Here is a 576716-nt window from a genome sequence, read left to right on the forward strand (position 1 = left end):
GGCTCTCTGATTTCGAAAAGGATTAGCGTGTCCAATAAATACGCGGCATTTTCCTTCTGTCATGCGCTACTCACAGAGAAAAAATACTCTAAATAGAACGCCAACGTTATGCATTTCGGCGCTAAATAATACATTCATACTATGCTTCTCGCATTTTGCAAAACTTTTCAAAATATTATCAATGTTCATTCTTTCGCGCATGTGAACGGCTGTTCCTTTGATTTCTTTCAAGGAACCTTCACGCATCAGGGTTTTGATCACGTGCTGCCTGTTCTGATTTCTATTGAAACCCTGTTCTCTATTTTGATGCGAAGCTCCCTTGGCTTCTTCCTTCGACTTTTCCACTGCTGCTGCTGCTCCTGATGTATGGTACGCCGCGTCGGGAGGTGGTTGCGAGCATGCATATACATGGTATGAGCGTGGCACACTGGAAATGCGACGTGGGGAACATGTTTGAACCTTTCCAACGGCGGTCGTCACAATTCTGTCTAGAGTTCCAAGGGCGTCACCACAATGCCGTTCCGATGGCTGTAATTATCCGTCATTCCCCTGAGAAGCAGGGATGGATGGACGAATAGATGCTACGGGCGTCCCTATTGAAACGGGGTGGTGGGCTGCGCCACAAAGCTCTTTTTCTTATTTTGCCTAATATTCTACCCATCTTTTAGGGGAAAGAATAAAGCGCATACACAATGAATTCCCAAGATCAAACTTCCTAAACCACCAAGGGGATCTTTGTTCTAGTACGCCTCCGTTGTTTGTGGGTCTCCCTACTTTTGCCACCAAACTTCCAATCGTCTATTACTAATATCTATCGCGGACATGTTTATTAACCGAAGGGCTTCAATTAGGCCAGAGGATCCTAAACCGACAGCTGGTTAAATATCTCCACGTTATCATAAAATATGTTCCATGGTTGCCCCGCCTTTTACGCAGCAAGCACATGCTTCTTCCTCGGTGTACCTTGCTTTGTAACTACGCGTTCATCCTGATCTCGCTTCGAAAAGTAAGGGAGTTCCCTTTGAGTTATCGTAAATAGTTTCTTAACGGATTTCGTTTTTTTTTCGTTTCCTTTCAGGTTGTTACTCAAGCTACTTTTTTTTCCATTGCCGCCACCCATGAGATCGCCTTATTTCTCTGGCTTTGCGTTTGACGTTCTTTGTTTCCACGTTACTATATTGGTCGCATTTTTCCTGGTAGGCTTCCTGGTTGTTTTCCTTCACCGCGAGTCAATAAATTTCTGTACATATACTTGAGCACTCTCGCAACGCAATTACTTTCTTTTATATTCCTCAGTCATTCTTCAAAATAAATTTTATTTTGAGTCCTCACTCGAAAACTTCTCCAGCCCATATCAGCCCGCAGAGCTTCATTTGTGGTCTTCCCGTCAGCCCCCAATACGAGGGGTCCCACTGACCTTTGGTTCCCATCGAGTCCTGAGTGTACCAATAACTTCAAGCAAACAACCGCATTCCCAAATGTAAGCCCTGGTACCATTACACCTTTCCATATACCCCGGAGCACCTCGTACCTTTTGTATCCCCGTAGCGCTCTGCGTTTCATTATGGACGCATATATATTCCCGTTTGCTATTATTGTTTTTTCTATGTTCACATATAGCTACTGCCTTCGTTTATTCACGCAACAAGGTATTTGCATTATTTTACCCAAGGTATTTCCTGGCCCGCTATTGACAGTCTGTTCATTGGTTTCATTTAATGCCATAACGCCTGATTTTTTAACGCTAAATTTGACACCTAAATTCTCGCCTTCCTGTCCACGGATATCAGCCAGACGTTGCATATCACTTTGCTTGATAGCTGGCAACACAATGTCGTCCGCATAAAACAAATCTGGAAGCTGCTGCTCTTCTATTGTACCGACCTGTTTGTATGAGAGACAAAACCTGATGTTACTTTCCTATAGCGCACTTTTCATCTTCGCCTTGTACATCATAAACAGCAGCGGGGATAAATGGCATCCCTGTCTCAGTTTCTTGGGGATATCAGCTTTCTTCTCGCTCCTCATCCTTTCCTATTGAGGGAAAACTATTTTCTAGGTTACTCTCCCTGATTACGTAAGGATTGCAGAAACTTCAGAGATTATCTTTGCGCTAACGTGCAATAGTTGAAGGGAGAGGTAGATAAAGTAATAGACAGGATGTACGGAGAGGAGGCAGAGAATAGGAATACCCCCGATTAGATAATGCGCGTGACCGCTCTCGTTGAAATAATCTACTGTAGCGAAGAACACTGGCGCACCCTATGGACGCGCTATCATCATCGGCCCGCCGACGAAGAGGGGCTCGCGCTCTCGGTGTCTGACGCTCGACTGAGACGGTCGCGTTCCTGACTGTTCAATAAACTGCATTACATATTTGGTGGAGCTGTGCTGGGTAGTAATTCCCCAACTACCCTGGAACTACGCAATCGGACACCACCGGCCATCATGCCTGACGACGCCAGCCAAACAACACCTCCGGCATCGCCAACAGGTGGTGGTGATAACTTGATTGCACACAGGGGAGTTGCGGACACGCAGGTCATTGGGCCCCCGCACGGCCCCACTGCACTCAAACGTTCATGTCCCGGAGGCTCATGACGCTGGCAGCCCGGCCTGTGGCGATGGCTTGCTTGGCAGGGTCCTCGGAGCGCATTAGGGTCTCCCAAGCCTCACAAGTAGTAAGGTGCTCCAGGCCCTGCGGGGGAGGATCCGCCGGGCAGAGGAAAAGGATGTGATCGAGAGTGGCTTTGGGGTGGTGGCAGAGGGTACAGGAGGAGTCGGTGTGGACGTGGTGATAGCGCGAGCGTATATAAGGGGAGGGTAAGGTGCGTGTTTGGAGCCGCCTCCAAAGTGTCTGGTGATAATTGTCGAGGGAGGGATGGGGTGGGGGGTAGTGCCGACGCGAGGCTTTGCAGGCTTGCGTCAGTTCACTGAATGAATGCATGAGCTCCCATGAGAACCCTGGATTGGAGCTGGCCGGTGCCCGGTTGAGAGAACCTCGGGCTAAAGCGTTGGCAGCCTCGTTTTCAGGATTCCCAGAGTGGGCAGGCGCCCATATGAGCTCCATGTGGCGGGGCGGGTGTGCAACGAGGGAGTTCAGTATGCGAAATGCAGGGACGTGAACTCTCCCGCAAGCAAAATTTAGTATCGCAGTTTTAGAGTCCGATAATATATACCGGGCCTCCGTACGCGTAATAGCTAGGGCAATGGCGGCCTCTTCAGCCTTCTTCGAAGTGGCAGTTGGGGATATGTGAAGGGTGGTAATCGGTTGTAGGGAGGGGTTCGTGATGGCAACAACCGCGTCCTCACTTGTGCATGCGGCATCCACCCACACAGCATCCGGTTCCATGCCATAGTGTTTGTGGTGCGCCCGTGCGCGAGCTCTGCGGCAGGGTTCGTGGTAGGTGGGGTGCACGTTTTTAGGGAGAGGTTTAATAAGAAGTTCGCGGTGAATGTCGTGGGGGACCTGGGGCTGTGTGGGATCCGTGGCTGGTATCCTGATACTGAGGGTGTGTAGCATGTGTCTGCCGGTGGTGGTTCTCGCGAGACTGAGACTGAGGCCCACCGACAGACGTATTGTGTCTGTCGGTGGGCCTCAATAAGCTCACCTATCGTGTTATGTAGGCCTAGCTGGAGGAGTTTTTCGGTGGAGGTATTTAGGGGTAGGTGTAGTGCTGTCTTAAATGCTGTTCGGATCATGGCAGCCAGGGGGGAGCTTTCTCTGCCCTGGAGTTTAAGGTAGGGGAGCGTGAAGAGTAAGCGGCTGAGGACGAAGGCATGAATGAGACGGCATAGGTCATGCTCCTTCATACCCCGGTGGTGTGCAGAAACTCGGCGTATTAGGTGGGATATCGACACCGCCGTCCGCTTGAGTTTGTGGATGGTGAGAGTGTTTTTCCCGTTATTTTGGATGTGGAGGTCCAGTACCCGGAGAGTGTGTATCTCGGGGATGTACCGGTTTTCCAGTGTCACGGTTACATGGGTGGTGTTGCAGTTTCCGGTTGTGGGGCGGAGTATGAGGAGCTCCGACTTCTCCGGAGAGCATGAGAGTCCCATACTCCGCGCATGTGTTTGGGTGAGGGTAGCTGCCTACTGCAGAGTGTTCTCTATGTCTCCATCACTGCCGTGGGTGGTCCATAGAGTGATATCATCAGCATAGAGTGTGTGCCGAAGGTGAGGGATGGTTTGTAGTTTGGGGGCAAGGGGAATGAGAGTGACATTGAAGAGAAAAGGGGAGAGGACAGATCCCTGGGGGATGGCAATACCACTAAGGGTGTATGGGCGGGATGTGTGGGGACCGAAGTGAATTTCGGCTGTGCGGCTGGTAAGGAATGCTTGAATATAGGTGTAGAAACGTTTAACTATATTCAAGGGGGAGAGCGCCGCCATTATCGCTCGATGGTCTAGGCGATAAAAGGCCTTAGAGAGATCCAAGGCGAGGACGGCTTTTGTGTGGCCCGGTATGAGGGGGTCCAAAATATCCTGTGTGAGCTGGAGCATGGCGTCCTGTGCCGACAGGTGGGGACGGAAGCCCACCATGCTGTACGGGTAGAGGACTTGCTCCGGCATGTGTTGGGTGAGTCGGGCGAGTGCGACATGCTCCAAAAGCTTGCCCAGGCTTGAGGTTAGGGAGATGGAGCGAAGATTTGCAGCTGTAAGGGGTTTGTATGGCTTGCGTACGAATAAGATTTTGGCGTGACGCCAGGATTGCGGAAGGGTGCCCTCCTGCCAGCATGTGTTGAAGTACTCCGTGAGCTGGGCAATCGACCGATCGTCCAAATTGCGGAGCATGCTATTGGAGATACGGTCAACTCCTGGAGTGGAGTTAGAGCGGAGAGTCAGGAGGGCCGCTCTGACTTCTGCTTCCGTAATCTCCGCGTCGAAATTGGCATTCAGAGTGCCTGCATAGGGGAACAGGGGGTTTGAGGTACCGGGAGTTGTATGTGTGTTTCTAAGTATGTCGATGAGTGCGTCGGGAGAAAGGTCGGTCTTGTGTATAAGGCGTGTGACGTGTTGTTGTGTGGCTGTTTTAGATTTCGTGGGGTCAATTAAGTGACGGAGAAGTTGCCAGTTGCGCTTGGAGGTCAGATTGCCAGCCATACTATCGCGAATCGGTCCCCAGTTGGATCGGCAGAGCTCCTCAGAGTGCTCGGTAATTTTTGTTTGCAGTGCGGCTAGCCGCTTTTTAAGGGTCCGGTTGAGCTTTTGCCCTTTCCAGCGCTCTAGGATGCTATGGTGGGCCTCCCATAGGTGCGCCAGGTGAGTGTCGAGAATGGGCGTATCTGCTGTGGCGTCAAGGGTTCGAGTGTGTACGGAGACATCGTCCATGAGTGATGCCACCCACTGGTCGATGTCTGTAATGGGAGCGTCAGGAAGGGCCGCCCGTGCGGGGCGGACTGCATCCCAGTTGGTGAGTTTGTGTGTTAGGTGAAGAGTCGTTCTTTGTTTGTAGGGTACTGTAACGTAGAGGATGTAATGATCGCTCCTTAATGTGTGATGTCTTGTGTTCCACGTAATACCCGCAAGGTTGCGGCTCAGTGTCAAGTGCGGGCTGGTGTCCGCGCTGACACTGTTGCTAATTCTCGTGGGTGTGTTAAAGTTGTTGTGTATTGTGAGGCGGAGCTCTTGTACCAAGGACCAGAGTCGTCGTCCTCGTCCCGTGGTTGTGCGGTAGCCCCAGTCAGTATGCTGACTATTGAAGTCCCCTCCGATTATCAATGGATACTTGCCTGCAATACGATGGAGATCTCGCAGTAGCGTTTCCAATGAAGTGATCGGATGAGACGGTGGGTAGTATATATTTTCAATAAAAACAGATGGTGTGGAGTGTGTATGTTGTATGATTTCTGTGATCACGCAGGGCGTCTCGGAAGTGATCTGATGCGTTTGGTATGTAATGGAGCGATGTATGAGTGTGGAAGCCCTGGGTGCATTCGTTGCGTCCGAGTGAGCGGATGTGTAACTGGGAAGTGTGGCAGGGGCATGTGTGTCCTGAAGGAGGAGGATGTGGGGCGTGGGAAGTGTGGGAAGGAGGAGTTGGACAGGTGCGCGCTTGCCCCGGAAGCGGCGGTTGTTCCATTTCAGGATTGATAAGGAATTAGGTGGTAGCCCCGCCATACGGTAGCTTGGGTGGGGTGAGTATATAGGTGGGTTGGGTAGGGAGTTCTGTAGGGTAGGTGGGCGGAATTGATAGGGGCGATTGGGGAGCCGCAGCGAGGGAAGGACCTGCTCGATTATTTGGAGGCGGGTGTCGTACCGTGCAAGGCTCATCTCAAGGGTGTGTACCATGCGCGTAAATGTCGCTTAAATTTATTGTTCGAAGCGTTGAGACATGTGGTCGATAAGCTGGTTGAATGTTGCCTCTAGACGCGTGTACATTTCGGCGAGTTTAGCTTCCATGTGGGCCTCTAGATATTGAAGGTCGGTCTGGGTGACGGGTGGGTGCTCTGTTGTGCGTCTTTTCTTCGGTGGTTGTGAGGTGGGGGTTTGGGAGTCGGATTGTTTCATGTTTCCAGTGGGTGTTTGAGGTAGCGGTGTGGGTTGGGTGGAGGGGCGATTTGCGGAAGCGGTAGAAGGGGTAAAGGTGGGAGTCTTGATGAGAGACGTAAGACGACTCACCTCCTCTCGCAGGGCCTGGAGCTCCCGGTCACGGGGGTCCACCTGTGTGGGCGGGGGGATTGAGGACTTGCTGGGAGCGTTCAGTCTTTTGCCTGCTACTCTGTCCGCCCAAGAAAGCTGTGGAGACTGTTGGTCCTGGCGGCGACGAGACGATGAGCGAGACGTGCTGGAGCGACGGACGCTGGAGCGGTCCGCGTCTCGTTCCGGTGTGCGGGAGATGTGCTGTTGTCGTGACGCGGGCGGTGAGCCGCGTCCCCTCGCTTGGCATCCTTTAGTACCGGTCATGTGGGCGCCTCCACAGAATATGCAGGCTGGGGTGCATGTCGGGGTGTCCTCTCGGGGGTGCGGGATACCGCATCTTGAACAGCTGTGCGTACGCTGAAGGGTACACACATCCGCGCGATGCCCTGGTTTTCTACAGTTTCTGCAAGCGTCCAGGTGTCCTCTGTCTAAACTGCAGCTGTGGAGTCCGCCTCCGTAGGAGATGGTTCGGGGCACCGGACCAGTGCGGAAGGTGATAAGGATCGAACGGGTCCGTCCCATGCGGCGTGCATCAATGATGGGGACGCTAGGGTTGCCCGTGGTGAGGTCGTCCAGAATCTGGGCTGGGGTTTCTTCCCAGTAGGCGTTAGTGATTACTCCTCTTACTGCACCATCCGGGGGGGCGATGTAGGCGGTGACGGCGTAGACTTCGGTTCGAATGGAGAGTTGTTGGATGGGGACCAGGCGTAGCGCGTCGGCTTTATGCGGGGTATTCATCGTGCAGGTGTTGCTGAGGGGGTGGATAATCAAGCTGGAGCCGCATTCTGTAGCGGTTCGCTTTGGAACCGGTTCCTTTTGGCTGTTGCCATTGGTCAGCGCTTCGTTGTCGTCATCCCTGGTGGGCGGGACGACAAGTTTTGATGACGTCACACAGGTTTCCACTCATCTGGAAAGGAACCGGTTCCCTGCTACGAGAGGAACCGCGGAGAAGTGGTTCGCTCGAGGGTCGCGCGCGGTGGCGAGATGATGTCTAGGATTGCTGGGGCAACCGTGGCTGCCGGCTAGTCTCGCGCCAGCTGACGAGCCGACACCTAGATGAGACGAGACAGAGACGGCAATGGCGGCTCCTTTGGTTGTGCTGCTGGCGAGCGCCGAAAGTCAACGACGCGACGAGAGGCAACGACGCGACGCGTTCGGCATGGCCGAAGAAGAGTTTCGAAGGCATTTTAGGCTCTCCAAAGACATAGTGAGACGTCTTTGCGATGAGCTGGAAGGACATCTCGGACCTCCAAGATTTCGTGGTGTCGACACTACGATGAAAGTGCTGTGCGCGCTGTGGTTTTTTGCCACCGGGAGCTTTCAACAGTGCGTCGGGAATGAAGAAGCAATTGCACTGTCGCAGCCTTCGGTCAGCCGGATCATTACAGCCGTCGCCAAGGCCATTACGGTTGTGGGCAAAGAAAAAGGATGGGTTAGATTCACATCCACGGCGCAACAGAAAGCCGCCGTCAAGGAAGGCTTTCTTAGCCGTGGAAAAATTCCAGGAGTTGTAGGATGAGCCATCGTTCGCCCTAAGAAGCTCGGCCCTGGCGAAACGGAATCGTACTGGAGCCGTGAAGGGTATTACGCCCTCAACTGCAAGGTCGTGAGTATTGTTCATTGACAAATATTATCGGTATGTGTTTGCGCAAGTTCACGTTGTAAAAAACTTCGTTTCGTTATTTTTCATCAATTGCAGGTAATACTTGCGTTCCTATTCGAGAAAGTAGCGTTTGTGTTGTATGTGCAATGACGACTTTGATCTTTGCAACAGAACACGGCCGCACTTTTTCAGTGCTCTCTAATCACAGTTGAATAGCCTTTTCGATGCTACAATGTAAACTCATTACGCGCGACTTAAACCGGAATAGACGCCGTAGCAGTACAGGGAGTCTTCGTCTGCGAGCGATCCTAACAGAAGACGAACCCTTGTGATTCTTATTCGACGTAAAACTAAAGCATTGTGGCCAACAGACTGTAAACGTGAAAAGGAGCATCCCATCAATGAAAATGGTGTGAGGGAGAATGAGAATGTGTGGACACCCATTTGCTCTAGCTGTTAATACGGCACATGCTGCCAGTTCCGCGTTCTTTCGCTTGTAATAGGCACTTTGTCTGGAAAAACAAGAAAACACAGGTGGCACTCTCCAGCAGAATCTTGTACAATATGGACGGAAGAAACCAAAGGAATTATTTTGCACATTGTGTTGTGACCGCACGCCATACATGAGCACGTGTACACATGCCAACATTGCATTTGTAGGTTAAGATGACATTGTTATCATGCTGATCATTAGTTCAACTGCCTACTGCATATGTTGATATCTCCTTTTCTGTAATTGTGTTGGCTGACTGAACAGTAACTGATTGGCAAGTAGTGTTGTAAGCAAAAGTTTGTGCCAGATATTTGTTGCAGTGGCATTGACACCTTCTCTTTGCTTTCCCTTACGAGATGTGTGACGCGAAGCTGAATATCCTGGCAATGGACCCACGGTTTCCGGGATCGTGCCACAATTCTTTAGTTTGCAGGCATTCTGCATTTCGCCGCCGCCTCACTCGTGGCCTGTTACTTCACGGAGAAGTCTTGCTTGGTAAGTGCACCTAAAGTAGCTGTGCTTCTTCCATATGTAAAACATACACAGTCAAATAGTTTTGCATCCTAGCAAGCTTTAAGAAAGCGTGAATTGATAGAAATGTGTTGTGAATGCAGCAGTACCTAATGAACCTGCAGCGACTATCGAGAGAAACATGTCTCTCTTGGAAGGCAGATATTTTTACCAGCATGTATACAACAGCTGGCATGTTATTCTGTTTATTTACTTATTAATTTCAATACACTGAATGCCACGTGGAGCGTTACAGGCACGGGTGTAATTCTACAGAACACGTCAAAATGGCAGTTTTCAAGTATGATGGAAAAGGGTTGGTGACAATGGACTCGGGTAGTTGGTTCCTGATCACTGTCCTTGGAACGAAGGAATAAGCGTGTGCGTGAAGCTTTAGGCATCAACGTTAGTGATCGGTGTAGTATATATCGTAGAATGGTGCAAGTTGCGCTATTTTTCTTTGTGTCACAATGTCTGCGATTTTTTTTGTTGCAACGACATGTGGTGCTGGAGTGATTAGAAAGGATCAAACGGGTAGCTCGAGTTCGGGTACCTTCACGAGAAGAGGTACGAAAGGTAGAGTAAGGATCCCATATACTGGCAGCATATTCGAGAGTAAACCTTAGAAGTGTTTTATAAAATAACACTTCTGAAGAGAGAAGAGCAAATTAGTTTTAGTGGAGGATGTACATTTAGGGAGGGGCAAATGGGATGAACGGAGCAGAAAACCACGAGTATGAAATAAATATTACATGTCCAACTTAACCCGAGAATGAGATTTGCAGGCAAGACAACAGGTGAAATTGGGCTTTTCTTTAAAATGAGTCAAACTTTCCTTACAACTTTCCGGGAAGGTCAATGTTTGATAGATATTGCAACAATAAATCCAAGACCCGCTGCTGTTGTAAAAGGGCCCTGGCGTAGACTGTGTTCTTGCAATGTGCCTTATTCGTTCACTGACATGCAACACTTTACAGGGGACTCTGGGTACCCGCTAGAGCCATGGATCACAACTCCTGTGCCTGGTCACCCAAATCGCCTCACGGCAGAGGGGCGCTATAATGAGGCACACGCATCAATGCGATATGCCGTTGAGCGGTGCATAGGAGTCGTCAAGAGCCGCTTCCGATGCCTGCAGAGGTATCGGGTGCTCCACTACTCGTTTCAGAAAGCAGCCACTATTGTTGCAGATTGTGCAGCGATGCATAACCTCTGCCTTGCAGCAGGCGTGTCTCTGCCAGACGACCCAGATGACGACGGTGCACATGACGACAGCGCACAGGAGCCAGCCCAGGCACAAGGGCCGCTTCAAGTACAGGTGCCACCGCAGGCGCACCCTGTACAGCCTTCTCGAGCTTTGTTTCAAAGAGGCCGTGCGGTGCGCGAAGCCATAGTTGGTGTGTTTCGGCTGCCCAGAAATTTGCGCATTGGCTACCTGCAATGTGTGCGCCGGCGCATTCGCTGGCAAATGAGGCGGAGACATGTGCTGGTGTAACATGTTTTATTTTTCTTTTCATGAAAGTAAATAGGCCGTGCACTTCAACATAACACATTGCGTGTGCTCACATGTGGCTAATCATAGTATGCTGCATACTGCAGTAGTGAAAAGCACATGATTTGTCTATGTTGAGCATGACAGATACACATGCAGTGACAAATAACCATGTGCCATTATGTTACTCCTTTGCTTTGTTCACTGTGCTTTTGAATATTGTCTCGCCAGGGAATTTTCTTTAAATAAAGGTTATTTCCAAGGTGAATGGCAACCAATCTTGCATGGTTGAATATTGCTTTGCGATGCCTATTTTACTGTGCAGTATGCATTGTTCCAAAGCTGAAGCTGTCTGTTCATGTGTGACACGCAAGCACAGTATGAGTTACACAGCAACTGAAATGTCGTTCAGTAATCTGCATAGCACATATTGAAACGTATAGCAACAAACGAGACATGTCAAGCACTTATTGGAGCAGGATTTCTTTAAATAGCAGACACTCATGCTTACTACTGCTTTGTTTAAACTGAAGAGTTGCTTCAACATTGCATTTCTTGCACGCATGATTTCACATAATGCTCGTAATTGCTGCTTAACAAGGTGCAACTACGCTATAAGACAATACAAACAAAATCATGACAATGAAACATTTCTTTATTTATTCATTTTATTCATTGGGTACCTGCTTCGCCATTCAGGCATTACAGCAGGGAGGGTACAACTCATATAAATGAACACTCAAAATTACATTCATAAAGCATGGAAGAAATCACCATTTGAACAAATACAGACAGTGTCAGGTGGTAGAGCATTCCAATCTCTTATAGAACATAGAACGAGTAGCGGAAAGCGTCGCTTTTAACCCTCTATTGCATGGCGTCCCATATTTGGCACATACCGGTTACCATTCTTTTTCGCGTGTGTGAGATTCCCAGCTGAGAATGTGATACCGTCAGAGTAAATCTCATAGTTATGCGTACTTATTATGGACAAGTGCTGCCATCTCTTGATTGATACGCAAAACAGAGGTGAAGTAGATTTTGGGATGCGATGTGAAACTCGGAGGGGACAAACACGAACAATTGGTTTTTTTTTTCTCAAAATTTCTACGGCAGAAACATAGAAAAATTATTTTGGCATATTTTTTGGCCTTGCCAATTCAAGGCAGTTGCTAGTTTTCTCAATTTCGCCTGCAACTACAGCAGAGAAACCGAAACCGGTGTATGCCATAGTTAGCACAGTGTGAACTTGAATTACAACATATGGTAACGTGCTGCCATCTGTTCAATAGCCCGAAGCTGCAGGTCACTCTATCGCAAGATGGAATTTTGACGATCGGTACGGTGAGGGCGAATTGTCTACCAAACAGCCGCCTGAAAAGTGAAAAGGAACTGAAATGTAAAGGACGTGGTGCTTCAGAGGCACTCACAAGCGCGATAGATGACGTGGAGTTATCGTGTGTGCGTTGATACGATAACCGCGCCGTGACATTTCTGTCGAGCTTTGTTGGGAGAGATCCAGGCCAAAAGACTAAGCGCTGGTTTACCTCCGCCAAGGTGTTTCGCGAAATTGATTGCCCCAGCGTAGTAAAGGTCCATAACAGGCACATGGGTGGTGTCGACCTGCTGGACTCTCTGTTTGAACTTTACTGCATACATATCAGATGTCGAAGAAATGGCACTTTCGAATTTTTACGCCTATGCTAGACTTATCGGTAGTAACAGCATGGGTATTGTACAGGAGGGTGCAAGAGAAGCTTAGGAGGAGACAAGTACTACCGCTGGTTCAATTAAAAGCAGAAATTGCAGAATGCCTTACCTCGCGTAACAAGTGCCTACCCAACTAGCAACCAGGAAGGACTTCTAGTCAGGACATCGAATTCCAGGTTCAAGTCAAAAAAGCACAGGGACCAGCGGCCGCTATGCCACCCAAAGACGACCGATCTGACCAAGTCGGCCACTGGCCAGAATTTGACGAGAAGAAACAAAGATGTAAGCGGCCACCTTGCACAAACAAGTCGTTGGTAAGATAGAGGAAGTGAAACATTCATCTGTGCATGAACGCAGCAAACAACTGTTTCATTTCATTCCCCACATCGCACTAAAAAGACCACCGTCCGTGAAGCTTTGTTTTCCGCCCATGGCAGCAAGAGCGCTCAGCCATCTTCATGGTGTGCCATATTTGGCACAAAGCTCTATCTTTATTATTACAGTCGTGTTTGTTCATTCAATCAATAACGAAAGCTGAAAAAATGACTTTCATAATTCATGCAATAGAGGGTCAAAAGGAATCTCACATATTTTTAATTTGTGATCTCGCCTTTTAGAAACATATGTGGGCGGCTGAAAATAGAATTACCAGGCTATCCCCGTATTAGAGTGGTATATGTTATGAAGAAATCTTGATCTGAGATTTCGACGACGGTGTTCAAGAAGATGCCAACTTAATGCTTTTTTGCTTTCTGTCATGCTAAGCATCCTGTCATAATTGCCAAGGACAAACCGAACTGCCCTGTTCTGCACTTCTGCTAGTTTATCTACAAGTTCTGTAGCATATGGATCCCAGCCAACAGACGCATACTCCAGTGTACTGCGCACAAATGTGAAATACAGTTGCTCCCTAAGTTTCTGTGGCAAGCTACTAAAGTTACGTTTCAAGGAACCTAATGCTCCGACAGCCATGTTCCTAACATGAGTAACGTGTCTGTTCCACCTTAGATCAGCAGAAAAAAATACACCTAAGTATTTATATTCTGACACTTGTTCAAGAGTAGCATTATTTATAGTGTTATGATTGCTGTCGTATGAGCTCTTCCCGGTAAAGGTGACGTGGACACTCTTTTTCTCATTCAGTGACATTTTCCATTTTTCACACCATGTGGCAATCAAATCCAAATCGTGTTGTAGTGCTTGTTGGTCAGATTCGCTGTTGATGACCCTATATACTATACAGTCATCTGCAAACATTCTAAATATTTATTTATTTATTTACATGTACCTTACAGGCCTTCGAGAAGGTATAGTGTAAGGGGGGAAATACGGTAACATATTAGTATGGAATCGGGACAGAAATAAACATCAGCATAATGAAAGGAGTACGCACAGAACATGGAAAATTAATACATTAGGAAATACAATATGTAGAGCAATAACAATAAATGGTAAACAACAACATAATAGCATAATAACATTGTAAACGTTTTTGCATGTTATACAGTAGTAAGTATTGTAAAAAATTGGGACCACTGAAATTCTTTAACTTGTAGAAAAAATGCAAGAAAATTACAAAAGACATGACATGTTTAGACGGTTGAAACGGCATATTGATCGGTTAGCAGATTGTGAAATGCAGTGTGTTTAGATTGGCATGCAATGGTATCTGGTAGTGCGTTGCATAAACGGACCGCACGGGGTAAAGCTGAAAATTAAATGCATGTGTGTGGCCATATATCCGGGTGTAGCTGAACTGATTGTACAGTCGTTGCAACGTCGAGGATGCTTTTTTCAGGTTTGATAAGGTTAGGCCAACTGCGTCAACAAATCTATGAAATAATAACAGAAGGGAAATATCATGGCGAGTAGTTAGTGATTGCAACGAAAGATCGATTTTTATTTGGGTTACACTTGACTGGTTACCATAATTTTTAGAAATGAAACGGCTCGCTCTATTCTGGATGCTCTCCAGGAGTTCGATGAGGTAATTTGGTGAGGAGACCATATACAAGAGGCGTACTCAATTTGTGGCCGTACAATAGTTACGCAAGCTAGTTTTCGTAGTGGTGAAGGTGCACTTCTTAAGTTGCGGCGCAGAAATCCTAATGATCTTGAGGCGTTAGCTGAAATGGAGGTGATGTGTTTAGTCCATGAAAGATTGTGTGTAAGGAGGACTCCTAAGTACTTATATTCTGTGGTCTGGTCAACTATGTTAGAATCCAGATGATAAGAAAAGTGAGAGTTAACAGTTTTTCGAGAAAAGGAAACTACTTTGCACTTCGACACGTTTAGGGACATGAGCCACGTAGCACACCAATCACTGATATGTGCAAGATCATTTTGGAGTGCCGCGTGGTCAGAGGGACAGTTAATCGAACGGTATACAATGCAGTCGTCAGCAAATAATCGTACAGAAGATGATATATTGTTCGGTGAGTCGTTAATGTAAATTAAACAGAGAAGAGGCCCAAGTACACTGCCTTTAGGTACCCCAGAGGTGACGTCAGACAGGCCAGAGGAAAAGTTAGCAACAACAGTGAACTGTTCGCGATTAGTAAGAAAATTACGAATCTATAATAGGGTTAGTGAGTCGAGTTTAATTGCTGAGAGCTTTGATATCAGGCGACTATGGGCTACACGATCGAATGCTTTCGAGAAATCCGAAAAGATGCCGTCAATTTGTTTATTACTGTTCATATGAAAGTGTAAGTCTGACGTGAATTCTAGTAGTTGGGTTTCGCAAGAAAATCTTTTTCGGAAAGCATGCTGTCAATGATGATCTAATGCCCGAAGTGATGTCATTAATGAACAACAAAAATAAAATTGGTCCTAAAGCTGATCTCTGGAGTCTCCCAGAAGTCACAGGTACGTATTCAGAGGAACATCCGTTGAGAGCCACAGACATGTCTTGAGCGAAGATACTCGGCAATCCATGCGATAACCTTCTCATCCAATTTGTAAAGTCGAAGTTTAGCGATCAGCAGACTATGCGTAACGACGTCAAAAGCTTTTTTGAAATCCAGAAATATACAATCAACAATTTGTGTCTTGTCGACTGCTGAGACTAGCTCATGAGTGAATGCAACCAATTGTGTCGTACACGAAAAACCCTGCCGAAACCCATGCTGACTAGGATGAAGAAGGTTATTGTTATCAAGATGAGACATGATGCAGGTATACACATGTGCCATAACCTTACATACAATGCTAGCTAAGGATACTGGTCTGTAATTCTCAACTCTATCCCTCTGTCCACTCTTATGAATTGGCACCACTCGCGCTAGTTTCCAATCACCAGGAACAACGCTGTCATTTGAGGAATTTTGAAATAAGCGACAGAAGTACAAACATAAGATGCCCGAGCAATTTATAAGGAATGATGTAGGGATATCATCCGGACCACGCACTTTTGTTGGTTTCAAACACTAATAATCGCTGGATGCTCGACACACTAAATACAACCTCAGACATTTCGCCGGCTCCGACCGGAAAATCAACTCTATTAACCCCACTAATGTTTGAATGAGTAGACTGAAATACTGATGAAAAGTATTTAACAAAAATGTCGACCTTAGTTGAGTCTTCATTAACAATTCTGTCAGACCAGTGCAAGCGTGGAACAGGATTGTCGTCCTTACCGTTTCTCTTCACATATTTCCAAAATTCCTTAGGATCGTCCACTAATATCTGTCCCAAGTTCGCAAAGTATGTGCGTTTAGCAGATCCAGCGAGCTCTCTAAAGCTACGTTTTAACTCAACTGTATGTGACGACTATCCGATTTCCTAGTTTTAATCTGCCGATAGATTCTTCTAATTTTTCATTATAAGGAACAGAGTCGACAGTGAAACCATGGCTTATCTTTTGCACGTTTGGAAGACAGAGTTCGAAGGGGAACAAAGTCATCTCGCAGTTCCAAAAGCTTGTTTTTAAGTACCCCCATAACTCTTCCACGTTTAATTCATCAGCCAATGTGTCAAAAGTAGGAAAATAAGATTCAAGTGCCGATTTTAGTGCAGCGTAGTTAGCCCTATTATATGCATGCACAGTTCTAGGAGGTTTTTTTGATACACACACATTCCTAAAGATAGTGTCCACTAAAATAACATTATGATCACTTATGCCAGGCAAAACACGTACATTTGATACAATGCTCGGTGCATCACAAGACAACAGATCAAGCACATTACCAGTGCTATCATTACGCGAAGGGTCTTTTACGAACTGATGGAGCATATCTTTGTGCACAAACTCAAGGAAAGCTGTATATTGACTGCCCGTTCTGTTCACAGATGCAAAACCAGCAAATATATTGTTACGGGGTTAAAAACAGTCAGAAATGTATTTACAGAATATTTAGAAAAATTGGAGGACGCTTAAGCTTCGCCTTCAAGAGTGGAACGCGATAGCGTTCCCGTCGACCCGCCAAGGGGTGTAAGACAATGGGCTACGGCGCAGCGACTACGCGCCCCGCATCGGACGCGGTGAGCGTCGAGCAACGCAGCGTTCGGCGCGACAACGAAATGTGCGCCTGAGCAAGCGACGCACGCCTGAGCCTTAGAAACAGCTCGTTTCTAAGGCAACACCGCGTTCACTAGAGGCGCTTTTGTACCGCTTTGAAGCATCGAACTCGTGGCTCAGTGCAATAAAGAAAAAAAACTCGTGGCTCAGTGGTAACGTCTCCGTCTCACACTCCGGAGACCCTGGTTCGATTCCCACCCAGCCCATCTTGGAAGTTGCTTTTTATTTATGAAGTGCCTGCCGTGATTTATCGCTCACGGCCAACGCCGCGGACGCCGACACCGACGACACCGGCTTTTCTGCGACACGAGCTCCTTAACGCTATCGCGTTAATAATTACAGCAGCTGACAAGATGGTAGACAGCACGCGAAGACCAGAACATCGTCGTCTTCCGACGATGATTAAAACATCTTCTTCGTCAGCGTGTCACATGACCCCCGGCGGCTGAAGCACCGGCTCGGTGCTGGTTAGGAGGCGGGCGAGTGATACTACTTAAGACGGGCGATGTGGACCACGTCGGAGCGATGGTGAGGCACGGTTGGCTCAAGAGGGGCGATTTCGTACGTGACGTCAGTTACTTGACGCAAGACACGGTAAGGGCCGAAGTAGCATGAAAGTAACTTATCCGAGAGGCCAACGCGTTGCGATGGCGACCAAAGGAGAACCAGGGCGCCCGGTGTGCAATGGACGTCACGATGGCGGCCGTCATATAAGCGCCGCTGATTGTCCTGCGACTCCACAAGTCGACGTCGAGCAATATGGCGTGTTTCTTGTGCTTTGAGGATGGCTTCACGGGCGCATTCGGGTGTGGAATTCAGACTAGCAGGCAGAACGCTGTCGAAAGGTAACGTAGGGTCGCGGCCAAACAAGAGGAAGAATGGAGAGAAGCCTGCGGTATCATGGCGAGACGAATTATAGACAAAGTAACGAACGGCAGCGCAACGTCCCAGTCGCGATGGTCATCGGAGACATACATGGACAGCATGTCAGTAAGGGTGCGGTGAAGGCGCTCGGTTAGACCGTTCGTTTGTGGATGGTAAGCAGTAGCAAGTTTGCGCTTAGTCGCACACGAGTGTAGAATGTCATTGACAACTTTAGAAAGAAAGTAGCGGCCTCGGTCCGTGAGAAGCTGTCGAGGGGCGCCGTGGTGAAGGATGACGTTTTCGAGAAGGAAGTCGGCGACATCGGTTGCACAGCTCGTCGGAAGAGCCCGTGTGATTGCATATCGGGTGGCGTAGTTTGTTGCTACAGACATCCACTTGTTTCCCGAAGTAGACGTAGGAAAAGGGCCTACAAGATGAACACCTACGCGGAAGAATGGTTCTGATGGTACGTCAAGTGGTTGAAGGCGACCAGCAGAGAGTGTGGTCGGCTTTTTGCGTCGTTGACAAAGATCACACACAGCGACATAACGGCAGACGTCACGGTATAGACCAGGCCAAAAGAAGCGCCGACGAACGCGGTCATAAGTCCGTGACACGCCAAGGTGACCTGCAGTCGGTACACCATGAAGCTGGGCGAGAACAGTCTGACGCAGATGCTCAGGCACAACGAAGAGTCGGGCAGGGCCGTCCGGGCGCATGTTAGAGCGGCACAATACACCATCTTGAAGTTCAAACATGCGAAGGGAAAGATCGGGCGTCGTTGAAGTGAGCCGTTGAATAAGGTGTTGCAAGGTGGCGTCCCGACGTTGTTTGGCTCCAATGTCGCGAAACGCAGCCAGAGAGAGAACGGTGACAGGTATGCCGGCCGCAGAAACGTCAGCAGGGTCGACAGGATGGCGCGACAAGAAGTCCGCATCTTGATGTAACCAGCCGGTCTTGTATACAACTGAATAGTTCTATTCTTGAAGGTGCAGAGTCCCGCGGCCAAGGCGGCCTGAAGGATCTTTGAGGAACGAAAGCCAACACAGAGCGTGGTGATCAGTGATGACTGTGAATTGGCGGCCGTACAAATAGGGGCGGAATTTACCCACTGCCCAAACGAGAGCCAGACACTCGCGTTCGATGATAGAATAATTGCTCTCCGCAGAGAAGAGAAGGCGGATGGCGTAGGCAATAACACGTTCCCGCCCTTGTTGTTTCTGTGCCAAGATAGCTCCAATACCATGGCCACTGGCATCGGTACGGACTTCTGTTGGAGCTGATGCATCAAAGGGAGCGAGAATGGGCGGGGACGTAAGCAGCCCAATCAGCTCGGTGAAAGCACCAGCTTGCTCAGGGCCCCAAAGGAACGCAGTGTCTTTCTTGAGGAGCTGATGGAGAGGGCGCGCAACGTTCGCAAAATTTCGGACAAACTGACGGAAGTAGGAGCAAAGGCCCAAGAAGCTGCGAACATTCTTGGCACATGTTGGCACGGGAAAGCCTTTGCCCATATTTTATCGTGATCAGCGCGTACACCAGAAGAATCGACGAGATGCCCGAGCACAGAAATTTCACGACGACCGAAGTGGCACTTGGACGAATTTAGTTGTAGCCCCACCTGACGGAAAAGATAGGATCATCAACAGGCACTCGAGGTGTGTCGTAAAAGCCGGAGAAAAAACGATCATGTCGTCCAGGTAACAGAGGCAGATGGACCCCTTGAAACCATGTAGGAGGGCTTCCATCATTACTTCAAATGTGGCCGGGGCATTACATAAACCGAAAGGCATCACTTTGAACTGATACAGGCCATCGGGAGTAATAAAAGCTGTCTCCTCGCGGTCCGTGCCATCGACGGCAATTCGCCAGTAGCCGGAGCGAAGGTCGATGGACGAAAAATATTTTGCTCCATGCAGGAAATCCAGGGCATCGTCAACGCGTGGTAGCGGATAGACGTCTTTCTTTGTTACCTTGTTGAGGTGCCAATAATCGACACAAAATTGCCAACTGTTGTCCTCTTCAACTAGTACAACAGGGGATGCCCATGGGCTGCAAGAAGGTTCGATGATGTCTCGAGAAAGCATCTTGTCAACTTCTTGTTAGATGATATGTCGCTCAGGAGCCGAGACGCCGTAGGGTCGCCGATAGATCGGGCTCGCATCACCGGTGTTTATTCGATGTTTTACGACAGATGTTTGTGCTAGAGGACGTTCTCCAAAGTCGAATATGTCCCAGTATGAGGCAATGAGGCAACGTAGTTCTTGAGCACGCTGGGGAGGAAGGTCGGGAGCAATCATTTCTGTTACGGCATTCAGGTCTGAAGGGATAGGGGGCGAAGCAGGAGTTGCACACGAGGAGCTGTCACAAGTGGTAGTCTCTGGCTGGCGTTTTTGCGCCAGGGATATTCCGCGCGGGAGTAGTTGTGTACAGAATCCAAAGTTCACAAGCGGAAGGTATGAAGTGTTGTCCGAAATGGTAACGACGTTATGCGAGAGCAGGACATCCAGATGAGGAGATACGATGCAGTCACCGTCTGGTACAGGTGGAACGGGGGAGACACCTATGTAGGTAACGGCATGGTGAGGGAGGCGAATATGCTCTGTGGAACATAGCCGTATCGGAGCACTATCGGGAGGGTCAATAGCAGCAGGTAGAGCGAGTTGCACAACACCAGCAGAACAGTCTATCAAAGCGGAATGTGTAGGCAGAAAGTCAAGGCCCAGGATGAGGTCGCGAGGGCAGTGCTCTAGTGCATAAAACAAAACAGAAGTATGATGGCCGGCGACACTCGTGCGGGCCGGACACATGCCAATAACGGCTGGTGTTCCACCATCGGCGACCTGGACCACAGGCGAAGGAGCTGGAGTGCGGACTTTCTTAAGACGATTCCGAAGCTGAGCATTCATCACAGATACGTGCGCGCCAGTGTCAATCAGACCCGTAAGAGGTACACCATCTACGCACACTGAATTAATCCACATACAAGGTTCTAACATATGAAATTTACAGAAGTGCAATATCCGTTTTCTGAAAGAACCGGCCGTGGTTGCTCAGTGGCTATGGTCTTACGTCGTGGCGAGTGCCTTGGACCAACGTTACTAGACTAGCTTCAGTTTTAAAACTCGGCGCCGTTGCGCGGAACCGCCACCTGCCCGCGCCTTCGTGGCGCTGCAGTCTCAACCAACTTCACTTCCTCACTAGCCGGCTACGCGGACGGGCCGGACTAAGCGCGCGGTGCAGCGTTGGTGTATTGTGTGGTTCGTTGTTGAAGGCGAATTTCAGCAAGCATGTAATCCGTGAAACTGTAGCTTTCGCCGAGTTTGTTGAGAATATCAGCAGACGATGCCGACGTGCTGCGCACCTGGATGCATAGGCGGCTATCGGAACGATGTCGACAGTTCAGCGCGCCACTTTTTCTGTGCTCCCAGCAGTGGCGTAGCTAGGTCGTCTGGCACCCGGGGCCCTTAGCTCTTCTGCCACCCCCCCCCCCCCGGGTGTAGTCGAGGAAGGCGAGGATATCGACAATGGTCGGGTGTCTTCAGACGTATATGACACCCCCCCCCCTCTACTGGCCCCGTGCACCCGGGGCCCACGGCCCCCCGGCCCCGCCTGTTGCTACGCCACTGGCTCCCAGCAATGCGACGCTTCGCTCGGCGTGGAACAGAGCGATTCCTTATGCCGACCGGCACACGCGCGCGTGCCACTGCTCCCGCGTTCGTCGTCGTCTTCCACAGCTGGCTGCGTTGCCGTTCATCATTCCAGCGTTGAATTTCACTTCGGTCATCGTAATGGGGAGGCAGTGTTTACGGGGGGAGGGGCCATTGCTTAAGGCAGTATGAGCCACTCATTGTCTTGCGTTACGGACAGAGTTAATTTTTGAAGAAATTTAATTTCAAATAATCGCAAATGGCGGGCGAAGGCAGCTAACCACGCCGCCGAGCAAACTCGAGACGTCGAACGCAAGCGACAACGGCGGACTGCAGGCATACCGTCAGTGACGTCGTTCTCTCCGTCCCAGCCGATTGTGTGTGTTACCTCATAATTGAGAAATACCTTAATGAACCCTCTAGGTTAACACGGTGATAAACACGGGCCGCACTTTTCAGCTTCGCTGGTTAACCATCTTCACGAAGGGGGAGAGCCGATGATTTTTTTTTTTGTGGCTTGTGTGTTCAAAGACTGACCTCATCTTTCTTTTTGTAGCGCTTCTTTGGCGTGGTGAGAAGCTTCGGTGGGGATGAAGAACATCCTACAATCACACACTTTGGCCAGATCTTCACGCTTCTGAGCCTAAACTGCACGAAACGTTAAGACGACAGGAAGAAACGCAGCTTCTGCGCTTCGCTGTATGCGTTTCTTCCTTTCGTGCAGTTTACCCTTGTTTCAGCATGAACCAACTGGCCCGATAAATCTTATTGCTGTAGGTGGATACCGCTTTCTCATGGTATCACTAATTCGGACAAGGGAGAACGCCAGCGAGCGTGAAACACGCGCAAACTGCCCGTCCGCACGAGCTCAAGGCTGCGGCGAGGTGTCTACACTAGAGCTCGATGGAACGGCGCTGCCATCTGGCGGCCGTCACAGAAGTGGCGAAACTGGCTCTAAGCGCGCGGGCGGAGAGTTTTACAACTGAAGCTAGCTAGTAACGTTGCCTCGGGCGTCTTCAGCCTGCCGACCATAGAGTTAGTGGAACAACTCTAGAGGAAAAGCTGGGCCGGAAAAGTGGGAACCTCTAGGGCGCCGCCCTGTTGCTACTGGTCAATGTGGCCAGCGCAATTACTATTGAAAGAGCTGAAAGCAAGTACAGGTCACCTTATGCTTTGTCATCTAAAAACGCATAGCTGATGGCTTTATGAAGGTGGTGCGTTAATATCATGTTTACAGAAAGCCATCGCTAAGTCACGATTTACGCATTCATGCAATAAAGAATGACGCGAATTTCGGTTGCGAATCTGTTTTTTGGATGCGTAGTAGTTTCGTACAGTTTAGGTTTGACATGCGATCGAGCGTCGACATCGGACGCTATGGCGCACTCGTGCCTTATGTGCCACCGAAGCCCCGAAGTGCTCTGGCATATACCTTCACATGTAAGTAAGCGAATGTATCTCCTTGTTGAGAGTATCACGCGAGTAGGCAGCTCTTGTGGTGCATCACAATCGTTTGAGAAGCGTCACAGTAGAGCATTTTTCTACATGCGGAGCGGTGTTTTTATTTGCAGGTTTCCCTTCAGTAGGAAATTGCTGGACAGGTGGACCAGCGCACCGGAACTGTACTGGCGAAGCCGCAAGCAACTCAAAGAATCTGTTTAATTGTTGCAATTTGAACAACCAAGCTTCTACAAAGGCCACAGCAGACAAACAGCCTGATGCCGAGTATTTCTGTGCCACGAAGTAATCAAGAGGCGAGTGCCTAATGCGGACGAAATCGAGTGCATCGAGACTTAGAACGGCAGAAAGCTCAGCTACTTGGTAAGGATTCATTATGCAAAACAGAGGTGAGGCGTGAAGACAGGACAAAGAGTAGAGAAGTGGGCGGCGCTCGTGTTGTTTGCTTGTAAATACTCTACTCTTGTGTCCTGTCTGCACGCCTCACCTCCGTTTTGCATAACGAGTGCATCAACCCACATAATAATAGCCTAGGCGTTTTATTAACTGTGCAATATTTTCAACACTTCCTTGCATGCCATTTCATGTGGAATATTTTTTCTGGTCACAAATTTGTGCAGCGAATCTATTTGCATGATCGACTCCGGGCCTGTGGGACCGTTCACTTGCACTTGATGCTGAGTCTTTTACATGTATCCATAAACCGCAGATATGCACATCAGATCCCTGCGAGCATTTTCAAAATTTATTATCTTAAACAACAGGCACATAAGCAATACTGACATAATCTCAAATACCACTAAGCAGCTGGGACACACTTTTGTTGAGTATACTCGCAGGTAAAAAAAGTAGATCATGGGGACAGCTCCAGCTCATTTTCCTTAAATCAGTGTGTACAAGGGGTATGCAAAGATAATGTTTTTTTCTCGCGCACCGATTATTTTGCTGTATAAGCAAGAGAACCCACCACGTTAATAATATGTGCTTTAATTTACCAAGTGAAACGAGTTACTTTTATGGCTCATTCAGTCATATCACACTTCAAGCTGCATTCATCAATCTTCAGTTGGATATTGCAAATCTTTAATGAAACATGTTTCCCTTTTATGCATATATGCAATGGCAAGCCCTTCCGTGTGTCACAAAGGTAAAGTTTAAGCTCTAAATTTTAGAAAACATTTCTAGTCAGAAACAAGCAAAAATGGTGAATGCATAGTATCAGAAGCCCAAGGTACAGAAATTACGAGAAGTGTCAAATGATTTTAAGGAAAGAGTCGTATTTGAAAATGCAAGACACTTTAGTGGAGGTCAAGCAAGGCAATATAGGTAGAATACTCTGCAAAATTATGCGAGTGAGGAGATGTCAAACAATGGGTCAGGAAATGCGTTGTTCTTCTGCAAAACAAAAGCTGATTGCCATTACATAAGTCACTTTAGCATCATGAGACTGCTGGTTGATAAATTCAGAAATAAACCAAAAAACAAGACACGCAAAAATAAAAAACAATTTAATGATGCTCTCTCCACACTGGGATAAATAAAAACAAACACATCACATCTAATGTGGACATATCAGACGCCTTGTGAAACACTAAAGAAAAAATTCAGTTTCGAGCTATGGCACTTGCCGCATAGATGTGGGTGGCCTTGAACTAATAGTGATAGTTACCACTGCATTTAGAAATTGAAAGCATTCATGCAAACAAGGAGGATTCTTTATATTTTTGGCTACCACTTCAAATGCCTCCACCAAGTGTTACAATGCTGCACGCAGCCATACTAAGGATCTCGCAGCAACACATGCAGGTAAAAAGCAGAAGCAGTCAGAGTGCTGGTGTGTACTGGACACTATGTTTGAAAACTTTTAGGCAAGAAGAGTGCAAGAAGCAGACATAACAACTGCATTTATTTCCATAATTCCCCATTTGAATGGCCTTTTCTTTTTGCTTAGACAATGACTACGCCTAGCCACAGCAGCTCCCTCATGCAGACTCCGCAAGCCAATAGGCCGTGGAGGCAAATGCAGGTAAGAGGCAAGAAGCAATAGCACTGGTATCGACATTCATCTAATTTCTCTTCTTTTAGGCGGCCAGCACACCTCGAACAGCCACTTCGACTGTGGGTGTGTCACCCTAGTCGCCAAGGAAACATTTGAGGGAAAGCGACAGGCAATGTGAACCGCCACTTCTCCATGTAAACGATATTCTTTCTCTCGGATGACTCCTACGCCTCGCCACGCCAGCACACCTGTGCACAAAGATGCTGCGGAGGCACGTGCAGGTCAGAGGCAAGAAGCAGTGGCACTGGTGTGGACATTCACCCAATTTCTTTTTCTTACACTGAGGCAGCCAGCACACCTCGAACAGCCACCTTGACTGCGGGTGTGTCAGTAGATTCCTGTTGTACATATGCTCATGATAAACTTCAGTAAGCTTGAACTTGATAATAAACTTGAAGGCAAATGGGACATTGATGCATTCTTTTCTGAACATTTATTGTACACATACAATATATGTTATACTTTGCAGTGCTAGAGAGCGTATTTTGAAGCTTCCTCCTATATTTTGCACCTTTAATTACGTATGTGTTTTGTGGTCTTTAATGCAGTTCATGTTGTAGCAGCTGCTTTGTCTGTGTATCGCACATTGGCTTAAGCTCGTGATATCCACATGCTTCTCTCACATATACAAAATAAAGTTCTATGTAGTCCTCAGTGTTACAACAAAAAATGAGAGTAAACAATCCGATCGTGGAATTGTGTTTATTACAGCAATTCCTATGACACTTATTGACAAGTTGACAACTTGAACTGTTCAATCCGTCCATAGCCTCCTCTATTTTTCAAAAGTAAAGGAGGCTATGATCCGTCATGGCAAGGAATTGTATGTATACATAAAAAAGGGGGTATGTGTGTGTGTTTGTAGTGGGGGATATAGGATTAGGGCGGTACGAAAAAATGTACCAGCACCGTCCTCTAGACCCATTCCGTTAAGGTACCGTAACAAAGCGTATCATGCATAAAGTTCATACAACCAACTCTGATGTTACTACACACGCCAGGCGACGCGAGATACACTTGCCATGACGCATTCGCGACTGCACCGGATGCTCTCCATATTATTCTCGTTAATCGTGCTCACTGCACCGAGGCAAAAGAAAGATCATGGGCGCAAGTGCCTTTAAAGTATCTCTACCTTGCGAGGCACTGCTGCACGTGCCACGGGAGCTGTCCGTGCGAACACTCCCTGGCACACATTTGCCTCGGCGGCCCCAACCTATGTACCGTTCTGCTTCGAGCTTTGATCCCCCCACTGTCCCTTGGGTGCCCTGGAGTTCCTGCGCCGCCTGCTTTATTATAATCTCGGGTGCTCTCCTGAGACTTCCGTTTGTCGGTTACATGTGCCCCACAGCTGGATCAGTACTTATAATAATAAAAAACCCGATCTATCGTCGCGACGATAGATCGCGAAAGCGGCTTTTGCAACATACCGCGTCCGTGGGCAGAGAATTACGGAGCGCCAACGAGGAATCTGACCACAGCTTCAAGCTCGTAACCTCGTCGAGTGACACTTCTGCAACAGGCGTGACCGCTGAAAACCGCATACTGCCGGAAACTTCAACAGGATGATCCCTCGGTTGCATAACTGCCACCTGTACGGCCAACATGGACCACACCCACACCGTCCCGCAACATAGAATAAAGAACCAACTTATAAAGCCCAAACACACGGCTGCACGCACACATCACGACACCACAAGCGAGACGCCATGCTGCTACGCTGCTACGGTTGCCGGATTAAAACTGACTACTGTCACCAAGTCTAACAAGCGTCTCAGGAGCTGGCAACCTCGGCGCGTAGCAACATGGCGGCGCTCTTGCGGTTCCCGATTTCAATGCATGGGCCCTATGGGTAGCTTGTCCTCTAGAGTCAGTATAGTAACTCTATGCTGCCGACTCAGTAACCATCTTTGACGCATTTCTTGACGACACCCGTTCAGACGTGAACTTATAGCTTGCCTTGTCCCCAGCCTACGCAAGACGTCTTCCAAGCTCAGTAGATGCCCTCCTGAGTCCTACGCAGCGTTCGCAGCTTCTCAGCCTTCTACGGAAATACCAATCTACGTTCGACTGTCAACAAGCCCCACTAGGCCGCACATCGACTGTACGTCACGAGATCGACACCGGCACCCACGGATCACTGCGCCAGAGGCCTTATCGTGTATCACCCGCGTAGCGCCGTGTTATTGAAAGTCAAGTAAGCGAAATGCTTGAGCGTGGTGTGATTCAAACCTCTAGTGTATTAGTTCAAGGGAATGTATTAAGTTTTCGCGAAAGGGGTCCCATATGGCTGCAGTATATTCTAATTGTGGCCGTAACAGGGTTTTGTAAAGTAGTAATTTTAAAGGAGAGGGAGCACGAGAAAAGTTACGGCGTAAGTATCCCAGCAAGCGGTTGGCTTGGTTAATTATACATCCGACGTGATGATTCCACGTTAATTTATATGTTATGTGCAGGCCTAACTACTTATATGAACTGGTCGATTCTAAAGTAACGTTATTCAAGTAGTACACAGGCAGGTTATCGTTAGATCGGGATACTCTCACAAATTTGCACTTGTTAATGTTGAGTTCCATACGCCATAATCGGCACCAATTGCGGACGTTATTAAGAACGGCCTGAAGCAGGGTGATGTCTTCGTTATTTATTTCTCTGAAGATTACACAGTCGCGTGCAAATAAATGTACGTCAGAAGTTATTGCTGAAGGTAAGTCATTTATATAGATAAGGAATAATAGAGGTCCCAGGATGGAGCCTGGTGGCACACCGTACTGAACGTCGTCATGAGGTGAGTCATGACCATTACCTGTTACGAGCTGAGAACGGTTCACGAGAAATGATTCAATCCATTTAGAACCTTATGATCGAGGTTTAATTTGCTTAGTTTATAAAGTAAAAGGTTATGACACACTTTGTGAAAGGCTTTAGGAAAATCTAAAAAGATGCAATGGGCAAGAGAAGAACGGTCAAGTATTTGGCGTAGTTTGTGAGTAAATGTTAATAATTGTGATTCACATGAGAATGATTTTCTAAAATCATGTTGTGATGGCGAAAAAAAATGAATCAGACTCTAGAAAATCCGCAAGGTTAGTTAAAATAATGTGTTCTAGCAGTTTGCAGCAGGTACTCATTAATGATATCGGGAGAAAATTTGTAAACGATGTTTTGCTGCCAGATTTATGCAAAGGAATTATTTTTCCTATTTTCCATTCTGACGGAAAAGTAGATGTATTGAGTGGTTGTTGAAATATTTTGGTTAATATAATGGAACTATAAGAGCAGGTGTTTTTCAGTAATTTAGCACTGATGTTATCAAAGCCTGGTAACGAATGTATCTTCAAATAATCTATTAGTCGAATAACTCCGGGAGCTTCAACAGTCACTGGAGACATAGTTAAGAAGTTAGAGTCATTCAAGACAGGTAGTTGAATTTCAGCTGTGCACGAGAAGTTTTAACAAAGTTAATTTTCAAGAGAGTTGCGCATAGGTTTTTCGGAACAGGGTTACCAGAGCAATTGATAAGAGTGATAGATTTATCGGAAGGTGGATATATGGCACGCCAAAACTTTTGTACGTTAGTTATCAGCATAGATGGTAATGTGGTTTATAAGAATGTATGTTTAGCGTATTTGTATTTGGCTACACAGGCATTAGATGCTAATGTGTAGGCTTTCCAATGTGAGTCAGTGGGTGATTGCTTCGCGGAACAATACAGTCATATTTTTTTAATAGCTGCTTTAAATGCTTATTGTACCAAAGCGCGGGAGGGTTGCATGTTATAGTACGGGTTGGGATGTGTTTAATGATTAAGCGATTTACCTCTGCTGAACACATGTTCCTGTTTGACTGCATACTAGGATTTTCAAAATCACTCAAGAATATGTTAAGAAATAGACTCAGCTCATTATTTATTGCCTCAAAGTTAGGTCTCTTCCAGTCTGTAATTATTTTTTACCATTCGGAAGTTTCAGAAACGGAGTGTTAAAGTGAATATTTAACGATAAATGGTCACTAATACCGGGCAAGTAATGGATGGCAGAGGCATAATCGGGACGATTGGTTAGGATCAAATCGAGAATGTTTGCGAAATTGGATGTTATTCTTGTGGCTTCTGTGACTAATTGATTTAACGAAAATATAATACAAATACCCAAGAAATCTTTTGAATCACAAGGAGATGATAATAAGTTAGGTATATCACTGTTCCAAACTATATTAGGAAAATTGAAGTCACCAAATAAGAAAAGAGGTGTAGAAGAAACCTTCCTCGTAATGGAACTAATTACATCATGCAATTCACTGGTAAATCGGGTGACGAGGATGGTGGACAATAGCGAATGCCTAAAATTATTTTTTAATGGTTCAGAGTTGTTGTACCCCACACTGATTGCAGATTGGTGCTGATGTGAATGGGTGACGAAAGGATGCGTTTCGAAATGGCAAGAAGTACGCCGCCACCATGGCGCTCTGTTCAGTCAAAGCGGTATATCGTGACTTGTTCGCTATCATCAAACAGTCGTCAATGTGATTCGAGAGCCGCGTTTCGGTTAGAGCTACTATATTGGCTGAACACGTGCCAATTGCGGATGGTCAAGGTTTCTCAGAACCCTTCTGATGTCAGTATAAAGGATGCTGACTTGATTATTTTGCGCATGCCCACCGCCCTTCACGTGTCCCTAAGTAACAGCCTGTTGCGAGGCAGCCGAAACATGCTTGAGGCCGACGTTGCGCTCTGGCGTCTTTTCAATGAATTTCAAATGTGGCGTTGCGTCCTGGCGTCAGTATTATTCGCTACTAACTTGCATGTAAATCTTCATAGCGGTTCTTTTTTTTAATTCCATATTTTTGGATTTTTCCAAAACTTTTGACAGGGTTAACCATGTATTGCTCCTGCACAAACTAAGCGCACTAAATATTAACCCAGGAGTACTTAGCTGGATCCAATCGTTCTTTCGCCTCGTTTTTAATTTGTTGTAACTAATGATTCTACATCTAATACGGCCCCAGTTGAATCCGGTGTTCCACAGGGGCTTGTCCATCTTCCATTTTTTTTTGCTAATATGTGTAAACGAGTTGCGGTGATATTTCCTCACAAATGTTTATTCGCTGACGACTGCGTTCTATATCATAAAATAACGAATGCTTATAACAACCCTTCAATCTTATTTAAATAACACACATGATTCGTGCCTCACTTGGCACGTGGAGCTAAACCTTACTAAATGTAAATATATGCGCATTTTTCGTTCTAGCGCCACTTGCCCTATCTACGCGCTAAATGACTGCACCCTTTAATTGCATGCGGCCGTTATATCGGCGTTCATATAACCAACGCACTTTTTCGGAAGCAACATGTACAATACCTAGCATCTAAAGCTAACCGCCACTTAGGATACTTGATAATTTTTTCGCTTGCGCCTGTTTCATTAAAACGACTGTTGTACACAACTTACGTCTGCCTCTAATTTGGATATGCCTCAACCGTCTGGGTTCCTCATCAGGTCACATTAATTGACGAAATTGAATCACTACAAAATCGCCCTGTTCGTTCCATCCTAGCTGACTACTACCCCACTGCTAGCGTTACAGTAATGAAGAGTATAGCCTTGAAATTCCATTATTATCTATTTGCAGACAGGAATCCCGCATCTGTTAGGAATCTGTTAGCAGAAAGGAATCACGCACAGCTGCCGTCCTCTTTCACAGCTGGCTCATTGGCGCCCCTCGGCTCAACCGCACTAGTACCACTACTCCAGCGTTCGTCTTCGGCGTCATTAGTTAAGAAACACAAAGACGTAACTCAATTTACAGCGAAGCTGTTAAGGACTAGTTCCCTCAAGATCGTGTCTGTGTGTAGGCACAAAGCACTCCCCATACGTAGGCAGACCGCAAAGATAGTGCAATGCCGGGCCGACCCGCGGCGGAGGTGACGCAGGCGTTAAGCACTCCCCATACGTGGACCGATCCCGAGCAGACTGCAATACCGGGCCGACCCGCGGCGGAGGTGAAGCAAGCTTTAAAGAGCGCATCACCAGATCTGGCCTATTTCAGCTGACAAGCACAGAGCATACATTGCGCGGTAACGATCGTGTCTGCAAAATAGTACATCGCAGCGCGCCGCGGAAATACCTGAAATTTCAAACCGAACGCGTGCTCCCTTCTCCTCGCGGCCGCCGCGCTCAAAGTCGGAGGATGACGTGCACGCGCACTGTGACGCCACTCGTCGTGACAGGTGAGTTCGAGAATTATGCAAGGCCACATCTGTCATTTGCGTAATGTGTTGCTTGAATAGACGAATTAAAGCTTAGAGAAACATTAAAACACACAAACCGAATGTCTGCATATTTTTTTGCTGTCCTTCGCACCGCCGCAAGAGAGGTGTACTTCCGTTTCGTAAGCTTAATCCCACGTCGTGCATTCCCGCACGCAGACACCGAAACTATGTCGTTTTCTACCGTGTTCCAGCACGGGATCATGCTCTGTGATCCGCTTGTGTCTGCCTCAATATTCGTGTAGCAATAACTTGTACCGCTAGTCAGGTGTCCTCGTGCACAGCGCGCAAAAGCGTGCGCTGCGCGAGACGAGACAATCGCAGCGCGCAACGCCGTCAGCGGAAGTGCAGCGCACCGCAAGAAAGCGAGAAGAAAATTAAGGCGGCGCCGGTGACGTGTCACGCCATCGTCGAGGTGCGCTATGGGAGAACTCGGGGAAGGAATTTCGCTTGTGGAGGCAACACGGGCGAAGTGCATAGAGTGTCTCGCTTGGCGGTGGAGCTCGCCTTCTGAAATCATGTTCGCGGCACTGAAATATTTCTATCTCGGCTATTAATGGAGCCGATCTGAAAAAAATTTTTGCGCAGAAGACACGCAACAACTTCCATCCTATAACCAAAATTTGCTATGAGGCCTGTTGAGGAGCACCGGAGCTTTAGCTCCGGTGTTCCTATCTAAATACACGTAAAAGGAGAATTCGTTCGTCTTGGCAACCACTGCACCAAATTTTACGAGGCTTGCTGTATTTAGAAGAAAAACTCAAAATATAGTGACTGTTGGTTTCGAATTTTTGATCTACGTCATACATTTTTTATGAAAAATTGGAAAATATCGCAAATTTCCAAAAATAAAGCTATCAGGTTTAGAACTATGTAACTCAGGAATAGAAATGATATCAGAATTATGATAATTGCATCTAATAGTACCTCTAAAGCAGACAAAATTGATATCTAAGAAACTTTAGTATTATGGCAACACAGCTTTTGCAGAATCCTTGTACAGAACGTAACAAGTTCACATATACAAGTTGTCCGCTTTGAATGATCTAATGGATGCGGTTTACAGAACCGCAATACCTGTTCTTGATGCAGAGCTATTAATTTGTAAACTTCGTGCCTCTATTTTCTTTCCAAACTTTCGAATTTTCGGAAATTCTTTTAACAATATTTATGCTCTAAATAGAAATTCCGGTACAAACAGTCACTAGAATTTAACTTTCTCTCTCAAATAAAACAAATTTCATCAAAATCGGTCCAGGAGTTATCTCAGAAAAACGTTTTTTCGTTTTACATGTATTTGAATAGGCAGCGTCGGAGTTGGCCCCGAGCTACAATAAAGCTTCCTCTTTAAGCAAGATGGGCAATACCGGGCCGACCCGCGGTGGAGGTGCGGTTCACCATTAAGGGGCCCACATACATAGCTTCACTGGCCATCCTTCTTCACAGAGTGGAAGGCCACTGAGTTTTTTCATAAAGTCTACCACCACAACGCACCTCTTTGCTCCCTTTGGATACACCCAGTGCCTAATTATTGAGCTCGTCATGATCACGCACATAAAGTTAACGTACCCCGTCGTAACACCGTTGCGTGCTCACAATCATTCCTTCCTAGGACTTCGATCGACTGGAATAATCTACCTCCATCATTAGTAAGCATCAGTAACGCCACTATTTTAAAAAGCGCTCTAATTACCATGAAATAGCGAATGGTAACAAACGGTATAGTTATAAGCTTATTCGTGGTCATTGCCTGTTTGGCTAAGTGTATGTCTTCTAAACCTTCGTGTATGAGTTTACTTCTTATTACGTGATTTTTTGTTCATTTGTTATTGAAATTACCACTTTCTTCAGTACGTTGTTTTGTTCCCTGTACTGTGAATTCATAGAACTAACCCTGTATGTTTTTTGCACTCTTGTATTGCATCTCCCCCCTACCCTCTGCAATGTACTACTATGTACCTTCAGGGTCTTACAAATAAATAGATAAACCGGCGCAGTCTGGAAAAGAATGAGTACCAGCCTTGCCACTTCGATGGCACTTGTCGTACATAGGGAGGAAGCGGGAGAGAAAAAAAGAATGATGCAGCTCCCACGCACTGTGGGGAATCGATGTAAGTGAAGCTTTCTTTGCTGTTTGCATTCATTGACGATATTTGGCGGTGATATTAATGGCCTACGACAGTCGTCATGTCATGCTAAATGTTAACTTGCGAGCACCACCCACTTGCGCTTGTCGACGTAGTACGCATACGCGTCGTACTACGCGTAGTACGACGTAGTACGTAGTACGCGTTTCCTCGAGGTGTTGTTCCGCGCAATAGTTCGTGGCCTGCGAACAATAGCCTGCGAGAAAGTTAGCCCTGCTATTCCCTCACACAGGCGCATCACACAGTAGCTGAAGTGTTGATTTGCTGGGAAGCCGCTTGCGTGTTGTCGTGACGCTGCGGTGCTCTAGTACGGCTCTGTGTCTGCGCGCCTTTTCCGCATATTAAAACCTGCACGTAGTTTGTTTTTCATAAATAGCGGAAAAGTGCTTTATCATATCTTGAAATAAAATGTTTACACTTTGTCCACAAATCTTACCACATTTAGTAGCAGCGTTTCTTTTACTGAAGAGACCCCAAACGCACCATGCTTTCTTACGGTGCCTTCTGCTACAAGCGAAGAGTGGCTATTCAGCCGTGCTGTCCGGGAGCTGGCTTTACGCATTCTCTGTCCCCTCTTTCAACCATATGTACTATCTCCCCTGTGGCCTGTTGTATATGAGTACAAACGTTGGCCCTGCAGCTTCTATAATGCTACTGTGGGGGCTGCAGCCGTCCAGGGGGCATTGTAACAACGACAAGAGAGCTCCACAAAGTAGTGCGGCGACGCCCACGAAGTTCTCGCTGGAAAGTGCTCACCCGCGTCCCTACCAGTACATTATACGTGATCTTAACTACACCCTGATGCGATCTGCGAGACAGGGAAAGCAGCAGCAGCAGCAGAATGGCGCACAACAACGCCTCAAGCAAACATGTCTCGCTGCGTGTTCTGTGTACTGCGTAGACAAACAGCAGTAGTGCACTCAAGGTAGCATTTAACATCAACTCACCCTTACCGTATTGCACTACATGCTGAAGGTATTAGACTTTCACCATCAAAATCACCGCTAATTATCGTCAATCAACGGAAACAGCATATAACGCTTCGCTTACATCGATTCCTACCGTGCGTGGGACCCGCATTATATTTTTTATTCCTTCATTCGGGTTTTATTTTAATTTTTCTGAAACTACATATATGTATTCACTTGAATGCGCCACCTTATGTAATGTTACCTAGGGCCCCTAGGGTAACGAAATAAATAAATAATAAATAACCAGGAGTTGCCGACCCATGCATGCTACGACAGATAGCAGTTCCGATGAGTTCACCCGTTCAAAGGCATTGCACTGAGACAAGAATGTGAACGTAACTGAGCACTGCTCTTGAAATTGCGACGCAAGGCCACGTGCTCTCCAATCAAGATAATTTTTAGCTTCCACGGGGGCCAGTGAGAGTTAGAAATGCGACTGAAATGCAATTTTTTGTTGCGCTCCTAAATTTGTGAAGGGCTTTCCCATTCTTGGGGGTCAGATAAGTAAGTTTTGCATTAGCGTTTACTCATCGGTAGCTTTCGCAGTTGTCCGTATAAATCAAGTCAATATAGTAATAAACAGCCTTATTAATTGCTTTATTTATTTATTTATTTATTTATTTATTTATTTATTTATTTATTAGTAAAAATACAGATAATTGCATGTGCGATAATTACATGAGTTGCCTGAAAATAGCACGCATTTTCGGGCCATCATTCCCACTTGAGTAACACCGATGGCTTTTTCTCAACAGTGCATCTGTGGACAACGGTGTCACGTAAAGTTGCTGCAACCGTGCTGGCGAGAACACAGGTGACCACTGGAAGCTACTTTGGTTAATAGAAGGGTCTCGAACTCCCGTTGCCCATTCGTGTAAGGTCTTCACCGCGGTCCGTCCTGGCAGCCAGTTCAGTAACATTCAGCACGGGAGCACCCGGAGCGACGAAGTCAGAGGTGCCGAAGAGAACCGAGCGAGCCATCTGTCCCATGGCAGTGTCGTAGTCCCTGATGTTTGTCTCGTTCAGCCGCACGCCAAACAGTGGGTCACCTACGTCATAGCCGCGGTGGTTGACCAAGGTGTGCGCGGCGTACATGTAGCGCCAGTCGGGGGCAGAGTGGGGCAAGTAGATCGCGGGACCCATGTGTGTCTCGAGCCCGTAGTACACGCGGCGGAACAGGTGAGGCCGCTTGTCAGCCAGCTGTGTGGTGGGCACTTCAGCAGAGTTGTAGTCCCACTGCGATGCATTGAACCTGCGTGCAGTGCCGTCTTTTGATATGCCGCGAAGAAACAAACAAGGAATGTTGATAAGGATACCTGGCAGCCACTACAATGACATCTCTCCAACGAACAATCTCATTGTCAAGCATTTCAACACAACTATTCTGGAGCGACGTGATCCATACTCCCGCACTGAACAATGTCAAGGCAATTTGGCGTTAGTCACGTTAAAAAAACGTCGCCAAGTCACTGCAGCAGCTGTTGTGTGCGTAACTCTTGATGGCGCAATTATGTGTTCTATTCGGGCAAACTGGCAGATTTGGCTAACTTTTGTTGCCAAAAAGACAAATTACCACAAATCGTAAGCTGACCCGACAGTGCTCTAAAGGAAGCTACTTGCCTATCACGACGATATCGATTTAAGGTCTACAACTTTTTTTTCTTTCCTGTTGTATGTGAAACGTGCAGGTCTAGTCTACTGCCTGAAACAATGGGGTAATGTGGTTGTAGTGAACCTTTTAGTCGTTAAGTGGGAAAGCTCGATGACCATATTTCGGACTCCAGTTGACCGCCGAAAATTCAACCATTTCTTTTGAAGAAAGTTACATCCGCGTCTCGTGTATATGATGACATGACGTCTTGAACTACCTTTTTACTAGACTGAGATAACTAGGACGCCAGGATAGCCAAAGACCCAGACTGTTTACTTTAGAGCCGAGCATACATAAACTACTTGTAAAATTTATAAAACTGCTTTTTGTTTAGAAGTATGATATAGATTCCAGCATAATGCGCGGTAGTTGTTTTATTTCGTTTTGTGGGGGTTTCCATTTCAAGCAACAGCATATAAACGCCGAAATCATAATCTTAGCACCTAAATGGCAAGAAGAATTGGCGCCTCTCGTCTCTATCACTGGGAAAGCAACTAGTAGAACATGCACTTCTTATTAATTAGTAAATATATCTGACCCTATTCTCCTGCTCTTACGTTATCTGCCCAATAATATTCTAGCTATTCTAGATAATAATATTCTAGATATTCTAACCATTCAAGCTTGATCATTTTGTCCCATTTGATATGCCACGAAAGTATAGTGGTGTAGATTGTGTGAGTGCTGCACATCAATGCGGTATTTAAAGCAATTGCGCAGAAAACTCAAATATGTCAATCCTCAGATTACACCAGATGGGCGTCCGCCGAACGCGTGCAAGGCCTGAAAATTCACTGATGCACCATTTCATCTCAGATTTTGCTAACCTCCATTGCATTTGAAATTGCTTGTAAGCAATTTCGTCATTCCAATACACATTCAGCACGGCGACAGTAAGAAACAAAGCAACGACTGATTGGTTTAAGGTAAAGGTATAAGGATTAAAGCGAATGCTGTATTCACAGGATACAAAGTTTCAGTAGCTCCTTGATGTCGAAGTCAAGAGGAAGAAAATAAAAGTTAAACAGGTGTGGTAACGATTAGGACTGATGACCGGCAATCCATTAAAGTCAATGAGTACCTGTCATGAAGTATGAAGGTCAGTCGACAGCTTCAGCGATATGTACCTACGAAGTGCTTCAGTGTAAACACCATCGACCGGTGACTTCCTGCTTGTGACAATTTAGTATCGCAGTGACTAAGCGGAGTGATAACCAGTACAAGAAGCAGGAATTATAAGCTGCGTTGGTAAAGGTTTGTTGTCTAGTGCATAAAGAAGCTCAGATGATGTCGCAGTAATTTAGCCAGTATTGAAGTATTTAATACCTTAGTAGCGTCAAGTAGGAAGGTTTACTGTGCCTGAAAACTACATATACGGATACAATTCGGCGTCACATATTCTGCAATTGAGCGGGTGAGCACGTATTGTGAATTGAATTTTGTTATTAGACATCGTAAATCTAAACTTTAGCAATGGTACTTGGCAAGCTGATACAAAAACTTATCTTAGTCACACATCCGTACCGCAAAATATAAGTTGCCATAGGCTTTGCTGGCAGGACTCAATAGCAATAATTATGACGTTCATGGTCGCATTTAAATATGAAAAACAAAGGCGTAATAGTCAAATCAACCATTTTATATTCCTAGCCTATATTTACGTCGACCTGGCTTTCAAATGGTTCGGACTGTATGACGTCACCAATAGAAACAAAACGATAGTACTACTGACTGGCAAATGAATTTCGCCGAAGAGATGCCGAAACATAGACTGTCATGTATACAAATAAATTTCTAGAAAAACAGAAAAGGCAGACTTGCGCACCTAAATATTTGTATATTACATCTAAAGCCTTACAATGGACGCAATCTCATCAAATGGCGCAGCGCTATCAAAAGCAGGTCAAAATACATTGAAATACTGGCTCTCCGGAGGCTCCATTGATCCGCTGGAACGTGCTTCGGAAGCTCAATGTCAGGCGCAAACTTATGTGAACGTTGCCGCGACATGGAGGTCAGCTGTTGCTCCACGCGGTCAAAGTTTGAGCCATAAGCTCGAGAAAACCACTAAGGAAGAGCGCGTCAAGGTAGTTTCCCCTGGCCCCCAGAAGGTGTATGCTATGTGTCAGCGTACGAACAATGAGCATGTTTGACATTTCGAAAATGTACGAACACATGCACCAGTTCGAGCATGTTGTGGTGTGCAACTTGCCCCTCTCGTGTAGCGCATGTTACATAGGCCAATATGATCGGCGTATTAACGAAAGCGCAGAGGCATATGTGAACAATGTAAACGTCTGGGCTACAAAAGACAACCTGGAAACACTGCCGTAGCAGTGTTTTTGGATAGCCACGTGCGCTCAGTAAAAAAGCAGACCAGAACTTCTTAACAAGAACTATCATAACTCTGGTGTAAAGCTTAAGCTCGTCGGTAAGACACCTTGTTGCGCACCGCAGCGCTCACCCTCCTCGCCACTTTTCTCTCCGAGGCAGCTCTGCGCATAGCACGGCAACTCGCCTATCGCATGACACCGCGTAGCGACACCACCTGCTGCCTTCGAGACTCGCGGCAGCGCGACGGTAAGAGGGCCCAGATGGACGCTGCTACCTTGAATTGCCGCTAAATGCAGTTTGGCGTAGTACGAACATATTATACACTTTGGCTTATGTGGGCGCGAAGGCATATTGTGCCCACATATGCTAGTACACAAAACCTTTGTTTTCACAATTGCTGCACCTGCACACTACTCACTCGTGGTAAGTATCCATGAACAGGCGGATTAGGCGGGAGTTCTTGTGAGCGATCATTATCATGTTGCCAAAAAAGCCCCCATCGAACCAAGCAACTGTCGCCTCGTAACGCAGGAACCGCTGGAGGGACTGCACCACGAAGACGTCCGAGTCGAGGTAGATGCCCCCGTAACGTAGCAGCACGCGAATACGTACAATGTCCGTGGAGTGCTGAGGCCACTCCGGCTAAAAGGGAAAGAGAATTGCTATGAACAGAATACACGCACATGAGTTGTTTTCAAAGCTACGTGAACAATTTTAAATATTCATTTTCCCCCAATGCTCCTGTTACAAAATATTTTGACGTATTTTATATTATTTATACACGTGTTGAAAACAGTATGTATTACTCAATACCACAGTTTCAAATGACGCAATGAGTATTCAATTTCTGCGACATTCCATAACTGCGAAAACTGCGCACATTCATTGGAGTAAATGTCGCAATTTCGCCCGAAAGGGGAAGCATCGATTGCGATAGCAAATTAGTAGACAGCCATACGAAGTAAGGATAGTAGCTTTATTGGCGGTATAAAGTTGGAAACCTTTGTTTAGTAACTAAATTATCAAGCATGGTGCCAGAGTGCACATGAAAACATGAGCACATCAGACTCGATGACCGCGAACACTCGCTGTCAAAACTCTGACTAGAGGAAACGCGGCAGCAGCAGCGAGCGTAGTGATATTCGTGCTGTGTATCGCTTTAAACAAACTGAGCAGCGAGAACACAGCACGCACAAACGTATGAGCCGTTTGCAGATCGCTTTCAAAATAGGGCACGCGAGACTGCGCGCGGACGCGCAAAGGGCGCAGTTTGTTTTTTATTGCAACAGCGTGCTTTCTGGCATAAAGAATTATTTACAGGGGTAGATAAACGCCGGATTCTCGGAGGAAGTCCAGCAGTGTCTGGTGATGGGGCCCCAAGATATACATCTGGCGGCCGACCTGAGGGTGGTCCACATCGAAGCAGGTGTTTCTGGCGGAGGGCGTGTAAAGAGGGACAAGTCCAGAGGAGGTGCCCATTGTACACCTCGCAGACAGGAGCGGGACAAAAGGGGCAGGAATCGCTGATAGAGGCACGGTACTGGGCCGACCACGACCAGGTTACAGCAGCGGTAAGGGCTACACCTAGGCGTAACCTTCGTAGCAAGACCTCTTCCCACGCTAGACCGCCAGGAAGTTCGGTGCCACACGGTGGGAGAAGTGCTCGCGTGGCGTGCCGAAGGTGCTCTTTTTCTGCGAGAAGCCTTGTCTCCGGAGAGGTGGGGGCCGATTGAAGTGGACGAGAAGTTTTGTTATGACTTGTTGCATCCACTAAGGCTTGTGTGGGACATGCATTGCGACGTATCCATTGTACACGTACTGTAACGGGTAATTGCTCAACTATGTCCTGAATCTCGTGTGCCAAAACGTCGGAATTCAGAACACGCCGCAGACAACGGTTGGCAGCTGAGGAATAGGTGAAGATGTCAATGTGCCTACCAGACGACAAAAGGAGCGGAGGAGGATGGATATTGCGTCTGGGATTGCCAAAAGCTACGCCTGTGTCGACGGTCAGGCAGGGGACCAAGCATGCGAGCAGGTTGCTATTTCTGTCAGTATTTCCAGACAACCGATAGTCATGGTGGCGTGATCATCACTCACACTAGCGTCGACATACGCTACATGTCTGCAGGAAGAGCTCGCACTCGTAGTTGATGAGCTATTTGCTATTATACTGGACTCACTAAGGTTGCCAACGGATCGTGTGCGTATTTGAGTCAAAGGCCGATTGTCCGTAACTTGCTGATAAAGCCACGGTGGTTGTGGCGGGCAGGAATCGCGGAGCATCGCCCAACCGTCTGCCATATACATCTCAAGAGCTGCGGCTTCAGGGATATTATGGCACTTTGCGGAACGAGCTTGGCGACTCTGGTGAACCAGTTCGTCTAGCGTATTACGCTTTGGCCTGGAGTGCGTGAATGGGCGTAATTTGAGGGCGGCCCGTAATAACACGCATTGCTGCTCGATTGATAGATTCCAAGCGGTCCCACTCTGCGCGTGTCATGTGGTCAAACTGGGCTTGGTATATCAATCTTCGCTGCAACACAGTACGTATGAGGAGGCGGGCGATGATGACTGTGGCACCACCTGACTTTTGAGAAATCCTGTGGATGAGTTGCAGCATTTGGGATCCCTTCTGACGCGCTGTGCGAATCCCGGGGCTGGCGGAGCAGCACTCGTGCACGTCCAGGCCAAGGACTTGGAGTGAGCTGACGACTGGAATTCTGCTTCTGTGCTAAAAAAAGGACGATAGGGGTGGTGTTAAACGCACGGCGACCACGCGCATTCGCGACCGGAAGCAGAGCCGTCTTTTTAGGCAACAACGTGAGTCGTACAAAAGGACACTATTGATCTGTAATTGTAAGAGCGACCTGTAACCTTGAGGCTTCAATTTGGAGAAACGGGTGGACAGTCCATACTGTGATGTCGTCCGCATAAATTAGTGCGTGCGTGCAGGTCAGCAATGTCACCCAATCGCCACCCCAAGGGTAAGAGGCTAATGTTGAACAGTATGGGGGCCTGCACTGACCCTTGCGGTACTCTGTGATGTGGCCGAAAGGATCCCACATTGTCTTTGTTGATGCGGATGGCGAATTCACGAGATGTAGGAAAGGTGTGAACAAACTTGCATATGTGGGCGGGTAATTGAATCCAGCGAAGCACCTCAACGAGGGAAGCATGGCTGCCGTGGTCATATGTCTTGCGCACATCCATGCTCAGAACGGACCTCACTCGGGTCGATCGCCGACCAATCAAAACCTAAGAGGATAAGTGACCTAGGCCATCCTCTGCACCAAGGTGGGGGCGAAGGCCAACTTACGACGGATGATACCAGTGATGTACGTCTAGCCTACACAGGATTCGGTTAGCCACCATGCGTTCCAACAATTTACATAATGAACATATAGAAATTGGTCGAAGATTTGATATATTGTTATGTTTTCATATGTTTGATATGTTGTGAGTGATATATGTTCCCTTTGAAACTGCGAAATTCCGCCACCTTTGGCTGCACCTCGTAGCCAGTCTACCTGTTGCACCGAACCGGGGGCAAGACAGCCCTGCCTAAAGTGAGTCAGAATGCTTTAGGCTTAGCCGACTCATCGCGTGAACAGCGATCCCGTCAAGGCGCAATAAAGCCACGCAAGAAATAGCAGCTGCGGCAGCAGTAAGCTGTGGAGATTATGACGACTATTCCTGCTGCTGAGTCGGTAACCGCCACCAACGGAGAGACGATGGAAGACGACATACCATAGACGACCCGTGAACACTGGCGTCTCCGTGCAACGCTGCATCACCGGGCGCGTCTCCCGCGCTTCCCTCGTCAGTTGCTCCTGTACAAAAGCGTCCGTGTCTGCTCGATACTGACGCTCTACCGGCAGCCCATCTTACAGCCCTCTGGATCGTATAATGTTGACATCCGTCCATAGGAAGGCTACTACATAGAAGAGAGAGAGAAAAAACTTTATTGCTCAGTTAATCGGTGTTATGGCAGTTCTGGGTGGGGCCCTCAGTCCAGAGCACCACTGTCTCTCGCGGCTCGCTAAGCTTGGTCCAGGAGGGCCAAATGGCTCCCCTGATCCTCGCTTGCGAGTAGTGCCTCCCATTGTCGTACGAAGTCCGTGACGCTTAGAAAAGGTGAATTGACGTTGCTTGGCCCAGCCGCAAATTCCCACGTTATGTGGGCCAGCGTGGGTTTTGCGCCGCACCACGGGCGTGTCGGTGTAATATGTCGGGTGCTTCTTGTGTAAGAGGTTTAGGTGTGGATATGAATTGGTTTGTATGCGACGCCAGTCTTGGGCTTGTCTTCTATTTAGTTTGGGGTGCGGAGGGCCATAGGTCCGTCTCTCCCTCCTCTGATTCTCTAATATGTCGCGGACTGCGGGCAGTGGTTCCTCTGGGGTTCTAGCCGCTGCTCGGTCGTTGCTTCCTCTAGCTATGCGGTCTGCCCTTTCGTTCCCGTCCAGTCTGTTGTGCGCGGGGCACCACGTAATGCCGTGGTCCAGGTCAAGTCATGAGCCGAGTATTCTTTGGGCGCTGCGCGGTAGCATTCCCCGCATGAAGAGTCGACACACTGCCTGCGAGTCTGTAGGCACATGAGCCGACAGACCCTTGAAGTCGGCGTCTCGTATCGCCAGCGCTCTTGCCGCTGCCTCTGCTGTGCATACGGTTATCGTGGTGACTCTGTTGGTTGCGGTGATCGCGTAGAAGTCCCTGCGAGTGGTTGCACTCGCGTCAGTGTAGTAGGCGGCCGGATCCTTGCCGAATCGCTTCTGCAGAGTCCTTGTCCTGGCCTGTCTGCGGCCTGCGTGGTACCTGGCACTCATATTTCTTGGTATAGGTGAGACATGGACGTGCTCACTCAAATCTCGTGACAACAAGTCTGTTTCGTCTCTCGCAAAACAGGGGTCCAGCGTTGTATCCCAGTCTTTGGAGAATAGAGCAGCCCTGGGGCGTAGCGCTCAGCCTTTCTCTTTGCGATATCAGAACTGCAGCGCATGTTCTTCATATTTGTTGTTATTATTATTATATTATTCTTCATCATGTTGACTGTGTTCGGGAGTCCCAGAGCAGTTTGTATGCAGTTCTGATAAGGGTGTCCACCTTCTTCATTTCAGTTTGGTTAAGTTTTTGGAACGGCAAGCCGTAAGTGATGTGGCTAATCGCAAATGCTTGCACCAGCCTAATAGTTTCTTCTTCCGCGAGTCCGTTGCGGCTGCGTCCAACTGGCCATATCATAGGTGCCACACTCTTAATGGTTGGTTTTAAGCTCTGAATTCTGGCATCGACGTTGCCATTATCTTGGATAAGTAGGCCAAGCACTCTCATTTGGGCGACTTCACGAATGGCCTGGCCGTCGAGATGTAAGTCTATCCTTGGTGTGGCAGCTTTCTTATGACGCTTGCTGCGTACGCGCATGAACTCTTAACTTTTCGGGTGCGCAAGTCATACCCGCATCCTTGGTGAAGTTTACTACCTTGTCTGTGGCCTTCTGTAATAGGTCTTGTTTTTCTCCGTAGGAACCCCGGTGTGCCCACAACGTTATGTCATCGGCGTCGATCGTACATCCGAGGTCCCGTGCTTGCTCGAGTTCTAGGGCCAGTCGCCTTATCCCGACGCTGAAAAGAAGCGGTGACAAGACTGAGCTCTGTGGAGTTCCTTAGTTGGGCATCGCAAAGATGTCAGAGCGCGTACTGCCCAGCCCGTTCGTTGCCTTCCTGTCGCGAAGGAAGGTAAGGACGTACCGAAACACCCTTCTTCCGCAGCCTATGTCTTCCAGACCTTCGAGGATTGCTTCGTGAGAGATCGTGTTAAACGCTTTTTTGACATCGAGCGCTACAATTATCCTGGCTTGTTTGCTTCGTGGCGGGTCCATAACTTCGTCGCGAAGCATAAGAAAGGCGTCCTGTGCCGAGACGTGTGGCCTGAAGCCGAGCATAGAGTCGGGGAGACGTTCATTCCGCTCGATGTAGTTGCTCAGTCGAGTTTGGATCACCTTCTCAAAAAGCTTCCCTGCACACGACGTGAGTGATATTGGTCTCAAGTTTTGCAGATCTCTGGGTTTAGCCGGTTTCGGTATGAGTATGATTGTAGACTCTTCCCATTCTTCTGGTAGTGCCCCGTCGTCGGACTATACATTATCGTTGAAATAGGTCGTAAGCTGCCTCAGTGATTCCTGACTCAGGTTGCGCAGCATCCCATTTGTAATGTGGTCCGGACCCGGTGCGGTGTGCTTCCGGAAATATTGTGCGGCTGCATAGAGCTCTGCCGTTGTTATGGCTGCGTCCAGATTCGCGTTGTCGGGTCCCTCATAGTTGTATTGTACTGATGTTGTGTCCGCAACTCCTATGTAGACGCTCTTAAGGTCCTCAATGAGGGCATCGGTCGTGCCATCGTATTCAGTTTCAATTAATTTCATTGTTGTGTTTGTGGTGGTCCGTGTTCCTGTCGGTCCTATCATACTGCGCAGAATAGCCCATGTTCGCTTTGTGCTAAGCGTTCCTTTGAGTGCATCACAAAACTGAAGGAAATTGGCGTCTTGCAGCTGCTGCGCGTACTCACTGGCTTCCTGCGCAAGCCTGGCTATCCTGATCCTGAGTTTTCTGTTGTGTGTCTGTGTCTTCCAACGTTTGGTGAGACTTCTCCGCGCTTCCCACAGGTGTAGTACGTACCTGTCTACTGCCGGTGTTTTCACTGTTGTCGATATTTCCCGTGTAGTGCTTCTGTGCATTCTCCTGATAAATTCCGTCCATTCTGTAGCACTATCGTACGGTGTGGTATGCTTTTGCTTGTGTCTATAAGCTGTCCAAACGGTTATGGTGGCTTTTCCTAATCTATGGCGAACCCGCGTCGTGTTAACTGAGACACTAATAATGCAGTGATCACTGCCAAGGTCTTCGTCTAGGTTGGTCCAGCTAACACCTTTGTCATTGTTGCTGAAATTTAGGTCCGGCGTGGTATCTTTGACTACACTGTTTCCCGTTCTGGTTGGTTCACCCGGACGCGTCAGCAGGACTAGCTCATGCTCCTCCGTGAGATCGGCTAGCCTTTGGCCCTTAGGAGTGCCTCGATCATAGCCCCAATCAGAGTGCGGAGCGTTAAAGTCCCCTAGGATAATTGCCCGGTCGTTGCTTTTCATTTTGCGCAATGCGGCCGTCACTAGCACGTCGAACTTTGCCTTCCTGTCTCTAGGTGGGCTGTAGACGTTGGCAATAACTGTTTTTGATTTGCAGCGTCTACAGGGCCAGACCGTGAGAACCTGATGATGGACACCGCAGTTAGGGACGTAGTCCACGCTCACCGCTATGTCCGCCCGTGTCAGTGCTGCTATCTGAGGATGGTCAGGGTGCGTGTGCATCTTGTATCCTCTGAGGTTCAGTATCTTCTTGCCTGGTTCTTGTAGGCATATTATATCCGGGGGAACATGCGTCGCATCTTTAAAACTCAGAAGTGCTGCGTGTTTAGTTCTAAGAGCCCTGCAGTTCCGCAGCCATACCTCGAGGTTTTCGGCTACTCTCGTGTGGGGATTAGCCATCTATGGTACTTTCGCTGTCACTCAGCTCTCTCTCTCTCTTTAGGCCTGCGTGCAGGAGTTCCTGGGCTGGCACATTTTCGTTTGTTCGGTCCCTCTTTCGTTGCATGAGAAGAGGAGTCCTCTATCTGTCGTTTGAGCTTGTACAGCTCTGCGAAAAGAAGTTGGATTTGTCGGGCTGTGGTATCCAGTTCATCGTCTTTTCCTGTCACCTGTGTGTTCGCGTTCTTGGTTTCTCCTGGCTTGGCTTTGTTCATGTGGGGCTCATTTCTTTGTTTGAAATCAGCTAGCTACCTTCGAATTTCTGCAAGACTGTCCTTTCAAATTCTGTTCTCCTCTAAGATATTTTGATAGGCTGAACTCTGAGTTATTGGATCGGCAGTGGAGACACTATTCGCGCCCAGCTTACCTGTTATGTGGCCATGGCCGCTGTCTGATGTTTAGCCTGTGGAGCCCTCTCCTATTTGGGGGCTAGAGGCTTGACATTGCGTGCCCAGGATGTTGACCTAGATCTCTGACGACTCCGCCGTCTGGCACGCGATCTCGATCTGGATCTCGACGTTCCTGTTTGCCTGGGTTTGGAGTGGGTCCCCTCTTGCCGTTGAGGGAGCTCCAGAAAGTCACTGAGCTCCAATTCTTCGTCTTCTGTTGCAAACCACCGGGGTCGGTGTTGTTGAGCAACTTTGTGCGCTCGGCTTCTCGGTCGGCCTTGTGGTCGTGTTTGCTTCAGGCATTTTTTGCAGCTTCAGTCACCCGTGAGGTGCTGCCCCCCTGCAAGCGGCACATCGCGGCAAGCACTCGTGTCCGTCTTCGGGCTCGAGCGCCCCACAGATTCCACACACTTTTGTGTCCGGTTGCGGGCAAACGTCCGTGCGGTGGCCGACGCTGTGACAAATCTTGCAAACCTGCACCAAGTTGCGGTATGGATGGCACGCCATTTCCCCACCGCAATAGTAGACGAACCGCGGTAGGACCGTGCCGAGGAAAGTGATGACTGAGCTCTTCGAGTCTCCTAGTATTCTTGCCTGGATTATCTCGATGCCCTGGGTACGGACTCGGAGGTTTGCCTTGATTGTATCTGCGGGCGTGTGCGGCGGGAGTCCACGAATGACACCTCTGACGGCACCTTCACCTGTGGCAGCGTACGCATTGAACGCGTGCGTCTTGCCATTGACTGTGAGAGCTGTGATCTTGTGTAGGAGATTAGCTGTCTTTTCCTCAGACGTTGAGACTGTTGCGATGTTTGAGCCCTGTTTTATGCGCAGTGTAAAATGCTCACTCTTTACTTTGTTGTGGCAGGCTGCGATCACTGCTTCTGCGAGCATCGGGCTGGTTAGAGTTTTCAACGGGAGTCCTTGGTGCGGGCGGAGAATGATCTTGAAGTCATCCCGCGGCAGTGGTGGTAACTTGTTCCATCGCACGCTGCGTCGGCGGATGGGGGCTGAGTTCTGTTCCTTCTGCGAAAGCTCGTTCCGTTTCGCTTGCAGGCGTTCCTTCGCTTGCTGCCGTTTTTGGCAAAGCGTTAGCACCGTCTGCCATCCCACTTCGTCGGTTTCTCTCGTAAACAGCCGCATGTCCTCAGCGTCCGTGATAAGCGTTGTATTAGTTTCATCTTTACGAGGAGTTAAGGCTGCGGAAAAATCCATGCCGTCTTCCTCCATACCGGGTTTCGGTTGGGACGGCGCGCCATTTGAGGCGCCCACCGCAAAAGAAGCGATTTCTTGAGACGCCATATGTGTCGGTGTCGTGCGCCAGACGCTGCACCGACGCGACGCGGCGGCCGCCGCCGCGCCTTAGCTCTGGTGCATGCTAGCTCCGACGCCGCGTATCTGGTAGCTTCTTGAAATAGCGGAGCCGCCGGAAACGGGCCTAGGTCCAAGAGGATGGTGTCCCTGCGTTCCGTAGACGTTCAGGGTTCTGGAGATACACAATTTCGGTCAGTTACTGGAACTATAACGACCGAAAAACATGGATATTGCGGAGCTCGAAGCGGGTGCTGCTGCACTCCTCGACGCCGCCTATCGGTCCTCCTACATAGAAGAGATCCCTACAACGACCCTTCAGAAGGCGCTCGCTTCTTGCGTCACAGCGACGCGCTTCTCAAGATATACACATATCACCGGGCCTTCAACACGGTGTCCGTGTGGGTGCCGTCATCAGAGAAAGTGTGTGCCCTGTGCACATTGGCAGCTATCACCCTTCCCAATGGACACGCCTTGCCCGCTCAAGCATACCTGCTCTCTGGTAGGGACATCTCTCGCTACGTGGTAACAGGGGTCGATCCCAACGAATCGCTGGAAACCCTACGTGATACTTTGACTTGTTACACTCATCATGTGCTGCTATCCCGCTACCTAGGACATGGTCGTACATGTCTGGTAACAGTTTCAGGACACGCTACCCCACCCAAACGCTTTATCTACAATGGGTGCGTTCTTCGACCTCGTTCATACCGCCCAAGCATAGTATACTGTTACCAGTGCCTACAACAAAGCCACATGTGTGCATCGCGCCCAAATCAGGGTCCGGTGCAGACAAATAAGCCAAACACCTCCCAAGCCTTTCGATGTGGCCTATGCAAATTCAATGACTATTCAATAACGGATCGCGCTTGCGCAACCAGCGTAAGGCTCAGAAAAGTAAACCCGGCGCTCGCACTTTTCGCCCTAGTCCACATGCCCAGGACCTGTTGGTGTCTCCCAACCGCTTCGCTCCGCTAACAGAAGAGGATGAAGCCATCGAGGAAGATGACCCTTCATTATCTAAAGGGGTATTACTCCTCAGGCAACCTACAGCGATGTTACTAGCCGAACTCGACACAGACATCGTGCGTCTATAAAAACGGCCCAGGATGAACTTCAAAACGATGTGGGTGACATAGATCGCAGCATATAAAAATTGCAAACGGTATTATCCATACTCAACTGTCGCCGCAACCACCTTGTCACTGCGAACACTTCGTCGACAACAAATAGGTCATCGGCTGCGGCAACGCTTCATGAATGTGCTCCACCATTTCCGGCGTCAGGTATTGCGTCTATGCGTGAACCTGAGCCTAAACTTGCCTCCTAACCGGCATCGCTTCTGAGTTATGTCGTGCAATAGTTACAGCCCCTAACTGCCACTCTTGCGGAACACTTATTATGATGGCTGCCACAATGGTCTCTAGCCCGCCTTCATATGTAATTCAATGGAATTGTCGGGGTCTCGCTAACAAGGTTGGTGAGCTCCGAGAACGCATTCGCTTGGGCTCACTTCAAACTTGGGTGTTACTCCTACAGTAGCAGAACTCTCTTCCTCGAATCTCGGTGTTTACTAGCTACGCAACACCTTCCATCCAAGATCGCCGTGTGTGCCTGTCAGGTGATAAACAAGGCAAATCAGCTATATTTGTTCGTACCTCTCTCGTTAAGACGGCTATACCTATGGTGACATGGTGCATTGCATGGCAAGAGGTCGTGGCTCTAAAGGTGCAATTCTCTCAGTGTGTGATTGTGCTTGTGTCCCAACGCGGGACAGGCACTCCGTCTTCGTCTAGGGTTGATCACCTGGCTTCGTCGGCATCATCCTGGCTGTTCTATTCTCATCGCCGGTGATTGCAATGCTCCTCACCGTGAGGGGGGTACTGTGTGTCCAGAGAAAGTGGACGTATCATCCTTGATACTCTAACCCAGAACAACATTATTTTATTTTTATTTATTTATTTATTCATACTGCTGGCCAACATAGTCTGATTAATGACGTATCCATGCCTACAAGACGCTGCACCCACCCACGAATGCCACCGTATTCACCGGACTGGGCCTGGTAGTTGGGCCATCAGACAGTTACCTGGCATCGGGAACCGCACTGCTGGGGGAGTGGTCACCATCCCGTTCGGCTCGGCCTAGCCCCTCAGAAAACCGACCGCCTCCGTCGCCAATGTATAGGGTGACCGAATGGGACACGTTTCGTGCCTCGTTATCAAGGGACGCTCTCGACCCTCTATGCGACCCTAGCCCAATGTTACAGTCGGCGGTCAAAACAGCCCCTTTAACGTCATGGGTCGAGGAATCTCGACCGGCAGCAGATCTTCGACTCCTGCAGCTTTGGGCACAGTGTCGCCAGGCAGAGGCTCATGCCAGCCGACATCCAGATTGCGTGGAGGCTCAACTCCGCCACCGTCAGCTGACAGCTAGACGCCACGAACGCCGCCTCTCACGCCAACGCTGGCTGGCGTGGTGTTCTTCGCTAGGTCCAACCACCAGTGCCGTCCACCACCTTCCAAACAATGGAAGCTGGTGGACGCTTTCCTGACCCGGGTTCCAGCGCCTGCCTCGCTTCCGGCCAAACCCCAGATGTCCTTGCATTTGACATGGCGCAGGTATTATTTCCCGGTTATGATACGCAACCACCTGTGGTCTTCGCCCCATTTACGCTTCCGCCGAATGCAGGGGCACTCCCATCAGCTCATGCCATCTCTGGAATGCAGTCTCCGTTCACGGTGGCTGAATTTCTCGCTGCAATAGACCAAGCCAAATTGAAGACTGCCCCGGTTCCTGACGGCGTGACCTATGAGGCGTTTAAAAACCTAGAAGGATCCACCTTGGAAGCTGTTCTCAGCTCATTAAACGCTGCATGGCTGTCAGGAGAAAGTGCGCAATTGCTTCCGCAATAGAACGCCGCCGTCCCCCTCCCTCCATCCCGCGCGGCCTCCACGCTTTCATCCCTAGCGCGCGGGATTGCGCGCGGTCACGAAACACGCAGTTGCTCCAGGAGAACAACGCCGCTGCCCCTCGCTTCTTCTCATCCCCTCGTAGCCTTGCACACGACGGAAGATTTGCGCGTTTCGCCCCTGCGAGCGCCAGATTGAGCCGCGATCGCTCGCTCGCACATACACCACACGGCGCTCAGTGACAGTGTTATCACCTTAGTACTTTATACGGAATAACACTGCGACAGCGACACGGACGGCAACACTGCGCCTGGAGTGTCCGTACAATCGCTCTTGCAATAAATCTGGCACATGTACGCTGGTGACGATCACACTGTTCATTTCAACACATGTGTCAAATATGGTGAACTCTTGTTTTGTTGTTCTTTGCGGGCCCTTCACGGGACTTGCGAGTATAAGGCACACTGACAGCAAATGCACTGATTTGTGTGTTCCATTACAAGCACTTTTCTTAATATGTGGAAGCAAATGGACACTGGTAGACGTGATCTGCATTTCTGTGGTGCAGTGCAGCCTTTCTCTTTTCCTTTTTTTTTTTGCTCCACATATATCTCCCGCATGCAACTCAGCACATGACACAAAATCACACAGAGACAACGGGGAAGGTAGCCAAAAAACACAAGTGTCAACATTTAAGTAATAGACAGCAGAATGGCTTTATACACGTACGCAGCATTACAATGAAGACGTCAGCGTAAGCGTAAAAGAAGAAAGTTTGACAGCACGCAATCGATGACATTTGCGAAACAGCAGTGCAAATGCTCTACCAAAGGCAAGAACAATCTGGAAATATCAAGATCCTAAAAAGGCCAAAAGAAAAAAGAAGCGTGAATTCCAACACTGTCATGTCGTCACAAGGTGGCGACGGTGAAGTCAATAGAGGCCGTGAGCCACCAGTCTAACACTGCTAACATCTGCCATCAAGAGGCCACAGTTCGATATGAACACCAAACGTGATTTAATCACTTTCTTCCAAAACAGCGCTTGCTTTTTTTGTAATCTCTCCTTCATTAAATTTCATGCTCTTCTATATCATCTATAACATGCTACTCCTTCTAGTTCCACAAAGCAGAACCTCAGGCTTGTACTTCTGACTCAAAAAAAAAAAAAAATCACCAACGATTGCGATACTCCCTCATGCGAAATTTGGCGCAGCTCTGTATATTGCTTCACAGCATTTTCGATCACCATAACCTGCTGCGCCTTCGTATGCCAAAATAGTTTCTGCAAGAACAATAAGCTGTTCTCGATACCGTCCGGTAAGCGCCACGGGTTAGGAAGAAAGACATGGATTCCTCGAATTCGCAGGGAGAGCTTCAGACCAACTCTCCACGCGAGTATACGAGGTAGTTGCGAGTCTCTCATAGTATAGTATAGTATGTGTCAGGACTGCGTAATTTGTTGCGGGCCATAACGTAGTAGATATTGCACAGTTCACTAAGGAGGTTGCCATTTGTCTGCACGCTTCAACACAATTCGTACTCGACGTGCACCTTGTTCATTTAAGCAGTACGTGGTTGCATTTGGTGCGCTTAATTATATTGTACGCCAGCAGGCTTGAATTCGCGGGCACGCGAGGCTGCGTGCGAAAACGTGATTACGAAACCTTTAGGATTCAGCGCATTCTTTTTGATAAAATTTGAGGCTCGAGTGCGAAAACTCATCTTGAGAAAGCAACTCTGCATTTTGTGGTTTCTCACTATCCTTCTTTAGAGCGAATAGCTTTATTCGTCTCTTTTGTTTGCGTTCGTCATTGGCGATCTTGCGGTGGGTTTGCGATACAAAGGAAAAGTGTGCGTGCTCTGTTGAAACTGCGTTCGTCGTCAAACGACGGCATCATAAGTATTTGAAACGTACGTGTTAATTCTTGTCAGCTTTAAAGTGTGGGTAGGTTAAGATGCGGTGGTGGAGCACTCGCAAACATGCGGTCGCTCGCTCGTCCACTGGCTGGTTTAGTCGTCGTTCGCTGGTTCGTTTAGTCGTTTGCTTACTCGTTCATTCAACTAGTAGCTCGTTCGACCACTATGTCTCTGGGACACACGTAAGGAGACAACAAATGGTGCCTCAATGTGAACGACTGCATCATTTCACTTACCGCAATTTCGGGCGCGTCATAGCGCGGCAATTCTTTGCACGGCCATCACTTCACTAAAGAAATAGCTCGCAAATGTTATTTCGAAGCGAGTACAACCGTCCTCAATGCATGCACCTTAGTGCGACTCGGTTCGCGACAAGTGTGCCACTTCGTGAACGGATGAGCTAACGCACGATGAAGTGTTATTCGTGACGAGTAATTAAACTGAAAAAAAAAAACAATGCACTCGTTTGAGCCTGAATGAAGCGCTGTTGCCACATTCCCACTTCCCGAACGAATACTAAAAGAACTGAGTTCATTTTCTATATACGCAGAATTCCGACTCGATGATCGACCGCGTGAATTTCGGTCGAAAAAAAAAATAATGGGGTTTTACGTGCCAAAACCACTGTCTGATTATGAGGCACGCCATACTGGAGGACTCCGGAAATTTTGACCACCTGGGGTTCTTCAACGTGCACCTAAACCTAAGCACACGGGTGTTTTCGCATTTCGCCCCCATCGAAATGCGGCCGCCGCGGCCGGGATTGGATCCCGCGACCTCAGCAGTCGAACACCATAGCCACTGAGCAACCACGGCGGGTTGAATTTCTGTCGACTTTGAGGCACGAGAAACATAATAGCACCAGAGGCCACCTCTGAGCCTTTGCGCGTGTTTAGAAGATTGGCAAGCACGCCCGTTGGCGGCACCGTAGCTTGTAATACTCTTTCGAACCTTGAGAGCAGCGTTCGTTCGTGCCCTCTGTCGTTCTTCGTACGTCATAGCTGCTACGCGCCGCGAATTCACATGGTAAGGACGACGCGGATTATTTAGGCTACTGAGGGCTTGCTGGAAGTCAGGATGTTGGAATTCAATCGTACATGCTTTATTTACAACCATTCGCAACAAAACCTTGCGACGCGCACTCGACAAACATTGCATACCTAATTGTAGCGCACGCGATAGATTCGGAGTCGTCATGGCAAAGCGTTAGCGCTCGTTCAGATACTTTCTTCTTTTTAAATAGCTATCAAAACAGGAAAGAAAGCTGCCGTCACTGAATTAGCATAACTGTCCGTTTAGAAATTCTATGCTGTACGCGAAGTTACTTGTAACTAGAAAGCCAGCGCGAACGCTTAAAGCGCACTGCCTTGACATGCGTGCATTCACTCTGCGAAAGGTCGTCTGCTATGCTCGAGTGGTGTAGGCGACGCGACGGTCGAGGACGAAGCATGAAAGAGAGGAGAAACGAGGACGGAAGGCGAAGGAGGAGAGTGTCGCTACTTTACGAAGTTTAAGGGGCTTTACTTCAAGTAGCATGTCTGGGTTTATTGACCAGTTTCCATCACCCAAATGTATTACGTGCTCGTGACACCCGCGGCAGAAAAGGATGTTCCACATCCGCCGCCAAGGTTTGCGAGTGGTGGCGCTGGCAAATACTCGCAGGGTTAGTTCTACTAGTAAAAACACATATACCCCAGAAAGTGGATGGCAAAACGGCGTCGCAGTACCTCAAGTGGCAAAAGCATGGCACGCATAATCCTACTTCCATTTCCAATAATTTATCATTCATACAATTCAATTAGTAACTACAGATAATTTCCTCTATACGTTGTCCTTGGTGTATTTGTTTTTTCGCTTCTTATGATTTACAATGATCGCACCATAATCACCATGATCGCGCCACTTTAGATGTGAATAATGTATTCAGGCTTAACGAGTGTAAGAGGTGTTATGTCAAAGTATGTCATACTTTTTCAGCACGAGGAAATTTTAGAAATTGGTTCAATCAAACAAGTATCATATTTATGTGCAACTATTTATCAAATACAATAAATCTGTACCGGCAAACTCTTTCTAATTATCAATAAGCAGAAATAAAGGTTACTTTGAACGTAGGAGACGAAGTAAAAGAATGTTTACCTTGCGGTTGTTCAATGTCAATTCTGCCTATATCTTGTACAATAATATAAATGGTTTTGTAGGAATGCAATGAAACTTTCATCGAAAAACCAAATACATGAGTATCTAAAAAGAGACTGTTCACGAAAAACCCTCCCGGGGCTACGAAATTCCGCCACTTAACAGCGTCAAATGTACTTGGCACATACCTACTTAAACATCTTGAAGGGGCAGCGCAATAAGATGAAGACAGAAGGCAGGAACACACAGGACAGCGCTGAACTCACAACTAACTTTATTCGAAGGCATACGCAAACTTATGTACACAACCCATAGCCACGTGCTCTCCCATCGATGGCGTCATTATCAGTGCGCAGGCAAAAGAACGCAAAACCCTGTACTCTAACGCTACACTATGAGGCGGCTTAAACATTCAAATTCCCTGTCTTGCAAATTTAACGATGGCATGCTTACACAACGCGACCCTTTTTTTTCCCTTATATAGTAGGCCTAAATAATCTCCCTCGTTGTCTGATTTTTATGCGCGGAAAGTATTGTAGTGTTTTTATAGAGTGGAGTGCACCCATGCTCAGAGATATGCCGCGCGACATGCGAGTAGGCATTACCCGTTGGCGAGCGCCTATGCTCAAACAATGTAATATGCAGGCAACGACCTGTTTGACCGATATAGATGTGACCGCAAGAAAATGAAAGCTCGTAAACAACTCCCATTCTACAGTGCACAAACGGGCAAGTATGCTTAACAGCACAGCCTTTCCCAGCATGAGTGGAGGCAGCTTGGGCCAATTTCCTATCAATCTTACCACAAATTTTGATCATCCTGTTAGGGGAAGAAAAAAACCTTTACATCAAACCTGTCTGCTACATTCTTGAGGCTGTGTGATAGCTTATGCACATACGGATTTACAACCAGTTTTTTCTTCTTGTCAGCAGGCTCTGGAATTTGAATTTTTAAGCCCCCTTATACTGTAGCATTAAATTATAGGGTTTTGCGTTCTTTTGCCTGCGCACTGATAATGACGCCATCGATGGGAGAGCACGTGGCTATGGGTTGCGTACATAGGTTGCCTATGCCTTCGAATAAAGTTAGTTGTGAGTTCAGCGCTGTCCTATGTGTTCCTGCCTTCTGTCTTCGCCTTATTGCGCTGCCCCTTCAAGATGTTCAACCAGTACCTACTCGCCCAAATGTCGATTCTTCTGCCTACTTAACGTTCCGTAAATCTGCTAGTGTTTAATGGAGCTGGATGCTTGTTTGCGAGCTTCGCATGGGATGGCACGTAAAGAACATGAGTCATTGCTCATCTTCAATGCAAGCTCCATGAAGCTTTGATCAACGCCCTCATCCTCTTAATCCGCGCTCCTGCGATGCCAGGGGATCCTATTCACAACGTAAAATCTCGTTACACAGCTGATAAATGCTTAATTATGCCGACGACCTTTCAAAATCCAGGACGCGTGTTTACCAAAAATGTCCTCAATGCTCGCAAAGATTACTTCTTCAAGGTACGACAATTTTATTAACCAGACGTGTACATTGACACATTTATCAGACCCAAAGGATGATAACTATTACCCGCGAAAGCTTTACATTTGCAAGACGCTGTAATATACTTTACTCCAAGGCCCATTATTTCCCTGACTATATATTTTTAATTCTTTTTTCTCAACTTAACTTTGCTTCGACGTCCCGTACATGCGGCCGGAAACATGGACTGAAATAGTTGTCAGAATAATACACACCGACAGAACGCATGTGAAGACGCATTAAAATGAATAGCTGAATATAGGAAACGATAAGCCAGAGCCGAGATCTACAGTTAGATGCTTTAGCTTCCGTGCACTACACCGCAAAAAGACAACAGTGCCAGGGTGGAGCTCTTGAATTTCAAGGGCTTTTCAGACTGTCCCCAGTCACTAGGAAACGTTAGATAGGTAGCATCCATACTGTTTGCGATTCAGGTCCCGCCTTGGATGGGGAACAAATCACAATTTCGTATGGTCACTTGCTAATTATGTCCTTCACCAAGGCTCCGACATTCACTTACCTTAAAAGGCGTGCCGAAGACATCTGTGGGGAACACTGTCGGTACGTATGTCAATGGAATCCCTTCAATCAAGCGAGTGTAGGGCCCGATGAATCCACACGGGCTGCAGTGGACCATCATTTCCGAGGGTCTGTGGTTGATGTACATCGAGCGGAGGAACACAGCGTCCTCGAAGGTCAGCTCCGCCTGATTGTACCTGCAAAGACAGCGTGAGTATATTTCCATTTATGGCCACTGCAGCGTGCCACATCTCAAAATTTCCATGCAGTGCTGGGCAGCTTATATGTCCATTCTTTGGTAATGCAAAACACTGTTTACCTCAATCTGGGTACATTACTTTGCGGTAGGTAGACAGATATGTTGCTGGGTCGCCTCCTTTTAATAAACAGGAAATAATTTATTTCAGCCGCGGCGGAATCTCACCTCTGCCGTCCAGCACAGCACCCCTGAGCTCGAACAATTAGGCAGCGATCACAGGCTCACTTGGCTCGTTCGAGCCAGTTTTTCAAAACGTTTTATCCATGCGTCCCGTGTCACTTTCTCGTCTTCGTTCCTGGCGAAAGCTCATGCTGTGTTGCGCTGTGTTAAACTACACAGCCTCCGGCATCGGCCCACAGTCCCCAGTACTTTCTCTGTAGCAGCTACGACTAGGGCGAACCTATGCGACGTTCTACCTACTTCCTTATCGGCCCAAGTTAACAATGCTTAAAGGAGACAAAAATTTTCGATCTTGTTTTTTCTGCTGCAATAAGTTGCTAATGACCGAGTTACAACGGCACGAAACATCATTGGCTTCAGAGCGTGACAGGTAATTATCTGGAGTCTTGTTTGTAGGGACCAGTCCAAGTTTCGGTTTGAGAGAGCAACGAGATGGGCCAAAGAAGGAATCTAAACACAGCTGGACACGTGATCGCACAAAACTGTGACGTACGCACGCCAGCGCGCGCTACGGCGCGCGAGCCATCGCGAGTTCCGTGTTGCAAGTTCGTCTGCTACGCTTGCACGTGCTTTGCGATGTCCTGCCATCATCATCGTCCTCATTTTCGTCTTCTACCGGCGACTATTTCCTGCTTGCGGTAGTCGACTCCGAATTTAGACGTCGCCAACCACATTTGATTTGATCCACTACAAAGCAGTCACTCAGAAAGTGCGGCTAGCGACAGCTATCAATATGGGTACGCACCGGTACCCATATTGTACGAGCCATTCGTCGACGGCGCTTTGGGAATGAAGCATATTCCGGAGCAGGACGCAAGGCAAGGTAAAGGGCGACACACCATGAGGCTTGGGAGTACATAGTCTTGGTTGAAGATCATCGGAGTGCTCTAAGCTCGGCCGGTTTTGTTTATACTAGGCACGCTCGAAATGAAACGAGCAGGTCTGGCTGCTCTTCAGTGGGATCCATTCCAAGCGTCCAGCGGCGCGCACGAAATCGGACCACTTCTGCCGCTTATCGACGCTGACCGTATAGCCAACAATCAAGCCAGGCGAGCTAGCGATCGCTGGGAAACGGTACATAGGCTTAGAAGGATCGATATTTGGGCGAGTTGGTACTGGTTGAATATCATGAAGGGGCAGCGCAATAAGACAAAGACAGATGGCAGGAACACACAGGGCAGCGCTGTCCTGTGTGTTCCTGCCGTCTGTCTTATTGCGCTGCCCCTTCAAGATGTAGGCTTAGCTCGCTGGCCGTCGGATCCGAGGCCCTTGCGACCCGTCCGCAGCTGGTAATAAAGCATCCATATTCGTCAGCACGGTACGATCTCTCCAATGCTATTCACAGCGTATTTACAAAAGGTATTCAGAGACGGATGGGCTCTGTTGCTCTACCACAATGCAGACAACTAACCCGTTGCTCTTCGCCACGCAGGTGCTCGTGGCTATCGTGACCCACGAGCAGCTGTCATCCCCGATAACTCCGGTTATCAACGCGCCAGTGGAATGTACGCTCCTGCCCTTCATCAATGAAACCGGCACGTGGCCACCTTGTACGCCATCTGGCGCCTACGCCATAGGAATCGACTGTGCAACCTCATCTGTGTCAGCGCCACCATGCGACATCTGGATGCTGCATTCCCTGTGGAAGGTCCCATCGGCACTGACACTAGGACTCCCGCCATGTATAAAGCTGTCGCGATTGTTGACACCGCTCTGTGGGCTCTGTTGCTGTGCCCCAATGCAGACAATTAACCCGTTGCTCTTCGCCACGCAGGTTGGTAACAAGTATTCTCTTTTTGCAAAGAAGTCTAGCAATTATCTTCTGGTGCAGCTGCCGAGCCCCCGGTGCTGTGTCGCTATTGCTTTTGAGAGTATTTGTGCCATTCGGTCCTTGCTTCTCTTGTCAGGAGACATCGAGTCTATCCCGGGTCCCGATAGTGCTGAACTTGTACTAAAAGAGCTGCAAAAACTATCAGTCGGCCAAATATATATAATCACAGAAACGAAAAACACTAGGAACCAACTACTGGCAACGAATAAGATGGTATCCGATATGACTTCCGAGTTACACTAGTCGAAAAACTTTGCCAGAGCATCATTCCGTTGCGAAATGAAATCGAAGCCATAAAAGCGGAAACTACTAAAAATTACTGATCTGGCCACTTGCTTGGAACGGCATAACGCTGAAAACCGATCACGTAGAAATAACCTAATCTTTTATGGTGTTCTTGATACTAATCCCTCGGAAACATTCGCCCAATCTGAAGAAGCCGTAACCCAGCTGTGCTCTCAGCACCTTAGCATTAACATAGATACAAAAGAAATCGAACGAGCACATCGTCTCGGGAGGCATACCGCTGGGCGCCGTCGCCCTATAATAGTTAAATTTACGTACTTTAAGACAAAAGAGACTGTCCTGTCAAATGGCCGTAAGTTCAAAGGCACTGAACACAGTGTCGGCGAAGATTTTTTCTGAGGCTGTACAGAACGCCCGCAGGCACCTTGTTGCTTTTGCGAAAGCAAAATCTGCTCGTTTTCATTGCGTTACAAAACATTCCACATAGGTACTAAACGCTACATGTTTGAAGAGGCACCACAGACCGTCAAAGAAACAGCATAGCAATCGCATTATCCCACGAATCTAAGAACTCGCCATCCCATCCCACGTAATAATCTCTTTTTCAATAATTTTCACGAACGTACGCAGCTTTCTGCCAAAGCGTGAACACGTATCAAATCTTATGTCATCATCCGCCAGTAACTTACTGATACTAATAGAAACGTGGCTTACAAACGAAATCAAGGAAGCAGAAGTCCTGGCCGATCTTTCCAACTTCGACGTTTATCGATGCGATCGGAGAGACGCACGTGGCGGAAGTGTTCTGATTGCCGTGAACCAACAATTGCCATGCACACGAGTTAACATTGACAGCCACTTGGAAACACTGGCGTTAAAATGTCAATGTTCCCCACAAACAGTACTGCTAGGTGTTTGTTATCGACCCCCGCACCATCAACCGGACTTTTCTAGTCTCTTAAACAACATACTAAATGAAATTACTTCAAAGCATCCCAATGCTATTATTCTCCTTTTTGGAGCCTTTAATTTTCCTGACATTAACTAGCACAATGGCACTGCTTTACTAACAAATCAAACTGAAGCGAGCGACTTTATAGAAGTGTGTTCAAATTACAATTTAACACGGCTAGTACTGGAGCCAACCCGCGTGTCGGGGACATCTGCCAATATTTTAGATCTTATACTAACCAGTCATCCTAAACGCTTAACATCCCTTACATATCTTCGTGAGATTAGTGATCACAAAGTTATTGATGCTGCCTTCACTTTTGCTCTCCCACCACGCGAAATGCACGAGAAGACAATTTGTTTATATGACAAAGGTAACTATGAGGCTACAAATACTAAATTAAACGCATTCTTTTCTACCTTTGCAGATGAATTTAATAACCATTCCATTCATGATAACTGGCTGTTTAAAAATAAACTATGTGAACTAAAGAACCAATTTATTCCCAGGATAACCATTCAATCCAATCGACAAAAACCATTGCTTACGAGATCCTTAAAACGACGAGAAAATAAAAAAGCGCCTGTATCGACACACTAAAGTTAAGGCAAACTCAGTTGCGTAGGAGCAATATTACGCTGCCGAAGCTGCGTACTTAATCGGAATTCGCGATGCCAAACGAACCTTTTTTTACTATGACCTGCCAAACATTTTACTTACTAATCCAAGAAAATTCTGGCCGGTGATAAACCTCAAAGAAGCTCATATCAAAAACCTTACTAACGAGCTGGGTGAATCAGTGCCAGATTTAACCTGCGCTAATATGTTGAACAACGCGTTTTCTCGAGTCTTCACAAAGAAATGGACACACTTCCAACCCCGCCAACCACAAATATACAATGCAACATGTCAGCCATCACATTCACAGTACGTGGGCTTTTATATGTGATAGAAAATATTAAGTTTTCTTCATCATCTGGCATCGATGACATTAACTCTAAACTACTAAAAAACACGAAACACATTTCTGCAGAGTTTCTATATTTAACATTTTCACAGTCGCTTTTCACAGGCACCATGCCAGACGAGTGGAAGATGGGGAAGGTTACTCCAGTCTACAAATCGGGCAACAAAAACTCCCCTAAATTACCGCCCCATCTCATTGACGAGTGTTCCCTGCAAGATCATGGAGCATGTAATCTACTCTCATATTATGAACTTTCTAGATGCAAGCAACTTCTTTCATCCTTCACAGCACGGGTTCCGCAGGGGCCGTTCTTGTGAGACCCAACTTGCACTATTTCTCCATGATGTTCATGCTAATCTTGACCGTAACATACAAACAGACGCCATATTTTTGCATTACGCGAAAGCGTTTGACAAAATCACTCATCAACGCCTATTACTAAAGCTGTCCCGTTTGCATTTGCATCCTGATATCCTAAAATGGCTTGAGCACTTTTTAGCTAACCGCTCCACAGTACCTCATTTAATAACCACGCTTCAAACATTACACTCGTCAGATGAGGCGTACCACAGGGGTCAGTACTTGGCCCCCTTCTTTTCTTAATTTACATTAACGACTTACCCTTGCATGTGTCCTGCCATATCCGTATGTTTGCCGATGACTGCGTTATTTACCGCGCAATCAATACCCTCACTGACCAAATAACTCTTCAATCCGACCTTAACAGGGTACAAGAATGGTGTGATGTTTGGCGGATGACACTCAACTCTAACAAATGCAAACTTGTCTCGTTTACCCGTCGTCATCACCCTCCTCACTTTTCTTATCGGATTGGTGACGTCACCGTGGAATCAGTGGAATCCCACAAATACCTTGGTATCATCATCACTAATGATCTAACCTGGAATGCGCACGTTAGTAATGTTATTTCATCGGCTAACAAGACATTGGGCTTTCTAAGACGTCACCTTCGCCTCGCTCCATTGCATGCAAAGCCTATAGATCACTGGTAAGAACGACACTCGAATACGCATCTGCCATCTGGGATCCGAATTAAGCATATCTCGCCAATTCCCTCGAGGCAGTTCAAGATCGCGCCACCAGGGCCGCTATCTTGTACACGTTCGAAAAGCCGGCGTTCGATTTCGCCTCACACGATTGGACTAGATTGGCCTAGGCCGCGATATCGGCGCAGCCTGGGGCCGAATCTTGTAATGGTTCGGAATACGAACCCTTCGCTTCGCCGCTTACGTCACTAAATGTGCCACTCCCAAGCCGGTGGTGGAAGAAGGGGAGGACGCGACCAATAGATGAGAAAGTGCCACCTATGAAGTGTACGTCATTAAATGACGCTTTAATCGAGGAATTGCAGAATGTTTCTGCTTGCTAAATAAATGCAAAATATAAATTAAATATTATATGCCAAGTTCTGAAGTACAAACGTGTGGTGCCTGGCGTTTACGCAGTGCAGAAGTAATTTATTAATGTCATTCTTTTTCACTGTCAGCCGACAAGCGGTATAGCAAGCGTAAATACATTACGCTTGCAATGGTATGTCGTCTGCTACCAGGAGCTCGCACGATGCACGCAACAGGAACGCACTGCCAGTACTTTTAAGTAGCGAGCGCGACAAAACCGTGAACTGGTTCTTAGGGACACCTTTTCTTGCCGACTATTTGTATTTTCCTTCTTTTTTCGCCATTCGTCATCGGCTCGGACATGACTCGCTCGCCGCCGCACTGCCGCTATCCCTGCGATCTGTGCCCCGCGGCGCGTCGCGTGATAAAAGCAATGGAACTCGTAATGGAACATTACGATACACGGGCCCTGCATTGCCTGCGCGAAGCAAAATCGAAGAGTGTGGTGCTGACGGTGCGCGCTGTGCCGTGAAATTGAGGAACAAAGTGTTGCACTCCCGAACTAGAAAAAGAAGGGCAGCCAAATGAGATATCTCCACAATATATCTTCCCATCCTGACTGTATGGTTTGATCAGCCGAACGAAGGAAGCGTTTAACCAGCCTAGTTTGAACCCTTCTGATTGCTGAACAGCGATCTGCGAGCTATTCACGCTGGCGATAGCACGGGGAATCCGATCTCACCTTGCAAATATCCCCTTGACACTGGCTTTGAAGTCGAGGTCATGGGAAAGCTGACTCAGCTCTTCTATCGGCCAACACAGTAAGTGCGAGAGCAACTTTGTGGACAGCGTCGGCAGCTGAGATCTAGGTAATTCCGATAAGTGCTTCACGTCCGACCGACCTCTGGGAGCTGCAGGCCAGTGGCGATGAACCGCAGCGCGCAATATTCTTTCCTCTGCGTGGAATGACCACTGGTTCGCTTGCACCCGAGTCTCCTCCATTTGATAGCGTAGCCTGCAAATGGTCTACTTAGAAAGCCGGCAGGGGCGGTGCAATTCATTATCCTTCATTTCTTCGAACGCGTATCGCACTTCCAGCCGTGGTTGACAGTGAAAGAGCAACGCCGCAACGCCAAGCAGACGACGAAGGCAAGTAATAGCCTCCGAAGCAACCAACGCACGCGCGCGCTACGCCCGCGTGTCTCCGGGGTCGCGCGACCGGCGCGCGCGGCCCAGGGCGCAAGCCCACAGCCAAGCCACAGCAACGGAACCCAAAGCGGACTACCCCTTCGCCGGTTCCTACGACCGGTTCGCTTTGAAGATGATTGACAGATGCGTGACGTATTGAAAAATTGCGATACCGCCCCGCTGCCTCTGACGACCTGTGACGTAATCAAAATTTTGGCCAACCAGGTGAGGCCAAAGGAACGGGTCCCCAACCGAACCTTTATAAGATTCGGCCCCTAGACAATCGCGCGAGGTGAAATCGAACGTCGGCTTTTCGAACGTGTACAAGACAGTGGCCCAGGTATATTCATCCCACATACTCTTACAACGTCAGCATATCATATTTAAAAAAAGAATCTTCCTTATCGCTTCTATCCTTTCGTCGCCGCATTGCCACCCTTTCCCTCTTCCACAGGTTCTACTATTTGACGCTTAATCGATCACCATACATTGTTCCCCCAACGCGCCGGTCACGACGCATTGGCCTCCCCAGCAGGTAGCACAACCACATTCACGTACAAATACACTTTCAGCCTCGTTTTTCTACCGAGAATCTAATGACTGGAATGGCCTTCCTCATCAAATCGCTGCCATCACCTGCTCTTCACAATTTGTGCAAGATGTAACAACTTTTATTTAGAGAATTAAATACATTATAGCACTTGTTTGTATATGTTGTATTCCCACCCCTTCTGTAATACCCCTACTACGGAGTCTTTAAGGAAATGAAATGAAATGAAACCTGGATTGGGAAGAATTGGGGATAAGAGTTAATGGAGCATACCTTAGTAACTTGCGATTCGCTGATGATATCGCCTTGCTTAGTAACTCAGGGGACCAATTGCGATGCATGCTCACTGACCTGGAGAGGCAAAGCAGAAGGCTGGGTCTAAAAATTAATCTGCAGAAAACAAAAGTAATGTTTAACAGTCTCGGAAGAGAACAGCAATTTGCCATAGGTAGCGAGGTACTGGAAGTGGTAAGGGAATAAATCTACTTGTGGAAGTAGTGACCGTGGATTCGGATCATGAGACTAAAATAATCAGAAGAATAAGAATGGGATGGGGTGCGTTTGGCAGGCATTCTCAGATAATGAACAGCAAGTTCCCATTATCCCTCAAAAGAAAAGTGTATAACAGCCGTGTCTTATCAGTACTCACCTACGGGGCTGAAGCCTGGAGGCTTACGAAAAGGGTTCTACTTAAATTGATGACGACGCAACGCGCTATGGAAAGAAGAATGATGGGTGTAACCTTAAGGGATAAGAAAAGAGCAGATTGGGTGAGGGTACAAACGCGAGTTAATGACATCTTAGTTGAAATCAAGAAAAAAGAAATGGGCATGGGCAGGGCATGTAATGAGGAGGGAAAATAACCGATTGTCATTAAGGGTCACGTACTGAATTCCAAGAGAAGCGAAGCGTAGCAGGGGGCGGCAGAAAGTTAGGTGGGCGGATGAGATTAAGAAGTTTGCAGGGACAACATGGCCACAATTAGCACATGACAGGGGTAGTTGGAGAAGTATGGGGGAGGCTTTGCCCTGCAGTGGGCGTAGCCAGGATGGTGATTATGATTCATCAGCACAATCAACGTCTGCACGCTTATGTCGCTCACGAGTGACAATACAATTAGTCTTCCCGACGTCGTTGGTAGCAATGAGAAAACACGTTAGCCAGGCGAGCCGCTTCGCAGAGACGATTGCAGCGGTGGCTGCGCTGACCGCTTGAGAATCAAACTCACGCCAACGATTTGCTATATCGCGCAACGTTTTATAACATGCACACTTTCGAGGGCACTTTATGGGTTATTTCTTGTCAGAAACAAATTTTAACCGATTTTTGTGCCGCCGTCAGCGGCGAGAGAGGTTAGCGTCACGACCAGAGAAAAATTTTAAAAAGAAGACCGGGTCGATCACAGTGGCCAGAAACTTGCTCGCAGGACCCGCCCGGACGGCAGCACGAACTCGTGACGTAGAGTTTTTTCGGTTGTTTAATTCCTTTCTTGATGTCGCGAGGTGCTGCGTTTTGTGGTTGGCTGCGCACACGTAGTTTAAATTTATTTATTTATTTATTTATTTATCTATATATTTATTTATTTATTTACTTATTTGGGGCAAAGCAAATACCAGGTTTGCCCGCAAGGTAAGGCAAAAGTACGGCGTAATCTAAGGCCTTTACCTCGCTGTAGCAGCAGAAGTAGCAGAACTAATAAGACAGAAAACTTCAAAACCATTTACAGCAATATTTTCAACGCATTTAAAATTAATAAATGTTTGCAAAATAGCAAGTAACTAAATAAATACAGTACTGCAAGGAAAGAACATTTCGTTATTACCAAAAGTTACACATTCAGAATATAACATTAATAACATCACTATTGACATCAAACAAAGAACTTCATTAACATTCGTTAAACATGCTGTGATCGGAAAACAGTATGTCTTGTATTGCATGTTTCAATTTGTGAATTGCACTACAATTTATAGCTTCGTCAACAATATTAGGGTACGTATTACATAAACACATAGTTTCATATTCGATCGTTTGCGTGCCATATTTTGTCCTTGGTTTCTTTATTACTGTTGATGTGCGACGTAGGTTGTATCCTGTGTCTCTACTCAGGTAACGAGTTGAAAATAGTTCAGTGTTGCTGGAGATCTCTTGAAATAGCCGTATGCAGGCAGATCTTTGTTTTGTGAGAGTATCTAATGTTAGGAATGTTGTAACGCGTCATCAATATAGAATATCCTATGTATTGTTTTGAGAAGTTCAGCAATCGTACAGGTCGCCGTCGCAGTACTGCCAATTTTTCTATATCTGTTTTATTGTCATTTCTCCATACTAAGAGGCAGTAGCTAAGATGCGGGTGCACAAACAAAAAGTACAGTTGTTTGTGAAGCCTGACAGGCACAAAGCATCGGATCCGTTGTAGCAAGCCAACAAATCGTGCAACCTTAGTGCGTAACTTATTTATGTGCTCTGTTCAGCTTAGGTTTTTGTTCAATGTAACACCCAGAAACGGTCGCCTTGAAACATGTTCAAGTTGTGATTCACAATAAAAATGTTTTACGTCGTAATGAATTTGCTTATTCTTGGAATAAAAGAACGGTAAATTTCGTTTCTTTTTTGCGTTTAAGTCAAGTTTGTTTTGATATAGCCATTTAGATATTTATTAAGAAATAGCCAGATGTAGCCATAAATTGATTTTAAGTATTGTCACGGCGCTAAGGCAAGAGCAAGCAACAGTACCAGCAGCCAGACAGGAAGAGGTGGTTCTCCAGCTGGCCTGGAATCTTTTTTGACTTCGTCGTCTTCTTCGCCGTTTTTTCTGGGCACGCAATGCTGACCCTTTGCTGGCTCAAAACACCAGGTGGCATTATGCCCCCTCCCAATGAAGCATCGACTCGATGCTCAAACCCAAGACGTACACCGAAAGTACAAAAATGAGGTAAGACACAAAAAAAGAGAAACGCGCTAGCACACTAGGCAGAAAATATGTTCAGTTGTTGGGAACAAAAAAAAACGCATCGCAGTTCTTTGGAGGACGATGCTACTACAGAAAAAAAAACGTGTTTCACCAGTACACTTTATTAACATCACCGTGTAAAATACGGCTTCAGGCGGACGACATGTACAATCTCTGCGCCTGGTAATCGGCGCTTGGACGATGGTAGGTCTCCGTCCGGAATCACTTCATAGTTCACGTCGCTTACACGCCTTGGTCCTGTGTACGGTCCAAAGTACTTGCTCAGGAATTTCACGCTGAGGCCTCGCCGTCTACTGGGGGTCCAAACCCAAACTTGGTCACCAGGCTCATAGGTAACTTGTCGATGGTGGAGATTGTACCTCATTGCATATGTACACTGCTGCTGTCTTATGTGCACACGGGCCAGTTGACGTGCTTCCTCGGCTCGCTGAATGTACTCATCGATGTCAGGAGCTAACTGGTCGAGCTGATCGATGTCTTCATACGGAATTATGGCGTCTAGCCAGTGGCGTAGCGAGAAATTTCATTCGGAGGGGGGGGGGGGGGGGGGGGGGGCTTACGTTGCAGTTCGGTATCCTCCTTAAGAGGAAGCTTTAGCTCTAATAAATACGTGTAGAAGGAGAATTCGTTTTTATCGGCAACTACTGCACCGAATTTGACGAGATTTGTTGCATTTAAAAGAAAAACATTCTAGTGACTGTTTGTTCCGAATTTTTATTTAGGTTGTCAATTCTTTACTAAAAAGTGGCAAAAAGTGCAAATTTTTAGGAAACGAAACTGTCAACTTAACAATAAAAGATGATATCACAACTCCGTAAATTTCACCTAATAGTGCATCTACACCGTACAACATTGATATGTTACACATGAGTCTCGAAAAATTTAGTATTATGGAAATACGGCTTTTTCATAACCCTTGTACACAACGTAACCAATTCACGTAACATAAAAACTGCTATATCGAATTTATCCGCTTTGACTGTTATAGTAGGTGCCGTTTACAGAACGGCGATATCTGTTGCTGATGCAGACCTTTTAGTTTGTAAACATTGTGCTTCTTTTTTTTTCGAACTTTCGGATTTTTCAAAATATCTTAAACGAAATTCAGGCCCTAAATCGAAATTCCGCTACCAACAGAGACGAAAATTCAACTTTCTCTCTCAAGTTCAACAAATTTCACTATAATCAATCCAGGGGTTATCTCAGAAAAGCACTTCTGCGTTTTACATGTACCTGAATAGATCAAATTGAAGTTAGGCCCGAGCTAAAGCTTCCTCTTAAACAATTTGTCGAGTGATCAAATACATGAATAATAACTGCATTGCCGTTTCCAAAGATCCTGGAAACGAATTCTTGAACGCTATCCACTGTGAAAACAAGTAAAATGATTAGTTTTTTTATAAAAGAATATAATCCTATGTGCCAAAAATTGTGCCCTAAGTAACCGATATCAATGCTTCCATGTTTTTGTCTATTCAATAAGTAAAGAAAATACCACACGAACTTTAGAACTATGTCAGTTTGAAACCAGCAAAGCATTGCATGCCGCTTATACGAAAAATGTAATGGCCAATAAATGAACAAGTTGAGGACAAATATGTTAATGAAACTTTGTCATTCAAGAACGTTGTTTACATCCTTGCACACATGGAACGGCCAGTGAAAAATCTCAATGACGCTGTCATTTGCTCCAATGCATTACGCAGAAGCAGCTGTCACCCGTCCTGTATCGTAAGTAATTGCACCGAAATTATAGTCTCAACAGAGAGCACGTATAAAAAGCAGTTCTGCAATATATGCGAGCGCGAGTCAAATGAAAGTGATCCAACGCGAATATATAACAAACGAAGTACTTACAGTAGTCTCCATGAGCAATCAGACATTTGTCCCATTGACTAACGAGTCGCGTGATTCCCGTCTCATAAAACTCCTTGGGTTGCTGCTCCAAAAAGTCTGCAACTGACTCTTTCACTTCATCGTCCGACAAGAATCTGGTTGCCTTGAGCTCTTTTTTTCAGTTGCCCCAAAATGTGGAAGTCGGAAGGTGACAGATCTGAGCTGTATAGCGGATATTGAAGCGTCGTTTCCCACTTGAACTTCGCCAGTTTTATATTAACAACATCAGCGACGTGGGGACGGGCAACTTGTCGTGGAACAAGTTGACCCCATTCGTCAATTTTCCAAGTCGTCTGTTCTTGATAGAGACACGTAGCCGATTCCGCGTTTCACACAATATCGGAAAGAATCGATAGTCTCTCAAGATTTAGCAAATTCTATCAGTAATGGCCCCTGACGATCGAAAAAAAAAAGTCAACAACGCGTTTACCGCGGAAAAGACGGCCTTTGTTTTCTTCGGGGTGGTGAATTCGAATGTTTCCACTGTAAGCTTTGGCGTCGTATTTCAGGCTCGTAATAGTGGCACCATGGTTCGTCCCCGATCACAAGTGCAGACAAGTCGTCCCTCTCATTGTAATACCGGATCAGATGAGTCAAGGTAGCGCCGAACTTCTCCGTCTTCTGGCGAAGGTTCAAAATCTTGGGCATCCATTGCGCGCACACGAGCCGATAACCGCGATGTTCATGAATTTGGCGTGGGTGCAAAGCCTGTCTTCAGTCGTTCAGAAGACACAATTTTTGAGTTACAAGTTCCAGGCGTTTGAGCTCCTTGGCGTTATTTTTTGTGCGTTCTGCCGGCGCAAGCAACACGCTGCCGTGTTTTCACTCTAGGCAATTGCTCGTGGAGTTTTCGACAAGCGTGAGTACCGAAAGCAGACTTGTTGCGGGGCCATCAAAATTGTCACAGACTTGTCGCAGTAAGATTCAGTACGCGCCAAACTAACTGTCACCACGGCCGAGCGGCTCTTCGCTGCGTCACGAGAGGCGTTTTTTGTTACCTCAAAGGTAGCAAAAAAAGTGCCGAAAATAATTTTCAGCACTGTTGGGCGTCAGAAAAAGCGCCACGAACTCGTCGGCGCATTAAAACGCGAAACTTAACTGCGCACCACGGCCGACCTGCTTTTCGTTAACCGCGTCACAGCGCCAGGCGCATCCACTGCGCTTGAAAAGTACCCCAAAAATTAACGAAATTAGTTGCAATAATGTTGGCGGTCTGAGAAAGCGCCATGAACTTGTCACAGTAAGATTCAGTACACGCGAAACTGCGTCAAAGCGCCCTGTGGGCCAACCACGCCCAAAGACTACCGAAATAAGTTAAAATTATATTGGGGCTCAAAGAAAGCGTCGCAAACATCTCCCGGTACGATTCATTAATTCAAATTAAGCGTACCACCACGCCCGCGCCGTTTTTCGTTAACTGCGTCACAAGTCTAGCCTAGGTGCCGTGCCGTAAGCCTAATTGCCTGAAATGCGTCGCAGACTGTCGAAGAAAGTTTCTCACCTTGCCGTAGTCCAGTAGTGCCACGTCGAAGTTCAGAAGGAACGCAATTCGCCGGGAGCCCACCAAACCAGGTTAAATCCAAAAATAGAAAAACAGGCAGACGGGTGACCGAACAGGCCAACGCTCAGATGCGCGGCCGGTTCCTCTCGCTTCGGCGGTGTGTCTGGCGAATGCATCTACCTCGTCATTCACCGATTCGCCTGTCACTAGGCAACGGAAATAGGCCGCAAAGTTTAATTTAATTTATGCGCAGATATGTTTACTTTTGTCGGGAAAGAATAAAAAAATATAACAATTTCTGTTAATCTCATTTCACATTCTTTTTCGTTCGATGCTCGCGGCAGCAAACGGTCGGCGTTAATACTGTAGCGTGAAGCATTTCCTGTCGCCACTTTTCGGCGGCTGTCCCTCTTGTTATATTTATTTCTCTATGGTCTTACCGTGGGCTCAACACCCCCGCTCGCAAAAGATGACTGTATCTGAACCATATGAATGTGTTGTACCGGCGGTACAAGACAGCCGTAAAAGAAGAACAGTTTCATGAAGGAGTCGTAGAAGTATTTTATGATGGTGGAATAAAAGTCATCTCTAGGACTACAAGCAAAGACAATTTGGAGCATTGCAGACATCAGGGAAATTGCGATTTCGCGAAAATTTAATGCCGAAGATGCCGCATCCCCTATGCGTTTCGATGGTCGCGTGATGCGCTTTCTGTTTGGGCGTTCCTTCACGGACCGAAATGGCCACAGAACTCAAAGGGCTCATGCGCTTCGCGTCGAGCGACACAGACAAATATGCACTTAATGGGTTGGTAAGGAGTGATGAGAGCTTATATTGGTCTAATCACGGTCGATAATGGTTCGGCACAGATGGATAAGTACTCAAGAGCGATAAGGGCTTATAATGATCTGATAAATTTTTATCAGGCTGATATGGGCTGTTAAGGATTGATAAAGGTCGGATCAAGTGGGATAAGGACCGATAAGAGTCGGATCATGTCCGATGATGTTGGTAAGGAGAGATAAGGGTTGACAAGGGTCCGATAGGGTTCGATATGTTTAATAACCGATGAGGGTTGATAACACTCTGTCTAGTCCAATAAGGTTGATAACGACCGATAAGGTTTTGTAATGGTCCGATAAAGTTTGATAATATTGATGTCACCGGGCTGCGCGGAGATGAGAGCACAACGCTTACGCAACTTAGACAACTCCAGTAGGGTATCTATGTGAATTTTTGAAGAGGTGTCATGGTATTATTAATTAGAGCGCCTATACAGTAATGCTACAGAAGTGTTCGTGAATAAAAAAGATGTCACAGCTTCGCCCGACAAGCGAAGCATTGATTGCAATAGCCAATTATTAGTCAGCTACACGAAGTAAGGTTAGTCGTTTTATCAGCTGCGTCGACTGCTATAAACACTCGCTTACTAAACTAACAAGCACGTTGTCACGCGAGCACAGGCAACCACGGACGCATCTCGCTCGATGACCGCGGACACTCGCTGTCAGAAAGTTGGCGTCACGAAGAGTGGTAGCAGGGGCGGAATGCTGCCTCTCGCTTCAGCGGGAACTAGGCATGCGGAAACACAGCGCACACGAAGCCATCAACTATATGCGGCCGGCTGCAGCCTCGAACCTGCCACGATTTCCCCCAAAGATATTACGCGTGCGGCCAGTGCAGCTGGAGTCGGAGCCAGTTGGTTTTGCATCATGAGTTTGTTGGGAGCTAGGTTTAGCGGAGGCAAGAAATACACGTTTTGACAGCTTCAGAAGGGAGAGTCAGTCGACTGCCTTTATTCAAAAGTAAAAGCAGGTTTGCCGAGGGGCTGTGGTGGCGCCCCATTCGGCCAGCCCCTTCGGTTCCAAGAAAATGCAGGAGGCAATGACCCCTATGACGATGCACGGCGAGGTAAACTGGATTTCCGGAGCCAGGCGCAATGACCCTCACGGCGAGACACGGCGAAGTGACGGACAGTCGCTAAAACGCCATAGCAACGCGAACTAAAAGATATACACAAATGAAGAAACACACAGGGACAAGAGCTAACATCCAACTAGTGGCTTTCGTTTATTGACTGGATTGATGCAGGGTGTGCCAACTATCGTGAACCAAGATTTAAAAATATGCAAATACCACGTACCCGTGCAGAACCAATGTAATGTTTGACGTCGCTTGGAGATATTCTGATTATTTTTTGTATAGCACCTAATTACATATTTCTTAAATAATCATTCAATGTGTCGAATATTGTAATTAGATGAAAGGTGTCATAGAGAAAATTGTAGAGCAGCATGAAAAACTTCCGATACAGCTTTGCGATGCTTAATACGCCCTACATAAAAGTGTTTTTTCCGAGCGTGAATAAAGTCCGCGAATACACGCAAAATTACCCGCCGTGGTTGCTTTGTGGATAAGGTGTTGGGATGCAAAGCACGAGGTCGCGGGATAGAATCGCGGTCACGGCGGCCGCATTTAGATGGGGGTGAAATGCGAAAACACCTGTGTTAGACTTAGGTTCATGTTAATGAACCACTGGTGGTCCAACTTATTCCGGAGTTCCCCACTATGGCGTGCGTCATAATCAAATCTTGGTTTTGGCATGTAAAACCAACTATTTAATTTTAATTGTTACACGCAAAACTGCCGCGCGACTGGCCGCTCTAGGCACTTTGCGTGTAACGCGGGCTTTCACGCTCGGAAAAACACTTCTATGTAGCACGTATTGAGCAACAAAAAGCTGTATCGGGAGTTTTTCATACTGCTCAAAAATTATCTCATTGACACTTTTCATCTAATTATAATATTCCAGAAGTTGATTAATTAATTACGACTAATTTTATAGTTACGCGGAATGCAGAAAATACTCGTAATATCTTCCAGCGACGGCAAACAACATTACCTTGGTTCTGTCTAGCCGCCAAGTATTTCCATATTTTTTAAATCTTGGTGCATGATAGTTCAGACACCCTGTATACAGAGGAAAATAAAGGTCTTCACGTGACGAGAAACCAAAAACAGCAGATTCAGAAAAAAGAAGCGTAGAGAATACAAAACCCCCAAACCGGCTAGGCGCGCATGACTGCGCTTTCTAGAAAGAATAATTATTTTTCTGACAATGCAACTAAAGGCCTACTGACAAAAGGCCTACTAATCGTATTAATAGGCATTCTGTTGCGCTGTCAGAAAAATAATTATTCATTTTAGTAAAGCATAGGCATGCGCCCCTTGATGGTATCGTGATTTAGTTTTCTCTATGGTGCTTTTTTATTTCTGAATTTGCTTTCTGGGTTTTGCTTTATTTTTTCGTCACCCCCGACCTTTCTCGCGTGCCTCTTTGCTTATGTTCATCAAGAAGGAGGAGGTCCTCCTCTCCTCCTGACACCCGACTCACCATTGCGCCCATGAAGAAGGCGCGCTCCCTCTCCGCCTTCCTCCTAACAAGAAAAGACGCAACCGACCCGCTCCAAGCCGCCATGCATGCTCCTCGGCTCACCCTCGCTCACATCGGCAGTTGACGGCGCGGGGCCGCAACGTTATCGCATTTTGACTTGATACAAAACATCACGGCGATGTCGACGCCGACGGCGGCAGTGGAAATTCGACTGGAGCGTCCTTATAGTTACTATCGCAATAAAAAAAGGTCACGCAGAGGCCCCTCTGTGGTAGTTGTCTAAGTATGCGTAAGCATCGCGTCACTTGCCCATCTCCACGCTGTCCGGTGTCATTACCAGTGTTATGAAACTTGATCCCACTCATACAAACGACAGTGCAGTGGCGACACGAACTGGTGCAGGCGGCGGCGCAAGGTGTATTGATAACGGAAGCAAAGTACTGCAGGTAGCGGCGCCAGGTGGTGCTGATAACGTTACGATCATTGCAAGCCGTTATCTCTCTTTGACTGCTTATCCATACGGGTAAGACAATCATGAACCGTGATCAAACGTACTCAGGCGGCGGCTTTCTATGGCACCGCCGCGCGGACCGTACCTCGAAAGTGATCTGCGATGCCGACACACAGTGCCGACTGCTCATCGCTACGCGCTCTGTGCTCTCGCCGCTTAGCGCCGATGAGAGAAGCGCACGCCCGTGTCTTGGAAGCGATCTAATAAAGTGGCAGATTGTGGCAAGTGCTGGTAACTCCGTGAGCGCTGTGTTCTCGCCACTTCGTTGGCGTTCATGCGAGAGGCAGCAGGAAGCTGAGTTCGCTCGATACTGCGGCCGCCATCTTGAAAGAGGTCTTCTTGCGGCACGGACGGGCGGAGGTTCCTTTTACTCGTTGTGTAAGCACAGAAATGCTTACACATTTAAAAGAAAATTATGCTGTTACTCCTTATCTTAAAATTTGCCCTTCCGGCATGCTCATTAATGCTAAGTTTGCATAACGTCCAGCTGCCGTAAATTTTCTCAAAAATTTCGATACTCCCTACTGCGAAATTTGAGCGCGGCTCTATACGTGTTTTCATTTCCCGTTATATTGGCTGGCACGTACAATCCCTTTCGTGCCGCACGTTGCAAACGGAGCGAAGTGTGGCGCGACTGCCTCGCCAATCGGGAGATCGCGAGAGCCAGCGCGTGGACGCGATTCCCCGCAGCAGCCGCCGACAGACCTCCCAAACTACAGGCGCCACTCTGGCGCCATCACGTCGGCATCGTCACTGCAGTATGCTTTTCCTCTCGCGCTTTCGCCATATCCTGCTCAGCATTCCTCCTAGGTGCAGCGGAGGCGTAGAGGTTGGGCATCCGCCTCGCGTGCAAGAGGAACGTGGTTCGAATCCCGGTGCCGCGCAATTTTCCACCGGATTATAAAAACGAAAAAAAAACTCTGCGTGTTCATAAAATTGCGTAAATAGGCCTGGAGTGCGCCATGATTCATTAGACCAGAGCCGGTAACGCACTCTCCCTCAGCAGAGCCGGATTGGCCACCCTGGTGCAGTACTTGGCCACAACCTCCTATATGAATACAACAATCAAACCCCGGCCCTCAATCCCCAGCAGCTGCTTAGCAACTGACCACGGTGGCGGTCAGACCTGTGATGCACCAGAGGGTGCTAAGAATCTCTGGGTCCGGACAGGCCGCCATTGGAATCTGAACCTGGCAAGGTTTAACGATGGAACGTTACCTAGTGAGGCAAGTCTAGCAGTGCTATTGGGGCAATTAGCGGGCAGTAAATGAGATATATTATGCCTCAGTAAGATTAGGGGGACCAAGAAAGCGCATACAGTGCTAAAAAGCGGGCACGTCCTGTGCTGCCGGGGCTTATCGGACAGACCAGAACTAGGAGTCGGATTCCTGATTAATAAGGATATAGCTGGTAACATACAGGAATTATATAACATTAGCGAGAGAGTGGCAGGCCTTGTTGTGAAAATTATTAAGAGGTAACTTGAAGGTCGTACAGGCCTATGCGCCTACATCCAGTCATGATGACCAGGAAGTCGAAAGCTTCTATGAAGACGTGGAATCGGCGATGGGTAAAGTGAAAACAAAATACGCTATACTGATGGGCGACTTCAATGCCAAGGTAGGCAAAAAGCAGGCTGGAGACAAGCCAGTGGGGGAATATGGCATAGGCACTAGGAATAGCAGGGTAGAGTTATTAGTAGAGTTTGCGGAACAGAATATTATGCGGATAATGAATACCTTCTTCCGCAAGCGGGATAGACGAAAGTGGACGTGGAGGAGCCCGAACGGCGAGACTAGAAATGAAATAGACTTCATGCTCTGCGCTAACCCTGGCAACATATAAGATCTGGACGTGCTCGGCAAGGTGAGCTGCAGTGAATATAGGATGTTAAGAACTCTAATTAGCCTAGACTTGAGGAGGTAACGAAAGAAACTGATACATAAGAATCCGATCAATGAGTTTGCAGTAACAAGGAAAATAGAGCAATTCCGCATCAAGCTACAGAAAAGGTATTCACCCTTAACTCATGAAGAGGACCTTAGTGTTGAAGCAATGAACGACAATCTTACGAGCATCATTAAGCAGTGTGCAATAGAAGTCGGTGGTAACATCATTAGACAGGATGCCAGTAAACTATCGCAGGAGACGAACGATCTGATTAAGAAACGCCAATGTATGAAAGCCTCTAACCCTACAGCTAGAATAGAACTGGCACAACTTTCCAAGTTAATGAACAAGCTTAACAGCCAGCTCATATAAGTATAATCTCACGTGGTCGTGACGTCAAAGAACACAGTAGCAATACTGTGAAAGGCAAAACTAGCTTTTATTGGGGGAACCTGTGCCCACAAAACAGGCTACACTTAAAGCACAACGAGAGCGGCGAACACAGTCGGCGGTCGTCGAAAATCTGATCAGCGGGTCAGGCGCGTCAGCTTTTATACAGCTGTCGTCCAATGTTCCAGACTAATCGTTGGCACCCGCGTGCCTTCCACAAAGTTCTACACCATTCGCGTCACGCGATGAAATCAGGTAACAGAAGGTTCGGCGACAACAGACAGCGGATGGAAGCATCGATAACATTCCAGAAACTTCGGATACATGCAGGCGCGTCCCGCTCTGTGCGATAACATTTGCTAGGCGGTGAAACGTGTCGCCCGATAAAGACAAGTGCACGTGTCAATAATATCCATACAATTGAACATGCTCTCAGGAACGGAGGAAGCCTAAAAGCAGTGAAGAACAAATTAGGAATAGGCAAGGATCAGATGTATGCGTTAAGAGGCAAAGCCGGCAATATCATTACTAATATGGATGAGATTGTTAAAGTGGCTGAGGAGTTCTATAGAGATTTATACAGTAGCAGTGGCACCCACGACAATAATGGAAGAGAGAATAGTCCAGAGGAATTTTACATCCCACAAATAACGCCGAAAGAAGTAAAGAAAGGGTTGGGAGCTATGCAAAGGGGGAAGGCATCTGGGGAGGATCAGGTAAAGGATGGTGGGCAGACTGTTCTAGAGGAACTGGCCACCGTGTATACGCAATGCCTCTTGACCTAGAGCATACCGGAAGCTTGGAAGAGCGCCACCATAATCTTAATCCATATGAAAGGGGACGCCAAAGACTTGAAAAATTATAGACCGATCAGCTTACTGTCCGTTGCCTACAAAGTATTTACTAAAGTAATCGCAAATAGAATCAGGAACACATTAGACTTCTGTCAACCAAAGGACAAGGCAGGATTCCGTAAAGGCTACTCAACAATAGACCATACTGACACTATCAATCAGGTGATAGAGAAATGTGCGGAACATAAGCAACCCTTATATAGAGCTTGCATTGATTACGAGAAAGCGTTTGATTCAGCCGAAACCTCAGTAGTCATAGAGGAACTACGGAATCAGGGTGTAGACAAGCTGAATGTAAAAATACTGCAAGAGATCTATAGCGGCTCCACAACCACCGTATTCCTCCATAAAGAAAGAAACAAATCCCAATAAAGAAAGGTGTCAGGCCGGGAGATACGATCTCTCCAATGCTATTCACAGCGTGTTTACAGGAGGTATTAAGAGACCTGGATTGGGAAGAATTGGTGATAAGAGTTATTGGAGAATACCTTGGTAACTTGCGATTCGCTGATGATATGGCCTGCACTCTAAAAACAGTTGCACCGTTTGGGATGTATATTTGCCACACAACAATAATCGTCATCGGTCTTGTCCGCATTTCCTTTCTTTAACGCGGCAAGCCCGGTACACACTAAACATTTTTACACCCTTATGGGTGTTAACAGGGGCGCTTTCGGCATTTACACCCATGCCCACACCCTTCTAGCACCCTTTTCGGCCAAAGCACCCTATCACAAGGGTGGATACCACACATAAGGTGTGACTTTGCTCAAAGAAGGGTGTTAAATCGACGCATGAAGGGTGTTGAACGTATTGATGCATAAATCTGAGTAACGTGTACACGTCCACGCATTGAGCAATGTGTGTATGTATTGCATTTTTAATGCGAAAACGTTTCATGGCCTTTCAGGTAGGAAAGGTGGCGTTCTCCGCAACAACAATCCATACGGGACCCTGCTCATGCCAATCTTGTCATTTCCCTTGAAAGCATTCAGAAAGCATTCAGAACCGCGCCGCCCGTTTTATTCTTCCAAATTATTCACTTCATTCTAGCGTCACGTCCATGAAAAGAACACTAGGTGAACCTGACCTTTCGTTACGTCGCAAATACTTTCGTCTCTGTCTTTTTCATAGAATATGCTAATTTAACCCTTCTCGTAAAGAAAATCTTTTCACCACACCAAGTTCTCGTCTCGCATCGACCATCAACACAAAATTGATGTGCCATTCTTCCTTTTTGCCAAGAACAGCCACTGAATGCAACCGCCTTCCCGCCTCCACAGTCTCAATTTGTGACACCACTAATTCAAGGTCGCCGTTCAAATTATCTTATGGTTTGATTTTCTATTTTTGCGCTGCATTGCAATTATTGCATATTTTCACCACTTCTTTCTGTTGTGCCTACTAGGCCTTGAATGTATATAATAAATAAATAAAATGTGAAGTCTTCACCGTCTTGTATGACGTCAGTAGTGATACAGAAGGTAGTAAATACAACAACGTTAAGTATCAGCAATTATGGGTAAATAATGTGAACTAACGTGAATAAGGGTGGAATAAATTGCATTAAGGTTCGTACAAACTATAGCACGGTGGATTACGGGAGATTAAGGTAGAATTGTGAAGAACACGTGACAATGTATAAACTAACGTATCATGGTCACGTGACAATTGCAAGTGTAGATGCGTGAAGCGATTAAGTTTTCCCATTCCTAAGTGACTGTCGATATTTCTTCAAGGATTCTGATGTTACTGGCATGACGGCCACTCCAAAAATGTATCATCCAGAAAAAGAACGCCCTTTCACTTACAATTCCATTATCATTATTTTTCGTGCTCACTGGAATATTAACATGCAATTAAACACTTCTAGAAAAACTGCAGTAGTAGAGCGAAAACACGAGAGCAACTTGCGCAATTCTGCACTAATATTTCGGTGCCCTTAATAGCCCAACAAAAAGTGGTGAAATGGAAGAAGCTGTTTGGATACATTGCTGAACAAACAGGGACGTGCTGTTGGACGAGCCTCTGCTGTACAATGGCATCAACGTACAATTTGCATGGTGAATCCATAAAGAAGACTTATAGAGGCGAGATCACGTTGGAAGTTCTCAAACCCGAATTTCCACGTACCTTGCCTAATTCATTCAGAGGTTGACTAAGCTACTGATCTGCTTTCTAAGTACTTTCTAAGTCCTCAAATACAGCTTGTAAGGCTGAGCCTATATATTAAGGGCTGGTGTCGTCAAAGCTGTAATTTCTTATCCAAAGCATACGCACTTGCAAACGCAGTCTTCAGTCTCCTCATGAATGTTTACGCGTCGCTGTCGCACGACCAAGATGTGAGCGTCTTTATCGAGCCATGATATCGCTGAAACTACGCTGTGACCTCGCAAAGTTGCTTCGTTCGGACGCAGCGAATAATCTAATCGCACCAGCAGAAGAGCGCCGATCGTCTCGCTCACGGTCCCGATTTGTGTACTGTACCCTCAGTGATGCAGCACAGACTGCGCCCCCCACCCCAAAATAAAATGCCCGGCACGAAACGTAGTAGCAACTACGCGCCTCACCGCTCTAGTTAGAGACCACAACGAAGCAGCAGCAAACTTTCGGCCATGCGAGCAAGCAAACCTGTCAGAATAAACGTTCAATTTGCGCGGCCGCCCATGCCCAATGAAAAGCGACCGGAAGTGACGGCCGACGCTGTAGCTGTACCATCACTTCGGCGCGCGGCAGGACGGGAAGGCGGAAGCTGCGCCATCATGCTCGTTTTCGCGTGCGTTCGCGTCGCGCGCTGTGCGAAGTAATTTTAAACGTGTGATTAGTTTTGCGCGCGGGGTAGAAAAAGATGTGGCCCATGCTTTGTGTATTACTCGTGCCCCACTTCAAAGCAAAGCGTTCGTACGCACTGGAAGATGGATCCACGAAGGCTGAAACGAGAAGTTGCAACGTGCCCGGTCGGTAGTACTGGCATGATGGAAACTTTCAGGCAAGTGCTCGTTTATTTGGTATTTGTTTTGTTCGCTTTAGAAATATCTCACTGTGATCTCGTAGCATAATTCATAATTCGCTAATGTAAGAGCAAGAGCAGCTGCACTCCTACTAGGGCAAGTTAACTACCTCGATCGCGTCCCGTGTGACTAATGTTTGTCAAATCTACATCGGACGTGGTGCGCCTGCATAGTTACGCTTTGTTTCTCAGCGCTTGAACGTTGATTGATGTGATTCTCTTGTGCGTTCAGCGCGGCTGCTTGTAATACGGTCGTTCGCACTTCAGTTAAATGTGGTCGACCACTTTTGCGTCGCGTAGAAAAAGGACTGGCTTAGCCACCTTTCGAAGGAACCGGCGCGGTATTGGTTCTCCCTGATGCGGTCGCGTGCTGTTGTTGCTGCTTGCCGGACGCCTTCAGCATTTTTTCGGCTCGCTTTGTCTGTGCGTGCGCGCGTGCTCGCGCTCGGCTTGATTTGTGTGTGCGCTCAGCTCAGCTCGCTTTGTGTGTGTGTGTGCGTGCGTGCGCTCGGCTCGCTGTTTGTGTGTGTGTGTGTGTGTGTGCGCGCGTGCGTGCGTGCGCGCGCGCGTGCGTTCAGTACATGCCGGTTTGTATGGGCCGGCGTGTTTGCGCGTGTCTAGTGCGTACGTGTTTTGTGAGTGTGCTGTCTGTGGGTCGCTGTGTGTGCGTGCACGTGTTAGCGTGTCTGCCTGCATGCATGTATGTGTGCTTGTTTGTGTTCATCAAAATGCGCGTGCGCGCTTTTGTGTCTGCGCTTTGAGAGTGCGTATACTTGTGTGTGCGTGTGGGTGCGTTTTTTGTGCGTGCGTATGTATTGCATGAGGCCGGTAGAGTTTTACTCGCAATAAAACTCTTCCGATTTGGTGCAGCGAGTGTTCCCGCCTGAAAGCCGAGCTTGGTTTCAAGCCACCCTGGACAACTGCTGTATGAGGCGCCGTTTCTCAGGAGGACCAGTGGGAAGGCACCAAGCATACGCTTCGTCCTTTTTCCTCCCATGCCCTGATGAATCGATATCCTTGTTTTTTATTGTGAAAGGAACGTTACATCCAGAGCATAAATAAATGATTAAGAAATCTGGTAGTGTGTTTCGCCATTACAATAATTCCGATCTTAAAGACGTGGATTTCCCATTAGCCCACATTTCTTTTGATGCAGACAACCGCTGAAATTGTTAGCGGCAGGTTATTCGAGACGTTCTACGTATATAGCAATTGCCTTCAGGAGCTTTAATGAATTTTGAAAATTTGAAGTGTTGTGCTTTAGAGGTATCATATACAAGCTTTAGGTCTCCGCGTAATTTGCATGCCCTTCGAGAGCTGTCGCCTATAGCCCTATCGAAATTCGTAACTACAGTTTGGAGCACTGGGGAAGCTAGAAGGCTTGTCCTGGCTCTCGAGAAAGTGTTTAAGCTGGAGGTGTAGGTTGAGGAGTTTGGGGTTGGTAACACAAAGGATTTTTTATGCCTTAGCAGTAGGAGTGACACAGGATAAAAAAAATGTATGTGTGTCAAGCACAGGAAGCTGCTCATGTGGCAGAAGCATGTGTGTGCGTGTGTGTGTGTGCGCCCATGCATGCGTGCGTGTGTGTGAATTCTCTCCTCATAAGGGAGTATGTGTGTAAGTGAGCTATTTCATTGCTGGTCTGTTTGCCAAGAATTGGCAAGAAAACACAATAATCAATTTGACTTGAAATAATAAACTTCAAAGCATACTGGCGTACTGGCGACAGCAGCATACAAGCATGCAGCTGTGTGACAATCTTAATGCATGACTGCAACATCTGGAAGGAGGCTTGCTTCTTCAGTAAGCAGCACAAAGTCTATATTCTTGGCTTTTCTCGTGTAAACCAAAACGAGGCTCATTGCCAATGATCTTGTCTTTTGCTCTAATAGCATTTGTTTATCTTGTACTTAGAGCGTCGTTTCTCGCAGGTCATGCAGATGGTAGCAGCAATTTCACAATGCCCAGCCTTGGCGCCCCCCATCAAGAACAAGCCACTTGCGTTCGCCTTCAGACAGATGGTTAATGTCTTCTTGAAAGCGGTTGAGAAGACAACATTGTAAGTAGATATAGTTGTGTAGGTAATATAATAAGTCAAGTTATAATTTAAAACTCAGGCTCCTTGGCCGCCTAAGCTTGATATGATGTGCAGTTGCCTGTGGTTGTAAATATTGCCGATGGTACAGTGCATACTGCAGGTATGACTGCTGATCCAAAGTATACATTTGCATTTTCTTGATGGTCTTTCATAATGAGGATTTTCTTTGTGCAAGAATATTCACAGAATGCCGGGGCATTGTAGCATCATATTCTTTATTGTGCATTCACTGCTAATTTCGTATGACCTTCCTGCTACCAATTTATTTGCAGGAAAGGAATATTTGTTTACTCTCTGCAATGAGCTTGTTATTTGCTCATTGCATTACACTCTTCTACCTTTAATTTATTCCCATATAATTATCAAAACCTTAAAATTTCAGCTGTTTTTATTTTGAATACAATATCAAAATCAAAATGCACCGGATTGCAATCTAAACTGCAAGGGATTTGAAGAAATTGCAAGAAACCAGGACCTCTCGCGAGCGTTAAAAAAACGTTTCCGCAGGTAATGTGCCTAATTGTACTGAGCTAGCTGCTCACGAAAATTGCAAGCATATTTAATTTCACATAGTTTTGCAGGATATAGCAGGCCTATCATAGTCTCTGAGCACAACCTTACCTCATTTGCATCATGAAAATGTCTCATGCTTAATTTGGGACAAGTTTTGAAAAATGAATGTATCATAATTTTGAAACTACACAAAGTATTGGTTGAGGCTAGACAGTTTTCAAACAACTTGACCATGTTGAACTTAGCCATTACAGGACGGAAAAAAAAACATGCACAGGAGCACTCATTCAATGAATTGTGATGCTTGTGGTTATTTTCCACATGCAAAATGTACTTTTAAGCGAGAGAGGGCAGGTAGCCAATTTACAACCATTGTGACTCATGCGGGTAGGAGCAACACAGGATGAGAAATGGTTGTCTCTGAGGTTCATTGAATATGTGAAAACTCTCATACAGTACCCTCCCCCCCCCCCTATGGGGGGTAACCGTGCAATATGTTTTGGGCAAGAAAGACGATTGTTCTAGGAGACAAGAAATTTCAGGCTCTAGTTGAGAGGCTACAGAAAGAAGGACCATGTGAATAGTCACAGATTAACATAGACTGCATCGGAGTGGCATCACAGTTTAGAGCATGAGGACGGATCATAAGTTTAAATAAGGGAATACTACTTGTCAGTGCATTGCCAAGCTAACCCATTGAAAGAAGGGGGCGTGCTCTAAGAAAAATAGTTGACAACACATTCTAAATTTTCGAGGAAAGTATGCCAAAATGCCCATTCTTACTAAATTAGTAAATAAGAAATACACGATAAATTTTAGGATGCAGAAAGTGTCTAATAAACTGCATTGGAGAGTTGGATATTGTTGGGCTGGATGCATGTATTGCAGGGCAAATGAGAATGCCAGTGGGGATTCCCTCATTTTCATTTTGTGTGCACTCTCTGTAAAACAGTTCTCTTTGTCTCCTAGAGTAATAATGTTGTGTAAAAACAGTCATTTTTTAATGGCTTGTGCATTTCACTCTTAATGTGCCATATCCCGTAAGCTTCTCACCTGCAGTACTTATAAAGTGTAATGCAGATATATTGCAGATTTCATAATGTCAATTTTGTATTAAGGTCACACACACACTCTTGGACAAATGTCTGTTGTTGAGAGATGTCATTTGTAGTCTTTAAACTTTATTCACTCTTATTTTCTATGGTGAAAAGGCTACTGTAAATTTATGTTTTTGCTGCTGTATGTGCCTTGTGTTCACAATGACATAGTGGTTTAGCATTCACAGTAACATGCAATTCCTTAATTTGCAAAATAGAAACTTCTACCTTTCACTTGTCTTGCCCAGTTGCCTGAGTGGTGCATTCTGCCCAGTCACATTAAGTTTGTTACTTTGAGGAGCTTGTTGCTTTATCAAATTTTCCGCAAAGTACATGTGTAATTGCACGGACTGAATTCTCATGATTCTCTTCTTATGTTGCTAATGCAGGATGCAAGATTCCAGCAATGCCATGCGCTGCATTTATTGGTCAAGATGCTCAGAGAATGGAGTCCCTGCACCTCGTGGTTAACCGTGAACATTTCTTTTTCTTTTGGAAAGCTAAAGGCCATTTGCTGCATCACTTGCATTTTTGCAGCTCAGATGTGTACTATATTTTTCTAATTTTGAATCAATATTGGCTGTTCAGTATAAAAAATGACGTACAGCGTGAAGGACAAGGACTGCGAGAGACACACTCCACTGACTTTCAACAATATTTTATTGCGTTGCCACATCGTGTGTGTATACACAGAGGGGTCATGCGCAGAAAATGAAAGCCAGTCACAAGGGGTGTTCTAACAGCAAGTCATTGTAAAAAGAACATGGTCACTTGAAAAAAAAAACATCACAATTTCTATCTGTTTAGATACAAAATTTCACTAGGGGTCAGCGTGATAGAGGGGGCACTAACGCACACACTACCCAGTTTTCTGGTGAAATCAGCTTCAATAATTTACCGGGTGAGCTGTGTCTCGCTAAAACTTCCGTATCTTAAAGAGGGGCATGCAGCCGCAGTCCCGGCAATGAATGCCCAAGTGGCCTTGAACAGTGTTATTGACGTTGTTGTAGTGCTCTCTTAAACGATCATTTAGGCGCCTGCCTATCTGTCCAATATATTTACTGCCTCAAAATGGGAATTTGGGAAACCACATTCGTTGCACACATCGCAAAACGTTTTCTGTGCCCGGCAGAGCAACAACTCTGACGTGATTTAGGCGCGTTTACACACTTACAGAGCCTTGCCAGCTTTTCCGGGGCTGAGAAAAGGACTGTGATTTCTGCAGGTTCCCTAATCTTTTTTAGCCTATGGGAGACATCATGAACATACGGTAGCACTGCAAACCTGTGTCTTTCAACCGGCTGGTTCCTTGACCGAGCGCGCTCATCATGTTTTGTGCACTTCAGAAACTGTTCCGCTATGGCTGAAATTAAGGCCAAAGGGTAGCCAACCCAAGAAAGGCAATCAGCCTGTGCAGCAACGCTATGTTGCATCTCGTGTGAGCAAGATTTATTGAGGCTGTTAAGGAGGCAAAGCTTTACAATATCTCATTTGACTGTTGGACAGACAGGCAGGCGCCTAAACAATCATTTAGGAGAGCACGATAACAACGTCCATAACACTGTACAAGGCCACTTCGGCATCCATTGCTGGGACTGCGGCTGCGTGCCCCTCTTTGAAGGTACGGAAGCTTTAGCGAGACACAGGTCATCCGGGTAACTATAGAAGCAGATTCCACTAGAAAACTGGTTAGTGTGTGCGTTAGTGACCCCTCTATCTTGCTGACCCCTAGTGAAGTCTTGTATCTCAACAGATAGAAATTCTCATGTTTATTTTTTTCAAAGGACGATGCTCTTAGTACAGTCACTTGCTGTTAGACACCCCTTGTGACTCATATTCTGCGCATGCCCACTTTTGTACAAATACACATGATGTGGCAACGTAATTAAATATTGTTGGAAGTCAGCGCAGTCTGTCATCTCTCGCAGTTCTTGTCATTCAAGCTGTACGTAATTTTATCTCATTAATTGCAAACTATCCCAAGAAACTACCCTTGTTCAGTATAATTATAATGTTTGATACGACCATTTGCTGGCAAATGTTAACAGTGTGATATTTAAGTTGAACTTTTGCATGACTGCCTATGCCTGTGTTCTTTTAGTAACCAGAGTATGGCTAATTTATTCAACCATATTTGCTAATTTGCATGCTCACATGCTATAGCATGCCTTAATCTTGAATTACTGCATCTAAGTGCAAATAATTTAGAAATTTACTATGTATTTTAAAACACTGTCCACATTTTGTGCTCAGCAAAATCGTTTAATCAACAGTGGTTTGTTTTTATCAGGCCTCCTACTGCACTTTGCACCCAGGCACTAGTAGATGTGGAATATGCACTCTTTTGATTTATAGTAAGAAAAGAGCCTATTTTCAAACTACATATTGTATATGTACCAGTGCCTTAGACTTACAAAACAAAAATTTATAGTAACTGGTATTGTAGTTAGAAAAACCGCTACACAGCACCTTTAGCCCAGAGAACTCTCGTTTCACAAAAGAGGACAAACTATGTAGGCACTAAAAAATTCTACATATTTTTTGTGCTCAAGTAATCTTGTTGGAAATAGAAAATTAGCAATAAGGCTCCTGGCATAAACCTCACTTAAAGCATGTCTATGCTTGGAAAGTATTGTTTCAGTCTGAAAAATGTTGGCCAGTTATGCTTTACATCGACTTTCCAAACTTTTCATAATGCTTTGCAATTACATTAGTGTACAAAATAACAGGTGTCTTTCTTGTGCGTTTGCTCTGCATTTCAATTGCTTCCCTAATTCACCTTTGCAATATGCCTTTTTTTAAAGCATCAAAACTTGAATTTTCATTCACTGGAGCCTAATACTAAAAATTTATTCCTTTATGTGGCCCAAAACACTGCGAATCAACCCAGGCTCTTTCAGTGCCGCTATACATAGTTTCTTCTCTAATAACAGATTTGATCAATACATATATTTTAGGTACCTTTGTGGGGAATGTACATGTTCTTGTACTTACCGATGTGTTTGGTGATTGTGCATGTTTATATTTCATGTGATTTATGTATATGTTGTACTCTGTATTGCAGCATGCAATAAATATATTTGCGTTTTCTTGAAGATGCAGCATATATCTTACCAGTCTGTGTTGCATGTTATTTGGATATGGAAATCGTGATAACCTTGGTGTTGATATACATGCTCAAAAGTGTCAAGTTTGCTAGGTTGTATTTGTGCAGCGAAGACAGGTTTTCCAATATACACCATGAATTACTAATATGTAATGTGATCCACGCGTATAGGTGTTGTGTATGCCCATCGAAGCTTCAAGGCCGGCTGTTCGACAGTGCGTTTGGTAGCCGAACTTGAACCTTCTGGCACACGCAATAGTTGCGCGTGGATCGCTGTACATAGTAGTAATTGAAGGCGTGTACTGCCGAATCTGCCTTCCATACACGCTAGAAATAAAAGGGTCTACACCCTTCCAACACCCACACAGATGGGTGTTAATTTGGACGAGCACCCTTGCGCCCTAAATTTATTTTGCTGGACACCCTTCCTTTAGGGTGCTATAGTGGCACCCCAACTGTAGGGTGTAGACAACAGGACCCTTAGGGTGTTCGTCTGGCGACAAACTGATTTACACCCTTAAGGGTGTTAAAATTGTTTAGTGTGTACTTTCCACACCCTAAGCAAAGTTTACGCCCTTTGGAGTGTATATTTGCCACACAATAATAATCGTCACCTCTCTTGCCCGCATTTCGTTCCTTGAAAACGCTGCGTTCGTTACTTTCCTGTCGGGAATGCTATGTCATGCTGATACCGCGCATGCCGTTCGTTGCTGGAAAGTACCGGGCTCGCCGCGATAAAGAAAGGAAATGCGGACAAGACAGATGACGATTATTGTTGTGTGGGAAATATACACCCCAAAGGGTGCAACTGTTTTTAGACTGTGGAGCATACGACTCTGCCTAGGCACTACACAGATGAGGTTACTTAGCGCGTGTTGTAGTCGTTTGTCCCTAGCCATGCCGGCATTGCGAAGTAGTGTTGTGTTTGTTACCTTGTTACGCTCATGGCGACCGTTGTCTTCAGGCTGCCGCCTCATTCTGAGCTTCGCCGTCACTAGAGAGCAGAGAAAGCTGTCTTCACAGACAAACCACCAGGATTGGAGCCCATATATTGGCAGCATTCTGCATTTGGGAGCTGGGCACGCTAAGTATTCGCCACCACCGGCCCCCACCACTTTCGTTTTATCTGCCTTCCCATTTCTAGTCTTCGTCCCAGACGCAGGCAGAACGGACGCAGAAACGAAAAAAAAAACGTAAAGATCGCTTGAGCTGCTAGCTGACGTATGACCTTAACTTTGGCTGGGTACTCTCACTGGAGCGTATGTAGGCTTGCTGCTGCGTGCAGATCGTCGCCTTAGCTTTTTGTAAATTTGGTTTCACTGACTCTTTTCGGTTAAAACTGAAACGCTGGACAAAAATGAGATTTACTGCCGTATTTTTTTTTCTCGTTGTCAAGGTTTAGACGAAAACCGTTCATTCCTAACTTTAAGCAGCAACATCTTCATCATTAGCGACTTCGACGCTCATTAACACAAATAGTGATTTTTTAAAAAATGGCTAAGGATACTATATTTCGAGGTCATGTCGCTGCCCATAGGGGCCGGCACCCCGTATCGACGAAAGGGCATCACACTGTCGATGCACGCGGCAGGTTACTGAATGATCGAAACAGAAAGTACTACTGTTTTCCAGTTCTCGCAGCTTACTATATATACCCGCCGTGGTTACTTACTGGCTTATAGTGCTGGGCTACCAAGCACGAGGTCGCGGGATCGAATCCCTGGCCACGGCGGCCGCATTTCTATGGGGTCGAGAACGCCCGTGTACTTAGATTTAGGTGCACGTTAAGGAAGCCCAGGTGTTCCAAATTTGCGGAGTCCCCCACTAAGGCGTGCCTCATAATCAGATCGTTGCTTTGGCACCTAAAACACCGTAATATTTAACTTATTATATACAGAACACAAAACAGCAGGTTACTATTATTCCTCAAGAGAAAAGTGTATGACAGCTGTGTCTTACCAGTACTCAAGTACGGGGCAGAAACCTGGAGGCTCACGAAACGGTTCTACTTAAATTGAGGACGACGCAACGAGATATGGAAAGAACAATGATGGGTGTAACGTTAAGGGATAAGAAAATAGCAGATTGGGTGAGGGAACAAACGCGAGCTAACGAAATCTTAATTGAAATCAAGAAAAAGAAATTGGAATGGGCAGGACATGTAATGAGGAGGGAAGATAACCGATAGTCATTAAGGGTTACGGACTAGATTCCAAGGGTACAGAAGCGTAACAGGGGGCGGCTGAAAGCCAGGTGGGCGGATGAGATTAAGAAGTTTGCAGAGACGACATGGACACAATTAGTACATGACCGGGGTACTTGGAAAAGTATAGGAGAGGCCTTTGCCCTGCAGTGGGCGTAACCAGGCTGATGATTAAGAAACGAAGGGGCACACTTAAGAAAATCGCATGTTTAATGTTTTAAGTTAGGGCCGTGGCACACCCGGAACGTTAAAACAAAAAGGACATTGATTGAAAAAAATGACAAACACGTCATATGAAGATTAAAGCTGAACATAAAAGTAACGTTAATGTAATATGATTTTGAAACTAAAACTTTGAACTGCTTCCCTTCGAAAAAACAGCGTGAATAAAAATCGAAAGCCGACTGACCACAAGGAACACGCTCACGGCGCCGTACTATTGATGACAGCATCACAAAAGGCTAGCTGCGGTCAGGTTGACTTTACAGGTTTGCAAGGATTGGCTGCCATTGGCACCCAGGACACCACTGGAATATGAACCTGGCAACATTTAACGCTAGAACGTTATCTAGTGAGGCGAGCCTACCAGTGCTATTGGAGGAATTAGAGGGCAGTAAATGGGATATAATAGGGCTCAGTGAAGTTAGGAGGCCAAAAGAAGCATATACAGGGCTAAAAAGCGGGCACGTCCTGTGCTACCGGGGCTTAGCGGAGAGACGAGGACTAGGAGTCGGATTCCTGATTAATAGGAATATAGCTGGTAACACAGGAATTCTATAGCCTTAGCGAGAGGGTGGCAGGTCTTATTGTGAAACTTAATAAGAGGTACAAAATGAAGGATGTACAGGTCTACGCCCCTACATCCAGTCATGATGACCAGGAAGTAGAAAGCTTCTATGAAGACGTAAAATCGGCGATGGGTAGAGTGCAAACAAAATACACTATACTCATGGGCGACTTCAATGCCAAGGTAGGCAAGAAGCAGGCTGGAGACAAGGCAAAGGGGGAATATGGCATAGGCGCTAGGAATAGCAGGGGAGAGTTATTAGTAGAGGTTGCGGAACAGAATAATATGCGGATAATGAATACCTTCTTCCGCAAGCGGGATAGACGAAAGTGGACGTGGAGCAGCCCGAACGGCGAGACTAGAAATGAAATAGACTTCATACTCTGCGCTAACCCTGCCATCATGCAAGATGTGGACGTGCTTAGCAAGGTGCGCTGCAGTGACCATACGATGGTAAGAACTCGAATTAGCCTAGACTTGAGGAGGGAACGGAAGAAACTAGCACTTAAGAAGCCGATCAATGAGTTAGCGGTAAGAGGGAAAATAGAGGAATTCCAGATCAAGCTACAGAACAGGTATTCGGCTTTAACTCAGGAAGAGGACCTTAGTGTTGAAGCAATGAACGACAATCTTGTGGGCATCATTAAGGAGTGTGCAATAGAAGTCTGTGGTAACTCCGTCAGACAGGATACCAGTAAGCTATCGCAGGAGACGAAAGATCTGATCAAGAAACGCCAATGTATGAAAGCCTCCAAGCCTACAGCTAAAATAGAACGGGCTGAACTTTCGAAGTTAATCAACAAGCGTAAGACAGCTGACATAAGGAATGGATAGAATTGAACATGCTCTCAGGAACGGAGGAAGCCTAAAAGCAGTGAAGAATAAACTAGGAATTGGTAAGAATCAGATGTATGCGTTAAGAGGCAAAGCCGGCAATATTATTACTAATATGGATGAGATTGTTAAAGTGACTGAGGAGTTCTATAGAGATTTGTACAGTACCAGTGGCACCCAGGACGATAATGGAAGAGAGAATAGTCTAGAGGAATTCAAAATCCCACAGGTAACGCACGAAGAAGTAAAGAAAGCCTTGGGAGCTATGCAAAGATGGAAGGCAGCTGGGGAGGACCAGGTAACAGCAGATTTCTTGAAGCATGGTGGGCAGATTGTTCTAGAGAAACTGGCCACCCTGTATACGCAATGCCTCATGACCTCGAGCGTACCGGAATCTTGGAAGAACGCTTACATAATCCTAATCCATAAGAAAGGGGACGTGAAAGACTTGAAAAATTACAGACCGATCAGCTTACTGTCAGTTGCCTACAAACTATTTACTAAGGTAATCGCAAATAGAATCAGGAACACCTTAGATTTCTGTCAAGCAAAGGACCAGGCAGCATTCCGTAAAGGTTACTCAACAATAGACCATATTCACACTATCAATCAGGTGATAGAGTAATGTGCGTAATATAACCAACCCTTATATATAGCTTTCATTGATTACGAGAAAGCGTTTGATTCTGTCGAAACCTCAGCAGTCATGGACGCATCACGGAATCAGGGAGTAGACGAACCGTATGCAAATATACTGATAGATATGTATAGCGGCTGCACAGCCACCGTAGTCCTTCATAAAGAAAGCAACAAAATCCCTATAAAGGAAGGCGTCAGGCAGGGAGATACGATCTCTCCAATGCTATTCACAGCGTGTTTACAGGAGGTACGTATTCAGAGACCTGGATTCGGAAGAATTGGGGATAGAGAGAGAGAGAGACAACTTCATGTAGTCGCCTGCAGAACGACACTATGACTAAATGGCGCCGTGACGCGGGCCCTGACGTCTTCTCAGCGGGTGGTCTCTACTCAACTCAACTTCATGTAGTCGCCTGCAGAACGACACTATGACTAAATGGCGCCGTGACGCGGGCCCTGACGTCTTCTCAGCGGGTGGTCTCTACTCAACTCCAGCGCGTGTTACTCCCGAGGTCGGTCGCCCTGAGGGGCAACGTTCCGTCGGTTTCGCTCGGCCTTTGTCTTTCAAGAGCCGCCGAGACCTGCTGGACGGCCCAGGTTTGACTTTGGTGGTCGTAGCATTCCGCCGCAGCCGCGAGTCGCGGCGGAATCGTTGTACTTGTCGAAGCCTCATTGGGGAACTTGGTACAATCCCACAGGATGTGCGTCAGGGTGGCCCTCTCCCGCTGGCACACGCGGCACACATCACTCACATATAATTTAGGGTATAGATGAGTCATTAATACTGGGGTGGGTAAAGAACCAGTTTGCAATTGTCTGAACAGCACCGCCTCCGCTCGGCTCAGCCCCGGGTGCGGGGGTGGGAAAGTCCTTCGAGACAGGCGGTGGAACTGTGTAAGTTCATTGAACGTCGTCATGAGGTCCTTTGCACTACACCACGTTGGACGGTCGGTTGCAGCGGCGCGGTTGGCTAGCGCTCGCGCCACTGCGTGTGCCGTCTCGTTGTGGTTATCGTGCTTCTCGGACGCATCGTTGCCCGCGTGCGCCGGGAACCACTTGATTCTAACATACCGATTCTGTCGTTTCAGGTCAGCCGAGCACAGAACGCGCACAGCCTCACCACACACTTTACCCTTTGCATAATTCCGCACTGCACTTCGCGAATCGCACAACACCGTCTGGCACCCGGGGTCGGCAATGGCCAGGGCAATGGCCACCTCCTCCGCCTGACACGCCTCGCGGACCCGTAAGCTCGCAGCTGCCCTCGTCGCGCCGGACGACGCCTCGATGACGGTAGCTACGAACGCCGCGCAGTCTCCCTGGTATTCTGCCGCATCCACGAACCTTGCGTGCTCGTCCTTGGCGTGAAAGTCGATGAGGGCCTTGGCCCTCGCCGCTCTTCTCTCCTTTTTATACTCCGGGTTCATGTTTCTCGGGATGAGGTCCACCCGAATCCGGCGCCGGGTTCCGTCCGGGACAGAAACGTCGCTACTCGCCGCTTTCGCTCCGGGCGTGAAGCCCAAGTATTGAAGTATGCGCCTGCCGGCTTCGGTCATAGAGAGCCGCTCCAGCTGGGCGGTCCGTTGCGCTTCCGCAATTTCGTCGAGGGTATTGTGTACCCCCAGGCTCAGGAGCTTGTTGGTGTTCGTACACTCGAATAGTCCGAGCGCCGCCTTGTAAGCTCGGCGTATCAGGGCGTTGATTTTATTCCTTTCACCTTGCATCCAGTTGTGGAAGGCTGCAACGTAGGTGACGTGGCTGATTACGAAGGAGTGCACAAGCCGAATCAAGCTTTCCTCATTCATTCCGGCCTTGCGGTTGGAAACCCGTCTGATGAGACGTATGGCGTTGGTAATCTTGGCTGTAAGGCGGGAAATAGTCTCGCCGTTGCCCCGTCACTTGTCTATAATCATGCCGAGCACCCGGATTTTGTCAACCTCCGGGATCACGTGGCCGTTTCTCGTCACGATCTTGATGGCCTCGTAATCCCTCGCTTCGCTCTTCTTACGTCTGAAGTACTTCGGTGGTAACACCAGCAGTTCTGACTTGCTCGGTGAGCAGATCAAACCGGAACCGTTCAGCTGGTCCTCAATCGCGTCGACGGCTTCTTGCAGCGTGCTCTCAATGTGACCATCGCTGCCTCCCGGAACCCACAGCGTGATGTCATCGGCGTAGATGGTGTGCCGGACGCCCTCGACGCGAGAGAGTCGCTTGGCCACCCCTATTATAACGAGGTTGAATAAGAACGGCGAGATGACTGAGCCTTGCGGGGTCCCAACACTGCCGAGCCTCTTCTCTTGGAGCCGTAGATCGCCGGCACAGAGCTCGGTAGTCCGCCCCGTCAGAAAGTCCTTGATGTAATTGTACGTTCTAGCGCCCATGTTGAGTCTGGACACCTGGGCTAGGATCGCAGAGTGCTTCACCTTGTCGAAGGCGCTCTGCAGGTCCAGCCCCAGAATGGCCTTGTTGTCTTTCGTTAGGGTGTCATCGTCAATGATATCTTTCTTCAACAGAATCATCGCGTCATGGGTGCCGAGGGAACGCCGAAACCCGATGATCGTGGTGGGGTATAGTCCTGACTCCTCCAGGTAATCCTGCCACCTACACATGAAGACGTGCTCCAACACCTTGCCCACGCAGGACGTGAGCGAGATGGGCCGTAGGTTGTCCGTGTTCGGCGGCTTGCCTGGTTTGGGGATGAGTATGGTCTTGGCAGTCTTCCACTGATGGGGCAGTGACCCCGCACTCCAGCACTTGTTGTAGTAACCGGTGAGGTTTTCGATGGCCACATCGCTGAGGTTCTTGAGCGCTCTGTTCGAGATGTGATCCGGGCCGGCCGCCGACTTGCTGTTTAGTTCGTGCAGGGCCGCTCGCACCTCCTCGACGCTGATATCGCGGTCGAGCTTCTCGTTGGCTTGACCCCCGTAGTCAGGATGCCTTTCCGTGGGTGTAACCGGAAGGTACTTGCTGTTTATGCGTCTGATTACTTCGGTTTCCCCGTTTTCCTTGACTGCTCTGTAAATGATCTTTGCGAGGCGGTCGCGTTGGTTGGATTTTGTTTTAGTCTCGTCGAGCAGATGCCGCATCAAGTTCCAGGTTTTGCCGCAATGCATCTGCCCGTCCGCAGCATTACAGATTTCGTTCCATTGTTGCGTGCAGAGCAGCCGACAATGAACTTCGATGGCGCGATTCAGCTCCGCTACCTTCTTCCTTAGGCGCCGATTTAGTCGCTGCTTCTTCCACCTGTTGAGGATAGATTGCTTTGCTTCGAATAAGTGCGCGAGGCGGCTGTCAACCTTGTCGACCTGCTCATCCGTTTCTATGATTTTGGTCGCCTCCTTGACCTTCCCCGCGATGTGGGCGGACCATTCTTCTATGTTCTCGTTTTCCTCCATCTCCGTTGGTAACAGGCTACGGAAGGCATCCCAATCCGTAAAATTATGTTTTCTGGTGTCCTCCGAAGCCTTGACCTCTTCCGGTATGATGACCTCTACGATGTAGTGGTCGCTGCCGAGCTCTGACCCCGTGTTGCGCCAGGAGATATTCCCCTTCTCGTCGTTCTTCACGAACGTGAGGTCCGGCGTCGTATCCCTGGACACAGAGTTCACAATCCTTGTAGGATCAGTCGGGTCTGTGATGAGGGTGAAGCCCAGGTCTAATGTGTCTTGGAACAGGTCTCGCCCCTTGGCCAATTGCTTGTTATATCCCCATGCCGGGTATGCCGCGTTGAAGTCCCCGCAGGCGATGAGCATGTGAGTCCCCGCCACGGTGCTGGCTCTGTGAAGGAGCGTCTTGAATTTTTGCTTCCAGTGTGAAGGGCTACTGTAGACGTTAAGCAGAAAGGTGCTGTGCTTTTGTTTCTTGCCCGTAACGACCTCGATAAGAGTGTATTCAATTTTACTATTGTGCAACTCGTGCTCAATGAAGGTGAGTCCCTTGCGAACCAATGTGCATATCCCTCTACCGCCGCTGACCTTTGGAGACTTGGCGTATACCCGATAACCGGGTAGCGACACTGCATCAGTGCGAGTCTCTTGTATCATGATTATATCAGGCTTGCTTGCTACTTGTGTTATGTGTTGCTGCAAGACTGCCTTCTTGCTAGCGAAACCGTTACAGTTCCAGTTCCAGGTCACGAGACCCTTCACTGCTGTAGTTGTTGCTGTTGCTGTAGCGGCCATGATTGTTGCTGATTGTACTGCCGTGTTATTTGCTGTATTGCGTTCGTTAACTGCTGACACGTCCGCTCGATGGCGGCGAACCTGTCGTTAATCATCGTGGTGAACGTTGTTTTAATATAATCTTCGAGCCCGTCGAGGTGTTCCTCGATTTGGTCGACCTTGTCTTTCAGGTTGTCCACCCGGTCGTTGAGCTTGCGCTCCTTCAGGTTCTCGATCGCTCGTCTCTTGGGTGCCGGTTCCTTCTCAGCGGATGTTGACTGTACAGCGCTGCTGATGCTGGGTATGGGTTCACATGATACCACTTGGGGCGTTTCGTTATTGGCGGAACGGGTCGTCAGAAGCTTCTTGATTTCCATGATCTCGTTTGCCATCTTGCTAATAGTGGCCTCTTGCCTACTGACTTTCGTCTCGAGCTCGTTGTTTCTGCGCCTGAGTGCCTCGTTGGCTTCCTTCAACGTCCTCATCGCCTCGTCTTCCCTCGTCTTGCTGTTGTTGTTGCCATCGACGGTGTTGCTGGTGCTAATTGTCTTGGTCGTTGCGGTGGTCGTTGCGGTATTGGATGTGGTGGTGGTGGTGGCACCCCCCTGCGCTTTCTTGGCACCGTGCCTTCCTGCATCGGCCCAGCTCACGCGGTCACGTGACTGCGATCGCTTACGGCTAAGGCTACGCTGTCTACTCTCGCTGGCCCTGCGCTTCGAGACGGAACGTGACGCTCGGCGACCAGCTGGGCCGGCAGGTGTTGCGGTTGCTGACATCAGCGATGGAAATTCCTCAGCTCTGAGAGATGCTCGTTGTTGCTGCTGCGCGTGTTGTTCGGCCATCTTGCGCTCCCATTGTCTCCTTGTAACTACGTATGGGACCTTGAACCTATTCTTGCAAACCTTATCACCGGTCAGATGTGGCCCTCCGCACAATCTGCAAGTGGGGGTACAGCTATGGGCTTCCTTGGGGTCAACGTCCCCGCAAGCAAAGCAAGCCCTTACGTGAGGGTTTGGACAAACGTCGCGGCGGTGGCCCACCTTTCCGCACTGCTTGCATACACCGAATTGTTTTCGATATAGGCTGCACTTGGTGAGAACGGGACCGTAGCACACGTAATTCGGGACCTTCAGGCCCTTGAAAGCCACGATGACTGTGGTCGAGCTACCAATCCTCTTCGCGCCAAGTGCCAAGGGATTTCTCGAGTTAACAATGCTCCGGTCGATTGCGGCCGTGGAGTCCTCTATTGGGATACCTCTAATAATGCCTTTAACGGTGCCATATGGCGCGGCTTGATATGCGCCAACCACGTGTTCCTTGCCACCAATGCAGATCGATTTTATCTCGGCGTAACGTGAAGCACGTATGTCATCGGGGGTACTCACCACCATGATGTTTTGTTGCAAGTTGGGGCAGAAGGTGTCCGCTGCTCCGTCCTCCCTTGATACGTTCGCCGCCGTCATGATGGCTGATGCCACGGTGGCGGTCTGAGTCCTCACGATGTTAAGGCCGCCCCGAGGCCGCACTATAACCTTGGTCTACTCCCTCGGTAGAGCGTCCGGCATCCTTGCTGCCCTCGTCACCGAAGCTTTCACGTTCCTGGCAAAGTTCTTCGTCGTAGGTCTTGACTGGCAAGCGGCAGTCCCCTGGCCGGCCAAGGTCTTTATACGCCGGCCTACGTGCGACCAGTCTGCATCGTCGTTGAATTCCTCGGAAGAAATTTCTTCCCCTTGAATTTCAACACACATCTGGCTAACGCCGGAATACGCCGGGTCCCGAACAATGGACGTCTCCATCTTGGTCGACATGTTTGTATAGCCGCCGCCCGAAGACGACGGCCTTTCCTCGCAGAGGTTGGGCCGTTAATGGAGTTAATGGAGAATACCTTAGTAACTTGCGATTCGCTGATGATATTGCCTTGCTTGGTAACTCAGAGGACCAATTGCAATGCATGCTCACTGATCTAGAGAAGCAAAGCAGAAGAGTTGGTCTAAAAATTAATCTGCAGAAAACTAAAGTAATGTTTAACAGTCTCGGAAGAGAACAGCAACTTACAATAGGTAGCGAGGCACTGGATGTGGTAAGGAAATACATGTACTTAGGGCAGGTAGTGACGGCGGATCCGGATCATGAGACGGAAATAATCAGAAGGATAAGAATGGGCTGAGGGTGCGTTTCGCAGGCATTCTCAGATCATGAACAGCAGGTTGCCATTACCCCTCAAGAGAAAAATGTATGATAGCTGTGTCTTACCAGTACTCACCTACGGGGCAGAAACCTGGAGGCTTACGAAAAGGGCTCTACTTAAATTGAGGATGACGCAACGAGCTATCGAAAGAATGATGGGTGTAACGTAAAGGGGATAAGAAAAGAGCAGATTGGGTGAGGGAACAAACGCGAGTTAATGACATCTTAGTAGAAATCAAGAAAAAGAAATGGGCATGGGCAGGACATCTAATGAGGAGGGAAGATAATCGATGGTAATTAAGGGGCAAGGACTGGATTCCAAGGGAAGGGAAGCGTAGCAGGGGGCGGCAGAAAGTTAGGTGGGCGGATAGGATTAAGAAGTTTGCAGGGACGACATAGCCACAATTAGTACATGACCGGGGTTGTTGGAGAAGTATGGGAGAGGCCCTTGCGCTGCAGTGGGCGTAACCAGGCTGATGATGAAGGATTGGCTGAGGGGCCAGTTGATCTATAATCCCAGAAAGAGCAGCGCTTCAAATTGTTACCGCAGTATGTGACTGGTTCCTTCTTTCTGTCCCGTCTTGAAGCGCTGTGCTTTGTGTTACTTTACAGATGTAAGTTCTTTCCCTGCGTCAGTTACCCTTTCCAACAGCGTTTAATTGGAAAATTTTTGTTCACATAGGTCTAGCTTGCAGAAGCATGTTTAATCAAAAATTCTTCCTCGGCGAGATAATCTCGAGGACGGTCTGCAAACTGCTCGTTTTCTTTAGCCCTCTGACATCTGAATATCAATGAATAGCGCGCAGAGGACGAGACAGTAAAATTTTACTGTATCGTCCTCTGCGCGCTGCTCATTGCTATTCAAATCACGCACCAACAAGCCCAATAAGCTACGCTGCTACACCTAAGATCAATTACTGAGAATTTAATTGACGTAGCTTTATTAATGACGCACACAACTTCTCAACTTACTCCGCATTCAGAGGTCACCAACTTGAACACTCGAATGATCAAGTGATGCCACCAATATTTTTATTTGGTTGAATAGTTTGTTTGGTGCAGTTAAAACCAGCTGGCGCATTGATGGGGCTGTAGGCTTCTTATAAAGCAAGTGGGAAAGCTTGGCACATGTTTTGTTAGCGCAAATTAAGTTCATAAGCTTAAGCACATGTGCCCAACCGTGCACTTCAGCTTCTACAATGGACTATTCTACATTATGCAAGAATCACCTAAGCGCTAGGGTACATCCCCCACGACGTGTGCGAGAACACTGTGTGCGCTCCCGATCAGATTTTTTGGCATTTGAGGCATCAGGCTTGGCTTCCTGGCATCATCAGGAATAAAAAAGCTGCCTGGGGGAAATCATTGGATAAATTTCAGCACTTTCTAAGATATATATCAGCACGGACATGAACGTTAGAACGAAAAGTACTGAAATATTACGATGAGGGTTTTGCTGCATATATTTTGGCTGTCTAATGCTAACACATAAAGAAAAAAAATGCTGTGATTTTGTGACAAACAATGCTCACATACGTAGAGTCACGTGAAATATGAGCTCCGACACAGTGCCCCTAGTGGAACTGGCTCCTGGACTACAGGGCTACGTTGAAAAACGATATGCTGGTTTGATCAATACCAGTAATTGGAAAGTTTGTAGCATTTGCTACGAACGGGTGGATGTCTGATTTTCTCTTTACTATGTAATTGGAAAGTGTTCAGATCTTGAATTTTTGGTATGTCGGCGCCGCTATGCAGTCTTGTAGACCCTTTTTTACCACGAGCACTATGTTTCAGCTAATATTCAAAACAACTTGCTGACTAATAATACTAAAAAATTTTGAAAATTATCAAGGGTTCCGAATGTAACACAATATCGTTAACTGATGCAGATGGTGCTGTTGTTCCGCAAGAAGAATGCTGTTCTGTACTCAAAGAAGTGTTTTCTAAGTCATTTTTGAATAACGTTTTGCCCTGTACTTTTCTACCTGAAGTTTTCAAAATAAATTTTCCTCAGTTGTAGCCCTTGTTTATTGATTACGATGGTGTCGTGAACTTGATTCTTAAATAAAAAATTTCGTCATCGTCAGGAATAGACGACATTAATTCCAAGTTTTTGAAAAATACCGAAGTGTACTCCTCCATAATGTTGTGCAACAACTTTTCGCAATGTGTTCTGTCGTGCTCATTACCAAATGATTTTAAAGTCGGCAAGGTGGTTCCATTATTCAAGTCTGGCGACATACATTCACCATTAAATAACAGGCCGATTTCTCTAACAACTGTGCGATTGAAAATTTTAGAGCGTATAATATACTCTAATGTCATTAACTTCGTATAAACAAATTCATTCTTTTCATCTTGTCAGCATGGGTTCCGTAAATAGTTTTCCTGTGATACTCAACTTATTTCATTTACACATGACATCTGTGCCGCGTTGGATTGACACCATCTTCTTAGACTTTTTTAAAGCATTCAATCTCGTCTCTCACCAATTACTTTGTCTATAATTAAATGCACTCAACATTGACCGTAATATTACCTCATGGATTGAAAACTTTATATCCAATAGAACACACTTTGTCTCTGCTAACAATTTTTACTCTTCGCTTTGTCTTGTCAGTTCCGGGGATCCGCAAAGTTCTGTTCTAGGACCCTTGCTTTTTCTCATTTATAATAATGATTTGCATAACTATGCAGCGTCCTCCATAACGTTGTCTGCAGACGAGTGTGTTATTTACAGAGTAATATCATCAAATTCTGACACTCTAAAATGACAGTCTGATCTAAACAGGCTATCTAACTGATGCGACACTTGGAAAATGCGACTTAACAGCCAAAAGTGCAAACTAATGAGGATTTCCCGCAAAACTGCTTTGTCTAACCTATCGAATTATCGCTTGATGAACTCTGTACTAGGAGAAGTCACTTCCTATAAATACATAAGCGTCCACATAGCTTCTAATTTTTCCTGGCAAACACACATAAACCACGTAATTAACAATGCTAACCGCACGCATGGTTATTTCCGTCCAAATTTCTCGATGGCCCCCGCTAACTTAAAGCTACTTCGGTACAAAACACTAATACGTCCTAAGCTTGAATATGCCTCTTCTATCTGGGACCCGGGCTTAGATTACTTAACAAATGCAATACAATCTATACAAAACCGTAGCGCACGTTTCTTTCTTACAAACTATTCTCGGACATCAAGTGTAGCATCTATGAAGGCTACATTAAACCTGCCTCTCCTCTCATACCGTAGGAAGTTAGCACGCTTATCACTGCTGCACAAAATTTATTACTATAATCCGAAATTAAAAAGTGAGCTTTTCTTCAGACCTGCATACATATCTCGTACTGACCATCACGATAAATTGAGCGTTCCACATTGTCGCACGAACCTATTTTTTATTCATTCATTCCTAAAACTACCAATGAATGGAATGATCTGCGGGCCTCAATTTTTAACATTACCGATACATCTGCTTTTAAAATTACTATGGAAGAATACTTTTGTTAATGTGCATTTTTTATTTTTTTAAATATTATTACCTGTCATCTTGACAAGCTCTCTATTTTGTTCGACTCCCTTCTGTAACGCCTTGGGGCCTTGAAGGTATAATAAATAAAGAAATAAGCTGTACACTATTTCTTCTTCTTTTTAGGAGGGGGGAGCTTTTTTTAGAGTCTAACCACTGTTCTAATGTTATCGGTTAGCTCAAGACGCGCCCGCATGTGTTTCGAATATCCAGTATGTTGTCACGGATTCAATAGACAGTTTTAGTAGTGCGCCATGACGATAAGTACGCAGCACGCAAGCGCTTTGCGGAACGTAGGAGCGCGTGTCACGTTAGGGCTTTTAGTACAGCGAAATGCCTACGTACGTAAGCGGGCGAGCCTGTTAGTCGACGGGTGCGTCGCAGCGCGTTGGCCGCGCCCGCCAGTACGTCGAACCGTCGGTAGAACTGTAGACGCTGTTGATGTCGCCAACGTGATCTAACGTGTGGGCACGTTCACGCTACGTCTAACTATATTTAGGCCTTTACGGGACTACATTTAATACGGATGCAACACAAGAATCATATCAATAAAAATAAAGACCGAGTGCTCCCTTTCTGGGGCTGGCACGGCCATTTGCGACGAACTGCGCCAACAGGAGGTCGAGCCTTTCGCGCAAACAGCGCACACTGAACACTTTCTCAAAAATTACAGGTTCTCTTAAGATCGCTTTTAAGAGGTGAACGGCGAAAGCCTACTCTTCCTCCTCTAATCATACGCCTCTTTCTCGTTGCCTCTTCTCTTTTTCTTCTTTCTTTTAGTCCTTACCGCTCACTACCAAGCATTTCTGTCATTTGTAGTCAATTATGGTCATTACAAGCCGTCGTCAGACATGTTGGTCATACCATAGTCATTAGTAGTCATGACTAGTCATTCCTAAGATTTAGTCATTTCTAATCAATTGTAGTCGTTACAAGTTGTCGTTAGACATATTGGTCATTTCGTAGTCATTAGTAGTCATTACAAATCATTAGTAGTCATTTCAGTCATTACTACTGATTACTTGACATTTCTAGTCATTTCTAATCAATTTTGGTCATTACAAGCCGTCGCCATACATATTGATCATTTCGGAGTCATTAGTAGTCATTACAAGTCATTGGTAGTCATTATTAGTCATTAATAATCATTATTAACCTCTAACAATCTCTATTATAACATTATCATTCGCTGTCAGTATCAATCATTTTTCATTCTTTAATCTGTCTTTAATCTGTTTTCATATGACGAGATCACGCTCCGGCGGACATTCTGGCGGTCAGGTCTGCTGAGGCAAACTTCACCAAGAGCCTAGAAAGGTTCTCGCCTTAAAAACAAATTTCCCATTTCTGCTATGCATTTCCACCGTGCAGGATCCGAAAATGCCTTCTGCGCGTTCACGCAGCAAAGCCAAATCGTAGGCCATTAAAAAGTAAAGCCTTCCATTGGTCGCCTTTGACGCTGGCATTTTGTGGAATTCTTTTGTCTTGCGCTTTCCCGAACAAACGAGAAGCACTAGACCAGCGCGCAAGGCTTCCTACGTAGGCACGCAAGAATCGGATGCGTGCGTAAGCAGCAGCCGCGTACGCATCACATACCGTTCGCGCTGCGTTCTGCACATGCGCACTTTGCCGAACGTACCGACCTTACGTATGCAACGCCCTTGCGCACGTAACGTACGCAGTACTAAAACTGTCTAATAGCGAAAGAGCGTTATCTTATCAGATTGCGCGCGTGATGCGAATACTGGCGTACATTCTCCATCACATTTAAAGAGCCGAGATTGCGCTGCAATGTACGAGCACACCAATCTGACGAACCGATGCCTTGATCCGTAGATCAGATTAAGACGAAGCACTACTTTGCGCGCAGCCATCGTTATGCTTTGAGTATGGAATGGTTTGAAAAACTGTATTCATGTCCTTCAGTTCGCGCTAGACTCCTAGCCCGAAGCGGGCCGCTCCCACGTCGGCACCGAAAGGCCAAGCCTCTTGCTTTGAGTGTTATTTTCTTTTCGTGCGCATGCTCGCCTTATAATGAGTTATATTCATGACTCACTCTTTCGGAATTGTTTCGTCCTTCACATCACAACAACGTAACAGTATAGACGTGCTACATATTCATCGAATGAATACTGGGAAATGGACTGCGACTTTCGTTGCGCGTGTGCGTTTACACATTTAACGCAACAATCTGTTTTTCATAACTTACGTTTTAATTTAGGAGGCTGTAAGAGACAGCAACCTTATATTGACAGGTTTTGATAATACAGAAATTTTAAATGCTTATTATACGGCTTTCACCTCATGGCAAGGAATTTCGGTGAAAATATCCTTATGATAATTAAAATGCTATCCGCTTGACAACGTTTCATCTGAGTTCCCCTTTTCCAAGCTGATACCGACTTGAAGGTGTTTCGTATTGTGGGCCCTTGACATATGTCCAACCGTCAAACAAAGGTTTATTTCAAATGTTTCATATCAGGAAGGCGTATTACCCTCCTGCCCTTCAATCCGGTTCGCAAACACGCATAAGACGAAAGTGCTGCGGGAAGAGCGTCGTTAGTACAAACGCACGAGCTACCATAATTCATCTCGCCTATATCGCTGTCATTCAGGCTTATGGTTAATTGCACTGGTCGATTGGGATCAACGGCTCCGCGACGCAGTACTCCCGTTGATCCGCCGAGCAGAGACGGATTTCACCGGAACTCCGACGATGCACTGGCCACACTTTCGTATTGGTCGGGTGAATTGGCTGTTTCCAGCTCTTTTTGAGGCGCTGTTTTGTAACCCTGCGCAGTTGTTTACATTCTCGAAATGGCGTTCGGTCAACCTTGCGTCAGTGCTCCTTGCATAGAGCTATTCTGACAGCAGCGCTAGTTCCTCAAGAAGTAGCAGCAGTGACGACGAGGAGTTGTACGTGCCTGATGAAATGGTACTCAAGGTGCAAATGGCGAACTCGCGGTATGGCTGGCGTATATGGCGGGTGCCCAACTTCCGCTGCGCTCCCTGCCGGAGCATGTTTATTTTTCCCTGGTCTGTCTGGATTTGGTCGCACCGTGCCGGATTGTCTTGATCTCTCGTCGATTCAACACACCGCTCCAGGTCGACCAGTGGAAGTCACTATTAGATAAGACATGTATATTTTAAATCGACACATCACGAATCCGAAAAGAGCTGTCATGACTCGCCTAGCTAGGTTTCCTTCATTTCTAGGCCATTCCTAGAAAATTGTACATGCGATGCCCAGCCATTTGCAACACAGCGACATTATTTTGCGATGGGAGAGTCCAGGTGAGAGACAGGGTGGTTATGCAGATGAAGACACGCTATTTTCTGCAGCAATTTAAGAATGAATGAATGAATGAATGCCTTCATTTATCGAAATAAAGGAGGAGCAAATATCGGCGGAAGCACGTCTCAGTACATCGGTGAAGGAGCGGGGAACAAAAAGAGGAAAAGCTGGAGTCCGGGTGGCAGGCGAAGTTGAAGTTTAGGGTCGTGAGAATATAAGCGAGCGTTGGTGAAACCGGTTGAATTCCAGCGTAAATGTGTGATGTGGCCAGTAAGTGATTGAACTCACCGCCCAGCATCCGCCCTTTGCGATAGTATAAGCACTCGCCGTTCTTGGTAATACACGTTTGCTGAAAACCATTCTTGGCAAGTATACATTGGCCATATCTCGCCGCGTATTCCTTAGTGGCAGGCTCTATGGATTAAAATTGCTTTGTCGCGACAAGTTAAGATCATACCGTCACGCTTGTGGATACGGTTGCCATACTCGTGACTCTTGTTATACTGGGAATACTATAAAGATGGGTTCACTGCACAAGTTAGACATCAGAGAGGTTAGAACAGCGTTTCTCGCCTTACACACGCACAAAACAAGCACCATTGCAGCATGTCACGGTGCGCGTCCCTTCAAGACAGAGACGCGAACGCAAACATAAGAACACGTTAGAAGACAGGGTCTTGGGCCTCGTGCCAGACATATCCGAGTCAACAATATATTAGCAACCATACTGTCGTTTCTATGCAAGGATGTTACATACTTAAACTTCTAGAGTGCCAGTCCCAGCCGCCGCCTACGGGAGCGCGTGAAGCCGTCGGCGAACAGTTTGCTAGAGGAAATGGAGCGCGGCTACAGTACGTGGCGGCGGTATACGCGCGCCACTCCCTGCGCTTGGGTTCTACGATGAAAAATAAAATTAAACACCTTTAAGAAGTATATCAGTCCGCCATTGTGTCTCTGCTGTCGAAAAAAAAAATGCGCCATGGTGGCGAGTGCCTTGTGTTCTGTATATAATAAGTTAAATATTACTGGGTTTTACGTGCCAAAACTACGATCTGATTATGAGGAACGCCGTAGTGGGGGACTCCGAAAATTTGGACCACCTGGGCTTCTTTAACGTGCACCTAAATTTAAGTACACGGGCGTTCTCGACCCCATCGAAATGTGGCCGCCGTGGCCAGGGATTCGATCCTGCGGCCTCGTGCTTTGCAGCCCAGCACTATAGCCACTAAGCAATCACGGCGGGTACATATAATAACTTGCGAGAACTGGAAAACAGTCGTACTTTCTGTTTTCATCATTCAGTAACCTGCCGCGTGCATCGACAGTGTGATGCCCTTTCGTCGATACGGGGTGCCGGCCCGTATTGGTAGCGACATGACCTCGAAATATAGTATCCTTAGCCATTTCTTTAAAAAGTCACTATTTGTGTTAATGAGCGTCCAAGTCGCTAATGATGGAGCTGTTGCCGGTTTAAAGTTAGGAATGAGCATTTTTGGTCTTGTATCGGGTATGCGCTGTCTGCGCTACCTTATCAGGACAGCACTGATATCACGCGTGCGTTTGACTATTTAAGAGCGTGCCAATAAACCCTTCGGTGCTTCTTGTTCCTGCCATCGTGTAGTTGCCTCGATCTTTACCAGACACACGTCGCACACGTTTCATGGTGTCAGAAGTGGGCACTTCGGGTCGAAGCGTGGATCCGGCGGAGCCCCAACGATGGAACTACTAAAGGCGCCGCCACCCTTGCCACTTGCCGGCAATCTGTCTGAGCAATGGAAGCGCTTCAAACAGAAGTTTGACTTGTTCATAGTGGCAACCACGACGAAGGAGCAACCCCGCACGGAAGCTGCAAATGCGGCACTCCTTCTGAGTGTGGCTGGTGACGAAGCACTTGACGTGTTCAAGACGTTCAAGTTTGAAGCACAAGAATCCAAGGAAGACTACGCAACAATCGTTGAAAAGTTCGAGTCTTACTGCTCTGAGGTAAGCAACGAAGTGCATGAGCGATATCTGTTTCGCTCGAGGAAACAGGCAGATGGAGAACCGTTCGAAAAATTTCTTCGTGACCTAAAAAAGCAAGCTGGGCAGTGCAATTTCGGAAAACAGCGTGATTCAGTGATCCGGGATCAAATAACGTTCGGCACAACTCACGAACTCGTGAAGTTGCGCGAAAATCGCTTCGCGAACAACAGTTGACTCTAGTGAAGGCGGAAAAATTTTGCAAGGTCGCCGAATCTGTGGCGCAACGAAAAGAGGTCCGGAGGGCCACGGACAGCCACAGTGACGCTATTGCGGGGCCCGCAACTGCACCGAAAAGCAGAAGCGCCCAAGATGGCAACAAGCAGTACCGCTGCAAAAAGTGCGACCGGCGGCACAGACCAAGGCAGTGTCCTGCATACGGAAAGAAATGCAACGCATGCCACTTGCCCAAAGATTTTGCGATGTGCTCTCGAGAAACGTCCAAAATTGCCGAAGTCAGTAAAGACGACTTTTACGATAACTTTGACATCCTAGAAGTTGGTGTTGGGAACAGAAATGCCAAAGGCTGGATAGTGGAAGCTGAGGTCAAGGGCAAGAAGGTCTCCTTCAAGGTAGACACCGGGTCACAGGCCAGCTTACTGCCGTTTTCGGCATACCGGAAAATGCGTGTAGCGGGATCGTTGACTGCTGCTACCTCGGTACTATGGGCCTACAACGGAGGCATCATAACACACTCCGGAGCAACGTCGCAGAGGGTGACGATAGGAAATACTTCTGCCACAGTCCAGTTCTTTGTCGTAAAACACGGCAGTCAAGCCATACTAGGACTGAAAGCGAGTGAAGCCTTGAGCCTTTTTCAACGCACAGTGGCCACTGTAAGCGCCTCAAGAGACTACGAAGCAGTGACGAATTTCCAGCACCTCTTCCAGGGATTAGGCTGCTTGAAGCAACCATACAGCATGGTCCTGCAACCAACAGCGGTTCCTGTCGTTCAACCAGCGCGGCGTATTCCCCTGTCCCTGCGGGGCCCTCTTCAGGAAGAGCTGCGAAGACTGGAGCGCGAGGCCATCATCGTAAAAGAGAACGACCCCACGGACTGGGTAAGCCCTTTGGTTACCGTCAAGAAAAAGGACGGCAGAATTAGAATTTGCGTAGACCCCCGGAAAATCAATGAGAACATAAAAAGACAACACTTCCAGCTCCCAAGGCGCGAGGATATGGAAGGGGAATTGGCCGGCGCAACTGTATTTAGTTGCTTGGACGCAAACTCAGGCTTCCACCAGGTCGCACTTGACGAACAGGCGCCGAAAATATGCACTTTCGCTACTCCTTTCGGCAGGTACCGTTACCTCCGATTGCCCTTCGGCATCGCCTCAGCGCCTGCAATCTTTCAAAGGACGATGACTCAAGTATTTGAGGGCCTTCCCGGTGTACATGCGTACATTGACGATATTTTGGTATGGGGAGCAAACAAACAGCAGCATGACCAGAGACTGGTTGCGGTCTTGAAAGCGGCCGAAAAAGCCGGCTTAAAGTTCAACGCAAAAAAATGCCGGTTTGGTGTTACGGAAATACAATTCCTGGGCGATACATTGGACGTGACGGCATCTCGCCAGACCCAAAACTTATCAAAAGCTTGCTTGAAAGGCCGGAACCCAAAACCAACTGTGATGTTCAGCGCATGCTCTGTGTAATCAACTACTTTGCAAAGTACGTGCCACGGCTTTCTGAGCGGACTGCGCTTCTCCGAGCGCTTATCAAAACACACGCAGTATTTGAGTGGACTGAAAACCACAGAAAAGAGTGGAAAGGTATCACTATAATTCTAACCATGAAACCCGTACTCGCCATCTTTGATCCCCAAAGGCAGTCTAAAATAACATGTGATGCATCAAAAGATGGCATGGATGCAGCGCTCTTGCAGTGTCACGATGGTGATAAGTGGCACCCAGTGGCATATGCATCCCCTGCGCTAACACAAGCTGAGCAGCGTTACGCGCAGAATGAAAAGGAGACTGTCAGCATTTCGTTCGGCTGCGAGAAGTTTCACCACTTCGTGTACGGGCACAAAGTTTCTATTGAAACTGACCATAAACCGTTGCTATCTATAGCTGGGAAAGGGATCTGCGACATGCCTCCCCACCTTCAGAGGTTTTTTTAAGACTTCTGAATTATGATTTCGTTTTGCAGTACGTACCAGGAAAACACCTCATTTTGGTCGACATGCTGTCAAGATCGCCTCCGGCTAGTCACGAGGACATCGCTGGCGCCGCTGACGACGTGGAAGTGCACGCAGTAAAAGTCCTGGGCTATTTGGTTACGGGCGCTACGCGACAGAAGCTGGTGCAAGAAACTGTGCGTGACGGTTACTTGAGCACTGTCATCTCCAATTTGTCAAGCGGTGAGAAACTGCAGGGCGAACTCAAGCCGTTTTCGTCGGAGCTTTCCGTCGTGGATGGTATATTGTTGAAAGGAACAAAAGTGGTCATGCCTAAAAGCATGCGACGTGAAATCCTAGGACGAATTCATACTGGGCACCTAGGATTGCAGAAATGCAAAGAAAGAGCACGACGTTTGGTTTTTTGGCCTGGGCTAAGCCGCGACTTATCCCTGCTGATTCAGAGTTGCTCTACTTGTCGGAGGTTTTCATACAAGCAACCGAAAGAACCGTTACTCATGCGCCCAATCCCATTATGCGCATGGGTTCAAGTTGGTGTAGACATTTTTTCTTTTGGGGGAAGTTCGTACGTCGTAGCGTTTGACGCGCTTTCAAACTTCCCGGAAGTTCAGAAGCTCCAGGACATCACTGCAAGAGCAACAATTTCCGCACTTAGCGCAGTGTTTGCCAGGTAGGGCATACCTCTGGATGTGTGCACCGACAAAGGGCCGCAGTTTTCAAGTTATGAATTTGCAGAATTCGCAAGAAAATATGACTTCGCTCATGTCCCATCCAGTCCGCACTTCCCACAGTCCAACGGTCTGGCCGAGAAAGGGGTACAGATCGTGAAACGCCTGTTGAAGAAAAGTGAAGACTCACGCGAAGACTTTTGGCTAGGCTTATTGGCCTACCGCTCTACACCGCTTGTGGACGGCCGATCACGTGGAGAACTTCTTCAAGGCAGGCGTCTCAGGTCGAATGTACCCGATTTTGGCAACGTGCAGTCTACGCCAGTCAAAAAACATCGTCAGAACAACGGCGGAAAGCATTTGTCACCCTTGGTCAAAGGGTCGATCGTAAAGCTCAGGGACACATTGTCCCCGAAAGGTATTCTGATGGGTAGAACGTCTCCGAGGTCCTACAGCGTGGAAACAGAAGATGGTCGGGTGTTTAGACGTAACAGACGGCATCTCCTTCAGACTCGCGAACAGTGGACAGCAGACGAGAGTGATGATGATGACTGCGGTTCGTCTTACAGCTTGTGCACTGACTCTAGTGCAAGTAACTCCGTTGATGTTACACCGTGCCAGCCTACACACCCGCATCCTCAAGCGTCGTCCGCCAATGGCCCGGCACCAACTACAGCGCACCACGTGCTAACTCCTCCTAGGCCGACACTAGTCCCCATAAGGTCGGGTCGCACCAGTAGACAGCGGCTGCGGTACGACGCGGCCTTTAATCAGGTAAGCTGAACTGTTGAGCTTCTTCGTTACCCATCAGAGGATGTATCGGGCATTCGCTGTCTGCGCTACCTTATCAGGACAGCACTGATATCACGCCTGCGTTTGACTATTTAAGAGCGTGCCAATAAACCCTTCGCGGCTTCTTGTTCCTGCCATCGTGTAGTTGCCTCGATCTTTACCAGACACACGTCGCACACGCTACAGTCTAAACCTAGAAAACAAGAAAAAAAACACAACATTAGGACACATATTTGTCGAGCGTTTCAGTTTTAACCGAAAAAGTCAGTGAAAGCAAATTTACAATAAAGCTAAGGCGACGATCTGCACGCAGCAGCAAGCCTACATACGCTCCCATGATAGTACCCTCCCAAAGTTAAGGCCATATATCAGCTAGCAGCTCAAGCGATCTTTACTTCTTTTTTCGTTTCTGCGTCCGTTCTGCCTGCGTCGTCGACGAAGGCGAGAAGTGGGAAGGCAGATAAAACGAAAGTAGTGAGGGCAGGTGGTAGCGAATGCTTAGCGTGCCCAGCTCCCAAATGCAGAATGCTGCGAACACATGGGCTCGAATCCCGGTGGTTAGTCTGTGAAGACAACTTTCTGTGCTCTCTAGTGACGGCGAAGCTCAGAATGAAGCGGTAGCCTGACAACAACGGTCGCCGACAGCGTAACAGAATAAGCTTGTGTGCAAGGTAACACCTAAAGACGAAATATATTCAGAGGAACTAAAGTATGCTCCTGTCAACGACAACAACAAAAAAAGTGATAAATAAGAGCGGTGTTGTTGAACGAGGCTGTAGACCGATGACGTCACCAAAGACGGGACCACATTCCTATCCTTCGGGACCAGCGTAAATGTACATCCACAGCACGTTAACTATCGTGTAATGGATGCCTCATTAAGGTCGTTGCGTGTTTGTCTTATGTCTAGCACGAGCGAGTAGTGCAAGAGGTGACACTGGAGAGAAAGCGATGAGGCCAACTCCGCGAAGAGTACTTGACGATAGCCATATTGAACGTCAACGCCGTTTTTAAGAAAGCCTGCGACTTCAGTTCCTCAGGTTATTAGAAATATTTGAGTGGTAGCACACTGTTGGGCATATTGCTAACCACAGCGATAGACACACATTTTGCGGAAATAAACAGAGGAAAGGGACCCAGTGAGTTGGACGGCCTTTTCGAGCTCTCGCATAGTTTGAAAAATGAATGTGGCTAAGTATGACACCCATAATGGTATAGGTCAACCTAAATGAATCAGCGAGGTCATACTTGCGCGACACGCCATGTTGGCCGGCCACCAGGACATCATGGAGTTCTGGCATTGACAGTTTATATTGGGTGCTTGAGAATGAAAACGAGCACATCAGAGATGTCCTTAAGACGTTCTTGCGGTACAAGATCACCCCCCCCCCCCAAAGAAAAAAATAAGAAGCTTGCGAATAGGGGCATTAGAAGATCGAGCATTACGCGCTTGTTGTTCTTGTTCAGGATGATGTCAGCGTTTCATTCAGCGCTTATTTCTGAGAAAATGATTTGAAGTTAGGTTTATTTGCGTCACAACGGCGGGCGTAATGAGGGAAAAATGAAAGCATTTCATTAGAGGGTGCCCGAGTACCCTGTATAGATTACGTACGACAATGGTAGCAAGAATACATTATTAGAGAATACAATTCGAAAACACGTTCACTTACTAATGCAGTGTAGTAAAAAGGAAGTACCTCCACAGCATAGCTGTGGAGGGCGCAAATTATGAGCAGGCTGAAAAAAAAGTCTTGTAGGTCTGTATTAAACAGCATAGACCATTCGCGTCTTGGCAACAGGATAAGGTTGCTCCTGAAGACAGCAAACCTAGTGGGCAAGTCGGCCAGTTGCTCTCGCCGCTTAGAATTCCCGCAAATGACGCGTTGACGCCACGACGACACGCCACTGCACGTCAACAAATAAAGACAACTTTATTTAATTGAAGCCTTCTTCGCTTCTTCTTTCGACGTTTTCACTGGTGCTGTTGCTGTCTTGCGCGCCGTGTCGGAGGGGGGTTCAGAGCGTGAATATACATGAAAGGGAGGTGGAAAAGAGGAAACGCAGCGCAAGAAACTCGTTTGGACCTTTCTATCGCGTCACATGTGCGCAGTTCCCTCTGGAGTTCCCTGGGCGTCGTCACATTAGCCTCTTGACAGTTGCCATTATCCTAACATGCAAGTCCTGAAGAGAGGTAGATAGAATGGTAGACAGGGGGCAGGGAGAAGGGAAAATAAACACCATGCGAATTTGTCACGTGGACAACTGACGTAGGGCGTGAAGACGCAAAGCTGCAATTAATCAACGTATGGTATAGGTGACACTACTGAAATGGTCGCACGTCGAATCAACATTACTGTGCCCACCGCGGTAGCTTAACGGCTATGGCATTGCTCGAGGTCACGGGTTCGATGCCCGCTGTGGGAGCCGGATTTCCATGGGAGCGAAATACGAAAACGGTCGTGCACTTTCATTTAGGAGCACGTTAAACAACACCGGGGTTTCAAAGTTAATCCGGAGTACGCCATTACGGCGTGCCTCATAATCCGGTAGTGTTTTGGCACGCAGAGCATCATAATTCTGCCAACACGTCTGCCTCAATGCGATATGCCATGTGAAGCAATGACAATACTCAACCCTCTCACAGGTTACAAACAATGGCGCAGAACAACGCCTCACGCAAACACGGCTCGCTGTACGTCGTGTACTACGCAGACAGAGAACAGTGGTGCAAGCAAGGTAACAGTTGCGATCAACTCACTGTTCTCGTATTGCACTATGCTCTGAAAAAATCATACATTCGCAGTCAGCATTACCACTAATTAACGTCAATCAAAGCAAACAACCCAGAAAGCTTCGCGTGCATCGATTCGCACAGTGCGTGGAAACAGTGCGTGGGATCCGCATAATTTTTTAGACTGAATTTACATGCTTAAGAAGGGCGCTCATTAACATAATATTTTCATTCGCAGTCAGCAAAAGCGGCTGTCGTGTTCACGCTAGAATTGATTTAAACGGCTTCAATCCCGTGACCATTGCTTTATTACCAACTTTCGTGGGGTCGTTGTCGTCAAAATGGGATACAAGTGACAGGAAAATCAGGAGGTTGATGAACGGCAAGAAGGCAGAAGCTTGCACAAGACCTCAGGAAAATAAAATGACGTTTTGAGCAGCGTGGTCATGGGGTCCTGCTATGGTTTTAACCTCTATTCAAAATTCCGCAAGATATGAACAGAGACCAAGAAAAATGTGGGCATTTTGAGAAAGGTGAAACCGCTGGAAATCTCAGGACAGCATTAGCCTAAGTATAAAAGATGACCTAAAAATAAAAAAAACCATAACGTCGACAGGCTGCGCAAATTGTGGCACAAATAAATTGTTGAAGCAGTTCAGCTGAAACCCGATGGGGCGATACAATGCGAGAATGGCGGCAAATGTTGAAGAGAGGTCCAGTAGATCCTGTGGCCGACGCCAGCGCCCGGCAGCTGTCAGGCGACTGCACGTATAAGCGAGATGCCGCGTCGTCAGTCGTTACAGGGTGATTCGGCTCTGAAATTTTGGACGCGGATTCCGTCACATTAAATACAGTGCACTCTACGGTGTCATTCTTCGATGGCTGGTACCGATTCTAGGGCAGTGAGGATGGGAACAAATTGCCTCACGTGCCGACTGTCACCTTCCTCGAAGTGCTGTTAGGGTTGGCGTCTGGCGCCACGTGGCGACAGGTCATTCACCCTACCCACTGAGCCGGAGCCCACAGGCGACGTCATCCCCTTCACCTTCTCTTGGTCGTGGCATCGTGGGTGCTACCTCATCCCCTTCCCCTTCTCCTGGCCGGACCCCACGGCGCCGGAGAGGTCGTTCACCCGACCTTCTCCCCGGATTCGTCGAAAAGAGGATCGACTTCTCCCCCCGTGCTCGGTATTGCAGGAGGAGGGGCCCTCTCTCCGGGCCTGTCACGTGTCATCGACGGAAGCAAGTTCCCGCCCACACTTGTAGAGATCCCATTTAAGGGGCTCCGAAATGTACTTTTGAGAGACTTTATACTTTATACTTCATACTTCATGTTTTTCTTATTTTCTTTCAACTACCTTTGAATAAACAGTGCAAGTTTCGCACTAGCAAATCGTCTCGACTCTGCTTGGTCGCCATGATCTACCGGATGCCTGCAGCCCGCCGACAACGCCATGCTACCCAATAAGTAATGTCGGTCGAGCTTCGATAGGCAGGCGCCGCTACTTCTCGGCAGCAGTACGGTACGCTACCCTGGAGTACGCAACAAACTGGCTGGCAGCGATTGGGATACGGAATCCTGGAGATTCCAACTTGGACGACAACTACGAGATCGTAGCCTCTTCGTCCTGGCAACAACGTTCGGAAGGAAGGTGTCTGGATCATGACTGCATATGGTGAGTGCACGGCTTTTCTTCACTGAGATATCACTTGGCTTTTACGTATTTTTTGGAAAGTACACAGCAGTGATTTTTCTTTAATCCGTTGACGGAAGTTTGAGTACGTCAAGGTTGTATAAAGTGAAGGTTTAGCAGCACTAAGGGCAGCCATAAACTTGACGGCACTAAAGAAGCCGGAATTGTTGAGCTTGGCCAAAGAGTTGGGCCTCCAAATTGCCGAATCAAAGAGAAAGCCGGAGATCATTGAGGCGATCGAAGCGACCGGGGCAGACGACGAGGAACGGACGGAATGCCTCGAGAGCGTTAAAGAAAAAGAAGAGCGTAAGCGCCTAGAGGAAAAAGAAGAGCGTAAGCGCCTAGAGGAAAAAAAAGAGCGCGAGCGCGCCGCACGTGAGGCCAAAGAAGAGCGCGACCGTATTGCACGCGACGCACTCGAAATGAAGCGCCTAGAGATTGAGCTTCTGAAAGCACAAAATAGCGAAATACCTAGCACAGAGGCACGTGAAAGCGAGCGCAGAATGACAGACTTGATGGCACCCTACGCAGTAGGAGGGGACACAGGGACATAGGTCTTTTTCTGGTACAGTTTGAGCGCACGTGTGAGAAGGCAAAAATCGCGAGAAACACGTGGCCGCAACGCTTGCTTACGTTGCTGCAACGTGAGGTAGCTGATATTATCGCCCGCATGGGGAAAGTCAGAGCAAATCTGCTTAAAAAGTATAGATTATCAGCTGAAGCATTCAGGCGAAAGTTCAGGGAAGTCGAGAAGACCAAAAGTGAGTCATATTCAGATTTTGCATACACCTTGGAGGTAAACCTGAAGGAATGGCTCAGAGAAGAGGGTGCACTCGGCGATGCCGAAAAGACAACGCAGTGCGTTGCCTTAGAACAGTTCTACCGCCGGCTGCCAGTAAACATCAAGCGTTGGGTTCAGGATAGGCCAGGCGTAGACACTGTTTCGAAAGCGGCCGATCTCGCTGAGGAGTACGTAACTCGCCGTGCGGACGAAGGCAGCGAAGCTCCTAAGGAGGAGATGAATAAATGCAGACCCGACAAGCCAAAACGATGGTCAAAGTCGAGTCTGTATAAAACAAAGGAAAGATCAGATTCAGGGAAGAGTAGTGACGAGGACGGCGAAGGAGAAAAGGAGTCACCCGAACAGAGGGCAGAAAAGCAAAAGAAATAGGCTTTCGAGGCCAAGAAACCAGTAGTTTGCTACAACTGCCGGCAAACGGGGCATATCTCCGTGGGATGCAGAAATCCCAAACTAGTCTTGATGTCACTAACTAGTAACGCAGAAAATCTGAACTTGCTAGAACCGTACATTCGAGACGTCGTGGTAAACGGCAAACCGTGTAGAGTGCTTCGCGACTCGGCAGCCACAATGGACGTAGTGCATCCGTTGTACGTAGAGGCAGGCCAGTTCACGGGGGGATGTGCTTCGATATACTAAACTTATATACTATATTTCGTTCTATACTAAAGAACATCAGCTATGATTTAAATCTTCATGAGAAAAGTGACGTTTTCAAAACCTTATTTATGCCAGACTTTAATCAACTACTGCTGGAAACTGTTGTGCTAAAACACTTCTGGGAAAGTAATTTCAGGGTGAAGTACGTTCCCTCACGTTGTTTGCGGCCTAAGAATATTTATCTCGTACCCAGGCGTTGTACAAGATATGGCAGGAGAATACGAGACTACTATGTTCCTGTATATTTTAACAAATTGTCTCAAACCGCCTTGCGCGCTCGAACAAAATACAAGTTAAAAAAGGCACTCAGGCAAATTGACTAGTCGCCTCAGGGAATCATTAGGTTTTTTTTTGCTTTTTTATTTTTTTTTCTCATATACTACTTTAAATGTGAAAAGTACATGTCAATTGAATAATTGCTTGTTCCGCTGCCTGCAAGGCACTGCCGCTCAAGCCCTGTGTGGCTTTGGCAGGCCTGTTATGTACGCTGCTTTTTTGTAACTTTGTGGAATAAAGTATTATTATTATAAGGCAAGCCGTAGAGGCCTCCAGTGTTTGTCTCCCGGTGGCCAAAATTCGTAATGAAGGCCCTTTCGGAGTACTGGACACTGAAGCCGCTGTCTCGGCACATCTTCCGCCGCAGTATCCGTATTTGTTTTCTAACAAATCAGAGGATTTGCTACGACGCAAGGAAATCGGGTTTAGTGAGGGAACAGTGCAAACCCTAACTCGTTCCAAGGCAAAGGAGCTCGCGGCGAAAGCAGTGGATGAAAGTCCAGTGGTGAAAGAAACCGGTTTGACAGCTGATTGGTCAACTAGTACTGAACAGGATAGCCCTATAGGGGATGAGGCGGAAAGTACGCCAGCTAATGAAAAAACCAGGAAAGCAGCGGAGCCTGAAATGTCGCGAGAAGCAGAATGCAGCAAGTTATTGAACGTAAGCCCTGCCACAATGATTGCCGAGCAGGAAATGCGTAAAGCACAAAACAATGCTGAGCATTACTATGACGGGACGGCTCGCACGCGACGCTTTGAAGTTGGGGAAAAGCGAATGATCGTGAAACCCTCTGTGAATAACCAATCTGAGGAAATGCCTGTCGACTTTCCAGAGTTAACAGCCGTGAAGGAGACAATACATTCACGAGACCATTGATAAGTTAGTGGAACAGGCGGGGTTGAATCCCAATCAAAGGTCCGAACTGAGGGAACTCGTGTTTGAATTTAAAGACGTATTTTCAGACACACCGGGCAGGACAACTGCGATCATTCACGATATCGTGTTAACCTCGTCGGACCCTGTTCGTTCGAAAGCTTATCGAGTTTCGCCTCGTCAACGTGAAGTCATGACCGCTGAAATAAACAAGATGTTAGAATTAGGTGTAATCGAGCCAGGAGAGAGTGATTATACCTCACCTGTTATCTTGGTTGAGGTCCCAGGAAAAGAGCCGCGGCCATGTATCGACTACCGCAGGCCCAATTTAATCACGAAGGACCAGACTTATACAATACCGCATATCGAGGAAAGGCTTGAGAAAGTGAGCAGTGCTAATTTCACTTCTACGCTCGATTTAGTCAGAGGGTATTGGCAGGTTCCGTTGACCGAGAGGGCAAGCAGGCTTGCAGCGTTTATTTCCCCGATGGGAACCTCTTGTCCGAAAGTCCTGAGTTTTGGATTAAAGAAAGCGCCATATTGCTTCTCTAGCCTTATGGGCCAGGTGCTACGAGGAATGGAGGACTCTGCACTTCCCTATCTCGATGACATAGCTATCTTTTCTTCATCATGGGCGGACCATGTGCAACCCCTGCGAACCGTGTTGTGTCGTCTACGAGAGGCCAACTTAACTGTTAAGGCTCCCAAATGCCAATTTGGGCGCGCGGAGGTAGCTTATCTAGGTCATGTAATAGGGAAAGGCCATCGTCGGCCTTCCGAGGTTAAACTGATCGCGATAAACAACTTCCCGCAACCACGCACCAAGCGGGACATCAGATCATTCCTTTGCTTGGCGGGTTATTACCAAAGATATATTTCGCGGTATTCCGAGATTGCGAGTCTTTTAACGGATGCCCTCAGAAAAACAGAACCAGAAACGGTAAAGTGGGATGACGCAACAGTGCCAACATTCCGTACCCCCCGTAGTGCTTAGTGGCTATGGGGTTCGGTTGCTAAGCATGAGGTCGCGGGATCGAATCCCATCCATGGCTGCCGTATTTCGATGGGTGTGAAATGCGAAAACACCCGAGTACTTAGGTTTAGGCGCACGTTAAAGAACCCCAAGTGGTCCAAATAATTTCGGAATCGCACACTACAGCATGCCTCATAATGAGATCGTGGTTTTGGCATGTAAAATGCCATAATTTATTACACGAGAAGGGAGTTAACCGATGGGCCCGTTTTTTATTAATCATATCATAAGAAGGCAACAAACACTGACACCAAGGACAACACAGGGGAAATTACTTGTGCGTAATAAATGAAATAAAGAAATGATAAATTAATGGAAATGAAAGTGGATGAAAAAGCAACTTGCCTCAGGTGGGGAATGATCCCACGTCTTCGCATTACGCGTGCGATGCTCTACCAATAGAGCTATCGCGGCGCTGTTTGCTCATCCACTTCCTTAGGTATTTATATTTCGTAGTAGAACCCTGGCATTGTTAGCCAGCGCCGCCACTCACAAACCTTTACGGCGGATGTGGGACATCCTTTCTGCCGCAGGCGTCACGAGAACGTGATCTTTTTATGTGAAGACAATTGGCCAATAAACCCACACATGCTACCTGAACGCATCAATGTTGCTAGATTCGAGACCCTGGTTATGTAATATACGAGAAGAAAGGGGGTTAACCGAGGGGCCCGTTTTCTATATGTTGCGTGTAAACTCACTAGAACCTAGCAATAGTACCAAAGAGTCTTGCAAGATAGCATCTATCTTGCGTTGCATTAACACAAACATGGCTCCACACAATAGTTTTGTTTGAAAACATATGTGAATGCATATGCTTGTTGTATCGGAGAGCTAAATAAGAGTTAGTAAGCAATGTCAAATACATGCAATTTGTTTGGCGTACAAAACAGAAGAAACTGGCCGCTACTTAGTAATAGTTTTTTTTTTTAGTGTAACAACGTGGCTCTTGAAAAGTTCCTCATTCTGCAAAAGTTTAGATAGTGAATTATCTTTATGAAAAATCCTAATGTTTGCCTGCTCTTTATCTGGTTCCTGTCGAGTTCATGGAAATTCAGGTCGACAGGTACCTTTTTCCTGTCATGTGAAAATACCCGAAGTTTTTCTGTGAAGTTCGCTTTAAAACACTAGCAGCTAGCATGATACAAGCATGTGGATTGAGAGCAAGTGTGCATGATACAGAATAGTTAATTTCCACCTGCCCTCTTTGTTTTATAACTGAATCCCTTGTTAAAAAGGTAGCAGTGAACAGATCCGCAGCTTCCTGCTCACAGGCAAGTAGGCAGTGGCTGTCTTGGTGAGGGTGAGGATATCGCTATTTTTGTGAAAGGCAATATAAGCTACTGCTTTTGCAAGCATTCCGCAAATTCTGTTCACTTTTAGGCACCCAACCTTTTATGTCTAAAAAGAGAAATAAACGTCTAATATTCTTTATCTTTTAGTAAGCTTATGAAATACCTCAGTGTTAACACGCAGGTTAACATAGAGCTTAACATACATTTATTTCAGATCATTTATTATCACCTAGAAGGCCCGAAGGCATTACACAAGGGGCTGGGGGTGTGGGGGGAGCAATACAAACACGTGTAAGAGTGGTTACGTACGAAACAAAAAAAAGAAACATTGGTGATTTCGTATTACTTTAACCAATCAAAGAAAAATACGAATTTAAAGAAGCAACACGGTAATACATTGGCGAAGAAAAAAATCTAGGTGCAAGGGTTGACAAGGGTAGACTATTCCGAGTGGTTTATAATGGGTTCATGGACGATGTACACTCAGAACAGAATGTTATTCAAAGTTATTTGTTAGGTATTCACGAAACTTTTTGCGGTCAGTACAGGCAACGAAGTTGTCAGGGGGCGCATTCCATAAACGATTGCATCAGGAAAGAACGAAGTGGTCATGGCAGATGAGCGGCCGGGTAAACGTGCTATGGCAGAGCTGTGACTTATGCGAGAGGTAGTTCTGAATGGTGGTTTAAGGAGCTGGTGCCTTGAGCGTGGATTGTTAAAAAAAAAGGAGTGCAGCCAGCAAAGACGTGACGTGATGCGGCGTGACTTCAGTGTTGGCAGACCTATTCTTTGCTTGAAGGAAGTGACACTAGTGTACCGCGAATAATGTGAAGTGATGAAGCGGGTGGTTCGGTTTTGAAAGGATTCCAATAATGCGGCTAGGTAATCTCGAGATGGATGCTAGACAGCGGAAGCAAATTCAAGTTGTGGACGGACAAATGTCACGTGCGCCAACTTCTTCACTCCTGGGGATGCCTTTTTTGTATTTCTTTGTAGATACCCGAGTGAGCGCGCAGCTTTGCGACGTATTGTTTCGGTATGTGTTATCCAAGAGAGTGATGAGGTCAAAATAAGACACAGGTACTTGTATGATGAAGTGGTGCTGATGTTGACAGAGCTAATCCGATAAATAAACTGAACTGGACTGCGCTCTCGGGTAAAAGACATCGATTTGCATTTCGATGAGTTGAAAGGCGTGCGCCATTTTTCGCACCATGACGAGATGGTATCGAGGTTACGCTAAAGGCAAATAACATCGTCAGAGGATTTAACAGTGTTGTGAACTACGCAGTCGTCTACGAAAAGTTTACAATGCATGCTAGTCTAAGCATATGGTGGTGTAGAAACACTGCAATGACTGAATAACATGGGTGACTGCCTATCGTTATCGCCTTTGCTTTTGTATAGGACGTTCACCTTGCTTTAACGCCATCCAACCGGAATTTTCTTCGTTTTAATCACTTTCGCAATTTCATTAGCCCAGCAGTGCCCTGCTCTTTAAACCCAGATTTTTTAATAGTTGCGTTGGGATTTTGTCGGTTCCGGTGGTGGTATTATTAGAGATATTTTCTTCAGCTTTCTTTCAGTAAAAACTTCGAATGCTAAATTTTATCTCTTACGCTTCTCTGTTGTTGCTGGATTTGTTTGAGTCTGAACTAAGCTTTCTTTCGTGCCGAAGGTAACCCTAATAACGTCTGTGATGTACCGCAGCGCATCGTCTCCTTCGAAGATGTTAGTCTCTTCATTTCATACAAGAGTTTGCGAATCTTTAGCTTGAGCCCCGAGAGCTCCTGCATGGTTCTAAAATCTTTTTGCGTCACCTTTGTCTCTTTTGCGAATGTTATACACACAACGTTCACTAGCAGATGTAATTTTCTCTTGCATGCGGGTCGCTGGCCGCTGGTGGAGAGTACGAGCAGGCCGCGACGCAGAGAGCCGCAACCAGACGGGAAGAGGGCGGCCTCGCGTTGCGCATGCGTTGCTCCACCTGGCAACCGCGTGGACGGTCGCATCTGCGCCTCCAAGGGGAAGATGGGTACTCCAACCAATTGCACGGAAAAGTGTGCTCCTACTTCAGCGCCAAAAGACCAAAGTCACCTGAACACATGTGATTAACCGTTACTGCATTACCTCTACAAAAGACCTCAATAAAGCGTTCGGTTGAACTTTGCACTCACAGTGAATGAACACAAGCGCGTGTATCAGCACTCCTTTTGCATTTACGGAAAGCTTCGCTTATGTACATTCCAACATGGCAGGTTGGATCTGCTGTCTTTTTTTTTCTTGGCACAAACCCAAGAGCTTTCTACGATAATTACTGGAGAGAACTCTGCCGCTGCTGTCGTTCAGCAACCATGAGAATGATGCTTACTATATGGTTTCGTCTGATCTCGGTGCTCGTGGCTTTAGACGTTCCTATGGCTTTGTTTATTGCGTTTTATCTACCTTCAAAGGCCTGATTTCAAAACGATCTATACTTGCCTAAATGCAAACGGCAAAGAGAATCTGTGAGCACGCTTAATCGCTACTAATTGCAAAGATTCAGCTTGTCGAAATGGCCAAATCGAAACGCGCTAAGCATCTAGAGGCGCTCGCCTGCCCGCGAGAAATTCATACTGTTCTTTGCCGCTTCTAGATAAGTGCGTCCGTGGCGTACGTAACGATTTCAATATCGGGCCTCTGTACTAGACGTTATGTGCTCCAGTCCTGCCGCAGCACAAATTTAATGGCGCTTATTTAATTATCTATAACGCCGTACTTGGTTTAAACTTATGAGTTTACAAAGTCACGAACCCGTTTAAAGGACGAAGCTTAGGAAAATCCATGCACCAACCATGCGTGCGTGCAGCCCTCGTGCACTCTAGCGAAAGAGTTCGCCCTAGTAATCATTGCACAAAGCTCTGGCAGAAAAATCACCAGCCGCTGCCGGTAGTTGTCGCCACTTTTATAAGGTCCGGGAGCATTAATGTGTTGAGTGCAGCGTTTGTTGTTAAGGGCTAAATATAATAGCATGAGCGCGGGCTCACGCTACGTCACATTGTCGAGAACAACCGCGTCTGCAGCACAGAGTAACATAGTAAACGACAAGAGCGGACACTCGAGCCGTTTGGCGGCTGAGCTATGGAGCTTCGCCGATTCCGCTAGGTAGCAGAGCACATCAAGAAAAATGCAACTGTGGCTGCGACTGCGGCTAGCAGCTTGACAGGCGACACGACCACTGGGCATGTGCGAAGCCTAGTCAGGCTTTTTCTGTAAAATGCACCTGGGCATCGTTGTTGGGTTCTTCTGCCAGCGTCTGCTTCGTCGCCGTTTCATGGTAAGGCCACAGCAAGTTCTTTTGCGCGTTGTTAACGACTTATTTCTCTTCGCATTTCGGTATGTCACTGTTAGCCGCATGAACGAGTGACGGCGGCCTTGCAGCCATGAGCACCTGCTGCCCATTTGCGACGCTAACTTTCATTTCGTATTCTTTTTTTTATGCGCAGCAGTGAGCGGTGATGCTAGCGATAACAGCGACGCGGCAGCGCCCGAGCTGCGAGGCACGTTCGATACAATGACGAAGTTAGAAAATAAAATAAAATGGTTCGTTAATAAATGCGGCCTATGAACACATGCCGTTCGGGGCAGAGAGCTTTATGTTACGCGCAGCGACTGCTGAAAAATTATGGCGCTCTACTTTTGCAAAAGAAATGTAGCTATTTCTAAAGCGATACACGTGCAATATTTGCAGTATTGCAATACTGTGCTCCCTCTCAACCTCTGTAGTGAGCTGTGTACGCTCGAGAGTTGTTAGCTGTTCTGCATTGGGCTGAAGATACGTGTTTTCATGTTTTAATTGTGTGTGGAGTCATTACGGTATAAAGTTACTTGTTTGTTAGCATTTATAACAGCGCTTGCTTAACCAAAAAAATACGCATTACATGAAGGAACGCAGAATCTCTATTATAAAGCTTTGCAGGCTCCATTGTTGCTTCCTCAAGGACTTCCTCAAGATGTTGAATGAGTCAGAATCAATCCCAAATTTGAAGCTTTTTGCGTCCTACCAGACCGTGGAGTCTTTGCGTGTCACAGTAATGTCAGTTCTGTCCTTGATTGAGTTCATGCACAGCCGTGGTGTCAGCTGTGTCCTTACAGCAAGCTTAAACCAAGATCCACTTGAGGTAATTGAACTATTTCCCGTGTTCGTTTTGGGCAGTGTTGACACCAGTTTTTTTTCTTTTTTTTTTCAGTGGTTCTTTGGGCTTGTGAGGTCGTTTGAGGGTGATGAGGATCACCCGACAGTAACGAACTTCGGTCAACTCTTCCGCTTGCTTTCTCTGTATACGCCGGTGAAGTTGGCTGTCAAGGTTAACTTTGAAGGAGGCGATGATCATGTTTTGCTAAGTGCATTTGCAAGCCTTGATGTAAAGCGTCGTGAGGCGCTTATTTAAAAAAAAACATGGTTAAAAGGAGGTGTTGAAACGACTGACATCCACACCGTTCAAGGACTTGTGCAATCTGCCCAATGACTATGTCTACAATGTGCCAGCACCAGAAACGACAGCACTGTACAGCATCTGGTTATGTTGCGTTCAAGGTAAACAAAACTGCACGTTGTATGGACTGCAAAAAAAGATGCAGTGGGCTCACAGGATTCCCTTCCTCCTGAAGCACTCCGGGTAATTGAGCGTGCACACGTGTCAGGTTGTCTTGTGTACCCATCAAAAAAATTATTTGCGTGTGTAAGCACTGTAGAGAAGGTTATCAGCAAAGCCAGCAAACTAGCTGCATTTGGCGACCTTTTTTGGAAGGTTTTAGACAGCCTCAATAAAAATGGCACGAACACTGTTGGCTCCTCACAGCACTGTAATGAATTCACTGCTGGAGTGATCCATATTTATTTAGTTACTCGTATGCACTTCTTTGCAAGAGCAAAGCTCCGAGAGAATGATGTGCAGTGAAGGCACAAAGAGAGAGGAAAAAGGCAAAGCTTGTCTAAAGAATGCTCAAAGCCTGTTCTTTTCAGCAAATGTGTTAATAAAGTGATTTTCATTTTGAATACAATTTACGCAATTCTTGTCGTCGTGTTTCTTGGTACATTGCGTACATTATGTACATTGGTGTTGTAAAGAAGGCCTGTCAGATCACAAGGGAGTTCTGCTGAAAGTTGATGTCACTTGTGAGCGCAACAGTCCTGATTTTCGGATTGTTAATGATTTTGCCCATGCTGATGACAATTCCATTGTTGATATTCTCGCATCCTCCTATGACGGTTTTTTTCAATGTAGCAGTATTTGCAGTGTGGACGAGTTGTTTGATATGTTTTGCAACATTGTTAAGAAATGCATCTCGCTGTTTGTTCCCAAAAAGTGTGTGAAACGCAACCCGAGGCACCCTTGGTATAATAGGGACATTATTCATCTTATCAGGCGCATCAAGAGGCTCCACAAACGTAAAAACGCGAGTCGGAGCAACCAATGCTCAAAACTGCACCTGCTTCAGTCCGAATTAAAAACCAAAATGCACGAAGCCAGACACTTTTATTTCGACACCACGTTATCAACATTCTTGACAGAAAACCCATCAAAGTTTTGGAAAACGGTGCTTCCTGCTGCCCACGACACTTCATCATTCACCATACACGATCGCCCTTGTTCTGATCCGGTGATTATTTCAGAAACTTGCAACACTTACTTTCAATCTGTATTTGGTCAGGATGACGGTGTCGATCCCCCTTTTTGCGTCAACAACACTTTACCAGAGCTTTCTACTCTCGTTATAACTTACACTGGTGTTCTCAACTTATTACTAACAATTGATACTACAAAAAGCTCTGGAGCTGACGGAGTGCCAAACAAATTTTTACAGCGATAGTCTGAATGGAATGCCCGGTACCTGACAATTATATTTAACAAATCTCTTGAGATGTCGACAGTTCCTCGTGTTTGGAAACAAGCTAACATTATTCCCGTCTTCAAATCTGGCAGCAAACAGCTAATCACTAACTACAGGCCTATATCGTTGCTGCCCACGTGTTGCAAACTACTCGAGCACATCATCCATAAGCACATCATTCAATATTTAACGGCAAATAACTTCCTGTCTCCACAGCAGCATGGCTTTCTAGCAGGATTTTCTACAACAACGCAGTTATTAGAATTCACACATGACATAGCCACATCACTAAATAACCGCGGTCAGCTTGATGCGATCTTTATCGACTACTCAAAAGCATTTGACACGGTAAGCCATAAAAAATTGCTTCTAAAGCTTGCTGCAATCTTTCCTGGTAATAAACTAATTGACTGGATATCCGATTACCTGCACCTCCGATTCCAATCCGTCACTTTTAATTACAAAACCTCTTCTATAGCCCAGGTTACGTCAGGGGTGCCGCAGTTCTCAGTTCTCGGGCCACTCCTATTCATCATATATGTTAACGACATTATTGAAGTAGCGAGAAACACACAAGTTAAAATACGTCTTTATGCAGATGATTGTGTCATCTATTCTAATATTCGTACTCTTCGTGATCAAGAAGTGCTTAATAGCGTATTTTCATCCTTTTCAGACTGGAGTAAGACATGGCAGATGAGCATTAACTTCAGCAAGACTGTGGCAATGTCTTTTACTAATAAGAAACAGCCCCTAAAATTTACGTATAGCACACAAGGATACAGTATTAACGAAGTTACCGAGTTCAAATACCTTGGACTTACTATCACAACTAACCTTAGTTGGCATAATCACATCAATATAGTCTGCTCTAAGGCGATGCGAAAACTAGGGTGCCTAAAACGAACTTTAAAACACGGCACTAAAGAGTGCGAGCTTACGGCCTATAAATCACTCATTAGACCTGTTCTGGAGTATGCTTCTGTAGTGTGGCTGCCTTATCGCATACAGGATATTTCGAAATTAGAATCCATCCAGAAAAAAGCTGTTAGATTTATTTATGGCCGTTACGACCGTATGTTTTCACCGTCATCCCATGCAAACGCTTTATCACTGGACCCATTGTCGTTTCGTCGCACGTGTGACCGCCTAATCCTGCTGCACAAAATCATTCACGGGTCATCTAACATTGAAGCGCCTATCTCGCTAACCACACCTACTGCGCGAGTAAACCGACGTACTCACCCATTAAACATAGATCCCTTCGTTCCAAAAATAGATTGCTATAAGTTTTCTTTTTTTCCACACATTGTTGAATTATGGAATAACTTAGATGGTTCTCTGCGTTCATTGCCGACTAATCAATTTCAGAAAGAACTGCCTAACCACGTTGGTTGACATGTTATGTTCATAAGTTATGTAACCCACCTCTGCTATGTCTCTAAAATGAGATAGCAGTATTTGTAAATAAATAAATAAAGTGTGGAAAAGGCTGCGCAGTAGAGACTACAGAACGAAGGTGGGCTGCACAGGTCGTCAGCTGCAAAGCATTCCACTTCGCCGACTTACACCTCGGCTTGAGCGCCTTGAGGTTGCGCGCGCTTGCGGTCAGTGCAAACGGAGGTATCAATATGAAATTATGCTCGGTATCAATATGAAATTCTCGCTACGCATTTCTTCAGGTAAGCGGGAATGGATGCAACAAGCGCTGCGTTTGGAAGTAACATAATTTTAGGCGCACTACGAGCCACAAGAGCGGAACTTTAAAGATTGTAGGAAAGAAAACGTACGCAGACAAGTCCGCCATCCTGCATACGCTGGCGCGACGCGCTTAATGAGTGGAACGGCTTTTAGCGACGATAAAGCGTAAACCTACCGCGTCTTTGAAGTCGCAGGACAGTTCTGCAATAGGCCAGAATCACATCGTCGCATGCTCGTACATAACCGCTCATTCAATAGCCATCGCGCTGGCAAACGCACCGAGCGCACTCCACTACGACGAAGGCTGGAACGCGTGAATGTGGAAGACAGAAAAGTTCGAACTTTTCGCCGCATGATAATATTACCGCAAATCGAAAAGGTTAGGGAACAAAAGTCAGTTGCACAAGCGATCTAGGAGCGCACTGCACGGGCAAAACATTGGGCGCTTGCAGACGACGCTTGCTTCCATAGCTCATCCTTCGACCGCAGCGCCGCGGTGGCAGGAACCGCGGCGGGCCGGCTCCTGCCAATGGGGGCGGCGGAGAGTTTTGAAACTCAAGTATATATATAAGCGTTGGGACTGCGGGTATATTGGGACTTCGGATTGGCATCGTTCTCGGAGAGCCAGACAGGCACCGTTCCATCTGTCAGAATAATTCATATTCTACTAGAACTGCACGTAAAAAGCTGTTTTAGCTTTATTATTACATACAAACATGTTTTGTTTAACTATGAGAACTTGTTATTGCATGTGCAATTATATGATACGTAAAATGTATCCGCGGGCCGCTAAAGTTGGAGGACAGACGACAAGATTCGCGCTCACTTTGAAGCAGTTTGTCGTCTGTTCTTGCTTTTTTTCCCTTCGTCATGTATTGTAGGTGAGTAAAGATCCAATATTTATGAATGGGAACATTTTATGAAGACTTTACTTTAAAAACGCGTTATTTGTGTAGCCATATCCACGTTTTAGACGAAGCCTCTTACAACACCAACCAACACACGCCTCGCAGACACATATACCGTCATTCTCTCTAGGTGTTATACTGAGAAACTCTATGGCCGCAGGTGCTAAATCGAGTGCCCACTCTTTAAGTTTACTATGTTGCTCAATGTCTACAGTTCGACCGAAGGTTTGACGCACTGGCGCCAGGGGTAGCACACTTTCAAGTTCAACAAATGACCACAGAGGGCAAAAAAATCGGCCGCGCGCCGCTGCTAACCATAGAGTTTCTCACTATAACACCTAGAGGGTAATCTGGCGCCACCGTCTATGGGAGTTTCTTAAGGGGGCACCGTGCCGTCATGGGAATGACGGTATATGTGTCTGCGAGGCTCGTGTTGGCTGGTGTTTAAGAGGCTTCGTCTAAAACGTGGATATGGCTACAAAAATAACGCGTTCTCAAAGTAAAATCTTAATGAAATGTTTCCATTCACGCATATTACATCTTTACTCACCCGCACTGCATCACCAAGCGAATAAAAGCAAGAACAGACGACCAACTGTTTCAGAGCGAGCGCGAACCTTGTCGTCTGTCCTCCAACTTTAGCGGCCCGCTGATATTTTTTACGTAACGTATAGTCGTACACGCAATAACAAGTTTTCATAGTTAAACAAGACATGTTTTCGCGTAATAATAAAGCTAAAACAGCTTTTTCCGCGCTGTTTTAGTAGGAAATGAATCATTGTGACAGACTGAACGGTACTTGCCAGGCGCGTCTTCAAGGTGTCCTGTCTCTCCGAGAACGATGTCAATCCGAAGTCACAATATACCGGCATTCCCATGCATACCACAGCGCAGCAGCGCTAGATTTCCCTCTAGGTAATGTAGTGAGAAACTCTATGCTGCTAACAAAACAATCATACTAGAATCACTTCGGGATGCTTACGTTAGTTTCGACATTTCCCGCTAGAGGCGCCGTAGTAAGCGTAATTTCATTTTACAACAAACTTTCTCTTACAATTATCGAAGCATTTTTATTACATTAAAAAGAGGGCAAATAATAATTGCTAATTAGATGTTGTATTCTTTGTTAATAAGTTTATGTTTTATTGTCATTATAAACGCGAACAGCTTTCAGCATCATCGATCTTTCACGTGACCTCTGGCCTGGATTTAACATTTTTACCGGTATTTTAAAGTGCGCGGCGGCACGGAGTCATTCATTCGTACACTCAGATTGGTTGCTTCTTTGTTGCTAAAACTAGTTTATTGCGCTTCAATGTCTCGCGTTATTTAACTTGGGGTGAAGTGACGTGTTTGCAAGGGGACATGTAAGCCAGAAAGCTAGGTTTCGGTCGTGAGCCATTCAGAACACGTGTGCATCTAAACGGGAGCTGGATTCTGCTGCGGCTGATAACGGCAATAACGGTGAGTCGTTTAACACCGCTGCTCGAATCGTTATGTGATATCCGTCTCATTAACTTACAGGCGGGTACAAGTTAACGAACTAGATCCTTCATTACATATGGGCAGTCAGGATCCTCAGTTGCTGTTTCCTAAATAAACCTTTACTTGCGAGGCTGTCGTTATACACACACAATCACGAAAGGAAGAGCGATATCGGAACGCGCGCCTCATTTTTCATCTTATTGTAGCCGTGGTCATAGGTGACTGAGTAGCCTTATCAATATACATATAAAACTTTTTTTCGAGTCCGCCGGCAACTTCTTTCGTCCACAAAACCGAATAATCCTTTAGTAAAATGAAGTGAAAGTACAAAATTTAATGTATTAAACAGTTTCAAGCGTGGACAATTCGCCCATATTTCGTACTTGTTGGTTCCAAATGTTCTTGCTGTTCAGTTTGGTTTACCGTAGGGCATTAAGTTTTGCAGTAGTGAAGCGGTGCATCACGTTCGTGCAGAAAAATAATGCATCAAGTTCTAATAGCTTCATGGCTTTCATGCATTTGCTTGTGGAACTAGCAGTGTGATCTCTTCTAGTGTATAAATGAACGCACAAACGTTCTCATTTGTAATCTTAATAATACTTAAGCTGTTGACATGCATTGTAGTTAGGCAGACATCAATGCTATGGACAATAGCAATATTTATTTAACATGCTTCTTCAGAACCCTAGAAGAGACAGTGTACTTTTGCATGTGTTCTGTAGTCGCGAACCATTAAAATATATATCACACCCTGTTGCATTTTATGTTGTAAAATTGTGCTTTCTCAATTTCTGATTCAGTCAAAATTTCTGTTCCAGACATGCACTAATGAGTACGGCACCAGTATAAAGCAACACACTCCACGCACTAAACAGAAGCTGCTGCCTGCTTCAAGGTCATTGCGTGGACGTTGGCTGCTACTACAAGGTAAACAACACGTGGTTCAGAAATAAATATGCTTGATATATGCTGTATTGGCTTGCTAGTGTTGAGATACATGTCATTTGTTTGCAGCAGATATGAATGTTTGTTCATATTTATGGTGCAGTATAATTGGTTCGAACATAAAAGAAAACACACATGAGTTTGGCTAATCTGTGCTGTATCTCATGTGTCACTGTTTTGCCCCAACAGAGTTTATGCCAAGCACAGCTTGTTCATCACAAGAGCTCCTATCTACACCAACAGGAAGGGGCTGGAGCCAAATTTGCAAGGCTTTTACACCACGAACAAAGCGCATGCAGAAGAATTTGGATGAGATATCAAGTCTGCATAGGATTGTGTCAAGACTGAAAAGAGCTTGAGCCACCAGTCCACCAGCACGGACATTTGGCTGAGTCATCCAGGTAACTCAGAAAGGACCTTCTAGAAATTATTCGTCTTCAGATGCACCTGCAACTTCTAACCAAGCACGGACGACACTGGCCAAAAGAGTTCCGTCAGTTTGCCCTTAATCAACTTCCTGGCCATGTCAATTCCATTTGTCCAAGTGTAATTTTTCTTCTATAAATGCAAGCTTTTTCATTGCCCATTCTCCTTAGAGATCATTCACCCTCATCCAAACATAAAGGTCAACCGATTCTTCGCTGATACTTAATACCATTCACTGTCTAGTAGCCTAACATATATGTAGCAGTATCTTCTAGTGTATGTTGTCATGTACAATTCCTCTCCTGATATAGCTGATGCAGCATCGACATGTGTCTTGCATTAACTTACGCACCATGTGCTATGCACCATATTACTTTTCTTGATGTTTTTACCCTTCAATGCTTGCAGAGCAGAGTGGCTTCTCTCTTGAATGCAAGCTTTCTCATTTTACATATTCCTAGTCTCGTTGATGATTGATCTTCTTCCTCGATAGCCTGGGTCTTTGCGGAAACTAGACTAAAGTGATTGATTGCAGAATCTGGTTTTGTTGCCCCTCTTGGTTGTGGTAGCCGCGTTACGTTTCTCAGATGTGGGGGCCTGGTCAGTTGCATTGGTAAGCAGTCTCTCAAAGTAAGCATTTGCTCCTGCAGTCTAACAGTGACATAGACTCCCAGTATACACACACCGTAACTTGTGCTCCCAGTTCGTTTTTTCCTGCTGCAGCCATGGACAAATTGCGCTTGTGACCTACCTCGGCCATGATTTGCTCAAAACGGAGACCTGCATATGTGCTTACATGGTCCGACGTGTATGAAGTTGATAGCCGCATGGGTGGAAAGGGCCGCAAAAGTGGCTCATGAAGGTGATGCCCACGAAAGCGACTTGTCCATATTGAGACAATGTGGGACACCAAGTGCGAGTCACACATTGGCGGCCCTCGAAAGAAAAGAAACGTGCAGGTTGGAAAGGACTTAACGCTAAAGTTCCGGGTAGTCCATGTCACTGTGTTGGTTGCGGCAGCAGATGCCTGCGTCACCTGATTGCTTCGCAATAGAAGTTGCTCATCTTATACGGCAACAGTCGGTTCAAACAGGTGTGACGCTCTGTCCAATCTGTTTGTACTGCTGGTTGTCGCTCGTTACTAAACCACCACATCTGACGAAAGCAAGCACTATGCCTGTAGGTAGGCGGCTGGATGTACCATAAGAGACCCGTGTACGTGAATGCTGACTGTTGCCATATGGTTCGTCGTCAATGTATAATGTATTGTCTGAACCCTATGCGGTGATTAATTGCTGTTTAATTTTGCTGTTATCTCACTTGGTTACGGTTGCAGTGTTATCGTTTTCGAATATTGCGGCCTGGTCGGTTGCACTGGGAAGCAGTCTCTCGAAGTAAGTATTTGCTCCTGCAGTCTGCACAGCGACATAGACTCCCAATTTACACACACCGTGATTTGTGCTCTCCATTCATCCTTTCCTGCTGCAGACATGGGCAAATTGTGCCTCTGGCCTTTCTCGGCCACGATTAGGCATGAACGGAGACCAGCATACATGCTTACATGGCCGGACGTGTATGAAGTTGGGTGGAAAGGCACGCAAAAGTGGCTGATGAAGTTGATGCCCACGAAAGCGACTTGTCCATATTGAGACAAAGTGGGACACCAAGTGTGAGCAACAAATTAGTGGCCCCCGAAAGAAATCTGCAGGTTGGAAAGGAGTCAACGCTAAAATTCCGAGTAGTCCATGTCGCTGTGTTGGCTGCGGCAGCAGATGCCTGCATCACCCGATAGCATCGCAATGCAAGTTGCTCATCTTTAACGGTGATTGCCGCTGCAAACAGGTGAGACACTCTGTCCAATCTGCTTGCGCCGCTGGTTGTCGCTCGTTATCAGATCGCCATGTGCGACGACGACGGTGAGCGGCTTACGAGCTCGCGTCAATGATTCCAGCGTATCTCGACATGCAAATTTTATTTCTGCTATTGCACGAAAATGTACACTGCTTGTCTTCTACCAATAAAGTCGCACGTTCTGTTCATTCACTTGTGGCTTGTTTGTATGGGCGTCAGTAGAGGCTCTTTGGTCTCATCGCAACTCGAACGCACCAGCTACGCGGCAGCCTAGGCATTGAGGCATGCCGCATAGCCGGCAGGGCAAGCACAGCGCGTACAAACGTACGCCACCGGCAAAGAGCGGCCTTGTTGGATTTTGCTCTAAAAAAAAAAAAAAACTTCCGCTTCCGGCTTTAGCGGCGTCATCTGGCGTCCACCTAACTAAGTTCCATGCGCTGCCGCTGCTTATTTTCGAACCACTGCGGAAGGTACAGTTTCCCTTCTCTAAATTGGTTCTTTATTCTATGCTGGCGCAGCCAACGTAACCGGACACGGCCAACGCGCTCCGAAGCGCCCGGCGTCGAGCGAGACTCGCCTGCGCGCCGATAACGTCGGACTATAAACGAGCCTTTACAGTGGCGGGCGTCGTAAGCTAGCTAATCTTGCGGACGTTCTTGTCTTTGTGAACACGCTTATTTCGTAAGATTTCTCTTGCGTGAATGTTCTTAAGTTAGTTTAGTGAACTCTGCTCATAGCTTTCTATTTATTTATTAGCGGATGCACCTACCTTACGAGATGGATGATGTCGGGAACCACGTCGTAGCTGTACCCTGTTGAGCCGTAGGCATCGTAGAAACTTCTTGGACGTGGTTGGACTTTCGTCGGAGATGTTGATCGCCAGTGCAGTGACGCCTTGTAGTTAATCAGCAAGACGCCAAGAAGACTATCTATGAGCGCACACACTCCGATTATTGTACTGCAGCCAAACGTTGTCTCACATTACCAACACCACCAAGGATACGCGGCTAAAGCGAGCCAAGTGGCTGCTTGGACTTAATTAAACACCTCCAGAGAGTGCATCAACAACAGAACGCCGAGTGCAGCGTGTAGACATTACAGGCCTTGAAAAAAAAAGGATTCAGTGTATATTCTAAACTCCAGCTCACCAGGTGCAGCTATTGTATTTACTGATTAATTTATCATAATATGTAGAAAAGTAGATAAGCTTAGAAATTTCAGCGCTCTATAGCTCGGCAACAAAGCGATTCTAAACACTAGGTAAATGGCTGTAATTGAATTATGGAGAATTCAAAAGGCTCAACGTATGCACTGGCAGAGCTCACCTGCTTCTTTCTCAGGACTAGGAAATAGAACATCGGACACAGACCCGTGTTTGTCAAGATTGATCACACGCCGTTTTGTTCAGTTGTTGTGCGCTTACTAGAAATGTCCACCTTCGACATTGCGTCCTATTTATTATGTGAGCCTCATATTTTTTAAGCCAGACCAAGGTATTCAATATTTAATGCGGGTGGTAGTTATCGAAGTAAGCATCCCTCTATTTCACTAGATAAAACAGCGAGATTACGCGCCGCCTCCAACAAATCGTTACCTCACTGTATTATTTATTCATGAGGTGCAACTCGTACGCGAAAAATATGTAATTGGTGGTGAAATACAAAGCAAATTATTTTTTTCTTAGCTTTATCTGTACCGCCATGGACTGTAATTGCCTTTAAAGTCGCATAGCTTAAAAATGATCTCACGCACTTTGAAGTTGCGATTGACAGTCGCTTAAATTGCCTACGTTTTTCGGGGATAATTTTCCACTGGCCAATTAACATTAGAATTTGACTGCTCGGCGCAAGACGCACGCTCGTGTAATATAAATCTCTAAAACGCTGTCGCCGATTCTATAGAGAAGAAACCTTGACTATAGTCCGAGTACATGCGCGACGCAAATAGTGTTGTACTTATCTGGAATGCACCCGAGCATTAGCGATTACGCTGCAATCTACGACGAGTCACGATCCATGGATCAGATTTAGACGACCGTGCTCGCCGGCACCATTGTGCTTTGAGTGTGGATTTCTGGGCACATCCAGTAAAGCGTTAAATTCGTGACTCACAGTTTTGCCAGCGTCTGGTTCTTCTCCGTCACTACAGCGCAGCACTATCACCGAGAGAGCAGGCTCAGCTACATCATAACCTTCGCTGCCATCAATTATACCCTTCGTAAGCTCGCATGCCTGTCACCATCTTACATTGACTGAGCTCTAGAGGTATCGAGAAATAAATGAATAAAAAGCGAGTTACAATTCCTGTTTCAATCATGCAAAACTTTGGCAGTTTCGCACAAGGGACGAAGCATGGACAGTGATAATGTTTGCCTTGCGCTTTAACTATTCGACCGGCTTTATGACAACGTACGCCCTTGCGATATGCTGGAGCGACGCCGTACGCACGGCAGCTGCCGGGATGTGCCAGGGAAACAGCGCCATGGCAGCTACCAGCCGTCTCAAAACGTCCGGCGTTGCACCGCGATGGTGGTGCACGACGAGACGAGATTGACGGGAATCGTCCCGCGTTAGATTACGTTAATTTGAGCGCTCATCGAGTGCCTGCGCCAAACGCTCACGTCACCAGCCGGTGCACATATTTAGAGAGGCGTAATCCTCCCTTCTCTTGGCTAAGGAGGATGCTAGGAACTGCTGGGAAAATGTGTAGACGAAGCGAAGCCCCAGTGTCGCGGTGATTCAAGTGTAGTTTTCGGCTGCTGTACCCAAAGTTTATAGCGTTAGTGGTCTATGTGGAAAAAACAGTTTCCAGTGCGGCAAGTCGATCACGTGGTAGAGGTGGAGAAGACATGGGAGAACTTAGGACAGCGTGTGTGTGTGTGTGCATGTGCATATGAATGCAAATTCTTATAGTTATATAATGCAACTGGTGGTGGTATGCTCCGGACCACCGTAAGTTGCACTTCGGTCCTCGATGAGGCGGAACGCGTGTTGAGTGAGCTCCTCAACAATACTTTGGTGCGCATTTTCTAGATGGTAAGCACTGCGCAATAAGCTTTAAATGTAGTTTGGTGGCAGCGACGTACACTACAACGTTAGGTTGGCAAAGCACTACTGTAGCAGTCTTATACACGGTGACGTTTGAGACTAATCTGAACTTGATAAGTTAGCATACACAATATTAATGCATTAGCACAACGACGCCTCCGCCGAAGTCGAACACCACACAAAGGCTCTTCAACACGTTAACACAAGTTATTGGCAGATTAGCAACACTGACAACGAAGATCAGGCCATTTGAGGCAGCGCCGTGAATCAAAAGGTACGTGCAAGTGCGAGAAAAAAGAGCTCTCGCTCACCACAGGGTAGCTCTCCGCAAGCCCCACTGACTTGATGTTGCGGCAGATGTTCTGCTGGCCTTGTGTCGCGCCTCGATATCTTCCTGCATGATGTCCTGCACCGTTGTAGCTTACGTCCCTCGACTACAACGCTCAGCTTTTTGTGAAGAGTGCCAAGCCAGCGTCTTGCTGTCAAAGAACAGCACAGCGCATTGCTTGCTTCCTATACCCAGGCGCATACCCACTGCGGGGGATTGGCCAAGAAGGAGGCGGTTACACGGGTGGGCGCGAGGGGAGAAAACTTGAGAGAAAAAGTCTATGTGAGAGAACAGCTGAAATTGTACAATAAATCAAACTTATCTTAGAGATATTTTTTATAGGTAAACGTGTGCTTTTTGAAAGGAGAGCAAACTAGAAGGTGTGAATTTTTAACAGAATCAGAATTTATCATTAACGTCTGGTCATATTAATCAATTCTATCAATTCATCAATTTAAATTCAATTCTTTAAAAATAATAAATATTAAATCAGTAAATTAACCATGCGTTGTTAGCCTTCTTTCACACAGGAAGTCGCATACGGCCATACATACGTTCTTGCGGCTAAAACAGAATGTAGCTGCCACAAAGCATAGAATGTTTTCACTGTTCATAGCAATGCCTCATTTTCCAAATGAATTGAATTGGAAAAACTTTAATAAAACTCCTGCAGGACGCACGTCAGCGCGTAGTGGGCGTCTCCCATGCAGGGACTGACAGGGAGTACCTGGCGGCCGCTGCGCGAGCCTGCTGGACGCCCCATTGCTCGTCCTGTAGGAGCGGGCTTCGTATGGTCTCCCACTTGTCGGAGGTAGAATCGGGCGGAGCATTTCGGCACTCCCAGAGCACGTGTGCGAGTGTCGCCGTCACCCCGCACGAGGGGCACGCATCGTCGAGGTAAACGCCCGGGTAGATGATGTGCAAGGTGGCGGGGTTTGGATAAGTATGTGTCGGCAACAAGCGTAGCGTTAGCGCCTGCGGCCTGTTCAGTTTGGGGTGCGGAAGGAGACGTCGCTCCAAGTAAAAGTGTTTCGTGATTTCATTATACGTTACTGGGGCGTCCCTGTTCCCCTTCAACCCATCGAGACGTGGTTACCCGGGGGTAACGGCGCGGTCGGTAAGCGCGCGCGCAGCGTCGTGGGCTGTATCGTTGAGGTTGGGCGGGGCGCCCGGGATCCGACCCAGGTGGGCGGAAAACCAGATGACGGTGTGGTGTTTGAGGGTGCTCGGATCAGCGCCGCGGAGAACGCGTAACGCCCGATCGGAGACGACTCCTCTCTCGAACGCTTAGATGGCCGGTCTCGAGTCTCTTAATATTGTCTTTAGCTTATCGTCGAGCATTGCCAGGGCTATGGCCACTTGATCCGCCACCTCGGAGTCACTTGTGCGTACCGTGGCGGCATTTAAAGTCCGTTGCGAGGACGAGACCGCTACCGCGGTGAAGGCTCGGTTGCATCGGTAGGCGGCGGCATCCACGAAAGCGACGTCGTCCGCTTTCTTGTTTATGCGTTTGAGGAATGCGATGGCCCGGGCTAGGCGCCTGCCTCGCTTGTGTACCGGATGTACGTTTCGCGGAATGGGTGCGATCGTGATCAGGTCGCGGAGCTCGCGGGGAACTGGCGTAAACTACGGTGGATCCTGGGTGTTCGGTGGCAAGTAGCCGAGCTCGCACAAGATGTGACGGTCGGTCTTAGTCATCGTTAGTCATTCATCTGCGCTCTCTCCTGAGCCTCAGCGATCTCTTCCAGCGTATTGTGCACCCCAAGCTCGAGGAGTTGATACGTCGGCGTGGTGATCGGGAGCCCAAGAGCCCGCTTCACTACCTTTAGGATGAGTGTATGGAGCTTGAAAAATTCCAAATGGAATTTCGAATCGCCTCCTATCGCGCTTCATCTTCTTCTTCCCTAGGACGCCAATAATGTCTCGTGACAAACCGCGCTGCCGTACCTACAAAAAACTGTTATTATAGAGGATGGGCAAACAATGCGACATTCCAGATAATGTAAACGCAAGAAAATATTTCTTCTCCTGCGTCTTCCGATCCCGACCAGCCCTCTGTTCTGCATCGCGGTCACGCGCGGGACCGAATGGTCACGTTCAGAGAAATTTTCCTGCACTACCGCAGTGAGCGGTTACGCTACCCCCCAGCACACGAAACACTGAATAAGTCTCAATCTACCACTTGGCGACTCCTTCAGGCACGAACTTTTCCGAACCTCGTGCTTTACAACCGCATGTACCCCGATGCATACTCCCCACTCTGCAAAGCGGGCGAGGCCCGCGCTGACCTCGATCATATTGACACAACTATATTTGGCAGAACCATAATTCAGCGGGTATGCGCCAGTGGGGACGACGCTGAAGTAGCGCGGGTTTTTAGGTGAAGTGGGGCAACGAAGAAGACGTTGTTGTTCCCTTGGACGACTGATAAAGTGCGTTTCTTGGCGGTGCTGCTACGCATACTCGTCGATCCCACGTCGTTACAATATTATCTGGCAATGCCCCAAAGCTTTACCCACCAACACCTCCCGCACTACACACGCATCATAACTACGGCCGAGCAGTGGGAGACATTGCTGCCCAGCTTGGACCCAGAGGAGCAGCTCTGGGCCGTCCGGATGGCCGAAGACGCCGCCAGAAAGCAAGGAATAGCCGCCGTCTGAGGAAGGGGGGGATCGAGGGTTAGTCTCCCGACCCCCGTCACCCCTGAACCCCATCAAGGACATAACAAAGTTTTATCTCTCCCTCTTTTTCTCACGGCCTTATTTGCTAGTAAACTTCAAAGCAAGTTTCCCGGTCTGTTCCATCAAGTTTCAAAATATAAGGCTAAGGTATGACATCACCAGGCTTAGACTAAGGCTTTTTGTAGCCTCTCGGATCCATCTAACGTGTCATTTTTTTTTTCAAATTTTGCTAGCATTCAAGCGGGCAGTGTGGCTCGGTGCATAAAAGTCCAAATCTGTTAAGGAACTCAATTGTGCCCAAGTACAACTGCGTTGTCGGAAATCTGACGATTTGAAGGGAACTGTCTTTTTCATTTCCATTCAGCTCTCGAACAGGACGCTTCGATTCCAACGTGCCAAGTGATAATGACGGCAATGAAGCTACACACCTGCCCGCTCCCCGCCGCGGTGTTGCGGAGCGCGAAGTCGTGGGTTCCATACTCCGACAAAGGCGGTCGCATTACGACCATTGCGGAATGCAAAATCCTCCTGTGCCGTGCTTTGGGTGCAAGTTAAAGAACCCCAGATGGCCTAAGTTATGCTGGTACCCTTTGCAATACCTTCTCTCATATCCTCAACGTTCTTTTTTTTTACTCAATTATTCAATGAATCAACCAATCCATCAATCGATCAATCAAACCTTTTTATTACGCCATCATATTTACGGGAGTAACGAAAAGAAGCTGCAAATTGCTGCTTGACTATGTTCCGCCCTCCTAGAGAGTTCAACAGGTAGTGCGCCGTGGTAAACTTCTACATAACACAGGTTTATTTATTTATTTATTTATTTGTAAAATACCTTACAAGGCCCCTTCTTGGGGATTGAGTAAGGGGGGCATACAATCAAGTACATACAATTAACAACAATAACAAATGAAAACAGCAGCCAAGTGCACAGCCTAAAAGTCATGAAACATATTAGCTACATAAAGCTGCATATGATTACAATAAAAAGGAACAATATAAGTTAGTAACAACGTATAACACTGCAAGAAAAAGGCAAAGAAATAATACAGAGCAGTGAGTGTGATATTAATGGTTAACATGGGTTAAGCGAGTTCAGTGAGCTCTTGAATTTATCACGGTCAGTTTCCAAAACTATGTTGTCGGGGAGGTTGTTCCAGAGCCGAATGGCACGTGGAATTGCAGACGAATTAAATGCTTCTGTTTTACCATAGGTGCGCGTGAAGCTATGATGATTGTATAATCTGTGCGACGTGTGCGATGGCGTTTCTAGGTGTAAGGAATGTTTGTTAGTGTGGTGGGCGTATTTATGAAATAATGACAAAAGGGCTACGTCGCGACGATTACTTAGTAGCTGAAGTGATAGGTGAATCTTTATTTGAGTTACGCTAGAACGGTAGTTATTATTTCGGGAAATGAAACGTGCGGCTCTATTTTGGATTGATGCCAGCATGGTAATTAGGTAATTTTGATGGGGAGACCAGATTGGAGCGGCGAACTCAAGTCGAGGGCGAACAAATGTTTGATATGCCAGTTTCCGGATAAGTGGAGGTGAGTTCCGAAGGTTACGTCGCAGGTAACCCAGTGATCGAGAAGCACTGGCACAGATGGTAGTAATGTGGGAAGTCCAGGAGAGGTTTGTTGAAAGATTAACGCCTAGATATTTAAATGATGAGGTCCGAGATAATGGGACATTTTTAATACAGTAAGAATAGTCCAAGTTATTGCGTTTGCGGGTGAAGGACATCACTTTACATTTTGATGAGTTTAGAGTCATTAGCCAGGTGTCACACCAATTAGTGATTTCGTTAAGATCATTTTGGAGGATCAGGTGGTCATCGGAGGTGTTAATAGAACGATAGATAATGCAGTCGTCAGCGAAAACAACCAACACCAACCTAATCCCCCGCCCCCCGCTGAGCGCTGCAGTCTTGGTCGCCCCCTCCCCACCCCCAGGAAAAGATACTACGCCTCTATCTAAGTTGAAGTAACGATGATGAAACGTTAACAACGACAAGAACGCCATATCCTTACGCGCTGCCCCATGGCCTCCGAGATTTGCATGCGAAGCTGGCGCACGCGAATCTAGAAGGCCATAATTGACCGCTTAATCGCATAAAAAGACAAAAAATAATGCCAAGTGACACAGTAAAAAAATTGTAAACAAAGAACTGATCGGAACCATACTGTTTGGGGAAAAGAAATAAAAAATTAGACAGCCGCAACACACGCCGCTAAAGCCACCACCGCCGGCATAACGTCGGCACCCACAGTTGGCAACATTGGTTCACCGCAACGAGAGCCGCCATCTTCTCGCGCCTGACTATTTGTATGGTTTTGTTCTCTGCAAGTCCGCGCACGCAGCTCATCGGTGGATGCACGACTGCACGGCGTCGCAATGCGGCCTGCGTCATTTTCTCGTGTTCGCATAATCGGTGTGCGACATGTCGCATGTGAAGTGTTTGATAGAAATGCCGACCTTGGAAATGCCTCCCGTCCAAGTGATGCGGCCGTACTGGCTTCGGAAGCGTCGACGTGTTTCCGGCATGCGGATTCCAGGTACCTGCAAATGCGTTTCGCCCTCCTATTGAGCTCCGGAGCAAAGCGTGCAATATTTGATGTGAAAGATGCAGTGCCCGTCGTCATGATGTGAATTTCGAGCGGCAAACGAGAACTGCGGCACTTAGCGCACACCGCGGCTGCTAAGTCAGCGTGGAAATTGTTTTTCGTTACCGTAATATGTTGCTGTCAGTTTAACCTGCGGCTTGTGGACAGCTAGCCCATTGAATTTTGCTTGTGGCTGTGATAGGTATGTAAATGCAAGCGGTAATAATTTTCTAGAGCAGACAGTAGTTTCGCTAGATGTTTGGTCGTGTTCATGGCGTTATGAAGGTTAGAAAACTGGCTTGATCGTGCTTAGTTCTAACTCTAAGAGGTGTAAAGTTGGCGCTGTATGTGTTTGTTTTCCGTGCTGCGAGTACCACTTTCATGCTTCTGTTGCATGAGAGTGGTAGCTGCTACATGCCGCCTGGGCAGAATACAGTAAAAGCAATTTTCTCACTTTCATACGTATGCGATGTGACGTAACAAAATTTCCAGCGTTTTATTCGGAGCGTAAATATCCAGTATAGTTAAGTAGTAAACTCAATTTCTATCTTAGCTTAGTAGGTGTGAAACAAGTAAAACTCGGATGCCTTTTTGAATAGTTCGCCCAAACCGCACCGCCCGCAGATGCGTCATCGGGTATTTGACAGTAGCTTCGCTACGTGAGTCGTTTTATGCGCAAATATTGTCCGGTTAAGTATCCTGTTAATTTATGCCGACGCTCGTTCATCGTAATTTTAAGCGATTACTATCCCAGAGTACCGGACGTTGCCAAACTTGTTGCGAGGTGAAGCAAACGCGGGAAATTCAAAGTGGCTTGGCTGCAGGTTCCTGTTTTTACGTTTCTTGCATTCAAAGCCAACAGACACAGTATCACTGATTTATTTCCATTTCTGCTGTACTCGATCAATCTAATGTGACAACTGTATCTGGTCTTTAATGTTCTCCATTTATTGTGTATTCAGCTTGGCTGCCAGATAATGCTTGAATTTTTTTTTAGTACCCAAGTAACACAATATTTCACTGACGGCCGTGTGTGAAACACACAAGATGACAAAACTGATAGCAAAATGATGAGATGTTTCTTTTATGGGCTTCGGACTCTACTTTTGGTGAGGATGTCAATCGACCTTGGGCCTGGTGACAGCACACCGGACATGGCCAAAGTGCAGCCTGTCAGTTGAGTGCGCCCGAATGGACCATCACCATCGGAAAATGAAGCAGAGCCAGGTAGGGGCAATTTTCATTTTGGAACAGAATACTTACAGCTGCCTTTTTTTAAAGAACTAAATAAAATATTTACAAAACAATCCTTTTTCTTTGTGCAGGGTACATAGAATTGCTTTTGCTTGTTATACATATCTTCAGAAAGCAGTTCATCTGAACCCTTTTGCATGCAAAAATAAGTAAAGGGTGCACTTACTGAAGAAATTGATGCACTGAAATGTGCATTCGGCACACACAGAGATGCAAAATAACCAACAACTTTAAAGCGGTAAAAGAAAAAGCAGGTATGAAAGTTGTTCTAACATCCTAACCCACCTTGGCATACGGAACTAAATATAACAGCAACAGAGGTACATGCCGAGAATTGTTTGTAAATGCTTGCAAGAGATGGAGATTTTCTAAAAAAATGTTTTTATTTACTCGGAGCCTCTTGGTGCCATGGCAGTGCAGCAAAAGCTCAAGACGATGTCCTGCTCCTAATAAAGCACCTTTAGATTTTAAAATTAAATTAAGGGCTTTTGCATTCCAAAGTCACAACCTAAAGTTTTGGGAACGTGGCCTTCTTTAATGTACACCTGAATCTAAGTGCATAAGCGTTATTGCATTTTACCCCCATTGGAGGGTAGCTGCCATGGCCTAGGTTGAAGCGGTGACCAACATGACTGAGCAGCATGGCATCATAGTAACTGGGCTGTAACACCAGGTCACAATGAGAAATACTGCTTAGAACTACCAACTTCTTGGCTCACAAGCACTTTGCACTAAGTTAAAGGAGTATGAAATACTGACAGCGACCGTTTATGTACCAATTTTGTTTTTAGGCTGTCGACTCCATTATTAGGGTGCGAAGCCTCAATTAGTCAAAACCAGCTTAAATTACAAAACCAGTTCAAAACACGCACCATGTATAGCTGGATTTGGACATGAAAAGGGAGTCAATTCATGTCGCCGAAAATGGAGGTGGCAGTCACACTGTTTCATGCATTTTGCCTAAAGCATTGTCAATAATAATTAATCAATTTCTAAAATAGTCTTCTCAAAAAGTGTTTTTTCCTGCATGAAAGAAGGAGCCAAATGGTGTTCTGGTGCACGAGTGGTTAGTTGCACAGAACTTGCATGTATTCACAGGCTTCTTTCAAGCTTGAAAAAAAAATTTGTATCGCACCTATTGAGCAGTAGAAAGCTGGATTGGGAATTTTTCAGGATGCTCTACAATTTTCGCACTGACACATTTACTGCGAATACAATATTTGAGCAGTTAAATAATCGTTAATAATTAGTTACTTAATTAGGAAAAATGTAACAATTGGTTTCACTTGCTCAAAACGATGGCAAACAACATTACATTGGTTCTGTCCAGCTACGTGACGCTTGTACATATTTAAAGCTTGCACAAGTCACACAGACCATCTGGCACTTACAAGGCATATAGTATAGAAGCGGCTAAGCTGTGTGAGCCAGCCATGTGTAGCGAAACATGAGAAAGCCATGTTTCTTTTACTTAAGGGCACGATGAGATTTACAGGCTCGACACCTTGTATCAGTGTGTTCTAGGCCTGTTCGTAGTTTAGCTGCTACATAAACAATATTTCTCCTCGTGTAAGCTCTATGCATCTTTCAAGTATATTGCCTCGTGTTTCCATAATAAACCATCCTCGCGCTTCCTTCGTTATGTCTTCATCTGTTGCTGTGCTAAATTTTTAACATGCAACTGCACAAATTTTCATGTAGTTTTCATATTTCCTCATTGTTTGGTGGCTTTATTTCTGAACAAGTTGTTTTCTTTAAACTCTGTTACACACAGCAGTACACAGCATTGCTGTCTAGAGCGGGAATTGTTTTTTTTTTCATATTTACATTAATACACCTTGCCTGGGCAATGTAAGGCTTTCTACGTAACACGGCCCTGCAACAATGCTTTATATTGCATACCAGCATCGTGCAAAAGCTGTTTACTTACTAGATGAGAATATGTATAAGTGTTGGAAGTAACAGAACTGCAAGAAGCCAGCAGATAATGAGGCCAAAGAAAGCATACAGGTACATGTTCCAAGTTCTTTATATGAAGTATAGAAATGATAAATTCAAGGGAAATGAAAGTGGATGAAACGACATCCACCTGTGGGTGGGGAACAGACCCACAACGTTCACATTACGCATGTGATATACTAGCCACTGTGGTACTACGGCCGCGTTCGAGCGTCGACAATCTGAGGGGCCATTGTGGACGGTTGAATGCTGCCTTGGTAGCACAGTGGTTAGTGCATCGCGTGCCTAATGCAAAGGTTGTAGGTTCTTTCTCCACCCATGGCTGGTCGTTTTTCTTACCATTTTCATTTGCCGTTATCATTTCTACATTTAAATAGAAAATTACAAATCGTTTCCACGTGCCTTCCCTGGCATCTCCCAGCTGTGATTAAGAAAAATTTGGACCCTCAGTTCCCTTTCTTCTCGTTTAGAAGAACAGGAGCTTCATTTTGAAAATAATGAATTCACCTTGTACAGCATCTCAATGTGGTCTCAAGGAAATCTTATCACAGCATGTGTATTACTAAGTGAAGTTTTTGTTAAGATGATGATATAGCATGAGACCTAATTAGTAGCCTTTGTGCACAGAGATATGACTAGTCTAATAAATAGGAAAATATTAAGAAGCACTTCTAACATGGTCTGATCATGTGTTTAAAAAAACTGTAATCTAACATGATTTCAGGCATAACTGTTGCCCCGGAAAAATATTTGGATCATCTGCATTGGCATTGTTTTTAGAGAGCATCAATATTGCGTTGATTGAAGTAGCCTCGTGGAACATGAAGCATTGCTTCTTGCTGAGTCAAGGAAATATCTGAGGTGCATGTGTCATATGCTCGAATGCTGTTTAAAGGCTGCTAATCAGAAAATTACTTCACTAGCCTTCTAGAGATTGCTGAGATTGCTTCAGTAATCTATGCTACTCGATCATAACCAATTTACCAGAGTGAACTTTTAACACAGTTGGCTTTTCAATGTTTATGCAAAATACCACAATTGCCTACTAGACATGTGACTGCACTAAAACTTAGAATTAATGAGCAGTAAGATTTATGGGACAGCAAAAGTTAGTTTATACTCTAGAACAAAATGCCAGGCACTTCGGTTATTTCTGCCATTGAGTTTCTTACAGTAATTACTAGAGGGAACTCTGGCGCTGCAGTCGTACCACCATGGGGACGATGGGAAGCACATGGATTTGTCTGATCTTCGTGCTTGTGAATTCACACGTTCTTGTGGCTTTGTATATTATACCCTATATAAATCTTATTGTCGTAAATTTCAGCACAGTCTATACTCTTCGAAGTGCAGAAGGCGCCGCCAACACGCATAATTGCTATTAATTGCAATGATTGAGCTTGTCCAGGTGACCAAATCGAAATGCGCCAAGCGTCTCAAGGCACTGGTATGCACGCGATAAATTCATCAGGGCGTTGCACTCGCTTGTCGTTACATGCCTCTGTGGCTTAAGGGTTTCAATATCAGACTTCTGTTCTAGAGTTCCTGTGTTCAATCCTGTCGTCGGACGATTTTAATGATGTTTATTTATTTATTACGCAGTATAGTTGAAAATGGCTAGTTTACAAAGTCACAAAGCTGTTTTAAGCCAAACAGACGAAGTTTAGGCAAATCCATGTACTTCCCATAATTCCCATGCTATTACAACCGTTCTTGTTTCACCTCCTGTAGACACTAGCGTCAGAGTTCCCTCTAGTAATTATTGTATGAAACCCTGTGATTTCTGCACCTCGCTCGTACAGAAGCGGCACCACACCTGCTGCATAAACATGCACTACCTTTCGACCAAGTGCAGGGAATGCTGTGAACTCACCCTGTACAAAAGCTTGCACTAAGTAAAACAAATCAGAACGTACAGTTGCTGCCATGTTGAACTGGTGGAACGAGTAGTGAAATGCAGCACCTCCTGAACTAGTTCAGAAAGTGCAGGTTAATCGAGTGGAGATTATATAGTAACACAAGTTGAGTGATTCTGCATTACATTCACGAAATATACTTCATGATACCTTTCCATTCATTTCTTTAGTTATTAAGAATCCCTTTTGCATCTTTGGACTAAACTACAGAATGCCAACATATCTTCTAGCATTCACTAGTAGCAAACATGTCAAAACTTGTTCTGGTTTCTCGATTGCCGCTTTACCCGTTAACCCTTAAGTTAATTCCGGAAAAATGTACCAAATTTTCCAAACCTTTTTATGTACTCATTTTTTTGGTGTCATTCTCGTTCTAAAAATATATTACTTCATTGGTCTCTGGTTAGAAATAACACAAAAATAAAAGCTGCTCTTGAGGGCAGCTTTCCCTCAATGCCTACTGTAACTCATCTTTGACAATAAGAGAAGCATAACATCGGGAAGAAAGAGTGCGACTCGTCATTGGCGATATTGGTACTACCTCCAGTGACTAGTACAGCTCGGGATCAAGGGTTAAAGGTAGCGACTTCATTGCTGCCCAACTTTAATTCTGCAGGTGTTACACTTGAGTGTAGCGTGCGTATGTAAGTGTGCATGCATTAAAATGACTTCATGCTAGAGCAAAGCAATTCTAGTGCAGAGAGGCATCAGTCATCTTTGTATATTTGCTTTGTAAAGATGCGCTAAGTTTATCTTTTGCAGTATAGACTGGGCGCTCTTTGGCCAAAGATGCCCTTGTGCTATTAAAACCTATCAATTAATCAGCTTTTTGCAGTACCAGGTGCTTATGCTTTTTTCAGGATCGGTGCGCCAGTTGTAATTTGTTTTTCTTGAACTGTGCAATTCCTACTCACAGGAATGCATGTCATCTGAGGTGTTCCTTTTTCAATCAAGAATGTTGAGGTTGTCTTTGTGAAACTTGATTTTTTACCTCAAACGAGCTTGTACAAACTGACCAAGCTGATAATTCTACCTGCTTATATATGAAATATGTTGCGGTTATGAACCCTCGTAATGAATGACACATAGTACAAAAATATTATAGGAATAAAACAATTTCATGAAATTTTTTTGTGTTTGTTGCTTTCGTGTTGTCCACTTCTCTACTCTTGTGTCCTATCTGCATGCCTCGCCTCTTTTTATGCATATTAAATATTGTCTAAATTTAACCATGCTTTCTTTACCACAATGCAGGGAGAAAAAGTTCCAGTAACGTCATGCATTCAGTATGGTGGCCCAGACCTATATGCAAGCAACCTCCTTCTTGTGGACCAAGAACTACTATTCAGTGTCTCGCAGACTTCCATGCGAAGCCTTCAACATTCTCGTCTCAGTGGAATGGCTGCTCATCTATCAGCGTGTCCATCACCAAGTCTCCCAGTTGTAAAGCTTCTGAACCCCTTTAAGAAAGCTTAATGATGTTTTTATTTAATTTTCACAGTTGGCCGTAGAATCTGAACATTTTTGACGTTTCTAACATTTTTACCTGGCACAAAGCGGTGCAATAACTTTAAACCAGTGTAATGTATTTAAGTGATGTTCACTGTAATGCCTATCTGGTTTTGTTAGTGTTTAAGAAATTTGAGTGTCTGATGAGGTAACAGCATTCGAATTTGTCATCGTGGCTCGTTTCAGTGAACTGCTTGGAAATAAGACCCAAAACTTACCACACGCTAGTTGTAGAATTTTTGTTTTCGTGACTACAGTATACTGTTTCAAAAGATGAAAAGTGGGGAAAACGCTTAAAGAACATAATCATCCTAGGATTGTCATGTCCGTACAGCTCTGCAATGACTAATGCCTCATACATCTTGGGAGCACATTGGTTGCAATGCCTACAGGCATATTTGATAAGAGAATAGCTTGCACCCAGATTTGCCACACAGTTGATGGCTGATGGCCTTTTTTGTCGTCTTCATGTTATTACTATGTATACAATATTCATTTAGATGTAAGGGACACTCCAGGCACTGAAGTACCAAAGGGCACTTGCATTTCAGGGGACAAAGTGCCCAGCATGCCTCTCACAAAACGCGTTCTAGGGGCTACCTTGCCTCTATAGGTAAATGGACACCAGATGCTTTGTGGACAATGTAATCGGTGTACTTCTCTGGAGTGCTTGAAAGATGTGCTACGGGTTGTACTTCCACTGTTTGAAGATAATGCATGGTTCTAGAAAGCCTGCAGCTGAGCATCTGCCACCGTACTGAAGGAAGTGTCCTAATTTATTTTGTTGATGTGGTTGAAATTTAGGATCTGCAATGAGTAGTTCGGATTGTGGTAATGTTGCCGAACTAAAGCACAGATTACACACCTCGACTCACACAATGCACTCTGAAAGTTTTGCTAGGTGGTATCTGTTTGCTGCCTGAACTTATGGCACCTTTACGAGTAGTCGCAGGTGATTGCAGCTGCTGAGGTTTTATCAACTGGCAAGGTGAAAAAAGAATGCTGTGCCACCAGTGTGGCTGCACACTCCGAGATGCAAGCTATCTATCTTGAACCAGGTGTTCGGTAGACGGTACCTGTGAAACCAAAACATTGTTTGAGCCCTATAGGCAACTGCGTTCACAACTGCACACAAGTGTGCTGTCACAGGAGAAAGTTGAGAACAAGCAGCATTTTTACCAGTGTTTCTTCGAAACATTAGTGCAAGTGATTCTTTCACCAAGGCTGGTAACCATGCATAGGTAATGAGAACAGGGCATTTGTGACACACAAGGGGTCATGTGTCTAAAGTTTATTTAGATCAGTAATTTATGAGATGGAATTACAAAAACTATACGTTTTGTTCCTCAGTGGTCTCTTGGAGAGACATGACCATTTCCGGCAGTTTAGTTTTTACTTTTTATGTCTAGATTTGGTGTGTATATTGCAACTGTAACTAACAGTCAGTGCTCTGTCCTGCCCAGTTTTTATGCTGTCTTTGTGTTATTTGCAATATTTTGGAGTTCAGCTGAGCGAAGTATATGTCTTTAGTATTGTTTTCATGTTCAACTTTTGTGTAGTGCTCACTAGTTATTACTAGCCATGTTTTGTTCACATATGTTCTTGGATATGTTCATACTAGAAGCACACACGACGCGCGCTAACTCCCAACTTCATTTTTATTGAAACGAAGAGCATATGTACATATATAGGTGATTGCAAAAAACCGCAGCATAAGAACATGACAAGGTATGAAGACATCAGTTAAACAAATCAGGAAGTAGGGAAGTCAAGAAAGGAAACAATAAAAAGACTACTTCAGATTAACACGTGTTGTGAAGATACTGAAATTCGCATTCTAACAGTGACAAAGATGCATGGCTAACGCGAGTCTCTACTAATCTTTTAATGTGGAATGCCTCATTATTTCTCGTGTGGTTTGGCATTTGTGTCTTGAAAGAACTTTTGTCTTCAAACAGATTTAAAACCGCAATTGAAACAATGTGACGCTAAATATGAAGCATTAAGGTTGTTAAGTGAATGTTTGTGTTCTTTTAGTCTAATAGTAATGCACCTGCCGCTCTGTCGAATGTAAGTCTTCCTGCACTTGAGAGGAATCTGATAAACTATGCCAGTGTTACAAGGCACAAAAGGGGACACATGTCTAATGCCGCAATCATCTTTTCTTTTTTTGCCACCCTGTTCAAGTTTCCTATTTATCATAGGGCACATGACAGACAACTTGTGGGGGGCCAAGAACACTGTACAGACGTCATATCTAATGGCCACGTTTCCTAAACCATGGAATAATCTATGTACATAGGGCACCACAGCAAACCTCTTTTTTCTGTTTTTCTTGTTTCTTAGCGGGGCTCTTTACCCATTTTAAAAGCTTTTCGCAGGTTAGTGATAATAAATGCACAGGATAACTAGCCTTCTCGAGCCTATGTATTTGTTGTGAAAAACTTTGTTTCATATTGTGTGCACATGACTTAGTAATGGCAAACTTAAGAGCTCAGTAAACTAGTCATGTCTACACAATATGAAACAAAGTTTTTCACAACAAATAGATAGGGTCGAGAAGGCTAGTTATCCTGTGCATTTATTATCACTAAACCGCGAAAAGCATTTAAGATGGGTAAAAAGCCCCGCTAAGAAACAAGAACAAAAAAGAAAAAAGGTTAGCTGTGATGCCCTATGTACATAGATTATCCCGTGGTTTGCGGAACGTAGCCAATAGATATTACGTCCATAAGTTTTCTCGGCCACCACAAGTTGTCTATCGTGCCCTATGATAAATAGGAAACCTGAGCAGGGTGGCAAAAAAGAAAAGATAATTGCGACGTTAGACACGTGTCCCCTATTGTGCCTTGAAACATTGGTATAGCTTATCAGATTACTCTCAATTGCAGGAAGACTTACATTGGACAGAGCGGCAGGTGTATTAATATAAGAAAAAAGAACACAAACATTCACTTAACAACCCTAATGCTTCACATCTAGCGTCACATATTTTCAATTGTGGTTGTAAACCTTTGTTTGAAGACAAAAAGTCTTTCAAGACACAAATGCAAACCACACAGGAAATAAACCAGGCATTCCACATTAATAGATTAGGAGAAACTCGCGTTAGCCATGCATCTTTGTCACTGTTAGAATGCGAATTTCAGTATCTTTACATCACGTGTGTTAATCTGAAGTAGTCTTTTTGTTGTTTCGTTTCTTGACTTGCCTACTTCCTGTTATGTTTAACTGGTGTCTTCATACCTTGTCATGTTCTTATGCTGCGGTTTTTTGCAACACCTATATATATACATATGCTCTTCGTTTCAATAAAAAATTTGTTGGGAGTTAGCGCGCGTCCTGTCTGCTTCTAGTCTGTGCCCGAGTCACTTCGCGTTACAATCCAAGATCATGTTACCGTACCAACTCGCCCAACTTTCTATCCTTTTGTTCACATAGACACACTCACACTTGTTCTTTCTTATGTGGCTGGTTATTGTCGTACTTTATTATAAGATGCAGTGCTTTTCAAATGAAAACATGTGATAGTTCGTAGTGAGGTTATCTAAAAAAACATTTCTGCTTAAAATTTAATTAAACAAGCCTGTGCTATTATTCAGTGCTTATGTCTTTGTATTGGTATGGTTTTACTCCTTATCTTCCTTTTTACTTTTAAAATGTGCAAACATTATTATGTAACCATTTGTCCTTAATGAAATAATAAATACTTCTGACATTTTGTCACAAATTTTACGATGATTTTGTTCAATTAGGTAACCTTAGACTAGGCGATTGTTATTCTGGTAGCTTAACTTACAATGCCTGTGGGATATTCAGTGCAGGCATATGGTGAAAAATAAACTAAATTATTGGGTATAAGCAGGTCACTGGAGCATGCATAAATTTCAGGACATAGTGCATGCTTATATATTAAACAGCACGCACAGCTACCCATGCAATTTTGTTTGCAAATGATGAACCATTCTAAGTGGAAGCGCTTTGTCGCACTTTGTTCTGTGGCTTTCAGTGCTACCTTTAGGTCATTATATATGTGAAGGTACTAGTAGATGCATCCCGTGGAGATAAATGACAACTTTGCTGAATAGAGGTACTAAATATGTGCTTAAAACGGCAAAAAACTGCTTGACAGGCAAACGTATGCTTCTGTAGTACTGCACCGGTTACCGTCGCCAATCCATGCATTGCTTGCGCTCTATTGCATTTAATATGAGCTACAACAACGAGCTGTGGTGGCTTTCCCTCCTGGTCAAGCTGGTGTTGCTGCGAAAAGTTTTGGCCAAGAAAGGGGAGGTTTTTAATTATTTCAGAAATGCATGTAACATCATGCTTTTGGTTGTGTGCTGTTTCCATGGAGTGATAAGTACTGGTGCACTAAGGTGCGGGAGATCCTGTGTCCTTAGTGCAGCGTGCGTTGTTATTGCGCTTTGCATCCTGCCGGCAGTGTACTATCACTGCAGAGGAAGATGACAAAAAGCATAGGGTGTGTGCGTTGCTGCTAGCGTGAAACTTAAATTTTTTTGCTGAAAGGGTCACACGTTATATATACTACCACATGACAGACCAGAAGCGCGATATGACGACGCGTCACACATTCTGGCTCATACTGAACAAAGTAGTATCATAGCTAAGGCTAGGCAGCATTCACAACAGCCAGCCTGTCCATTAACTACATGGCTGTAGTGAACGCTAAAATGCAGGGATAACACCCTTTTGGAAGGGTGTTGTCCATGCTACACCCATATTGAAAGGGTGGTGTCTGTGTTACACCCATATAGGAAGGGTTTTGTTTGTTTTACACCCATAGGCAAGGTGACGTCATATTAACACCTTTTCCTTTGTGGGGTGACAATTTACACCCCTCGGCTTGGGGTGTAGCAATACACCCAAAGAGGGTGTCACCCATGGGACGAGTCATTTACACCCTTAAGGGTGTTAAAATTTTTAGAGTGTGTTCCCTTGGTTGACTAAAGTCCAGTGTTGCGCTTATTCTATTTGAGATTATCTAGGTGAATATTTTATATAATATTGGAAGTAAGCTAATGGGCTTATATTTTTTCAATTCTTTCGCGTCTCCCTTTTTGTGGATTAGTATAATGTTGGCATGCTTCCACTTCTCTGGGACCCTGGAAGTCGATAGACAGTTTATATAAAGGGCCGCTAGTGTTCAAGCATTACGTCTCCACCATTTTTCATTAAATCGACTGGTAGTCCATCCTCTCCTGCCGCTTTTCCCCGTTTCATATCTTGCAAGGCCCTTTAACTTCATCGCCAGTTATAGAAGGAGCCTCTGTAACCTGTTCATTACTACTTCGAACGGAGGTATCGTGGCTGCCTTGGGTACTGTATAGGTCACTAAAGAATTATTCCGCTGCTTTTACTATATCTTCGAGATTTCTGATGATATTACCCTGCCTGTCTTTCAGTGCATACATCTTGGTTTGTCAAATGCCCAATTTTCTTACTGTTTTCAGGCTGCGTCCATTTTTTACTGCTTCCTTAGTCTTTCTCACAATAGGGGTTCAGAAACGTTGGTTATGAGAATTTACCGTGTTCTTTTTCTTCTTTAACATAGGATAAGGCATTAGGTAATAAAATAAGAGCTTGGTGGCGCAACCCACCGCCTAGTTGCGAAAGGGATGCTCATAACTTCCATCCATTGAGCCGCGTTCACCGGCACACCCTCGTACGCTTTCATTCGCACATACAGCATACGGCGCGAGGTGACGATTTTATTGCCCCTTGACTTTATACGGATCCTCACGGCGACGGCGACGGCAGAAATGCGCCTCGATTGTCCATAATATTGCTTTCGCAATAAAAATCAGGCCCCCCGGTTCCCTTACTTGTTCGTTATATTACGAGGGTCTCGAATCCGGCAACATTGATGACTTCAGGGAGCATGCGTGGGCTCATTGACCAGTTGCCATCACCTGGAAAAATCACGTACTCGTTACAACTGTGGCAGAACCAATGTCCCACATTCAACGCCAAGGTTTGTGAGTGGTGGCGTTGGCAGCATTCCCAGGGTTAGTTCTAGTAGTAAAACATAAATACCCCAGAAAGTGTATGGGAAAATGGCGCCGCGGTAGTTCAGTTGTTAAGAGCATCACACGGGTAGTGCAAAGACGTGGATCGCTCCTCACCTACAGCAAGTTGTTTTTCACCCACTTTCATTTCAATTTATTTATCATTTCTGTATTTCAATGAACAAGTACAAATAATTTCCCCTATGTTGTCCTTGGTGTCTTGGTTTCTTATGACAGCATGGGGTAGTGATCCAAACGTCTCTTGAACTTGTACAGCAGTCTTGTCTGCTCGCGACTTGATTACGGAGCAATAATTTATACTTTCGTAGCACCAAGTCCACTAAAAACCCTAGACCCCATTCACCATCTGGGTATCCGTCCCGTGACCGGTGCTTTCAGGAGAAGTTCAATCCAGAGTCTCTACATAGAGTTGAGTGAGTGGTCACTTCCAATGCAGCGGTCATATAGCCCTCTTACATATTTTCTGAATCTACACGCAAACAACGAACATCCTTTTTAACCATAATATATATGACCACTGTCGCACTCTTCCATAACAGACCTGCAGCGAGAAGGCCTTTCTCTTTGCGTGAGAGGAGCCTTAGTGAGGAAATCGGTGTTCCAGTACTTGAACATTGTCCTATGGCTCCAGCGAAGCTGTTACCGCCGTGGCAGTGGCAGCTGATATATGTAAAACTCCTCAATGTTTCAAAAGTAGCGCCATTCTAACATCTGTCCGCCACCCCGCCCACCCTGGCGCGTCCTCCTCCACGCCTCCCGTCACCCCAGCCTCCTCCGCTCCCCCATTGGCCAATCTGTGCCACGTGGAAGCAGGCGCCGCGCTTTTGTATATTTTTTTCTTTCCAGCGCGGAGCAGGCGCTGCGCTTTTGTATATTTTTTCTTTCCAGCGCGCACCAACCTCCACTGTTGGCCCTGCGCGACAAGAGTACGGCAGGCGGACTAACGGAGTGCGTTAGCGTAATAGAATGTGTAGGGCCGAGAACTTAATTGCGATGCCGTGCTGCTGCGCCTTCGGTTGCCGCAATAGATACAGCGAGGGCAAAAAGCTTTTTGCTTTGCCGTCCGGCGGGCGCAACGCAAGAAGAAGTATGGATTCGCAGGATCGGGCGGGCTGACTTCGAGGAAATGTCAAAGAACGCACGGCTTTGGGAATGGCCACGGCTACTCACAACCTCTTCTTTTGAGCCTAGTTCACGCCTTCCGCTTCGAAAAAGTGTGTTCATGCTCTGCGTGGTTTTTAGCGCGTTGGTTGACTTTTATGCGAAGCATATTACTAGAGCTCAACCCAGCTCCTCAGGCGCGGCGGTGTCGCCTTCAAGGCTGACCACGTCACACCGTGACGTCACGACAGAGGAGAAACGGGGCTCCAATTCGCGCCGTCGCTCGCGGCGTCGCGGCGGTATATAAGCAGCTGCGCTTGTTTCTAGGTGGCTTTGGCTCAACTCTTGCAAGATGGGCTGGGTGGGAATCAAACCAGGGTCTCCGGAGTGTGAGACGGAGACGCTACCACTGAGCCACGAGTACTTTTTTTTTCTTTATTTCCAGCTTGGCTACAAGCCTCAAAAGTGTTTGTGATCATAGATCACACTCGTTTTATATGTGTCAAAGTATCAAGCATTGACACCACAGCTTCACCACAGTCATCCATCTTGTACACGTCACGTACCTTCACAACCATTTCCACAAAATATTCATACACAGTTCGGCCTTTAACATCGCAATGTCTATATGCCAACAGACTACGCCATACTGCGTGCAGTCCAAGTAAAAAGATGACATCCATCTGTTCAAAATCGCGTTCAGGCGGTAAAAAACGAATGCCATGTGGATTGAGGGGCAGGTCTATCTTTAACGTTCTCTGTAATATATCCCAAAAGAATATGGCATTATTACAATCGATGAAAACATGTTCAATCGTTTCAGCTTTGTTGCACAGAAAGCATCTGCTTCCCCATGGCACATAAATCCCTCTTTCCTCTAGCCACGTTTTAACAGGCAAGGTTCCCGTGTGAAGCTTGAAAAAGAATGTTTTAACGTTCGCCGGTATACACATATTTTTAACCCTTTTAAGTACGTCTTGCCCAGGCCCTTGTTGAAAAATTAACCGATATAATGGAACAGGGAACACACTTTCAATGAGATCCTCCATAAGACGCTTTCTTTTTACATTGGAGAGGTACTCAAGGGAAAATCTCGCCCTAAGGAAACGATAGGACGTTACAACTTCACGCAAGAACCTTGAAATTGTGTAGTGAGGGCCAATGGCTGAAGAAACAAAAAAATCAGGCATAGAAACTGTTAACATGGTTTGAAAAAAACAACACAGAAACGGGTCTCTTTCGTCCCTTATCAATATGAAACGTGATACAACTTGCTGAAGAAACAAGTGGCACACCGACAGACCACCTTTCCTTACTCGACGAAACAAATTCGTCCTTGATGTTCGCTCCCACGTAGAACACCAGATAAACGTGGCAAATATTCGGTGAAATTTTTTAATATGCTTACGTGTACAATAGAGTGCCTGCAGAAGATACATAATTTTCGCAACGAGAAAAACGTTACAAATAGTGGCACGTGCAAAAATCGACAACTCACGTCCACCCCATGCTTCGGCCATCGCACGCATTTCATCCGTTTTTTCGAGCCAAAGTGACTCGTTCTCACGATACCCATCCAAAGGTACCCCCAGGTAAGTGCTAGGTGTCGTGAGCCACCGAATATTTTCAAAAACACCGGGCGTGGCATTCCAATGGCCATGCCAGAGACCAATACTCTTTTGCTTATTGATTTCACTGCCGCTTTTCTCGCAAAACCTTTCAGTAATTCTTAATAATGAGCTAACACTCTCCCTATCTGCAGCAAATAGGGCTACGTCATCGGCATAAGCTAGAACACGTACTTCACAGGACTGTATCTTAAACCCCCTGATTTCTGTACTATTAACTATTTTTCTACAAAGCGGCTTCAAAAATAAAGCAAAAAGTAAAGGACTTAACGGACAACCCTGTCGAACGGAAGAGAGTACTTGTATGCGTTGTGATAGTTCACCATTAACAATTAAATTGGTAGATGAGCTTTGATATGCCATTTTGATGCCTTTACACATGACGGAACCAAGCCCTACATAATTAATTAATAACAAGAGAACACTATGTGGTACCATATCAAAAGCCTTAGCTAGATCTATTTGCAGCATCGCTACCTTGAGGAGAGCGCTATCGCAATATTCTAAAATGCTTCTAGCTGTATGAATATTTGTAAATATTTTCCTACCTCTGATGCCGCATGTCTGATGCGGCCCAACTAACTTCTGTATAACTCCCTGCAGCCTTGCTGCAAGAACTTTCATGAAAACCTTGTAGTCAACATTAGCCAACGTAATTGGCCTGTATCCCGTTACTTTACGTAGCATATATTTTTCTTTGCCTTTTGGGATTAGTACTGTGTGCGCACGATTGAACGATGGTGGTAAAGTCCCCCGCTCAAGTGCCTCTGAAAATACTTCATGCAATGCTGTTGCCATGTCCGTCTTGAAAGCCTTGTAAAATGCCGCGGTAATCCCATCCGGACCAGGAGATTTGCCCGAGCTCAGTTCCTCAATAGCCCTCTCAATCTCTTCCATACTAATATTCATTTCTAATAAATTCGTTTCCTCTTTGCCTAGCGTCGGCATTTCTGCCAGACAGTCATCCTCGTAGCCCGGCGCCTTTGGCTCACGACAAGCAAACAAATCTCTATAGTAACTTTCAAATGCCGTCATGATAATTTTCTGTTCTCTGAATATCCTACCATTATATTCTATTTCCAATATTTCATTTCCTCGAGCGTACGCCTTTTCATCTGACAAAGCTCGCTTTGTAGGTACTTCCCCCGTGAGATATTTTTCGGCTCGTGCTCGTATAATTGCACCTCTGTATTTATCCTCCTCTAAGCTTTCTAGTTTTCTTTTAATGACTTGCAGTTCTTGCGTCACCAAACCCGGATTAGCTGTTTCGATTCGCACCAAGTCTTCGAGCTCCTGCCGCAGCATCTGTTCATGTTTTTGAGCCTGATACTTCATATGCCCACCTCTTTCTATTGCGTTCAATTTTACCCTTTCTTTAAATAACTCCCATTTCTCTGCGGCACTGCGTAGTGTGTCATTAAAAAATGATGTATTTCTTTTTTTGTTTCATCTATGAACACGTCATCCTTGATAAGCTTGGCATTCAATTTCCATCTTTCCCATTCAAGCTTCCTTTTTTGCTTTTGGCCGATCTCGAAGGTCACTAAACAATGATCACTGAAAGAAACAGCATCAACATCGTAGTTCTGACACAAAGGCGCAATCTCCGAACACACATACACTCGATCTAGTCGTGCATGGCTGGTGCCTTGAAAGTGTGTGAAATGCTGGCGACTTCCACCTCTTGCGAACTGTGCCACATCATTTAAAGAGAATTTGCTCACGCATTCTTTAAGATACGCAGCACTTTCTTCATTTACACAAGCAGTGGTTGAACGGTCTTCCTGATTAAGGACACAATTGTAGTCACCCAACACAATCAAACACCTCTCACAATCAAAATACATACTCAATTCGCGAAAGAACAAAAATCTTTCATGCAGCTTTGTAGGTGCATAGACACAAATAATTCTAAATTTCGTTTCCCCGTAAGAAAGATCGCACAAAACAAAGCGTCCTTGCAAGCAACTTGTAACCGTTTCAACGACAATGCCAATTGATTTTTTAACAAACAACATACACCCGGCTGATGTCCCCACCGCATGGCTCACGCATACATTGTACCTCAAAGAAAATTTTGCTACCAAGCCTTCGGTCGCCTCCTCTCTGCTAACCTTCGTCTCCTGGACCGCAAGCAAATCTAGGTCTCTTTCTTGCATTATGCGTTTAACTTGATATTGCTTGCGACTAGCCCCTAGACCCCGTACATTCAGCGTACCGACGCGTAATGGTGCAGGTATACTAATCATGGTGATTGTAAGCGCGAACCACCAGTACAACGTTAACCGTGGCTCTACCCTGCAGTGGGAATACCAGGGTATTACTTATCGCGTCCCTGACCCCGAACCGGCGACGATGGCGCCGACCGGACTTCAGGGACATATTTTTTACCCTTGGCGCCAGCAACGCGGTGCCACTGACGCTCCAGGCGTTTAACCTTGCGTTCGGTGGTGTCCTCCGTCAACTTCGGAACGCCTGTTCTGGGACGCTTCCCGCGTCCCGCGGTCGCCCCTGTAGCGTCTGCTTGATATTCGGCCGTAGTGATCTCGGTGCTGTCGCTCATGTCTTCCTCTTCACTTGCTTGACTCAAGGGCAGTGACTCTTGCGTGCAGCCTATTTCGGCACGTTCCTCAGTTGCCTTTGTCAAGTCCCGACTGTCAGGTGTCGTCCTTCCAGTTTTCTCGGCGTCAGTCTCCCGGGCCTTGTCTTCGCATTCCTTGGTGTTGCTCTTCGGGGCAGACCTTTCGGCCTCCTCCGCGTCCATTATGTTCTCTTGTACTTCTTCTGTTGGGAGAACGGTTTTAGTTACTCTGGCGTAGCTCCTTGCACAGTCATTACTTTCGTGTCCGAACGCCCGGCACACACCACAACGTGGCGTCTGGCAGTCCCGTCGAATGTGTCCTTGCCTGCGGCACCTCAAAAATAGCGGGGACCGGCCCGGGGCCACAAGAAGGACGGTGCCACTTCCCAACTTGAAAAGATGAGGCAGGTCATCAAGCTCAACACCTTCCTTAAGTCTCATTCGCACGACTCTCGTCGTGGATGTCGCATGTTCAAAACCGGCGACGGACCAGTTGTCGTTCGACACGTCAAGGACGTCACCAAAGCTGCTCAACGCTTGCCGAAAGCTCTCACTTTTGACAGCAAAGTCGACCCAGTGCACTTTCACGGTGACGTCTTGTTGGACGGGGTCAATGACAGCGCAGAAGCCGCCCTTGACCTGAAGTCCACCCGTTTTCACCAGAGCATCCTTGTCCGCCTTGCTGCGCAACTTGACTAGCCAGACGTGATTCATCTGGTAGGCTCCAATACCCGTGATGTTCTTGATGATACCAGCGTCCTCCAATGGCTCGCGAAAATCTTCCAGCCGATATGGTCTTCTTGCCAGGTCCCCGTGCAAAAAAACGCACTGCTGCATGCTCTCGCCTGAAGGCAATGTTGGCAGCAACATCCTATAATCCGAGGGTGCAGAAGAAAACCTGTCACCGCGGCCAAAGGCGGCCGCCAAAGAACCTCGCACGGAGCGAGCCATCACGCGTCCTTCCTACTCGAAAGCCGAACGCGGAGTGGACTGAGCCACGAGTACGATGCTTCAAAGCGGTACAAAAGCGCCTCTAGTGAATGCGGTGTTGCCTTATAAACGAGCTGTTTCTAAGGCTCAGGCGTGCGTCGCTTGCTCAGGCGCACATTTCGTTGCCGCGCCGAACGCTGCGTTGCTCGACGCTCACCGCGTCCAATGCGGGGCGCGTAGTCGCTGCGCCGTAGCCCATTGTCTTACACCCCTTGGCGGGTCGACGGGAACGCTGTCGCGTTCCACTCTTGAAGGCGAAGCAGAGTAACGCATGAGTTGTTCGTCTAGCCGAACCAAATATAGCCAAGCAACAGCAGTTTACCAGGCTAAACAGTGGTTCAACAACTAAAAGGCTAGTATGCTTCGCATCCTGGGCTTAACCTTAGCTAAGCCACAGCCATTTTTTTTTTTCGAATGTGATCTCTTTGTTTCATCTAGTTTCGTCTTGCGGTGAAATTCACGCATCTGCAGCTGGCCTGTGACATAAAAGCGACTTTATTCAGGGTGTGTTTTGAGCTCCACCAGACTTTAGCACATGCGAGCGTACATTGAATGTACGCCCGCATGTATTGATTTGGTTTGTGGTGATTAACGTTTTTAACGTTCCGAAGCGTGGAGGTCGTAGTGGATAGCTCCGGATAACTTTATCTGGCTCGCCTGGGGATGTTTAACGTGCACTTTGATCGTAGAGTCGGACGTGGGCCGGTAAATTCTTCGTTGGCGTTTCATAATACTCGCGCGGTCGCGCCAGCTCGGCTTTAGAAGTTGGCGCCTCGACGCGATTGTATTTCTTCAATAAATTTTATTTACTAGTTGTAACAACTTTTCTTTATTTTGTATTACTGACGGCGCCTCCACGGCACCAAAGCGGCAACGGGAACACCAAAGCTAGAACCAGGGCTGGATGGGGCTCGCCGAAGCCTGTGCATGCTAAGGGGGTATAAGATCGTGGACAGCCAATTTTGTATGCGAACACTCCCTACGACGCCTGCTTTATTGTAATGTCACGTACTCTTCAGAGGCCTCGGTTAGCCATTACATGTGCCCTCCTGGAGCAGTACTTGTAAAAAAGAAAAACAATATATCTTCACGATTATCAAAGCACCCCGCAATGAAAAAGAAAGACGGCCCTATTGCCAGGCATTGCTGACCGCACACAACCGGAATCTCTCAAGCACCGGCCGAACAAAAGTATCCTGCAGGTACGCAAATGAACCTACGAAACCACGTACACATACTTTCACGCTGTCAATACCTGAAACTTTGGTAATTACGCGAGTGTTTGAGTACACCGCGTGCTTGCGTCGTGCTTCAGCAACACGGAACTCCCAACGTCGCGCGCTTGACGCCTTAAATACGCCTTGAATAATCGTCATTTTCTTTATTTCTTCCGCAATTCCAACACGAAACTCTAAAGGCTAGTTACCGACTGACGAAGAAAGAACTCGATTGAAAAGACTGCTCCGCAGGGCTCGAACGAACTTTTCTGCGGATTTCCTTCCGTAGCGTGTTAGCCGTCGTCTGCTACGGCAGGCCCAGCACCGGCGGCGCTAACGTCGAGGCCGCGCCGAGCGGAGGAGGAGGGAAGTGGTTGGCGCTTCTTTGGGAGATTGAGGGGTTTTAGATTGTGGCGACGAGCGACCACGTAGACCGTTAAAGTCTCGGGTTCTCGCAGGAGAGGAAGAACCGACAGTCCGTCTCTTAGCGTAGCATTCTTTTTAATCCTCTTTCGGAACGCTAGGCCGTGCCGGAGCGCCAGCCGCTCGAGCCTCGTGTAGACGCGAGCGTCTACGTCATCCCTCGTGCGACGCCGATGCTGCTGCCGCTACAGAGGGCTCCCCCCCTAGAGAGGAGGAAAGTTCGACGAACGATGGAAAGTCCACGTGACGCGGCGTGTCTTGGCGTTGGTCTTGGGTGTCACGTGCACTGGCGGCGGCGAAGGATGCAGCAGGGTCGCGTCGCATACTGGTGGAGCTGATGGCGTGGGTGCTTCTATGTAGGCGGGTTTGAGACGTTCCAGGGCAATTGTGTCTGATCGGTCGTTGACATTCACAACAAACGTTGTCCGACGACGCTCTAGAACACAATATGGCCCGGAGTAGTGTGGTTGCAAAGGCTTCCGCACGGCACAGTTACGCACGAAAACGTGGGTAGCAGAGCTGAGTGCGGGAGAAACGTACGGGGACCTTGCTTCTTGTGAACGTGTAGGCACGGGGCGCATCTGGCTGAAGAAAGCTTGCAGTTCGGCAACGTAGTCGGCAGGTGATGGCATAGGCGTTTGGAGGGTGGCGACAAAGAAATCGCACGGAAGGCGTAGGTGGGTGCCGTAGACTAGCTGAGCACAGGAGCAACCTAGGTCACTCTTGAGTGCGGCTCTGATGCCAAGTAAGACAAGGGGCAAATGTAGGACCCACTTCTCCGGCGATTCATGTGCCATAAGGGAGGCCTTGAGATGCCGGTGAAAACGTTCAACTAGTCCATTGGACTGAGGGTGGTAAGCAGTTGTGCGAAAACGTGTCGTTCCGAGTAGTTTGAGTAGCTCGTTGAAAAGTGCTGAGTCAAACTGCCGACCGCGATCTGTGATTATTGTGGATGGGCAGCCGAACCTTGCGATCCACGTAGACATGAAAGCTGCTGCAACAGTGGGCGCTGAGATGTCAGATATAGGTGTAGCTTCTGGCCACCGTGTATAACGGTCGATGCATGTCAGTATGTAGCAGTAGCCTTTCGAGGGTGGGAGAGGGCCGACGAGGTCCAAGTGTATGGTGTCAAAACGAGCATCCGGTGGAAGAAAAGACTTGGCAGGCGGAATGGGGTGACGCTGGATCTTCGAACGTTGACACGACAAACAGCAGCGAACCCAGTCGCGAACTTGCGCGTTTAGCCGAGGCCAAACGAAACAACTGGAAAGGAGCTTCTGTGTCGCGCGTATGCCAGGGTGCGACAGGTTGTGCACGGTTTCGAATAGACGTCTGCGAAGGGATGCCGGAATGTATGGTCTAGGTGTGTCGTTAGAAGTGTCGCAGACGACGGATGTACCATCTGGGGTCACAACGACGTCTTCCAATTTCAGGGACGTTGAAGAATTCCGGAGTATACGAAGTTCAGTGTCGTCACGCTGTTGACTGGCGAGTAAGTCGGCCCCGATGATGAAAGGATCCGATGTCAACGTGGAAACGACATTGACACGACTGAGGACGTCGGCTGGAACGTTGTCGGTGCCCTTGATGTGGCGGAACGTTGTTGCAAACTCGGAAATGTAGGAAAGGTGTCGAACCTCGCGGGGCGAGTAACAGGACGCCGAACGATTCATTGCGTGCACAAGGGGCTTGTGGTCCGTCAAGACAGTGAATGCACGGCCTTCGAGGAAATGGCGAAAATGCTTGATAGCCAGGTAAACAGCGAGTAATTCACGGCCGAACACGCTGTAGCGGGACTGCGCAGGCTTCAGTTTCGTGGAGAAAAAAGCAAGTGGATGCCACGCATTGTCGATGAATTGCTGCAGAACGGCACAAACGGCGTTGTTGGAAGCGTCGGTCATGATGGCAGTGGGTGCGTCTGGCTTTGGGTGTCTAAGCAGCGTGGCGTCGGCGAGGGCAGACTTGACTCTTGTGAAAGCGTCGGTGGCCTCTTCAGTCCACTGAAGCACTTGTTGGCGTTTGTTTACCAGGAGGGCGTCTAGCGGAGCCATAAGTCGTGCGCACTCGGGAATGAATCGGCGGTAGAAATTGACGAAACCGAGAAATTGGCGAAGCTTGGTGAGTGTGGTCGGTCGGGGAAGGTTTTCGATGACGCGAATCTTGGAAGGCAGTGGTCGAATGCCGTTAGCGTCGACGATATGACCGAGGAACTCGACTTCAGGTTGACCGAATTCACCCTTGGCGGCGTTGATGACAATTCCTTTACTGGCAAGGCGTGAAAACAACAACCGCAAGTGGTGAAGATGTTCTTCTGCCGAAGAGCTTGCGACGAGAAGGTCGTCAATGTATGCAAAAACGAAAGGCAAACCTCGGGTGACGGAATCGATGAAACGCTGAAAGGATTGGCCCGCGTTCCGTAAACCGAAAGGCATGCGGAGAAATTCGAAAAGACCGAAGGGTGTGGTGATGGCGGTCTTGGGAATGTCTTCTTCAGCGACCGGTAGTTGATGGTAGGCGCGAACGAGATCGATCTTAGAAAAGATCGTCGCACCGTGCAACGCTACCGTGAAGTCCTGAATGTTCGGTAGAGGGTAGCGATCAGGAACGGTGACGTTGTTTAGTGCCCTGTAATCACCGCATGGGCGCCAGTCTCCCGTCTTCTTAGGCACCATGTGAAGTGGTGATGCCCAGTTACTGGAGGAAGGGCGGATGATGCCAAGTTGCAGCATGTGTTCGAACTCCGCGCGAGCGATCTTGAGTTTCTCCGGGGACAATCGCCGGGGTCGGAAGTAGACCGGTGGGCCGGAGGTGACGATGTGATGGCACACGTCATGTTGTACCGGTTGCGTCCAGTCCGGCAGGCGCGTCAAAGTGGGAAACTCGCGTAGGAGCGCGGCGAAAGGTTCGTCCAACATGGCAGAAATAGGCGCTATGGGCGATGTGCCTGATGATGGGACGCCGGGAACGGATAGCTGGGTCACGGAGTCGATGAGACGGCGTCGTTGGATGTCCACAAGGAGTCCGTAGTTATGCAAGAAGTCTGCTCCAATGACTACATGACGGACGTCTGCAACCAGGAAGATCCAGCGGAATGCTCGTCGAAGGCCAAGGCTTAGCATGACGGAGCGTAACGAGAAAACTGGAATCCTGGTGCCGTTGACTGCTTGCAAAAACGACACAGGAGTCGCTTTTCGGTCGGAGCGCTGGGCGGGGATAATGCTGACGTCAGCACCTGTGTCGACTAAGAATCGTTGTCCCGTAACTCTGTCCGTCACGTAGAAAAGGCGACTTGTGTGTTGGGCCGGACCACTCGTCGCCGTTAGAGGTCGGCCGGCCTGTTTCCCTGCCAAGCGCAGGGACGCCGACAGTGACGAGCGTCGTTTCCAAAATGGCGGTGGTAGTAGCAAACGCCAGGCGCTGTAGTTGAGGTTTGATTTTGGGTGCCCGTGCGTCTTGATCTGCTGGAACTACGGCTGCGTGGGCGACGAGACGCGCGGCGATGTTCCGCTCCACAGATGATGCGTTCCAGGCGCTCACACAAGGAGTCGAGCGGAGATTGCGCTGCGGAAGAGCAGGGAAGAGTTTGCAGAGCGGTTGTATTGTCACCCGGAGACGGTGACGTGGCTGCGCTGGTGGGGGCGGCTACTTCCATGACTTTGTCGGCCAAAGCGGCAAGTCCGGTAAGGTCCATGGTAGAGGCTGTCGCCAGGACCATCTGCACGTTAGCCGGGAGTCGTTGCAAAAACAGTTCGCGCAACAGCGTGTCGTCGATGGATCTCGCGTTGTTTCCGAGCAGCTGGCTCATTCGGCGAAGAAGTTGACTAGGGCGTCGGTCGCCGAGTTCTTCAGCGGACAGAAGCTGCTGGATGCGAGAACGTTGTGAAGCTGCTGTGCGCTGTAGCAGTGCTGCCTTGAGATCGTCATAGGCGACGGCAGACAATGGGGAGTTCAGCAAATCTGCCACCTCGTCAATGGCGGCGGGCGATAGCGCTGCGACGGCGTAATGGAACTTCGAGGCTTGAGAGCGGATACCAGCGACTTGAAATTGCGCTTCGGCCTGAAGAAACCACGCCGAAGGATGCTGGTCCCAGTACTGTGGGAGGCGGACAGCGATGGCGGAACAGGAGGGCTCACCGCGTTCCTCGGATGGGTTCTGGCCTTGAGCTCTCGTAGCGTCGGTCTGGTCCATGGTCGTCTCTACCACAGGAGCGTATGGCAGTATCACGTCCGGAGTCACCAAACTGTGGCGACGAGCGACCACGTAGACCGTTAAAGTCTCGGGTTCTCGCAGGAGAGGAAGAACCGACAGTCCGTCTCTTAGCGTAGCATTCTTTTTAATCCTCCTTCGGAACGCTAGCCCGTGCCGGAGCGCCAGCCGCTCGAGCCTCGTGTAGACGCGAGCGTCTACGTCATCCCTCGTGCGACGGCGATGCTGCTGCCGCTACAAGATATAATGTGACGCATTGTTTAAAAAGGTCACTAAGCACGTGCCAGAGACACATATTATTATGTATTTGCTGGCACTCCAGTTCAACTGCTCGCGCAGTTTTACACAGGCGCTTCTAAGTTACATGCCAGGGTGTTTTACGCAGCCATTTGTCCATCCTTCTTGGAATCCAGTGTACCGCATCCGAAGCCAAGTATCTTTATGGTCGAGATCCATGCACTATTGTCGACTATGAAGCATATAGGAAAAATACTTCAAAAAGCAATTTACAGCTTCTCTAAGCGTCGTAAAAGCTTTCATGTCACTCCGTAAACACAATAATACTGTACTTATTTAGCTCCATTCCGTTCTGTGAGCAGCGTATATATCTAACCTGCATGTCATTGTCGCGTGGTTGGTGCCAGGGGGCACAGGCACGCGGATACGCACCGACACGTACGCGCCACCTGCTCAGACGAAAAGGGGTGACCGCCCTCTTTATTGGGCCCGAAAATATATAAGCACTCGTCACAGGGGGCGCCACACTCTGGTGACAGCCTAACAAAAGGACTGAACTGTGATGCCCTCTACATCTCCCCCATTGAAGCCTTGAATGTCAGGCGGGAGGGAGTCCGGAAGCCAAACGCGTCAAAAGTTTCGCAAGTTCAAACGGCGCGACGGAACAACAGGCCCACCGTAAGGTGTTCGTATCACACCGTCACTGCGGTCCCTGACTGCAGGGGATTGTTGCACAGACTGTCCGTGGCGGACTGTTGATTCCGCGCCGTTGGCAGGCTGAGGTTCCTGACGGGGAACTCGCTGCGGTGATGGTGGTTTCTCTCCGGATGTAGTAGGCGCAAAAGGCACTAGGTGATCAGGTCGCAACCAGACACGCTGACCTGTTTGGAGTGGCGGTAAGTCTCGAGCTCCATGATACCTATTGTAGTTGTCTGCCTGCTTCTGCTTGTAAGCCACATCCTTGGCGACGACATCTTTCGTTGGCGGCCAGTTGGGACGTAGCTGGGTGTCTTGCTTTGGGACTCTGGTTCTGAGTTGACGAATCAACAGCTGGGCTGGACTGAAGCCGTCGACTCCTGGAGTATCCCGATAGCTGAGCAGGGCCAGATGAGGAAACAGATCCTTGATTGTACGCACCATCCTCTCTGCCTCTCCGTTCGATTGAGCGTAGTGTGGACTGCTGGTCACATGGTTAAAGCCGTACGACGCTGCAAACGCCGCGAACTCTTGCGACGAGAACTCCATGGCGGGTAAAGATGGTTTTGAAAGCGTGGATGACTGCCTGAGCTGTCGTGCTCCTCAGGATCACTAGCTCGGGAAACCTTGAGTAATAGTCCACCCCCACGATAAACTTCTGGTCGTTGATATGGAACAAGTCCATTCTGAGGAATTTCCAGGGATGTCCAGGTAAGGCCGCGGAGAGCAGGGGCTCTGCAAAGTTCACGCGGGTGGAAGCGCACTGTCCGCAGTTGGTGACAAGAGAGGCGATGTCTGCTGAGATACGGGGCCACCAAACTGACGCCCGAGCTAGGGCTTTGGACCTATTGGTGCCCTGATGACCTTCGTGCAACAGCCTCACAACCACCGGCCGAAGGGACGATGGGATGACTATCCGGGCGCCTTTCAGCTGAACACCGTCGCAGACAGAGAGCTCGTCTGCCACAGAGGCGTACTTTGAGAGGTGCAGTGATATCTTGGACTTTTAGGGCCAACCATGCTGGCAGTAGCAGGCGAGGGCCTTGCACTCGCCATCAGACTCTTGTGTCTGTCGCATGTCTTTGGGGCTGAGTGGCAAGACATCCGACGTGCAGCCGACTACCTGTGCTGCAAAAAGTTCGATAGTATCTAGGGGAGTGGGTGGCTTGTGGGTGATGCGCGACAAAGTATCGGCCGTGGCTAGAGCTTTCCTGGCACTTGCAGCATACGGAACTGGTATTGCATGGTCTTCAGCCGTACTCTCTGAATACGAGATGGCAATATGTCCAGTTCCATCTTGCCCAGAAGTGAAACGAGTGGCAGGTAGTCACTCTCGATGTCGAAGGGGATTGCACGGACAAACTCGTCGAACCTTTGGATAGCCCACGTCGTTGCCAAAGCTTCTTTTTCGGTCTGGCTGTAATGCTGCTCGGTCTCGGTCACTGACCTCGAAGCGAACGCGACTGGACGGGTAGCAAAACTGCGCCGAGTGCGAATGAGCTTGCGTCTGCAGACACTGTAGTGGCGTGCGACGAGTGGTACTTGACCATGCGCCTCTCTGACGTCAATAATTCCTTGATTTTCTGGAATGCTGCCTTTTGCTCGTGCTGCCACACCCAACATGCAGACTTTTTCAGTAAGGTTCTGATGGGCGCTGTGACGTTCGAGATGTGTGGCAAGAATCTGGCAAGATGATTCACCATTCCGAGCAGTCTTCCAACGCCGGCGACATCCGTTGGCGTTTCCATGGCTTTGACTGATTCGACATTGCCCGAATCTGGCCTGATGCCCTGTGCTGAGACGACGACTCCGAGGAAGTAGACCTCGTGTACGCCAAAACGACACTTGTTCTGGTTCAGTGTGATACCTGCTTTTGCAAGGCGAGATAGCACCTGGCTCAGTTTAGCGTCGTGTTCCTTGCGGGTGTGTATAAAAACCAGAATACGATCTATCATATTGGCGTCTCCTTTTTGGCCCTCCAGGATTCTTACCATCTGTTTTTGGAAGTACTCTGGCGCGGAGGTGACGCCATAGGGGAGCCGGCAATAGCAGTATCGGCCATATGGGGTGATGAAGGTGTAAGCACTTGGGAATCTTTAGAGAGCTTCACCTGGTGGAAGCTTGCGGTCGCGTCCAGCTTTGAAAAAAACTGTTGCATCGCCGAGGAGGCCAAAGGCTTCCTTGATAGTTGCTAGAGTATGTCGTTTCCGGAGGACGACCTTGTTCAGTTGAGTCAAGTCGACGCAGAGCCGGTAGGAGCCATTGCCTTTCCGGACGACGACGAGACCGGAGCACCACGGTGTTGGCTTGTGGACCCTGCGGATCACGCCTGCGCTCTCCAATTTGTCCAGCTAGCGGCGGACGATCTCGAGCAGCGGGATGGGGATCCTGCGAGGGACGTTAAGCGAGAAAGGCACGGCATCAGGTTTGAACCGGATGTTGTAGTCGTCCTTAAGAGTGCCCAATCCACTGAAGAGCTCGGCGTGCAGCGTTGCTTTTGAAGTCTTGAGTTGATCGAGAAATCGAACTACTTGGAGGGCTTGGAGCGCTGGCAGTCCCAGAAGAGGCACAGTGAGAGAGTGGATCACGTAGAGGCGCTGACAGCTTCTTTTCCCTTGCCACCGAAGTCGTGCCAGGTACGAGCCCAGCACGCGCAGTGGCTGTCCTCCCCGGCCAGTGAGCAAAGTGTCGACTTGGTCGAGTTTGGCAGGTAACGTAGGAAAGTCACTGGGAACTGCAGATACTTCGGCTCCGGAGTCGACCTTGAACTGCGATTTGTAGTCAACGGTGACATCGACGAACTTTGCCGCGGCGGGCTTCCCGACGGCGTGCAAGTGAATGGAGCTGAGCTTGTTCTGTTTGAACTTTCGCGAGCGGCATACTTCGGCAAAGTGGCCTTTCTTTTTGCAGAAGTTGAAGGCGGAGCGTCGGGCCGCGCAGTCTGAACGTCGATGAGGCGTGCGGCCGCAGGATGCGCATGTGGACGGCTCGCGTGAGAGCTCTGCTTGCGGCTGCGCCGAACGAGGCTTAGCTCCGGAGCGACGACGAGAGGGGAACTTAGCTTTTGTGGCGTCAAGGTTGAGCTCGCGCGAGTGCTCGGTGCGGTTTTGGGGCAACGTCTTTTCCCTGTCGGCGTCTTCGGATTGACGGGCCTGTGTCCAAGCGTCCTTGAGTGTCAACTTCGCGTTTCGGCACACCTGGTCCGAGAGACGGGAGCCTTTCCTCGACAGCAGCTAACGGATAGTTACAGCGCTTAACCATCCTGAGCAATTCTGCGTAGTACGTGTCGACGCTTTAGTCGGGTAGCTGAACACGTCTGTGGAACCGCGACCACTCGTAAAGCTCGTTTGCCGGGTGCACGAAGTGCTCACTGAAGCGGGCGGCAATGGCTTGGTATGAAGCGAGCGACTCGGCGTCGAGCGAGAATGTCTCGAGAAGCGGGCGGGCCTCCGGGCACATGCAGTACAGTAGCGAGCGTACCTGCACGTCTTCCGACGCCTGTGTCAGTCCCGAAACCGCTGCGTAGTCTTCGTAGCGGCTGAGCCATGTCGCCCACATTGGCGGGTTCGCGAGGTCGAACGGAGCCGGTGGCTGGAAGTTGACGCCGTACAGTTTCGGTGGCTCGCTGGTCTCGAGGGACATCTTGGTGCCTTCCTATCATGGTGAGGGCTAAGGCAGCGGGGCGTTATTCATTCACTTCTGACACCATGTCGCGTGGTTGGTGCCCCGGGGGCACGGGCACACAGAGACGGACCGACACGTACACGCGGCTTGCTCAGACGAAAAGAGGTAACCCCGCTCTCTATTGGGCCCGAACACATATAAGCACACACGTTACAGGGGGCCCCACACTCTGGTGGCAGCCTTAGAAAAGGGGCTGAACTGTGGTGACCTCTGCAGTTATATGCTGTGTGCCTGGCCATAGAGGCATAGAGGGTAATGTGCTAGCAGGCCAATTGCCTACATCAATTAAGTCACAAACTATTAATCCTATCGCTAATGTCCCTGCCGGAAATGTGAAACCTTTTTTGCAAAAGAAACTGCGAAGCCACTGGCAACGCTTGCGGGACGCTTAAACAAATAAGCTTTACTTGATTAAACCAAAGTTATGTTTATGGTCCTCCATAACGAAAACACGACGAACTGATGTCCTATTCTGTAGTCTCGGAATATGACACATATATGGCACACATAGTTTTTTGTTTACTAGTGATGACCTGCGGTAGATGTTGTGAAAGGCTGATCATCCTCCACATCTTCCTGGAGTGTCGGGAAGCCGAAAGAGAGAGAACCATTTTGCTCTAGCATACCGATATCATGTCCCTCTCAATCCCATTATGTTTGTTGGCGAAGAACTGCTTTTTGACACCAAAGTCGTCTTCGGTTTCATGAACAACGTTGTCCTACATGTTATTAGCCCAGTAAATGCATAGCGCATCCTTCTACAGAGGATGCCACTGTGATGATAGTTTTCTATAGCACCTGCGTCCAGGCCTTTGTTTTTCAAGGGCTCCGTTTAGGCAGCATTGCTTCTTGTCAATTCTTGCATCTGAGACATTTTTAATACAATGCTTTTGCACTGCATTTTTCATTTTCATTGTACACCTCATTAGTAATTGCCATTATCTTATTACATTTAGATTTTGCACACTTTACAGCGACTACTTAAGGCACCTTTACAGCCACGTTTCACCTACTTCTCAGAATTCATCGCTCCACTACGAACTCACTAGCGTTGTCATGGTGCTCTTTGGCTATACGTGGCCCTGGCGCCACTAAACACACTTTCATTCACTCATTATTTCTTGGCTCGGAAGCTTGGTTTGAAAGCAAGGCAGTGCTTAACTTCTTAAATGATGTTGTGCTGTATGTTATTAGCCTGAGAAATTATTAACTTAGAGGGTATTGCTAGATGTATTTAATGGAGACAGTTAGAACAAGGGCTCAGTTCAGGCTTCTTCTCTAGCACGTCGTTCGCACTCTCGAGATAGTAGTCTTCGTTGTCAGTGCAATTTGGCACAAATAGAGACGCGGCATTTGCCCCCCTCCAGAAGGAGCATCGTTTCGATGCTCGGCGGATAGCACCCGATGTCCATCAAACCAGAAAGTGTCAATGTGATTGAGAAAAATAGGATCTCATGCGTACTAAGTGCACAGACTCAGGCAGCTCCTGACGACACCTCGAGCAGGGTAGCCTATCAGGAATAACGTCAAAGTTGACCTCGCTAAGGCGTCGTAGAGCCTCCTTGTATCGTCCAAAGTATCGTTGTAGAAGTTTTGCGAGAGGCCTCAATGGCGTACTGGCGTCCAAACCCAGACTCCTTGGCCGGGCTAGTAGACGACACATCGACGGTGTTGATTGTAACGTCGTGCATCACGGTCTTGCTGGCTAGTTATTGAGAGCTGTCTTGCTTCTTCGGCGCACTCTGTAAAATCTGCAGCGTCAGTCTCAGAAGCGCTGGAATCATGAGGCAGCATTGTAGTGACTTCTCGACCGCGGAGGAGACTGAATGGTGTCATTCTCGTTGTTTATTTCCAAACTGTATTAAAAGAAAACGTAAAATAGGGCAATATTTTGTCCCAGTTCTTCTGCTCCACCTCAACATCCATGCACAGCATGCCTATGAGAGTCTTGCTGGGGCGTTCTACGAGCCCATTGCTTTACGGGCGATAGGCTATCGTCCTTCTGTGCGCCGTGCCACTGAGCGTGAGTACAGCTCGCAGAAGCTCAGCCGTGAACGCGGTTCCCCTGTTGGTTATGTTAACTGCTGCAACACCGTGCCTTAGGACATTTTCTATGAATTGTGTGGCCTCGGCTGCTGTGCTGCTCGGAAATGCCTTGGTTTCCCCACGTGACACGAGGTAATCGGTCACAACTATGATCCACTTATTTCCGGTAACAAAATATTGGGAATGGGTTCAAGAGGTTCATCCCAATTTGTGCAAACGGCGTGTCAGGCACTGGAACGGGATATAGTAGTCCCACAGGTTTCTCAGGTGGCACTTTTCGTCGCTGACAGTGAAGGCATATTCGAGCGCAATGTTTCACCTGTGCTGCGAGCCGTGGCCAGTAGTACTTTGATCCGTGCTAATGTTCTTGTGTAGCCTAGGTGGCCTGAGGTGGCTTCATCGTGACGATATGCATACAAAAATGTGCACATTCTAGTGTTATTAACATTGGCAAGTTCCTGTCGTTACCTCGCACGTTATGAAGTACTGTTTACTAAAAGCACTAATGGAGCATAAGGAACAAATGAGGAGTTTGCTTGCATACACAGGGCTCTTCGGAGAGTGCAAATGATAAATCGATACCTGTATCTATTAGAAATGATCCCTCTATCAATCTGTAGTGCACTACTACGTGCCACAATGGTGCCGTCATAAAAGACGACGAGGACATGCCCAGCACGCTGACGGCGCGCGAGCAGTGGAGTCGGCGGAATCAGGCTGCCGCCTGAGCGAGCGGGCTCGCCTAAAAACATCATTTGTGGACACCAGGTACCAACGCCTGTCCGGTTTTTCTTCACCCGCAAGTTGGTGATTCCGGACTTCGCGTCATCGCTCCCAGCTCTGGGCTCCTCGGCCGCTTCACTGGTCCTACCGCCGCAAGGAGCTCGAGCCCCACTGTCTACACAGACCGCCTTCTATCCAGTCAGTAAGGGCCTCGGATTCTCTCAATCAAGTACTGCCATCAGCACCACTACCCCGCAATCCCTAGGTCTCCACTTTCAAGCTCCCAGAGTTCTGGTAGTCGGACTCGGAACTTCGGTTCCTTACCATCGAATCCTTGTTCCGTCACCACCGCTTCAGTTCGCACTTGAAAATGTTCAACCACACCGTTGGAGCGCTTCCGCCTACTACTGCTGCGATCGTTCGCGATGTGCTACTTTCTCCGAACGTCGACCGCCGCTATGGCCATCCTAAGGCGACGCTCATCAAGCGCACAACTGAAATGGAGCAGCATCGATTACAGCAACTTCTTACATTTGAGGAGCTCGGCGACCACAAACCTACCGACTTATCGCACCACCACCATCCGCACTTCGTCCAGCTCACAGCTTCCTTGCTAGAAGGGGAGCCCTGAAGCGCACTACTACATGCCACAATGCTCGGGTCACAAAATCCGACGAGGACATGCCCAGCAAGCTTACGTCGCGCGAGCAGTGGAGTTAGCGGAATGAGGCTTCCGCCTCATTGAGCGGGCTCGGTGAAAAATATTATTCGTGGACACCAGACAGCAGCGTCTGTCTCGTTTGTCTTCACCCACAAGTTTATTACAGGGTGTCTACCAAGTTGACATCTCCAAACTCCCTTTTTCCAGGTTTTCCCTGAGTGACACAGAACTTTGTTTTATGCCACGACCGCCCGACACCATGTCGCCCGATGCTGCCACTTCCTTGCAGGCACGGAAAAAAAATAAGAAAAACGACTTAATCCAGTTTGAAAAGTAAGAAGTGGCGTTCATTTTATTCAAGAAGAAATCAGAAGGGAGTGGTTAGTAACCCAGTAAACTACGGATGTCCATAATACGTACTAGTAAGGTCGAAATGTCCAAGACGAAAAACGACATGGTATGAACATCTAAGAGATGTCCCATTTGTGCTTCGGGCTATGTGGTCGTTCAAAGGCCGTTCTTTGGCGTCCCAGTCTGGATGTCTAATGTACATCTATGGCGTGTGAACCAAGGACCTACTTTAGATGTCTGCAACAGCAGCACACATTACAGCTCAAAATATGGTGTGATATTATTGGAAACAAACTTTCTTGAAGGAAATAGGGTTTAATCGATGTGAGAATGTTTTATTTTCACTCGATCATCAATTCAGGGCGGCGGACACTAGCTACAGGTAGGCGTCTGTCAGATGACAAAAATGTTGTTTAATTGCCTTTTCCATTGGCAATTTGAACGCCCGTCCTGCTAAAGCCCCGTACGTAGGAGAGCTACATGATAAGCTTTTTTGAGTGATGCCCCATGTTGCAAAAACGCGATTTTGGCATCACGTCTGCCTAGTTTCACTTTTATCGTCACCGCGTCGTCACTAACAAAAACAAAAAGAACAGCCTGCTTCTTAAAGTCATTTTATAAAAGTGTCAAGTGTACAAGTAGAAGTACATCTCAAAGATAAGGTTGACTGCGTTAGAACATTTTAGACTAACTTCGTGCTTCTACAAGCTGGGACGCCGCCATCGTCATCGCCAGCACCATTTGCCGCTTGTAGCCGGTCGGCGTTCGTTCGTTCGTTCGCGCGCACTGCCTTACAGCGGTTTGTCTGCTTTTGGTGTAGCACTGTTCCGAGCCGCCATTTTCAGAGCCTTGTTTTTTTATACATTATATTTTCTTGTGGACCGTGAAGACGTAGGTTTCGAGTCTTCCAGCCTGCCCTTCGCCACGAAAGGGTGAATTGAGTTCGCGCTTCTTGGAGTGAATTGGAGGTTGAGGTTCCCGCCATCACGATTTCGTAACCATACAGTTACTTAACGGCATCAAGCGTCTTCGTGCAGTAAGTTTGAAAAGGTCGGCGCCAGGATTTGATTGGTTCCCTTTCCTTATGGCAACCTTCGTTAGCATCGTTTAGTTTTGTGTTTGCGTATTCTCTACAGCATGCCGAAGGTGAGCTCGACAAAGCGCCATGTCCGTAACAGAGCTTGTCTAAGTCGCAGCACTTTTGGAAAGCCCTTCAAGCCCAAATATTGCAGTGACAGACGATACTCAGCTGAAATTTAAGTCTGGGCTGCTCGTAATCAAGACTGCACTTATCAAATTTCAGCTGTTCACAGCTCTAATTCACCGACTAAAAGCGTTTCGCCCTCCCAGCAAAATGCACATTATGTTTTGGAGTGCGTTTCTGAACTTCAGGCACCATTGATAGCAGCGGTCATGTATACGAGTGATGAATACATTTGGTCCGAAAGTGATCTGCTGACTGAGAGTCCGCAACCAGGCCTTCACGAAAATGTGGTTTAGCATACTGAGGAGGGAAGCTCTAATGTGAATGACAATTTTCCATCAGAGTTGGCAAGATGGGCTGTGGACAACATTACTTATGGATCTCTCACATCTCTACTGGTTCTTCTGAAAGCTCATAGATGTTTTTCCACACTCCCAAAGGACGCTAGAACCTTGCTCAAAACACCTCGTGCAACTGCTGTTGTCGCTGATGCTACTTCACTGCATCCTGGACAGTATTGTCATTTTGGACTACAGAAAGAGTTAAGCTCCTTACTTGAAGTACACAGCATTCAAAATTTAGCCTTTTATTCAACATTTATCACTTGCCTTTGCCAAAAAGCTCACGGGAACAATTGCTGGCCGATTCAGTGCTTGGCACATTTTGATTGCCCTAGTCATGAAAGTACCATGGGTCCAATCAATGTTGGTGCATTTGTTGGTTCATCAAAGCCTGACTGTGCCAATTCTTTCCTTAAACCTTTTGTGGATGAGCTGAAACTCCTGCTTTTGAAGGGAATTTCCCTTTTAGACAAACTGGTTGAAGTTGAAATCAGAAACTTCATATGGTGATGCCCCAGCTCGAGCCTTCATATTTAAAGCTAGAGGGCACAGCGGTTACTCAGGGTGCCCAAAGTGCACCGCAGAGGGTAGCTACAACGAAAGTATGCTTTTCCTACTGCATCAGCTACGCTGCGAACAAACCAGTCATTTCGAAACCAGACTTGGACCATCGTCAGGGTGTATCATTCTTAATGGAACTACAAACTGGCTTCAGTTTCAGTTTCATCAGTAGTGTGCCATTAGACCCAATGCGCCTAATCTACCTCGGTGTTATGAGAAAGCTGGTCAACACATGGCTTTCAGGGCGTCAGTTTTTAGACTACGTCCTACAGGTTGCAAAGAAATATCTGTAAAAAATGTTGTATTGGAAAAACATGTCCCTGCAGAGATTGCGAGGAAACCAATAACTCTGAAAGACAAAGATCGCTGGAAAGCGACAGAGTTTAGGGTACTTCTTTATTATACTGGGCCCGTAATGCTCAAAAATGTGCTCTCTGAAGCTGCCTACTCCAATTTTTTGGTACTTCATGTAGCAATTACTATTCTAAGTACTCGGCCATTTTGACAGGATCATGCAGGTTTTGCACAGACACTCCTCAGGCACTTTGTGATTGGATTTGTGCAGCTCTATAGGGAACAGGAGGTGTCGTACAACGTGCACTGTTTATTTCATCTTGCAAAGGATGCCGTCTGTATGGCCCTCTGGACGCATTTTCTGCTTTCCCCTTTGAAATCAACATGCAATGTATCAAAATACTTTTGTGCAAACTTGGCTGTCCTCTTAGCCAGCTTTATAACCGCTTGGAAGAAAACTGTATGCACAAGCGTCAGGCTGATGTTTGCATTCGTCTGTCATGTTCATTCACTCTTTTGGAAGAAAGTACAAAAGGAAATATGCCAGTTCACTGTAAATTTCCGGAATACAATGCTGTAAAGTTCCAGTCCTTCACGTTAACCATCCGACAATTGCCGCCAAGTTGATGAAGACACTGTCATTTCTGAAGGCTTCGGTCACAGTGTCATCATCAGCAGCAGCATGGCTACGCCCACTGCAGGCCAAAGGCCTCTCCCATACTTCTCCAACAACCCCGGTCATGTACTAATTGTGGCCATGCCATCCCTGCAAACTTCTTAATCTCATCCGCCCACCTAACTTTCTGCCGCCCCCTGCTAAGCTTCCCTTCCCTTGGGATCCAGTCCGTAACCTTTAATGACCATCGGTTATCTTCCCTCCTCATTACATGTCCTGCCCATGCCCATTTCTTTTTCTTGATTTCAACTAAGATGTTATTAACTCGCGTTTGTTCCCTCACCCAATCTGCTCTTTTCTTATCCCTTAACGTTACACCTATCATTCTTCTTTCCATAGCTCGTTGCGTCGTCCTCAATTTGAGTAGAACCCTTTCCGTGAGCCTCCAGGTTTCTGGCCCGTAGGTGAGTACTGGTAAGAAACAGCTGTTATGCACTTTTCTTTTGAGGGATAATGGCAACCTGCTGTTCATTATCTGAGAATGCCTGCCAAATGCACACACGTTCACGGTGTATCAGATGGAAAACCATGTATATTTGGCAGGTTGTTCTGTAACAGTGAGCTGTTGTACAACCCATTAGACCCGTTAGACTCAACAAAACTTGGAATTGCTGTTGTCAGCAAACTTTCTTCCGTAAAGTGTTGGCCAGTTGAAAACGTAAAAACGAAACTTGTAAAACTGCCATGCAATAATAAATTTGCAGTTTTCCCACTGTTGAATACGGCCTAGTGTATCATCAGGGGGTCTACCAAGTTGACATTTTCAAGTTACCTGAGTTTTCCAGGTTTTCCCCGAGTGCCTTTGCAAAATTCCCTGAGTAACATAGAACTATATTTTTATGTGAAGACGGGCTGAAACTACGTCGCCAGATGATGTCACTCTCTAGTTTTCATATGAAATAATGTTAAAAAACGACTTAGTTAAGTTTGAACACTAAGGCATAGTGTTCATGTTATTCAAAAAGAGAATAGAAAGGAGGGGTTACTAAAATGCACAGCGAATAAAATGTCTTCAAAAAAAATTGCAAATCGAGTCAGACATCCTAAAATACGATATTAAAGTTTTCCCAATCCAATCCAATCCTAACATACGAATAAAGATAAGATGCATACAGAAGCAAATATTTTCGAATATGAGCTATTTCTATCCCCTGATAGCAACCTCAGTGGTATGAGGCCCGAACTTTGTCACAATTGAGATTCTCTCCCAACAGCTCGTAAGTCAACCTCAACTGTCCTGACATACTCTCAGTTCGCGTACGACACCTCAGTGTTGTGTTTCCTTGCTTTAAAGAGCTTATTTTGGTTTAGATGAGGAAGCCTGCATCTCGGCATCAACCAACATTTTTTTTTTCCTTTTGAGCTCAAGCTCCTTCAAAACGGCCGCAGCACGCTTCCTTTCCTGTTCATTACTCAATATGTAGGTTATTTATGTTCTTGTCCTCCTTCCGTCACTCGTTCGCCCCGCGGACTATTTGAAGCATCTTCTTGGTCAGTTGCACAGTCCAAGTCTGATTTTTCGAACTCCCTAGGGACCGCGAAAACGTCCGAAAAATCATCCAGTTGGAAAACAATAAGTACATCGCATTACCGCCCTTAAGGGACCAAACCGCCACAGGCACATTCGAAAACGCCATGAAGGCCTGCCGGTACACGTATTAGGCATATCGACGCTCGTACTGTAACAGGAGATACCGGATGCACACGTGTATAATTAAGGAATACATACTACGTCCCGTGGCAATAGCCCCTTCCCGCTATGGTTATGCTTCACTGCAATACTTTTTGTATGCTTCACCAAGTAACATTTTTGTAAAGAGGCGCAGCTGACTTTCAGGAACCGGCATTATGCAACGCACTGTGCTTTCCAAGCTTCTAAGCCAATCGCGAGGACCACAAAGGTGCAGTCGGTACCACTGCTGACGGCAGCAAATTCTTTAAATAAAAAACACGGCACCCAAGGGCAAGGAGCTTAATAGAGAACGTCGAAGCAGCTATGTCTAGCGTTGCCGCAGTGGTGGCTACGACTACTAGCGGATCTGCGTGCGAGAGCGCCGGTTCGAGGTGGCGTGGTAATCAAAACGGCAGTGGTGTTGGCTCTGAATAATGCCGTTTCAGACCTGCGGTCATGGAAAAAGTCCGGAAAATCGGACGGCGAAGGGTTCTTGCGTCCGAAATTTTGGACCTTCTGATACACTGACTCTATGGGGTACGTGGTGGTGCCGCGAAGCCGTCCAACTTATCGGGCACCCGGAAAGTCGGTCGTTGTCTGTGTACTGGAAACTCCTCCAACCGACGACAGGGCGTCAAAGACGATTCAATACTATTCCTGTCTGTTACTCGAGCCAGCATTACCGCTACTTTCAACCCTTTCAACAATATTACCGCTAATTTTCCCTTATGAAGGTACAAATTCCCTGAGTTTTCCCCGAGTTTTTCCAGACTACTAAAAATCCCTGAGAATTCCCGGTTTTCCCGTTTTCCCGGTTGGTAGACACCCTGTAGTAACAGTATCATCCTGATATGTGAAAGACTTCATATATTATGTACTGTGAGCGCAACACATGCCTGACTTTCAACATCATCTCCACATATCATCATCCATTGTACATCTTCTTCATCTGTATATATCATCACCAGCAGCACAGCTTGATCCTTGTGGTAGTAGCACGAGCTCGGCTGGAATAAAGCCGTTCCTTACAAGTGGTGGACGGTGCTTTTCGTTCCCAAAGACCTCTCGCACGTTCTCACTGGAGCTCCACCCGGGTCACCACATAACACCCCCAGCCATGCTCGCTTCATCGAATGCCGGTACGTCCGAGGCCGCTGCTCCACTGCAACCCTCGCTTTTCGTCGTCACCATCAACAGCCGCCTGCACGACCCCCAAGTTCTCGCTGGTCTACGCGGAGATGACGTAGAAGACTGGCTCCAAAACTACGGCCTCGTAAGCGACTTCAGCAAGTGGGACAGTTCACAGAAGTTACCGAACGTCCCGTTCTACTTGTCCGATGTCGCGGAAACTTGGTTTTGGAACCATGAGCCCGATCTTCCTGACTGGGCGACGTTCACGCAACAGCTTCGGCAGATTTTCGGTGCCCCAGCTGTTCGCGCAGGGGCCGCGAAGAAGAAGCTCGGAGAGCGCATCCAACTCAGTGTGGAAGCGTACACCTCATACATTGAAGATCTGCTTGCGTTGTGCAAGCGTGTGAACGCCGCCATGTTCCAGAGCAACCGAATATGCCACATCATTAAAGGCCTAATCACCGTCGCCTTCAATGCCCTTGCTACACAAAATCTTGCTACCATCCAGGATGTGATTACTTGCCAGCGACTTGAGGAGCTCCAGTCTCTTCGGCTATGTACCGATAACTCCGACATTCGTGTCCCTTCGACCACAGACTTGCGCACGCTTATCCGCTACATTGTGCGTGAACAGCTACACGGGCGGTGTTCTTCACGAGTTTCTCAAAGTACCGTCCCTTCACCACGGACCGGCTTGCGCGGCATCATTCGGCAAGAGATTACGTCCGCATCGCGTCTACCGTGCTCCGACTGCCCCTGCACTCATCAGGTATCGTTTTCCAACGTTGTGGTGCTCTCTCCAGCCATCACCACCCTCTTCGCCTATACCAGGAGACCATCCTCCAGTGGCTTCGTTGTCGCCGCCAGTGGGCGTACAACGTTACTACGCTCCGCGTCCTGCCAGGCCCATTTGGTACAAATGTGGCTATCTGGGGCACATCTCCCGATTTTCTCGAAGTCATCAACAGGCTGAGCAACGTGGCTACGCTCCCCAGGAACGTACAAGCGTCCATCCAGCATTGGGCTATCAGCGCACGTCTTACCGCTCCTCTTATCACCGGTCACCTTCTCCTTCCTACTTTACTGATATGACTGTGAATTCTCGTGAATCTCACCACAGGTCCCCGTATCCACGTCATCATTCAGTATCGCCTCTCCGACCTGCTTATCATGTCACGAATCTCCTCTCAGAAAACTCCCCCATGCAGTTTTAGGAGGGGAAACTGCATCCGCTGGACAGCCTACAAATCATCCGGAGCGACCGCCCAATTTGTTGTCAGTGTTTGTAGAAGGTGTATACGTCGGAGCTCTCGTTGATACAGGCGCTGCATTATTCGTGCTAACTTTTGTTCCCGCCTCCGAAATGTGATCACGCCTTACTCCGGCCCTTCTCTTCGTGCAGCGACTGACGCTATTATTCGTCCAATCGCGCATTGTACTGTTCGGGTGTCCGTAGACAGAATTCGTCACCACATTGTTTTTGCGGTATTTCGTCAGTGTACCCACGAACTCATCTTAGAGTCTTCTTATCTTCTTATCTTCCGCGTTCGCTTCTATCTGTACTCGTCAGCGCCACGTACAACTGGATGCCACCGGCAATTCTCTTCCCAACCGTGAAGAACGCATTCGTCTCGTCACCACCTCCGATTACGTTCTTTGGCTATCTAGAGAAGAGAATATAAGTCTCAACTCCTGCAGCATTGTGGATGGCGACGTACTTATTCTACCCTACGGCCATACCACATCTCGCGGGATTCAGATTACCCCTGGCCTTATTCGCTTCTCTCGGCGGTCTGCATCGCTTACCGCCTTAAACTAAACTCCCGAACCCCAACTGCTGCCTCGTGGATCAACTTGTCACTTGCGCTGTTGACACTCATCCCAGTGCAATTGTCACATTCCCGACAGTGCCACCCGAGTCGAGATCACCGCCAAGTAATGCCTCTTTCACACCATTGTTGGCAACCATGAGCCCTGACCTAACGCCTTCTCAGAGTGAAGATCTCTTCGCACTATTCGACGTCAATTCGCCCGTCATGGGTATAACTACCACCGCTACTCACCGAATACACTGATGGCTCCCGTATCGTTCAGCGGCGCCCATATCGCGTGTCTCTTACGGAGCGCAAGATCATCGAGGAAAACGTATCAAAAATGCTTAAACGAAATATCATACTTCCTTCCTCGAGTCCCTGGTCCGCCCCAGATGTTCTAGTGCAAAAGAAAGACGGATCAGTGCGTTCTTGCGTTGATTACCGTGCGCGGAACAAGATCACGCGCAACGATGTTTACCGCCTGCCACGTATCGACGATGCGCTGGATTCACTCCCCGGTGCCTAATATTTTTCTAGCCTTGACCTTAGATCAGGCTACTGGCAAATACCTATGTCCGAGTCTGACAAAGAAAAAAACGGCGTTTGCTATCCCTGATGGGCCCTAAGAGTTCAATGTGATGCCTTTTGGACTCTGCAATGCACCTGCCACCTTCGAACGCATGATTGATAGTGTCTTGCGTGGTTTAAAATGAAAAACCTGTCTGCTATTTCGACGACATTGTAGTGTTTTCAACCACGTTCTCACAACATTTGCAACGTCTTTATGAACACCTTGCTTGTAATGGAAAACACTGGCCTGCACCTAAACAAAAAAAATGCAGTTTCGCCAGCAAGACCATCTAAGTTGCGGGGCACATAGTCAGCAAATAAGGTATTCTACCGGACCCTGAGAAGCTTGCTGCTGTCCTCGAATTCTGCGTGCGCTGCGTTAAAAAGACTTGCGCTGTTTTCTCAGACTTGCTTCTTAGTTCCGGCACTTCAAACGCAAAATTCGCTGCGCTTGCAATCCCACTCCATCATCTCCTTGCCAGTAATGCGCCATTCGTTTCGTCCGACGAACGTGAACGTGCTTTCCTGGCTTTGAAACATGCCCTGACGTCGGACCAAGTACTGTGCCACTTCGATCCGAGCGTGCCCACCATCCTTCACACAGACGCTAGCGGTCATGGTCTCGGTGGCGTTCTCCTGCAACGTGACAACACGCTCCGCGAACAAGTAATTGCTTACGCTAGTCGTATACTAACCACTGCAGAGAAGAATTACACCAAAACCGAGCAGGAGTGCCTTGCTGTTGTTCGGGCAGCGCAGAAATTTCGCCAGTATCTCCACGGCCACTATTTCACAGTACCATAACGCACTGTGCTGTCTTTCATTGCTATAGAACTTATCAGGCCGCCTGGGTCACTGGGTGCTTCGCCTACAGGAGTACGATTTCGATGTCGCCTACAGGGCTGGAAAAAGCATCAAAACGCCGATGCTCTATCTCGCTACCCTATGCCGAATCATAAATATTCACAATCGCCTCTCCGTACTAGCGTTCGTCCCGAGTCCTCTTCATTGGCTTTATCCATCGCAACCCTCGACTGGCTAAAACCCGACAGCACATCTTTCCTTGTGTCCCACCAACGTACCGACCCATACTGCCGAACTATTCTCCAACGCATGGAAGGTTCGTCACCTCCAAACGCCTGACTTCGTCGACAACTTATTCAATTCAAGCTGCGCAATGGGGCTTTACATCGCTGCACTTATCACCTCGACGCCAACAAATGAGTCCCGGTCATACCACGTTCTCTGCAACGTGAGGTGCTCGAGGCCTTTCACGATCATCCGACGGCCGGTCATATAGGCTTCCACAAGACTTACGACATAATACGAAGTCGCTGCTCCTAGCTTCGCCTGTCTTCAGCCACTGTGAAGTACGTTGCGTCCTGCGTTCATTGTCAAAGCCGCAAACGACCGACAACAGCTCCTTCTGGCTCTTTACAACCTCTGCCTTGTCCCGCTTCGCCTTTCGAAATAGTTGGAATAGACTTGTACGGTCCTCTTCCCACGACCCCACATGGCAATCGTTGGATTGTAACGGCCGTAGACCACCCAACACGCTACGCGGAGACAGCATCTCTACCATCCGGGACTGCTGCGGAAGTCGCCGATTTCTTTATTCACATTTATTTAGGCCATGGCGCTCCACGCGTTCTCCTCAGTGACCGCGGCAGAGTCTTCCTCTCTTTTATCCTTACCGAAGTTCTGCGCGCCTGTAACACAATTCCCAAGACGACTTCCAGTTACCATCCACAGACCAAGGGCTTGACGCAGCGTTTTCATCGTACCCTCTCCGACATCATTGCGATGTACATCCACCCCGACCCCATGAACTGTGAAAGACGAAACTAACTTTTATTGGGCAAACCTATGCCCACAAAAACAGGCTACACTTAAAGAACGGCGACAACGGCGAACACAGTCGGCGATCGTCAAAATCTGATCAGCGGGTCAAGCGCGTCGGCTTTTATACATCAGTTGTCGAATGCTCCAGAGTAATCGCTGGGACCCGCGTGCCTTCCACAAAGTTCTACATTATTCGCGTCGCGCACACATGCAATCAGATTACACAAGGTTCGGTCACAGACAGCGGATGGAAGCATCGATAACATTCCAGAAACTTCCTATACATGCAGGCACGTCCTGCGCTGAGCGATAACATTTGTTAGGCGGTGAAACGTGTCGCCCGATAAGGACAAACAGGTACATGCGTTAATATATACAGATGAAGTAGATGTGCAATTGATGATGATATGTGGAGATGATGAAGTTGAAAGTCAGGCATGTGTTGCACTCTAATTCCCTCTGGTTGTGGAAGCGGCCACCTGGCCACGCGGAAGTATTAGGAAATGCGTCGAGTATATGGTTTTAAGCGAGAGACATGCACTATCTCTGTCCCATGGCAACGGGAATCGGACGGCGTTTCAAGGGGCGAGACGCAGTAATTGACAGTTGAGATGCAGTAATGGACAGTATCCTGTACTGCTTTTTTATCGCTTCTGGAAAGAGCTTAGACATTTTCAGATGAAGTTACTGCCTTGTGGAGTTCGTGGGCGAAAAAGGCATAGAGCTTGTCCCTGCAACGTTGGTAGTGGGCAAGTACTGTTTCTGGCCTCCTGGTCTTGGCTGCCAGACATAGATTAAGAATTGCTCTGAGCCAAAGCAAAGCTGGAAGTACCACATAATAATCAAGGGAACCTTTGATAAGACACAGGTGACTGTACTCACAATTCAGAACAAAAATATAATACATGATTTGGTATTTTTTCTGATTTACAGATAATTATGAGGATGGTTGCCTAAAGCTCCCTATGGCAGAGTTCTCATCGGATTTTGATATGGAACAAGAGCTGAGGAAAAGAAAATTCACAAGCCAAGTCGTTATACTGATGAAGAGATATGCAATGTGCCAAAGCCACCACGTACTTTTCCTGGGCCCTCAAGAAGCTCAGCAGTTCACGAACTTTTTTCCTTCGAGGAACATGTCGCTTCTTCCATTACAATCAATAACTTGCTCGAAATCATTATCTTGACTATCTTTTTCTTTCCTTTTCGTTATTACATAGTTTTTAACACATTATTGCATAGTATGTGGGTGGGGCAAGTGAGGAAGGCATACCATTAAAAATAGGCAGAAATTGGGTAACGTGGTTGCATTTGTTTGTCCTGAACAAATCAATGAAAGTATTCGCCTGGATCTAAGTTTCCAAGCGAATGTTTTATTTATGTCAATGACTCGAAACTTCAGAGCCTTTATTCTCTTGCAGAGAGTCAGGAGAATGACCATCCAGTAGGTGATGTCCCTTATTAATCTCTTAAGCAGCATGTTTTTTCGTGCTTGGTATATGTAACTAAGTCCTTGTATTCTGTTGTGCATATGATCCATGTCTATCACAGGATTCGTCTGGAATTAGTGGCTGTCCTTCTTTCGATGTAGACAACAGATGGAAGTGTGAAGTCCAGAAATAGTAGTTGTCAGTAGTACATTAGGAGATACATATTAGCGCAACAATGAAATACACCTAAAAAGAGACAAGTAGAAAGGAACAGAACGAGTGTTGCGGCCCTATTCTGTTCCTTCGTACTTCTTTTTAAGTGCTTGTTTAGTCATTGTAAAAGTGTGCACTCCTTAGTCTTCAAACAACTCGACCAGCAACAATTTTGCTATGTTAGCAGTAGAGTATACTTAACAGCACAGGTGTACAGAAAAGTTCAACATCTCAGTAATGTTTTTTTTACTGCGAAAGTCTTGGTGCATGAAGAATATGTGTTTTGTCTCTGTGTAGACGAGTCCTTAAAAGTTTAATACTGGGTTATGTTTTTCTTGATTAGATGTATAACAGCCCACACATCGCATGCAAAAAAATTTTAAAAATGGGTAAATTGGACAGGTGTTTTTCATTTCAAGGAACTGTGACGCCTCAGGGCTGGCTAACACCAGTGCTTGCTGAGGCAGCTTCGATACCAAGCACTCACAGTATTTTCTTGTATGCAACAGTGCATAAATTGCCATCTATACATATGCTCACGAAAAGTGGGACAGCAAGCTAAATAACCACGCAAAGTGGAAAGGTGGCCTAGTTGGTGAGTGATCATCATACCTTGCTGGTGAAGCAGCGCACTGACACGGAGACAAGCAGGAAAAGACGGCACTCGCTGCACTCGCAACTCGAATAGTTGCGAGTGTCGCCTTTTCCTGTTTGTCTTCACTGTGTCCGTATCAGTGCGCTGCTTCACCAGCAAGGTATGATAAATAACCACGGTTTTTGGTGGTAGCTCTCTGTCACGTAGATATGCAGCGTCTACTTAGTGGCGGGCTTATGTAAAAAATTGATATCAGATAATTAAGACGAAAGCATCAAGAAAAACTATATGAAAAACTTAGACCTGCGGAATGTAGCTGCTGAGCAGTTAGGCAATCTGATGGTGTAGTGGAATAAACAGTAACTCTCCTGGAGGAGTATGGAAAGCTCAGTCTTGAATACTTTGCGATATATATGACAGCTGCAGTTGAAAGTTAAAAGCTGTCAGAAATTTATACTGCTTTGAGGACTTCCAATTAAAGATTACCTGCGGTGGCGGCTCACTGGCGATAGCGTTCTACTGTCAAGCACGAGATTGTGGTTTCATTTATGTGCCAGTGCATTCCAGTGGACGCGCAATGCAAACATGCTTCTTTACATTGCATTTGGGTTTTGCGCTAAACTGCAGCCTGCATGCTTTTCTGGGGTGTTATACATGTTAATAATTAATTTTCCTTCGCAACAGAGAATGAAGATTGGAGTTTACAAATGTGCACAGAGGAGGCTGCACTTGTGTCTGATAGTATAGCGGCACGAGGTACTAGTTCATTCAGCATATCTGTTTTGAATATGGTGCGTGTTACGTTTCGCCTACGACGCGCGGTTTAGCCGGCGCGATTGCAACAAAGCGGCAGACATTTTGGCCCGTTCGGCGTCGCCGCTACGCTCCCCGCCAGGCGTTTCCAGGCGTTTCCAGGCGTTTCCAGGCATGTTCCGATGCCACGTGTCTTCATGTGCGTGTGTGAGTGTATGTGCCATTGTGCCCGACCGGCGGCGATGCGACAGCAGGGGGTCACCTTCTCCTCCCAGTCATTGTGCCCGACCAGAGGCGCTACGAGAGCCGAGGTTACCTTCTCCTTCCAGTCATTGTGCCCGACCAGGGGCGCTACGAGAGCCGAAGTTACCTTCTCCTCCCAGTCTTTGTGCCCAACCGGCGGCGCTACGACAGTGTGCGTCACCTTAGCCCATTGTACAATCACGTGCTCGTCTATTGAGGGGTTCCTTCTTGCCCTCAACTGCGAGAGTATAAAAACAGCTGCCCCCGGACGCCAAGAGGAGGGGCTCCGATTTCTTCTGTTGAGTAAAGTGCTCTCCCGTCTCTCTACTTCGGTCAACCTGACCGCCAACTCTTTGCGATGTTAAAATAAACAAGTTGTTTTGTTGTTACCAGTCGACTCATGCTTTGCCGGGACCTTCGGATGCTTCCAGTTGTACCCCAGGCCGCCAGGCCAACGCTACCCTTGGGGCTTGCGACCCAGGTACAACCACGGGCGTCAGCGCCGAGTTCCCAACAAATCGTACCAACGGGTACGACCACAACAACTCGTACCAGCGGTGCGATCCAAATAACTGTCTGCCAGCGGTGAGATCGCGACAACGGAGGCCAGCAGCGAAGAGATGCAGTTGACTGTATGCTGAGCAGCTCAACGACGATCCGGGAGCAGTGCAACGAGCCCTGTGTGATGACTGGTTGCCTGCAGCGGAACGACTGCGCTGAATTCCTGCCTGCGAGGTTTGGTGAGTGCGGGACTTTCTTCTTCTGAGCTTTGCCAGGCTTTTGTTAGTGTCAGAAACAGAGCTGGTAATTGTGGTTGTCGTTGCTGCCGGGTTAGTTTGCGGCAAGATAATATTAGGCAGTAGAGAAAGCAGCATTCAGAGCAGCCATGGATTTGAAGTCGTTGCGCAAACCGAAATTGTTGGAGCTTGCAAGAGAGTTGGGTCTGGATGTCTCGGACAAACTCAGAAAACCAGAACTGCTAAAGGCTATTCTTGAGTTAGAAGCTGAGGATGACGAGCTGTCGGAATGCCTTGAGACCATTGAGGAAAGGGAGACTGCAAAAAGACAGGAGCGCGATCTTAAAGAACAGAAAGAAAAAGAAGAGCGCGAACTTAAAGAACAAAAAGAAAAACAAGAGCGTGACCGTCAACACGCTTTGGAAATGAAGCGTCTTGAGGTAGAGATGGAACGCGCTCGTAATGGAAGTCAGGCACACGGTGCAGGAGAACGCGTATTGTTCAAAATGACTGACCTGATGCGGCCGTTTAAGCTTGGAGAGGACATTGGTTTGTTCCTGGTTAACTTTGAGCGAACGTGCGAGAAGCAGGGGTTCTCTCGGGAAACGTGGCCACAGCGCTTGCTCACTTTGTTACCCGGCGAGGCGGCCGACGTAGTCGATCGCTTGGATAGAGAGGAGGCAGAGGATTTCGACACAGTGAAATCGAGTCTTCTAAAAAAGTACCGGCTGTCTGCGGAGGCGTTCCGTCGGAAGTTTCGGGAAAATGAGAAAGGCAAAAGTGAGTCATATACAGAGTTTGCGTATAGGCTTATGTCAAACATGCAGGAGTGGCTCAAAGAAGAGAAAGCGTTTGGTGACCACGATAAAGTTCTGCAGTGCTTCGGGCTAGAACAGTTTTATAGTCGGTTACCGGAGAACGTGCGATACTGGGTCTTGGATAGGCCAGACGTTTGTACGGTGGCTAAAGCCGCTGAGCTAGGCAAGGAGTTTGTGACGCGTCGGGCTCGCGGAGCTAAAGACGGTCAAAAGGGTGAATTTGGCTCGAAGTTTGAAAGGCCGAAGTTCACACCCATGAGAGCAAAGGGGAACACGCGTAGTGCGGATGCGAGTGGAAGCAGTGCGACCGAACCTAAGGAGACGGCGGCAGCCGAAGCCGAACGCAGAAAGCGGTTCGAGATGAGGCAAGCGCGCGTTTGTTATACGTGCCAGAAGCCGGGTCACTTTTCGGCGCAGTGTCCGGAAACAACACCAAAAGTTGTGTTTTTTTCATTAGGCAGCACTGACGAGAACATGAAGCTTCTCGAGCCTTACATGCGAGACCTCCTCGTGAACGGGAAAGAGTGCCGAGTGCTTCGAGATTCCGCAGCTACGATGGATGTAGTTCACCCGTCTTATGTAGAACCCCATATGTTCACGGGCGAGTGCGCATGGATCAAGCAAGCCGTGGAAGCTCATAGCGTGTGTCTGCCGGTAGCAAAAGTGCTTATTGAAGGACCTTTCGGAGCGCTTGAGACGAAGGCCGCAGTGTCATCTATGCTGCCACCTCAGTACCCGTACCTATTTTCAAACAGGTCCGATCACCTCCTGCGCGAGAAGGGGCTTTTGTTTGGTGAAGCTAGTGTTCAGGCCTTAACCAGGTCGAAGGTTCGGGAGCTCGCTGCAAAGGCGGTAGTTGCGGGGCCGACGTTATCAAACAACGAAAAAGGGTCAGAGGCGCAGCAAGCTGATATTCAGAGCACGCCCGAACTGAATAAAATTGAGTCTGTAGCGTTGAAGGCGCCAGATACTGGAGAGGAAATGCCCGATAAGGGAAAGTTAGAAGAGCTATCTACAGATTTGCTCATCGCGCCTACGTCAGACGGACTTGATAGGTTGCTAAAAGTCAGCCGGTCGGCTTTGATAGCCGAGCAAAAGAAGGATGGCAGCCTGGAAAACGTGCGCTGCAATGTCAAGGAAGGTATCGCCAGGAAAAATGCGCGTTTTGTGGAAAGAGGTGGAGTCCTGTACCGGAAGTATCTAGACCGCAGAGGAGTGGAGTTCGATCAGCTGATCGTGCCTCAATGCTATCGTCAGGATCTGTTGCGCTTGACGCACGGGGGTTCGTGGTCCGGACACCTAGGAGTTAAGAAAACTAAGGACCGTCTCTTGCAAGAGTACTATTGGCCAGGGTGTTTTCGGGACGCAGACCATTTCGTGAGGTCATGTGACACCTGTCAGCGGGTGGGCAAACCAGGGGACAAATCGAGGGCGCCGTTGAAATTGGTACCTATCATTACGGAGCCTTTTAGACGGCTCGTTATTGATACTGTGGGACCTCTGCCGGTAACAGCCACGGGGTACAGACACATTTTGACTGTGATCTGCCCAGCGACAAAGTTCCCTGAAGCAGTGCCGCTTAAAGAACTCAGCTCAGTTGAGATAGTCAATGCACTACTGTCCATATTTGCGCGAGTTGGTTTCCCTGCGGAAATCCAATCAGATCAGGGCACAGTGTTTACTAGCGCTTTGACGACAACTTTTCTCGAAAGGTGTGGGGTAAAGCTGCTACACAGCTCAGTGTACCACCCACAGTCGAATTCCGTTGAGAAGCTCCACTCCGTCATGAAGCGCGTGTTGAGAGCATTGTGTTTTGAACATCGAACTGACTGGGAGCTGTGTCTGCCTGGGGTGATGTTTGCATTAAGGACCGCGCCGCATGCGGCTACGGGGTTTTCGCCCGCTGAGCTGGTGTACGGTCGCTCGCTTCGGTCTCCGCTTCGCATGCTTCGAGAATCGTGGGAAGGCAGGGGCGACGACCCAGTCGTGGTGGAATACGTGCTTAAGCTCCTCGAACGCTTAAGAAGGGCACAGGAGTTGTCAGGTGAAGCAATGGCAAAGGCCCAGCAGAGGGCCAAGGTTTATTATGATCGGACCGCCAGGGCCCGTCGTTTTGAGGTGGGCGATGAGGTCATGATATTGCGCACATCGCTAAACAACAAACTAGACGTGCAGTGGGAGGGCCCAGCACGAATTGTTCAGAAACTGTCGGACGTTAACTACGTGGTAAGTCTGCCAGGAAAGCGGAAAGCACAGCAAGTTTACCACTGTAATCTGCTCAAACCCTATAAACAACGCGAAGCAGTGGTGTGCATGATGGTAAACGTTCCTGAAGAGCTTCCGGTCGAGCTTCCGGGACTAGGCTCAGTGACGAACAGGGAAGACACCGGTCAAGTCATTAGTGACCTTATCAGTAAAGCACCGCTGTCGCCTGAGCAGAAAACCGAACTACACCAGCTCTTACAAGAGTTTCAAGGTCTGTTCTCTGAGAGGCCTGGTAGGACTTCTGTACTTACTCATGATATAGAACTTACCTCCCCAGGGCCAGTACGATCCAAGGCGTATCGGGTGTCACCCCGCCAGAGCGATATTATGGAGGCTGAGGTAAAGAAAATGCTACAGCTCGGTGTTATTGAGGCAGGTGAGAGTGATTATACCTCCCCTTTGATTTTAGTTGAGGTACCGGGCAAGGAACCTCGTCCTTGCGTCGACTACCGCAGGCTTAATTCCATCACTAAGGATCAAATTTATCCGATCCCTAACATCGAGGAGCGCCTTGAGAAAGTTAGTAGCGCTCAGTTTATTTCCACCCTAGATCTTGTCAGGGGTTATTGGCAGGTTCCACTTACAGAAGAGGCTAGTAGGTATGCGGCGTTCATTTCACCAATGGGAACATTCCGTCCTAAAGTATTGAGTTTTGGTTTGAAGAACGCGCCATACTGTTTTTCAAGCCTCATGGATAAAGTGTTGCGGGGACAGCAAGAATTCGCTTTACCGTATCTAGACGACGTAGCGATATTCTCCGCATCCTGGTCTGAGCATATGGCACACTTGCGGGCAGTGCTAACCCGCCTGCGCGAAGCGGGCTTGACAGTAAAGGCTCCTAAGTGCCAGTTAGCACAGGCCGAGGTTGTCTACCTCGGTCGCGTGATTGGTCAGGGTCGTCGCCGCCCCTCTGAAATAAAAGTGGCCGCTGTGCGAGACTTTCCGCAACCGCGCACAAAGACCGATATTCGGTCGTTCTTAGGTGTCGCCGGCTACTATCAGAGGTACATCCCCAGGTACTCTGATATCGCGGCTCCCCTGACGGATGCTCTAAGAAAGTCAGAGCCTCAAACAGTCGTCTGGGACGAGACAAAGGAAAGAGCTTTTAGCGCCCTAAAGAGTGCCCTAACAAGCCAGCCTGTGCTAAGATCGCCAGACTATACAAAAGGGTTCGTTGTTCAGTGCGATGCTAGTGAGCGAGGCATGGGCGTTGTACTGTGCCAACGGGAAAAGGGAGAAGTAGAACACCCCGTCCTGTATGCTAGTCGTAAGCTGACCAGTCGTGAGCAGGCGTATAGCGCCACCGAGAAAGAGTGTGCATGTCTCGTGTGGGCCGTTCAGAAATTGTCATGCTATCTAGCCGGCTCGAGGTTTATCATTGAGACGGATCACTGCCCTCTCCAATGGCTGCAGACCATCTCTCCCAAAAATGGCCGCCTCCTGCGCTGGAGCCTCGCTTTGCAACAATATTCCTTTGAGGTGCGTTACAAAAAGGGGAGTCTCAACGGTAACGCCGATGGCTTAAGTCGAAGCCCCTAACGTAGGAATCAGCCTCAAAATTGTTTGTTACTGATGTTTTTCTTCCTGAGGCAGGATTGTTTAACATATTGCTTTTGTTTAGTGTTTCAAAGTGATGATATGCTTTCTAGTGCAATTTTCCAATTTGTGGACGCGTTCTGAGTGATGCTAGACTACTGTAAGGAACTAGGCAGTGGTATAAAAAGGGGAAAGAGCCTGGCAGGGCTTAGTGAGGGTTGTGCCGTGCTTGCTGACTGAGCGGTTGAGTTTCAGCGTAGTTCTAACGCTTGCCTGGAACGAGAACAAGAATGTGAACTCTCCCGAAGTCACTTTGCAGTGTCCTGTGCGAACCTGAACGAGAGAACGAGGCCTTCTCTGTGCGCTGCGCTCAAGAAACGTCGAGGGACGCCCGACTTCTGTTATGAGCATCATCGAGCGACATCCCTCCGGACAGCGGATGCAGTCCCCTGTCCATCGGGATCTCCTTCCCCCGGCGGGGCGGTCTGTTACGTTTCGCCTACGACGCGCGGTTTAGCCGGCGCGATTGCAACAAAGCGGCAGACATTTTGGCCCGTTCGGCGTCGCCGCTACGCTCCCCGCCAGGCGTTTCCAGGCGTTTCCAGGCGTTTCCAGGCATGTTCCGATGCCACGTGTCTTCATGTGCGTGTGTGAGTGTATGTGCCATTGTGCCCGACCGGCGGCGATGCGACAGCAGGGGGTCACCTTCTCCTCCCAGTCATTGTGCCCGACCAGAGGCGCTACGAGAGCCGAGGTTACCTTCTCCTTCCAGTCATTGTGCCCGACCAGGGGCGCTACGAGAGCCGAAGTTACCTTCTCCTCCCAGTCTTTGTGCCCAACCGGCGGCGCTACGACAGTGTGCGTCACCTTAGCCCATTGTACAATCACGTGCTCGTCTATTGAGCGGTTCCTTCTTGCCCTCAACTGCGAGAGTATAAAAACAGCTGCCCCCGGACGCCAAGAGGAGGGGCTCCGATTTCTTCTGTTGAGTAAAGTGCTCTCCCGTCTCTCTACTTCGGTCAACCTGACCGCCAACTCTTTGCGATGTTAAAATAAACAAGTTGTTTTGTTGTTACCAGTCGACTCATGCTTTGCCGGGACCTTCGGATGCTTCCAGTTGTACCCCAGGCCGCCAGGCCAACGCTACCCTTGGGGCTTGCGACCCAGGTACAACCACGGGCGTCAGCGCCGAGTTCCCAACAAATCGTACCAACGGGTACGACCACAACAACTCGTACCAGCGGTGCGATCCAAATATGCGTTACTAGTTTTTCTAAAGTAGGTGAAATATCATAAGTGAACACAATGGTTAAATGTCCTGTTTGATTTATTCTTGGCTCGTTAAAACCACCTAGACGTAGCATTTTCATCGTTACATCTCACATTTGTTTAGAATTTCTACTTTTTGGTTGCAACACATTTCACCAATATTGCTTCTGGAAGCTGGTGCTACATGTTAGAAAAGTGGACACTTGCTTTTTCTTCCCAGTGCCATGTTCTGTTACAATGGCTCCACAGCCTAGGTCATGTCCTAAGAAGCTTCTGCCTATGGAAGGTACATCTAAACACAACTAAAGCTTTCTGGGCTGTGGGCTTTTGTTGAATGTAAAATTGCAAAGTGTATATTGTTATCATTTCTTTGTTTACTGTAGAAGTACAAGAAGACTATCGCTACCAAGCACTAATTTTGGTCCTGCTAATCTAAGTGCAGAGCAAAGCAATGGCCCATAGTACAACACAAAGTTTTTTGTAATTTAGGCAGATTTACTAGATAATGTTGTTGAACAAAGGGGCTCTACTACTAATACCTCTTCCGCTTATTTGAGACACTCCATAGATATCAGACTTGCTTGTGTTATGAGGTTCCGCTGTTACAGACTTTCTTTCTTTCTTTCTTCATTTATGCACGACATTCCTTACAGAAATGCCTTGGGGGACGCGACAAAAGGCACTGAACGTGCCTGACTGGGCCTCGCCATCCTTGGCAGCTGCGGTCACGCAAGCACATAAATTAATAACAAAAAGTATAGAATAGAAAAGCCGCAATTTGAAGCACGGTAAAACTTTGACATCAAAAAGTTTTCTTTTTTTACATCAATAACCTACATAGAGATACAATCAGATACATGATACAGGCATGTCGAAACAGCAGCCGTCCGGGTACTGAAAATATATCGGACTTTCACAATGAAAGGCAAAGACTCAAAAAGTAAGCGGAAACCAACTAGGATCAGTCCGGCATGATTTCCTCAGTCCGGACTGATTTCCTCAGTCCGATCAGTCCGGCAATTTTCTGCGCATTTTTCTGAAAATGCTCCGAGGTAGCTGTAACTAGTGATTCAGCTATTTCCGGATATTCGTTTAGAAGGTCTGGTATCATAAAACTTTGTTTTTGATCGCCACATTTTCTATGGGAACGTGGCCTGGGTATTAAATTCTTTCGTAGGCAGTACGGACGAGGTTTCACTTGATATTTGGTTTGGAAAGGTGTTGTCTTGTGCTGATGGAAAATTTCTAGGGCCAGCTTATATATATACAATTTATGAATAGGCAGTATTTTATTTTATTTACAAAAGGGTATAGTGTCTTCCGACAGTTCCAAATTTCTTATTGCACGCACCGCTCAGTTTTGCAAGGAAAAAAGACAGTCTAAGTTGGTCTTAGTCGTTGTTGACCACAGTAAAAAACTAACATAACCTGGAATGAATAAGCGCGTAGTATATCTGCCTTTTCACCGCAGACGGGATATAATATCTTACTTTATTTAAGATTCCAACAGCTCGGCCCTAGCTCACTTCGGAGCTTGTCAACGTTAGGCGTCCATGAAAGGTAGTCTTGAAATGTCACCCCCAAACATCTAACTGATACACATTGTTCGATGGTAACATTCTCAAATTTTAAATCCAGGTTCACAGTCGGGTGGTTTCCTCGCGGCCGGAAGAGTAAGTATTTCGTTTTACAGATGTTTAATTGAAGTCTATTAGATTGAAGCCACAAATCCAGACCTGTTAGTCATTCGTTAGCTCGATTAAATACCTGTCTTACATGACAACTTGAGAAGAATACTTTCGTATCGTCTGCATATAAAATTAACTTTGTATTTTTGTTAATGTTTACAATATCTTTAATGTATATTATAAATAACGTCGGTCCTAGTAATGGTCCCTTTAGTACACCAAATTTTACAAATTTTAAGTCAGAGTTTACGCCATTTATGCATTCAAATTGAGCTCTCGAAGTTAAGTAGCTTTTTATCAAGGACCAAGTTTTGCCGCGTATTCCATAGGATGGCAATTTCTTTAAGAGCACATCATGTTGGACACAGTCAAAAGCATTTCTAAAATCCAGAAATATTCCCGGGGTAACTATTTTCCTTTCAATATTGTCTAGTATGTGCTCCTTTATTTCAAGAAATGCACTTTCAGACTACTTGTTTTTCCTAAACCCGAATTGTTCGCTTACTATTATATTGTTTGTCGTTAGAAAGCCAGAAAGTCTTTTATGGATTATGTTATCCGCTATCTTCGCAAAGATGGGAAGCACTGAGATTGGTCTGTAATTGTTCTTGTCTTTAACGGAACCACCTTTATGTATTACGGCCACAAGGGCTAGCTTCGTTGCGTCTGGGAACACTGCGGTTAAAAGAATAAGGTTGAGGATGTGTATAAGGGGCATGCTTACCATCTTCGCGACAGCTTTCAGTGGTCTAGGTTTACTATCGTCAATTCCAGCGGCGCAATCGTTTTTTAAGGCCAATATGACATCAGTTATCTCATATTGATCGGTGGGTGACATAAATATAGTATTTTGACAGTGTGTTTTCACAATATGTTCGCAAGGTATTTTAGCGCTGTCATCTGCGGAAGCACCCGCATTAATAAAGTGTTCGTTAAACAAGTTCGCGACCTCGATGTCACTCATGGACTCACTTTCATACAAAACAAGTTTTGACGAACTTGTCTTGCCTATAATATCTCTGATTGCCTTCTATACAAGACGAGAATTTCGCACAATTTCAGACAATTTTTGTCATGTAATATTCTCGTTTTGCTTTTTTAATATCAACACTTCATTTGTTCCTCACTTTCTTAAATATTTGAAGATCACCTTCACATCTTCTGTCTAAGAACTTCTGGAAATGTCTTTGTCTGTGTTTTATTATGGTATATAATTCATGCGATAGCCGAGGTTTTCTTGTTTTCTTTTTGTTTTTTAAGAGCCTTTAGCAGAAAGGAGCCTTTAGCAGAAAGGTTGTAGGCAGAAGTAAAACACTTCAGAAAGACATTGTAAGCAACATTTGGATCGTTTTTTTATGACAATATCCCGTTTCTGTTGTTCCATGAGTTCTTTAAACCTTACCATGTTTTGTTCCGAATAGACTCTAACCAGAGTTTCTTTTTCTAATATACGCTTTTTTTTCGATGGTATTAGACAATAAATTGGTAAATGATCGGTAAGATCACAAGTGATTAAACCTGACTTAACTTCATCAGGGCAAAAGCTTGTAATACACAGGTCTAATATCGTTTTATTATTTGAGGTGACACGGGCAAGCTCAATAATTATATTTGAACAACCATATCATTCGAAAAGTTCTTTGAAATGCAAGAAGGTGGCATTATTTTCAGAAGCTTCTATATTAAAGTCGCCGACAAAAACACATTCGCAGTTGATTTCAATACTACGCAAAAGTACTCCTTCTGCAAACTGCATAAATTCACTTATATACCCAGATGGCGGTCGGTACACGACAGCAAGAACTATGTTGGAGCAATGAATAAAAACACAATCCAAATTTTCATTTCGGGTATTATAATTTGTTGGACTTTGGTACAGCAGATCCGAAAGGTCATACAGAGCAACGCCACCTCCACACTTCAATGAACGACAGGCTGACACACAGTTATATCCCGGTAGCAAAAAACAATCACCCGATGTGAACCATGTCTCGCTAAAGCAAATGAAATCGAATTCATCGTTTAGGCTCGATAAAAATAAGGTAACCTCATCAAATTTATTACGCAAGCTTTGGCAGTTCAAATGAAATGAAGAAAGCTTTTGCACATCCTTCAGCTGCACAGTATGACGAGCGAAATTTGACATGGAGTGGTGCTTTCTTGGAAGCATAACAGACGACTATGCTATCATCTCAGGTTTGCAAGATCATCCTTAAAACGGACAACAACTGCACGTGCGCCGGCCTTTTTTCTTACAAGTACTTTTCCATTCGCGTGCCAAACGAACGCGTAGCTCGATTCCTTCGCCCAGTGTTTTGCACTTGCCAGAAGAGTAGGAGAGAACCGAGTCAGATTTTCGCAGATAAGCAGAAGCTTGATGTGGGCGAGTTGGTTTTGAAAAGCCTGTTTCTTCAAAAAACATTTAATTGGAAGTAGCGCCTTGTCCGTCGTACATGTTCCTTTTTAGCCCGCGTCTTCGTAGCGATCTTTAAGTTTCGCAGATAAACATGTCGGTATTAGCGTCTCGTAACGCTTTCCTTTTTTCCAGCCAAGCGTCGCGAATTTCTGATTTTGCGAAGCTGACAATTACGCCCCGTGTTTTACCCGGCTTAGCAGGAAGCCTATGTATGGCTGTTATGACGCTCTAACACAGTGGCTTAAACTCCGATGTCGTACCTATATCATTAACCTTCTTCATCAAATCTTCGTCATTAGACTCCGGGATTCCATGAAATTCAATTTTCAGACGACAGCTGCGCCACTCTAGGTTATGTACGACCAAATTGAGCTGTGCAATTTCACTGGCCCCTTCCCCCTTCTCGAGCTGTTCAACTCACTTCGTAACTTCCTTGGTTAACTTTTCTTAGGCAAGAAGACATGTTTGAAAGTCGTCGAATTTATCAGAGAGTAGTTGGACGGATGATTCAAGTGGCCCAAGCTTGCCAGACAAGGCCAGGAGAGAGTCAATCTTACTTTCCATTGCAAGAAGCCGAGTGATTAGCTCTCGGTCGGACGGCTGTTCTGCACGTGCATCATCATCATCATCATCATCATCATCATCAGCCTGGTTACGCCCACTGCAGAGCAAAGGCCTCTCCCATACTTCTCCAACAACCCCGGTCATGTACTAATTGTGGCCATGCCATCCCTGCAAACTTCTTAATCTCATCCGCCCACCTAACTTTCTGCCGCCCCCTGCTAAGCTTCCCTTCCCTTGGGATCCAGTCCGTAACCCTTAATGACCATCGGTTATCTTCCCTCCTCATTGCATGTCCGGCCCATGCCCACTTCTTTTTATTGATTTCAACTAAGATGTAATTTACCCGCGTTTGTTCCCTAACCCAATCTGCTCTTTTCTTATCCCTTAACGTTACACCTATCATTCTTCTTTCCATAGCTCGTTGCGTCGTCCTCAATTTCAGCAGAACCCTTTTCGTAAGCCTCCAGGTTTCTGCCCCATACGTGAGTACCGGTAACACACAGCTGTTATACACGTTCCTCTTGAGGGATAGTGGCAACCTGCTGCTCATGATTTGAGAATGCCTGGCAAACGCACCCCAGCCCATTCTTATTCTTCTTATTATTTCCGTCTCATGATCCGGATCCGCCATCACTACCTGCCCTAAGTAGATGTATTCCCTTACGACTTCCAGTGCCTCGCTGCCTATTGTAAATTGCTGTTCTCTTCCGAGACTGTTAAGCATTACTTTAGTTTTCTCCAGATTAATTTTTAGACCCACTCTTCTGCTTTGCCTCTCCAGGTCAATGAGCATGCATTGCAATTGGTCCCCTGAGTTACCAAGCAAGGCAATATCATCAGCGAATCCCAAGTTACTAAGGTATCCTCCATTAACTTTTATCCCCAATTCTTCCCAATCCAGGTGTCTGAATACCTCCTGTAAACACGCTGTGAATAGCATTGGAGATATCGTATCTCCCTGCCTGACGCCATTCTTTATTGGGATTTTGTTGCTTGCTTTATGGAGGACTACGGTGGCTGTGGAGCCGCTATAAATATCTTTCAGTATTTTTACATACGGCTCGTCTACACCCTGATTCCGTAATGCCTCGATGACTGCTGAGGTTTCGACAGAATCAAACGCTTTCTCGTAATCAATGAAAGCTATATATAAGGGTTGGTTATATTCCGCACATTTCTCTATCACCTGATTGATAGTGTGAATATGATCTATTGTTGAGTAGCCTTTACGGAATCCTACCTGGTCCTTTGCTTGACAGAAGTCTAAGGTGTTCCTGATTCTATTTGCGATTACCTTAGTAAATAGTTTGTAGGCAACGGACAGTAAGCTCATCGGTCTATAATTTTTCAAGTCTTTGGCGTCCCCTTTCTTATGGATTAGGATTATGTTAGCGTTCTTCCAAGATTCCAGTACGCTCGAGGTCATGCGGCATTGCGTAAACAGTGTGGCCAGTTTCTCTAGAACAATCTGCCCACCATCCTTCAACAAATCTGTTGTTACCTGATCCTCCCCAGCTGCCTCCCCCTTTGCATATCTCCCAAGGCTTTCTTTACTTCTTCCGGCGTTACCCTTGGGATTTCGAATTCCTCTGGACTAATTTCTCTTCCATTATCGTCGAGGGTGCCACTGGTACTGTATAAATCTCTATAGAAATCCTCAGCCACTTGAACTATCTCATCCATATTAGTAATGATATTGCCGGCTTTGCCTCTTAACGCATACATCTGATTCTTGCCAATTTCTAGTTTCTTCTTCACTGTTTTTAGGCTTCCTCCATTCCTGAGAGCATGTTCAATTCTATCCATATTATACTTCCTTATGTCAGCTGTATTACGCTTGTTGATTAACTTCGAAAGTTCTGTCAGTTCTATTCTAGCTGTAGGGTTAGATGCTTTCATACATTGGCATTTCTTGATCAGATCTTTCGTCTCCTGCGATAGTTTGCTGGTATTCTGCCTAACGGAGTTACCACCGACTTCCATTGCACACTCCTTAATGATGCCCACAAGATTGTCGTTCATTGCTTCAACACTAAGGTCCTCTTCCGGAGTTAAAGCCGAATACCTGTTCTGTAGCTTGGTCTGGAATTATTCTATTTTCCCTCTTACCGCTAACTCATTGATCGGCTTCTTATGTACCAGTTTCTTCCGTTCCCTCCTCAGGTCTAGGCTAATTCGAGTTCTTACCGTCCTGTGGTCACTGCAGCGCACCTTGCCGAGCACGTCCACATCTTGTATGATGCCAGGGTTAGCGCAGAGTATGAAGTCTATTTCATTTCTAGTCTCGCCGTTCGGGCTCCTCCAGGTCCACCTTCGGCTGTCCCGCTTGCGGAAGAAGGTATTCATTATCCTCATATTATTCTGTTCCGGCGCTGCAGCGGTGGCGTAGAGGTAGAACACCCGCCTCGCGTGCAAGAGGTCCGTGGTTCGAATCCCGGTGCCGGCAATTTTCCACCGGATTAAAAAAAAATCCGCGTGTTGATAAAATTGCACAAACAGGCCTGGAGTGTGGCCTGATCCCGGTGACCAGAACCGGTAACGCACTCCCTCACCAGAGCAGGATTGGCCACCCTGGTGCAGTACTTGGCCACAACCTCCTATATGAACACAACAATATTCTGCACGTGCAATATGAGATTTACTGCCATCCTTGCGTGACTCCCACTTCCAGGATTTATATGCTTTTCCTCGTTTCGATTTGTACGTATCCTCTGAAACGCCACTACAGGGTCCAAGATGGAAGACAAAATCAAACTCAGAACAGCGTCTCGACGGACAGCCGTCAGCAATAAACTGTCGGCACGCGCAGAGCAGCCTAACATAATGTGTGCGCGATCTACAACAGTTCCCTTGGCAGCAGCGGCAGGAAACAAAAAGCTATGCAAAAATAAATAACCAACCTGCAAAAACAAGAAGCACAGATTTAGGAGACGTGCGCGCTGGTTGCTGCCGCTGCTGCCAATGTCAAAGAAACGCCCCTCGTTGAATTTAGTCGGCCTGTGTCGCCGGCGTCGATGATATCGTAGACGATTGGTTTTCCGTGTAGAACGATAGAAAGCTGAGCTAGTTGGCAAGGATTCATTATGCAAAAAAGACGTGAGGCGTGCAGACAGGACACAAGAGTAGAGAAGTTCGTGTTGTACACTTCTCTACTCTTGTGTCCTGTCTGCACGCTTCACGTCTTTTTTGCATAATGGTTTTCCGTGAGGCCGGGAACCGGGCGGTAAATCTTGAAATTCTTCAAGGTGTTTTATGTTCCTCGGGCATTGCTGGCTGGGCAGCCCATTCGGCGTACAAGAGGCAGGTCACTGGCTTAGACTCCAAATACAGGGAGCACAGATTCAGGAGATATGCGCGCTGTTTGCTGCCGCTGCTGCCAATCATACTGCCAAACTTACTCACTGTAAGTGGCACCTTCTCTAGCCCCAAAGCCACAGTCATGTTTGCAGTATGTGAATCACCACTGCAAGATGCGGAAAGGATTAGTGAAACGTGCCAGTAATGTCATACTACTACTGCAAGTAGCATGACATTACTCGCAACATAGCTGCTTGTTCAAGATCAAACTTGGTGAATGAGGTGGGTTCCCTATTCATTAACCTGCCACTTTTATGCACAAGTAAATGTAAAAATTGAAAGTTTAGAATGGCTCCAATATCTCTAAGAATCAGTTGGCCTCAGAATTTTCCATAGCTGATAGCGATCTAATCAGCATTGCTTGTTGCATTGCAGACATGTGCATACAAAATAATCATTTCAGTTGCTTTTTTATGTGATGTGGTATAGAGATTAATGGAAGTGTGCAATTAATTGATGGCAAAAGCAGAAATTGTATTGAACTGTAAGTTTCTGCTAGGTTATCTATACTAATTCAAAGTTGCGTGCTACTAGCACGAGTACCTTATTATTATAAATACATTCCTGACAAAAGTGCTTCCAGAGTTCCCGTTTTTGCATTCTTTGCAACTTTGCATTGGTGGAATTTTGTTGTGGTACTTGAATTACAACTTCCAGTGTACAACTTTTGCACCTTTCATAAAGTTATGCAGAGAATTACAGCGTGAGGTGCTGACACGGCTCTCCATATTCAGGAATGTTCAACAGCAGCAAGGCGAGTTGCAAACTGCATTGACAACCCGGTGCACCGTGAAAGAGACTGACAAGGCTCCTGAAGTAGTAGTGGGTCAGTTTGACAGCTATGACGAACTGCAAAAATTTGACCAAACGCTAACTGGGCCAGTCAGGGAGGCTGTGGTAAGATCTTCATCTGCTTTCAAAGGCTACCACCTAGTGTGACCTTCCATGTCTTTTGCATGTGAAAAGTAAATTTATTACTAGTGTTGTCTAAAAGTTCTGAATACCTTTTAAAGTAGGAACGATCAGTGAAAAGTTCTGGCAGAAAATAATTTATGATCAACGTTGACTTTACTGTGATTACCATTGAAGAAATGGATCAACACAAGGCACGTGTGCCGCCACCGGTTTCCTCTCTAACGCCCTCCTCTGGACAAGCAGCACCTTGCTGCTTGTCCAAAGTGTCGCCGCAATGTCCCCGTGTGGCACGTGTGTGAATATATATTTTAACAAGGTTGTGCAGAAATACGACACGGGTTCCATTTCGCTCAGCACCAGACAACTTCAACTTTTTTTTTCACTGAAAAGTGGCACATATCCAGTTAATATAGCTAGTGGCCCAAGTTGGTGTCAAATACTTTAATTGAAGAGCGCCATTTACCCAGAATCACATACCTAATAACGATAACGGTACCTTGCGGGCTGGTTTGTGACACATTCTTCAAACTGTTGCAGCGATTAAATAGTTCGCTTGTTGAACTGCTTTTTTCTGCATGCATATGTGCTGTAACAGTTCGAAGGACACATACCCGGTGACTCAAGTTGGTGAAAAACACGTTCATCAATGACTGGCACATAAACAGTGGCGCATGCGCAGTGATCCAAGTTAGTGCTAAAGAGGTTTATTTAAAAGCAGCACATACCCAGTTTCATATATGCAGTGACCAAGTTTAACATAAAACAGGTTCATTGAGGCGTGGCACATAGCTTCACATACCCAGTGACTTAAGTTAGGTTGCAGGGTGTTCATTGAAGAGTGGCACATATATGGTGACACAAGCTGGTGTGTACCGAATTAACTGATGTGTGTCACCTACCAAACGTCACAAATCTGTGACCCAAGTTGGCCCAATTATTGGTTTTCATATGAAACACAGCAGCTTGATGCTCGCCATTAGACCGCGGACTGCCCAGTTACACAAACTGGCAGAAAAATATGCAGCCGCCAGAAACACTGTGAAGTACAATAATAATCCTAATCCCATTAAAATGCTTTTACAGCCAGATACAGTGATGCATAGGCTATTCTTCCAGACGTGAACCATAGTTTTGCGGGAATTTGTCCTAGCGCTGCACCAATTAGGCTATTTTATGCTAGAGTCATGCTATTCTGCTGCCGGAGACTGCACACAAGATATCACCGGAGTCTTAGCTGATAGAAAGAGTGACTAATATCTGGAAACGGGAAATTTTGGAAATTGAGAATCAACTTTTTTTCTTTTCAGTTCATCGGAGGTTTTTGTCAATATCGATGTAATGAGCCAGCCAGCATTGTCATGCGCATTGTATTAGCCCACTGCTATATTTCTACACCATTGCCTATAAAAAACAAAAACTTTATGTGCCTGCTGGCACATGTTTGCTTATATCACTTCTTTGCCATGCAAAAACCTGATACTGTCAGGATAGCGATTTCACATTTTTATGCAATGTAAAAGCACTCTACCGAGGTCAGCCATCCTTACAGCACTTGAAAACTGAAATCCTTTCTTGCAGGACAACTTTCTATCGGCTATGTTGAAGTTCAGATACATGCATGACATACAAAACATAGTGTTGTGTTGAAAAAAATTTCTAAAAGAACATAGCTGACATCTGAAAAATACCCTATGTATGACTGAATAAGACAACATAAGCATTTTCTTTTTACGGAGTTTTTGGCTTAATCTAAACCTAATTGATAGTTTGTGGACACGCACTGTAAATCTTTGTGCGAGAATGGGCTAAGAAATTTAGTAATTTTTTCAGGTCTAACCAGATGAGAGAGAAAGAAAGGACATTTATTACAAACAAATGAAAACAATACTGATAAACATCTAACTGCATGTAGAAGCTTTCCATACAAAACTGCTTTTTCTAGAGTTAAATTTGTGCGTGTTTACGCATATGGCATTGGAGTAACACTGAAGATGTCACTTTCGATGCTTTACCTTTTAGATCAATTTTACATCCCAGATAAACGCAAGGTTTGGTGGCAGTGCAGTAATCTTGGGCTAGCTTTTCTTTGCTCTTGATTAATTAGACTTGCTTGACTATATACGTATATTCCAGATATTGCTTGCTTGAACATTTGAACAGGGTAACTCAATTTTTTATGTTTTTTCGGGTCAAACTTATACACAAACATACAATTTATCAAGCATCAAAATTTTTCATGCATTTTATTTTCAGTAATTCAATTCTGCAGGTTCAACAGCTTGCAAACATTGAGGGTCCGAACCTTTAGTCTTGCACACGCAGGATTTTGACAAGTGTGCTTTCTGAAAAACTTGCATCAACATTCTCAGGGCATTGGCGAAAGGGGAAGAATGCCTTTGACTGTCTGCTCCTCTCCAAGTGCATTGTTGGCATGTAATATATATAATCTTACACACGACAAAGTATTAACTTGTTGTGCAGGCATATTAACAAAGGCTGTGACAAAATTTAAGTTTTCGCATTTTAAAAATTGCTAAACTTGTGAAGCTTACTAATGTACAACAGGTAAGCTTATTGTACTTTGTGTTTTGTCCATGCTTTCTAACTACAGATGCAGTAAAAGTCACCCACAGATGTCACTTTTGTAGTGGAAAAGCGCCACCAAAGACTGGCTCCGTCATGCCTCGGCGAGATGTGCGTCAGAAAAAATAATTAGGAGCATTTCTGCTCGTAACTTCTATAGAAAGCTACGTTATTTATTTTGCCAGTGTCCACAATATTGCAGAAGTTCGACATCTGGTGTCAGCGGTAAGACTTACTCAGTCTTTGCAGCAGTTCAAAATGCAAACACAAGCACACAAATGTGCACTTGGTGTTGTAACTTAAAGGAGCACCAAAAAGAAAACATTAGGTGTGCTAGTGGGTTACCCATGCAGAACACCAAAAAAAGGTTGCTCGCGCCATGGGAAAATGCTTGGTAAACTAGAAAAAGCGCAAGAACAAGACAGGAAGCCCCACCGTCTTAAACTTCTAGCACGAGCTCACCATGGCCTTATGGATCTTTACAGCATTTGCTGTTGACTAACCATATTTTGTTGGGAAAGGTGGACAATTGTGTAGTTGGAAAAAGCCTAAGACTGAACACTCCAAGCTTGAGGAACTTTTACTGGGCCACAATGGCACAAATACGATGTCAACCTAATGTAGTGGAACTGGGAGTGGCAGCATAAAATTTTTAAAAATGGACCTTTCATTTTCATCCCACCTTCCAATCAACTTCTTACTGCAAAACTAACAGAGTTATTAGATTTATTTATCACTTCAAACTGATTTGGTATTCCTTTTTACTGTTTTTTAAGCTTAAAGGATAACAAAAAAATTGTTGTGATGAGCTTCTCCTCATATCACTTTTATTCCTTTGGGGAGCAGAAAACCAAACTGTGTACCCAAGCATTGGATACCTGTGCAGGAAGCCGAGGTGAATAAAAGTAATATGGAGCCTACTGTGGTATCCCTCTTAATTGTGTAGGTTGCTGTGTGACAATAAACCTCATCATTCTGTCGATGCCATGGGAACTTTTATCCGAGTACTGTATTTCAGAAACACAAAAGCCACGTTAATTTTGATTTTTTTATGGGAATCTCTCAATACCCTATTTACTCGAACCTAACGCGCTCATTTTTTCCGATAAAACTAGTCCAAGAATTACATGCGCGTTAGAATTATACGACTGAAAGTTGCGTGTGGCCTTTCTGCAGGTAGAGCGGCAAGATGGTGAGAAGATAGTCGAGCAACATGCCCAACACGGGCCCTGAGAGCGTCGGTTACCAAGTACGTTGATATTGGGTGATCTCGAGCTATGGCAATCGTTGCCGCAGTAGAGGCACGCATCGGAAAACCGAGACACGTCCTTAAGGCCTCAGCTTGTAGTCCCTGGAGTACATGCAGGTCTGCTTTGCAGGTGTTACCAAGCATAGGGTGGCTACACCTTGCGAAACCGAAGAACAAGGCGTTATAATGCTGCAGCATTGACAGCACCGATGTGCCCCATGACTTTCCGCCGAGAAATTTGAGATATATTATTTTCATTAACCTGTTCTTTAGGTATGAAACGTGCGGGCTCCATAATACGTCGCGGTCGATAATTACGCGTAAGAAGCAGTGTTTTCGTGCATTGCAACTGCTTGCTCATTGACACATACCGACAAACGCTTCATTGCCTTCCGAGTGAATGTAACAAGGCAGAATTTCTCTGAAGACAGCTCTAACTTCTGTTTTCGCAAGTACAGTGATGTTAACGTAGCTGCCTTTTGTAGCCGTGTTCGTACCTGCAGTCGTGTTACAGCAGGCGCCGAAATGCAGATGTCGTCTGTATCGATTGGTACTTGAGCTGTGTTGGGCAAGCATTTGACTAGGCCAAGGAGCACTAGGTTGAATAGCGTCGGGCTAAACACTATGCCTTGCGGTACTCCACGGAACGTTTGGTATTGAGTCGTGGCGCCATCCTCGGTCATCACGAAGAAACGCCTCTCGGTCAAATAACTGCAGAGCCACTGAAAAGTGCGGCCACCGATTCCGGCTTCAATCAGAGCCTCTATAACGGTATAATGTGCTATATTGACACGTGTACTTGTCTTTCTTGGCGACACGTTTCACCGCCTAACAAATGTTATCACACAGCGCAGGACGTGCTTGCATGTGTCGGAAGTTTCTGGAATGTTATCGATGGTTCCATCCGCTGTCTGTGTTCGCCGAACCTTGTGTAATCTGATTGCATGTATGCACGACGCGAATGGCGTATAACTTTGTGGAAGGCATGCGGGTCCCAGCGATTACTCTGGAACATTCAACGACTTTGAAGGCGGGGTAGGCTTCATACTCAAGATGGAGTATCAAGTGGCGGGGGAGGATATCTCCCCGGAAGAGGTTACCCAAGATCAAGGCTGGCAGTCTGCGGGGGCCAGAAGAGTTAGCGCCAAAACGCGCACGGCTGACACTAATGCGCCATCGCCCCAGCCGGGAGCGCGCCGTGGCAAATCAGGCGGTGCTGCGCTAAAATCCCAAGTTATACGAGCGGGACGAATGCCCTCACTTCCTCGAGATGACATCAAGATTGTGATCAGGCCGCGAGGTGGACTCAATATCTTTAAGATTGGCGTTGTTACGGTGGCTGACGCAATACTCGCCGCCGCTGGCATCAGTCAGGAAGATCTATGCCAAGATACTCTATGCCCGAATCTACAGCAAAATATTATGGTTGCCAGTACTCCCAAGCGCGAGAATGCGAACCGCTACGTCCGGATGAGGCAGATGCTCATCGCAAGGTATATGAGCTCAGTGCCTATGAGACGGCCCCGCACTCCACGTGCAAGGGGGTGATCCGCAACATCCCTCTTCAAGACGGCCCTGACGTCATCGATGACAAGATTGTCAACGCCAATAATCCACTCGCCTTAGCAGCGAAGAGAATAGCTCAAACCGGCACGGTCATCGTCGCGTTCGACGGGCATCGTGTACCGAACTTTGTCAGGTATGGACCGCTACTCATGCAGTGCTCACTCTACCGCAAGCAAATCGACGTGTGCTATACGTGCGGCCGCCTCGGTCATCGCGCCGACGTGTGTCCCAATCCAGGTGACGCTATTTGCCGTGGCTGTGGTGCCCCTAGTCCCGATGAGCAGCATCAGTGTACCCCCAAGTGTAAACTCTGTGGCGGCCAGCATCTCACGGCTAATAAGGGCTGTGCTCAAAGGTTCAAGATCCCATACATCGTGCGTCGTCGTCGCAATGAGCGCGCCAAGATGGCCGATGCCGCGTCACCGTCCCCTCAGCGGCGCTCGGACACTGTGGAAATCGTCCAGGCTTCGTCCACTCCGGGTACTCAGCGCAGAGGACGCTCCCGTTCCAGGGGCCGCTCGAGAGTCCGTTCCGTATCCAGGGGCCACTCCACCTCCAGGGCACGTTCCGGCTCCAGCCGTGGGTCCAAAGGACGGGCCTGTTCCCGGGGACGCTCCGGTTCTCGGCCTCGCTCCAGCTCTAGGCCGGGGCGCGACACGTCGAGGCGGACCAGGTCCCGCTCCCGCACGCCCACCGCCCTTAGAAGCAAGTTCACGCTCTCCTGGGCCGACAAGGTTCGAGGGGGACGTGAAGGTCCAAGAGGTGACGACCCGCCTCGCGATTCGCACCACGCACACGAGCTCGAGGAGTTGCGATGAGTTAACGAGCAGTTGAGGAAAGAGAACGCGCAGGTTAAACAAGAAATGCGCAGGCTAGCTGCGGAGATGGCGGAGATTAGGAAGCTCGCGCTTTCACCCTCCTCGCCGCAACCCGCTTTGGCCCCGGTCGCCATGGATACGTCCGAGACATCCCACGCGGCTCGCGCGCCCAAGCGTCGAGCGGTAGAGAACAGAGAGGAAGACGAGAAAATAAAATTGCTCTCAGAACTCAAGAATGCCTTCGCCAGCATGCAGGCTAGCTTAGCAAAGGTCGAGGAAGCTATAGCGCACCCAAAAATGGGCTTAGGTGCACTCAGTGAACGAATAAGCAAATTAGAAGAGGTCGATGCCAGGAGAGAATCCAGCCCCGCTCCTTCGCAGGTTGCAGCACGACGTCATGTACTGGCACCACCGACGGAAGGCGCGATTCTCAGGGCCGTTCAAGCCTCCTCTCAGCCTAGCCATGGATAGTGCGGACGAGAACTTTAGTATCTGGCAATGGAACTGCGGAGGGTTTCCCAATAAGAAGCCGCTTCTGCAGCAATTTTTAAGAACTCTCAAGGTTAAGCCCCAAATCATCGCTATTCAGGAAGCTGCAACTAGTACTCCTATCAAACTCGCAGGTTATCTGGTAGCATCCTCACATTCAGGAGGTAGGGGAGTTGCTACCCTCGTCAACAAAAGGTACAATTGCCTCTCTCGCGACCTCGGCGCAGTTGGTGATGGCATCGAGTACGTCATGACTGAAATCCTCATGAACCCACCCAGAAAGGGCCTCAGAAGAAACAGCCTCTTTATCCTCAACGTATACTGCAGCCCCAGCTACCGCAGGGCGAGGGCGAACTCCCTCCTCAAGAGAGCCGTCAGCCTGGCCGGTGGGCACCCCCTTGTAGTCGTCGGGGATTTCAACGCCCCACATAGGGTGTGGGGGTACACCCACGACACGCCCAAGGGACGCGAACTGTGGCAGACTGCGATGGAAGTGAACTTGACCCTTATCACCGATAAGGATTTCCCCACTAGGAGAGGTAACTCCGCATGCCGGGATACTACCCCAGACCTCTCTTTTGTCAAGAACGTAGGGGAGGTCAAGTGGGTAAACACGGCTCTAGACCTCGGAAGTGACCACTACGTCATCGAAGTCTCCCTCCCGATTGCCCGCTATAAGACAAGGAAATTCAAGTTGATCGACTGGGACGTTTTCCGCAAGATCAGAGCCGAGCGCGCACCGATGGCCGGGACAGATTTTGAAGGTTGGTGCAAAGGGATCAGGGATGACGCCGCGGCGGCAACCAAGGAGGTCGTCACTGAACTCGACGTCGACAAGATGGATAGCAGGTTGGCGCACCTGTTGGAAGCCAAGCAAGCCCTCCTCACGAGATGGAAGGGGCAGAAGCATAACAGGAGGCTCCGCAAGAAGGTTTCGGAGGTTAACAGGGAGATAGAACATCACTGCAAGAACCTGTGTAAGCAACAATGGGATGAGCTCTGCGAATCCGTCGAGGGTCAGCTCAGATCAGGCAAGAGCTGGGGTCTGCTCAAACACTTTCTCGATGAGGGCAGCACCAGATCCAGCCAGAGACGATCCCTCGCGCGAGCCATCCACCTCGCTACGGACTCTACCCCGGACGAGTTGATTGTCGACAGGCTCATAGACACGTACCTGCCGGTCGCGGATAGCTCTGCCCCTACCCAGTTCCCGGACTACGCGGGGTGTGCGGTGCCGGAGTTGGACCAGGACTTTACCGCGGCCGAGATCCGAGATGTCCTCTTCTCACTAAACGTCAAATCTGCGCCTAGCCCAGATGGCATCACTAACAGGATGCTGAGGAATCTCGATGATGAGTCGATCGACTTCCTCACTGAGAGGATTAATGAAGTCTGGCGTAGTGGACAGGTCCCCACACAGTGGAAGGCGGCCTGCACGGTACTCATCCCCAAACCCGGTAAAGCACCAGGAATAGAGAATCTGAGACCAATTTCCCTGACGTCGTGTGTCGGTAAGGTTGCAGAGCATGCCCTGCTCAACCGGCTCAAGGTGCACATCGAGGCCAATGACATGTACACCCACAATATCATTGGTTTCAGAGCCGGCCTCTCGACACAGGACGCCATGAAGCTGATAAAGCATCAGATCATCGACCGGAGCACGGGTGATACCAGAGCCATCCTTGGATTAGACCTGCAGCAGGCGTTCGACAATATCTCACACGAGTTCGTTCTCCAGTCTATTGCCGGCCTCGGGAAGAGGACCTACGACTTCGTCCGATCCTTCCTTAGCCAGAGAACTGCCAAGCTCAAGATCAAAGGATACCTTTCGCAAGAGATCACCCTTGGTTCACGCGGCACGCCTCAGGGCTCAGTCATCTCGCCAACATTATTTAACATCGCAATGATCGGACTTTCTAAGGAGCTCACGAAGATTCAAGGAATCAACCATACCATCTACGCAGATGACATTACCATCTGGTGCGTCGACGGGAGCGACGGCCAAGTTGAAGCCGCCATGCAGAGTGCCATCGATGCGACCGAGTGCTCCACTGGGCTCAAATGTTCTCCATCGAAATCTGAGCTACTTCTCTACAAGAAAAGACCCAGAGGCGGCGGCCATCGTGATTGGAAACCGGCGTCCGAAAGCGAAATACGGCTTTTCACTGGTGACGGGTCTCCGGTGCCCAGAGTCGACTCACTCCGAATATTGGGGATGTATGTCGAGTCTAACGGTGCCAATGGAACCGCACTCAGAAAGATCACCGCCAAGACGGAGAGTGCTCTCGGCCTCATTCGGAGGATCGCCAACAGGCACCGGGGAATCAAGGAAGACAACCTCATCCGCATTATACATGCTTTTGTTCTCTGCCACCTTTCATACTCGGCGGCAATGCATTATTGGCATGTTGCAGAGAAGAACAAGCTCAATTCACTCATCAGAAAGGTCTTTAAGCTCGCCCTCGGCTTACCTGCAAGCACTCACACCGAAAACCTGTTGAAGCTCGGAGTCCACAACACGCTCGAAGAAATTATCGAGGCACAAGAGTACTCACAGCTGCTCAGGCTATCCGGCACCCCGACGGGCCGCAAGTTACTCGGCGAGATCGGCCTCAATCCTGTCGACCAGTGCCCCGACGCCGTGCGGATTCCCAGCGACATCAGGTCTCACCTGCACATCGCGCCCCTTCCCCGCAATATGCACCCCGCAAACAACGTCGGCAGACGTCGGGCCAGGGGCACAGCTCTACTCGAGCATGTCTGCAATAACCACATTGAGGCAAGCTTCGTGGATGCCGCGGCATATGTCCAACAAGAGGCATTCGCCGTCTCCATCGTAGACTCCAATTCAAGGCTCACTTGCTGCGCTACGGTACGCACTTCGAGGCCCGTGGTAGCCGAACAGGTTGCAATCGCGCTGGCTGTGCTCGATGGTCGCAGAGAGGCAATATATAGTGATTCCAAGGCAGCCATTAAGGCCTACCAAACCGGTATGGCCTCCCCCCAGGCCCTCCGCATTCTCCAAAGCGCCAAAAGTATCTCTCCGCATTCTCTCATTTGGTTTCCCGCTCACTTGGGGTCGATTGAGGGTTCTCCCTCTAACCCTAACGAGGGCGCACACGAGGCCGCGCGAGGACTCACTGACCGCGCCGCCTCAGCAGTCGCCCAGCCCCGCGGGGAACCCTTGCTTACGTTTAATGAGATCACCACGCACTACTATCTGTCACGACGGGTCTTCCCCCTCCCGCACCCTGCCTTATGTAGGGCGCGGGCGGTTACCCTTCGACTTCTACAAGCCCGTGCATACCCTAACCTCGCGGCTCTTCATGCCATATACCCTGAAAGGTATTCCAGTGCGGACTGCCCTGCCTGTGGACTAAGGGCAACATTGGACCATGTGTTGTGGGAGTGTGAAGCCATCGGCTCCTCCTTCAGCGAGGATAGGTGGGCTGCGCTCTTGGGCAGCCCCGAACTCAACGACCAAACCCTGGCCGTCCAGAGTGCCCGCGATCGGGCCGTCAAGCTGGGCTTGGCGGTCCCTACGTGGGACTAGCCGGGTGGCGCGGGGTCTTCCCTGCGTCTTCTCTGGACCAAAATAAAGTTACTTCACTCACTCACTCACTCACTCATCACAGTTTTGCTACCTTCTTAACCGTCACTCGTAGTCAACATGCGTTAAGCGTGCTCGAAAGTCAAGTCAGCATCCCGCCTCGCTCCAGCATTGTCACTTCCGTCGGCACCAAAACACCTGCCGACGTAGAAGGCGTCATCGAGGGTGACCAACATCTACTGCTCGACCGTGAAATATGCGTCGCAAGAGGGATCGCTCGACTGCACGGAGAGAAAAGTGAAGTGTTCCTGACAAACTTCAGCCAGGAGTTCAAGCACATCAACAAGGGCACGACGATCGCGTACATCGAGGAAATTCTGGAAACCAGTAATGCGTTTGTCCTCTCGGATTCCGCCACGTCTACCCCGACGACCATTGTTCCCGGACCAGACTACGACATTAATCCAAGTCTCCCTATGATTAAGCAAGAACAGCTCAGAAGTTTGCTCCGACGATACAAAGGCTGCTTCTCGACGTAATCAAGGATTCGACAGACACCAGTCGCAAAGCATCGCATAATCACCGAAGAGTGCGCTCGACGACTCCGCCAGGGCCCTTACCGAGTTTCGCCGCTAGAACGTGAAGCTATAAGAGAACAAGTCGACGAAATGCTGCGCGACGACATCATCCAGCCGTCGAAAAGCCCGTGGGCATCCCTGTTGCCTTGGTGAAGAAAAAGGACGGAACCTTACGTTTTTGCGTCGCTTATCGCCGACTGAACAAGATCACAAAGAAGGATGTATACCCCCTACCACGGATAGACGACGCATAAGATCGGCTCTGCAACGCAAAATACTTCTCGTCGATGGATTTCAAGTGTGGCTACTGGCAAATAGAAGTCGACGAGAGAGATCGCGAAAAGACCCCCTTCATCACGCCAGACGGCCTCTACGAGTTCAAGGTCATGCCATTCGGACTGTGCTCGCCGCCTGCAACGTTCCAGCGCGTCATAGACACGGTGTTAGCAGGATTGAAGTGGCAGACCTGCCTTGTGTACTTGGATGACGTCGTCGTCTTCACCGGAAATTTCGACGATCACCTTAGGCGGCTAGCGACAGTACTAGAGGACATCAAGTCATCAGGGCTAATTCTGAAGCCAGAAAAGTGCCGCTTCACTTACAATGAACTTCTCTTCCTAGGCCACGTCATCAGCAAGTCTGGAAAGCGCCCCGACTAGCAGAAGACAGCTGCCATCGCTAAGTTCTCGCAGCCCATCGACAAGAAGGCAGTGCGTAGATTCCTTGGCATGTGTACTTACTATAGGCGCTTTGTCAAAGACTTTTCACGCATTGCTGAGCCGCTGACACAGCTAACTAAATGTGACGTCGAGTTCAAGTGGGAAACGCCGCATGCCGACACATTTCAAGAATTCAAACGACGCATGCAGTCGCCGCCCGTACTTGCGCACTTCGACGAGGACGCCGATGCCGAAATCCACACTGACGCCAGTAGCCTAGGCCTCGGTGCCGTCCTAGTCCAGAGAAAAGATGGACATGAACACGTGATAGCTTGCGCTAGCCGGTCGTTGTCAAAAGCGGAAGGCAATTATTCTACAACCAAAAAGGAATGCCTCGACATCGTTTGGGCTACAACGAAATTTCGCCCTTACCTATATGGCAGGCCATTCAATGTCGTCAGCGATCATCACGCCTTGTGTTGGCTAGCGAAGTTAAAGGATGCTTCAGGACGGCTGGCGCGGTGGAGCCTAAGACTGCAAGAATATGATATCACTGTAACCTATAAGTCCGGACGAAAACACTCTGATGCCGATTGCATATCAGGCGCCCCCATTGACTCGCCGCCGCAAGATGACGCAGATGACGACGCCTTCCTTGGCATTTTAAGCGCGGAAGACTTCGCTGAACAGCAGCGAGCAAACCCGGAATTGAAGAACCTCGTCGAGTATTTGGAAGGGCACACCGACGTTGTCGCTAGGGCATTTAAGCGAGGATTGTCTTCGTTCTCGCTTCAAAACAACCTACTCGTAAAGAAGAATTTCTCACCAGTGCGCGCCAACTACCTTCTTGTTGTCCCATCAGGACTGCGTCCAGAAGTATTGAAAGCCCTGCATGACGATCCGACTCCTGGGCACCTCGGATTTCCCCGGCCACTATCGAGGATACAGGAAAGGTATTATTGGCCGCGCCTGACCGCCGACGTCGCCCGTTATGTCAGAACATGCCGAGACTGTCAGCGACGCAAGACACCACCGACAAGGCCAGCGGGATTCCTACAGCCAATCGAGCCTCCTTGCCGACCATTCCAGCACATCGGGATGGATTTGTTGAGACCTTTTCCGACGTCAACAACCGGAAATAAGTGGATCGTTGTGGCGGCGGACTACCTCACCCGCTTCGCATAAACTAAAGCACTGCCGAAAGGTAGCGCAGCCGAAGAGGCGAAATTCTTTGTCGAAAACATCCTGCTGCGACATGGCGCCTCAGAAGTCCTCATTACCGACAGAGGAACGGCCTTTACAGTGGAGCCCACCCAAGCCATTCTGCAATACAGTCAGACAAGGCACAGGAGGACAACGGCCTACCACCCACAGACGAATAGTCTTACGGAGCGCCTGAATAAGACCCTCGCCGACATGCTAGCAATGTACGTCGACGTCGAACACAAGACCTGGGATGCCGTCCTGCCGTACCTAACATTCGCTTACAATACGGCGGTGCAAGAAACAACACAGATCACGCTGTTTAAGCTGCTTTACGGCAGGAACCCGGCGACGACGCTCGACGCCATGCTGCCGCACGTAACTGACGAGGAGAATCTTGACGTCGCTACCTATCTCCAGCACGCCGAAGAAGCTCGACACTCGCCCGCCTACGGATCAAGAACCAGCAGCGTACCGACAGCCGACACTACAACCTCCGACGACGCTTCGTCGAGTACCAGCCCGGCGACCGTGTTTGGGTATGGACCCCGATACGCCGACGAGGACTGAGTGAGAAACTATTGCGACGCTATTTCGGACCCTACAAGGTCATCCGACGTATTGGCGCACTGGACAATGAGGTCGTGCCAGACGGCATTTCGCATTCACAGCGGCGCCGCGCACGATCTGAAGTGGTCCACGTGGTGCGTCTTAAACCCTTTTACGGACGCTGACGAACTTCCTTATTTTGTTGTTTTCTTTGCTACGAGTGCTTTTCTTCATTACTTTGGTTTGTTTGCAGCATCGGGTCGACGCTTTTTAAGATGGGGGTATTGACACGTGTACTTGTTTTTCTTGGCGACACGTTTCACCGCCTAACAAATGTTATCACACAGCGCAGGACGCGCTTGCATGTGTCGGAAGTTTCTGGAATGTTATCGATGATTCCATCCACTGTCTGTTGTCGCCGAACCTTGTGTAATCTGATTGCATGTATGCACGACGCGAATGGCGTAGAACTTTGTGGAAGGCATGCGGGTCCCAGCGATTACTCTGGAACATTCCACGACTGATCCATAAAAGCCGACGCGCTTGACCCGCTGATCAGATTTTCGACGATCGCCGAGTGTGTTCGACGCTAACGTTGTTCTTTGAGTGTAGCCTGTTTTCGAGTGCACAAGTTAGCCCAATAAAACGCTCGTTTCGTTAATCAGTTTTGCTGCCTTCTTAACCGTCACTACCACGTGACAATATTATCATAGGCAACTTTTTTGTCAAGGAATAATGCCGCAGTGAGTCGTTTCACACGTTTTTGTTGTTGAACAAACGTGACCAAATCGATGACATTAACTATGAATGAGCGCCCACGCCGGAAGCCACCCGCAGCATCTGGGTACACGTTGTAATTTTCCAGGTACCATTCCAGGCGCGACAAAATCATTCTTTCCATTATTTTTCCTATCCAACTGGCCAGAGCGATGGGGCGGTACGATGAAAAATCTAACGGTGATTTACCAGGTTTGACAAGTGGAACCAACCGGCTGCATTTCCATTGAAGTGGAACCAAACCGTTGCGCCAAGACTCGTTGTAATGGTTTAGCACCATGAGTCATGCTTTCTGCCCAAGACTGGCGAGCGCCGCATAGGTAACGCCGTCCGGCCCAGGTGACGAATAGCGCCTGCAAGTGGCCAGTGCCGCTACCGAAAACATTACATCCATGTGGGAATCCCGTGGCATAGGACTGGCACATCGTGTATGTGCGCGTTGGAGCTTCAAGCTGGCAAGTCTTGAGGAAAATTATTCAGCAATGTCAATTTCGCTGCTACCTTAATGCAAAGCGAGGGATTTCAAAGGAACACACTGCTGCGGTGATATGCGAAGTCCACGCACGATTCTCCATATCTGAGATAATCACTGACGTGTATCCAACGACTCACAGAAACGTTTCCATCTTTCAGATTGTAGTGCCTCAATGCGGCGTTGAATCTTCTTTTGCATTTTCCTTGTCTCTCTGAGATCATGGATGAATTTAGTTCTCCTGTATCTTCTTTCAGCCCGCCGGCGAATTGCTCGTAGTCGCTGCAGTTCGGCTCCAAATTCTTCATATTTCGGGAAAGGCTGAAAACCACACATAGTCTTTTGCAGCCCAACACCATAGCCACTAAGCAACCATGGCGGGTATACTTTCGAAGAGTGAAATGCTCAGACCCCATACGCTTTGTCCATGTCTGTTACGCACCTCATTGCTTCCATCGATGAAAAGACTCTTCTGAACAGTAGACGCTCCGGAGGTATCAAGTACGTCGCCATTTTGAAAAGGCCGCATGACGACGATTTTGTTTGCTTCCGTGATTGGCTGGCTTAGTAACAATACCCCACGTAGTCAGTGTGCCTTGGTTGGCAACTGCTGTTTGTTTAAGTTGTATGCTACTATATAAATGTATTATAGGGAGAGGCCTTTGTCCTGCAGTGGACGTAAAATAGGCTGATGATGATGATGATGATGATGATGATGATGATGATAAAAATCTTTATTTGGCACTTTCGTTTGTTCACTTGTCCTTGGCAGTGTTCTTCCTGCGCTTCTTTCCTGCGCGAGTCCTTTAGATGTGGTTCCTTCTTTACCAAGTAAACAAGAGGTGTATCTCACAGGCGTACTACCTGTGGGAAACACCTTATATCATTTCTCTGTTGCGGGTTTACGCGTCTTTATGGCGAATGGCGGGCGTTATTCATATTTGTAGTAGTAGAGGTACCCCCTCCTCATTTGCATAGAAAACTTACCTTGGGCTGCCCCCCCCCCCCGCCCGAAAAAAAATCCTGGGTACGTGCCTGAGTGCGTACTGCCAGTGGCCGGCTCAGTGTCTATGAAAGTGTTGCTTTGTGAAAGTACGAAACTATTAAAGTGTATTTGTGGGTGTCACGACCGGCTTTATTACTTAAGTAATAAAGCCGGTCGTGGTTGGTGTCAAGGTACAATGAGTAAAGAAATTGGATATACACTGCAGTAATGTTTCAGACATGCTGGCATAGAAGCAGCTCCATTGCACTGCCTCCTATGCTGAATGCACAAGACAGATCTGAATCTTTTCTTTCTTTTATTCAAGAACCAGTGCAAGGCTATCACACATGGTACTGTGTTGAACATAAAATGTGATACATTAAGATATATGTTGAAACAAGATACCCCCTTCTTGCTTACATCGATAACTAATCAGTTCAGTACCATTATTAAAATTTCACTATTGCTTTTAAAAGTATAGGCTAACCATAACAGGCACTTGTCATGACTAGGTTATATTCAGAAATACGCTTCTCAAGATTTGCTAACTTTTTGTTTCAGAGAATGATAAAAGGAACACTACCAAAAAGACAGGTCTGAAGTACCTTAAAACTGGCTAAATCACTAGAGGAATAAGTATTAGATACATCAACAATGTAGTATCACAGAAAACCACAAGTATGCAGAACACTAAGTAGACTGGAATTACAAATGAAAAACTGAAAATAAATTTCTAGAGCACTACTTGGTAAGAACGTCGACCATGACTTCACCTCAATGGACACTTTTTATGGTAGGCTATAACTAAAGATGTTACGCTTCTAGATATGCGCCTTTTGTTACAGGTGATGACTGTGAGCACTTTTAACACACCTCACAAGAGATAGCCGTAAAACATGTCACAAGTATGTTAAAACAAAATGAGTAGAAGGAAAATTTTATTCTAAAGGAACAATGCAATGTGGCAAAAAAAGGACAAATACACAAGCTTGATTGCGGAGGAATCAGACTAGAATAAACATGGAACATTCCAGCATGCTAATTAAAAAGTTCACCAGCTAACAGTACTTTCAGAAAGTGGAACATTAATTCTGCACGGATTAAAGACCTCCCAATATTTTTCACATTACGAGGTGGCAAGCTACATATTCGGTTTTTAAGAATGGGTTACATCACAAAAAGTTCCATAACAGACCTTTGAAATTATCTCCCATCTCAGCTCCTACAAAGGTAGCTTCCGCACACCAAGCTGCATGCATTATTGTGCTTTATCCACATACTAGGTCACTGCCATTATTACTCAAGAGAAAAGTGTATAATAGCTGTGTCTTACCAGTACTCACCTACGGGGCAGAAACCTGGAGGCTTAGGAAAAGGGTTCTACTCAAATTGAAGACGACGCAACGAGCTATGGAAAGAAGACTGATGGGTGTAACGTTAAGGGATAAGAAAAAAGAAGAATGGGTGAGGGAACAAACGCGTGTTAATGACATCTTAGTTGAAATCAAGAAAAAGAAATGGGCATGGGCAGGACATGTAATGAGGAGGGAAGATAACCGATGGTCATTAAGAGTTACGGACTGGATTCCAAGGGAAGGGAAGCGTAGCAGGGGGCGGCAGAAAGTTAGGTGGGCGGATGAGATTAAGAAGTTTGCAGGGACGACATGGCCAAAATTAGTACATGACCGAGGTTGTTGGAGAATTATGGGAGAGGCCTTTGCCCTGCAGTGGGCGTAACCAGGCTGATGATAATGATAAGGTCACTGCATGGAAAGCATTGTTAGATGTTTTCAAGGAGACTCGGACACTGCAAAACCACAGCACTGTTACAGCTGCTGCTAAGCTAGACATTCTGAGGCAGAAGACCAAGAAAAGAAGTGACGCTGTATCAGCAAAGTCATCTGCAAGTAACATTCATTAAATAAAACATGCTTTCCCTGCACATTCAAGGCGACATAATTTTTACACAGCCGAAGCGAAAAGGTGATTACGCATGCTTAGGTGCAAGAAAATGGTGACTACTTGAGCAGTGCATACAGAATATGCCAGCTAACACGAAGCAAGTAAAAAAAGTGATTTCAGTAAAAAAGCAGCGAACCCTCTCCCAAAGCCCCTGCCGAAGAAGCTCATGCAGCCCAACTTATATTCTTGCCTGGCTGGCTGGCTGGATCACTGGCCTAGTCGCTGGGACTGAGTCACTGGTCTTGTCACTGGCTGGATCACTGGTCTAGTCGCTGACTGAATCACATGTCTAGTCGCTGGCTGAATTACTGGTCTAGTCACTGGCTGGATCACTGGCTCGCTGGCTGGAGGGACGGCTGGCTTACTGCAAGTGCAAAAGCAAAAAATAAAAAATTGTTGCAGTTCCTACTGTTGCGAACACACGACCATCAGACATTTACCGTATTTACTCGATTCTAACGCGCCCTCCATTGTACCACGCACCCGTTTTCCATGGCCAAAAAAATAGTACAATGCCGCGCAACTCGTGCTCTCATATAGAAATACTATTTTCTCTCATTTGGAACAAAAAACATTTATTCGCAATACACTAAACTTGCGATGAATAAAAACAGAAATGGAAGTGGCGTTCCTTGCCGCCAAGATTCTCACTGCGCCGGTACGACTCGCGTGGGGCAATAGATATCACTCGTCGTCGCCAGCAAACAGCTCCTTATTGCTATCAACAGACCAAAGCATTTCATCCTCGGTGCCGTTCATGGCATTCGAAATCCCGCACTTTTTAACGGCCTTGTTGACCATGGCAGACGGGATCATGCACCATGCATCTTTCGCCCATCTACCAAAGTCCTGCAACGAGGCATGTTTCATTTTATTGGCGGGCGTGTGGCAGCCGCTGACAAGCCATTCTGTGTAGGGCGCCCGAATTCTATCTTTCCCTGGCTTGTTCAAACAAACATCGAGCGGCTGGAGCTGCGATGTCATGCCACAGGGTATGACGACAAGGTCGGTGTTGCATGCAGCCAGCTTGTCCTTGATGCGCTGGTCAAGGTGGCACCTGAACGCGCCGAGCGCAAGCCTCCCGCGCAGATCGAAAAAGCCGCCGGGTCTCTTCCGCCAAACGTCATCAATCCAGGCAGCGACCAAGTCCGTGGTCATCCAACCTTTTCTTTTTTTCATTTGGGCGCACAGTCACACCACTCGAAAGCACGATTCCTTTTGGGAGCGCCTTCCGCCTGAAGATAAGGTATGCGGGCAGCTTGGTGCCCATCCGCACGGCAACAAAGCATTGCGGTGACTTTAGTTTTTTCGTGGCCCGAAGAAAAAACGCGCACTTGCTTCGCCCCTTTCTTTTCAACAGTTCTGGTGGCAGGCAGTTCAAAGTAGAGCGACGTCTGATCGGCATTTCCAATCTGTCCGAAGTGGTAGCCGTTTCTATGGCGCAACTTCAAAACGTACCGCTGAAAACTGTACAATTTCCCTTCATATTCTTCGGGCAATTTTTGGCATATCCCTGTCCGCCTTCGAAAAGTCTTTTCATAAAATTTGATAGCCAACACCTGCTTGCTTTGAAGTCACTCCGCATTAGCCCTTCCTTTAGGGTTAACTGCATCGCCCGTACTTTGAGCAGATCGGTCGTCACAGGCCGCGGTGCCGCTCCCTGCTCTTACATGTATTCCGCGAGCAGCCCTTCTATTTCGGCGAAGCGGCCCTGCTTCGGTCCACTGAAACATTTCCTTGTTGCTTTTCTGGCGAAAATATTCTCCTATTTACGCCAGTACCGCACGCAAGTTTCGGGAACTCCGAAGGCCCGTGATGCGGCCCGATTTACGTCCGTCTCCGCGCACATAACTTTCCTTTTAAATGCGACATCATGGTGGACCCGGCGTGTCTTCGCAGTCGGCACTTCCATGCCGATTGAATAAACGCGGAAAACGGGAAGACGGGCGGTAGACTAGGTTACACCAGCGCCTGGTTACACGTACAACATGGAGGTATGCACATGGAGGAAGCTACAACAGCTAGGCTAGAAGCGCGTACGAGGCGGCCATTTTCCAAATGCCGATGACGATATGGTAAGGCGGATTTAGGATCGTACCCGATTCTGACGCCAATCGTACCTCATTTACATCGAACTACATGCCAACAGCAAGATCATCCTGACCTTTATGGTGCCTGCACAGACCTCAAATACGCCTCACCATCCCAGGAATCATGAAGAAAGCTATTATGCCGTCAATTGCAGTGAAGCAGGCCACATTAAAACTTTTACATGATGTGCACAGTCGCCGCGTACATGTTTACATCGATGGCTCAGTCACATCTGCAAGTTTAGCTGCTGCTGTGGTGATACCAACAAGATCCGTCAAAATACAGCTAAAAACGTTACATGTATCATCAACGACAGCTGCTGAACTGGCAGCCCTGCGTGCGGCTCTTCATTTCATTCAGGAGGAACCACCCCATGCATGGTCAGTCTTCTGTGATTCTAAGGCAGCCCTAACGAGTGTACTCTAAGCACTGCGCCATGGATCACACGAGCAGCTCGTCGCAGAGATAAGAGAAGTCCACCATAGCATAGCTGACGAAGGACAAGATATATCAGTGGTTGACTACTCACTGTGGCATACATGACAATGATCGAGCGGACACAGCTGCCCTATCTGCCCATGACGGTGCCAACTGCGTTGCCATTCCTCTTTCGAGAGCCGACGTAGCGAAAAAACTTTCCGCACTTGCGCGTGAGCTCACATTAGCTCAATGGAATTCATCCGAATTCACAAGTGCACGCCTGCATACCCTGGACCCTAATTTACAGCTCCGTATTCCGCCCGAGCTTCCACGACGTGGCTTGGAGTAGCATTTTCAAATGCGTACTCTTTTCTTATCGGAGTGGCCAACATCCCACTTTGTGACTTCTGCGGGTGCAATGAAACAATCGAGCACCTTCTTTGTCAGTGCTCTCGTTTCAACCCGTAAAAAGAACAGTCTTCTCAGCCACCCTAGACAAACTGGAAAAGCGCCCAATGACCGAAAATAAGATCATGGAAACTGGCCTACGCGAACATCAGCGCGATCCGCTATGAAGGCACTGCTGCGGTACTTGAAAGACACAGGACTTTCTGACAAATTGTGACTGTACACTGTGTGACGTAGGATTGTACGGTGACACTACGTAACACTAGGAACGCCTTTGCTGACTGCGTGACAGTTCCTACAGAGGAACTTTAAATCTTTACCGGTAAACCGGTAATGATTTAAAAGAAATAACGCCTATAGCAAGCTCCGTTTGTTATGGACTTCGAGCATGGTCTAAGGCAAACGGCCTCATCCTCAATGAAACCAAAACAAACTGCGTTATTTTTCATGCTCCGGGAAGTTCTACTACATTGCCAGATAGTATTGTGTTGGGTCCGTATAAAATTAACATTTCGTCATCTATAAAAACCCTAGGCGTAATATTCACAGCGCATATGTCCTGGAATGAACACGTTAGTCATGTTTGCTCAAAGGTACGAAAAGTTGTTGGTGTGTTAAATCGGAATCGAAGTGCACTACCTTTTAAAGTTAAGCGTCTTATTTATCATGCTCTTTTCCATTCACACGTCAGTTACTGTTCACTTATATGGGGTAACACTACAGCGCAAGATATTCACATGCTGGAAATACTTCAAAAGAAAGCAATTCGGGCGATAGCGAACGTTTCTTTTTTCGAGCATAAGCAAGAGCTTTTCCGACAAAACAGAATAATCAGAGCCCGTTACACATATAAATTCAAAACGTTACTAAGCTATAGAAATGCTATGCAGGGAAAACTCGACTCATTCCTAACCCTGGCAACTCTACAACAAAATAGAAGTACATATTCATATCGTCACCAGGCACTATGGCAGATTCCTTTCTCACGTACTAATTATGGCTGCCAACGCCTTAACCATACAATACCTTCCCTACTTAACTATTTCAACCAACAAAATGTTGATGTGCTATCTCTAAACAAAACTAAAATATTGGATTTGTTCTTATAGATGTGTATTGTTAACTGCTCTAACAGTTCCGCAGAACTAATCATGTACTTTCGTTGCGTTTATACGTTCACACTTGTAACTATTATTCCTACAATCCAGGTTTCCGCGGCAGTGATTGTGCCCGGACCTCGTGGCATGGTTTGGGTTGTAAACTGGATGCTGTAAAGGGCGTCTTCGCGAAAGAAAAAAAATTCGAGGATGTGACGACGCCCTGGGCTACGTTGCCGAGGTGTCTGTCACGAAAGCAGCAATCTATATGCAGATTATCTTTTTTTCTGTTTTTTAACCTGGACGCACATATGTATTTGCAAGTATGTAAACTAATTTCTAAAAAAGAAAGAACGTTTCCTGATGGTAACTTGTGTTTGTTGTACACTTCTGTGAAATTTGTTATAGTCATTTATGTATGTGTCTGTATATATATATAGTGCTACGGCACAATATGTGCGATCACGAAAGGCGAGCAGTGTGAAGACGACGACGACGATTAGAAGCTAGCGCGGGCTGTTGTCTCTTGGCCAAGCGCAGCGTATTGCCTTGTAGCCTTGTAAATATACTTGTAAATAGCTTTTCGTCGGTGTCTTCCTACGTAACATATCTGGTGGAGGTGGACGTTCCCTGTACCTCGTCACGGGGTTTCGCAGTGGACGGTACGTCGAGCCTTCCTTCATGGCTCCCGGCGACGACAACCCGACTCCGCCGGCTCCGACACCTGCTGCCACTTCGACGACCTACATCACTCTCCCCGCTCCCCGTGATCCTGGCGTATTCTCAGGCAAAGATGGGGAAGACGTCGATGACTGGATCAGCCTGTATGAACACGTCAGCCGCAATAACCGGTGGGACCCTACTATTATGCTCGCCAACGTAGTCTTTTACCTCGGTGGCACACCTAGAGTTTGGTATCGCACGCACGAAGATGAGCTCACCAGTTGGGATTCCCTTAAGACACAGCTTCGAGACTTGTTCGGCAACCCCTACGGTCACCACCTTGCCGCGCAGAAGGCGCTTTCCGGCCGTGTGCAGACGTCCACAGAGCCCTATGTCACGTACATTCAGGACGTCTTGGCTCTGTGCCGCAAAGTTGACACCCACATGACTGAGTCAGACAAGGTTTCCCACATCCTCAAAGGCATTGCCGATGACGCCTTCAACTTGCTCGTGTGCAACAACGTCGCGACGGTGGACGCTGTTATAAAAGAGTGCCGCCGCCTGGAACTCGCCAAAAGCCGACGTATTGACCAGAAGTTTGCCTGTCTGCCCAACACCCCAGCGACATCTTCCTGTGCCGACGCTCCTCGTCCCAACAACACTGCAGATGTTACCAGGATCGTCCGGCGTGAGATCGAGGCCGCCTATCCGGCTGCCTTCGACTCCAGTCCCACTAACACATCTGCAGTCACGGTCTCACTGATCCAGGCAGTTGTCCGCCAGGAGTTCGAAAACATGGGTCTTCACACCACCTGCTCGGCCCATCGCCCTGATACCCGCCCGGCTTCTTCCATTCCGCCCCGTCCCGCGTCTTCTTACCCACCACGTTTCCGCAACCCATCTGAATGGCGCACTGCTGACGACAAGCCCATTTGTTTCTACTGCCATCGAATTGGGCACATTTCTCGGCACTGTCGCAGTCGCTGGAGTTCCCCGATCCGGTCTACTTACACTGCCTACTCTCGCTCCCCAGGTGGCCCTTCTCGTCCCTATGCCGCACGCTCCGATAATGCCGCCACTGATTCTCCTGCCACGAGCCGCCCCTATTCTCGTTCGCCTTCACCCCAACGACGACAATCTCGCTCTCCCCAGCCCCGTCGCTCCTATTCGCCGACTCCCTTCGGACGCCGCTCCCAGCCGGAAAACTAGACGATGCAGCGCCCCGAGGTGACGCTGCATTGCTCCCTACGCCGCCAAATCCTCTCCTGACGTTGCCCACTCATCTGAACCTTCTTGACGTGCAAGTCGACGGTGTTTCTGTGTCTGCACTCAGACACTGGGGCGCATTTGTCCGTAATGAGCGCTGACCTTCGTAACCGGCTCAAGAAACTTATCACGCCCGCCACGACGCCTGTTGTCCGTGTCGCCGATGGCGGAACAGCCCCCTTTATTGGTATGTGTACCGCACGCGTCTCCTTCGCCGATCGCTCAACAATCGTGCTATTCACAGTCATCGCCCACTGTCCCCACGACATCATCCTCGGCTTAGACAATTCCTCTCCGCACATTCTGCTCTCATCGATTGTTCCGCCAGTACTCTCCGCCTTGACCTGCCTGTTCTCGATCCTGCTGAACCTCAACCCAGTCGCCTCAGTTCCGCCGACTTCGTTCGCTTGCCACCTTCGGCACTGACCTACGTTGACCTAGTGTCATCCCCACCAGTCCCCGACGGTCACTACATCGCGGCTCCTATGCAAGACGTCCTCCTTACACACGGGATCACAGTACCTCATACAGTTTTATCTGTTACGGAGAATTGCGTCTGCCTGCCAGTGCTCAACTTTGGCTTGACGACACAAGTGCTGCCACGTGGGATGTCTCTGGCCCACCTTTGCTCCTTCGAAGATCACTCAGTAGCATCCATTGCAGTTGACGACACTTCATCCGATACTCCTCTACCATCGCAGTCGGCAAATTGTACCATCGCCGACTTCCAGAAAATGATTGCCCCCGACTTGCCGTCCGAGCACGCTCGTGAACTCTACCGCGTTCTGTTTTCCTACCACGATATTTTTGACTTTAACGATCGTCCTTTGGCCCAAACTACAGCTGTCAAACATCGCATTAATACCGGCGATGCCCCTCCTATTCATCGCCGCCCGTATCGAGTGTCACCAGCTGAGCGTCAAGTTATTCACGCAGAAGTTCGCAAAATGCTTGCCAAGAACATTATTGAACCATCATATAGTCCATGGGCGTCACCTGTCGTACTGGTCAAAAAGAAGGATGGCTCATGGCGCTTTTGCGTGGATTATCGGCACCTTAATCGGGTTACCAAAAAGGACGTGTATCCCCTACCTCGGATTGATGGCGCCCTTGACTGCCTCCACGGTGCTCGCTATTTCTCCTCTATTGACCTTCGCTCCGGCTACTGGCAGATTGCCGTGGACGATCTGGACCGCGAGAAGACTGCTTTTGTCACACCCGACGGTCTTTATCAATTCAAAGTGATGCCGTTCGGTCTATGTAACGCCCCTGCCACTTTTGAACGCATGATGGACTCCCTTCTTCACGGATTCAAATGGTCCACGTGCCTGTGCTACCTGGACGACGTCATCGTGTTCTCCCCAACGTTCGCTACGCACCTCGAGCGCCCCTCAGCAGTCCTGGACGTTTTTCGTCGAGCCGGTCTGCAACTCAACGCATCCAAGTGCCAATTCGGCTGTCGCCAGATTACCGTCCTTGGACATCTCGTTGACGCGAACGGAGTGCAACCGGACCCAGGCAAGATCCATGCTGTTGCGCACTTCCCTGTTCCGAAGTGTGTCAAGGATGTGCGCAGCTTCATCGGCCTTTGTTCGTACTTCCGCCGTTTCGTGAGCAATTTCGGCGCCATAGCGCGACCACTAACCGAGCTTTTGAAAAAGGACGCCCCTTTCCAGTGGGGCGATAACGAGGCCTCTGCATTCTCACATCTAATCGAAATTCTCACAACGCCTCCGGTTCTGGCCCATTTCGATCCTTCTGCGCCTACCGAAGTCCGTACTGATGCCAGCGGTCACGGAATTGGCGCGGTACTGGCACAACGCCAGCTTGGCCACGACCGGGTTATCGCTTACGCCAGCAGGCTCCTCTCACCCGCGGAGCGCAACTATTCCATCACTGAGCGTGAGTGTCTGGCCCTAGTTTGGGCGGTTGCGAAATTCCGCCCATACTTATATGGCCGATCCTTTTCCGTTGTCACCGACCATCACGCGCTTTGCTGGTTATGCTCACTGAAAGATCCTACAGGAAGACTTGGTCGCTGGGCCTTACGCCTCCAAGAATATTCGTATACTGTCACCTATAAATCTGGCCGACTACACAAGGACGCTGACTGCCTGTCTCGCTACCCGGTCGACGAGCCTGACGACGCCGACAGTAGTAGCGCCAACGGCATTTTCTCTGTGTCTGCCTTCGCTAACATCGCCGATGAGCAGTACCGAGACCTATCGCTGCGAGCACTTATCGAGCGTCTGCGATCTACACCTACCGACGCATCCGTTCGCCGATATGTCCTCCAGGGCGGCATTCTGTATCGAAGGAACTTCCTCCCTGACGGCTCTGACCTTCTTCTTGTCGTGCCAAAACAGCTACGACAGACTGTGCTCTTTGAGATGCATGACGCACCCACTGCAGGACATCTTGGGGTAACCCGCACGTACGACCGCGACCGCCGCCGCTTCTATTGGCCTGGTCTCGCTCGCTCCGTTCGACGCTACGTTGCTGCCTGTGATCCCTGCCAGCGTCGGAAAACACCTCAGGTGCTACCTGCCGGTCATCTCCAGCCGATCACCATCCCCGTGGAACCGTTCTTTCGTGTTGGATTAGACCTCCTCGGTCCCTTTCCCACGTCATCCTCTGGGAACAAATGGGTAGCCGTCGCGACTGATTACGCCACCCGATACGCTATCACTCGGGCTCTCCCTACCAGTTGCGCAACTGACGTCGCGGACTTTCTCTTGCGTGACATTATCTTGCTTCATGGCGCCCCGCGACAGCTCCTTACTGACCGTGGTCGAAACTTTCTCTCGAAAGTTATCGCTGACATTGTGCGTTCCTGCTCCATTCAACACAAACTGACTACCTGATACCATCCTCAAACCAATGGCCTGACAGAGCGGTTAAACCGTACACTTACCGATATGCTGGCCAAGTACGTTTCCACGGACCACCACGACTGGGACATTGCCCTTCCTTACGTAACATTTGCGTACAATTCTTCCCGGCACGACACCGCTGGATTTTCTCCCTTTTATCTACTGTACGGTCGCGAACCTACCTTGCCCTTAGACACGGCACTTCCTCCTGCTGCGGTCTCAACAAGCGAGTATGCGCGCGACGCCATCGCCCTCGCCGACCATGCACGCCAGCTTGCCCGTGCTCGAGTGACGGCCTCACAAACCACTCAGCAGTGCCAGTACAACGCCCGCCATCGTGACGTACAGTTTTCGCCTGGGGCGCTCGTGCTTCTGTGGTCGCCCACTCGTCACGTCGGACTTTCCGAGAAGTTCCTTTCGCGATACACAGGGCCCTACCGCGTGCTGCGCCAGGTGACGCCTGTGACTTACGAAATTGCTCCTGTGGGTTCAACCCCGTCCTCTCCTCTGGCATCTAGTGATGTCGTACACGTCAGTAGGCTCAAGGCCTACTACACTGCTTCCGAGTCCGATCTTTAGTCGCTCCGGGACGGCGCTTTTGCCGCCGGGGGTAGTGCTACGGCACAGTATGTGCGATCACGAAAGGCGAGCAGTGTGAAGACGACGACGACGATTAGAAGCTAGCGCGGGCTGTTGTCTCTTGGCCAAGCGCAGCGTATTGCCTTGTAGCCTTGTAAATATACTTGTAAATAGCTTTTCGTCGGTGTCTTCCTACGTAACAATATATATATATATATATATATATATATATTGCTTTTGCATACTTATAATATATGCGACTGAGTCTGTGTTAAATAATAATATGCAAGATAACAGATTGTAATTGTATACTGGGAGTTATTTGACACAACTGTATTATAACTAGTTTCTATGTAATAACACGAAAATGTCTACGTATTTCTGTTTAAAAATACTCTTATATCCACACTTTATGAGTGATTGCATTGCTACACCAGCCGCTACCGTGCCTATCTGGAAGACCGGAGCTTTTTCACGCCGAAGAATTTTCGGCTTTTTTTCCGGCTCTCCCTTTTTCACCGTGTATCGAGTGGTGAAAATAAAAAATCATGATGATGAAACAGTTGGTGTGTACGTACGTGTCTTTCTGTAGGTTTCTTCTTAAATTTTTTTTATCCTTCTTTCTCTCGCCTATCGCATCGCCTTGCCCCTCCCCCAGTACAGGGTAGCCAACCGAAGATAAACTCTGGTTAACCTCCGTCTTTCATTTGCTTTTCTCTCTCTATGGTGTTGGGCTGCTAAGCATGAGGTCGTGGGATCGAATCCCAGCTACGGCGGCCGCATTTCGATGGAAACGAAATGCGAAAACACCTGTCTACTTAGATTTAGGTGGACGTTAAGGAACTCCAGGTGGTCCAAATTTCCGCAGTGGCCCCCTATAGGCTCCCTGAAATGGTCAGGCGGCGCAGTGATCGGCTCAGCCGTCAGCGCCACCGTGTCAGTTGCTCGAAACACCAGGCGGCCACTGCTACGGAGGCATGCTTGTCCAGCGCTCGTTCGAAACCTGTCGGACGTTCTAAATTGCGGTTGTAAGGCAATCGAAAACATCGAGCCCCATTTTTGACCACCGACGCTTGAGAAAGGGCATCAAATTTACCTGTACAACCATGTATATCGTGTCAAAGAAGTAAACAGCACTGACATCACAGCGAGGTGCTTAAATTAAATTCTGATGTTTTAGGTGCCAAAGCCACGATCTGATTAGGAGGCACGCCGTGATGGGGGACTCCGGAATAATTTGGACCACGTGAGGTTCTTTAACGTGGACCTAAATCTAATTGCACGGGTGTTCTGGTATTTCGACCCCATAGAAATTCGGCCGCCGTGGCCGGGATTTGATCCCGCAACCTAGTGGTTAGCAGCCTAACACCATAGCCACTAAGCAACCACGGCAGGTCGCGAAGTATTTGTCACAACAAAGCAAGCATGCTTACGACGTCGAACTCAAAGTGAGTTAACAAATTATTATTTTATGCCACTTAAGTGAGCAAATACGGCCGTGGACGTCTTTCAACGGGCATTTGTCGCTTCATTACTAGGAGCGTGCCTCACCTCACAAGTTTAGAGTTTTTGGCGAATTGGCAGGTAAGTGCTTTTTTTCTCCCTTGACAAAATGCCTCGAGCATATTCTTTTATTGTCGTTCGGGCTCGAATGTGAGAGGCATTACCGCTGAAGCATCATAAAGAGCAATCAGCTGAGACTAAACAACGTGAAGACTGGACAAATACGCGCTAGCGTGCGCGAGAGAAATGCTAATTTTCGAATAATCGACGTGTGCTGCAGTGTGCTCCAACCTTAGTTCTGTTGTTCTAAGCGCGAGAAAACATCGGCGCCAATGAGCTCGATTCCAGCATTCGCGTCTTGATCTTGGCGCAGGAAGAAGCACAGCGCGTACAAAGCTCTAGCACGGAGCGCTTACGAAGCAAGATTTGACACGTAACAACCACTGCGCGTTTGTTTTGGAGCAAGACGAGCTAAACAACTAAACTGATTTACAACAGCGGGAATCAGTTCATGCGTTTTTTTGCAGTTGACGCTGTATTGTGTGTTTTTATGAATGCCGCTGTTGGTTTGGCTTAACTTATTTCTTGTTTTTGCACTTACGTCTTAGTTTGTTTAACAGGAATTCGCAAGACTGACGCGAACCCCGACGATCCACTTCAGCCGTCGGATTGCTCCCCCCAGTTTTGAAGGGAAAGCGGCACAATTTGATGCCGACATCCCCTTCGCGGTTGTGACAGTCCTTAACACAGCAGTATCAGCGCTTGTTCTTTTTGTTCACACTTCTCACGAAGTAGATGCCAAGAGGCCGCGGTGAATCCAATGGGAAATTGGAAAAGCAGGCTTTCAGGGGCGCCTGAGCGCACCACGGGCAATGGTAATAATAATAATATTTGGGGTTTTACGTGCCAAAACCACTTTCTGATTATGAGGCACGCCGTAGTGGAGGACTCCGGAAATTTTGACCACCTGGGGTTCTTTAACGTGCACCTAAATCTAAGCACACGGGTGTTTTCGCATTTCGCCCCCATCGAAATGCGGCCGCCGTGGCCGGGATACGGGCAATGGTGAGATGACGGTGAGGGCCTACCCGCGGGTGCTCACCGCCGCTGCTAGGTGGCGCGACATGTACAGGCAAACTTCATTGCAGGGTGCCCATAGAGTCCTTCATTATAAGACCGTGGTTTTGCATATAAAACTCCACAAATAATTCAGTCTTCAAAAGTCTGCAGGACAGTTCATTTCCCTGCTGAGCCCGTTTTACTCATGAAATTTCACTGCTGACTGAAGTGAAACTTGACATTAAATAGTTGCAGCGAAGCAAGCATTCTATTTCACTTCAATAAAGAGTTAGGCTTTCGCCATTCCACTATAATAGGCGAGGGAAAACGTATAAAATTACACGCTAATACTTTACTTTTGTGATCAACGCCTTATTTGGGTAATAGTAAAAGTTTGAAGTATTACGAATTATTTGCAGCCTCGTGGAGCAACAGTGGCTGGCGGTTATCAGGGCGTGCGCGGGGCTTCACAGCAGACTTAAGTTGTATCCGACTATAGTGGCGCGTTTCTTTTTCATTAGCTCTGGAAGAATAATAAAGAAATATATATATATATATATATATATATATATATATATATATATATATATATATATATATATACGGAAAAAGCACAGGTTCTTCTCGATCACTCGTTTACTGCTCTACCAAGTGAAGTGCCAAAACCGACTCATATTGTCATTTGGAAAGTTGCGTAACGATGCGTGGCCGCCAGTCCCGTACAACCGCGTAGAGCGCAGGACGCTGCGGTTCTAGACGTACTGCGCCCACTGTGGAAGGTTAGAAAAACACCTGCATAAGCACAGCAGAGAAGTGCCTACGTCAGGCGGCTCCACTAATAACTGTAGAAGTGTCATTCACAATGCACAGAATTGTTCTCCACTTCCGGCAGCGTTTTCTCTACTTTCTTTTTAAATAAAAAGGTGTTGATCCATAAATATTTTTTTAAACAATGGTTAAATTTGTTAATTTTCGCTTTTCCGTCCTGTTTCGCTATTGCCCTGGCTTAATTTTTCAACACCTTGCGACGCTTGTTTCCACTTGCCAATTTTCCACAAAAAAGTGCTGTGCAATTAGGGAATAACCAAACGAGGTAACTGGTGACAGTCATATTGCTTATTGGTTTAAGGGTTATTGCAGGGTTTGATGATGGACGCTGTTCCGCATTATTTTAATTTGCATTTTATTTAACCCATATCGCGGGTATGTGGTTCCGACGATCTGCGAACGTCGCGGCGAGCCGCCACTCGAGGTAATAATAAAGCAAAAGGAAAAGTTAAAATCAACTGGTGTTTTCTCCGGCTGCATCTCGTTCCTGAAGCATACAGACCAGCTGACTACGAACCGAATCCCTTTCCTGGTCCCCGGATTAGTCTAAACAAAGAAGGTTGAACTAACGAAGCAACAGCCATGCGCGTGACCGTTGAATAGATGGTGACAACTGAACGCATCTCGAGTTATTCGCGCGGGCACCGAATCGATGAGAAAACTGGTGTTCACACCCAGGAGATGCCGATAAATACCGTCATGCAAAAGGAGTGAAAAAGGCAGCAACATGTTGACCACCGAATAGCTTTGAAGTCTCAACGTTGATTTGGTAGCGCTTTAGGAATGTGTGTGAGGATTGGTGGCGTGGGCTGGGAGGGGGCGGGGGGCATGCCGCTTAATTTCGGGTGGAGGATGGGTCCGGGCTCCCCCCCCACAGCCCCCAGCCACCCCTCCCCCTGGGTACGTGCCTGTATGCACTACAAAGAGCACACATTTTTATGGGCCTTTCTTTAATTTTGGGGGGAGCCCCGAACAGTGCTCTAAATATCCTGCGGACATCTTATCGATGTCACTCTTTCATGAATAAATATCTTTCATACGTACATAACATCCAGCCTTAACATCCATTTAACATACCAAGTTTGTGATCCGGACGTATTTTAGATAATCTATAGGAGATCCATGTTCAAATACGAATAAAAAGGAGATGCATACAGAAACAAACATTTTCGAATATCCCCTTCAGTCACCAATTCTGATCGACTGTCTATACATGTGTGAAATATAGAAAGTGCTTGAGACTGCAATGAAAGTAAATCAAGATGGTATAATGACTTTTTGAGCATTTTATGATGAGACACCATAATTACAGAGTAACTAAATATTTGAATATTGTAAAGTCAGCCATGCTACATTTCTTCATAAAAAGCAGTAAGTCCCCCGCTCAAATTACATGCACAAGTTATTCATTGGCCTCAAGCATTTCAAGAAAAAGAAAATATTCCGAGGGTGCTACCGACATGGCCCACGTCAAGCCTCACGTAAAACACGGTAATTCCGTCAACAAAGCGGTACTCTGTAATGATACATATCCCTCAGAAGTAAAATGAAATTTAGGTTATCAGAATGTTCAATTTACCCTAAGCTTAATGTTTGTGTTCCATTCCTTGCTATCACTGCACAAGCCGTGACCACAAATGTGGACGCTGTGACTGACGGGGTTAGGAGCTATTTCTATCAACTGATAGCAAGCTCATTGGTATGATGCCCGAAATTTGTAACAAGTGACATTTTCTCTCAATAGCTGGTAAGCCAACGTCAATTGTCCTGACACTGAGCCCGCGCAAAATGCCTCAGTGTTGCATTTCACTGCTGTTTATTTTGGTTTAAATGATGGTCACCTGCATCTCGGCGTCAGCCAACACTTTGCTTTTTGAGCTCAAGCTCCTTCAAAGAGGCGACAGAGTTCCTTTCCCTATCATTCCTCAATGCGACGGTACTTTCTGTTCTCGTCCTCGTTCCACCGCGCATTCGCCCCACAGACTATTTGAATCATCCTCTTGGTCAGTTGTACAGTCAACGTCCGATTTTTCGGACTCCCTGGGGGCCGCGAAAATGTCCAAAAAATCGGACTGTTCGAAAAAATGAATGCGTCTTCTACTGCCCTTAAGGGCTCAAATCGCCACAGGCACATCCGAAGAGGCCTGCCACTACACTTATTAGGCATATCGGTGCTCGTACTGCGATAGCAGATGGCGGGTACACGCGTGTATTATTAAGGAATACATACTGCGTCCCGTGACAATCACCCCTTCCTACGCTTATTATGCTTCACCGCAATACCTTCTTGTATGCTTCACCGCGTAACACTGCTATATTGAGGCGAAGCTGACTTTCAGCAACCGGTATTATGCAACGCGCCGTGCTTTCCGAGCTTCGAAGCCAATCGCAAGCACCACAAACGCGGAGTCGGTGCCATTGCTGACAGCGGCGAATCCTCTGAAAAATACGGCGCCGAACGGTAAGAAGCATCATAGCGAACGTCGAAGCAGCTAGGCCTAGCGTTGCCGCAGCCTTTACGCGGAGCACTTAGATGCATCAATCAATGATCAGAACGACCTACTCTAACGACTTAGTATGGTGTACAAAATACTCAGAATTGTTTCAGGCTCCCTTTAAAAAACATTATAGAAGGCTTGTTAAAGGTACCCTGAAACGGTTGGGACAAATTTTGTGGACGCGTAGGGTACAGCTAAAGTTGATCATTCTCACCACAATTTGTGTGGAACGTCTCATATTAAGAGAGCTACGAACGATTACAAGTTACCCTCCTCCACAGTAATGGATTTTCTACTCAACTCGTTCACCGAGTGATCGCGGCTAAGCTCCACCTTCACTGGCTCTGCATCATGACGGCAATTCGTGTCGTCGACTTCCGGTTCCCCAAGAGCAAGCGCTCGAAGCCTCTCCACCGCCAGCTGCTTGGCAGTCGACCCCGAGCGAGGGCTATCAAAGCAGCGTGCGTTACGAGTCGAAGCGCCGAACGTGTATGGAATTCCGGTAACCACGGGCAAGCTGGGCATTTCGGCAAATGGCTGGAGGCATTAACTCAAGCTGATGAAGGAACTTTAGCTTAGACGTACGTGAGTGGTCTGATCAGTCTGCACGGTCCAGTTACTTGTTGGAGCAGAGATTAACCAGCCAAACAAAGCGCTAATATTGCGCTAATGTTGTTCTAATATTGTTCTAAGAGTGGGCACGTGAGCAGCGTTGCAGCGACAATGACTAACAGACCGCCTTTGTTTGCCATCCAGGTGCTGCTTCCACTTGTGGTGTACAGCATCTACAATATCTGCCATCCTGCCCGTGACAGTGCTTCCTTGCACCAAGTGACGCAGTTTGCCTCCAGTCAATTGCCTCCTTTCATTCATCAGGCGGCGCCCTCAAGATCTGTGAACAGTCCTTATCACTCCAGGGCTGCGGCATGGTCATCGACATCAAGTTCAACGCCAGCATTTAAGCGCTGGTGTCCGTGCGACCACTTCACCCAGGTAGCACAAAAGAGATACGTAACGTTTTCGTAGCGTTTATCCAAGACGATAAAAACGGGTTAAAGAAGACACGAATGAGAGAACTTCGGCGGGAAAACGTCGGATATCTCTGCTATTGTCCGGCTTAATTACTTTCTTGAAACGATCTAGAACAGGTCTGCAAGACGTATTCGAAAAGCTGGTCTAGAAATAGGATTGGGAAAGACACAAGTAATCCCTTTGCCAAAACTATTCGCAACCAATTTCTAAACGTTTTTAGGACGTTATCAAAAAGCTGGTCTAGAAGCGGTCTTGAAAGGTTTACGATCATCTGAAGCTAATTTTCGCGGGTGACGGGCGCGATCAGACATCGTCGTTCAAAACGCGCGTTTTGTTTCGCCTCACGCGACTGGCCTATGCCGCGCAGACGTCGTCAGCCGCACCCGTTGGCACGGCCTAGGCCAATCGCGTGAGGTGAAACTGATCGGGCGTTTCGAACAACGATCTCCAATCGCGCCCCAGATGAGTAGAAGCGTCGGTGTTGACTGTAAGAGCCATGGCGCAGTGCCAAGCACTGTTCCCCGCATGGCCGGCGCATCCTCTACCAAGTCGCACGAAAATGAGCCTGTTTGGAATAATAAATCCTTAATACCACCTTTAGTAAGCTACGATGCTTACAACCACAATGGGAATGACATCCTGCAAAGAACAAATGGCCACGTCTTGGCAGGTGGCCAGACCAAGCCCTTCATGCCAAGAGTGCATGAAATGAGAACATTGTGACAAAGCAAGAACACTTTATTAAAATGTAATGCTTATGCAAGGTTCGAACAAACTGTGTGAGAAATGCAAATAGAAATAAAAGTACATCAACAATGACAAAAGTCGCAGAAAGGATTCGTAATGAACTCGAAAGTGAACATTCACTAGCACATAAACAATATTCCAAGTACACATACAAAAATGAACAGAAAAACCTGGAGTGTACTAAAGTGTCTAATTTATCATAGTAAAGTGCGCGTGCTATTAGACGGACTAGAGTTATGCAGAAGTGACATCGGAGCGAATGGAAGAAGTAGACTGAAAAATGCAAGAGTATGAATTGGATGGTAACTGCCTCCAAGCAATGTTACCAATCATCTAGAAGCTTGAAAAGAGCACAAAAAGAAATACCACCGCATACGATCATAAAACAATCCTGTGACAGAAATAAAAAAAAATGGGAACAATGCAAAATTGGAAATATTGCCTTTAGGATATATCAAAGAAGGTAATGGCGAGAAAAAATAACCATACAACAAAAAAGCAATAAAGTGAAATTAGTACAGAATACTTAAACGGGGGATTCAGTGTAACAAGTGAACACTACTGTAGTACAGCGAACGATGAGACAGTAATGCTGCATCTTGCCACTCCAGAACGTGAGAAATGAATATGCAAGCCTCATATTAGAAACTTACATAAACATGGAAATAAACTAGAATGCACTGGAAGCTGCATTTGTGTAACAAAGGAAGCAATGGTCATAATAAATGGTAAGTGTTTTATATAAAGAGCCCTTTACAAGAGGCAAAGTTGTACCTCTCTGGCAAAAATAAGGTTGCAACGAATAATTTGCAAACCAGCAAATACATTAATTAGCACACTGACATGTCACACTTTGCGCACATCTCCAGTCTCCTAAAGTAAAAGAAAGCACTCTGAATGAGAAAAACGTTTAACACATGTTGCCCAGAGCAAATTCTTTGCCAGTTCACTCACACTTTCACATCCAAAAACATTTGCCACAAAGTCCAGGCACAGTTCCACTGATGTTTACCAATTCACCCCCACTTTCACGTCCAAAAATATTTGGCACACAGTCCAGGCAGAGCTTCATAGATAAACAGCTTGAGAGCACCCTACTGATTATTCTGCAGTCCCGCTGCTGGAAATAGAACTGCCGCACATGCCGGTAGTGGTTTCAATCTAGACACACTTGCTGCCCTGGACAGGTATGTTCAGATATCTGCACTGGTGCTCCATTTTGTCGAAGTAGACACATTGATGCACTACGCTGGTAATTGAAATGTTTTGAATGCACAAGTATTGGCTTCACCAGAAAGACTTGCCCACATACTACCACTGGCATATATATGCACTTGCCCTTCACTCAGTAGCATTGAACTTAAAGTGTTCCCTATGTGGGAGCCATGTGTAAAACCGGTGTCACACGACCACTCTCGATCGCGATCAAGCCCGATCCGGATCGAAATTATCGATGCGACTGGCTCACTCTCGTAGCTTGCGCAGAGGAGCCATCACGACCGGGAAATTCGATTTGTAACGGACTGGATAGCGGCTAAAAAAGCCCCGTGTGAAACCGGTATCAAATAATGCACAAACGCACGCTAGGAAAATGTGTTGCACAAGGACAAAGAACTGCGACATGCCCTGTTGTGCGAAGCGCGCGAACAGAACACATGTATATATATATATAAAAAAAAACTGCGAGAGCTCTTCGCGAACTCCATGCGCACACATGGCACCCGCACGAACTCGGCAGGCCGCCGTAAAGCGCGAAGGGCGCACAGCGTACATTCCGACACATGTCCCAAACTGCAAACAATCGTACTATCTAAAGCATACAAGTTATTTTATACCAAGGGCATACTCGACTCACGTATGCAGTATGCGCAAGCGAGTTATGCAGCGTACATGCTGTATCCATTCGCCAAATAGTAAAATTGATAACAAGCACAAAGCTACAAGGGACTCAATACATTACTACCATTTGAGGCGTCAAATAAAATCTAATTTCGCCGTTTCATATATTGGACACAATATATGGACACATGTGGTACCCGGTAATACCATGAAATACCCATCACGTGGGTAAAGGGGGCGAAAACACAATCGAGAACCTGAAGCGCAAACGATAAAAGCACGGTATGGTGCACGCAAAATTCTGTCAGTGCGCTGTAGCGCGAGGGAAGAAAATAGGGCGAGCACTTGACCTCACCTTTTGGGATACCGCACTAGTAGTGAATCATTAAAAAAAAAGCCTGTTTGAACCAGTTCCCTTGTCTGCAACACTCTTGCTAAACGGGAGACTAAAATACCACGATGATGGCTCTATTGCGGAGATCGGCAAGGTGCGCACAGACAGAAATTTTGCCGCCTTTCTTCGCATTCTGCAAAATGCTTTCTTGTTAGGATCACGCATAGCGGCCGACCCCGACGCTAGGGACACACAGGCACGATTTCGTCCCTCTAACTTTCGTCCTTATACTGCCCTTAACGCCTTAATTACAGCGTCAGAGAATAGGCGCCTCACATAACATGACAGTGAACTTGAAGAGCTGATTAGTGCCCTCCACTCCGCGCCCTCCAATTGAAAACACTACTGATTTCCAAATTAAACTACACAAACAGATCGCACAACCCAAACTAATCACACAACGTCGTTTTCTTGACGGCAAAACCCTGCAACACTTACATGACAAAGGGCAGCGGCAGCACATTCAGAACAGTCGCTATCATACCACAGCGCAATGCAAGTGCGATAACGTTATTATGCCCGGCTCAAACAGATCGCACAACCCAAACTAATCACAGAATGTCGTTTTCTTGACAGAAAAGCACTGAAACACTTACATGACAAAGGGCAGCGGCAGCACATTCAGAACAGTCGCAAACAGACCATAGTGCCATGCGAGTGCGATAACGTAACTATGCCCGGCTTCACGAATAACGTGGCCGCCTTGATCACATAACAATTGAAAACACTACTGATTTCCAAATTAAAACCACACAAACATATCACACAACCCAAACTGATCACAGAATATCGTTTTCTTGACAGCAAAACACTGCAACACTTACATAGCAAAGGGCAGCGGCAGCACGTTCAGAACAGCCGCAAACACACCACAGCGCAATGCGAGTGCGGTGACGCGACGACGCCATGACGACGCGACTATGCCCCGGCTCGCCCGGCTGCCCGGCATCACGAATCACGTGGCCACCTTGGTCGCATGATTTGACGACGGTATCGTCACCTTGCGCAAGGTTGGATCGCGTTGATGGGTTGTTGAATATTGTAGAAGGCGCTAAAGAGGCTGACGCGCCGTGGCGTGGCGGTGGCGTTTTGAGTCGTTTGCAAAACGTATTCACCCCTCGTTTTTAAGCTGTCTGGCTTCCAACGTTATCAAAACGTATTCACCCCACGTTTTTAAGCTATCTTGTTTGGAACGTCTTTGATGCGTCGATTTTGGTCAAAAATCCGTTTCAGACGTTGAATCCCTTAATACGACGTTTTCAAGACTTTGTGTGCTACCTGGGCAGTGGGCACGTGAGTAGCGTTGCAGCGACAATGACTAACAGACCGCCTTTTTTGCCATCCAGGTGCGTAACTACATTCCTTTGTTTCCTAAGAAAAGTGACAACTGACAGCTTACTACTGCTCCTGTGCCCACAGGTGTTTTTGGGCGTGTTGACTGAATGCTTCAACAGCTGTCTTCTTTTGCTGTTGTCGGGAGATGTGGAAGTAAATCCGGGCCCATTTCACACGCGTACCAAAATAATCGGCGGTGATTCGAGCACAAACACCTCGAGCGAGGAGAGTAACCTTGCCGCAATGTCATATTAACACAATCGGAGCAAAACATGGACTTCGTATCTTGAAGGAATTGTAGGCACAGCCAGTCGCGCTTTAAGCAAGTTACGAAGATATAAATAAAACCATGGAAGAACTACGGAGCGGACAGTAGAGTATTAATTCAGCCCTCGCCAATATGAATTCCAGGCTTACGACAGTTGAACACTCACTTGAAGCAATTGACGAAGTAAAACTGGATCTATAATGCACTGCTCTTGATATTCGCAAACAAAATCAACTGCTGCAGGCACGAATTCATGAATTAGAAGACCAGAGTCGTACAAATAATTTAGTTTTTCATGGTATCGCCGATGAGAATGACCATGAATCATGGGATGAAACGGAAAAAAACTTCTAAACGTCCTGTCAAAATACGTTGACCCCGAACTCTCACCGAATGACATAGATAGGGCTCATCGATTAGGGCGGTATTCTGATTCTGGATGCCGTCCGGTGATTGTGAAGTTCAAGAACTTCAAAACCAGAGAAAAAATTCTGAAGTGTAAAAAAGACATCAAAGAAGAAGACATTCAAGTGACAGAAGATTACTCGTTCGCCACACGCCAAGCACGCAAAAAACTTATTGGCTTCGCCAAATCACTGCCCGGCTCCACATCTTTTAAGCTAAAATGCAATAAGTTTGTCGTGAACGACAGATCCTACATGTATGACCCTGTAAACGATAAAACACTTGAGATTACCGCAGAACGCACCAAGCCGGTAACCCAGCGCGCGCCTTCGTCTCTCCATGCTGCATCTAGCTCTTGTAAATCTGCCTGACGGTTACCGAGGGGCAGTGACCGTTGTTTAAGCGCAGCTGAAACATCAGTTTTATTTACTAATATTCAGTAATTTCACTTTTATTCACTAATTTATGCTCACTGCTTAATCTTACCCAAATTGTTACTCAACGTAAAGGTACTACTGAAGTTACAAGTACATTAGACCTCGTACTAACAACACGCCCAGAACTGTGTTCAGGAATAACCTACATACCCCAGTTAAGCGACCATTCTTTGTTAAATTTTTCTGTGAAAATTCCCATACACTAATCTGCTAGTCACACCAAAATAATACGCATGTATCATCGCGCTGATTTCAAGAAAGTTAATAATGAACTAGGCTCTTCCCTGGCCACCTTTTTCGGCGAATTCGACTCGCGATCGGTGAACGCAAACTGGCTCTTATTCAAGAATAAAATCTTAGATCTCACCAGCCGTTTCATACCCACTCCCGTGATATCTTATCACCTGCATGCGCCATGGTATAACGCACATCTTAAGCGCTTGTCTAACCGTAAGAAGCGCTTCTTCCTTTCACCTAAAGAATAACGCACTGAACATCATTGCTCCCGTTATCGCTCTGCAGCTTACACTTACAATTCTGCGGTCAAGAACGCTAAAGCAAATTACCAGAATAGCACTCTACCGGGTATGTTACTCAATAACCCAAGAAAATTTTGGAGCGTCATTAACCCCTCTGAAACGTCTAGAATAATACTAACGAATTCAAGTGACGAACCTATATCTGATACTGCCTGTGCAAATGTACTAAATGTTTTTTTAGCTTTTCTTTCAAGTGGCGAAACTACCGATTTCCCTCAACTGGCTCATAACAACTTCCTGCCAATGTACCCTGTATAAATCCATCCTTACGGTATAGCTAAAATAATTGATAAAATTAAGATATCTTTCAGTGCTGGTGTCGATAGCGTTACTACAATGTTCCTGAAAAGTACTATAATGTATTCATCGCTTGCCTTAACTAAAATATTCCAGCAATCATTGGAAAATGGTGAACTACCGGCCGATTCTAAGATAGGTAAGGTGGTTCCTGTGCATAAATCTGGTAATAAACAATCGCATTTTAACTACCGGCCCATATCTATTACCAGCATCCCATGCAAAATCTTAGAGCACATACTCTTTTCACATATTCTCACTTTCCTTGAATCAAACTCGTTTTTTTTATCCTTCTCAGCACGGTTTTAAGGCACATTGACACCGAAAGCGGAGCGTCTAAGCGGCTAAGTGGATTTTCAACGCGGCGAGGCGGTGAGTGCGCGCGCCTGCTCAGACCGGACGGCTTGCCTGGCGGCCCGCGTCGCAGGGAAGGCGGGGCATCTCGCAATTTCTTTAGCAATTTCAGGGACGTGCCGCCATCTCGCGGCACTTTGAGTTTGTACGCGCACTTTCGATATTTTTTTCGTCGTGAGTTGGCGCGCGCCCCGTCCTCTATCTACTTCTACAAAATGATGAGCTGAGACGAAGAAGACGAGATTGTTGGCATTTTACTCGCCCCTTGTGTAGTCGCTTTTCAAGATTTGTTACAGCGCAATACAAGACAAGGACAAAAAAAGGAATAAAGCGACGACACGGCGCCAGTTGGTTGGAATTCATAGTAAGGTTTGTTACAGCGCAACACAAGACAGGGACAAAAGAAGGTATAAAACGACGACACGGCGGTATAAAGCGACGACACGGCGCCGTGTCGTCGTTTTATACCTTCTTTTGTCCTTGTCTTGTGTTGCACTGTAACAAACCTTACTAAGAATCCCAACCAACTGGCCCAACTTGCCGTTTTGACGCTTTTCAAGAACAGAAGCGAAAAGCCCAGAGAAACACATTCATTTACATTTGTTCACCAGCGCTTCCTAAGTATGGGGCTCGGATTGGCTGCGGCCAAAGCGGCCAACTTGTCCACGCGGAAAAAATCGGTCCGCGCGCGATCCGGCCAAGCGGCCGCGTATTTTCCGCAAAGCGGAAAATCCGGATCCGCTTGTCCGCTCCGCCTTCGGTGTGAACGTGCCTTTAGGAAATCCTATTCATGCGAAACACAGCTACTCTTATTCACGCACAAACGTCACGCAATTTTAGACTGCCGCTTAATCGCCGACTGCATCTTTCTAGATTTCGCGAAGGCATTTGATAAGGTTTCCCATCATCTTTTGTTACTAAAACTGCGCATGGTAGCATTAGACACTAAAATTCTAAAATGGTTTGAAGGTTTCCTTACCCATCGTCAGCAATTTGTTGTCGTCAACAATGTTAATTCCACTGTTCACCCTGTTCTTCCCGGTGTGCCCTAAGGCACCGTCTTGGGGCCCCCGCTTTTTCGTATATTTATCAACGACTTACCCAGTAACCTTTCTTCTTCTGTACATCTTTTTGCCGATGACTGCGTCCTTTTTCGGGAAATAACAAATTACAGTGACAAGCACATGGTTTAGTCTGACTTTAAAGTTATCTCAACATGGCACAAAACTTGGAATATGACTTTAAATGCTGAAAAGTGCAAACTTATGCGCATCTCTCGTGTTAATAGTGAATTGCCCGTATATACTCTTTATGGTGTGTTACTTGATCCTGTTACAAGATATAAGTACCTCGATTTCATATTACGTCTAACCTTAGCTGGCATGCGCACATTGAGCACATCACTAACAAAGCTAATCGCATGCTCGGATATCTGAGACGTAACTTTAACGCAGCCCCAACTAGCATCAAACTTCTACTCTATACCATACTCGTACGTTCACAACTAGAATATGCTTCATCAATCTGGGACCCTGGTGTTAAGAGTGATCGACCTATTGGAAATGGTACAACACCAATCAGCGCGGTTTATTCTCTCTGACTTTCGGCGTACATCAAGCGTAACCACTATGAAGACCACCCTGGGCCTAAGTTCACTTGCATCACGACGCAAAGCTGCACGCCTGTGCCTTTTTCACAAAATATTTCATCATGAGTCTATTTGCTACGAGTTACTTCTTCCCCCTTCATATATTTCACGCCACACAGATCACATACTTATTTTATTTATTTCAAGAAACCCCTAAAGGCCCTCACAAAGATGGTATTACATAGGGGGTGACAAAAAATCTAGAAACATCTAGAGAAGCGTATTCAAGGAATAGGCAACAGGAATAAAATAGCAGAACAGCAACACTCAATGAGACATAATGGAAAAACGCAACATAATAAACCGAACAATATATATATTTAAGGTCAAACACATTGCGGTAACGGAACAAAACTAGAAGAAAAGCTACTCATCGCATTCATATTTTAGAAGTTCATGAAATTTACACGAATTCATTTCAGTTGCGATTGAAGCAGGCAGCCGGTTCCACTCAATAATTGTTTTGGGTATGAATGATTTCGCAAAAATGAAGTGCGGCAAATGATGCGTTTGATCTTGAAAGGATGGTCATGGCGTGGAAAGACCGCCGATGGTGATTGAAAGAAATCGTCATGAAGCAACGAATGATGGTAAATTTTGTGAAACAGTGTTAAGCGAGCAAGTTTGCGACGATGGGAAAGGTTATCAAGACCAGCACGAGCCTTTAACACTGTGACGCTAGTGACACGTGAGTAATCTGAAAAAACGAAACGAGCAGCACGGTTCAGCCGGGATTCGATGTTATCTATGAGGTAGGTTTGATCCGGGTGCCAAATGGCTGAAGCGTACTCAGTTTTAGGTCGGACTAGGGTGATATAAGCAAGTTTACGCACAGGCGCCCGAGCGTGTAGAAGGTTATGTTTTAAGAGGCCAAGAGAACGGTTAGCAGCTTCCTGAGTCAGATCAATGTGATAGTTCCAGGTTAAGTCGGACTGAAGGTGAACTCCTAAATATTTGTAAGTAGAAGCTGTCTCAACTGTTACGTGATTGATAGTGTATGCGGTGGGGTGCGGGAAGAGTTTCTTGTAAAGGAGACCAGCTTTGGCTTAGAGTGGTTTAGGATCATTATCCACGAAGAACACCAAGTGTTAATTAGGGGTGTGCGAATATTCGAAATTTCGAATACGAGTCGAACATTTTCCTTATTCGAAGCGTATTCGATTCGAGAAATGCATATTCGGAAATTCCAGAATATTCTAAGAGGGCCGAATAGCGGTAGAAACGGCGAATATTCTGACAGACTGAATAATTAGGCAAGTAACGAATTACATGCTTGCTCCCATTTCTCCTAAGAACATGTTTATTCACTGAGAACTTCGCATGACCGGCTTATTATTTGTATGCTCTGTTTCAGTCTATCTGCATGACGCCCGTGAGACACAATCAGCTTCAGTTTCTTTTTACCAAGCTCTATTCTATGGCTCTTTCATAACCATATATGATGTTCTTTAGGGCTCTGTAACTATATGCGATATGTATCCCAAAAGTTTTACCTGGAGAATTTTTCGATGTTTGTAAATTAAAAAGAAAAAAAAACACATGTCCGAGGAGAACGTTGCGTCGCCATCGACGACTCCCGCCTTGCGTTCCCGCTTTTCTCATGTAATCGCCGGCTCTTTGCTACCTGCTGCGCTGCTGCTCCGTGAGACAAACGCAAAACACGATGACTTCGCCACTGCGCTCTTTGCAACGATTTCAGTGGTGATACATCCCTCGATCAAGCGTGTTCTCCGAAAACGGCATCAACTGCAGATGACGAGCCACCGAGCAAGCAAGAAAAGAAAGCCGGAAGAAGTCTCCTTTGGCGGCACTGCACGAAATTCTCGCCGTCGACAGCACGGTGCAAGTCGTGCAAACATGTTCTTAAAATGCCAACGGGAACAACCACTACTCTTCAATATCGCAGGAAACAGCACCCTTTGTTGATGGAAAAATACAAAAAGTATGCCACCGCAGACACTCTGTTGAAGAATCAACCGACACTGCATTCAGCCGACACTTCAGCAGAGACAGCAGTCATTGTCTCAGAAAAAAGAAAACGCACTTTACCAGGATGTGGCAGCATTCATTTCTTCACCATTTCTGCCACATCAGTTCAAAGTACTGGTCGAAGCAGCTGTACAGTCGTGCTACAAACGGCCATCTCGAACAAAATTGTCGCGTGTGCTCGTCCCGCGCCTGTACAACGACACAAAAGCAAACGTACGACACGAGCTATAAAAAGCACTTGAACACGGAACAAGCTCTCTCGCTTTTACGAGCGGTATCTGGACGACGCGTGCCAACGAGGATGTTGTAAGCCTCACGCGTCATTTTCCTGCGGTGGAGTTCGACATGAAAAAGTTCACTTTGAGCACGCGACATATGCCGAAGAGTCACGCGGCTGTGAACATAGCTGCGTCATTGGAGCAGCTATGCACCGACTGGGAGATACCATTCGACTGCGTGAAGTACATCGTGACGGACAGCGGCCGCAATATCCGAGCGGCTGCCAGGAGGCTGCCTTGACTCCAGCGAGCCTGCTTCACGCACACTCTGCACCTGGTGATAAGCAGTGAAATGTCGTGTTCTCCGGCAATCAACAGACTCTGCAAGAAGGCGAAAGCGATTGTAGGGCACTACAAGCATAGCCCTAGTGCACAGAAGAGACTGAACGATCTGTAGACGTAGCTGAACAAAGATATGCTCCATGTTGGGCGGGATGTTGACACAAGATAGAACAGTCTGTACCTCATGCTCTCAAGGCTCCTTAAACTTTAAGAGTTCATCAGACTTGAGCTCACCACTTCGCACACGAGCGTATAGACACCTTTAACTCTGTAGAGTGAAGAGATACAGTGGAGTTTTTCGAGGCATTGAAGGCCTTATTTGACGCAACTGTGATGCTAAGTGCTGGAAAGTGCCCCTCATGGTCATGTCAAATTCCAATTATTTTTGGAATGCTGTATTGCCTCGAAGGTTGCAAAGGCAACTCAGCGTTTGCTAACAATCTCGCAAAATGTATCAAGACTCGTTTTGCTGAGTGCGAATTTGACGAAGTGGTCAACCTTGCTATGTTTCTTGATCCGCGCTTTGAAGGACACAGTTCATCAAGCGTTTGGTCAGAGGATCTGGCTGAAGACCTTGTAACAAGGGAGCTCCACGCAGCTGGCGTAGAACCCAGTGAAGACACTGTCGTGCCAGCGTCGAGTTCGTGTCCACTGGTGCTATCCACTGTATGGAAAGCTTTCGACGGTCTAGTGATGAACAAGGAGAACGCACATTTTGCATCTGCCTCTGGGAGAAAAGTTAGACTATACGGAAAAGCTTCTTCTCGAAAGGCGCAAGGATCCTTGTGAGTGGTGGCAGTCCATTGGCCGCTTCGACTTCGCCAGACCTGCTACCTCAGTTCCAAGTGAAAGTATTTTCTACCGTTGGAAATATTGTCGCAGTGCATACAGAGCGTTTGCTTTCTGAACATATTTAGCAGTTAATTTTCCTTCATGATACTCATTATCAAGTGCATTACTTGACTGAGGGCATCACCTGTCATTACCTGAGTGCATTATCTGTAATGAGTGTCTTTTTTAACCTGCAGCAGCTTTGTAATATGCAATATTATTTTTTAAAGTAATAAAGCTATTGTTACCACGTTTTGCATCTTTTTAATACTACACACATATTCGATATTCGATTCGATATTCGAAGACAGTTTTTTGCCTTATTCGTATTCGATTCGTATTCGAAAATTTCAATATTCACACACCCCTAGTGTTAATTTAATCGAGGTCAGTTTGTAAAAATTGGTGGTCAGTTTCACATTTAATGGCTCGGTACACAACACAGTCGTCCACGAACAGTCTAATTTGGCAAGATACACAATTGGGTAAATAATTAATAAACATTAGAAAGAGCAGGGTACTAAGCACGCTCCCCTGGGGTACACCGGATGTGACTTGAGCCATTGAAGAGTTCGAACCATTAACAGCGGTGAACTGAACGAGAGATGAGAGGAAGTCTTTAATCCATGCTAAAACGTGAGGGTGAACATTGAGATGCGATGACTTGAGTAGTAGTCTATGGTAGGGGACCCGATCAAATGCCTTAGAAAAATCGAGAAACAAAGCGTCGACTTGAATCCCGGCGTCTTATCTACATGCTCGGATTCATTCTCGGATTCTTTTATTCCTCTCACGTCACATGACTGGAACCACCTTCCTTCCTCAATTGCCACAATTTCTGACCCTGTAGTTTTTCGGACTGCTATGACCGATTCTATTGAATGATATAGTGTGTTGATCACTTATTCTAACTTATATGGTAGTTTATTATTCTCTTCTGTTTGTATGTTCAGTGTTATTATCTATTACCCACTCCCCTCTGTAATGCTGTGCCCTGAAGGTAAACTAAATAAATAAATAACCAAGTGCAAAACATTTTAAACGTCTACAAAAACAGCGTGCTCATGATTACACTCGTGCGAAAAGTTTACATCAGCAGCAAAGAATACATTTTGTTACTGCTACTGTGTGTGGTTGCGCTCTGTGCCACCAGGTGGCTGCACCGTGCAGACCATTCACATGTGCGCTTCTGCTCATCCCGTGAAACAACACGTTCAAACGGCCAGGCGCTTGCGTTTACCCTAATACCGGACTCGCGACACGCTATTGCATTAGTAATCTTCCGGTGTAAAGTGACGGCCGCAAACGCGCAAATCCTGGCGCCGATCGGTTAGCTGCAGTCCAATGCGTTTCAGCCAGTCCGCTCGTCTGGTGCCTTGCAGAGGGACACTGTTGCATCCACCGTCGTGCCCTGCCCGACTGCGCGGCGGGCGCCGGAGAACCGCGAAGTTAACCGCCCAGGCGGTACCTCGAACAACACTCTTCTTTTATTAGTCCGTGATGAGCATATATATATACAGCTGCATACGTCAGCTGACGTGATAAGGCGCGTGCCTAGCGCCATCTAGGTTATATAAACACAACTACTGAATACCACATTGTCCCCCCTCAAAAAGAGTTACTGAACAAATTAACAACTGGGAACATTATAAGCGCTCAATATTTATGATAGTCTTTAAACTACGATGGTGGTCTTCTTTGCCTTGTGGAACGCCTCAGTTCCGGAACGTCCCTTTTATCACGTGTCCGAACAGATGGCCGTTGAGGTGTGTCATGGTTTTCTTGCTATGGCTCGCCAAACGGTGTTACGTTTTCAGGCAAACAGCTTCTTGCAACTGTAGGTGGTGTGACTGGTCGAGCATAGGGTACCAACCGATCCCGATTCCAAGTGTGGCCATCATTAAGCTTGTAGGTGTCTTGGCCACATTGGTCAACATTGGCCACAGTAGCTCAAAGCGCCCTTAGGCACATGACCTGGCAACCTGACTTGAACCGATTGACCCGCTGTTAACGTAGAATGCTTCGCAGCTCGTCGAAGGTCAGTGCAGGACTAGCTTGCGTGTTGATTTTGCGCTACTCTGCTGCGGACGGCTTTCATCCCTGCGTACGGGTATTGGAAGAACTGTTTACTTGGCCCTCCTACAAGATCATGTTTTGTTCTGGGATGACGGCCGCGAAGAAGGACGGAAGGCTTCACTCCTGTGGTGGCATGCGGCGTGAAACGGTAGACTCCGAGGTAGTCGGTGATGGCTTCCTTCAAAGGCCGACGTTCTCGTGTGCAGATTTGACCGTACTCTTTGAGTACCCGATTAAACCTTTCTATATGACCGTTGGCTTGCGGATGGTAGACTGCCGAATACGCATGAGCGATGCCGCGTTCCTTAAGAAAACTGTCAAACTCGCATGCTGCAAATTGAGGACCGTGGTCACTACCAATCTCGTCAGGATATCCTTCCCTGTTGAAGATGCTTCGCCGAAAGGAGATGAATATTGCGGTAGTCACTTACGCCGAGAAACAAACCTCTGGCCCCTTGCTGAAATAATCAATGGTTGTAGTGGCAAAACGGCAATCCGCAGGCACTTTGGTAAAAGGGCCCACGATATCGATTCCTAGCTTCTGCCATGGTGCCGATGAGAATGCAACTGGCTGTAGAGGTGGTGTCACCAGTTTTGCAGACTTGCAAACTAATTGGCATACCCCGCAAGATGCAATCAATTGTTCTACCTGCCTGCACATAGCAGGCCACCAGTATTGTTCACGTAGTCGCTGCTTTGTCCTTGTTATCCCCGGATGGGACTCGTGTGCTGTGTCAAGAAGCCGTTCTGCAAGGGACAAAGGTACGACGAATTTGTCTCCACGAAGCAGGAGGCCTCCAACGACTGAGAGCACAGTCCGCACCCGTTATAACGGAACTGCCTCGGGAGGCATCATCTTCACTGCAGGCCATCCCGACGTCGCCCACTTTATGACGTTTTGAAGCAGAGGGTCCTGCATTGTTTGAACGACAAATTCCGCATGAGTAACGCAAGTTGAGACAACAAAAAGGTTCTCCTCTCTCTCTTCCTCCTCCACATGACCTGGGAGGGGCATCCTTGAAAGAGCATCAGCAACAGTATTCCTGTCACCCTTCTGGAATTCAACAGTAAAGTTGTATGCCATCAGCCTGGCGTGCCACCTTGCAATCCGGAACGGACGTGGACCTAGTGCTTTTGTACTCAGGAGTGTGACCAGAGCCTAGTGGTCGGTGCGCAATATGAATGGGCGACTCCAAAGATATACTCTCCAATGTTCGCATGCCCACAAACAAGCAAGGGCCTCCAGTTCCCCAACGGAGTACTTCTGTTCCTGTGGGGGCAAGCCTGCGAGATGCAAAAGCAATCGTTACAAGCTGATCATTTCTTATCTGCTGCAACACTGCTCCCAAACCAATAGATGAGGCATTTGTAGTGACAATGATGTCACCCGCAGGATGAGATAGCTGTAAACATCTTGTGGCCAAAGAACTTCTCAGCTGCTCGAAACAAACTTGTCTCGCATCATTCCAAGTGAATGGGGTATTCTTACGTATCAACTCGCGAAAAGGCTCGACAAGCACCACATAATCAGGCACAAACTTGACGTAATGACCCACCATGCCCGAGAATGAGCGCGAAGTGCCAATATCTGTTGGCGCCGGTGCAGCCTCGATGGCGTCAATGTTGCTTTGTAAGGGCGTACCTTCTTGTGATTGATCCTGTCACCAAAGAAGTCTATTTTTTGTACACTGAAAATGCATTTCTCATTCAGCTTCAATCCAGACTTTCCAATCAAGTGCAAGACTTGTTTCACATTTTCGAAGTGATCCTCACGTGTCCTTCCATACACAAGGACATCATCGACGTAGCACAAAGTTCTTGCAGTTCTACAAAATAGTGACCATTGTCTGAAAGGCAGACCGTGCTGATGCAAGGCCGAAGCAGACGCGTTTGAATCTGTATAATCCACTATCGGTGATGCAGGTAGTCAATTCTCTGCTTTCACGACTCAGCAAGACTTGGCGGTAGGCGACTGCTAAATCAATCTTGGAAAAATACCTTGCACCGTGAAATTTCTGCAATAGTTATTCCGTGTGCAGCAGCGGAAATTTGTCGATAACAACAGCTTTGTTTGGTTCACGCAGATCGACACAAATTCTTATCTTTCCGTTTTGCTTTGGAACTATTACAATTGGCGATAACCATTCAGACGCATCAACCTTTTCTATGACATCATCATGCTCAAGGCGCTGCAGCTCTTCATGTACCGGATCTCGCGCCGAAAATGGCATGCGCAGTAACTTGGCAGCGACAGGCGTGATTACTCGTCTTACCTTGTTTATGAACAAAATTTTTCGCCAGACCTAACTTTCCATGAAACAAGTGCGAAAACTGACAAAAACGTTCCGGATCAAGGCCTTGTGACGCCTGCGTAAGGTGGGTGCATTGCAATGACATACCGTTGACGTGCTGCCGCAGTGCTTCGATGGTGTCGATGCCGAGGATGTCAGTGGTGTCGTTGAAGACGTAGAAAAGCATGTCGGCGCGTCCACCCTGGAAGACAACTGGCGCTGTAAAACACCCCTCTGCGTTTATCCTGAGCCTAGAAAAATCGTTAAGTGAAGATGATGTCGGCTGCATGGAAAGGCATTTCAACCTTGAATACGTGACGGTGGACAGAATCGAGACAGCAGAGCCCGCATCTACGAGGAAACGTATGGGTACATCTTGCACGAGGACATGGATGTGTATTCCTGCTTTGCTCGACCGCGCGACAAGCAAGACGTTGAGGTCGCCGGATGTACGGCATGTATCGACTTCTCGGACGGCGAGAGCCCGCTCGTTTGGCATGCCGCTCCTACAGACACGCTGAAAATGTCTTCGTTTGCCGCATTTGCTGCATATCTTATTCTGCGGCTTGCATTTCTTGTAATCTGCAAGATGCTGCAAAGACCCGCAACGAAAACAAGACTTGTACTGCTGCAGTAGCGGTAATCGGGATTCTGTACAGCATGGAATCTGACGTTTTTCCACCTTTTGAATGCTCGCAGCCGATGAATGCAGCTCAAGCGACTATTTCGTAGCTTCTTCAATATTGTTCGCGATAGCCAGCGCACGTTCGAGAGTGCTCCCTCACCAGAGCAGGATTGGCCACCCTGGTGCAGTACTTGGCCACAACCTCCTATATGAACACAACAATCAAACCCCGGCCCTCAGTCCCCAGCAGCTGCGAAGCAACTGACCACGGCGGCGGTCAGACCTGCGACACCGCAGAGGGTTCTAGAAATCCCTGGCTCCTGACAGGCCGCCATTGGAATATGAACCTGGCAACGTTTAACGCTAGAACGTTATCTAGTGAGGCGAGTCTAGCAGTGCTATTGGAGGAATTAGCGGGCACTAAATGGGATATAATAGGGCTCAGTGAAGTTAGGAGGCCAAAAGAAGCATATACAGTGCAAAAAAGCGGGCACGTCCTGTGCTACCGGGGCTTAGCGGAGAGACGAGAACTAGGAGTCGGATACCTGATTATTAAGAGTATAGCTGGTAACATACAGGAATTCTATAGCATTAATAAGAGGGTGGCAGGTCTTGTTGTGAAACTTAATAACAGGTACAAAATGAAGGTTGTACAGGTCTACGCCCCTACATCCAGTCATAATGACCAGGAAGTAGAAAGCTTCTATGAAGACGAGGAATCGGCGATGGGTAGAGTGCAAACAAAATACACTATACTCATGGGCGACTTCCATGCCAAGGTAGGCAAGAAGCAGGCTGGAGACAAGGCAAAGGGGGAATATGGCATAAGCACTAGGAATAGCAGGGGAGAGTTATTAGTAGAGATTGCGGAACAGAATAATATGCGGATAATGAATACATTCTTCCGAAAGCGGGATAGCCGAAAGTGGATGTGGAGGAGCCCGAACGGCGAGACTAGAAATGAAACAGACTTCATACTCTGTGCTAACCCTGGCATCATACAAGATGTGGACGTGCTTAGCAAGGTGCGCTGCAGTGACCATAGGATGGTAAGAACTCCAATTAGCCTACACCTGAGGAGGGAACGGAAGAAACTGGTACATAAGAAGCCGATCAATGAGTTAGCGGTAAGAGGGAAAATAGAATAATTCCAGACCAAGCTACAGAACAGGTATTCGGCTTGAACTCTGGAAGAGGATCTTAGTGTTGAAGCAATGAACAACAATCTTGTGGGCATCATTAAGGAGTGTGCAATAGAAGTCGGTGGTAACTCCGGTAGACAGGATACCAGTAAGCTATCGCAGGAGACGAAAGATCTGATCAAGAAACGCCAATGTATGAAAGCCTCTAACCCTACAGCTAGAATAGAACTGGCAGAACTTTCGAAGTTAATCAACAAGCGTAAGACAGCTGACATAAGTAAGTATAATATGGGTAGAATTGAACATGCTCTCAGGAATGGAGGAAGCCTAAAAGCAGTGGAGAAGAAACTAGGAATTGGGAGGAAACAGATGTATGCGTTAAGAGACAAAGCCGGCAATATCATTACTAATATGGATGAGATTGTTAAAGTGGCTGAAAAGATCTATAGAGATTTATACAGTAACAGTGGCACCCACGACGATAATGGAAGATAGAATAGTCTAGAGGAAATCGAAATCCCACAGGTAACGCCAGAAGAAGTAAATAAATCCTTGAGAGCTATGCAAAGGGGGAAGGCAGCTGGGGAGGATCAGTTAACAGCAGATTTGTTGAAATATGGTGGGCAGATTGTTCTAGAGAAACTGGCCACCCTGAATACGCAATGCCTCATGACCTCGAGTGAACCGGAATCTTGGAAGAACGCTAACGTAACCCCATCCATAAGAAAGGGGACGCCAAAGACTTGAACAATTATAGACCGATCAGCTTACTGTCAGTTGCCTACACACTATTTACTATGATAATCGCAAATACAATCAGGAACACCTTAGACTTCTGTCAAGCAAAGGACCAGGCAGGATTCCGTAAAGGCTACTCAACAATAGACCATATTCACACTATCAATCAGGTGATAGAGAAATGTGCGGAATATAACCAACCCTTATATATAGCTTTCATTGATTACGAGAAAACGTTTGATTCTGTCGAAACCTCAGCAGTCATGGATGCATTACGGAATCAGGGTGTAGACGAGCCCTATGTAAAAATACTGAAAGATATCTGTAGCGGCTCCACAGCCACCGTATTCCTCCATAAAGAAAGCAACAAAATCCCAGTAAAGAAAAGCGTTAGGCAAGGAGATACGATCTCTCCGATGCTATTCACAGCGTGCTTACCGTAGGTATTCAGAGACCTGAATTGGGAAGAATTCGGGATAAAAGTTAATGGAGAATACCTTAGTAACTTGCGATTCGCTGATGATATTGCCTTGCTTAGTAAATCAGGAGACCAATTGCAATGCATGCTCACTGACCTGGAGAGGCAAAGCAGAAGAGTGGGTCTAAAAAAATTAATCTGCAGAAAACTAAAGTAATGTTTAACAGTCTCGGAAGAGAACAGCAATCTACAATAGGTAGTGAGGCACTGGAAGTGGTAAGGGAAAACATCTACTTAGGGCAGGTAGTGACGGCGGATCCGCACCATGAGACGGAGATAATCAGAAGAATAAGAATGGGCTGGGGTGCGTTTGGCAGGCATTCTCAGATCATGAACAGCAGGTTGCCATTATCCCTCAAGAGAAAAGTGTATAATAGCTGTGTCTTACCAGTACTCACATACGGGGCAGAAACCTGGAGGCTTACGAAAAGGGTTCTACTCAAATTGAGGACGACGCAACGAGCTATGGAAAGAAGAATGATAGGTGTAACGTTAAGGGATAAGAAAAGAGCACATTGGTTCAGGGAACAAACGCGAGTTAATGACATCTTAGTTGAAATCAATAAAAAGAAATGGGCATGGGCAGGACATGTAATGAGGAGGGAAGATAACCGATGGTCATTAAGGGTTACGGACTGGATTCCAAGGGAAGGGAAGCGTAACAGGGGGCGGCAGAAAGTTAGATGGGCGGATGGGATTAAGAAGTTTGCAGGGACGACATGGACACAATTAGTACATGACCGGGGTTGTTGGAGAAGTATGGGAGAGGCCTTTGCCCTACAGTGGGCGTAACTAGGCTGATGATGATGATGATCGAGAGTAAGCGAAGTGCCTTCCAGAAGTAGGCGTTCCCCAAGAACATGGTTTCTCGTTTTCGCTACAAGTTGCTCACGAATGCAATTGTCAACTTGCTCACCGAAGTCGCAACTCAGTGCCAGCTCGCACGACGCCGTGACGAACGCTGCTGCGGTCTCCCCAGGCAGTTGGATGCGTTGTCCGAACCTATGCCGCTCCACAACGACGTTCGTTTTAGAAGTGAAGTAAGCGTCCAACGTAGCCACACTGCTGCATCGTACTCGTCGCTCGTGCCGCATTTAGCCTTTTCCTCTGCATGTGGCACCGATGATTTATTCTCCGTCAATGCGTAGTACAGGCGTTGGCCTTCAGTACCCAAACAGTGCAGTAGCAAAGCTTTACGACGCGCAGGTGGGTGGGCGTCGCTCCCCGATGCCAGGAGATAATTCTTATTAAAAAGGCGGTGCCACTGCGTTCAAGGAATGGCGGGCTTCCCGGGCATCGGCAGGGACTCGGACGGTTGATGTAGGCTCATTGCTACCGCTTTCCGTCCCTTCAACCCTCGTCGCCAACTGTTGTATCCGCCGTCGTGCCCTGCCCGACTGCGCCGCGGGCGCCGGAGAAGCGCAAAGTGAAGTGGTTCTTGTGGGGGAAAGGAGGAAATGCTGGCACTATCTTCTGCAACCCTTGCGGAGGGGGATATGGGAGCAAAGGAGATAGAAGGTAGGAGGGAGAGAGGTAGAGGGTCGCCAAGGCAGTAACGGAGCAGCCCGACCGGGAGGGCCGAGTAGGTTCGACCGGAGGAGTCGGCTGTTGACAGACCATAGGAGGTGGCGCAGCAGCAGCGAAGGTATGGCGGATCAGGAGGCCGGAGGTGGTGGGATAGCCGTTAGGCTATCCGTCTTTGTACAAATTTCCTATATTCTCGCCGAGAGCCCCGACGAGTCTAGATACTCGACGACGCCTAGGAAGGCTGGTAGCTGATTACGACCGGGGAAGAGGATGTCTTCCTGTCGGGAACATGGGAGCCCCAGGCGATGAAACTCCTGCAGAAGTCAGCCACGGTGCTGCAGGTGAGCAGGGCAGGCCAGCAGGAGCTGCTGCAGAGTCTCAGGATCACCGCAGGAGGCATAGGCTGGCGAGGTGAATTTCCCAAGGCGGTGCCGGCGGACTGCCGTCTAGGAGCAGCCAACTCGCAGTCGGAGCTGCAACGAGGTATCCCTTCGTGGGAAGCCGTGCTGCGGAAGAGGCCGTGGAGGCCGGCCCAGAGATACCCGCTTGCCTGGGTGGTAGGCGATGATGTTCCGGCGCAGGTTGTGTCTCGAGAAGTCTGTGGCCGTTACAGCAGAGCTGAGGGGGACGATTGAGTGGTGGGCACTCTTTGCGAGAATGTCTGCCTCTTCATTGCCCAGGATCCCTACGTGCGCCGGTAGCCAGTGCAGGGATAGTGAGCATCCTGCGTCCTGAAGGGCCGTCAGTCTTGAAGACAGCAGCGCAACCCCAAGGCTAGCCCTGTCAGGGCTCTGCAGGCACAGCAGCGCCGCCTTGGAGTCGCAGAAGATGGCTGCCGGAGTCGCTTGTAGCTCCTCTGCCAGTAGGTCCACGGCAAGGTGGAGACCTGCTAGCTCCGCTGCGGTAGAGCTTCCATGCCCCGGGAGACGGCACAGCTTGCTCGCTTGTAGGGCCGGTGCAACGCAGGCTGCTGTGGATGAGCCCCTCTCCAGCATCACGGGTCCATCGACGAAGATGTGTAGATTGTCCCCAAGTCTCTCTTGGAGCAGAGAGGCTGCCGTCTGCTGCAGGGCACATGTTGGGGAACGGTTCTTCGAGACACCTGGCAGCTCCGTCGAGATAGGGACTGGTGGTCGCTGTGGTCGGTGAGGCTGTACGGCGTTTGCAGGCGTGTCCCCTATGACTTCCTCATAGACGCCACACAACCGTCCCATGTGTGATGCTGGCAGGGAGCGTAGGCGGGTCGGGAGGGCTTGGCCATCTGCTGCATGGTGCAGGTGATCAATGTGTCGTAGCCCCTGTTGCAGGAAAAGTAGTGACAGGGGCCAGGCAGCTGCCTCAGCGAGAGCGGCGGCCACTTGCGAGGTTCAGGGAACGCCAAGACAGAGCCGGACTGCTGACCGGTGCTGCAGCTAGTTTCCGCCGGCGGGGTGGGGGTAGCGCCACCAGAGGGAGGGCATACAGCAGCCGTGAAGTGGCTGCAGTTTGAAAGAGCTGCAGTGTCTACCTGGTGATACAGTCCTGTCCACGGGCAAGAAGCTGCGAGATCGCCTTGCGGACCCGAAGTGCCTGGGCGTACAGGACCTTGGCAGCCGGCAGCCAGGTCAGCCGATGGTCAATACGCAGCCCCAGGTAGTTGACTGCCATGCTCCACGGGATCTGGACGCCCGCCAGGCCCAGCCGGGCAGCTGAGCGGCGGGCTACTGCTCTGGGATGCAGCAGCAAGGCCTCGGTCTTCCTGGCCGAGATGTTAAGGCCAATGCTGCACAAGTAGGCATCCGCAGTATCCAGGGCTCTCTGCAGGGCCGCACGTGCCTTCTGGAAGTGCTGCGGTGGTCCTCCCACCCATAGGGCGATGTCGTCCGCGTAGATTGAGGACTACACAGGGTAGTGAGGGTCGATCGGCAGGGCAGCAGGCAGCCGTGCCAAGGTCAGGTTGAAGAGCAAGGGGCTCACTACTGACCCCTGCGGCACGCCTGCAGCGACTGGACGGCGGGTGCTCTTCGACCGACCCACACGTACTCTGAGGATGCGGTTGTGCAGGAACGACGAGAGGAACTCCCGCAGGTTTTCACAGATGCCGAGGAGGCCCAGGCCCAGCTGGACGACTGCGTGAGGAAGGCTGTCGAAGGCACCCTATACGTCGATAAGCAGCAGCATCACGAGGTCCCCGCCGGCCTTGGCGTCCTCCATGGTGCACACCACGTCAGCGATGGAGTCCGCAGTGCCCAGCCGCCATTGGAAGCCTGTCTGTTTGTCAGCCAGGAAGCCACGAGCACGGGCCACCCAGTCCAGTCGTGCCAGGGCCATGGCCTCCATCACTTTGCAGGCAGCACAGGTGAGGGAGACCGGTCGATAGGATGACAGTTCCCCAGCCGGCTTTTTGGCCTTGAGGATGGGCGTCACAATGGCTGTGCGCTATGCCTCTGGCACCTGCCCTGACTGCCAGATCTCATTGAAGCACTCTAACAGGGCCTTCTGCTCGCTGGCGGCCAGGTTGCGGAGCATCTATGGCGTTACTCCGTCTGCTCCTGGTGCGCTGCGGCGTTTCCCTCGCCTCAGAGCCGCCTGGACCTCGTGCGCAGCAAGTGGCTCCTGGCAGAGGGCAACGGCCTGGCTCGACGTCCAAGCAGGGTGGAGGCTGTGTAGGCAGGGGGCTGTCCGACCGGCAGGATGGCTGCACTCTGCAGCACGGGAGGGGTGAACCGGTCCGCCAGGAGTTCCGCGAGGGCCTCTTCGCTGATTCCTAGCGAGATGGCCACAGCGAGGACGGGTTGACGGCTCGTCCTCTTGCCGATGAGTGACTTGAGAAGTCGCCAGGCCAGGGGCCCCTTGAACGGTCCTTGATGCTGGAGCACAGGCTCACCCAGCTCTGGTTTCTCCTGCGCCAGGCCTGTTTTCTACAGCAGGCGTCCACTCGTCTGTATTCGGTCCAGTGCTCGGCCTTCCCCGTCCAAATTGCTCTGCGTTCCATGCGGCGCCTGGAAGCACGAAGATTGAGTAGGCGGAGATCCGGGGCAGGGGTGTCCGGTGGGGCAGAACACTGAACGGTAGCCGCCTGGGCACACACCGCGATGGCGTCCAGGAAGTCACAGCCATCGGCCGCCTCACTACAGTGCTTCCTAAACAGAAACCAGTATGTGACGTGAAAAGTTCTGGTCTTTGGCTTCCTTCCGTGCACAGGGGTGATCACGATGGGAAAGTGGTCCGAACCCCAAGTGTCCGGAGTTGTGTCCCAGAAGTAGGGGCACTGTTCTGTGGAGATGCCAGGCACTTACCCAGGGAGGGGGCTCAGTGATGCCTCATTGATTCTACTGGAGACTGCTGTCAATCAGGCATCCTGCAGGTACAACACTGGAACTATATTCATGCCCACACAGCAGGCACGTACCCAGCCCGGGTCCCTCCGGGCGCCCCCCTCCCCCGAAATTAAGCGGCGTGCCCCCCGCCCCCTCCCAGCCCACGACACCAATACTCACACACATTCCTAAAGCGCTACCAAATCAACGTTGAGACTTCAAAGCTATTCGGCTGTCAACATGTTGCTGCCTTTTTCACTCCTTTTGTATGACGGTATCTATCGGCATCTCCTGGGTGTGAACACAGTTTTCTCATCGATTCGGTGGCCGCGCAAATATCTCGAGATGCGTTCAGTTGTCACCATCTATTCAACGGTCACGCGCATGGCTGTTGCTTCGTTAGTTCAACCTTCTTTGTTTAGACTAATCCAGGGACCAGGAAAGGGATTCGGTTCGTAGTCAGCTGGTCTGTATGCTTCAGGAACGAGATGCAGCCGGAGAAAACGCCAGTTGAGATTGTGGGGTTTCTGGCTCTCGCGGCGTTTTTCGGGCTCTCGCGGTGGTTGCGTGGAGCCATTGCGTTGTGTTGCCGGGGGCTCGGTGTCCCTCTCCTCCTTGCCTGGACGGGGTGGCAATGGGTCATAAAACACTGTCGCTCTGCTGTCATCCCGCCCACGGGAAGGTCACCAGGCTTTCCCCATTGGCTGACATTTTGGCGGGATTCCGGCCCTGCTTGCGTGCACTCCGGGTAAGGGCGCGCAAGACGGGCGCCCGGAGAGACCACATCGGGGCGTCGGAAGGTGCGTACGCGTTCCTCTCTGCCGGCGGCGACCCCCTTTGTCCGCCGCCGGCCGATAGTTACTTCGGCTCGTCGGGGTCCCGGCCTCGGCGGGCGCGCGCGCACTCTTCCGTCGTCTCGATGTCCTGAGGCAGCGTCTGCCGATCGTGCCCCCATCTGTTCGTCTGTCGTTTCTTTCTATTTCCCTTTTCTCTGCTGTGGGGCGCGCCATGGCACGCGCTGACCGAAGGATGGGCAACTTCTTACTGCTGGGGTTCTTTGTTCTTTGTTCCTCGTTTCTTTGTTCTCTCTCTGTCGCAGTGCGCCGTTAGTGGCCACCGGCGACCATTCGGCCATGTTTTGTGTAACAAGCTTCAGATTCGGACGTGACGTTAAAACGTGCGTTTGTATTGAGTCCCAGTTTAATAAATGTTCTTTGTGACTTCTCGAGAGATTTGCTTAGGGTCTCCCTTGCAACGCGCGCGGTCTCGCCTTCCCCTAAGCTGGGGGCCGGCGGGGCGCGTACGCGCGCAGCTGCGCGTCGGCATACGGAGCGGGCCGGAGCAGGCGCGGACGCGCGGTGCCCTGCACGCGTGGTGCCTCGGAGTGCTCGAACCCGCGGGGGTCGTCCGGCGCGCGCGGAATCGGAGCGTGCGCGCCGCGTGAGCGTCGCTCAGGGAGACCACAAATTGGCGCCCAACGTGGGGCCAGGGGCCTAATCAGCCTCTGGCCGCCGAGTGTCCGGGCTGCTGCGTTGCAGAGGCTGCGTTGCGAACGCGCTTTGTCAACCGAGCCATGCCTCTCATCCGTGTGCCGAATTCGCCTATTTTCTTCTCACTCTTTCTGTCAAACCTTGCCTCAGTAAAAGTAGCGCGGTAAGCGTATCGGACAACCGCTTCGAAGTTCCGTGCTGGGAAGCGTGGACGAGGAAAGGAGTCAAGTGGCCGCCGAGATGCTGCAGTCGTCCTCGATTGTGGAGACCATGCGGGGCCGGAGGTCTCGCCGATTCGTACCGGGAGGGCTGACTTTTCCGTCCTTCCATCTGCTCAATGATTCGGTGAGTCCGACGGATTTCCGTGGGTCTCTAGCATCATTACCATTCTGGCGGCTGCTAATTGCGCGGACTGCTTGGGGACAGTGCCTCTAACGCCGGCTAATTCGGCAAATATACGCGCCTTTGCTATTGTTGGCGCGGCTCAGTGGCCTGCCCGGCAGTTTTCAGTTGATGCGCGCCTTTCTTCGCAAAAATTCAAGCCGTGATAGCTGACGCACTATTAATATGCCCTCTGTCATCGAAAATCTCCATTTAGGCAGACCGGTTAGTGGTGGTGCCTTCTGCACCATCAATTGAGGGGCAAAACTGGCAGCGCAATAGCTGAGCGGAGACAAAGGCCACAAAACAAGCCCTCTCCGCGAAGAGGCAAGCGCCCCGGACATCCCACCGTCGCGCGCGCAGAAGGGGACGCTCCCCCGCAACCCCGCGGCGATGACGGGGAGGACAGCCCGGGTGGAAAGCCAGCCGGGGGAACGAAACCCGCCACCCTCACTACAGGGTGTCGGAATCGTCTTTTTGTATTTTTTTCAAACGGCCCGAAGAGCGCCGAAGGGACCGCAGAGTGACCCGTTTGTAAATATTTCTACATAGTTGTTCGACGGCCTCAGGGAGGCGGAGCGCCGGAACGTGGCTGGTATTGCACGGGCGCGCGGGACCGGATACAGCGTGTGTCGCTGTTGCCCCGGGTGGGTTCGATCTGCGGGGTCACAACGAGCTCGGCCGATGAAGATCGCGTGCCACCCGCTAACACTGCAATCTGAGAGCTGTGTTTGAGGTGGTAACCCCCGGCGCCGGAGAAACGCGATTTAGCGCCACTCCGGCAAGTATCGCGCGGTCATCAGAGCGCCAAGGTTTTCCTTAAAATCAATTCGCGCTGTGACTTGGCCCGGCGTGGAGCGACTCTTCGTCTATCGCCGAACCTTCCACGTCTGTTCATTACATAGGCGTCGCGTAGTCGAAGTCAATTTTGATTGGTTTTGCGGATGGACAGTGTGCGTCCGTGGAAGGAATTTCCGCTAGCGTCGAAGTCGTATGTCATCGCGCTAGTGAAGACCACGTTTACTGTGTCCGGCTGAACTCAGACGGAGTAACCATTTATACTGAGATGAGGCATGCCTATACGGATCCACAACTTTGGATCAGCCGCACATTTCTCTTCAAAAAGCTCTCAGCTATCCACTTCGCTGCAATCAGGCAGGCTGCTATCCGTCTTTCTCTGTCCTTGCTTTCCCTTTGTTCAATGTGTCTTCGCTAGGTTACTTGTTTCCCTGTGTCTTACCTAGCAGTCTTCGTTTTGCTTTTGTGTATGTGTTTGCTTAGGTATGGTTCGTGTTGGTTTTGTGTTAGTCATCTATTTGTATCTATGTGTTTTGCGTTTGGAGAATGTTTTGCGTGTGTTTTCGCTGCCGTGTTGCATCAACGGGTGATGTCAAACTGGTTCGACGCCTGGCGACGGCGGGGCTGTGGATCGGGCTGTGCGGTCACGACGATTGGCGCGGATTGCGCTAATTGCGTACATCCTCTGTACATCTTCTGAACCGTTTGTTATTCTCTTGTGTTTTGATTCATTGTATAGGCCAACGTTTTGCCATTTTCCTTTGTCCGCGTTTGTGTCCGAATGTAATTATGTCTCTAAGCGTTTGTCCTTTATTGTTTCTCTTACATTTTCTTCGGTGGATGATTTTATTGTGCAATGTTCGCGTTAAAGCGTTGGTTCGTGTGGACTTTTTTTTGTTGCTGCTGTGTAACTAAGACTTCCCTAATTAATTTATCCTAATGGCTTGCTTTTCTTCCTTTGATGTTCTTTCTTTAATTTATCTTTTGGAGACTGTGAATTTTGGTTCTAGCTGCCACTGGATAGTTCGGGTATTGCAATGTAATGACTGTTTCTTTGTTCTTCGTTTTCTTTTCTTCTTTGGCTGGCAGCGGAGCCACCAGCCTCGCATTGGTAGGGAGCACTAAAGGAGGGAGGGATTTGGGGTTTCTGGCTCTCGCGGCATTTTTCGGGCTCTCGCGGTGGTTGTGTGGAGCCATTGCGTTGTGTTGCCGGGGGCTCGGTGTCCCTCTCCTCCTTGCCTGGACGGGGTGGCAGTGGGTCATAAAACACTGTCGCTCTGCTGTCATCCCGCCCACGGGAAGGTCACCAGGCTTTCCCCATTGGCTGACATTTTGGCGGGATTCGGGCCCTGCTTGCGTGCGCTCCGGGTAAGCGCGCGCAAGACGGGCGCCCGGAGAGACCACATCGGGGCGTCGGAAGGTGCGTACGTGTTCCTCTCTGCCGGCGGCGGCCCCCTTTGTCCGCCGCCGGCCGATGGTTACTTCGACTCGTCGGGGTCCCGGCCTCGGCGGGGGCGCGCGCACTCTTCCGTCGTCTCGATGTCCTGAGGCAGCGTCTGCCGATCGTGCCCCCATCTGTTCGTCTGTCGTTTCTTTCTATTTCCCTTTTCTCTGCTGTGGGGCGCGCCATGGCATGCGCTGACCGAAGGATGGGCAACTTCTTACTGCTGGGGTTCTTTGTTCTTTGTTCCTCGTTTCTTTGTTCTCTCTCTCTCGCGGTGCGCCGTTAGTGGCCACCGGCGACCATTCGGCCATGTTTTGTGTAACAAGCTTCAGATTCGGACGTGACGTTAAAACGTGCGTTTGTATTGAGTCCCAGTTTAATAAATGTTCTTTGTGACTTCTCGAGAGATTTGCTTGGGGTCTCCCTTGCAGCGCGCGCGGTCTCGCCTTCCCCTAAGCGGGGGCCGGCGGGGCGCGTACGCGCGCAGCTGCGCGTCGGCACACGGAGCGGGCCGGAGCAGGCGCGGACGCGCGGTGCCCTGCACGCGTGGTGCCTCGGAGTGCTCGAACCCGCGGGGGTCGTCCGGCGCGCGCGGAATCGGAGCGTGCGCGCCGCGTGAGCGTCGCTTAGGGAGACCACAAGTTTAACTTTTCCTTTTGCTTCATTATTACCTCGAGTGGCGGCTCGCCGCGACGCTGGCAGATCGTCGGAACCACATACCCGCGATATAGGTTAAATAAAATGGAAATTAAAATAATGCGGAACAGCGTCCATCATCAAACCCTCCAATAACCCTTAAACCAATAAGCAATATGACTGTCACCAGTTACCCGTTTGGTTATTCCCTAATTGCACAGCACTTTTTGTGCAAAATTGGCAAGTGGAAACAAGCGTCGCAAGGTGTTGAGAAATTAAGCCAGGGCAATAGCGAATGACACTTCTACAGTTATTAGTGGAGCCGCGTGACGTAGGCACTTCTCTGCTGTGCTTATGCAGGTGTTTTTCTAACCTTCCACGGTGGGGCGCAGTACGTCTAGAACCGCAGCGTCCTGCGCTCAACGCGGTTGTACGGGACTGGCGGCCACGCATCGTTACGCAGCTTTCCAAATGACAATATGAGTCGGTTTTGGCACTTCACTTGGTAGAGCAGTAAACGAGTGATCGAGAAGAACCTGTGCTTGTTCCGTATATATATATATATATATATATATATATATATATATATATATATATATATATATATATATATATTTCTTTATTATTCTTCCAGAGCTAATGAAAAAGAAAGGCGCCACTATAGTCGGATACAACTTAAGTCTGCAGTGAAGCCCCGCGCACGCCCTGATAACCGCCAGCCACTGTTCCTCTACGAGGCTGCGAATAATTCGTAATACTTCAAACTTTTACTATTACCCAAATAAGGCGTTGATCACAAAAGTAAAAGTATTAGCGCGTAATTTTATACGTTTTCCCTCGCCTATTATAGTGGAATGGCGAAAGCCTAACTCTTTATTCAAGTGAAATAAAATGCCTGCTTCGCTGCAACTATTTAATGTCAAGCTTCACTTTAGTTGGCAGCGAAATTTCATGAGTAAAACGAGCTCAGCAGGGAAATGAACAGTACTGCAGACTTTTGAAGATTGAATTACTTATGTAATTTTATGTGCAAGAACCCCGATCTGATAATGAAGCACGCTGTAGGGGGCGACTCCGGAAATTTGGACCACCTGCGGTTCTTTAACGGGCACCTAAATCTAAGTAGACAGGTGTTTTCGTATTGCGTCCCCATCGAAATGCGGCCGCCGTGGCCGGGATTCGATCCCGCGACCTCGTGCTCAGCAGCTAAGTCGGAAATCCTGCTCTACAGGCCGCCCAAGAAAGGACCCCTTCCGCAAGGCGTGCTATACGCCCGTCGTTTGGGCGTCCGCGTCACGACGAGGGAGGCACCCGTATATCGACAGTGTCCTAGTTGCGGGTGCTCGGCCTGTGGCTGGAAGAGAACGGTGCCAACCGCGAGCTGGTTGCCCGACAGCAGAAGAAAGTGGTCGCCGCCATACACCTCGTGCGGCGGATCGCGAACAAGAGGAATGAAGGAACACAACGTTACGAGGCTGATACAGCCGTACGCGCTGAGCCACATAGCGTACGTCGCCGCGTCCGCCGACTGGAACAGGAGCGAAACCGACAAGCTGAACATGGCGATCCGCAGGGCGTTCAAGACCGCCCTGGGAGTACCCCAGTACACGCCAAACCACAGGCTCCTCGAGTTGGGCGTACACAACACGCTCGATGAGATCGCCGAGGCGCAGAGAATCGAGCAGCTGGAGAGGCTGTCGAGCACCGTAACGGGAAGACGAATGCTAGACTTGCTCAGGATTCGATATCACGAGGCGCGTGGACTGAAGGAATCACTGCTACCGGAAGTCAGGGACGCCATACAGACGGAAAACATGCCGAAGAATATGCACCCGGTGTATGACGTGCAAAGACGTATACGCAGAGCGGTAGCAATCCTCGAGAAGCATGGAAGACGAGAAGGCGTCTTCTTCGGCGATACAGCCAGGTACCCGCGGCCAGTCGGTGACTCTGATGGCGACGAGGGACGTCGACCACCACCGCTGCTACAAGGGAATTTGCGAGACGAACCGCAGTTACCAGCACCACCATCACTACTACTACTACGACAAAAACGGCAGCAACAACAGCGGCAACATTGACACGGCCGGCCGACGGTGGCGGCGCCCGCCTTCTCCATGGCAGTCGTAGATACAAAGGGAAGTATCCGAGTCACGGCATCAGCGAGGCTACCGTCGGCCGAAGCAGCGGAAGAGATGGCCATAGCCCTCGCGGTACTCCACGGAGGTGCAGAGGATAACCTGATCATCAGCGACTCTAAATCAGCGATTCGGAACTGCACCAAGGGTTGGGTGTCCGCGGATGTGGAGCGCATGCTCAACGCCCGGGCCGGGGACTTCGGATCCGGCACGATTAGAAACAAGTCCCTCAAGTGGTTCCCCGCGCACGTCGCGGAGCTTGGCAGTAACAACAACCGCCGCTACAACAATGACAACAAGAACGCTAACGGCCGAAGACGCACCGACACCCCACCCAACCACAACGAGCGCGCCCACCTCGTCGCGAGGCAGCTTACCCGCCGTGACGCGGTAACCAGAGGGCAGCCGCTGCCGTTGTTGTGCGGGACACCAGCGGAGGAGTGACGGCGACGGCGGCGGCCACCCCGTCTGGCGCGGCCGCTGTCGTTGCCAACACAGCACAAATCGCGGCGGACAGAGCTGGGGATCACGCGGACGCCGACTGCGATATCAAGGAGTTTCCGGCAACGTACAGAGAGGTGCTTGGTCACTATAAGAAAGAACGAAGAAAATATCGACAACCCCACGGGCGCCTAGACAGGTCCCAGGCGGTCGACCTGAGACGCTTGCAGACGGGCACTTTCACCAACCCCTACCACCTGCACCGCCTGTGGCCCGCGCTGCACTCGTCGCCCGGCTTCCGGCGGTGCGAGCACGAACGGGCCGATATGGCCCATGTGCTTTGGGAATGCCTGCGCCATGAGAAAGAAGGACAAGGAGGAAGGGGAAGACAACAGCAGGACCCTCTGAAGCGGGGCGCCTCGCTGAGAGATGGCAAGCCGCCCTCCTCAGCGAGGCACCAGAAAACCAGGAGTGGGCCGTCCAGCGGGCCAGGACCGTTGCCGAGGATCTCGAAAGATTTTCCTCGAGCAATAGACCCCTGACAGCCTAGCCCCTGGCACTAACATCGATAACCGTTGGACAAATAAAGCTTATTCTTATCCTATCCTATCCAACACCACAGATAGAGAGAAAGGCAAAAAAAGGCAGGGAGGTTAACCAGAGATTATCTCCGGTTAGCTACCCTGTACTGGGGGAGGGGCAAGGGGATGCGATAGGTGAGAGAGAGGATAAAAAAATTAAAGAAGAAAAGAAATCTACACGCACACACACGTACACACGAACTGTTTCTGTGGGCACAGTCGCGCAACCCGCAAAGGCGTTCCTAGTGTTACGTAGTGCCACCTACGTCCTGATTATTCCGCCTACAAGATTGCAACGACGGCATTACCTGACAACGTGACTCTGCTAGCGACGCCACCTGGCAGTCGTGGCGTGACGTCACCTCACTGTACAGCTATAAAGCAAGCACCTCAAGAGTTCATTTTCAGGGGGCACGGCGGACGCAGTCTGGCACTGTTACTGACCAGAAATCTGCTCTGTATTCTGCAGGTCAGTAGTCCTTACGGCAATTCATTGCGCAGCGATTGTCGTAGCATTATTGTCCTGCCGTGCCCACGGAAATGTCTCGATCTAACCTATGAGTGTGTTCATGTTTGTAAGCTACTTCTTTGTGGCGACATTGAGAGCAACCCTGGTCCAACACAGAGCTGTTTGAACAATTACTAGAGGGTCAAACTACTATTCGTAATGATATTACCGAAATGAAAGCTCAACTAGCCAACGCCGAAACAATGATTGGTAATCTTCAACAGTTACTTACTAAAATTGAAGAAAAACTTTCAGAAGCTTCTCCTGCTCATGATGATCAGGTTGAAACCACCCTTAAATCACTGGAGCATGTCATTGATTTCCAGACAGAAAATTAACAGATCTGGAAGACCGAAACAGGCGCTCAAATATAATTATTCATGGCATAACTGACATCCCTGATGAAACTGAAACGCTTAAGTGCAAGCACTTTCACGGAACAATAAACATTTAAACAGCATGCTTAACATAATGCTAACGCATGACCTAATTCAAGTCGTTCAGGAGCCAACACATGTGCAAGGACCTTGCCAATCTTTGCTTGATCTGGTATTTTTGCCCAGAATGTTAACTGAATATACCGTTGCAGTTGCAGAAGGTATATCTGATCATCTACTTATGAGTATCGATATATCCATAGTCTCTTCCATCCTATCTGAAAAACCTGTGAAGCGTTCCTTCAAGGACTACTCACGCGCAAATAATGCAGCCATAATAGAACATATGGAAACATGTCTCACCGACTTTAACGACAGTGATGTGACAGCACTCTGGCACCGTTTTAAAAACATGTGTAAGTTCTGCATTGATAAATTTGTGCCTGGTAAATACAAACTAGTCCGCAAACAAACACCGTGGATGACACGTGATATTATCCATATGACCCGCAAGATAAAAAGGTTAAAGAAAACACGATTACAACCTGATCGAGTTAAAGAAATGAAAGAAAACCTTGCGCGTGCAGTATGCACCTCGAAGGAACACTATTTCAATATAGTACTACGAAACTTTATTGTTGAACATCCCGAAAAGTTCTGGAATTACTTGAGCGAAAAAAAGAAGCCAGTAGCACAAATCTGCATCGATGGTTCAATCATTACCGATCACAGGGAAATTGCGAGTCACTTCAATTATTATTTTCATAGTGTATTTTCTAACTCTGGCATTAGTTCATCTAGAGACAAAACGTTTCACCCAACCGAAGCTAATTTTATTTCATACCCTGGCTTAGTTTTGATGCTAGTTAACTTAAAAACTAAATCTTCTTGCGGTCCTGACAACCTTCCGAACATTTTTTTTGAAACGTTATGCTGTAACTATTGCAAGGTTCCTTCTTATTATATTTCATGCTTCGTTGCTTGCTGGAAAATTACCGTATGACTGGAGGGTAGCCAGAGTTAATGTACCCGTATTCAAGAAGGGCGACTGTTCATTGTTAGAAAATTACCGGCCAATATCATTGACATCCTCATGTTGCAAACTAATTGAACATATTGTTGCCAATCAGATTAACGAATTTCTAGATAAACATTCAATACTGTCTAATTTTCGACACGGATTTAGAAAAGGCTATTCAACAGTTACACAGCTTGTCACCGTAATTCATTCACTCGCCTCATACCTCGATAAAAATGGTCAAATTGACGCCGTATTTTTTTATTTTAGCAAAGCCTTTGATACAGTTCCACATGACAAATTAATACTAAAACTTAGACATCTCGAGCTCCCTGAAATATTAATCGCATGGATAACAAACTACCTAACAAATCGCCGCCAGTTTGTGGAAATTAATAAGCAACAGTCTGGCTGTCTTCCGGTCACCTCGGGAGTTCCTCAAGGAAGTGTCCTAGGGCCACTGCTCTTTTTACTCTATATAAATGATATTACTACTTCAATCCATCCCAGCGTGCAAATTAGGTTGTTTGCTGACGACTGTGTGCTTTTTAGGGAAATCACTTCAACCAATGATCAAACTGATTTAAATGCTTCTCTAGCTGGCATTACTGATTGGTGCAAAACATGGGGAATGCAGCTTAACGCTGAAAAGCCGGTCTTTCTTCGCTTCACTCGTCAGAAAGCTTCACTAACCTTTAGTTATACGTTAGGTACGTTGCCCTTGCAGGAAGTAACAAAATATAAGTATTTGGGCGTCGCAATTACTAACAACTTATCATGGAATTTACACATTGATAATATCTGTTCTTCAGCCTTGCGTAGATTATATTTTTTGCGACATAAACATAAATTCCCCACCTAACATAAAACTGCTTGCTTATTGGTCATTAATTAGACCTAAACTTGAATATGCATGTGTTGTTTGGGACCCGTTTACTAAACAAAATAATAAATGTCTCGAAAGGGTACAGAAAAAAGCCGTACGATTCATATATTCTAAATTCTCTCGCTATGATTCCCCCTCACGAATAACGCGTGATAATGGCATCGAAGTCCTTGAGCAGCGAAGGCAACACTTAAGAATTCGATTTCTTGCCATGCTTATTAATGGAGACTTATCAATTAATCCTGCATCGTATCTGTTCAGTACAACGTCTAGGCTTACTCGACACCATCATCCGAATTCACTAACACCTTATTTTGCACGGACGGATGTATTCAAGTATTCTTTTTTTCCCCGAACTATAACAGACTGGAATAACTCGCTTTTGCCTGTTTCAATTGATTGACTCATTGTATTGCTGTTGTGTCCTACCACCTTACTTGATTGAATAATGCATTGTAATATTGTTGTGTTTAACCACCCTGCTTGGACCTGTTTTAGGTCTGCAGTATGAAATAAATAAAATTTTTAAAAATCCTACGTCACACCATGTACAGTCACAATTTGTCAGAAAGTCCCGTCTCTTTTATGTACCGCAGCAGTGCCTTCATAGCGGATCGCGCTGATGCTCGCATAGGCCAGTTTCTATGATCTTCTTTTCTGTCATTGGGCGCTTGTCCACTTTGTCTACGGTGGCTGAGAAGACTGTTCTTTTTACGGGTTGAAACGAGAGCACTGACAAAGAAGGTGCTCGATTGTTTCATTGCACCTGCAGAAGTCACAAAGTGGGATGTTGGCCACTCCGATAAGAAAAGAGTACGCATTTGAAAATGCTACTCCAAGCCATAGACGGACTAGAAGGGTGCAGTCCCGTCGTGGAAGCTCGGGTGGAATACGGAGCTGTAAGTTAGGGTCCAGGGAATGAAGACGTGCACTTGTGAACTCGAATGAATTCCATTGAGCTAATGTGAGCTCACGCGCAAGTGCGGAAAGTTCTTTCGCTACGTCGGCTCTCGAAAGAGGAATGGCAACACAGTTGGCGCCGTCGTTGGCAGATAGGGCAGCTGTGTCCGCTCGATCATTGTCATGTATGCCACAGTGACTAGGCAACCACTGAGATATTATATCGTGTCCTTCGACAACTATGCCATGGTGGACTCCTCTTATCTTTGCGACGAAGTGCTCATGTGATCCATGGCGCAGTGCTGAGAGTACATTCTTTAGGGCTGCCTTGGAATCACAGAAGACTGACCATGCATGGCTACCAGTTCAGCAGCTGCCGTTGATCATACATGTGACGTTATTAGCTGTATTTTGACGGATGTCGTTGGTTTCACCACAGCATCAGCTGAACTTGCAAATGTGACTGAGCCATCGATGTATAGGTGTACGCAGCCACTGTGCACCTCATGCAAAAGTTCTAATGTGGCCTGCTTCAGGGCAAACGACGGCATGTTAGCTTTTTTCATCATTCCTGGGATGGTGAGGTGTATTTCAGGTCTGTGTGGGCACCATAAAGGTGAGGATGGTCTTGCTTCAGGCATGTGGTTCGATGGCAATGAGGTACGATTGGCAACAATTATATGACTGAAAGTTGCTTTTGGCCTTTTTGCGGGTAGAGCGGCAAGATGGTGAGAAGGTAGTTAGGCAACGGGCCCAATATGCGCCCTGAGAGCGGCGGTTACCAAGTACATTGATATTGGGTGATCTCGAGCTATGACAATCGTTGCCGCTGTAGACGCCCGCATCGGACAACCGAGACACGTCCTTAGGGCTTGAGCTTGCAGTGCCTGGAGTACATGCAGGTTTGTTTTGCAGGTGTTACCAAGCAAACGGGGGCTGCATCTTGCGAAACCGAGGAACAAGGCGTTATAAACCTGCAGCATTGACCGCACCGATGTGCGCCATGACGTTCCGCCGAGAAATTTGAGACGTATTATTGTCATTAACCTCTTCTTTAGGTATGAAACGTGCGGGCTCCATGATAGGTCGTGGTCGATAATTACCCGTAAGAAGCGGTCTTTCCGTGCATTTGCAACTGCTTGCCTATTGATACATACAGAGTAACGCTTCATTGCCTTCCGAGTGAATATAACAAGGCAGCATTTCTCTGAAGGCAGCTCTAAATTCTGTTTTCGCAAGTACAGTGATGTTAACGTAGCTGTCTTTTGCAGCCGTGCTCGTACCTGCAGTCGTGTTACAGCAGACGCCCAAATGCAGATGTCGTCTGCATAGATCGATACTTGAGCTGTGTTGGGCAAGCATCTGACTAGGCCAACGAGCACTAGGTTGAATAGCGTCGGGCTCAACACAACACTCCCCCTTGCGGTACTCCACGGAACGTTTGGTGTTGAATCGTGGCGCCATCCTCGGTCATCACGAAGAAATGCCTGTCGGTCAAATAACTGCAGAGCCACTGAAAAGTGCGGTCACCAATTCCGGCTTCAATCAGAGCCTCTATAATCGCATAATGTGCTATATTATCATAGGTGCCTTTTATGTCAAGTAATAATGCCGCAGTGAGTCGTTTCGGACGTTTTTGATGTTGAACAAACTATAAATTATCTATGACTATAATTAAACTATAATTATCTATAAATGAGCGCCCACGCCGGCAGCCAGCCATAGCATCTGGGTACACGTTGTAATTTTCCAGGTACCATTCCAGACGCGTCAAAATCATTCTTTCCGTTATTTCCACTACGTAACTGGCCAGAGCGATGGCGCCGTGCGATGACAAATCTAACGGTGATTTACCAGGTTCGAGAACTGGAACCAAGCGGCTGCATTTCCATTCACGTGGAACCAAACCGTTGCGCCAAGACTCGGTGTAATGGTTTAGCAGCATGAGTCATGCTTTCTGCCCAAGATTGGCGAGCGCCGCATAGGTAACGCCGTCCGGCCCAGGCGACGAAGAGCGCCTGCAAGTCGCCAGTGCCTCTTCAAGCTCCTCCACCGAAAACATTACACCCATGCGGGAATTCCGTGGCACAGGAGTGGCACATGGTGTATGTGCGCGTTGTAGCTGCAAGCTGGCAAGTCTTGAGCAAAATTCTTCAGCAATGTCAATTTCGCTGCGACCTTGGTGCAAAGCGAGGGATTTGAAATGAACACGCTGTTGCGGTGATACGTGAAGTCCACGCGTGGTTCTCCATATCTGAGATAATCGCTGACGAGGATCCAACGACTCACAGAAACGTTTCCATCTTTGAGATTGCAGTGCATCAATGCGTCGTTGAATCTTCTTTTGCATCCGCCTTGCCTCTCTGAGATCATGGATGAATTTAGTCCTCCTGCATCTTCTTTCAGACCGCCGGCGAATTGCTCGTAGTCGCTGTAGTTCGGCTTCAAATTCTTTATATTTCGGGAAAGGCTGAAACCACGCGTAGTGCAGCCCAACATCATATCCACTAAGCAATCCGCTAAGCAATCCGCTCATATCCACTAAGCCGATGAGCCATGGTGGTTGGCTGGCTGATGGCAAGCCGGAGCGGGTGGTCAGCTGGCAGCATGGTGCTGAGTGCTTGCATGGTAAGCAGCAGGTTCGCTACCAGCTGATCCACGGTAGTCCGGGCAGGTGGGGCAGAAGTTTTCTGGCGGTGGGAGGCACGACGGGTTGGTACTGGGGGCCTGGGAGCGGGGCTGGGGTCCTTTAGTGCGCTGGCATATGATCGCGCCAGGGTTGACGGACTGCTGCGGCTGCTTCTCCTTACGGACTGCTGCCCTGACAGCACGTCTCGACAATGCCGAGGTGGTGGAAGCCATGATGGTGGCCATCTTACGTTCCTCTTGCCATTTGGGGCAGACGGGAGTGTCGGCCCTATGGGAGCCCCCGCAGTTCCTGCAGCGAAGCGTCTGGCTGGAGGCGCCCTTCGCGTGGCTCTTGCCGCAGGAGATGCAGTCGGCCAGCCAACTGCAGGATTCCAGCACGTGCCCGAAGCGGCCACACTGACGGCACTGTGCTGGACGGGGCCTGGCCGGCCTCACCCTGAAGCCGAGCTTGAATGGGCTCGCTTGTGCAAGGGGGACCGGTCCCGCGAACCGGATGGTGACGGTGCTCCCGTCCCGTGTGGCCGACAGCACAGGAACGCTCGATTCCATGGCTCCCAGCAGGTCAGCGTCCGCGGGTAGCCCGACCACCCCGTGCAGGAAGCCGGTGCTCTTGCCGCGCTCCGCCGGCAGTCGGGCAGTCTCCGGGATAGACGTCAGACTCTGGAGGTTTGCAAGACGCGTAGCGTCACCTGCCGGTGCGAAGAGGCAGTTATTGAGTAGTGCGAAGCCCGACTCCCTTGCTAAGTTGCCTATACAGCTAGCGACTCCGAAACGACGATTCGTCCAGATTTTTGTCCATACTTCGAGTATCTTGCGCATTTAACACCCAGACAGAGACCTACGAATTTCTCCGCTAGTCGGATGCGCCGCCGAACTGCTATAGCTCACTCGTCAGACTGATGGCGGAAACGCGGGCAAACTCGATAGCTCCGCGCGCTACGAAAAAACGCCGCAATCGACGCTACTGTTGTGTTGTAAATTGCCATGAACGTGAAGGACTCAATAACAACGTTCAGTTTTACCGATTTCCACCGCGATCGTACGAAGAGGAAAGGCGAGAGCGCTGGATAAGGGCCGTTCAATGTGTTGGGTAATCGAATTACTTGCATTCCCCACAACACAGCGGCTCGCACGAGAAAGTGGGATAATGTTGTTCTGCTGTAATTGTGCTGCGAAGCCCTGACGGAGCACCGTGGCAGCCAAGCGAAAACTCAAGAATCTGCAGCAGCCACTTCGTTGGCAACAGAAAAAACAACGTTGCGAACCATCCTGCGTATGTGCTATTGATAAGTCCACTTGTTCACAGACGTCCGTCTCCACTTGACTCAACAAGTGGAACGGAGAGATTTGACAAATCAGTTTAACCGAACACTTTGGTTCGTTTATGAATTCAAAATCCTGTTCTAGAGCATCGCTGTATCGCGAGCTCATTTCTCGTTTCGGTATTGTGTATGCCCTGCGCCAATACAACAAGCACGTTTCGCAATGTGCTGAGACTGCTCGACTGCGTTTTTCAAATGTCAGCAATAAAGTTGCTGCAGGAGCACTAGATGAGTGATTGCGAAGTAACGCATGTGTGTAAACAAATTTCGCGTTTATTTAAATTTATTTGTGCGCGTGTGTTGCTTGGAGCGTCTGCGAAAAGTTCAAAGGTACTGAGCGATGCTCTAGCTCCTGCGAGGCAGAACGATGCGGCGCGCACGCACTGTAGGAAGCTTACTTTCGTTACGTTCGCACGTTCTTTGCTGCCTTGGAAAACGTTTTCTGAGTGCTGCCCTGAAAAAGGCTATGGAAGCATTTACTCTCTGTAAATAATTGCGAGAAAAAAACATTACGATAAAATGCATAAAAATATAGGAGATAAATACTTAAGTATTGTGTTGAACCAATTTGAAATGTTTAGATTTTTTAGTCTAGCATGGCTATAAACAAACCTGATGCTCTCCGTACTTGCCAGTTGCAGCACGCCGAAAAAACACCTGAGATTTCTTTTATATTGTACACGTACTTCGCCCTGCTGAGCTTTCTCTCTTTCCGAAGTGTGGATGGGCGGAAGAAGCTTTCCAGGTGCTTGATTTCTAGGAAACCGTGAGTCAACGCAACCGAAAGAGGAGGCTCCATTGTGGCCTATGCACCTTCGCTTGCGGACAGCTCTTTTTGCACCACTCAATTCGCGCCAAGGCTGGTGACTGGTTTTTCCGCAGCGCCGCCTGGGTAGAGTCTGAGTTCTATTCTATACCGTGAAGCTCAGTAACTGCCAGCAGTTCATCCAGGCACTCCCGGGTGGTGGTATCAGCGGCCACGATGTTGCGTCTATGGTTAACGCGAACCACTGCAACACCGGGCCGCGAAGAGAGGGCCGCAGCGAGTGCGAAGCGCGGTGCTCTTCGGAAGGCTCCGCCGGGCGCCGAGGGGCGGAAGAGCACCGTATACCGACGACCGCAGGGTCCTCGGGGAGTGCCGCAGTCTCCAGGGCCCGTGCACGCCGCCGATCCCCCTTTGACTGCACCAGGGTGAAGCCGTCCGTGGTGGGCTCGAGGGCAGGTGGTGTCCCTCTCCGCACTGCCGCTGCACTAAGGTAGCGAGTCGTCCGTGGCCCTCGGAGAAAAACGCGAGACATCGGCAGGCTCCCTCCTCTGCTTCTGCTGTCTTCTTGCCCTTTGGCTTCGGCCGCGAAACAGGCTGGTGTGGTGGGTCCTTCAAGAACCGCGACGCGGGGTGCTCGGGGCCCTTCTGCGTCGAAACTGTGGGTGTTTCGTCCTCGAGCACCATCGCCTCGGCAGCGCTCCAGTTTACAGCGGGCTCGCTAGCAAATGACGTTGCAAGGGCGGCTAGAATGGTAGCCACCCTAAGCTACAGTGTACTAGAATAGCTGTACCTAAGCAGGCGGCGCGTCGCGGGTGGTGCCGGGCGCGCCCTCGCTAGGAGGGGGCGCGAAGGAGGCGACTGCCAACTCCGTGAGAAAGCGAGAGATGGCGGTCGCCCTTACCGAGAGACCTAGGGGACGCTCATAATATCCATCCTATCCATCCAGACCGCAGGTAAGAGCGAGCGCCCTTACCTGCGTCAGTGGTTTACAGGGTGGTTATACAGATTATAAAGGACAGACTGCAGGCATGGGTAGATAACGAGGGTGTGCTTGGAAAGCCACAAAATGGGTTCAGGAAGCATAGGAGGCTAGAAGACAATCTGTTCTCACTAACACAGTGCATTGAAATAGCTGGGAAGGAACACAGACCCCTATGACTGGCTTTCTTGGATATCAAGGGAGCCTATGACAGTGTGCTTCAAGAGGGCTTGTGGGGCATTGTGGAAACTTTATGAGTGCAAGATGGAGTAACCAATTTCTTAAAAGATATCTATAAATGTAACCGGGTGATTATACAAGGGCGAAAAAGCATGTTTCGGAGCCTGTAATGGTTCGGCGGGGGCTTAGGCAGGGGTGTCCATTGTCACCTCTGATCTTTATGCTGTACCTACAAGGTTTAGAGGCCAAAATACAGCAAAGCGGACTCGGCTTCAACCTATCATTTTTCAAACAATGAAAATTGAACAGTCATTACCAGGACTGATGTATGCGGATGATATTATGTTAATGGCTGACAATACAGAAGATCTGCAGGAATTGATGGATATATGTGGTACAGAAGAAGACAGATTAGGCTTGAAGTTTAGCAAAGAAAAATCAGCAGTCATGATTTTTAATGATAACATTTGCGGCGAGCATAAGATACAGCAGGCCACGCTGGAGATAGTCGATAAGTACAAGTATCTTGGGGTGCGGATAAATAATGGCATTGACTATCTGACAGAGTACGAAAAATATGTAACGGCTAAAGGTAACGAAGTGCAGCGATTATGAAGAGTAGGGCACTGTGGAACTACAATAGGTACGAGGTAGTACGAGGGATATGGAAGGGGGTAATGGTTCCAGGCCTGACTTTTGCCAATGCAGTTCTATGTATGAGAGCACAGACCCGGCAACAGTTGGAAACTAGGCAACGAGGTGTGGGTAGGCTCACTCTGGGAGCACATGGCGAGACACCAAATCTTCGGGTGCAGGGGGATCTGGGATGGTCTTCTTTCAATGGCAGAGAGGCTAGTAGCAAGGTAGCATTTGAGGAGCGATTGAGAAAAATGGGGGAAATGCGGTGGGCTAGGAATGGTTTCAGTTACTTATACACGAAGAATGTTGACACAAGGTGGAGGAAGCGAACTAGAAAACTGTCAAGCAAGTGGTTGGGCAGCAGTGGGGGGACAGGTAAAGAATCATCAGTCAAGAAATAGGTTAAGGAGACAGAAAGGTGTATGTTGAAAATAGAGATGCAAACCAAATCAGAATTAGAGACATAAAGGGCGTTTAAGCAAGAAATAGCCAAAGAAAATATTTACGATAACTCTAAGGGAAGCTCATTGTTGTTTGAGGCCAGGACAGGTGTACTGCGGATTAAACGTACCGAGCCAGATACCAGGAGATAGACATGTGTGGGGCGTGTGAGGAGAAGGAAGAAACAGCTGAACACCTGATACTTGCTTGTAAACAACTTGCTGCGCCGTGCTCCCTGATGGGCTGCAGAAATTAGGCATCAGTTTCCTCCTTCATAATCATATATATATATATATATATAAACTTCACCCTGCAGTTGAATATAACGGGGAACTATTCAAACCTTTGGGTTTTAAAGACAGTGAAAGTAAAATAGACTTTGAACAGGTAGTAATAACTAAACGGAGGCTATCTGATTGGTGGATAATATGAACACAAAAGTAAAAGAGTAAATACATAGGTATACATGCATATAGTACCGTTCAAGGCTAGGTGGCGCGCGCCGCCGCCGCCCGATTCAAAGGGTTGAGTACTGTGCCCACACTCTTGTGGGCACAGTACTCCCACGCTGTGACGTATATGTTGTGTGTGTTCAACGTTTTCTTTTCTTTTTATTCCGGCTAGACACACTGGTGTGACCGCCCGATACAAAGGGCAAAGCCACTCTATCTATCTATCTATCTATCTATCTATCTATCTATCTATCTATCTATCTATCTATCTATCTATCTATCTATCTATCTATCTATCTATCTATCTATCTATCTATCTATCTATCTAGCTATCTATCTATCTGCCCATGTTCGTTGGCTGCCGTGTGCTGCTCTGAGCAGGAGGGAGCGCTCGGCGGATGCTCATGTCGCCCGGTGGCCTCCTCGTCCTCGCTCTCCATCTCGGGGGCGCGTTTCCGAGAGCTGGACATATCCATCTCCTCGTCGTCGAAGGGTGGGAGCAGGACCGAAGCATGGGGCTCCTGTACTGGGGAGCCATCCTCGAGAGGCTCCGAGGCTACCTCGGGGGTTACCGGTGCCGTGATGTCTCCTGGTGCGGTCATAGGCAATGGGGGGGGGGGGGGAGGGGACCACAAGGAGATCGATGGTGGTGGCCCATTGACTGAGCCACTCGTCCAGCATACGAGTGGCGCGAAGTACCAGGACCTCCCTTGCCCGGAGTTCGTCTAGGGACGCGGGGACGAGTGTAACCAGGCTCAAACTGGCGTGGCGACGGTGGCCTCTTCTCGCGCACGGGAAGAAGGCCAACAGCTGCGAAAAGCGCGTCACACGTGGTTGTCGGCGGGCGCAAATCTGCCCGGTGAAACGCCACAGCTGATCGCGAAGTTAACCGCCCAGGCCGTGCATCGAACACTCTTGCATTAGTCCATGATATACAGGTGCATGCGTCAGCTGACGTAATGGATGGATGGAAGGATGGATGTTATGAGCGTCCCCTTTGGAACGGGGCGGTGCATTGCGCCACCAAGCTCTTGTTATTATACTGCCTAATGTCCCACCTAGGTTAAACAGTAAAAAAAGAAAAAAAAACGCCATGAACTTCCACAACCAAACTTTTTAATACCTTATTGCGAACTGTGATAAGGCGCGTGCCTAGCTCCATCTAGGCTATATAAAGGTTATATATAGGTTATCTAGGTTATACTGTATACCACAGACACGATGTCGCAGCTTAGCATATTGCCAGTCGCTACGTTTGCAGTCCACAAAGCAACAGTCGAATCATAATGCTCGCGCAAAGACTGACACCGACTCTGACCGCACCCGCCGTGGTTGCTCAGTGGCTATGGTGTTGGGCTGCTGAGCACGAGGTCGCGGGATCGAATCCCGGCCACGGCGGCCGCATTTCGATAGGGGCGAAATGCGAACACCCGTGTACTTAGATTTAGGTGCACGTTAAAGAACCCCAGGTGGTCCAAATTTCCGGAGTCCCCCACTACAGCGTGCCTCATAATTAGAAAGTGGTTTTGGCACGTAAAACCCCATCATTTTTTAACTCTAACCGCGGAGCTCTCGTCAAAATGGAGCACGTTGAAACACAAGCAGACGACGCTTGCTGTGTGCCAGAAGTGCTTAAGTGTAGTGAGAAATTGTTCTTGTGCATTCGCTATATGTCACTTTCTTTGTATAGAAACAAATTAAAGTGACCCTCAAACGATTTTGACGATTTTCAGGGGCCCTTTAAAGGTCCCCTGAAACGGTTCGGACAAATTTTCTAGATGCGTAGGGTGCCGCTTAAGTAGAACATTCGCACCACAATTTAAGTGAAGCGTTACGTACTAATGGAGCTACAAGCAATTACAAGTTACCCACCTCCTGAGCCATGCTTTTCCTCCTCAACTCGTTCGCCGAGCGATCGGGGCTAAGCTCCACCTTCACTGGTTCTGCGTCACAATGGGACGTCACATCGTCCACTTCCGTTTGTTCTGGAGCCCCCCCCCCCCCCCCCGCGCGAAACCTCTTCGCTGGCCGCTTGGCCGTCGACACCAAGCGAGAGCTATCGAAGCCGCGTGCGTTGCGAGCATTCTGTCGCAGCGCCGAACGTGTCTGGTATTCCGGTAACCACATACTAGGTGAACGTTTCGATGGAACGGTGGAGGCATAAAGTTAAGCTGAAGAACGAACTTTAGCGTAGACGTACGTGAGCTGCCTGATCGGACTCCACGGTCCAGGGACTCGTTGGCGCAGAGCTTAACCAGCCAAAGAAAGAGCTAAGATTGCTCTAACCAAGAGTAAAACATTTTAAACATTTACAAAAACAACGTGTCAACGATTACACCCCTGCGAAAAATTTACACCAGCAGCAAAGAAGAATACATTTTGTTACTGCTACTGTGTCTGGTTGAGCTCCATGCCACTAGGTGGCTGCACCGTGCAGACCATTCATGTTTGCGCTTCTGTTCATCCCATGAAACGACATGCAAGGGGACACGACCAGGCCCTGTCCCCTTGCGCTTGCGTTTACCCTAATACCGGACTCGCGAAACGCTATAGACCTCAGACTCTGCCCAGGCGGCGCTGCGGAAAAACTCGTCACCAGCGCCCCCATCGCCGCCTTGGCGCGAACTGAGTAGTGCAAGGAGAGCTGTCCGCAAGCGAAGGTGCATAGGCCACAATGGACCCTTCTCTTTCGTTTGTGTTGAGGCACGGTTTCCTAAAAATCAAGAACCTGGAAAGCTTCTTCCGCCCTTCCACGCTTCCGGAAAGGAAGCTCAGTAGGGCGAAGTACGTGTACAATATAAAATAATGTCTCAGGTGTTATTTCGGCGGACTGCAACTCGCAAGTACAGAGAGCATCAGGTTTGTCTATCGGCATATCAGCATAAAAATCTAAGCATTCCAAATTGGTTCATATTGAATGTCTTGAACACAAGACTTAAGTATCTCCTATATTTTTATGTATTTTATCGTAATGTTTCGTCTCGCAATTATTTATAGAGAGTAAATCCTTCCATAGCCTTTTCCAGGGCAGCAAACAGAAAACGTTTTCCAAGGCAGCAAACAGCGTGCGATCATAACGAAAGTAAGCTTCCTACAGTGCCTACGCGCTGCATCTTTCTTTCTCGCAGGAGCTACAGCATCGCTCAGTACCTTAATTTGAACTTTTCGCAGACGCTTCGAGCAACAAGCGCGCACAAATAAATGTAAATAAACGCGGCATTTTTTCTTTACACACGTGCGTTAGTTCACAATTACTCATCCAGTGCTCCTACAGCAACTTTATTGCTCACATTTGAAAAACGCAGTCGAGCAGGCTCAGTACATTGCGAAGCATGCTTGTTGTATCGGCGCAGGACATACGAAATACCGAAAGTAGAAATGAGCTCGCGATATAACGATGCTCTAGAACAGGATTTTCAATTCATAAAGAGCCAAAATGTTTGGTTAAGCTGACCTGCCAAATCTCTCCGTTCCACTTGTTGAGTCAAGCGGAGAGGGACGTCTGTTAAAAGGTGGAGATATCGATGGCACATAAGCAGGATGGTTCGCAACGTTGTTTTTTCTGTTACCAACGAAGTGGCGGATGCAGGTTCTTGAGTTTTCGCTTGATTACCACGGTCCTCCGTCAGGGCTACGCAACACAATTACAGAAGAACGAAATTGTCGCACTTTCTCATGCGAGCCGCTGTGTTGTGGGAAATGCAAGTAATTCGATTACCCAACAGGTTGAACGGCCCGTGTCCAGCGCTCTCGCCTTTCCCCTTCATACGATCGCGATGGAAATCGGTAAAACTGAACGTTGTTATTCCGTCATTCACGTTCATGGCAATTTACAACACAACAGTAGCGTCGATTGCGACGTTTCTTCGTAGCGCGCGGAGCTATCGCGGTTGCCGTTGTTCCCGCCATCAGTCTGAAAAGAGAGCCAGCAAGCGCTTTATGGCAGTTCGGCGGCGCGTCCGACTATCGGAGAAATTCATAGCTCTCTGTCTGGGTCTTAAATGCGCAAAACACTCGCAATATGGACCAAAATCTAGTTAAATTCTTGTTTCGCAGTCGCTAGCTGCATAGGCAACTTAGCAAGGGAGTCGGGCTTCGCACTACTCAATTACTGCCTCTTCGCACCGGCAGGTGGCGTTACGAGTCTTGCAAAACTCCAGAGTCTGACGTCCATTGGCGGTGTAAAGTCACGGCCGCAATCGCGCAAATCCTGGCGTCGATCGGATGGCGGCAGTCCGATGCGTTGCAGCCAGTCCGCTCGTCTACTGGCTTGCAGGGGGACACGATGTCGCAGCTTGACATATTGCCAGTCGCTACGTTTGCAGTCCACAACGCAACAAAGTCGAATCGTAGCGCTCGCGAAAAGACAGACCGACACTGACGGCGGAGCTCTCGTCCAAGACGGAGCACGTTGTAACACTAGCAGACACTTGCTGTGTGCCGGAAGTGCTTAAGTGTACTGAAAAATTGTTCTTGTGCATTCCCTTATGTTACTTTCTCTATATAAAAAACAAATTAGCTAACATTCCAATTATAACGAACATCATTTGTTTACCATAAAGTTGGAAAAATTATCGATCACGCGTCCTGGTCAGCCAATCGTATAGCTCGCCCCACTGACGTCATATGGGTGATTTGCGTCATATGGGTAGGGGCGGCTTAAAATTCCACCGCGCAGTGTGCTGCGATCGGCAGCGATGTGCATTTTTAAAACCTTATACGAAATTACACACTTTACGCGGAGCACTTAGATGCGTCAGTTAATGATCAGAAAGGCCTACTCTAACAGCTCAGAACGTTTGTACAAAATCGTTTCAGGGTCCCTTTAAGTATTGACTGCATAGCGAAATGCGTGTTGAAGGTCGTGACATTCATGTTTTTTTTTTCGCAACACAAATTTTTGGAATGTTATTTTTATGTTACCTTCGCATCAAGCACACATTCGGGGTAGACGAATAGCCATATCGCAAACTTACAAAGGGTCAAGATAAGAAAGCGAGAATGTCACGACCTGCACTGTAGCGCAAAGAACGTGACGAAAAAATGGGAGTCAAAATATGTTTAACGGTAACAAAGAAAAAAGTGAGCAGAAAGGCAACAAAAAAAAAACTGTTTTGAGAAAACAGCTCTCAAAGTTTCACCTACCCTTCAGTTCTTGAAAAGGCACAAAATTTGATGTTTTTGAGATGTTTTGTGATGTGGAGCTTCTTGCACATGTGGCCTCTGGTCTGGTGTGCTTTCGCCCTCCCCCCTTTTTTATGGCATTCTTTGCTGCTGCTGTTCTACAAAGAGCATGGTGCCTGGGTTTCAAACCAAGCGAGGTGCGGATCTCTCTGTGGCAGGCACGTACCCAGGATTTTTTGGGGGGGAGGGGGGGCGGCCCAACCCAACGTAACTTTTCTATGCAAATGAGGAGGAGGGGAGGGTTCCTTTACTAGTACAAATGTGAATAACGCCCGCCATTCGCCATAAGGACGCGTAAACCCGCAAAAGAGAAATGAAGTAAGGTGTATCTCACAGGTAGTACGCCTGTGAGTATGCCATGATCTCAGAGAGGCAAGGCGGATGCAAAAGATTCAACGCCGCGTTGATGCACTACAATCTCAAAGATGGAAATGTTTCTGTGAGTCGTTGGATCCTCGTCAGCGATTATCTCAGATATGGAGAACCGCGCGTGGACTTCACGTATCACCGCAACAGCGTGCTCCTTTCAAATCCCTCGCTTTGCATCAAGGTCGCAGCGAAATTGACATTGCTGAAGAATTTTGCTCAAGACTTGCCAGCTTGCAGCTCCAACGCGCACATACACCATGTGCCACTCCTGTGCCACGGGATTCCCGCATGGATGTAATGTTTTTGGTGGAGGAGCTTGAAGCGGCAGTGGCGACTACAGGCACTCTTCGTCACCTGGGCCGGACGGCGTTACCTATGCAGCGCCCACCAATCTTGGACAGAAAGCACGACTCATGTTGCTAAACTATTACGAGTATTGGCGCAACGGTTTGTTTTCACGTGAATGGAAATGCAGCCACTTGGTTCCACTTCTCAAACCTGGTAAATCACCGTTAGATTTGTCATCGTACGGCCCCATCGCTCTTGCCAGTTGCATAGGGAAAATAACGGAATGATTTTGACGCGCCTGGAATGGTACCCGGAAAATTACAACGTGTACCCAGATGCTATGGCTGGCTTCCGGCGTGGGAACTCTATAGATAATGTCATCGATTTGGTCACGTTTTTTCAACATCAAAAACATCCGAAACGACTCACTCCGGCATCATTCCTTGACATGAACGGCGCCTATAATATAGCACATTATGTCATTATAAGGCTCTGATTGAAGCCGGAATCGGTGACCGCACTTTGCAGTGGCTCTGCAGTTATTTGACCGACAGGCATTTCTTCGTGATGAGCGAGGATGGCGCCACGACTCAATACCAAACGTTCCGTGGAGTACCGCAAGGCGGAGTGTTGTGTTGAGCCCGACGCTATTCAACCTAGTGCTCGATGGCCTAGTTAGATGCTTGCCCAACACAGCTCAAGTATCAATCTATGCAGACGACATCTGCATTTGGGTGTCTGCTGTAACACGACTGCAGGTACGAGCACGGCTACAAAAGGCGGGTACGTTAACATCACTGTACTTGCGAAAACAGAAGTTAGAGCTGTCTTCAGAGAAATGCTGCCTTGTTACATTCACTTGGAAGGCAATGAAGCGTTACTCTGTATGTATCAATAGGCAAGCAGTTGCAAATGCACGGAAACACCACTTCTTGGGGGTAATTATCGACCGCGACCTATCATGGAGCCCGTACGTTTCATACCTACAGAACAGGTTAATGAAAACAATACATCTCCTCAAATTTCTCGGCGGAAAGTCATGGGGCACATCGGTGCGGTCAATGCTGCAGCTTTATAACGCCTTGGTCTTCGGTTTCGCAAGGTACAGCCTCCCTTTGCTTTGTAACACCTGCAAAACAAATCTGCATGCACTCCAGGGACTACAAGCTCAAGCCCTAAGGACGTGTCTCGGTCTTCCGATGCGTGCGTCTTCAGCGGCAACGATTGTCATAGCTCGAGATCACCCAATATCAACGTACTTGGTAACCGACGCTCTCAGGGCGCATATTGGGCCCTTTGTCTGACTACCTTCTCACCATCTTGCCGCTCTACCCGCAGAAAGGCCAAACGCAACTTTCAGTCGTATAATTGTTGTCAATTGTACTTCATTGCCATCGAACCACATGCCTGCAGCAAAACCATCCTCACCTTTATGGAGCGTGCACAGACCTGAAATACGCCTCGCCATCCCAGGAATCATGAAAAAAGCTAACATGCCGTCGTTTGCCCTGAAGCAGGCCACATTAGAACTTTTACATGAGGTACACAGTGGCCGTGTACACGCTTACATCGATGGCTCCAGTCACATTTGCAAGTTCAGCTGCTGGGGCGCTATAACGTAAAACTATTCCAAACTCTTCTATTCCAATTCTGCAATCAGCCCTGCACGATTTTCCACCGGATAAAAAGAAACCACGTGTTGATAAAATTGCATAAACAGGCCTGGAGTGTGGCCTGATCCCGGTGACCAGAACCGGTAACGCACTCCCTTACCAGAGCAGGATTGGCCACCTGGTGCAGTACTTGGCCACAACCTCCTATATCAACACAACAATCAAACCCCGGCCCTCAGTCCCCAGCAGCTACGAAGCAACTGACCACTGCGGCGGTCAGACCTGCGACGCAGCAGAGGGTGCTAAGAATCCCTGGCTCCGGACAGGCCGCCATTGGAATATGAACCTGGCAACGTTTAACGCTAGAACGTTATCTAGTGAGGCGAGTCTAGCAGTGCTATTGGAATCAGAGGGCAGTAAATGAGTTATAATAGGGCTCAGTGAAGTTAGGAGGCCGAAAGAAGCATATGCAGTGCTAAAAAGCGGGCACGTCCTGTGCTACCGGGGCTTAGCGGAGAGACGAGAACTAGGATTCGGATTCCTGAATAATAAGAATATAGCTGGTAACATACAGCAATTCTACAGCATTAACGAGAGGGTGACAGGTCTTGTTGTTAAACTTAATAAGAGGTACAAAATGAACGTCGTACAGGTCTACGCCCCTACATCCAGTCATGATGACCAGGAAGTCGAAAGCTTCTATGAAGATGTGGAATCGGCGATAGGTAGAGTGAAAACAAAACACACTATACTGATGGGCGACTTCAATGCCAAGGTAGGCAAGAAGCAGGCTGGAGGCAAGGCAGTGGGAGAATATCGCATAGGCACTAGGTATAGCAGGGGAGAGTTATTAGTAGAGTTTGCTGAACAGAATATGCGGATAATGAATACCTTCTTCCGCAAGCGGGATAGCCGAAAGTGGACGTGGGGGAATCCGAACGACGAGACTAGAAATGAAATAGACTTTATAATCTGCGCTAACCCTGGCATCATACAAGATGTGGACGGGCTCAGCAAGGTGCGCTGCAGTGACCATAGGATGGTAAGAACTTGAATTAGCATAGACGTGAGGAGGGAACGGAAGAAACTGGTACATAAGAAGCCGATCAATGAGTTAGCGGTAAGAGGGAAAATAGAGGAATTCCAGATCAAGCTACAGAACAGGTATTCGGCTTTAACTCAGGAAGAGGACCTTAACGTTGGAGCAATGAACGATAGTCTTGTGGGCATCATTAAGGAGTGTGCAATAGAAATCGGTGGTAACTCCGTTAGACAGGATACCAGTAAGCTATCGCAGGAGACGAAAGATGTGATCACGAAACGCCAATGTATGAAAGCCTCTAACCCTACAGCTAGAATAGAACTGGCAGAACTTTCGAAGTTAATCAACAAGCTTAAGACAGCTGATATAAGGAAGTATAATATGGATATGCACTAAATAAACTTATCTTTAGGACCCACATGATACCAGCCTCGTATACCAACAGGCTTCTTCCGGGACCATGCTTTATCATGGCACCTGGAGCCAAAATATTTGTATGTAGCCACGGACAGTTCACCTTGTGCCTGGATGTTCCGCTGTACATCACTAATCCCATGCTTGACTATTTCATACTAGATTTATCATATTCGCAGGTGTTTGGGCAGACTTTTGGGGTTGCTGCAAACAATACAAGTAAACAGCAAAAGATTTCAGCAATGTTTTGTGTCACATATAGGCTGAATGTTTTCTTGAAGAGGTACCTGAAAAAGACAGGCCAGAAGGCTAGCCAGGCTGAAAACTGAATATGCAGCTAGCCGACTGCTTCTTTTGCGATGAACCCTCAGATAAGCTCTTTTTTCTTCTGTTCTTGCTTAGATTATGAGCCAGTGCACGCTGCTCATCTGTATTGACACTGCAAATGTGCATAACTAGTAACTGACTATACTGTATACTGCATGCCTATAATTGTTTCAATTTTTATTTGTTCTGGTTTTCATGTTTATTCCAAGTGTATTGATGCTCGTGCTACACAGACTTCTATATACAGTTAAACATCGATATAACAAAGTAGGTCAAATGGGCAATCTGCTTCGTTATATCGAAATTTCATTGTATTAAAATTCGACCTTTTATGCAAATAAGTACAGTCGCCGATCGATTTTTCTTACACGGAAAGGGCCCGCAGAATTTTCCGAATGATCGGGCAATCGAAAAAAGCGAATTTGAATGAGGAAACAATTCATGTTGATGAATATGGGAGTCGGCGACGAATGGTACTGTTTCATGCGACGCCGACGATATCTTCGCGTAGGCGGCGCACAATTTAAGTGAAGCCCGCCACGCTTTCGTTTGCGCTTCGCCCGGGCGGCTGATAGCGACGCCCACACAATGGGACGACGGGTCCCCAAAACTAGAGATTACGCAACTTCCAATGCTAAACGCGCGGGAGGACATTTTACAGAATTTGCGACGGGCGCGAATTTACCCCGCGCGCTCTTGATCGCGTTACCGCGAGCTCGCTCCCCTCCCCCTCTTTCCTTTTGTTAGCATGAGGAGGTGGCACTCGCGCATAAAGCCACCTACTTTCTTTCTCACGCCTGCTTGCACAGCTTCACTCATACAGAAAGTACGAAGCGCGCAATATGATCTTATCGCACTTTATGCGGAACATGATGCGGCTTCACTTCGGCGGTCGCTCTTGTGCCGCACGCGATTTGAGAGGTGTCTGCAAGCAGCCGCTTGTAATTCAACCATTTGACCATTTTCATCCGTGGAAGTTTCCATTTATTGTCTTGGCATTCTGTGGACGCAAGCTTTCGTTATATTGAAATCGCATACACACATTATATTGAGGTTCTAATTACATGGTGTTTTATGCACAAGAGGTTATGAAAAGTTAAATACTTCGTTATATCAAGGTTTCTCTGCAGTTGTGCAATATGGTTTATTCTTTGAGTGTTGAGGCTGGTCTTGTATTGACACATACTGCACTTGTGTGCACCCTATGGTACTGCGGAAAGTGTTCTGAGGAATACAGGATCCAAAAGTATTTTTCATTCGTTCTTTACTTAGTACTGCCAGCAAGAATAGCAGGCTTTATTAGCAGCACTGTTCCTCTGTAAGTAGTATTTGATAGGGTTGAGAGACTTCACAAATAGGCTTCAGCTTTCACATCATGCCCACGCAAAGCAGTAGCATCAGCTATCACAATTGTAGCCTAACATAAATTGTGTAGCATTGCAATTTGTTTTAATATGGGATAATGTAGGCACGCATCTACACAAAATCTAAAGCATGACACCTGAATGCAAATGCTGCAGTTTTTACTGCGGCCCTTCTCAAGACTTTACAAATGCTTTCGTTGATGCTATTGAGCACTCACCGATCGCATGGCTGTTTCCAGATGTACCTAAAAGTTTATGTTGCTATATTTAAGCACAATGATTATATGTGTGCTTTACTGACGGGTCACTTGGTGGCATCAGCTTGTGCAGACCACGGTTGGCATCATCCATATGGCTGGTATAAATAAACCAATATGAGATATAAATCAGACAAGTAAGCAATGATTTTTCTTACACATTCGTTGTATACCTCAACCGAGAACTTCAAGATTATTTTTCGGTATAATATAAAGATAAGCAGGGTAATATCATCAGCAATCTTGAAGATATAGTGATAACGACATTGCTCTATAACACAGTTGCCGCTTTACTGCAAGGTTGTGACTACAGTGACGGGGCCCGGTACTTTAACATCAGCACTACAGTGAAGGGGCCCGCCACTTTAACAACACTGTAGCGACGGGGCCGTCACTATAACGATGTCGGCATTGGGGGCGAGGACTTACGGAGTCGCCATCTGTCGGAAGCGCCTCACTTGCGTAGTCTGAGGGATAACGCGGCGCGCTCCGCATAGGTTTGGCTATCGGCGCTAAATAAACATACTATGTGGGGGCTCTCCTGGACATTTTTGCAAATACTCTCGAAATCACAGAAGCACCTTACCTTTGAAATAATATTCTTGGACAAACAGAACGCCCAGAATGGCTTACAGTCGCTATCTCTTTACCTACTACGTACGGTAACCTGGGACACTGCGCGCGGCCGCCGCGATCGATTCCCCCGAACCAGTTTCTTGCGTTAAAGGTAGCAATCGCCGAGAGAAAACTGTGAAATATGTTCTCATAGTGGGCCGTCTGTGTAACCAAATGGAGCATCACAGAACGAAGCTTCAATGCAGCGATCGCACGGGTTCGCGGTGTCCGACTGCGCGTCTACATGCATGTCCGCGCACAATGTTTTGCTTTCACTACGAGAGCGTTTTCGCACCGTGCCGTGAGCTTTATGCTTCAGTATATGAGCATTTGACCGTAAGCAATCAACCATTGTTGCATGTACACTATCAGAGCTGTTCAAAAATATATTTCGTTATAGCTAAGGACTTCGACGTCTATACGGCGACTTGTGCTGTGCCGTCGCGATGATTCAGTGTTTTCTTTTCTTCTAAAGTCTTCGAAGCTTCAATATCATTATTTCTCAAGTAGCGTCACACTGGATGCTTATCGGTCTTCTAAGCGGGCAATTACCCGCTGCTTCTTTTTTTTTTTTTCATCCAGTACAGTATTCACTGTCTGGTGCTACAAAAGCATCAACATGTGCCATGCCTTTTCTTTAATGCGATTTGTACCGTTCCCTTTCCATTCCAGTAAACTTCCTTTCTTTATTTCTTTATTATCATGATAGGTGGTACAGTGCATACGCAAAAGACTGTTGGACCCAATAGCCGCCGGCTAGTGGATGGGTCCGGATGCGAAATATAATACACATTCGGTACAAGCATAGGGGGATCAATGCAGAGGATGAAGGCAACACATTAGCACATTAAAAACAGGAAAAAAAAAGATTTTTTTACATCATACATGAAAATTATCACCAGTTACATAAATTATCAAACCGCAAAGAAGAGAACGCCAAGCAAGAATACAGGCACCGAATCAGTGGTTTATAGCTAATAAATATTGTTACGTGTGGAAAGACACAGACGAAAGATGCTATTCACACGCCATTTACACTGGAGCCAGGAAGCCAGGCTCGTGCCAAGGGCACCGACTAACTTCGTCGTTCTCGCGGCGGCTCGTCTCTTGAGCATCGCTCAATGATATTGTTACGTGAAGCTGAAGCCGACTACTATTTACAATTTATTTACAGGTAAGCTCACGGAGCCAAAACTGGCGACGATATATCAAACTCGTACACACGTCGTTTTCGTCTTCCTCAGTGCAGCCACACTGTGGCGGCTGTTCCGTAGCAATATCGTAATATTAAACCCCCGCAGCAAAAGCCCCGTCACGGTGCTGTTAAATATCCAAGGTGCATGGAGAGTTGTAGGGCTTGAGTAGGGCAACGTGGACAATGTCACCGGTTGTCACAGCAGAGGACGTAGTGGGCGTGGCTATAACGATTTCATAGGTGACATCGGTAACTTTGCGGAGCACGCGATATGGACCTATGTAACAAGAAAGGAGTTTTTCACGTAGGCCAACTTTACGCGAAGGTGACCAAAGCAACACAAGGCTGCTGGGCACAAAATGGACATCACAGTGACGGAGGTCGTAGCGTTGCTTCTGCTTGTCTTGAGACACTTGTAGACGAGCGCGCGCAATTTGGCGAGCGTGGACAGCATGGGCGATTGCATCACGGGCATAATCGCTAGTTGAAGCTGTGGCAGACGGAAGCACAGTGTCCAGTGGTAGCGTCGGTTAGCGGCCGTACAAGAGGTAAAACGGGAAAAGCTAGCAGTTTCGAGAAGGGAAGAGTTGTATGCAAAGGTAACGTAAGGTAGAGCCAGGTCCCAGTCACGGTGGTCGTCTGAAACGTATTTGGATAGCATGTCTGTAAGGGTGCGGTTCAAACGCTCAGTGAGGTCGTTCGTTTGGGGGTGGTAGGAGGTGGTAAATTTATGCTGTATTGAGCAGGCACGCATGATGTCGTCAATGACTTTGGCCAAAAAGGTGCGGCCACGGTGTGTAAGCAATTGACGCGGAGCACCATGCATCAAAATATCATGTAGGAGGAAGTCCGCAACATCAGTTGCGCAACTGGTCAGATGAGCGCGGGTTACGGCGTAGCGGGTCGCGTAGTCCGCCGCGACTGCAATCCACTTGTTTCCTGATCTGGATTCCGGAAATGGGCTGAGAAGGTCCAAGGCGACACGATGGAAGGGCTCTGCAGGGATGTCGAGTGGCTGCAGGTAACGAGCGGGAAGCTGGGAAGGCTTCTTGCGTAGTTGGCAAAGTTCACAAGCGGCGACGTAACGTCGTACGGAACGGGCAAGGCCCGGCCAGAAAAAACGGCGACGTACACAGTCATAGGTTCGAGATACGCCGAGGTGTCCTGCCGTTGGTGCGTCGTGAAGCTCTTCTAAAACGGTGGAGCGGAGGTGTTTAGGTACTACAAGAAGGAACTCAGACCCGTCCGGATGAAGGTTCCGACGGTACAGAGTACCGTCGCGGAGGACGAAGAGGCGTAGAGCAGCATCGGCCGGAGAGTGTTCAAAACGGTCGATGAGTGCTCTGATGTAGGCGTCACGGCGTTGCTCGTCGGCGAAATGAAGCAGCTGGAATACAGAGAATACGCAAGAAGCACTGGCAATATTGGAGGAGTCAGAGTCGACAACAGGGTAACGCGACAAACTGTCAGCGTCTTGGCGCAGGCGGCCAGACTTGTACACCACGGAATATGAAAATTCCTGTAGCCTCAAAGCCCATCGACCAAGCCGGCCTGTAGTATCTTTTAGCGACGAGAGCCAGCAAAGAGCATGATGGTCAGTGACTACGGCAAAAGGGCGACCGTAAAGGTAAGGACGGAACTTCGCAACCACCCAGACAACAGCAAGGCATTCGCGTTCCGTAATGAAATAGTTGCGCTCCGATGGCGCTAGGAGGCGGCTCGCATAAGCAATAACGCGATCGTTGCCACGCTGACGCTGGGCTAAGACGGCACCTACGCCATGACCGCTGGAATCTGTACGTAATTCTGTAGGGGCATCAGGGTCGAAGTGGGCGACAATGGGTGGTGAGGTTAGAAGAGTGACGAGACGAGAGAAGTCGGCGGCTTCTGCAGTACCCCACGAGAATTGTACGCCTTTCTTCAAAAAATAAGTTAGGGGCCTAGCAATTGTCGCAAAGTCTGGAACAAAACGACGAAAGTACGAGCATAGCCCTACAAAACTTCGAACGTCTGCGGCTGTCTTCGGAACCGGAAACTCTCGGACAGCACGAGTTTTGTCGGGATCAGGCTGTACTCCGGAAGGGTCAAGGAGATGGCCCAGAAGAGTAAATTGTCGGTGGCCAAAACGACATTTGGACGAGTTAAGTTGCAGCTTCGCCTTGCGAAATACATCAAGTATAGTTGTGAGACGCTCAAGGCGAGTGTCGAACGTTGGCGAGAAGACGATGACGTCGTCGAGGTAGCACAGGCATGTGGACCATTTGAAACCTTGGAGCAAGGAGTCCATAATACGCTCCAAGGTGGCAGGGGCGTTGCATAATCCAAACGGCATTACTTTAAATTGGTATAGACCATCAGGTGTGATGAACGCGGTTTTTTCTCTGTCCATGTTGTCAACAGCCACCTGCCAGTATCCCGAACGAAGATCAATAGACGAGAAATAGCTGGAACCGTGCAGGCAGTCAAGGGCATCGTCTATACGTGGGAGTGGGTAGACGTCCTTTTTTGTAATGCTGTTCAGGTGACGGTAGTCTACACAGAAACGCCACGTGCCGACCTTCTTAACCAATACCACAGGTTACGCCCAGGGAGGAACTCGATGAAGGCTCAATGACGTTTTTATTGAGAATTTTGTTCACTGCATCTTGAATTACTCGGCGTTCCGACACAGAAACTCATACAGTCGTCGGTGAATAGGCGCAGCATCGCAAGTAAGAATGCGATGCTTGACCGCGAGCGTCTGGCCTAACGGGCGATCGTCGAAGTCGAAAATATCGTGGTAGAACGATAATACTTCGCAAAGGTCTTCAGCCTGCGTAGAGGACAGGTCCGTCGCAAACATTTTCTTTATGTTGGGATCGACGCCCAAGGCTGGCGCGAGGGGCATGCTAAGCTCGCGAGAACCATCGGTCGATAACGCTGCCACGTATTGGTCGCCGAGACAATCAATGGTGGCAAGGCAAATACCTTGCGGTAGAACTTGCTTTGCCAATCCAAAGTTACAGACAGGCATGAGAGTGTGGTTCGCAGTAATAGTAAGTATACTGTGAGGCACGGTGACGTCATACTGTATTGGGATGTCGGGCAGAGGAGTGACGAGGTACCCGCCATCAGGAACTGGTGGGAAAGACAACAGTTCAATGTAGGCTATGGACTTTGGCGGCAGGCGAAGAAAGCCGGTGGAGCGTAAGCGGCAGTGGGGTGCGTCAGAAGGTTCTGCGAGCATCGGCAACTCAAGGCGAAGGGTACTGGAAGAGCAGTCAATAAGACCAGAATGGGCGGAGAGAAAATCGAGGCCAAGAATAAGGTCGTGGGGGCAATGAGCAATTACGGTGAAGAGGACAGGAGTGTGGCGGCCGGCGATGCTGACACGTGCCGTACACATGCCGATGATAGGCCCAGTACCGCCATCCGCAACGCGGACGACGCGCGCCGACGCTGGGTGAGGAGCTTGTTCAGTCGTCGTCGGAAGGCAGCACTCATAATAGAAAGATGTGCTCCTGTATCGATGAGTGCCGTGACAGGATAGCCGTCAACGTCAACATCAAGAAGGTTTCGGTTAGTAGGTAACGTGAGCAGAGGATTTGAGGGCAGGGTCGACAACGCAGCTTCACCTCCAGAAGCTGCAGTGCCTAGTTTTCCGGCTGGGTCCGGGAGGCGATAGGCGGAGAAGAAAAGCGGCGGGGTTGCGGCGAACGAGACTGGTGGCGTCGAGGTGAGGGCGAGCGGCTGTAGCGAAGATTCGGAGGAGGGGTATCAGCGGTAGTGGCTTCATGGCGGGTGGCATAGTGTACAGAAGGCCCAAAGGTGCGGAAATAAGTGGCGGCGTAAGTCCGAGGAGGTGGTGGCCATCGGTTGCGGAAGTGACGGGCGACGTGGCCGATGCGACAGCAGTGGAAGCAGATCGGCCTGTAATCAGGGGTACGCCATTCGGACGGGTTGCGGCGAGATGTGGAAGAAGAGGACAGCCGGGGACGAGGAGGTCCGCTAGATAACTGGGGAACGCTGGGTCGAGACGTGGAACACACGGTGTTCAGACCCATGTTTTCAAATTCCTGTCTGACGACGGACTGAATCATCGCAATGGTGGTTGCTGGCGGATCGGGAGGCGTCGTGGAGAAGGCTGGCGAACAGCCAGCCTAGAGTTCGTGGCGAACAATACGGGTGACGTCGTCACAGGTGGTGGTCTGACGCGGTCCACCCTCACATGTCGACGTAGCAGCAGTGTTGGGTAGCCGCGCAATGTGGTGTGGGATACGGCAGCTCTTAGCCTGTTCAAGGCGACGGCATTCTTTTATAATGGCGTCGATAGTCGAGACGTTGCCGAAAAGAAGCAAATTGAAAGCGTCGTCGGCAATGCCTTTCAGCACATGTGCCACTTTATCTGCTTCGGACATATGATCGTCAGCTTTACGGCATAGAGCCAAGACGTCGAGGATGTAGGAAACGTATGGCTCTGTAGATGACTGAACACGAGACGCAAGAGCCTTTCTCGCGGCAGCCTTTCGCCCAATGGGGTCGCCGAACAGTTCCCGTAGCTTCTTTAAAGCTGTCCCAACTGGTTATTTCGTCATCATGCGTTTGGTTCCACACGCGTGGGGTGCCGCCGAGATAAAAGATGACATTGGCGAGCATAATCGTTGGGTCCCACCTGTTATTAGCGCTGGCATGTTCATAGAGCTTGAGCCAGTCGTCGACATCCTGCTCTCCAGGCCAGAGAACACACCTGGGTCACGATGTGGGGCAACCATGACGATTGGAGCAGTCGGACAAGCCGAAGCCGTTGCAGAGGCGGGCTCATCACCGGGAGGCATGGTGACAAGCTGGGTGTGCCGACCACTTCGGTGTTTGATTGGATAATGATTGTATTATGATTGGATTATGATTCGGAATATGATTGTAGTGCTTTACCAAAATTTTGTGCTTTTTTTGAGGGTATGTTGTTCCACGTCTCCAAAGGCTATCAGGGCACACAAGATTGGTGAAAAAGAAATTAAGTCGCCCCTGAGAAAGTTCCTTCAGCAGTTCTGGACGACAGAGTTGAGATAGGTGAAATCCTAAACTATTTCACCGATGACGGGTGGGCCGCGCTCACTGCAACAATTACTCAGAAGCGTAATCATAGTTTGTGGACATGTAGTGCATGTCGGCAAAGGGTTCATGATAACGCCATTGGGTGTGACGCGTGCCTGAAGTGGCTGCACTTTAAATGTGTGTCTGTCACATCTATGCCAATAAGTAAGGTGTAGTTTTGTCGGAATTGTGTAAAATTTTCTAAATTATGAACAGATTTCTCAATATGGGCGTGTGCAGATTAGGCTAATCAAACTCTCATTACCATTTCCTTTTGTTTTCTATAGAATTTTATATGTTTTGGGCGAATATGTTGACACAAAGGAATAACCCTTAGCTCTGCATGAAACGCTCTAGTTTTCTTGGGAAAACGTTTTATATGACAAGAAATGGAGCATGCTATTTTTGCGATTTCGCAAAGTTCCAAGTCGGGCCCTCCTGCATGCACAATTCTTTTTGTCATGCTTGTGTATTTTCTCATGTAAGCCTAACAACTTGTATTGTTTCAAACACTGAGTAATATTTCTTTTGTGTCTTCTTATTCTGGGAAAAATTCCTAAACATTTCTCCATGAGCTACGCGCTATGTAGAAGCCACTTTTCAGCCTAACCTTAACGCAAGATGTATCGAGATTTGATCACTGATCGCTGAGAAAACATTCATGCGCAACAAAAATGTATCGTGTATGCAGGAGGGCCCCAAGCATGGAACTTGGCGAAATCACAAAAACGCTATTCTCCACTTTTTGTCGTATACGATCATAGTCATGGGACCTCGATTACCGTTCTTATGTCAACACGTCCATATATATGTTCGTATTTTTGTCATATGTCGGTGTGGTTAAGGAGCCGGACGCCGTCTCTGTAGTGCAGATGTTAAAGTGCCGGGCCCCGTCACAGTAGTGCAGATGTTGAAGTGCCGGGCCCCGTCACTGTAGTGTAGACATTAATGTACCGGGCCCCATCACTGTAGTGTAGATGTTAAAGTAGCGGGTCCCGTCACTGTAGTGTAGATGTTAAAGTACCGGGCCCCGTCACTGTAGTGCAGATGTTAAAGTACCGGGCCCCGTCACTGTAGTCACTACCTTACTACAATGCTGCCCAGATGTTCTTGTGCAAAACAATTACAGGTGAAAATTACTGAAGATGTATGCAAAATGTTGTTCCAAATAGGATGTGGAATAGCGCTATATAATCAGACTGAATTAACTATGACTATTGACCATGACTATGACTATGATCCAGCTAGTAAATATGTAGAACACTGCTGCATATACAACCCAGTAAAATTAACTGAAACACTGTTTTGCATATTTTATACTTTATCTGGAATGCAAGTTACATTTAAGTAAGCTGAACTTTTTTGAAAAAAAAATTCCTCTTACTAGCTGGAACTTATGCGGAACCAGATTAAGGGTTAGCGTTTGCTTCTGGAAGCTGATTTTCATGTGTAAGCTTTAGACAAGAATGCCACAAATGGTGAAAACATGACATTGCATATTGTACAGACTTTCATTGTGTTGCAAGAAAATGAATGCAAATATAGTTTAAACAGGAGACTAGACTTTTGTTCATGCTTGAAGGGCATGTTAGTTCTAAAAGACGCATGATGGTATTTTTTATCTTTGTTTCAGCAAAATATTTTTTCCTGGCCAAGGAAACTTCAATATGGCTACTGGTATAAAGAGAATAAGTATTGCAATCACATTGGCATTATTCCTTCTGTCTTTTTTCTTTCTTTTGACAAGAATAACGATACTCATGGTCGTTAAAATACAGTAGTAAACAACACTGCAGGACCTTTAGGTAATGAGAAACAATATATATCTTATGAACTTTTCTGATAGAAATAGGACATTTATGCAGAATTTCGTTGTGACGTGCAAAGTCAGTGGGAGCAAGAAATAAACAACAAATACAATGCATATTTATTCGTAAATGACATCAGGTGAACAATAAAGGTTGGGTAACCCTCAATTGAAATCAGTGGCTCATCTTATGATAGGCCGAAAATGTCTAACAACAGAAATCTGTTTATTTCGACATCACTAAACAAAGCACACAACAGGACTGCAATGCAGGAAAATGTCATTGCAGGAGAGAGACCCTGTAATGTTGAGTTTCTACTTCTACTTAAGCAAACGCTGAATGATTGAGCTTATAATGCCTGCATCCATCTTGAAATGTACAATATACACGTGCATCCAATACATTACATTTTTTAGCACTGCATGTGTCTCAGAAAGCAGCATGAGAACCTTTACCCATCACCTGCCTAAGTGCTGTGCCGTAAAAACATAAGCCAAACAAAAAGTAATTACCACTAAAATACTGATTTTACCATAAGAAAGCCACGTATACCTCAGTAAAATTTGGTGTGACGCTTGCTTGAAAGCATTTTCTTTTCCGAAATTCCAAAATTTAACTTCTGTTTGAGGAACTGCATTGGGTCTCTCCCAGTGAGGTCCAGTGTACATTATGAAGTATATCAGTGTAGCTTTTCAAAACATAAACAGTTATTCATGAGATTTACCCAATACAGTTACAGTGTGAAAATGTGAATGGGTACCAGTTATTCAAATCTTGCAGATAAGATTTTTCTAGTGCCTTAAGGGCGTACAAGAGAACAGTAACTTGAAAAGAATTGTTCTGGCCTCTTGGCTGCAGCAAGATGTTCAAGCACATAAAGCTCCGGCATTTTTCATCGCATAAAGGGCAGCCTTCGTTGCACAAAAATTAACAGCATAAAACAGCATAAAAAGAGCCAGAACTGAGTTGAGGTTATTCCAACTTCAGTCTTCTCCGAGTCAGTGGGATTGTTTGCTGATCAACTACGAGACGCTTTCGGCCTTGTTCCAACATTCTCCTCTCAGACACCCTAGCAGTGGGCACTTAGGTCCTCCTGAACACTTTCTTGAACCGGTTTGGAATGGTTTCTTCAATAAGTTCCTGTTCGGGTTCAGTTCTAAGATGAAGAAAAAAATAATCACTTGTTTGCAGTTCAGCTGAAAATAATGGCTCAGTTCCAGTTTTCGGTTCAGTTCCTATTCAGTTTGACACCCTGGTTAAAGGTGCGGTTAACAATTTTTAGAGCCGGACACGTGCATTTTCAACCAAGTTTCACCCCAGCGATGTTTCCTCCTAGGCAAGAGGGGAGGAGGCAAATTAGGAGTGAGCACAAGGCAACATATTGACTCAACATGTGATTGTCTAACATAGAGCGGTAGGTTTCAGTGTTTCCACTCTGCAGGCAGAGGAAAAGCCGCCAAACAAGTGTGCATCAATTGAAAACTATAGGCCAACATGCAGAGTCTTGGAGGTCACGTGTTGGGCAAATACTGCTAGGGATAAAGCAAAAGGAACAGCATCATGCAGAGTTCGTTGGCCAAATTAGACTGCATGACCTAATGCTTTCTCCTAGTCGATTTTCTTCTTTTGTAGGCCGGGGTGGGAGGGAAAGCATGTGGTAACACCATCAAGCGCAGGCTAAGCGGACGGGAAAGAAAAGTCCGGTGAGCTCTAGCCAGGCCGTGGCTGCGGATAACTGTGCACGTGGCTGAGTGCATATGCAGATGACACACCCTGACTTGGAGGCAATCCGCGGAGAGTTCAAAGGCTAGCCGAGATGGCTAGTGCCTTGATTCAGGGTGTTCATGCACATCTAGGATTGAAGGTTGCGTAATCTCAAGTTCCAAAGACAAAGTGAAGCAAGAGGCAGCAAGAAGCACTCAATGCCTGTCGCCGGCGCTCTACCATCACACCAGCATTGCAACAGTGAGTGTTTGCAGTCATCGAGTGAGATCTGTTCATGCTTGCCTTGGCACCTGTGACACTATGCTCACTAAATTAATTAGCAAAGCAAATGTGCAGTGATAAATATAAATGATCCTATACATATAAGATCAACAAAACTATGAACCTTATTTTGTTTAGTCCAATAGTTTGCTCTCCCTATCAGCATTTCCGGCAAAAATGACATCACTATCGGCAACGTTTTTTGGAAAAACTATTTCTGATCCCACGGTCAAATACTGATAAGGTCTATGAGTATGAACATACTGGCAGCATGCTTCCTGCAACAGCCGGGTACCAGCCACTCCGCCGGCCACAGCGCTTAGGCTCCTAGGGTTAATCCGCACTGCTTTGTCGGGAGTGGGCAACCCGCGTTGTAGTTTTGTGCCGAGCCAGTTGACATGACGTCACCTCTGTTCATGGCCACCATGTTTGCGACATCACCCACACGGTTCATGGCTTAAACTTCCTACGGTGTCCAAAATATCAGTTATTGCTGTTGTACATTGGTGGTAGGGGTAGGCAGTGGTGCTTCAGGAATTATTCAGGTCCAAAAAATTGGGTAGCAATTGTATTTAATATTTCACTGCCTGAATATATATATATATATATATATATATATATATATATATATATACTAATAATATATGGGGTTTTACGTGCCAAAACCACTTTCTGATTATGAGGCACGCCGTAGTGGAGGACTCCGGAAATTTAGACCACCTGGGGTTCTTTAACGTGCACCTAAATCTAAGTACACGGGTGTTTTCGCATTTCGCCCCCATCGAAATGCGGCCGCCGTGGCCGGGATTCGATCCCGCGACCTCGTGCTCAGCAGCCTAACACCATAGCCACTGAGCAACCACGGCGGGTATATATATATATACATATATACATATATACATATATATATATATATATATATATATATATATATATATATGTTAAGGCACTTGTAAACCAAAATTTCCTCCGCTATATCTAATACCATGACAGATTTCCCATTTTCAATTTTGATAAAGCAGGAGAAACTCCACTAAACTCAAGCATGACCAACCAAACTTTCTATTTACATTATATCCGATAATTCATTATATCCATGCTCATTGCACCAAGGTTCGAGTGCATATAAACATACATTACATGGAGTAACATATAGCAAACACAGCATTTCATAACGGAAATTAGCAAAGCACATCATTCAAACATTTCAAGGGTAGTTAATAAAATGAAACCTCGTTCATACGTTTTGGAAAAAGAACGTGAGAAAGAAAACGCACTAACCGGGGTAACGTACGATCCGAAGTAATTATTAAAATCGAGACAACTATTGTTGACATCTACATAATGCGATGTGTCGCGCTGATCGTTGCGGCACGAGACGCCAACATGCGGAGCGCTGATGGTGCACTGGCAGCCGGAGATGCATTTTATTTTCGGTGGTGTTCTAAGAAGGCGACGGGAAACCGAAACGAGATCGAGCTGGTGGGCTACGCTGGATGCCACCGAAGCGAAACGTGATGCCCACATCGCGCCGCCTGCAGCAGGGAACGGCGGCGCGTTTGAATTATGATTTTATTGCCTACTAAAAGCGTGCAGTGGCACTACACCCTACGCGCTGTAAAACAGATAGGTGAAGATGCTTATCGCAGTAGGTTTGGCGGCGATAGCTGCGAATGCGGCGTGCGCCAACCCAGGCGGCTATATACCGTTCGTGATAGCGTGCGCCTCGTGCCTTTTCTTGTTTACATGGGATCTAGCAGCCGGCAAGCGTATACAATCGCAGTCTGCAGCAGGGAACGGTGATGCATTTCGGTTATCGCCTATTACAAGCGTGTGCTACGCTTCCGACAGCACCACGTATGTGCTGTCAAACAGATAGGCAAAATGCTCATCGCAATAGGACTGGCGGTGTTAGCTGTGAATGCTGCGTACGACGACCCCGGAGAAGATTTGCTCGTACTGAAATGAGAAACTGAGTGTGCGCCAGCGTTTCATGTGAGACAGGCGGGCGAGTACTGCAGTGAAGCTGCCGGGGCAGGCAGCTATATACTGCTCTCGATCGCTCGTGCCTCGCATATTTTCTTGTTTACATGGGATCCAGCGGCCAGCAAATGCATCATAGGATCGCAATTTGGTGACACACTGAATGCTGGTGCCGAAAATTCATGTATTCTGGGAACGCATGAACCGGTAAAAAATGAGCGTAACTCTATCGGGTCCTTTTTTGCGTTCTCGGTTGCGGATGTTGGCACCGGAAAAACGTACGTAACGGGTAGGTATCAACGAGGTTTCACTTTAATAAGCATTACAATGCACTATATTGAAAATATATACTTGAAAAGCACAGAAAACATTAGGAAAAGCATAAGCAGCTTCTTCACATACACAGGATTCTTCAGAGAGTGCAAACTATCATTGCGTAACCGGTAAAGTTCAACACCCTCAGCGGTGTAGCCTGTTTCACTACACATGTTGCTTTGGAGTTAGTATGTTATACTTCTCAAGAAATGGTGCAGTTCTTTTTGCAATAAGCTAATTTTAAAAAAAAAGGTGTTTCCGAATTACAAGGTAGTAATAAGAATGTACTTTGATAATTCAGGGGTGAGCATTTCTTTGTTGTGCCTTTGCATAAAATAATATAACATAAACAGGGCCACTCTAATGCACCACAACACTATTACTACAAATGTCCTTGCAACTTTCTAGACCAGCCTGAAACATCTTTTGAAATGACTTGGCAGCTCAACATTGAGAGGCATACTGCGACGCTTGTGCTACCTGATGCAGGAGAACATCATTAAGCATGCTTCACGTGTATGTAATGCCTAATTCCTCCTAGCTCAACGTGGCTGTTGCCATACTCTCGGTATCAGAGTGCTTTGCTTTCTTATGTCTCTTCAAATAATCAGCCCTGACAAAGGACTTGAAGCAGACATCACAGCGGTATGGTAAGTCACCTATATGAATGCGTAGGTGTTGTTTCACGGCGTACTTCTGGGAGAAGGTCTGAGGGCACGACGGGCATTGAAATGGCCGCTCGCCTGTGTGGACGCTCATGTGTTTCTTCAATACAGACTTTCGTGAAAATCTCTGAGGGCATGAAGGACACTGAAAAGGCTTCTCGCCTGTGTGAATGCGTTGGTGTATGTTTAGGTTGATCCTTTGTGAAAAGCTTCGAGGGCAGATATGGCACTTAAATGGGCGCTCGCCAGTATGGACCCTGGTGTGTGCTTCCAGATGACAACTCTTATCAGTCTCGTAATCACAGAGGCAACAGCGGTAGCGGCATCCCAGCTGCGAGTTGTCACCCTCTGTCGTTGCTGCACAAGCAAAACAAAAGTGAAATTTTATTATGAAATGCCAAAGAAATGAACTTAAAGGAGCGCTGAACAACCACTCAGGCTTGGTGAAAAAACAATTCGCAGATAGCATATGCTGCTGCAAACATCTCCGCCGAATTTCGCAGTCATGCACAGTGCATGGAGCTTACAAACAAAGCGCAAGGTCACATTTTTCTCACGCGCACTGTTTTCAAACTAGGCGTTCTCCTCACCTATATTGAAGCAATTGGCAGCTTGCATATGTCGTCATATGCAAGATTTCCATTGACAGCTGCTAATGGCTGATAGATGAAATCGATCAAAAAGAGCGTTTGGATCAGTGCCCTTTTTCTGACTGTTACCGAGTATATTTATTGATGCAGTTTAATAAGCAGGCTGAAGTAAGCACTGATGTTTCAAATTTTGGTAAGAGTTACGTACTTTCGAAAGAAATCGGCTACCATCTATTCACACTCCGCCGTAGCTACTCGTGCAGGAATTAACCTTTGGCCACATTGCTTATCGGTATCATAGCCGCCAGGTTTCGCTAATTTCAATTAGTTTTGGACACTCAACTAGCCTCAAACCACACGAAACTCAAGAGTCAGACCACACATACGGTTGCCAGTGCGTGCTCACTTCTGGCCACTCCTGGCCTGACGCCTTGGCAGGCATTGCTTTTGACAGCACTTCAAAATGCGTAACTTGGATGTGGCTACAATCAGCCAGTCAAGCTGGTGCAGGACCAAGCCAGTCCGCATCACGTAGCATGGCCAGCAGACTGCAGCACATGCATGCGAGCGCTCACTCCTGTCCTCAACAGAGCAATCATTGCCCACAGTTGCATCAGCTGCGTCTGCTACTTAATCTAGACACCATGGCTGCCATGGGGTGCACTGACGAGACCACTCCCCAAGGACAACCACATACTCTGAGTTGTCTCTGTGGGTGGCATGGTTCCAAGGATGTGGCTAGGCAGCCTGCGCACAGACATCCGACTGGAACAGGTCATCTGCTCCGAGTTGCACACCTTCAAGGGGTTGCTATCACAGTCGAAGCTTATGTAAGGAACCCTTTAAACACAAGTCCAGAGTGCTTCATTCATTACTTACCGGATGTGGGTACTGCTGCCATACCTAATTGCACAACTCAACCGTAAGCTGAGGGATAGCTTCAACGTTTGGTGTGTTGTAGGCGCCAAAATCAGTAGTGGCATTTACAAGAACATCCAAAATCAAATTTGAACCGGGCCACAGTGATGTTCAGTACGTGCAGCATTGTGGGTTTGCCCCGCTCCGCTGTAGGCTTTGCAAAGCAAGGCATTGAAAAAAAAGCATAAGCACCGTGAAGGATAACAAAAGGCAATCTTTGATTGGCAATAACTTTGCTGATAATGTCTCCCCCTGAAAGTGTCTAACTCAAGAGATCAGATAGAATTCAGCTGTCAAAGTTGATAAACAAAAAGAAAGTAAGTGCCGTTTGAAGTTATAACGTGGGAAAAATCGAGGAAGCAGTAAAATATGGCCACTGTATAAAATCAATCAGAAGAAAACTTGGCATTTACAGGGCAAGATGTATGCAGTCAAAGCAGGGTAACAATATTAGCAATTTCGATGTGATAGTAAAAGCAACAGAAGAATTATATACTGACCTGTACAGTACCCAGCGCAGCCACGCAACTTCCATTGGAAGTAGTGATAAACGAGTTACAGAGGCTCCTATAACTAGTGATGAAGTTAGAAGGTCCTTGTAAGACGTGTCCCGGGGAAAAGCAGCAGAAGATGGAATAACAGTCAATTTAATCAAAGATAGAGGATATATCATGCTTGAAAAGTGGCCCTTTATACGCAACGCTCCACAACTTAAAGTGTACCAGAGAGCTGGAAGGATGCCAACATTATACTAATCCACAAGAAGGGAGACGTCAAAGAACTGAAGAATTATATACCTATTAGCTTGCTTTCAGTACTGTATAAGATATTCAGTAAGTCAATTTCCAATCGAATCAGGGCAACACTTCAATCAACTAAGAGAACATGCTGGCTTCACAAAAGGATATTCTACAATGGAAAACGTCCATGTCATCAATCAGGTAATTAAGAAATCTCAGTGAACAATTAACCTCTCTATGTGGCTTTCATACATTATGAAAATGCATTTGATTCAACATAGATACCAGCAGCCATGGAGGCACTGGGCAATCAAAGAGTACAGGAAGCTCGTGTGAATTTCTTAGGACATATATACAAAAATTTCACGTCTACCTTCTTCCTCCACCAGAAAAGTAGAAAATTGCCTATCAAACAAGTAGTCAGGCAAGGAGACACAATCTTGACAATGCTATTCACTGCATACTTAGAGGAAATATTCAAGTTATAAGACTGAGAAGGCTTAGGAGTAGGGATCAACAGCAAATATCTCGGCAACCATCGGTTTGCAGATGTCCAGTTCTGCAACACTTGAGGTGAATTGCAACAAATGATTGAGGACCTTAACCGAGAAAGTGCAGGAGTGGGGTTGAAGATTAATATGCATAAGACAAAGGTAATATTCAATAGCCTGGCAAGAGCAGTCAGCCTCTACAGACTGTGCAGGAGTAGGTTTAGTATCTAGGTCACGTATGCGCAGGAGACCGTGATCATGCGAACTAAATTTAAAGAAAAATAAAAATGGGTTGGTGTGCACACGACAGCCATTACAAATCCTGACTGGGAGCTTACCATTGCCGTGGAAAGAAAAGTGTACAATCATTGCACTGTACTATGCTAACATATGGGGCAGAAACTTGGAGATAAGCAAAGAGGCCCAAGAACAAGTTAAGGACCACAGAAAAAGTGATGGAACAAAAAATTTTAGCCATAACATTTAGAGACAGGAAGAGAGCGGTGTGGACCAGAGAGGAAATAAGGATTGCCAACATTCTAGCTAACATTAGGAGAAAAAAATGGAGCTAGGCAGGCCATGTAATGCGCCGCAAGATAGATAATCAGTTGACCATTATTTAGAGTTACAGAATAGGTGCCAAGGGAAGCGAAGCATAGTCGAGGATGGCAAAAAATAAGGTGGGGTGATAAAACGGCAAAATTGGCGGGTGCAAATTGGAATCAGCTAGCGCAAGACAAGGGTGATTGGAAGTCACTGGAAGGGGTCTTCTTCCTGCAGTGGACATCAAAATAGGCTGATGATGATGAACACCGCTTCTACTGAATGTGTAGGAACAGAAGGCACTTGCCATTTAATTATCAGGTAACTGTGTTGACATCGCGGCTATCATCGTCGAACCTATATGCCTTGTGGCGCTAGTCCAGTCTCTTCTTCCACTGCGGGGCTCTGTGAGTACTGTCCACTACATGGTTCCCCCCCCCCCTAACGAAGAAGGCACTGCCGTTGAGCGGTTTATGTTGTGGAGATTTCCCCACCAGCGTCTAGATGAGCTGGCTTCAAGCAGTCGATCGAAATTGTCTCTTCGTGGCGTCACGCTTGAGGACTTTAAGGGACCATCATAAGGAGCTTGTAAAGGAGTGCGACTAGCATCGCGACAGATAAATACGTGACTGCTATGAAATAAAGATGGGCTCATGTAAACATTTCTGCGGTCATTACGAAGTGGCGGTGGTATAACAGTGGCCACTGTTATGCAAAGGCGGTCGGCTTAACATTGTAGGTCTGCAGATGGTTCCGAGGTGAAAAACTCACTCGGTATGCGAAGTGTCGTGCCGAAAACGAGTTCTGCTGAGGAACACTGAGCATCTGTTTTCAGAGCTGCGTGAAGACCTAGTAGAACCAAAAGCAGACATTCTGCCCATGGAATCATGGAGTCATGGGAACGAAGTGCTGCTTTCAGTTGACAATGCAAGTGTTCTACCATGCCATTAGAACTTGGGTGATAAGCTGTTGTTTGTATGTGCATTACACCCAAACGACCAGAGAGAGCTTGAAAGAGGGACGAGTCAAATTGTCCTTCTCTGTTGTTATGGTGTGTGGTACACGGTGGCACGAAATACAGGTATTTAAGATGGCCTGGGCTACAAGACTCTGCAGTAATGTGGGAGAGTGGCACTGCTTCAGGCCAGCGTGTGAAGCAGTTGATAAAAGTGAGTATGTATAATTGGTTCGAGGACGGAGGTAGCGGACCAACGATACTGATGTGAACGTGGCCGAAACGAACGTGTGGAGGTGGAAAATGACCAGTTGCACTCATAGTGTGTCGACTGACTTTTGTGCGCTGCATGCATGCCCGAGCCTAGCAACGGACGTCAGCATTCATATGCGGCCACAGATACAGTCAAACCCACTTATAGTGATACCGGTTTTAACAATAAATTGGTTATAACAATGAAAAGCTGCTGCACCGTGAACTTTTGTGTGCTTTCTATGGGGAAATACCACGCTTACAATGTCCCCATGTCGCATTATCGGTTATAACGATGAAGTCTGGCTGATAGTTGTCTGTGCCAAAAGATAATGGAATGCGGACTCCCTGAAAAGAAAAAAAAAGTGAAATGCGAGCCACTGCACAATTGCCCGCCGCCACAACTGCCGCTGTGCACTTCTCTCATGAGAGATGCATGCCAGCCTCACGCGCATCTCTCCCATCAACCTTCCACCCCTCCGAACACGAATGGGCTGCGCCCAATAGCTTTGCGCCGTGCCACCCTCCAAAACACGAATGGACCATGTCAACTGCGCTGACAGCGCTGCCGGCAGTGCTCTCAGATTGCTCGCTTGGCCATGCTCAGCCCTCAAAGTTGATTTTTTATTCTCTGGCGCTTATTCTGTGCAATTCTGCTAACGGAATAAGTCCCTCGTGCTTGTATTTGTTCGTTGCGTCGAAGTCGTTCCTGGCCAAGCGGTTTATCAGCCTCATTCAACTCTCCGCCGAAACGGAACATGGCTGATCCACCCGCTGGTCATCGGCAATGCACGATGTTGCCAGTGAAAAGGAAGCGCACTGCTATAGATTTGGAAACGAAGTGCTTCTAACTCATGAGACGATCGTCATGAACGCGCTTGCATCGAATAGCGACAGTGACACTCACGACGATAACGCTGACGCATTAGGGCAGGCTGCCTCTACATTGTTCCCGCGGGAGGTCTTGCCGATCATTCAGACCCTCACGTAATAGTTCTGTGGAAACCCGCAAGGTGGAGGGAAGTAATTAATAAAAGGAAGATGAGACATCCACCCAACCGTAGCAATTGCTACAAAGGAAACCCATACGGGTTCCTCGAAAGAAAAGCATTGCAATTGAAGAAAAATTCGTCCTGGTCCAGGACTCGACTGCTTTTCCGAGACAGCCGCTCTATCATCTGAGCTAACCAGGCAGCTCGCAAATAGCACAGCGAAGTTGAATTTATCGACAACTCAAAGCAAAAGCAAGAGTTTGACATAATAGTTCTGCAGAAACTCGCAAGGAGGAGGGAAGCTGTATGTCACTTGCTGTCTGGTTAGCTCAGATAGTAGAGCAGCTGCCCTGGAAAGGCGATAGTCCCGGGTTCAAGTCCCAGAGCCAGGGAAAATTTTTCTTCAACTGCGAGGCTTTTCTTTTGAGGAACCCGTATGGGTTTGTTTTCGCGAGGGACCTTTCGCTTCACTACGTGGAGAACCTGGATGCTTTGGAGAAGGATATTGGCAAGCTTTGCATAAAGCAAGCAAGGCTGACGGACGTGTGTTTTTCTTGAGCAAGTCAGTGGGAAGTACGTGTCGAGATGCTTGTGGCGATCTCTCCTCAGCATTTCTTCTGGATTTCTCAAGCTGACAGCCTTCTCGCAATGTTTAAAAGGCTCCTTTTGGGGCCACCAAAGCGATGCCTCGGCGGTTTGCCACCCGTGAAAGCTTTTTGCAGTTGTTATAGCAGCTCCATTCTTTAATGCCAACAGCCGCGGCTTGTTTCATACGATCAGAGCGCCGAGGAAACAGTTAAACTAGTGAACACAATCAGAAGACGGATGGAGGAAGGTGGTGGGGAGGGGCACTGGCCTCCCACTATTAGTTTTCTCGCATCAGTTCTGCCACACACCCCCCCCCTATTTTGATTTTTTCATCCAACCTGGTTATAACAATTATCGGTTATAAGAATGGAATTTTCGTGGCACTTGAATCCTGTTATAAGTGCTTTCGACTGTATCATTCACATGCATTGCACCCACCATTGATAAAAGATTGCCAAAGGGGTCACTGAAGTCTGCAGGTATCTTTTTTCAGGGTCAAAAACGCATGCAAAGCAATTTGAACCGAGGTGAACATACAGCAATAGATTCATTCTCTCAGCATAGATTCTCGCGAGTGCATTCTCGCAACGAAGGTGAAGGAACACACATGACAGTCCTGTCGTATGTGCTCCTTTCATCTTCGTCTGTAACGTTTTTATGAAAACTGTCAAGAAGAACCAACTCGCCCAAACGAAGGTATTGTTGCAAGAAATTAAGTTCTTGGGAGACATAATTAACGGTGATGGCATCAAGTCAGAGCCATCATTACTTGCTAGTGTATTTGACTTGCCAGCACCATGAAATAAACAGGTTGTCCAAAGGATGCTCGGTGTTATTATAACTATTTCAGCAAATACTTACCCAGCCTGAAGCGGGGAACTGCGCTTTTGCGATCTCTGATAAAGCACGACCTGCACACTGAATGGACGCACAAAAATGAATGGCAAGACGTATGCAGGTCATTCAGTGCAGCTCCTACTGTTGGCGATTTTTGACACAAACAGGGAAATAAAGGTGACGTCAGATGCTTCACAGGACGGCGTAAGTTCAGCTCTGTTGCAGCGACATGATTATGCCTATGCCTCAAAAGCCTTGACAGCGTTCGAACAATTGTACTCCCAAATAAAAAAAGAAGCGCTTTCTTTAACGTTCGGCTGCAAAAGATTTCGCCATTTCGTTTATGGCTGCTCAGTGATACTTCAATGTGACCATCGCCCTCTTATGCACATAGCAAGAAAGGCGATATCAGAAATACCTCCGTGGGTGCAGCGATTTTTTTCCGAGATTTTTGTGGTATGACTACTCACTTTCGTTCCCGGAAAACAGCTGACCCTGACGGACATGCTGTCAAGATTGCCTGCTCCTGGAGATGGTACCGCTGTGGACATTACCGACATTGAGCTACACTGAAACCTCATTACACCGTAGTTGGCCGGAGCTTGGAAAAAGTACGTACTAAACGGTAGTACTGTTTAACCTAAATAGCATGACATCGCCCACTTACCTGTTGAAAACGGAGCACGGCACTCAGAGTGCGATGAAAGGGGAAATAGACATGCAGTATTTTTCACTTCACACGGCAAAAGTGTTATTTTCGTTTGACGCCGCAGTAGCCTAGCACGATGACAGCGGCCTCAAACTTACAGAAGCTGCGTGCCAGCTTTTCAGCCAGTCCCCACTTCTCGGCGAACACTCGAATCGCAGATTCCTTGCTGGCGTTACGTATTCTCCATGCACGCGCGCAGTATATTGCTGCAGAAGTCCCGGCACGCCTTTTTCATTGCCGGGTGCCGGAGTTTGGAATAATTTTCGTTAGGAATAGAGTCACGTCATTGCGCCCCTGTTCTCGTCGCGACAATTGCATTCATGAGGCTGACGTAATGTGCAGCTTATGCCACTGTTGGGCCTGAATCGCCCGTGCTGTCGCTTTCCGTGTCATCCTCATTACTGTCGCTAATCGACACTTCGGCAACAACAGAGGTAACGATGGCGAAAAGTCGAACCTCGTAGCCGACATGTCTTCGCGGTCGCAGCAGCGCTGCCGAGCAACTTCTTCGCATTCCAAGTGCCGCACACCGTAGTCAACAGCAGATCCCTGTCGCGTGCCAGCACCGACTTCTTCGTGTCACGTTCGATAGCACGGACGATGTCTAATTTTTCTTTTATGCTGAGCACCCGGCGTTTTTTTTTTATCCGAGCCATATGTCCGAGCTTCGGCATGACGCGAGTCCTCGCTTGCACGACGCCATGATGCTCTCTGGCACGGCGTCAAAGTGATGTTGATGTGGCTTCACGCGCAAATACACAGGGCCCTTAGAGGCCATTGTTCCTATCTCTGAGGCTTGTTGTTCTGCCGGGCCGCCCGATGGAGACGACACACCGCCGTGTTTGCGTGACGAAAAGTTGAAACGCTACGTTTTAACTGATGCGTACGCAATAAGCTGGTACGGTTTATGCGGATACAACACACATTATGTTCAATGGCCGCTGAGTCGGGGATTTGACTTTACTACTTTTAAAACGAAACTACTGTTTAAGCGGGTACGATTTAACCAGGTTTTACTGTACATGCTATCAGCGTGGTGTCGTCACTCACTTCCTAGAGGACTGCTCGACACATTGTACGTGAAACAGTGAGTGACCCGTATCTCAAATTAGTGCTGTAAAGTGTCGTGCAAGGAGAAGCAGTGTAAGGTTGATTAGTTCAATGGTTTCTGAGTTGTCAGTAGTAAATGGTATACTTCTCAAGGGGATGAAAGTCGTAATCCCAGCAAGAATACGAGCAGAAATGTTACAAAAAATCAGTGAAGGGCATCTGGGCATAGGAAAATGCAAGGCAAGTGCAAGGCAATTAGTCTACTGGCCTAGTATCAACTGTGATATAGAATCACTCATACAAAAGTGCACTATCTGTAAGCGGCATGCCTACAAACAACCAGCCGAGCCCCTCATACTCCAGTCGACGCTATCGCAGGCATAGTATCGCATGGGAGTTGATATTTTTCAGTATGGCGGGAAACACTACCTGTGTGCTTACGATGCAACATCAAGCAACATCAAATTTTTTAGATGTGGACCAGCTGCATGACCTTTCAACAACATCTGTGATTGATAAACTCAGCGCCATGTTTGCAAGATAACGGCATCCCGTCACAGGTATGCACGGACAACGGGCCGCAGTTTGCAAGTCAAGAATTTGCTCAGTTCGCCACATGGTAAGACTTTGACCATGTGACCTCAAGACCACAATAACCAAGCTCATACGGATTAGCCGAGAAGGGCATGCCAATTGTAAAAAGGATCCTTAAAAAGAAGCAAAAGAAGACTTTTGGCTAGGTCTGTTGAATTATAGAGCAAGTACTTTGGAAAATGGGCGGTCTCCTGGCGAATCGCTCCAAGGAAGACGCCTGTACACCCTACTTCCCGATTTCACACATCATCCAGTCATTCGAGTAACGAAACACAGCCAGGCTATTCGAAAACCACCGGCCACTACCACCCCTCAAGCGTGACACTGTTCTGCGAGAAAAATGTTGGTTGCAAAAAGGCACAGTTGTAGCGCCAACGGGTCCACGGTCCTTTTTCGTTCAAACAGAAAACGGTAGGACCACTCGGCGAAATCGGCGCCACCTTCTGGCAACAAGGGAAAGTTTATATCCAGACCTGTCACTGAGCGACACTGACAACGAGCGAGATGAGCAAATTCTTTCATCGGCACCGTCAGTGAATACACACACAAAAGTTGTAATGGGACAAAGCACGCCCACCCCGGTGTTTAGAAGATCCCAATGGCAGTTGAGACCTCCCCAGTGACTAACGTGTGATGCTAACTTTAAACAAATGAGCATATGTTAAACCAACTTCAGCAACTTTCTGCAAGGATGGAAGATGTATCGTATTGGCATGTGTGCGTGCCTTTATGTACACTAGTTCTCAATAGTAGCAGGCGAATTTATCAAAATGCTCTCTCCCTTTTCCTGCTTATGACAGTACATTGACCGAATTCAATAAAAAACGTCGTTCACTCTTGACTTAGTGTCCCACTGTTTCACATCGGCAAGATTGATGCTGATACAGTGGGGGCACATGGTTCGTACAGCTACGCAATTCACCGTGACTCTGGAAATTAGATTTAACATCTTCATCTGCCTATTTCTTTTTTGCACTATGGACGGCCTCTGGCAACGATCTCCAATTACCCCTGTCCGTTAACTCAAACTATGTGATATGCAACACCAGGGGCACAGAAAGCCCAGGAAGGAAGAGAGCATGCATGAAGTCAGCAGCCATCTCTGCTCGCACTTCATCATTGCAATCACAGATGATTACCAACAATTATATATGGCACGCGGGCCACGTAAGCGTCAGCTGCGCAAGGTTAGGGCAGGGTGACTTAATAGGCACAAAACACATAGTGTTTACGAAGTATTTACGGTAGCCAAGCGATTTTTCGGAGTCCAAAAACGCAGACTTAAAGGATATTCCGGAATTCACAAATGCACCGTCAGGGTTCCCATAGAGCCAACGCATTTTTGAGATTAGTTTTTCGGACAACATAAAGCCAGAAGTTCTATTATCTGAACAAAACTTGCAGCAATGGACCAGCGCTATGATTCAAGCGAAGGGGGTAGATGACTTGTGCGAGCTGTCCCCTCAGGTGCAGATCGTGATGTGCACGGCGCCACATGTGCCTGTACATGACAGTGGCGTACAAGAGCAGCAGTGGCTGCTAATGAGCCGAGAGAAAGATTTCAAGGTTGTAGAAGTAAACAGAGAAGCGAGAAGGTGTGCTCGTTTCCAATGCGATGGGATACACTTAGATCACAGGCTTGATCGAGAAGTCGGCTGGCGACTTGATGGTTGCATGTTTCCTTTTTTGGGGGGGGCCCACGGGCGATCAGGAGGCCAGTGTAGGCAGTAATGAAGCCGGTCCCATAGGGGAACCTCAGAACAGCATTGCCGTCAATAAGAGAAAAAGGAGGAAAACAAGAAAGAGGGCTTGGCATGCAATAGGCTACATAAACATGCAGGGCAACATAAGAAAGGAAAAGTGAGTAGAGATTGAGGAGCAGTTAAATAGAGAACAAATAGGGGTGTATGCGGTGACAGAAACGCATCTTAGAGACTTGGAAGAGCCGCCAGTGATTGAGAATTATGTTTGGGAAGGCTGCAACAGAACTAAATCGGAAACAAAGGGAGGGGGAGTCTGAATGCTTATCCACCAGGAAGCCAAATGCAAAAGAGCAAATTCAAAATGTCGAGAACATCTTTGGTTATCATGTACAATGAGTGAAAAGAAAACTTGGCTGGGCATAACGTATTTGTGGACCAGAAATAATTGCAGAGAGAAAAATCAATAGTTAGTGGAATGTCTAAAGTGCCGATATTAGGGGTTTCGGGAATGGTGCCGAAATTATCCTATTGGGTGACATATATGCCCACATACAGTATCTAGATGGCTATACTGACAACAACGGGAAGTCAATGCTAGATATTTGTGACAAACAACCTCATTATCGTGAATACAGGGCCTAAGTGTGAAGGGCAGATCACATGAGAAGTGGGAAACTGGCAATCAACCATTGGTTACTGTCTGATGACAGAAGGAATGCATGATAAGTTGAGAGAAATGGTCATTGACGAGGAAGGGTATAGCAGCCTAGGGAGTGACCATAAGCGCATCATTTTGAAAATGGGATATGTAGTTGGGAAAGAGAGCAAGCAGTGCAAAATGGCCAGTCCAAATTTGAATGCTGAGCAAATAACAAATATAGCCGCAAGAGTGAAAAAAAAAACTTGGCAAATGGCCAAGCAAAGCATGGGAATATAGTGAGTTTTTAAGTGTAATAAAAACAGAAATACGGAAAAAGAAGCAACATGCTTGTTGGAAAGGAAAAAAGAAACTGAAAAGCTGGTGGAACAGGGAGATACGAAAAGCGGTCGCCGAATGATAGAAAGCATCTCGACAGCACAGGCATGCAAAAAAAGTGCAGTCGCCGCAGGATGAAGTAGCCAGAAAATAGGCAATATAGCAGGGGAAAAAGTCTATGATTGAAATACTGGTTGAAGCAAAGATAAAAGGCGAAAGTGAACGTTGGTTGTCAGAAATACGTGAGAAATAGAAAGCTGCACCTAGAATATTTTGGAACCACACAAACTTATTAGGCAGGAAGCCTGGAACAATACAACAACATATCCTAGACGAAGATGGAAACAAAACTAGAAGGGGTCGTGGCATTAAATTACATCTGAATCTTTCTAAGGCATTGACGAGACCGTACTTCAGGAAAAAAAAGAGTATGAAAGAGAACCAGATGGAAAAGGAGCTGGTGCTGACAAACTTCAACTGGAAGAATGCCAGAAAAAATTCTGAATCGCGCAGCCACAGGGCTAGACGAGGTTTTCGTTAGGCTGATTAATGAACTAGGTCCAAAAAGTAACGAAGCTCTGTTGAAAGCAGTAGAAGAAAGTTTAAAAGATAGACGAATACCAGACAGTTGGTCAGAAAATAAAACGAGTTTATTTATAAAGGTAAAGGGAAGAAAGATAGAATTCATTCCTATAGACCATTGACCGTTACATCGGTAATACGGTCAAACCCACTTATAACAATATTCATGTACCATGAAAATTCCATTGTTATAACCGATAATTGTTATAACCAGACCAAAAATGGGGGATGACGTACCTGTTCTAAGAAAACTATAATTACAGGGAGGCCAGTTCTCCTTCCCACCACCTTTCTCCATCCGGCAACAACATAGAGTTGTGTGCAGAGCTTACGGATGATGAGATTGTGCGCCAGGTGGCCGTGCCGCCAAAAGCGACTCCAGCTTCGACAATAACACATCTGGCTGCCTGTAACCACCAACGCAAGACGTCAACGCTCAAACACTGCTGTCTAGTGTATAAGACGAAAACATGAGGCTTGCACAGATGAAAGCAGACATCATTACAAGCCGCAGGAATTTAAAACAAGGGACCATTCATCCACTTGTCACATGGCTCATCTGAGAGACGTCAGTCTCTGGGTGGTGTGAGGGGACTCGGGCTATGAAATACAACTGTTTCCTACCATGAGGTCTTGCAAACACCCATATAAGGCGGTCACTTCAGTGAACAGTTGTTCATAGATTTGTCGCAAGAGGAAAGTTGAGAGAAGTCTCCAGGCAGCAAACGGCGCTTTTCCTGAAACGGCCACAGCAACCATCGTCGTTCACGTCATGTTTTACCCACAAACGGTTCGCAAATGGGCACCCAATCTGATGATGACGATTATGAAATGAGCATGTCAAACATGCGTAGTAACGGGCACCCTATCTGATGACAATGATTACGGAATGAACATGTGAAACACGCGTGGCAGCACATATATGGGTGGGGTTCGGAAAGCTGGTCCCCTAGCCCGGGAGAAATGAAAACTTTCTGCCTATGGAGACAAATGTTGTTTATCAGTGCCCGACATTGCCAAAGTCTCGAGGCAACATAGTGGACCCTCCAATGTAAAGGTCTAGTGCCTTAATAGCAACGACACAAGGCACACAAGTAGCTTGATCGACGACATAGAAAGGCAGGAGTGTGAAGCAATTCTTGAACAAAATTTCCAAAGAGAAGCACTAGAATATAATTTTTTGAGTAATCCACTAGCTTCACTGGAGGAATGGACAGATCGAACTTTTGAGCAAAGTGCTGCTTGAAAATACTCTCCGTAAAAATGAATTGATGAGCCTGAGTTCACAAGTCAGTGGCGTACTCAGGACATGAACATCGACCAAAATTCCTGTACGAAATGAGCTAGCCAAAGAGAGAATGTCAACAGCTAAAACTTCGTCATCGTCAGGTGAATCGCCCTCGACGTCTCTAACAGCAACTGAAGAACGTTGGTTGCTGGTTGCACATCGAAAGAAAATGCCCAAAGCTTCCACAATAAGAACAGCTTTGGTTTTTCACAGGGCAGTGCAAATAAAAGGCCCGATGCTGGGTGGAACCACAGTGAAAACAACGGGGCCGCCAATTGTTCAAGATATTCAACCTCTCAGGAGAATTAGGCTGGTGGCTGCTGGCAGCCTTTGCCCATGAGCGCAGGAGGCAATGTCCGAAGTCGGAGGAATGCGGTGCAACTGCGGATGGTTGTTGGTGTGCAAAGTACATGGGGCAGATGACTCATGGTGTATAACTGGACGTTGGTCCCTCTGCAGGGAATTCTGTCAGCGTGATACTGGTGGTAGTATGTATTTCCATTTATGTCGAGCGCTTTTTGTAGACTGTAGACGCCTTTTGTAGGACTGTGCCTGTCCTTGTGTCATGTTTTCTCTGTGGTCATTAGTTTGCACAGTTTAAATTTTTCTTAAGTGCTTGTTCTAGTTGCTGGCGAGGAGTACAGTGCAAGAAAATGAAAGTGAAGAACCCTTTAGAAGGAGAAGCTCGCACAGTTGTTGAGAAGCAACGCCATCCAGGAACTGATCATACAGTGAGCCCTCAATAATAGGGAAGCATTAGGGTAGAGCTAGCTATCGCAAAGAAGCTACAAATTCTTGGATAAGGTCATCTGTTTGTTGCATATGGTGGCAAAAACGATGCTGTCCCTCGATAACGTTGCTCGAGGAGGCAAAATATTGCTCTATTGCAGTGACAGCTTGTTGATGCACTGACAGTGGGACAGGCTCCATTGTCGCTGCGATGGTATCCTCGACAACTTGTACAGTACTGGCTGTACTGGCTGCACAAGTTTCCGCAGAAGGAATTGGCGGGGGGAAGAAAATTCTCTGTCCCTCAAGGGTCAGGCTATGAAGAAGTAGAGCCTTGTGACGCTCTGGTGGAAATTTTGACGCTCCAGAAGTGAGTAGATGTGTCTCGAACATACGATCACGGCGCAAGAAGGAACAGCGGTGGCGGAGCGAGCCCTGAGAAACTCATGGCGCAGGTTACATGCAGGGGTCACATGAGAAAAAAAGAATCCTCGTCACCACTATGATGTTGCAGGTTGGCGACACAGAAGGAACACGAGGAGGCTAAAGAGGACTCAGACTAACAGCAATAAATGGTGTAAATGGTTTATACACGCAGGAGAACACTAGTGCCATCAGCATATGCAATGTTGGTAGACGAAATGGCGAATAAAAAACAATACGAAACCAAAATCGACAATACAACACTCACTGAAACTGAAACTGTCGATTGTGCATTTTCAAATTCACTTTCGTTCGGAATAATTTCGAATTTTCTAACACTGAAATTCGATTCAAAGCAAATACCAAACAGCATAACACTGAACTGAATATATTCAAAAATATCGAATATTCACCGAACACTAGCCAGATTGCTTCAAAGCTAATCGCACTGACGTTGACATCCATTGTGAGATGGGTTCTGTCAAAATTTTTCCAAATTAATACTTAAAGGAATACCACATGAACATGGCCAATGAAATGCACTGCAATCTTCTTACAACAAATGACCTTGCAACGTCAAACATAGCAGGCCATGACTACATCCTAACGTGGTGCAACACCTTGTTAAAACTGACTTTTTGTTTTCTTGTGCTTCCCTCTGCCACCTGCTGCTCGAAACATTCTGGAAGGGTGCTGGGGCATGACACAAGTTGACTTGTGCACACCAGTTGACTTGTGTACCTGCACCCATGTTGAGTGTGCATCGATTGTGCGTTTCATGGAGAGCAATTATTAATGGCTTCTCCAGGACAGCATGTCATTCCTGGAAAGCATGTAGTGCGCGCCGACTACTGGGTGAGCAGGACTGATTGTGCTGTTGTGCTAACAGTGCGACCAATGAAGGCACACTGAGTTTCGTCTTCCGACGCACCTGCCTTGTGGTTTGTTGTCACTGATTTCTGCACTTGCCCTGGCTTTCTGCATTCCTTCTATACATTCTTTAGGCATTTCATATATTCAAGAAGCCTTCCGAGCGCAGCCTTCTGCATTGGATGCACCAAAGCAGCACATTTGTTTACACTGACATCTACAGCCACAGATCATTGTTAGCTTCAAATAGTGTGGAAACGGTGCATCGCTGGTATGAATAATGTCAAAACGTAGCAAAACAGATATTTTTCGGGGTTGTTCTAGCCTGAGACAAGTCAATATAAGTGACTAAGCCACTTAAACAACAGCAACTGTGGTCCAGGCTGTTACTGATATTCGCTTTTCTTTAACTTCATTATACTCACAGTTTGCGCATGCCATAAAGTATTATTACAGAAAACTGTGCTCGCATATGCCCTCATTCCAGGCTGTGTATACATTCGCCGACTGATTTTCCGGACTTGAAAAATTCGGACGTGCTCGATTATTCGGTCTGCTTCGTGGCACCGCCATTCTCCCCATGGACCATAATGTATAACAACTGCCGAAAGTTCGGACACCTTGCAACCTCTCGTCTGATTTTTCGGACACTCCTTGAGCCAACTCAATCGAGAGCACCATGCACCGACTGACTGGTGCGTGGTTCGACTTGCTGAACATTTTTGTTTTATTAGGAGCCTCCTTGCTGCCCCACGAAGTGGCGCTACTGCAAATCACCGCTCATCATCATCGTTTCTGCCTGGTTCGATAGAGTGGCTCTACAGCAGTTCCGGTTTCAGCTTAGTAAGCCATGTCAAGACAATCCATCAGCTGATTTGTTTCTTCGCGCACGACGCTGTTAGTAGGCCACGTTTTTCATTTGCGCGACTGGTGTCGGCATGGTGGTGTTTGCTTTGTGTGCTGTGTCGGGGTTCCGGTGATCAAACGCGGCATACGCAAACATAGTGTCAAGTGTCTAATGGCGCCTGCAGTGCCCGCGCAGACTGCGCTGGGGAATGCCGGCAAGCGGGTGCCAGGAGGCCTAGGATTTGTCGCCTTCCGATGTGCTGCCTACTGACGCGGAAAATGTTCTGCCGAGACCTGCGGAGTGGTTGCATTGCGATTCCGGACACCGCCTCGTTTGACAGTTTCACAGGTGCTGACACTGCTATACTGACATGCGCAGAACTCGACGACGGCGAGATCATTCGTCAGGTTTCTGCTGTACCGCCGGACGATGACTCTGAGTCGTAAGATGACGCACCATGTGCTACGCTGCCGTCGCATGCGTAGCATGTACAGGCAGTGACTGTGCTTTCAGCAGTCTATACATAGTATGCACGTGACGTCACATCCGCTGCTGTAGTCTGCTTCCGCCAGTTTGGGGAACTTTATCAACAGGGGCGCGCATAGGCCTATAGGTTCCCCAAGATGGCGATACCGTAAACCGCAAGTCGCGGAGTATCATTGAATGATGTACATGCATGCTATGTATAGTGACCGTACGACCCTCTCCGAGAGTCAGGCTTATCTGATTGCGCGTAAAAGGAACAGCGTGCAACGGCGCATTCACGATTTCTTCAAGCCTACTGCCGAGCCCGAATAAGTGCGTGGAAATAAAGGATTTCATTTTTTTTCTTAATCTGCTTTTTCGGACACCTGTTTATTCGGACATTTCCGCAGTCCTCGTGAGGTCCGAGTAAACGGTCGGCGACTGTATAGTTGCCATCGTGGATGCCATCACTGACACCGTTGGTAACTGAGCGAGGCAGCTCTTTATGCTGCCGTACCGAATGCAGTCTCTGGTTTGGTGTTTGACGCAGAGGTAAACACTGCTTCTCTAGAATTAAGAAATGTATCCGCATAACAACACTTACAGACCCATCTACATAGTGAATGCGACCGGCAGCCTTCGGGGATGGTGACATACAGATGTTGGCACAGCGCTGTGTCGCTGCTTCCCGCACTTACTGTATATGCGCCATGCGAAGCAAAGAATCATCATCATCATCATTAGCCTGGTTACGCCCACTGCAGTGCAAAGGCTTCTCCCATACTTCACCAACAACCCCGGTCATGTACTACTTGTGGCCATGTCGTCCCTGCAAACTTCTTAATCTCATCCGCTCACCTAAATTTCTGCCGGCCCCTGCTACGCTTCTCTTCCCTTGGAATCCAGTCCGTAACCCTTAATGATTATCGGTTATCTTCCCTCCTCATGACATGTCCTGCCCATGTCCATTTCTTTTTCTTGATTTCAACTACGATGTCATTAACTCGCGTTTGTTCCCTCACCCAATCTGCTCTTTTCTTATCCCTTAACGTTATACCCATCATTCTTCTTTCCATAGATCATTTCGTCATCCCCAATTTAAGTGGAACCCTTTTTGTAAGCCTCCAGATTTCTGCCCCGTAGGTGAGTACTGGTAAGACACAGCTATTATATACTTTTCCCTTGAGGGATAATGGCAACCTGTTGTTCATGATCTGAGAATGCCTGCTAAACGCACCCCAGCCCATTTTTATTCTTCTGATTATTTCCGTCTCAAGATCCGGATCCGCCGTCACTACCTGCCCTAAGTAGATGTATTCCCCTACCACTTCCAGTGCCTCGCTACCTATTGTAAATCGCTGTTCTCTTCCGAAATTGTTAAACATTACTTTAGTTTTCTGCAGATTAATTTTTTTAGACCCACTCTTCTGCTTTGCCTCTCTAGGTCAGTGAGCATGCATTGCAATTGGTCCCCTGAGTTACTAAGCAAAGTAACGAGCAAAGTAACGAAGCAAAGAATAGTTGATATCAAATCGCTAAGGCCAGAACTGAACTATAAATAGGTTCCTTTGTCTTAACTGGATATCATTAAGGGGGGACATGGGTTGTAGAACTATGTGATGCAGGTTCTTGTGTTTAAAGGCTCAGACGGTTCTCTGAGGCTCCGCCTCAGAGAACCCAATTGGGGACAAAGCCGTTTGTTTCAAAAAAACACACACAAAAGCTTTTAATAAAACTAGAACGAGGATAAAAAAACCATAAAATAGACACTCAAAGAGACATCATGGCAAAAAACGCGCTTAGGGCTAGGATGGTATTAACAGTATGCGAGTCCGGGCTGATTGCGACTGTGAGGGTGCATAGTAGTCTCGACGTGGAGAAGCGGAGACAGGATGACGGGAGCAGTGTTGTCGGTCTCACCAAAGGTCGGGGTGTTGGACCGTTGACCGGGCGTCCAGAGTGCAGCTGCTCTGGCTTGGAGAGGGAAGACCGGCGGCTTGGCGGCACAGATGGCGGCGGCGTTCTGGCCAGGCAGCTGGGCGTAGAACTCGGGCCCATAGCCCGACTGCTTTTGTCCTGCCCAAGGGCACAGAAGCTCGCCGGCCTCAGGCAGCAGTTCATGATCACACAGGAACGGTTTGGCCGGAGGCCCCAGTCGGTTGAACTCCTAGTGGCTCGGGTCTGGAACCCGACGGCCTGTCTTCAACTCCCAGTCCGGTGGCCGACCTTCTCCTGGCATCGCTTCCTGGACCTCCCCCCCCCTCTCCCAGTTCGCCTCGCTTTTCTGCCGCTCTGGCCAATTCGTCGTTTGCTCATTGGCTGCTTGAAGCTCCGTCGTTTCTTTAGATTGGATTGGCTTTTTTTCTTTCAGTTTCTTTTCTTGCGCCGTGTATTCACGCGCGGGACGCTCTTCGACTGTCGACTTCGATTGTCGTTTTCCATCCAGCATGGAATTCGCCTCGGCGCGCGCACTACTTGTCTGCTTCTTCTCCTCTCCAACCACCACACCGTGTCGCGCACTACACACATCACGAGCTAGCCTATGTTATTTCTTGATCAAATCTGATGACACTGCATATGCTCATTCAGTTTTTTGTGCCAATTCTGAATATCCAATTATATTTTGCATATAAATAGTAGCTGCCGACATAATTAGTAATTACTTCCTATTGTTTGCTGGAAAATTAAAATTTAACTGCTAAAGAGAAAGTTGTAGACAACGTATAGACGTTTACTGCAATGCATAAGGATAGCAACACTAAATTGAACAATTATTTGTCATTTTACAGCCCATGGAAGTTCTGTGTTCACAGTATCAAATAATAAGAGCAAATGTAAACGCAAATAAAAAAAATTTTGGAGTAGAACATTAAAAATCTGCTCTCAGCGTTGCTTTTCCAACACATTCAGCTTCATGCTGCAAAAATAAAAATAATAAAGCTCTAGCTGTCCTAGATCCAAAAATACTGATGCAGCAAATAAGCAAAGTGACCAAAAACTATGTATTGAGAAAAATGAGAAAGAAAGAAACTTTACTCAGTGCTATACAGTAATAGCTACTTCCACATTTACACTCAGAATTGACTCGTAAGTCCCAGGCATATAATCCCACTGCTTGGCTGCACTGACGTGCCCCTCTCTCAAGGTCTGCTGCAAGTTTTCGGCTGATGAGCGCTTGCGGGCTGATGCCACACAGCGACGGCCATCTTTTTCGGTCATGCGCTTCGTACTGAGGGAGCTAGGGTTGAGCCCAAGCTCTTTCAATATGTCGCCAGAGCTTCCTTCATTGCCGGCATTAAATTTCATAACTGCCTCAGCTATCGCAGCTTCGACGCTGAACAATGCGCCATGTCGCTCCTTCGGTGCACGTGCCCATATCATGGAGTGCAAGCACTCAATGCTGTTCTGTGTTTTGCCCCGTAAACAGCGCTGAAGCTATTTCTTATCAGAAAGTCTCTGGTATACTGGAAGCAAGGCCTTACAGACGTAAGGAGGCGGGAACGTTTTGGTGTAGGCTCGGTCCTAGCCTCTACAGCGTTCTGCTGACACCAAGAGTTGAGCCCTGTTGGGCAAACGGTGTGGTTGGCCACTGTATCACTCGAAGTGATATGATGGTATGTGACCATCACAGCCATCTGCATGGTATCGACATCCTTGTGTGTCTTCAGGGCCCAGCCATAATAGGAACTCAATTTATTAATGAGATCGCCTGTCAGCCGGCCTTCCCCACTGAGGCTCTCCGAGCCAGGGCTTTTGTACTTAGCGACCAAGTTGCGCAGAGTAGTTCCCATCCGCTTCTTTAAGTGGCTGCTACAGTCCTCTTTCTCAATGGAGATGTAGCCGTATACCTTGTCTTCTTGTAGAGCAAGGTATGTTCAGCTGTCTCGATCCGATAGCATAGTTGTGTATCAGAGGTTGTGTCGCTCCAGGGGCCTCCTGAACAAGATGAGCACAGCCTCTACTTCCATCTCGCCAGCTTTCTTTGCTGTATTTTTCTGGCACAAATGGCTCTCCTTCTACTTTTCGTGAGAGGGGTCACCTTCCGTAGGGCCTGATTCACACCCAGCACAGAAGTTACTCAGGACAACATAGTCCAAAATAAGGCCGCTGAAGAGCTCGATAACGGAGCCGACGCCGATGTGTGACGAATGTTCCCGAGTCATCCAGGACCCCTCGTAAGACACCGTGATCTTGCCCGGATAGTTTTAAGTTTACTTCCACGTAGAGTTGACGAACCGAACATGCATACTCGCTTGTCAGTTTCTCGGCAGCGCCGGTCGCAGAGGGCGTCAACTTCATCTTCATGTACGTTTGCCACGTTTTCGTATGCAGGCGGCGATGTGCAATGTTCATTGTTGCAAACATGTCATTTAGCGCGGTTTGCCTGTTTCCTGTAGCTTGCACAGCGTGCGCTGCGAGCATGTTCACGCTGAACGAATTTATTTTTTGGTCTCCATCGATGCGTGGCGAACTCCACTGCGACGTCGTCACGCCGCAGAGGGCGCACACAAACAGCAGCTTGATGGCAAGGCCATAATCTAGCTCACCCTTGACGATTTTCACACTGCTGTTGCAGATTTTGCAATTTGCAAACGTCAACAAAGCATTCACTGACTCCAAGCTCACAATCCGCCTTTTGCGACGCTGAACTGCGCATGCGCTGTGCCCTAGCGGCTAAGGACCGAAGCAATTTGGCAGGCGCATGGCCAGACTCTACTCTCTCCTCCGAGTGAGTGAAGTATGGCCGTGGCAGGCGCTGCACTTGTCAGTGGAATAGGGTGCCAGCCGTTTCTCTTCTTCGACTCTTACAGACCGGCACATATCCGTCTTGCTGTTCTACACAGTTTAGCCTGATGTATATCGTGACGACGCCTGCCCGTCCAGCGGGTAGACCTCCACTCTAGCACACATGCTCCGGGAGTGCGGGTCGAGATACCCGAAGTTCAGCAAGGAGGAGTGGGACTCGTGTTTGCATGAACCCGCTCTGGACAAGCAAATCCTGGCTGTCCGGCGTGCCCGTGACCGGGCCGGTGGGCTAGGCCTTCCATTCCCTATGTGGGACTAGCCGGGTGAACAACGAGTACCGCATCCTCGCCGGAACTCCAATAAATTTCTTTACTTGTCAGCCTTGCCATTCTTGCTTCCACGTGCATGGAACGCCTTTCGAACATTATTACCATTAAAATTTGGCACAACGCCAGAGTCGTGTCTCGTTTACAGCTGCACCTCCCGTGACCCTCCCAGCAGGGCAATGCGGATTTTCCAATCTCTGTCACTAAAACACGATCGGCAGCGCCGCGAAGCCTGGATTAGGGACGCACTTTGTGACAGGTATGTATCGGCATATGCAGTTTACCTCTCTGTTTTTGTCATTACTAACTCACACGAATAATCTCTACGAGGACGCAAATGTATGTTTGAGCTAGCAAAACAAATAATCTCTGATCTCGCGCGACCTGGTTGAAAGAAATGCGAAGTGTTTTTTTTTTTTTTGTCTATCGTCTCTATGCGTCCGTCGCTATAGAACACCGTCATTTCGCAACTTCACACCTTGCACACTTGCAGCTTTATAAACGCTCAGTGAATGCTCGTGATGTCGGCATAGTTATCTGTCGGAGCCAAGCTCACCTGCACTGCTAGCCTGACGGGGTAAACAGCTTGCACTGTAAGTAGCTGACAGTACTAGTTAGCAATCGTTACCAGTTGTCGTTTCGTCATTCTTTTCGGCGCCAAGTAAATTAATATATACTTGCAGGAAGCTTTCATGTTCATTTAATGAATTGGGATGTAATGCGGTATGTACTAAGGCTCATTTTCCTGTGCAGCACCTTCCGGAGTCGAGTGGCGTGTCTATTGTGTGACTGACACATTTCAGGGGCACCTTTGCTGTTGCCCAGACATCTGGACTTCATACTGACACGCATACTTGTTTATCTTTTTCGGGTGACCACTTTTCACCATCAAACAAATGTTATCGCTCAGCGTGGGACGCGCCCGTATGTATCGGAAGATTCTCAAATGTTATCGATCGTTCTATCCACTGTCTGTTGTAGCCGGACCTTGTGTAATCTGATTGCATGTATGCATGACGCGAATGGTGTAGAACTTTCTGGAAGACATGCGGGCACCAGCGATTACTCTCAAGTGTTCGATGGCTCATAAAAGCTGACGCGCTTTTCAACGATTTCACTGATCGCCGATTGTGTTCGCCGCTATCGTCGTGATTTAAGTGTAGGCTGTTTTTGTGGGCACACATTCGGCTAATAAAAGTTAGTTTTGGCATTCACAGTATTGCTACTGCGTTCTTTGCCGTCACTACTACGTGACAATACCGACGCTGTTTGTGTATATGCACCAGTTCAAAGAAAGGACGTAGTCGACCGCTATGTCAGCGCCACGGCGCGTTCTAAGAAGACAGGCGCCCCACAAACAGGGGGTATCACCGATTTTGGTCTACTGACCATTTTTTTTTGCATTTTTGTAGACGTACACACACTTTACGTGGGTACATAACGTATGCAACTTGGCATTCTGTTGGCCTCCCCACTGCCTGCGCATGTATGTGTGCCTAGCACTGTGGCACACTATAAACCAAGACATGCAGTGGTGAAACGTGATATTCGACTTAAGAACTACACCTTATGCCCTATTCGAGTCATGCGTTTTTGCGCATGCTCATATTGTTTTATTACTTATTCACTTTATACCACAGGCGCAGCAGTTTCAGGCCAAGGAGCAGCTTGTAAAGCATTGCCGAAGCTGTTCTTCCAGCTGTTCTTCACGCTGAAGAAACCTCGAGTATAAAGCATTCACCAGCGGGCTAGATGGTTAGCTGACGATGACAAAATAATACTACCGCGCGTTCACACTGTTTCGATCTTGTCTCACATGCTGCTTGTTTGGTCGCGAGCCTTGTGTGGGGCGGATGTCGCGGCGTGCAGCGGCACCTGCCAAATTGTTTCTCGTGGCCACCGCACGATGGCGCCACAATGCATCGCAAAAGGCGGATTGTGAATGTCGTAGTATCAGGCGGGGGAGCCGCGGCATCGGCGCATTCGGCGAGGAAGCTGTTTTGATTCCATTGCCGGAAGGGACGGCATCTGCTGAGGTTTCATTGCTGCTTTTCCTCGGATGTCTTGTAGCTGTGGAGCTTGCAGAATTTGCGTGCCGTGGCGCACACAGCCACTGTCTGCAGTGCTATCGGTAGCCGACAGAATAGCTGGGCCGGCGTCTATTACACCGAGCGCGGAGAGCTCGGCCGGCTTGGCAACTACACCACCAAGCATGACACGTCCGTATTCTTGGGCATCCTCAGTCGTTGTGAGGCACTTCTTGAAGTTTGCCGCCAACGACCGCTTTATCCGCTTCCCAAATTTGTGCTTGCTGCGGAACTTCTTCACTCCTCGAGCCATGACTGCTTGCTCCGTTGGAGACAGCAAAACAAAATGGCATACGCATGTGCTCACTCCGGCGCCGTGAAGCACACGACGGAAAAGCCGCTAGGCCAATCGGATGGCTCGCTGCGTCAAGCAGCCAATACGAGCACGCACTAGTACATCACAAGGACGCGTTTTGCTAGAAAACCAATGAACAAGCAGAGACTAGGGTGGCGGGAAATTAAAGTTGAAGGGCCACTCTTTCAAATGAGGCCAAGATGACCTCAATAGCATGTCTTCAATGGCTTCTGCGCGCAGTGAGAAAATGCAGTTTTAGAGTAAATTCTGGCTAAGATCCTGCTCAAATAGATCATATAAATTAGTTTTTGGCAAAACTACTGAACCATGAAACTAAAAACTTCAAAAATTTGTGCAACAAGAGTTCAAGATATCAAAAATATTATCTTCAAAAAACCAGTTTTTTCGTGATTTTCGGCCTCTTAAGACCCGCGTCCCCCCTTAAGTTCAGGTCCAACAGCAGCGGGTGTATGTACGAACTCAAAGGCACCAAGCCTAACCTTCGCTAAACGGAATCAACATTGGCTCAAACTTGATGTGCACAGCATGAGAGTGCTGAACTGGTGCATTTCCACTTCGAATGCATGTTCCGACTAATTTTGAGCATGATTAACTAAACACAAGCGAAGGTGCTGCAGCTGTTGCTTTCATGGCAAATTGCACGACCGATGGTTGGCACGCTGATTTTTTCGATGCCGTCAACAAGCCCTTTCCACTACGACAGCTCGCGCTTATCGGTTGCGTCATTGTCGGGCTGGTATGATAAAATGGTCTGAGCGAAACCATGTGCTGAATATTCGGCCAATCGTTGACGTCAGCGCCTTGTCAGTATTGTATCAACTCAGCATTATCGTGCCTTAAATGACTACGTGAAGCCAGGCAGGCCCTGCCACCAGCAGCAAATAAGGGCTGACGCTGCAAGAAGACTTTGTCAGTAACATAAAGTTTTCGAAGTGTCACGGTAGTTTTTTCACAAACTGGCTAGCCCTCAACAAAAGGCAGCAACTACAGTGGTTCACGATGCAGTCTGGATGAAGGCCTTGCTGCTTTCTGTTTAAAATGAAATCACAGTCCTGCACTACAAACGTTTTTGGCATAGCACCGACATAAAGCTACTAGTGCAGTTGCTATGTGGAACAAGGCATGAGTGTTTGTAGCAATGTACGTCTGTGCATTGTTTTTTTGTTTTTTTTCAGCAAACTTTCCTTTGAAATCGGGCCATGCGCGCATCCCTTCCAAGACATTTTGCAACTAATCTGCTAGGGCAGGGCACATGCGCCGTCCCACCGTGAAAAAGGCAGATGGTGCTGGATGTCCCGTAGTGTAACGTTGCAATTCCAGTTTATAACAACATAAGGTACTCAGGCTCCTTGATGCACCAGAATCCCATACAGTTTAATGCACACACATTTAGAATCCTAGCTCCAGTTTTATTTAGTCCATCAGATTTACTGACGTGGCTGGAGTTTTTCTTTACTGTGGTATTGTGACCCGTGTTCTCATGCATCAATTCACATGAGTGGCCTGCACTGTTGCAACTTGAAGCTGCTCTTGTACGAAAAGCTCTGAAAGAAGTAGGGCCAATGAAGTGGCTTCTCACCCGGGTGCTTGCGCTTGTGACTAAGGAAAGCACACAGTCTGGCAGTCGCAAAGTCGCAATGGTCACAATAGTAAAGGAGGCTCTGCTGCAACTGGTCGTGCTTGACTGTTGGTAAGAAGTCATGATGCCTCCCTGTAACAGGACCATATAAAAGGTAACTGGATTAGCGAATTATGACTTTTGTTTATAACATACAATCACAAGCCACACAATTTTAACATCAGGCTCCTCATTCACTTATATAACTAATAAGCAAGATTCAAAAGTCACGAAGGAAATTAAATTTGTTTGCTACAAGCATGCATGGTAGAAAGAGACCACTGAAACTGTATTTTGCTTCTATTTAGTCTCATTGGGTAAACATAAATGCCAAGACAAATAACAATAGGCCTTCTATTTTCTCAGCCAACTTTTGGTACACTACTGCTAGTACTATTCCTTGGCTTTTGTTAAATGAATCTTTGGCGGCTTTCCTTTGCCAACACACTTGTCCTGCTTACTTCAATTGAAGTTTGGTAGCTCTAGTTTTCTTGATTATGTTTACAATATTGCTTTTTGACCATATTTCTCAAGTTTTCCATTTGGGTACAATGAACATGCCTTGGTCCAAATATATACCTTCATCACTTCTATTCATTCTCACTCCTGCAAGAGCACCTCAATTGCAGACATACACATAAATCCTAATACACAGTAGACAGAGGTTAAATCCTTTATTCTTTTGAATGCAGCCCATGTAAGAAACATGCAGAGGCACACTGGCCCCACTGGACTCCTGAACCATCAGTGAGAAAAGAACCAAGATGTATCAATGAATCTTTTGGTTTGGGGGAAGATGTTACGACATGTGCACAACAAAACTAGTTTTTATCTTCCAAGAACTGTATTATATACAGTTAATAAGGATGATAAATTGCATGTCTTTGACCTTTGAGAAAAGGTGTGTTCTTGGGATGTTTACTACTGCAGCAATTAATGCTGTAACATAACACTTTAACAATGAGTCCCACATTTTAGTTGTAGACCTTGACTTAGCCCATTAAAATCTCATTTTCTGCAACCAAGTTATAGAGTACACAGTACGCATCTGTTCTTCCGATCCAGAACATGCAGCACTGGGTCCTGAACTCGCCCTTGGGCTTGGTTGAAAAACACATTCAAAAGATAGCATATGCTGCTGTGAATATGTCAGCCAAACCTTGCAGTTGTGCGCAGTACATGGAGCTAACAAGCAGAGTGCGAATTTACGTTTTCCTCAAACACCGTTTTGAAAGAGAGGCCTGCTCCCCCATTTCAACGCTGCTGTTGCCATGCATGTCGTTTTATGCAAGATATCCATGTAAGGCTGCAATTTGCCACTAGCTGGCATCAACCAAGAAGGTTGTTTAGATCAGTATGCTTCTTCCTACTGTTAATGTGTATGTTAACCGATGGAGTTAACTAAATAGGCCATATTTTACAGATTTTTAGATTTTTCTTTGTTGCGTGCCTACCAGCTTGGGGCCATCTTTTTGATCTGAAGACAGGATTGCCGGACCACTTGGATGGAAGGAGCACGCACACGATAATCTGCTACTCCTCGTGCCTAAAGACTAGTTCATCTACCTGGCGCCTGGCAATCCTTCACCGTGAATCACGTGCATCCTGCAGACAGGTCACAAGGGTCTCCTTCTGCTGCTACTTATATCGGTTGAGCTGTATTTTCCTGGTCATTTGGCAGCAGTGGCAAAAGAATACAGACGGCACTCTAACGTGGCTCTGCAACCTTTTACAGGTTTGCACTTCTTACACATGGTCTTTTTCTGTTAATTGTGTACATGTTCGATCGTACTTTTTCTTGTTGCTGCTGCTGCTGCCATTGAACCATCTCTGTGATTGAAACTTCTGCCTTATTTTCTTGCATTTATATAATGACTGATTGCTATTCGTCGTCATGGGCCCTTCAAGTGAATCAGAGTGTGGCAAGAGTCACAGTGCCTTTAAGGACGATGACGAATTTATGGAATGCTCCGAGTGTTCAGCCTATTATCATATCGGAACTGCATGCTCCGGAGTTTCTGAGAGCACGTACCGATGTAAAGGGGAAGACTATAGGAAATCTTGGCGTTGCTCCTCATGTCGTAGGGGCAAAGCGGGACAGAGCTTGTCTGTGCCAAAGGAAACTGATGGCAAAATAGCCACGATGCTGGTCGAGATAAGCAGGAAACTTGATGAATTACTGCCCCTCAAGCAAACGGTAAATATTGAGGAATCGGTGAGTCTGTTATCAACCAAGTATGACAAAATTCTTGAGACCGTTGCGAAGCATAACCATGAACTAAAGGCGCTCAAGAACAAAGTTTGCAAACTAGAGGTGCAAAACATGAGCGCAGAATTGCTTTCAGTGCGCTCCTCGATAAATTAACTTGAGTACCACAGCAGGAAACTAAATATTGAGGTTCACGGTGTTAAACAAGACAACAACGTGTGTCTTATAGATAAAATGAATGTCATTGCATCAAAACTGCAACTTGCCCCTTTGACTGAACAAACTGTTACCTTGACTCACCAGCTTCAGACCAGAGGCAACAGGCCTCCCGGCATTATGATTCGCTTTTCCAACCAGTCAACAAGGGAATAATGGCTGAAGAAAATGAGGGTTTTGTCAGGTGCTCAGCATGAAATGTTTATTATGGAAAACCTGACTGTGCAGAATCGAATGCTCCTAAGAGCTGGGAAAGAATGGGCGTGTGTAAATAATTTCGCTTTGCATGACACCGCGCTGGAAAAGTGTTTATAAGAAAGAGTGAGGGCGATCGCGCACACTTGATAAAGTCGCCTGCAGATTTGGATAAGATCGCTTTTTGAGCATAGGAGCTAAAGTAAGTTGTAGTTGAAATGATGATGTTGGGACACTCTAACAAAATGTCTCTGTCGGATCTTCGTGATAATGCAAGCTCACAAAACGGTGGATTGATAAGATGCATACATATCAACTGCCAGTTGGTGCAAAATAAAAAGGATGAACTTGACATTTTTTTCAGCAGCCTAAACTTTCGTTTTGATTTCATAATGCTTTCTGAAACGTGGTACAGTGATTTTACGGTCCCCGGTGTCTGCCAAAGTATGAGTGCTTTACACGATTAAGAATGAACTCGCACGGTGGCGGGGTTAGCCTAATTGTGTGTGATTCATTTAATGTCAACTGTGTTCAAAAATTTTCTTGTGTTAACGATGACTACGAGGTATTGTCTGTGTTACACGCACATTGTTTATTCTGTTATCTACAGACCACCACGAGGCAATCTCCAAGGCTTTTTTCTCTTTTTACATGGTTGAATTACAGTATAAATTGACTTGTAGTGGCGATTTCAGTATAAACATGCTGGTTGACTGCAATATCACACATGATTTTGAATTGCTTTTAAAAACGTATGGATGTTCCAATGTTATCAGTACTCCTACCAGAATTACCTGCGATACGTCCGCATGCCTTGACTTGTTTATTACTAACTACGGATCAAAGAGTGTTAAATGTGGCACTATTTCATACAGCTTGAGTGATCACATGCCGGTATTCCTCACTGTCAAACGGGAAGATAAAAGATCACCAGAACGAGTTTGCTTCTCGTAAATTGTAACTGAAGAACAGCTAGTGTGTTTTCGCGATGACTTACGTCACGTAGTGTGGGACAGTGTTATTGCTGCTAGAAGTGCTGATTGCGCTTACGGTGCTTTTCTGGAAACATTCATCTTTTATGTTAAACATATTCTTCTGTTCCTAAAGTATCCGCTCGATTAAGGATATGTAAACGCTGGGTAACTATTCAATTATTTAAAAAGAGCAAAGAAAAGGCCAGGTTATTCAATAAATTCATCACATCTCGGGATCCTGATGATTTAAGAGTATTTAAATCATTTTGAAATGGCTTAACTAAGGAATTATGTGCTGCGAAAACTACATTTTATAAGCAATCCTTCGCATCTTGCAGCCATGAGAGCAATAAGATATGGCAATGGCTTAATTCTTTGCTGATCAGAGTGCCCAATTCAGCGGCAGGGTTGCATATAATTTCTGATGGAGCGGGCATACCTGACGAGAAGTTGGCTGACTGTTTTAATAATTATTTCACTAATCTACCGAAATGCAATGTGAATGACAACGCATGCCGTTTCATTACAACGAAATGTGTGCATTCAATTCTTTTGCGTCCCACAAACACTTCAGAAGTAATTTTATTGTTCTCCGCACTGAATAATAGCAACTCCTGCGATGCTGATAACATTAAAATCAAGCCTGTAAAATTTGTAATAGATATAATCACTCCAGTACTAGCCCATATTTATAATATCTGCCTTTCTACCGGTGTGCTCCCGTATAAAATGCAGATGGCAAAAATAGTTGCATTGTTCAAGAAAGGTGACAAAACTGCCTTATGTAATTATAAGCCTGTGTCTATCCTCCCTATATTTTCGAAGTGCTTGTAAAAAATATTTTTTGCAGAATATCAGACATTCTGGACAAGCACAACTTGATAACTAAGCATCAGTACGCTTTCCAAAAAAATATGTCAACACAGCTAGCTTTGCTTGAACAGAAAGAACTAATTCCAAATAATTTTGAGGAATGTTTGCGAACATTGGGAGTACTTGTCGACTTTTCAAAAGCCTTCGATTCTATAAATCATGATGTCTTGCTTAGTAAGTTAATTAAACTATGGGGTTTTACGTGCCAAAACCACTTTCTGATTATGAGGCACGCCGTAGTGGAGGACTCCGGAAATTTTGACCACCTGGGGTTCTTTAACGTGCACCTAAATCTAAGTACACGGGTGTTTTCGCATTTCGCCCCCATCGAAATGCGGCCGCCGTGATCGGGATTCGATCCCGCGACCTCGTGCTCAGCAGCCTAACACCATAGCCACTGATTAACCACGGCGGGTAGCTTATTAAGTTAAACCACTATGGTATACGCGGCAAGGCGCTTGACTTGATTAGGTCGTATTTGGTCATAGACAGCAGTTTGTCAAAGTAAATAGCTTTAAATCTGAAGTTCGGTCGGTCAAGGTAGGTGTACCCCAGGGCAGTATTTTAGGGCCCCTCCATTTTAATATCTTTATTAACGATTTTGTAAACACTGATGTTGATACGCGTTACATAATCTATGCTGATGACACTACGCTACTCTTTTCATCTAACCGCCCTGGCGAATTGATTATAAGAGCTAATGCAGTTTTGAGTAAACTATACACATGGTCATTTGACAACAGTTTGACTATTAATTTGCAAAAAACTAAGGCGGTGTTATTTCGCACTAAGAATACGCAAATTACTATAGAGGAAGATTTGCTAATGAACAATTCTAAAATTGAACTTGCACACTCGGTAAAATTGCTAGGTGTATTTTTCATCATACTATGACCTGGCAGAGCCATATAGATTTTCTTGCTAGTAAGCTTTCACAAATCACTGGAATTTTTTATTCCTTGAACTATCTTCCTCGCTCTATTAAGTGCTTGTTATGTAATTCACTTTTTCTCAGCCATTTATTGTTGTTCTGTCTGGGCTACCACTTCTGAAACAAATATCAACAGGCTGTACATAGTGCAAAAGAAGGCTCTTCGCGCTATTTGTAATAAACCATATGACTTCCGTTCAGCTTATTTATTTCATAAACTTAAGACACCAAAAGTACAGGCCCTTTTAAAGTATCGTTTAGTGCTTGCGTATAAAAATGAACAGAAAAAGAACATAAACTACATTACTTTTATGGCTAACCTAAAGCTACACGAGATTCCATACAGTACAAGAAAGCCACAGTACTGGCACGTACCGAAATCGCACACGAACTATGGATTACAAATGCTGTGCTCCAGGCTAACTTGGTTATTAAATGATCTTATTGTTAATAAAATTTATATTGCGACTTGTTCTCCTCCTGATATTCTTGCTTTTTTCTCATATGTGAGTTGTACAATGCCTATATGCTTTTCAAGTGCAGTGAAATTTTTTGCGTTCTTGCTTGCTTGCTGACATCTTGCTTTTGTTGTATTTTCCTTTTTTTTCCTTCCTCACCTGATTCGTGATGTGTATGCATGATATCTTGGAGTACTTGAACATGTAAGTACTTGGGAAAACTGTACTTCCGCTCTGCTGCTCCCTTCTTTTTTTTTGTATTAAGGGTATTTCGGGCTAGTCAAGGTGCTATGAGCAGCTTTTTCCCCCACTTTAGCCCCGCAAAGCTGTATTTCTTTTTTGTGGAAATAAAGCATACATACCAAAGCATACATACATACAAAATAAGTGAAAATCTGTGTTTCGAATTTTGATAATTATGCACTTTTGGAATGAGCCAACTATTGTCTGCTCACACTCAGCCGCACCCACCCACGTAGGAATGAAACTTTGGCCACACTACTTATCACTGTCGCAGCCCTTGAGTTTAGCTAATTCTGATTAGTTTCTAACACTCAACTAATCTCTAAACATGCAAAATTTAAGCCCAGACCCCACTTGCACGGCCCCTGCCGTGCCTCACAAGGAATGGCGGTTAGCATCTACAAGGGACGCACACTCCCTCCCGGCCAACGCTGTTCCAGCCTGCTCCTTGACGACATTTTCGCAGACATCAATTTGCATTGAGCTATTGATAACATGCATTCCACCTTACTGTGCACAAATCAAGCACGCTACAGTTTTGCATAGCTACATCTGCTGCCTAGTGTAAATACCACGGCCACCGCGGGAAGCCGCCATGAGCCCTCTAGATATTGACACGTGTACTTATTTATCCTTTTCTCGGGGACTGCATTTCACCCACATCACAAACCTTAAAGTTATCACTCAGTGCAAGACACGCCTGCATGATTGGAACTTACTGGAATGCTATCAATAGTTCTATCCTTTGTCTGTTGTCACAGAAGCTTGTGTAATCTGATTCTATGTGCAACACGAATTGTGTAGTACTTTCTGGAAGACATGCGGGCTTTAAGGCGATAACTTTAAGGTGTGTGATGTGGCTGATATGCAGTCCCTGAGAAAAGCATGAATAAGTACACATCAGTATGTTTAGAACCACATGATCTGATTAGCCTATGTGATTGACACGGCTCCAGGAGCATGGCAACACAAGCTAGCCTGAGCACCCACATCTAACTGGAGCGGGTTGTCTTTTCCAAGGTTGCACACCTTCGAGCCTTCAAGGTGCATCGCCTCAAGGTTGAAGCTTGTTATGTTAGGAATCCTTTCAATGCAAGTCCGTAGTGCAGAATCCATCACTGAGCCGATGTGCACACTGCCAAAGTACTTGCAAGAGCGAAGATGGCATTTTGTTAAAGCGTAAAAAACTGTGTTAATGCCATAGAGATCGTCTGAAAGAAAATGTGCTACTCACGCCGCTTAGTACAAGAATAAACAGTTACATGCAGCTCTCCAGTACACTGTAACACAGCAAAGTTAGGGTGGCTAGAATAGGGTGGGGGTGGGAGGTGGGGGAGCGTTGAAAGTGGTGGTGGAAACTGGCTCCACCGCGTGTGCCAGAGCAGTGCACCAATTTCGTAAGTAGCGTGATAGCTCTGTTTGCAAAAGATGCCGCTTGAACTTTCATGCATGCTGTTCTGTTTCTACAGCAAAGGTGTTGGTTCAACTACGAAATCTCAAGCATTATATCCCAATTTTCACGGTATCCTGAAAGACTGACATCATTCACTGAGCTTACAGAGAGGGAAAATTAGGGGCATACAAGGGGCGATATGCAGGAATATTTTGAAGAGCATAGGTAAATTCTGGGATGATTTCTGTTGCCCTGAAAGAACGAACCAAAAGCGGTAACAATTCCACATTTGCAGAGAATGGGGACCATATTGGTGAGTGGTGGGTACCAAAGTCTTAAAATTTGTAGGTTAATTACAGCCTTTGTAGCAAATTATACAAGCATTCCAAAGCTTTACAAGCTGTTACTATGAACCACAAAGGAGGATTTCCTAGTGTCCTGAAAGACGTAAGCACGTCATAAATTTTACATTTTGAGGGAATTAGGAGCATCTTATGCATGATGCATGCACAAAGTGTGTTGAGACTGTCAGTTAATTACAGCATTTGTAGCAAATTACCTTAGGCAAGCATCCCAATGCAGATTGTCATCTGGCCATCATCAATATGTTTCCAACAGTAGTAAAGGAGCTGTACTTGACAGTGACTTCTCATTCATTGGAAATAGGGCACATGCTAGGTGTAACTACTGTCAAAACTTTTTCTGTCTTAATTAAAAGAAAACACACAAAGGTAAAGACTGTGTCATTGAGCATGCAATGCGCGACCACCATTCCGTGAACTACAGTGCCGAGTTCTGCATCGCGCTTGCAGAGAGGATCCACCTGCACAAGTATAAACGCACCATACTCTTGACATCTTCCCATTCTAAGAACTCTAGCAAAGGGGAGGCGATCTTTGTAATATGTACTACCCAGGTCCACTCTGTGTATTCTAAGCCAACTCATGAACACAAACTTCAATCTAACCTCCTATTGGATACTGTAGAATAAATCAATGTGCCCGTCACATCTTAAATTAAAGGATGTGTCATTATTGACTGGTCTGCAACTGCTAAAGTGTAATCTACCAAACTGCCCCGCCTCGTGCTGTGCTACCCTTGGTAGGAACTTTCAATGTCAGGCTTTGAGGTAAAGCATAAGAAAAAAAATTATGTGTCCTTCAGAAGTCAAAGGGGACAATGATATACAGATTTACAGCAGTGTAACTTCTGTTGTTGGAGTGGCATTGGCACCGATAGAGTAGTAACAGCAGAGCGGGTCAAGTGGCATGTGCTGTAAGGATCCTTTTCCCTGGCAAAGTGAGGAGACAGATAAAGTGAACATAACAGCTAGTTGGTTGAACATCTTGAATTAGGGAACAGCGCGAAAGACGAGGACACAGAAGAGATGCATAACAACCACACATAGCGCCGACTAATCATTGAATTTATTGAAATGAAGGACATACATATAAATATGCTGGAGTGCCTCATCAATGTCATCGATGTCAAGGTGAAAATATAGCATCGTCACCCTTACATGATGAAGGGTGACCAATCTTACAAGATGCGGACGCATCATCCTGTAAGGTTGACCATCCTGTATCCTCACTGCCCAAATGAGGGCCGAACACTCGTGCTCTGCAATGGAATAATTGTGTTCAGTGGCTGATAGGAGGTGGCTAACATAGGTGATGGCACAGTCATGGCCACGTTAGCGTTGGCCTAGTAATGCACAGGCTCCTTGGCCACTTGCATTGGTTCGGACTTTGGTAGGCGTAGCCGGGTCAAAGCAGGCAAGAATCGGAGGAGTCGTGAGCAGGCTGACGAGGTGCAAGAATGCAGAAGCTATTACAGGCTCCAAGAAAAAGGAATGGCAGCCTCAAAAGCTCAGTAAGTGGCTTCGCTATGTCCACGAAATTTTAATGAAGCCACGGAAGTATGAGTGTAGGCCTAGAAAGCTAGACATCCTTTGCAGATTGGGGAACGGGGAAGTTCTTGACTGTGTAAATTTCTCCAGAGTCTCTTTGTACACCGTAGGCATCTACGAGATGGCCAAGCACTGCGATTTGGCAGCAGCCAAAGTGATCTTTGAACGAGCTCAGCTGCTGTCCGGCTTAAAGGGATACGGACACAAAAATTGGTGGGTGGTTTTCTGCGTCAGAACAAAAGTTGAACTGTTAAAAATGACGAATACAACAAGTTGCTTAGAAAAAGAGAACGAGAAACACCTTTGTTTTGCGATTTTCTGTTGCGCCTTGCCTCCAAGCGGCCACCGGGAGAAGCTGAAACTTGACGTCATGACACCCCCGCGTGCTCGCGCGCGCGCGGCCAAGGTCAGCCACAGCCAGCGCAATCTTTCCGGAGTGTCCGTCCCTTGCAGCGCTTGTGTATCGCCGTCGGCTATGTTCGCACGTGGTCTGTCTGAAACATTATCCCCGCCAGCGCTCCATGCAGGTGGTGCATCTTACACGCGTGTTCGCACGGTCGTCGATCGGTATTGAAGCATTCATCGTGGCGGAAGAAAATGCCCAGACATTACTGCGCCCACGGTTGTTATAACAGCATTATCGGTCGTGACACGCCGTCGCGCACGTTTCCCAGAGACAAGAAGGTGCGTGAACTTAGCATACGTGCCTGTCAGCCACCACCCCCAGCATGGAGACTTCTAAAAAATGGCTTCATTTGCGCGGACCACTTCGTCGACGATGCTTATGCGACCAGCCCGGCTGTGCTTTTTTAAAAAGCCTTGGCATGCCGCTCAAAAGGCTCCTGTTGAGGCAATATAATTCGAAGAGCGGGTGCTTAGTGATACATTCGTAACTGTTAGCTGTGTCCGCCAACTTTTGTTGCTCTGGCAACAGACCCTCTCTCTTTCTGTATGCATGTGGCCGCAGCGGTGACTGCAGGAGTGCCTGTTGAAAGAAGGAAAATTAGCCTTTCACTGGCTGTGCAGGAACAGATATTCTCGGCTTGTGACAGAAATTGTTTACCCTGCGGATGCATGTGTTTATCGCAAAACAAAATAGCCATGTTGTGTACACTCTCGCTGCGTCTAATATTGAACGACAGCATACGAGCGCTCTTTTAATTGATCAAATATACAAAACACAGCCAGCGAATGAACCGCCAGACAACAGCATACATGTGTAGTAATCTAAAATGCGCAGCACATTTATCTACATTGCCGTTTCACACGTTGCTTTTCAACTTCAAACAAAAAATTACGGATTTTCATAGGTCTCTGCATAATCATGCATCGGATTTCATGACTTGGTTGTTCGCGCAGCATTTCCCTATTAAATGTCACAGCCAAAGACTTTCCTCTGTCTATGGCCACAGAATCGATGTAGCTAAGTGATCTGGTCGACGAGTCCCTAGCGCAGCCGCCCATCTCAACGAGTTCAACCAGTAAATGGCTTCTAATGGCGTGAATGTGAAAGTAGCCGTAAACACAGGGCTATGAAACGGGTGGAAAATTCTACACATGCCGTGCCTCGTCACGTAAAAACGAAGTGTGCAGCGATCGAAAGCCGACAGCGTAGGTAAGCTCAAAGCGACGAGCTACGCTACCTACGATTCAGCCCTTTCTGCGTCAACGCGGGTCACGAAACTAGGCATTTTGCCTCCTATGTAACATAACTTTACGAATTGCTGCTGCTGCACTTCAAGTTTACTGGAAAAAGAAATTACCATGTTGCTGGCCCGGACTGCCTGACCGGCACGTTCAAGGCCGCCTGCTCTTCTTCGCCTCTTGACGCGGAAGGCTCGTAACAGTAAGCGGTTATATTTCTTGCTAAGTTGGAAGGGTCCTCGTCTGCAGACGTGTACTCATCGCTGGTAGAGGCACCAGAACCCGAATCCATGCTCGCGATTGCGGCGGCGGCGCGCCTCGAATGACCGTGGCCGGCCGGCTGGCTACCCGACGGGGGTGTCGTGACGTCACGCCTTCCAACTCGGTTGGGCCGGGCGGCGTTGAACGTGCCAAAAAAAAACGCCAAAAACGCCAAAAATAAAGCCATCCGCTGAAAAATGAGCGAAGTGACTACTTGTTTTCGGTGTACTCGCACACTGAGGACTCGTTTTCTCTATTATCGTAAAATTTTCAGGTTTTGTGTCCGTATCCCTTTAAGGAAAAACATCGAGGACGGCTGAAAAGAGTTTCAAATCTTGGGAAGAAACTATGACATTGCCCAGGTAACATAAACATGTGGGCCATTTAAAGCATGTGAGCAGAGAGTCCATCATGTGCTTAAAGGTTACCAATGCGTTACCAAGTGCAAATGGCATGACCTTGAATTGGTAAAAGCTGTCAGCTGTTCCAAAGCTAATCTTTTCACGGTCCATATCGTCCACAGCAATCTGCCAGCATCCAGACCATAAGACGATTGAGAAAAAAATTACAACAGAACTCATCTCGCGATGACTGTCCACAGTAATGCAAATAGCAATAGAGCAATGTAGCGACAGACCATATTCTTGGATACAGTGAACGTTTATTTTAACACGAGCAGTGGCAATTCTGAGACTTTCGTTGCTACAACTAAATGCCAGATACTTTTATATCGTTCTACTTTGCCATGATACTCGTTTTCCAAGGTTGCCCATCAGCATGGACATTGTTAGATACGGGGCCGTTTCCTGAGCCTACTTCGAGTTCACCAGACCACATCCAATCGCACCACAGCTAATTAAGGAGCGCAGAAGCACGGATACCACATTTCTGGGGTGCGCACGTGCAACAAGTTGGCGGCCCCCACTTCGTGTGCCGCAGGTGGAGCTATTCACTGCCTGACTCTTCCCGAAAGTGAAGCGAGAGCCTGGCGCTGTTCCAGGTAACGTGAGTCCCGAAGCAAGATGGCTGTAATGCACCGCGAAGACCCGGCAGCGTCGCCTCCACCTGGCTATTGTGACGGCGCATTGCAAGTCAGCAAGGCAAGACCGCAGGCAGAAGTAAGCCCTTGGACAATTGGGGACCCAGCGGCGACTCTCTTCGCCAGGTATGACACCATCGCACGGGCGCCTACCATTGGCCGAAAGTGACGACACTTGAGCGGGCTCGCCGATTGGCCGAAAATGGCGTCATCTCAGCGGGCTCGCCCATTGGCCGAACGTGATGTGTCTTCGAGACACTGAAGGGTTTAAAAGACGCAGACCGGGAGCAGCAGAGAGCATTCCTAGAGCATTCCTTGATTCATCTCTTTCGAGCTTCTTGCCACGGGCAGTAGCGTCCGAGTTGTTGCCAGCACGTAATGACTTCTATGACTGTTAATTTCTTGGTCGGCTCACTGTACATAATGTAAATAACCCTTCCCAAGTTTTTCATGCCGACGTCATCCTCAACTCCTACAACGTATGATGATGACTGCGTGATGCTGACGCAGCAACAATGGGATGACGAAGAAGGAATGGCATCCATTGAACGAAAATAGCACATAATGACAAGGGCATGATGACAATGATATGTCGATTCTTAAGTTAGGAAGGCAGTATAACAATGCCAACATGATGGTGACCACATGGGAACAATAAGGTGACAATGACTGTATGACAACGATGACCTGACGACAGTATGACAAAAAACAGGCAAAGAAGCGAGTATGAGAACGATGGCATGATCAAGACGGCATGACAACGATGCTATGACAACAGATACAAGATAGCACCTGTGTGATGATTCTGCAATGATGACAGCATGACAGTGGTGGCATAATCATGGCTGAATAATTACAGCATGATTATGATAGAATGATGACCAAGAAATGACAACGGTGGCATGGCGAAGACGGCATGACGATGATGGCATGGCTGCAACAGTACGACGATGGTGGTATGAAGAGTCGGATGTCAAAGTTACAATGATGCCGATGGAACGACTGTGACAGCATCCCGAAGATGGTATGACAACGAATGCATAACTACGACTGAATGACGATGACGCTATGACGTTAATAGAACGGCATGAAGACAATGGCATGATGATGACAGCATGATGGCAATGATGACTGTATCACGACATCAGCGTGACAATGACAGCTGTAGCAAGTATGTGACGCCCCCTCGGGCATAATCTTGGTTCGCCCGGCCAGCTCGGTGGCCTGCTAAAGCATGGCAGGCAATACTGGTCACCGCACCACAATAAACACCGACGAGCACGGCTGCTTGTGGGTCAGTCATCGTTCAGCACCACCACGCTGCCGAGCAACCGTCTATTGGAGGGTGCCTCGAGCCCTCCCTTGTTCACGAGCCCGGGTGGATCGTGACTGGCGACGAGGATGGGATCCTCGTGACACTGGAGGCGGCCGGTCGGCTCCTGCTCGTGACACTGGCGACGAGGCTGGCGACGAGACCTACGGAGAGTCCCATGCCGCCGCGAGCGGCGAAACACCGCCCCCCGTTGCTGTCGCCATGCCGCTGTACGGAAGGCTCGAGCCGTTCGAGGGAGATCGGTCCGCCTGGCAAATTTACGAGGAGCAAGTCCATGTGTTCTTTTGGGCAAGCGACAAACCTGAGGCCAAACAGCGGGACATTTTCCTGGCCAGCTGCGGGACCCGCGTCTTCAGCCTCTTGCTTGACCTTCTCAAGCCAGCCACGCCGCACGTTAAGACGCTGGGTGAGCTGCTTGCCATACTGCGCTCGCATTTTAACCCAGCACCGTCCACGCTAATGGAGCGTTTCCGCTTCAACAACCGAGGCCGCCGGGAAGGAGAGACCCTCGGACAATTCGTTGCTGCGCTACGACGGTTAGCGAGTGCCTGCGCCTTCGGGGACCAACTGGACTCGCTGCTCCGGGACCGTTTCGTCTGCGGAATCAACAACCCTGCCACGCAGACGCGAATCCTGGAGCTTCCCGACCCGTCGCTGGACGACGCCGTGAAGGCAGCGCTGGCAATGGAAGCTGCCGCCAAGGACGCCAGCGAGATTTCCCGTGCGACTGGCTCATCGTCGGCGGAAGCGGCGGTCAACAAGTTCGCGACAAAGGACAGCACCTCCGATCGCTGTGGTGGTGCCCGCTCCCCTTCACAGTGCCAGTTCTCTCAAGCACACTGCTTTACGTGCGGGAAAACTGGGCACCTGGCACGTGTATGCCGAAGGGGGAGAACGAACAGCAAGCAGCAGCCTGATTCAAGCCCAGGTACAACACAAGCCCGCGGCCAGGGTAACCGTCGCAAAGGTATGCGGCGAAGGCATGCAGCAGCAAGCTCAAGTTCTTCCTCGGCCAGGCTCAACGTCATGGCCGAGGACACGCCGATTTTCGAAATGTGGCACACAGGCTTTGTACCGTTGTCTGTGCCGCCATACATGCTGACCGTCGAAATCTGCGGGCACCCCATTTTCATGGAGCTGTACACAGGGGCCAGCGTGTCTGTAATGGCCGGAAAGCTCTTCAAGCGTGCTTTCCTCGGCGTGTCCGTCAAGGCTTCGGGCGTGATGCTGCGCAGCTCCTCCGGGCAACTCTCCCAGGTCCAGGGTCAGGCACAGGTCAGCGTTCGTTTTGGCGACAGGGAGGCAACCCTTCCTCTTTACTTAACAAAGGGGTCGTCGCCGACGCTGCTGGGCCGAAATTGGATTCATGCACTGGGCATTCATCTGCCAGAGTACCCGGAAGCCAGCTTGCATGTGGTGCAGAGCTACCAAATCTGCCAGGAGCATCAGCGAGCCTCGCGTCATGTGAAAGGCACCCACTGGCCGTTCCCACAGAGACCCTAGGTCCCGCCTACATGTGGGTTTGGGGGACCCTTCAAGGGCCATTACTTCCTGGTGCTTGTGGACGCCTTTTCGAAGTGGGTGGAGGTTCTACCTGTCACCACTCGATCAGCAGGCGCGACCATTGCAGCACTACGACAGGTCTTCGCCGCCCAAGGGTTGCCGGATATCATCGTGTCCGACAATGGTCCCGTTTTCGCCAGCACAAGGTACATGGCCTGGCTGAAGAAAAACGGAATCCGCCGGATGATGGTTCCGCCGACCACCCTGTTTCAAATGGTGCAGCCGAGCGGGTGGTGCAAACCATCAAGACAAGCTCAAGAAGAGCCAGACTGGGAATTTCCGGACGCAGGTTGCCCGGATACTGTTTCAATACCGGACCACGCCCCACGATGTCATGGGCCGTGCCCCCTGTAAGGTCGTGCTGGGTCGGATGGTCAAGACACCCTTGGACGTCTTGCATCCGGACCTCCGATCCACAGTGTTTTTGAAGCAGCTGAAGCAGAAGCTGGCTGCTGACCAAGGATGCCGTCCCGAGCCTTTGCCAGAGTCGGGAGCTCCAGTTTTCGCCAGGAACTTCTGTCCTGGCCCACCCTGATCTGCGGGACAGGTGGTGTCTCCTGCCAATGCCTCATCGCTGCTCGTCGGCATGCCAAAAGGGGCCATGTGGCACAGACACGCCGACCATGTCAGGCCTTGCCTCGGGACCTGGCCAGCACTTTCGACTGCCACTGAGTTCCAGCCCGCAAGAGGACTAGCGGCAGCACCAGTCGCTTCCTGCGGAGCACCACCTACCTCGGAGGCGGCAACCGTAGCCAGTGGTGCGGCACCCGTTGGACCGGTGTCGAGCTCGGCACCACTCACGAGGCCGACCACTACGGACCCTCCGGATGGAGCGAGGCTGACCCAGGCAGCACCCGGCATTGCCACGCCCGACCCGTCAACACCGGTGCCCAGGCGGAGTACTCGACAGCGGAGGCCACCGGACCGTTACTCGCCTGGATAGCAGGCAGCGTCGACCTAGCTAGGATGGAGGCAGAGCCTCACATTGTGAATATGGACGTTTGTTTTTCATTTGACAAACAAACTGGGGGCAAGGGGGTGTAGCAAGTATGTGATGCCCCCTCGGGCATAATCTTGGTTCACCCGCCAAGCTCGGTGGCCTGCTAAAGCTCGGCAGGCAACATTGTTCACCGCACCACAATAAACACCGACGAGCACGGCTGCTCGCCGGTCAGTTATCGTTCAGCACCACCATGCTGCGGAGCGTCCGTCTATGGGAGGGTGCCTCGAGCCCTCCCTTGTTCACAAGCCCGGGTGGATCGTGACACTGGCAACGAGGATGGGATCCTCGTGACACTGGAGGCTGCCGGTCGGCTCCTGCCCGTGACTGTGACAGCATGAGAAGAGTAGGATGAAGCTGGAGTGACAATGATGGCACGACTATGACGGCATTAAGACGGTCTGGCAATGAAGGCATGATAGCTACTATCTGATGATGACAGCATGTTAAGGGCAGTATGATCACAATTGAATGATGACAGTGTGATGACAATACAATGACAAAGAAAAAGACATCGCTAGAAAGATGAAGGCAGTATGATGATGACAGCTTGATGACAATGGAACGGCATTACTGAAGTGATGACAATGATAAAATGACAGCACGATGAGAACTGTGCGACGACAACAGTGTAATGATGGCGACATGAGGAAAGTTGGATGACAAAAGTGGAATGCAAGGATCCGACTACCACAACGACATCGTGACTCCCAACACATGCCTAGTGGCCCAAGCTATTACACAACTTGGGACACTAGTTCAGAGAAAAAGACATGACGATGACAGAATGATGAGTCAGACCATAAAGCTGGAATGGTGATGATTTCATGATTAGGACAGCACCACTATGGTGGTGACAACGAATGCATGAGCGTGTGGTGATGATGGCGTGATGACGGCTTGACGAGTGTTGGATGACAAAGGTGAAATGACGGCGATGCAACGACCACAACAGCATCGCATCCACAAGCTTATACTTAATGGCCCAAGCTATATACAACCTGGTCTACATGGTTGCAGCAGAAGGCGTGACGACAATGGCATGACAAGAGTAATATATCCCAAGGCTGGAATGACGACAATGGAACGACCAAGATGGCATCACGACGAGGAGCATATACCTAGTGGCCTTAGGAAGGAGACAACTTGGACCACTAAATGAGAGTAAAAGGTGTGAGAATGACAGCATGACGAGAGTCAGATCACAAAGCAGGAATGATGACTGCGGAACGACGATGCACTGTGGCAGTGTGACAACGAATGCATGACGACTGCATGGCTGTATGACAACTGTACGACGACGATGGCATGACAACGATGGCATCACGAGTGTCGGATGACAGGCTGGAATGACTGTGATGCAACGACCATGATGGCATCACAAGCACCAGCACATATCTAGTGACCCAAGCTATTAGACTAATTTGGCACTGGGTCGAGGTAGAAGGCGTGACGACGACAGCATGATAGTAAGATATCATGAAGCTGGAATGACGATAATAGAACGACCACTAGGGCATCACGACCAGGAGCACATACCTAGGGGCCCAAGTGCTAGACAACTGGGTTGACATAAGAGGCTAGGCTAGGCTAGTCTAGGCAAGGAAGGCAGGGCGGGCGAGTGGGCGGGCAGGTAGATAGATAGATAGGCTTAAAATGGTTGAAGAAGGCAAATAATGCTATTCACATTAATAAGCAAGCTCCATGCTGGCAATCAAAGGCATTATCAATGTGCGGCAAAGGGTACATGTCCTTTTACCGCAATTCTGTTAGGGTGCCAATAATCAACACAGAATTACTACGTTCCAACTTTCTTTCTGACTAGCATGACAGGTGATGCGTAGAGATTGCAAGATGGCTCGATGATGTTCCTGGCGAGCAGCTTATGACCTTCACTTATAATAATTTGATGCTCAGCCGCAAACACCCGATATAGGTGCCGATGAATAGCAAGTGCATCGCCGGGCTGCAAACTTTTCCGGGCTGCAAAGAAAGCGCATGACACTTAAAAAATGTACCATGTGACTACGTACTTATGCACAGTGACATTGGTGCCCTGAAACATACTACCAACGAAAGATTGATGCTGCATGCAAACCGAAGGCAAGAAAAAAAACGAAAGACAATGACCACACACTCCCATCTCCGATCCATTGCCATCCGCTGCCAAGACCTCCTCGTCTTTTAGGAAGTTTCAAGAATTGCTATGCGTTATTTATCGCATATCCCATTGCATCAAATGATAAGATATGTTGGCAAAATTGTAAGCTAAGACCGTGGTATTTTATCTATCTTTGTTGCTCAAGGCCTGCTCATGTTTTCAGTCTGCGTGCAGCATTTCAGTCTGCGTTCACAACATGTTCGAGGACACTAATGTCCCTGCGAGTGAGCTTGTAGTTACGTGATATTTCTTCAAATCTAGTGCACTTTCTTTTGTAGCTGGGAAAAATTTAATCTACAGCAGCTATTATCACAGAAAGAAATCATTTGGAAAGTTCTCATTGGGCTCTACAACTTCTACATTGAAGATTTTGCATTTAAATGAATGTGTAAGGAAGAAGAATGGCACTGGAGAGCCCCATCGCCATCGCATGTATCGGAGCCACAAGCAGATTGGAATGCAAGAAAGCACTGTCGCCATCGCATGTCACACGGCCAGTTCACTGTTCTATTTGAGCTATTGCTGCTGCTGCTGCTGTGTTTCTGGCCGTCACTTGACGAGTCCAATAAACCTCGTTACAAATGCTTTAAAAGTTCATTAATTCATTGTTAATTAATTACTTAAGCTCATAGTAAAGAATGCTTTGATATATTATTATTTGATATATTAATATTTGAAATTTATATTAATATTTGATATATTAAGAGTAATATTAAGTTGACTGCATTCCCTTAACTCACACGTGGATTTTTTAATGTGTGTCCCGACTTGGCTAAAACAACCTGTACAACTAGCGATGAATTTAGAAGGGCCTTTCAAGACATGTCCTGGGGAAAAGCGGCAGGAGAAGGTGGAATAACAGTCAATTTAATCAAAGATAATGGAGATATTATGCTTGAAATGTTTGAAACCCTTTATACGCAGTGTCTCATGACTTCAAGTGTACCAGAGAGTTCGAAGAATGCCAATGTTATACTAATCCATAAGAAGGGAGACATTAAAAAATCAATGAATTATAGCTCCATTAGCTTGCTTTTGGTGTTGTATAAAATATCCACCAAGATAATTTCCAATAGAATCAGGGCAACACTTAACTTCAATCAGACTCGTCTTCAGGAAGGGATATTCTACAATGGATCCTATCCATGTCATTAATCAGGTACCTGAGAAATCTGCCCGGTACAAGCAGTCTCTCTATATGGCTTTTATAGATTTAAAGGCATTTGATTCAGTAGAGATGCTGGCAGTCATGGAGGCATTGCATAATCAAAGAATACAGGATGCATATATGAATACTTCAGGAAATATCTATAAAAATTCCACAGCTACCTTGTTTCTCAACAAAAAGAAAATTACCTATCAGAAAAGGAGTCAGGCAAGCAGACACAATGTAGTCAATGCTATTCACTGCATACATAGACGAAGTATTCAAGTTATTAGACCGGGAAGGCTTAGGAGTGAGGGTCAACAGCAAATATCTCAGCAACCTTCAATTCGCAGATGACATTGTCCTGGGAGCTATTCTGTAAGAGCCCACTTAGTGGACATATCCATTTTGTCTGCTGCTGAAGTTCTGATTGGCTGGGCTGGGCTGCACGTCCACAGCAGCCAGGTCAGAACTTCAACAGCAGATGAAATGGACATGTCCAATAGGTAGACTCTTACAGAATACCTCCCCTGTTCTGTAGCACCGGAGATGACTTGCAACAAATGACTGAGCACCTTAACTGAGAAAGTGCAAGAGTGGAGTTGAAGACTAATATGCACAAGACAAAGGTGATGCTTGATAGCCTGGCAAGGGAAGAATTCATGGTTGCCAGGTAGCCACTAGAGTTTGTGCAAGAGTACCTTTATCTGAGTCATATCATAAGAAGCCAACAAAGACACCAAAGACAACATAGAGGAAATTACTTGTACTGTTAGGAATGGCCGTACGGGGTGACAACGTGCCAGCTTTCAGCCTGCTGCACGTGTTCCAATCCAACCAGACAGGGCGCACTTCAGATAACTGCGAATAACCGGCAGCCACGTGGCACAGGGTCAGCTCAGGAATGTGGTACCCGGCCGCGCCACCCGGCATGAAGCAGAGTTCTACGAAGCCCCTCTGACGTTGGCTCCGGACCTTTACACCTGTGTGTGTGTGTGCAGCACTGAAACCTGTGCAACACGTGTTTGTGAGCACCCCTCCAAAAGGGCGGGTAATCTACAGTGACATCGAACGGTGACGTCGAACGATGACTGGACGAACATTTCCGTCCACTGGGAATCAAGGGGGGACCAAGTGCTTATAAGCAGCGTTTGCCAGCTGCTAGAGCGTGCTCGTCGTCGGGAGCTGAGTGCTCGTTGTCATGCTAGAAATGTACTAGTGAGCTGTGTGCCTGTAAGCTGTTTGCTGTATGTTAGTTTTGCGGGTTCCATATGGGAGTCACGCTAGACTGTCGATGTATGTCTTGTTTTAAATGTAAATACTGCAAATAATTCCTGCTCGCCTAGCTCCTGTCGATGACATCAAGATCCTCCCTACAACTACGACCGCTCCAATCCTAATAACTGAATGGCAGCGGTGAGATCGGCCTACGGCTCGTAAATCGGCCTACGACTCGTGAGACAGCAACGGCAGCTGACGGACGTTGGCACATGGTGACCGACCGGCATCCTGATCAAGTTGGAGGCGACTTGAGATTGACCACCTCTTGTAACTGACTGGGTACTGCAGAGAAGGACTGGTGATATGGTGCTGCTTCAGTGGGTAAGCGTTTGGTTTTGGCTGTAAATACATTGGTTTTGGCTCACGCTCTTGGCGAAAATGCCAAGAGCGTGAGCAAAAACGGCAACAGGTGGAAAAAGAAATTGCAGCAGTGAAGGAGCAGATACAAAATTTACAGCAGTTAAACGCACAAATTCAACAGCGGCTTGAGAAATCTGTAGGCTGGACGCAGTGCAAGTAGGAAGTAGATAGCAGATTTCAGTCGAAAGCCGAGGCAAGTGAAAGTACCTGTGAGAGTAGCAGCACGTTCACAGGTGAACTCGAAGTGCTAGCAGCTAACGATGCCTTAGTGGCAACAGAGACCGTTAAAGGCCAGAGTGAGGGCGACGAGGTGCTGTGCCAACAGGGGACTATAGAGACAGCTAGGCCAGCTGCGAACAAATTGGCACAGTTACCGCGCGTGTGCGTCGCATCTCATGGTAGCGAGGTCGTTAGCGAGGTACAGAATACTACGGACTTGACAGACACGAGCACCCATGTCGAGTCAGATCTCCGTGCCGAAGAGAAGTGCCAGCTGGACGATGCAGTTGAGAGTAGTTCTCGGGATGGCGAGCTCCGTAGCTCACGAGAGAACAACTGCGTTGTTCAGGGATCGGGGTGGCTCTCCGCCAGTCTAGGTAGCCAAGAGAGGAATGATTTAGTTAAGGAGCACTCAGGCTGTGCGGGTAAGGGACCGATCCGGGCCGATGAGATGTGTAACGGCCAGCACGAGGCGCGAGAGAGCGGCATGAAAAGGAATTCAAAGAAAAAGCGCCGCAGAAAGAAGCGCGGTAAAAATCGGAATGCGGTGGCTAATGTAGCGCAGCCAAAGATGGCGAAAGGCGCGAAAAGCCAGGGCATGAGGAAAAGAAAGGTGCGGTCGTCGTTGACGATGTTGACGCACTTAACACGTTCGAGCCACCGGTCAAAAGGAGACCGAGAAACATGTTCTGCACGGACGCGGACAAAGGGCACGGGGCAGTTAAATTCCTTGTCGTTCCGTCATTTTTTTTCGAAGCTCAGCGTGTAGTAGCACAAAGAAGCGCAAGGTGGCAAGACGAGACCAGGTGGGGAGTAGCGACGCAGTCAATCGAGGTCGTGATGAAAACGGGGCGCCAGAACGCAAATTGGCAGGAGACTGTAACGTATTCTAGGAGCTGATAGTGAGTCAGCCCTTTTGTTGTTCCTCGGTAGCCAGAATAGCTTTCGAACCGCGACCACCTCGGTTACGGCTCAAAGAATGAGTCAGACATAAGCATTTGGAACGGGAGGCCAAAAGAGCTTCCGTAGAAGTAAAACATTCTGTTTTATATCATTTTTTGAGCATCGGATAATTTTCGCGATTTAAGTTTCTTTCAGCATGTAAGGTATGAGCTTTGTGTTTTGTTCGAGAAGCTCCGAGAGTTGAAAGACGCGTTTTATTTCCTGTAGTCTCGCGAGATGTTCATTAATCAGTACATAGGCTTGTTTTTTTGTGTGTGTGTGCGAGTAACCTGAGTAAAGGTTATCGTTGAGAGGCCTATCGTAGCACGCGTGTGTGTTAGTTAACCTTTTTTGTGTTTTTTTTATTTTCTAAGGTTAAGCACGTAGGTATTCAGTAAGTGCGTGATTTGCAATGAGTTCGTAGTTCCATTAGCGCATGTCCTATGTGGACGGAGGGAAGCAGAAGATTTATGACTAGGTTGCTCGTGTGTGCAGCTGTGTTCTGACTTCACTAGTAAGCGTGCGTAGAGCTAGTTATTAGAAGACACATTTGTTTAAAGGTTCCTCTGTGTTGCGTTAGTTACGTAAGTTTGGTTGTTTGTTTAAGGAACGTGTCCTGTGTGGACTAAAGGAACAAATGTGAGTAAGCGTGATGAAATGCTTACGTACGACGCAAGTACGCGTTCGGAATAGGGACCACAAAGCTAGCGCGATTGTATTTACGTACCTGTGGAGTTGGCCAGGCTGTTCAGTGGTAACAGTACATGAGATAAGTACGTCACTGTGATAGGATAAGAACAGGCTGTTCGCGAAGTTAGGCTGCTTAAGTTATGTTTGGGTATTGATGTTTGAGAGCCTTCGGTTTAATTCTGCGTAAACCTTTACTTTTGTGCAGCACGACGGTCGGGTTTGGTCGAACTCAAGAGGAACGTGAACGCTCGCTTTGGCGGCACAGAATTTTGGGGCAAAATTTGGGGTTTCCCAGTTGAGTGACTTACATTGAAATTTTGATAGGAGGCCTGGTGGGTTAACAGCTAATTCCGGGCGTTTGAACGCTGAGCGGTACTGTGTTGCCGGGTCGACTCTTCTATGCCAGTTGTTGTGAGATGGTTGAAGGCATTCCAAGTACGCAGGGGTTGCAGAGAGCAAAGCCATCGTCTTGCTCGCCAGCCATTCTCTTCCTGCCCAGCGGTTGCCAGCACTAGCCACGCGGGATTTTCCGGGCCATGGAGGAGCTGTTAGAAATGGCCGTACGGGGTGACAACGCGCCAGCTTTCAGCCCGCTGCACGTGTTCCAATCCAACCAGACGGGGCGCACTTCAGAGAACTGCGAATAACCGGCAGCCACGTGGCGCGGGGTCAGCTCAGGAATGTGGTACCCGGCCGCGCCACCCGGGACGAAGCAGAGTTCTACGAAGCCCCTCTGACGTCGGCTCCGGACCTTTACACCTGTGTGTGTGTGTGCGGCACTGAAACCTGTGCAACACGTGTTTGTAAGCCCTCCTCCAAAATGGCGCGTCATCTACGGTTACGTCGAACGATGACTGGACGAACGTTTCCGTCCACTGGGAATCAAGGGGGGACCAAGTGCTTATCAGCAGCGTTTGCCGGCTGCTAGAGCATGCTCGTTGTCATGCTAGAAATGTACTAGTGAGCTGTGTGCTCGTAAGCTGTTTGCTGTATGTTAGTCTTGCGGGCTCCATATGGGAGTCACGCTAGACTGTCGATGTATGTCTTATTCAAAATGTTAATATATAAATAAATCCTGTTCACCGAGTTCCTCTCTACGACCTTCAACTCCTTCAAATGGTGGCAGCGGCAAGGTCGTCCGACGACTCCTACATCTGGTTGACAGCAGTAGGATCGTCCGACGAATCTAATAGTACTCAGTAACTGAATTAAAGAAATGATTAATTAATGGAACTGAAAGTGGATCCACTTTCAATTCCATTAATTTATCATTTAATTCAGTTAGGAAGTACAAGTAATTTCCCCCGTGTTGTCCTTGGTGTCTTTGTTTGTTGGCTTCTCATGGTTTGACAAATAAAAATCAGACACTCGGTTAACCCTTTTTCTTCCCGTTTGTTCAGGCAAATTACTCAAAGGGCACCTTGACCAGAAGAAGGAAGTTTACAGAAGAATAAAAACGAGTTGGAGCACATATGGCAGTCATTACTAAATCCTGACTGGGTGCTTACCACTGTCATAAAAAAAGTATACAATCACTGCATTTTACTACTGCTAACATATGGGGCAGAAATAAACAAGTCTAAGAATAAGTTGAGGACTGCGTCAAGAGTGATGGAACAAAAAAATGTTAGGCGTAAAGTTTAGAGAGAGGAAGAGACCGATATGGATCAGGGAGCAAATGGGGATAGTTGCTATTCTAGTTGACATTAAGAGAAAAATGATGGAGCTGGGAAGGCAATGTAGTGCGTCGGGCAGATAGTCAGTGGTCCATTAGAGTTACAGAATTGGTGACAAACATAGCTACGAACATAGATAGATAGATGGATAGCCCTTGGAAAGTGCGTGAAATACCATAGGAATGCTAACACATTAATGAATTGTTAGTGAAAACCTCTTAAATACATTCATTCCCTTGCCCTTCCTTGAGCGGCAAGAGAAGAGCAGCAGCATGGAGGCCATCTCAAAATCTGTTCTGCTTTATCATTCAGCTACTGGTCATAGCCTTTACGTGGCCATCGTCATGGTTTGGTACTTCATCAGCGCTGCCTGCATTGCTATCATGGTGCCTTGATCTGAATTTACCTGAATTCAAGTGGACATCTGGAATTCTTTGTGGAAGCGCCATCATCATTATCGATTAAAGCCAATATAAATGAGTGGCAAGGGAAGAGCGGCAGCAAAAAGGCCACCTTACGATCTGTTCTGCTTTATCGTTAAGGATGGATATCATCCAAATACATAGCTAAGAGCTCTAACAATATCTTTCTTCTCTGGCAACATACAGTGCTTGAATCTGTGTGTGATTCTGTCTGTAGTACAAATGTTACTTTATCCTGAACTGTGGAAAGAAATTCTGCAATGTATCGCAGCTCTCTTACATAAATTTGAATCTCCCCAAGGAAGAAGAAGTCGACTAGTGCGGACGCTTTGACATCGGCTCCAGCTTTCATCAATGTTTTCGAGTGGGTCTCCCTGCGCAACCGGGCGAGTTATGCCTTAATCGACGTGGCACGTCAAGAGGACTCTGCCGATACCGGATTTTCGTCGGTGGGAGGACATTTTGCCGTTCTGCGAGTGTTTGAAACACGGCGAGGGTAGGCTTAGGCCTACTCCCGCGCATGTGGGACTTTGAATCCAGGATGGACGTTGTGGAAGGAGAAGAGATTACGCAAGAAGAGGCATGCGAGGCGGGATGGAAGGTGGCGTACGGCCGCCGGCCCGGCAGGCGCAGGGAAGAATATTCTTCGGGTCAAGACGGTGGAAATACAAGTGGCAGACGGAGGGACGGCGGCCGCACCGCCGCACCACGCGACGCGATACGACGCGTCACGGCTGCTTCCAGGCTGCCTCGACTGCCGAGGGACACTTTTCGCATTATTGTCAGACCACGCGACGGCCTGAATGTCAACAAGGTCAGTAAAATACGCTTTGAGCAAGCCTTGGCCATGGCGGCATCCTTGGCTCCGGCCGCAATCGAAGAGGACACGATGTGTCCCAATGGAGTTCAGAACATTTTTGTCGTGTGTACTCCTCACGAGAACAACGCGGACGCGTACGCCCGAGTGCAGCAAATCAGGCTCGGTGAAGGCACGTTTGGGGTGGCGGCGTACCTGGCGCCACCCGAGAATACGTGTAGAGGAGTCATAAGAGGAGTCGACGTGGAAGTCAGCGAGGCTCAACTCAGAGCGAGAATTGTAAATTATCGGAATCCGGGCGCTTTGGAGGCCAGGCGGATCAAGAACACTACAGCGGTGGTGGTACTTTTCGAGGGAATGAGGGTGCCCAACTACGTGGCATGCGGCGCGAGCATGTTTCGCTGCACGCTGTACCGACGCCACACGGAAGTCTGCTACGGTTGCGGAGGACTGGGACACCGGGCTGACGTGTGTCCCAACCCTGGAAGCAAGTGGTGTCGCACCTGCGGCAAACGATCGCCGGCGGAAGATCATCAGTGCGATCCGCAATGCACTTTGTGCGGTGGCCCGCACCCCACAGCGGCCAAAGAGTGTAGGGACAAATTTCAAGTTCCATATATTGTCAGAAGAAGACGGCGGCAGCGGCGTCGACGCGCCGAGCAGCTGAAGCTGGGAACCGACGTCATCACGGCGGGCGGCAGGAGCCGCTCGCGTACGCCAACTGTGCAGGAGCGCAGCACCGAAAGAAGCCGCTCTCGCACGCCAGCTGCGCAGAAGCGCGGTGCAATCAGGCAGCGCTCCAGATCAAGAGGGCGCTCGGTGTCCAGCGTGCGGATCCAGGAGGAGCCTACCTGGGCAGATCGTGTCAAAGGGAAGAAGAAGGAGCTACAGAGACCCACGGAGGTAACGCGGTCGGCTTCGCCAGAGCATGGTAGTAGGTCGCACGTGGACGCATTACTTAAGGAAGTTAAGGAGCTTAGAGAGGAGGTACGCCGACTCAAAGCCGCCAAGGCAAAGCCAAAGTCCTTTGAAATAGAGGCGTGCGACCAGACGCCACAGGTAGTCGAACATATACCCCGCGTAGGGCTCACTAAAGCAAAGCGCAAGGCCCCCCTTCCTTACGACGAGAGCGACTCGGAAACGTCTGAGGGAGAGGTCGAGCAAAGAAAGATGTTGGAGCAACTACTTAGGATAAGTAGAGAAAATCAGGAAAGCGTAAAGCTTTTGGTCCAAAGAGTGACCGTACTAGAAAAAAAGGCGGCGATTAAGGCCAAAGCCAAGGTCCGAGCGCAAAGCAAGGCAGTGAATCACTCCGAGGTTGCTCCGGCTGTGGAGCAAGGTATGTTGTTGTAGCATCATGGCAGGCGATCACAAAGAGCTGGTAATATGGCATTGGAACTGCGCTAGTTTTCAAAGGCGCAAGGCTCCGCTACGGCAATTTTTGGCGAATGAGGTGGAAAAACCGCAGATTTTGTTATTACAGGAAACACTATGTGACTACCCTACCCTTTCTGGCTTCAACACTGTGTCGGTCAGGAACGAGGGAAGCAGAGGACTAGCTACGATGATAAAAAAAAATCTAGCCTTTATTGAACATCCAATCCAGTCTGGACGGGGTAAGATGGAGGCCCTTTTCGTGGAGGTTATACCGCACGGAGGTCTCAAGCAGAGCGTCTTTGTGCTTAATGCCTATAGCCCGCCGTCGGACCAGAGACAGACGTTTAACTCCCTGCTTAGGAAGGCGACTTCGATAGCCAAACACTCTCCTCTGATAGTTGCTGGGGACTTTAACGCCCCTCATAATGCATGGGGCTACGTCAGACGGACTGCAAAAGGAGAGAACCTGGCGAGGATCCTGGATGATCTTGCGTTTCTGGTAATCACGGACCCAGGGTTCCCCACTAGGCTGGGCACGTCAGTTGCGCGAGACACAACGCCTGATTTGGCCTGTGTAAGGAACGTAGGTAATGTAACGTGGGCCAATAAGCAGGAGAACCTGGGCAGTGACCACTTCATAGTAGCGGTAACATTGACGGTGGAAGCCCGACCGGCCAGGGTATTTCGAGTCACGGACTGGGAGGAGTTCAGGAAACTTAGGAAGGAGCGAACGAGCACATTTTCCTCGTTTGACGAGGCTATCGAATCGCTAACAGAGGACGTCGAGAGGGCTACTAAGGTAGTACAAACAGAAGCGGAGGTCCCAAGAATGGATCCGCACCTAGCGCATCTGTTGGAGGCGAAATCGTCAATTCTGATGAGGTGGAAAACACAAAGGTTAAATCGTAGGCTGAGGAAGAAGGTTGCGGAGCTTAATAGAGAGATTGAGAGATATTGTGCGGAGCTCAATAGGCTACAATGGGACGAGGTCTGCGCGGCAGTAGACGGGTCCATGCGCTCAGGAGGGAAGTGGAACCTCCTCAAGCACCTCCTGGGTGACGCGCAGACAAAGCATAATCAAAGGCAAACACTTAGTAAAGTCATACACCGGCACAAACAGGAGGGAGGTACTGAAGAGTCACTTTTGAATGCGATCGCGGATAGATACCTTCCTATAGGGCCGACGCAGGAAGAGGATTATCCGCAGATCGAGTGCGCGACGGTAGAGGAACTGGACGCGCCTTTCACAGAATCAGAGATCAGGGCGGTGATCTACAATTTAAACAGCAGATCGGCTCCGGGTCCGGATAAAGTTTTTAACAGGCTATTACGAAACCTGGACGATAAAGCAGTGGAACTACTTACTAAGGAGGTCAACAGGGTATGGGAGACAGGACAGGTGCCTGACGGATGGAGGTCGGCTATAGTGACACTCATCCCTAAACCAGGCAAACCTCTTCATTTGGACAACATGAGGCCAATATCACTAACCTCGTGCATAGGTAAGGTAGCGGAGCACGCGATCTTGAACAGGGTTTCCGGGTACATAGAGCGCAAAAACCTCTTCCCACATAATATGGTTGGTTTTCGGCCCGGCCTATCGACGCAGGAGGTTATGCTAATGCTAAGGAAGCAAATCTTTGATAGCGGCACCCGGGACGTGAGAGGGATTCTCGCCCTGTATCTCACTAAGGCGTTCGACACAGTGTTTCATAGATACATTCTGCAAGCCACGGCTGGGATAGGCCTGGGAGTCAAATTCCAGGCCTTCGTCAGGTCCTTTCTCATGAATAGAACTGCTACTATTCAGGTGGGGCAGATTCGATCGAGCGTGTACGAATTGGGAGCTCGCGGTACCCCTCAGGGATCAGTCATCTCGCCACTGCTCTTCAATATAGTCATGAAGGGTCTATCAGATAGGCTGGGCGGCCTCCAGGGCATACATCACGCACTTTACGCAGATGACATCACGATCTGGTGCCCAAGGGGCTCCCTAGCTGAAATGGAGCAAGCTCTACAAGCGGCCTTGGACGAGACGGAGGCTTACCTCGCGGACACGGGTCTCAAGCTGTCTACGAGTAAATCGGAGCTGTTGCTTTACACACCCGCAAGGCAAGGGGTTCGGGGTCTGACACCCCTCAACCAGCTACCCGTGGCATTATACGCGAATAATGGGCAGAAAATTCGCAGAGTCGACTCAGTTAAGATCCTAGGCCTGCTCATAGACGCGAGGGGCTGTAATGCCAGAACAATTACCGACGTTACAGCCAAAACAGAGAATATGTTGCGGCTAATTGCTAGGGTGTCCAACCGAAAGAAGGGGTTAGGTGAAGACAACCTCCTTCGGATGTACAACGCGTTCCTCATGAGCCATATTAACTATGTGGCGTCAGCTCTAGTGTGGACAAAAACGGAAAAGACCAAATTAAATACACTCATGCGCAAGAGCATCAAGAAAGTGCTAGGCTTGCCTATTGCCACGAGCTCCGACAGGCTAGATCAACTCGGTATGCACAATAGCATAGACGAGATCATAGAGGCACAGGTCACTGCCCAGGTGGTTAGGCTATCGTCGACCCAAGCTGGCAGGCGAATTCTCGACGAGGTTGGCATGGCTCCTAGGATAATGGAGGACCGGCGTATAACATTGACACGAGAAACGAGGGCGACCTACCTGGTGAGGCCCTTCCCGCGGAACGTACATCCTCAGCATAACCAGGGTAGACGTAAAGCCCGTGCGCGAGCCATATTGAAGAAAGTTAGAGATGACAGAGACTCCGCGCTCTTTGTCGATGCGGCGCAGTACGGGAACAGGAGAGTGTTCGCGCTGTCGGTTGTAGACGGGCGGGGGGTGCTTCGGTCCTCGGCCTCGGTCAGAGCGGCCACCGCGAGTATAGCAGAGCAAATTGCGGTTGCGCTGGCCTTGTGTGATACAGAGCGTTCCTACATTTACACGGACTCGAGAGACGCAATCAGAGCTTTCGAGTCGGGTAACCTCGCACGAGAAGCGGCCTCTATTTTAGAGAAAAGGGCTTACCCCAGTTTTCATTATATCACGTGGTTCCCCGCACACATGGGGACGAACGTTCTCGAGGGATTCCCAAACCCCAGCGAGCTTGCCCACGACCGTGCGCGAGAACTCACGCGCCGCGACGGTCTGGAGGCTCCGGAGGGGCAGGAAGGGCCTCAGCAGACCGATCCACTCCTCACATTTAATGAAATCACTAAACATTACCAACTTGGTCGGAGAATTTATCCTCTGCCTCACCCGAAGCTCAGTAAAGGTCAGTCAGCTACACTTAGAATGCTGCAGACGGGATCTTTCCCGTCGCAGGGATTCCTCAGTAGGATGTACTCGGATGTGGACCCTAGTTGTCCCGACTGCACTGAAACCTTTTGCTCAATGGGTCACATGCTCTGGCGATGTCACGCGTTGCCTAACGACTTCCTCTCCAGCGAAGCCGAATGGGAGGAGGCCATCAGAAGCACGGTACTCCGAAAGCAAGCCCAGGCTATCCAGAGGGCCCAGGAAAGAGCGGAGTGTCACGGCGTTCTGTCCTTTACGTGGGCGCGGCCAGTGGCTACAATGGCCTCCCGTTAGGAGGTCCTGGTAGCTCCTCCGGATTAAATAAAGTTCGTTGTCTGTCTGTCTGTCCAAGCAGAACTAGTAGACGATGAAGATTCATCAAAACCACCAACTGCTGAAACAAAAAGCATCTGATTTAACTAACCGAATTGCTACAGTTGAAACTAATTGATTCTTTCAATGCATCTAAGCACATCTATAATGTGCCCAGTAGTATGTTGGAGAGTGTTCTCAATGAAACTTTTGCATCAAACAACCACCTCGACGAACTCCAGGATACATCATCATCATCATCAGCCTGGCTACGCCCACTGAAGGGCAAGGGCCTCTCCCATACTTCTCCAACTACCCCGGTCATGTACTAATTGTGGCCATGTTGTCCCTGCAAACTTCTTAATCTCATCTGCCCACCTAACATTCTGCCGCCCCCTGCTACGCTTCCCGTCCCTTGGTATCCAGTCCGTAACCCTTAATGACCATCGGTTATCTTTCCTCCTCATTACATGTCCTGCCCATGCCCATTTCTTTTTCTTGATTTCAACTAAGATATCATTAACTCGCGTTTGTTCCCTCACCCAATCTGCTCTTTTCTTATCCCTTAATGTTACACCTATCGTTATTCTTTCCATAGCTCGTTGCGTCGTCCTCAACTTAAGTAGAACCCTTTTCGTAACCCTCCAGGTTTCTGCCCCGTACGTGAGTACAGGTAAGACACAGCTGTTATACACTTTTCTCTTGAGGGATAATGGCAACCTGATGTTCATGATCTGAGAATGCCTGCCAAACGCACCCCAGCCCATTCTTATTCTTCTGATTATTTCCGCCTCATGATCCGGATCCGCGGTCACTACCTGCCCTAAGTAGATGTATTCCCTTACCACTTCCAGTGCCTCGCTACCTATATTAAATTGCTGTTCTCTTCCAAGACTGTTAAACATTACTTTAGGTTTCTGCATATTATTTTTAGACCCACACTTCTGCTTTGCTTCTCCAGGTCAGTGAGCATGCATTGCAATTGGTCCCCTGAGTTACTAAGCAAGGCAATATCATCAGCGAATCGCAAGTTATTAAGGTATTCTCCATTAACTCTTATCCCAAATTCTTTCCAATCCAGGTCTCTGAATACCTGCTGTAAACACGCTGTGAATAGCCTTGGAGAGATCGTATCTCCCTGCCTCATGCCTTTCTTTATGGGGATTTTGTTGCTTTCTTCATGGAGGACTACGGTGGCTGTGGGGCCGCTATAGATATCTTTCAGTATATTTAATACGGCTCGTCTACACCCTGATTCCGTAATGCCTCCATGACTGCTGAGGTTTCGAGTGAATCAAATGCTTTCTCGTAATCAAAGAAAGCTATATATAAGGGTTGGTTATATACTGTACATTTCTCTATCAGCTGATTGATAGTGTGAATATGGTCTATTGTTGAGTAGTCTTTACGGAATCCTGCCTGGTCCTTTGGTTGACAGAACTCTAAGGTGTTCCTGATTCTATTTGCCATTACCTTAGTAAATACTTTGTAGGCAACGGACAGTAAACTGATCGGTCTGTAATTTTTCAAGTCTTTGGCGTCCCCTTTTTATGGATTAGGATTATGTTAGTGTTCTTCCAAGATTCCGGTACGCTCGAGGTCATGAGGCATTGCATATACAGGGGGGCCAGTTTTTCTAGAACAATCTGCCCACCACCCTTCAACAAATCTGCTGTTACCTGATCCTCCTTAGCTGCCTTCCCCGTTTGCAAACTCCCAAGGCTTTCTTTACTTCTTCTGGCGTTACTTGTGGGATTTCGAATTCCTCTAGACTATTCTCTCTTCCATTATCGTCGTTTGTGCCACTGGTACTGTATAAATCTCTATAGAACTCATCAGCCACTTGAACTATCTCATCCATATTAGTAATGATATTGCCAGCTTTGTCCCTTAACGCATACATCTGATTCTTGCTAATTCCTAGTTTCTTCTTCGCTGCTTTTAGGCTTCCTCCGTTCCTGAAAGCATGTTCAATTCTATCCATATTACACTTCCTTATGTCAGCTGCCTTACGCTTGTTGATTAACCTGGAAAGTTCTGCCAGTTGTATTCTAGTTGTAGGGTTAGAGGCTTGCATACATTGGCGTTGCTTGATCAGATCTTTCATCTCCTGTGATAGCTTACTTGTATCCTGTCTAACGGAGGATACATCATGCAAGGATAATCAAATTTTTTATGGTATTCCAGGAAATTCGGCAGGAACCTAGTGCCAATCTAAAAAGCACATTCATGAACAGATTCTTCAATTGGTGGGCCCAGTGATAGCGGATGATGCTATCTCGCATGTCCATAGACCTGGCTCATACCTTTCTGCTAAATGCCACCCCATAATCAATAAATTTGCATCATCTTAAATGAAAGTCTTGTTTCCCGGAGAACCAAATTTCGTAGCGCCAATATTTCCTTGAGCGAAAATTTCTGCAGGACTATGCGAAATTGCCATAAGAAGTTTGTCAAAGCTACCAAACAACAGTTACAACTTCATTATAACAAAGTATATGTGAACCAAAATGTTATGTCTACTGTTTGGTGACAAACAGCATTGGTGAGCTTGGCACTCCTGAAGTGTAGGCCACAGATACCTCTCCTAGTCCTGTTTCTGCTGTCAACCCTCGGCCAGTGTCATCTACTTAGCAACTAAAGAACACCCAAAATGTAAGCCTCTCAATATTGTATTCTAATGCACGTAGTGTGCAAAACAACATGTTGCATTATCTGAGATAATCAACACATGCTAAGCTGACATTGTTATCTTAACTGAAACTTGGTTGTCCGAACCACTTGCTGACACACAGATTTTACCGGTTTTATCGTGATGCACAAGTGGGAGGTGGCATTTCGACTGCCAGTCATGAAATTTTGGTATCCATTTCTGTCTTGGTTTATCCCGCTAAAATTTATCTGTGCATGTGTCAGCAGTGGGCATAAATAGTTCCTTCTTTGTGCTTGTTATCGATTTCCTCAAGCAAAGTAGCACCCATTCTGTGTTGATCAATAAATTCTACACTGGAAACTTTAGTTGTGCGATTTCTAAATCTTTCCTGTTTCTATTTGCTGATATTTTCTTTTCCTAGTATTAACTGGTCGTCCAACCGCCCTAATGCTAACTCAACTGAGTGTTCCGTTTTCCTACTCTCGAGTTCCACCTCGAGCAACTCATCTTTCCCAGCAGACGCATTCAACGACTCACACTTCCGTGTTAGACATAATTTACACATCTCATCGTGTTCTCCGATTAACATATCCGCCTGGCAAAATGTTACCACTCCCTTATCTTTTTTTTTTGCATCAAAAGTACCAGAAATGGCACAAAAGCTTACCAAATGATTAGGTAACTAAGGTCTTTTAGCGCACAAAAAGGGACGAAAGACAGTGGCAAGACGTGGACACAGCGCTAACTTCCAACAACTGTTTTATTTTACGAAGCGGTACACATATATATAGGTAACACACACCACCGTACGCATGCGCATATGTACTGATTTCTAGTCAAATGAGACAGCAACGAGACATGTGTAATGGAAAGTTAAGATGCTATCAAAGATGAAAGAACGACCATGCATAGCCAAAAAAAATGATGGAGATTACATCCTAACCTTGCAATTACAAAAAAAAATTTTTTTGGCTATGCATGGTGGTTCTTTCATCTTTGATATCATCTTAACTTTCCGTTACACATGTCTCGTTGCTGTCTCATTTGACTAGAAATCAGTATATATGCGCATGCATATGGTGGTGTGTGTTACCTATGTGTACCGTTTCGTGGAATAAAACAATTGTTGGAAGTTAGCGCTGTGTCCGCGTCTTGCCACTGTCTTTCGTCCCTTTTCGTGCGCTAAAAAACCTCAGTTATGAAATACCAACACGCCCTAACCTACGCTCTTTCAAATTATTAGATTACAAAAATGCTCATTTTGCCTCAGCTACTAAAGAAGCAGAACAATTTGTCTTTGATAACATGCCAGGCTTTTATTCTCGTTCTGTTCATGAAAAATGGCATCTTTTCAAATGCAAAGCCGTTCATCTGATGAATAAGTACATACCCGAAAAGCACACTTATCAATCTGGCCCCGTGGTTTACTGTGCAGCTCAGATGCCCTCTCACAAAAGGATTTTTTTTTTTGCGCTGTGTGATAGCAGTCGTACCTGCTGACCACTGGCCCACTCATCTTTCTACTCACCTTGAATACAAGCCTGCTATAGTGCATTCTACAGATATTTTCTTTTCTGCAACACTTTGCGCTCCCTGCTAAATGAAAACCTGTGTAAATTTTGACAAGTTAATGGCGACTAGAGACGCTCCTCTATTTAGTTGTGCGATGCATTCAGCTTTGATCGACTGTTCTGCTGGTACCCTCTGCCTCGAACTTCCTCTACTCGCGCATATTCGTGCCGAACTGCTGAACTTTAGTACGACTACCTTCGTCCGCCTGCCACTTAAAGCCTTGACTTTCGTCGATTTGCTATCATCTTTTCCTGTGCCTACCCTATCCCAACGAGAAGTGTTGAAAGCTGTTCAACTATGTTTTGCCTTGTCGTTTTCCTGTGCTATGCCTACTCGATGCCTTGTTACAGAAAACTGAGATTTCTCTTTAATGGGATGCATATATGTTAACGCTGATGGGACCGCTGTGCTGATAAACAAAAAGACATCAGGAACAGGTGTGGCGACGTAATCACCATCGGGCACAGGAAAAGATGATAGCAAATCGACGAAAGTCAAGGCTTTAAGTGGCAGGCGGACGAAGGTAGTCGTACTAAAGTTGTTCAGCAGTTCGGCACGAATATGCGCGAGTAGAGGAAGTTCGAGGCAGAGGGCACCAGCAGAACAGTCGATCAAAGCTGAATGCGCCGTAAGAAAGTCGAGTTCGAGGATTAGGTCATGGGGACAATTGGTGAGCACTGTAAAAAGAACAGGAACGTGGCGGTTGGCGATATTTATACAGGAAGTACACATTTCGGTGCCGTCATCAGTGCTGCCATCGGCCACGCGTACGCCTCGAGTAGTCAAGGGTCATGATCACGTTATCGCGTACACTAGCCACCTCCTCACAGCAGCGGAGCGCAGCTGTTCGATTACAGATCGTGAATGCCTGGCTCTCGTCTGGGCGGTTTTCAAATTCCGCCTATACTTGTATGGCACGCACTTCTCTGTAACCACGGACCACCACGCACTCTGCTGGCTTTCCTCACTCATAATCCTACCGGCCGGCTTGGTCACTGGGCTCTGCGGCTGCAAGAATATTTCTATGCAGTAGTGTATAAGTCGGGCCGATTACATCAAGACACAGATTGCTTATCGCGTTATCCAGTGGACGAACCACCCGCCGACCCTGACCCTGATACCCGACGCTTGCATTTTCTCCGTTCCTCAGCTGCTACACGTTGCTGACAAGCAACGCCATGACACCACTTCGCGTGCCATTATTTTGTGATTCGTCCCTTCAAATGTTTGTTCTCTAGGACGGTGTGTTATACCGCCACAATGTGAACCCCAACGGTCCTGCCCTACTCCTTGTCATTTCTAAGCCCCTCCGGTCAGCTGTTCTCCAAGAACTTCATGATTTACCATCAGCAGGTCACCTTGGTGTCCCCCACACCTACGACCGGATTCACCGACGCTTTTTTTTAGCCAGGCCTTGCCCACTCCATTCGGAAATTCGTTGCAGCGTGTGAAAAATTCCTGCACCGAAAAACATTATCGATGCTCCCTGCCAGTTGCCTTCAACCGCTCAACATTCCTTCAGAGCCGTTCTTTCGCGTTGACTTGGACTTACTTGGCGCTTTCCGTCTATCCACGTCTGGCAACAAGTGGGTCGCTGTGGCGACAGACTACGCCACACGCTACGCCATCACCAGAGCGCTTCCAACAAGCTGTGCCACAGATGTCGCCCATTTTCTTTTACACGACGTGATTCTGCAGCATGGTGCTCCACATGAACTGCTCACAGACCGTGGTCCGACATTTCTTTCTCAAGTCATCGCAACATCCTGCAGTCCTGCTCCACCAAGCACAAACTTACTACGTCTTATGATCCACAGACCAATGGTCTCACCGAGCGTCTGAATCATACCCTAATAGACATGCTTGCAAAGTACGTCTCGTCCGACCGTGCTGATTGGACCTTGCCTTACCCTATGTCACTTTTGCTTATAATTCCTCGCGTCACGACACTGCCGGTTATTCCCCGCTTTTTCTGCTGTTCGGCCGAGAACCCACATTGCCACTGGACGCATCCCTTCTATCTGCCGCAGTAGAGACCAGTGAGTATGCACTTGACATCATTACCAGGGCAGCCCAAGCACGCGAAATTGCCCACGCTCGCCTCCTGACTTCTCAAGAGAAGCAACGGTGCTTGTACGATCGCCAACGCAGAGACGTCCACTTTTCGCCTGGGTCTCTGGTACTCCTGTGGTCCCCGACTCGTCACAGTGGCCTGTCAGAAAAACTCCTGCCTCAGTACACACGCCCACATCGAGTGCTGTGGGCCGTGACTCCAGTTACCTACGAAATCACCCCAGTCAATACCAGTGCCTCATCTGCCCCAACTTCCACTGACGTGCATATCGCACACCTCAAGCCATATTACTCTCCGGTTATCACCGACATTTAGGCGCCCCGGGACGGTGCCTCTGCCGCAGGGGGTAATGATACATGCATATTGCATGTTTCTTGTGGCCAATGCATGCGGGCGCCCCGACGAAGACGACGAATGCTCTGGCTCTCAAGCTGTCGGCTGAACTGGCCAGCGCTGCAGTTACCCCTCGTAAATATACTTTGCAAATAGTCTCCAGTCTTAATCCTTCGGTCGCATAACAATATAAACAAAATAAAAACAAGTGGGCCTAAGTTAAAACCTTGAGGGACCCCAGATAGAACTGTTGTGCGTGAGGAAAACGCACATTTTAACTGACACATCGCTTTTGGTTAGGAATATAGGCTTCAAGCTACGCAATTATCTTAACAGGTATGTAAGATGACACTGATTTAGTAAAATGAGAGCGTGGAGTACAGAGTCAAAGGCATTTTTAAAATCTAAATAAATGTAATCAATTCGACAACAATATTTAAGTTAAGTGGCTATATCGAGGATAAATTGTATTAACTGCATTTCGACACAAAACTATATCGAAAACCATGCTGTGTAGACAAAAACATTTGGCACAAGGTGTTTTCTTAGAATTGTATAAATACCGTAACTACTCGCATAATGATCGCACTCGCGTAAAGATCGCAGCCCTGAATTTTGTCGTCAAAATTCGATTTTTTTTTATTGCCCGTGTAATGATAGCACCCCGAACTTGCCGCAGCGATATGTCGTGTGTCAAGTCTAGCTAATAATGATCGTGCTTACCATCTGTCGAATGCTATGCAAACGACTCTTCAAGACAAAGTAAGCGGTCTGCACGCACCAAACATACTTAAGCAGATGCCCCATTTCATTCCTTTCGTCACTTTCCACACTTCCATGACAAAAAGAAGTTACAACCAAACTTGCCTTTATTATGTGTAGGCTTTATAATGGTTGTGGTCAACAACAAAAAAGGCGCCTTTTGATTCTTCTCGTCAGCACTCGAGGGCACGCAATAGATCGCGAGCGGCAACGATAGTAGCCACGTTTACACTGATACGTTAGAAGTGTACCCTATTCATACGCCGATGCTTGTAACACAGCTAAGATATTCGCCCACTGTGATGACCCTAATATGGGGACAAAGGTTCGTGTACTCAAAAGGTTCTGATGGTTCTCTTAGGCGGAGCCTCCGAGAACCCAATTGAGGACAAAGCCGTTCCTTTCGAACACACACACAAGCGTTTAATGGAACTAAAGGTGGTTAAAAAAATAAATAGAAGAAAATAGCAAACATAAAAGAAACACTCAAATACGCACCAAGGCACACATTTGGGGCTAGTGTGGAGCTAAGTAGTGCGCGAGTCCGGGCTTGCCGCGGCGGCAGGGACACACAGCAGTCTCGACGCGGCGACGCGGCGACAAGCTGACGAAAGGTGTGGCGCCGGTCTCACCAAAGGTCGTGGTGTACATTGGTTGACTGGGCGACCGGAACTGGCCAGCTCTGTCTCGGAGAAGTAAAGCAGGTGGCTCGGTGGCACGAGCAGACGGCGGCGGCGTTCTGGCCGGGCAGCTGGGTGTAGAGCTCGGGCCCGTAGCCCGACTGCTCTTGTCCTGCCCACGGGCACAGAAGCTCGAACGCCGGCCTCGGGCAGCAGGCGGCACGACAGCCGGAGGCGGCGTTCCGGCCGGGCAGCTGGCGTAGAACTCGGGCCCGCAGCCCGACTGTTCTCGTGCTGCGCACGGGCGCAGAAGCTCACCGGCCTTGAGGAGCTGGCGGCACGCTCAGGTAGACGGGCGATGCACAGGAACAGGTTGGCAGGAGGCTCCGGTCGGGTGAAGTCCTGGTGGCTCGGGTCCGGAACTCGACGGCCCGTCTTCAACGCCCGCTCCGGTGGTTGACCTCCTCCTGCCGTAGCTTCCTGGGACTCTCCTGGCGTCTCCCCTGCGTCTCCTCTGTGTCTCCTTGCGTGTCCTCTCGCTCTGCCAGCGCACCACGCTTTTTCTTCTGGTCTGGCCGATTTGGAATTCTCGGATTGGCTGCCTGACGCCCCGTGGTCTTTTCTAATTGGTTTGCTTTTCTTTTTGTTGTTTTTCATGCGCCACGTGTTCTCGTGCCGGACGCTCTTCGGCGTCGTTGTTTTCCTTCTTCCAGCATGGAATCCGCCTCGGCGCGCGCACTCAGTGTCGTCTGCTGCTGGCCGTCCCGATCACCGCACCTAGTCGCGCACCACACATCACACCCACCCTTAGCGGAAATGTGCTGTATTAGGATAGTAGTGAAGACAAATGCCGCAGTTTCCGCAGCATGCCCGCCATGTGTTTCTATGTCACTGGCGGCTAAGCGCGCCCATAGGTTTCTGTCCCCTCAAAGTGGGCGTGGCTATGTTATTGCCGCAAAATTGCCGATATTAACGATATTATTCATTACTGATACGGAATAAGCTGTTTCAATGCAGGCAATGTACTCAGGAGAAGAAAAAAAATCGCGTTCGGCGCGTTTGGCTTGCTCCACTGGCCGTCATCTTTGTTTTGGTGTCCCGCACTACATACAAAGGCAGCCGCCTATTAGTTGACCTGTTGTCATCCCGCAGCAAACGCGGAATTACCTTTTTTTTTTCTTTTCACGGGAAATTTAATCCGCGTAATGATCGCACCCCTGAATATGCGTCAATTTTTTTACAAAAGAGTGCGATAATTATGCGAGTAAATACAGTAATAAGTTCGAAATTTTTGCAGCATTCACATGTTAAAAGATAAGTCAAAAGTCTGAGGAGCCAACTTTGCTACCACTTTTGCGAACTCCAGCCAGATTTGCTGTTTTCTAGTCAATAGGGAATTCACCCTGAGATAGAGATATTTGGAATAAAACTTACAAACAAGCTAATTGAAAAAGTGCAGTTTGTTAAAATGATGTTCGAAATACTGTCAACGCCAGAAGCTGAACTTTTAATTCATATTAAATGAGATTGAGGACGACGCAACAAGCTATGGAAAGAAGAATGATGGGTGTAACGTTAAGGGATAAGAAAACAGCAGATTGTGTGAGAGAACAAACACGAGTTAATGATATCTTAGTTGAAATCAAGAAAAATAAATGGGCATAGGCAGGACATGTAATGAGGAGGGAAGATAACCGATGGTCATTAAGGATTACGGACTGGATTCCAAGGGAAGGGAAGCGTAGCAGGGGGCGGCAGAAAGTTAGGTGGGTGGATGAGATTAAGAAGTTTGCAGGGACGACATAGCCACAATTAGTACATGACCGGGGTAGCTGGAGAAGTATGAGAGAGGCCTTTGCCCTGCAGTGGGTGTAACCAGGCTGATGATGATGGTGATGAGATGCGACACCTCACGTTGAAATTGTTATGTTGGCCGCATCTCCCAGAATCCTGTCGTGGGTTCTATTGGCCGCTCTACGACTGTCATCTTGCTGCTCTTGTCACACATACATATGCTCACATCGCACACACTACCATAATTATTCGAAAATGACTTGACCTTTTTTCACGACAATGTTATTCAAAATGAGCTGTCGACCTTTATTTCCTGACCAAAGAGTCTCTACCTATAGGCGCCGTGCACGCCGACGGACGCGCCACTGGTGGCGGCCGTGCGCAGAACACGCGGGAGAGGAGCCTGGCGCGCGCCGTAGTTTGTTGTGTGGTTGATCGTGCTTCTCTGTCTTATTCACGTTTTCAGAGCAAGATAGGCAACACCATTCGCACGTGTGAGGCGGCCAAAGCTTCAGGGAATGTTGAAGAAGAATTGTTGCAGGCTGGGGGGCTCAAATACCGGTGAAAACGTGCCGGCGATACGGTTCTAATCATCCCCGGCAAAACCTCATCAGCGGGAGCAACGGTAGCAAAAATGGATCGTCGCTTCGAAGGGAAATTTCTTGTTCTCATCCTTTACTTTGTCTCGTCGGTTTTTTTTTTACACTCTATCATAGGTAGACGCGTGAGCAACTAAGTTCGTCTGCAGTGCAGCATGAGGTTTAAAGACATTTCGCTAAATTTCGGAATGCTGTTTGCCGCTTATATTGGTTTCCGCTTCTTTACCACGTTGCGCTAGCTAGGCAGCACGACTGCACGAGCGCAGTGCGTTGTATGTTAAAGCTACTGAAGTTTGCAAGAACTGAAATTGTTGGTTTCATGTGGCGCGGTAAATCCTCGCACCAGCTGTCGCGCACTTCATGTTTCTACATCTATTTTATGGGGCTTCGCCTATCTTTAACTGTTGCTAGTTGCTGCATGCATAACTCTTGTCGATTCTTTTGAGCTGTGAAATTTTCACGCTGCCTTGTTTGTAAAGGGTATAAATAACGCTCTGTCTTATCGGAATGATACCAAGGAAGTGCTTCTTTAACAGGTTTATTCTTTTCACCCGAGGGCATCTTAGATATTGTTTGCGTTTTTGGAAATCTGATTAAAAAATAGGTAGTTCAGGGCGAGAATTGCTAATAGCTGCTGCATATGGTATTTTTGTTCCAGTCCCGTTTGGGACTGGAACAAGTTCGCGTCCTGTTTGGGAAGTCATCACACCTGGATGCTGCCTGAGCAAACTTAACACGCCGAGTGATTTGTTTGTTTCACAACGTAGTCCCTTCTTGCATGTGAGTTTTGTACTCAACTGAATTCTTTCTTATACTTACGCTGCATACCACTAAACGGGGGCTTGCCGCCAGCGCTCATCTAGTTTGACTGGCGCTGCTCTGCCTTTAAATATATCGTGTGGCACCTCTCTCTAGTAATATAAAAAGTACTGAAAAGTTAGTCAGTCTTTAGCTTTGTACGTTTCCAAGCAGCTCCGTTGCGGAATTTAATATTGCACAAACTGTAGTTCGTCGGCGTATGCAGCAGAATTGCATCGGTGGTACAGCACTAACACGCGCTTTTATTAACCCGTGTGTTTGGTGAATTCGTTGGCTAGTGTACGCGTTTCCATCAATAAATTGGCAATTACTCTTCTTGAGGCGACTTCGACTGCAGTTATTCGGCGATGCCACATGTATTCATCGGCAGAAAAATAACAACGGCACATGCAGAGATTGCACCGTGTGGATTTGTTTGATATAAGTCTGCACTAACGACGGGTGCTTATTATTCAGGTACAGAAGCAGCATTGCGGCAAGGGTAGAATAAAAAAAAAACATCGAGAGATCGCATCACTCAACATTTATCGGCTAGTCAACATGAGCTCCACGTCGTGTAAATGGGGTTCATGGCGTTTGTCAGCGGGACACACCTTGCACGTATGTGGACCATGTTGTCCCAAACACCGGTAACATCGTGTTCATACCCGCTCGTACAGAGGTCAGCATCTTCCCTACAGCTGTCACCGTAGAAAAAGCAGCCTGGCACACGAACAAAGGAGAAATCGCAGCCGCAAACTTCAGTCATCCTTGCTGCAAAGGGTTGTCGTCTGCTACTGCTCCCGCGTGTACCGTTGGAAGCGTCCGCTAGGTGGCTTTCAGTGGCGCCTCTATAGGCGGTGCACGAGGTGTATATTCAAGGACAGAGCTAGCAAAATGCCGATTTAACAGAGTTGCTCTGTCGCACCCACTGTAAGACCAGTCTGAAGATTATCCAGACTGGCTTTAAAAAATCATGCACATTGAACACACTCAACAGCACTGAGGAAGATGTCATTTGGGCTGCCGAGGATGCCTGAAAAGTATCCGACAAGGACGATTTTTCTGGCAGTTTCCACAAGGATGCAGCTTGTGGCATTGACTAGTGAGATTCAGTAGCCAACCTTACGTTAGATAAAGTGTGTTGTGTTCAAAGTTGTCCATTATTTTTTTTTCTTAGACATGAGCTGACCTATATTTCAATTGTTCTTTTTTATTTCTCGGCAAGTTCAATATCTAAGGGTCGACCTATAGTTGTGTTCTACCTATATACAAGTACACACAGTAGTACTGTATTTGATTTACCCAAACATGTTGGTCGACCCGATAACACTTTGCAGAAACCCAAACAATGCTGGAAAGCCAGGTGCATGAAAAATTATTCGCGTAACATTGATTCCCAAACTGTGTCGGATACGTGCTATTTTTTATTTCAAAATGGCTAGACTACTGTATTTTTCTAATCTAGGACGACCTTTCTTCCAAGAAAATGGGCCTGAATATTGCCTGCGCATTACAACCAGATACGAAATCAAAACCACATTCGCAGTGTTGGCGACAGCATACTGTCAAAGCAGTCAGATGTAGCATCATAGCCTTCATAAAATGGCGACAGCACAATTTTGTGTTGCTGTCAGTTCACCTTGTGCTCGACTATGATCTTGGGCAGTATGTTCCCCCCCTTATGCAATGACCCTTCCAGGGGTCTTTAAGGGCCAGTAAATGATGATGATGATACTATTGTTTTAACGAGATTTCACATAACTCGACACTGGCTGCACCAGCGTAATAGGCCCCAGCATTTCTGGTGCTGTGCGAAGCTTGCTTTCCGCACACAGTGCCAGGAACACTTCTGGATGCATATTTCGACAAGTCAAATGTAGAGACTCGTGAAAATGATTTCTAACAGTGATAGCTAAAGAATACTGGCCCTGTGTACTTGGTATCTGTGGCTAATGAAGTGCAAGTGGTGATGACGTGCCAATTTAATTACCAAAGTACCTTAAAAAATTCATCTGTGAAAGCAAATTCTGCACGTCTTTTTCGGATCATATACGTGGAGTGCATGCTATATTTTTTTTAACCGGCAGCACACTGCATTCAAGTGCACATTTATTGTCTTGCTTTAAGCCCACAAAGATTGCCTATGGTTTAGATTCAAGGGCCCGTTATAAATCGGAGAAATATAGTAGATGCGCAAATAACTATCTTGAATGAAAATAGAAATCACCTGTCTAAAGCTTGTGGGGTCTCACACATGCCTTTGGGACAAAGGAATGGCAACACAGTAATTCGGACAACCACAAGGGCATTTATTGTGCCTTTTATACACCAATCTATAGCCAGCCGAATTACTACCAATAGAACATGCCGATGGGCGCGCGACAAATCGAGCAAGTTCGACTTGCCGCGACTGGATAGTAAATGAATATGTTCGCCCACACACACACACCAACAGCTATTAGTTCGCGCGTACAGTCATGCAAACAGTAACGCAATCAAACTGTCACGATCCACCAGGGTTCGTGAACAAGGGAGGGCTCGAGGCACCCTCCGATAGACGGACGCTCCGCAGCGTGGTGGTGCTGAACGATGACTGACCGGCGAGCAGCCGTGCTCGTCGGTGTTTATTGAGGTGCGGTGACCAATGTTGCCTGCCGAGCTCTAGCAGGCCACCAAGCCTGGCGGCGAACGAACATTACGCCTGTGGGCGTCACAGGCTTGCTACACCCCCTTACCCCCAGTTTGCTTGTTAAAGAAAAAAACAAAGGTCCATGTTTTGAATACGAGGCTCTGTCTCACCCCTAGCTGGGTCGACGGTGCCTGCTATCAAGGCCAGTAACGGTCCGGTGGCCTCCGCCGTCGAGTAATCCGCCTGGGCACCGGTGTTGATGGGTCGGGTGTGGCAACGCCAGGTGCTGCGTGGGCCAGCCTCGCTCCATCCGGAGGGTCCGTAGTGGTCGGGCTCGTGAGTGGTGCCGAGCTCGACACCGGTCCAACGGGTGCCGCACCACTGGCTACGGTTGCCGCCTCCGAGGTAGGTGGTGCTCCGCCGGAAGCGACTGGTGCTGCCGCTAGTCCTCTTGCGGGCTGGAACTCAGTGGCAGTCGAAAGTGCTGGCCAAGTACCGAGGCAAGGCCTGACATGGTCGGCGTGTCAGTGCCACATGGCCCCTTTTGGCATGCGGACGAGCAGCGATGAGGCGCTGGCAGGAGACACCACCTGTCCGGCAGACCAGGGTGGGCCAGGACGGAAGTTCCTGGCGGAGACTGGAGCTCCCGACTCTGGCAAAGGCCCGGGACGGCACCCTTGGTCAGCAGCCAGCTTCTGCTTCAGCTGCTTCAAGAACACTGCAGATCGGAGGTCCGGATGCAAGACTTCCAAGGGTGTCTTGACCATCCGATCCAGCACGAGCTCACAGTGGGCACGGCCCATGACATCGTGGGGCGTGGTCCGGTATTGAAACAGTATCCGGGCAACCTGCGTCCGGAAATCCCCAGTCTGACTCTTCTTGAGCTTGTCTTGATGGTTTGCACCACCCGCTCGGCTGCACCATTTGAAACAGGGTGGTACGGCGGAACCATCATCCGGCGGATTCCGTTTTTTGTCAGCCAGGCCAGGTACCTTGTGCTGGCGAAAACGGGACCATTGTCGGATACGATGACATCCGGCAACCCCTGGGCGGCGAAGACCTATCGTAGTGCTGCAATGGTCGCGCCTGCTGATGGAGTGGTGACAGGTAGAACCTCCACCCACTTCGAAAAGGCGTCCACAAGCACCAGGAAGTAATGGCCCTTGAAGGGTCCCCCAAAACCCACATGTAGGCGGGACCTAGGGTCTCTGTGGGAACGGCCAGTGGGTGCCTTTCACATGACGCGAGGCTCGCTGATGCTCCTGGCAGATTTGGCAGCTCTGCACCACATGCAGGCTGGCATCCGGGTACTCTGGCAGATGAATGCCCAGTGCATGAATCCAATTTCGGCCCAGCAGCGTCGGCGACGACCCCTTTGTTAAGTAAAGAGGAAGGGTTGCCTCCCTGTCGCCAAAAGGAACGCTGACCTGTGCCTGACCCTGAACCTGGGAGAGTTGCCCGGAGGAGCTGCGCAGCATCACGCCCGAAGCCTCGACGGACACGCCGGGGAAAGCACGCTTGAAGAGCTTCCCGGCCATTACAGACACGCTGGCCCCTGTGTACAGCTCCATGAAAATGGGGTGCCCGCAGATTTCGACGGTCAGCATGTATGGCGGCAAAGACAACGGTACAAAGCCTGTGTCCCACATGTCGAAAATCGGCGTGTCCTCGGCCATGACGTTGAGCCTGGCCGAGGAAGAACTTGAGCTTGCTGCTGCATGCCTCCGCCGCATACCTTTGCGACGGTTACCCTGGCCGCGGGCTTGTGTTGTACCTGGGCTTGAATCAGGCTGCTGCTTGCTGTTCGTTCTCCCCCTTCGGCATACACGTGCCAGGTGCCCAGTTTTCCCGCACGTAAAGCATTGTGCTTGAGAGAACTGGCACTGTGAAGGGGAGTGGGCATCACCACAGCGACAGCAGGTACTGCACTTTGTCGCCAAATCGTTCACCGCCGCTTCCGCTGACGGTGAGCCAGTCGCACGGGAAATGTCGCCGGCGTCCTTGGCGGCAGCTTCCATTGCCAACGCTGCCTTCACGGCGTCGTCCAGCGAGGGGTTGGGAAGCTCCAGCAGTCGCGTCTGCATGGCGGTGTTGTTGATGCCGCAGACAAAACGGTCCCGGAGTAGCGAGTCCAGCTGATCCCCAAAGGCGCAGGCACTCGCTAACCCTCGTAGCATTGCCGGAGGGTCTCTACTTCCCGGCGGCTCCAGTTGTTGAAGCAGAAACGCTCCATTAGTATGGACGGTGCTGGGTTAAAATGCGAGCGCAGTATGGCAAGCAGCTCACCCAGCGTCTTAGCGTGCGGCGTGGCTGGCTTGAGAAGTAAAGCCAGCCAAGTCTGCAAGAGGCTGAAGACGCGGGTCCCGCAGCTGGCCAGGAAAATGTCCCGCTGTTTGGCCACGGGTGTGTTATTTGCCTGGAAGAACACGTGGACTTGCTCCTCGTAAATTTGCCAGGCGGACCCATCTCCCTCGAACGGCTCGCGCCTTCTGTACAGCGGCATGGCGACAGCAACGGGGGGGGGGGGGCAATGTTTCGCGGCTCGCGGCAGCGTGGGACGATCCGTGGGTCCTCGTAGCCAGTGTCACGATCCACCTTGGTTCGTGAACAAGGGAGGGCTCGGGGCACCCTCCGATAAACAGACGCTCCGCAGCGTGGTGGTGCTGAATGACGACTGACCGGCGAGCAGCCGTGCTCGTCGGTGTTTATTGCGGTGCAGTGACCAATGTTGCCTGCCGAGCTTTAGCAGGCCACCTAGCCTCGCTGTGAACGAACATTATGCCTGGGGGCGTCACATGCTTACTACACAAACGATCCTGTTCGTCCATACTGGTGTTGTGCTCTTAAGTCTACGTCAGGATGGTCCCACGAAGCATAGATTGGCATACGCGTGGAAGGTTCGCGCTGCTCGCCGACCCCAAGCCCAAGAGGAAGACCCTAATACTTGTCAGGCTCGAGTAACCAGTAACCCCAGCGTTAGGTAGCATTACCAACATCGTAATATGCTGCAACCACACCAACAGCTGCTGGCGCAATGCCGTGTGGCAAAGCCAGATTACAGCAAAATGGGAGTCATGTGGGGAAAACAACACCAGGGGACGCGTGAGAGTCGAACATCCCCGCAAGCTATGATGTATATTCATGAGAACAATCCAGTTTGTCACCCTATACAGTGACAAACTGCTCTTCTGCAACGTATTCTCCAAAGCTTCATGCTACCTTCAGATTACAGTGGTTAAAATACATACAGGGCTGCTTATACATGCACACCTTCCTGTCGTCATATGTGCTAGGTAGGAACCTGGGCAAACAAGAGGGAGGAATACGTGCTGTAGGGAACTTCAACAGCAATTTTAACTAGTGCTGCAGTGCGCTCGTTATTCTAATAAAAGAGGTGCTTAGAAGTGCCTCTTAAGTGTTAACTAGGCTATAGGGTAAGAGTTTAGAGTAGAATGTAAGTAAAGCACATAGCAATTGGCCATTGAAATGACACAATCAGCAAAAGTATTGCGGCAAAGACTAACAATATTGAGGCAATGGTTAAGCCTTTTTGACGAGTGTTGTCTCCAGGCAACGTGCCAGAAAAGAATTTTTTTCATGCTGAGAGAACGAGAGAAGGAGAAAACTTTATTTGGAGTCCTTGCTGGGTCGAGGGAAGCGGGTGGCCGGGAGACTAGCCCCATCAGAGCCTCCCTTCCTCAAGCGGCGGCCAGCCAGACTATCCAGAGTTGATCCTCTGGGCATTCGCTGAAGAGCATGGTCTCCCATTGCTCGGGCATGACGATTCGGAATGCAGGATTGGTGCTGTGTTTGGTGAGGTGTTGTTCTGTGGGGCATGCCCAGATAATGTGGCAAGATCTGAGCATGGCACGTGGCATGTTTTGCAGCTTTGTGTGAAGGCATCGAGGTAGATGTGATGATAAAGGGATGGTGTAGGAAAGGATCGCGTCTGTAAGAGCTGCCACGTGGTCAATTGATGCTTGTTGAGAGACTTGTCGTGAGGGGGGAATTTGAAGCGGGCTTTACAGTAATACGTGAAGATCTCGCCACAGGTGAATATACACTCACACACTTGGCTGTGCCAAGAGGCCACGGCCTTGCGATCAGGGGCTTGCATATGGTCAGGCCATCCGGAAAACTGCTGTCCCGAAGAGGAGTGACATGCCCGGTGGATGCTTGCTCAGGCAGCGCCGTGTGCAGCTTCGTTTCCGGTAAGACCTGCGTGGCTCCGGGTCCAGAACAGGTGGACGCTGCGGCAATGGGAGGGGTGTGCCGGTGAGAATGTGGTGCGCTTGGGATGTGATGAGCCCTCGCACGTAGGATGATGATGATGTGTAGTGTTTTATGGCGCAAGGGCCAGGTTTGGCCAAAGAGCGCCATGACAAGTGGTAGTGTTAACGATGTATTATGAAAGATGTGACTTGGCTGTAAAGTGGCCTAAAAATAGTCGCTGTAAAGTGCGTAAAATCTACGTGCTATAATATTGTTACAAGCACGGGGAAAAGGGGTTTATTTAGACGTGCGAGGGCAGGAACGGCAGGCTACTAAAAACAGGAATGGCCGCTGCACAGTCTTCGTTCTCCTCTTCCCCTCTCTTCTTGATCCCCGCGTCCCTTTGACGCGCTTGGACGTAACATACCTCCCCTCGCAGACAAAGCCCCCTGGGCGAGTCAACTAGCTTGTCGTGGCGTACATGATTTCAACCGTGCGACATGCGCGACTTGTGTCCTAGCAGAACGTCTACCAGTGTTCGTGAGGCGCGCGAGAGTATAGTTCACTTTGCTGACTTTGTCGATGACTACATACGGTCCATCGTAGTTTGCCAGCAGCTTTTGACACAAACCGCGCTTCCTTGTGGGAGTCCAAAGCCAAACGAGATCACCAGGGTGATATGTAACAGGCCGATGTCGTGCGTCGTAGCGGGCTTTGGAGTTTTCTTGTGATGCCAAAGTCCGCAGACGCGCAAGTCGCCGAGCCTCTTCCGCGAGGCATAGCGTATCGGCGACCGTAGGATTTTCGTGGTGGTAAAAGGGGAGGACAGTGTCGAGCGTATACTGGGGCGGCCGAGCATATAGAAGGAAAAAGGGGCTGTAGCCGGTTGTCTCGTGCTTGGCGGTGTTGTAGGCGTAAGTGATAAACGGTAAAACTTCATCCCAATTCTTGTGATCGGACGCAACATACATGGAAAGCATATTGGTGATTGTTCGATTAGTGCGCTCAGTGAGGCCGTTCGTTTGCGGATGATACGGCGTCGAGTGCCGGAGGTGCGAGTTACATAAACGCACAAGCTCTTCCACGATATCCGCCGTGAATTGACGTCCCCGGTCGCTTATGATAACACCAGGCGGTCCATGTCGTAGAACAATAGCGTGAAGTAAGAAAAGCGACACTTCGGTGGCAGTTGCTGATGGTATAGCCGCCGTCTCGCAATAGCGTGTGAAATAGTCGGCGCAGACAATTATCCAGCGGTTCCCCTTAGATGACTTTGGAAAAGGGCCTAACAGATCAATACCAACTTGCCGAAAGGGTGAGCTGGAAGGCGGCACAGGTTGAAGGAGACCAGATGGGGCAGTGGTTGGGCGTTTCCGACGTTGGCACTGTATGCAGCTGGCGACATAAAGCTCAACCGAATGTCGCATCCGGGGCCAGTAAAAGCGTTCTTGAATGCGATAAAGTGTGCGCACAGTGCCTAAGTGACCGGAGGTAGGGTCATCGTGCATAGCCTGAAGGATTGCTGGCCGGAGACGCTCCGGCACCACTAGAAGGAAGCGTGCACCCGTGCTTGAGTAGTTCTTCTTGTACAGGAGCCCGTCACGTACACAGTAGCTGCTTGTTGCACTTGAATGGGCAGAAGTAAAGAGTGGCTCCAATTTAGTGTCTGTCCGTTGTTCTGCTTTGAATGCATCGATATCTGGAAAAGCGGGTGTCACAGAAGCGACGAGATGATCAAAATCGTCTGCATCGCAGTCCGTCGTGGCAAGCGGCATACGGGAAAGGCAGTCTGCGTCAGCGTGTTTTCGGCCACTCTTGTAGGAAACAGTGAAGTTATATTCCTGCAACCTCAAAGCCCAGCGCGCAAGGCGACCACAAGGGTCGCGAAGGTTCACGAGCCAGCACAGGGAATGGTGGTCTGTGACGACTTGGAATGGGCGTCCGTACAAGTACGAGCGAAATCGCTGAACCGCAAAGATTACAGCGAGGCATTCTTGTTCTGTCACCGTGTAGTTGCGTTCAGGTTTGCTTAATGAGCGACTTGCATAAGCAATCACGTGCTGACGGTCGTCATAGCGTTGGACCAAGACGGCACCCAGACCAACGCCACTAGCATCTGTGTGGATTTCTGTTGGCGCAGTAGGATTAAAGTGGCGAAGGATAGGTCGGGAGGTTAACAGGAACTTCAGCTGACGAAATGCAGAATCGCACTCGGGTGTCCACTCAAACCGTGCGTCTTTATGTAGCAGATTTGTCAGAGGATAAGCGACGTCAGCAAAACCAGGAATAAATCGGCGAAAGTAAGAGCAAAGACCCAGAAAACTACGAAGTTGCTTCACTGACTGCGGTGCACTGAATGCCTCGACAGCTGCCGTCTTGAGGGGATCAGGCCGGATACCGTCTTTGTCAACAAGATGTCCCAGCACAAGTGTTTGACGGTCACCAAAGTGACATTTCTTGGAGTTCAGAACCAGGCCAGCGTTTTTGATGCAGTCGAGGACAATATCCAGGCGCGTATTGTGCTCATTGAATGTGCGCCCAAATATAACAACGTCGTCAAGATAGCACATACAGATGTTCCACTTTAACCCACGTAGAATGGTGTCCATGAACCTTTCAAAGGTTGCTGGAGCGTTGCACAACCCAAATGGCATCACATTGAATTCGAATAATCCATCCGGGGTTATGAAGGCTGTTTTCTCCTTGTCTGCCGGGTGTATCGGGATTTGCCAATATCCTGAGCGCAGGTCCACTGAAGAAAAATAAGAGGCCGAATGCAGGCAATCAATTGCATCATCAATCCGGGGCAGGGGGTAGACATCCTTCTTAGTCACGGCGTTTAATCTTCGATAATCGACGCAAAATCTCCAGTTACCGTCTTTCTTTCTGACAAGTATGACCGGAGCTGCCCAAGGACTCGAGGACTCTTGTATTATTCCATTTTTCATCATGTCATTCACTTGTTCCCCGATGATCTTCCGCTCGTTAGGCGACACGCGATAAGGCTTTTGCCTGATCGGGCGCGCAGATCCCGTATCGATAGTATGGCGTGTTCGTGACTCGGGGATCGAGAACGCTTTGTCCGGCTGCGCAAAGTCAAACACTGACAGATGCTTAGAAAGCGTATCCACCAAGGTATGGCGCTCCCTTGTGCTGAGTGACTTGTTTATCATAGACAGAAGCTTTTTGTCTGAGACGTGGCGAAGGTCAGCAGGTTCACACGGCCGATCTGTTAGTACGGCTACGGACGAAGACGTGTATTCTGTAAAGTAGGCGAGTTTCAAGCCGTCTGGAAGCAGGATGGGTTCTGCCGAGCAGTTGGCCGTCCACAAGCCAGCACGCCCGTTGCCGATGGATACCACACAATGAGGGACAAAAACGTTCTTCTTCATACAATTAAGATGCATTGGCTCTACGGAGGCATCAAAACTGTCTGGAACTTCACCGCGACACACAACCGGCACGCACACAGAGGTGGACGCAGGCACAACAGTATCTGCAGACACACAAAGTTCACCTTGACGGCAAGTCTCCTCTAAGAGCCCGGACGAAACATGGCCATCGACGCAAACTTCCCCCGTGCGACAATCGACGGTCGCACCACACTGTCGCAAAAAGTCGATGCCCAAAATCACTTCGTGCGTCGATCGGGGAATAACTACAAACTCCGTCGCGAAAATTCCACCAGCCAAGGATACGTCAGCAGTGCACACACAAACAGGGCGCAACGACTCGCCGCTCACTCCACAAAACGTTGCAGCCTGGTCCCACCGAAATACAACTTTACGCCCCAACCGACCTTTAAAACCGAGACTCATTACGGATACAGTTGCTCCGGTATCCACTAAAGCCATTGTAGGAACACCATCAACAAGTACATGAACTTTGTTCTTAATCATAGCAACTGCGGGGGGCATTTCTGTCGATAGCACGTGTCGAGCGACCTCACCCCCATCGGCCGCGCTAGCTAGTTTTCCGGTTGTGAAGGCGAGGAGGAGCGGCGCACTGGCGATGGCGATTGACGTAAACGCGGTGCACGAGAAGTTGGCGGTGGCGTCAAACTCCTGTCAGATGCCGGCGAGCGGCTCCTGAAGCTTCTCTGCCAGTAATCGTTGCCAGGAGGGAAGCCAGCTGACCAAGAGGTGGTGTACGGCTGTTGAGTTGTCCTCGTAGGAGGTGTGGGCCTTGTTGAAAATCCGGATCGACCATTCCACGTTGTTGGGCGACGATTGCAAAACCTCGCTATGTGGCCCGCGACACCGCATTGGAAACACACCGGCAGATGCCTCGAATTGCGATGTTCTTCCATGTAGTCGCGCATGTTACTGTCGACTGCATAGACAGCAGGTGGGTGACATTCATCATGGCTAGGCATCGGCCGCCGGGAGGCCTGCGTGCGGCGTGGGTGTTGGCCGTAGTCATGACCTTGATAGCTCATGGTCCCTCTCGTTTGTGGGGTAGACCTATACTCCATGGTCGCTGAGTGAACCGTGGGTTGCCATGCGGTCGAAACGGCCGTGTTTCTCATCTCGTGTGGTGAGTACGCGCCAGTGATGCCGGGTGTGCAACGGTACATCTCTTCCTGATGGAGCAACTCTTCGCGAACAATCTGCCGTATAGTGGATGGAAGGTCAACACACGAGCTCGGGTCTACACTCGCCACCGTCGTGACATTAGCCAGGCGACCAAACTTCGGTATTATCCGTCGCATCTTCAACGTCTCAAAGGTCCTGCAGTGGCGAATGACGTCAGACACGGAGTCCAAGCTTTCCTTGCCGATCAAAAAATTGTAGACGTCTTCGGCTATTCCTTTCAACAAATGTCCCACTTTGTCATCTTCAGACATCTGAGAGTTGACTATTTTACACAATTTCAGCACTTCTTCGATATAAGTCGTACAGGTCTCGCCGGGAATCTGAGCTCTTTGCGAAAGCGTCTGTTCAGCGCGTTTCTTTTTTGCGCTAGAGTCTCCAAAACACGCTCTGAGCTCCTCGACGAAAAGCTCCCACGAAGTGAGCGTGTCTTCGTGATTCTCATACCAGACGAGCGCTGTGTCGGTAAGGGAAAACACAACATTGGACAACTGTGCGGTCGAGTTCCAACCGTTAGACCGGCTCACCCTTCGGTAGTTCGTGAGCCACTCGTCGACATCTTCTCCGGCTTTTCCTCCGAAAGTGAGTGGCACCCGGTAGTATTGCCACGGAACACCAGGTGTTGGCCTTGAAGCCGCGTCAGATCCTTCGGGAATCTGGCAGGCGTATTCAGGCATGGCAGGTGAGGGTGGCGGAAGTCCGGCAAGTCGACGGCTTCGGCGAAGTTGTAGCAGCGTAGGCTCCGTGATTACGAGGTTTACCCCGCACCTCCACCAATTTGTTACAAGCACGGGGAAAAGGGGTTTATTTAGACGTGCGAGGGCAGGAACGGCAGGCTACTAAAAACAGGAATGGCCGCTGCACAGTCTTCGTTCTCCTCTTCCCCTCTCTTCTTGATCCCCGCGTCCCTTTGACGCGCTTGGACGTAACAATATTATGGCGATGATTAATGACGAATACTATGAACATTAAAATCAATCGTAGGAGAATGATGCAAAATAGAAAAATATAGGATGGTAAAATTACTTGGAGCACTGCTGCCTAGCCAGAGCTCTTGCAGCACAAGGGCCTAGAGGCATGTGCAGTATGAAAGAGCTATCACAGCGGCATCCTCTGAAGAGAGGACCCGCTACGAACATGTGGGGCTAACAACATGCAAGACAACATCTTTCAGAAAACTTAGGACTGTGTTGGTGTTAAATAAAGGTTCTGGGCCGAGTAGCATTACGGGGTGTAGGGGGATGTGCTGCCGGTATGCAAGGGAAAAATGTTTCCTTCTCTCAGATTCGGCTGCCCGACACTCCAGGAGGACATGGAGGACGGTCAGCCTCTCCCCGCATCTACCGCAGGTTGGAGGCTCGTCTCCCGTGAGTAAAAAGTTATGTGTGCCAAAAGTGTGTCCTATTCTTAGACGGCAGAATAGGACATCTGTCCGGCGGGATTTTGTTACAGGAGGCCAGAAACCTAATTGTGGCTTTATTACATGCAGTTTATTATTTATTTCCTCGTCCCACATGCGTTGCCAGTGGTTTCGTAGTTTCCTTCTTAGCAAAGGCTTCAGGTCTGTGACAGGGACCGAAGCAGTAGGGTTAACTGCATGCAATGAAATTGATGTGGCCATCTGGTCGGCTAGAACGTTTCCCTCGATGCCCCTATGTCCAGGCACCCAGCATATAATCACATGTTGGTTAGATATGTATGCTTTACATAGTGCGGAGTAGAGTTCAATAAATACTGGATTTTTGTGATTAAAGAAAGACATCAAGGCCTTGACAACACTGAGGGAGTCCGTAAATATAATTGATTTCTGGAGTTGTGATTTATTTATATGCTTTACGGCCGACAGCAGTGCGTAGGCCTCAGCCGTAAAGATACTAGTTTCCGGATGCAGTACGTCGGATTCCGAGAAGGATGGACCGACGGCTGCATAGGACACCCCGTCGTGTGACTTTGATGCGTCTGTGTAGAACTGCGTGCAGGAGTATTTGTGCTGGAGTTCCCGGAAATGCATTTGGATTTCAATCTCTGGAGCATGCTACTCCCAAGGAGGTAGCAGCTTGGCTGGATGCATTAGGCGAAGCTCGAGGAGTGGAACGTGCATTTCTTCACTAAGCTCCCTCACACGCAGCGAGAAAGGCTGTCTTACGGAGGGACGATTGCGAAAGAGTGTAGCGTATGTCATGTCATTAATGGTATTAAAACAGGGATGTTGATTATTTGAGTGGACTTTCAGAAAATATGTTTGGCTGATGTATGTTCTCTGCAGATGAAGTGACCACTCATTTGATTCTACATATAAACTTTGTATGGGACTCGTTCTGAAAGCGCCAGTGGCCAATCGGATTCCTAGATGGTGGACTGGGTCGAGCATCTTTAGTGCTCTCGGGGCGGCAGAGTGATAAATCACGGCGCCATAGTCTAGTCGTGATCGAATGAGGCTTTTATATAGTCATTAAGCACTTCCTGTCACTACCCCATGTAGTCTGGGATAGAAGTTTAATTATGTTCATTGTTTTTAGGCATTTTTCTTTCAGATTTTTTAATGTGGGGGACGAAAGTGAGTCTGTAGTCAAGTATGACACCTAGAAATTTCTGTTCTTTGTTTGCAGGTATCTGTTGTCCAAGCAGTTCTATGCAAGGATCTGGGATAAGTCCTCTCTTTCTTGTAAAAAGAACACAAGAGCTTTTGTTAGGATTGATCTTAAATCCATTCCTGTCTGCCCACATTGACACTTTGTTCAGGCCATGCTGTACCTGTCTCTGGCAGACTGCGAGGTTACAAGATTTGAAAGCTATTTGAATGTCGTCCACGTTGACAGAGTAAAAGATGGCGGGTGGTAATGAAGCACGAAGCGTGTTCATCTTCACGATAAAAAGCGTGCAGCTGAGCACGCCTCCTTGGGGTACACCTGTTTCTCGCGTAAAAGGACGTGAGAGTGCATTGCCGACTTTTACCCGGAAGGTACGATTTGACAGATAGCTTTCTATTATATTAAGCAAATTACCGTGGATGCCCATTTCTGACAGGTCTCTTAAGATTCCGTAACGCCACGTTGTGTCATACGCCTTTTCCATATCGAGAAATATCGAGAGGAAGAACTGTTTATGTATAAATGCGTCCCGGATATTTCCTTCAATACGTACAAGATGGTCGGTTGTGGAGCGCCCTTCTCGGAAGCCACACTGATAGGGATCAAGCATTTTTTTCTGTTCAAGGAAATGGATCAGTCGCCGATTTATCATTTTTTCAAATACCTTACACATGCAACTTGTGAGGGCTATCGGGCGGTAGCTTGCCACTGAGGAAGGATCTTTGCCTTGTTTTAAAACAGGGACCGCAATGGCTTCTTTCCATGCGGTCGGAAGGTACCCTGCGTCCCAGATAGTGTTGAAAAGTGTAAGTAGTGTCACTTGCGTGTCATTGTGTAAGTTTTTCAGCATTTCGTACATGATTCTATCAGATCCTGGTGCTGTGCTCTTGCATGCGCGCAAGGCAGCTCTCAATTCGGCAATACTGAAAGGACGGTTGTAAGGCTCATTCTCTCGACTTTTTCTTGTTAATGGCTTACGTTCTTCTATTTGTTTATATATGAGAAAAGATTGCGAATAATTGTTTGAACTTGACACGCTCTGAAAGTGCTCCGCAAATGAGTCTGCCTGATCTCGCAGTGTTTCGCCCTGTGTATTTACCAGAGGGAGTGAATATGTTTGTCGCCCTCTAACTCTATTTACCCTGTTCCAGACTTTGGCCTCGTCTGTAAACGAGTTAATGCTCGATAAATACTTCTGCCAGCTTTCTCTTCTGGCCTGTCGGCGGGTTCTCCTGCCTTGGGATTTTACTTGCTTAAAGTTGACTAGATTCTCTGCAGTGGGAGAAGCGCGTAGCAACCCCCACGCTTTGTTTTGTTTCTTACGAGCGATCCTACAATCTTCGTTCCACCACGGGACCCGCCGTTTACATGCCAAGCCATTTACTTCTGATATGCATTTAGATGCAATATCTATAATGAAGGCTGTGAGATACTGCATAGCAGCATCAATTCCTAAAGAAGACATGTCATTCCATGAGATACTAGTTAAGTTTCGGAACTTCTCCCAGTCGACTGTATCGATCTTCCACCTAGGAGCCTGTGGTAGACATTCTTTTTCTTTATTTGTTTTTAGCAGTATGGGGAAGTGGTCGCTCCCGTAAGGATTGTTGGTAACTTCCCATTCGAGTTCAGGTAGTATACAAGGGGAAACTAGGCTGAGGTCAATTGAAGAAAATGTTCTGTTTGCGAGAGAATAATATGTGGGTGTCCTCTTATTCATCAGACACGCACCGGACGAAGAAAGGAACTGTTCAACGAGACGACCTCGCGCATCGATACGAGAGTCTCCCCACAGGCTGCTGTGCGCATTGAGATCGCCAAGAACAACACAAGGCTCTGGCAATTGATCTTTCAAGGACTGAAATTCATGTTTGTTTAGTTGGTAATGCGCAGGTATGTAAAGCGAGCAAATGGTGATGAGTTTGTTTAGTAGGACAGCTCGAAACACCACTGCTTCAAGGGGCGTTTGTAGCTGTAAATGTTGACAAGCTATACTTCTATGAGTGACTATGGCAACACCGCCCGATGATGCGACGGCATCATCGCGATCTTTGCGAAAAGTTAGGTACTGTAGAAGAAAGTTTGAGTGTTTGTTTTTTAAGTGTTTCCTGTAAACACAGCACTTTTGGATTGTGTTTTTGTATAAGTTCCTGCACATCATCAAGGTTTCTGAGAAGACCTCTGACGTGCCATTGAATTATTTGTGTATCCATATTGGGAGTTAATAGGTGCTGTGTGTACAGAAACGGCAGTAGTGATTATGGACATTACAGTGATTAAATTACAGAGCCCTTTCGAGGCCCTGTAACGGGAGTTTTGCCCTTTCTGGAGCGTTCGAGGGAGCCTCGCCGCTCTTTAGGCGCTTGGTGCGCCTTGAGGATAGGTGTTGTGTCCACTGCCTCTTGTGAGGCGCCGGACACGTGCTCTTGCGAGCAAGAAGTTTTCAGGGGGAGCCCCGCTTTGGAGGGCAAGACCCCTGCGCCCACCAGCCCGGAGGTCGATGGGGCTCCCTGAGGCATTTGGCTACGCCGGCCGTTGCCAGCGCTGGAAGGGACCTGGGAGGTTGAGGCAGCCTCGGCTGCGCCCACCTTCGGGGTCGATGGTCCCTTCTCCTCGGTTGACGGAGCAGCGCTAGCTGCAACCGCCGCGGGGGCAGATGGCGTGACTGCCGACTCACTGCTTGTGGGTCGGACAGCCGCCGGAGGCCGTTGTGACGCTGCCCCCTGACGCGCCACTTCGGCAAAGCTTTTCTTTGGCAGGTATGCTACCCGCCTTCGTGTCTCTTTGAACGATATATTCTCTTTTACTTTTATGGTTACAATTTCATTTTTCTTCTTCCAGGAGGGGCACGACCGCGAGTACGCGGCGTGATCCCCATCACAGTTTACACAGTGTAGAGAGTTCTTACATGCTTCAGTGGCGCGTTCAAGGGCACTGCATTTCGCACGTTTGGCGGCCTCGGCAGCTCTGCGAGCTGTGGCCGAAACGTTGGCATTTGAAACATCTCAAGGGATTTGGCACATACGGTCTTACACGAAGCTTGATATACCCGGCCTCGATTGACTCGGGCAGGACACTTGAATTGAAGGTGTTTGGTCGCAATTTCTTTGCCGTCTCGCCTCATCTTGATTCTTTTGACATTTATGACATTTTGTTCACTGAAGCCCTCCAAGAGTTCAGCCTCAGTGAGCTGCAGCAAATCATCGTCCGAAACAACGCCGCGGGTGGTATTCATCGTGCGGTGCGGGGTTACTAGTACTTGGGTCTCCCCAAATGATACTAGTTTAGGCAGTTTCTCAAATTGTTTCAGGTCGCGGAGCTCCAAGAGGAAGTCACCGCTAGCCATCCTCGACACCTTATATCCTGGACCAAAAACTTCGGTAAGACACTTAGATACAAGGAAAGGGGAGATTGTTCGCACTTGTTTAGCTGGTTTTTCTGTGTGGATCACATGAAAACGAGGAAAATTGTGGACTTGGCGTCCGAAAAACTGAAAGATCTCTTCGGTGCGCCCTCGTTTCTGAGGGCGATCAGGGAGTTTAGGAAAAGCGTTTTCCATAAGTACAGTTGGGTTTTCGGCCGCAATGCCGACCACCCACCATGGAGCCCAACAGGGGGACGTGACAGGAGTTCCTGCTAGAGAAACCCTGCCAACGCCAGCCGTACATCGCTGCTATAACCAAATACAGCATAACCAAGGCTGGCTAGCTACAAAAGGTTAACCCTTGCCGCCGGGAAACTAGGAAGTGAGGAGAAGTGATGAGAAGACAGGAAAGATGAGAAAGGCGAGAGAGAAAGACGAAGATTGGAGAGGACAGGAAAAGGCGACTGCCGATTTCCCCCGGGTGGGCCAGTCCGGGGGTGCCGTCTACGTGAAGCAGAGGCCAAAGAGATGTGTTGCCTCCGCCGGGGGGCCTTAAAGGTCCAAACACCCGGCATCGGCTCAACCCCCAGGATCCCCCTTTCCCCGGACACGGCTAAGCCGCGCACGGCTACACGCGGGAGGGTCCAACCCTCGCGTGCTCGGGTACGTGGTGTCGCAACACACCAAACGCCTGCTGACGCAGACGCCCCTGCGGGAGGACGTAGGACCGTCTTGGAATCGGGGATGATACACGATGCAGTAGTTGATGCATAGGCAGGAGCTATCGAAGCCTCTTCGCCTTCTTCAGGATGAGTGTTGTGTACGGAGCTGGTTATTGTGATATTCGGTCATTGTAGCGAAGCTGGCGGCGCCACGCGGCCCTCCTCCGAAGCAGTCACACAGTGATAGAAATCTGCAACGCACTTCGGCAGTTCGTTCTCGCGGTAGTCGTGGACACACCGAACATGAAGAATGGGAATAGTAATCGCATGGGCAGTGTGCCGCAGTGCTCAAACCGTGCCGTAGCGAGCGTTCACTGCTAAGGTACATTTAAAAAATGTACTTCAAGACAGGGGTAACGACCTGAGACAGCGGAACTGGTTACGAAGCTCGTACTACATTTGCATGACACTGAATTGCGTACAGAGGTGATCCCACTTGTCTACAGCGGTCTAACCGAGCTCTGCGCAAGGAAAACTAAATTTTAAGGGAGATACCGTGTTATGAAGAAACAACTCGAAACGCAAGTGGAAAAACGTGAAACCCATTCAGGCACAAGCACTTTGTCCTTAGTCAAACAGCTACGCTAAATTGTACTTCATTTGCTCTGCCGTACGCTGCTCGAGGCTCTAGATGAGCGTGATCACCCCTGTATGTTACGAGTTTCATAAGCTGTTCTATTTGACAGCCGTTTTTTTTTTTATGTTTACATTTGGAAACGCACTAAAGTTTGTTTCTTACTGCACCAGATTAATTTGTTGAAAATAGGAGCGCTTGAAGAACAACTAACATCTGTTACTGGTAAGCGCTTGCGTTTATTAACTGTTTGTGAAAACACAAATATATGGCTTCATGCCCGTGAGCACTTTCAAGGCTAGTAACGACCTGCCGACCTTTACAGAGCCTGTACCTTCACGTACTGCGGCGTTAACGCAGTGCGGCGCGCCCTTGATTGCACTCGTCTGCAGGCAAATCAATTCGACGCTGAGCTCAGTGTCTCTCATGGAATAGTAAGCTGTTGAGATAGTTAGTTTGGCATGATTTTTGCAAAGGGGAGCGCAGAAGCGTTGCGGAAAAAGGAGAGTTGGACGGGTATATTTTCTAAGTATAATTTCAGACAAAAAAAGATTTCACACCACCTAAAAAGGATCGGGAAAAAACATGGCCTTGACTTCGTCTTCACAGCTCCTCTCAAGCTTTCTTGGTTTTGCGCCCTTGCAAAACGGCCATAAGAAGAACAAGAACTGTGAAAAGAAACACAAGAAACCCCTCATCTCCTTTGCTACTGAAGTGGTTTATAAGATATCACTCGACTGTGGGAAAGTTTACATTGGGCGGATGGGGCGCTGTCTAAATAACAGGCTAAGAGAACATCCTTCATCTTAAAAGGCACTGCGCAACTCCGTGCACCTTCCTGCGAACAACAGGAATTGTGGCTGTAAGCCCCTTTTCGATAAAACCGAGATTCTAAGCAGATCTAAAGGCAGACTCGAAAGGGAAATCCTCGAGGCTGGTCAGATTCGTGCTCGTGCTAACCTTTGTATTAGTGCCCTGTCAGTGCATCTTATGGATAAGGAATTTACGTTCCTCGCCCTTGCCTGAAGTTTCTACGCCACCTCCTTTGCCACTCTCCCCTCGAAGGTTTTTTTGGACCGACTTCTGTCAGGCCACTTGCACGTGCCGTTGCTGCTATCACCAACACTATATAGCTGTCATTATTGATGTAGCGATGCGTGCTCCGTTGTTAGGTGAATTTTATATATATAAAAAATGTAAACATTTCTTTACAATTCTTGATGACAGCATATGAGCAATAACGTTCCTGGTGGTTTGTCTCTGAAAATATATGTAGTTGCAAGTGAGCGTCTTTCCTGTCCACGTCTCCGTTTTCTGCAATGCTTCTGCGCTCCCCTTTGCAAACATAGTCTCTAATGGAGCTGATGCCGCAGCATATGATGTGACCGGCGTGGAACGTAGCTTCGCCTTCATTTACACACCTTTGAGTCTCTTTAGCAAGAGCCAAAGTATGATTTGCAGCGAAACTAGAGGCCCTGACGTGGTTTGCTGCTCGAGATCAACGAGCTTGCGAGTTCGCCGTGTCACCGTCTCTGCAGCCATTTTGACCGACCGTCGAGCCGCCTATAGTCGCTGGAATGACTGAATACAGATTCGAGCCCGTGACCATGGCAAGTGTCATGGTCGAGTTTCAGTATTGAGTACGAAGTTTCTCGCTAAATGTCTTCAGCAAACACTGAATGACAAATAGCAAGCGTCATTTGTTGGTTTAGAGCAGGATCACTAGACAAGGAAGAAGTTTGGCATGCGACACACTGATTTGTGAAAGCAAGGTCAGAGGAGACAGGCCGATGCAAGATATCCAGCTGCAGTGGTGTCACACGCGATGTAAAGCAAATGAAATGTGCACCTATGGTTCACATATGATGAGAGCTGTCTATACAAATTGAAAACAAAGCCTCAAGTGGCTTAGGATGAAGCCCACTTCCAGTTTCCTGCCTGGAAGTGGGCTCTTGCTGGAAAAATTTCTGCAAAATATTTTTTTCTCTTTGTTAATTGTGGTTATTCTTGATATGTTTTGCATATTTAGATAGAAGATAAACATTTTTTTCTGGGTATTTATATGTCTCGTCATATATGTCTCGTCAAACCCGGCCACGGTGGCCGCATTTCGATGGGGGCGAAATGTGAAAACAACCATTTACTTAGATTTAGTTGGACGTTCAAAAAACCGCAAGTGGTTCAAATTTCTGAAGTCCTCCACTACGGCGTCGCCTCATAATCAGATCGTGGTTTTGGCATGTAAAACCTCACAATTAAATTTTTAATCAAAGGGTTAGAAAGTCCCTGAAATGGTTCGGACAAATTTTGTAGACACATAGGATACAGCTACAGTAAAACATTCGCACCACAATTTAAGTGAAGTGTCTCATATTAAGAGCGCTACAGATGATTACAAGTTACCCTTTTCCATAGCCATGCTTTTTCTCCTCAACTCGTTCACCGACTGATACGGGCTAAGCTCCACCTTCACCAGCTCTGCGTCATGATGCGACGTCGTGTCGTCTACTTTCAGTTGTCTTGGAGCCAGTGCACAAAGCCACTCCAACCTCTCCGCCGGCCGCCTGGCCTTGGATCCCAAGTGAGAGCTATCCAAGCAGCTTGCATTGCGAGCATTCTGTCGCAGCGCCGAGCTTGCCTGGTATTCAGGTAACGACAGGCAAGCTGGGCATTTTGACGGATGTGTGGAGGCATAAATTAAAGCCCCTCCATACTACTGCTGTGATGAAGGAGCTTTAACGTAGATCTACACGAGCGGCCTGATCAGTCGGTAGGTCCAGCCACCTGGTGGTGCAGGGCTTAACCAGCCAAATGCACAGCTAATATTGCTGTAGCCAAGTGCAAAACATTATGAACATTCAGGAAAATGACGTGTTCCTGATTACGCTCCTGCTAAAAGTTTACACCAGCAGCAAAGTAGAACACACTTGGTTACTGCTACATTAGCTCTGTGTTTGGATGAGCTCTGTGCCACCAGGTGGCTGCACTTTGCAGGTTGTTCACATTTGCGCCTCCGCTCATTCCGTAAGGTGCCCAGGCCCAGTCCACTCGTGCTTGCGTTTACCCGAATACAGGACATACTAAACTCTATTGTTCTAATAATCCTGTGGCATGAAATGACAGCCGCAAACGCGTAAATGCTGGTGCTGATCAGATACTGAGAACCAGCACTGCAGCCACTTTGCTCACATGTTGCCTTGCAGAGGAACATGATGTTGCAGCTTGACATGTCGCCAATCGCGACGTTTGCAGTCCACAACACAAGGGCAAACAATGGTGCTCACGAAAAGACAGATCCGAGACCAACACAGGCCATGCAGCTCGCATCAACACGGAGCACATTGTAACACAAGCAGACGAAACTTGCTGTGTGCCGGAAGTGCTTGAGTGTAGTGAGAAATTGTCCTTCTGGATTCTCTTTGTGTTACTTTCTTTTTCATAGAAACAAATTAATTAACATTCCAACTATTAGGAACTTTTCAAATATTATCAATGACGTGCCCTGGGCAGCCAATCGGAAAGCTCGCACTAGTGGCGTGATAGGTCCCCTCACATCACTTGCTCAGGGGTGGCTGAAAACTCGGGGGAGTGGTGCGCCGCGATCGGTAGCGAAGTACATTTTGAAACCCTTTTAATAAATTGCACGCTTTACACAGAGCACTTAGATGTGTCATTTAATGATCAGAAGGACCTACCCTAACGACTCAGTACATTTGTACAAAATTGCCAAAGTCCATTTCAGGGTCCCTTTAATATGACAACTGCAAAAGCCAGTGGTAGCGTTGCAGTAGCGTTTCTGCCTGCCACACTACGGTACAGGGTTTGATTCTCTGCCGAAACATACTTTTCTTTCTTTTCTTTTATCTCTATTTCTTTTTTGCACCAGTGTCTCCATTGTGGCGAATCACCTTCCCCGCTTACAACTGAGAATAGCAAATGACAGCAAGCAACGCGTCCTCGTGGTTGCTTGGCAACTAGATTTAATTCACCATCGGGTCATACGTACAAGTACAGTAAAACCTCATTAAACCATACCCGCTTAAACAGTAGTTTCATTTTAAAAGTAGCAAAGTAAAATTTCTGACTCAGCGGCCATTGAACATAATGCGTTTTGTATCCGTATAAACCATGCCAGCTTATTGTGTACGTATCGGTTAGCGCATAGTGTTTCACCTTTCGTGGCACAATAATGGTGGTGTGTTGTCTCCATTGGGCGGCCCATTAGAACAACAGGCCTCAGAGATCAGAACGGCCTCCAAGGGCCCTGTACGTTTGCACATGAAGCCACATCAACATCATTTCAGCGTCGTGCAAGCAAGGACTCGCGTCACACCAGAAAAAGCACTGGATGCTGAGCATAGAAGAAAAATTGGATGTGGCACAAAGAAGTCGGTGCTGGCACATGCCAGGCCTCTACTGTTGACTACGGTGTGTGGCAGTTGGAATGTGAAGAAGTTGCTCAGCAGTGCTGCTGTGACCGTGAAAAGATATCGACTACGAGGTTCGGCCTTTTGCCATCGTTGCCTCTGTTGTTGTCAAGGTGTTGGCTAACGACAGTGATGAGGACGACAAGGAAAGTGACAGCACAAGCGATGCAGACCTGTCAGTAGAAGCTTCATGTTAAGTCAGCATCACGAATGCAATCGTCCTGACGAGAGCAGCACCCCACAATGAAAAAGGTGGCTTGCGACTTCTGCAGTGCTGCCATGCCCGCGTACTGAGAATATGTAATGCCAACGCGGAATCTGTCATGCGAGTGTTTGCCGAGAAGGGGCTGGCTGCAAAGGTGGCTCGCACCTGCAGCAAGTTTGAGGTCGCTGTCATTGCTGCTAGGCCACCATGGCATCAAAAAAAAATGAAAATAGCAGACTTCTGTCGTGCAAAGTGAATAAATACTTCAGGTTTTTGCCCTCTCATTGCACTCTCTCTGACTTCCGTTTTTGACAGGTAAGTGGGTGATCTGATGCTATTTTGGTTAAGCAGTACTACCGTTTAGTACATACTTTTTGCAAGCTCCGACCAACTACAGTTTAACGAGGTTTCACTGTGTGTTGATTGTGCTGTTTTTACATGTGCTCTGTGGGGCATGCAACAATAGCGCAAGAAGCTTACTTAAACGCATGACCCGACGGTCCAATGCATGTGGCAGTCCAGCAGCAGTGATGACACACTATTTCGTGCAGTCTTGCCTTATCGGACGTAAGTGGCAGAAAGGCTTTAACCACATCAAGCAAACTGCCACAGGCAAAAAAAAAGAACGATATATTTTATGAATTGATATGTTAAGCAGTTACCCTGCATAGCAAATGGAGATATTACTGTAATGCTAACAAAAAACAGTCAAGGTGCGAGAGTTTCTGTGCTTGTAATATTAACCAATGACTAAACAGTTCAGATTTTTGCTGCATGACATTTGCTGATTTTGGCGTTTTTAAAATCCAATTATTGTATGCTTTATGCACTTTGTCTATGTGCTAAACCCACACAGCCACTGCATGTTTCATTACAAAAGCTGCATTGGCACTGATTACCATCGAAGTTAGTTAGTGTAGGTGTATTCTCGATCATGTTTGCTCCCTCCCCACAGAAAACAGCATCAAAGTATAAGTGCGCATATTCTAGTGACATGGTCGAAAATGATTTTTAAATGTATGCAGAATGACGTCTTAGATGATGCCATAACTCGCGCTACCCGTTTTAAGTTTTTATTAGTGGTCTGCCTTGCAGTATGATTAAAGCTGACTCCTGAAGAAGTTTCAAGAATGAACTGCTTTGAGCCATAAAGCAAACAGTATAATGAAGGTCTGTCATGCCGGCTCATGAATGAAAACAGAAAGCGACTTGATGAGCAACTCGGGGAGCTATCTGCATGGAGAAGAATAGTCCTTCTCTGCTTTCATTAATTAACAATTCTGTTAATTTGTGGATTGCAGTTCCAACATCGACATCTTCGTAATTGTGATATGCTGCAACACAAATGGATTTCCACGAGTCACTTAGTAAGTAAGTTGGTAGCAAAGCACAATTGTGGCATTGCTCTATTTGTGATGAGCACTCGTCCCAGTGTCGCATCAAGAGGCACCAAATAAAAGGTGTTTTTCTTGCCGTGAAAGTGCGCATCAACACTATGGAAGCAGATGCAGCAGTTGTTACGGCGACGATGAGCATGGCAATCTGCGTGGGCTGCATGGAAACAGGCATGCTGCACCACAACACACATACAGAATAAGCGCTGACCCGAGGGAAACGTCTATTTAGCTGTTTAGCGGGCTTACGATTGACATATCCTAACGTTAAACAGGGAAAAATCAACAAGAAATGTCAGACGTACTTCCATAAAAACACTGCCAGATGCGTCTAATGTACCTGCAAAAAAAGTTGAGGGAGACGTTGGACGTACCTTTAGCCACAGCCGAATAAAAATCCAAACATTTTCTACGATTCAGAATAAAAATGAGTATGCTGATAGGATACATGAAATAACGACGATAATCCTCGGGCTATAGTCCATTTAGCACTCTCATTTGCTCCTGAGAAAGTCACGTAATCAAGGTTCCACTGTGCTACAAATGTCCTTGCAACATTCTGGATTAGGCTGGAGTATCCTGTGAATTGACTTGAAAGTTTGACATTTAAGAGAATATGGTGACATTTGCACTACCTGATGCAGCAGAACACAATGCAGCATGCTACACAACTATGTAGTCTCCTAATTCTTAGTTAAGTTCTACATGGCTGTTACTATGGTTCTTTGTTTTCTTAAGTCCCCTCAAGTGCTGAGCCCACTCAAGTACATGGAGGAGACAGTGCAGCAGTGTGGTCAGTAACCGATATGAATGTGCATGTGTTGCTTCCTGCTGGACTTATGCAAGAGGCTCTGAGAGCACAAAGGACACTCAAATGGTATCTTACCTGTGTGGGTGCATAGGTGCTCTTTCAGCTTGGCCCTTTGCGAGAAGTTCTGAGGGCACAAAGGGCATTGAAGTGGCATCTCGCCTGTGTGGGTGCGCAGGTGTTTCTTCACGCTGGACTTATATGAGAAGCTCTGAGAGCATGAAGGGCAGTGAAATGGCTTTTCTCCTGTATGGCTGCGCAGATGTTCCTTCAGCTTGGACGTTTGTGAGAAGCTCTGAGGGCATGAAGGGCACTGAAATGGCTTCTGGCGTGAGTGGATGTGCAAGTGTTCCTTCAATTTGGACCTTTGTGAAAAGCGCTGAGGGCATGAGGGGCACTGAAATGGCTTTTTGTCTGTGTGGATGTGCAGATGTCTCTGCAAGCTGAGCTTATGAGAGTAGCTCTGACGGCATGAAGGGCACTGAAATGGCTTCTCGCCTGTGTGGGTGCGCAGGTGTATCTTCATCTTGGACCTTTCCGAGAACCTTCGAGGGCACAAATCACAACTAAAAGGACGTTCGCCAGTATGAACCCTCATATGTGCTTTCAGATGAAAACCCTTATCAGTCTCATAGTCACAGAGGTGACAGTGGTGTCGGAGACCATGGTGTGAATTGTCATCCTCGGCTGCTGTTGATGGAGATATAGAAGGCCTTGATGCTGCACAAATAAAATAAAAATAGGATATAACATGCCAAATAACAGCATAAATAGTTGTGTGTATTGCATTTGTATACCTGTAACCAGAACCTATCCAGAATCACATTTCAGTCTTATGATTGTCTGCTACATTTCGTTTGAAATGAAACTGCTATATTCTGCTGTATATGTTGCCTTTTCTCTTGTACTTTCTGCCATGTTGCTGTAGTAGGCAATGTTTTAGCTCTGCGCTTATCTTTGCCATGCATCTGTGCCAAGTTAAAGGGACCATGGGCCTTGTCAAGCAGTTTTCTGGCTTTTAGTCCACGGCCCTTAACATCTGTATTCTTCGGATTACGATGCTGGAATAAAGTGGATTTGATTTTTTGATCTCCCCCCCAAAAGATCACGATTGCACATGACGTGTAGCAACAATCAATCCGGAACAAGCTCAATTCGGATCGGCACCAATCGCAATCAGAAGTGTACATGTGAAACCGGTATTACAACCCACTCAATAGCCAACCATACTTTTGTGCATTCCTTTCCGATGCACTAAGAGGCATCAGGGAAATGTATTCAGATGTACCCATATTTCTTTTTGTCAGTTTCAATTTTCCTATACAGTTGAACCCACTTATAACAACATTCAGATGCCATGAGAATTCCATTGTTATACCCGCTAATTGTTATAACCGGGTTGCATCAAAAAATCAAAATTGGGGGATGGCAGAGCCGTTGTGAGAAAACTGTAATGGCGGGGAGGCCAGTGCCCCTCCCCACCACCTTCCTCCATCCGGCTGCTGATTGTGTTCACTGGTTTAACTGCTTCCTGGGCGCTCCGATCACGTATGACAAGCCGTGGCTGTTGGCATTAAAGAATGGCACTGCTATAGCAACTGCAAAGAGGGGTCACGAGTAGCAAGTGATATGCAAGCACCACCAAGGCATCGCATTGGTGACCCCAAAAGGCACCTTTTAAAAATTGCGAGATGGCTGCTGCAACTGCCTGAGAAGTCCAGAAGAAATGCTGAGGTGATATCGCCACAAGCATGTCGCCATGTACTTCTCACTGGCTTGCACGAGAAAACCCCATGTTTGTCAGCCTTGCATGCTTTACATGAAGCTTGCCAACATCCTTTGCCAAGGCATCCAGGTGCTCCACGCAGTGCAACGGAAGGTTCCTCGCGAAAACGAAGCCCCTCACAGGCAGAATCATCTGCCAGGCCTCCTGTGAGCACACCGTTGAGGCAGCCTGCCCTACCACATCATCGCTGCCGTCGCTATCTGATGCAAGCACGGTCGTGGCGATCACCTCATCGGGCAGCCTGCCCTACCGCGTCATCGGTATCTGATGCAAGCATGGTCCCGACGATCGTCTCATCGGGCAACCTGCCCTACCAACTCATCGTCGCTATCTGATGCAAGCACGTTCGCGACGATCGCCTCAACGGGCAGCCTGCCCTACCGCGTCATCGGTATCTGATGCAAGCATGGTCCCAACGATCGCCTCATTGGGCAATCTGCCCTACCGACTCATCGTCGCTATCTGATGCAAGCACGTTCGCGACGATCACCTCATCAGGAAGTCTGCCCTACTGTGTCATCGCTGCCGTCGCTATCTGATGCAAGCACGGTCACGACGATCGCCTCATCGGTTAGAAGCACTTAGTTTCCAAATTTACAGCCATGCGCTTTCTTTCCACTGGCAATGTCGTGCACTGCTGATGATCAGCGGACGGATCAGCCATCTTCAGTTTCGGTGGCGAGAAGCCGCGTAGCCAGGAACGATTTCGATGCAAACAACGAAGGTGAACACTAGTGATTAAGTTGTTTGCAGAACCGCGCTGAATGAGGAGCCAGCGAGCAACATGCGAGCAGCGCAGTTGGCGCGGTCCATTCGTGTTTCGGAGGGTGGGGTGGCGTAGAGCTATGGGCACAGTGGAGATGTGGGTGTGGCAGCCTTCTCACAATTTTTAAAAGGCTCCTTTGAGAGCCATCAAAGCGATGCCTCGGTGGTGCTCGCATATCGCTTGCCACCCGTGACAGCTCTCTGCAGTTGTTATAGCAGTGCCATTTAACGCCGACAGCCACGGCCTGTTACACACGATTGGAGCGCCCAGGAAGCAGTTAGAGTGAACACAATCAGCAGCCAGATGGAGGAAGGTGATGCGGAGGGGCACTGGCCTCCCCGCCATTATAGTTCTCTCTGATCAGCTCTGCCATCCCCCTATTTTGATTTTTTCCCTGCAATCCCGTTATAACAATGGAATTTTCGTGGCAGATGAATATTGTTATAAGGGGGTTCGACTGTATAACCCAGCCACTACCACTGCTTCAGACACTGGCACTGTCCACAGCTGGCCACTTGACAAATGCGATTCATACTGTACGGTACACTGTTATCACTGACCGAAAGTATTTATTTGTGGGTGGAAACCACGTCAAACAAACGAGTGCACATTCAGGAAATTAATTATTAGGCATACACCACTGATCTCCGAGGCCGATCGTAGGTTCAGACATGCGTGCACATACCACACCGTGTGCTCCTCCCCGACAGCACCAAATGTGGCCATGCCAAGTTAAATCTCTTCAGTACGTGTCAAAAAACCGGTTCCAACGTAGAAGACACCACACCATACTAAGCAAACCGCATGGACCCGAAAACAACCACCAGCAAGTGCTGCCGAGCCTACACCTGGCATAAGACATGGAGCGACCACACAACACAGCATGGCAACGGGCTCACAGATAGTGCCCCTGCCTATACAATATGGTGGCACCCATGAAAAGGACGTTTACAGGTCCGTCGCTACCACTACACAAAAAGGAGACTTAAAAAGTAACTATAACAGAGGAAATCATGAAATAATTAACAGCGAACTTGCATGTTCTTACGATCACTTAATTTAAAGGGGCCCTGAACTACATTTTCTTGAAACCTCACAAATTCTTTGGAGCACGAGTAACATCCGAGAAATTTATTACTGAAATAATTTTTCAAAAATGCCTAGTACGAGCATATACTTTGAGTGCGATATTTAGCTTTCCTATTTTCCCTCAGCACCTTCAGTTTCAAAGGAATGGAGGAGCGCCAGTGGCGATAGAGTCATTATACCTTGCCTGTGGCATTACAGCAAGAGGGATCATTGCGGCACCTCGCGGTAGTTACGCTATGCAGCAGACACAGTTACATGTAAGTGTAGGTGAACGGCAGGGCTGGAATGCATGCTCGCGTGCTCCAGCCTGGCAATGCTACATGGTGTAGACTAGCTTTATCCTGCACAGACAGTAGGCAAATCCAGACTGCGCACTTAGCAGGGCTCAATAGGAAACTCAACAGGAAGCATGTCTGGCCAGGAGCGGCCAGGAGGGTGCGCACACTGGCATGCATCCCTTGTAGATGCTGACCGCCATTCATCGTGAGGTGCAGTAGGCCTTGGCTGGTACATGAAGTATGGGCTTAAGTTTTGCATAGTTTCAGGCTAGTTGAGTTTTCTAAGCTACCATAGTTTCCAGACAATAAGTCATGGCTTTTTTTCCAAAACTTTCCTTGGTGTGTCTTATACAATAGTGCGACTTATATATGCCTAAAGGCATGCAGGCCGACAAGACCAATATGAACGCTTTCTTCTTTTAAGCATGTCACACTGCAGAAGCAATGCAAGTAGCGTGCCTAAAACGTCTCTAAATGTTTATTCAGAAGTTGACGACGGTGACCCAGTGACACTGTCAGCTCAAGTAGTTGAACTTTCTGACTGCGTTGGAGGATGAGGCTCTCGATGGTTTTGAGTGAAGATAAATGTTCACCGAGTCTTTTCTGCTAGAAATTATGCCAAGCTTGAAATGCCGTGCCAGGCAAAAGTGTGCTTACTCACATTTCATCACGTCACTCGAGTTAAAATAGGCGTACATTATGCACCACTACGACTTGTATACCAATTCTTCCTGTGAAACTCGCAAATATTGGGAGGGTGACTTACACAAAAATGCTAACTAAAGTCCAAAAATATACAGTAATAGAAATTAGCGAGATGTGACTGCTATGACACCGATAAGCACTATGGCCAAAGTTTCGATTTCTACTTGGGCAGGTGAGTGTGAGAAGACGATAGTCGGCTCAAGCTTCTTGAATGCTATCAGCTCTTGGCCAATAGCAGTCTGGTATAAGATTTTGCTATATAACGAAATATGGTAGTCGCCAACAGCCCCGAAAATGTGTTCGGGTACCCACTGTTTCTTAAGCGGCTTACTTACAAATCGATGCTCTCCCTCACAGCATGGTGGCATGATTTTTCAACAGCTTGACTGACGCAAGCCTTGGCAATGAGTCTTTTTATGATTTTAGAATGGCAAGAGTCATACCTCAGTATTTCTTTTTCTCCTCTAGTTTTGTAGCCCCAGCAGATGTGGGAGCCTCTGAACCTAATGTTTATGTCAAGGTACTGGAATCGACCTTCGGTAGGAGTCTCGTATGTGAATTCTAAACCTTCATGCACTTTCTTGAACCTGCTGATTACAGTTTCTATGCTAAATGATTCACTTTGGCTTTCTTTCATGCACACCAAATAATTGTCAACATATCTGAAACAGGTAGTTATATTAGTTTCTTCAAACAAGGCAGCAAGTTTTCTGTCTCCCACACTCAAAAATAAGTCTGAAAGCATGGGAGCTATACAAGAACCAATAGCGATACCATCCTTCTGCTCAGAGGCTCCCACATCTGCTGGTGCTACAAAACTAGAGGAGAAAAAGAAATCCTGAGGTAAGACTCTTGCCATTCTAAAATTATACAAAGAGGCATTGCCAAGGCTTGGATCAGTCAAGCAGTTGAAAAATCATGCCGCCATGCTGTGAGGGAGAGCATCGATTTGCAAGTAAGCCACTTAAGAAACAGTGGGTACCCGAACAGTATGGTGGTGCAAATCTATGAAAACTTGTTGCCCGAAATCAGAACCAACAGGAAAAGGCAAAAAAACACAGGAAAAAGAAAAATTGAAAAAACACGTGGTGTTGCCTTACACACATGGCTTGTCACATAGGATAAAAAGGACAGCCCAATGCCATGATGTTCAAGTAAAGTTCTTTTCTCCGCAAAAACTAAAAGGCATGTGCAAGAGGGTGAATGCAGGATCCAAAGAGGGCAATCCTAGTGCTACGATCTGTCAGACTAAGCACGTGAAAAAGTACGTGGAATGTGCCAATTCAGTGGTTAACCAAATCCCACTAGATTGCGGGAAAGTATACATTGGGCAAAGTGGACGCTGTCTAAATCACAGGTTACGGGAGCACAAATGCACGTGCCAGCTTCCGACAGCACCTAGCAACTTGGCTGCACACTGCAAACAATGCAAATGCTTTCTGCTACTAGAAAGCACCACAGTCATTGGCACATCAAAAACAAAACCGGAGCGAAAAATATGGGAGGCACTTGCGATAGCTAAAGAAAAAGAGATGTTCGTAAGCACTCCGTCCATCACGCTTATCGAAGCTGAGGTCGAGTTTGCCAGGGCGAACGGGTGCAAGTGAACGATGTATGCCTGGCCCGAACTATGCTCACATGTTATCACCTTGTCATATCTTTTTATATCTTCCCCCCCCCCTCGCGCCATATCTCCTTGTATATAAGCGCATTCTTTAACAGTATTAAACAGTTGGAGGTCTGCGCTTTGTACGTCTACATCCTGTCCTTCACTTAAAATCGTCAGTGTAAAACTAAGCGCAATATAACCATGATCATCATTCAGCTTAAGAAAGCATTTTGCATGCCTGTTGGTTTTCCCTTCAATAAAGCATTTTTCTTTCTCCGCTCCTGTAATCACTACACACCTGTCATAGGCATACACGTCTGGGGTGAGCAGTGACAAGGATTAACTTTGTGTGATCACTCCAAAATGCCTTGACACCGGCCATGAATGAAGCTAAGACCACCGAAAATTTCTGGAATCTTACTAGATACAATAGCCAGTCAGCTTCCGTCTCTCTCTCTCTCTCTATAATTTTTTTTTTTCGCTTTGGTTGCTACATGGCATAGCGTCAGGATGACACTAAATATAAGTATGCAGACCCGTTTCATTGAGATACTGCAATCATCATCGGCATCATCATCATCATCAGCCTGGTTACGCCCACTGCAGGGCAAAGGCCTCTCCCATACTTATCCAACTACCCCGGTCATGTACTAATTGTGGCCATGTCGTCCCTGCAAACTTCTTAATCTCATCCGCCCACCTAACCTTCTGCCGCCCCCTGCTATGCTTCCCGTCCCTTGGAATCCAGTCCGTAACCCTTAATGACCATCATTTATCTTTCCTCCTCATTACATGTCCTGCCCATGCCCATTTCTTTTTCTTGATTTCAACTTAGATATCATTAACTTGCGTTTGTCCCCTCAGCCAATCTGCTCTTTTCTTAACCCTTAAAGTTACACCTATCATTCTTCTTTCCATAGCTCGTTGCGTCATCCTCAACTTAAGTAGAACCTTTTTCGTAAGCCTCCAGGTTTCTGCCCCGTACATGGTTACTGGTAAGACACAGCTGTTATACACTTTTCTCTTGAGGGATAATGGCAACCTGCTGTTCATGATCTGAGAATGCCTGCCAAATGCACCCCAGCCCATTCTTATTCTTCTGATTATTTCCGTCTCATGATCCGGATCCACCGTCACTACCTGCCCTAAGTAGATGTATTCCCTTACCACTTCCAGTGCCTCACTACCTATTGTAAATTGCTGTTCTCTTCTGAGACTGTTAAACATTACTTTAGTTTTCTGCAGATTAATTTTTTTAGACCCACTCTTCTGCTTTGCCTCTCCAGGTCAGTGAGCATGCATTGCACTTGGTCTCCTGATTTACTAAGCAAGGCAATATCATCAGCGAATCGCAAGTTACTAAGGTATTCTCCATTAACTTTTATCCCGAATTCTTCCCAATTCAGGTCTCTGAATACCTCCTGTAAACACGCTGTGAATAGCATTGGAGAGATCGTATCTCCTTGCCTGACGGCTTTCTTTATTGAAATTTTGTTGCTTTCTTTATGGAGGACTACGGTGGCTGTGGAGCCGCTACAGATATCTTTCAGTATTTTTACATACGGCTCGTCTACACCCTGATTTTGTAATGCCTCCATGACTGCTGAGGTTTCGACAGAATCAAACGCTTTCTCGTAATCAATGAAAGCTATATAAAAGGGTTGGTTATATTCCGCACATTTCTCTATCACCTGATTGATAGTGTGAATATAGTCTATTGTTGAGTAGCCTTTACAGAATCCTGCCTGGTCCTTTAATTGGCAGAAGTCTAAGGTGTTCCTGATTCTACTTGCAATTACCTTAGTAAATATTTTGTAGGCAACGGACAGTAAGCTGATCGGTCTATAATTTTTCAAGTCCTTGGCGTCCCCTTTCTTATGGATTAGGATTATGTTAGCGTTCTTCCCAGATTCCGGTACACTCGAGGTCATGAGGCATTGCATATACAGGGTGGCCAGTTTTTCTAGAACAATCTGCCCACTATCCTTCAACAAATCTGCTGTTACCTGATCCTCCCCAGCTGCCTTCCCCCTTTGCATATCTCCCAAGGCTCTCTTTACTTCTTCCGGCGTTACTTGTGGGATTTCAAATTCCTCTAGACCATTCTCTTCTCCATTATCGTCGTGGGTGCCACTGCTACTGTATAAATCTCTATAGAACTCCTCAGCCACTTGAACTATCTCATCAATAATAGTAATGGTATTGCCGGATTTGTCTCTTAATGCATACATCTGATTCTTCCCAATTCCTAGTTTCTTCTCCACTGCTTTTAAGCTGCCTCCATTCCTGAGAGCATGTTCAATTCTATCCATATTATACTTACTTATGTCAGCTGACTTACGCTTGTTGAGTAACTTCGAAAGTTCTGCCAGTTCTATTCTAGCTGTAGGGTTAGAGGCTTTGATACATTGGCGTTTCTTGATCAGATCTTTCGTCTCCTGCGATGGCTTACTGGTATCCTGTCTAACGGAGTTACCACCGACTTCTACTGCACACTCCTTAATGGTGCCCACAAGATTGTCATTCATTGCTTCAACACTAAGGTCCTCTTCCCGAGTTCAAGCCGAATGCCTGTCCTGTAGCTTGATCTGGAATTTCTCTATTTTTCTTCTTACCGCTAACTCATTGATCGGCTTCTTGTGTACGAGTTTCTTCCATTCCCTCCTCACATCTAGGCTAATTCGAGTTCTTATCATCCTATGGTCACTGCAGCGCACTTTGCCGAGCCCGTCCACATCTTTTATGATGCCAGGGTTAGCGCAGAGTATAAAGTCTATTTCATTTCTAGTCTCGTCATTTGGGCTACTCCACGTCCACTTTCGGCTTACCTGCTTGCGGAAGAAGGTATTCATTATCCGCATATTATTCTGTTCTGCAAAGTCTACTAATAGCTCTTCCCTGCTGTTCTTAGTGCCTATGCCATATTCCCCCACTGACTTCTCTCCAGCCTGCTTCTTGCCTACCTTGGCATTGAAGTCGCCCATCAGTATAGTGTATTTTGTATTGACTTTACCCATTGCCAATTACACGTCTTCATAGAAGCTTTCGACTTCCTGGTCATCATGACTGGATGTAGGGGCGTAGACTTGTACGACCTTCAATTTGTACCACTTATTAAGTTTCAGAACAAGACCTGCCACCCTCTCGTTAATGCTATAGAAGTCCTGTATGTCACCAGCTTTGTTCTTATTAATCAGGAATCCGACTCCTAGTTCTAGTTTCTCCGCAAAGCACTGGTAGCACAGGACGTGCCCGCTTTTTAGCACTGTATATGCTTCTTTTGTCCTCCTAACTTCACTGAGCCCTATTTTATCCCATTTACTGCCCTCTAATTCCTCCAATAGCACTGCTAGACTCGCCTCACTAGATAACGTTCTAGCATTAGACATTGTCAGATTCCAATGGCTACCTGTCCGGAGAAACTGCAATAGCGACTTATAAAATGTTGTAGCGCAGTACCATGTGCCACAATGGTCCGGTCACAAGTCACAAAAGACGACGAGGACATGCCCAGCATGGTGACGGTGCACGAGAAGAGGAATCAGCAGAATCAGGCTTCCACATGATTGAGCAAGCTCAGCCAAAATATAATTTGCAGACACCAGGCACCAGCGTCTGTCAGGTTTTTCTTCGCCCACAAATTGGCGACTCCAGACTTTGCGTCATCGCTCTCAGCTCCAGGTGCCTCAGCCGCTTTGCTGGGCCTACGGCCACAGGGAGCTCGAGCCCCACTGTTTTCACAGTCCGCCTTCTATCCAGTCAGCCATGGCCCCAGATTCTCCCGATCAAGTATTACCTGATCCCAGTACCCCATCCCCACTACCCCGCGATCCTGAGGTCTCCGCTCTCAAGCTCCCAGGGTTCTGCTCGTTGAACTCGGAACTTTGGTTCCTTACTATCAAATCCCTGTTTTGTCGCCACCACCTCAGATCACAGTTGACCATTTTCGACCACGTCGTTGGAGCACTTCCACCTACTACTGCTGTGATTGTTCATGATGTTCTACACTCCCTGCCCGTCGACAACCCCTGTGACCACCTTAAGGAAACGCTCATCCAGCGCACCACTGAAATGAAGTGGCATTGACTACAGCAAATTCCTACATTGGAGGAGCTCGGTGACCGCAAACCTACTGACTTAGTGTGTCGCATGCAAGCCTTGGCTGGAGACCTGGCTCCTTCAACAGTAGGTACACATGATTCTTACCGCGTCTTCATCCTCAACACTCAAATCTCTGGCTCAATTGGCCAACATTATGGATTCAGTTCTCCCTTCGTGGCCACAGTTCATCACCCTCCTGACCCTCTGTCCCACGGTGCAACCACTGGCGACAGCTATGCACGTCCCCTTGAAGTTAACGAGGATCTTACAAGGCAAGTAGAGCGACTGACAGCTGAGGCCGCTGCCATCTGAACACGCTGGCCATGTTCTTCATCACGACCTCGCTGCCCTAGACCCAGTCACTCTGGGTGCCGTTCTCCTTCTCCCGTTATGCTTTGCTGGTACCGCTGTCGCTATGTTGCTCGCACAAACCAGTGCCACCAGCCCTACTCTTACGCGGGAAACAGTTGGGCTGAACACTGACGGCGACCACTGTTCTCGGCCCCAGATACGGTCACCTTTTCTACGTCACCAACCATGTCAGCAAAGTCCACTATCTCGTCGACACTGGCTCCAAGATTTGTGTCCTTCCTCCTATGTTGGCTGAGCGCCGCCAACCTCCCAACTCACCTCCTCTCACCACGGTCAATGGATCGACCCTCTGGACCTACGGCCAAAAGTCAGTGACTCTTGACATCGGCCTCAGGCTTACCTTTTGCTGGATCTTTATCACTGCAGACATGCGCCAGCCCATCATCAGAGCCAACTTTCTTTAGCTCTACAAGCTCGTCATCGATGTGCAGCACAGCCGCATTTTGGACTCTAAGACGAGCTTAACTGTCCAAGGCGTTTCCTGTCGCAGTCCACCCCTTCGGCTTCTCGAGGTGCACATGCCCGCTCCCAACCATTGGTCAGCAATCCTTGCCGAGTTTCCAGACGTCTTCAGACCCCCCTCCTTTTAGTCCTCGGTCGCTCACAGATTGACGCAACATATCGTCACGAGTGGCTCTCAAGTTTGCTCGGGCTCGTCGCATCGCACCGGGTTATCTAGTTGCTGTCACCAAAAAGGAGTTTGAACACATGCTTGACCTTGGCTTCATTCGTCCTTCCTCCAGTCTTTGGGCCTCACCACTCCACATGGTGCCCAAAAAGACAGGTGACTGGCACCCGTGTGGCGATTACCGTGCTCTCAACAAGGCCACTATCCCGGACCAGTACCCAATAGCTCCCACTCAGGATTTTGCGTTGGCAATGCACGGTTGCACCTCTTTTAGCAAGGACGACCTGGTGAAAGCCTACCACCAAATTCCTGAGGAACCTTCAGATATTCCAAAGGCCACCATTACAACACCCTTCTGCCTGTTTGAATATCTGCGCATGCCCTCCGGTCGTCATAATGTGGACCAGCCCTTTTAGCATTTCATCGACCAGGTATTACGTGGCTTGACGTGGTGCTTTACTAATTTTGACATGCTCACCTACAGCACCGCCACCGAAGCTTATAAGCTCCATCTACGTCAAGTGCTCGCAAGACTCAGCAAGTTTGGTCTTGTCATTAAAGGTCCAAAGAGCGAGTTCAGTGTTACAGAGTTGGATTTTGTTGGCCATTGCATCAACGCACACAGCATTCGTGCACTACCGACCTGCATCACGGCCATCTGTTAGTTTCCTCAGCCATCCACCACCAGGCGACTGCACGAATTTCTTGGCCTCACCAACTATTACCGCCGCTTCATTCCTTACTGCGCCAATATACTGCAGCCTCTCCACAACATTCTCTTGGGCCTCAAGACACCGAATACTCCCGTGGCCTGGAACGACACCACTGACTGCGCGTTTAGAGGCATCAAACAAGCCACTGCCAGCACGACGCTCCTCGTCCACCCCAAATGTGACGTCCCAACATCTGTCACGGTTTACGCACCAGACACTGCTGTCGGCACATTCTTGCAGCAGTTTGTTACTGGTGCTTGGCAGCCCATCACCTTCTTTTCCAAAAGGCTTACGAGCCCTCGAGCGCCGCAACAGCACGTTCAGCCAAGAGCTGCTCGCCACCTATTTGGCAGCGAAGTACTTTCGACATTTCGTCGAGTGACGCTCCTTCCATGTCCATTACCGACCATAAACCACTGACTTCGGCCCTAGCGTCCCACAGCACCTCCTATGTGCCCCACGATATCAGACAGCTCGCTTACGTTTCTGAATACACCAGAGACATTTGTCACGTCAGCGGAAAATACAACGCCGTTGCCAATGCACTTTCTCGTGCCGCCATCCATGCAATGGACCACAGCTGACCGGTCATCACTTCACGGCCATGGCAACCGCCCAGAGTGTCGACGCCGAGCTCCAGCTGCTTCGCACGACCAGTACCTCTCTGCTGTTTGAAGGTATCTTGCTCCATGACTGCGACGTGCCCCTCGTTTGCCGGACGCCCTTGTCCTTACATGCCTCGCCCATATGGCCAGGTCATCTTTGATACCCTCTATCCTTTGGCTCATCCTGATATTTGTGCAACACAGCGACTCGTCACTTCTCGTTATGTGTGGTCTAGTATCCATGTAGACGTTCGTCGCTGGTCACGTACGTGCTTCAACTGCCAGCTGTCTGAAGTGCATTGCCATGCTGCGACTCTTCTTGGCACATTCTCGTCCTCGGACGTAATCTGCAAGTCGATATTGTTGGCCCTCTTCCTCCCTGTAGGAACCATCGATTCCTGTTAACTTGCACTGACAGGTCCCCTAGGTGGCCTGAAGCGATGCCCCTCCTGGACATAACGGCAGACTTGACAGCTCGAGTACTTATCATACTCTGGATTAGACACCAAGCTGTCCCTTCCACCATTATGACTGACCGTGGTCATCAACTCAACTCAACATTGTTCGCCAATTTATCTCGGCTGCTCGGCGTCAATCACATCAAGACTACCTTTTACCACCCAATACCCAATGGGATCATCAAACGTTTTCACTGCCAATTGAAGACTTCACTCATGGCTTCGACTTTTCCTTCATCATTGATCGAGCACCTTCCTTTCGTTATGCTTGGCATCTGCACCGCAGTGACTCTTCCACCAGCGTCACTGAGCTTACGTTTGGCACCACTATAAGAGTTCCTGGCAAATTCTTCGGCGACTCATCTACCGTACCCGCTGATGTTTCCGGCTATGCCTACTGTCTACACAGTGTTATGCGTACTGTCATCCCCGCCCACCGACAACTATGTTTTCCCGGTGTGTATATGTCAACCCTGGCCTTGAGAACTGCACGCACGTCTTTGTGCTCCACGATACTGTGCGTCCTCCCTTACGGCCTCTGTATGATGGTCCGTTCAAGGTACTCAAACGTTCACCTAAGTGCTTTCTATTGCTCATCAATGGCCGGGAAGGAAGATATTGTCATGTAGTACTGAAAGTGAAGAAAGCAGCAAAACTGCGAATGACGAAACTAGCGTTTTATTAGGCGAACCTGTGCCCTCAAAAACAGGTTCCACTCAAAGGACGGCTATAGTGGCAAACACAGTCGGTGATCGTCGAAAATCTGCTTAGCGAGTCAAGCGCATCAGCTTTTATACGCTGGTGCCCACGTGTCTTCCAGAAAGTTCTACACCCTTCATCTTGTGCATACATGAAATCAGATTACACAAGGTTCGGTGACAACAGAGAGCGGATAGAACCATTCATTACATACGAGAAACTTACGATACATGCAAGCACCTCCTACGCTGTGCGATAACATTTGTTAGGCAGCAAAAGATGGTCCCTCGAAAAAGATGACGTACACGTGTCAATACGGTCTCCGTCGACTGTCTGAAGCCTTCCTACTTGGACTCTGATGCTTTAGCTACTTTTGCTGTCACATTCCCTCCCGACCAGGCCAGTCCTACTTGCCGCATGTGTTTCACACCACCACCCTCCGTGCTTCACCATTCGTCCAGCACATAGCTTCCTCGCTAGAAGGGGGGCCCTGTAGTGCACTACTGCGTGCTACAATGGCCCAGACACAAAAGAAGACGAGGACACTCCCAGCATGCTGACGGTGCGTGAGCAGTAGAATCGGCGGAATCAGGCTTCCGCCTGGTTGAGTAGGCTCGGCTAAAAATATATATTGTGGACACCAGGCACCAGCTTCTGTATGGTTTTCCTTCACCCACAATGTGTTGTTCATAATCCTTCATAGTGTTCAGCTAGATCAGCATTCAATTTATCACTTTTAATACTTTTAAGTACAGTTTCACGCCTCTTGAAATGGGCTCTCTTAATTGTCCACTAGCCGGTGTGTCTCCTGCATGGGAAGGAAAATATTTGAGTAAATTGCCCTAATATTCACTATTGTATATACTGTAGTTATTGTAAATAGGCCTTCTGTACTTTTTCACTCCCCTCTCTGTGCTTTGTCTAATTCTGTTCCCTCTTTATTGCATCATCCCCCTTTCTGGCTAATGTTCAGGTGTCAGCCATCGCCAGTGCGGCCAGCAAAATACGTTCTCTCTCCCAACAAGCACAAATGTAGTCATTTTTTTCTCACATCAAACACGAGCTGGCGCAGAAGCACCTTTCGCCTATTTGTTCTTGGCGCGACAGCAAAGTCACTTTGTCCATGTACATGGGAGAGTGGATTGCCCCATGACACTCCCGCCCCCCGCCCCCAGGACCACCACTATCCCTCTACTTGCTTTCACCTTCAAGCTTCCTTTTTCATCCATGTCGCTCTTTCTGCGCCTGTCTTCTGAAACTTTCTGTTTCGTGAGAAAAGGGGGAAAGTGGGGAGCACCAACCCTCCCCCAACTCTGGCTATGCCAATGGTCACCACCTGAGCAGGCCGTAACACCATGCTAGGCAAACTATGCCATTTATGCCATTATGCTATGCCAGCATAAATTGTTGCGTGAATATCGCCTTAACTGTGACTTTCATAGTTCTATCTTCATGGGTTTGGTGAATCTCCATTTGAAGGAAGCTTCATATGCCACTAGAACAACAGAAATATGGAATGTTCCATATTGTCACACTGGCTATGGTCGGCAAATGCTCCAAAACAAACTTCCACGTCTACGAAATGAGTATGATAAAAAACAAATCGATATTCGCGAAGCAACATTATCTGACTTGTACACATTCTTTCTAGCCTAACATTGACCACTAGAGCTGTTTATGATTGTTATTTAATTATATTGTTTCAATGTCACTATTACTAAGCGTACATTGTTATGAAATGTGCTGTCATTCGACGCTGAGGTGAAGTAAAATATGTTTACGCATGATGCCCTACGTAGGACAGTAACTAATGTGTTTAATTTTATGGTTTTGTCAAGGTTTATGGCAATGTTGTGCTTAATATGATGGTTTTGTAAAAGTGTACGACCATGTGAACAGGACGTGTGTGTCTCTGCTGTTGTCTTTGCCAGCGTGGGGGCGAAGGACTCCCTCAAGCCATCCTTGAATGGCTCTTCCCTTCGCCTCCCATCACATGTATATGTGATAAACCAATAAAGAATCAATCAATCAATCAATCATTTACCACAAACTCCCACAAGGAAGCAAAAATAGGATAAATTCGCACAACTGCTGTAACTGCCTACCTGACGTGGAGCTCGACTGATGCACAATCTCTGTAGTCTGCACGCTCCTCGACTCGCTGCCTGCTTTGAAGGAGCACCCGACAGACTTGTCAGCCGCAGTCAAGCTGCACTGCACCGCAACAGTGACCTGACCGATCTCAAGAGGACTGTGGCATGCCGCTTCAACAACAGCGATGCCGGGGCTCGTTGCTTTTGTGAGGCCTGCAGAAAATAGTTCGAGCAATAGCAGTCCAATTACAAAATCAAGTGACAAATACAATACTAAAAGATACGCAGACTTTAATACAATGCCATAGAACACAAAAAGATTTGGGCTCAATAAAGGGTTACAAAGGACAATGCACAATCAATAATTGAAAGCAGGACAACCTTTCTCTCTGCAAGGTTTATGACTGCAGAATATACCTAAGACTCAAGTTTTTCATCGCATGCAGTCATACATTTTGAAGCTATTGTTGTAGTCTGACACAAACCGACTTCAACATGGCAATGTCATTGTCATCAGCCTCTTTATTGTCCACTATAGAATTAAGGCCTCGCTCAGCAATCTTCAATCGAACCTGTTTCGTACCAGCTGATACCATCATCGTAGATTTCCACCATTCATCACCATCGCTTGTAGATTTCCACCATTCATCAGACCACCTGACTGTCAGCTGTCCATGACTTTACGTTCCTTCGTTTGGTACCCATTCAATAATTGTAATAGGCCGTTTGCTGTGACATAGTTACTAGCGCTAACAAGACTATCATAAAAAGAAAGGTGGGACAGGACAAAGCGCTAGACTTCAACTCTCCTGTCCCAACTTCTTTTTTTCGTTAGTCTTGTTAGCACTAGGAACTATGTCACAGCAAATGCATTAATACCAACTTGCCGAATTTCTGTGTTAATTACTTGTAAAAGGCCACCTGCCCTACACATTACATTGCCTGGCCAAGTTATTTTAAGGCAAACAGCATTCTTAGGATAATTCACACACTTTTCAGTGCCTTTCTGCCTGTGTTTAACCATTTTCCTGCCAACTGGGGTCACTGGTTAGTCCATGGTTGGGTGTGAAACTGTGAGGCTGCTGTGCTGAGAGAACTGTGTTGGAAACCAGCAACTGGACCAACTTGGGTTACTGAATACTGTGTATACACAGTAATGGCCACATTCATGTAATAGCCACACCCTTAACTACAAAAAGAAAAGCAGAAAAAAAAATTGCATTACTCTTGGAAAGTTGCACCAATATTTCAAGAAGGCTGACAGCACCATATACTGTATAATGAGAGGATCACAAATATTTTTTTGGCAATTACTGCAGGAAGGTAATGTGAAAAAAATGACGTGTGTTTAACATCGAAGAGAAGAAAGCACACGCCCCCAACAAAGGATGTTTATACTAACACTTATGATAAATTAGAAAATAAGAAGGAAAAAATTCCGGCAGAAGCCATCTCACAATGAATGCTGACATTAATGCGATTAGCATTAGGGCAATGTTTTGAAACACCGTATTTCAAATGCCGAAATGTGTCATGTATGAGGCATGTGCGATGACAGGCCATCTTCTTGCGCTTCCCTCTGGACACACTGTGCCATCTAACCCCACTGCAGCAAAGTCCCCAGGTTGCACTATGCGGATACCTGTTGTATCCGCATAGTGCTCGCTTTTTCATTATGGCTGCATTTCTCCTCCCCTTTACTGTAAGGTATGGCCTATCCATTATCTTTTTGCATATGTTTATCTATCTTGCCTCAAGAAAGCAGACAGCAGAGCCACACCTCGACAGAAGTAGTCAGTTCTTTAGGACGTGTAGGGGTTTCATCAGTCGAGGAGTGACGCCACTCTACGGCGTAAGAAAACTTGGAGTCCAGGAACTGCGCATATTAGAGTGAAGCTGTTAGAATCTCGCTGACTTTGTCCTTACGTTCGCTGCTTCGCCGAGCACGGCGTGGGTGGGCAGAGCTTCGCGGGAAACAAGGAGCGGCGCTGCTGGGACACAGGTGGTGTGTTGTCATTATTCTCCGATAAACACCCGCACGCTCGATTCAGCAGTTTCCAGTAGCTACCAGGTACACGGCGTCGGAGCTAGCATGCATTGAGATAGCAGCAAATTAAGGCATGGCAGTTGTCGCCATGTCGCATCCGTGCAGCGTGTGCCACACGACACCGACGCATATGGCTTCTCAACAAATTGGTCTTGTTGCGTTGGCATCTCAAATGGCTCGCCGTCCCAACCGAAGCCCCCAACAAAGGAGAACGGCATTGATTTCTAGGTAGAACTTCTGCCTGCTCCACTGGTCACAAGTGCTTGTGATAGCAGAGCGACACATAATGTTAGAGTGCAGCTCGCTGGTGCCCGATCCTGTGTTTTGTGTCGCCGTCGTGCCTCGTCGTAACAAACCCCGTAGCCGGGGCCAACGCGCTGCTCTACCTGCGCTAAAGCCCTTTGATTATTTGAAAGTAGCGACAGTTTCCTCTCTGCGGCGATTTCCTCCTCGATTCTCCTCGCCTTTTCTCCTTGGCTCTCGCGGACAGGCCGCGGCATTCTATGGAGGCGCGGTATTTTGGCCAGTTGCACGGCCCAGTGGTTTTGAAAATTGAAAATTTTGAGAAGTGATAACAGCATCGATCATGCTTAAGGAAACATTTATGAAGAGGTTGCTTTTTTCCTAAAGCCCTATGAACGGGGTAAACCGGTGTAAAAGGAGCTTTAAGGAGCACTCGATATTACAGACAATTTTTCTGCCACATGATAAGACCTTTACTTTCTGCGTCTTTAGTACTGCTTGTGGCACATCCCTCCGCGTGATGCTTATTAACCGAAAGTCTTAGATCTAGGTTTGAAGGTCTTGTTGTGAGGTACAGAAAATATCACGTGACCCAAGGAAAGCCGGAAGCAAACCAAAGCATGTCCACCCATGTATAAGAGATGGTTACGAATTATCAGATATTTACTTACTTTTAGGGATTGTATTAAGGATAATTAAGGTGTATTTGGGAGGAATAAGGTGTGTTAAGGATAATAAAGATGGATAAAGGTGGGTGAAGGTGCATTATAGAGGATTAGAGTAATTATGGTGATTGAAGGAGGACTATAGTAGATTAAGCATTATTATAGTCGATGAGGGAGGATGAAGGTGGATTAGAATGAAATACGCAGCAGTGCTAAATATTATTGCCTGCAGAATATTTCTTGCATTACTGGATCATGACCCCCCGTATGATTGATGGCTCAATCTTCGTAATCGCAGCGCACTGATGCAAGGATACCGGCTCGTGTTAAATCAATGGAAAAAGTATCCGCACAGTACAAAATCACAGAAATGTGGTTTGAAAACATTCGCTATTAAAGCGAAGATTCCCAGCCTCTGCCTAGATGTCGATATCAACAGCAAGCGTGCACGATAATGTGAACACCCGCTGCACATTGCCTGTGTCCGTAAGAAAGCCAAATAATAAACCTCACCCACTCATGCGTGCGTGGAAGTGCAGTTCCAAGCAAATTCTAAAAATCCAAGGTTAACTTAGGTATCGCCTAAGAGACGCGAATGTGAAAGCCTTGTAAAGCACACTGTAATTTACCTTAATCCGCCTCCATCAACCTTCAGCCACTCTATTCAACTTTAATCCTCCTTAATACACCGTTATTGGTCTTATTCCTTCTTGGTCAACTCTAATTACCTTAATCCACCCTAACTGCAAGTGCTGCACAAATATTGGTTCTGTTTTCCCTTTCACCTGCTTCTTTTTTCTCTGCAAGGTAGCGCATACATTACCTAGCTGATTGAAAACAATGAAAACAACATTAACACAATATCTACGTGCAACTTTCTTGAGCCTGCGCGATACTGAATAATTATAGGGAATAGCCACAACTCATTTCTTGCTATTAGTGCTTTCTGTAATCACGTCCGTTCCCTTCGAAATCGACCTCTTTAGGCATTCAGCCACAGTGGCCACTGCCACGCTAGGATAACGTGCTTCTAATAGGCGACGGACCTGTGCATCAAAACTGGCGCTCATTTTGTGCATAGACGATTTGGTGAGAGAAGACTTAAGGCGAGACATGGCAATTCCGTTTTTTACTACCTTGGAATTCTTGGATTGAAAGTTTAAAAATGGCTTAGAAGGTCTACTGCTTCAAAGATACTTTAATTCGGAGCAGTAATGAACAGGTTACAGAGGTTGCTTCCATAACTATAGCGATGAAGTTAGAAGGGCTTTGCATGATATTAAACTGGGAAAAGTGGCAGAGGAAGACGGAATAATAGGCAAGTTAATCAATTATGGCAAAGACATCATGCTTGAAAAGCTGGCAGTCCATTATATGAATTATCTAACGAATTTAAGGGCCCCAGACAACTGCAAGAATGCTAACAATATACTGATCCACAAAAAGGGAGACTATAGAGAATTGAAAAATTAAAGGGGCGCAACCTGTGGCAAGACTCTGGTCACTGAGAAGAATTTTCCTAAGCGCATCGGCAACTCCATCACTCGGGACGCGACACCCGACCTTGCCTTCGTGAGGAACGTCGAGGACGTGGGTTGGGAGAACACCGCCACGGGAGTTCGGCAGCGACCACTACATTCTCGAGACCAACTTCAAGGTGTCTCGGAGTAGGGTCAGGGAATTCACGTTCATCGATTGGGACCATTTTCGCAAGATTCGTGAAGAACACAGGAGAGCCAGGGCACCCGCCACTCTCGAAGAATGGTGTTAAGGCATCCGGAACGACGCTTCCACGGCCACCAAGAAAGTGGAAACAGATCTTGACGTCGAGCAGATGGACAGCAGACTCGCCCAAGGCCATAACCGCCCTGCTTCGCCGATGGAAGGGTCAAAGGCTCAATCGCAGACTCCGAAAGAAAATTTTGGAGCTCAACTAGGTCATCGATGACCACAGCAAGGCGCTACACCTGCCACAGTGGGACGAGCTCTGCGAATCCATCGACGGACAGATGCACAACGGCAAATCCTGGGGTATGCTGAAGCACCTTCTCGACGAAAACGGCTCGAAGTCAAATCAAAGGCATACATTGACCCGGGCCCTTCACGGAGCCACCAGGTCTCACACGGTCGATGAACTCGTCGCAAAACTCATACAGAAGTTCCTGCTTGTCTGTCACGATGGAGATCCATCGACCCAACTCCCGGACTACCGAGGCCCTCCACGCCCCGCGCTGGACGAAGACTTCTCCATTTGCCGAGGTCAGACAGGCATCTTCGCGCTAAACCGCAAGTCTGCGCTGGATCCAGACGGAGTCACCAACAGAATGTTGAGAAACCTCGACGACACGTCGATTGTCTTTCTGACCGACAAGATTAACGAGTCCTGGAAGAGCGGCATTGTACCTGCAGAATGGAAGACGGCCTGTACGGTGCTCATTCCCAAGCCCGGCAAGGCCCCGAACATCGAAAACTTGAGGCTGATTTCTCTGACCTCCTGCGTCGGCAAGGTCATGGAGCGCGTCGTCCTCAACAGGCTTAACGGGTACCTCGAAGATAACGAGGTTTACACGTACAACATGATCGGCTTCCGCACCGGACTCTCAACGCAGAATGCCATGAAACTAATCGACAACGTTCTCCACACCTTCATCGGCAAGACCATTTCAGACCTGGGTCTCGGTTCCAGATTCCACAGCTACGTCAGCTCTTTTCTAACTGACAAGAAGGCCAAGCTACGCATTGGAGATTTCAGCTCCAAAGATGTGCCCCTTGGAGGGCGGGGCACTCCTCAGGGTGCCGTCATCTCCCCAACACTGTTTAACATCTGTTTGATTGATCTTTCCGAGAGGTTGGCGCGCGGCGAGGAAGTCAAGCACACCCTCTACGCCGATGAAATCACCATATGGTGCTCCGGCGGCTCTGAGGGCAGAGTCGAAGAAGCCATGCAGGAGGCGATCGACGTGATCGAGGAGTATCGCCGCCCCACCGGACTTCGATGCTCCCCCGCCAAGTCGGAGCTTCTGCTTTACAGAAAAGAGAAGGGAGGTAGACCCAAAGATTGGAAGCCAGTCTCCGAAAGCAGCATCTGACATCGCACTTGTGACGGGGCGTGATACCCAGGGTCGACGTTATTCGGGTCCTGGGCATGTTTGTCGAATTCAACGGCGGGAACGGAACTGCTCTCCGCAAGATCATCGCAAAGACGGACAGCGCTTTCCGCCTCGTTCGCAGAATAGCAAACCAGCACCGAGGCATGAAGGAAAACAATCTTCTCAGGCTGACCAATGCCTCCGTACTCTGCCACCTCACGTACACGATTTCTATGCACAACTGGCTCAGAGCGGAGCGAGACAAGCTCGACGTTCTCATCTGCAAAGTAGTCAGGAGGGCTCTTGGGCTACCCATCAGGACCAATACCGACGATCTCTTGAAGCTGGGGGTACATAACACTGCCGAGGGGATTGCCGAAGCCCAAGAACGCGCGCAACTCAGTCGCCTGACCACCACAGCGGCAGGTAAACACCTCCTCGAAGAGCTGGGTTACCACCCTGCGGAATTCCTCATGGTCAGTACCCCAATCCCTAGGTGCATTCGAGACAAGTTCGTAGTGGCCCCTGTGCCATCTATTAAGTAGACCGGGGGCCAGTTCCATCACGGACACTGTGTCGAAGCGCATATTTCCCGCGACGAAACTTAAGTCAGGATTAATTTTAATAGAATCGCGGAATTATCTTCTTTAGATGTTAACATTAGATAGCCAAAACATATGCCGCAAGGCACTCATCCTAAAAGTGCAGTACGTTTTCGTTATAACGCACACGTCCACGCTGCTCCATTTGATACAATGTACTTAAATATGATCCATTGCTTTCCGCGAGGCAGCAGTTTTTATTATTATTGATGCCAAGAAAGCAAGCCTGATGCCACCAACGCCCAGAAATCTAATCGGTAGCGCACACAATGTTCTCCCCCACCTTGTGCGATATACCGCAGCGCTGAGGTGATTGTTGTCTGATGTAGGAAGAGCCATTGCAAAAGCAGAAGTACACGGTGGGGCACATTTGTTCCATCTCATCAACTTTATTTGCGGGAAAAAAAGTGAAACAATGCCCAAGAATACACGTAAAGTGCCGCTAGCCCTGCCTTCTAGTATGCACAATGTATGGCAGCACCTGTAGCATTTGGGCAAGGTATAATGAGCTTGAAGAGATAGATATGTGAACTTTACACGTCCTTTGAATTTTTGGCCTAAGTTCAGACCCATTCGACAGTCGTTGTTGGCAACAAACACCAAAGGAGTAGCTTGCAGCACCACACCGGTGTCTTGCACTGTCATTGTAAACAGAGGCAGTGGACCATGTGATTAAATATGGCAGCACCTACGGGAGCGTGGTGAAAATGGTCTATACTGCTCAAACAACAGCCTTCGACTTGATGGAAAATGAATGGTTACCTTAAGTTCAGTGCGGTACAACCCATCATTACCAACATCCGTGTCTGCCAATGCTAGCCGCCATGGACTGGGCTCAGTCCTTATGCAGGATCAACCAAGGGAAAGACCAGTGGTCGCCTTCACATCAGCAGTTTCAACTCCTGATGAATAGCCATACAGCTAAATTGAAATGTAATGAATTAACGGATATGCATAACAAAGTAAGTATAAAACTTTCTCGGTCATGATTCATTTCAATAGAGTATTCATCAGCTATAACCTGCCCTGTGCCAACGACAGCTATGTGTGGAGCGGTGACCGAGACATGTAGTGCACAGTTTGTGCTTTCATCGGCCACAGATTCACCTTAACGAGTTGATGACAAACCACAAAACCAATCTGCCTTAAAGACGGGAAACCCCTGTTGTATTTTGGAGGGAAACTGGAAGCCTTGACTTTATATGCAACAAAAGGTTGCTGTAAAATACTGGTCCACTATTAAACTAAAAACATAATTCGTATTCAGTACAACATAACTTCTCTGCTACTTCAGCTTGAGAGCAAAAGCGGTACTAGATTTATTCAAGAGATGCTGCATTAATAAAAAAAATTACTTCTAGTAAGTGATCTGTAATCAGTGCTGACATCCTCATTTGGTGTTCTTTTTCATAAGAATATTGCAGCATACATCTTGATTATCAGGTACCTAAGCTAATGATAGCTTGCGACATGCTTGTGGTATCTACATTATTTAAGCCCATTACAATGGTATATGAAATTAGCAAACAGAATTGGCAAACTGGCTAATGTTAGAGTCATCCCCATTACAATATGGCAACAGTATGAGTTTACACATAGGGCAGCGAGTGATGAAGCCCCATTTCAATCCGAAAGCTCATTAAAGGAAATGTAGTTTGCATGCTAGGCTAGGGGCAACAGAACCAACAGCCTATTATTCATTGCATAACAAAGTGGCAAAGTAGCTGGTGAACGTATAAGCTGCTATTCCATTAGTGATCGTTACAGCGTTATTAGCAAACTGTGCATTATCAAATACAATGGACTACATGTAGGACAACATGGAAGGGATAAAGAAATGAGAGTGACAACAAACATTAAGTGTTTATCACAACAGGTTTCATTCATTTGAGACTGCCAGAAGATGAGACCCTCCTGCCATCTAATTCTGTAGAAAAGAGAGTGAGGACATTTATTCATTGTGATGCTCACTTCACATCACTGTTATGTGTAGAACCGCTAATCATGAACATGCCGGAGGTGAAGCATATGACATGCCACATTTCGCATCACCTGTGCGATTATGTTATGGGAACCATTTGTGAAAAAGCATGCCAACAATAACGCAGAATCCGGCACCATGTGTAGATCCGTATGTGCCCTAAAGCATCACATCATAGCCACAAGAATGTTCAGCTGTCAATAAAGGCATATCTATAGTGGCTTAGCTTCAACAAACTTAGGAGAAAACATTTGATGCCCTGGATTAGGGGCACCCCAACCAGGAATCTTGAACCGCTTGTATTGTACAATTTATGCTGTGCTGTGTCTGGTACCTCAAGTTTGATTTAAGTGCAGGAAACTTAAAGAGGTGCTAAAAAAATATTAACTCGAGCTAGATCAATGAATTATTCATCTAGAAGTATCCCATCACGTTCTATGTACAATACGTCGCCTTGTTGAGTATAATATTGCTGCCTAAGGTCTCGTCACTAGTTCTCAATTTGAATTGCCTGTGCACAAATGGAATTGGCGTGATATCCATGTGACCTCCCTCTAAGCGACTCTATGAATCGGCCAGTGATGATGTCAAAAGAGAACTACCATACTTCACAACAGATGGTGTCGCTCTCATTCACCATTTCTGTCCTTTTTCTTGCATACAAATGTTATGCTTTTGCTTCAAATGAAGCCTAATCTTTCAATCTAGCTGAACTTACCATTTTTTTAGTGTCTCTTTGGTGAAAAATTTTTTATAATTTGTTATTTGTCATAACTGTATAATGGTTGTTATAAAAATGAACAAATTGTTATAATTCTCCTTGTGGATCTACACTTGGCCATTACAATTTTGTGTATAGTGGTGAACGTAGACACTTGTCCAACCGGGAAAAAAGAAAAGAAAGCTGTATTATTTTCTGTCGAACCGTGTTCACTGCATGTCTCTAGACGAAACACTAAATAATCGTGACTGACAAGCTGCAATACCACCTGCAGTCTCAAGATGCGTATGCTCAGAGCCTGCAGCTTGTGCCGTAAATGTAACACATTTATCGCCATTCCACGTTTCGCTATGACTTCTTTTCACCACCCCCTGCAGTCTTCCCACACCGTGACCACGTTAACAAAATAAAACGCATAATGTGCCGCTCATTGCTCTTCGCAAAATCATTTACTCCTCGCACAATAATAGAATGGAATAACCTACCATCACTCATAGCTACTGAAGTTAACTTACCATCTTTCCAAACCTTGTTGTTAGTGGTAGCAGATTAGTTATTACTTATTGTTCCATGTACATATTAACATATTATGTAAAAAGTTCTTGTTTTCGTGGCAGTGCATATACCCCTTGTTCATATCTGTTTATTTTATGTTCCTTGTCTGTGCGTTTATTTCATGTAGTTTTATTTCTTGTGTATATTTCATCTTTGTCCCCCCCCCCTATGTAATACCCTCGCATGAGGGCCCTTAAGGATAATGTAAATAAATAAATAAAAATAAATAATATAATCTCAAGTACAATGCATGACGCATCACCATAACGAGAACAATGACACACCCAAGACATTGATGCTGCTAGACGTGTTATCTGCTGTGTACAAGAGAGAATGCTCTCAAACACCTGCCTACAACTGGTTTTGTGGGTGATTGAGGAAATTTCTAACACAAGCATGACACACCATTATAGAGAAAACAAGAATGCTTGCACATAAAATGCGCCAATGAAGTAGACACTACACCTGCTCCATGTGGTCTGAATTATACTGAAGGTGCTTCAATGTCACGTGATGTCTGAAAGTACTAGCTGCAATGAGAAAATTGGTAATGTTGTTATTCTGGTGAGCTATGCATACGTCTGTGGCTTAATGGGTAAAGTGTGGTGGAATAGGGAAGAGGCTTCTTGTAGTAGCTTTTGTAGCAAGAAAAATTTGCTTTTGTAGCAGACATACTGGTTGTTGTAGCATATACATTTTGATTGTCACACAAGGTACAAAGATAATTTCGGTGCTTGTGTTCTTGGTGTCACTCTGTGTTTGTCTTTCTGTGGCGGCATATAACAGAAATGAACCCTTACCAACTCGCTCAACTGTCAGTTCTATTGACAATTTAGGACATCACACCTTCTCAGTTGAATCTAAAATCCTATAAATAGCAAAAAAAAACAGCAGTCTAAGAGCTAGCAAAACAGAGAAAGACAGATTTAGTTACACATATGCCCTGATAAATTCTCAAAAGTGACACATGAACGGGCAATAACTGCTGATGCCCTTACCCAGTTAGTCTAGTCTAATTTTTCTTCTTTTTTCAAAGTGCTTCCTTGTTTACAAGGGGCTGCAACAACTTGATCTGTCCCGCCTGCAACAGAGCTTGACTAATCTCGATGTCAGAAAAGCATTTTGCCTTCATTTCCGTTGCCAAGAGTAGCTCAGCATAATTCAGCAATTCTTGGCTGAATTATTTCCTTTTGCAATCTCTCTTCTTCAGAGTTCACTGGGAACATGCCATGCTACTTTCCTTGCCCATGATTGCACAGAGCCTCTTTTTCCAGTCATTCATGCTTTCTTTTGCATGAACTCTTCATTTCATTGACCAGGTCCTGGGTCAAGGGAATCTCTGTTGGATCTTGCCCAAACATTTCTGAATACGACATTATAGAGAAGAGCTACCTTAATTCCACCCAAGAAAAGCAGGAAGATACCTATAAAGAAAGGGGTCAGACAAGGAGGCACAATCTCTCCAATGCTATTCACTGCAAACTTGGAAGAAGTAGTCAAGCTATTAAACTAGGAAGGTTTAGGAGTAAGGATCGATGGCGAATATCTCGAGAACCTTCGGTTTGCCAATGGCATTGTTCTATTCAGCAACAATGCAGACGAGTTACAACAAATGACTGAGGACCGTAACAGAGAGAGTGTAAGAGTGGGGTTGAGGATTAATATGCAGAAGACAAAGATAATGATGAATAGCTGGGCAAAGGAACAAGAGTTCAGGATTGCCAGTCAGCCTCTAGAGTATGAAGGAGCATGTTTACCTAGGTCAATTAATCATAGGTAACCCTGATCATGAGAAGGGAATTCATAGAAGAATAAAAATGGGTTGGATCGTATACGACAGACATTGTAAGCTCCTGACTGGAATCTTACCATTATCCTTGAAAAGGAAGGTGTACAATCAGTGCATTTTCCCAGTGCTGACATATGGGGCAGAGACTTGGAGACGGAGAAAGAAGCTTGAGAACAAGTTAAGGACCGCGCAAAGAACGACGGAACGAAGAATGCTAGGCATAACATTAAGAGACAGAAAGAGGGCAGTTTGGATCAGAGAGCAAACGGGTATAGAGGATATTCTAGTTGACATCAAGAGAAAAAAATGGAGCTGGGCAGGTCATGTAATGTGCAGGTTAGATAACCGTTGGACCATTAGGGTTACAGAATGGGTACCAAAAGAAGGGAAATGCAATCGAGGACTACAGAAGACTAGGTGGAGCGATGAAATTGGGATATTCACGGGCGCTATTTGGAATCAGTTGGTGCAGGACAGGGGTAATTGGAGATCGCAGGGAGAGGCCTTCATCCTGCAGTGGACATAAAACAGGCTGATAATGATTATGAGAGAAGAGTCCATTAAGGGAGTCCATGATGACGCCATTGATTCCTAGCTATAGAAAGGCTGGCTTGCTTTCGCATCTGTTTTCGTTAAAGCTCCTCTCTGAATCCGTATTTCTGTGTAACAGGCTCGAAAGAACTTTCACAAATGTGCACAGCAAGGTATACTTTCCTGTCCCATCAGCCAACCTAAGATGAAAAACATTCTGCCAAAAGTCATGCAGACGTTCCACAGGAGCAATGTCTACGGTATCCGTCATCAGGAGGCTGAAGTTGTCTATCAGGGAGGAAGCTTTATGGGCTGGAATGACTGCAGACATTTGCTTGGGCAAGTTCCTCAAAGCTGATTGAACAGGGACACCTAAGGCCCTTGAACACAGTGTTATATAGAAAAAGACTAGAAAGCAGGTACCAAGCAGCAGATACATAAAAGCTTGTTGCCACAAGACTTGATTTTTTTCTTGAATAAAGCAGCCGCACACTTTCTGTGTTTGTTGTTTATTCAACCCAGGCCCCGCAAGCATAATGGATGCCACTTCATAACTGAATATACTGACACACCCTTATACACGCACGAACACGGGGTGCAAGCTGTGGTTTCATTTTCCCAATCCCTATCACCAGTAATATATTGACCAATGTACTTCTTTATCTTCTTCAGGTGAATGATTTTTCACTGTCTAACAATTGTTATCGCTCATCGTGGGACACGCCTGTATGTATGTACGGATGCACCTGTATGGGATGTGCCCGTTGCCAGAAGTTCAAGCACACCAACAAGGGCACAACGCTAGCATACCTCAAGGAAATTGTCGAAACCACCAATGTGTTTGCCTTCTCAAATTCTGCTGAATCTACCTCAATGGCCATAGTTCCCAAACTGGTCGTTGACATAAATCTAAGCCTCCCCATGAGTAAGTACCAATGGCTGAAAAGTATTCTTCAACGATACAGAGAGTGATTTTCGACGTCATCGAGGATTCGAAAAGCACCAGTTGCAAAGCATTGCATTATAACCGAATAGTGTGCTCGTCCACTCCATCAGAGCTCTTACCGCATTTTGACGTGAGAATGTAAAGCTGTAAGGCGATAAGTTGATGAAATGCTGCACGACAACATCATCAAGCTGTCGAAAAGCCCATGCGCATCTCCTGTAGTCTTGGTGAAAAAAAAGGACGGAACCCTGCGTTTCTGTGTCGATTATCATCAACTGAACAAAATCACGAAGAAGGACATATACCCCCTCCAACGGATAGGCGACGCATTGGATCGGCTCTGCAATGCTAAATACTTTTCGTCGATGGGTTTCAAGACTGGCTACTGGCAAATAGAAGTCAACGAGAGACATTGGAAAAAAGACTGCCTTCATCACACCAGATGGCCTCTATGCGTAAGCACATCGTCAAGGTCAAGCCATTCAGACTGTGCTCAGTGCCTGCAACGTTCCAGCGCGTGATGGACATGGTGTTAGCAGGATTGACGCAGCAGACCTGTCTAGTTTACTTAGATGACATCGTCACCTTCGCAGGAAATTTCAACGATCATCTTAGGTGGCTTGCGACCATACTAGAGGCTATCATGTCATCAGGGCTCACTCTGAAGCCGGGAAAGTGCAGCTTTGCCGCTGCAACATCCTGCTGCGACATGGTACGCCAGAAGTCCTCATTACTGACAGAGGAACGGCTTGTACTGCTGAGGAGGTTGAATCAACAAATATTATCTCCTGTGCGGCATCCAGAGACTGAGCTCGCTGCATGACAGGAGTGATCACAAGCACGGCCCAGCAGTCTGGTGAGCCAGCTGTGTAGATGCATGTCCCTGCATAATGCGAGCATTTTGTACGGACATCAAGTGATTTTCACAATGTCAAGCAAGAGAATCAGTACACTGAAAAGCTTTTATGACATGCTACATGATACATAAATTTGATACATTGTTACAAGAATAGCTTTTCAATTGCTATTATTGCACTGTTTACTCAAATTTTTTTAACAGCTGTCATTGTTACTGTACATTATTCAGAGCAGCTTCTACGTCATATTGACTAAAGGCACATGTGAATACATAAGAAATTCAACTGTTTTCAACTGATATATATATATATATATATATATATATATATATATATATATATATAAATAAATAAATAAATGTAAAAAAGAGGATAAAAGTAGTTTCATTCTTTCTTTATATTTTGCAGCAACAAAATGTAGACAATGGTGAAGTGGCGCCTAAGGTGCTAAAGCAGCGTAACACCAATGCATTTTGAATGGCTGAATACTAGAGCTAATCTCAATTTTTACACAGTGTTGCCTTGTGCTCTGGCTGGACTAATTTTGTGATAGGAACATGCCTTTTAGGGTTTTCATCGAGTGTGTTAATAGTGGGATTTAAATTGGTAATTACTGGCATCCGACAGATCCTAATGTTCACCAATGCAAATCATAGGTTCATAATTGGGGACCCAAATGCTTTTCGCGTGCAAGAAAATAGAGGCCTCACAACTGTGCACAAGGAGATCCAAGGGCAGCTTTCTAGTTGTTTTTTTTTTAACTCCAAGAAAGAAAAAAATACAGGCATGGCAGTTTGTATTGTTCTCGAAAGGAATGCAGAACTGCATGAAATCCAACATAGACAAAATAAGCCAATATTATGTTGTTTTTTGCAGAGCGTTTTAAGCTGTTAAAAGGTAAGAAAAACAGTGTGGACTATTTATGCAAAAATAAAGGCATGCCTCACTTCTTGTGGATCTCAATGTTTATAATGCAATAAGAAAGCATGCAGCACAATCACATAGATAACGTTTAAGGCACTCACTAAGAAATTCACACACACTCACATACACACACAAAAAAATTGTCATCTTATGTCGCACAAACTCAGAAAAGTATGCATTCTTTTCTGACAATGTGCGAATGCACTCATGTACCACTTTGTAAATAGATACAATGCTGCTTCAATTCTACATAAAGTAATGCAATCTCACTTTCTACCCACAACTAAGTAAGTCTGGCTTTAAGGAGAAACATTAATTTGTGGCAATGCTTTGTCTGCATCACCGTGGCTTTAAGAAGGGATCACCGAGTAAACTGCCAGAAAAGCTTTTTAGGTGTTAGCAGCAAAGAAATTAAAAGTAGCCTGAGAAACAAGACAGCACAAAGCCAAGTGTGGATGACCACTGTAAAGGCGGAACCGCATGGCGCAATTTCAGGCGCGATTGACGCGCGGATAGTGGGACGCGCGCATCATTTTGATGCGTGCCCAGCATGATCCGTCATGAAATCGCACCACTACGTGCTGCTGCTCGGAGTAGAAAAAAATGTGTCGCGCGTCATGTCTGCCAATCAGAGTTCAGGTAAGTCACGTGGCCTTTTTTTTTTTCCATCAGATGGCCCTGCTCTCTGCGCATCTCGACAGAACCTCTTTGGCGCTATTTTTTGTTTCTCTCGGCAGAACTATAGGATCTGCAATTCCAGTGCCACCCTCCGCATTTGGCACTGGAATTGCAGATCCTATAGTTCTGCCGAGAGAAACAAAAAATAGCGCCAAAGAGGTTCTGTCGAGATGCGCAGAGAGCAGGGCCATCTGGTGGCAAAAAAAAAAAAAATGCCACATGACTTACCTGAACTCTGATTGGCGGACATGGCGCGCGACACATTTTTTTCTACTCCGAGCAGCAGCACGTAGCGGTGCGATTTCGTGACGGATCATGCTGGGCACGCATCAAAATGATGCAAGAATATCTCAAAGCAAACAATCCAGACATAATCGCGCTACAGGAAACCAACACCAAGAAAATAAAGCTCCCCGGCTACAACGCTATAACACACACTGCCCGCACCGCAATTCTTGTCAAGAAGACACTAGCCGCACAGCCTCACGAAATTCAAGACACTGAAATCGAACACACCATAGTGGAGGAGTTGCCGAATCACAAGACTCAGCAGAGCCTATACCTGGCCCGCTACCTCTACAGCCCGCTGTGGGAGCAGCTGCTCCACTACGACCACTTCGTCCGGGACCTTCGCAAGAACGCTAACGGCAACCGGCTTGTTGTGGTAGGGGACTTTATTGCCCCACACGTGGCCTGGGGCTACCCCAATACCACCAAGAAAGGGGCACGGGTTCATGACACCGCACAGCAGCACGGTTTTACTTTATGGAATGACCTGCTCCAACCCACCCGAGTGGGCAACAGCGTGTCGAGGGACACCAATCCTGACCTCACGTTCACTCGAGACGTGCGAAAGGCCACGTGGACCCGACTCCTGGACACGCTAGGGAGCGATCACCACATAATTCAAATCGAGGTTGAACAATCTCACCGTGCGCACAAGACAGGAAAGGCGCGACTTACTGACTGGAATGTGTGTAGGAATGAGGTTGACAACGACTCGGACATCGAAGACGTTGCAGCTTGGCTAAACGGTATCATAGGTGCGGCTGACGGCCACACCAGGACGATTCAACTAGACGAGGACAATCCGGCAGTCGATAACCATCTACTGCACTTATGGGAGGCTCGGTGATCGCTCTTCAAACGATGGCGCCGCCAAAAGCTCAACCGCAAGCTCCAGCGCCGAATTGCCCTATTAAGCATGCAGGCACAGGAGTACGCTGAACAGCTAGCGAGTCAGAACTGGCGATCCTTCTGCAACCAACTTCAAGGGACCCTCATCACAAAGAAGACTTGGCATATACTTCGATCCCTGGTTGACGACACTCACACCAAAACCCAACAAAGATGATGATGATATGTAGTGTTTTTTGGCGCAAGGGCCAAGTTTGGCCAAAGAGCGCCAAGGCAGTGGTGATAAGTTTGCAATGTAGTTATGAGTTCTATGGGGTTAATGAAAATTGGCTGTATAGGGGCCTTAAAAAATTGTCGCTCTAGAGTGCGTAAAATATATCTGTAATAAGATTATGTCGATGACAAATGACGTGTTCAATGTGCAATAAAATTCATCGTGAAAGAGCGATGCAATACAGAAAATATATAGGATGGTGAAATTACCTGTAGCACCACTGCCTCGCCAGAGCCCTTGAAGCACAAGGGCCTAGAGGCATGTGCTATATGAAACAGCTATCGCAGCGGCATCCTCTAAAGAGAGGAGACGCTACGAGTGTGTGGGGCTAATAATATGTATTACGACATCTTTCAGGAAGCCCAGGACTGCGTTGGTGTCAAACAGTGGTTCTGGGCCGAGTAACAATACTGGATGAAGGGGGATGTGCTGCCGGTATGCTAGGGGAAAATGTTTCTTTCTTTCAGATTCGGCTTTCCGACACTCCAGAAGGACGTGGAGAACGGTCAGCCTCTCCCCGCATCTACCACAGGTTGGAGGCTCGTTTCCGGTGAGTAAAAAGTTGTGTGTGCCGAATGTGTGTCCTATCCTTAGACGACAGAATAGGACATCTGTCCGGCGTGATTTTGCTACGGAGGGCCAGAATCCTAACAGTGGCTTTATCACATGGAGCTTATTATTTGTTTCCGCGTCCCATAGGCGTTGCCAGTGGTTCCGTAGTTTCCTCCGTAAGAAGGGCTTCAGATCTGTCACAGGGACTGCGGCGGTGGAATTAACAGAATACGATGCAACTGACGTGGCCATCTGGTCCGCCAGAACATTGCCTTCGATGCCCCTATGACCTGGCACCCAGCATATGATGACATGCAGGTTTCCTGTATACGCTTTACACAGTACGGAGTAGAGTTCATTAATTACCGGATTTTCGTGGCTACAGAAAGACATCAAGGCCTTCACAACACTAAGGGAGTCCGTATATATAACTGATTTCTGGAGTTTTGATTTATTTATATGCTTTACGACCGACAGCAGTGCGTAAGCCTCAGCCGTAAAGATACTAGTTTCCGGATGCAGTACATCGGTTTCCGAGAAGGATGGACCGACGGCTGCATAGGACACCCCGTCGTGTGACTTCGATGCGTCTGTGTAGAACTCCGTGCAGGAGTATTTGTGCTGGAGTTCCCGGAAATGCATTTGGATTTCAATCTCTGGAGCGTGTTTTGTAACTTGCATGAAGGATATATCACATTGTATCAGCTGCCACTCCCAAGGAGGTAGCAGCTGGGCTGGATGCATTGGGCGAAGCTCAAGGATTGGGACACGCATTTCATCACTAAGCTCCCTCACACGCAGCGAGAAAGGCTGTCTTACGGAGGGACGATTATGAAAGAGTGTAGCATATGTCGTATCGTTAATGGTATTAAAACATGGATGTTGAGGATTAGAGTGGACTTTCAAAAAATATGTTTGGCTGATGTATGTTCTCTGCAGATGAAGTGACCACTCATTTGATTCTGCATATAAGCTTTCAACAGGACTTGTTCTGAAAGCTCCAGTTGCCAGTCGGATTCCTAGATGGTGGACCGGATCTAGCATCTTTAGCGCGCTGGGGGCAGCAGAATGATAGATCACTGCACCGTAGTCCAAGCGTGATCGAATGAGGCTCTTGTAAAGATTCATTAAGCATTTCCTGTCGCTGCCCCATGTAGTGTGGGATAACACTTTAAGTAAGTTCATTGTTTTTAAGCATTTGACCTTGAGGTACTTTATGTGTGGGATAAAAGTTAATTTCGAATCAAGTATGATGCCTAAGAACTTGTGTTCTTTGTTCACAGGAATTTGCTGACCATACATTTCGATACTGGGTTCTGCAATGAGGCCTCTCTTTCTTGTGAAAAGCACACACGAACTTTTGTTGGGGTTAACTTTAAATCCATTTTCTTCTGCCCATTTGGACACTTTGTTCAAGCCCTGTTGAACTTGCCTCTCACATACTGTAAGGTTGCAGGATTTGAAACCTATCTGTATGTCGTCTACGTAAACAGAATAAGAAATGGCTGGCGGTAATGAAGCACGAAGGGTGTTCATTTTCACGATGAAGAGCGTGCAGCTAAGTACACCTCCTTGAGGTACACCAGTTTCCTGTATAAAAGGTCGCGACAATACATTGCCGACTTTCACGCGGAATGTACGGTTGGACAAATAGCTTTCTATTAGTACGAGCATATTGCCACGGATGCCAATTCCCGACAAGTCCCTCAAGATTCCATAGCGCCACGTAGTGTCGTACGCCTTCTCCATATCGAGGAATACGGATAAGAAATATTGTTTATGTAGAAAGGCGTCGCGAATGTTTCCCTCAATGCGCACAAGGTGATCGGTTGTGGACCGCCCTTTTCTGAAGCCACACTGAAAGGGATCGAGCATATTGTTGAGTTCCAGGAAATGTACAAGTCTGCGGTTAACCATTTTTTCAAAAAGCTTACAAAGACAATTTGTAAGAGCTATCGGGCGGTAACTTGCCGCCAAGGAAGGGTCTTTACCCTGCTTAAGAACAGGGACCACAATTGCTTCTTTCCATGTGGATGGGAGGTATCCCGCAGCCCAAATAGTGTTGAAAAGTGTGAGAAGTGTAAGTTGTGTGTCAGTATGTAAGTTTCTGATCATTTCGTACATGACTCTATCAGGTCCCGGTGCAGAACTTTTGCATGTGGTCAAGGCAGCTCTCAACTCAGCAATACTGAACGGCTGGTTATAAGGTTCATTCTGTCTGGATTTTCGTATTATTGGCTTACATTCTTCTATTTGTTTGTATTTCAAAAAGGATTGCGAATAATGGTTTGAACTCGACACGCTCTCAAAGTGTTCTCCAAGTGAGTCTGCCTGATCTTTCAGTGTTTCACCTTGTGTGTTCACCAAAGGAAGTGAATATGTTTGTCGCCCTTTTATCCTATTAACCCTGTTCCAGACTTTGGCCTCATCTGTATAGGAGTTGATACCAGATAAAAACTTCTGCCAACTCTCTCTTCTGGCCTGTCGGCGGGTTCGCCTGCCTTGGGATTTTACTTGTTTAAAATTGATAAGATTCTCCGCAGTGGGGGAGGCGCGTAGCAACCCCCACGCTTTGTTTTGTTTCTTACGAGCGATCCTGCAATCGTCGTTCCACCACGGGACACGCCGTTTACATGCCAATCCATTTACTTGTGATATACATTTAGTTGCGGCATCTATTATGAAGGCTGTAAAATATTCCACAGCAGCATCAATTCCTAACGCGGACATGTCATCCCATGATATGCTAGTTAAGGTTCGGAATTTCTCCCAATCTGCTGTGTCAGTCTTCCACCTAGGAGCCTGTGGTGGATATTCGTCTTCTTTAAGTGTTCTTAATACTATGGGGAAATGGTCGCTTCCGTAAGGATTGTTCGCAACTTCCCATTCGAGTTCAGGCAGTATGGACGGGGAGACTATGCTCAGATCAATTGAAGAAAAGGTATTGTTTGCAAGACAGTAATATGTGGGTTTCTTCTTATTCAGAAGGCACGCACCAGAAGAAAGAAGGAACTGTTCAACAAGACGACCTCGCGCATCTATACGAGAATCGCCCCAGAGGGAGCTGTGCGCATTGAAATCGCCAAGAACAACATAAGGTTCTGCCAATTGATCTATAAAGGATTGGAATTCATGTTTCGTTAATTTGTAGTTTGGGGGTACGTAAAGGGAGCAAATGGTGACGAGTTTATTTAGAAGGACAGGTCGAACCGCCACTGCTTCGAGGGGCGTTTGTAGCTGTAAACGCTGACAGGAGATACTTTTATGAATTAAAATGGCAACACCGCCTGATGATACGACAGCATCATCGCGATCTTTGCGGAACTTGACATACGGTCGGAGAAAGTTTGTGTGTTGTGGTGTTAAGTGTGTTTCCTGTAGACACAGCACTTTTGGATTGTGTTTTTGGATAAGCTCTTGTACGTCATCAAGGTTCCTAAGGAGACCTCTGACATTCCATTGAATTATTTGTGTAGCCATATTGGAAGGAAAGAAGTGCTGTGTGTATGGAAAGGGAGGTGTTGCGTTAGGTTACAGAGCTCTTTCGAGGCCCTGTAACGGGAGTTCTGCCCTTTCTGGAGCGTTCGAGGGAGTCTCGACGCTCCTTAGGCGTTTGGTGCGCCTTCGGGATAGGTGTAGTGTCCATTGCCTCTTGTGAGGTGCCGGACACGTGCTCTTGCGAGCGAGAAGTTACAAGGGGGAGTCCTGCCTTGGAGGGCAAGACCCCTGCGCCCACCAGCCCGGAGGTCGATGGGGCACCCTGCGGGATTTGGCTGCGCCGGCTGTTGCCAGCGCTGGAAGGGGCCGGGGAGGTTGGGGCAACCTCGGCTGCGCCCACCTTCGGGGTCGATGGCCCCGTTTGCTGAGTAGGCGGAGCAGCGCTAGCTGCAACCACCGTGGGGGCAGATGGCGTAACTGCCGACTCACTGCCTGTGGGTCGGACAGCCGCCGGAGACCGTTGTGGCGCTGCCCCCTGACGCGCCACTTCGGCAAAGGTGTTCTTTGGCAGGAAGGACACCCGCCTGCGTGCCTCTTTGAACGATATGTTTTCCTTAACTTTGATTGTGACTATGTCTTTCTCTTTTTTCCATGACGGGCACGACCGCGAGTATGCGGCGTGCTCGCCTTCACAGTTTACACAATGGGGAGTGTTCTTGCAAGCTTCAGAATTATGCTCGTGGGCACTGCACTTCGCACAGGTTTGACGGCCTCGGCAGCTCTGCGAACTGTGGCCGAAGCGTTGGCATTTGAAACATCTAAGGGGATTTGGGACATATGGCCTAACACGGAGCTTGATGTACCCGGCCTCTACAGATTCGGGCAGAATACTTGAGCCGAAAGTCAGTATAAGGTGTTTGGTTTTGATTTCTTTGCTGTCACGCCTGATCTTAATTCTTTTAACATTGATAACATTCTGATCACTGAACCCCTCCAAGAGTTCATCCTCAGTGAGCTCCAGCAAGTCATCGTCTGAGACAACACCGCGGCTTGTGTTCATGGTACGGTGCGGGGTTACTGTTACTTGGGTCTCTCCAAATGACACAAGTTTCGGCAGCTTCTCATACTGCTTCTGGTTTTGGAGCTCCAAAAGGAGATCCCCACTTGACATTCTCGACACCTTATATCCTGTACCGAAAACTTCGGTCAAAGACTTGGATACAAGGAACGGTGAAATGGATCGCACTAGTTTGTCTGGCTTTTCTGAGTGAATCACATGGAATCGCGGAAAGTTGTGGACTTGTCGTCCGAAAAATTGGAAGAGATCTTCGGTGCGCCCTCGTTTCTGAGGGCGATCAGGAAGTTTGGGAAAAGAAGTTTCCATGAAATATATAAAAATTCGGCAACAGCGCCGACCACCCACCACGGAGCCCAACGAGGGGACGCGGCAGAGCTTGCATGCAAGTCTGCACGACGCCAGCCGTACGCCGCCACTATAACCAAATATGGTGTACCCAAGGTTGGATAGCCACACAGGGTTAACCCTTGCCGCCAAGAAGAAGGAAGTAAAAAGAAGAGAGAAGGAGACAGGAAAGGTCAAAAAGTGAGAGATAAAGACGAAGATTCGAGGAGGGAGAGACAGGAAAAGGCGACTGCCGATGTCCTCCAGGTGGGTCAGCCTGGAGGTGCCGTCTATGTGAAGCCGAGGCCGAAGAGGTGTGTTGCCTCCGCCGGGGGGCCTTAAAGGTCCAGACACCCAGCATCGGCTCAACCCCCAGGATCCCCTTTTCCCCAGACACGGCTAAGCCGCGCACGGCTACACGCGGGAGGGTCCAACCCTCGTGTGCTCGGGTACGTGGTGTCGCAACACACCAAACGCCTGCTTACGCAGACGCCCCTGCGGGGACCCAACAAAGACATACAATTCACCGACTAATCCACAACTATGGCGGCACAGAGGAACAGCTACTCCAAGAACTTCAGACGAAGCTACACGGCTCAGCTTCCCCGCAAACCACTGCCACCAACCTTTCCACCCCCAGGGAGTACTAAGGAGCGCCGAACGAAGAGCTAGATCGGCCTTTCACACAGGCAGAGTTGCAGGCGGCCCTCTCTAGGCTAACACGCAATACGAGCCCGGGCAAAGACAGAGTCACCAACAAGCACCTTCGACAGCTACCCCCTCGGTCGTTGACGGCTCTCCTTCGGTACTATAACGACTGCTGGATTAAGGGCGAGCTACTAACAGCCTGGAAACACTCGGAGGTAACCATGGTACCGAAGCCAAACAAACCCATCTCCATTGCAAATCTCCGCCCCATCTCCCTTACGTCCTGCGCCGGGAAACTATTTGAACACATGGTCAACGAGCGGCTCACCACACATCTCGAGGAAAGCGATCGCTATCCGCACACTATGTTCGGCTTCCGCCAGATGCTCTCCACGCAGGACGTCCTCTTCCAGCTAAAGGAAGATATTCTTGACCATTTGAGCAAACACAGCAAGTCTTCCATTCTAGCGCTAGACGTAAAGGGCGCCTTTGATAACGTGAGCCATGAACCATTCTTCGTAACCTAGAAGATATAGGCTGCAGTTCCAAAACATACGCCTACATGCGCGCTTTCCTCAGCAACCGTACGGCCATGGTGGGGATTGCCAACCTCCGGAGCAAGACATTTCACCTACCTAACAGGGGTATGCCACAAGGTTTGGTAGTCTTGCCACTCCTCTTCAACGTGGCCCTCCTCAAGCTTCCCCGCCTCCTAGACACCGTCCCAGGAATATCCCATGCTCTATATGCAGATGATATCACACTGTGGACGAGTGGCGCGAGCACAGGTGAACAGGAGGCCCGTCTTCAGGACGCGGTCAACATCATCGAACGGTACCTCAACACTTGCGGCCTCCACTGTGCTCCAGATAAATCCGAGCTGTTAGTACTCGGGGCACGCACCCGGGGCCGGCCCCCAAGCCACGACGCACCGGACCCACAAGTCCTTCTTCAGGGAGTCCCAATACTGAAAGTCGACTCACTTCGAGTCCTCGGGGTCCATATACACAAGGACGGATTCGGCTCCGCCACACTCCCCAGGCTACACAACACCGTGGCACAGCTTACTCATCTGATACTACGGGTGGCCAATCGCCGCAATGGCCTCAAAGAGCATGACACTTTGCAAATGGTACAAGGCCTCTTTTACAGCCGCATTACATACGGAACTCCTTACCTCAACCTGAAGACAGCCGAGAAACAAAAGCTAAACCTTCTAATAAGAAAGGCCGCGAAGCTCGCCCTAGGACTACCGACAACCGCCTCCACTGAACGATTGCTTCGCATGGGAGTTCACAACTCCTGGGAAGAACTCATGGAAGCCCACCTCATCAACTAGATCGAGAGACTCAAGCTCACAACCACAGGCCAAGCAATTCTCTGACGCACAGGATACGCAACCAATCTAGAACACGATGAAGAACGCAAGGAAAAGATCACATCGAAGCTGCAAGAATGTCTACAAGTTCTTCAGATCCCTCGGAACATGCATCCAGAACACGATCGGGGCAGACGACTCGCCAGGTAAACGCCAGCAGACACAAGCACCGTAACGACCCGCAGGCACGCTACGTGGATGCAGCCAAGTATCCGGGCCGAAACGCCTTCGCCATCAGCGTGACAGACTACAGGGGGACGACACTGGCGTTGGTGACAATTCTCGCCAAACGCGCGGAGACAGCTGAGGAGGCCACTATAGCACTCGCCACCCATACAAGCGAGGATGCCATAGTGGTCTTCACCGACTCTCAAACAGCGGCACTCAACTACATGAAGGGCAGGATCTCCATCAAAGCGATCAACTTACTGAAACGTGGCGATAACCCTCTCCCTTACACTTGCGTCATGTGAGTTACGGGGCACGAGGGACTCGAGGGGAATGAAGCGGCACACACCGCGGCCCGTGCAAGCATCAACCGGGCTTCCCCGCATGACATTCTAGACAGGTCCCACCCACCCAAGTCAGAGGAGGAAACGGAAACAATACCGTTAACTTACCAAGCACTGCTACAACACTATCGCCTTAGACGCAGGGTCTACCCTCCACACCATCCAAAACTAACAAGAAACGAAGGCACCGACTACAGGTGACACCAGAGCAATACCTTTACCCACGGAAGCTTACTGCACCATTTCCACCCGACGCTATACACCTACATCTGTCCACACTGCAACGTGCCAGACACCCTGGCGCACCTCCTCATGCAATGCAAGAACGCCCGAGCAAGCATCACAGAGCCACAACTAATAGCAACAGACGCAGACCCAAACCTCCTCACTGAAATGTGGGAGGCTGCGATCTCCAAGCCGGACCTGGTCGACCAGCGCGAACTCGTCGCCCAGGCCCAGAGGGTGATCCAAGCCAGAGGGTTCCTGGAATAAGGGACCCTCCCACCTCGACTGACAAATCACTACTTCAAATAAAAGTTTCTTTCTCTCTCTCTCTCTCGGCAGAACTGATCCGTGAGCAAAGAAAACATGTGCTACCGTCATTTCGTTCGCGCATAGTGTTCGTTCGCGCACCGTGTTCACCTAAAATGGACAAAGCAATCTTCAACGAGGTTCTAATAACTGAAGTGGAGAAGCGTCGCGTCTCATCGCTATTGCTGGCAAGACAATTTGAAATATTACCAGTGTATGGTACTCGCTCTCTTGCTTTCTTCTCAACCATGCAGACCGCACCCACATAGACCTCCTGACTCGCATTTGTTCTTGCTTCAGTATCAGCATCCCCCTTAATAGTAGCAATCGCCTCTTCTGCTCGGTAGTAAGCGGCCAACACTCCATTTTCTATGTGAAGTTGTAAACAAGCAGCGGCCTCTCGGCATGCAGAAGATACATAGTCGCAGTTTCGCACACAATCTTGCTGCTTGAAATTAAGCTTGATAAATACACTTCGGGAAAAAATGTTGCTGTCTAACTACAATAAGTTTATTTTTATTGTAGTGTTCTGCAAGTTTAAGGGCATATTATATATGCGGTAACAGAGACAATTCATGTCACTGGGAGTTATATTGTATGGCAACCCGGAAAACGCAACGCGGAAGAGCCGCTCCCTTTTTCCGTGTGGGTGCTCGCGCATCGGCAGCAACGCGGGCGTTCGCCGTGCGTCACATTTTTCGCTCGCGGAAAATGCGCCTTGCAGTTACAGCTTAAACCATGTAAAAAAGAACACACTGATATTTAAAAATACAGTTTGAACTTGCATGTCATAATAGTCATGTTGGTTGATGCATTTTTTTATATAGAACAATGCCATTTTTTATGTGAAACATATTTAGTTTGACACATTTGTTACATTTTGCACCAAATTTTTATAGTGTGCAGGCTGTTGTAGTGTATTGCTAGCGCATGACTTTTTTAAAATTGAAATTGCCCTCCCTGAACAGTGAAGTCATTGTCATTTTGTTAATCTTTGTCTGTTTGTACCTATACCAGTCAATTTAAATAGTCATCTTTTTTTATGCCTCATTAGAAAAGTACACTGACATGCAAAACTCTGAAATCTGGTACGAAATTGCAGAAGCTCTTGGAGATACTGCAACAAAGAAATTATTGACGACTTGTCACTCCAAAACTAAAACATTGTACACCCCCAAGCATTTTGTTGGTAATCTTATGCTGTTAGTACTGGCCCAAGGAAACTTAGATCTATATCGCCTAGAACATTTTTTTTTTAAATTGCCCAACTTTGCTTCTTGAGCAAGCACATCCCTGATCCTCAGATTGGTGGCTTTTTGAGACCATTGTAGCTAAAGTGATGAAGCAGAACGATTTTCAGACAAACCTTGAAATAGTTTCTTGCAAATTAATGCAAAAAATGTGCAGCTGCGTTATGTATTTATTTCGTGATAAAAATTTTAACAACACTGAAATTTCAAAAGCAGTGAAAATTGGCCAATTTTAATAGCACTAAAAAATTGTGCGGTTTTCATGGATTGTGCAAGGAAAGCTGTTTTGTTTTGCATAATGCGTTTCTGTGCCCTATGCTACTGAAAATGCTTCATCCATTTAGTCCCAAACCAGTAGCCGTTACTTTTTTTTTTTTTGTTCAGGTTTTGTTCTTGATTCAGATGCTGTTCAAAATTGATTTGGTACTGTTCTCACTTCATGTTCAGTTCGACAGCTGGTACGAAATCTTACCTTGTGCTGCACAGTCTGCCAACTTTTCTTGGAGTTTCGGAAGAGGATTTCTTATGGAGCCATACTTTGCTCGCCTCCATTCTTGGTGCCAGTAATAAACAGTCCTTTGTTGTGGGTTCACCATACTGTTCGTAAGCAAAGTGTGGCTGTTGTCTTCCATTGCCAGTGCCTCCTCGTGGTGTCGAATGGCAGCTGCAGGCGTGAAACCAGCCTCGAAATATGCATAGAATGCGGCCCTTGTTTCTGGGCTGGCACGCAGCAACTTTAGTGAGTCAGCACATTCTGTGCTGTGATTATGTGTTGTGGCCAATTTGATCACAGCTGGGAGGGGAGTGCTTCTGCACAAATACTTATCATTTCTTTGGGTGTCAGGGTTCACTTTCTTAATTTTTATGTCGAGTTTTGCTGGGCAGTCAGTGGTGCGCCGTGCAGTCATTTTGTTTCGGTGGTGGTGCTGACACCGCCACACCTTGTGGAAGACCATTCTGTAACAAAGTAATGTGAATACAGATAAAGAATTTATGTTTCACATATGTGAATCCCCCCCCCCCCATATTCGGATGGCTTCTATACATAACAGCTCCGCCACACATCAAAAGCATGGTAGCCATAGAAGAGTAGTAACGGTCGCATTTTGTATGTGTTATAGGTGAACAAAGAACAGCACAGGGATAAGACAAGCAGCGGGCACATACAAAACACTGGCTGTCATTGAAACTTCATTACACGCTAGGCATTATATAGAGCTGCCAGAATGGAGAAAACGGAAGAAACATGAAAGTTATAAAGGAACCTTTGCAGGGTTCATAAAGAACGTCTGACACAAGGACAGTTCAATAATTCCCACGCTGCTGAACGCTATAATTTAAGGAGGTTGAAACAGATTTGTCATAAATATCAACTAAAATATACTGAAATTTCGCTCTTAGTTATAATTTTGTATAGCTAAGCACCCATTGAATTGCACACATGCTTCAAGCCCTTCAGGTGGCTTTTAGTCCACTCTACCATTGTAACAATGTCAGTCACCTTGCAGCACATCACAAACTTCACTCAATGAGGGTTAGTAGTGCCCAGCTACGCCCATTTAAATATGCCCGCGTTATTGAAGCCAAATGACTGAAACCTACTTTTCTTTGGGAATTTGTACAGCACAGGCCTCAATAATGGAGCCACGATGGCTGCGCCGTGAACCAACTAGCAAAACAACAAAAATGCTAGTACAACTTTGTCGCTTCATATGCCTTAGTCTGGCATCATGATAGCAATGGCAATTTAAACAAGTCTGTTGCCAGTTATGCACATATGCTAGACTGCAATCACTTTGGTAAACTCTTGGAAGAGATTATGTAAAATTGTTTTTTTCCCGGCAGATACGGCAAAGCACAGATGTGAAGTTTTATTTTACATTTTCAAAAGGTCGCCTCCAACCCCAATCTTAAGAAAGTCAAGCAGCGCACTTACTTTAAGGTCTTAAGGGCCCTTGAAAGGTATTACAAATGCAAGGGTTTTCAAGGATTTCAAGGAGCTGTATGAATTCTGTGTTTGCGTGCCACTCATACAAATGGAGTAATACTCGTATATGCTACATATCACATGATGCAAAGCATTGGGAATGGCGTCTGCTGTTGACTGCTTCTTAGGATCACGATAGATGTTGATTGTGCCTGTCTTCGCTTTGCTGAAACTCTATGTAAAAGTGCTAGGAACAGATGTTTTGTCTGGCCTCGTGCATACTGAATATGCAGCAAGAAGGCATGTGATGTCCAGAAGAAACATGGAAACGATGTGTTTCAGCACTACCTTTTCACCACGCTTCCTCATCTACTGGCCTAGCAATGCACCTATAATGCATAATTATCCACTCAATAGGGGATATTCAAAATGTCAACCGCATTTATCAACTTGCACCAAAGTGTCATCCGCCATCTTGTTTAGGGAATGGCAAAACGAAACTGCTCGTTCGACAACATAGCTACATGCATAGCTGCTGCTTTCACCCAAGTTCTGTGATGTCCTCCCAGTCTTATTTACTACTATAAACAAAACAAGTCGTTTGTGGTAACACCGGTAACAAGCTAAGCTTGTTTTCTTCAACAATAGACAAAAAAATCCGCAAATAAAATAGGCATGTGAAACATTGGCCAACGCAGACTATGTTTTCCATCTTGTTCCTTCATGTTTGTTTACTGCGACGTGTTTCCTCCACAACTTAATTTTTTTTTACCACATCAGTTTCTTTTAAATTAGCACTCAAGGGCAAATCTCGCTCCTGTACGAATAATTGTTTCAGAACGCAAATGTCTGTTTAGCCAATTAGTGCAACTATTTTTGTTGTAGATGTTTATGTGAAGGCACTGCTATCTTATATTCAATGCACTTAGATATTTAGGTGTTTTAAGGAACTTAGTGGATAGAATAATTTCTGAAAAGGAATGAAAAACACCTCACAGGTTGTTGCAGGACACATTTTCCCCTAAATATTTTCCAGCCAAAGAAACAACGAAGAAAGCTTCTGAGAAGACAGCGTGAGAATTACGAATTTTTTATTTTGATTCGGACTGAAAACTAAAAAAGAAAAGCGCGTTTACATGTTAGCATAAGCATGCAGATGGTGCACTTACTAATACCATTTATTGACTGAAAAGCCTAGATGGCTCAGAAAAATCCATCAAAGCAAGTTTCTCCATTAGAGAAAAATATGAAAGGGCAGGCACGACGGAGCTGCACATCGCCCTACACATTTTCGCAGTTCATTAACGGCACAGAGGAGGCCCGCAAGCACTGACCTCAAGCCTCACTACGCAGCGCGCTGTGTAATCGCACGTGCGTTAGTTTTCCGTATTTCTATTTGGCATTTATTTACCGCGCGTTTCTTTCGTTTTCGGGTCTGGTAGCGTGACGCTGCGCTATTAGTGCGCCCAACCGCGCATTTGCCGGGCTGCTCAAAGTTATTGCTTGTTCATGATGTGCTCGAAACCGGAGTGCCTGTAAATAGCGAAGCCCACAATATTTGCGGACGCCTGCAGTACAAAGGCAGTACTGAACACGAGTCGGAGAGAACATGCGCAACGCCGTATCTTGCGGAAATCTGATACTTGCAGCGGAGAACGGCGGAACACCGAACAATTGCGACTGCCAACTCGCAGATCATGTTTGTCCTTCGTTTTCACGGGACGTGCATGTGCGATTGACTCGCACAGTTTCAGTTCCAACGCAAACGGAGCAACTACAAGTGTACGACGCTTCGACGACCAACACTGGTACCGCGGAGCTTCGATTTGCAGCAAAGCTTTTTTTCACACGAGACGTGTTTTCTTACGAACGCAACGAGTATGTAGGTTTACAATGCAATGCAAGATTGTTTAGGATGCTTCGGTAGAACATTCGAGAGGTTATAAGTAATTGTTTATAGGGCACTTAGCTAAGATTCGAAGCGTAGATCGCCGCGAGATGCTCGCTCGGCGAAGGTTTCGGTTTCAAAGCAGAATGCCGTCCGGACGGTTATCCAAGGGTGCAAAAACCAGCCGACATTACTCATTAAACGCTCGACGATGAAGGCGACTGTTGCCACACAGCGACGATCGCCGGTCCGCTCTGCATGCAGCCGCTTCGCAACGATGCCCCAGAGAGACGGCTGACGCGGCCAGTGTTATACTATGCATTTTGAATATCCACTATTTTCACAAACATAGCTTACCTTATGCATTTTGTGGCAACGAAGTCCACAATCCACGATGTGTTGGTTTTGGCGCTGTAGTTGCGCATCCACTGTGCTGCTTCTGTTGCATTATTCAAGTTGCAGCGGAGCACCTTCGTTTCAGGCGTGGATAATTCAGTGTCTTCAACACACTCAGGAACGTCGGCGTCGCACATTTTTGCGGTGGCAAGAAACTTGGGTGTTAGCAGCTGTTACAGCACTGTGAACGCAACAATCAAAACAAGACGCTGCAAAACGCGTGGAGTGGGTAGCCATAGGGGGGTAACGAGAGGATTGATGGGTGGATAGATGATTGAGGCAGTTTCTCACTATAACAACTAGAGGGTAATCTGGCGCCACCGTCTATGGGAGTTTCTCAAGGGGGCACCGTGCCGTCATGGGAATGACGGTATATGTGTCTGCGAGGCTCGCGTTGGCTGGTGTTGTAAGAGGCTTCGTCTAAAACGTGGATATGGCTACGCAAATAGCGCGTTCTCAAAGGAAAGTGTCTGCGTTCACCCGGTCGACGGAACGCAGGCGTTAGGTTCACCCAAACGTCACGTCCGGGATGTCGCATTCATTCTTTGTTTTTCGCGTCAGTGATGTCACATCCGTCTTTGGTTTTTGGCGGCAGAATGGCAAGCTCAAAGGTGAGCTACGCTGAAACAACTGGACAAAGATGTGGATCGTTTATTTTTCGGGGCTTGTGCTAGCGTAAGCTATCGTAAGTACTTCACTTTTCCATTCGATGTGCCTCTACTATGCAAACCTACGCTTTCGGCTGCCTGATACTTCATTTCCAGGTTCCTTACCAGCTTATTTTCCTTGTGACGCATCCCGCGGACCGCCGCACCGATCAGCCAGTGCTACAGCGTTCGTTTACATAGTAATATGAGCCTTCACATAGCAATATCGCTGCGCTGTCAACAGCCATTCTCTGGTAACCTTTCTCCGCAACGTAACGCTCGAGTGCTCTGTGCAGATGTGACAAAGGTTGTGTATGCGGTCGGTATTTGTGATTTTCTAGAAAGAAGCTTCATTACAAAGTGCATGATCAGGCTGCGTGGTCGTCCATTCTACTAGAGCGGGACAATCAATAAACGATACAAGCATGGACATACACATGCTGTTGCCAAATAACCCTTATGGTGGGTCCATTTAATACTGGTGATTTAATCGTGGATGAAGACTGGGATGTTCTCTTTATGTGCTTGCTTAAAAGTATGATAAATCGAAACGTGGCCAACAAATTTTATTAGTGTTATAAGGTTTTGTGAGAAAGGGTGTTGTGTATTGCTTTGTAACGAGTGACTTTTAAGAGTGTGACATTGTCTCCCATCGCACGTGTATATCCCGGCTGGAAGTTATGTTCATGTGCTCAACAGTGCTTCAGGAACCCTCTGAGCGCTTACACATTGATATTACAGCCACTTGTGAATTCTGGTCCTAATGCAAGCATTAAGGGGTTTTAGCACTCCTCTTAGTGATAACCTTAGACGTTAATTCTATAGTGTATATTGTTAACTGACAAGCTGGGTCTGGTAAGTTTTACATCTTGACACTAAGAACCTGTGGCATGATGAGTTTGCGCAAAAGAAGTGTAGGTGCCATCATATATACATTCATTGGCATTCACGCACACTATTGGAGGGACTCCAATCTACATTAAGTACAGCGCAATCGGCGCCAGTACCAGTGGTTGCTCAATGTGTGGTTTGGAATCTACACCAGTGCAATAATCAGTACCATCTTCAATCACGCACTGACTGGACAGCGTTATGTGAACGATATCCTTGAAGGAGTGGTTGATGAGTTTCTCAGCAAAGTCCCGCTGTCACATCTTCCACTTCTGCTGTATCAGCAAGATGGGCCACCTGCATGCAGCAGCAGCCGATCACGAAACTGGTTGGGTGCTACTTTTCAAATAGATTGGAAGGCACGAGCCTGTAAATAGGCCGGCTAGGTCACCTGACCTCTCTCCGTTAAGTTTCTTTCTTTGGGGTTATGTGAAAGATTGTGCCGGACGTCAGATTAGACGGATGTCAGATTAGTTCAAGGTAAGGATAATGGATGTCTGCCATAGAATTCCGGCATCGGTCATCAAGAAAGCCACTAAAGGTGTGATAAAATAGACAGTACTGCGTAGCTGCAAAAGGAGACCTATTTGAACACGTCCGCTAGGCTGATGTTCAACGGGGCTTATGAATTAATAGATAGTAAGAACACACAGTTTTTTTTTTTGTCTGTGTGTGTGTGTGTGCCGACATTCTGATTGCCAGTTCGGCTCATGAAGCGGTATATTTAATTTCGTGAACGCATTGGTTTTGCCTTTTCTCTACAAGTTGGTCGCTTTCCAGTCTGTTTATTTCGCTTTTATTTGTTGACACGGACCTGTTTTTGCAGCATGTATACACTTTCATGAAAAATAAGACGCTCACTTTATATTGGCTTTGGTCCGAAGCAAGTTTCTGGTGTGAAATATAACTTCGCCCGCACTCTTTCGATGCGGTGCGAGCAAAGTCTGGATTTTGAAACATTCTGTGCCTATTACATTGCTCTTCACATTTCGTGTGTGGTCAGAGCTGCACTTTGGCTGCGTTATCAAGGTGCTTTTGTTATCATTTATCAGTCGGCCTTGAGAGAGAGATAATAAGTGTGACTTAGAGAGAAAGGAGAAGCTGCGAAACCTGCTGTTGGGGCTCCTTCCGTACCATTATCAAGGTGGTGCGCTGTCTCTTCGGGTTTGCGATAGGCAATGCAGTTACTTTCAATCAGCTTATTTGAGGGCACTGCTTTATGATGCGGGTGAGAGTTCACTCACATGGTGTTTTTCATAGTTCGTGAGGTTATTTTCCAATCGGTAAAATTGTACGCAATTAGTATGTGGCTGAAAACACTGCAGTTAGATGTCATTTTGGGATGCCAACAAATGCCTCATTGACACATTGAAAATTATGAGAGTACTTCTCGAGTTAGATAATTATAATTACCAAATTAAATCTCAGTAACGAAAGAATTACTGGCTACTACTCCACTTTACTGGAAACAATATGCACTAGGTTTTCTTCGAGTAACGGAACTGTTTTTTTTTTTTAATCTTAGTGCATGATAGCTGTGGAACACTCTCTCTCTTCATCCCTATACCCCTTTCCCCAGTGCAGGGTAGAAAAACGGACATGCGTCTGGTTAACCTCTCTGCCTTTCCTCTCTTCTATTTCTCTCTCTCTATAATTCACTCAGTAACCGTAATGAGGCCAAGCCAGATTCACTCGAAATCAGAATCAACAGCAGTCATGTGCGGCAGCACTTATGCTCGGACTAGCAGAAAAATAAGAGAGGCTGCAGTTTCACAGGAAAGGCGAAGCAGTGTTAGTGATAGCCAAGTATGCGACAATTACACGAAGGAAGATTACACCAGCAAGGGGACTCAGGCTGTGAAATTGAACTGTCTCCTACTATGAGGTCTTGTATATACTTAGCGCCGTCACTTCAGCGCTGAAGTCTTCGAGGTCAAGCGAAATTTCTTGAAGTGCAAGAAATTTATCTATCTATCTATCTATATATATATATATATATATATATATATATATATATATATATATATATATATATATATATATATATATATAAATTTATCTATCTATCTATATATATATATATATATATATATATATGTATGTATGTATCGTAAGGAACTGCTTTATTCCAGCCAAGCTCGGACTACTACCTCGAGGATTAAACTGTGCTGCTGGTGATGATATATGCAGATGGAAAAGATGTGCAGATGATGAAGTTGAAAGTCAGGCATGTGTTGTGCCCATGCTAATTCTCTCTCGCTGTGGAAGCGGCCGCCTGGCAGCGCGTAAGTACTATAAAATGCATCGAGTATTTGGTTTTAAGCGGGAGACATGCACTATCTCTGTGCCACAGCAACGGGAATCGGGTGGCGTTCTAACAAGCGAGACATGGTAATTGACAGGTGATGTCTGCTCAATGACCGTGGAAAGTCGAATAAAACACGAGAAATTTTTTGCATAAGCCAGGAATGCACATAGGAGTCCAAAGAACTTCGTCACCAGGAGAAAAAGTCACAGCACAGTGGGTCCAGTCGTAACGAAACTTGCGAGCGTCCTGGGAGACGCCGGTGTTAAGCGGGGCGAGGCGTCTGCACTCTGCGAGGCGAGACACAAACTGTTCCAAGAAAGGAACTGATGGGGGTACAGGAGTCGAAAGGAATGATATATCAAGAATGAAACTTGGTGAACAGCCATAGATGAAGAAAAAATGTTAAAAGCCAGTAGTACATTGCGTAGCCATGTTATAGGCGAATGTCATGAACGGCAGGATTGCATCCCCGTTCGTGTGGCCAGGGTGGATGTACGTACATCGCAATCATGTCAGAGAGGGTATGGTGAAAACACCCCGTCAACCTTTTTGGTCTGCGGATGGTAACTGGAAGTCGTCTTGCAAATTGTGTTAGAGGCGCACAGAACTTCGGTAAGGATAGAAGAGAGGAAGACTGCTGCGGTCACTGAGAACGCGCGGAGCGCTGCAGTGTAAGATAATGTTGTGTAGAAAGAAATCGGCGATTTCAGCAGCAGTCCCGGATGGTAGAGATGCTGTCTCCGCATAGCGTGTTGGTCTATGGCCGTTGCAATCCAACAATTTCCATGTAAGGTCATGGGAAGAGGACCGTACAAGTCTATTCCAACTACTTCAAAAGGCGAAGCGGGACAAGGTAGAGGTTGTAAAGAGCCAGAAGGAGCTGTTGGGTTTGCTTTGACAATGAACGCAGGGTGCAACATACTTTGCAACGGCTGAAGATGGGCCAGGCCAGGAGCAGCGACTTCATATTCTGTTGTAAGTCTTGTGGTAGCCTAGATGACCAGTCGTCGCATGATCGTGAAAGGCTTCAAGCACCTCACATTGCAGAGAACATGGTATGACCGGGACCCATTTGTTGCCATCGATCTGATAAATGTTGCGATGTAAAACCCCATTGTGCAGCTTGAATTGATTAAGTTGTCGACGAAGTCTGGCATTTGGAGGCGACGAAGAATCTTCCATGCGTTGGAGAATAGTTCAGCAGTATGGGTCGACGCGTTAGTGGGACACAAGGACAGATGGGCTGTCGTGTCTTAGCCATTCGAGGGTTACAATGGGTAAAGCCGATGAAGAGGACTCGGGACGTACACAATCACGGAGAGGTTATGGTGAATCGTCATGATTCGGCAGAGGGTAGCAAGAGAGAGCATTGGTGTCTTGATGCTTCTTTGCAGCCCTGTAGGTGACATTGAAATCGTACTCCTGTAGGTGAAGCACACAGCAACCCAGGTGACCTGATAAATTCTTTAGCGATGAAAGCCAGCACAGTGTGTTATGGTCAGTAACGACTGTGAAATGGTGGCCATGAAGACATGGGTGACATTTTTGCACTGCCCAACAGCAAGGCACTCCTGCTTGGTTATGGTGTAGTAATTTTCTGCACTGGTTAGTGCACGACTAGCATAAGCAACTACTCGTTCGCGGAATGTGTTGTCACATTGCAATAGAATGGCACCGAGACTGACTGCTAGCGTCGGTGTGAAAGATGGTGGGCGCGGTCGGATCAAAGTGGCACAGTACTGGGTCTGACGTCAGGGCATGTTGCAAAAGCAGGAAAGCATGTTCACATTCGTCGGACGAAACAAAGGGTGCATTACTGGCGAGGAGTTGATGGAGCAGGGACGTAAACGTAGCGAAGTTGCATATGAAGTGCCGGAAGAAGCAAGTCCAGGAAAACTGTGCATGTCTTTTTGACGCAGTGGACACAAAATTCGAGGATGGCAGTAAGCTTCTCGGGATCCGGTCGAATACCTTCTTTGCTGACTATGTGCCCCAGAACTTTGATGGCCTTGCTGGCCAAACTGCATTTGTGTGTGTGTGTGTGCGTGTGTGCGTGTGCGTGCGCACGTGTGCGTGTGCTGAGCTGCAAACCAGCATTTGCAAGACAGGCAAGGACTTCATCAAGATGTTGCAAATGTTGTGAGAACATGGTTGAAAACACAATGTCGTCGAGATAGCACAGACAGGTTTTCCATTTCAAGCCACACAAGACTTATCTATCATGTGTTCGAATGTGGCAGGCACATTGCAGAGTCCAAAAGGCATCGCATTGAACTCGTAGAGCCCATCAGGGGTAGCAAATGTCGTTTTTGCTTTGTCGAATTTGGACGTCGGTATTTGCCAGTAGCCTGGTCTAAAGTCAAGGCTAGAAATATATTCAGCACCGTGGAGTGAATCTAGTGCATCATCCATCCGTGACACGGGGTAAACATCTTTGCGCACGATTTTGTTCAGGGCACAGTAATAGACGCAAGAACACACTGAGCTGTCTTCGTGACAATTGCAACGACATGAGTGTCAACAGCTCAAGTGACAGTTGATCCACGAGGCAACAGTTGGGGTTCGATTTGGTTTATTGCAGTAAGCAATGCAGACCCCTCAGAGAAGCGAATAAGGCCAGGGGTAATCAGAATTGCTCGAGATAGGGTATGGTCATAGGGTAGAATGAATACGCCGCCATCCACAATGTTACAGGAGTTGACACCTATAATCTCTTCTCTAGGTGGCCAAAGAACGTAATCGGAAGAGGTGACGAGACAAATGCGTTCTTCGAGGTTAGGAAGAGAACTGCCAGTGGCATCCAGTTGTGTGAGGCGCTGACGACAAGAGATAGAAGCGAACGCCAAAGATAAGAAGTCCCACCCCAAGATGAGTTCATGGGTCACTCACGAAATACCGCAAAAGCAATGTGGTGAAGAATTTAGTCTATGGACACATGAACAGTACACGGTGCGATTGGACGAATAATAACGTTGGCCGCTGCACAAAGAGAAAGGCCGGAGTAAGGCAATTCTTGTGTTTTATAGAGTACCGAACAGTCGCATGGCAATAATCGCCAAGCGTCTTGTAACAGGGAGCCACCTCAGAATTGCACCAAACAAAGATGATGGATGCAGCCAGTCTTGCCAGATAACTACATTTTCACTATTCTGTATTGTTTGCATTTTTTGTGCAAAAGGAGTTCTCGCAGAGAGTTTTATCTTCAGTGGCCTTCAGTTGACGTCATCTGCTACAACTAGCACATAAGTTAACTCCATAGCACCACTAGGATGGAGACATTGTGTCATGGGATGCTTCCTTAAAAGTGGACAAGAAGATTCTAAAGGAAAAGTGTGAGATGGTCACAGTAATAACCAAGGCATTTGGCATGGGAATGACCCAGCTATGAAGGTATTATCAGATGTGGACAAGCATATAATACTAAATGGCGCCTTGCACGAGCCCCAAGTGTCAAATGTAATGAGTATTGTGCATTGAAAGGGCCAAAAATGTTTTGTACATGCAAGGGAACACTATGGGCATTTGATAGCAGTTTCTTAGATGTACTACATTAACAGGAACCAAACAAACTCCCTTAGACATAAGCATGCAGCAAATTCAAGGACTAGATGAAGCTTCAAAGAAGTAACTGCATTTCATGTAGGATAGGTGTGAATGACCTTTGTGCATGAGATCAGTGACAAAAACACTAAATGAATGCAGTACAGTGTCTGTATCATATCTTGTGCAGACCAAACTAGCCTGGAGTTTCAGCGTTCCTTGTCAGTTCATTTAAATAGGCACTACATTGTTCAAAGTGCAATATTGTTCTACAAAACATAATATGCAAGATGTAGCATGCTAACCCTCGTGGCTCAACAACTACTGAACCGAAACCTCAATGAGCAGTGAAGCTTCCTTGTAATTTTCATCGTAACCATACTTTTGCTCTTGAAAGTGAACCTCTTTAGTGAATTTGCTTGTGTATTAATTTTTCTTTAGGCAAGTATTTTTTATACATGTTAATGTCTCAATCCTGCTTTCTCTTTCCGGAGCTAAACAAAATGCCTCTTATTTCAATTTGATCTTTTGACCTAGGAAGCCATCATCTGGTGCTGTGTACAGCAAGCACATGCTTCGGGCAAGGAGGGAGCCAGCACCATATCTACATCAGCAAGAATCTCGGTGCTCAAAATAAACATTTTCTGTGCAAATAACTGTCTTTTTATACTTCCAGCATGAATTAATAAGTTTCTTTTGCCTTCACATGCAGGAAGGTTTATAGGAATAAATAGTGACTGTTGAATGCCCAGGAAAAGCCTTGAAGCCATTTTACTTGTACAGTGATAAAGTACATGTGTACTTGAACTTGATAGTACAGAAACGAAAGGCAAAGTAACAGGCAAAATGCTTGGGGCAGCAGTCGTATAAATGGTAGATGAACACAGCTAATTGTGCTGTCCAGTTTCATTCAGTTTGATCAAGTGTTGCAAGAATTGCCTTCAATATGAATCATTCAGTTTAGCCAGCTAAAGTCGAACTCGTACAAACTTTGGAATGTCTGCTGAGAATTTTAGCATAAATGGTATGTGTGCATCCTTCAGCAGCACTACAAGCCCAATAAGGTTTTTGCGTTACTGTCCCCCCTCCCTTGGTATTGTGGCAGTGTCTACTTCAAGTGCTTGAGGGTATAATGGAGAATGACTCCAATTTGCTATAAATATGTGCAGTGTTGCAGAAATGAGAAGGCTATATAAATATGCAGGACAAGAGCTGGTAGGCCTGGTTATAAGCATGAATTAGAAATTTATAGACCAAAGGCAATATGAATACAATATGTTAAATTACATCCATATGTGGGAACTGCCCACATGAAAGGAAAGAAAGTGCAATACTTGCAACCTACCAACAGAAACATCAGTCTAGGGAAGGATTCTGTAAGGATCCACTAAGTGGACTATTTCAGCACACACTGATTAGGTAGCGCTCTAAGTTGGTAGAGCAAGCAGCAATCGTCACCGTGGGCTCTTGTGCTCTATTCATTCAGCGTGTACTGGAATGGATAGTCCACTTAGTCAACACTTACAGACTAGCCCCCTAGGGCTGTGGAAGCAAGCAGTATATTAAGCTTAAGTCTGGAGTGCTACCTCCTACTTATGTGGCAAGTCCTCCTGTTTACCTGTTCCTTTCAACTGAGAGCTGAGCACCGCCTAGGTTAAGTCAGAAAAAGCAACCAGCGTCCATAGAATTCAAACTATTACTATTTGCCCTATAAAAGGGGACAGTGGAGCCTAAAATGACACTTGACTTGGGCCATATTTTTCGCGATATGCCCGAGAATATTGGGATTTCCCATCAATTTTACCCTTCCTACATCACATAGCGAACAACCTGAAAACTTAACACTGTTGCGCAGAGCGATGAAGGGTCAGAATTTGAGCGAGAAAACAACACACGACACCTGAGCGCAAACTATGAACTGGTTTTTTTTTCTGCAAGTGAAGTGTACATAAAGCCTACACGCATGCACAGGAGTCCTCTTCCCGGTCTACCTACACCCTCTATTGTCAGCGATTATGCTAATCTCTTTATTGCTGAGTGAAATAGACGGCGGGCTGACACATGAGCCCTGTGGGTCCACCTTGAGGTTTTATGCTTCCACGACTTCTCTTTTCCTTTGGTTCCTACTTTTCAGCAGAATCATTGTCTTGTGATAATCACCAGTTGGTAGTTTGTGCTCAGGTGTCGTGTGTTGTTTTCTCGCTCAAGTCCTGTCCCTTCGTCACTCCGCACAACAGTGTTAAGTATGTCGAACCAACTAGCCCACTGCACAATTTTCCTCAACTTGAAAACAATTGTAAACTAAAGTCCGTGAGAAACGAAGTGTTCTGCCATGACATACAGATTTATGCATGATCACTTTGCTATATAAAAATACAATTTTAGCCAATGTTAACAAAGAGCTTCACTTTTGGAGTTCACTTAAATAATGTCTGTGATGCATTGTGACAGTACGAGGTCCTGGAGATGCTACTGTGGAGATATGTCAACATTGAGCCTATTCCTGTTTAATCTATGTATAGATGCCTTCACGAAGAGTTGGAGAAACTGCACAATACAATGTTTTATATCACATGTAATAATTATGCTGTGATAAAGTGTACACGCTGAGCTTAATGTTTTAGAAAAGCTCAAGAAAAGGCTCCAGAATAGGTATGATGGATAGGCAACCTTTTATTTGGCTCTCTTCATAGTGAAGTCTGGACGCATCATCTCAGCCACACTTAGTAAAATTTGTGGGCTCGTACTGCCCATGCCTTTACTGCACAAGTTGCCTTGGTGCTCCCAGTCTTGACAGGTAACACTTAAGCACCCTCTCATGCACATGTTTGTTTCAAAGCTACAGTTGCTAACTAAAGTAACTCCCACATGCGATTCTGTAACTCTAGACCTAACTGCAAAAATGCATGCAGTACTATGAGTTTGGCATGGAGTTCACATGACATGTGCACAACTTCAAATTTCGTATAGGCAACAGATAACTGGTAACCTGTTAGAGTAACAAAATGGATGCCAAGGAAAATTCACCCAAAGCCTTAGGCAGGAAAATGAGGTGTTGTGATGAGATAAATAGCAAATACATTTGATCGACTGACTAAAAGCTGGCAGGGGTATTGCATTTGACATGATTGAAATGAGCTGCAGCATGGCATGGTAACTGTGGCAGCCTTTACAATGCCGCACTCTCTGAATTACACTTGTGTGCACCCATATGCTGCAGCGACCAACTGTTTTTATTCAAGAAAGCCAGGTTTGTGGTTCAGCACACATCATACGCTGGCAAACTCACTGATGAGTCAACTCCCTCAGATCATCCCATGAGTCTGAGTGAGCCCAGCTGAGCAGTATTTTGGCGAGTTTGAGCCCGAGTGAGCTCGGCTGAGTAGTATATTCTTATGAGTTCAAGTGAGCAGCTAAGTATAATTTTGGCGAGTCTAGATAGGGAGTTCCGATTATTTTGCCAACATATATATGGTCCGTGTACTTTCGAAATTCAGGTACGACACTTGCGCATAGGTTGGAAATTAAGCTTCTCGCCAAGTGACTACTGCAGAAATGATCATAGAGCTAGAGAAGAACGATACGCCTTAATGATGCAGCGTGCCGCGCGGGATCCATGTGTGCAGCGTGCCAGTGGATGGGTGCGTGTTTGGGAAATTAAGGGGTTTCGACCCATCCACAGATAATTTCCATAATACCTTTCTCCATAGTGTATTATTGCGATAGCAATTTTTGGACACCCCAAGCGAATTTTCGCCATCGCCCTGATGTTTGGTTTAAAGTCCAAGTGTGACAAAAATTATAGTGCCCCGTTTCATCCCACATGCTGGGGTTAATTGCGAATGAAAGGGTGCGAGGGTGAGCCGAGAAGGATGGCAGCTTTATGCGCGCTGTCCACGTCCCTTGATCAAGCGCGCGCTAGGGTAGGAGAGCGCGCGACGTCTCTTGCCCGGCCGTGCCCGTGCATATTGGCGGCAAGGAGTTACGGAGTCGCCATCTATCGGAAGCGCCTCGCTGGCGTAGTATGAGGGATCACGCGGCGCGCTCCTCATAGGTATTGCTGTCAGCGCTCGCTGAAAGCACCACGCGTGAGCTCTCCCGGACATTTCTGTAAGTACTTTCGAAACGAGAGAAGTTGTTTACTGTCTAAATAATAATCTTGGGCAAACTGAAAGCACACAATCGTTTACAGACGCTATATCTTTACCGAATACGTACAGTGAACGCCACTGCGCGCGGTCGCCGCGATGGAGTCTCCCGAACCGGCTTCTAGCGTGAAAGGTAGGCAAACGCTGAGAGCAAACTATGTGAAATATGTTCTTATAGTGTTTGTATAACTAAATGGAGCGTAATAGAAAGAAGCCTCAATGCAGCGATCGCGCAGATTCGCAGCGACCTACTGCGCGTCTGCATGCTTGTCCGCGCACTGTTTCGCTTTCTCCGCGCGCGCGTTCTCGCACCGTGCCATGAGCTTTAGGCCGCAGAATATGAGCATTTGACAGTATACAAGCAACCATTGTTGCGTGGGAACTATCAGAGCTGTTCAAAAATAACTTCATTGTAGAGACTTCGACGCCTACAAGGGACTATAATGTGCCATCGCGACGACTCAATCTTTTTTTTTCTTCTAAATTCTTTGACTTTTCAATATTATTTTTCGAGTTGCGTCGCACTGTATGTTTATCGGTGTTCTCAGCGTGCAATTTCCCGTTGCTCCTTTTTTGTAATCCAGTGCATTAATTCATAACACAAACATGACCATATGCCATGCTTTTTTTTTAATGTGCTTCTTACCGCTGCCTTTCCACTGCACTGAACTTGCCAGTATCTATAGCATCGACAAGTTGATAGAACAAACCGTCAAAACATTAGTCGTGCAGCAGACTCGGGCGAGCGTCTCAGTGCGCGTTTTCAGAACATCGCAGACCGGGCGCCGTAGCAGAAATCTTCCTCGCGTCTGTGCTTGCTGCATACCCGAGTTGTAGCCGATGACTGTTTGCCGGTTTTATGTTTCGCGAGCCAAGCTTCACGCAGCTTCTTGTCCTGCGGCTACGTGTGAATAAGGCTGACACCGGCCTCCGTTACGTGCGTCCGGCCCTGCGGCACCGAGCAGTAGCCTACCATGTTGCGCGCCTTCAAAGGCAGCCACTGCCTATTGTAGTGCTTTCAAGCGTTGTAAAGGAGACACTCGAAGCGGGAAAATTTCGCCACTAAATGAGGACCGCAGCGTACGAGGGAATTCATACTCGTTTTCAGCTCGCTTCGGCGCTCCCGAAGCAGCCGACGCGGCCGCTATGTCCACGTGATCCCTCCTAGCACGTCACACCGACGGTGGCGCCAGCTTTTCCAGTGGTGGAGCTCGAGGCCAATATGGCTGTCCGCGCGCAGCAGAGTGCATATACACGGCCCGCGCGTGCCACATTTTTTAAAGTAATTTGCGGCCGGTGTAAAGGCGGCAAGCCGACGTGGCTGCTGGTTTCACGAGTGTTGGAAGTAGCGTTATCTAAGTTTCTGACGAAACTTAGAGAACAGTGACTTAAAACAGTGACTTCCTTAATTAGAGGGGCCAAAATTTTGGGGCGTATGAGCGGCACGTATAGTAGAATGCAGTGTTCCATTGTAAAAAAAATTTTGATGTAACAAAGTAGAGTTGAGTGTTAGGTCTTTGTTACATCAAGGTTCAACAAAAATTAAGCGCTGGAAATCAGCGCTGGACGCATATTCAACTCCTTACTCCACACTGAAAACATTTGAGAAAACATTTTTTAAAAATACTTTGTACATTTGTATAAATCCCTACCTGCAGATATTCCTCTGGTTTAGCCTAATTATGTGCTGCCTACTTACTGACGCAGCATACGTATCATTGCGAAATTTATAATTTTTTGCTTTTAGAAAAAGCATCGAGTTATTGAATTTTGCGAACAGAAAAAAAATTGCAACTTCCAATATAGCGCGCTTCCTAGGCTATTAAATAGCTACAATGTTCAAGGAACATACTGTTTCCATGAGTGGTTTACTCATGCAGTAATTAAGATGTACTGCTCCTACACCTTGTAATAAAAAGCATATGCATCGACACATAGCAGCTGATATTCTTGCTTATTTTCTCATCACAGAGGTAGATGGGGCACATGAACCTATATGCTCACACAAATCAACGTGACCAACTACTGCGGAGACATGGCAACGAATTCTTTGTTTACGTTGTACACCACAAGTGCGAGGTTTGCGCATTAATTTGACTTCATGAAACCCTATTTATACTACAGGCTTTACGGCAATGCTTGCATGCAGTGCGGTGAAGCGCTCGACAAAACTGCACATATTATATGGTTTGTTTGATATTAACTCGAGATGCAAACGTTTGTGCAGGCAGGCAAGCAATGTTTCCATTCACGCAGCGCACCAAAAGAGCGTGGTGAGGTGCGTGTTGGATCTGGTTTCATGACATCGTACTTTTGCCACTAGCTTTACGGCAGTGCTTGTGTATAGTGCTGCGAAGCACGACGGAACTGCACATTATTATACGGTGTGCTCGAAATCCACTCGAGATGCAAACGTTTGTGCAGGCAGGAAACGAATGATTTAATTCACGTAGCACAACACGAGAGCGCGCTCTATGCAGTCCTTTGATTTAATAAAACTCTATTTCTGCCACAGGCTTCACAGCAATACTTGTGTAGAGAGCTGTGAAGCTCGACGCAGCTGTAACAACATCCCACGGTACACCCGATTTTTACCGAGTTTGTTTTAAAGGGCCCCTCACAGGCTACATAACAAATTTTGGTTATACGCTGAAAGTTGTTACGTGCCCTCTAAGAAGTGTTCTATCGCAAGCATTTTTCAAATTGGTTCATTAACAGCAGAGAGAGAATGATTGAAGTGCCGCGAACACATGATTTCAGGAGGCGAACGTCGCCGCCTATATAAACACTCTCTCGACTTTCCCCGTTTCGCCTGTGTAAGCAAGTTTCCTTCACTGCGTTCTCCCATACCGGAGCCGAGGGGTCGCGCGGCGGGTATACCCTGCCGTCTTCTTTTTTTCACCGTCACCGGCACACTTCCGGTGATGGTGTCGCGCGAGCTCTTGCGCTTGTCTCGTTTCCTGTAGCGGACGATAATGCGCACTCTACACGAGAACACGTGATTAGCGGTATAAGTCAGTGCCCCAGCACTGAGGCAAACGCGAGAGGATGAAAGAGCATGATCGCAATGCTGGAACACAGTAGACAATGACGTATAGTTTCGTTCTCTGCGCGCGTGCAAACGTCGGCAAAAGGATACGAAACGGAAATTCATCTCTCTTAATTGCTACAGTGCGAAGTAAAACAAAAGCACCCAGACATTCGGGTTGTATTTTTCATTATTTCTCTAAACTTTAATTAGTCCACTGAAGCAACAGATTCAACAAATAACTGATGCTGCCTTGAATCTAAGTCACGTGTTACTCTGAGTGCCATCACAGCACAGCCTGTGCTCCTATGCAGCAGCAAAGTTACGGGCATTCATCTGCTTGCTGCTGCGATAACATTATGACACTTGAACTCAGAGGTACGATTTTTGTTGTGTGAGGTTATAGATAGCCAGTAGGCTACTTGTCTGATGTTAAATGCTATGACCCACTGGCAATCCACGATGCACTCAATGAAAACGTTTTTATGCTGTGTGCGGCGTGACTCACCAGTGACCCACACGCAAGAATTCTCGCTCTTGTGTTGCCATCTGAGGTTTGAAATTGCAACTAATATATCTTTTTACTGCACTGGTCATGGGGTGGCATGTTGGTTTCGGAGGGTGGAGTGGCGGCACATTTCTCAGTTGGGTTTCTTGCAAACTTTACGCCGCAGTTCTTGAAATACGTGCCGTTGGAATAAGTACCTGCATTTTTCTTGCTACTCCCAAACTTTTCAGCGTGTCTCATAGATAGATCCTCATGCCCCTTATGGATGCAAAAAAAAAGCACAATGCAGAGGAAACAAATAAACTTCGTTTTGGGCCAGAAGAATGCACCAGCAACTTCGCGATCACCAGCGGATGAGTCAAGTGCTTCAGTGTCCAAGCGAATGACCAAGCGAAGAAAAGCAAGAACAGACGACCAACTGTTTCAAAGCGAGCGCGAACCTTGTCGTCTGTCCTCCAACTTTAGCGGCCCGCTGATACTTTTTACGTAACATGTAGTCGTACACACAATAACAAGTTCTCATAGTTAAGCAAAACATGTTTTCGCGTAATAATAAAGCTAAAACAGCTTTTCACGTGCTGTTTTAGTAGAAAGTGAATCATTGTGACAGACGGAACGGTATTTGCCAAGCGCGTCTTCAAGGTGTCCTGTCTCTACGAGAACGATGCCAATCCGAATCCACAATATACCGGCATTCCCATGCATACCACAGCGCAGCAGCGCCAGATTTCCTTCTAGGTAATGTAGTGAGAAACTCTATGGGCTCAACCATAGAGTTTCTCACTATAACACCTAGAGGGTAGTCTGGCGCCACCGTCTATGGGAGTTTCTTAAGGGGGCACCGTGCCGTCATGGGAATGACGGTATATGTGTCTGCGAGGCTCGTGTTGGCTGGTGTTGTAAGAGGCTTCGTCTAAAACGTGGATATGGCTACGCAAATAACGCGTTCTCAAAGTAAAATCTTCATAAAATGTTTCCATTCATGCATATTACACCTTTACTCACCCACAATGCATGACCAAGCGAAGAAAAGCAAGAACAGACGACAAACTGTTTCAAAGCGAGCGGGAACATTGTCGTCTGTCCTCCAACTTTAGCGGCCCGCTGATACTTTTTACGTAACATGTAGTCGTACACACAATAACAAGTTCTCATAGTTAAACAAAACATGTTTTCGCGTAATAATAAAGCTAAAACAGCTTTTTATGTGCTGTTCTAGTAGAATATGAATCATTGGGACAGACGGAAAGGTACTTGCCAAGCGCGTCTTCAAGGTGTCCTGTCTCTACACGATGCCAATCCGAATCCACAATATACCGGCATTCCCATGCATACCACAGCGCAGCAGCGCCAGATTTCCTTCTAGGTAATGTAGTGAGAAACTCTATGGGCTCAACCCTTTGAATCGGATGGGTGGATGGATGAATGGATGGATGGAAGGTAGGAGCGTCCTCTTTGAAACGGAGCGATGGCAGTTACCACCATGCTCTGATTTTTAATTTTGCCTTTTATTTTTATCTGTGTTGTGTGTTATTGAATTTCTCGATTTTCTTTAAATACGTCTTCCTACCCTTTTAACCTTATATCACCTCTCTGCTTTTGAGCCACCAATCCTCCAATCGCCTTTTGCTAATTTCCACCGCATATTTATTTACATGACTATCATTATCTCTGAAACCTAGGGCCTCAGGAAGGGTGACTCTGGCCGCATCGACATCGGGATTGATACCATCATGTTTTAGTGTGAGGTGTTCCATTGTTTCTACATATTTACCAGACACAGTACATGTGTCTTCTTCTTCGTTAAATTTCTTTTTATAGCTCCGCGTTCTAAGACATCCTGATCTAGCTTCAAAGAGTAGGGCACTGCCTCTTGAGTTATCATAAAACGCTTCCTTCCTGATCTGCTGTTTCCAGTATCGATATAGTTCCACACTATGCTTGTTTTCCATTGCATTTATCCAATTTTTACCTTCCGCATTTTTAACCTGTCTTTCTTCGTCCTCGTGTCTGGCATACTTACTGGTTAGCTTCCTAGTTCTTTTCCGCCATTGTGAGTCAACGCTCATTCTGTATAGGTATTTAAACACCTTAGCTGCCCACCTGTTATCGTCCGATTTCCTCAGACGTTTTTCGTATAGGATTTTGCTCTGAGCTTCCCGTGCTTCGAACGATGCCCAGCCCATATCTCCCTGTACTGCTTCGTTTGTGGTTTTCCCATGGGCACCTAGTGCTAACCTTCCCACAGCTCTCTGATTTACTTCTAGTCTCGACTGAACCTCTGCCCTTAAACACAGGACCGCATTCCCGAAAGTAAGCCCCGGCACCATTACTCCCTTCCAAATGCCTCTTAGTACCTCATACCTGTTGTACCCCCACAATGCCTTATGTTTAATTATCCCGGCATATCTTCGCCCTTTTGCTATGAGAGACTGTTCGTGCTTTTCCGTGTACATCTGCCCTTTGTTTATCCATACCCCGAGATATTTGTATTCGGCCACTCGGGTATTTCATGGCCTTGTATTGTAAGCTCCTGATCAGTCGTATCGTTGAAAAACATCCCACCGGACTTGGCTGCACTAAAACTGAAACCTAAACTGTCTCCTTCGTCCCCACAGTAATTAACCAGAGTTTGCAAATCTTCCTGTCTATCTGCTAACAGCACAATATCGTCCGCATACATTAAACCCGGTAGTCGTTGCTCAACAACCTTTTCGCCTAATCTGTACGACAGATTATACCCTAGATTGCTTCGTTGTAACCTTCTTTCCATGCTTATCATATAAAGCATGAACAGCAGCGGTGATAGAGGACAACCTTGCCTTAATCCTTTGTGAACCTCGACAGTTGTCATTCTCTTAATTCCTTCCCATGTTATTTCAACATTATTTTCTCGATATAGTTCCTCATTAACGATACCTTCAGCTTTTAATATGTTCCACAGGAGTTCCCTGTTCACATTGTCGTATGCACCACTTATGTCCAGGAAGACTAAATACAGCGGTCTATTTTCCGCCTTAGCTATTTCTATGCACTGGGTAAGCACGAACAGGCTATCATCTAAGCGCATACCACTTCTGAACCCGTTCTGAAGTTCTCCTAGTATTCTATTACTTTCTACCCATGACTGTATTTTTAATTTCACCGCCTGCATCGCCAGCCTATATGTAACTGATGTTATCGTAATTGGTCGGAAGGATTTTATGTTCTTCTTATCACCTTTCCCTTTATAAATCTAATTCACGTTAATTTGTTTCCAGCTGTGCGGAATTTGCTTATTTGTTATGACTGCCTCCAATGCTTTTATCAGCGTTTCCTTGCTTCTTGGGCCAAGTTCATTAATTAACTTGATTGGAATTTCGTCTATCCCCGCGGACGTGCATTTTGGAACATTTGCTTCCGCCTTTTCCCAGTTAAGATTGGTCAGTTCTAAGCTGTTTTCTATTATGCTATTCTGTGTTGCTCCCTCACTTGGGGCGATTACCCTATCGTCTTTCCTAAATGACTCTGCTATAACTGAACCAATGTAGTTCACAGCGTCATCTCCCTCTAAACAATTTCCTTCGACGTCGTGAATCTGTTCCTCTTTTCTGTGATTAGCTTTACCCAGCCAGCCTATATGGTTCCAGAATTTTCTTGACCCCCATTTAGTTGCATCGCGAACTTCAGCCAGCCAGCGATCAGAGGACTGCTTTATTTTAGCCTGGACAAGGACCTGCACTTGTTGTTTCTTTTGTCGATAATATTCCCATTTTTGGCCTATTTCCTCTTCAGATAACTGCGCCCTCTTTGCTTCTCTGTGTTCCCGAGATGCCCACCGTCGTTGTTCGATGGCCCCTCTAATTTCCTTATTCCACCAACTTCGTGGCTTCCGCTTTCCTCTCTAGCGGTTTACTCCTCTTACCTCTTTTATTTTTGTACTAATGAGTAGTTCTAACTGATTATAATCCCACCTTTCCATGGGATGTTTCTTTATTGCTTCCTCTATGCCCGTCGCTATTTGCGCTATTTGCGCGTCATATAATTTTGCGTACTCTTTTTGGCTTCCCTGCATTTCTCTTTTGAGTAGGGCTCCCAACTGTAGACTAATACGCTTATGATCACTTCCGAGGCTGTACTTCCCCTCTTCGTCTATTTCCATTATTGCGAGCTTGTTATACAACCCCTGCGACATTAAGCAGTAGTCAATGGTCGCTTGTCTGGTACGGTACTCCCACGTGATTTGTCCCTCACACTTAGTTTCTCTATTTACTATAACTAGGTAGTGTCGCTCACAGAAGTCTAGCATCAACTTCCCATTACAATCTGTGTATCCATCCAGATACTCGATGTGGCCATTCATGTCACCCAGCAGACAAATTTCGGCACCTTCTCCAAACTCCTTTATATCGTCATCGAGACACTTCACTAGATCTTTGTTCTCTTGCCTGCACTTGTCCCCTGTCCCTAAATAAACTACTCCTAGCCATGGCTTTTTACCGGCAATTGTACCTGATACCCATACATGTTATTTGCAAGTTAACTTTATTCTTTGCACATTTGTTCCTTGGTGTATGAGCATACCTACTCCTCCTCCCTTCCCCTCCGTTGTTCTATTTCTCCCTTCCCAGACGTAGCCTTCAATAAACGGTGGGTCTTCTAGATCCCTGAGATGAGTTTCGGATAGCGCGTATACACTTACTTCTTTGTCCTTTAACTGCTGTTCTATTTCTAACCACCTCGCTCTTTCTACCGCCTTGCATGTTTATGTACCTGATCCTGGTGTTAAATTTCTTTGTAGTTTTCTTCCTGGACCTCCTAGTGGCCATTTTATTGGCGTCAGCCTCTATTGTTGCACTTTCTACATTGTTTCTACCTACCCCTACGCCCTGAGGCGCAGTGCACCCCCTAAAAAAGCTACTGCCCGACCTGCCAGGCGCCAGCCGATCGCGGCTCCTAGCCTTCCATTAAAGTGGATGCCATCTCGTGTAAAGCCTCCGCCAAAGCCTGCTCTATGCACTTCTCTGTTTATGTCTGCCACTTCAAATCCTTTCTCCTGGCTTAGCTTTCTTATTTCACAATTAACAGCCACAACGTCCTTGGCAATTTCTCCGTTCCTTCCTTGCACCTCCGGCACTGTGCATACCACGATCTGGACTTGCTGTGCTATCGCCCTTAAATCGTCAACTCCCTCCGCTAATCTTTTCACTACTTTTGCAGCTTCACCATTCAACACATCATTTAGCCCCGCCGCTACCACTACCAAATTGCGCTCTGCAACATTCTCAGAAAGCTCGCTTTTTGTTTCTCTCAGTACTGCGTCCATTTCCTGCCTGGGAACGTCCCGACTGCTACCCGCTTATCACCCTTTGCACGCTCCATTATAGCTCTTTTGCACCTCCTCATATTTCAATCAACACCGATAAGTACTAGGGCATTCTTTCCCTCCCTCCTAACTTTCAGGTTATGCTTATCATTCGCTACGAGCTCATTCCTTGGGGTTAGCTTTTCCCCTCCTCTCCTCGCGCTCGCTGACGCCCCTGTGGCTGCAGCGTCGCCTCCCTCGGGGCGTGTTGCGCTGCTTCGCTATAACTACGCTGATTCACCGGCGGCGAGCCGACTACCGCTTGCTCTGCCACCCTGCCCCCCAGTTCGCATGTAGGGTCTACCCTACTCTCTGCGCTTTGGCCACCGGCTTGGTGTCCCGACCTATCATTTTCCGCTGCGCGCGTCTCAAGCGCATCGAGCCGCCTATGCAGTTCTCCTCTCCTTTCCCTCTCTTCTCCAAGCTCGGCCACGGTTCTTACTAATTGCGCGGCCTGCACCGCTTCCACCTTGACCAACTCGGCGACTTTCGCCTGCAAAGCTACCGCTTCTCCCGCTCCTCCCTCAGGTCTGCTTTCAGCTCTTCCAACTTGGCTGTCCAATTTCCTTCCAGTTTTTGGACTGCTTCCCTGACCCCTTCGCACAGCCTGCACGTAAAGCTAGACTCCACCGCGTCTGCTAAGCTCTGGAAACTGGTCTCGTCAAGGAAGCACCAGCGCAGGCACTCGTCGCATTGCACTTGCTCCGCGTCCCCCGCGGCCTTCCCTTTCTTTGGTTTCATCGCTAGGCCTACGTCCTTAGGCTCAACGAGCACGTCCGCCAAATCACTTCGAAGAGCTAGCTGAGATAGTTAAATAGGCCTATCAAATAGGTCCCGCCTGGCACCTAGGCCTAACGAGGAAAACCGCCAGACCTAGACAAAGCCGGTACGTTTACCACACTTACCACGAATTCAAAATTTGCGCTCCTGCTCCATGCAAAATAAAACACTTCAAAAACATCAGCTAATAAGAAGAAAATAGTACTTAGCTACGAACGAAGTCGCTGAAGCCTCGAAGCCTGAAGCCTGGGTGGATGGATGTTATGAGCGTCCCCTTTGGAACGGGCGGTGGGTTGCGCCACCAAGCCCTTGCTACTATGCTATCGGGTGGCGGCGGCGCGCGCCACCATAGAGTTTCTCACTATAACACCTAGAGGGAAATCTGGCGCCACCGTCTATTGGGGTTTCTTAAGGGGGCACCGTGCCGTCATGGGAATGACGGTATATGTGTCTGCGAGGCTCGTGTTGGCTAGTGTTGTAAGAGGCTTCGTCTAAAACGTGAATATGGCTGCACAAATAACGCGTTTTCAAAGTAAAATCTTTATAAAATGTTTCCATTCACGCATATTACATCTTTACTCACCTACAATGCATGACGACGGGAAGAAAAGCAAGAACAGATGACAAACTGTTTCAAAGCGAGCGCGAACCTTGTCGTCTGTCCTCCAACTTTAGCGGCCCGCTGATACTTTTTACGTATGATATAATCGTACGAGCAATAACAAGTTCTTATAGTTAAACAAAACATGTTTTTGCGTAATAATAAAACCAAAACAGCTTTTCACGTGCTGTTTTAGTAGAAAATGAATCGTTGTGAAAGACGGAACGGTGCTCGCCAAGCGCGTCTTCAAGGTGTCCTGTCTCTCCAAGAACGATGCCAATCCGAAGTCACAATATACCGGCATTCCCATGCATACCACAGCGCAGCAGCGCCAGATTTCCCTCTAGGTAATGTAGTGAGAAACTCTATGCGCGCCACCTAGCCTTGAATGGTACTATATGCATGCATACCTATAGACCGTTTTTTCGTAGGCGCCGCCATATTGTGAACGCAGTGGCGCCGCCTATGAGCAGCGCCATACTGGCTTGGGTGAAAGCGGTGTTTTGCATGGCAGGTATACGCTCCGCGGTAGTTTCTGGCGTTTGTTTTCGCGGTCGTGCCGTCTGTTTAGTATGACGTGCGTTTTCTACGTGGTAAACGGTTCTGTGAGACGTGCTGAACTCGTTTAAGGTGTCATGGCCGGAATTTCTGCTGGCGTTGAGGTGGACGGAACACGCAGCGTGATATGTGCGCGCATATTCGAGTCTACAATCAGCCTCGGAGATCAATTGTGTATTTCTGAATGTTCCAATCGCTAATGTGACCTTATTGCAGTACTATTCTCTATTTCTAAGCTGCAGTTTAGGAGCCATGAAACATACGCGACGATCGTAACAGCGTGAGCGTGGGTACCGTTCTGCTACGATAGGAGCTGTGATGTTGTACTTTGACAAGCGTTCAGACTGTTCGCTGCAGGTTGCACTGCGAGGCTACTTGGTTCGATGGATGAGGTTTCCATCCCTGAATAAAATAGTTTTGGCAAGTAATAGCAGCATACCTTACAGTCTGAATTACTACACTTGTCCAGCAAAGGGACTGTTTACGAACTGCGCCAGCGTCCTAACTAGTGGTAGGTGCTGGATTACATATATCTTTGTTCTATATACGGCATGGTCCAAGCATACGGCATCAGCGGTTTTATATATTTATAAACGTTGTGCGGCGTGACTACGCGAGGCCCTATTGCGGCGTTAGCCCGTTTTCTCTTGCTTTTTCGAGAAAGAGGATGATAAACGTATTTCTTTTCGGTTGTGTTCGTCCCGTTCTCTACGACGCACTCACACGTATTACGGAAATTTTGTCATCAAAAATAGACATCGAATTCTTTTTATGCGATCCCTCATATATTATGGATGTATGCAGGCCAAAAAGCCAATGCCGAAGCGCACAGCTTACATATGTACCGTGCTGGTTCACCAACCGCAGTGATCGCTGTGTTGAGCAGCGCCATCGGTCTCATGCAGGAAGGCTAGCGTAGACATATGGTAATTTGAAGCCTACTAGACTTGAAATGCGCGAGAACGAAGCCGGTGCATCACAAATATTTGATAGCGCCTGCCGCTTAGATGTTTCGCGGTTGCCTTAGGTGGGCTGTGCACGAGCATGCACTCTTATGCTTTATGTTTTACTTCCTACGCCAAGCGATCAGATAGCGAGCAGATCTACCATTTCATGCTGCTAATACAGAGACACCGGTTTTCTTTGTTGAATTAAAACCGATATAAGCAAAATGGTTCACAACACGTACACACACCGCGACTGATAATGTGCGTACACCGCAGCTGATAAAACGCGTCACATTTTTGCGCTCCCAAGAGATATTTCCGCCTGCTATACTTACCGATGCACCGAAAGGCTTCCCTGACGACCTTATATGAACGGACATGGCGTAAATTTTACAAAGTAAGATCTAAAACATCTCGAAATCGTTCCGCAGCAAGCGACAGCAATACTTTCCAGCAGCGCTGCGCCGGATCGCCCAAGCCAGAGAGGAGGAAAGGCTCTCCGCGCGCCCTATCCTCCTCGCCCGATGAAATGGTCTATACTACAGTGTACTAGATAGGGGCAGTGTGTCCAGACGGCGGAGCGCGCCACGCACCGCTTTGAAGCCGGGAGCGTAGACAGGTCCCGGATGTATGCGGCGGCGCTGCAGTCGCACGGGCTGTACGGGCGTGTTCTCCGTGTGTTGCGGCCAGTTGCAGCGTGCTTGCTCTGAAGGGCTCCGAATGAATTCCTCGAATTTCTGTCTCGTTGGAAGTCACATGCAAAAGGATTGCCATTTGTTGGGCGTGTTGGTAGACTGACTTGGAAAGCATACTTAGCACCAGCGAACTAGGATAGAAGGGAGACGACACCACAATGCGCTAACTTCAACTTGATTTTGAGTAAACACCCGCCTATTTAACTGTGCATGGGTTAAATAGGTGGGTGTTTCCTAAAAATCAAGTTGTTGAAGTTAGCGCATTGTGGTGTCGTCTCTCTTATGTCCTTGTTCGCTGGCGCTAAATATGCTTTCCACTGCAAAAGGACTTTGCGGCTTGAGCCAGTCGACGGCAGATAAGCTCCGTGTGACATTGTGCAGAACTTTGGCTCTGTTAGAATACTTGGAAGGAGAGGGTTTTAAATACCTATTGACATCTAGACTAAGCCAATAAAAGTTGGAGAACTTCTTGTGAGGTAGTCGTGCGGATCCAACGATCACCCAACGCCGTCTCAATTTTTGATTGTTGTGAATTGCCTTTTTATATATTGGCGAAGGCAATGCAAGCAGGGAACACAGTAGTCAGTAAATATTTGGTATCGCTACTTCACTCACCTGATAATTCTGACAAGGAAGGGGACGTTGCGTAACAATTGACGAGTTAGTTTAAGCTGGAAATCTGACGCTAGCAGAGCAAAGGCTAAACAATACTCCGGCAGAGCACCGGCCTTATGTGGAGGAAAGGAGCGATGACTGCCTCATCCATTATATATGGCAGGGTATGTCGCGCAGAAATTTTTTATTCGCAAAAAATGTGAGGACTGCCACTCTCTTCGTTTGCAGAACTCTAGTGTCAGTAGCAGTCTCAAAATTCACGAAATTTGTGACAGGGGAGGATTGCTGTATTCCTCCAAGTTGTTTTTTGAAGCACTAAAGAAACTTGAGGGAATATATTTACAAACTTCTTCAGCAAAAAGGAGCTTTGCAGCGACAGCATAGTTGATGCCATGATTCTAGTGAAAGCTTTAAATTTGGCTATGCTATAGGCTGCAAATTATATGCTGACGATTTCACATCAGCAGTTGCGCATTTTAATTTTCTAACAAGGCTGCACTTTTATGTTAAAGGTCTTAATCAGTGAAGCGAAGCATGACAAAAAAAAAAAAGAAATTGCACTTTAAAGGTAGCTACACTGTTCTGAGCAGGTTGGTGCAACATATGTATGCTGACCCTTCTTTGTCTTTTTTATCTGAATGCACTACTTTTTCTGGTGCATTCAAAAAGCTAATTTTGTGAATATAATGAAAAATGAATTAAGGAATTCATATGCGCATATTAATTCCGCTGTAGTCACCATTTGGGGTGGAATGTACTCGCACTGTTATTCTGAGTTTTGGCATATACTGTGTGTAGTTTTGCAGAGATCCCTTTTACTTCGCATCTTTCCTACCTGTTTTATTCCTTTCATAGAAATGTAGGATGTCGGTGTGTCATACTCGCACATGAGCCTGACGTTCGGGAGCACTTCATGATGTAAAAAAAAATCACGAATAAAGTGTACAAATGTAGTTGCGGGGGGTTCGCGAAACCGAATGAAAGAACGAGGGACAAATGTTTATCGCGAAAGAAGGTAAATGACAAGCAGGGAAGCTCTTTGGCTTTGGGCTATGTACGTACATATCGTTTTGCCTTCTCTCCTACACCAGCGGCAGAGGAACTAAGCGATTGACGTTGGGTTGCGGATGCCGCGGCCGCTTTTTTATGAATGCGAACCGCAAAAGAAAATGTGCGCACCTGGAATCCAAGTTAGTTTAAATCAATTCGATGTCCACGTTATTTGCAGCCGACTTTTCCGTTCGAATAATTTCTAGTTACGTGGCAGCGTGGCTCAAAACTAATTTAACGGCTTTACGCCACTACTTCGGTGTCTGCAAAACCTTTGCTGTCAGGTTAATAAATGCGTCTAATGGGCGTTGAGATGCGCTAGGAGTGCACATACAATACATCTCTTATATGAAGTGAGTTTCAGAGATGCATCTTAACACCCGCCGATGATTTGCACGTCTATTTGATTGCGACAGAAAATGATTATCAAAATATCAGCATGCAACGCTGGCGCTGCGCCGTAGGTTCCGTACAGTCCATGTTCTTACAGCGCCATCTCGTGCTATCTACATGAAACGCCTCAGCGGCGAGGGCTTCCTTAACACACTGCCCCTATTCTAGTACACTTTTTGCGTTTATATTATCCACCAATCAGATAGTATCCGTTTAGATCTTTCTACCTGTTCAAAGTCTATTTTACTTTGACTGTCTTTAAAACCCATAGCATATTGAATAGTTCCCCGTTACGTTCAACTGCAGGGTGAAGTTGTTTACAAGCAAGTATCATGTGTTCGGCCGTTTCCTCCTCCTCTCCGTACGCCCCGCACAACAAATCTATCTCCTGGTATCTGGCTCGGTACGTTTTAGTCCGCAGTACACCTGTCCTGGCCTCAAACAACAATGAGCTTCCCTTAGAGTTATCGTAAATATTTTCTTTGGATATTTCTTGCTTAAACATCCTGTATGTCTCTAATGCCGATTTGGCTTGCATCGCTGTTTTCCACATACCCCGCTCTGTCTCCTTAACCTTTTTCTTGACGAATGATTCCTTACCTGTCCCCCCACTGCTGCCCAAGTATTTCCTTGTCAATTTTCTCCACCTCCTCCACCTTGTGTCAACATTCCTCGTGTTTAAGTAACTGAAAACCTTCCTAGCCCACCGCATTTCCCCCATTTTTCTCAATCGCTCCTCAAATGCTACCTTGCTACTAGCCTCTCTGCCCTTGAAAGCAGACCATCCCAGATCCCCCTGCACCCGAAGATTTGGTGTCTTGCCGTGTGCTCCCAGAGTGAGCCTACCCACACCCCGTTGCCTAGTTTCCAACTGTTGCCGGGTCTCTGTTCTAATACATAGGACTGCATTGGCAAAAGTCAGGCCTGGTACCATTACCCCCTTCCATATCCCTCGTACCTATTGCAGTTCCACAGTGCCCTACTCTTCATAATCGCTGCATTTCTGTTACCTTTAGTCGTTACATATTTTTCGTACTCTGTCAGATACTCAATGTCATTATTTATCCACACCCACCCAGGTAGCAAGAAAGAGATACGTAACGTTTTCGTAGCGTTTATCCAAGACGATAAAAACGGGTTAAAGAAGACACGAATGAGAGAACTTCGGCGGGAAAACGTCGTATATCTCTGCTAATGTCCGGCTTAATTACTTTCTTGAGACGATCTAGAACAGGTCTGCAAGACGTATTCGAAAAGCTGGTCTAGAAATAGGATTGGGAAAGACGCAAGTAATCCCTTTGCCAAAACTATTCGTAACCAATTTCTAAACGTTTTTAGGACGTTATCAAAAAGCTGGTCTAGAAGCGGTCTTGAAAGGTTTACGATCATCTGAAGCTAATTTTCGCGGGTGACGGGCGCGATCAGACATCGTTGTTCAAAACACGCGTTTAGTTTCGCCTCACGCGACTGGCCTATGCCGCGCAGACGTCGGCCGCACCCGTTGGCACGGCCTAGGCCAATCGCGTGAGGGGAAACTGATCGGGCGTTTCGAACAACCTTCTCCAATTGCGCCCCAGATGAGTAGAAGCGTCGGTGTTGACTGTAAGAGCCATGGCGTAGTGCGAAGCACTGTTCCCCGCATGGCCGGCGCATCCTCTACCAAGTCGCACGAAAATGAGCCTGTTTGGAATAATAAATCCTTAATACCACCTTTAGAAAGCTACGATGCTTACAACCACAATGGGAAGGACATCCTGCAAAGAACAAATGGCCAGGTCTTGGCAGGTGGCCAGACCAAGCCCTTCATGCCAAGAGTGCATGAAATGAGAACATTGTGACAAAGCAAAAACACTTTATTAAAATGTAATGCTTATGCAAGGTTCGAACAAACTGTGTGAGAAATGCAAATAGAAGTAAAAGTACATCAACAATGACAAAAGTCGCAGAAAGGATTCGTAATGAACTCGAAAGTGAACATTCACTAGCACATAAACAAAATTCCAAGTACACATACAAAAATGAACAGAAAAACCTGGAGTGTACTAAAGTGTCTAATTTATCATAGTAAAGTGCGCGTGCTATTAGATGGACTAGACTTATGCAGAAGTGACATCGGAGCGAATGGAAGAAGTAGACTGAAAAATGCAAGAGTATGAATTGGATGGTAACTGCCTCCAAGCAATGGTACCAATCATCTAGAAGCTTGAAAAGAGCACAAAAAGAAATACCACCGCATACCATCATAAAACAATCCTGAGACAGAAATAAAAAAAAAATGGGAACAATGCAAAATTGGAAATATTGCCTTTAGGATATATCAAAGAAGGTAATGGCGAGAAAAAATAACCATACAACAAAAAAGCAATAAAGTGAAATTAGTACAGAATACTTAAACGGGGGATTCAGTGTAACAAGTGAACACTACTGTAGTACAGCGAACGATGAGACAGTAATGCTGCATCTTGCCACTCCAGAACGTGAGAAATGAATATGCAAGCCTCATATTAGAAACTTACATAAACATGGAAATAAACTGGAATGCACTGGAAGCTGCATTTGTGTAACAAAGGAAGCAATGGTCATAATAAATAGTAAGTGTTTTATCTAAAAAGCCCTTTACAAGAGGCACAGTTGTACCTCTCTGGCAAAAATAAAGTTGCAACGAATAATTTGCAAACCAGCAAATACATTAATTAGCACACTGACATGTCACACTTTGCGCACATCTCCAGTCTCCTAAAGTTAAAAAAAGCACTCTGAATGAGAAAAACGTTTAACACATGTAGCCCAGAGCAAATTCTTTGCCAGTTCACTCACACTTCCTCATCCAAAAACATTTGCCACAAAGTCCAGGCACAGTTCCACTGATGTTTACCAATTCACCCCCACTTTCACGTCCAAAAATATTTGGCACACAGTCCAGGCAGAGCTTCATAGATAAACAGCTTGAGAGCACCCTACTGATTATTGTGCAGTCCCGCTGCTGGAAATAGAACTGCCGCACATGCTGGTAGTGGTTTCAATATAGACACACTTGCTGCCCTGGACAGGTATGCTCAGATATATACACTGGTGCTCCATTTTGTCGAAGTAGACACATTTATACACTACGCTGGTAATTGAAATGTTTTGAATGCACAAGTATTGGCTTCACCAGAAAGATTTGCCCACATACCACCACTGGCATATATATGCCCTTGCTCTTCACTCAGTAGCATTGAACTTAAAGTGTTCCCTATGTGGGAGCCATGTGTAAAACCGGTGTCACACGACCACTCTCGATCGCGATCAAGCCCGATCCGGATCGAAATTATCGATGCGACTGGCTCACTCTCGTAGCTTGCGCAGAGGAGCCAATCACCACCGAGAAATTCGATTTGTAACGGACTGGATAGCGGCTAAAAGAGCCCCGTGTGAAACTGGTATCAAATAATGCACAGACGTACGCTATGAAAATGTGCTGCACAAGGACAAAGAACTGCGACATGCCCTGTTGTGCGAAGCGCGCGAACAGAACACATGTATGTATGTATGTATATATATATATATATATATATATATATATATATATATATATATATATATATATATATATATATATATATATATATATATATATTGTAACAGATACGAAAGGCACGGACAAGAGAAAAGAAGGGAGGACGAAGAGGACGAAGCGTTGGAGAGGCCGAGCTGCGCTACTATCACGCTACGATCATCATCCATCGCCTGTAAATAAAACCATTTCTTCGCAACTCTTCGTAACTGTTGTGGTGGAAGGTGCGGGGTAATCGACACCCGAAGACGGAGGCTCAACCAGAAATTCTTCGACGGAGCCGTCGCATTGCTGGACTCCCACCGTATCTACCGGAGCTGAATATGTCCCACGACGCAGACGAACAACGGCCCATCCCAACAGCTGCGCCGACAGGTTCCGTTCTGCAACTGAGAGATGCGCGTCCCTTCGCCGGAAGATCGGACGAAGACGTCGAGGAATGGCTCATCCATTATCACCGGGTGAGTGCCGCCAACAAGTGGAACAGCGCTTCTCAGCTTTCGAACGTCGTGTTCTTCCTAACGGATACTGCGTTGCTGTGGTTCGACAATAACGAGGATGCGTTCACAACATGGGGAAGATTTGTTTCCGAAATCAAAGAGAGATTCGGCGACTCCGCGACGAAAAAGAAAAGGGCGGAACAGACGCTACTGCAACGTGCGCAAGTGCCAGGCGAAACCTGCACGACCTATATTGAGGCGGTAATAAAACTGTGTAGGATGGTGGACTCTGGAATGTCTGAGGAAGATAAAGTCGGGCACATCCTGAAAGGAATTGCCGAAGACGTCTATAATTTCCTCATCGCAAAGGACAACCTGGCTTCCGTCACTGACATCATTCGGCATTGTCGTACTTTCGAGCAGCTGAAAACGAGGCGCATCACGCCGAAGTTTGGCAGGCTAGCCAATGTGACAACAGTTGCAAGCGTGGACAGCAACCAGCCCCTCGATCTTGCATCAACGATCAGACAAATAGTTCGGGAAGAGCTCAGCCTTCACGCACAAGCGACACATTCAGGCACTCACAGCTTCCGCCTACCACCAGATTTCGAGTCAAACGTGGCATCCATCGCCCCGTATCCTGCGGCGAGGGGCACCGAGGATTATGAACTCGCGCCCCGACAGCAGCCACGTGTCTACGACAGAGGCGCTACTTATGACGCTCGGCCACAACGAGAGCAGCCGCGTTTTTACCCCCGAGGTCCTGTGACTTCTGCCAGGCCGCGACAAGAAGGGCACCGACCCTACTACCACTACGTGACTTATGAACGATATGACGGATTTCAGCGAGGCGCAGAGACACGTTATCCACATGACAACGAACTTTCTCGCCGCCCGCAGCAGCCTAGCATCCGTTTCGAGGAAGATGCTGTGCACCGCGACCCTCCCGTGTGCTACAACTGCGGTTCCGCAGGCCATATAGCACGGTATTGTCGCCAAGGCCGTCAATCACGAAGGACGACACCACCAATGTTCTCGCCACCCAGAACCCGTACTTCATATGACTTGCGGACGACCGATTCCCTTCCAATGGACCACTTCCTACACGAGACCAGACGCAGCGATTCGCCAACTTCTGAGCGGAGTTTGACGCCGCCAAATAATCGTCCCCGTCGCTCTCCGTTCCCTCGGCGCCGTTCTTCGTCACCGCCGCCGGGAAACTAGCATCCGCGGCCAATGGAGGTGAGGTCGCCGGACGGTCTTTGCCAGAAATTCCTCTGCCTGTTGTGATGCTCAAAAACAAAGTGAATGTCTCGATTGACGGAATACCGACCATGGCGTTAGTTGATACTGGGGCGACTGTGTCTGTGATGAGCCTCGCTTTCAAGAACCGTCTAGGCCACGAAGTTATGTTTTCTTGGAACGACGGTATTACTTTTCGTGGAGTGGGCGGCGAGTGGCTTCATCCCCTTGGTGTTTGTGCTGTGAGTGTTTTGTTGGCTGGGAAAGTTTTTGTGTCGGAATTCGTTGTTCTTGCTCGTTGTTCGCACGATGTTATTCTTGGTATTAATTTTCTTGAACAGTGCGGCGCTTCCGTGGACTGTGGTTGCGGCGAAATATCATTGAACAAGTTAATTATAACAACAGATTCCGAACAAAGCTCGCGTGGCGAACACAGGGACACAGACACACTCAGTGTTGTTGATGAAGTGATTGCACCATCGTGGTGCCTGACGCCCGTTCGTGTTTCTGCAACTACTGTTGACGCTGATTGTGTTGATCTTGTAGTTAGGCCTCTCCGCATAAACTGTGCTAAAAAAGATATACTTGTGCCCTGCTCTGTCGTGTGCATGACGAAAGGAGTCGCCACATTGTGGGCGCTGAGCTGTTCCGCCACGCCGGTTGTCCTTCCTCGCGGTATGAAAATCGCTCTCTTCGATGAAGCCGCATGTAACTCAATGGCGGCCCTAACTACGGACGTCTCTACAGCTTGCTCTCCTTGCTATAGTAGCCATTTTGAAGAGCTAATGCTTGGCATGATCAGCAAGGCTCTCGGTACGTCGGAACGGCAAGCACTGGTACATGTCCTTGCCAGGCATGAGGCTGCATTCGACTTCACGCATGGAGATGCACCCCTTCATTTGCCGTCGTCCCGCGCTCGTCACAGAATAGATACCAGCTCCGCACACCCCATCCGCCAGAAGCCCTACCGAGTGTCATCCTCCGAGCGAAAAGTTATTGCACAACAAGTCAAGGAGGTGATGGACAAAGGTGTCGTTCAAGAGTCGTCTAGTCCATGGGCAGCCCCAATAATCCTGGTCAGAAAAAAGATGGCTCCTGGAGATTCTGCGTGGATTACAGACATCTAAACGCAGTGACAAAGAAGGATGTCTATCCACTACCGCGAATAGATGACGTCATTGATTGCTTAAACGCTGCTTCGTACTGCTCAACACTTGATTTGCGATCGGGGTATTGGCAAATACCGATGGACCCTGCCGACAAGGAAAAGACCGCTTTCGTGACTCCAGATGGCCTATTCGAATTTAATGTTATGTCTTTTGGCCTTTGCAATGCTCCTGCCACCTTCGAAAGATTCATGGACACAGTACTACGTGGTCTGAAGTGGGAGATATCCATGTGTTACCTCGATGATGTTGTAATCTTTGGCCGCACGATTGAAGAACATAATGAACGCCTCAGCCTTGTTCTCGACTGCATCGAGAAAGCTGGACTGGTTCTAAACTCAAAGAAATGTCGCTTTGGCGAACGTCAAACACTGGTCCTGGGACACTTAGTTGACAAGGATGGCGTCAGACCCGATCCTCGTAAGATTGAAGCGGTGAGCTCCTTCAAGCCACCACAATCAGCACGAGAACTTCGCTCATTCATTGGCCTATGTTCATATTTTCGTCGTTTTGTTCCCAGGTTTGCCGACATCGTTTACCCGTTGACAAGTATTTTGCGACAAAATGCATCCTTCAATTGGACACCAGAGTGTGACGCATCATTTTCTCAACTGAAGTTTATACTAACGTCAGCACCGCTCTTGCGTCACTTCGATCCGTCTTGCCCAACTGAAGTTCACACTGATGCTAGTGGAATTGGGATAGGAGCGGTGCTTGTACAACGTCACAGTGGCGCAGAACATGTAGTCGCATATGCCAGCCGTTGCCTGAGCAAATCTGAACGGAATTATACGGTTACGGAACAGGAATGCCTGGCAGCTGTTTTCGCCATACAGAAGTTTCGGTGTTGTCTTTACGGTAGACCATTCAAGATTATCACCGACCATCATTCTTTATGCTGGCTGGTCGGTTTGCGTGATCCCTCTGGTCGCCTCGCACGTTGGGCACTGCGCCTCCAGGAATACGACTTTGTGGTGTCGTACAAGAGTGGCCGTCGTCACGCTGACGCAGACTGCCTCTCTCGGATTCCTCTTGCGGCTACCGACTGCGATGCTGAGAATTTTGACGACTGTCTCGCTGCTGTTACTTCTACGTTCCCTGACGCGGCAGACTTTCAGCGAGAACAACGGAGTGATGTTACCCTCGATCCGCTTTTTGTCGCCGCCCGTACTTCTCGAGGCAGCGGTCGCTTTACCATCCGTGATAAATTACTCTACAAAACTAATTATTCCGGGCATGGAGCGCGTTTTCTGCTTGTTGTCCCGGAGAGCCTTCGCTCCGACGTTCTACGCGCCATGCATGACGATGTGACATCCGGCCCTTTCGGTTTCGTACGAACGCTACACCGCACGCAGGAGCGCTTTTACTGGCCCAAGATGTACGAAACAACCAAGCGCTATGTCGCTAGTTGTGAAACGTGCCAACGTCACAAGCGACCGACCACCGCATCCCCTGGTCCCCTTCGGCCATGGACACCACCCAACACGCCATTCGAGCAAGTAGGCATTGACCTTTTGGGTCCATTCCCGTTATCTAGCAACAAGAACCGTTGGATAATTGTCTGCGTAGACCATCTTACACGGTATGCAGAAACTGCAGCCATACCGTCTTCCACCGCCGCTTGCGTGGCGGTCTTCCTGTTGCGTTCCGTGGTCCTTCGTCATGGCCCACCACGTGTCATCATCAGGGACCGTGGTCGCCAGTTCACTGCTGATGCCATTGAACAGCTACTTCGTTTGTGCACTTCCCAGTTCCGTCATTCCACGCCGTATCATCCACAGACCAATGGCCTCGTTGAAAGCACGAACAGAACGCTGACCAACATAGTTGCCATGTACGTCTCCTCCAATCATAAGAACTGGGACGACGTGCTGCCCTTCATCACTTACGCATACAACACGGCGAAACACGAAACCACGAACTATAGCCCTTTTTATCTCCTCTATGCCAGGTTACCGCGAAGCCCTCTGGATACTTTCTTACCGTTTGTTCTGCACAGTGACGATTCTGTATCGAAGACTTTGTGTCTCGCCGAAGAAGCGCGTCGAATAGCTCGCCTTCGTACTCTGGCCTCGCAAAGTCGTTCGAAAGAGCGATACGACAACCGTCACGTACAAGTATCGTTGGAAAAAGGTGACTTGGTCCTTCTTTGGACACCGCAACGCAAGCGTGGATTGTGCCAAAAGTTATTGTCACAATATTCAGGCCCATTTGTAGTTGTGGACCGCCTGAGCGAACTCACTTACGTCATAGCTCGCCTACTGTGCAACGGTCGGCGATCAAGCAGAACTCAGCTGACTCACATTGCTCGCCTGAAGTCTTTCTACCCTGCTTGTGCATCCTGACTCGCCTCACGGGCTTCGTCTGCTTGCGGGGAAATGTAACAGATACGAAAGGCACGGACAAGAGAAAAGAAGGGAGGACGAAGAGGACGAAGCGTTGGAGAGGCCGAGCTGCGCTACTATCACGCTACGATCATCATCCATCGCCTGTAAATAAAACCATTTCTTCGCAACTCTTCGTAACAATATATAAGAACTGCGAGAGCGCTTCGCGAACGCCATGCGCACACATGGCACCCGCACGAACTCGGCAGGCCGCCGTAAAGCGCGAAGGGCGCACAGCGTACATTCCGACACATGTCCCAAACTGCAAACAATCGTACTACCTAAAGCATACAAGTTATTTTATACCAAGGGCATACTCGACTCACGTATGCAGTATCCACAAGCGAGCTGCATGCTGTATCCATTCGCCAAATAGTAAAATTGATAACAAGCACAAAGCTACAAGGGACTCAATACATTACTACCATATGAGGCGTCAAATAAAATCGAATTTGGCCGTTTCATATATTGGACACAATGTATGGACACATGTCGTACCCGGTAATACCATGAAATACCCGTCACGTGGGTAAAGGGTGCGAAAACACAATCGAGAACCTGAAGCGCAAACGATAAAAGCACGGTATGGTGCACGCAAAATTCTGTCAGTGCGCTGTAGCGCGAGGGAAGAAAATAGGGCGAGCACTTGACCTCACCTTTTGGGATACCGCACTAGTACTGAATCAATAAAAAAAAAGCCTGTTTGAACCAGTTCCCTTGTCTGCAACACTCTTGCTAAACGGGAGACTAAAATACCACGATGACGGCTCTATTGCGGAGATCGGCAAGGTGCGCACAGACAGAAATTTTGCCGCCTTTCTTCGCATTCTGCAAAATGCTTTCTTGTTAGGATCACGCATAGTGGCCGACCCCGATGCTAGGGACACACAGGCACGATTTCGTCCCTCTAGCTTTCGTCCTTATACTGCCCTTAACGCCTTAATTACAGCGTCATTGAAAAGGCGCCTTACATAACATGACAATGAACTTGAAGAGCTGATTAGTGCCCTCCACTCCGCGCCCTCCAATTGAAAGCACTACTGATTTCCAAATTAAAACCACACAAACACATCGCACTACCCGAACTAATCACAGACTATCGTTTTCTTGACAGCAAAACACTGCAACACTTACATAGCAAAGGGCAGCGGCAGCACGTTCAGAACAGCCGCAAACACACCACAGCGCAATGCGAGTGCGGTGACGCGACGACGCCATGACGGCGCGACTATGCCCGGCTCGCCCGGCTGCCCGGCATCACGAACCACGTGGCCACCTTGGTCACATGATTTGACGACGGTATCGCCACCTTGCGCAAGGTTGAATCGCGTTGATGGGTTGTTGAATATTGTAGAAGCCGCTAAAGAGGCTGACGTGCCGTGGCGTGGCGGTGGCGTTTTGAGTCGTTTGCAAAACGTATTCACCCCTCGTTTTTAAGCTATCTTGGTTGGAACGTCTTTGATGGGTCGATTTTCGTCAAAAATTCGTTTCAGGCGTTGAATCCCTTAATACGACGTTTTCAAGACTTTGTGTGCTACCTGGGCAAGGCACGGCTGATGGAACTCCACGAGACGTTCATTTGAGGGACCGCCAGCCGTTTGTGCGCAGGCGCGAGTAAGAGCGGGAGCGAGAGAGAAAATCTGGGGGCTTTTGCTCCTTAAATACATGACACTGCCTAGGCACTACGGAGCATAGAGTTGGTATTACCATAGCCTCCTACGGCCTCCTATATTTTTTCATGCCCGCTCACTGACGGGAAGGGCATGACGGGAGCCCGCCACCAGATCGCGCTGACTTCCCATACAACGGGAAGTCAATCCCATTGGACCACGAATATCCTCTGGACATCCCGATTAGATCCGAACGTCCAAGTCCCGGTCAGGAGGTCCAGTGGATAACATGTGGACATTAATTTCGGGATGTCCTACTTAAGGCATCCTTCAGACATCCACATAATTGAACTTCTGGGACCTAAACAAAATCCCAACACTTTAATCCTATGGACGTCCGAAGGATGATTTAAACGGGATGTCCCATACCGGCCATATGTGGGACCGACACACACAGTCCAACACGTACTACGTGATCATATCGCGGAATACTAAATCTCTACCACGGCTGCCTTCGGCGCACGCTCTTCTGAAAAGACATGTCAGCCAGCAATGTGAAGTTGCTGCACTCATAATCAAACTTCCAATGCAGACGATAAATGGAGAAGTTGAAATGAACGACCGAAACTGCACAAGCATATCGGGAGGAAACGTCACAAAGAGACAGGCAGAACGCCGGAACAGCTGCGCATTATCACCTACCGCAAGGCGTATAGGCTGTTTCACATGCTGCGACTGCAACGACGAAAATCGGTGCTGTCGCACGCGTCGCAATGCGATTTTTAGAGGGCTCATTTCACATGATTGCGATTTCAACAATGCGACTGGTGCGACGCCCAGGGTTGCTTACAGCCAGGTTTCGTGGCACACGCTGCATAATTACTTTATTGTAGTGAATAAAACGTTTACACTATAATATTATTGATTTATCTTGATTAGAAGCAAATAATATGTACGTTTACAAATTTAAAACCGTTAGTTTTGTTTTGGAGTGCGCGACGGCGGTTTCTGTAGTTCAGTGCGACATCGCGCACGTAAACAGCTGTTCGCAGGTGGTTCAGCGATTCTTTATTCTATGGTTCAGCGCTGTGTGTTGTCTTATCTACCTTCTATGACCGTTTCGTTTTGCCTGCGCTACAACAATCTACAAGATGGCCTATCGACAAGTTCATATAGCTGCCCTCACCGTATATGCAGTATTCGGAATTCGGCTGCACGAAGTTGTCGTGTCAGCCCAACAAGATCCTCGCGCTACCCGTGCTCGGCGTCAGCTTCTGGAGAAATGATGCGTGTACATTGCCCGTCATTGCGCATATGTGGTGCCTGCTCCTAGCCATATTCTTACGCCAAACACATCAAGAAGCACCAACCCGAACGCCCGCGTGTGCCCCTGAACGAAGCCTCAAACGATCTGTGTGATTACGACGTGGAATGAAAATTGTGTTGTGAAATTCAACCTTAGCGCTAGCCTGGTTCGTCCATCGCCGTGCTTGCGCTGCGAATATATATATGGGAGCCCTCTATAAGTATTTCTAAAGGCGCAAAAGCCAACGAATCAAATGTTTCGAGCAGTAACCGTCACTTTTGTAGAAACCTATACGTTGTAACATAGCATTCTAAAAGACACACTTCTCGTCCACTTTGTTGTCCCGTGTCTCGCGCTGGTAGTATACTCGGAACTTCTAACAAGAAGACCATATCAATACGCGCTATCCATAATGCAGGATCGTGGGCCCACGGCAGGCGCACTTGCCGTAGAATTTTTCAGCTTTCTGCTCAGCCTTTGCATCATGTTAGAAAATTTGCAAATCGCATCATGTGAAACAGGCTTAACCGAATCAATCGTGTCCTATGCTCCTACACCGCCTACGCCATCCGAACATGTCGAGAAAGAGTGCGGCAAGCTCTGCAACGCCTGCAACCCCTGCCGTTGTACAGAGCAGAGACTGCCTTTATCCAGTCGAATCACCACTGTCTGTTGCATGCACACGCACGCTTTGCGCTGATTTGGGTGTAGCCGGTCACATGACTTAACGACGCCGTCCTATTGGGTCTCTTCGCCCTTATTTGCAAGCTCGGAATGCCTGAAGGCCTGAAGGTTGCTGGATTGGTGAGCTCCGCGCTCTCACACGCTCAGTTCGCGCGCTTTCTCTCAACATGGTGCTTGTATCGTTGTGCCATGTGTTCATGAGTTCCTGGGTGAGCGTTGGTCAGCTCCAGGAGAACGTTTTTGTCATGCGCTTTGGAGCTCCATTTCTGCGGCGTCTGTACGTCTTACGCCTATCAAGAGGTAAGTGACAGTTCATGAAGTCAATGTTTTTCTATTAGCATGCCTGCAAGTGTCGTGTCTGCGCATAATCGAATGACGGGCATTGTAGTACATCCCCATCTTTTGTAGCGACGGTAACGTCAATCGGTGATTGACCATGCGTTGTGTTGCGTTTGGTCGCCTCCGTACTACTTTTCTGCAAACTTCCGAGCTTACTCTGTCCTATATTTCTGCACAGCGGTGAGATTCGCAAAAAAAAAATTCTTAATTCGAAACTTTAGAACCGTTAACTCCCATGTAGCCCACAGGATGAGTCCAAGAGAGTTATCGTTGCCTTTACTGAACAGTGGCGAATAATAAGAAAATGAATATTAATTATAATAGCTTCCCGACACACACTGTCCAGAATAGCCTTGCTTCAGCTTCGTTTGCGTTTTCTTTGCGTAACCGTGATTGTGAGAGCAATCAATCGTACAACTGCGCAAGTTGAAATAGCTGAAATTTTGTACGCATTCGTATCGCGGTCGGTGCACTTGCTGTTGAATTGTCGCGGTCGGTGCAACGCTGCTGAATTTTAATATGCCTGTCTTTAGGGCTGCTATATTCTTACTAACAGTTCATGCACTTTTCTTGGAATAAGTAAACTTTAGGGCGACTTGTTAGACTTCAAGACAAGTTTACTCCTCGACTGCCTGTGACGAACAAAACATTTGCGCCTACTTAATGCTCGTTCGCATGTGGTCGTATTTTTTAGTACCTAACAGTGAAACTTTTTCTCACTTGACTGATTCATTCGCGTGCACGTAGTGATAACAATGTCGCTTAAACTTCGGTACGTGTGCTGTTGGCGTTTTCTTTGCGTAACAGCTATTGCCAAAGTAATCGTAAAACTGCGTACGTTCAGAATAATAGAACTTTGTTGGCGTTTGCATCGCGATTTGAGAATGTGCTGCCCGTGATGGCCGGTCGCGCTGCTGAATTTAACAGCTCGTGTATTTACGGCTGGTATTGTTTTTGGCTAACAGTATCGTGCACGTTGTCGTAATGACGAGACATCTGGGCGACTTGTTAGCTTTCTGCTTATTTGCACGTGAACGGATGCATGCTAGTGTGGTGTTAAGGTCAAATTCACGTCTCAGCTCTGCAACGATGAAACGTGCGCGCTGAAGAGCTCGTTCGCACGTGGTCGCAATTTTTTTATTATAAGAGCTTGTGAAGGTTGGACTCCATCACCCGCTCGTAGTGAGTAAGCGTGTCGATTAAGCTTCGTCTGCCATTGCTGTTTTGTTTGCTTAACGATCGCGATAGCAATCGTAAAAACTGCGTAAGGATGGATTAACTGAATTTAGTTATTTCAATAGTCTTAATGTCACGCAGGGCGTTGCAGAGAGGGGTGGGATTCTATACAATAAGTGGAAATCATGGTTTTGAAGTATGATCATTGATGGGACAGCTTGTCGCTGACCTTAGAAGAAGGAATAACCGTGCACGTTTGTACGTGAACGTGGGACGTGGAATACAGATGTAGGTATCTGTATCACGATCGCAGCGCTTGCTGCGCGTGATGGCTAATTGGGCCGGCCGTACTGCTTAACTTTACCACGCTTGTCTTTACGGCTGGTATACCAGCCGTAAAGACAAGCGTGGTAAAGTTCAGCAGTGCGGCCGGCCCATTACGTAGAGCATGCATGTACAGCAGCATACAGCATGCATGTGCCAAACAGTCGAATCACATTTTTCGAAATAACAAACTTTTGGACGACTTGTTAGGCTGCTGCCTATTTGCATGTTGTCGGATGCATGCGATTGTGAGGGTAATAAGATCAAGTTTATAGGCATCAGCTTCCTGTAACGATCGACACATTTACGCTACTTATACTATAGCTCATTCGCACGTGGTCGTATTGTTTCGTATTAATAATGGGGAATGTTTGTCGGTCTTCGTTGACTGCTAAATTTGCGTCACGCGCCCGCCCTCACTGATTAACCGTGTCGCCAGTTGAGCTTCGTCTGCCGTTTAAGTTTTCTTTGCGTAACCGCGACTGCGAGAGCGATCGTAAAATGGCATGCGGTTGAAATAACTAAACATTTGTGGGCATTTGTACCGCCATCGCAGCACTTGTTGCACGTGATGGTTGGCCTGCCGCGCTGCTGAATTTTCCCACACGTTTCTGCCATACAATATGCCCCACACGTTCGTTTCTGGGAATAACGAAATCTTGGGCGACATCTTGTGGACTGCTGCTTAGTTACACGTTCTCAGGTGCATGCTATTATGTTGGTGAGGTTAAGCTTACGTCTCAGATGTCTGTAACGATCGAATCGTTTACGCCTATTAGACTATCGCTCCGAATTCGCACGTTGTCGTATTTTTAGTAATGGAGTCCCGGCCACGGCGCCCGCATTTTGATGGGGGCGATATGCGAAAAGAACCGTGTACTTAGATTTAGATGCATGTTACGAACCCCAGGTGGTACAAATTATTCCGGTGTCCCCCACTATGGCGTGCTTCAAAATCAGATCGGGGTTATGGCACGTAAATCTCAATAATTTATTTTTTTAGTAATGGTGAACGTTTGTCTCTTTTGACTGTTAATTGCCCGCCGTGGTATAGAATCCCGGCGAAATGCCGGGATTAGAATGGGGGCGAAATGCTAAAGCACCCGTGTACTTAGATTTATGTGCACGTTAAAGAATCCCAGGTGGTCGAAATTTCCGGAGTCTTCCACTACGGCGTGCCTCATAATCAGAAAGTGGTTTTGGCACATGAAAACCCCATAATTTAAATTGACTGTTAATTAAATTTCTGTCGGGTGCGCGTGTTATCGCGTTTTGTTGGACCCAATAAAAGTTTATTCACTCACTCACTCACTCACTCACTCACTCACTCACTTACTCACTCACTCACTCACTCACTCACTCACTCACTCACTCACTCACTCACTCACTCACTCACTCACTCACTCACTCACTCACTCACTCACTCACTCACTCTGTCAGGTGACTTACCGTGTAGCATAAGTTTCATCTGACGTTTGAATTTTCTTTGGATATTCGCGTTTGCAAGACCAATACAATCGCGGAAGTTCCAAATAACGGAACTATATTGTAGGCATTTGTATTTCAATGGCAGCACCTCGCACAGAGGGCGGTTGACCAACCGTGCTGCTTCAGTTTTCTAGCATTTGCTATCAGTTGGGCCAGCGTATGTGCTGACATGTGTGTGCGACGCGCTGGACAAAATTACGAGACTGTTACATCCCCATATTGTCGATGTATAAGTACTGGAGTTTTGTAGTAGACAATCGCCTAATTTTTGTATTATTATTGCGATAGAAATTGTACGGACACTCCTGATGAAATTCCGCTGACGCGGAGAGAGAGAAAATAAACATCTATTTCGTAAAGCAAGTAGAAAATTTCCTCGATAAGTGGGGCCCTCAGTCCAGGGCTCCATTGCCATGCGCGACTTCGCGAGCCCGCTGGACCAGCCGTTGCTGTACCTGCTGGCTTGTGCTGAGCAGCGCAGACTCCCAAGAGGAAAGGGTAGGGTTGGGTATAGGAGGAACACCTGAAGGGTTAGGGCATTCCCATATGGGGTGATACACCGTGGGTTTGGCCCCACAGTGGGGACAATAGGAAGGGTACAGGGGGGGATGAAAGATATGTAGCATGCGGAGACAAGGAAATGAATTGGTCTGCAGTTGCCGCCAGACAGCGGCATCTGCCCTCTTAAGCGAAGGATGAGGAGGGGGATAGTTATGGCGACTTTGTCGGTAGTACTCGAGCGTCTCGGTAGGGGTTCTGGCAGTGCGTCGTCTGGGTTGGACAGCTCTTCCGATGGTGCCCGGCCAGTCAGACACCGGGCTACCGCATTAACGCGTTCATTACCATGGAGAGAGGCGTACGTGCGCCGCGGTGGGTAGTGGCTTCGTGGGCGCTGTTCCCGCGCAGCTTAGTGTCGAAGTTCGCGTAGATTTGGCTCCGGAAAGGCATTGTGGCTGGAAGCAGCAAAAAGCGATCGCGTGTCGCTGCTGCCCCGCTTCACGCCAGCGTTCATACAGCCTGTTTACCGTCAGGGAGATGTGTTCATGTTTGGCTTTGCGCACGACATTGTTAATTTAACAAGGAAGCGAAGGTTTACTGTAATTTAAAGTGGCGATAACACGTACAGCTGCTTAAATATAGCGTTTGGTTATTTGCTATCCCAATCGCTGCTTCGCTTTTCGGACGAAACTGTGCTATGCTGACGTAGTGACTAGGAGAATTCCTTTTATCTTTGTACAGAGTTGAAATCATTACTTCTTTTCTGATAACTGTTCGCTCAACGAGTTTGTATTAAGCCACAAAGAAGCAAAGTTGCTGTCAGAACCTGCAGATTGCTGTTAAATGTGCAGGTTGTTAAGATAGCAATTTTCGTAAACATTTCTAACACGTTTTTATTGCATACTTTACAGTCATGCTGTGTCGCTGCCATCAGCCTGGTGTCACTTTGGATCGACAATATTCTTTGTTGAGGATCAGCACGGAAACAAGTCCACAGAACTCTGCTTTCTTAGTACCTCTGATCTAAACAGTGTTATTCGTGTCTGCGACCACTGGAACCGATCCTTCAGGATGGCTAGTAAATTGTGTAGCGTACCCGTGATCTCTTCTGTTCTGCATCTGAAACTGTGGGCGAAAGGCTTCACCCAGCGTGTGGCGACTTCCTTATGGGCCGATGTACCTATGAACTCTGGGTTAATTCTTGTCTCTGTGACTGTTCAAGCAAGTCCACAGAAATGCCCCACTAAGTTTTTAGTACACGTGAACTGCACTGTAGTCGTCTTCGACCGCTGAGCCAGCCTGCAGTGAGCATTAGTGAAATGTTTAGTCGCCAAGATACCTGTGATCATTTCAGAAGCATTTGTAACTGCTGCCATTGAAGAACAGTCATGCTCTGCCTCTGGTAACTTCCATCGAGGCTGTCTGATACCCGTGAATTCTTAGGATGAAATTGTGTTTATGTGTGGCCGCTGAAGCAAGCCCACTAAATCCTCTATTAGCTTTTCATATGGGTGAACTCATATAATGCATTTTTCTGTCTATGACTGCTGAAGCGAGCATGCTGCAAGCTTTTAGTTAATTGTGTTGTCGCCAAGGTACCTGTGACGGTGCAGCAATATTTGGCTGTGACCACGGGAAGGTCGCATTCAGCTTCTGTTTACTTGCTTAGAGGCCTTCAAGCCTATGAACACTTATGGTGAATTTGTGTTTGTGACCACTCAAGTGCAGCGAGTGTCTTGTAACTCTAGTATCTAGCTGTGAAATCAGTTTAGTATTGTGTTGAAGCAAGTATCTTGTAACTGCTTTTGTATGTGTGAACTCTCCAGTAATGTTCGTGTTTGCAACTGCTTAAGTGATCCTTTAGGAAGTTTTTAATTCCCAATGCGTCTGTAAAATATTTAGTACTTTTACTGTGTGCAACCACTGAAGGAGGCCTGCAGAAATTGGAGTAGCTTCCGTCATGGCTAAGATACCTCTAAACTTTCCAGCAAATATTGCATTTATGTGCCCGCGACCGTTGAAGTGAGTCAGCCCACGGTAGCCCTCCTAACTTCTTTTGTACACCCCCACCCTTGCATAGCTAGGGCTTTTAAAGTTCTTTTACTGGCCGAGGTGCGTCTGTGAATTATTAGCTCAGCTGAAATGATCTTGTCACTACACACGAAAGTGTCGATGTTTGCTCTGGTGACCTTTGCCAGAACTTGTTGTGGATGCACAGCGCATTTGCTCTACACTCTAAGAACAGTTGCACCCTTTGGGGTGTAAATTTACCACAGAACAATAATCGTCATCTGTCTTGCTTGCGTTTCCTTTCTTGAAAAACCTGCGCTCGTTACTTTCCTGTCGAGAATGCTCTGTCATGCTGATAATGCACATGCCGTTCGTGACATGGAAGTACCGAGCTTGCAGCGTTAAAGAAAGGAAATGCGGGTAAGACAGATTATTATTGTTCTGTGGCAAATATACACCCCATAGGGTGCAACTGTTTTTAGAGTGTAAATGGATGATCATACAACAGCTGTTGTCTATATATAACCACTAACCTAGTCTCGAGTTATTTTTCCTAATGCCTAACGTAGTTGTGACATCTTAATTTAGCATAACTCGTGTTCGTGTATGCAACTACTGAATATGCCCTAGGGAAAGGCTCTGGCAACTTAAAGTGTATAACGTATCTAAACTTTTCAGCAAATTTTGCATTGATGTGCCTGCGACCACGGAAGTGAGCCCACAGCAAGCCTCGTGATAAGTTCCATAGTGGCCCCACTGCGAATTCCTAAATTTTCTTGCTACCCAAAGTGCATTTGTAAAGAGTTTGATTAATGTGCACTTTTACTAACCACGGTGCTGTATAAATAACTCCTAATAGCTTATCTTGTATGATGAAATTATTGAGTTTTATTTGTTTGCATTGATTGGTTTTACTAAAAACTGCTGAGTGCATTTTAGAGTTCAACGAGTGATCTTCCGGCAACTGTTTTATTGAAACAAATGCTGTATTTTTAATGAGATTGTCAAATGATTCAGCAGCCTGCAGAACTTAGTTCTGTAGCTTCGTCCCTGTTAGCACAAAAAAGTAGAGGTTGCATGTCTATATGTTTTGAATTAATGCATTTTTATTAAGTTGTATGTAATGTATTTGCTTAGCGTAGCAGGGAACCGTGTGCACAATGCTTAGTTGCACTACAGCGTTCATTTAACGTGCTTTGAGATACGGTGGGCTGTATTCCTGGCTTGTCTCCCGGTACTTCAGCTTTTGCATGAGAAAAATATTTGGTCGCCTTATTGGACCACTGGAATGGATCTTCAGGAGCCATGCAGTTCCTTTTCATCATTGCCCCACAAAACCAGGCCTAGCTTACTTTATTAATGGTATGTAAATTGCAGCAGGCTTGCTGCACTGTAGAGCCCATACTGAGGAACGTCCCAATTATGGTAATATATAATCAATATGGACGCCCTGTGGATATCTTAAATCCCCAACCAAATGTCCCACAAACGTCCTTTGGACGGTTGGTAAAATGTCCCAGAAGCGTCCTACATCGTGACAAAAATGTCCTTAGGATGTACTCGGGGTTATGCAATAAGAATAATCCGTATTTAAACATCTCTTGGACGTCCGACGATCCCATTATGACGTTCGGGGGACGTTTCTATGAACTTCAATCCCAGGGACGTCCGAATGTCCCGTTTTCGATCTCTGCTGGGCATCTGTAGGACGCTGGTGCTCCATTGGGTTATCGTCAAAGGTCCTGTGGACGTCGAATATTTGATTTTGATGTACGATGGACGTTCGTTGGATGTGCAATTCTCTTGCGTCGGACGATCCTATGGACATCCGTAGTCATCATCGGGACTTCTAGGGATGTCCGACGGACATCAAAATATCCTTTGTAGGACGTCCTTTGGACAGTCACTGGTGATCTGTGGTCCAATGGGATGCTAGACCTTCGTGGGGTACATAACCTTGTTGTCGTGAATACGGGGCCTAAGTGTGAAGGGCAGATCACGTGGCAAGTGGGAAACCGGCAATCGACCATTGATTACTGTCTGATGACAGGAGGAATTCATAAGTTGAGAGAAATGGTCTTTGATGAGAAAGGGCATAGCAGCATAGGGAGTGACCATAAACGCATCATTTTAAAAGTGAGATATGTAGTTGGGAAAGAGAGCAAGGAACGCAAAAAGCGAGTCCAAATCTGAAGGCTGAACAAATAGCTAATATAGTCACTAGAGTCGAGGAAGAAATTCGCAAATGGCCAAGAGTGGTAATATGGTGAGCTTCTAAGCTAGTGTAATAACGACAGAAATATGCAAAGAGAAAACAAGTTCGGTGGAAAGGAACAAAGAAAACGAAAAATCTGGTGGAACAGGGAGGTACGAGAAGCGATCGCAGAACGACAGAAAGCATCTCGAGAGCACAGGCAGGCAAAGAAGGCGCAGTTGCCGCAGGATGAAGTAACCAGTAAATGGGAAATATACCGGGCGAAAAAGTCTCTGGTTCAAATACTGGTGCAAGCAAAATTAAAAGGTGAAAGTGAACGTTGGTTGTCAGAAATACGCGAGAAAAAGAAGGCCGCACCTAGAATATTTTGAAACCACATAAAATTGTTATGCAGGAAGTCAAGAACAATACAACAACATATCCTCGACGAAGATGAAAACAGACTGGAAGTAGAAGCGGGAATAAATCACATCAGAAAAATAACAGCCGCATATTTCCAAGGCAATGACGAGTTTGTATTTGAAGAAAAAAAAAAGAGCATGAAAGAGACCCAAGTGGAAAAGGAGCTGGTGCTGACAAATTTAAAGTGGATAAAAGCGGAAGAGAAAATTCCTAAGTGCACAGCCACAGGGCTAGACGAGGTTCCCGTTAGGCTGATTAATGAAGTTTAGAACTTATTGGGCGAGTTGGTACATATTAGCGAACATTGTTTAACTGCGCGAATAAACGGACCACAGAGACAACATGGGTCAAGGACTGCGCCCGTCCTTGTCCCATGCTGTCTCTGTGGTCCGTTTATTCGCGCAGTTAAACAATGTTCCCTGATTAATGAACTAGGACCAAAAAGTAAGGAAGCTCTGGTGAAAGCAGTGGAACAAACTTTAAGACAGACGAATACCAGGCAGTTGGCGACAAAGTAGAATTAATTTAATTTATAAAGGCAAGGGGGAGAAAAATAGAATTCACTCGTATAGACCATTGACCATTACATCGGTAATATACAGGCTATAGCAATGCAGGGAAGCAAATTAAAACTTCAAGCTTGGGCAGAGAATAATGGCATTATGGGAGAGCTTCAGTATGGCTGCAGAATAGGTAGGCGTTTAGATGATAACTTATTTGTTCTTACTCAGTGTATTGAAATATAAAAAGTAGAAAGCAGACCGTTATATGTGGCCTTTTTAGACATTACAGGAGCCTATGACAACGTAGACCGCAAAATTTTGTGGGATATTCTGAAAGGGGAAGGCTTAGGTGACGATTGTCTACAGCTTTTGAGAGAGATTTACCTAGAAAATACTGTTTGCGCTGAATGGGGAGGTGTGAGGAGCGAGGAGAAAGTTCATATGAACAAGGAACTGAGGGAGGGGTGCCTTTAATTCCCGCTGCTGTTTATGATGTGCATGGTGAGGATGGAGAGGGCGCTAGAAGGAAATATTATCGGGTTTATTCTCTCGTGCAAACTGGCGGGTACAGTAGCAGAGCAGCAACTCCCAGGTTTATTTTATGGGGACGACATTGTGTTGCTAACTAACAAGCCAAGTGATTTGCAACGTCTGGCGAATATCTGTAGACAGGAAGGCAACACTTTAGGTTTGAAATTTAGTGTTAGAAAATCAGGTGTTATGGTATTCAATGAAAACTGTGAACAGACAGTGGAGATACAGGGCCAGGAAATACCTCGGGTAACAGAATATAAATACCTTGGTATATGGATAGACGAGGGCAATAGATATATGGAAACACAGGAAAAAACAATAACAGTGAAAGGGGAGACAAATGCAGCCATAATGAAGCACAGAGCACTACGGGGATACAATAGGTACGAGGTCCTCCGAGGTATGTGGAAAGGTGTAATGGTTCCAGGACTTACTTTTGGAAATGAGGTTGTTTGCTTTAAATCATGGGTACAATCAGGACTCGATGGGAACCAAAGGTCAGTGGGTCGCCTCGCATTGGGCGCTCACGGGAAGACTACAAATGAATCTGTGCAGGGTGATATGGGCTGGACTAGCTTTGAAGTGGGGGAAGCTCGCAGTAAAACTGAGTATGAAGAACGGCTGAGGAATATGGAAGGAAGTAAATGGGCTGGGAGAGTGTTCAGGTATCTGTACAGAAAAAACATTGATTCACAAAGGAAAAGAACTAGGAAGCTTACCAGCAAGTGTCCGGCCTGTAGGGTGGGCAGCACAGCGACAAAGATGGTCAAGCTGAAAGTCAGAAAGGCTGAAATAATTTCATGAGTGGCTGCAATGGAAAAGAAACCTGCCATGAGTAACTACTTAAGAGGAAAAAGCGAAATCAGGAAAGAAACAATTTATGATATCTCAAAGGGAAGCTCATTACTTTTCGAAGCGAGATCGGGATGCCTTAGAACACGCACCTATAAAGCGAGATATAAGAAGGAACAAGAAGCATGTGCTTGCTGCGGTAAAGCTAGGGAAACTATGGAGCATGTTTTATTGGAATGTGAAGACGTCTACCCAGTGGACGATTTAGGCACCACTGGCCTCCTTGAAGCCCTTGGGTTCAGCGGGAGCAGTGGAAAAGTAAACATGTCCGCAACATGCATTAGTAAGAGGCGATTGGAGGATTGGTGGACGAAAAGTAGGGAAACGACAAAAAACGGAGACGTACAAAAGCACAGTTAGCAATAGGGGATCGGAACATTTGGGTGTGTGAGTGCATAGTATTTCTTTTTTTATTGTTTTTTATTGTTTAACCTAGATAGGACATTAGGCAGTATAATAGCAAGAGCTTGGTGGCGCAACCAACCGCCCCGTTCCAAAGGGGATACTCAAAACATCCATCCATCCATCCTGTCCCAGAGCAGACGACGCGACGACGATGCTTGCGCGCGCGCTTGTAGAGACACGTTTGGCGTTCGTATTTGACATGGAACTATAATATAATATCGTACATTGAATTGATGTTTCTAAACAATGTGAATCGGAAGTAAGCAACACAAACATATTGTGGAGAGTCAGCCCTTCACCAGAAAGCACCGAACTGTGACATCATAGTTCACATTTTGAGGGTCTTTTGTGAGAGCGGTTTTATTTCAAACACTTGAGCCAAGGCGTGTTTGTCTGTCACCTTCATTGCAAAATTTGTGAATATGGGGCATAAAAAACTTTGTCAGTAATAGTTTCAGCAGGTTCTCTTGGCATCCTGGCATCGAGCAAATCAAGGTTTTGCGCTCGCGGAGTACTGCAGCCTCCACTCACAGCCTCATTTACAGGGTGGTCCATGTGCCTTCTTCTTGCGAGAAGAACGCTGATAAATTTCTCGAATGCGTAGAGAACCGCTAAATGTTGTCCAGATGGGTAGATGAGTCCACCGCGGTCTTTGTTCTTTAACAGCAAGCGCGAGGGCGCCGAGACGTTTGGCTTTGTTAACAGGCTGACGCACTCCACACAATCGATCTTTTCTTGTACGGCTCTTGCCAAGTAACCGCCTACCGTAGCCAATTCTGCGACATCTGGAGTAGGAAGCAGAGCTATTCTCGCTTGAGTCGCTCTGTGAGCTCTCTACATGCATCTGCATGGAATTCCTTGCTGGTTCCTTCCCATGTGTTTTTCTGTTACAGCAGCGTTGACAAACAATCGTTGCCTTCTGCTGCCATTACGTTGCTCGTATTTGACGCCGACGCGATGCCAGTCTTCGGAGTCTTCTCAATAAGTGAGAGAACAGCTCGGGCATCCGCTTGATCATTTGAGCCGGCTGACTTCCTCAGCCAGCCAAAAAACGACTCGATTGGGTCAGACGACATTTTCCTCCTTAAAACAAAGTGAAAGCACATCTCTTCAAGAAGATATCGAATGCAGTCAACATTTTAACGAGTTGTCAACACCAGGCCTTCGTAAGTTTCCTTGGTCAAGAATTTCTTCGCCAGGCACTGCCTTTTCAGATCGGCCAGGTTGTCGCGGAAGCTTGTTTCAAGTCAGTTTATCCGTTTGTCGCTTGTAGATTCGAACTGCTTGCAGTCGGCATTGTTCTGGTGTATGTGCTGGGTACAATTGCTCACGTGCATGGGCATGGACGGTCCGACATCCGGGCAACTTGCGTCGCATGTGAGGCCCGCTTGCTCTTGCAGGAGCTTCAGTGCAGCTGTCACGACGGGAGACAAAACTTGAATTGCTCTTTTCACGTTAATTTTTTTTTTCGATATTTGTGGCAACACGTGTTTTCTTGTTAGAAATCGAACTGGTTCTACAAGAAAGAGCGGCATTTTGTAGAGACTCTTCAAGTGGTTCGCCGTTACTTCGCCGTCTTTTCCGATGTCAAGCGACAAAAACTGCGATTGCTCGTTTTTGACCAAGTGGCACTGATCGAATGCTAGGAAAAGCTTTCCATTCGGTGTTCCTGGGTGCTCAATAGAATGCGTGGGGCTTCCGTTGAATAGTAGTTGGAGCGCTAACACATTGAGCTTGTGGTTGTCGGTGACAATACGCAAGACGAAAAATTATATATCTTCAACTTTCTTCAGGACATGTTGCATGAGCGTGTGCAGCTCGCGCCAGTGCAATTTCTCGTGAAGGAGCAGGCCACGGGTATTTTAAACAAAACTGAAAGGCCGTTGAGGACGAAGCACAGAAGTGAGTTGTCCAGCAAAGGCTCATTTGTTGTTTCCTTAGGAAAGCTCCCACCATAGTCTACTTCGCCGATGAAGGTGTGCCTCTGTTTATACTAAAGTAGCCTCTGTTTCACGCGCATTTCGTCTACAATATAAAGAGCACGCCCTTCCGATGAGGGATGAGAAGCGAGCTCGGTCAGCGAGTTCGGGGTAATGCATGGATAGATGGATGGATGTTATGAGCGTCCCCTTTGGAAAGGGTGCTGGGTTGCGCCACCAAGCTCTTGCTATTATACTGCCTAATGTCCTACCTAGGTTAAACAATGAAAAAAGAAAAAAAAACTCTATGAACTACTACGCCCAAATTTTGTGATCCCTTATTGCGAACTATGCGTTTGTACCTCTCCGTCTTTTGTCGTTTCCCTACTTTTCTTCCACCAATCCTCCAATCGCCTCTTACTAATGCCTATTGCAGACATGTTTGCTATACCACTGCTCCCGCTGAACCCAAGGGCTTCAAGGAGGCCAGTGGTGCCTAAATCGACCGCTGGGTAGACGTTTTCACATTCTAGTAAAACATACTCCGTCGTTTCCCTAGCTTTAATTTCCGCAGCAAGCACATGCTTCTTCTTCTTTCTTATATCTCGCTTTATAGGTGGGCGTTCTAAGGCATCCCGATCTCGCTTCGAAAGGTATGAATGAATGAATGTGTGTTGTTTAGTGGCGCAAGGGCCAGGTATGGCCAAAGAGCGCCAATATAGTGTTAGTGATTTCATGGTGGAATGATGAGTTCTGTGAAGTTGATCTGACATGGCTGCAAAGAGGGCTAAAAGAGTCGCTGTAAAGTGCGTAAAATCTACGTGCAATAAGATTACGGCGATGACTAATGAGTACTATGAGTCCTACACTGCATTGCGGAAGAATCATATGATATACAGAACATGTATGGTGCAAAAATTAGCTACAGCACAACTGCCTCACCAGAGCCCTTGAAACACAAGGGCCTGGAGGCATATGTGCTCTACAGTACGACTATCCCAGCGGCATCCTCTAACAGAGGAAGCGCTACGAATGTATAGGACTAATACCTTGTAAGACCACATCTCTGAGGAAACCTAGGAATGTGTCTGTATTAAAAAGCGGTTCTGGACCGGGAACATTGCAGGATGAAGAGGAATGTGCTGCCGGTATGCTAAGAGAAAATATCTCTTTCTCTCAGATTCGGCCTCCCGACATTCCAGGAGGACGTGGAGTACGGCCAGCCTCCCCCCGCATGTACCACAGGTTGGAGGCTCACTTCCAGTGAGTAGAAAATTATGGGTGCCAAATGTGTGTCCTATTCTGAAACGACAGAATAGGGCATCTGTTCGTCGCGATATTGTAGTAGAGGGCCAGAATCCTAACTGTGGCTTTATCAGGTAGAGCTTGTTATTTGTTTCCGCGTCCCACAATGCGTTGCCAGTGGTTTCGCAGTTTATTTCGTAAGAAAGGCCTCAGATCTGTGACAGGCACCTCAGCGGTAGGGCTAACAGCTTGCGATGCGATTGACGTGGCCATCTCGTCCGCCAGAACGTCACCCTCAATGCTCCTATGGCCCGGCACCCAGCATATAATGATATGCTGGTTAGATATGTGCGCTTTACACAAGACGGAATAGAGTTCATTAAGTACTGGATTATTGTGTGTATAGAATGACATCAAGGCCTTTACGACGCTTAGGGAGTCTGTATATATAGCTGATTTTCGAAGTTTTGATTTTCTTATATGCTTCACAGCAGGCAGTAATGCGTAGGCCTCAGCCGTAAAGATACTTGTTTCCGGATGCAGTACGTCGGATTGTGAGAAGGATGGGCCGACGGCAGCATTAGACACCCCGACATTTGGCTTCGAAGCGTCTGTGTAGAACTCTGCGCAGGAGTGCTTGTGCTGGAGCTCTGGGAAATGCATTCGGATTTCGAACTCTGGTGCGTGTTTTGTTAGTTCTAAAAAGGATATGTCACATTCTATCACCCGCCACTCCCAAGGTGCTAACAGCTTGGTTGGATGCATTAGGAGAAGCTCCAGGAGTGGGACATGCATTTCATCACTATGCTCCCTCACATGAAGCGAGAAAGGCTGTCTTACAGAGAGACGGTTATGGAAAAGTGTAGAACACGTCATATCGTTAACAGTGTTAAAACATGGATGTTGATGATTGGAGTGTATTTTCAGGAAATATGTAAGACTGATGTAAGTTCTCTGTAGATGGAGTGACCATTCATTTGATTCCGCGTATGAGCTCTCAATAGGGCTTGTCCTGAAAGCGTCAGTGGCTACGCGGATACCTAGATGGTGGACAGGATCTAGAATCTATAGTGCGCTCGGAGCGACAGAGTTATATACGACGGCACCATAGTCCAATCGTGATCGAATTAGGCTCTTATAAACATTCATCAGACGCTTCCAGTCGCTACCCCGTGTTGTGTGGAACAGAATTTCAAGTAAGTTCATTCTGCTTAGACATTTTTCTTTGAGATATTTAATGTGCTGAATAAAAGTAAGCTTGGAGTCAAGTGCAATACCTAGAACTATGTGTTCTTTGTTGATAGGCATTTGATGTCCACACAGTTGAACACAAGGATCTGGAACCAGGCGTCTCTTTCTAGTAAAAAGAACACAAGAACTTTTGGGGGGGTTGATTTTAAATCCGTTTGTGTCTGCCCACTTAGACACCTTGTTCAAGCCCTGCTGCACCTGTTTCTCGCATACTGCGAGGTTACAGGATTTGAAGCCGATTTGAATGTCGTCCACGTAGACGGAATAAAGAATGGCAGGTGGTAATGAAGCACGAAGCGTGTTCATCTTCACGATAAAGAGCGAACGGCTAAGCACGCCTCCCTGCGGTACACCTGTTTCTTGTGTGAAAGGTCGCGACAATACGTTGCCAATTTTCACGCGGAAGATGCGGTTCAACAAATAGCTTTCGATTATTTTTAGCATATTTCCACAGATGCCCATTCCCGACAAGTCTCGCAAGATGCCGTAGCGCCATGTTGTGTCATATGCCTTCTCCATGTCAAGGAATATTGATAAGAAAAACTGTTTATGTACAAATGCGTCCCGAATATATCCTTCAATGCGTACAAGGTTATCTGTTGTCGACCGGCCTTCCCTGAAGCCACACTGATAGGGATCAAGTATATTGGTGAGTTCAAGGAAATGTACGAGTCTGCGATTATTCATTTTTTCAAGAAGCTTACACAGGCAGCTTGTAAGAGCTATCGGGCGATAGCTAGCCGCCAGGGATGGGTCTTTCCCCTGCTTCAAAACAGGGACTACAATTGCTTCCTTCCATGTGTGTGGAAGGTATCCGGCAGCCCAAATAGTGTCGAAGAGTGCGAGTAGTGTAACTTGTGTGTCAGTGTGCAAGTTTTTGATCATGCCATACATGACTCGGTCAGGTCTCGGTGCAGTGCTCTTGCATGAGATCAAGGCAGCCCTTAACTCGGCAATACTGAATGGCCGGTTATACGCTTCGTCGTGTCTGAATTTACTTACGAATGGCTTAAGTTCTTCTATTTCTTTATATTTAAGGAAATATTCAGAATAGTGTATTGAGCTCGAAACACGCTCAAAGTGTTCCCCAAGAAAGTTTGCCTTATCTTGCAAGGTTATCCCCTTGGTCGTTCACCAGAGGCAACGGATGGATTTGTTGCCCTTGCAGCTTTCTCAAGCCATTCCACACTTTTGCATCCTGCGTGTATGAATTAATGCCGGAGAGGAACCTCACCCAGCTTTCTCTCTTTGCCTGACGTCGTGTCCGCCTTCCCTGTGATTTAATTTGTTTAAAGTGAATTAGATTTTCGGCATTAGGCGATCTGCGCAATACGCCTAATGCCTTGTTCTGTCTCTTTCGCGCCTCTCTACAGTCTTCGTTCCACCAGGGAACACCTCTCCTTAGTGAGCCACCATTCGTCTGCGGCATAAACTTTTCGGCTAGATCCATAATAAAAGCGGTAAAATATGCAACGACATTATCTATAGTACAATTATTTATAAAATCTGGTGGCAAATAAGATGATTCTTTAAAATGCTCCCAATCCGCCGATGCTAATTTCCATCGAGGAATATGCGGAGGGTTCTCATGCAAAGTTATCAGGCTTAAAATCACAGCGAAGTGGTCACTTCCATACAATTTATTGATCACGGACCATTCTAGGTGAGGCAGAAGAGAAGAACCGATTGCTAGATCTATTGCTGAATATGTATTGTGTTGGACACTGTAATACGTCGGCTCCTTCTTATTAAACAGGCAGGCCACTAGAGGTCAAAAGAAAATTTTCAATTATTAGACCTCTCGCGTCGCACCGCGAATCTCCTCACATCGGGTTGTGGGCATTAAAATCACCCACGAGTATGTAGGGGTCAGGAAGCTGATTAATTAGGTTATGGAAATCGTTTTTTTTTCAGGTGATAGTTAGGTGGTATGTATAAAGAGCACACAGTCACCAGTTTTTTAAAGAGGATTGCCCGAACCGACACGGCCTCAAGGGGTGTCGGGAGGGCTATCTGTTGACAAGCTACACATTTATCCGCAACTACTGCAATACCGCCGCAGGCGTTAGCCTCGTCGCGGTCTTTACGATAGATTGTGAACTGACGTAAAAAGTTTGTCTGTGTGGGTTTCAAATGTGTCTCTTGAACACACAGCAACTTAGGATAGTGTTTTTGCATTAGTTCTCTAATGTCATCCAGATATTTAGTAGTCCTCGTACATTCCACTGTAGTATTTGTGTTTCCATTATGATAAATGAGCTTTGTCCTTTCTGGAGCGATCGAGAGAGCCTCGGCGCTCCTTAGGCGCTGGTGGCGCCGTCTGGCTGGTCGTTGTGTCCATCGCCTCTTGAGAAGCGCTGGACACGCGCTCTTCCGAGCGCTTTGTTTGACGTCAAGGCCTCGGCACATTAAATGAGGTCTTTGAGGCCACCAACCAGGAGGTAGATGGCCCCCTTTGCTGGGTTGGCGTAGCAGCGCTAGCTGCAGCCGCCGGAGGGGGGGAGGCAAATGGCGTCAGTGCAGCCTCACTGGGTGTGGGTCGGACAGCCGCCGGAAGCCTTTGTGTCGCTGCCCCCTGACGCGTCACATCGGCAAAAGTGTTCTTGGGCAGGTAGGATACCCACCTGCGTGCCTCCTTGAAACTTATATTTTCCTTTACTTTTATCGTCAAAATTTCTTTTCTTTTTTCCAGGATGGACACGACCGCGAGTACGCGGCGTGCTCCCCATCACAGTTTACACAGTGGAGATAGTTTTCACAAGATTCAGAGGTTTGCTCATGAGCACTGCATTTCGTGCAAGTTTGGCGGCCTCGGCAGCTCTGCGAGCTGTGACCGAAACGCTGGCACTTCAAGCATCGCAGGGGATTAGGGACGTACGGCCGAACACGGAGCTTTATGTACACGGCTTCGATTGACTCGGGCAGGACACTTGAACTGAAGATGAGTATTAGGTGTTTGGCCGCATATTTCTTTGCCATCTCGCGTCATCTTTATTCTTTTCAGGTTAACAACATTCTGCTCATTGAAGCCCTCTAGTAGCTCTGCCTCTGTCAGCTGAAACAAATCATCATCAGAGACAACGCCGCGGGTGGTGTTCGGAGTGCGGTGTGGAGTTACTGTCAATGGAACATCTCCAAATGACACTAGACTGGTCAACTTTAAGTATTGTTTCAGATCATGCAGCTCTAAGAGATCACCACTTGCCATCCTTGATGCCTTGTAGCCTAGACAAAGGACATCAGTTAAAGAATTGGAAACTAGAAAAGGGGAGATTGTTCGTACTTGCTTATCTGATTTATCTGAGTCGATGACATGATATCGTGGAAAGTTCAGCCTTTGGCTTCCAAAAAACTGGAACACATCTTCGGTGCGCCCTCTTTTCTGAGGCTATCAGGAAGGGGAGAGCAGGAACTTGCCATAGAATAATGTAATTTTCGGCAATAACGCCAGCCACCCACCGTGGAGCCCTACAAGGGGACGCTACAGGGACTGTAAAAACAGGTCCTGCAAACGCCAGCTATACGTTATCACTATAACCAAATACGAGATAACCTAGATTGGCTATTCACACAAGGTTAACCTTTGCTGCCTGGAAAAATTGGAAGTAAGCGGAAGCTAGGAGAGGACAGGAAAGATGAAAAGTGAGAAAAAGACGAGGGCTGGAGGGAGAGAGAGACAGGAAAAGGCAACTACCGGTTTCCCCCGTGCGGGTCAGTCTGGGGGTGCTGTCTACTTGAAGCAGAGGCCAAAGAGATGTGTTGCCTCCGCCGGGGGACCTTAAAGGTCCGAACACCCGGCATCGGCTCAACCCCCAGGATCCCCCTTTCCCCGGACACGACTAAGCCGCGCACGGCTACACGCGGGAGGGTCCAACCCTCGTGTGCTCGGGTACGTGGTGTCGCAACACACCAAACGCCTGCTGACGCAGACGGCCCTTCGGGGGCTTCGAAAAGTAATGAGCTTCCCTTTGAGTTATCATACGTGGTTTCTTTCCTGATTTTGTTTTTTCCTCTTAAGTAGTTACTCATGGCAGGTTTCTTTTCCATTGCAGCCACCCATGAAATTATTTCAGCCTTTCTGACTTTCCGCTTGACCTTCTTTGTCGCTGTGTTGCCAACCCTACAGGCCGCATACTTGCTGGTAAGCTTCCTAGTTCTTTTCCTTTGTGAATCAATGTTTTTCCTGTACAGATACCTGAACACTATCCCAGCCCATTTACTTTCTTCCATATTCCTCAGCCGTTCTTCATACTCAATTTTACTGCGAGCTTCCCTCACTTCAAAGCTAGTCCAGCCCATATCACCCTGCACAGCTTCATTTGCAGTCTTCCCGTGAGCGCCCAATGCGAGGCGACCCACTGACCTTTGGTTCCCATCGAGTCCTGATTGTACCCCTGATTTAAAGGAAACAACCTCATTTCGAAAAGTATGTCCTGGAACCATTACACCTTTTCACATACCTCGGAGGACCTCGTACCTATAGTATCCCATAGCGCTCTGTGCTTCTTTATGGCTGCATTTGTCTCCCATTTACTCTTATGGTTTTTTTCCTGTGTTTCCATATATTTATTGCACTCGTTTATCCATATACGAAGGTATTTATATTCTGTTACCCGAGGTATTTCTCGGCCCCGTATCTCCACTGTCTGTTCACAGTTTTCATTGAATACCATAACACCTGATTTTCTAACACTAAATTTCACACCTAAAGTGTTGCCTTCTTGTCCACAGATATTCTACAGGCGTTGCAAATCACTTTGCTTGTTAGCTAGCAACACAATGTCGTCTTCATAAAATAAACTTGGGAGTTGCTGCGCTACTACCGTACCCGCCTGTTTGTATGAGACATTAAACCCGATATTACTTCCTTCTAGCGCCCTCTCCATCCTCACCATGTACATCATAAACAGCAGCGGGGATAAAGGGCACCCCTGCCTCAGTCCCTTGTTGATATGAACTTTCTCCTCGCTCCTCATCCCTTCCCATTCAACGCAAATGGTATTTTCAAGGTAAATCTCTCTCAAAAGCTGTAGGCAGTGGTTACCTAAGCCTTCCCCTTCCAGAATATCCCACAAAATATTGCAGTCTACGTTGTTGTAGGCTCCTGTAATGTCTAAAATGGCCACATACAACGGTCTGCTTTTTCCTTTTGATATTTCAATACACTGAGTAAGAACAAACAAGTTATCATCCAAACGCCTACCTATTCTGAAGCCATTCTGAAGCTCTCCCAAAATGCCATTATTCTCTGCCCATGCTTGAAGCTTTAATTTGATTGCCTGCATTGCTAGCCTGCACATTACCTATGTAATGGCCAACGGTCTATACGAGTGAATTCTGTCTTTCTCCCCCTTGCCCTTATAAATTAAATTCATTCTACTTTGTCGCCAACTGTCTGGTATTCGTCCATCTTTTATTAAAGTTTGTTCCACTGCTTTCACCAGAGTTTCCTTACTTTTTGGTCCTAGTTCATTAATCAGCCTAACGGGAACCTCTTTAAGCCCTGTGGCTGTGCGCTTAGGAATTTTCTCTTCCGCTTTCTTCCAGTTTAAATTTGCAAGTATGGGGCACGAGCGCCTCTCGCGGTGAGCCGAGGCGTAAATCGAGGAAGAAGTTAGAAGGCCACGAACCGTCCCCGCGGCACCATTGCGCGGGCATGAAAAATATAGGAGGCTATGGTATAACTCATGGAATGGAGGAAGGAAACTCGGGAGAGGCCCTGACGTCACTCTTTGTGAAGCTAAAGTGAAGCTGGAAGTTGGCGTTGCTCACGGTGTTGCTCCGCCCATCGGGCCAGCTCTCCTCTCTTGTTTACTTTTCTCCTGAAACCACGTCGCGCTGCGCGTAACCGGGCTGCTCGGACGCGCGCGCTCCGCAGCAATACTCAATGAATGTTTTATGTTTAATGGCACAAGGGCCAAGTATGACCAAAGAGCGCCATGTCCGTGGTAATGAGTTTGCAGTATAATTATGAGTTATATGAAGTTGGTGTGGCGTGGCTGTAAAGGGGCCTGAAAAATAGTCGCTCTAAAGTGCGTAAAATCTCTATAATAAGAATATGACGATGACATATGACGTGTACAATAAACATTAAGATGCATTTCAAAAGAATGATACGATGTGTAAAATATATCAGGTTATAATATTGGCTAGAGCACTACTGCCTCCATAGAGCCATTGAAACACAAGGGCCTGGAGGCATGTGCTACGCAAAACAATTATCGCAGCGGCATTCTCTGGAACGAGGAAGCTCTACGAATTTAATGGCCTTATAACATGTAGGACAACATCATTTAAGAAGTTGAGGACTGATTTGGTGTTAAAAAACGGTTCCTTACAAATAAACATAGCCGGGTGTAGAGGGATGTAATAATGGTATGCAAGCGGAGAATGGTTCTTTCTCTCCGTTTCGGCTTCCTGACACTCCAGGAAAACATGTAGGACGGTCAGCCTCTCACCGCATCTACCACAGTTTGGAGGTTCACTTCCAGTAAGTAAAAAATGATGGGTCCCAAATGTGTGTCCTATTCTGAGACGACAGAATAGCGCATCTGTTCGCCGTGATTTTGTAGCGGAGGGCGAAGAACCTAACTGTGGCTTTATCACATGCAGTTTGTTATTTACTTCTGCGTCCCACATGCGTTGCCAGTGGTTTCGCAGTTTCTTTCGTATGAAAGGTTTCAGATCTGTGAGAGGCACCTAAGCAGTAGTATTAACAGCAGGAGTTGCAATTAACGTGGCCATCTGGTCTGCCAGAACGTTACCTTCGATTCCCCCATGGCCAGGTACCCAGCATATAATGATACGCTGGTTAGATAGATAAGCTTTGCACAGGTCGGAACAGACCTCAGTGAGTACGGGTTTTTTATATTTGCAGAGTGACATCAAGGCCTTCACCACACTTAGGGAGTCTGTATATATAACGGCTTTTTGGAGTTTTGATTTCCTTATATGCTTTGCAGCCGACCATACTGCGTAGGCCTCTGCCGTAAAGATACTTGTTTCTGGGTGTAGTATATCGGATTTCCAGAAGAATGGACCGACGGCTGCATAGGACACTCCGGCATGTGACTTGGAAGCATCTGTGAAGAACTCTGTGCACGAGTGCTTGTACTGAATTTTTATGAAATGCATTCGGATTTCGACCTCTGGAGCATGCTTTGTAACTTTTAGAAAGGATACGTCACATTCTTTCACCTGCCAGTCCCAAGGGGGTAATAGCTTGGTTAGGCGCGTTAGACGCTGCCCATGGAGTGGGACATGCATTGCATCGCTAAGCTCCTTCACACGCAGCGAGAAAGGCTGCCTTATAGAACTACGATTGCGGAAAAGTGTAGCACACGTCACATCGGTTACGGTATTGAAACATGGATGTTCAAGATTAAAGTGCACTTTAAGGCAATAGGTAAAGCTGATGTATGATCTATGCAGGTGGAGCGACCACTCATTCGATACGGCATGTAAGCTTTTAATCGGGCTTGTTCTGAAAGGCCAGTGGTAAGCGGATACCTAGATGGTGGACAGGATCCAGCATCCTTAGCACGCTCGGGACGGCAGAGTTATACACTACGGCGCTATAATCCAATCGTGACCATATTAGGCTCTTGTACAGATTTATTAGACACTTCCTGTCCCTACCCCACGTAGTCTGGGATAGAAGTTTCATTAAGTTAATTGTTTTTAGACATTTTTCTTGCAAATATTTAATGTGTGGAATAAAAGTGAGCCTATAGTCAAGTATAATACCTGGAGCTTTGTGCTCTTTGTTGACAGGTATTTGTTATTCACGCAGTTCTAAGCAAGGATCCGGGACCAGGCCTCTCTTTCTTGTAAAAAGAACACAAGAGCTTCTGTGAGGATTGATTATAAATCCATTTTTCTCTGCCCACTTTGACACTTTGTTCAGGCCATGCTGTACCTGCCGCCCGCACACTGTGAGGTTACAGGATTTGAAACCTATTTGAATGTCGTCCACGTAGACGGGAAAAAAAATGGCCGGTAGTAATGAAGGATGAAGTGTTGTCATCTTAACAATAAAGAGTGTGCAGCTGGGCACGCCTCCCTGGGGTACACCAGTTTCCTGTATGAAAGGACGCGACCGTACATTGCCGACTTTTACCCGGAAGGCACAATTGGACAAATAGCTTTCTACTAGATTTAGCATATTGCCATGAATGCCCGTTTCTGATAAGTCTCAGAAGATGCCGTAGCGCCACGTTGTGTCGTACGCTTTCTCCATGTCGAGGAATATGGATAAGAAAAACTATTTGTGTACAAATGCTTCACGGATATATACGTACAAGATGATCGGTTGTGCACTGTCCTTCCCTGAAGCCACACTGAGAGGGATCAAGCATTTTGCTCAGTTCAAGGAAATGAATGAGTCGCCGATTAATGATTTTTTCAAATATCTTACAAAGGCAACTTGTGAGGGCTATCGGGATGTAACTTGCCACAGAGGAAGAATCTTTGCCTTGTTTTAAAACTGGGACCACAATGGCTTCTTTCCATGCGGTTGGAAGCCATCCCACGGCCTAAATAGTGTTGAAAAGTGTGAGTAGTGTAACTTGCGTATCATTGTGTAAGTTTTTGAGCATTTCATACATGATTCGGTCAGATCCCGGTGCAGAGCTCTTGCATGAGCTCAATGCAGCTCTCAACTCGGCAATACTGAAAGGTCGGTTGTACGGTTCATTCTGTCGACATTTTCTTATGAATGGCTTACATTCGTCTATTTTTTTATATTTGAGAAAGGATTTTGAATAATTGGTTGAACTTGGCACGCTCTCAACATGCTCGCCAAGTGAATCTGCCTGGTCTTGCAGGGTATCGCCTTGTGTGTTTACCAAAGGGAGTGAATATGTTTGTCGCCCTCTTATCCCATTAACCGTGTTCCAGACTTCATCTGTATACGAGTTCACGCCCGGTAAAAACTTCTGCCAACTTTCTCTTCTGGCCTGTTGGCGCGTTCTCCTGCCTTTAATCTTTACTTTCTTTAAGTTAATAAGATTCTCTGCAGTGGGAGAAGCACGTAACAACCCCCACGCTTTGTTCTGTTTCCTACGAGCGATCCTACATTCGTGGTTCCACCACGGTACACGTCGTTTGCATGCCAAACTACTTCGGATATGCATTTAGATGCAGCATCTATTAGGAATGCTGTGAAATACTCCACATCAGCATCAATTCCTAACGAAGACATGTCAGCCCATGAGATACTAGTGAGAGTTCGAAATTTCTCCCAATCGGCTGCGTCAATCTGCCACATAGGAGCCTGTGGAGTATATTCATTTTCATTAGATGTTCTTAGCAGTATGGGGAAGTGGTCGCTCCAGTAAGGATTGTTGGTAACTTCCCATTCAAGTTCAGGCAGTATAGACGGGGAAACTATGCTAAGGTTGATTGAAAAAAAGGTTCTGTTTGCAAGACAGTAATGTGGAGTTCCTCCTTATTCAGCAGACACGCACCGGAGGAAAAAAGGAACTGTTCAATGAGACGACCTCGCTCACCTACACGAGAGTCGCCCCACAGGCAGCTGTGCGCACTTAAATCGCCATGAACAAAATAAGGTTCTGGCAATTCATCTATAAAGGGCTGAAATTCATGTTTGTTTATGTTGTAATGTTTGGTATGTAAAGCGAGCAAATGGTAATGAGTTTGTTCAGGAGGACAACTCGAACCGCCAATACTTCAAGGGGTGTTTGTAGCTGTAAACGTTGACACGCTATGCTTTTTGGATTATTATGACAACTCCACCCGATGATGCGACAGCACCATCGCGACCTTTGCGGAAAGTAACATACTGTCGGAGAAAGTGTGTGTGTTTTGATTTTGGTGTGTTTCCTGTAAACACAGCACCTTTGGATTGTGTTCGTGGATAAGTTCTTGCACACCATCAAGGTTTCTAAGAAGACCTCTGACGTTCCATTGAATAATTTGTGTATCCATATTGGAAGTAAATTGGTGCTGTGTCGACAGAAACAGAAGTAGTGATTACAGATATTACAGAGATTAGATTACAGAGCTCTTTTGAGGCCCTGTAACGGGGGTTTTGTCCTTTCTAGAGCGTTCGAGGGAGCCTTGGCGCTCCTTAGGCGCTTGGTGCGCCGTTAGGGTAGGTGTAGTGTTCATTACATCTTGTGAGGCGCCGGACACGCGCTCTTGCGAGCGAGTTTTCCGAGAGAGTCCCGCTTCGGAAGGCAATACCCCTGTGCCCACCAACCCGGAGGTCGATTGGGATCCCTGTGGGCTTTGGTTGCGCCGGCTGTTGCCGGCGCTGAAAGGGGCCGGGGAGGTTGAGGCAGCCTTGGCTGCGCCTACCTTCGGGGCCGCTATCGGTCCTGCGGGATCACTGCGTGTAGCGCAGGTTGCCGCAGATAACTCATGTGGGGCCGGCAATTCAAGGGTAGCCTGGCCTGTTTGCTGGTTGGATGGAGTAGGCTTACCTACTTCCACCCTGGGGGCAGGAGCCAAAGGTGCCTGCTCGCTGCACGCGGGCTGGGCACTTGGCAATGGCCACTGCGACGCTGCCCCCCGACACGCCGTATCAGCATAAGGTAAGCTGTGGAAGGTGAGCACCTCTTACGGGCTTCCTTATACGAAATGTTTTCTTTGAGCTTGAGGGTGACCATGTCTTTTTCTTTTTTCCAGTTCGGACAGTAGCGTGAGTAGGCTGGATTGTCACTACTGCAATTCACACAGTGAGGTGTGCCACTGCAGTTGTCGGAGGGGTGGCCCTGGACTCCACACTTTGCACAAGTTATTTTACCACGGCAGCTCTGCGAGCCATAGCCGAACCTCTGACATTGGAAACGCCGTCTAGGGTTGGGGATATATGGTTGGACAGTTAACCTGATATATCCTGTTTCGATGGTTTCTGGCAGTACGCTGGATGCAAATGTTAGGACAAGATGCTTGGTGGAGATTTCCTTGTTGTCTCGTCTAAGTAAAATATGTTTTACATTGGTGACATTTTGTTCTTTCCACCCTAACAGGAGTTCAGCTTCTGTCAAATCTTGGAGGTCTGCCTCTGACATAACTCCGCGGGACCTATTCATTGATCTGTGGGTTGTAATAGAGACTGGTCACAAGCCTGCCTAGTTTCTCATACTGATTTTTCTGAGGGATCTCAAGAAGGTCTCCAGTAGCCATTTTCGTCACTTTATAACCTGACCCTAAAGCTTCGGTCAAAGATTTTGCTACTGTGAGTGGTGAAATGAATCTGGCTTGTTTTTCAGAGTTCTCACTGTGTACTACGTGGCATTTTGGGTAGGTCTCTTTTGTGCGGTTGAAACATGTGCTTAAGTCTTCGGTGCGTCCCCTCCTCTGAGGGTGACGATCAAGTAGACGGGGAAATGCGGGTGTTCCCATAGTATTTTGGCTTGTTTTCGGCAGCAATGGGGGCCACCCACCACAGAGCCCAACTTGGGGACGCTGCAGAACTTAACGCGTAAGGTTGCAGGCGCCAACCGTACATTGCCACTATAACCTAATATATTATACCCAAGGAAAGGCACATACACAAGGTTAACCCTAGCCGCCCTAGGAAATTAGGAAGTGACGGAAGAGAAGAGATGATAGGACAGTAGAAGAAAGAAGATAGGAAAGAAAAAGATTGAAGAGCGGGGGGCGACTGCCGATTTCCCCCAGGTGGGTCAGCCTGGAGGTGCCGTCTACGTGAAGCAGAGGCCGAAGAGGCGTGTTGCCTCCACCGCGGGGCCTTAACGGTCCGAACACCCGGCATCAGCTCAGCCCCCAGCATCGCCCTTTCCCCGGACACGGCTAAGCCGCGCACGGCTACACGCGGGAGGGTCCAACCCTCGTGTGCTCGGGTACGTGGTGTCGCAACGCACCAAACGCCTGCTGACGCAGACGCCTCTGCGGGGCCGCAGCAATACTAAACAATTGCGATGTCTCATTGCATTACCGTTGCCGAGGTCATGTTAATAGAAGTTCATAATGAACTTCGCAAATTGGGCCGTGAGGTCGAATCGGCTGCTTTTACCGGCTTTTATGAAAAAAAAACATGCCTCACAAGGCCAGCAATCTGAACTGTTCTCATCAACCGAAGGTACCTATCGCTGCCCACTTTTCGCGTGTTTTTAGAGAAAAGGTCACCTTTATCGCTGCCTTCTACATTTCTCTGCTTGTGGGTCTTGCGAGCTGGACGTCTGGCGACACGACAAAAATGTACGCATTCTGACTGCACTGCAAGAACGCACTGGAGACACGCACGACACACCGACCCATTTGCTATCCATTTGGAGTTTATGAGCACAAACATATTCTCGCTGTGGCTTGAGGAATCATCATGCTTTATTGAACATACTTCGGGTGGCCGCGCATCACTGCGACAGCGCGCCGACGAGGAGGCAGAATGTAATTTCTGACTCCGCGGTTAGATTCATTGACTGTGGCCTGAGGTCCCTTAATTTTTACCACGGTAAGTGAAGCATCACGGAACCAAAGTTTTGCGATAGCCGGCGCACGGTGTAGATCAGTACGCGCGTAGAACCAGCCTACATGCGGCCATGGAAGCTTCGTTTGATGTGTTCGCAGGCGTACTCTCTGTGGGGCCTTGCCGACTCTTGCAGCGCATCAGCTAACCTTCACTTCCCTGCGCTTCTCGCGCGCACAGATAAGATACGCCTGCGGTAGGGAGGATTCGTTCCTTTAGTCAAAGCAGCCGCTTCTTTCTATCTTCCAGGATAAAGCGTCGGCTGGCAGGCGCACGGTGCCGAGGGCAGCAAAATGCACATATTCTGCGTAACGTACGCTCTATCAGCACGTGTATTGAGGTACACCTGTGCAGGTGTGCATGAACCCCGAACGCGCTCTGCTTAAAAGACTTCGTGCTGCCGCGAGTACTGCAAGGAGCAAGCAACAGTTAAGCAACATGTGTTTTAATATGCGCAAAAGCAAGCTGTTACTGAACACGAACTATGCATTCATAACGTACGTTCTACGTGACGCAAATGCACCATATGCGCTGTCAAATGTAGGAATCACTGTCCTGCAAGGCGTTCATTGTGCAGATTCTGAAGCGCATCGGTTTCGGCCTGCGATGGCACGTTAGCATGATTCCGCCAAAGAGGGCAAAATTTCCCGTGGATATTCCTTCGTCCGTTGCCACTTCCGTGGCGCGGTATATTGCGTACAGCGTTGCATGCGCGTTCATTTGACGAACTTTAGTTCCTCCTGTCCGACCTGGCCACAGCAACATCCGGTAGAGCACGGTCCGGATAACGCAACGCAAAAAACACGGAGACCAATGCAAACCTGCCCGCACGGCGCCTTTGCCACGGTACGAAACCTACGGACCAACACGTGTGAGCGCACAGAACCATAACAAAGCCGCCATTGTGGCCCGAAAGGCGTGGCCACTACATCAAAGAAATAGCAAAAACAGCAAGAAAAAGGAGAACCTACTACGTCATTTCCTCCACACTTTTCTCCTAGCGCGCGGAGGGGGTAGGGCCTCTCCTCAGTTTCCTTCCTCCATGGTAGAACCTATGCTACGCAGGTTTCTTGTAGGCGTTTGGCCCTAGGCGTGCCAAGTGTCTAACGTTGGGCGTGCCGGCATTGCGGAGAGGGGTCGGGTCGAGTTTGTTTACGCTCGTACGTTCGCTGCCAGCGCGGTAAAATAGGTGAAGCAGCGGGCACTGACAACCGATTTGGCGACCGCTGTGTCGGACAGACTGTCTCGCACCTGCGGCACTCGTGCTAAGTCAGTCGTGGTGGATCATAACTTATTTTGTTATAGCGCAAGCTGAAGAAGGACAACAGAAGGACACATCTGACACACAGCGCTAACTGTCAACGAATTTCCCGTTCTCGTCGCTATATATACACCCACGAAACGTCATACAGCACGCGTAAAATTTCAGTGAAAATGAACAAAAAAATAAGAAATGAACTGGGAACCACGCGTAGGCAGTTCTTTTTGCTCGCATATTCACAGACATGTACACGTTCAGCGCGAACAAAGATAATTGAGCTCTTTTGAGGATAATGAAGTGGAAGGTTTCCTGACGCATGCTTTCTCGCGCCTGACGGCGATGTACCTTGTAAATAACATCACAGCTAGATGTACCTGTAGGAGCAGTAGCGACCGTAGTAGAGCACGGGCCGCATATATTGAAAATATGGAAGGCAGGGTGCCTTAGCAATGAGATGGAGATTCGTATAGGAGGGGATGAAAATATGGGATGAAGTACAGCGCAGTAACTGTCTCTCCGTAGAGGACACCTCAACCGCGCTGCACAGGGGGTTAAGAGAATCGCGCTTGAACGCAAGGGGCTGAAAGGCCGCAGGTGACTGACTCAGCAACAGCGCCGCAGGCGCGAGAAAATCTGTCGGACTTACCTTCAGACACAGCAATCATCAAATGGGTGGTCTGTGCCCACTACCTCACCGCGCGGGCAAAGAAAATTTGGAGGACGCTTCAGCTTTGCTTTTAAGGGCAGAAGGCGACAGCGTTCAAAGACCATTAACCGCTTTTAATGTTTCCCGGCAACTGCAGGTTCTGTAACTGTAACGTTTATCGGGAAACGCTGGCTGCGAACGCCATGCACGAAGGCGAGAAACGCGGCCTCTTGCGTGCATCGATGTTTTGTTATTGTTTCGCACTTTTAATATTTCAATCTGAGAAGAGCTAACATAAAGGAAATGCACTGTCGATGTTCTTTCCCATTACATTTGTTTGTTGGCAGCCCTTCTCAAAATTCCGAGAAGTAACTTTGTAAAGAATGAAAGAGAAGGTTTGAGCAACTTAGGTGGTAGAAAATTGGTTGGGTATACGGGGTTCGGCATTTGCTTCAATATGACGCCTTGCGGGATTTTTCACTCAAGGCCAACGCCGCCGACACAGGCATGTCTAGGGGACGAAAGCATACAACGCGCGAAGAATGAATGAATCTTTGATGGCGCAAGGACCAGGTATGACCAAAGAGCGCCATGCTAGAGTTTATGAGTTCGTAGTGGTCTGATAGGTTCTGTGAAATTAATGTGACGTGGCTGTAAAGGGGTCTAAAAGAGTTAGGGTCAATTGCATAAAATCTACGCGTAATAAAATTATTGCAATGATTATTGACATTTACTATGAACACTAAAATAATATTACGATATCATTGAGCGATGCTCAAGAGACGAGCCGCTGCGTGAACGACGAAGAAGTTGGTCGGTGCCCTCGGCACGAGCGAGTGTCAGCCTGGCTGCCTGGCTCCGGTGTAAATAGCGTGTAAATAGCATCTTTTGTCTGTGTCTTGGCACACGTAACATTTCTGGTGGAGGTCAGCAATCCCCGTCCTCACCACGGAACTCCGAAGTGGTAGGCACACCGACCTTGTCACCATGCCTCCCGGTGATGAGCCCGCCTCTGCAACGGCTTCGGCTTGTCCGACAGCTCCAATCGTCACGGTTGCCCCACATCGTGACCCAGGTGTGTTCTCTGGCCTGGAGGGACAGGATGTCGGCGACTGGATCAAGCTATATGAACATGCCAGCGATAATAACAGGTGGGACCCAACGATTATGCTCGCCAATGTCGTCTTTTATCTCGGCTGCACCCCACCCGTGTGGCACCAAACGCATGATGACGAAATAACCAGTTGGGACAGTTTCAAAGAACAGCTACGGGGACTGTTCGGCGACTCCATTGGGCGCAAGGCTGCCGCGAGAAAGGCTCTTGCGTCTCGTGTTCAGTCACCTACAGAGCCATACGTTTCCTACATCCTCGACGTCTTGGCTCTATGCCGTAAAGCTGACGATCATATGTCCGACGCAGATAAAGTGGCACATGTGCTAAAAGGCATCGCCGACGACGCTTTCAATTTGCTTGTTTTCGGCAATGTCTCGACTATCGAAGCCATTATAAAAGAATGCCGTCGCCTTGAACAGGCTAAGAGCCGCCGTATCTCACGCCACATTGTGCGGCTACTCAACACTGCTGCTACGTCGACATCTGAGGGTCGACCGCGTCAGACCACCACCTGCGACGACGTCACCCGTATTGTTCGCCGCGAACTCGAGGCTGCCTGTTCGCCAGCCTTCTCCACGACGCCTCCCGATCCGCCAGCAACCACCATTGCGAAGATTCAGGCTGTCGTCAGACAAGAAATTGAAAACATGGGTATCAACACCGTGTGTTCCACGTCTCGATCCAGCGTTCCCCAGTTATCTAGCGGCCCTCCTCGTCCCCGGCAGTCCTTTTCTGCCACATCTAGCCGCAACCCGTCCGAATGGCGTACCCCTGATGACACGCCGATCTGCTTCCACTGTTGTCGCATCGGCCACGTCGCCCGTCACTGCCGCAACCAATGGCCACCACCTCCTCGGACTTACGCCGACACTTATTCCCGCACCTTTGGACCTTCTGTACCCTATGCCACCCGCCATGAACCCACTACCGCTGATGCCCCTGCTCCGAACCTTCGCTACAGCCGCTCGCCCTCACCTCGACGCCACCAGTCTCGTTCGCCCCAAACCCGCCGCTTTTCTTCGCCGCCTATCGCCTCCCGGACCCAGCCGGCAAACTAGGCACTGCAGCTTTTGGAGGTGAAGCTGCGTTGTCGACCCTGCCCTCAAATCCTGTGCTCACGTTACCTACTAACCGAAACCTTCTTGACGTTGACGGTTATCCTGTCACGGATCTCATCGATACAGGAGCACATCTTTCTATTATGAGTGCTGCCTTCCGACGACTACTGAACAAGCTCCTCACTCCAGCGTCGGCACGCGTCGTCCGCGTTGCGGATGGCGGTACTGGGCCTATCATCGGCATGTGTACGGCACGTGTCAGCATCGCCGGCCGCCTCACTCCTGTCCTCTTCACCGTAATTGCTCATTGCCCCCACGACCTTATTCTTCGCCTCGATTTTCTCTCCGCCCATTCTGCTCTTATCGACTGCTCTTCCAGTACCCTTCGCCTTGAGTTGCCCATGCTCGCAGAACCTTCTGACGCACCCCACTGCCGCTTACGTTCCACCGGCTTTCTTCGCCTGCCGCCAAAATCCATAGCCTACATTGAACTGTTGTCTTTCCCACCAGTTCCTGATGGCTACTACCTCGTCACTCCTCTGCCCGACATCCCAATACAGTATGATGTCACCGTGCCTCAAAGCATACTTACTATTACTGCGAACCGCACTCGCATGCCTGTCTGTAACTTTGGATTGGCAAAGCAAGTTCTACCGCAAGGTATTTGCCTTGCCACCATTGATTGTCTCGGCAACCAATACGTGGCAGCGTTATCGACCGATGGTTCTCCCGAGCTTAGCATGCCCCTCGCGCCAGCCTCGGGCGTCGATACCAACATAAAGAAAATGGTTGCGACGGACCTGTCCTCTACGCAGGCTGAAGACCTTTGCGAAGTATTATCGTCCTACCGCGATACTTTCGGCTTCGACGATCGCCCTTTAGGCCAGACGCTCGCGGTCAAGCATCGCATTCTTACTGGAGATGCTGCGCCTATTCGCGACGACCGTATCGAGTTTCTGTGTCGGAACATCGAGTAATTCAAGATGAAGTGAACAAAATTCTCGATAAAAACATCATTGAGCCTTCATCGAGTCCCTCCCTGGGCGTCACCTGTGAAGTTGGTTAAGAAGAAGGACGGCACGTGGCGCTTCTGTGTAGACTACCGTCACCTGAACAGCATTACAAAATAGGACGTCTACCCACTCCCACGTATAGACGATGCCCTTGACTGCCTGCACGGTTCCAGCTATTTCTCGTCTATTGATCTTCGTTCGGGATATTGGCAGATTGCTGTTGACGATATGGAGAGAGAAAAAACCGCGTTCATCACACCTGATGGCCTATACCAATTTAAAGTAATGCCGTTTGGATTACGCAACGCCCTTGCCACTTTTGAGCGTATGATGGACTCCTTGCTCCAAGGTATCAAATGGTCCACATGCCTCAGCTACCTCGACGACGTCATCGTCTTCTCGCCAACGTTCGACACTCGCCTTGAGCGTCTTACAACTATACTTGATGTATTTCGTAAGGCGAAGCTGCAACTTAACTCGTCCAAATGTCGTTTTGGCCACCGACAATTTACTCTTCTGGGCCATCTCGTTGACCCTTCCTGAGTACAGCCTGATCCCGACAAAACTCGTGCTGTCCGAGAGTTTCCGGTTCCGAAGACAGCCGCAGACGTTCGAAGTTTTGTAGGGCTATGCTCGTACTTTCGTCGTTTTGTTCCAGACTTTGCGACAATTGCTAGGCCCCTAACTTGTTTTTTGAAGAAAGGCGTACAATGCTCGTGGGGTACTGCAGAAGCGCCGCCTTCTCTCGTCTCGTCACTCTTCTAACCTCACCACCCATTCTCGCCCACTTCGACCCTGATGCCCCTACAGAATTACGTACAGATTCCAGCGGTCATGGCCTGGGTGCCGTCTTAGCCCAGCGTCAGCGTGGTAAGGATCTCGTTATTGCTTATGCGAGCCGCCTCCTAGCACCATCGGAGCGCAACTATTCCATTACGGAACGCGAATGCCTTGCTGTTGTCTGGGTGGTTGCGATGTTCCGTCCTTACCTTTACGGTCGCCCTTTTTTCCGTAGTCACTGACCATCATGCTCTTTGCTGGCTCTCGTCGCTAAAAGATCCTACAGGCCGGCTTGGTCGATGGGCTTTGAGGCTACAGGAATTTTCATATTCCGTGGTGTACAAGTCTGGCCGCCTGCACCAAGACGGTGACAGTTTGTCGCGTTACCCTGTTGGATACTCTGACTCTTCCATATTGCCAGAGCTTCTTGCGTATTCTCTGTATCCCAGCTGCTTCATTTCGCCGACGAGCAACGCCGTGACGCCTACATCAGAGCACTCATCGACCGTTTTGAACACTCTCCGGCTGATGCTGCTCTACGCCTCTTCGTCCTCCGCGACGGTACTCTGTACAGTCGGAACCTTCATCCGGAGGGCTCTGAATTCCTGCTTGTAGTACCTAAACTCCTCCGCTCCACCGTTCTGGAAGAGCTTCACGACGCACCAACGGCAGGACACCTCGGCGTATCTCGAACCTATGACCGTGTACGTCGCCGTTTTTTCTGGCCGGGCCTTGCCCGTTCCGTACGACGTTACGTCGCCGCTTGTGAACTTTGCCAACGACGCAAGAAGCCTTCCCAGCTCCCCGCTGGTTACCTGCAGCCGCTCGACATCCCTGCCGAGCCCTTCCATCGTGTCGGCTTGGACCTTCTCGGCCCATTTCCGGAATCTACATTAGGAAACAAGTGGGTTGCAGTCGCGGCAGACTACGCAACCCGCTACGCCGTAACCCGTGCTCTTCCGAGCAGTTGGGCAACTGATGTGGCGGACTTCCTCCTACATGATATCATTTCGATGCATGGTGTTCCGCGTCAATTGCTTACAGACCGCGGCCGCACCTTTTTGGCCAAAGTCATTGACGACATCATGCGTGCCTGCTCAATACAGCATAAATTTACCACCTCCTACCACCCCCAAACGAACGACCTCACTGAGCGTTTGAACCGCACCCTTACAGACATGCTATCCAAATACGTTTCAGATGACCACCGTGACCGGACCTGGCTCTACCTTACATTACCTTTGCATACAACTCTTCCCGTCTCGAAACTGCTGACTTTTTCCCGTTTTACGTCTTGTACGGCCGCGAACCGACGCTACCACTGGACACTGTGCTTCCGTCCGCCACAGCTTCAACTAGCGATTATGCCCGTGATGCAATCGCCCATGCTGACCATGCTCGCCAACTTGCGCGCGCTCGTCTACAAGTGTCTCAAGACAAGCAGAAACAACGCTACGACCTCCGTCACCGTGATGTCCATTTTGTGCCCGGCACCCTCGTGTTGCTTTGGTCACCATCGCGGAAAGTCGGCTTTTGTGAAAAACTGCTTTCCTGTTACACAGGCCCATATCGCGTGATACACAAAGTGACCGATGTTACCTATGAAATCGTTCTGGCCACGCCCACTACGTCCTCCGCTGTGACAACCAGTGACATTGTCCACGTTGCCCGACTCAAGCCCTACAACTCTCCATGCACCTTGGATATTTAACAGCACCGTGACGGTGCTTTTGCCGGCGGGGGGTAATATTACGATATCATTGAGCGATGCTCAAGAGACGAGCCGCCGCGAGAACGACGAAGAAGTTGGTCGGTGCCCTTGGCACGAGCGAGTGTCTGCCTGGATGCCTGGCTCCAGTGTAAATAGCGTGTAAATAGCATCTTTCGTCTGTGTCTTTCCACACGTAACATTTCATTAGGAAAGAATGATCGGGCAGCGGCAGCGGTGGCGGTGGCACGTTGCTGCACAAGAGTGCTCAAACAACTGTTTTGAATTTTGCAGTTCCTTCACTGCTGTCCGTCTGCAAGAATTTCCGTATCAAGCGCGATCTGCATTCTGCTGGCTTCATTGACGCACCGTGTGTGGCTGCCTACGTGCTGTCATCACGTGAAGATACGCCCCTTCCTTCTGGCTATAAACCTGCGCAAGTCGTCGAGAGCCTTCACACATCGGGCAGCGGCAGCGGTGGCGGTGGCACGTTGCTGCACAAGAGTGCTCAAACAACTGTTTTGAATTTTGCAGGTTAGTTGTCTTTTCTTACTGTTGTTAAGCTGCCAGTGCATACTGCCGCCACTGCTGCCACTGCTGCCCATGGTTTAGTGTCTTGCTTGCAATGTCATTTGAAAATTTTGATCCTTGTTCTGCATGCTACGAAGACATTATAGATGGTGAAGAATTTATGAGTTGTGCAGATTGCTGTCAAAGGTTTCATATAGGGAAGTGTGCAGGGGTTGGGGAGCGGAGTTTCAAAGAAAAAAATGCTGAATTAAGAAAAGCCTTGAAATGCTTGACATGTCGATCTTCGGCGTCTCGCAGTCAGGATAGCAACAGTGATGCATCTTCTGCTGTCCTATGCAAACGGCTTGCTGAGATTAGTAAGTCATTGGCAAATCTCACGGCCAAAGTGGATGATCTGACATCTTTGAAGGAAACCGTTTCAAGCATTGAAAAGTCTGTACAACATATGTCTGACACGTATGACAAATTGCTCGAAGTATCTAATAGGCATGACAAGGAAATTGAGCTCCTGCGTAAGGGAGTTGACGACATTGAGGCAAACCAGGACGGGCAGCAAATTCGAAAACTGCGTCAGGAATTGAACGACCTGAGCCAGTACAGTAGGCGGCAAAACATGGAAATACATGGAATGCCTGTGACAGATGGTGAAGATTTACTGAGCAAAGTAAACAGCCTTGCTGTGAAGCTTGACTTGCTCACACTTGTAGCAAATGACATTGAAGGGCTACACCGCCTTCCATCTCAACCAGACAAGGTGCCTGTGGTTTTGATCCGTTTTGCCAACCGATCCACAAAAACAGACTGGATTTCAAAGCGCAAAGAATGCGAAGATGACATTCGATTCTTTGATAACCTGACGGCTTCTAGCAGGAATTTACTGTGGCTCGCTAAAATGAAGGCTAAGGAAATGAAGTACGCTTTCGTCTGGTCAAAGGAAGGAAAGATCTACGCTCGAAAGCAACCTGGTGCACGAGCCATCAGGATCGCTTGTGAGGAGGACATTGATAAGATGGTTTAATCACTGTTGCTGCGAGACTGCGCAGTACACCTGCTCAACAATGGCTTATTTTACTGCCGAGTCATTCACCGACTTTCTAAAGGATGGTGCTTACAATCCTCGCAACACACTATCTCTTTACCACTTGAACTGTCAAAGCCTAAAAAATAAATCAGAAGAAGTAGAAGCTGAATTAACTAAACTGAACTTTAATTTTGACCTTATTGCCTTCACTGAAACATGGTTTACCTCAAATGCAGATGTCAGCGAGTTTCCTGGTTAGAAACCCATTTCAGTATTTCGAGATGGAAAGCGTGGTGGTGGTGTATCTTTATATGTGCAAAATTATTTGTGCTTTGAGGTCTTGTCGGATTATTCAATTGTTTGTACTGATTTTGAAACTGTGTGCATTGCTTTTCATAGAGTTGCTATTATGGTTGTGTATCGCCCCCCTCAAGGAAATTCTGACAATTTTTTTCGCTTCATTGATTGTTTTCTGCAGTTTGCTAACCAAAACAACTGGCGTATCATTGTGCTACGTGACTTCAATATTAACTTTTTGGAGGATAACGCTCTGAAGATTAACTTAAATGAAATAATGCTGTCCAATGGTTGTGACAATACTATTAAATTGCCTACTCGCATATCCTTGCACTCTGAAACATTAATTGATTTGTGCTTCACTAATTTCCCACCTCAGAGTTGCATATCCGGTGTTTTTTCTTCTGGAATTAGTGATCACTTGCCTTTCTTTTCACTTTTTCCTGATACGACCAAATTGAATAAACGCGTTCACGCTCGTAGAGTTAATGATGAAAAGAGCATCTCCAGATTTTGTCACCTGTTGTCTACAATTAATTGGGTAGATGTATATGGTGAAAATGACTCGTCCCGTGCTTATGATATATTTATACATAAGCTGCTTGAATGCTATTACGCTGCGTTCCCAACTCAAACTATAAAAAAACATAGAAAGGCTAGAAAAGAATGGATGACAGGAGCACTTTTGAAACAAATTAAAGAAAAGAACAAAATGTTCTCTCGTTTTTTGGAAACGCGATGCCCGGATGATTTAGTTAAGTTTAAGAAGTTTCGAAATAAATTAAACTCACATCTAAAGAAAGCTAAATCTTTTTTCTATATTAATAAGTTTTCGTCAATCTTACACAATCCTAAATTACTTTGGCAAGGTATTATCATTATTATAGGGAACAGGAAGAACTGTCTTCCCTCTGAGCTGAAAGTCAATGGGGTGAATTATGCTGGAATTTCACTTGCCAATATGCTGAATGAACACTTTTTAGTTGCCGGAGCATACCGACCCTCTGCTAGCTGTCATTCAACTCTGTCTGTTGACTCATACTTACCCTCTTGCAGTACGGAATCTATATTTTTGTCCCCTACTTCAGTGGATGAAGTTATTTCTATCATTAACTCATTCAGGAACACCTGCTCACCTGGAGATGACGAAATTGCTGCTTTTCCTATCAAATGTGCTGTAAATATTATTGCTGGCCCTCTTACGCATTCTTGTAACAGAATGCTTCTTTCTGGTGTATTCCCTAGCAAATTGAAAATCGCGCGCGTTACCGTTTTATTCAAAGGAGGCAACAAAAATGACCAAAATAATTACCGTCCTATTTCGGTATTGCCTCTGTTTTCGAAGTTAGCTGAGCGTATACTCTATAGGTGACTAAACAATTTCTTACAAGCTAAACATCTTAGCTGCCCCCAACAGTATGGCTTTCAGGCCGGTAAATCAACAGAATCTGCTCTGTCAGATATTAAAAACTCTATAATTAACAATTTTGAAACTAAGCTCTTTTCTGTTGGAATTTTTCTCGACCTGCGCAAAGCTTTCGATTCTGTGCAACATACAATACTGCTCCACAAATTAAAGACTTACGGGATCCGTGGAGTGGCAAATTCACTTTTGGAAAGTTATCTAACTGCACGGATACAGTACACTCAGACTCATGATGTAAAATCCAGTTTTGGTATGATAAAATTCCGTGTCCCTCAGGGTTCAATTCTGGGACCACTTTTATTTATTCTCTATATTAATGACATTGTAAACATTCCATTAACTCCTAACATCATGATGTATGCTGACGATACTAATGTCTTTTTTTCCGGCTCCAGTCTCCAAGTAATTGAACACCAATGTAATACCTGGCTTGAGGAGTTAGCGGTTTGGCTCTATGTTAATGAACTTCAATTAAACGTAAACAAAACAAAGTTTATGCTCTTCCATCCAAAAAACAAACCATTAGATCATCACATCAAACTATTTTTTAATGACTTTAACATCGAGCAAGTTCATAGTTGCCGGTTCCTTGGTGTGTTTTTTCGTATCGATTTGGGTTGGAGTGATCATATAAACTACATTAGACTAAAAATGGCCAGATCTATTTATATTATTTATCGTGTTAGACATCTCCTCCCACTACAAGTTAAAAAACAGTTATATTTTGCCCTTGTTCAGTCTCACCTGGTGTATTGCAACCTAGTGTGGGGTACATGCAACAAAACTGATTCACACAAATTGCTTTCTCTCCAGAAAAGAGCTCTACGTTTATTAAGTTCAAGTTCATCTGTTGAAGCAAATCTTTACAAAACATTTCATGTTCGCAATTTCTTTCATTTATACAATTTTAGTTTGGCTCTTCACATTTTTTATAAAATCAAGCATGACTTTAACTCTTTTTCTAATACTTATAATTCAAGAAACGTTGCGTATGGTCTACGTTCCGTTGCCCTATCTACTGCAAGACCCAGAACAAATTATGGTAAACAAACAACCGATTATCAAATTACAACATTGTGTAATGCCTACCAGTCTCTTACTCAGATTGCTTTAGAAAGTTATAGTGTGTCTGTATTTAAGAAAAAACTGACGATTCTTTTCCCCCCCGGTTAAATTTCAGCTAATTCTGTATACTTGTTTTGTTCTGTATAATTCTGTATAATGTTTTGTTTATTGTTAATTGATATTTATTATTGTCTATCATTAACTATTTTTCTATTGTGATCATGTTTGCTCATTGTTTTTTTTTTCTTTTTTTTCTTTTGTCCATTCGGCCCCCGTTTCCATGATGTGTGATCGGGGTGTAGGCCTTGTCAGGAGGTATGCTTGGTCTACCTCCTTTAGCCTCACCTCGAGGGCATATTGTATATAATATGGCCAAATAAACATACTATTCAATATACAAAATACGAGATGCTAAAATTGTCTAGAACGCGTCTGCCTCGCCAGAACCTTTGAAACACAAGAGCTTAAAGGTATGTGCTATACGAAACAACTATCACAGCGGCATCCTCTGAAGAGAGGAGGTGCTACGAATATATGGGGCTAATAACATGTAAAACAACATCTTTCAGGAAATCTAGGACTGCATTTGTGTCAAAGAGCGGTTCTCGCCCAAGTAACATTACAGGATGAAGGGGGATGTGCTGCCGGTATGCTAAGGCAAAATGTTTCTTTCTCTCAGTTTCTGCTTCCCGACACTCCAGGAGGACGTGGAGGACGGTCAGCCTCTCCCCGCATCTGCCACAGGTTGGAGGATCATTCCCAGTGAGTAAAAAGTTATGGGTGCCAAATGTGTGTCCTATTCTTAGACAACAGAATAGGACGTCTGTCCGGCGTGATTTTGTTGCAGAAGGCCAGAAACCTAATTGTGGCTTTATTACGTGCAGCTTATTATTTGTTTCCAGGTCCCAGAAGCGTTGCCAGTAGTTTCGCGGTTTCCTTCGTAACAAGGGCTTGAGATCTGTGACAGGGACTGCCGCGGTACGTTTGACAGCGTGCGATGGGATTGATGTGGCCATCTGGTCCACTAGAACGTTGCCCTCGATGCCCCAATGGCCAGGCACCCAGCATACATTCACCTGCTGGTTAGATATATACGCTCTACAGAGAATGGAATAGAGCTCAGCAAGTACCGGGTTTTTGTGTTTACAGAGTGACTTCAAGGCTGTTACGACACTTAAGGAGTCTGTAAATATAATTGCTTTTTAAAGTTTTGATTTTGTATATGCTTCACAGCCGACAAAACAGCGTAGGCCTCAGCCGTATAGATACTTGTTGCAGGGTGCAGTACACCCGATTCTGAGAGGGATGGACGAATGGCTGCGTAAGACACCTCGGCATGTGACTTAGAAGCGTCTGTGTAAAACTCTGTGCACGAGTAGTTGTACTGGAGTTCTAAGAAATGCATTTTAATATGTGTCTCTGGCGCATGTCTAGTGACCTCTACAAAGGATGTGTCACACTCTATCAGCTGCTACTGCCATGGCGGTAACAGTTTCGCTGAAGCCATAAGACAATGTTCAAGCACCGGAAAACCCATTTCCTCACTAAGGTTCCTTGCACGCAAAGAGAACGGCCTTCTCGCTGCAGGTCGGTTATTGAAGAGTATGGCAGCGGTCATATCTTTTATGCATGAATAAGAGAGATGTTCGTGGTTAGAATTTATTTTAAGGAAATATGTAAAACTGCTTTATGATCTCTGAAGATGGAGCGACCGTACATTAGCTTCTGCATAAAGGCTTTGAACGGGGCTTGTCCTGAAGGCTTCGGTCGCGAGTCGGATTCCCAAATGATGGACAGGATCCAACATCTTTAAAGCACTTGGTGTAGCGGACTGATATACTATAGCACCGTAGTCAAGACGTGAGCCGACAACACACCTATACAAGTTCAAAAGACATTTTCTGTCACTGTCCCATGTTGTGCTTGATAGAGGTTTCAATAAGTTCATTGTTTTAAGACACTTAGCCTTCAAGTATTTAATATGCGGGATCAATGTCAGTTTCGAGCCCAATATGATGCCGAGAAACTTGTGCTCTGCACTTACGGGTAATCTGATACCCGAGAGCTGAATAGCAGGACATGGTACTGTTCCTCTCTTGTTCGTGAAAATAACGCATGTACTTTGCTGTGGGCTCAACCTGAAACCGTTTTCTTCAGCCCATTTCGCAACTTTATTTAAGGCATGCTGGACATGGCGTTCGCAGATAGCAAAGTTGCAAGATTTAAATCCAAGCTGAACATCATCTACATATACGGGGTATAACATCGTTCGTGGGATAGCCATGCCCAAAGAATTCATTTTCACAATAAAGAGTGTGCAGCTTAGCACATCACCTTGTGGAACACCAGTTTCCTGGGTGAAAGACCTCTACAAGGCATGGCCCACCCTTACACGAAATGTACGGTTAGAAAGGTAACTTTCGGTGAAACTCAGCATACTGCCGCGGATACCCATAGTGGAAAGGTCTCGGATAATACCAAAGCGCTATGTGTGTCATATACTTTCTCCAAATCAAGAAATACGGAGAGAAAAAAACTGTTTGTTTATGAAGGCATCCCTTATATTTGCCTCAATACGCACAAGGTGGTCTGCGGTCGACCTGCTTTCTCCAAAACCACACTGGTAAGGATCTAATTGTCCGTTGTTCTCAAGGAGATATACTAGGTGCCGGTTTATCATCTTTTCAAAAAGCTTGCGAAGACAGCTTGTCAAAGTGATAGGTCTGTAACTACTAGGCAAGGACGGGTCCTTGCCTTGTTTGAGCATGGGTATTATTATAGCTTATTTCCAAGAAGATGGAATATATCCAGCCGCCCACATGACATTATAAAGTAAGAAGTGTATGTTCTGTGTTTCAGGGTGGAGGGACTTGATCATTTCATATATGATACGGTCACCACCTGGTGCTGAGCTGTTGTAACAAGCAAGAGAAGTTTTCAGCTCAGCTAAACTGAACGGGCATTTGTAATCTTCACAATGGCCACATTTCCGATCAATGGCCTGTCGCTCTGCACGTTCTTTGAACTTGAGTATTGATTGTGTGTAATGAGATGCAATGGAAATATACGCAGTGTTCACCCAGACAGTCTGCATCGTCTTCCAGGCCATCTCTTTGGGTGCTTAATAAGGGCAGGGGGTTAGTCTCCCGGCCATTTAGTTTATTCACCTCATTCCGCACCTTTGCCTCGTCTTTGTAAGAAATTATCCAAGATATGTACCGCTCTCAGCTCTCTTCCTTTGCACGTCGACGTGTTCTCCTGCCTTGTGATTTGACCTGTTTAAGATTGATAAGGTTTTCAGTTGTTGGAGAATTGCGAAGCAATCCCAAAGCTTTGTTTTGATTTTTGCGTTCTTTTCGACATTCGTCATTCCACCATGGAATGCGACGGTTTTTTGCCAGTCCGTTACTTTAATAAATTTTGTTCCAGCGTCAATAATAAAACCAGTTAGGTATGCTACAGCATCGTCTATATTAATATCAGAAATGTCGTCCCCGTCTAACCATGCGAGTTCTCGAAACAGTTCCCAGTTTGCTGATTCGAGGTTCCATCGAGGGAAATGCGGCGAGCATGCATCTGGTTTTGTTAGCTTGAACGTAATTGGGAAGAGGTCACTCCCATAAGGGTTCTTGACAACAGGCCACTCTAGACACGGAAATAGTGAGCTCGAAGCTATGCTCAAGTCTATGGATGAGTATGTTTTATGTGTAACATTGTAGTACGCTGGTTCTTTTTTGTTCAATAAACATGCACCTGAAGAAAACAAAGTTTTCTATCAGGCGCCCACGCGCATCGGAACGCATGTCGCCACACAGGCGGAGGAAGTTTATCAACGACTACATATGGCGGAGGAAGTTTATCAATGAAACTTCCAAACTCTGTTGTAGTAAGTTGACAAGAAGGGCAGACGTACATCGAACTAACCGTGATTAGCTTACCAAATAGCACAGCTCGTACTGCAACTGCCTCGAGGGGGGTCCGGAGATTTATTGGCTGACATGCTACGCCCTTATCGACTATCATGGCTACACCCCCGATGAGGTGACTGCATCATCACGGTCTTTGCAGAAAATGGCAGATTGCCTTAGAAAGTTGGTCTGCGTTAATTTTAGGTGTGTCTCTTGAACACACAGCAACTTGTGATTGTGTTTGTGTAGGAGTTCTCTAATGTCGTCAAGGTTACGGAGAAGTCTTCTAACATTCCATTGTAGTATTTGTGTATCCATTATGCTATATGTGTAGGGTGCTGTGTGTTTAAGAGACAGATTAGTTCACGGGCCCTTTGCAAGTGCTCTGACGGGAGTTTTGTCTTTCCTGGAGCGGTCGAATCATGCTCGTCGCTCCTTAGGCGCTGATGGCACCGTCTGGCTCGTCCTTGTGTCCATCGCCTCTTGCAAGGCGCTGGACACGCGCTCTTCCGAGCGCTTTGTTTGACGGGAAGGCATCGGCACGTTGGACGAGGCCTTTGAGGCCACCTTCACGGAGGTGGATGGCCCCTTCTGCTGGGCTGGCGGAGAAGCGCTAGCTGCAACCGCCGCGGGGGCAGATGGCGTAACTGCCGACTCACTGCTAGTGGGTCGGTCAGCCGCCGGAAGCCGTTGTGTCGCTGCCCCCTGACGCGTCATATCGGCAAAGCTGATTGACAGGTAGGACACCCGCTTGCGCGCTTCTTTGAATGAAAGGTTCGCCTTTACCTAATTGCTACGATTTCTTTCTCTTTTTTTCCAGGATGGACAAAACCGCGAGTATGCTGCGTGGTCCCGATCACAGTTTACACAGTGTAGAGGTTTATCGCAGTTATCAGTGGGGTGTTCGTGTGCACTGCACTTAGCACGCGTCAATCGGCCTCGGCAGTTTTGCGAACTGTGGCCGTATCTTTGGCATTTGAAGCAACGGAGAGGGTTAGGTGTGTACTCCCCTTACTGGGATCTTAATGTAACCTGCTTCTATTGTTTCTGGAAGTACACTGGAGCCAAATGTGAGAATTGGGTATTTGGTATCGATTTCTTTTCCGTTGAGCCTGATTCTAATACGTTTTACGTTGATAATATTTTGATCCTTCCACTCATCCAAAAGTTCAGCCTCGGTAAGGTTCATCAAGTCGTCCTCAGACATCACATCGCAGATGGTGTTCATGGTGCGGTGTGGGGTCACTGAAACAGGGGTGTCTCCAATAGACACTAGGTTGCTTAGTTTTTGGTAATGGTTTTTGTCATGCAGTTCTAAGAGGAAGTCGCCACTTGCTAGTCTAGATGCGTTATAGCCTTGGCCAATAGTTTGAGTTAGACATTTGGAAACGAGGAAAGGCGAGATCATTCTCGTTGTCTTTTCTGGTTTCTCAGAATGAATGACTTGTCGTGTCTCAGAATGAGTGTGTCGGCCAAAAAATTTAAACACTTCTTCGCTGCCCTCAACGACCAAACCTGGGCGACCCAGCACGCCCGCGAGGCGGCGGCGAGGCAAGCCCTCGACGTCCCTTCGTGGGAGGCTTAGGCCCGGCCATCATAAAGTTCTGGTTCTACAATAAAAGTTTCTTCTTCCTCCTCCTCTTCGGTGCGCCCTCGCTTCTGAGGGCGATCAGGGAGTTTTGGAAAGGAATAATCCATAAGAGATGTTCATTTTTCTGCAGTAACGGCAGCCGCCCACCATGGACCCCAACAAGGGGACGCCGCAGGTCTTATAAGGAAAAAAGTCCTGCGGACGCCAACTGTACGTGTCCGCTATAACCAAATATGTACAACCATGGTTGATTGCAGCACACATGGTTAACCCTTGCTGCCGGGAAGAGCGGAAGTAAAAAATAAATGGAAAAGACAGGAAAGATCAAAAGGTAGAGAGAAAGACGAAGATTGCAGAGGAGGACAGGAAAAGGCAACTACCGATTTCCCCCGGGTGGGTCACTCCGGGGGTGCTGTCTACGCGAAGCCGAGGCCAAAGGGGCGTGTTGCCTCCGCCGAGGTGCTTAAAGGTCCTGACATTCAGCATCGGCTCAACCCCCAGGATCCCCTTTTCCCCGGACACGGCTAAGCCACGCGCGGTTAAACGCGGGAGGGTCCAACTCTCGTGTGCTCGGGTACATGGTGTCGCAACACACCAAACGCCTGCTGACGCAGACGCCCCTGCGGGGAACATAGCAACTTGGGATTGTGTTTGTGTATTAGTTGTCTAATGTCGTCGAGGTTATGTAGTAGTCCTCGTACATTCAACTGTAGTATTTGTGTTTCTAATTTGATAAATGTGTTGAGTGCTGTGTGTTTAAGAGATTAAGATTAGTTCACGGGCCCTTTCGATTCGCCGTGACGGGAGTTTTTTTTTTTTTAGCCGTCGAAAGGTGCTCGCCGCTCCTTAGGCGCTGGTGGCGCCGTCTGGCTAGTCGTTGCGTCCATCGCCTCTTGCGAGGCGCTGGACACGCGCTCTTCTGAGCGCTTTGTTTGACGTGAAGGCCTCGGCACGTTGGACGAGACTTTTGAGGCTACCTGCCCGGAGGTAGATGGCCCCTTCTGCTAGGTTGGCGTAGCAGCGCTAGCTGCAGCCTCCGGGGGGACGTATGGCGTCACTGGGTGTGGGTCGGACAGCCGCCGGAGACCGTTGTGGAGCTGCCCCCTGACGCGCCACTTCGGCAAAGCTGCTCTTAGGCAGGTATGACACCCGCCTACGTGCCTCCTTGAACGATATATTTTGTTTAACTTTGATCCTGACAATTTTCTTTTTTTCCAAGACGTGCACGACCGTGAGTACGCGGCGTGCTCCCCATCACAGTTTACACAGTGGAGAGCGTTCTCAGATGCTTCAGAGGTGTGTTCATGGGCACTGCATTTCGCACAGGTTTGGCGGCCTCGGCAGCTCTGAGAATGGCGGCCGAAACGTTGGCATTTGAAACATCTGAGGGGATTTGGCACATATGGTCTTGATGTACCCGGCCTCTACAGACTCGGGCAGAATATTTGAGCCGAATGTGAGTATCAGGTGTTTGGTTTTGATTTTTTTTGCTGTCACGCCTCATCTTAATTCTTTTAACATTGATAACATTCTGGTCACTGAAGCCCTCCAAGAGCTCAGCCTGAGTGAGCGCCAGCAAGTCATCGTCTGAGACAACACCGTGGCTTGTCTTCATCGTACGGTGCGGGGTTACAGATATTTCGGTTTCCCCAAATGACACTAGTTTTGGCAATTTCTCATACTGTTTCTGATCGCGGAGCTCCAAGAGGAGATCACCACTTGCCATCCTCGACGCATTATACCTGGACCAAAGATTTCAGTCAATGACTTGGAAACAAGGAAGAGTGAGATGTTTCGTACCGGTTTATCTGGTTTTTCAGAGTGAATGACATCGAAACGCGGGAAGGATTCTTTTTGCCGGCCAAAAAACTGGAAAACTTCATCGATGTGCCCTCTTTTGTGAGGGCGATCAGGGAGTGGAGGGAAGGAATTATCCATAGAGGAATGTGTAGTTTTCGGCAATAACGCCAGCCACCCACCGTGGAGCCCTACAAGGGGACGCTCTAGGAACTGTAAACACAGGTCCTGCAAACGCCAGCTGTAAGTAATTACTATAACCAAGTATGAAATAACAGGTTGGCTATTCACACAAGGTTAACCGTTGCTGCCTGGAAAAATTGGTAATAGAGGGAAGCCAGGAGAAGACAGGAAAGCTGGAAAGTGAGAGAAAGACGAAGGTTGGAGTGAGAGAGAGACAGGAAAAGGCAACTACCGACTTCCCCCGGGTGGGTCAGTCCGGGGGTGCCGTCTATGTGATGATGTGCGGTGTTTTGTGACGCAAGGGCCAGGTTTGGCCAAACAGCGCCATGACAAGTGGTAATGTTGACGATGTATTATGGATTGCGTGCACAATGAATTCCTCATGGTAGATGTGACATGGCTGTAAAAGGGCCTAAAACCTGTAGCTGTAAGTGGCGTAGAATATATAGGTGCTAAAATAATGACGGTGACGAGGCTGATGTGGGCTATGGAAATGGACTTTCGTTAAAACATGATGCAATAAAACATAACGCTGACACCAGAGTTTCAAGGGAGCCCTTGAATGCAGGGGTTTTAGTCATGTGCTAAAAGTTGCCTGGCCAAATGATTTTCAGGGTGTCGGTTTCGGCTAAAAAATCTAAGACTGTTTGCAGGTTAAAAAGCGGTTCATCGCTAAGAAAAAATGCAGGGTGAAGGGGTATATTCTCGCGATATGCAGCAGGGATATACTTTTTCCTCTCTGTTTGTATGGCAGGCCACTGAATAAGAATATGGATGACTATGAAACTATTGCCGCACTTAACACAAGTTGGAGGATCGCTCCCAGTCAAGAGATAAGAGTGAGTACCGTAATTGCGGCCTATCCTTAATCGGCAAAGAAGTACTTCCTTGTGCCGTGCTGTTTTTCCACTTATCCAGTTCCCCAGTTTTGGTTTTACAATCTGAAGCTTATTCATTGCTTGTGTATCCCACTCGCCTTGCCAACGATTCCTCAATTTACGGCGCAGAAAAGGCTTTAGGTCTGTGGCAGGGATGGGGGTATTTCCATCTTTGTCGCTAAAACTCACTGATGTAGCCATTTCGTCAACAGCCACATTGCCTTCTATACCCCTGTGGGCAGGTACCCAGCATAAAACGATCACTTGGTTGCACATATTTGCAGAGCGCAACAAGGTATAGAGTTCATTCAAAACGGAGTTCTTGTGTTTTCGTAGGCTAATTAGGGCTCTCACTACACTTAATTAGTCTGTGAAGAAAACAGCCTTAGCGACGTTTGTGAGCCTTATGTGTTTAATAGCCGAGAGTATAGCGTATGCTTCCGCTGTAAAGATACTTGTGTGTGGGTTAGTGCCCCAGATGTGGAAAATGAGGGTCCGAGAGCTGCGTAAGCAACGCCACCAGCAGGCTTCGAAGCATCTGTGTAAAATTCAGCACAGGAATACTCCTCTTTAAGTTCAAGAAAATGTGATTGTACGTGAGCCTCAGGCGCTCGTTTCGATATTTTTAAGAACGAGATGTCACATTGGATAGTTTGCCACTCCCAAGGCGGTGGAAGCCGAGCAGGAGCCATTAGGAAATTCTCTGAAACAGGGATGCCTGTTTCTTCTGACAGCGCTTCCAATCGGAGGGACAGAGGAGGCCTGGTGGCTGGGCGGTTACGGAATAGCCTGGCAGTGGACAAGTCGCTAATTGTAATATGACATTGAGGCTGAATATCTGATTTAACTTTCAGGGCGCAAGAGAAAGTTAAATATGCTCTTTGTAAACGTAGAGGCCATTCGTTGGATTCAACGTACAGGCTCTGTACAGGACTAGTCCGGAAAGCACTTGTAGCAAGACCCAAGTGGTGAATCGAATCTAGCACCTTCAAGGCACTAGGCGTAGCAGAGCTATACACTATAGCACCGTAATCAAGGCGTGACCTTATCAGACTTCTATGCAAGTTCAAAAGGCCCTTTCTGTCACTTCCCCAGGATGTACGGGACAAGAGCTTCAGAAGATTCATTGTCTTCAGGCACATCGCTTTCAGATATTTCTGGTGGCGGATAAATGTTAATTTAGAGTCTAAAATGAGGCCCAAAAATTTATGTTCATAGTTCATTGTTCATAGCTGTTGTCGATTAAGGTAAATAGCAGGTTCAGGTACTATACCTCTCTTGTTCGAGAAAATAACACACGTGGTTTTTTGCGGGTTTAACTTAAACCCATTCTCGTCAGCCCACTTTGACAATTTCTTTAGCCCAAGCTGTACATGGAGCTCACAGATGGAAAGACTACATGATTTAAAACCTGTTTGTACGTCATCCACATTCACAGAATAAAGCATTGTACGTGGTATGATGGTATAAAGCGAGTTCATTTTTACAGCGAATAGAGTGCAGCTTAGCACGCCACCTTGTGGTACACCCGTTTCCTGTGTAAAGAGACGAGGTAGCACATTACCAACTCTGACGCGGAATGCGGTTAGATAGGTAACTCTGGATGACGTTCAGCAAATTGCCTCGTACACCAATTACAGCCAGGTCACGAACAATTCCGAAACGCCACGTGGTGTCGTGCGCCTTCTTGATGTCAATAAATACTGACAAAAACAACTGCTTATGCACAAAAGCATCGCGAATATTCATCTGAATGCGGACAAGGTGATCAATTGTGGATCTATCTTCCCTGAAGCCACACTGTAGGGGATCTAATAGTTTAGTACTTTCAAGAAACTGAAGGAGACGCCGGTTAACCATTTTCTCAAACAGTTTACATAGGCAACTTGTCAACGCTATAGGCCTATAGCTGTTGACCGAAGTTGGGTCCCTGCCGTCTTTTAGTATAGGAATGAATATTGCTTCCTTCCAGGCGGATGGAATGCAGCTGGCAGCTGGCAGCTGGCAGAGAACACAGAGTCGAAAAATGACAGTAGTGTTTTGTGGATTTCAGGGTGTAGGGGTTTGATCATTTCATACAATATCCTCTGTTAAGAACGGCCAGCTGCAGTGCAAGTTTGCCACCCAATTACAACTATGGCGGCAACATCGCTGTTAAGAACGGCCACCTGCAGTGCAAGTTTGCCACCCCGTTACAACTATGGCGGCAACATTTCGGGAGCGTCGCCGCCAACTTCTAGCCACAGCTGATAATCGACTTTGTGTCGGGGAACACTATGGGCATCCCCCACTCTCCGTCACTTCAGCTAGGATGCGTTCGATGAAGCAGGCTTTGTGCTGAAACCGCCACCAACCTCTAGCCTCATCGCCGTTGTGACGGAATGAGTTCGGCGGGCCAACTATTATTCCCAAACTCCCCAACGCGCTACCCGGAACGGCTCCGAGGTCTACGGGGCCCCTCTGACGTCGGCTCCAGACATTCGAACGAGTGTGCATTTGTGTGTGTAGACCGTCCTGCGGGGAGGCGGCTAGTTTGCGATGACGAAACGAACGTTCGCATCACCTTGTATTGGGAGAGGACCGAGTGTTTAAAAACCGCTGTTGTGTGGCTGCTCAGGACACTCTCTCTCAAGCAGTCATGTTAGACTGATGTACTTTCTCAAACAGTCATGTTAGACTCATATAAATACTGTAAATAAACCCATATTCCTCGTTCTCGATGAGAAGCATTCCTTCCCTTCATCAACGTCCTCAGCGTGGATAAGTTGGACGACGGCACGGGCCAGCTACCTCCTAATTCATGCCCCACTCCAATCTTGACAACGGATCACGAGCGATGGGATTGAGCCCCCAATCCTGACAACTGGCTGACAGCGGTGAGATGGACTTTGCGACGTGGTGCTGGGACTGTGGTGAGTGCTTGGTTCTTGCTTTGACTCTCTAGGCTTCATGTTGTGCTTGTTCTGTTTAGAACAGTAGGGAAGCTAGATTGTTGAGTGTTAGCTAGGTTGTATTTTTCTAGCTAGATTTAGAGAGCAGGATCAAGGCAGTAAAGCAGTTATCATGGAGTTAAGGACACTGCTGAGAGACGTGTTGTTGATTGTTGTTGAGGAACTGGGCCTAGATGTACGCAGGAAATGCTAAAATCTGAGTTATTGGAGCTAATTTCCGATCAGGCCAGTGAGGAAGAGATTGGAATGGGATCGGAACTTCTAAAGAAGAGAGAGAAACGGGAAAGAGAATGAGAAGAACGGGACAGATAAAAACGAGAGAGAGAGGAACGCGATAAAGATCGCGAGGTAAGAAAAATGCAACTGGAACTTGAAAGCAAACGTTTGGAGTTGTCTCAAGGAAGTGAAGGCGCTCTGGGACGATCAAGTGAGGCAGAATCGTACCGCATGGACAGGCTGTTAAAGCCACTTGAGGTCGGTACCGACATAGGCTTGTTGCTATGCAATTTTGAAAGGACTTGCGAGAAGATGAACTTCGGTCCGAGTACATGGCCACAGCGGTTGCTGTCTATGTTGCCGTGTGAGGCGGCGGAAGTAATCGCCAGACTGAATGCACAGGATGCATATGATTATGCAAAAATTAAGGCTTGTCTCCTGAAGAAATACCGCCTTTCAGCCGAAGCTTTTCGGCAAAAGTTTAGGAGCACAGGCAAGAAAGATAGCGAGGGATATTCGGAGTTTGCATATAGCTTAAAGGCCAACCTAGTCGAGTGGCTTAAAAGCGCGGAAGCGTACGACAGCAGAGAGATGGTCATTGAATGCATGTGTCGAGACAAGCTTTACAAAACCGTCCCCCAAGCTGTGAAACTGTGGGTGCAAGACAGAGGGAATGTAAACACTGTGGAAAGGGCGGCTGAATTAGCCGAAGGGTACGCAACCCGTAGAAAATTGAACGCCGAGGACGGAAACTTGGACGGTCGAAATGGACCGCGGAAACCATTTCCGTTCAAAAGGGATGCGCAGAATGGACGATCGGAGCCTGTAGACACAGGTTGGAGGTTCACTTCCAGTAAGTAGAAAATGATGGGTCCGAAATGTGTGTCCTATCCTGGGGCGACAGAATAGGACATCCGTTCGCCGAGATTTTGTTGGGGAGGGCCAAAAACGTAACTGTGGCTTGATAGCGTGCAGTTTATTATTTGTTTCTGCGTTCCACATGCGCTGCCAGTGTTGTCGCAGTTTCTTTCTTAAGAAAGGCTTCAGATCTGTGACAAGGACAGCAGCCGTAGGAAAAGTGGTTTGTGATGTGAGTGATGTGGCCATTTTTTCAGCTAGTACATCACCCTCGATGCCTCTATGGCCAGGTACCCAGCATATTACTACGTGTCTATGTGATGGATAAATATTGCATAAGAGCGAGTTAAGTTCACTGAAAACACGATTTGTATGCTTTTGTAAAGAAATTAACGCTTTTACAAGACTTAACGAGTCTGTAAATACTATTGCTCTGTCAAGTTTTAATTCGTTTAAATGTTTTACTGTAGACAGTACTGCATAAGCTTCTGCAGTGAAGATACTTGTTAGCGGGTACAAAATACGTCAGGTTTAAAAAAAGAGCGACCAACAGCAGCATAAGATACACCAGCATGTGATTTTGACGCATCTGTGTAGAATTCTGAGCACGAGTACTTCGACTGAAGCTCACGGAAATGCATAGCGATTTCGAGGTCAGGTGCGTGCTTTGTGACTTCTACAAAGGGCACGTCACAGTCTATCACCTGCCACTCCCAGGGTGGTAATGGCATAGCCGGAGGCATTAGGCGATGTTCAAGAAATGGGACATCCATTTCTTCGCTAAGTTCTCTTGCACGGAGTGACAAAGGAAGTCTCATGGAGGGTCTATTACGAAAAAGTGTTTCGCTGGTCAAGTCGTTTACAGTTGTGAAACACGGATGTCCTTTATTAGAGCGCACTTTGAGAAAATATGTGAAGCTGATGTATGTTCGCTGAAAATGGAGGGACCACTCGTCTGACTCGACATATAGACATTCAACAGGGCTTGTTCTAAATGCGCCAGTGGCCAGGCGATACCCAGATGATGAACGGGGCCTAAAATCGTTAGCGCGCTTGGTCCGGCAGAGTGATATACTACAGCACCATAATCTATTCGTGATCGGACTAGGCTCCTGTAAAGATTCAAAAGGCACTTCCTGTCGCTACCCATTGTGTGGGATAGGATTTTAAGTAACTTCATTGTTTTTAGACACTTTGCTTTAAAACATTGTATGTGTGAAATGAAAGTAAGCCTGGAGTCGAGTATAACACCTAGAAATTGGTGCTCTTTGTTGACAGGAATTTGTTGTGCGTCTAGTTCTACACAAGGATCTGTGAGCAGGCCTCTCTTTCTTGTGAAGAGAACACAAGAATTTTGTGGGGGTTGATTTTAAATCCGTTTTGGTCTGCCCACTTTGACACCTTGTTTAAGCCCTGCTGTACATGTCTCTTGCGCACTGTGAGGTTGCAGGATTTGAAATCTATTTGCATATCGTCCACGTAGACGGAATAAAAAAATGGCCGGTGGTAGAGATACACGAAGTGTGTTCATCTTAACGATAAAGAGTGTGCAACTGAGTACGCCTCCCTGGGGTACACCAGTTTCTTGTATAAAAGGTCGCGATAATACGTTGCCGATTTTCCCGCGGAAAATCCGATTCGACAAATATCTTTCATTAATTTTCAACATATTTCCACAGATGCCCATTCCCGACAAGTCTCGCAAGTTCCCGTAACGCCACGTTGTGTTATATGCCTTCTCCATATCGAGTAATATCGAGAGGAAATACTGTTTGTGTCCAAATGCATAGCGGGTATATCCTTCAATGCGCACAAGATGATCGGCTGTCGACCGCCCTTGTCTGAAGCCACACTGATAGGGATCGAGCATATTGTTGAGTTCAAGGAAATCTATGAGTCTGCGATTAATCAATTTTTCCAAACCTTACACAGACAATTTGTAAGAGCTATCGGACGATAACTTGCTGCCAAGGAAGGGTCTTTTCCCTGCTTCAGAACAGGAACCACAATCGCTGCTTTCCATGTGGATGGGAGGTATCCCGCAGCTCAAATAGTGTTGAAAAGTGTGAGTAGTGTAACTTGTGTGTCAGTATGTAAGTTTCTGTTCATGTCATACGTGACTCTGTCAGGTCCCGGTGCAGTACTTCTGCATGTGTTCAAGGCAGCTCTAAACTCGGCAATATGGAAAGAAAGGCCGGTTATACGGTTCATTCTGTCTGCATTTTCGTATGGTTGGCTTACGTTCTTCTATTTCTTTATGTTTACGAAAGGATTGGGAATACTGGATTTAGCTCGACGAACGCTCAAAGTACTCCCCAAGTGAGCCTGCCTGATGTTGCAGTGTATTGCCCCGTGTGTTTACCAAAGAAAGTGAATATGTTTGTCACCCTCTTATCCTATTGACATTGTTCCAGACTTTGGCCTCATCTGCATACGAGTTGATGCCCGATAAAAACTTCTGCCAACACTCTCTTCTGGCCTGTCGGCGCGTTCTCCTGCCTTGGGACTTTACTTTCTTAAAGTTAATAAGATCCTCCGCATTGGGAAAGGCGCGTTGCAACCCCCACGCTTTGTTCTGTTTATTACGAGCGATTCTACATTCGTCGTTCCACCACGGGACACGCCGTTTGCATGCCAAGCCATTTACTTCTGATATGCATTAAGATGCGGCATCTATTATGAAGGCTGTAAAATACTACACAGCAGCATCAATACCTAACGAGGACATGTCATCCCATAAGATACTAGTGAGAGTTCGGAATTTCTCCCAATTAGCTGTATCAATCTTCCACCTAGGAGCCTGTGGTGGATAATCGTTTTCTTTAGGTATTAGTAGCAGTATCGCGAAGTGGTCGCTTCCGTAAGGATTGTTCGTAACTTCCCATTCGAGCTCAGGCAGTATAGACGGGGAAACTATGCTGAGACCAATTGAAGAAAGGTTTTTTTTTTGCAAGATAGTTATATGTGGGTTCCTTCTTATTCAGAAGGCACGCACCAGAAGAAAAAAGAATCTGTTCAACAAGACGACCTCGCGCATCTATAGGAGAGTCACCCCGGAGGCAGCTGTGCGCATTGAAATCGCCAAAAACTACATAAGGTTCTGGCAATTCATAGTCCCTCTTAACTTCCTGACCTTAACTTCCTGCCCTGAATTAATGGCACCGTCACATCCTTTTGGATGTGACGGTGCCATTAATTGTAGATATACATTTTGTCTCCAATATATCGTCTCCAATATATCGAGCTTTCGCTTTGGCTTGCTCGAAATTCAGAAAGGTATGTGTTGGGTATCTGCGTAAGATTCCCCAGGCCTTATTTTGCTGCTTTTTTGCTACGGTGCATTCATGTGTCCACTAAGGATTCAGCTTTTTCCGAAAAACGCCGGCAGATTGCCGAATGGCCTTTTCTGCTGCAGAAATAATGTAGTTAGTAAACTCTTCATTAATTTCCTCAATGCTTAGGTCTGTTAAAATAAGCTCCTCCAGCCTGGCACTTTCTGTAAAAACAGCACAGTCTGCCATTTGTAGCTTCCAGGGGCGTGGTTTGTGGGATATAATGGGTGGTGTTGATGTAAGGTGGATTAAAGCTGGTAGATGATCACTGCATATGAAGTCTCCAGTACGTCCCATTTAAAATCGGTAAAAATATCCGGAGAGCAAAATTTTAAATCAAGGTAGCTAAATATACGTGAACTCGGTGAAAAATGTGTTGGCGCACCGGAATTCAAAAGACAGATGTTTGTCAAAATAAAATCTTCGATAAGTTGTCCTCTTTGGTCATTCTTATCGCTGCCCCAAAGAGTACAATGAGCATTAAAATCTCCAACTAAAACAAAAGGCACCGGTAGCTGGCCAATTAAATTTTCCATGTCTCGAGTTGTGAAATGGTTATGGGGAGGGATGTACAACGAACAGATGATGACAGTCTGAAAAGATAAAACGGTGACAGCTACAGCTTCTTACGCGGTATTTAATGAAACGTTCCGTGTGGGAATGCCGCCTTGGACGATAATAGCGACACCTCCTGATAGACGACTGGAGTACTCGCGGTCTTCTTTTATGACAGCATAAGCTTTAAGAAAATGTCTATGTTTGGGTCCTAAGTTCGTTTCTTGAAGGCAGAATGCTACTGGTGATCACCTATGCATAATATCTTTGATGTCACCTAGATTATGAATTAGGCCTCAGCGATTCCATTGAATGATGAAAGCCATCTTATTGGAATCGAAAAATAAAGTTACTTATGTGTGTGAGCTTACAAGTTGTAGGTGACATGTATTTAAAAGCTGATTACTCTTATGAAGGGTGGTAACTGTTCTGGTTACCTTTCCCTTTCTCAGCGGAGTTGCAACATGTTTCTCCTTCTGGGAGCACTCCAAGGAGCGCGGGTCTTTCGGCGTCAATGACGCCGGGGTTTTCGGATCGACCTCCATCGCCTTTTCCGAGGCGCTGGATGATCGAGAGCCAGGCGCCGAGACGTGCGTCTCGGGCCATGGGGTACGGTTCCACTTCGGGCCCTGCGGTACTGTAGTCTGCCGGGCCGCCTTCGATGATGATGGAGCAGCACTGGCTGCAACCACCAAGAGGGCGGTTGGAGTTTCTGCAGAAGTACTGGACTTGGACTCTGTAGACTCCTGAAACCGGTGTGGCGCTGCCCCCTGCTGCGTCACATTGGCACAGCTTACTTGAGGTAAGTGCCGTAGCCTTTTCACGGCTTCATAGAATGAAATATTTTCCTTTACAGTTATTGCGATGATTTCTTTTTTACTTTTCCAGCAAGGGCAGCTTCCTGAATAAGCTGTATGATCGCCCTTGCAATTGACACATTGTGCGGGAGCATTGCAGTTGTCAGAGGGATGGTCGTTGGCACTACACTTTGCGCATGTTTCTTTGCTCCTGCATGATTGAGATGCACGCCCGAACCACTGCCACTTGAAACACCGCCTCGGGTTCGGTATGTACGGTCTGACGTTGATTTTCAAATATCCTGCGTCGAGTGAACTAGGGACAGTGCTGCTACCAAATGCCAAAATCACATGTTTCGTCGGGATCTGTTGGCCATTTCGTCGTAGTGTGATTCTCTGAACCTTAATTACGTTTTGCTCCTTAAATCCTTCGAGGAGCTATTCGTCGCTGAGGTTCAGGAAGTCTTCTGATATAACTCCCCTGCTAGTGTTGAGTGAGCGGTGTGGAGAGATTGTTACTTTGATGTCACCGATATTGGTGAGTTCGGCGAGCTTTTCCAGTTGATCTTTCTTGGTCAGTTCAAGGAGGCCATCTATAGCCATCTTTGAGGTCTTATAACCAGGTCCAATTGTGTTTTCTAGGCATTTCAAAACTCTGAATGGTGACAGTTTTCTAACGGTGGTGTTACCTTCACTGTTAAAAACATGGTATTTCATTAATGTCTTCGCTTGGTTTTAAAAGAACTGGAAAGTTGCTTCGGTGCGACCTCTTTTCAGAGGCTGATCTGAAAGTCGCGGGAACGTTTCTGCCATTGAATGCTTTCAAAATTCGGCGGCGGTGGTAGCCACACACCACCGAGCCCAACAAGGGGACGTACAGGTTCCTAGAAACCTGCAGACGCCAGCTATACACCGCCATTATAGCCTATATGTATATACCCAAGGTGGAATATATTACACACGGTTAACCCTAGCCGCCAGAAAATACGGAAGTAATGAGAAGTGAAGAGAAGCCAGGAAAGATGGAAAAGTGGGAGAGAAAGACGAAGATTGGTGAGGAGGACAGGAAAAGGCGACTGCCGATTTCCTCCAGGTGGGTCAGTCTACAGGTACCGTCTGCGTGAAGCTGAGGCCAAAGAGGTGTGTTGCCTCCGCCGAGGGGCCGTAAAGGTCCAAAACACCCGGCATCGGCTCAACCCCCAGGATCCCCTATTTCCCGGACACGGCTAAGCCGCGCACGGTTAGACGAGGGAGGGGCCAACCCTCGTGTGCTCGGGTAAGTGGCGTCGCAACACACCAAACGCCTGCTGACACAGAAGCCCCTGCGAGGGCTGACGAAGGTTGTTTACCATGCTTCAACATGGGCACCACGATCGCTTCTTTCCATGCAGGTGGAAGATATCCAGCAGCCCAAATAGTGTTGAAAAGTGCAAGAAGTGACAGTTGTGTGTCAGCGTGTACGTTCTTAATCATGTCGTACAATATTATATCAGGTCCCAGTGCAGAGCTGTTGCATACGATCAAGGCAGCTCTCAGCTCGGCAATATAGAAATGACAGTTGTATGGTGCGTTCTGTGGGAATTTCCGCTCAGATGCCTTACGTTCTTCTATTCGTCTGTACTTGAAGGATTTTGAGTAGTGGTTTGAGCTTGACACACGCTCAAAGTGCTCCCCTAGGGTGTCTGCCTGTTCTAGGGTATTCCCTTGATCGTTCACCAGAGGCAACGGATTTGTTTGCTGCCCTTTTACCTTCCTTACGCCATTCCAAACTTTTGCCTCCTGTGTGTACGAAGTTATACCTGAAAGGAACCTCGCCCAGCTTTCTCTCTTCGCCTGACGTCGTATCCGCCTTCCCTGCGATTTTATGTGTTTGAATTCAACAATATTTTCTGCATTCGGCGATCTGCGCAATATGACCCGTGCCTTATTTTGCCTCTTTTGCGCATGTCTACAGTTTTCATTCCACCAGGGAACACGTCTATGTGAACCACCATTTGTTTGCGGGATAAACTTTTCAGCAGCATCAACAATAAAAGCGGTAAAATATGCGACAGCATCATCTATACTGAAATTGTTTATAAAATCGGGTGATAAATGAGTTGATTCTTTAAAATGCTCCCAGTCAGCTGATGCTAATTTCCAAATGGGAGGACGGGGAGGGTTGTAATGGTGCGTTATTAAGTTCATTGTTATAGGGAAGTGGTCACTTCCAAAAGGATTATTGACTACATTCCATTCCAGATGAGGCAGAAGAGAAGGAGAGCCTATGGCTAGGTCTATGGATGACTAAGAATTGTGTCGAATGCTGTGGTATGTTGGTTCCTTCTTATTAAACAGGCAGGCACCAGATGTAAGAATAAAATTTTCAATGAGTAGCCCTCTTGCATCGCAACGCGCGTCTCCCCACAACGTGTTGTGGGCGTTAAAATCACCCACAAGTATGTAGGGTTCCGACAGCTGATTTATGAGGTTATAGAAATCGGTTTTTTGGAGGTGATAGCTAGGGGTATATATATGGAACAGACAGTTACCAACTTATTGAAAATAATCCCTCTGATTCACACGGCCTCGAGGGGTGTCTGTAATGCTACCTGGCGACAAGCTACGGACTTGTCTGCAAGGAATGCTTTACCGCGGGACAAGATGTTAGCCTCATCACGCTCCTTGCGGAAGATCTTGTACAGGCGAAGAAAGTTTCTGTGCGTTTTAGATGTGTCTCTTGAACACACAGCAACTTTGGATTATGTTTGTGTAGTAGTTCTCTAATATCGTCAAGGCTATTGAGAAGTCACCTAACATTACATTGAAGTATTTGTGTTTCCATTATACTACTTGTGTTTAGTGCTGTGCGATTAAGAGACGAGGATTAGCTCACGGGCCCTTTCGAAGCGCCGTGACGGGAGTTTTGCCTTTTTTAGAGCGGTCGAAAGATGCTCGCCGCTCTTTAGGCACTGGTGGCGCAGTCTTGCCGGTGGTGGTTGCTGGAGGCGCTGGACACGCGCTCTTCCGAGCGCTTTGTTTGACGTGAAGGCCTCGGCACGTTAGACGAGACCTTAGAGGCCACCTGCCCAGAGGTGGATGACACCTTCTGCTGGGTTGGCGAAGCAGCGCTAGCTGCAACCGCCGTGGTGGCAGATGGCGTAACTGCTGACTCAGTGCTAGTGGGTCGGACAGCCGCCGGAAGCCTTTCTGTCGCTGCCCCTGACGCGTCACAACGGCAAAAGTGTTCTTGGGCAGGTAAGATACGTGCCTGCGTGCCTCCTTGAAACTTATATTTTCCTTAACTTTAATTGTTACAATTTCCTTTTCTTTTTTCCAGGATGGGCACGACCGCGAGTATGCGACGTGCTCCCCGTCACAGCTTACACAGTGGAGAGAGTTCTCGCAAGCTTCAGAGGTGTGGTCACGGGCACTACATTTCGCACAAGTTTGGCGGCCTCGGCAGCTCTGCCAACTGTGGCCGAAACGCTGGCACTTAAAACATCTGAGGGGATTTGGCCCCTATGGCCTAACACGCAGCTTTGTGTACCCGGCCTCAATGGGCTCGGGAAAGACACTTGAACCAAAGATGAGTATTAGGCGCTTGGTTTCGATTTCTTTGCCATCCAGCCTCATCCTAATTCTCTTAACATTCACAACATTCTGCTCAGTGAATACCTCCAAGAACTCAGCCTCTGTTAGCTGGAGCAGCACATCATCAGAGATAACGCCGTGGGTGGTGTTCAGAGTGCGGTGTGGAGTTACTGGTAACGGAACATCCCCAAATGACACTAGACTGGGCAACTCTTCATATTGTTTCTGATCATGCAACTCTAACAGGAGATCACCACTTGCCATCCTTGCTTCCTTGTAGCCTGGGCCAAGGACATCAGTTAAAGACTTGGAAACTAGAAAAGGGGAAATCGTTCGTACCTGTTCATCTCATTTTTCTGAATGAATGACATGATATCATGGGAAATTCGGTCTTTGACGTCCAAAGAACTGGAACACATCTTCGGTTGGCCCCATTTTCTGGGGGCGAGCAGGAAGGGGAGGAAAGAAACTAGCCATAGAAGAATGTAATTTTCGGCAATAACGCCAGCCACCCACCGTGGAGCCCTACAAGGGCACGCTACAGGGATGTAAAAACAGGTGCTGCAAACGTCAGCTGTACGTTATCACTATAACCAAATATGAGATAACCTAGGTTGGTTATTTTACGCAAGGTTAACCCTTGCTGCCTGGAAAAAATTGGAAGTAAGCGGAAGCTAGGAGAAGACAGGAAAGATGAATAGTGAGAGAAAGACGGAGGCTGGAGGGAGAGAGACACGAAACGGCAACTACCGATTTCTGCCGGGTGGGTCAGTCCGGGGGTGCCGTCTACCTGAAGCAGAGCCCAAAGAGGTGTGTTGCCTCCGCCGGGGGGCCTTATCGGTCCGAACACCCGGCATTGGCTCAACCTCCAGGATCCCCCTTTCCCCGGACACGGCTAAGCCGCGCACGGCAACACGCGGGAGGGTCCAACCCTTGCGTGCTCGGGTACGTTGTGTCGCAACGCACAAAACGCCTGCTGACGAGGACGCCCCTGCGGGCAACCTCTGGAGAAAGAACTCTAGCGAATGGCACGTGCGGGAATCATCGTCAGAGAAAGGGAGCCCACAGGCTGGGTAAGGCCTCTGGTCTGAGTAAAGAAAAAAGACGGTGCTCTAAGTGTTTGCGTGGACCCCTGAAGAGTAAACATGTATGTCAAGAGGCAACACTTCCCCCCTTACCAAGGCTCCGGGACTTGGAAGCACGACTAACAGGAGCTACCTATTTGAGCTGTCCGAATGCAAACGCAGGATTCCATCAGGTGCCCCTGGACGAGAAAACGTCCAAGGTCTGTACGTTCGCGTCACCTTTCGGCAGATACCGCTTCTTAAGGCTACCCTTTGGTATCACGTCCGCACCTGAGGTGTTTCAGGAGGCGCTTTACCAGATATTTGACGGTCTACCTGGCGTGATAATCTATATAGACGATATCTTGGTCTGGGGCTCAACGAAGGAAGAGCACCATAAGCGCCTAGTAGCTGTATTGAAAGCCGCTGAAACAGCTAGGTTAAGGTTTAATCCTCAGAAGTGCAAGTTCAGCGTACGAGAGCTGCGCTTTCTGGGTGATATCATAGGCGAGAAAGGCATAGCGCCAGACCCAAGGCTCGTTAAAAGTTGTGGCCTCTGAAGTTAGTTTACTCAAGATCTCGTTGTTTATGTTTATCTTTGCCTTCCTGTTCTGAAGCCTCAAACACCTTGGCTTCTCAGTTGCATCTGCGAGTGGTCCTCACCATGAGTAGGCACTAGCAGGAGTTGTTGGAGGAACAGAATGCATATTATTTGATACTTCAACCTTTACAACAGCGCAAATTTCATGACATCACCCATTACCTCTTCAAAAGTATGTCAAGCAAGCTTGGCAAAAACAAATTTCCCACAAGCACCGGACAGTTAAGCTTGGCCCCAGCGGGGCACAAGGCGCATACACGTGACACGCTCGCCCGAGGCAGACAACCCTTGAATTGTGAGTTCTGTCCATTTATGTAGCCTTGGCGAAGTGTGTGCTAAGGCGTGCAGAGCAGCACATGGCCAGTTCGCCAGCATCACAGCTGCAGTGTTATGAAGCGGTGGATGCTTATCGACTGTTGTGGCGAACAAAGGATAGGATCTTGGCAATTCCTATTAGCCTCATATTTGAACTGTGTCCTCATATTGCCTCTGTATGCTACTAGGATGACCTGTTTGTTCGCGACTATAATTTTGCACTTTCTCTCTTCAAATTGAGGAAAATCCTGGACCTCGCTAACCTCTCATCGGTGCCATATTTAACCTGCCTAGCACTAACAAGCTGTGCCGACATAGCTCCTTTACTATATTTGAGCCAATGCAATAGTTACCAATTGCCTATCCCCCTGCCTGTTTTGTCCCCACTTTTTCACAGGAGTTGCCCGTGACTACACTATACTGAATTTTCACCTTATTGCTTATTTAATATTCTCATAGAACTGCTATACTTCCTGATCATCGTCACCGACTGTTCGTGCACAAACTTCTACTACATGTAATGTATATCTCCTATTCAGCTTTATTACGACGCCTGCTACCCTCTCATTAATGCTGTGGAATTTGTCAATGTTGCCCACTATACCCTTATGAATTAGAAATCCTGCTCTTATGTGGAAGTCCTCTATTGTAGGGGAGGTGCCCATTAGTCATCACATTATATACCTCACCAGTTCTCTTGACCTCACTAAGCCCAATGACATCGCACTGACTTATAATTCCTCACCTGTCAAGCTGTCTTCCCTCGAGAGATTTCGCACTGCCAGTTTAAGCTTCCCGTAGTGGCCTGTCCGGATGCAGAGTTGCTTAGCACCTTCTGCTGCATTACTGGTGTTACCAGTGGTTATTCACGAGATAATGATGGGTTTGGCCAAATACTGCATTAGGGAGGCGAGTTCTTGTTCTGGCGAGTTGGTTTTAAAGTTCAGTGGACCTTCCTAATTTGGTTGCATCTGCAATAATATAACCTCACTACAATAGCGGTTGAATTGGGCTAGTTGGTAGACTTTGGTACTTGAAGGTAACAGCGCTAAAAACAGGACAAGAGTAGGTGAACACATAGGTGTTGTTTTTCTACTCTCGTCTTTGTCCCGTTTCTTTGCACTCTCACCTTCAAAGGCTCACTGGCTCCCGGCCTAATAAATTTTTATTTAGTTTTTCATGCAGACACCACTCTAAACTTGGGCAACAATTTGCTTAGGCAACAATTCGGAATTAATACATTGAGTGCAGTAATGTCATGTTCACCTCTGCTTCATTGGGAACACCAAGCACAGTGCTCAGCGATTGAAATGCGATACTCAGACCGCATGGTGCACCAGTGAGCGCTAGGTGATCACCAAGCAGCCCAATGCAGTCGCAATGCATCACAAAAGCACTCACTTGATGCTATACAAAAGTATCCTCAACGCTCACCGGTTGCATGGAAAGTGCCGGCGGCCATGCACTCTGAGTATGGTGCTTCACTTGCCGAGTATTTTATATGCTCTTATCCCCAGGAAGAAGTTCTTTTGCACATTTGGTGTGCAAAAGAACGTGGTAGTATTTAGTATTAGTATTAGTAAAGATCATGGTAGTATTTAAATTTTACATGTAGATACTTTTTTTGACAGTTAACTCTTTCCTTACCTCTAGAAATGTGGTCATTTCTGGTGATTTTATGTTCTAACGTTTTATTTGAAGACATATTAGTCACAATGTAGATTGAGTTACATTTAATTGTATCCTGATCGCTTACGTTTACAATGAACGTAAAGCAGAAATAATTGCTTAGAGAGATGTTTAGATTCCTTAGTCAAACTTGAAATGACCAACTGAAAAATCATGAACATAAAGTAATCATTTGCAAATTTTAGTATAAGTACTAAGATAAAAACATCCTAAATACACGAAATATTCACACTAATTTAATTCCCAACTTCTATAAGTTGTACAAAGCAAAAAAAAGATGACTGGTGTGAGTATTAGCCAGCCCATGCTGTGCGAGAAAGCTGTGGCTTCCCAATGTCAAAACGCCTTTGGTACCGGGAGCATTTATTTTTACTTATTGCAGCATGCAGGTAGTAATCCTTTACTGCATCCTCTCGAAGTAGTGCAGCTGCGCGCGATGTTGGGCTAGCTGGTGTTTCATGCTTTTGGAGTGGGAAACAAAGATGAGGTCCTTGTCTTGCCGCCCTGTTTTGCCCACTTGTTTGTCAGACTGGGGAGCATGCACAAGCCTTTACTGTTTTCGACCAGCGTTTCTGTGGACAAGCTGGTCTAGTTGTGTACCTGGAACGGAGAAGTCGCATGCTTTGTACTCTTCAGTAATGTACACTGTTGCACAATATTGTACAGTAATCAATAGGCGTATTTGCACAGGCAGCATTTCAAAAGTGAGGTATTAGACTGCTAGTGAAGCTTCTGCCGAAGGTCGGCCTGAAATCGTCTGCGTGCTCTTGTGTGAGTGAAAAATGGAAGGATTGTACTTTACAAGCTGTACATACGCAGCCAAACATGCTGATGAATACAACGAATCCACAGGGGATAAAAATAAAGGTGCTCCTCACACTAGTCCAACATAATCATAACTCCCGAGCATGTTTAAGAGAACAACGTAGGTGTCGGATCAGAAAGTTATTCTACTCGACAGAAGCCTTCACTGCTGCGACAATGTCTTTACTGCTGCTCATTTAAAAATTAATCCCAGCGACGGCGGCCGCTTATCGATGGGGGCGAAATGCGGAAACACCCGTGTGCTTAGATTTAGGCGCACGTTAAAGAACCCCAGGTCGTCAAAATTTCCAGAGTCCACTACGGCATGCCTCATAATCAGAAAGTGGTTTTGGCACGTGAAACCCCATAATTTTTAAATTTAAAAATTATGTTACCTAGTCAACTAATGTTTTAACTATTTAACACTTTTAACTATTTGACCGATAGTTCAAGTGCAGCCGTCATTTCATACGGTACAATGCCGTTACGTGTGGAAGAATTCTAACGGCAATGTTTTACAATGCGCCTAAAACTGTCGATCAAATTGATCAATTTCTTTGGGCCCTGTAAGGAAAGCATCAAGCAAATATTAGAGTTGTGATAGTTGACGAGCATGTGTATTTGTGGTGGCCCTCCTTGGCCATAATAGCTTTCTGTGCCATTGACGAGAATGCTGTGAAGCACCAAATCACGAAGTAGTCCTGATTAGTTTTACACCACCATTGATTTCGGCTTTACTGCAACAGTATCACCAAGGCACAAAAAAGCTAGCTGTTTTATTGTGAACCTTCCAATGTTTATCCCCCGTTTGTAACGTTGCACAAAAAATAATGGATCGTGAAAAACGTTTTTACATAATTGTGTATTGATCTTAGCCGTTTTGAAGTAAAAAGTTATACTGTTTGAATATCCCACTTCTACTGATGTATTTGATACATAATGACTCATTCCTGCTCAGCTAGTGAGCAGTCAATCATGCTTACACCTTGGAGCAGTCAAGTTTTCATACTTTGCAGCCAAAGCAAAAGCAAAAGCCTTCAGAGCAATTTATTTCTCTTGAGCGTGACTTGCAGTGCTTTAATGACGGCAAATTCATGGTGCAATAATGGAGTGCCACAATGTTTCCTCCTACTGATGGTCTTTTGTTTAAACACTCAATTTTCATTCATTCAGGTTTGAGTCAGAGGAGAATGGGAGAGTGGTGTTGAAGCATAGCTAATGAAATGAACTATGTATTTAGCGCCTTAAAAGCTACCATTAAATTTGGGACTGTGTAATGAGTAGTGCTCTCACTGAGGCAATTTGGCTCCAAGTTTTGGTCCCCGTGCTATAGAAATTGTTTGCTTAGATGTATAACTGACAAAAGCAGCACATGTCATAGGTGCCATGCTGGCTAGTCACAGTTATTCTTGCAACATGACAAATTGTAGGAAGGCAAGCTTTGCTCGCAAAAATGCTGTTGCAGTAAGTTTTAGTATACATTGAAGTTTATATTTTTTTCAACACCAGAGGGTAATGAACTATGTGTCACTGTACAGTCGACTCCCATTAATGTGACCTTTTTATAACAGCAAGATTTGGTTGAATTATCCAAAAGTGTGAAATAACAAACGGCGGCAAAATTAATGAATTAAAATCTTTCTTATAGCTCGAAGTAGTCTGCAATGCCCTTTTGCCTCTTGAACGGCAACTCAACCAACATGCGGGGAAGAGCACCATCATGTTTAAATGCTGCCTCAGCATTGGGCTGTTGTATTGCTGATAGTGTTAGGAGCTCGAGCAGGGGCGTAGCTAGGAGGGGGGGGCTTGTGGGGCTTCAGCACCCCCCCCCCCGAACCTTTTTCGTGCTGTCATGCACCGCCGACCAAAATGTCCCCAGTCGCCGGAAACCATTCTGGATTTCGTCTACGATGTCTTTTTCATGCTCGAAAAGACACTTCGGCGCGATTAATGCGAACTCTGGCTGCATTTCGTGGCAACAGCCATGAACCGGGAGTCGCATAACGCAAGGAGCCCCATCCAAGCACAAAGTTTCAAGGGCGTTTCGATGGCGAAAGGACTCATCGCGATATCTCGCGGAGGCCAGGGAATCTACGGAGCGCATTAATTTCAATGCCGAAACTTTATCGTTATAAAGTTGAATGAAAATTTGATGCTTAATGGCGCAAGGGCCAAATATGGCCAAAGAGCGCCATGCCCGTGATTATGAGTTCACAGTGTATAGTGATCAGCTCTACGAAGTTGGTGTGACGTGTCTGTAGAGGGGCCTTAAAAATAATCGTTCTTAAAGGCGTAAAATCTGTATAATAAGGTTATGACCGTGACATGTGACGTGTACTATGAACAGTAGGATGCATTTGAAAAGAATGATACGATGTATAAAATATATCTGATTCTACGATTGGCTAGAGCACTACTGTCTCTCTAGAACCCTTGAAACACAAGAGCCTGGACGCACGTGCTATGCAAAACAGTTATCGCAGCGGTATCCTCAAGAACGAGGATGCTCTACGAATTTATTGGACTTATAACATGTTATATCACATCATTAAGCAAAACGAGGACTGCCTTGGTGTTAAAAAGCGGTTCCTTGCCAAGAAACATAGCCGGTTAAAGAGGGATGTAATAACGGTATGCAAGAGGAAAATGTTTTCTTTTCTCCGCTTCGGCTTCCCGGTACTCCAACAGCATGTGGAGGACGGTCAGCCTCTCACCAGATCTACCACAGGTTGGAGGCTCATTTCCAGTAAGTAGAAAATGATGGGTCCCAAATGTGTGTCCCATCCTGAGAGGACAGAATAGGACATCTGTTCGCCGTAATTTTGTTGCGGAGGGCCACGAACGTAACTGTGCCTTTATCACATGCAGTTTGTTATTTATTTCTACATCCTACATGAGTTGCCAGTGGTTTCGCAGTTTCTTTCGTATGAAAGGTTTCAGACCTGTGACAGGGACCGAAGCAGTAGCGTTAACTGCATGTGATGCAATTCACGTGGCCATCTCGTCTGCCAAAACGTTACCTTCGATTCCTCTATGGCAAGGTACCCAGCATATGATGATATGCTGGTTAGATAGATAAGCTTTGCACAGGTCGGAATAGACCTCAATAAGTATGGGATTTTTAAGTTCGCAGAGTGACATTAGGGACTTCACCACACTTAGGGAGTCTGTATATATAACGACTTTTTGAAGTTTTGATTTCCTTATATGCTTTACAGCCGACAATAGTGCGTAGGCCTCGGCCGTAAAGACACTTGTTTTTGGATGTAGTGCATCGGATTCCGAGAAGGATGGACCGACGGCTGCATAGGACACTCCGGCATGTGACTTGGAAGCATCTGCATAGAACTCTGGGCACGAGTGCTTGTACTGAAGTTTTAGGAAATGCATACGGATGTCGACCTCTGGAGCGTCCTTTGTAACATTTAGAAAGGATAAGTCACATTCTATCACCTGCCAACCCCAGGGACGTAATAGCTTGGTTAGGTGCATTAAGCGATCCTCGAGGAGTGGGACATGCATTTCATCCCTAAGCTCCTTCACACGCAGTGAGAAAGGCTGTCTTACAGAGGGACGATTGCGAAAAAGTGTAGCGCACGTCATATAGGTAACGGTATTAAAATATGGATGTTCAAGATTAGAGCGCACTTTAAGGAAATGTGTAAACCTGATGTATGATGTCTGCAGGTGGAGTGACCACTCATTCGATTCGGCATATAAGCTTTCAATTGGGCTTGTTGCGAAAGCGCCCGTGGCTAAGCGGACACCTAGATGGTGAACGGGATCTAGCATGTTTAGCGCGCTCGGGGCGGCAGAGTTATGTACCACGGCACCATAATCCAATCGTGACCGAATCAAGCTCATGCAGATATTCATTAAACACTTCCTGTCACTACCCCATGAGGTCTGGGATAGAAGTTTCATTAGATGTTTAGAAGTTTCTTTAAGATGTTTAATGTGCGGAATGAAAGTGAGTCTATAGTCAAGTATAACACCTAGAAATTTGTGCTTTTTGTTTACAGGTATTTGTTGTCCACACAGTTCTTTGCAAGTATCCGGAAACAGGCCTCTCTTTCTTGTAAAAAGAACACAAGAACTCTTGTGAGGATTGATTTAAATCCATTTGTCTCTGCCCACTTTGACACTTTGTTCAAGCCATGTTGTACCTGTCTCTCGCACACTGCGAGGTTACAGGATTTGAAACCTATTTGAGTGTCATCCACGTAGAAGGAATAAAAAATGGCCGGTGGTATGGAAGCAGGAACTGTTGTCATCTTAACAATAAAGAGCAACTGAGCACACCTCCCTGGGGTACACCAGGTTCTTGTGTAAAAGGACGTGACAGCACATTGCCGACTTTTACCCGGAAGGTGCGATTGGACAAGTAGCTTTCTATGAGGTTTAGGATATGACCATGAATGCCCATTTCTGACAAATCTCTTATGATTCCGTAGCGCCATGTTTTGTCGTACGCCTTCTCCATATCGAGGAATATCGATAAGAAAAACTCTTTGTGTACAAATGCGTCACGAATATTTCCTTCAATACGTGCCAGATGATCGGTTGTGGAGCGCCCTTCTCGGTAGTCGCACTGATAGGGATCAAGCATTTTGCTCATTTCAAGTAAATGGATGAGTCGCCGATTAATCATGCTTTCATATACCTTACAAAGGCAACTTGCCACTGAGGAAGGGTCTTTGCCTTGTTTCAAAACAGGGACCACAATGGCTTCATTTCATGCACCCGCCGTGGTTGCTCAGTGGCTATGGTGTTAGGCTGGTGAGCACGAGATCGCAGGATCGAATCCCGGCCCCGGCGGCCGCATTTCGATAGGTGCGAATTGCGGAAACACCCGTGTGCTTAGATTTGGCTGCACGTTAAAGAACCCCAGGTGGTCGAAATTTCCGGAGTCCCTCACCACGGCGTGCCTCATAATCAGAAAGTGGTTTTGGCACGTGAAACCTCAGTCAGTCAGTCAGTCAGTCAGTCAGTCAGTCAGTCAGTCAGTCAGTCAGTCAGTCAGTCAGTCAGTCAGGAACTTTATTGAAATCCTGAGGAGTTTCAAGCCGTCGAAGATCCCACGCGGGAAACTTCACCGGCCGAAACCGTAGGCGACGCCCAAGTCGGGACGGAAACATGGTGACGCTCCGCCAGTTCTTGGGATCCGGGTTATTGAGGGCTTCTTCCCATTCGGGCTCACTAGAGAGAGGGCCCTTTGGTAACGCGGTACATTGCCATAGCATTTGCGGGGGTGAGCAATAAAGCTCTGGGCAGTCTGGGCAATTTGCCGGGGTTCTGAGTTGCAGTGACTTAGTAGGCCTCGTGCCTACTACTAGTAGCCGTAAAACCCCACAATTGTTTTTGTTTCCTTGCGGTTGGAAGGTATCCTACAGACCAGATAGTGTTGAAAAGAGTGAGTAGTGTAACTAGCATATCATTGTGTAAGTTTTTGAGCATTTCATACATGATTCTATCAGATCCCATACTTGTCATCACTTCATACTTGTCAAGCTGGCAGGATGGCTAAAACACCGCGCTTACCTTTGTAGGCATGGCCGTGGATTATTGCCGTGATTTCTTCGAGCAACGTACACGAGCAGTCTGCACCCTTGCTGAATCATCTGGGAAACAGGGCACCTGACAGCTCATTGGACGATCTTCGGTGGACGACGGTGACGTCAGCAACCACAAGCCTACTAAAGAAGCGACACGACGATGGGCACAGCAGAGGGCACGGCACTTGTCAAGCTGGCAGGATGGCTAAACCACCGCTCCTACCTTTGCAGGTTGGTGTACAAACTTATGCAGTTTGTTGTGAATGCGACAACAGATTCTCGATTGTCGTGCCGTGTACTCGCATGTATTTGGAGATGCATGTCTGACATGCATGCATGACATGCATGTTGGACGCATGTTTGTTTGGGATCAAAAGCAAAATGAACGGCGTCTGTATAAAAGCCGGAGTGACAAGATGGATAAAGACGAAAAAACTCCAACAGCAAGTGCTCATGACCGGCATGAATCCTTTGACTCGGATATTTTTGCCAGCAGTTCAAGAAAATCGCCCCACTCATAGCTACAAATTTTTGTGCAAAATGCCTGTAGCATCGTTAATAAAGTCACAGAACTAGAATATATTCTACTGGCGCATAGTCCGCCTGCAATATTACTTACAGAAACATGGCTGCGTGAGGGAATGCGCAGTGATTGCATTGTTCCTTCCGGGTACAAATTCTTTAAGTCGGACAGAGATTCATGAGATGGTGGTGCTGTCATCATAGTTAAAAATTCTGTCCAAGCAGTTACGATTGAATGGAATGTTCCCGAAAGTGTATGGTGTAAGCTTACATTCGAGAACAGAATGTACTTCATTGGCGTAGTATACAGACCACCTGCGTCTTCACCAGCGTTTCTGGATCTGCTAAGCGTATTCTTGGTTGACCATGCTAACAGGAAAACGAGGCTAATAATGGCTGGAGACTTTCATTTGCCACACATTAACTGGCAAAGTTTATTGCCCGGCGAGACAGAAACAGTTAGCTCAGAAAAGCTCTTGGAAATAAAATACTGTCATGGCTTGGAACAAATTGTGCAAGCACCAACCAGGGTTACAGAAAAGTCAGTCATTATTGAACCTTGTTTTCCTATCGCACAACATAATATATTATGCATTAGATATATTGGAGGGCATATCAGACCATAAAATGTTGTCTTTAAACATACAGACCAGTGTGTGCAGTGTAGGGAGACCGTTTCGTCTGGTAAAAGTAAAAGACTTTAAAATGCAGATGACACTGCCATCATCGATTATTTAGAATAGCAGTTTAGTTCGAGCAGGTATCGAAGTGTGAGTCTGTGGAGCAACTGTGGCAAAGATTAAATGTAGCATCATAGCTTGCGTCGAGCGCTTTGTTCCAACTCGCATCAAGAAAGCGCGCAAACGAAACCCCTGGATAACAGGCAGCATCATCCATATGAAACGGAAAATTTAAAGAATGCGAAAACAAAAAGTGAGAGCGATGGAAGTTGCAGCTATAAAATTGAGATGAAAGAAGCTTTTGTGAAATAGAAAAAAAAAGCAGTTCTTTGATCACACGCTTGCCAACTTTCTCAAAAGTTCACCACACCAATTTTGCCGTTACTTCAGTGAAAGAAAGGAAAAAATTGAACAGATCGAACATGAAGGAAAAGTCCTGACACGAGTGGACGACTTAGCTGGTACTTTCAATGGCTGCTTTCAGTCTGTTTATACAACAGACAAAGGTGATAAGATAGGCGAATACATGAACGGCGACATGGGGACCGCAATGGAACCAGTTATTATCAGCCGTGAAGGTGTTTTACAATTGTTGCTTGAAGTAGACGCAAAGAAGGGAAGTGGACCGGATGGTCCACCAACTCAATTTTTGAAACGATATGCCGAATGAGTTTCCTTTTACTTAGAGATAATATTTGCGAAGTCAATTGAAATTCATTCACTTCCACAAGACTGGCGTAATGCAATAGTAGTCCCTGTTTTTAAATATGGCAACTGTACGCAAGTAAACAATTACCAACCCATATCCTTGACGTCAGTTTGCTGCAAGGCCCAAGAAAACGTTATTGCAAAACATATTATTAGTTTTCTTGACACTGACAAGTTACTTTCCACAATCCAGCATGGATTTAGGAGCCGTCTTTCTACGGTGACATAGTTAACAGAAATACTCCATGATTTCTTTTTGAACATGGATGCACACCTACAAACAGACGTAATAAGTGTTGATTTTAGGAAAGCTTTCTATAAGGTTTCTCACCGTAAATTGCTTTTTAAGCTCAATAAAATAGGAATAGGTAAAGACGTAATACAATGGATAGAGGCTTATTTATCTATGCGTCAACAGTCTGTAAGGATTGAGGATTGGATTTAAAATTCATTCCGTGTGTGCTCTGGGGTTCCCCAAATTTCCGTTTTGGGACCAATACTGTTTTCGTTGTTTGTTAATGATATTGGTTCACTAGTTGAACCGCCTGTTAAAATGAAACTTTTTGCCGATGGTGGCTTGATTTATTCCCCAATAGGTTGCGAAGGTGACCAAATTAATCTCAATTGACGTTTACAGGCATTAGACGAGTGGTGTTTAAAATGGGACATGGAAATAAATTATAGCAACACAACATTTACGCATATTCGCTCAAGTAGAAGCGTACTTTCTTTCATATACCACATCGGAAACCATCCTCTGAATAATGCAGCTTCTTTGAAATACTTAGGAGTCAGTATTATGCACGCATTGCAATGGCACTCACACATCAATAATATGTGTTCCAAGGCCAACCAAAAATAATACATTTTAAAGAAAAAACTGCAATGCGCTGCACGGGACGTGAAATTAAAAGCCTACAAAAGATTTGTACCAACAGTCTTGGAGTATGCTTGTGTTGTACGGTCCCCTCTTGAGAAAGTCCTGAAAGCAAAAATAGAAATAATACAAAGATTGGCAGTCCATTTCATATGCGGTAAATACCGACGCATGGAATCTGTTACAGCCTTGATAAAATCTTGTGAACTAGAGCCTCTGGAGGAACGCAGACGTAAGCACAGGCTAAAGTTTCTTCTTAAAATCATGAGTGGGCGAAAAAAAATAAACAAGCATCTATATCTACAAATTGCAGGAACGAGATACGATCGTCTAAACAATAGCAGAGCTATTCAACCTTATTACCACGTACTGATGCTTTTCGTTTCTCCTTTTTTCCTGACACGATGGAAATGTGGAACAGATTGCCTAATGCAGTTGTGAGCAAGGAGGGCTCTGCCGAATTTGAAAATGCGTTAGATACTTTCTTTTCCGAGGATGCATACTAAATTTTTGCTACGAGCATTTTTGTTGACTTTTCTTTTTATAGCTACTCTTCTTTTCTCCTTTTTTTTCTCGTTGCTGTTAACTACCAAGAGAGCCAGTGAATTTGTATGTTACATAGAAAGAAAATTATGTATCATGTATTCTTGACACATCACCCTCCCTGTAATGACCCCAAGAACAGGGTTGACAGTATCAAATAAATAAATAAAAAATAAAATAATGCTAATAGTACATGTCACATGTCACGGCCATAATTTTATACAGATTTTACGTAGTTTATAGCGACTATTTTTAAGGTCCCTTTACAGCCATGTCACACCAACTTCGTTGAACTCATAACTACACTGCAAACTCATTACCAGCGGCATGGCGCTCTTTGGCCATAGATGGCCCTTGCGCCATTAAACACCAAACATTTATTCAAACCCCGCCTTACAGGGCCTCCAAAGAGCTCTGTAATTTAATCTCTGTAATGACTACTTCTATTTCTGTACACACAGCACCAATTTAGTTCCAATATGGATACACACATTATTCTATGGAACGTCAGAGGTCTTCTTATAAACCTTGACGATGCGCAAGAACTCATCCACGAACACAATTCAATAGCGCTGTGTTTAGAGGAAACACACCTAAAATCACAGCACACAAATTTTCTCCGACAGTATGTTACGTTTTGCAAAGATCGCGATGATGCTATCGCATCATCGGGCGGTGTTGCCATTGTTATTCAGAAAAGCATTGCGTGTCAGCGTTTACAGCTACAAACGCCCCTTGAAGCAGTGGTGACTTGAATTGTTCTTCTAAACAAACTCATCACCATTTGCTCGCTTTACACACCCCCACATTACAAATTAAACAACATGAATTTCAGTCCTTTATAGATGAATTGCCAGAACCTTATATTGTTCTTGGCGATTTCAATGCACACAGCTGCCTGTGGGGCGACTCTCGTATAGATGCGCGAGGTTGTCTTGTTGAATAGTTCCTTTTTCCTTCTGCTGCGTGCCTTCTTAATAAGAAGGAACCCACATATTACTGTCTTGCAAACGGAACCTCTTCTTCAATCGACCTTAGCCTAGTTTTCGCGTCTATACTGCCTGAACTTGAATGGGAAGTTACCAACAATCCTTACGGGAGCGACCACTTCCCCATACTGCTAAGAACATCTAAAGAAAATAAATATCCTCCACAGGTTCTTAGGTGGAAGATTGATACAGTTGATTGGGAGAAATTTCAAACTCTCACTAATATCTCATGGGATGACATGTCGTCTTTAGGAATTGATGCTGCTGCGCAGTATATTACAGCATTCATAGTAGATGCCGCATACAAATGCATATACGAATTAGGTGGTTTGACATGCAAACGACGTGTACCGTGGTGGAACGACGAATGTAGGATCGCTCGTAGGAAACAGAACAAAGCGCGGGGGTCATTACGTGCTTCTCCCACTGCAGAGAATCTTCTTAACTTCAAGAAAGTAGTCTCAAGGCAGGAAAACGCGCCGACAGGCCAGAAGAGAAAGTTGGCAGAAGTTCTTATCGGGCATCAACTCCTATACAGATGAGGCCAAAGTCTGGAACAGGGTTAAGAGGATAAGAGGGCGACAAATATATTGTTATGTGAAGCTGCAGCCGAATACTATTTACAATATATTTACAGGTACGCTCACAGAGCCAAAATGGCGACGCTATATCAAACCTGCACACACGTCGTCTTCGTCCTCCTCAGTGCAGCCACACTGGCGGCTGTTCCGTAGCATCACCTCCGGCTGTAGAAGCACCGTCCCGGTACTTAATCTACACATCCGCGGTGAAAGGTGTGCGGTATGGTTTTAGTCTTGCCACGTGAACGATGTCACTTGCAGCTGATGATGATGCTGAGAGATCGGCGGGGATGATTTCATACGTGACATCGGTCACTTGTCGTACCACACGGTAAGGGCCAGTGTAGCGCGACAGCAGCTTTTCGGAAAGGCCCACACGGCGAACGGGTGACCAGAGAAGCACCAGGGAACCCGGAGAAAAGTGCACGTCACCATGGTGGCAATCATAGAGGCATCTCTGATGCTCCTGTGAGGCCTCCAGACGGGAGCGCGCGAGCTGGCGCGCGTGGTCGGCGTGTGCGATCGCTTCGCGGGCGTATTCAGTGGCGGAACGTGTGGCCGAGGGCAGCACAGTGTCCAAGGGCAACACGGTTCTCCGCCATATAGGATATTGAATGGTGAATAGTCGGCGGTGTCGTGACGCGATGAATTACGCGCGAACGTCAAATATGGTAAGTGAAGATTCCAGTCGTGGTGGTCGGTCGCAACGTACTTTGAAAGCATGTCGGTGATGGTCCGGTTGAGGCGCTCAGTGACGCCGTTCGTCTGTGGGTGGTAGGACGTGCTGAACTTGTGCTTTGTCGAGCAGGAGCGGAGGATGTCCTCGACAACTGCCGACAGAAAGCTGCGGCCACGGTCAGTGAGTAATTGGCGCGGAGCACCGTGCACTAAAATGATGTCATAGAGCAGAAAGTCAGCAACGTCAGTAGCGCAACTTGTCGGGAGGGCTCTGGTAATTGCGTACCGCGTAGCATAATCGGTAGCGACTGCGACCTATTTATTTCCGGAGCCTTGAGAGGAAATGGTCCACGAAGGTCTAGACCAACACGGAAAAAGGGTTCCGGTGGGATGTCGATCGGCTGGAGACATCCAGCTGGAGGTGTAGAGGGCTTCTTTCTGCGCTGACAGGGCTCGCAAGCGGCAACGTAGCGCCGCACGGAGCGGGCGAGACCTGGCCAAAAGAATCGACGGCGTACACGGTCGTATGTGCGTGAGACGCCGAAGTGTCCAGCCAAGGGAGCGTCATGAAGTTGTTGGAGGACAGTCGAACGCAGGTGTGATGGAATTAAGAGCAGAAGGTCAAGGCCGTGTGGATCGAGATTGCGGCAGTATAATGTCCCCTCCTTAAGGAGAAACATCCGGAGAGAGGCGTCGCCAGGCGTTCACTCCAGATGGTCGATGAGGGCTCGTAATGAAGGATCGCGGCGTTGCTCGTTGCCGATTTCAAGCAACTGGGGCACAGAGAAAACGCAAACGATGGTGTCCGCATCAGCCGCTTTGTCGACGGGGTAGCGAGACAAACAATCGGCATCCTGGTGCAAGCGTCCCGTCTTATATACCACGGAGAAGGTATATTCTTGCAGGCGTAACGCCCAGCGAGTGAGTCGTCCCGTGAGGTCCTTGAGCGAGGATAGCCAGCAGAGAGCGTGGTGATCAGTGATGACACAGAAGGGGCGTCCGTACAAGTATGGACGAAATTTCGCAACAGCCCACACAAGAGCGAGCCACTCGCGCTCAGTGATTGAATAATTGCGCTCGGCGGGTGATAGAAGTCGGCTGGCATAGGCTATAACGCGATCATGTCCACGCTGGCGCTGTGCTAACACTGCTCCTATGCCGTGACCACTGGCACCAGCTCGAACTTCCGTTGAGGCAGACGGGTCAAAGTGGGCCAAAATTGGAGGCGTGGTAAGGAGAGTAGTCAGCTGCGAGAAAGAAGCGGCATGGTCAGGACCCCAAGAAAAAGGGGCGTCTTTCTTCAAGAGGTCGGTAACGGGACGTGCGATGGTCGCAAAATCCTTCACAAAGCGTCGGAAATAAGAGCGCAACCCTACGAAACTACGAACGTCCTTGGTAGACTTCGGAACAGGAAAATTCGTAACGGCGCGAATTTTGTCCGGATCGGGTCGCACGCCTCTGGCGTCTACGAGGTGTCCAAGGACACCTCGTAGACGCCAAGTCGATAGTAGAAAAATAGGTGGCACCGTACAGACAGTCTAGAGCCTCATCAATACGTGGCAAAGGGTACACGTCCTTTTTTGTGGTCTTGTTCACGTGGCGATAATCTACACAGAAGCGCCACGTTCCATCCTTCTTTTTGACAAGTACGACGGGAGATGCTCAGGGACTACAGGAAGGCTCGATAAGGTCCTTTGCAAGCATCTTTGTGACTTCCTGTTGGATAACAGCTCGTTCCGATGCAGAAACACGATATGCAGAAACACGATATGGTAAATAGGGTTCGCATGGCCAGTATTTATGCGATGGGTCACGACGGACGTTTGACCTAAGGGTCTATTGTGAAAGTCAAAAATGTCGCGATAGCCTTCAAGAACGCGGCAAAGAGCTTCAGCTTGAGCAGGTGTAAGGTCAGAGGAGACCATCTTCTTAATGTCGACGTCAGTACCGTGCGATGACGTCACGGTATGGGCTGAGCTGTAACGATCTTCCACTGTGAATGGCTCGACCTCATCATCCTGCAAAGCGCGAATTATAACGAAGGAGATCCCCTGAGGCAGAACTTGCGCGGTTAGCGCGAAATTGACAAGTGGAAGGCAGGTGCGGTTGCCAGTAATTTTCAGCACAGTGTGCGGCACGGTAACACAATGTGTAAGCATAACGGCTGGAATTGGTGCGGCCACGTAATTGCCGTCAGGTACAGCTGGAGAGGACAACAAGTCGATGTGTGTCACAGAGTGAGGTGGTAGGCGAATAAAAGCTATGCAGCTCAGATGGCTTGGAGGCGGGTCCACAGGGTCGGCAAGGAGAGGCAAGTCAAGGCGAAGTGAGCCGGCCGAACAGTCAATGAGGGCAGAATGATGGGCAAGAAAATCCAGACCGAGAATGAGTTCGTGAGGGCAATGCTCGATGACGGTGAAGAGAACGACGGTGTGTCTCTCAGCAATGATGAGTCGCGCACAACACATGCCAACAATAGCGACAGTCCCTCCGTCGGCGACTTGTAGAACTCGGTTCGGGGCGGGCGTCAGAACTTTCTTGAGCCGACGGCGAAGAGCAGCACTCATAATGGACACATGCGCCCCGGTGTCAATCAACGCGCACACAGGAACATTGTCGACGAAAACGTCCAAAAGATTCTTGTTCGTGGGTAAGGTGAAGCGAGGATTTCGTGCCAATGTCGTCAATGCAGCTTCACCTCCAGAAGCTGCACTGTCTAGTTTTCCGGTCGGGGGTGCGGCGAGTAGGCCGGAGAAGGAGCACGGCGTGACGGGGGCGAGCGAGATTGGCGGTGCGAGGGAGAAGGCGAGCGGGAGTAGCGGGGTCATGTCAAAGGTGTCGCAGGGTCAAATGATGGAGCGGGCATAGAGGGGGCGAAGGCAAAGGATGCGCTAGTGGGGCGAGGGGGATAATCAGGATAATAGCGCGTCGGAAAAGTCCAGCGGCTGCGGCAGTGGCGAGCGACATGTCCAATGCGTCGGCAGTTAAAACAAATCGGCTTGTCGTCCACGGTTCGCCATTCGGAGGGGTTGCGCTGTCCATAAGAGGAGTAAGAAGAGTGCGGTGGGGACGTGCGTGGAGACAAAGGTTCCGAGCGTACGGAACGGATGGATTGCACGCCGACGTTGGACAAGACGGACGACGGCCGGGATCAAGGAGATTGTCACCTGAGAATGATCAGGTAATGGGAATGAAGGGGCTGCCGGTTGTGCCGCTTCGACCTCACGACGAATGATACGGGTCAAGTTGTCACATCGCGACGGCTGGTGGAAGAGGTCGTCACAGGATGACGTAACAGCTGTGTTGGGTAGTCGCGTGATGTGCTGGGATACCCGGCGGCTTTTAGCATGCTCGAAACGGCGGCACTCCTTGAGGATGGTATCGATGCTGGTGACGTTCGTAAACACCAGTAAATTGAAGGCGTCGTCAGCAATGCCTTTGAGGACTGGATTAACCTTATCGTCCTCAGTCATGTTCAGGTCAGCCTTGGCACAAAGGGCCAACACGTCGAGAATGTACGACACGTAGGACTCGGTCGACGTCTGTACACGTGTGGCAAGGGCTTTCTTGGCGTTGACTTGTCGACCAAACGGATTGCCAAAAAGGTCGCGTAGCTTGTCTTTGAAGAGGTCCCAGCTCGAGATCTCCTCTTCGTGAGTCTGGAACCACGCCAATGGAGCTCCGTCGAGGTAGAAAAGTACGTTGGCAAGCATAATAGTCGGATCCCACCTGTGACTGGTGCTGACACGTTCGTATAAGCGGAGCCAGTCGTCAACATCAGGACTACCTACTCCGTTGAAAACACCAGGATCCCGAGGTGGGGAAATGGCGACGTAGGTCGGGGCTGCAGGTGGAGACGCTTGCGTAGATGAAGTGCCGCCAGCAGGAGCCGAAGTTGCACTGTCGCCGTTGCGACCGCTGCGAAGCTCCATGACGGGTACGGGGAACGTCCACCTCCACCAAATTAATGTTACGTGAAGCTGAAGCTGAATACTATTTACCATGAATAGTACCATGAATACCTAATATATCACGTCTGACTCTCTGATTTGTAAACATATTTATTTTTTATTTTTTTGTTTGTTAATGCGCCGTTAACCAAGCTTCCACGACAGTGTCACATTTTGTACAAACCATTTAGAGTTCCTGTACTGATAACTATCATTATTTTTTTGTGTTTGTATGTTGATGCACTGTAATTAATCTTTTCCCAGTTTTTTTTCCATTGTATTTACATTACGCACTGTTCACCTCTCCTATGTAACATTTACCCTATGTAATACACTCCCTAGAGGGCCTTTAGGGTTATTGCGAAATAAATAAATAAATAAATAATAAATGTATTTACAGGTAAGCTCACGGAGCCAAAATGGCGACGCTATATCAAACCGGCACACACGTCGCCTTCGTCCTCTTCAGTGCAGCCACACTGTGGCGGCTGTTCCGTAGCAATATTCACTCCCTTTGGTAAACACACAAGGTGATATACACTGATAGATCAGGCAGACTCACTTGGGTAGCACTTTGAGAGCGTGTCAAGTTCAACCCATTATTCAAAATCGTTTCACAAATATAAACAAATAGAAGAATGTAAGCCATTCATAAGAAAATGCCGACAGAATGAACCGTGCAACCGACCTTTTAGTATTGCCGAGTTGAGAGCTGCCTTGAGCGCATGGAAGAGCCGCAGTTGCTCCACAGACTCGCACTTCGATGCCTGCTGGAAATAAGTAAACCGTAATTCTAAAGAATGGATAATGGCGGTGTCATCTGCATTATTAAAGTCTTACTTTTACCGGAAGAAACGGTCTCCCTACACTGCACACACTTATCCGTATGATTAAAGACAACATTTTATGGTCTGATATGCCCTCCAATATATCTAATGCATAATCTGTTATGTTGTGCGATAGCAAAACAAGATCCAATAATGACTGACTTTTCTGTAACCCTAGTTGGTGCTTGCACAATTTGTTCCAAGCCATGACAACATTTTATTTCCAAGAGCTTTTCTGAGCTAACTGTTTCTGTCTCGCCGGGCAATAAACTTTGCCAGTTAATGTGCGGCAAATTAAAGTCTCCAGCCATTATCAGCTTCGTGTTCTTGTTAACTTGGTCAACCAAGAATTCGCTTAGCAGATCCAGAAACGTTGCTGAAGACGCAGGTGGTCTGTATACTACGCCAATGAAGTATATTCTGTTTTCGAATGTAAGCTTACACCATACACTTTCGGGAACATCACATTCAATCGTAGAAGCTTGGACGGAATCTTTAACTATGATGGCAGCACCACCACCTCGTGAATCTCTGTCCCACCTAAAGAATTTGTACCCGGAAGGAACAATGCAATCACTGCGTATTTTCTCACACGCCATGTTTCTGTAAGTCATATTACATGGGGACTATGCGCCAGTAGTATATATTCTAGTTCTCTGACTTTCTTAACGATGATACGGGCATTTTGCACAACAATTTGTAGCTATGAATGGGGTGGTTTTCTTGAACTGCTGGCAGAACTATCCGAGTTAAAGGATTCATGCCGGTCATGCGCACTTGCTGTTGGAGTTGTTTCGTCTTTATCAATCTTGTCACTCCGGCTTTTACACAGACGCCGTTCATTTTGCTCTTGATCTCAAACAAACATGCGTCCATTTATCTTTAGTTTACAATACACCAGTGATACCCGTGCCCCCTTAGGTCGGTCTGGCGCACTACTTTCCCATGATTTCTTTCTCAAATCAACGGTCTCTTTTGAGTAGTCTTTATTGATTCTGAAAGAAGTGCCCTTTAGTTTCTTTACAGTTGTGCATCACTTTCTCTTTTTCGCGATAATCCATGAACTTCATAATCACTGGTCTTACCCGGTGTGATGTGTGGTGCGCGACGTGGTGCGGGGCTCGGGACGGTCGAGAGCAGACGACGCTGAGTGCACGCGCGCCGAGCTGGAAGGAGGTAAAACGACGACGCCGAAGAGCGCCCGGCACGTGAACGCGCGGCGCAGGAAAGACAACAAAAGGAAAAAAGCAACCAATTAGAAAAGACCACGGGGCGTCGGGCAGCCAATCAGTAAATGCCAAATCGGCCAGACCACGAGAAAAAGCGTGGTGCGCTGGCAGAAGGGGGGCGACACGCAAGAGGACACGCAGGGAGACGCCGGGGAGACGCCAGGAGAGTCCCAGGAAACGACGGCAGGAGGAGGTCAACCACCGGAGCGGGCGTTGAAGACGGGCCATCGGGTTCCGGACCCGAGCCCACCAGGACTTCACCCGCCCGGGGCCTCCTGCCAACCTGTTCCTGTGCGTCGCCCGTCTACCTGAGCGTGCCGTCAGCTCCTCAAGGCCGGTGAGCTTTTGCGCCAGTGGGCAGGACGGGAACAGTCGGGCTTCGGGCCTGAGTTCTACGCCAGCTGCCCGGCCAGAACGCCACCCCCGTCTGCCGTGCCACCTGCTGCCCGAGGCCGGCGTTCGAGCTTCCGTGCCCGTGGGCGAGAGGGGAGCAGTCGGGCTACGGGCCCGAGCTCTCTGCCCGGCCAGAACGCCGCCGCCGTCCACTCCTGCCACAAAGCCGTCAGCGTTACCTCGCCTCGCCAGAGCTGGCGCGCTCCCGGCGCCCGGTCAGTCAGCCTACGCCGCAACCTTTGGTGAGACCGGCGCCACCCCTTCTGCCAGCTTGTCGCCGCGTTGCCGTGTCGAGACTGCGACGCGTCCCCGCCCTCGTGGCAAGCCCGGACTAGCACCCTCGTTAAAGCCCTAAGTGTGTTCCTTACCGCAATGTTTTCTTGAGTGTTTATTTTATGCATGCTTTCTGTTTCTTTCTATTTACTTTTTGCCTTTTCTGTTTGATTAAAAGTCTTTGTGTGTGCGTCCAAACCAACGGCTTCGTCCTCAATTGGGTTCTCGGAGGCTCCGCCTAAGAGAACCAACCGAACCATTGAGAACACGAACCTTTGCCCATCAGTGGGTCATCACAAATTGGCGTCCGCGCGACAGGACAAAGCCGTTCGTTTGGATCCTTCTTCTAGAGGTTAGGAACTATGGCTAACACAAGAGACTTGTTAGCGTTAGCCGAACGCATGGGCCTAGAAGGTGCGGAGTTGAGGGCATGGCTGAATGAGCAGGAAGCGCGTGCGCGAGAAGAGCGGGCGGCGGAGCGCGAGGCTAAACAGCAGGAACATGCGCTTGAGGAAAAAAATTTACAATTACGGCTTAAAGTCGCAGAGGCAGAAGGCTCATATGTAGGCAAGAAACAGCCGGAAATCAGTCTTTCTGACTTAGCCACCGTAGCCCAGCGATTGGGTTTGCAGGGGGAAGACTGGCACAGGTGGGTGCAAGACAGGTGGCTGTTAATATGCGAGAAAGCTCAGAGGGAGTGCGAAAGCCGAGTGGCAGAACAGGCGGCTGAGAGGGCACGCCTGGAGGAGGAACTTCGCAGGGTACGCGTTCGCATCAAGGCACTCGCGGATGCTTGCTCCGAGGGGCCAAGATCCGCGGTTGAGGATGCAGCACAGCAGTGCAGCAGCGACCCTAGGGTTCCCTCCGACATGGCCTCAGGCCTTGGCGAGAGAAAACGGTCTCAAAAAGAGACAGTCTCTCAAGGAGAGACGACTTCTGACCACGCCATTGTAGGCAAAGATACTGTTAGGTCACAAGACAAGAAGCAGATTGCTTCCGTATATAAACCAGTGCTGCGTGGGCCTGGCGTAGGCGATGACTGATTTGTGCAAGGTTCAAAGCTACCATGCATAAGCATGGTTGAGAATGAAGTTAGAACTGAACACTTCAAACAGGCTAAATATAGTACGTCGGAGTGTTTGCGCCAGGGTCAAGATGGACCTGAAGATATCAGGGATCCTGAGGAACCAGGTTCGGTTTCAACAAAAAGTATGGAGTTGTCCTTGCTGCTTTCCTTTAATTCCGCAAGGGCAACTGCTTGTGACCCTATGCGCATTTGGGAGGGCTCAGGCATGTGTACCCAACCAACGTATGGCTTTAAGGATTCAGAACATTTGTTGGGCTTTCATGAACTCATGTGTGGTTCGACCACTGGCATTGATGCGGCAACCACGCATTACAAGGTTCACTACATTAGAACACAGGCAGTGACTCGGTCGAAGCCATGCACAGACATTAATGCCTGGAGCGATATGGTCACGGACCGGCCAGTGCACTCTGACCAAAAAAGATATACGTCTAGTCCGCCTCATGTGGGAAAGGGTCACCTGAAGAAGCCGATGCATCGCTGATGGCTCTTCACGGACTTTTGACCTCGGACTTGGTGACTTCAACTTGATTGTTTATAGAGTGTGGTGTGATAGCCTCTGGTGCTACAGTTTTTATTCTTTAGAGTTGTTGTGGTGTTTGTGAGTTAGTGTCTTTTCCATTATAGGTCTTTGATCTGTACGCTCAGTGAATTGTGCAACTGTGTAAATTGTGCATTGAAACATTACAGTGCGTTCTTGTGAACGGACAATCACTGTACTGTTGTGAACTATGTCGCGCACTGAGCGGCAGTTTTTCTTCAGAAAAACTTGTTAAAAAAGGGGCTTATATGTGATGTGTGGTGCGCGACGTGGTGCGGGGCTCGGGACGGTCGAGAGCAGACGACGCTGAGTGCACGCGCGCCGAGCTGGAAGGAGGAAAAACGACGACGCCGAAGAGCGCCCGGCACGTGAACGCGCGGCGCAGGAAAGACAACAAAAGGAAAAAAGCAACCAATTAGAAAAGACCACGGGGCGTCGGGCAGCCAATCAGTAAATGCCAAATCGGCCAGACCACGAGAAAAAGCGTGGTGCGCTGGCAGAAGGGGGGCGACACGCAAGAGGACACGCAGGGAGACGCCGGGGAGACGCCAGGAGAGTCCCAGGAAACGACGGCAGGAGGAGGTCAACCACCGGAGCGGGCGTTGAAGACGGGCCATTGGGTTCCGGACCCGAGCCCACCAGGACTTCACCCGCCCGGGGCCTCCTGCCAACCTGTTCCTGTGCGTCGCCCGTCTACCTGAGCGTGCCGTCAGCTCCTCAAGGCCGGTGAGCTTTTGCGCCAGTGGGCAGGACGGGAACAGTCGGGCTTCGGGCCCGAGTTCTACGCCAGCTGCCCGGCCAGAACGCTACCCCCGTCTGCCGTGCCGCCTGCTGCCCGAGGCCGGCGTTCGAGCTTCCGTGCCCGTGGGCGAGAGGGGAGCAGTCGGGCTACGGGCCCGAGCTCTCTGCCCGGCCAGAACGCCGCCGCCGTCCACTCCTGCCACAAAGCCGTCAGCGTTACCTCGCCTCGCCAGAGCTGGCGCGCTCCCGGCGCCCGGTCAGTCAGCCTACGCCGCAACCTTTGGTGAGACCGGCGCCACCCCTTCTGCCAGCTTGTCGCCGCGTTGCCGTGTCGAGACTGCGACGCGTCCCCGCCCTCGTGGCAAGCCCGGACTAGCACCCTCGTTAAAGCCCTAAGTGTGTTCCTTACCGCAATGTTTTTTTGAGTGTTTATTTTATGCATGCTTTCTGTTTCTTTCTATTTACTTTTTGCCTTTTCTGTTTGATTAAAAGTCTTTGTGTGTGCGTCCAAACCAACGGCTTCGTCCTCAATTGGGTTCTCGGAGGCTCCGCCTAAGAGAACCAACCGAACCATTGAGAACACGAACCTTTGCCCATCAGTGGGTCATCACACCCGGCCTTGTCTTTGTCAACCAATGCGATGAATTCTTTCTATCGATTTAGTTTCTACCCCTAACAAGCGTCTGAGAATGTTATCTACGAGAGCTTTCCGCAAATGTGTCTCTAGTGCCATTCTCCAGACCGGACATGACATGCCTCCGGTCGGAATTAATGAGGAGTGCGACGAGAAGATACTGGGCCAGGCCAAACGCTCGTCACGTCCGCCTTAAAAGGCTGGATCTCGACATGCAATTTCCATTTCTGCGTGGAATTCCACGCCCTCATACATGCCTGATACACAGACTGATTAGGCGTCGTCTTCACGCGCAAATACTTGCATGTCATTGGACGGACAGACTCCCCGGACTGTTCAGTGTGTGGCACTATAGAGACTGTATACCATGTGCTCGTGGTGTGCCCTGAATATGCGTGCGATAGACTGACAATGGCAGATACCTTGAGACATTTACACAATAGACCACTGTCGGAGGACCTCTTGCTAGGCGCATGGCCACAGAGTTGGCAGACGATAGAGCAATGCGTGCTCTTTCAAGGTTCTTAGACGACACGGGCCTGGACTCACGCTTGTGATACCTGTTATGCAATGTGTCCTTCACCTCGTTCCTCCCATTATCATCCCCCATTGTGACCCTCTTTCTTCCCTTCTTCCCCTTCCTTTACGTAGAGTAGCAGGCCAGATGCTCCATTTTCCGGCCAACCTCTCTACATTTTCTAGTCATTAAACTACTTCTTCTTCCTGTTTTGTCTCAGTTCTGACCTCGGGAACACCAAAAATTTGTAGATTATTTCTTCTGCTTCTGTTTTCATAATCCACTAGTCGTTCAGCTTGTTGTTGAACTATGTTTTCTAGTCTCAATTTTTTTTCATTTCCTGCACGGCCATGAGATGCCTGTTCATTCTTTCAGCCTTCATATTAAGTTCAGCGACTTCTTTTCTAATAGTGTTCATTTTTTCATCAGATTCTTTCTGATTATCCAAGATTTGTTGTAACAAATCTTGGATAATCAAGTCTTCGGGACCGGGTTTTCCTCTACATTCCCTGAAGTTAACAATAGCAATAATGTCGACCAACAGTCCACCACAATAGACCAACACAAGCTGGTGCACGCCACGGCAATCAAGAATCTGTTGTCGCTTTTGCAACAAACTGAATAAGTTTGTACACCAACCTGCAAAGGTAGGTGCGGTGGTTTCGCCATCCTGCCAGCTTGACAAGTGCTGTGCCCTCTGCTGTACCCATTGTCGTCTCGGTTCTTTAGTAGGCTTGTGGTTGCTGACGTCACCGTCGTCCGCCGAAGATCGTCCAATGAGCTGTCAGATGCCTTGTTTCCCAGATGATTCAGCAAGGGTGTAGACTGCTCGTGTACGTTGCTCGAAGAAATCACGGCAATAATCCACGGCCATGCCTACAAAGGTAAGCGCGGTGTTTTAGCCATCCTGCCAGCTTGACAAGTATGAAGTGATGACAAGTATGGGATCTGATAGAATCATGTATGAAATGCTCAAAAACTTACACAATGATATGCTAGTTACACTACTCACACTTTACAACACTATCTGGGCTGTAGGGTACCTTCCGACCGCATGGAAAGAAGCCATTGTGGTCCCTGTTTTGAAACAAGGCAAAGACCCTTCCTCAGTGGCAAGTTGCCTTTGTAAGGTATATGAAAAAATGATAAATCGGCGACTCATCCATTTACTTAAAATAAGCAAAATACTTGATCCCTATCAGTGTGGCTACCGAGAAGGGCGCTCCACAACCGATCATCTGGCACGTATTGAAGGAAATATCCGTGACGCATTTGTACACAAACAGTTTTTCTTATCGATATTCCTCGATATGGAGAAGGCGTACGACACAACATGGCGCTACGGAATCATGAGAGATTTGTCAGAAATGGGCATTCATGGTAATATCCTAAACATAATAGAAAGGTACTTGTCAAATCGCACCTTCCGAGTAAAAGTCGGCAATGTGCTGTCACGTTCTTTTACACAAGAACCTGGTGTACCCCAGGAAGGTGTGCTCAGTTGCTCTTTATTATTAAAATGACAACAGTTTGTGCTTCCATACCACCGGCCATGCTTTATTCCTTCTACGTGGATGACACTCAAATAGGTTTCAAATCCTGTAACCTCGCAGTGTGCGAGAGACAGGTACGACATGGTTTGAACAAAGTTTCAAAGGGGGCAAAGACAAATGGATTTAAAATCAATCCTAACAAGAGTTCTTGTGTTCTGTTTACAAGAGAGGCCTGTTTCCGGATCCTTGCAAAGAACTGTGTGGAGAACAAATACCTGTAAACAAAGAGCACAAATTTCTAGGTGTTATACTTGACTATAGACTCACTTTCATTCCACACATTAAATATCTTAAAGAAAAATGTCTAAAAACAATGAACCTAATGAAACTTCTATCCCAGACTACATGGGGTAGTGACACAAAGTGTTTAGTGAATCTCTACAAGAGCCTGATTCGGTCACGATTGTATTATGGTGCCGTGGTGTATAATTCTAACGCCCCGAGCTCGCTAAAGATGCTAGATCCCGTTTACCATCTAGGTGTCCGCTTAGCCACGGGCGCTTTCGCAACAAGCCCAATTGAAACCTTATATGCCGAATCGAATGAGTGGTCGCTCCACCTGCAGACATAATACATCAGCTTTACATATTGCCTTAAAGTGCGCTCTAATCTTGAACATCCATGTTTTAATACCGTTACCGATATGACGTGTGCGACACTTTTTCGCAATCGTCCCTCTGTAAGACAGCCTTTCTCACTGCGTGTGAAGGAGCTTAGGGAGGAAATGCATGTCCCACTCCTCGAGCATCGATTAATGCACCTAACCAAGCTATTACGTCCCTGGTGTTGGCAGGTGATAGAATGTGACTTATCCTTTCTAAAAGTTACAAAGCACGCTCCAGAGGTCGAAATCCGAATGCATTTCCTAAAACTTCAGTACAAGCACTCGTGCCCAGAGTTCTATACAGACGCTTTCAAGTCACATGCCGGAGTGTCCTATGCAGCCGTCGGTCCACCCTTCTCAGAATCCGATGTACTACATCCAGAAACAAGTGTCTTTATGGCAGAGGCCTACGCAGTATGGTTGGCTGCAAAGCATATAATGAAATCAAAACTGCATGAAGCCGTTATATATACAGACTCCCTAAGTTTGGCGAAGGCCCTAATGTCGCTCAGAAAACATAAAAATCCGGTAGTTATTGAGGTCTATTCCGATCTGTGCAAAGCTTATCTATCTAACCAGCATATCATTATATGCTGGGTACCTGGCCATAGAGGAATCGAAGGTAACGTTTTGGCGGACGAGATGGCCACGTGAATTGCATCACATGCTGTTAATGCTACTGCTTCGGTATCTGTCAAAGATCTGAAACCTTTCATACGAAAGAAACTGCGAAACCACTGGCAACTCATGTGGGACGTAGAAATAAATAACAAAATGCATGAGATAAAGTCACAGTTAGGTTCTTCGCCCTCCGCAACAATATCACGGCGAACAGATGTCCTATTCTGTCGTCTCAGAATAGGATAGACGTTTGGGACCCATCATATTCTACTGACAGGAAATGAACCTCTGACCTGTGGCATATGTGGTGAGAGGCTGACCGTCCTCCACATGCTGTTGGAGTACCGGGAAGCCGAAGCGGAAAGAAGAAAACATTTTCCTCCTGCATACCGTTATTACATCCCTCTTTACCCGGCTATGTTTCTTGGCAAGGAACCGCTTTTTAACACCAAGGCAGTCTTCGTTTTGCTTAATGATGTGATATTACATGTTATAAGTCAAATAAATTCGTAGAGCATCCTCGTTCGAGAGGATGCCGCTGCTAACTGTTCTGCATAGCACGTGCGTCAAGGCCCTTGTGTTTCAAGGGTTCTGAGGAGGCAGTAGTGCTCTAGCCAATTTAAATCATATATATTTTATTCATCGTATCATTCTTTTCAAATGCATTCTAATGTTCATAGTACACGTCACATGTCATGGCCATAACCTTATTCTACAGATTTTACGCCTTTTAGAACGATTATATTTAAGGCCCCTCTACAGCCACGTCACACCAACTTCGTAGAGCTGATCACTATACACTATGCGCTCATAACCGCGGGCATGGCGCTCTTTGGCCATATTTGGCCCTTACGCCATTAAGCATCAGATATTCGTTCCACTTTATAACCATAAAGTTTCGGAATTGAAATTAATGCGCTCCGTAGATTCCGTGGCCTCCGCGAGATGCCACGATGAGTCCTTTCGCCATGGAAACGCCCTTGAAACTTTGTGCTTGGATGGGGCTCGTTGCGTTATGTGACTCCCGATTCATGGGTGTTCCCACCATATCCAGCCAGAGTTCGCAATGATCGCGCCGAAGTGTCTTTTCGAGCATGAAAAAGACATCATAGACGAAATCCAGAATGATTTCTGGCGACGAGGGTTATTTTGGTCGCCGGTGCATGACAGCATGAAAAAGCTTCGCAGGGGGCGGGCTGAAGCCCCATAAGCTCCCCCCCCCCTCCTAGCTACGCACTTGCTCGAGCTCCTTAACTTAACGCTATCAGCAATACAACAGTCCAATGCTGAGGCAGCATTTAAACAGGATGGTGCTCTTCCCCGCATACTTGGCCAAAACCTTCATTATCTCGTGCATAACCGCTGGTAGGGCCTGTAATGCACCATAAGGTGATAAGCAACTCTGCATCCGGACAGGCCACTACGGGAACCTGAACCTGGCAGTGCGAAACCTCTCGAGGGAAGCTAGCTTGACAGGTGAGGAATTATAAGTCAGTGCGATGGCTTGGTGACACCAAGAGAACTGGTGAGGTATATAAAGAGATGACTAATGGGCACCTCCCCTATAATAGAGGACTTCCGCATAAGAGCAGGATTTCTAATTCATAAGGGTATAGTGGGCAACATTGACAAATTCCGGAGCGTTAATGAGAGGGTAGCAGTCGTCGTAATGAAGCTGAATAGGAGATATACATTACATCTAGTAGAAATTTGTGCACGAACAGTCGGTGACGATGATGAGGAAGTATAGCAGTTCTATGAGAATGTTAAATAAGCAATAAGGTGAAAAGTCAGTATACTGTAGTCACGGGCAACTCCTGTGAAAAAGTGGGGACAAAACAGTCAGGGGGATAGCAATTGGCAACTATTGCATTGACTCGAAAATAGTAAAGGAGCTAAGTCGGCACAGCTTGTTAGTGCTAGGCAGGGTAAATGGCGAGGTCCATTTGCGAGGTCTAGAATTTTCCTCAATTTGAAGAGAGAAAGAGTAAAATTATAGTCGCGAACAAACAGGCCGTCCTAGTTGCATACATAGGCAATATGAGGACACAATTCAAATATGATGCTTGTAGGGATTGCCAAGATCCTGTCGAATGTTCGCCACAACAATCGATTAGCATCCACCGCTTCATAACACTGCAGCTGTGATGCTGGCGAACTGGCCATGTGCTGCTCTGCACGCCTTAGCACACACTTCGCCAAGGCTACATAAATGGACAGAACTCACAATTCAAGGGTTGTGTGCCTCGGACCAGCGTGGCACGTGTATGCGCCTTGTACCCCGCTGGGGCCAAGCCTAACTGTCCGGTGCTTGAGGGAAACTTGTTTTTACCAAGTTTGCTTGAAAGACTTTTGAAGAGGTAATGTGTGATGTCATGAAATTTGCGCTGTTGTAAAGGTTGAAGTATCAAATAATATGCATTCTGTTCCTCCAACAACTCCTGCTAGTGCCTACTCATGGTGAGGACCACTCGCAAATGCAACCCAGAAGCTAAGGTGTTTCAGGCTTCAGAACAGGAACGTAAAGACAAACATAAACAACGAGATCTTGACTAAACTAACTTCAGAGGCCACAACTGAACTTGGAGGTATGACGCCAAGAACGCAAATAGAAAATATCTCCTAAGGAACAAAAAACCTAATAAAGGAATGAAAAAGTATGGAAATGACCAACCCCAGAGGTCAGATCAAAGTGGCTGAATTATCAAAAGTGATCAACAAGAAGAAAATACATGACAAAATTACAACATTGGAAAGATACAGGAAGCAGTAAAAAACATGAGCAAGAAGAGACGCAAAAGATAAGCGGCAGCAATTTCAATAATATTGACACGTGTACATGTTGGTCTTTCTCGGGTGACCACGTTTCACCGCTTAACAAATGTTATCGCACAGCGCAGGACGCGCCTGCATGTATATGAAGTTTCTGGATTGTTATCGATGCTTCTATCCGCTGTCAGTTGTCGCCGAACCTTGTGGTATCTGATTTCATCGCGTGACGCGAATGGTGTAGAACTTTCTGGAAGAAACGCGGGTCCCAGCGATTAGTCTGGAACATTCGACGACTGCTGTATAAAAGCCGACGCGCTTCACCCGCTGATCAGATTTTCGACGATCGCCAACTGTGTTCGCCGCTATCGTTGTGCTGTAAGTGTAGCCTATTTTTGTGGGCACAAGTTCGCCCAATAAAGGTTAGTTTTGTCTTTCACAGTATTGCTACTGTGTTCTTCAAGGTCACCACCACGTGACAATATCCCAAGGGAAGCAATGGAACCCCACTTATGCAACTTCCTCGGGACAACGCAAAAACTTCCTATAATCTGACCAGCAAAATTATGACTTCGTATCGCAAAAAAAACTGTTAAGGGAAGCTTAAATTTAAGCTATAGACTAATACTCTGCAGGTCTTGTGGGGACACTCGATTCATTCGCGCCCCTTGAGGTTTTCTTCACACGGCTCTAGCGTCTTCTGGAATCTGGCTTCCTCGCGTTTCACGTGCACCACCGGTAGTTGCGCAGTAGTGCAAGAGATGGCACTAGGTATTCCGATACTAGCACTACCTGGCGGCATGGATACTCGGGCACAAAGAGAAC

General features: G+C 47.3%; 2 protein-coding genes, 2 long non-coding RNA genes and 1 pseudogene across 12 annotated transcripts; 2 read left to right on the forward strand and 3 right to left on the reverse strand.

The window, feature by feature from the left end:
- Positions 1 to 35069: 35069 nt before the first annotated feature.
- Positions 35070 to 58782, reverse strand: LOC142591603 (uncharacterized). The gene is made up of 4 exons (XM_075703906.1): positions 58766 to 58782; positions 56663 to 56858; positions 38793 to 39016; positions 35070 to 35641 (listed from the first exon to the last, which is right to left on the reverse strand). The coding sequence occupies exons 1-4, from the start codon at positions 58780 to 58782 to the stop codon at positions 35227 to 35229; spliced, it is 852 nt and encodes a 283-aa protein (XP_075560021.1). The 3' UTR covers positions 35070 to 35226.
- Positions 58783 to 80360: 21578 nt separating this feature from the next.
- Positions 80361 to 85979, forward strand: LOC142590665 (uncharacterized). Its single transcript, XR_012830212.1, has 3 exons — positions 80361 to 80591; positions 82544 to 82671; positions 84710 to 85979. It is a non-coding gene; the product is annotated as an uncharacterized LOC142590665 (long non-coding RNA).
- A 135717-nt stretch (positions 85980 to 221696) lies between these two features.
- On the reverse strand, positions 221697 to 446192 carry LOC142590666 (uncharacterized). 9 transcript variants are annotated; one of them, XM_075703062.1, is made up of 7 exons: positions 445887 to 446192; positions 442187 to 442671; positions 414977 to 415177; positions 399141 to 399782; positions 380242 to 380423; positions 331346 to 331477; positions 221835 to 221853 (listed from the first exon to the last, which is right to left on the reverse strand). In XM_075703062.1, exons 1-7 carry the CDS (start codon positions 446060 to 446062, stop codon positions 221851 to 221853), a joined length of 1821 nt encoding a protein of 606 aa, XP_075559177.1. In that variant the 5' UTR covers positions 446063 to 446192; the 3' UTR covers positions 221835 to 221850. The 9 variants fall into 9 exon arrangements, with proteins under 9 accessions (XP_075559182.1, XP_075559177.1, XP_075559181.1 ...); XM_075703059.1 differs by lacking the exons at positions 221835 to 221853; positions 380242 to 380423 and adding exons at positions 300297 to 301356; positions 305144 to 305506; XM_075703061.1 differs by lacking the exon at positions 221835 to 221853 and adding an exon at positions 301264 to 301356.
- A 279-nt stretch (positions 446193 to 446471) lies between these two features.
- Positions 446472 to 453984, forward strand: LOC142590667 (uncharacterized). The gene is made up of 3 exons (XR_012830213.1): positions 446472 to 446610; positions 449596 to 449748; positions 453849 to 453984. It is a non-coding gene; the product is annotated as an uncharacterized LOC142590667 (long non-coding RNA).
- A 41459-nt stretch (positions 453985 to 495443) lies between these two features.
- Positions 495444 to 496650, reverse strand: LOC142591604 (uncharacterized; annotated as a pseudogene).
- Between the last annotated feature and the right edge of the window lie 80066 nt (positions 496651 to 576716).

The sequence above is a fragment of the Dermacentor variabilis genome, chromosome 8, assembly GCF_050947875.1.
Source record: "Dermacentor variabilis isolate Ectoservices chromosome 8, ASM5094787v1, whole genome shotgun sequence".
NCBI lineage: Eukaryota > Metazoa > Arthropoda > Arachnida > Ixodida > Ixodidae > Dermacentor > Dermacentor variabilis.

Bases quoted from the DNA above. Each gene is read 5' to 3' on its own strand.
- LOC142591603 (XM_075703906.1), bottom strand. The intron at 39,017-56,662 runs GTAAGTGAATGT...TTTCCCTTTTAG, and splicing joins TCTTCGGCACGCCTTTTAAG to CCGGAGTGGCCTCAGCACTC. The intron at 35,642-38,792 runs GTGAGTAGTGTG...CACTGCACGCAG, and splicing joins TTCATGGATACTTACCACGA to GTTCAATGCATCGCAGTGGG.
- LOC142590666 (XM_075703059.1), bottom strand. From the start codon at position 446,062: ATGTGCGACGCCGACGTTCCTGAGTGTGTTGAAGACACTGAATTATCC. The intron at 442,672-445,886 runs GTAAGCTATGTT...ACTTTGTTACAG, and splicing joins GTTGCCACAAAATGCATAAG to AATGGTCTTCCACAAGGTGT. The intron at 399,783-414,976 runs GTAGGCAGTTAC...TTATTTGTGCAG, and splicing joins TCAGTCGAGCTCCACGTCAG to CATCAAGGCCTTCTATATCT.